Here is a 576,716-nt window from a genome sequence, read left to right as displayed (position 1 = left end):
ATTAGTATGCTGAAATATACACATACACCACAAACAATGAAAGAATAATCTTATAATAATTCAAGACATATGCATTAAAGTGTGTTGGCTCCAATATCTTCAAATTATTAAGTGAAAGTCCAAAGATACACCATTACAATGATACAACACTAGCTCCAATAGTGGAACATTAAGTCACCACTTTCTCCTCCAAAGAATGATCTTCTCTCCTATGTCAAGCTAGAGAAGCCAAGGTGAAAAGTCCTTTTCTTGAGCTATGAGGGTGTATTTATGTGACTCTCCACCTCCCTTGTGACTCTTGAGCTTCCCTTGACTCTTGAGCTCCCATGTGACTTTTCAAATTCCTATGTCACCTTAGAGATTCTACATGACTTTAGAACTTTTTAGTGACTTTCCACATTCCATGTGGGACCCTTAGGCTTCCACACATTTTACATTTTATCATTTTTGAAATTACATAATTACATTCCACAAATAATGTGGAAAAAATATGTGGGACCAAACAATACTCTTGTGTTGACACTTTAAATGACCATAGTTTGTTGACTGTGACATAAAACTCAATGGAAATATATTGATGTGAGGTTCTTTTTCCACTACCATGTTTTCAACTCTTGATGATTGATCTATGATGTGATTCATCTTCACCCCCCAAAGGGTCTGAATAAGTGTTGGAACCTTCTAAATGAACATGATTTTCCATCTCTTTGTAGTGGTGCAAGACTCCCCTACTCCTGCATGGTAGAATGTTTGTGTCTCATCTCGGTAAGTTTCCTCCTTGTGACCTCTCCTTGCTAAACCTTTTTTTCATAATATTGTCATATCACAATATCATCACCTGAAAATGAATTCACTTATGACAAGACAACATTAGTCCCATAATCACCTATTCCATACGTATTTTCTCTTACAACATATGAACTTTGATGGGAAAATGGGAAATGGTTTAAAAGAGAGGGTATAGGAATTGTGCAGTTAAGCATTGTAGGGATGCGGGGATGCCCATTTTTTCTACTAGAACTATGAAATGCACTATAAGGGGAGGGTTATTCAATTTTTTTTGCAGTGGGTAAGTCTAGGAGACAAGGGTTATCATCTTGGTGACTGAGGATGCGCAATGTGCAGTGCTCACAGAAGAAGAAGCAGGGATTGTGTAGATTATTTCAACATGGGTTGAGGGATGACTCCATTATCCTCTAGTACTGTGAAATGTGTAGTTGAGACAAGGCAATGCAAGGAAACTATGCAGTGAGTGGTTTCAGTCAGTAGGAGTGGCAAGATTAGGCATTGTAATTATGCAATGTGTAGTGATTGAGGAGAAAAGTGTAAGGATTTCATAGTTGAGCTTAGCAGTGACCTAGAGATGGACCTAATTTCAAATAGAACTATGTAATGCAAAGTAAGAGGCTCACTTGGTGAAAAGATTGTGCAATTGGTTGGTGTAAGCAACAAAACGTTGGGTCACTATACCTTGAGGATGCTCACTTCATCATGAATAGGAGAGAGCCTTTGTATTACGTAGTTTTTCATTGATACAAGATAGAGAAATACTCTTTGTCAACTATAAGTGATCAATGTACAATACATGGAAGAATTGATCAAGTCTTAGTGTAGTGAGGGAGTACAAGCATCACGGTTTCAGTGATTATACTATGAAGGTGCTCAATGTGAAATAAAATGGAGTTGTCCCTAAAAGAGGTTCATTGCACAAGTCCAAGAGGTGAGGATTTCATTTATGAAGCTTGTGAATGGGTAGTTATCATCACCTGATGGATGGTTAGTGTTTTTATAAATTGCACCTAATGTAAGGATCACCAAGAGCTCCAAAATGGCTAAGTGTGGGATCAATGGAATAAGAGAGAGAAAGACATTTGAACAAGTCCCAAACAAATATAGTACACATGCTTACCATCAAATAAAGGGAAAGAAAATTTTCAATATCAAAGTGACATCTAATTCCTAGTGTGATGGTTAAAATGTAATTTTTCAACACTTAAATATCAGTGGGAATACAAGTTTTGACTATAATCAAAAGGTGTGGTATGCCATGGGAAAATCTACAGCACATATTCAAATGATGAATACCATTAGCTAGGGAAAAATAATGTGTTGGAGATGCCTCTAGGAGGTGCCTAATAGTTCTATTAAGATTTGTGAAAATGAGTGAAAGAAAAATATGCAATAGTTTAAATGACACTTGCAAACACAAGCAACACATGCAAGAATGAAAGCAGGAAAAAGTGACACTTGTGAAAGATAGAGCAAGAAAAAAGGACACATGTAAGAGTAAAATAAAGAAAAAGAAACACTGGCGAAAGCAAAAGTGATAGTTGAGAAACTCACTCGGTAGATAGAACATTTATAACCACGAGGGAGGGAATGCTCCTTCTACCCCAACAGTGCATAGAGCTCAAAAGTGAATGATGAACATAAGGATGAACTTTGGGTTGTACTCTTTATACAGGGAGAGAAGACATGCCATGAGGTTTATAAAGTATGAAGGTTCTTAATTCATGTCCAGAATCTAGGAGCCAAGATCAGATTGAATAGCTTGAGAAACGGTCTCATTGTCAATGAAAGATGCATATTCACTTTCTATAGAAGATTCCCTCACACTATCACTACATAGTATCTATCTGTAAGAATTGCACAAGAACTACTCACAAGAACTACAAAAGCACTGTCTTAATGGACTACGTAGTCATCATCCTCAAGGAATTGCAAAATCACTATCATTAAGGATTGTGTAGTTACTACCATCATAAACTACACAATGACTATCATCAAGGATTACATAATGTTTTTCTTCCAAAGATACACATTGGTTGTTAGGCTTGCTCAAAAGAGGTTTTCTATGTAGGCATCGGAAGATTAACATGTAAGAGTAGGCCACCTCGACATGTAGAATTATCAAAGGAAGACTTAAACACTAGAGCAACATGAATAAGCATGAAATTAATGGCTTGAAACAAAGGATGGAATGACCTTTAGGAGGCTACAAAATTTGTATGTAGGAAAAACTTGGAGGGTGTTTGTCATAGCAACAACGGGTCCTTACAAGGTGTTGCAAAAGTTTGTTACTATGGCATAAAAGTTGGTGTTTCCATCATCTTCCCAAGTACACCCATTTTTCCATGTTTCATGTTTAAATAAGGTTATAAGTGACAAGCTCCGACTTCAAACAATATTATTAAAACTTGACAAGGAAGGAAAAATCATATTGGAGCTTAAAGAAGTCATAGAAACAAGAACCCGACAACTATGGAACTAATCAATTTCATAGTATCTCATTAAGTGGAAGAACTTACATTCTAAAGATTCCACATGGGAGGATGAGTATTTTATATATAATCATTGAGAACTACTCAAGCATTGAGGACAACACCTTTTTGAAGGAGAGGGGCATGCTAGGTCCCTCTAATACTAGTGTAGCTCCTATATTGTTATTATTGCGCCCATGTAGCCCCCTGTTGTTGTGCCCCATATAATACCAATATTGTCATTAGTTTTACCTTACATTATTATTTTTATGTAGGTCCTAATTATATTGTGACCCTTTATAATCCTATATATACCAAGGAGGTATTTTCATTTGTATCATCCAATAATTATTCATTTATGTGATGTAAAATGTGGTTTCCCCCTCGAAGAGGCTTATTTTCAAGTCATTGATCTGTCTTTTATTTTGTTTTTTGATCTGATTACATAACATTAATCTTCATCATATGATCTCTCACAATGTATTAAATCATATATCTAATTATAATTTTTATCCTCCCTATAAAAGATGGCTTCCATGTCATATAAATATGGGCTTCCCAAAACAATCCCACAAATGTTTAGCACCACATCTAACTCTACCTCATCTATGAAATGGGATGTGATTGAAAATCTTAGCTTACATTGATTTGTCACATATAATTAATCATTTTTAGATACCCAACCCAAGGGATATGGTTTTGAATGAGGCTTAATTTCCAATGCCAATTGCTTAACAATTTCCTCATAAACAATATTACCCTGTGATGCACTATCAACATGTATCAATCTTAGTGTGTTTTAATATCCCTTAATACATAACAATTAACTTCTTTTCCTTTCATCAATTATTGCCTCAAATTTTGAAGAATTATCACATGAACTAGAACTAGCAATTGAATGTATCCTTGTATTCCCATGGAGATTATCTTAGTTTCATCATCTGAATATAATCCAATATCTTATTGGATTGTAGAAATAGTCTTTTATTTACCCTTATGATCCTATAACCATTTGGGATTAAGCTCCAAATGTGGTTTCCAACATTTATCCTCATCATGTTCATCCTTCTTTCAGTTAGGAGCACAAAGGCATCTCATTCTCCTTTTCATTGTGGTTTTCCTTTTCATTTTATCCTTTCATTTCTTCTTTCCTTCCTTCTACTAAATGGATTCCATGGAGAAACCATCATTAAAATTCCTTCTACTTGACTCAATGTGAGTTGTTGTTACACAAACTTCATTAAGATTAGTTGGATTAAACATAATAATAGTATGCTTCAAATGAGTTTTTAACTCACAAATGTAATTTAACAAAGCTTCTAGTGTATATAAAGGAATTCCCAATGTTAATGCTTTCTTCGAAAAATCTTGAATATAAATTTGAGCAATTTTTCCTTTATCTTTCCTTAAGTTTTTCCAATCCATTATTGTTATAGACATATTTGGGCACTGCAACCCCAATCACATATGTCCATAAACCAAGGGCTTCTAAGCCCCTAAAAGTGTTGTTTCATACCCTAAAGGAACAAGTTCAGATGATTACATCATCTCCCATAAGTTCTCCATGAAAAACTACTCAAAACTGGTCAAAACTGGACCATACAGACTGCTCCAAGCATAGGGTGCAATGCATCTCACCTATTACACATAGGGGGTGCAATGAATACTAGAAAGCCCTTTTGTAGGGTGTGATGAGCGAGAGCAAACAAATGGTAGAAGCATTTTGCTAGGTGGAAACCCGAAGAATCTTCTAGAAACTGCTCATATGACAATTGCCTATCTGAATTCACCCAGGGATGAGTAAGAGATCTAAAATCTCCAAGTGGAACCAAGAACTATCAGTGAAATGACACTAATCAAAATCCCAGAAGCTAACTCACTCTCTTGTAAACATCTATATATGGATCCCTCATCCTAGAGATCCAAAGGGCTTGAATTTTGTAATTTGTAAGAAAGTGTTGTTGGTTTCTCTTTGAAGACATTGTTGGGTGATCTTGCTTTGTATGAGGTGAACAGGGCTTTCATGCTAGGAGGATGATGTTGGATCAGACAACTTGGTTGTAATCCTCTCTTCTACTACTTCTATCAATAAAGCTATTTGAGTTTTCTTCCATATGCTTGTATATCTCTGAATCTTGTTTATGTATGCATTTATATGGTTAATGTACATCTGTTCCTACATTGTTTATGGTTATAGATCTCTATGATTTTGTGGCATTTTGTTTCCTTGACTCTATAGGTGTTACTTGAAGTGGGACAAGTGAGAAAGGAGTGGCGAAATCTCTATCAAAGGAGAGAGGAAACAAGCAAAGAGACTAGCAAAATACTGAGGTTGGTACTCTCTGCTTCTCTCTCATCTATCTCTCATAAAGAAAAACACAAGTGACTTTAGTTTGTTTGTTTCTAAGATAGCTACCCATCTTAGTGGGACTAGCAGCTCTGAATGGACACTAGTTTTCCTGATAACAAAATGGCGACTCCACTGGGGAGCGAATAGTTTTTTTGTTTTGTTATTGTTTTTTGCTTTATAAACCACAGATGGAGCCTAAATTTAAGCCAACTAGCCTTCGAACTGCTTTTTCTATGCAACTGCAAAGTAGATCAACACTGCTCTAGTCAATCTCTAGGTTGGTTATGAACTGAACATCTAGCTTGCAAACATCCTAAGTACCCTGGTGGTAGCTCAAATAACCTCATTAGATCAGCCCTTATACTTTGTGTTTACTAACTATCATTAGCTCAACCTAAATCCCTAAACTTAGCTGCAAACTGTGAGTGAAAACCAAGCACAGTCTCATCCATGGACCATCACACTGTCTCTTCCTGGCAACTTGGATGCATTACACCTCCCGTGTGTTGTGGGTGAGATGCATCCCTATTTCCCTGTGTTACAGGTGCAATGATTGACTAAGACTGTTTCTGCCTCCAGATTTTGGTTTTTTCTTCATTGTCTTCAGCTTTATTTAGTAGTTTTGTTGTCTATGATTAGTATATCTCTGTTGAAACCACCTTCCTTTGCATTATTTAGCCTCCATTAGAAGGAATTGTGAATTTTTTTTTATGTATTTTTCATCATTTACGTTTCTCCTTTGCAAATAGTAGCTTAATCGAATTGTCGTCTTTTGATTTGAAAGTGTCGCAAGTGTCATTTTCAATCAAGAAAAAGAGTGTCACAAAGAATTCCTCTTTTAGATAGTCGATTACACTTTTGCCATTATATTTGATTTGAATCATTAGTATTTCAAGTGTCGAAAGCAATTTTAAGTTCGAAATCGCAAAGTGTCGTCTTGGCTTTACTTTCATTTTTTGAAAAGAAAATTGTTAGTACTATCACTTTGAAAGAAGATAGTTCAGATCAGATCTATAGTTTGTTTTCTTTTTGTCATTCTCACATTAAGGAAACTAAAAAACAATACATGCATGTGCATTTTCATTAAGACTGCATGCTGAAATTGATTTAGGAAAAGTGCATCTAGTGTGTGCTCTCTGCTCTATGTTGAAAGAATTTCATTTCTCTTTCCTTAGTAGCTAGGATTTTCATTGCAAAAAGAAAGTAAATGACTGTTTATCATCTTAGATTGCACATTTAGGAATTGTATATCTACATCACATGGTGAACCTTAAATACAAACTTCTTAAGAAAGATCAACTGTAAAATAAACTTCAATGAACATAAAAATTCTTTGGAACCTAACGCACAACATTTAGAAGTCTAGGCTAGAGACGTATTCCGGCATCATAAAGCCTGGTAACTATCACTTTCATCGTAGGTTGGGTGATTCCTCCTCTTTGAGACGAAAAGTACCAGTACGGACTTGTGCTCCCACGTACCGTCGAGTATATATTGGGATACCACAATAGGCTACATCCTTTATCCTTAGGAAGCCATGTCTGTTGCCCTATCGATCACAATGCACTGAACACAACATTCAGGAAGATTGATTGTCGTACCGTAAAAAGTATTCTGCAATTTTGCAATTGGTTTGGTAATCCATTTGTCTAGATTTCCAGGGTGGTCACCTTTGTTCCTTTTCAGACTCCTTAAAAGAAAAGGTCCATCTGAGCACTTGTCACTCAGGCTCATTAAAAATCAAAGGCGAATAGAGTTATCTTTGGCTTTTTCTCGACTCTTAAAAACTGAAAAAGCAAGTTGTGTTGAAACGTCATAAAATTTATTTTAATAAGAATAATGTCATTGTTCCCTTGTTGGTCTTTAGGTTGAGAAATGGAGTCTACCAATCAAGGATTTCCCCTTGGAAGAAGTCCTAGTCCCTTCTCCTCTTGGGGGATGATGGTGCTCCACACACAGCCACATTGTCCTTTCTAGGACTCACAATTGGCCTGCCAATATGGCTTTTCTAGACCTCTGTTGTTCAAAACACCATGAGTCCTGAGCAATCAAATCAACAACCAGATGATACTAGAGTTACCCCCCCAACCTTCTACTTCGTTTGTTTCTCCCTCTCCTTCTTCCTCTTCGCTTGGTGAAGCTAGTAAAACTAAAAACCATGTAACTGAGAAGAAGAAGAAAGGCAAGGATAAGAAGAAGAAGAATCCAACAACGAAAGGGGGCAACTGTGCATCGTCTGGCGAAAATCCACACACTGTACCTTCCAAACCTAAATCTCCATGTGTCATTTGCAAAGGAGACCACTATCATCGAGATTGTCCTTGCATCCCATAGATCTTAAGGGACTAGTCCCCCCACTTGCACAATCCGGTGTCCTCATCCTCTGACGATCATGTTGAAAGTACACCGTCAACTAGTGAAAATGAAGTCAAGGGACAAAAAGGAAGAACTAAATTTCCTTGTAGACTGTGTGAAGGTAATCATGCCCTCCACCATTGTCCCTTCCTAGATGAAGCTAAAAGATTCTTGGATAACCGTCTTGTTTCACGGCTATAGCTTCCTCTTGGATACAAGAAACTCTTGCCGAGTCCATTGCTAGTTGAAAATATGACTAAAACACCTTTTTTGTTGGTCGAAGCACCTACCATTGAAGATAAACCCTCTGAGTCCACACCAAACCAAAGTCAACAAGTCAAGATGGCAGTCGACCCAATCTTGTCTTCAGAGGATCCACCTTCAGATGATACTATCATCAAAGAGAATGAGAACGACACCATTCAAATTCTCTTCGTAAAAACAGACTCCGATGAACATGGGAGAAATCTACCCATTCCTTTACCGTAGGAAGGAAGCTCATCAGAGATTTATCCAGTGATTTATTCAGGCCCTCCTCCAAGAAATATAGTCGTTTCCTTCGATTGGAACCTACGAGGGAGACCCCACCTACCATCTAATGTACCATTCTAAATCATAGTACAAGCTTACAGAATGATCATGGTTGGTACTATCATAGATGAAGGGGCTTCTGTGAGTATCCTTTCCTCAACTGCTTGGAAAGTGCTTGGTTCACCATCACTTCTGCCTGAGATTCAAAATCTATCAAGCTTCGACAAAGGAACTAGTCGACCATTAGGGATCCTTCCAAATTTGCCTATAATTTTGAGAAGGAAAACTGTTCATCTAAACGTGATGGTAATCCAAGGACCTCTAGATTATAATCTACTCCTTGGGCGTGACTACATTTATAGCATGGGAGCTATCGTTTCCTCACTCTTTCGAGTGATGTGTTTTCCACATGAAGGCAGATTGGTCCACCTAGTTGACCAGCTTTCATTCCCTGGTTCAAACACAGCTATTAGTCAAATTCCATCCCTAACTAGTCTTTTTCACAAGGAATGTCTAATCAATATCCAGTCCGTCCACCTGATGATCGTGAGTGATTCGGTGATTGTGACTAAAACCCAAGAGGCATGCACCCTGGTCTACTTCGGCAAGAAAACTCCAGATATGAGGTAGGTTTCCGCGTAGGAATATGACTAGTTTGACAATCCTATCCGTTTAGGAAAATGGATCAGACTGGAAAAGGATTCCCCGGTCAAAGGTTATGTGATTGGAACTAACAATAGTCACCTTTGTCAATTTCGATGGACATCACCAAGGAAGTGTTTTGTCTGCGACGCGGATGGAACAATCTTTCTAATACAAGAACTTCCATATGGTGACATGGAAACTCTACTTTATACCTAGGGGCATGCAAACCTTTTTGCGTGCAAGTGAAAAGCGACCATTTATTTTCTTAGTTTGTAGGCTCTTAACCCTTTAAACTCATAGGTTGGTCGTTCCTAGCTTGCATAACGAAAGGCTCCAGAGCAAAGTTTCGAATGGTGCAAGCTCCCTAAAAGATGAACCTATCGATGAGACATCCTTATTATACGACTGACACGAGCAATTTTAAGAAAAGTTCAATCTCGTTAAAAAATAAACCTAGCCATGAGCAGTTTTACGTGAAGTTCAAGCTCGTTAAAAAATAAACCTAGCAACGAGAATTTGTTCCCATAGAGTTTAAGCTCATTAAAAAATGAACCCCACCTTCAGTAAATAATCTTTGTGATTGCATAATTATCAGCTTTTGAACCTTGGTCATGTTCTTACCATCACCTCCACTCTTTTATAGCCGATCATACGCCTCCATTTGATTGTTTACCCTTTTGAGGAATAACTGCAATGAGTGATTCTATTAGCCACCTTCTTTACACTACCATGATTGGAAAGTTCCAAACCTTACCTGGAACCAGTTGCTATCCAAAAACATCACCCGTTCCTCAAAAAATGAGTCTCCTTTAAGCTCTTTTCATCTGACTCGTAAAATATGAAAATATTGCTGAGAAATTGGCCTCTCCAGCTCGTTAAAGCGATCGGAAATGCCATCCCTCCCCTAAAATTTAATTCTTTTGGACCTTAGGGATTATTACACAAAAAGATCAAGCACTTGTCTTGTTCGGCTCGTTAAAACTAACAAAAAAGTCATCCCTTTCGTATTATTTTACACTTTGTCAGAATTAAGGGATTACATTACGAAAAAGGACCACTGGAGTTGCCTTTCCGTCCCTTTCTAGACTCTCTAAAATTGAAAAGGACCGAGTTATCTTTGTCGTTAAACTCGTTAAAACAATAGCAACAAACTTGTCCATGCAGACAAGAGCAAGTTTCAATGTCGCTAGGCTCGTTAAAACATAGCGACAGGTTTGCCCGAAGGGAAAATTATAGAACAAGCATATGTTATACTCCTCAAGCTTGACAAAAATAAAGAGGTACTGGTCAGCAATGACTGGGAAAAAAGGGAAGAAAACTTGAATAGCTTCATTGGTAGCAGGTCGATCATGAACATGACACTTTCACTCCATCACCATGATTGAGTCGGGTTGGGTTATTCCATTCACCGGTCATATCACCATTGGTCCACCGTACCATCCACCTTGGGTTTAACACTACCAATCCATTTCAGTGTCGCCAGTATGTTCAAGAGAAGTCGCTCAGAGAATTCACCAACCTAGCTAAACGTCTCATCCGTTGCAATACCTTCACTTTCCATTTTTCATGACCGCCACCCTGAACTCTATATCATCAGATCATTTTCACCTCCACAAAATCATTTGCTCCATTTCATGTCGTAGATATGGGATTCATTAAGGCCCTCCTATGACGGGTCACTTCTTGTCGACATCAGCTCATTATCCAAGAAGTTGACTTAGGGACAACCCTTTCAGTACTTTGAAGCTTGCATGCCTCAATGGCAAGTTTCTCACTTCCGACGATAGGTTTACATCAATGGCCTTCGACCAAAAGATTTTACATGGTGTTTGACATCAACTCATGTATTCAGACCACATGAATTGTACTGCACTACCTTGAGGGTCATCATCATTATCAGTGATTCCTCTCGCGCTTGTTAACAACTTACATCATTGGCTAGTAATCAGGCAATGTCTTTCCATGTTCGACATCAGAACATCTTTTCACATGGATCGACTTGTACTTTGGGTGAAGATTGAACGAGTTTGAAGACCTAAGATCTAGTTTCATCCATCCAGGTTGTGACATATTCAAGAAAATAAAGACATCAAATGTACATCACAACTACACAGATAATCATCCAAACTAAAGGGTGATGGCTCTACCAGAACCATTAGTCTGCCACACAAACGATTGTTTGTCTTATGTACATGAAAATGAATTTATAAAGCTGAGCATGGGAATTTTTGCCTCAGCTAGATCATGAAAATATTATGAAGTTAATGTATTGTATTTTATCTTATTACAGGTCACCTTTCAGTTTGAAAAACCTCAGATCCTCATTAGAAAGCATTTAACCCGACATCAAAATATTTATGACCTCATGCTTTAGGGGGCAAATTTTATAGACACATTTGGGCACTGCAACCCCAATCACATATATCCATAAGCCAAGGGCTTCTAAGCCCCTAAAAGTGTTTTTTCATACCCTAAAGGAACAAGGTCAGCTGATTACATCATCTCCCAGAAGTTCTCCATGAAAAACTACTCAGAACTGGTCAAAACTGGACCATACAAACTGCTCCAAGCATAGGGTGAAATGCATCTCACCTATTACACATGGGGGGTGTCTTGCATACTGGAAATCACTTCTATAGGGTGCGATGAGTGAGAGTAGACAAATGGCAGAAGCAGTTTGCTAGGTGGAAACCAAGAGAATCTTCTAGAAAATGCTCATATGACACTTGCCTCTCTGAATTCGCCCATGGATGAGTAAGAGATCTGAAATCTCCAAGCGGAACCAAGAACCATCAGTGAAATTACACTAATCAAAATCCCAGAAGCTGACTCACTCTCCTATAAACATCTATATATGGATCCCTCATCCTAGAGATCCAAAGGGCTGGAATTTTGTAATTTGTAAGGAAGTGTTGTTGGTTTCTCTTTGAAGACATTGTTGGGTGATCTTGCTTTGTATGAGGTGAACAGGGCTTTCATGCTAGGAGGATGATGTTGGATCAGACAACTTGGTTGTAATCCTCTCTTCTACTACTTCTATCAATAAATCTATTTGAGTTTTCCTCCATATTTTTGTATATCTTTGAATCTTGTTTATGTATGCATTTATATGGTTAATGTACATTTGATCCTACATTGTTTATGGTTATATATCTTTATGCTTTGATTGTATTTTGTTGCCTTGACTCTATAGGTGTTCTTTGAAGTGGGACAAGTGAGAAAGGAGTGGTGAAAGCTCTATCAAAGGAGAGAGGAAACAAGCAAGGAGACTAGCGAAAGACTAAGGTTGGTACTCTCTGTTTCTCTTTCATCTATCTCTCATAAAGGAAAACATAAGTGACTTTAGTTTATTTGTTTCTAAGATAGCTACCTGTCTTAGTGGGACTAGCAGCTCTGAATGGACACTAGTTTCCCCGATAACAATTATTTCTTGTTGTAGATAGCCTAATGGATAAAAATTGTTTTTGTAATGCAGCAGTAAAATCGTACTAAAAAGAAATTATTTTACCTCTTGTAATGAGATCTTCTTGAGTTCTACTGTCCCATCAAATCAATGTTGTTCCTTCCAATCGAAGAGTGGCTACTTCAATTTTTGCATCATCATCAACAATATTTTGAATCCTAAAATAGAATCTAAGTTGTTTGATCCGGTTATCCAACCTTTCAACATTAAGTGCACCATAATACATTGGTAAATCAAAGTAAACGTTTAGTTTCAACAAAGGAAAATTAGACATGGTTTTCTTAGAATTCTTCTTTCAAGAAGAAATTTCGTTTGAACTATAAAAAGAGGATGATGGAGGCACAAGAGTGATGAGTCACTAATTTGACACTCCTTTTGTTCACTAAAACACCATTTTGTCTGAATTATCCCTCATTTTTCAATCTTTGATCATTGTATATATCCTCTACTGCTTACATGTTTATAGGCACATATATACACTTGATTAAATTTTTTATTTATTTGATTTGGTTAGATTTAGTGAATATATAAATAATTTTATGCTTGATATTGGTGTGCATACAATAATTGGTAGTTTAATCATAGTGTTAAAATATTCTCTTGAGCTTTCAAGTTGGCTTTCAGTAACCACATCTATTTTGGTAAAATATCAAGGAAGTGATTATAGTTATAAGATTAAATACCCTCTCACTTTAATAAATAATCTAATATCTCTACTAGAGGCTAAGAAATTTCAAAGGGGTTATTATTTTAATCAACCTCAATAATTTTTTATGAAGTTTGTTATCGGGAAATCTAGTGTCCACTCGGATCTGCTAGTCCCACTAAGACTGGTAGCTATCTTAGAAACAGACAAACTAAAACCACTTTTGTTTTCCTTTATGAAAAGTAGATAAGAGTGGAATGAAGGACACCAACCTTAGTCTTGCGCTTGGTGTTATAGACATTTTTGGGCACTGCAACCCCAAGCAAAAATGTCCATAAACCAAGGGCTCCTAAGTCCCTAAAGGTGTTGTTCCAACCCCTAAAAGAACAAGGTCAACTGATTACAGCATCTCGCAGAAGTTCTCCATGAAAAACTACTCAGAACTGGTCAAAACTTGACCATTTCACCTGCTCCATAGGCAAAGTGCATTGCATCCCACCTGAATACACACAGTAGGTGCGATGCATGTCAAAAAACTCTTCTATGGGGTGTTATGGGCAAGAAGGGACAAATGGCAAGGTCAATCCGCAAGGTGGAGGAGCATGGATTCTTCCAGAAACCTCTCCTATGACACTTGCCTCTCTGAATTCGACCATGGATGAGTAAGAGATCAATCAATCTCCAAGTGGAATAAAGAACTATCAGAGAGAATACACTAATCAAATCTCAAAAGCTGACTCACCTCCCTTGCATACATCTACATATGGATCCCTCATCCCAGAGATCCAGAGGCTGGAATTTTGTATCTTGTAAGTGTTGTTGGTTTCTTGGTGCAATATCATAGTGTTGGGTTATCTAAGCTTTTCATGTGGTGAAGAAGGGATTTCTTGTTGAGAGGATGATGCTGGGTCAAAACAATTGGTTGTAATCCTCTTTGCTCTTTCTTGATTATCAATAAAGCTATTCAAGTTTTCGTCCACATTCTTGTATGATTGATGATTTATGCATTTGTGTGGTCAATGTACATCTGATCCTATATTGTTTATGATAATAGATCTATGTTCTTGGATAGTGTTATGCTTCTTTGGTTCTACAGGTACTCCTTGAAGCTGGGTAGACAAGGAAGCAAGTGGCAAAGGCCTACCAGAAGAGAGAGGAATCAAGCTAGGAACCAAGCGCAAGACAGAGGTTGGTCTCCTTATTCTTCTCTTATCTTTTTCTCATAAAGGAAAATGAAAGTAGTTTTTAGTGTGTTTGTTTCTAAGGTAGCTACCAGCCTTAGTGGGACTAGCAGCTCTGTATAGACACTAGTTTTCCCGATAACAAAATGGCGACTCCGCTGGGGAGTGAGTAGATTGTTTGTTCAACTACATTTGTTTACTTTATAAACTTACAGATGGAGCTTGAAGTCAAGCCAGCTAGCCTTCGAACTACATTTGCTATGCAAGTGCAAAGTAGATCAAAGCTGCTTCAGTCTATCACCGGGTTTTGTTTATGAATTAAACGATTGATTTACAAGCTCTCTAATTGTTGGAAATAATACTGAGAGGGGGGGTGAATCAGTATTATCAGATCAATCAAACCTTTTCAATGCTCAGAAACATATACGCTACTTCAGTTAAGTAAAACAGCGTGTACACGCTACTGTGACTAAATAAAACAGCGTATAAGCAGAAAACTCATAACTTAGTTAGCTTATTCTTCAGTTAAGTTCATCAGGACATTATTCAGCACATTAACAGTAAGCAGATGCAGTATAACAGAACGGATCAAAAGTCACACACATGAACACCAAGATATAAGGTGGAAACCCAATGTGGGTGAAAACCACCTGCTGCAAGTTATCTCTATCATTCTTTAAGAAACTTCAGTTTACAATCTTTTGTACTGGTGCAGCCTTATACCAGTACGCAGGCTACAACCTGCAGAAGGCTACAACCTTCTCTCGTTCTCCAAACTTCCTTGGAAGGGAGCTCCAACCCCCTTTGTTCTTGTACTAGCCAAGATACTAGTACGTAGGTGCTGACCTACAATCTTCTTTTCTTCAGGTATCACCTTTCATACATTTTCAGACTTGAATATTCCTGAAGCACAACATTACAATCTGAAGACCACAATTCATTCAATTTCCACAACAGATCATTGAAGCATAAAACAACCAAACTCTGAATCACTGAACCACTGAACCCTGTCAATCACCAGTTATCAGAACACAGAGCAGACTACAGAACTCTGCAATAACTGTCAGACCCCACTGTAAACCCAAAAACAAGCTTCAAAAGATATACGCTACTTCAAGGAGCCAAACCCGCGTATACACGCTCTTTTACCGAAGCCAACCTGCGTACAGATCTAAAAATAAACTTTCTCAATTTGCAGCTGTACCAGACATTAGTTAGACCCAGAACATAGCATTGCGACAATATGCAGATCTAGAAATAAGCATAATCAACCATATCATGATAGTGCATTTCAAATCATTAGATCCCGATCTATCCTTAGATCTAGTCTTCCATCAACCAATGTGATCTCTCCTTGGCTTAGATCAAGCAACCCAGCACCTGCAAATTAGATCTCTTTCACTCTTAGATATTCAAGCCCTTGTCAAAAGATCATTTTGCCTAATGATCTTCTTCTCCTTATATAGTCTTAGGCCTAGCTCAATACCAAGAGCCAAAACCATAGGAACACAATACCATCAACTTCAAAACTAGGGATCGACACGCCCATCGAGACACAATGGTCCGAAATCATAGGCACAACTTCCAAGGACTAACCACCATGGACCAAAGGAACCTTTCCACATACACGCGCTTTTTATGAATCGAACTAGCGTGTACACGCGACTTGGGCTTAACGAAACGGCGTGTATGAGCTTCCTTGGCATGCTGTACTGAGATCTGTCTTCTGATTAAGATGCCATCACTTGTACCAACCTCTGAGCACTTGTACCATCCTCTGAGTGAGTTGCCATCAAGGACAACACTTGAATCATAATGCCAACAATCTCCCCCTTTGGACTTGATGGCAACCACCACACCAAGTCACTCTCCCCCTTTGACATCAAGAGCAAAGGGCTGTGCTCCCCCTGAGGACATGCTGATACCTCTGCTTGGCTGTGCTGACTCGTGCTCCCCCTGACAGTAGGCCAGATCTGAAAAAGATGTTCTTCAACAAGAGCCAAGATTTATACACCATAAGGGACCTTCCTATCACCAAAAGACTCAATACATACATCCATACTCCCTACCAAGAGGGGACATATCAGAAACAACCAATTATATTACAGCATTCATCCCAGGCATAGTGGGGAAACCAACATAGGCCGTTACATGACCTTGACACCATAAAAGAGATATGACAAGAGAGATACATGACATAGAGACAACAGATCTAGACCAAGACTTAGGAAAGACACCAGCAACATCTGATAAACATCTTGTTAGATCAGCAACCAGAATTTCTTTCTGAGCTCCTTCTCCTGAAACCAACAACCAAAACATCTGAATGCCAACAATGCTTTATGAGACTTTTGAGCTGCTCCCCCTGAACCTGTGCCTGTTGCACTCCCTGAAACTGTGCCTGAAGAATTCTGACATTCCTATTGTTTTTCAGAACTTCAGAGTTTTCCCTTGCTGTTCAGAACTTCATATACGCGTTTTATCCTGTATAAAACAGCGTATGTACGCGGATATTCTTTCTGCAACAAGCGTCCAGCATACACGCGACTTACCCACCATAAATCCGCGTGTATACGCTCATATCCCTTCCGTAACCTGCGTATACCAACTTTTCTGTAGAACAAACAATCTTCAACAACAGGATGAAGCATCAACTACTCCCAGCTTTTGTCTGAGATATTCAAAAGTTTCCCTGGGCAGTGGTTTTGTGAGAATATCAGCAACTTGCTCCTTAGAAGGAACATACTCCAACTTGACCTTCTGCTCAAGCACTTGTTCCCGAAGAAAATGGTACTTGATTGGTATGTGCTTGGTCTTTGAGTGCATGACAGGATTCTTTGAAATGCTGATTGCACTTGTATTATCACATAAGATAGAGACAGGTGGAGTGCAAGTGATTTGAAAGTCCTGCAAGGTCTGCATCATCCAAAGAAGTTGTGTGCAACAAGATGCTGCAGCCACATATTCTGCTTCAGCTGTAGATAAGGCAATCGAACTTTGTTTCTTGCTGAACCAAGATACTAATCTAGAACCCATGAAGAAAGCACCTCCACTTGTGCTTTTCCTATCATCCACACTTCCAGCCCAATCTGCATCTGTGTAAGCATGAAGAGTGAGATCAGTATTTCTAGGATACCATAAGCCATAGTTTTGGGTCCCTTGAAGATATTTGAAGATTCTTTTGACTGCCTGAAGATGAGTTTCCTTTGGGTTGGCTTGAAATCTTCCAACCATTCCTACTGCATGTGTAATATCTGGTCGAGTACCTGTCAAATAAAGCAAACTCCCAATCATGGATCTATAAGTGGGTTGGTGAACTGCTGCTGATTCATCATTTGCACTGAGGCTGCATCCTGTAACCATGGGTGTACATACTGGTTTTGACTCTTCCATGCCATACTTCTTCAAGATCTGCTTGAGGTATTTGGTTTGAGACAAGAAGATACCTCCTTCATTTTGTTGGATTTGCAATCCAAGAAAATATGTCAATTCTCCAAGAAGTGACATTTCGAATTCTTTCTGCATAACCAAGGCAAAGTTTTGACTCATGGTCTCTTCATTGCTGCCAAAAATAATATCATCTACATAAACAACAAGGATTAGCAATTTGTTATTTTCAACTTTTATATAGAGATTGCTATCTGCTGATCCTTTTGAAAAACCTTGTTGGTGAAGATATTTGTCCAAGCGATAGTACCAAGCCCTTGGAGCTTGTTTGAGCCCATAGAGTGCCTTTTTCAATCTGCATACAAGGTTTGGATCATTTCCAAGAATGAACCCATTTGGCTGCTCAATATATACTTCTTCTTCTAAGTCTCCATTTAGGAAGGCTGATTTCACGTCCATTTGAAATACCTTGAAGTTTTGAAAGCTTGAGAGAGCAAGGAACATTCGGATGGCCTCTAGTCTTGCCACAGGAGCAAAGGTCTCTTCAAAATCTATTCCTTCTTGCTGTGCATACCCTTTACAAACAAGTCTGGCCTTGTTTCTAATTACTTCTCCATTTTCATTTAACTTATTCTTGAAGACCCATTTTGTTCCTATTACATTCTTATCTTTTGGTCTAGGAACTAATTCCCAAGTGTTGTTCCTTTCGATTTGCTCAAGTTCTTCATCCATTGCTTTGACCCAACATTCATCTTTGCATGCTTCTTTCACATTTTGTGGTTCAATGGAGGAGAGTAGAGCCAAGTAGCTTGAAGCTTCTGCAAGTGTCCTTCTTGTTTGTACTCCTGCTTCTTTCTGCCCCACAATCTGAGTTTCTGGATGATTCTTTTGGACATATCTGGATGGAGTCTTCTCTTCTATTCTTGTCTGCTCCTCTGGTTCTTCTTGAGATTCTTCTTCTTCATCATTTCGCCTTTGAGAGTAACCTTCATCTTCTTCAATGTCTTCATGATGAACTTGCCTAGGAATATATCCCTTCTCATCAACCACTATATCAATACTGTCAACAATTCTGCCAAGTCTTTTATTGTAGCACTTGTATGCTTTGCTATGTGGAGAATAACCAAGAAGAATGCCCTCATCTGCTCTAGGTTCAAGTTTGCCAAGTTGCTCATCAGTATTCTTAATATAACATTTGCTCCCAAAGATTTTGAAATGCTTCACGGAAGGAGTTTTACCACTCCAAAGCTCATGAGGTGTTTGAGTGCTGTTTACTCGGACATTTGTTTTGTTAAGAATGATAACAGCAGCATGTGCAGCTTCACCCCAGAAGGTTGCAGGAGTACCTGATTCATCGAGCATAGCACGAGCCATTTGTTGGATAGTTCTGTTCATTCTTTCCACAACCCCATTTTGCTGAGGAGTTCTAGCTGTAGAGAATTCTCTTCTTATCCCATGTTCATCGCAGAAATCGAAAAATTCATTTGATGTGAACTCCCCACCTCTGTCAGATCTGAGGCACTTAATTTTGTGTCCTGATTCATTTTCAGCCAATGCTTTGAAGGATTTGAATTTTTCGAATGCTTCATCTTTGTGCTTCATAAGCCCTAACCAAACAAACCTTGAGAAATCATCAATGAATAATATCAGATATTCTTCTCCTCGAGGTGTCCTTTTCCTAAATGGACCACATACATCTGTATGGACTAGCTCAAGAGGCAAGCTAGCTGATCCTTCCTTTTCTGGAAAGTTAGTTCTGGTTTGCTTTCCAAACTGACAAGATTTGCATATAGTGTTGTCTGGAATTTTGATATCTGGAAGATCGCGAACTGCCTGATATTTGCATGCTTTTCTTATTTGTGAGAAGCTTAGATGTCCCAACCTTCGATGCCATAGCCAGTGCTCTTCATCCTTGCTAAGATAGCATTGTTGTTGTCCTTCTTCAAATATGTACAGATTATTTGGAGTTCTTTTGCCTTTGAGAACTGTTTTACCTGTATCAAGATCACGAACAAGACATCCATTCGATCTGAAAATAACCTCGGTTTTTTGATCACACATCTGACTGACACTTAGAAGATTATGCTTCAATCCATCAACATACAAAACATTTCCAGCCTTGACCTTTTCTTTCAAAGGAGCAATACCTTTTCCTTTTATAGTTGCAGGAGTATCATTTCCAAAAGAAACTTTCTTTCCCTTTTCTAAAGTAGAATAAGATTCAAGTTTTTCTTTATCACCTGTCATATGTTTCGAACATCCACTGTCAATGTACCATAGATTTTCCTGTCCTTCTGCATAAAACGCTATCCCACATCTTTCTGTCTGAGGTTCTTTTATTCTCCATTTTTTGGTGCTCGTGGCTTGTTCCTTTTTCTCCTGAAACCTGCTCCTGCATTCAGATTCTTTATGACCAAAATTATTGCAAATAGAACATTCGACTTCATTTTCAAGAACCGAAAAGTTGTTATAGGTCCTCTTTGTAATCCCTGTCATACTTCTTTGTTTTTGAGCTTCCCTAGTCATGATTGTTTTATATGCAACACATTGAGCTGCTTTGTGACCAAAGTTATGGCAAGAAAAGCATTGTCCATTGAAGAAGCTTCTGCGGTTATTGAATCTACCAGCCAACTGATTGTAATTTCTATTTTCATCTATTCTTGTGCCAAACTGAGAAGATTTTACCTGTGGTTGGTTGTAGCTTTTGTTCACCCTTAAGAAGGATTGTCCCTGATAGTTTCTGTTTGTAATTCGTCCCTGCTTTACCTGATTATCTTCATTGTTCTTCTGCTCATTTCTTCTTGCTGCATCAAGATAATTCTTTGAGGTGGATGCTTTAGAGGTTTCTCCATTATAGCCCAAACCTGTCTTGTTTAGAGGAGACCGCTGCACATTGATAATCTCATCCAAAGTTTCAGATCCTTTGACAAACTTAAGATTAATAGCTTTTGTTTTCTCAATTTCTTTTCTGAGACCAACAATTTCACCTTCTAGTTTTTCAAGATGTTTTTCCTTTTCATCAATTTGAAATTGCAAAGTATCAATGATCACACTCTTTTCTTCTATGCATCTCTTGAGTCTAGTAATTTCATTATAGAGATTATCCACATCTACAGCATCCTCATAATCATCATCTTCAAATGCCATTAATAGCTTATATTTATTACCTTGTTCATCTTCATCACTGTTTGATAAGCCATCACTATCTTCATGGGTGTAGTAGCTTTTCTTATTTGCACTTTGTTTCTTATTCCATCTAGCAGGTTCTTTTCCTTTATCTTTATTAGGACATTTTGCAGCATAATGACCTACTCTTCCACAAGCAAAGCATTTGAAAGGTAGCTTACCTCTGAACCTTCCAGCACCCCTTTGAAGATTTCTAACAAAATTTGATTCTTCTTCCTCTTCCTCTGGAACATGGCTTGCCTCATAGTAATCTTCTTTTCCTGATGCCTTAAAAGCAGCTTCCCTTCTGTCTGATGGACCTCCCTTTCTCATTTCATAAGCAGTTAGAATTCCATGTAACTGAGACATAGTGAGAACTTTGAGATTTTCCTTTTCTTCTATTGCAGATACTTTAGATTCAAACTTGGGGGATAATGATCTTAGAATCTTTGAAACTACTATAGTCTCTTTTATTTCTTCACCCAAATTTTTCATACAATTAACAATCTCGTCTACCCGAAGAAAATAATTTGCCACACTTTCATCATTATACATCTTGAGAGTCTCATATTGAATCCTGAGAGTTTGAAGTTTAGCTTCCTTTACCTGTTCATCTCCTTCATAGCTAGTGATCATTTTGTCCCATATCTCTTTTGCTGATTTGAAGTGCATGACCTTCATGAATTCTGTTTGGGATATACTTCCTAATAGAGTACTGACTGCTTTTGCATTTGTTTCATATGTCTTTTTCTCAGCTGGATCTGTAGGAGTAACTGAAGGAAAAGCATAGCCTGTTTCTACAATGTTCCAAACTTCTGTACCAAGAGATTGAAGATATGCAGTAACTCTTACCTTCCAATAATTGAAATTTGTTCCATCAAAAACCGGTGGCCTGATTGATGCTTCTTTCTCGTAGTTGCTCATGATGAATGATCTACCTTCAAGCGATCAAGCTTCCTGAAGGACCTGCTCTGATACCAATTGTTGGAAATAATACTGAGAGGGGGGGTGAATCAGTATTATCAGATCAATCAAACCTTTTCAATGCTCAGAAACATATACGCTACTTCAGTTAAGTAAAACAGCGTGTACACGCTACTGTGACTAAATAAAACAGCGTATAAGCAGAAAACTCATAACTTAGTTAGCTTATTCTTCAGTTAAGTTCATCAGGACATTATTCAGCACATTAACAGTAAGCAGATGCAGTATAACAGAACGGATCAAAAGTCACACACATGAACACCAAGATATAAGGTGGAAACCCAATGTGGGTGAAAACCACCTGCTGCAAGTTATCTCTATCTTTCTTTAAGAAACTTCAGTTTACAATCTTTTGTACTGGTGCAGCCTTATACCAGTACGCAGGCTACAACCTGCAGAAGGCTACAACCTTCTCTCGTTCTCCAAACTTCCTTGGAAGGGAGCTCCAACCCCCTTTGTTCTTGTACTAGCCAAGATACTAGTACGTAGGTGCTGACCTACAATCTTCTTTTCTTCAGGTATCACCTTTCATACATTTTCAGACTTGAATATTCCTGAAGCACAACATTACAATCTGAAGACCACAATTCATTCAATTTCCACAACAGATCATTGAAGCATAAAACAACCAAACTCTGAATCACTGAACCACTGAACCCTGTCAATCACCAGTTATCAGAACACAGAGCAGACTACAGAACTCTGCAATAACTGTCAGACCCCACTGTAAACCCAAAAACAAGCTTCAAAAGATATACGCTACTTCAAGGAGCCAAACCCGCGTATACACGCTCTTTTACCGAAGCCAACCTGCGTACAGATCTAAAAATAAACTTTCTCAATTTGCAGCTGTACCAGACATTAGTTAGACCCAGAACATAGCATTGCGACAATATGCAGATCTAGAAATAAGCATAATCAACCATATCATGATAGTGCATTTCAAATCATTAGATCCCGATCTATCCTTAGATCTAGTCTTCCATCAACCAATGTGATCTCTCCTTGGCTTAGATCAAGCAACCCAGCACCTGCAAATCAGATCTCTTTCACTCTTAGATATTCAAGCCCTTGTCAAAAGATCATTTTGCCTAATGATCTTCTTCTCCTTATATAGTCTTAGGCCTAGCTCAATACCAAGAGCCAAAACCATAGGAACACAATACCATCAACTTCAAAACTAGGGATCGACACGCCCGTCGAGACACAATGGTCCGAAATCATAGGCACAACTTCCAAGGACTAACCACCATGGACCAAAGGAACCTTTCCACATACACGCGCTTTTTATGAATCGAACTAGCGTGTACACGCGACTTGGGCTTAACGAAACGGCGTGTATGAGCTTCCTTGGCATGCTGTACTGAGATCTGTCTTCTGATTAAGATGCCATCACTTGTACCAACCTCTGAGCACTTGTACCATCCTCTGAGTGAGTTGCCATCAAGGACAACACTTGAATCATAATGCCAACACTAATTGCCCTCATGGTGGCTCTAGTAACCTCCTTAGATCTACCCCTGTGATTGATTTACTGATTACCACTTGCTCGGCCTAAATACCTAAACTGAACTGCAAACTGTGACCCAGAATCCAATCAAAGTCTCGTCCCTGATCCAGCGCACTGTCTCTTCTGTGAACTTCAAATGCATTGCACTACCCGAGTGTAGTAGGTGTGTTGCATTTCAGTTTCACTGTGTTACAGGTGCGCTGATCAGACAAGGCCTTGTTCCTAAATTTTGGTTTCTGTGTTCACTCTTTTCAGCTCTATTCAAGAGTTTTGCTGCCTGTAGTCAGTACACCTCTCTTGAAACCCCTTTCCTTTTTGTTATTCTGCCTCCATTGTGCAAAAGAACTGTAAATGTTTTTATGTATTTTTGAGTCATTTTCATTTCTCCTTTACAAAGAAGTAGCGTAATTGTACTGTCGTTTCTTGATTTGAAAGTGTCGCAAGTGTAGTTTTCAATCATAGAAGAGAATCTGATTGTTCTTGATAGTCGATTACACTATTACTCTTGTATTTGATTTGAGTTAGTAGTTTTTCAAGTGTCGAAAGCAAGTTTTCAATTCCAAATAACAAAGTGTCATCATTGTCCTCATTTTGTTTTGAAACGAAACTTGTTAATAATTGTCGCTTTGGAAAATAATTTAGATTTGTGCTTAGCTTTCTTTTTATCATTCACACATTAAGAAGGCTGAAAAAAAATACATGCATGTGCATTTGCATTTAGACTGTTTTTTGGCTTGATTTAGGAAAATTCATATAGTGTGTGCTCTATGCTCTTTGTTGAAAGAACGCCATCTCTCTTTCCTTAGTAGCTAGGATTTTCATTGCAAAAAGAAGATTAAATGATTGTTTATCATATTAGATTGCATTTTAGGAATTTTACATCTACATCACGTGGTGAACCTGAAAGGAAAATTTCTTAAGCAAGATCGAACATAAAATAAATTTAATGAATCTAAAAACGCTTTGGAACCTAACGCACAACATCTATAAGTCTAGGCTAGAGACGTATTCCGTCGTCGTAAAGCCTGGTAACTGTTGTTTTCACTGTTGGTTGGGTGATTCCTCCACTTTGAGATGATAAGTGCCAGTACAAACTTGTGCTCCCACGTACCGTTGAGTATATTTTGGGAGACCACAATAGGCTTTATCCTTTATCCATAGGAAGTCGTTTCTGCCAACCTATCGATCGCAATGCACTGAACACAACATTCGGGAAGATTGACTGACGTACTGTAAAAAGTATTCTGCAGTTTTGCGATTGGTTTGGTAATCCCTCTATCTAGATTTCCAAAGCAGTCCCTTTCATTCCTTTTCAGACTCCTTAACAGAAAAGGTCCATCTGAGCACTTGTCACTTCAGGCTCATTAAAAATTGAAGGCGACTAGAGTCATCTTTTGTTTTTTCTTGACTCTTAAAAATTGAAAAAACAAGTTGTGTCAAAGCGTCTAAAATTTATTTTAAACGGAATAATCATCACCTTTTCTACGTTGATCTTAAGTTGAGAAAAATGGAATCCACCAACCAAGGAGTTCCCCTTGGAGGAAATCCTAGTCCCTTCTCCTCTTGGGGAGATGTTGGTGCACCCCATATGGCCACATTGTCTCTTCCAGGATTGAAAATCGGCTTGCCCATATGGCTCTTCTCAACTTCTGTCATTCAGAACACCGTGATTCCTGAACAATCAAGTCAGAAACTAAACGATATTAGAGTTACCCCCCAACCCTCTACTTCGTCCAATTCTTCCTCTCCTCCTTCCTCTTCGCTTGATGAAGCTGGTAAAGCCCAAAATCAAGTAACTAAGAAGAAGAAGGAGCCAAAGGCAAAAAGGGGCAACCAAGCATCATCTAGCAAAAGTCCACACACTGCACCGACCAAGCCTAAATCGCCATGTGTCATTTGCAAAGGAGACCACTATCATCGAGATTGTCCTTGCATCCCTCGGATCTTAAGGGACTGGTCTCCTCATTTTCACAATCCGGTGTCATCAACCTCTGACGATCATGTTGAGCATACACTGTCAACTAGTGAAAGTGAAGCCCCTGGACAAAAAGGAAAATATAAATTTCCTTGTAAATTGTGTGAAGGCGATCACGTTGTCCACCGTTGTCCCTTCTTAGACGAAGCTAAAAGAGTTTTGGACAACCGCCCGGTTTCACTGTTACAGCTTCCTCCGGGATATAAGAAACTCTTGCCGAGTCTGTCACTAGTTGAAAATCCGGCTGACACGCCCTTGTGGTCGGCCGAAGCGTCTATCATTGAAGATAAATCATCTAAATCCATACGAGATGAAATTCAAAAGGTCGAGGTGGCAGTTGACCCGGTCTTGCCTTCAGAAGGTCCATCTTCAGATGATACAGTCACCGAAGAGAACAAGAACGACACTGTTCAAATTATCTTCGTAAGCACAGACTCCGATGAACATGGGGGCAGTCTACCCATTCCTTTACCACAGGAAGGAAGTTCGTCAGAGTCGTATCCAGCTGTCTATTCGGTCCCACCTCCAAGCAACCTGGTTGTTTCCTTTGACTGGAATCTACTAGGCAGACCCCGTTTATCGGCTAGTGTACCATTCCAAATCATTGCTCAAATATATAGAATGGTCATGGCCGGTACCATCATAGATGAAGGGGCTTCTGTGAGTATCCTTTCCTCAACTGCTTGGAAAGCGCTTGGTTTGCCATCGCTTTTGCCTGAGATGAGAAATCTAACAGGCTTTGACAAAGGAACCAGTCGACCATTAGGGATACTTCCCGATGTGCCGATAACATTGAGAAGGAAAATTATTCATATGAACGTAATGGTAGTCCAAGAACCCCTGGATTATAATCTACTCCTTGGACGAGACTATATTTATTGCATGGGATCCATTGTCTCCTCACTCTTTAGAGTAATGTGTTTTCCGCACAAAGGAAGAGTGGTCAAGCTAGTAGACCAACTTTCATTCCCCGGTTCACACATAGAAAATAGTCATATACCAACCCTGAATGGTCTTTTCACGCAAGGAATGTCTCATCAATCCCCAGTCCGTCGTCCTGATGAGCGCGAGTGATTCGGAGGGCATGCCTGAAACCTAGGGGGCATGCACCCTGGCTTGTTTCGATAGGAAAACCTTGGGTATAGGGTGGGTTTCCGCGGAGAGTATATGACTGGCCTGACACACCCGTCCATTTTGGAAAATGGGATTAGACCGGAATAAGATACCTCTATTGAGGTAGGACTTTCCTGATAAAACAAATGTTTTGTCTACAAATTGAGGGGTAACCTGAAAAGGTAGGCCTTTCCCGATAAAACAAATGTTTTGTCTACAAATTGAGGGGTAACCTGGAAACTCTACTTCGCTATACCTGGGGGCATGCAAACCTTTTGGCGTGCAAGCAAAGAGTGACCATTTATTTTTTAAATTTATAGGTCCTCTAACCCTTTAAACTCGTAGGATTGGTCGTTTCCTAACTTGCATAAAGAAAGGATGTGGGGCAAAGCTTTGAAATAATGTCGTTTTTATATATGAGACATCCTTATTATGTGACTGGATTAATCGAGAAGTTTTAACGCAAAATTCAAGCTCGTTAAAAAATAAACATAAGCAATGAGCAAGTGTTTCCCCCAGCATTTAAGCTCATTAAAAAATGAACCAATTTCCGGTAAATAACCATCGTGAATGTATTACATCAGCCTTTGAAGCCTTGGTCGTGTTCTCATCATCACCTCCACTCTGTATTGGCTGATCATTCACCTACACTTGATTGTTTACCCCTTTTGAGGAGCAGCTACGAAGAGTGATCTTGTTAGCCATCCTTGTGACACTGCCATGATTGGAAAATTCCAAACCTTACCTGGAATCAACTGCTGCCCAAATCTATCACTCGTTCCTTAAAAAACGAGTCTCCTTTAAAGCTCTTTTCAACTGACTCATAAAATATGAAAAGGTTGTCGAGCCATTGGCCTCTCCAGCTTGTTAAAGTGACCGGAAGTGCTATCCCTCCTTTATATTTTAATATTTTTGGACCGGAGGGATTATTACACAAAAAGATCGAGCGCTTGTTTTGTTCGGTTCGTTAAAATTACCGAAAATTCATCCCTTTTGTATTATTTTATACTTTTTCGGACTTAAGGGATTAGATGACGAAAAATGATTTTTGGAGTTTCCTTTACGTCCCTTTTCAGACTCTCTAAAATTGAAAAGGATCAAGTTATCTTTATCATTAAACTTGTTAAAACCTAATAGCGACAAACTTGTCCATAACAGACAAGAACGAGTTCACTATCGCTAGGCTCATTAAAACATAGAGATGGCTTTGCCCGAAGGGAAAGTTATAGAACCAGCATATGTTATCCTCCTCAAGCTTGACAAAAATAAAGAGGTACTGGTCAGTAATGACTAGGGAAAAATTGGGAAGAAAACTTGAAGAAACTTTGTTGGTAGCAAGTCGCTCTTGAACATGACACTTTCACTCCGCATCCGAGTCGGGTTGGGTTGTTCCATTCACTGGTCACATCACCATGGTTCCATCACACCATACACATTTGTGGTTAATGCTACCAATCCATCATGTCAGTGTCGCCGATATGTTCAAGAGAAGTCACTCATAGAATTCACCTGTGTCTCACCCACTATAATACATTTTCGCTCCATTCTTTCATGACCGACACCTTGAACCGTATATCACCAGATCGTTTTCACCTCCATTAAAATCATTTGCTCTGTTCTGTGTCATTGATGTGGGATTCATGTTACAGGGAAAAGTGTCTACACAGAATTTCTTATCCCACTAAGGTGTGGTAGCTACCTTAGAAACAAGCAAAGTAAAGCTACTTTCGTTTTTCCTTTATGAAATATAGATGAGAGAAGAACAAAGAAGACCAACCTCTGTCTTGCGCTAATCTTCTAGTTCGATTCCTCTCTCTCTTGATAGTTCTTTCGCTACTTTCTCCCTTGTATGCCCAGCTTCACAAAGTACCTGTAAGATCACAGTAGCATAGCACTATACAAGAACATGGATCTATAATCATAAACAATCTAGGATTAGATGTAAATTGACCATACAAATGCATAAAACATAAATGACACAAGAGTATGGAGGAAAACTTGAATAGCTTTTATTGATAAACAAGAAAGAGCCAAGGGAGTTACAACCAGTTTGTTGTTGGGAAAAGTATCCAATACGGAATGACCCTATCCCACTCTAAGGGTGATAGTACCTCAGCAACAATCAAAGCAAAGCTATCTAATATTTCTTCTTTATGAAAGTAAAATAGGGGAGAAAGAGATCCACTAACCGATGTCTTTCGCTAATGGTTGATCCAATCTTCTCTCCTTGCTGCTTGCTCCCAGCTCCTTGCTCTTTCACTGGCCCAGCTACACCAAGATCCTGCAAATGGCAAGAGAGGGAAACTACAAGAAGCATACATTCATAATTGATTCAAGGATTAGAATAAATCAAATACACAAGTATAACAATACATCATTGAGACACATGCATATAGAAGAACCTCAAATGCTTTATTAATGGAAGAAGTAAAGTTCAGGAAGTGATACAACCATAAGAGGCCCAATCCAGCATCACCTTCCCAGTAGAAAGAAATCTCCTCTTCACCTCCTTCAAAGCAAATCACCCAATAGTTCTAAACTCAAACCAACAGCAATTCTTTACATTCACAAGATTCCAGCCTCCCTAGACCTCATGAGAGAGATCTATATATAGGAGTTTTGGAGAAAGGATGAGTTAGCTTGAGAGCTGACTAGTGTCCTCTCCCACTTCAGTTATTCTTCAGTTCTTGAGTCCACTTGGAGGTTCTTGCTTCCACTTGGAGATCTAGACCCTCTTGCTCATCACCAGTTGAATTCCCTGATCCAAGTGTCATTTTGGAAGCTTCCTGGGCATTGACACCTTGAGGAATGACTATGCCACATGTCCAAACTCGCCCAGCGCAGGTAGCCTTCTTTGCAGTTGACATTCAGCACAGGTAGACAGTGGAGCAGTTGACATTCAGCGCAGATGCTCAGTGGAGCAGTTGACATGATCCAGAATTGCCTTGTTTTTGAGTGTTTTCAGGTGGAGAACTTTTATTCAGTGCTGTGGTTTGTTGACCTTGTTCCTCTAGGGGTAGGAACAACATGTTTAGGGACTTTCGATCCCTTAGATTATGGACATTTCATGCTTCATGCTGTAAGGCACAAAAATGTCTATAACAGTTGCCCCCTAAAGTATGAGGTCGTTTATCGGGTGAAATGCTTTATCAGGAGGATCCGAAGTTCATTCAATCGCTGAGAGGTGACCTGTAATAAGATACAATACAATACATTATTTTTCATACTGTTTTCATGATCTAGCTGAGGCGGGCATTCCCATGCTCAGCTTTATAAATTCATTTTGGTACATAGAACAGACGATCGTCTGATGGTAGACTGATAATTTTGGTGAAAATTATCATCCTTTGAGTAGGATGATCATCTGCTGCAATGATGTACATGTCAAATGTCTTTATATTTCCTGAATATATATCGCAGCCCGGATGGATGAAACTAGATCCGGGGTCTTCAAACTCGTTCGATCTTCACTCTAAGTACAAGTCGATCCATGTGAGAATTGCGCTGAAGTCGAACATGGAAAGACATCTCTTGATTACCGGTCAATGATGAAAACCGTTAACAAGCGCGAGAGGAATCACCGATAATGATAATGACCCTCAAGGTACGACAGTACAATTCACGTGGTGTGAATAAAGGACTTGGCGTCGAACACCACGCAAAATCTTTCGGTCGAAGGTCATTGATGTATACCTGTCGCCGGAAGTGAGAAACTTGCCATTGAGGCATGCAAGCTTCAAAGTACTGAGGGGGTTGTTCCTAGATCAACTTCTTGGATAATGAGCTGAAGTCGACAAGAAGCGATCCGTCAAAGGAGGGCCTTAATGAATCCCACATCAGTGACACGGAACGGAGCTAATGATTTTAGTGGAGGTGAAAACAATCTGTGAAATATGATTCAGGGTGGCGATCATGAAAGGATGAAAGATGATGTATGGTAGTGGATGGGACACGGTTGACTCTTTCTGAACAACATCTCTTGAACATATAACAACACTGATGTGATGGATCAGTAGCATTACCCCAAATGTGGATGGTTTGGCGAGACCATGGTGATGAGACCGGTGAATGAAACAACCCAACCCGATGTGGTACGGAGGAAACGTGTCATGTTCGAGAGCGACTTGCTACCATTAAAGCTTTGAGGTTCTCCCAATTTTTCCCCAGTCATTTCTGACCAGTACCTCTTTATTTTTGTCAAGCTTGAGGAGGATAACATATGCTTGTTCTATAACCTGCCCTTCGGGCAAGCCCACCGCTATGTTTTAACGAGCCTAGCGATAGGGAAACTCGTTCTCGTCTAAAGACAAGTTTGTCGCTATTTAATCATTTTAACGAGTCTAACGACAAGGAAAACTCGGTCCTTTTCATTTTTAAAGAGTCTGAAAAGGTACAGAAAGTTAACTCCAAAATTCCTTTTTCGTCATCTAATCCCTTAAGTCCGAAAAAGTATAAAACAATACAGAAGGGATGAGTTTTCGATAACTTTAACGAGCCGAATAAAACAAGCGCTCGACCTTTTTGTGCAATAATCCCTCAGGTCCAAAAAGATTAAAATCTAGAGGAGGGATAGCTCTTCCGGTCATTTTAACGAGCTGGAAGGCCAAAACTCGGCAAACTTTTCATATTTTACGAGTCAGTTGAAAAGAGCTTAAAGAAGACTCGTCTTTTGAGGAACGAGTGATAAACAGGGATAGTAGCAGATTCCAGGTACAGGTTGGAATTTTCCAATCACGGCAGTGTCACAAGGATGGCTAGGTGAAATCACTCTTCGCAGCTGTTCCTCAAAATGGGTAAACAATCATATGGAGGTGAACGATCGGCCAAATGAAAGTGGAGGTGGCAGGTGCAAAACATGACCAAGGCTTTTTATGGCTGATAAATTTACGATCACAGTGGTTATTTACCAGGATAGGTTCATTTTTTATTTAAAAATGAGCTTAAACTCTGGAGGAAACATTGCTCACTGCTTTTATTTATTTTTTAACGAGCATGAAGACCGCGTTAAAACTGCTCGGATCTTGTGTTTATTTTTTAACGAGCATGAACTTTATGCTAAAACTGCTCGATGATACCAGTCATAAGATAAGAAACGTCCCCTGTGAGATCTCTATTTTTTAAGGAGTTTCATCTTCACTAAGCTTTACTCCATATCCTTTCTTTATGCAAGTTCGGAAACGGCTAACCCAAAAAATAGATAAATAACTGCTATTAGCTTGCACTCCAAAAGGTTTGCATGCCCCCAGGTATAAAATACAATTTCAAGGCTGCCCCTCCTCTCTCCCACCTCTGCTTTTCTTTGGGTGTTCACAGCTACTTGTTGTCTTGCTAGTCTAATGTTAACGATACTTGTCTTCTCGTTATTTTTAACGGGTCTATACGATACTTGTCTTCTCGTTAGCCCAACTTTTAACAGATTATTCGCAAGATCGCAAGAGAACAGCTACTTGCGACAAGAGAAGAACACTACTCAAAGACAAAACATTTGTGTTATTGAGGGAGGCTTACCTCTTTCTAGTTACCCAAAGATTGTCTCGTTAATCTTTCAAACAAAACACTTCCTCGGCAATGCCTACCGAAATAGACAAGGGTGAATGACTGTTGTCAAACACGTAACTTTGACAAAAGAATCCTATTCTAGAACAACCCCTCTTCCAACCACGGACGGGGTACGGACTAGTCATATTCTCCCGCGGAAATTCTATCTTATACCCAAGGTTTTCTCTGCCCAAAGCAGACCAGGATGCATGCCCCCTGGGTTCCAGTCCCATCTTTCCGAATCACTCGCACTCATCGGGAAGGAGGACTGGGGGTGGAGACATTTCTTGATTGAATAGACCATTCAGGGTTGGTATGTGACTATTTGCGATGCGTGATCCCGGAAATGAAAGTTGGTCTACGAGCTTGACCATCCTTCCTTCGTGTGGAAAACACAATACTCTAAAGAGTGAGGAGACTATTGCTCCCATGCAATATATATAGTCTCGTCCAAGGAGTAGGTTATAATCCAAGGGTCCTTGAACGACCATCACGTTCATTTGAACGGTCTTCCCTTTCAATGTAACAGGCACATTGGGGAGGATCCCTAATGGTCGACTGGTTCCTTTATCGAAACCCGAGAGATTTCTTATCTCAGGCAAAAGCGCTGGGGAACCCAGTGCTTTCCAAGCAATAGAGGAAAGGATACTCACAGATGCCCCTTCATCAATGATAGTTCCAGCCATTACCATTCTGTATATTTGGACTATGATTCTGAATGGTATACTGGCTGGCAAAAGGGGTCTGCCTAGTTGGTTCCAATCAAAGGACAAAACCAGGTTGCTTGGTGGTGGGACCGAATACACGGCCGGATACGACCCTGACGATGTTCCTTCCTGCGAAAAAGGAATGGGCGCATTGCCCTGACGCTCGTCAGAGTCTGTGTTGATGAAAAGAATCTGGATGGTGTCATCCTTATTCTCTTCAGTGAGGGTGTCATTTGAAGATGAATCTTCAGTGACGGTGTCATTTGAGGATGAAACCTCTGAAAGGAGAACCGGGTCAACTGCCGTTTCGACCTTTGGACTTTCGTCCGGTCTGGATTCAGTAGGTTCATTTTCAATGACTGACGCTTCAGCTGACCACTTGAGCGGGCCAGCTGCATTCTCAACCAACGAAGGACTTGGCATGAGTTTTTTGTATCCAGGAGGAAGTCTCAACAGTGAAACTGGACGATCTTCCAAAACTCTCTTCGCTTCGTCTAAGAAGGGACAACGGTGGATGGCGTGATCGCCTTCACACAGTCTGCAGGGGATCTTGCTCCCCCTCTTTGTCTTGAACCTTCACTTTCGCTAGTTGACGGTAAGCATTCAACATGGCTATCAGAGGTTGATGCTCCCGAACTGTGCAAACGAGGGGACCAGTCCCTTAGTATCCGGGGAATACAGGGACAATCTCTATGGAAGTGGTCTCCTCTACATATGACACATGGCGATTTAGGCCCGGTCTGTGCTGTGTGTGGATTTTTGTCAGATGTCTTTTGCTTGCCCCCAGTCGCCTTAGGCTCCTTCTTCTTCTCTCTCTTCTTCTTCTCCTTCTTCTCCATGGGAGCTTGGCTTTTGCCGGCTCTACCTTGCGAAGATGAAGGATTGGAGGAAGAGTTATAGGAAGTAGAAGGTTGGTGGGCAGCTCTAGACTGATCTAACTGTTGACTCGACTGTTCAGGAACCATGGTGTTCTGAACTACATTGGTTGAGAAAAGCCAAATTGGCAGGCCAATTGTCAGTCCTGGAAGCGACAATGTGGCCATGTGGGGCGCACCAACTTCTCCCCAAGAGGAGAAAGGACTAGGATTCCCATCATGTGGAATTCCTTGGTTGGTGCGTTCCATGTTCTCGACCTACAGATCAACGCAGGAATAGGGGGTGATTATGTTCTGTTTAAAATAAATTTTATAACGACGCTTTAGACACAACTTGCTTTTTCACTTTTTAAGAGTCGAGAAAAAGCTAAAGATGACTCTAGTCTCCTTCGATGTTTTAACAAGCCCGAAGTGACAAATGCTCGGATGGACTTTTTCAGTTATAGAGTTTGAAAAAGGCCAAAAGAAACTACTTTGGAGTTATAGGCAGAGGGTGTGCCAAACTTTTCGCAAAACCACAGAATACGTTTTACGGTACGGGTGGTCGATATTCGTGAATGCTGTGTTCACTGCATTGCGATCAGTAGGGCGGCCGACACGGCTTCCTATGGATAAAGGCTTTGTTCCTATAGGGGTCTCCCAATATATACGCGACGGTACGTGGGAGCACAAGTCCGTATTGATACTTATCGCTTCACCGTGGAGGAATCACCCGACCACTCAACGCTAAGATATCACGTTTAACGACGCCGGAACACGTCTCTAGCTTAGACCTCTATGTGTTTGCGTTATGTTTCAAAGCGTTGTTATGTAAATTCAATTCATTTTAGGTTGATCTTGTTTAGCAGTTTGCCTTTATGGATCACCACGAGATGTATGGTACAACTCCTAAATGCAGTCTAAAGATGAGAAGCAAGCTTTTTCAATCTTTTCAACTTATGAAAATCTTAACTACTGAGGGAAAAGAAAGACATCATCTTTTCACACAGATCATAGAGCACACACTAATGCACTTTTCCTAAATCAACATGCAAGCTGTCAAAATGCACATGCACAATGCAGGTATTTCTTTTCTCTTTCTTAATGTTGATGTACTACAAAAAGAAAGCTGTTGTATAATTTTGAATTCAATTTCAAGTGAAAGCAAACAAGCTTTTGTCCAAAATCAAAAGACACCTTAAGATTTACTTGTTTCAACACTAGAAATACTTAAATTCAAACCATATGACGAAAGCAAAAGCTCAATCAGCTATGAACAGCAAACAGACTAACTCTTAAGATCAGAACGACACTTATCACAGGTCTAGATCTAAGAGGCCACAACAAGACTAGTTCACTTTCGTTATGGGAAACTGTAAATGATATAAGAAATACACAAAGAACAAACACAGTTTCTTTATACAACCGAGGCGGAATAGTGGCAAAGAAAAGTGGTTTCAGATAGGTACATTGACTGATAACAGGCTGCAAAAACAGGGATGAAAACAGGGCAACAGAAAGCAGAGAACCCCAGCTGCACAAGGCCACACTGGTTCAGCGCAGGTAGTACACTGTCAGTTTGACATTCAGTGCAGGTAGCCCCTTCAAGACCTGCGATGAAATGCAGACTGCCTTCACAGTGTCTGCAATGAAGAGAGAAACTCTCGTTTTTCTCAGGTTCTGGGTCACAGATTGCTAAAAAATCAACAGTTTTTGGCCAAATCAAAGCTATCAATCAAGTACACACTAAAGGATGAAAAGGAGGATGAAAAGCTATCACTAAGAGCTGTTCAGAGTCCTTGTGGATCAGCTCTTCAAATCATAAACATGCCCAGAAACTGAGCTAGAGTAGCTGCCCTCTACTTTGCATTTGAAAGATTCAAATGAAGTTCGATTCGGTACTCCCTGTGTTTAGGAAATGAATAGCAAAAACACAAACAACCAACAAGATACGATCCCCAGCGGAGTCGCCAATTTGTTGTTGGGAAAAGTATCCAATACGGAATGACCCTATCCCACTCTAAGGGTGATAGTACCTCAGCAACAATCAAAGCAAAGCTATCTAAGATTTCTTCTTTATGAAAGTAAAATAGGGGAGAAAGAGATCCACTAACCGATGTCTTTCGCTAATGGTTGATCCAATCTTCTCTCCTTGCTGCTTGCTCCCAGCTCCTTGCTCTTTCACTGGCCCAGCTACACCAAGATCCTGCAAATGGCAAGAGAGGGAAACTACAAGAAGCATACATTCATAATTGATTCAAGGATTAGAATAAATCAAATACACAAGTATAACAATACATCATTGAGACACATGCATATAGAAGAACCTCAAATGCTTTATTAATGGAAGAAGTAAAGTTCAGGAAGTGATACAACCATAAGAGGCCCAATCCAGCATCACCTTCCCAGCAGAAAGAAATCTCCTCTTCACCTCCTTCAAAGCAAATCACCCAATAGTTCTAAACTCAAACCAACAACAATTCTTTACATTCACAAGATTCCAGCCTCCCTAGACCTCATGAGAGAGATCTATATATAGGAGTTTTGGAGAAAGGATGAGTCAGCTTGAGAGCTGACTAGTGTCCTCTCCCACTTCAATTATTCTTCAGTTCTTGAGTCCACTTGGAGGTTCATGCTTCCACTTGGAGATCTAGACCCTCTTACTCATCACCAGTCGAATTCCCTGATCCAAGTGTCATTTTGGAAGCTTCCTGGGCATTGACACCTTGAGGAATGACTGTGCCACATGTCCAAACTCGCCCAGCGCAGGTAGCCTTCTTTGCAGTTGACATTCAGCGCAGGTAGACAGTGGAGCAGTTGACATTCAGCGCAGATGCTCAGTGGAGCAGTTGACATGATCCAGAATTGCCTTGTTTTTGAGTGTTTTCAGGTGGAGAACTTTTATTCAGTGCTGTGGTTTGCTGACCTTGTTCCTCTAGGGGTAGGAACAACATGTTTAGGGACTTTCGATCCCTTAGATTATGGACATTTCATGCTTCATGCTGTAAGGCACAAAAATGTCTATAACATAGTTGTTCTGACCCAACATCATCCTCTCAGCAAGTAAGCCCTTCTTCACCTCATACAAAGGTTAGATAACCCAACACTATGATGTTGTCTCAAGAAACCAACAACAATTCCTTACAATATGAAAAATTCCAGCCTCTGGATCTCTGGGATGAGGGATCCATATATAGATATCTGTAAGGGAGATGAGTCAGCTTGTGATTTGATTAGTGTCTTCCCTCTGATAGTTCTTGCTTCCACTTGGAGATTGATGATCTCTTACTCATCCTTGGTCGAATTCAGAGAGGCAAGTGTCACAGGAGAAGTTTCTGGAAGATTCCATGCCTCTCCCCTCACAGAATGACACTGCCATTTGTCACTTCTCGCCCATCGCACCCCATAGAAGGGATTTTTAAAATTCAATGCACCCACACAATGTATTTAGGTGAGATGCAACGCACTTTGTCTATGGAGCAGCTGAAATGATCCTGTTTTGACCAGTTCTGAGTAGTTTTTCATGGAGAACTTCTGGGAGAAGCTGTAATCAGTTGACCTTGTTCCTTTAGGGGTTAGAACAACACTTTTAGGGACTTAGGAGCCCTTGGTTTATGGACATTTTATGCTTGGGATTGCAGTGCCCAAAAATGTCTATAACAGTTGCCCCCTAAAGCATGAGGTCGTTAATCTTTTGATGCCGGGTGAAATGCTTTATTATGAGGATCCAAAGTTCTTTCAAGCTGAGAGGAGACATGTAATAAGATACAATACAATACATTATCTTCATAATATTTTCATGATCTAGCTGAGGCGGGCATTCCCATGCTCAGCTTTATAAATTCATTTTCATGTACATAGGACAGACAATCGTCTGAGTGTAGACTGATGATTCTGGTGGAGTCATCATCCCTTTGATTGGTTGATTATCTGTGCAACAATAATGTACATTTGATGTCTTTATTTCCCTGAATATATATCGCAGCCCAGATGGATGAAACTAGATCCGGGGTCTTCAATCTCATTCGATCTTCACTCGAAGTACAAGTCTATTCATGTGAGAGATGTTCTGGAGTCGAACATGGAAAGACATCGCCTGATTACCAGCCAATGATGTAAGTTATTAACAGGCGCGAGAGGAATCACCGATAACTCAAGGTACTGCAGTACAATTCACGTGGTGTGAATAAAGTACTTGGTGTCGAACACCACACAAAATCTTTCGGTCGAAGGCCATTTATTTAAACCTGTCACCGGAAGTGAGAAACTTGCCATTGAGGCATGCAAGCTTCAAAGTATTGAATGGGGTGTTCCTAGATCGACTTCTTGGATAATGAGCTGATGTCGACAAGAAGCAATGCATCACAGGAGGGCCTTAATGAATCCCACATCAATGACACGGAACAGAGTAAATGATTTTAATGGAGGTGAAAACGATCTGATGACATAAGGTTCAGGGTGGCGGTCATGAAAGAATGGAGTGTAAATGTATTGTAGCGGGTGAGACACAGGTGAATTCTCTGAATGAATTCTCTTGAACATATCGGCGACACTGACGTGATGGATCGGTAGCATTAACCCCAAATGTGGATGGTGTGATGGGAACATGGTGATGTGACCAGTGAATGAAACAACCCAACCCAACTTGGATGCGGAGTGAAAGTGTCATGTTCAAGAGCGACTTGCTACCAACAAAGTTTCTTCAAGTTTTCTTCCCAATTTTTCCCCAGTCATTGCTGACCAGTACCTCTTTATTTTTGTCAAGCTTGAGGAGGATAACATATTCTTGTTCTATAATTTTCCCTTCGGGCAAACCCATCGCTATGTTTTAACGAGCCTAGTGATAGTGAAACTCATTCTTGTCTGCTATGGACAAGTTTGTCGCTATTAAGTTTTAATGAGTTTAACGACAAAGATAACTCAATCCTTTTCAATTTTAGAGAGTCTGAAAAGGAACGTAAAGGAAACTCCAAAATTCCTTTTTCATCATCTAATCCCTTAAGTTTGAAAAAGTATAAAACAATACAGAAGGGATGAATTTTTGATACTTTTAACGAGCCGAACAAAACAAGCGCTCGATCTTTTTGTGTAATAATCCCTCAGGTCCAAAAAGATTAAAATCTAAAGGAGGGATAGCACTTCCGGTCCCTTTAATGAGCTGGAGAGGCCAATGGCTCGGCAATCTTTTCATATTTTATGAGTCAGTTGAAAATATTTTAAAGGAGACTCGTCTTTTGAGGAACGAGTGATAAACTTGGGTAGCAGTTGATTCCAGGTAAGGTTTGGAATTCTCCAATCATGGTAGTGTTACAAGGATGGCTAGTGGGATCACTCTTCGCAGTTGTTCCTCAAAAGGGGTAAAAAATCAAATGGAGGTGAATAATCAGCCAATACATAGTGGAGGTGATGATGAGAACACGACCAAGGCTTTAAAGGCTAAAGTACTACATTCACGATGGTTATTTACCGGGAAATAGTTCATTTTTTAATGAGCTTAAACACGAGGGGAAACATTTTCTCATGGCTTATGTTTATTTTTTAACGAGCTTGAACTATGCGCTAAAACTGCTCGATTAATCCAGTCGTATAATAAGAATGTCCCATTTTAAAACGGCAATTTTTAGAGTTTTTCCCCACATCCTTTCTTTATGCAAGTTAGGAAATGACCAATCCTACGAATTTAAAGGGTTAGAGGACCTAAAAATTTAAAAAATAAATAGTCGCTCTTCGCTTGCATGCCAAAAGGTTTGCATGCCCCCAGGTATAAAACAGAGTTTCAAGGTCACCTTTCAAATCTCCAACAAAACATTTGTTTTATTAGGAAAGGTCTACCTCTTTCAGGTTACCAAAGATTGTTCTATTCACAGCGCAAACAAAACACTTCTTCGGCGATGTCTACCGAAATAGACAAAGGTGAGACAATCCACTCACATAACTTTGACAAGGGAATCTTATTCCAGTCTAACCCCCTCTTCCAATCACGGACGGGAGTACAGTCCGGTCATATATCTCTCGCGGAAACCTACCCTATACCCGAAGTTTTCCTGCCGAAGCAGACCAGGGTGCATGCCCCCTGGGTTTCAGTCATGTCCCCCGAATCACTCGCGCTCATCAGGTGGACGAACTGGAGATTGATGAGACATTCCTTGTGTGAAAAGACCATTCAGGGATGGCATATGACTATTTGCTCTGTGTGATCTGGGAAATGAAAGCTGGTCTACGAGCTTGACCACTCTTCCTTCGTGCGGAAAACACATCACTCTAAAGAGTGATGAGACAATGGCTCCCATGTAATAAATATAGTCCCATCCAAGGAGTAGATTATAATCCAGGGGTCCTTGAACTACCATTACGTTCATGTGAATGGTTTTCCCTCTCAATGTTATGGGCACATTGGGAAGGATCCCTAATAGTCGACTGGTTCCTTTGTCAAAGCCTGTTAGATTTCTCATCTCAGGCAAAAGCGATGGCGAACCAAGCGCTTTCCAAGCAGTCGAGGAAAGGATACTCACAAAAGCCCCTTCATCTATGATTTTACTAGCCATAACCATTCTATATACTTGAGCAATGATTCTGAATGGTACACTAGCCGGTAAGCGGGGTCTGCCTAGTTGATTCCAGTCGAAGGAAACAACTAGGTTGCTTGGAGGTGGGACCGAATAGATGGCCGGGTACGACTCTGACGAACTTCCTTCCTGCGGTAAAGGAACGGGTAAATTACCCCCATGTTCATCAAAGTCTGTGCTTACGAAAAGAATTTGGACGGTGTCATCCTTATTCTCTTCTGTGACTGTATCATCTGACGATGGAACCTCTGAAGGCAAGACTGGGTCAACTACCGCCTCGACCTTTTGACTTTCATCTGGTATGGGTTCAGATGGTTTGTCTTCAATGATAGATGCTTCAGCCGACCACCTGGGCGGGTCAGCCGGATTTTCAACTTGTGGCGAACTCGGCAAGAGTTTTTTATATCCAGGAGGAAGTCATAACGGTGAAACCGGACGATCATCCAAAACTCTTTTAGCCTCGTCTAAGAAGGGACAATGGTGGACGGCATGATTGCCTTTGCACAGTTTACAAGGAAATCTATATTTTCCTTTTTGTCCTGGGGCTTCATTTTCACTAGTCGATGGTGTGTTTTCAACATGATCATCAGAGGTTGACGACACCAGGTTGTGCAAACGAGGAGACCAGTCCCTTAAGATCCAAGGGATGCAAGGACAATCTCTATGATAGTGGTCTCCTTTGCAAATGACACATGGCGATTTAGGCCTAGTCAGTGCAGTGTGTGGATTTTCGCTAGACGACGCTTGGTTGCCCCCTTTCACTTTTGGCTCCTTCTTCTTCTTCTCTTTCTTCTTCTTTTCCTTATTCTTCTCGGGTACTTGATTTTTGGCTTTACCAACCCCATCAAGCGAAGAAGAAGGAGGAGAGGAAGAATTGGAGGAAGTAGAAGGTTGGTGGGTAACTCTGGATTCGTCTAGTTACTGACTCGATTGTTCAGGAATTGCGGTGTTCAGAACGATAGAGGTTGAGAAGAGCCATACGAGCAAGCCGATTGTCAATCCTGGAAGTGACAATGTGGCCATATGTGGTGCACCAACATCTCCTTAAGAGGAGAAGGGACTAGGATTTCCCCCAAGGGGAATTCCTTGGTTGGTGGGTTCGATTTTCTCAACCTAAGATCAACGTCGGAAAGGGTGATGATTATTCCATTTAAAATAAATTTTAGATGCTTTGACACAACTTGTTTTTTCAATTTTTAAGAGTCGAGAAAAAACAAAAGATGACTCTAGTCGCCTTCGATTTTTAATGAGCCTGAAGTGACAAGTGCTCAGATGGACCTTTTCCATTAAGGAGTCTGAAAAGGAACGAAAGGGACTGCTCTGGAAATCTAGGTAGAGGGATTACCAAACCAATCGCAAAACAACAGAATACTTTTTATGGTACGGCAGTGAATCTTCCCGAATGCTGTGTTCAGTGCATTGCGATCGATAGGGCGGCAGACACGGCTTCCTATGGATAAAGGATTAAGCCTATTGTGGTCTCCCAAAATATACTCGACGGTACGTGGGAGCACAAGTCCGTACTGGCACTTATCGTCTCAAAGTGGAGGAATCACCCAACCATCAGTGAGAACAACAGTTACCAGGTTTTACGATGCCGGAATACGTCTCTAGCCTAGACTTCTAGATGTTGTGCGTTAGGTTCCAAAGCGTTGTTAGATTCATTAAATTTATTTTATAGTTGATCTTGCTTAAGAAATTTTCCTTTTAGGTTCACCGCGAGATGCAGATGTATAATTCCTAAAATGCAATCTAAGATGATAAACAGTCTTTTATCTTCTTTGTGCAATGAAAATCCTAGCTACTAAGGAAAGAGAGACAGTATTCTTTCACAAAGAGCAAAGAGCACACACTAGATGCACTGTCCTAAATCAAACCAATCAAACAGTATAAATGCAAATGCACATGCATGTATTTGTTTTCGACTTTCTTAGTATGTGAATGGTAAAAAGAAAGCTAATGCACAAATCTGAATTACTTTTCAAGCGACAATTACTAAAGTTTCTTTTCGAAATCAGAAATGGAGACAATCACAACACTTTATGATTCGAAAATGAATACTTGCTTTCGACACTAGAAAAACTACAAATTCAGACCAAATACAATAGTAACAGGGTAATCGACTATCAATAGCAACCAAACTCTTTCCTATGACTGAAAACGACACTTGCGACACTTTCAAAGCAAAGGACGACAGTACAATTACGTTACTTTTTGCAAAGGAGAACTGAAAATGACTCAAAAAATACACAAAAACATTTACAGTTCTTTTGCACAATGGAGGCGGAATAACAGTAAAGAAAAGGGGTTTCAAACAGAGATATACTGATTACAGGCAGCAAAATTCATGAATAGAACTGAAAAGAATGAATCATAGAAACAAACACTGAACAATGCCTAGTCTGATCAGCGCACCTACTACACTCGGGAAGTGCGCTGAATTTCAGATTCACAGAACAGTACCTACGTTGGGCCAGAGAAGAGACTTTGCTTGGGTTCCGAGTCACAGTTTGCATTTCAGTTCATTGGTTTTGGCCAAGCAAATGGTAATCATTAATGCAACAATCAGGGGTAGATCTAAGGAGGTTCTAAGAGCTACCACGAGGGCAGTCAAAGAGTTTGTAAATCAGTTGTTTAATTTATAAACAAATCCCGGAGATTGACTGAAGCGACATTTATCTACTTTGCATTTGCATAGAAAATGCAGTTCGAAAGCTACCTGGCTCGACTTCAGGCTCCATTGTAAGTTTATAAAATAAACAACAAGGAAGATAAACAAACAAACTAATTTGTCCCCAGCGGAGTCGCCATTTTGTTACAGGGAAAAGTGTCTACACAGAACTGCTTATCCCACTAAGGTGTGGTAGCTACCTTAGAAGCAAACAAAGTAAAGCTACTTTCATTTTTCCTTTATGAAATATAGATGAGAGAAGAACAAAGAAGACCAACCTTTGTCTTGCACTAATCTTCTAGTTCGATTCCTCTCTCTCTTGATAGTCTTTCGCTACTTGCTCCCTTGTACGCCCAGCTTCACAAAGTACCTGTAAGATCACAGTAGCATAGCACTATACAAGAACATGGATCTATAATCATAAACAATCTAGGATCAGATGTAAATTGACCATACAAATGCATAAAACATAAATGACACAAGAGTATGGAGGAAAACTTGAATAGCTTTTATTGATAAACAAGAAAGAGCCAAGGGAGTTACAACCAGTTGTTCTGACCCAGCATCATCCTCTCAGCAAGTAAGCCCTTCTGTACCTCATACAAAGCTTAGATGACCCAACACTATGATGTTGTCTCAAGAAACCAACAAAAATTCCTTACAATATGCAAAATTCCAGCCTCTGGATCTCTGGGATGAGGGATCCATATATAGATATCTGTAAGGGAGATGAGTCAGCTTGTGATTTGATTAGTGTCTTCCCTCTGATAGTTCTTGCTTCCACTTGGAGATTGATGATCTCTTACTCATCCTTGGTCGAATTCAGAGAGGCAAGTGTCACATGAGAAGTTTCTGGAAGATTCCATGCCTCTCCACCTCGCGGAATGACACTGCCATTTGTCACTTCTCGCCCATCGCACCCCATAGAAGGGGTTTTTGAAATGCAACGCACCCACACAGTGTATTTAGGTGAGATGCAATGCACTTTATCTATGGAGCAGCTGAAATGATCCTGTTTTGACCAGTTCTGAGCAGTTTTTCATGGAGAACTTCTGGGAGACGCTGTAATCAGTTGACCTTGTTCCTTTAGGGGTTAGAACAACACTTTTAGGGACTTAGGAGCCCTTGGTTTATGGACATTTTATGCTTGGGGTTGCAGTGCCCAAAAATGTCTATAACAATTCACTAAGGCCCTCCTATGACAGATCACTTCTTGTCGACATCAGCTCATTATCCAAGAAGTCGATCTAGGAACAACCCTTTCAGTACTTTGAAGCTTGCATGCCTCAATGGCAAGTTTCTCACTTCCGGTGACAGGTTTACATCAATGGCCTTCGACCAAAAGATTTTGCGTGATGTTCGACACCAAGTCCCTTATTCACACCACGTGAATTGTACTGCAGTACCTTGAGAGTCATTATAGTTATCGATGATTCCTCTCATGCTTGTTAACAGCTGACATCATTAGCTGGTAATCAGGCGATGTCTTTCCATGTTCGACTCCAGAACATCTCTCACATGGATCGACTTGTAATTTGAGTGAAGATCGAACGAGATTGAAGACCCTAGATCTAGTTTCATCCATCTGGGCTGTGATATATATTCAGGAAAATAAAGACATCAAATGTACATCATTGCTGCATAGATAATCATCCAATCTAAGGGATGATGGCTCTACTAGAATCGTCAGTCTACACTCAGACGATTGTCTGTCCTATGTACAAGAAAATGAATTTATAAAGTTGAGCATGGGAATGCCCGCCTCAGCTAGATCATGAAAATAATATGAATATAATGTATTGTATTGTATCTTATTACAGGTCGCCTTCAAGCTCGAAAAAACTTCGGATCCTCATGATAAAGCATTTCACCGGACATCAAAAGATTAATGACCTCATGCTTTAGGGGGAAAATGTTATAGACATTTTTGGGCACTGCAACCCCAAGCATAAATGCCCATAAACCAAGGGCTCCTAAGTCCCTAAAGGTGTTGTTCCAACCCCTAAAAGAACAAGGTCAACTGATTACAACATCTCCCAGAAGTTCTCCATGAAAAACTACTCAGAACTGGTCAAAACTGGACCATTTCACCTGCTCCATAGGCAAAGTGCATTTCATCCCACCTAAATACACATAGTAGGTGTGATGCATGTCCAAAAACCCTTCTATGGGGTGCGATGGGTGAGAAGGGACAAATGGCAGGGTCAATATGCAAGGTGGAGGAGCATGGATTCTTCCAGAAACCTCTCCTGTGACACTTGCCTCTCTGAATTCGACCAGGGATGAGTAAGAGATCATCAATCTTCAAGTGGAATCAAGAACTATCAGATAGAATACACTAATCAAATCTCAAAAGCTGATTCACCTCCCTTGCAGACATCTATATATGGATCCCTCATCCCAGAGATCCAGAGGCTGGAATTTTGTATCTTGTAAGGAAGTGTTGTTGGTTTCTTGGTGCAATATCAGAGTGTTGGGTGATCTAAGCTTTTCATGAGGTGAAGAAGGGCTTTCTCGTTGAGAGGATGATGCTGGGTCAGAACAATTGGTTGTAATCCTCTTTGCTCTTTCTTGATTATCAATAAAGCTATTCAAGTTTTCGTCCACATTCTTGTATGATTGATGATTTATGCATTTGTGTGGTCAATGTACATCTGATCCTATATTGTTTATGATAATAGATCTATGTTCTTAGATAGTGTTATGCTGCTTTGATTCTATAGGTACTCCTTGAAGCTGGGTAGACAAGGAAGCGAGTGGCAAAGACCTACCAGAAGAGAGAGGAATCAAGCTAGGAACGAAGCGCAAGACAGAGGTTGGTCTCCTTATTCTTCTATTATCTTTTTCTCATAAAGGAAAACGAAAGTAGTTTTTAGTGTGTTTGTTTCTAAGGTAGCTACTAGCCTTAGTGGGACTAGGAGCTCTGTATAGACACTAGTTTTCCCAATAACACTTGGTTCCTTTCTTGATTCCTCTCCTTTCTGACAGATCCTTGCCGCTTCTCCTTCATCTACCCAGCTTCAAAGAGCACCTGTGGAATCAAAGCAGCATAATACTATCGAAGAACAGAGATCTACAATCATAAACAATATAGGACCAGATATATATTGACCACACAAATGCATATATCATCAAACATACAAGAATGTGGAGGAAAACTTGAATAGCTTTATTAATAATCAAGACTAGCAAAGAGGATTACAACCAATTTTTCTGACCCAGCGTCATCATCCAGCATGAAATCCCTTCTTTCACCTCATGAAAAGCTTAGATCACCCAACACTATGATATTCCAACAAGAAACCAACAGCACTTCCTTACAGATACAAAATTTCAGCCTCTGGATCTCTAGGATGAGGGATCCATATACAGATGATTGCAGGGGGTGAGTCAGCTTCTGGGATTCTGTCCTCTGTTTGATAGTTCTTGATTCCACTTGGAGATTGATGATCTCTTACTCATCCCTGCGCGAATTCAGAGAGGCAAGTGTCACAGGAGAAGTTTTTGGAAGATTCCATGATCATCCACCTCGCATACTGCCTCTGCCATTTGTCCACTCTCGCCCATCGCACCCCATAGAACAGATTTTTAGTATGCATCGCACCTCCTGTGTGCATTAGGTGGGATGCATTGCACTTTGACCATGGAGCAGGTGACATGGTCCAGTTTTGACCAGTTCTGAGCAGTTTTTCATGGAGAGCTTCTGGGAGATGATGTAATCAGCTGACCTTATTCTTTTAGGGTATGGAACAACACTTTTAGGGACTTAGGAGCCCTTAGTTTATGGACATGTTTGATTGGGGTTGTAGTGCCCAAAAATGTCCATAACAATTGCCCCCTAAAGCATGAGATCGATGTCGGGTGAAATGCTTTATCATGAGGATCTGAAGTTTTTTCGAGCTGGAAGGCGACTTGTAATAAGATACAATATAATACATTATCTTCATAATATTTTTCATGATCTAGCTGAGACGGGCATTCCCATGCTCAGCTTTATAAATTCATTTCCATGTACATAAGACAGACAACCGTCTGTGTGGGAGACTGATGATTCTAATAGAGTCATCATCCTTTGATTTGGATGATCATCTGTGCAGCAGCAATGTACATTTTATATCTTTATTTTCCTGAATATATCATAGCTCGGATGGATAAAACTAGATCCGGGGTCTTCAAGCTCGTTCAATCTTCACTCGGAGTACAAGTTGATCCATGTGAAAGATGTTCTGGAGTCGAACATGGAAAGATATCGTTTGATTACCAGCCAATGATGTAAGCTGTTAACAGGCATGAGAGGAATCACCGATAATGATGATGACCCTCAAGGTACTACAATACAATTCACATGGTGTGAATAAGGGACTTGGCGTCAAACACCACACAAAATCTTTCGGTCAAAGGCCATTGATGTAAACCTGTCGCCGGAAGTGAGAAACTTGCCATTGAGCATGCAAGCTTCAAAGTACTGAAGGGGTTGTTCCTAAGTCAACTTCTTGGATAATGAGCTGATGTCGACAAGAAGTGACTCGCCGTAAGAGGGCCTTAATGAATCCCACACTACGACATGGAACGGAGTAAATGATTTGGAGGTGAAAATGATCTGATGATACAGGGTTCAGGGTGGCAGTCATGAAATAATGGAGCGTGAATGTATTGCAGCGGATGAGACACAGGTGAATTATCTGAGCAACTTCTCTTGAACATACCGGTGGCACTAACATGATGGATTGGTAGCGTTAACCCCAAATGTGGATGTTGTGATGAACCAATGGTGATACGACCAATGAATGGAACAACCCAACCCGACTCGGATGCGGACTGAAAGTTTCATGTTCAAGAGCAACTTGCTACCAATAAAGTTTCTTCAAGTTTTCTTCCCAATTTTTCCCTAGTCATTGCTGACCAATACCTCTTTATTTTTGTCAAGTTTGAGGAGGATAACATATGCTTGTTCTATAATTTTCCCTTTGGGAAAACCTGTCGCTATATTTTAACGAGCCTAGCGACAATGAAACTCGTTCTTGTCTATATGGACAAGTTTGTCGCTATTTAGTTTTAACGAGTTTAACAACAAAGATAACTCAGTCCTTTTCAATTTTAGAGAGTTTGAAAGGGATGTAAAGGAAACTTCAATAATCCTTTCTCGTCATGTAATCCCTTAAGCCTGAAAAAGTATAAAATAATACAAAAGGGATGAATTTTCGGTAATTTTAATGAGCTGAACAAAACAAGCGCTCGATCGTTTTGTGTAATAATCCCTCAGGGCCAAAAAGATTAGAATCTAGAAGAGGGATAGCACTTCCGGTCGCTTTAACAAGCTAGAGAGGCCAATCGCTCAGCAATATTTTCATATTTTATGAGTCAATTGAAAATAGCTTAGAGGAGACTCGTTTTTGAGGAACGAGTGATAATTTCGGGTAGCAGCGGATTCCAAGTACGGTTTGGAATTTTCCAGTTGCGGTAGCGTCACAAGGATGGCTAACAGGATCACTCTTTGCATCTATTCCTCAAAAGGGGTAAACAATCAAATGGAGGTCAATGATCGGCTAAAACAGAGTGGAGGTGATGATGAGAACATGACCAGGGCTCAAAATCTGATGATACTGCATTCACAATGGTTATTTACTGGAAATTGGTTCATTTTTTAATGAGCTTAAACTCTAGGGGAACGTTTTCTCATTGCTTATGTTTAATTTTTAACGAGCTTGAACTCCGCATAAAAGCTGCTCGTGATAATGGTCATCGATTTAATTTCACCGTTAATCACTTTGTTCCTTCAAAGGTTGTACCGCCTGTTCAATTACTTCATCAAACCGATTAGAAATGGACAATATATGTTTCAAAAATGAGTTAAAACACTAATATTTTACTCAAATTACGTGAAAAGTAATTTAAAAGTGGTTTTTTACCCCTCATTTTACCATTTCATTTGAACTTTGGTTTGTTGGAGCTCTGGAGGTGGTTTTCCCCCTTGATTTTCACCAACTAATTTCGGGAGATTCTATGGACGATTCTTGGCACTGTCTGGACCAGGTAGGAGCTAAACCTGAGCTCTTCAGTTGCATTCCTTCCTTTTTGAATTCTATGCATGTTTCCCTATTTTTCTGAGCCTTTGGGGTTTGAAAAATTCACCCTGGCTCCATCGCACCCTTTCTACATCGAAAGGTGCGCTACATCCTAGCTTGGCCATTGGCCAGCCAAGATGCATCCCACCCAGTACACTGTTGGGGGTACGATGGGTGCGAGAAGGGAAGTTTTTGCACTGTTTTCTCATGGAATTTTTGCCTATTTTTTGCAAAATCAGGATCATGACTCTTCTCTTGTTTGTTTTGCTGAGATTTATCGGAGCAAAATGGTTGTTACATGGTGAGAATCCGAGCATGAATATGAGGACATGCTTGCTCTACATGATCCGGTTACGGTAACTGCACTGCAGAACTGTGGCCTGTTCAAGTTTTTCCGCATTTCTAGCATGAGGCAAAAAATAAAATTGTTGCAATATTTCCTCGATGCATGGGATCCTACCAACCAGGTGTTTCAGATCAGAGGAAAATCTATCCCCTTGACTATCGTGGACATCTATTTTTTGACCGGTTTATCGAGGTGTGGTGCCCTTCTTTCACTATCAGGTTCCGCCTGTGGGGGCGAATCCGTGAGAGATTATATTCGCCGGTTTTGCAAAGAGGGATCTCAGCCGAGTAGGGACAGCAAGATCAACATCTGAGATGTCGATGACCGGTCTTTGAGGACCATTCTGTTCACTTTTACTAGAGTGGCTGGTAGTGCGGCTCCTCACGTGGCTAACAGGTCCTATATGCAGTACGCCTTGGAATGCCTTGAACCAAAAGTGTTCAACTGGTGTGACGCGGTACTCCCTGTGATGAAAGAGCAACTGACCAAGGTAAAAAACGGAAAATTGAAGAACTTCGGCTATGGTTCTATTTTGACCGCTTTTGCCTTGTAAAAGATCCCACTGATGCAGCCGCAATACATCTCACTCGGCTTACCTCTACCGACTGAGCCATGGATGCAGAGATGGGTCGACCTTATAGCCCGTCATGTTGGTCAGTCCCAGGTTTCTTTTTCTGATACCTTTTTCGAGTAGTTCAACCGTCAGGAGATGGTTTTTTCCAAGTATCCATATGTTGGTATGGATTTCCGGGGTGACCCGGATTTGGTGCTACCAGCTGTTGAGCAGTGGGGTGTTATTTGTAAATTCTCTGACCATATCTCTGTTCATCATTTCTTTTTATAATGTTCTCGTGCTTTCTTCTATCAGGACTAATCAAAACTCATGTGCTCATGTAGATGTTGGACCATTTTGGCCGGTAGTACGTCTGAGAGTACCAGCTGCCACTCTAGCAAGAGAGGCTGTGGGGAGAGCTATCCTCCGCGACCTTGATGTGGCCGAGACTCTTTCAGCATTGCAGGATCAAGTCAAGTGCCTCGCTCTTGGTATTCTGGATGTGAGACCGACAAGCTGCCCCTAAGGTTGCAGCGACATACGATTGGCATGTCGAGTCGATGGACTAGGCTTTTACGCATGATTGCATAGGCGGTGACTTTTTATCACCAGCATCATTAGACTAGGGTGCCCCCTAGAATTTTGAGTTTTGGGTCATTTGACCAATTTTGTCATGGTTACAGAACATTATGTATGAACCATAAACAGTTATATATATTTTTTGATTTTCGGAGCTTTATTTTGGTTGAGTTACGTGATCTTGATGCAAATATTTGATGAAATGCTTCTTTTATAAATGTTTCAAATGTCTATCTAACACATAATTTGCCAATGAGTCTGTTAATGTGTTTAAGTTTCTGGAAATATGCTGATATTGAATAGAATCAAACTGCCTTTCCAAAATCTTGACCCTTAGGAACATACGATAGATAGCTGAATTTCGTACGGAGTAGATACCAGTGAGCTGTAGGATGATGAGTTGTGAGTCTAGCCTGACGACTAGTTGGTGTATGCCACGTGTAATGGCATCAGAGAGGAGCTCTATCAATGCGCTGTATTCAGCAATATTTTTTGTTGACCGACAAATACATACCCCTCTGAAACTCACTAATTCGCCGCTTGGATCGAAGATGGCCTAGGCCGTAGAAGATAGGTTTCGCAAACTACAACTCGCTCCATCGGCATATCCAACAAATGATTTCAATAGGTTCGACATCTGCAACAAATGTAAAAGCGGATCACTTAACCAAAACAATTACCCTTAGCGAAAACAAAAATGTAACAAAAGCATAGGGGTTACTATCTTGAGTCAAGCATAATAATGCTTAAGGTACAACCCGTTGCGAGGTTGCGCCAGTGGAATCCCATCATAATCTACTAACTCATATGCTGCTTTTGCTAATACACGTTTAACAATATAGGGGCCCATCCATAAGGATTTGAACTTACCTGCTCCCAATTTGTCCGATTCCTAGTCGTAAAGTAAGACCAGGTCACCTTCTGAGAAGACAAAGGGTTTGACATTCTTGTTGAACTGTGCCTTGACACATTTCTTATGGGTTTCTTTAGCCAAAGTGGCATCATGATGGGTTTCTTCCAATTGGATTAGTTCCAAGAAACGAGCCTCTTCTTCAGAAGTTCCGGGGAGAACGTCAATTGCGAGTTTGAGGGACGAGATTTCACATTGAATTGGTAAGATTGCTTCGAGGCCATACACCAATTTAAAGGGTGTAAACCCGGTTGCATTCCTCACTGATGTCTGGTATTCCCACAAGGCTGAGTACAAGATCAGGTGCCAACTCCTTTTGTGGATTCCAATCATCCTTTGCAGAATCCACTTCAAGACCTTGTTGATTGCCTCAACTTGTCCGTTAGCCTGTGGATAATATGGAGTAGAGATGTCGTGGGATAGCCCTAACTTGGTAGCCAACTCAACCATCATGTGATTGCGAAAATGCGATCCATGATCTGTGACTATGGCCTATGGAACGCTAAATCTGGAGACTACATGATTGAAAAAGAAGAGGGCAGCCATTTCGTTGTTGTTGTTTAATGTAGGCATCGCCTCGACCCATTTGGTAAAATAGTCTACTGCGACTATGATATGCCCATGCCCCCCAGCCGAGGTGGGGTTACATATCATGAAATCTATGCCCCATTTGGCAAATGGCCCAACAGCAACTACTGGTTGCAGAGGTGCGGGTGGTATTCTAGTTTTTCAGTCAAAGATTTGACATGCATGGCAACTTCTTACTACGGTTATGCAATCTATAAACATTGTTGGCTAGAAGTATCCTGCTCGTAAAATCTTTTGCACCGTAGTGTAACCAGATTGATGCCCTCCACACGCGCCTGAATGGCAATCATTCAGGACTTTTTCGGCCTCCTAGTGGGTGAGGCACCTCCTCAGAACTGTATTGACACCACGATGGTAAAGTGTATCACCAACGATGATGTAGTATTTTGCTTGGTATCGAATGCGTCGTTGTTCCGAGCGGGAGGTATTAGACCTATATGTTTGGGTTTGGAGATAGATTATTATGTCTCCATACCACGGATTGCTTGAAGATATCAGAAACAAAGATTCATCCACGATTGCTTCTTCTGATGTTACATCGTTGGACAACGATGGGAGATCGCATAGTAACTCCTCGAAAACCAGGGATTTCTTCGATTTGGATTTTATAAATTCCAAATCAAACTCATGTAGAATTGCTATCCATTTTGAATATTTTCCCCCCAGCAACTGTCGTGACAATATATAATTCACGGGGTTGCAATCTGACAGAATAGTAGTTTTTCGAAAGAGGATATAATGTCAAAATCTCTGTATCGTAGGAGTACTTTCTTTCTGCATCGTTTAAGTTTCTACTTAAATAATATATAGGATGTTCAATTCCATTGTCTTCTTGAACTAAAACCATTGCGATGGTTGTATCCGTTGCAGCTAGATATAGGTTAAAGTTTTTTTGATAATCAGGAGTGTACATTAATGATGCTTTTATTAGGGATTCTTTTAAAGTATCAAAGGAAGCTTGCGTGACCTGACCCCAGATGAAGGGTACTTATTTTTTCAATAGACGAGTATAACCTTTAACAAGTTCAGCGTAATTTGGAATGAACCTCCTCAGAAAGTTTGCTTTCCCTTGGAGTTTCTCAATCTGAAGCAAATTTGAAGGTGGAGGCAAATTAATGATTGCCTGAACCTTACATGGGTCGAGACGAATCCCGTCCTTTGAGACCACAAATCCAAGTAAATGACTAGAATTGACACAGAATACACATTTGTGTGGATTGAGTCGTATCTTGTAGTGTCGGAAACGTAGAAATATCGCTCTCAAATGTTGCGGTTGATCGGTCTGCTTTCGCGAATGAGCCGGAAGATCGTCGAGATATGGTTGAACTATATTTTTGATGTCATGGAAGGCATAATTCATTGCCCTCTGAAATGTTTCCCTTGCATTCTTTAAACCAAAGGGTAGCTTGCAATATGCAAATGTGCCCCACAGACAAATAAACGCAGTCTTTGACTAGTCCTATGGGCGGATATTTATTTGATTATACCCAGAAAATCCATCCATAAATGAGAAGATTTCACATCCGGCGCATTCATCAGTTATCTGGTCAATGAAGGGTGTAGGGTAGTTATATTTCGGACAAGCTTGATTTACATCCCTATAATCCATGCACACTCTAATTGTTCCTTGTTTTTTCATTACAGGAACAATATTTGATACCCAATCGGTTAGAGGAACCGGGTAAATAAAACTAGCATGGAGAAGTTTTTCAACTTCTGCCTTGATGGCAGCGGCTTTCTTGGGGTGCACCTTTTGTGGCCATTGTCGTACCGGCTTGACATCTGGATACATCTTAATTTTGTGTTCAACTATGCTCGAGTCAATGCCTGGCATTTCATCATATGACCAAGCAAAGACATCTCTGAATTCGTGAAAAAGAGCGCTATATATTTCCAGTTCTGAAGGAGAACAAGATTTGCCAACATGAATATTATCTACAACATCTGTTTTGGTCGAGATATTTATGGCGATAGTCTCTTCAATATTGGACATGTTTCACTCGGAATCCACCGTGTTTATAGTATTTGATAGAAACTCAAAAACTGAGGGATGATGAAGGTCACTAGGAGTATCTTCTTTGTAATCTAGAAGATGGGAATGATGGTGGTAATCTTCCCATGGTGCCTCGTCAATCATCATTGACTGAACATTTCCTTCATTTGTATAATGTACTTGCGACCAAGGATCTAAAGGGGTACCATATTCCTTAGACCTATCTATCCAAATGCTTGATGAGCATTGATTTGGGTTTTCCTCCCATGCCAGAAACATTGATTGCTACAAGATTTCTATTGGGCTTGGAGGCAATACCTGCAGATGATCCATGTTAATATCATTTTTAGAGCTCTTTTGAATAGAAGATATCATATTTTAGGTTCCCACCGTTTCCACTTCCGCCATATTTATTGGAGGTGGTAGGGTAAAAGTCCCCATTAATATAGGGTCTTTTGGTAGGCCTACTCCAATATTTTGAAGCGAATGAGGGCTTCCATGGATCATCAGAATGCTTCCCGTAACTTGTGAACTGTTGGGGAGAAATGTTTTTTGGTCGACGATTGTAATTCCTCCTTAAAAGGGAAATGCAATCTTCCTATAGTAGGTCGACACAACGGCTGCCATAGCATATATCCAGGGCCTTCCCAGTAGGATGTTGTAATAGAGGTTTCCATCAATTACTTCAACATCTATTTCTACTTTTTTGCCCCCCAGTTCAACTTGCAAGTTACTTAAAATCCTGTATGGGGTGTATGTTCATCCATTAAATGCTTTTAATGTTGTCGAAGATCGTGATAAGGGTGGAGATCCTAAAGTTTTCTAGCAACTCATCGACATAATACATGTAGATGCCCCCTCATCAATAATTGTTCGATGAACAGTTTTGTTTAGGGCTTTCACTTGAATAAGGAAAGCTAGTTGAGATGGTAACTGAGGGTCATATCCTTTGTGATTAAAGGACACAAGATTGGAATCTATTGGGTCAATCCCACCTATTGCTGATAATAAAGCCTGCTTTTGGGAGGGGCAAGTTTGCAGTACCTCAAGTGTCGACATAGCGGATGGTGATTGGGCCAAATGTTCCACTATATTGCAATGCTATGCTTCTCTGGCATGAGGATTAAATGTTGATTTCTATGCTACTCCCTTTGGCGGATTTATCTTTAGTTCAGGAAATATGGGTGGCACAACTTCGGTCGAAGTTGTTGTCGAACTACTAGGTTGATCATTGGCCATGTTGTCCGATAGCTATGGATTCTCGTAATCTTTATTCCTTGTCGATATCAAAGCATCATTTTGCTACTTTGAAACTGACAACATTAGCGCTTGGGATGGGGAAGCATTGTCACTAGCAAGCAAATTTGTTCTTGGATTTGGAAATGGATTAGTCAATACTACCGAGGTTTGTGAATTCTTGAAGAATTTTCTAAGATCAGCTTTATACAGACACTCACTTGTCCAATGATCCTCATCACATATTAGGCAAGGACTTTTTGGTTTCCTATCTCCGGAAGGGTTTGTAGAAGATTTTTCAGGGGACGACTCTTCTTATTTCTTCTTCTTCCCTTTCTTTTTCTTCTTGCCTCCTAGTTGCTTGGTTTCTTTGCCTTTGTCAGTCGACACGACATTTACTTCCAAGGCGAGAAGTTCTTCATTTGCATTTTGACCTGAAACCATACGGGCTTTCTTTGACTTAGCCTTTGCGGTTTTCGTCCTAGTCGTTCCTATCATGTCATCCCCAGCCTGAGAGTCTTTGTTTGATTTAAGAGATGGAGGAATGGAAAATTCCGGTCTAGGAGCATCAGGGATTTTATCGTAGAGCGTGCCAAACTGAGGATAGATCAAGTTTAGATATTGCACACGAGCAATTACTTGCTCTTCAGTGACGACTCCTCCTTTTGCCACATCTTCCGTAATAGAAGGTAAAAATGACTTAATAAACCATTCAGCCAATAGTTGATCAGGAACATATGTTTTTACCATTCTACGATGACATTTCCACTCATGAATATGATCGGATATGTGAGTGGCTGTCGTTTGCTTGAAATTGGTAAGAAGCTCTGTTCCCATTTTGTACCTTATGGGTAACTAAAAATGGGTTAAAAAGGTTGTGGCTAGGGCACTGAAGTTATCAAACGAAGCTCTAGGCAATTTGATCTACCATTTTGCTGCTGGGCTAGTTAACGTTTGTTGAAAAAGGTGAAGCCTGATCAAATCATCATTTAGAGTGTTAGATGAACACCACAGGTGAAAGGTCATCATATGATTCGACGGGTCTTCACCTGGATTTCCATTAAATTTAGGAATATCTGATGGAAGTTAGTGAGGAATTGCTGGCCACCAAGGGGTGTAAGCGATTAGATCATTCATTAGCCAGTTTAGATCTGTAACTCTAAAGTTGCCACGAAGGGAAATTGTTGATTCAGGTTTGGCGAAACGTACCCAGGATAAGATGGGATTTCTTGAGCAGTGGGTCTTTGCATACCAGCATAGTGCATTTGATGTTGATAACTTTGATAAGGTTGATGGGCATAACCATTATGAAATGGTTGATGTTGCCCGTTTTGAATATAGGGCTGCCCATTACTCACAAAGACTTGGTGCTCAGGTCCTTGGTAAACTTGTTGGAATTGTGGTTGTTGATATTGCACCAGCCATGGTTGTGAGACCATGTGCTGTTGCCCAATACTGGCTGTTTGACCGAGATGAGGGGTAACTCCAGTTAAGGAGCCACTAACCGATGATTGTGGTGGCATCGCAGGGACAAGGGGTTGTTGGATTGCGATCTGAGAGACTTGAGGTTGGCATACAACAGGTAACGCTAGTACTTGCAACACCGTTACAATAGCTGGTGTAGTGGGAATATTTGACATAGGCATACTTTGTTGCATTGAGTATACAACTCTTGGTTGTTGAGGCAGTATTGGCATCCAACCAATGGATGTAATTCCAGCATAGCCTAAATTTTGTTGGGAACTCTCATATGTCTGACCTTCTGGAGGAGACAATGAAAGGGCATATTTCCCCCCATATGGTAGTAATCTGGTGCTTAAGGGAATTATTTTCCTTTGAGGACCGGACTGCCCAAATTGACATTGCGAAGGATCAATTTGCTGAGACTCAACATAAGAGATTCTAGATATTATTCTGGACGAACAAATAGGAACAGACCATACCGTCGAAACAACCCCTGGATGGATCCCATCCCGTGATTGAGAGCTAGTTGCGACAGACAGTATGCCGGCAAACATTGTTGGAGTAGCAGCAGGAAGTTCTACCGCTGCTGTGTTAGATGACACAGTCCTAGATGTCGACGGTTGTTCAGACATATCTAGTCTATCCAAAAGGTTTTCTAGCGATTCTACAAGAACTTCTAATGACGGTAGACTAATTTATGAGGAAGAAGGATATAGAGTGACCCCTACTCCAAATTGCGATGGAGTACTAGATGGTGGATCCTCTACAATCTCTTGTATAACAATCAAACCGAGTGGAAGAGGTAGACCGTCAGGTCTGTAAAATATTTCCGGTGCCGAAGAAGGTATAGATTCTGCAGCGACTGATGTTTGGGGAATAACACCTTCCGAATCAGCTATGGATTGAGTTGGTTCAGGTATAGAAGTATTTACCTTCACACTAAGATCAGTTCTACTGTCCTCTTGTGGCTGCGAAACTTCTTCTGTAAAGGTAGGGGTACCAGAAATGTTTGGAGTAACCGGAGTCTCCGAGGGTGTCGGAACACTTGTTCCAACTCGACCAGGGGACTTTGAGCTGGTTGAACGAGTTCGCTTTGTTCGGAATAGTTTTGATTCTGGGGAAAAAGACGGTTGAATCATAAGTCTCTGCGAACGATGGGGTTTCAATTGAATTTCTTCCATGATTTCGGATTACTCGATCAACTAAAAATAAAGGGGAAAATGTTTCCAAATTAAATGAATTTTAGATGCTTTGACACAGCTTGTTTTTCAATTTTTAAGAGTCAAGAAAAAAAAAAAAATGACTCTAGTCGCCTTTGATTTTTAATGAGCCTAAAGTGACAAGTGCTTAGATGGACCTTTTCCTTTAAGGAGTCTGAAAAGGAACGAAAGAGACAACTCTGGAAATCTAGACAGAGGGATTACCAAACCAATCGCAAAAACTGCAGAATACGTTTTACGGTACGACAGTCAATCTTCCCGAATGCTGCATTCAGTGCATTGCGATCGATAGGGCGGCAGACACGACTTCCTATGGATAAAGGATGTAGCCTGTTGTGGTCTCCAAATATATACTCGACGATACGTGGGAGCACAAGTCCATACTGGCACTTGTCATCTCAAAGAGGAGGAATCACCCAACCAATAGTGAAAGCGACAGTTACCAGGCTTTAAGACACCGGAATACGTCTCTAGCCTAGACTTCTAGATGTTGTGCGTTAGGTTCCAAAGCATTTTTAGTTTCATTAAATTTATTTTACAATTGATCTTTCTTAAGAAATTTTCCTTTCAGGTTCACCACGTGATGTAGATGTACAATTCCTAAAATGCAATCTAAGTTGATAAACAATCATTTAATCTTCTTTTTGCAATGAAAATCCTAGCTACTAAAGAAAGAGAGATGATATTCTTTCAACATACAGCAAAGAGCACACACTAGATGCACTGTCCTAAATAAAACCAACAAGCAGTCTAAATGCAACTGCACATGCATGTATTTGTTTTCAGCTTTTTTAATGTCTGGATGACAAGAAGAATGCTAAGAACAAATCTGAATTTTTTTTGAAAGCGACAGTACTAACAAATTTCTCTTCAAAATGAAAGGAAGATAATGACGACACTTTACTATTTTGAATTGAAAACTGCTTTCGACACTTGAAAAACTACTAATTCAAATCAAATACAAGAGTAACTATATAATCGACCATCAAGAATAATGAAATTATTTTCTTTGACTAAAAACGACACTTGCGACACTTTCAAATCAAAATATGACAGTTCGACTATGCTACTACTTCGTAAAAGAGAACTGAAAATGGTGGAAAATACATAAAAAAAATCACAGTTATTTGCACAATGGAGGCGGAATGATGGAAAGGAAGGGGGTTTCCACAGTGGTATACTGATCACAGATAGCAAAACTCCAGAATAGAGCTGAAAAGAGTGAAGAAAAACCAAAACCTAGAGGCAAAAATTAGCCTTTTCTGATCATCGCACTTGTAACATAGGGAAACAGGGTTGCATCTCACCTACTGCACATGGGAGGTGCGGCGCATACTGGTTTCCTTGAAGAGACAGTGCGATGGTACTAGGACGAGACTTTACTTAGCTCTTGGTCACAGTTTGCAATTCAGTTCAGGGATTTAGGCCGAGCAAATGATGTACAATAAATATAAATCACAAGGGTTGATCTAATGAGGTTACTAGAGCCACCACTAGGGCAACTAGAAAGTTTGCAAATCGATTCTTCAGTTTATAAAAAAAAATAGGAGATAGACTGAAGCAGCATTGATCTACTTTGCAATTGCATAGCAAATGCAGTTCGAAGGCTAGCTGGCTTGACTTCAGGCTCCATCTGTAAGTTTATAAAACAAACAAATATAGACAAACAAACAATCTATTCGCTCCCTATCGGAGTCGCCATTTTGTTATCGGGAAATCTATTGTCCACTCGGATATGCTAGTCCCACTAAGACTGGTAGCTATCTTATAAACAAACAAACTAAAACCACTTTCATTTTCCTTTATGAAAAGTAGATAAGAGTGGAATGAAGGACACCAACCTCAGTCTTGCGCTTGGTTCCTTTCTTGATTCCTCTCCTTTCGGATAGATCCTTGCCGCTTCTCCTTCGTCTACCCAGCTTCAAAGATCACCTGTGGAATCAAAGCAGCATAATACTATCGAAGAATAGAGATCTAAAATCATAAACAATATACGACCAGATATATATTGACCACAAAAATGCATATATCATCAAACATACAAGAATGTGGAGGAAAAATTGAATAGCTTTATTAATAGTCAAGAATAGCAAAGAGGATTACGATCAATTGTTCTAACCCAACGTCATCCTCCAGCATGAAAGCCCTTCTTTCACCTCATGAAAAGCTTAGATCACCCAACACTATGATATTCCAACAAGAAACCAACAACACTTCCTTACAGATACAAAATTCCAGTCTCTGGATCTCTGGGATGAGGGATCCATATATAGATGATTGTAGGGGGGTGAGTCAACTTCTGGGATTCTGATTAGTGTACTCTCTCTGATAGTTCTTGATTCCACTTGGAGATTGATGATCTCTTACTCATCCCTGCGCGAATTCAGAGAGGCAAGTGTCACAGGAGAAGTTTCTAGAAGATTCCATGATCATCCACCTCGCATACTGCCTCTGCCATTTTTCCACTCTCACCCATCGCACCCCATAGAAGGGCTTTTCAGTATGCATCGCACCTCACGTGTGCATTAGGTGGGATGCATCACACTTTGACCATGGAGTAGGTGAGATGGTCCAGTTTAGACCAGTTTTGAGCAGTTTTTCATTGAGAACTTTGGGGAGATGATGTAATCAGCTGACCTTGTTCTTTTAGGGTATGGAACAACACTTTTAGGGACTTAGGAGCCCTTTGTTTATGGACATGTCTGATTGGGGTTGTAGTGCCCAAAAATGTCCATAACAAAGTTTGAAGACATTTTTGCAGTCAGATATAAAAATGGACCTCATCTATTTGGCATCCATGAGGATCATTGCCATAGTGACAACTGGATAAGACAAGGGTGCACATTGACACCAGGTATCATGATCCACTAGGGTGAACTACATAAAAGCATAACCATTTTAGTAATGTTGGCTACCATTAAATTGTTAGGTAGTTTCTCTGTTGTGCATCTGGTATTTCTTCAGCTCCAACCAAGAACTAGAATCTCAAGAGCGATTGTTCCTACAGTTACATCGACACAGCTTAAAATATTTTTATTGGCTCAATGCGCAGGCACTAGAAGCCATAGATAAATATCATGTTATTCACATTGTTGGAACCTATTATTTTTTATTATCACATTGTTATTTATGTCTATGTTTGGTCTACTAAGTGGATATTTGTTGTTATTTTAGTACTATGTTAAGACCATTAAATTTCATATATATATCAACACCCTGTAGTGCATAGAAGATTCTCATATGACATATATATTGTTGTTATTTTTTGATAATCGAATATATATAGTTCTAAGTATAAGTTTGTGTGATTACATTTTGATGTGTTTTCGTGGATGAATATAGAAGTTTAATTCAACGCCTATGCTGAGCATTTAGAAGCATTGAGGCACAAGATGACCTTGAGCATGGGCCCACTCAAGGTGTGGTTATGTGTCAATTCCTTTCTTGTTTGATTTGTAAGTACAATTAGATTGTTATATTTCCTTTCAAGTACTTTATGTTCAGTTGATTTCTTTCTAGTTTTATGAGAGTGTTATTGTGTGATTTTACTATTTCCTTAAGTTCATAAATTAGTAGTTTGGAGGGTTATGTTATCATGCCTTATGATCATATGTTTTAGAATTGGATGCTGCAAAATTTCTTGGGTCCCAAGTCCACTCAATGACACTATGCCAGTCACCCTTAAAAGACAATTAGGTGCTTTAGGTGCCATGTAGCCAAGTAGTGAATTTCCTTTGAGAAACTTATTCCATATAAATCTAGATCCCCATGAATTCCATTATTTATGTCATCCAAATAGCGTGAGGGAATTCCTTTTTGTGTATATTACACAAAGAGCCTCACAACTCTTGTAGAAATTATGATGTAGATTTTCAATAGCTTATGAAGTTTTAATAAAATCACAAGACACAAACCTACTCTATTTCTCTGTGGACATTAATTAACACTTTAAAACAAAAAATTTAGACATGCAATAAAAAATAACACACATGCAACAATTATTTTTCATGGGGAAAGAAAACTAATAAAAACCCTAATGCCTTCTTGCATTAATTTGATTAATAGAGATCTATTACAATTGCTTTGCTCAACTGAGCACAACTTGCAAGTGCATAACCTAACTCTCTGTTCACTGAGAAGCTCTGACCTAGACTTAGTCAAAATTTTCCTTGCTTGAGCTCTTATTTACTTTCACAATTCCTTGAGAAATTATTCGCCTGTTATTTAGGAAATTCACAAAAATAGATTACACAATTCCTTAGGTTTATCATCAGGTTGCATGCAACACATGTACACTCTGGAATAGTCTACAAATGTTGTTACATTACCTTGGCATCTCCACCTCAACTAGGTAACTCGAATTCTCTGCATGCACTAGCTATTTTGGAATGGTTGATCAGTTAACTAAACGATCACTAAGTTTGATTGAAGTCCCACTACACAAATGACCTTCCACTAGTTCCTCCAATAGTTGGAACTAGTTTAACTGAAAACAATTTTAGATAAATGACTCTGATTGCTAAAAATTAGCAATCAAACATTCTTAACTTAAGTCTAAATTATCCAACACAAATTTACTGAGTAAACTAGGTGAAACAAGCCATGTCACATAAGTTAACTACATCCAAGTTGTCTGTTGATACGGAAATCCGAATTTTCTCAATTTAATCAAGGAAAAATCAAATTGAGAATTTATTGTAGCATTTTTCAACACTCCCTCTCGGCAAGAAAGGGATTATCAGCCACCCCTATCCTGCACCTTTGGAACTCAAACTTCCCTCTTGACAAGGCATTTTTCAAAATGTTGGCATCTTGTTCCTCTGTTGGAATGTACTAAAGAAACATTATCTGCCTCTACACATAGTCCCCTAAATGGTGATATTGGATACGTATATGCTTGGATCGATTGTGAAAAACAAGATTCTCATCAAGTTTGATTTAACTCTGATTGTCAAAGTAGATCACAATTGGATTCATCATCTGAACAAACAATCCGACAAACATCTTTCTCATATAGATTTCCTCACATGTTGCTTAAATTGCAGCCATGTATTTTGCTTCTATTGAGTTGAGCGCCACAGATATTTGCTTCCTGTTGTACCAGGAAACAGCTGCGAACCCAACATTGAAAATTCCACATAATGTACCCTTTTGTTCTGATGGACTCCCCGCCCAATCTGCATTTGTGAAGCCACACAACTTCACTCCCTCTCTATGTTTGTACCATAGTCAAAACTAGGTAATTCCTCTAAGGTACTATAGAACATGCTTAGTTTCCTTCCAAAATAATTTGGTTAGCCTAACCATAGCTTGGCTCAATTGATTGACTGCATAGCACATATCTGGCTATGTTTTCATAAGATACATGAGTGAACCCACTAGCTATCAATAAATGGTAGCATCCACTTCTTTACCTAAAGTGGCATCCTCCTTCATCCAGTTGGTCGCTAGAGGTGTCTTCATGGGTTTGCAACTATCCATGCAGAACATTTGTAATATATCATTTTCATACTTTCCTTGAGAGACAAACAATTCCCCATCGCCTTTCCATACTTCCAACTCGAGGAATTAGTTGATGAGGCCCATGTCCTTCATTTCAAACTCCCTTACAAGGTCCTCCTTGCAAGATCTAATTAGCGTCTCATCACTAGTTAAAATTAAATCATCAACATATAAGACAATAATGAGCAATTTACCTTATACCAAGATATTATAGATGTTTTCATCTACCTCACTTTTGGTGAAACCAAAACTGGTGAGATAGCTATCAATCCTAATGTACCAAGCATGAGGTTCTTTTTTGAGACAGTATAACACTCGCTTGAGTCTAAACACATGAGACTCTCGATAAAAAGTCTCAAATCCTTCTGGTTTTTAAATGTACACCTCCTCCTAAATAATTCCATTGAGGATTGTTTTTTTTACATCCATCTAGTGGATCTACCACCCCATATGTGCAACCAGTGCAAGAATTGATCTAATGGATGAGTACCTTGCTACAGGAGAAAAGGTCTCCTTATAGTCAATTCCTTCAACTTGAGAGTACCCATTGGCCACAAATTTAACCTTACACTTCTCTATGCTTTCATTTGTTTCCTTCTTAACCTTGAAGATCCATCATAAACCCCTAATTTATTTATCTGTTGGTCTTGGTACCACTTCCCAAACACTATTCTTTACAATGGATTTGTATTCATCCACCATTGCATCAACCCATACAAGTTTATCTACTGATTCCTTGAAATAGGATGTCCCAATCTCTACAAGCTTAGTCATTAGTGCCATGTAGCTAGTGTACCAATCAGGTGACCTTCTCTACTTGTGATGATTTGAAGGAGCACCCACATTATCCCTTGCATCCTACACAAGTCTCTCACCTTCCTTGGTTATTTTTCTTTTTTCATTGGATAGTTCTGCTTGAGTGGATGTCTCCACTATTTGCTTCTCAATTTGGGGCTACTCAACAAATTCTTGAGTTTCTTCCTTTGAAGCTAAAAGATCATCTTCTAGTGGGATCTGAGGCTTCCTCTCAAGAGAGCATCACATCGCTTTCTCCTCATCAAATTTTGTATCCCTTTTCACAACTCTCATTTTGAGGGATGACAAGTACACACGATGGTTGTGTGGAGTTTCTATGTAACCCACAAATACCCCCAGTTTTTTTGTTGGATCTAGCTTCTTCCTTAATTCTTTAGAAACATGGCAGTAAGCATAGGCTCCAAAAATCCTGAAGTGTGACACATCCAAATTTCTCCCTGAGAAATCCTTCTCTGGTATAATCATGCCAACAATCTAATGAGGACTCTGGTTCTACAAATATATTGTTGTGTTGCATGCCTCATCCCACAAATGTAAAGGTAGGCCTTGGTCATGCAACATCTCCCTCAATACTCATACACTACTACAATTCTTTCTCTCATCCACACCATTATATTGTGGGTTATGGGGTGTTATCAGCTCTTGTCGAAATAATTATTGTGCACAAAATTTTCGAAATTCATTTGACATGAAATCACCTCCATTATCACTATTGAGAGTCTTGACCTTCTTGTCAGTTTCTTTCACAACCAGTGACTTGAATTCTACAAACTTTGAGAATGTCTCATCTTTCTTCCGCATGAAGAATATCCAGAACTTCCATGAGAAGTCATCAATAAAAATGAAAAAATATTTATGCCTAGAAGTGGTGGTTGTCGAGAAAGGTCCACAAACATCAAATTGGATCCTTTCAAGGAATGCATGTGCTTTGTTGTCCTGATCATGGAATGTGGATTTTGTGTACTTCCCCAAATTATATCCTTCGCATACATCTTGTTACTCAAGTGCTCCTTTGGGGAGGCCTTTGGTTATCTTCTGCATCATCTTTAGGGCATCATGATGCAAATGACCAAGTCTTATGTGCCAAAGTTCACCAACATTGTGTCTCTGCACCTTCTCCACCTTTGTGCTTAATGCAACACAGTCTTTGACATCTAGCTTATACAGGTTCTTCAAACGAACCCCAATTGCTTCACTTGTCCCGAGGCTATGTGTCTCCGGAATTTCTTTCCTTTATTAAAGATCACATCAAAAACACGATCTTCTAGAACTACAATATAGACAATATTTTCCTCTAGGCCCGAAACAAACATGACATCCTTCAGCCTGAGGGGGGAGCCTGATTGCCTATGAAAGGTGATTTTACCAATCCCAGTCATGTTATACCTTATCTCGTCCCCCATTTCATTGTGCATCTACAAATATTTGTCTTCTAGGCCACTGAAAAAATATCGACACTCTTTCATGTGGAACGATGCACCTAAGTCCAAGTACCACATGTTGGGCCATGAATACGACCACTTTTTAACACTTATTTCATCCATTTTTACTCTTCTTTATCATGTCATTTATTATATAAATCCATTTTATAATCATTTATGCTCGTATGGAAAAATATTATTTATTCTCTTTTATTTCTAATAAATTGATGATTATGCATGATTTTACCAATGATGGTTTATTAATAAATTGATTGTAACATTACTCACCATTTTTAACCTCCAAGATAATTTCCAGATTGAAGATTTCATCATCAAATATTCCAACTTAGAAATTCGCTGGAATAAGAAGTGACAGTTTTGCGATTGAGATTATGGGCAAATGAAGAAGAAGCTGGAAAATACGGAACATGGGTTTTTTCCAGAACGGACCAAATTAACTTTATCAAAGAATGGTTTGCCAAAATTCAGCTTGTATTAAGAGAAACATAGGGTTCTTTGAGCACGATTCTCTCAAATTTGTTGTGTGGCCATTTTCCGAATCTCAGCTGCAAAGCCAAATTCGCCTTGCTCTTGTTGAAAGATGGATGGAAATATATTTTCTTGTTGATCAATTGGTTAGAAACAATCCAATTTTGTAATAATGATCATATTGTAATCATCATAGTTGTAACTTCTCTCCGCTTTCTGTGTATTTAAATTAGAACAGAGATCAGAGAAGGGGAATGATGAATTCAGGAGAGGATGGATTCGAGATTCAGAATTGAGGATTTAGAATTATGGATTCATGATCCATGATGGATGATTAAAGAGAGATAATAGGATAGGATAGGAGGAAAGAGCATGGGTCTCTTTTATTTCAAATTGTAATTCTGATTTACAGACTTGTGGTGCTAAGAGGACGTGATCATATTGTAATGCCAACCAAATTTAATGATTAATATATGATTTCGGAGTTGTTGTTCATTCTTCTCATCTGAGGTAGCCCAGTACCATCCGCTAGCGGCTAAGGGCCCAGCCTATGGTGGATTAAGTTGTTGCTGTATTATATCTTTACGATTTTTGCAGTGTGATGGTTTGATTTAATTCTTATTTCTTTGAATCGTATTGCTTTACAGTTTCATGTTTTTACAGTGTGTTGTTATAGTATTTTATGAAATTGTTTTATTGCACAAGTTGTGATTGAATAACATGGTTGTTCTTTTCCATCATAACAGAGATTATTATCCTTTTCAACTTACATTGTTATGCTGTTCATTTCAAATATAAAGCCTCGCTGTTCATTTCAGAGTTTGATGTTTACTACAGATTGCTGTTCATTTCTATTGAAATAGATTTGTTGTTCACTCTAGTAATTTAACAGTTTTCTATTCATTATAGCTATAATAGTTTGGTTGTTCATTTCTAATACTTAGCATTGTTGTTCATTTACTTTCTGCAATTATTTAAGCTTGCCTTTAAGCATTCTTATAGTTAGCGCAATTGTCTCATTTCGATTAAGTTGCAGTAGCACGATTGATTTAGTTCTTTGCAATTTCCAATTGGTTATTTAGTGTTGTGTATGAGACCAACAACTGTAAAGGACATTGGGTTTCACTACCTAAGTTCTCAGATTGTGGATCTTATTTATGCTTGATTTAATTTATATCAGTTAAACAAGGAATGAGTTATTTCTACTGCATCCTTGACTGATAAATTGCTGTAGTTTTCTGAGTGAATGATTTAATTTTCAGAGTGTTAAGTTTCTTTTAATTGTAGGTAGATTTTGTTTCAAGCATTCATTTACTTTTGGATTTTAAAGCACTATACTGCAAAACATTACTCTTGAGTAAATAGCTGCCTCAGACTGAGTACACTCTTGAAATAAAAAATCGTCCCTGGGTTGACAATTAATGTGAAGATAATTAGGAGTTAAAAAGACACCTTTTATTGCTCAACATTTTTGCACCGTTGCTGGGGAGAGTGTAGCCATTTCTAAAGAGTAGTGTGCATCTGATAAGTGCATGTTAGGAGAGAATTAGGTATTAAAAACAGAAGGTAAGAACCTGCTTACGGAGCATGTAGAAGCCCTGCTCCCACCCCCGCTTTCCAACAGAATTGTTAAAGAACTTAGGGTAGAAATAAATGTTTGAATTTCTGTGTGAATGACTAAAAATAAATAAATTGAAATTTTGAAAAACAAAACTCTTGATTTCACTCAAGTGGTGATGTAAGCACCACCCATTTCACTAACCGATTGACAGGAACATTTGAAGAAGGAGCCTCGAAGAAACACATGCAGAACATCTTCTATTATGGTAAGAAATGGCTCACATTTCTACTTTTGAATTCCCTATCAAAGATCTAAGAGGAGTGACACAAATGCACATAATTCCCCCATCTTCTCTATTAAATTTTCATGGTTTGACAAATGAAGACCCAGATACATTCTTATTTGAGTTTGAAATACTTTGTAGAGAATATGATTATTGTACTAATGATCAAAGGTTGAAAGTGTTTCCTCTTACTCTAAAAGGAGCAACTCTCCGATGGTTCATGAGCCTAGGTGGGAACTGCATCCAAACATGGGAGGACATGAAGAACATATTCTTGAAGAAGTACCAAGACTATTGCAAATCCAATGAAGATATTTTTGATATGATAAAAGGGGAAGATGAAAGCTTGGAGGACTATGTAGATCGATTTCAATACAACTTTCAAAAATCAAAGCATAGTATTTGGAAAAAGAGATCTTAAAAACACTCCTTCTTAAAGGAATCAAAGATGAATTTTTAGAACTCTTAAATCTGATAGGAAAAGGTGATTTTTTTCAGTTATCATATGATGACGTTTGTGAATTGTGCATAAGGTACTCAAGAGGAATCTCCAAGGCTGGTAAGAATTCTAGAGATGTTTGTTCTTTCTTTTCCAAATCTGCTACAAGAACAGGAGATATAAGAGCTGAAATCAATGATTTATTTGAACATTTTAAAATTGATCTTATTAGCTCTCTAAATTCACAATTGGATGTTTTGCAGGTGTTAGAGTCAGTATTTCCATCCCTCTGTCAGAGATAAAATCCTCTTGTTGCATTTCATATTAGGTGTCCCGCCCAATCATTCACATTCCATTAGGCACATAGATCATCTGACGGTAGTGACATTCCTATAGTTTCCCTCATGTTATCTACCTACTGGCTCACGTTTGTTCATTTAAAAACATATACACTCTCCCTTTTATCTCGAAAATTGCAAAAGTTGTCTTTAGGGTTTCATGGTCGATTAGGTCTAGGGTTTCATTAAGGTTTCGTCAAAAAATGTGTTAAAGTGTCCAATAATTACTAGCAAGCCATGAGGAGGTTGTAACATCAATAAATTTCATCACCAAGTGTTCGAAAATGTGTTTTTCCTCAAAACTCTGTTTTGAGGAAAAAAACAGAGTATTTTGAGGAAAAAACAGAGTATTTAGCCTTTATTGTAAAAAATCATGAAAATTTTGTTTCCCGCATTGTAAATTTATTCATCGACACCCTGGTTTCTTTCCTTAGCCCCAGAAGCTTTAACACCTATAAGACAAGCAAAGCAGAGGTTATTTTGTTCATCACAAAGCCCAAATGCAGTGAAAAAGTCCAAAAAACAGAGTTCAAAATAAAGTCATTTTAAAAACATTATAAAAGTGGGTTTGATGAGCCAAAAATTTAAAAGCTCTTTGTTTATAAGCCATTTTAGCATTTGAAGAATTCATTTTCAAAGGAGAAGCAAGGCAAAGTGATTTTGTTGAGCAAGAGAGAAAATTGGGTGAAAATCGCTCCTAGTGACTAGCGTGGCGCACTAGGCAGGAGGCGCGGTGCATACATCCGGAGCGCTGCACTGGGCCTCAAACTGCAGTTCAAATTTGCACAGGCATGGTGCATATACTGGGCGCGGCGCATTGGGTATGCTACGTGGCGCACATATCCAGGAAGCTCGAAAATTGCCAAATTCACTCCAAAATCGCCCAAAACACATGCATTGCCATCGATACAAGTAGGTTGAACTTCTCTCATGGTTTTTCATCCAAGATTGATGGTTGTTGATGGTTTTTGATGAATGGTGAAGTGTGTTAAGGAAAGCAAACCCTATCCCTTCAAAGTTGTCAAAGGAGATTGCTGCTAGGGTTTTGTGTTGGTCATTTTACTACCAAGTATCCCCCCACCTCATCACTCCCTAGTTCCATACTCCCCTTGCTTCCCTTATTTCCCAAGTTTACATACCCTTTAATTCACTAATCATCTACCCCTATTCCTATTTCCTAAAACCCAAATACAAACCCAAAACCCTAACCCTATACAAAAACTCCCATAACATCCCATATTTCCCTAACTAAATCTATCCCAACAGTCCCAAAATTCCCACTATTTTTCCCTCCCCTTATACTCCCTCGTTTCATTGTTTTCCCTTGGTAGCAGAGGTCAAGCTATCATCAAAGGCAGTCCAACATAGTTTGACACATTAGCACCTATTTCTACAAGGCAATTTTTCTACCAGTAGCTATGGCATCTGATCCTTAATATGATTATGAAGAGGAGACCCAAAGTGACTCACCCACAGAGGGACATTCACCCAGGAGGCCTCATAGAGGTGGCAGACATATCAGAGAAGAACCAATCACTCTTGCCGAGTTACAGGCCTACCCTCTTGCCATCTTTTGTTTCCAGCATCAGTCATGTTATGAATTTTGCGAGAAGGTTGCTAATTTTCAATTTCATCATGAGTTGGCCCGCCTATTTGTGTTGCATTTACATGGTGATCAAGCTACTCTTGTCGATGTCACTTTTACATTAACACCAGAAACCATTTCATTGGCAACTAGCATACCAAACATTGGAGAACCATGGAACAAGAGGCAAAAAATTGACCAACAACACTATGAACCATACATCAAACCTGGTTTTTTGAGATAGCTCAAGAGAGTGTTTCATTTTCGGTACCTCAAGGATGAATATGCTCCTTTAATGAAACTCATCATGAAGTATTTCACCTGTAAGGTCCAGTTCTCCCGCTTGTATGCTTATCACATCAAGCTGCTGATGCATTTTACTCGGGTACGGATGATGAACATTCCTTACTTCATATGCTGAAACATAGAGAAGATGACCACTCTTGTGCAGCACAAGACCCCTCAGCAGCAGTTCAACAGTATTTATCATTTTGCTCTCATCAAAATTGTGGTTGTTCATCAGCTTGGTTTACAGGGCCTCACTTGGGATGACTTCATCTCTCATGAGTTTTTCAGAGCTTCATAGGGACCATCAGAGGTTGGGCATGAGACAGGTGGATCTTCTTATCAGCATGAGGGCCATGAGACCGCTAGTGTGCCGATGTTCATCTCCTATCAGAGGGGTACTAGACGGTTGTTTGCAGCAACAAAGCAAGTGTTATCTCCACCTGGGGTGGAAGTGGCCTCGCTTCCTTCATCAACATAGTAGGTTCAGGATCAAGGCAAGAGGCCTCTATAGGAGGAAGGACCATCAGGTGAGCGAGAGACTGATTTCATCCTCATTGAGGGTGATGATACTGACATGGGCCCACAAAGTGCAAACCTTAGATAGATCATCAAGGAGCAGCATGCAGACATTGATGCCTTGTCTACCAACTTAGATAGAGCCCAATGGACTATACATTATTTGGAACAGAGGAACAAGCAGCTTGAGGATTAGTAGGTGGTTATGGAGTTACAAAACATTTGGCAAAACCGCCAAGGTGCCCAAAGGAGGAGGGTGGAGTTCACTTCCTTGGAGCAAGAGATCAATGCCGATAGGGAGTCATGGCTCAAAAGAGTCAATATCCACTTGGAGAGGAAGCTGGAGAAGGTGATAAATGAGAAGAATATGCTTAGAAATTTGTCATATCATTATTTGTCCCGGAACTTGGTGTGCCAAGCAAGAATCAGGAATTTGAAAGCAAAGTTGAAGAGAGCATCAAGGAGGCAAAAAGAGGAAGAAGGACTTCATATCTTGGCTGAGGCTTCCATGGCCCATCACAACACTTGATAGAGAAGATTTAGCACAAATTTCAAGAAATTTGGAGCAATTTTTGCATTTTTGCAAATTTTTGGCACAAAAAACAGGTTTTTCTGCCCTATGCGCCGCACCACGTGGCGCTCGCTTTTGCTAGAGGCCTCCAAATCTAAAAAACTCAGCATTTTTGGATTTATCATGCAAAACTACACTTGTCTACCTATGGCCAAGAAATTTGGGCAGGTTTTGAGCCCTCAAAAGGTCAAAAAAAACTCAAAAAATGACCTCACTGCCCTTATTTTGATACACAAGAAGCAATGTTGGGAGAATGGACTTTTGGGGGGGAAAATGGAGGCCAAATTGAAAAATTCCACTTGGGTTGGAAATTAGACAGGCAGGCCTTTCCAGAAAGAACACATGGACTTCATTTGAACATTAGGAAGGCCTCCAAAAGTGGGTCCAAATAGGCACTATGCATAGAGAATCAGGCGGGGCGCATAGAGGAAAAATTGCCAGTTTGACTAAGTTTTGTTCTGTTTTTCACCCAACTTCGCCTAGTTTGACTTTTTGACTTTCCTAATGGCAAATTTATGATGTAATTTTATGAACATTGATGGATTATGATGTAAATATGTTGGATTTTCACTTGTAGAGGTAGATTCTTCAGTTTAGAGGTTGTTTGAAACTGAATGAATCAATTCCCTTGTTTCTAGAGACATGCTGTTATGTTGCCTAGTTTCTAGTTCTCAGTTTAGAATTAGTTAGATCAGACCCTAAAATTGTGAGCTCAGCCCCTAGAGGCAAGGATGAGCTATGTTTGTCTATATTATGTTATTTTTTAGTCATTAGCATGGTTAGACTCTTGAGAAAGCCTTGAGCTTCATTGTACATTCATTTTCAGTATTTTGGCTAAGGAATTGAGACCAGGATTTGCAGCACTCTTTGGGATTCATGTGGTACATTGTCTTGGTACAGTGCTTCTCCTTCTGATTGTGAATTTTTTTATGTGATTGCATTATCTATCTTATTTCTTCTGAACTAAAGAAACAAGAGTGTAAGTAGAATTCATTGAAAGTGCAATGCTCTACTTGAAGTTTGCTTTAGTTATTTGATGTTTTCAGCTGTTTGGGAAGGATTCATGATTTCTCTTGCCCTCTTCAACACCTCACCTGTCTTTTCCTTCCATCTCACTCAAATTTAAGTGCCAAAACAATTGCCTACCTTGCCCCATCGAGATCTCTGCAGAACTGAGCCTCAATCCTCGCAACCCCAAAATGTGTCTTTCCCTTTGAGCCAACAAATCGTCATTTTATCAAATCAAACTCTCTTGCACTCATACCTAGCCTAAAATCAGAAGATACTTCAGTCATCTCAAGCCCCCATAGATCATAATTTGTTGAGATTGACCTGGAGAGAGCCCTCTCCTGACCTGGTAGGGATAGCTACCAGGCTGAGCGTGGTTTGATGTTTGCCCTAGATCTTACCTTTTCAGCCTGAGGTAAATCTAGGCACTAACAGCAGGTTCAGAAAAATAAAAAATTTGATAAAGTGTTTTTCCCTCATTACTCGCAGGAACATCCCATAGATAGTTGTTCTTCCTTATCTATGATGGAAGTATCATATCAAAGAGATGAGGAAGCTGTAACAAGGTCAAAAACATGGAAATTATGGCCTATAGATATGGTTCAAAACACTTCTTCTGCATTCTCTTACTTGCATAATCCATTATAGAATACTAATGTGTTAGGGAAGCCATGTCAATTTCAATATAACCACCACCAATCTTGTCTACAAGTTTGGCATGGTTCACCTTATGATTGCATGACTACTCTCCCTCATCTTGTAGCACAAACATATTCTCCATATTCTTCACCAACTCTTCCACAACATCTTGCTTGCCCATCAAAACTATTCATACAACCCAATCAACCACATCATCAAAATGCTCCATTCCATATACAATTTCCTGCTCAACTAATTCCACACCCTCACTACAATAAACCAGTACAACATGCTTACAGTGTTGAACTGCAAAATTTAGCCACCCTTCCCACCCATTCTATCTCACATGTGCCATTAGAGAAAACTTACAATGAGATTCAGAATGTTTCAAATTCAAAAATTGTAGAAGTTATGGGAAAAAATGAGGTTTCTTTTAGTTTGCAACAACAAGCCATTTTAAAAGCTCAAGAAATTCATGATACGATGGCTATGGGAAATCAAGAAAGTAACAAATACATTGAAGATTGGTTTTTCTCCATCGTTTGTTTTCAACATCACTATATGATTCAACAATTTTTGGCACCATCTTTTTAAGAGAAGTTGGCTTCTCATACCCTAATATTCATTAACATGCATTTTTCAAATTTGGGTATGTGCATACTTGAAGCCTTATTTTGAAAATGGTTTCATTGGAAGTACTCCTATACATAGTCATATTCATTTTTCAAATCAAAATAGGTTAGTGTAAAAAATTAAAATAAATAAGGACATAAATAAATGCATTTTGTTTTTAATGTAAAAATAGTTGTTTTTGTTGCAACACGCTGTGGAAATCAACATCAATGATAAATTTTTTTAACTCATTTCTGTATGTAGATGATTTATAATAGAAATAATAGTTCTACAAACTCATTTTCATTTTTATCACCAATTTGAAAAATGCTTGAATATCATATTTTTTTGGCTTGTGGACTTGAAGAAATTTCTGAAAACATAGTCGAGACAGTCATGTTTTGAGGTACCAAAAGAGAATATTATTAAAAATTGTTTCTATATTAATTAGCCCTTGTTGTCTACTTTCCAACCCAATTTGAATCATTCAATTTGGATTTGAAACAAAAAATTTAGGACCAAAACATTGACAAGGTGACTAGTAGGTAGCTCAGGAACATAGATGGGACAATCCATTTTTGAAGGCCTAAATGAAAATATTTTTAAAACCAATTTCTATACTAAGTAGACCTTGATGTCTACTTTCTAACCCAATTTGAAATGAAAAAGTTAAGTCTAAAACATTGATAGGGTGTCTAGCGGGCAGCTTAGGAACAAAGTTGTGACAGTCGGTTTTTGGAGGCCTAAATGACCATATTTTTAAAACCTGTTTCTATGGTAGATTCCCTTATGAATATAATTTACAAGGCAATTGGAATCACTCATTTTTGATATCTTATGGGGAAGTTATGATCAAAATACTGATTGTCTATCGTAAATCAGCACTCCTAAAACTCTATCTTTCCGACTGTTCCTTACAGTATTTTACCTATCAATTCTTATTGTATTCAAAACCTGTTTCTATTGGAGATAAATAAATGAATCTACTTTTATTTCCAATTTTAATCATTTGAATCCAACATCAAATGAAAAATTTATGCTTGAAATATCAACTGTTGGTCTAAGCTGGAAAATCGAAAATGACTCTATTATGTAGGTTGTTCTAAGTAAAATTGACATATCATATCATTGAATTTTTAAAACCTATTTCTAATAGAGATAAACCTTTGAATTAGCTATCATTTAGCTTTGGAATCACTCAAATCAGACAAAAAACAAAGAAGTTATGATTGAAACACTGCTAGCTAGCATGATTGGCCACTGCTCTCCCGCAGGTAATAAATTAATTTTATTTTGTCTGTGGATTTGTTCTACAAAGTAACCACTTGTTAGTTTTTTTGCATAATTCTTGGATTAGGGGAGCCTACGCACCTCTCTTTCTCCATGATTTAATGTTTTATTGCATGTAGATACTCATTTTTTGCAGGTCCTAGGATAAAAAGAAGGTCAATTTATGGACGAGCGATTCTTGAGAGAAATTTTAGTGAAACAAGGACATTTCATCCTGTTCATTACCTAATGGATTCATAATAAAAGAAATGAAGAATTGATTTCCATTTGAAGATTCATGTCTTGTCACTGCTGCCAAAACATTTTTCAAATAGATCATTTTTTTTACATAATATCATAGTTGTTGTAACTTGATTTATTTATTTACATACTGTTTTTAAATAAAATGTTGTTTCTTTTTTTATTTCTCTTATATTTTGTGTTTCAGGTGTTACTTTATTCAAATTATAACCCATCCTCAGCATCAATACCCTGAACAGCTAATTCGTTTTTTTTGCGTGCTTGCATTTTATGATTCTGCATTCTGCTGTTCCTTTTCAAAAAAAAGGAACAACACTTTCACATTTTTGTTGTTCCTTTGAAAAGGAACGGCACTTCTGCATTCTGCTATTCCTTTTTCAGAAAAAGAACAACACTTTTGCACTTTTGTTGTTCCTTTTCAAAGGAACAACACTTCTGCATTCTGCTATTCCTTTTCAAAAAAGGAACAACACTTTTGCACTTTTGATGTTCCTTTTCAAAGGAACAACACTTCTGCATTCTGTTGTTCCTTTTCAAAAAATGAACAACACTATAGAAGCATCACCTCTGCATTCTGTTGTTCCTTTTCAAAAAAGGAAAAGGAACAGCACTTTCGCACTTTTGTTGTTCCTTTTCAAATGAACAACACTTCTGCATTCTACTGTTCCTTTTTTTAAAGGAACAACACTTTGCATTCTGTTGTTCCTTTTCAAAAAGGAACAACACTTTCACGTTTTTTTGTTCCTTTTTAAAGGAACAACACTTCTGCATTTTCACATTTTTGCTGTTCATTTTTAAAGGAACAACACTTCTGCACTTTCACGTTTTTGCTGCTCCTTTCGGAAAGGAACAACACTTTTGCATTTTCACATTTTTTTTGTTCCTTTTTAAAGGAACAACACTTCTACAGTTCCCTTCTGAAAGGAACAACACTTCTACACTTTCACATTTTTGCTGTTCTTTTCTGAAAGGAACAACACTTCAGCACTTTCACATTTTTGTTGTTTCTTTTAAAAGGAACATCATTTTCACATTTTTTTGTTGTTCCTCTTAGGGAAAAACACTTTTTCACATGCATATTTTTTGTTGTTCCCTACAAAGAACAACACCTTTTTCGTGTTTATTTTTGTTTTTTGGTATGCATTTTCTTTGTTATTCCCTACAAGGAACAACACTTTTTGAGTGTGTTTTTATGTTCCTTCAAAGGAGCAACACTTTGGGAGTATCTTCGAGAGCAACCCTTCCTTCCTCTTGTGGGATTATTTTTAGTTCGTCTCAACCACATTTTACCGATTCCCTTTCATGGCATGAAGTACACTACTTTTATGAGGACAAGAATTATGGATTCTATTGAAGCGAGTTAATATCATTCACGTTATAATCTTTAACAGGATGGCTCCTTGATGATAGATTCTTTTCAAAACGGACCCAATTATTTAAATACTACTTTACTACATTGTTTTCTGTTGAACATGATATTGATTGATCATCTTAATACCATGCTGGTTCCACCCTTCCTGGTTATAATATTCTCTGTCTGTAATAAATGAGATTATGGGCATATTTTTTCTATTGATATGATCAACTTCTTCCACCATCCCAGCTCTTAAGGAGTACTGAGCCTCCCTCTTTTTATCATAAAAATGTGTAATAACAACAAAGTTTGTTCGCAAATGGAGGATAGGGGGTCTCATTATGAGCCAGCCTACCATGTTCATAAGGTCGTAACAAAGTGACATTCCCATTATGACCACCACACCAGGGTTATGATCTATTGGATAACCAAATTATCCTTGGAACAGGAGGTCTCATCACAAGCCGGCCTGATCACTTTTGCTACATCCCAGTGAATGGCAGTGTGGTTATCTGGTTACCACGTTAGCACACTGATCTCTTCTATAGAACAACAATAGAACGTTTCATTTATAAATTGATGATCCTGGCTCATATGGGTTAAAAAGCAACCATGCCGAGGCTATGGACGCCTGCTGGCAGCAGAGACTTTGCTTATGGTATTGAAGTTATATCTTATCGTCAATTATTGTAATAATACCCTTTTCTTATTCTTTCTTTTTATCGAAGAAGTTATTTCCTTAATTTTTTTCCCTATTTTAAACCTTTACGCATGAGAAATTATTTTCTGACCAATCATATCATTTTTCAACTAGAATACCGTCAGCAAAGCATCTTTTTGGAATATTACTGTCCTTTTTCGTTTTTTCCATAACTTAGCATCAATCCAAAGCATCCTATCTCTTATTCATAACTATCTTTACACACTCTGCTCTCATTATAACCATAACTCTCACTATCATATCATTGATAAGTGTACTCTACATTTACTGTTGTATTATTCATTCCATTGCCTTGCCGTCAGCATAACACCTTTCATAGGCTTTATGATCATGGAATCCCTTTTCCAATTGGAGGGGGGAATGTATGCATTATGGGATTGCATGCGATATGATTTCTGCACTCTACCATAACTTGTTGATTTGATAAAATATTAGTATTGCATGTATACAAAAAGTTTTTCTGATTGAAATTTTTGTATGTATCTTAATTTGTTGCTATTCAAAACTAACACTATGGATTCAAGAACATTGTATGCAAACTAACGATTTGTTTACAGGAGAACAACAAGTATGGGAGGGAAACTCTATTCGCAGCATGACCACACTATTGCAACTAACAGAAGAGGCTTGAGAAACTCGCGAACACGAACTATTCTTCAGACATGATCTGCTTGCCTAGATTCCACCTTTTGCATCACTTTCAACACCAACTCTACCTACATCAACTTCAACAAATGCTAGTACATATATTTCATTCCAAATTTTTCATTTTGGAGGTAAAACTTGAGGTAAAATAGCATAATTTTCTAATTTATTACGAATTTAGGAGAATTTAATGAAAATCCATTTTGAGCATTATTTATCATCCTACATTCCACATCTTTACCACTTCCCATTTTTCAATGGCATATCATCTTTCAGATTGGGGGAGTGTTGTTTTCATTCATTTCTTTCTTATGACCATATCATTCCTATTCTTTATCATCCATTGATATTCTTATTCATTCTCAACACCTCCCTTATTCCATGTTGTTCTACACCAAGCATAGAATTCCACCGATGGTAGCAACCACCTCCATTTGTTTTCTAGCATTGCATAAGAGCATGCTAATTCTTCAAAGAGGTGGAAGAATTGCTATGCATGATGGATGTTTTCTACTTTCTTCCTCATGTAAGGCATATAATTTCATTTTTATACAGTACAGAAATTGATTTCCATAATACTTTTAAAACTATGAACTCAATTCTTGTGATTTCTGGAAAACACAGAAGTATCATTAAAAGATACAAACCAAGATAATTTCAAGTTAAATTGGTTCGTAATATTTTGGAAATCATGCACTATCACCTACAACCATTTTGTTTATATCTCATGATCTGTGCATCAAAACGATCTGATTTTTGGATCATAGAAGCATTAATATAGTAGAAATCTACTTGCACAATTTCAACAAAATTTGGTTTGTAGTTTTGATAAAATGGTTAATGAAGTTTGTTGTTACCTATATCATATTTTGCTGCAACTTTATATATACATATAGTTGAATGTCAATGTAAAAATTGTTATGCCTTCATCAAGATTGCTAAAAGTGAATATTCATTAATTAAGGAAGAATTCATTTGTTCTATCCATTTCATGAGCTAGGATGAACAAATTTTTTATTGCTTGGTTAACACATGGGTTTTGTCTTTGGGTTGCATGAGGACATGCAATATATTCAGTGTGGGGGTATGTTGGGCCGTGAATATGACCACTTTTTAACACTTATTTCATCCATTTTTACTCTTATTTATCATGCCATTTATTATAATTTATTATATAAATCCATTTTATAATGATTTATGCTCTTATGGAAAAATATTATTTATTCTCTTTTATTTCTAATAAATTGATGATTATGCATGATTTTATCAATGATGGTTTATTAATAAATTGATTGTAACATTACTCACCATTTTTAACCTCCAAGATAATTTCCAAATTGAAGATTTCATCATCAAATATTCCAACTCAGAAATTCGTTGGAATAAGAAGTGACAATTTTGCGATTGAAGTTCTGCGCAAATGAAGAAGAATATGGAAAATCCGAAACATGGGTTTTGTCCAAAATGGACCAAATTAACTATTCCAAAGAATGGTTTGCCCAAATTCGACTTGTATTGAGAGAAACACAGGATTATTTTAGCACCATTCTCTCAGATTTATTGTGTGGCCATTTTCCAAATCTCAGCTGCAAAGCCAAATTCGCCTTGCTCTTGTTGAAAGATGGATAGAAATATATTTTCTTGTTAATCAATTGGTTAGAAACAATCCAATTTTGTAATAATGATCATATCGTAATCATCACAATTGTAACTGCTCTCTGCTTTCTGTGTATTTAAATCAAAACAGAGATCAGAGAAGGGGATGATGAATTCAGGAGAGAGTGGATTCGAGATTCAGAATTGAGGATTCAGAATTATGGATTCATGATCCATGATGGATGATTAGAGAGAGATAATAGGATAGGATAGGAGGAAAGAGCATGGGTCTCTATTATTTCAAATTGTAATTCTGATTTACAGACTTGTGGTGCCAAGAGGACGTGATCATATTGTAATGCCAACCAAGTTTAATGATTAATATATGATTTGGGAGTTGATGTTCATTCTTTTCGTCTAAAGTAGCCCAGCAGCATCTGCTGGCGGCTAAGGGCCCAGCCTCTGGTGGTTTAAGTTGTTGCTGTATTATATCTTTACGATTTCTGCCGTGTGATGGTTTGATTTAATTCTTGTTTCTTTGAATCGTATTGCTTTACAGTTTCATGTTTTTACAGCGTGCTATTATAGTATTTTATGAAATTGTTTTATTGCACAAGTTGTGATTGAATCACGTTGTTGTTCTTTTCCATCTTAATACAGATTATTATCCTTTTCAACTTACATTGTTATGTTGTTCATTTCAAATATAAAGCCTCGTTGTTCATTTCATACTTTGATGTTCACTACAGGTTGCTATTCATTTCTATTGAAATAGCTTTGTTGTTCACTCCAGTAATTTAACAGTTTTCTATTCATTATAGCTATAATAGTTTGGCTGTTCATTTCTAATACTTAGCACTGATGTTCATTTACTTTTTGCAATTATTTAAGCTTTCCTTTCAACATTCTTCTAGTTAGCACAATTGTCTCATTTCGATTAAGTTGCAGTAGCACAATTGATTTAGATCTTTGCAATTTCCAATTGGTTATTTAGTGTTGTGTGTGAGACCAACAGCTGTAAAGGACATTGGCTATCGCTACCAAAGTTCTCAGATTGTGGATCTTATTTATGCTTGATTTAATTTATATCAGTTAAACAAGGAATGAGTTATTGCTACTGCATCATTGACTGATAAATTGTTGTAGTTTTCTGAGTGAATGATTTAATTTCCAGAGTGTTAAGTTTCTTTTAATTGTAGGTAGATTTTGTTTCAAGCATTCATTTACTTTTAGATTTTAAAGAACTATACTGCAAAACATTACTCTTGAGTAGATAGCCGCCTCAGACTGAGTACACTCTTGAAATAAAAATCGTCCTTGGGTTGAAAATTAATGTGAAGATAATTAAGAGTTAAAAAGACACCTTTTTATTACTCAACACCACTCGCTCCCCATCACTGTGTTGGTCATGCATGCAATAAGGATAAAGGCAAGCTCAAACTATGAAGCTAAGACTTCACCTTCTACTCCTCTTGAGGTCTTCTTTCTTGCCTTTTTGTGTGGACACTTCGTGGCATAGTTCCCAAATTCATGACAGTGGAAGCATTTGATTTTGGGAAAAAAATTCTTCTTTACCCCTTGACTGGATTCTGGCATGGATTGGGATTTATTCCCTTTCCCCTTATTTTCCTTTCCAATCAATGCAAAATTTTCTTCATCCTCACCCTTGATGAAGTCCCATCTATAGTATTCCACCTTATTTCCTCCTATACCAAATTAGACCATAAGTGTTCCCAATTCGATAGTGTATATGTTCCATTCACTGAATCTTGATAGTTATGTTAATGCTTGGGAAGGCTAATAAGGGCTAGGATTACCAAGTCTTCTTTAGGAAAATTAACATCGACCCTCCAAGTTCATCATGACATTGTGTGAACTTGCTCAGATACTACGGAATAATGTCATTCTTCTACATCTTGATACTTTGAAGTTTATCCTTAAGCGCCAGCTTCCTGTCGTCACTATTATTCTCGAACAACTCTCTAAGTGCTTTCCACATTTTGAATGAATTTTGTTTTCCATGGAGATTTGAGACAATGTGATCCCATACTCCCTCCAAGATTATTCTCCTCATCTTGGCTACATCTTTCTTCCATTGAGCAAGGTTCTTGGCATCAGCTTCCGGTGTCTTTGCAACATCTGTCTTGATGTATTATAGCAATTGATTTTCATCCAATATGGCCTCCATGCAATCCTTCCATACAACAAAATTAGAGGTGCCTTCCAAGGCATACTCTAGCCTTAGTCCATTGAAGGCCATCTTCTAAGCTCTAAAGAAATCTTACTACACTTAACTCCAAATTCGAACCTCCTGAGAAACAACTTCGAAATTCATGTTCTAATGTGAATCCTACTTTGATAACATGTAGAAATTACGATGTAGATTTGCAACTTCTCATGATTTTTTAATCAAAATAACAAGACACAAACCTACTCTACTTCTCTGCGAAAATTAATTCACAATTTAGAACAAAAAAATGAGACATGCAATAAGAAATAACACACATGCAACAATTATTTTTCCCCGGGAAAGAAAACTACTGAAAACCCCAATGTTTGCCTGCATTAATATGATGAATAGAAATGTATTAAAATTGCTTTGCTCAACTGAGCACAAACTGCAATTACATAACCTTTCTCTATGCTCACTGAGAAGCTCTAACCCAAACTTAGTAAAAATTTTCTTCTGCTTGAGCTCCTATTTCCTTGCTCAATTCCTTGAGAAATTAGGCCCCTATTATTTACGAATTTCTCCAAAATAGATTGCACAATTCCTCACGTTGATCATCGGGTTGCATGCAACAGTTGTACACTCTGAAATAGTCTAAATGATGTTACACTGCCTTGGAATCTCCACCTCAACTAGGTAACTTGAATTCTCTGTATGCACTATCTATTGTGGGCTAATTGATCAGCTAATTGGATGATCACTGAGTTTGACTGAAGTCCCAATGCACAACTAACCTTACACTAGTTCCTCCAACAGTTGTAACTAGTTTAACTAAAAACAAATTGAGATAATTAACTTTGATTGCTATAAATTAGCAATTAAACATGCTTAATGAAAATCTAACTCCTCCAACTCAAATTTATTGAGTAAACTAGGTGACACAAGCTATGTAACATAAGTTAACTACATCCAAGTTATCTGCTGATGTGTAAATTCGATTTTTTTCAATTTAATCAAGGCAAAATCAAATTGAAAATTTCTTCTTGTATTTTTCAACAAGTCTACCAACCCCTATCTAAAACTTAAAATCAATTTTGTATCCTAAACCCTCAATGAAATAATAATCAAATAAATATACCATCATTTTCGACATTGTTGTCAGAGAGGTACTCAAAAGATTCCATATTCCTCACTCAATTAAGATAAAAGATATGAAGGATAGAATCAACCAAAGGGGTTGTTAATTACCCCTTTCAATAACTTATGCACCTACTATCCTTTTGCGTTAGAACATGATAGATTCCATAAAACACCATAGGTAGAAAAAGAAAAGAAATATGCTAAAACCTCATGTGATGTGGTAGGATCCGTCCAAACCAACATTCTAGAAAGTGAGAAATGAAAGGAAAATCCTTTGAAGGTCACAAAAGTCCAAAATAGTGTGGTGGGACAACCACCTAAGGAAAAACCACCATCAAGAAAATAAGAGACTATACTGGATGAGGATCTAGAAAATTCTGAAGGTACTAATATGATTCAAAACCCTAAACCTTTAGGTAAAGAAAATATGGGGGGATGAAGAAGTAAAGATTGAAAGAAGAACTACCGACCTATATATATTCTCTGGTCGGAAGTTTCTTCTCTCAAAATAACTGTCATTCATATTCTATCAAATTTGGTCCTAAGGATGGACCCCCTTTGGGGTTCGAAACATCAACATAAGAAACATAATACTGTGGATAATCCGGATCATGCTACTCCAAAAAACTGCCACAGAAGCTTAATTTCTAACATAATTTCCCTGTATGGAGGGGATACATGGAATGAGATATATCTTCTCAAAATCTCAAAGATAAAGATTGAAAGAAGAACTGCCAACCTGTATATATACTCTGGTCGGAAGTTTCTTCTCTCAAAATAAATGTCATTCATATTCTATCAAATTTGGTCCTGAGGATGGACCCCCTTTGGGGTTCAAAATGTCGACATAAGAAACATAATACTGTGGATAATATGGATCATGCTACTCCAAAAAACTACCATAGAAACTAAAAGTCTAACATAATTTCCCTATATAGAGGGGATACATGGAATGAGATCTGCCTTCTCGAATTCTCAAGGATAAAGATTGAAAGAAGAATTACTGACCTATATATATACTCTAGTCGGAAGTTTCTTCTCTCAAAATAACTGTCATTCATATTCTATCAAATTTGGTCCTGAGGATGGACCCCCTTTGGGGTTCGAAACGTCGACATAAGAAACATAATACTGTGGATAATCCAGATCATGCTACTCCAAAAAAATACCACAAAAGATTAAAGTCTAGCATAATTTCCCTGTACGGAGGGGATACATGGAATGAGATCCATCTTCTTGAAATCTCAAGGATAAAGATTGAAAGAAGAACTGTCGACCTGTATATATACTCTGGTCGGAAGTTTCTTCTCTCAAAATAATTGTCATTCATATTCTATAAAATTTGGTTCTGAGGATGGACCCCCTTTGGAGTTCGAAACGTCGACATAAGAAACATAATACTGTGGATAATCCAGATCATGCTACTCCAAAAAACTACCACAAAAGCTCAAAGTCTAACATAATTTCCCTGTACGGAGGGGATACATGGAATGAGATATGTCTTCTCAAAATCTCAAGGATAAAGATTGAAAGAAGAACTGTCGACCTGTATATATACTCTGGTTGGAAGTTTCTTCTCTCAAAATAACTATCATTCATATTCTATCAAATTTGGTCCTGAGGATGGACCCCCTTTTGGGTTCGAAACGTCAACATAAGAAACATAATACTGTGGATAATCCGGATCGTGCTACTCCAACTAACTACCACAGAAGCTTAAAGAACATAAACAAACCTAGGCAAGAGGAACCTGTTACTTTTAAATTCCCTATTCACTATCATTATGGGAAAGTTTGAATGAAGAATATTCCCTTTTATTCCCTTCAAACTTTCATGGCCTTAGAAAGGAGGATTTGGACACTTTTTGGTTCGATTTTGATGTCCTTTTCTGTAGCTATGACTACTCCACAAATGCACAAAAATTGAAATTATTTCCTGCTACCTTGAATGATGAAGCTCTTTGATGATTTATGGGACATGAGGGAAAATCCATTCTAAGTTGGGATGAAATGAAGAAGACATTTATAATAAATATCAAGACTCTTGTAATGTCTGGGATATCAACCCGGATGTGGGTGATAGTACGGGTGGCAGGGAGGAGCCACATGCCAGCCATGTGGTGCCCCGAGTTCAATCTTAAATGTTATTGCGTCTCTCGCCGCCGAGGATTAAAAGCTTAGGTGTGGGTGAAGGGAATTCAATGCAGCGTCCGGTTAATTGGTGTGACTGCAATTTGCAGTTATGGAGAACAGGTCTCGAGGGAATGTTGAGGATATTAAGGTGGGTGATGGTATGGAGCAGGTTCACGCTCAGCGCTATGGTTACGAGGTTCAAGCTCCTGCTTGTTGTTTTGTTCTACAGGCCACAACTCTTGCTGTTAAGGCCAGTTTTCAAGGTGGTGAGGGTTGTCTCCAGCCCGGAAACTCGGCTGGTTGCCGCCTCTGCTCTATTGAGTGTTGTCCCAGGTCTGCTGGGAGCGGCTCTAATTCAGTTGGGGGCTGTCTCAAGCTGGGAAGGTCTTCAATTTCTATACTGCTTCAAGCCGCCGGTACTCCTGCAAAAATGGTTAGACCCCGGCAAAGACTACTCAGTCGACGAGGTTCTGCTCGGGGAGGGTCTTCTCGTCCTCCAGCTACAAAGCCCCATCTCCACTGTTGTCGCTGTAATTTCCATAGAAGGGCAGAGGCCAATCCCCTCTAGGCGAGCCAGTTCATGGACGCGAGCAGTCCAAGCTCTGAACCGGACCCTCTTCCTGCATTTGGCTCCGCCATCTTCACTTTTGGCAGCTTGAAGAATAAACCCTGCATTAATGCTCACATTTTGGTCTTATTCATCGAGGAAACTCAGGATGATGAAGGTGGTTCACGCAGTAAGGAGGAGCTCCCAGATGAAAGCATGGAAGGCGACGAGGAGAGACCAGCGGGGGCTCCCGTGCAAGCTCCCAATCGCCCTCAGGCTCAGCAGGCGTCGACCTCCAAGGAGAACACTGCTGAAGACTGGGACTCCTTCCCCATTGCAGAAGAACGAGAGAAGTATGGATGGTGCAGAATTGTCGAGGAGAAGCCGGAGGACTAACCTCCACCGGTTCAACCTATAGTCTTCCACAATTGTGCAGGTCCTGTTCCGGTTTTATGTTTATGTCTATGTCTCTCTGGTTTATGTTTCTGTCTATGTCGGCTATAGCTATGTCTCTCTAGTTTACGTTTATGCCTATGTCTGCTCTGGCTATGTCTATAACTCTTTTGATGCCCCTGCGAGGGATGTACTTCTCTGCTCCGGTGCCCCTGCGCGGGATGTTTTTTGTATGGTATGGATTTACTGTCATATTATGATGTCCTGTGAAGATAGTTTTGTCTGGTCGCGCTGCCCCTGCGAGGGCGGGTCTAGTGCTGAGAAATCATGCTCCAAAGATCCACAGTCGGCCTTGGGCAATATGAATATATGCCTGTAATGTTTTTTCTGTACATAATAGAATAGAATAGATTTACCGAGAAAAAAAAATGTCTGGGATATCAAATAAGAAATCTTCAAAATGGCCCAAGCAAATAATGAAAATATAGAGGAGTATGTGGAGATTCTCCAATATAATTTAAAAAGGAAAAATCATAACACTTAGGATCTTGAAACCCTCAGTATCCCCTTCCTTTAAGGAATAAGAGAGTATTTTATTGATACATTAAACCTCATGGGAGTAGGAGATAGTTCCCTTTTAACATATGAGAAAATTTGTGATTTGTTTAAGTGCTATTCTAGAGGAATATCTAAATAAGGGAAGAATTATCTAGATGTAATCTATAGAATTAGTAGTTCAAATGGGACGAAGGTGTCCAAATATGAGATAGGAAACTTATTAGGCCACTTCAAAACTTATATCCTCAGTACACTTTAGTTCCAAATTAGACAACATGCAAGCAAACATGAAGAAGGAGGAAGTTGAGTTGGAATTTTCTATATTCTCCTCCAAAAGTTAGAAGAAACACCCTCTTTGAGAATGTCCTTTAAATGGTGTTAAGACAAGTAAAATTTGTGAACATAAACTTTCCACTCAAGATTTTCCTTTCTTACCAAGGTTTAAGGAAATTTTTTAGGAGGTTAATGATGAGACCAAGCATATTTGTTTTGTGGCTCAAAAGAAACCATGGCCCCATTGATCATTTGGATCCACACTTTATTCTTCCCAATATTATTCTTTGAATCTTGAATGGTATCCTCTGATTCCATCACCGCAATGGCCCTCTCAAATGAAAATTCAAAGTTGGGTCCCATGTTGGAGAGGACCTTCCCCCTTTAGTAATATGTCACCACAAGTTCCACAATATTCTCCTCCTCAAGTGCACCCGCAAAAACTTCAGCTACCATCTAATTAACTTTCTCAAACTCCTAAGAGACCTCAATTACCTTCTCAACCCATACCTAACCCAAATAATAAATTAGTACAACCCCCATACAATGTTGACCTACCCCTTTTTCTTACATATACCATCAGTTATTTTGATTGTAAAGACATCCACTTACGATCAAGTAAAGTAATTAATGATTGAACTACTCCTGTAATTCAAGAACATGAGGATGAAGAATATTTTATTAGATCAAAAAATTTGAATGATAATCCTTCACCTCCTAACCCTGCACTAGAGAAGGAGTTGGTTCCCCCATACCCGAAAAGCATATGCCTAGAGAAGCCTTCTTTACAACCAGGGTTTGAATTTTTAGGGCAACTTAATGTTTGTTTCAAAATTCCATTATTCCAAGCTATAAAAGATGTTTCAATTTATGCAACGTTTGTTAGGGAACTCTTTCTCAAGAAGCCAAGGAGGAAAAAGAAGGACCCCAATATTGTTCAGTTAATGGCAAAAATCTAGATGACCTAATGTTGGAGAAAATATTTGTATCTAAATATATGGACTTTGGAAGCCCAATTGTGAGCATTAGAATTAATAACACCCCCATATCTAATACTTTGATCAATTTTGGGGCAGTTATTAATGTTATGACCAAGGAAACCATGGAAAAACTCCAATTATCAACACCTAGACCAACCTCAATAGTACTCCAATTAGTTGATCAATCCATTGTAAATCTGGAAGGCATGCTAGAAGATATAGTCACTTATATATATTCCTGGGAATATCAGGTTTTCTTTGTTATTTTAAATCTTAAGACCAATCTTGGAGGATATCCTTTGATTCTAGGAAGGCTATGATTGGCTATAGTTGACACATATATCAACTATAGAGTTGTGGATATGACTATCTCGCACGGTAATTCCACTAAGAGATTAACATTTTATCCCCCTTCCAAGATCATTCCTCATTACAGAACTCCCCTTTGGCCTAAATATAGTGATGAAAGGGAACTTCAACCCCTCCTTACTCTTGACCAAGCCTCAATTCTTAAAGAGAAGACTGAAGATGATGTGATTTTTACCTTCATAACCGAACATCAGATACCTAACCCTTCACCTCTTGTACATTAGGTACCTAACCCTTCACCTAACCACCTCCACCCTTATACCATAGTGATTTCACCTAATATCGAGTCAAGAAATCATCAAAACTAATACAAACTTGGATGCCTCAAAATTTCCTCACCATACTCGAAGTATTTTTCTAGTCTCTACCCACTTGTTAAGATATTCCTAGAGAAAACCATCTCCACCCTCAACCCTTAGGATTTTCCTGAGACCACCTCAACCATGATCCAAAATCTACCGGTAATCCAAAGCTCAACCAAACAGGGAACCAACTACACCATCGCTATCCATGAAATGGCATATGGCAACGTTGTACATGAATTTCAATGCATGAAAATATCCATGCCAATGACCAAAAAAAACCAACAAACTAATGCATAAACCATGCATCCTAATCCCAACAAGAGAAATCAACATGCACATCGTTACATGTAAAATCCTCTTGTTGGTTGCTCTTTTCCTTGCTTCATATTTTCCCTTGCTTTCTATTAATCCAATTCCCCTTGCACTCCTTTCTTTTCGTACTTGTCTCTCCTTATGCCCAAGTGTTGTCCAAGTGCTCTCTCTCTCCTCTTGTTGTAAAATTTTCTCTTAATTTTCCCAAAATATGAATGTTAGAATGTATTCTCTGCATTTCTTTTTCTTTTCCCTTTCTTTTTCTTCATTTTCCCTTGCATGCATATTCATTTACTATTTTCTCCTTTTCTTGTCTCTTCCTCTTACTCACCTATTGAAGTGGAATTTCTTTCATTTTATTTTATTTCTTTTTCACTTCGCCCCATGTCCTTGCTAGTTTGTGATAAATAATTTTCCATTTATTGCCTTTTTCCTCTTGCCAATGCCAATGCCAATTTTCATATTCAATAAATAAATAATTAACCACAAGATATTCCCAATGTAAAGTTTTCCCTTCATTCATCTTGGAATACATGTCCCATGACCTTAGTTTTTTTTTCTTTTATAATTCCCATCTATTACATGGAATTTTAACTCGGGGATGCTACTAACCCCCCCACCTTGGGGGAACATTTTCCTTGGTGTTTTATGACACTATAAAAAGATAAAATTATTGAAAATATGACAAGCATACAACTTAGTAGAGCTTTATGAGCACATATTGATGCAGTGTTTATAATGACACAAATATATATATATATATATATATATATATAGATATAAGCATGCTTGCTTCAACCAACAAATAAATAAGGATATAAGGCCCACATTTGACTAGCCATCTCCCATGTAGCTTCCTCAGGACCAAATCACTTCCATTGCACTTTAACTTGCCTTATTTCTCTATTTTGTAGCATGAGCTTCTTCCACTATAGGATGCACTGAGGCTCGAGCTAGAACTCTCCTTCATTCCAGTTGTAACACAGACTAATCAATCACATGATCAACATCATGTACACATATTTTAAGTAGAGAAACATGAAAAACATCATGGATTTTCACTGATGGAGGAAAATCAAGTATGTATTCCACTAATCCAATCCTCCAAAGGATCTCAAAAGACCCACAATATCGAGGTGCCAACTTAGCACATGATCCAATCTTCAAGGATCTCTTCTTCGGATTGATACGCAAGTACACACGCTCTCTATCCTAAAAATCCTTGAATACTCTAAGTTGATCAACATAGCTCATATGTTTGTCTTTTGCTTCCTTCAAATTATTTTTTATAACCTACATCTCCTTCTCCATCTCTCTCAACATATCTATTTCAATCAAAACCCTGCTCACTATATCGCTCCAGTTGATAGGAGTCTTACAAATCCTCCCATAGAGAGCCTAAAATGGAATCATATTCAAGGATTTTTTATGCCAATTATTAAAAGAAAACTCCACTAGTGGAATATACTCCTCTCATTTACTTTGTTGATGCATGACATACATCCTCAACATTAGCTCAATAATCCTACTAATTCTATTTTCCTGCCCATCTGTCTGTGGGTGATAAGTTGTATTGAAGGCTAACTTTGTCCCCAAGCATGAAAACAACTCCTTCAAAAATGTAGAAGTGAACTTGGCATCTCTATCTGATATAATCCTCTTGGGAACTCCATGCAACATCATTATCTCCTTAATGAAGATATAAGTCACTTCACTAGATGAATTAATATACTTTATTGCAATGAAGTGAGCTACCTTGCTCAACCTGTCAACCACAAACATGATGGAGTCATGTTTCCTTCATGTCCTTGGAAATCCTGTAATGCAATCCATGGAAATAACCTCTGATTTCCATTCCGAAATCAGAATAGGCTACAACAAACCAGTTGGATGCTTGCATTTAACTTTCACTCGTTGACAGTCCAAGAACTTAGCAACAAACTTAGTCAACTATTTCTTCAAATTAGGAAAATAGTAGAACTTCTTCATAGATCTCAAGGTCTTCTAGTATCCTGGGTGGCCTGAGTAGGGTTTTCCAGGAAACTATCTCAAAATAAGCTTCTTCAATTCACCACTGTCAGGCACATGGATACTGCTCCTGAACCTATCCAAGTGATTTGTTGTAAGGTGATACTCGTCATCCTTATCACCCTCACCTTGCTGCTACATTCTCTACTTTAGCTAATGGTACCTTTCATCATGCTACCTTGCATGCAAGATCCACTCTTTCAAATCTATCCCATAAGAGCTCACAGTTGAAATATGATTCACTTGCACTCTCCTACTAAGAGCATACACAACCTAGATCTCCTTACCTGTAATGTACCAAGTTTCAAAATCAAACTCAGTGAGAGTATCCAACCATATTACTTGCCTTGCGTTCAAATTGGGTTGGTCAAACAAGTACCTCTGTCCACTATGATCACTCATCAAAATGAATCTCCTGCCAAGGAAATAATGTCTCCACATATTTAGTACATGAATGATAGTTTCCAACTTAAGAGATCATGAGTCACATAAATTTTCTCATGCTCATTCAACTTGCTTGATTCACATAAAATCACCTACCCTTCTTGCATCAGGACTCCACCAAGTCCTTCCTTGCAAGTATTTTTACAAACCAAAAAATCCTTACCAGGATCTACAATCCTCAAAACTTGAGCATTGGTAAGCATTTACTTCAATTGATCAAAACTAGTTGAACACTCAGAAATCCATTCAAACTTCTTTCCTTTCCTCTGCAAAGATGTAATATGATAGTCAATATTAGAGAAGTTCATGATGAACCTACTGTAATAAACTATTAGTCCTATGAATGATTTGACCCCATCCACATTCTTCGGAGCTGGCCACTTCATGATAGCCTTAATCTTATCTGGATCTACTACTATCCCCTCCTTGAAAACAATATGTCCAAAGTAATGAATCTGAGACTAAAATAAGATACACTTGTTGAGCTTGGCATACAACTTATGCTCTCTCAAAAATCTCAATACTCCTGCTAGATGCTTTTCATGCTCCTCCTCATTCTTTTGAATATACTAATATATCATCACTAAATACTATAAAAAACTTATCCATGTAAGGACACAACACACTATTCATCATACACGTGAAGGTGGTTGGATCATTGGTAAACCAAAAGGAACTACCACAAAATCATAATGCCTATACCTTGTAAGAAATTTAGTCTTATAGATGTATTTTTCTTTTATGTGCATCCGATGATGTCATGATCTCCTATCAATCTTTGAAAATAATGTAGCTCTCTTTAGTTGATAAAACAAATCATCAATCTAAGGTAATGGATACCTATTCTTGATGGCCACCTTGTTTAGTTTCCTGTCATTAATGTACAATTTGAGATTATCATTCCTCTTCTTTACAAACAACATTTGTTCGCCCCAAGGAGATACACTTATCCTTATGTTTCCTTTGTAAAGAATCTCTTTAAGTTGCTACTTTATTTCCACCAACTTGGGAGTGCTCATCCTGTATGGTTTCTTAGATTTTGGTGTTTCTCTTAGCATAAACCCAATAAAGAAATCCACCTCTCTATGAGGAGGAAGTTTTGGAATCTCTACAAGAAACACATCCTAAAACTATTGAAAGATAGGATAAATCCTCAGGATGTCATCATCCTCGTCATCATTCCCTTTATCACTAGAAACATGTACTGTAAACAATAAACATATTTTTTTGTGGTTGTGATTAGCTTGCATGGTTGTAACCATCCTCACTGATGTAGGCTTCTTCTTTACTTGCAAGACTCTCTTTTCTCCATCCTCATCCTAGCATTCAATGGACTTATCATAGAAATCTACATTGGTCTTGTGTATAAACAACCAATCCTTACCCAAAAGAATGTTATATTCACCCAAAGGAAGCAAATTCAGGTTTGATGTTGTAGGCATACCATTAACATCAAATGCACAGACTTCACCCAACAATAAACTCTTCTCCTTGTCCTTGTATCCAATTGCACCAACTAAGATTTTGAATGCACTTCCTTATCCAAACAACACTAATCCACCTGTTCAAGACTAATATAGCTATAATTTGACCCTAGATAAATTAAAATAGAAAAAAATCAATCACAAATAATACCTTCCATATTGATGATGGATTCTTGGTGGTTTGCTTTCATGTTATCAATAGCTTCATATATCTATGGAATCCTCTGGCCCACATCCCTAGCTATCTACACCTCCTGAGTATAGTCGATTTGAGGCTTGCCACCCTGATACAATTGACAATCCTTCTTGTGATGATATTTACCACAAATCAAACACTTGAAATGTTCCTTGTGACTGAGTTTATTATGTTGCTCCACTCGCTGAGACTGGACTTCTTATGTGGGGCCACATTTTCCTTCTCACCTACATCCTAATATCTTCCTCACTTCTTGGGCCATTTTCCTTTAGTATTTTTGCTACCCTTCTAGTCATGCTTGAACTCAAGCTTCCACTTTTACTGCTCATAGCAATGCTTCAACTTCCTGATGGCTTCCTCTAATGATCGAGGCTCATCAAAATCAATCTAGTCTTTGAATGGTAATGGGAATCTGTTGATGAACCTTTGGATATTTTCTTTCTCATCCTTGAGATATGGCACATATCTCAACAAATCTATAAAGTTGGTTGTATATTCTTCATATGTCATGGAACCCATCCTGAGCTCATAGAATTCCTTGGCCTTTCCATCATAATACCTCTTAGAAAGTTACTTCTTTCTGAAGAGTCTTTCAAATTCTTCCAAAGTCATCTCCTCTTCCATGATTTCTTTGACATGATTGAAATCTTCCCACTAGATATATGCTTTTCCTTTAACACTGAAAGTAGTTATCTTGGCTTTCATATTCTCTCAGTAATCATGAAGCATGAAAAATTTACTCATTCGAAGAAGCCATGCTGCTAAATGTTCTAATTTGGTCATGTCACCATCAAAATTAGGAGGCTTATCTTTCTTGAGTCCCTCTAGAAAATACCCCTTTTCACTCTTCCTATAATGATGCTAGCAGTGATGGCGATGATGTCCCCTAGAAGTAAAGCTAGAATAAAATGCATGCATACTATCCCTCCTCTCAGGTTTATCCAAGAGTCTAAAAATATTTATTGTATCATTCCTGTCCATCCTATACATTTTCTGAGAATAGATTCCATCAACACCATTAGTATCTTCTTCCTTTATGTCTCCATGACTATTCCCCAACTATCCCTTCTTTTGGAAATTTAAAAGGATTTGAAGAATAACTGCATTAAACTCAACTTGTGTTTCTTTAAATTTTGAAAGTCTTTCCTATGCTTCAATAAACCTCTCATTATTAGATTTACAACTTATGATATCTGACTTCAATCTTCTTAATGTATCTCCTGGATTAGGAGAGTCTCCCTCTCCTTGTTGCCCAACTAATTTCTCCCATTCCACTGATTTCTCTTCCAACTTGTACAAGAAGTCATATGAACTATACTCAACCATTCTACTCTTCATCTCTTCACCTTTTGTTTCTTGCAACATATCATTGTTAGATAAAATAAAAGGTATAATCAAAAGAATTACCTCAACTTACTGCTAGTGAGGCTATTGCATCTGCATAAGTCAATCCATATTAGCATGATAATAATATCAAGCATATCAATAAATGCATGAATCAAGATACTAGAATAACATTAACAATAAAATAAATATCATGCATGCATGATAGATTTGCATAACCATCTACATTTACCCCGAGGTCCAATGTTGTGAACATACTATTATACCACTTTTTAACACCTCACCGCACATTTACCCACTTTCACATACTTACCAGGGTAAACATGAGCTTGGAGTTATTATCCATGACCCAACCTCCAAATTCAGTTATGGAAATGGGGTCCACTTTGTAGGAATTTACAGGGTAAGTTCCTCATATAGAACACCAAATGACACTGCTCACAAATAGATCACAGATAAATACACCAGTATTATTGACATGGTCAAAACCCTCAAAGAGGGAAACAGTCCATGGCCTAATCCAATGCAACGACTTCAGGAAATTTATTAATAAAAGAAAAAAAATTTACATAAGCTTCTCTCATGAATGGTCACCCTACAAATGACCCTCCATGCTCTTTAAATAGAGATCATGGACCAATCAGGTGTTAAGCCACGGATCAAGTGTTAGTAATACCGAGGAGAGAATGAACCGTCAGATCACTTCATGTCTAGAAGATATCATGATCGTCGGATTGTAAGTTACAAATGTACATAGTAAAGAAACACACTTTACCTAACTCTACACTAGACCAAGTTATACTTAACTATTTCCTATGTGTCAGAATATCCTAACATCCCTCCTTAAGAAAAACTTGGGATAGGATTAAAGGATGTACAAATATGACATAATAGGAGAAGGAAGAAGGAATTAGAGCCTATCCCTTCTTAGTGACAACTCCATGAAATCTAACCATAAATAGAAGTTTAGTAAACTTCACCTTTGTGAGAGCCTTGTAAAGATTTATTCAACTTAATCATTTGTTGAACAATATTATACTTCAAGATAATGGTCATGAATGAAATTTCTGATGAAGGGCATGTGTATTTCAATGTGTTTACTGTGCTGATGTTGGATTAGATATTTGCATAGTTGAATGGAACTTTGATTATCACACCAAAGTGTAGTTGGATGTTGCTTCTGAAAGCCAAACTCTGACAGTATCTGATGAAGCCACTGGGCTTCCTTACTAGCTTCTATGTCACCATGATACTCTGCTTTTGCTGAAGAAAGAGAAATGGCACTTTGTTTCTTGCAATCCCATGTAATAGATCTAGAACCAAGAGTGAACACATAACTTGCAGTAGACTTCCTATCATCAGGGTCACCAGCCCAATCAAAATCAGTGAAACTAGCCAATAGAGGAGATGCTTCTGCACTGTAATGAATCCCAAACTAAATTGTACCTCGAACATAATGAAGTATTATTTTAGTTGCTTTCCAATGACTTTCATGTGGGTTTTGCATAAACTGGGCAATAAGGCCAACAACAAAGGAAAGGTCAGGATGGGTATGGTTCAAATACAAAATTTTTCATACAAGCTGACGGTATAAGGTAGCATCAACTTTAGGGGAAGTACAAGTGACTGGAAATTTGGCTCCAGACTGAAAGGGAGAAGGGTCTGGCTTACAGTCTTCCATGTGAAAATGGAGTATAAGATCACATGCATACTTGGACTAGGAAAGGGAAATACCTTCCTTGGATTGCAAGACTTGAAGACCAAGAAAATAATGCAAGTGTCCTGAGTCTGTCATTTCAAATTTCTTTTTAAGGCTGGACTTCACATGGTTTATAAGGTTGGGATCACTACTAGTAAGGATCACTACTAGTAAGGATAAGATCATCAACATAAAGAATAATAATGATAAGAGACTTACCCACTTTCTTGGTGTAGACAGTATTGTCAAAATGACACCTAGAAAAGCCAGTATCTAAAAGAAAGCTAAACATTTTGGCATACCAAGCCCGAGGGGCTTGCTTGAGACCATAAAGGGATTTCTTAAGCCAACATACAAGGTTGGAGTATATTTGTATATAGCCAGGAGGTTGTTCCTTATAGATTTCTTCATGTAAGTCCCCATACAAGAAGGAAGATTTAACATCCATCTGATGGACTTCCCATTTGAAAGAGGTAGCAAGGGAAAGAACAAGGCAGATAGAGTTCATTTTGGCAATAGGGGAGAAGGTTTCAATATAGTCAATGCCTTCAACTTGTGAAAAACCATTAGAAACAAGATGAGCTTTATGTTTATCAACTTTTCCATCTGGTCCAAACTTGGTTATGTAAACCCATTTGCATCTAACAATTTTTCATCCCTTTGGAAGAGGAACAAGATCCCATGTATCATTTGCAATAATGAATGATATTCTTCATTCATAGTTGCGTCCCAATCTAGATGACCTAAAGCTTCTGCAAAGGTGTCAGGATCATAATTCACTGAAGCTTGAGCTAGTAAAGAAGAGGCTCTATCGAACTAAGAACGTGTACGTTGCTGATCTGTAGGATCACCTGCAAGAGCACCCACTGCATCCCGAGTAGCATGAAGACATTTTGGAAGATGAGGAGCTGAAGGAGGATCTTGAGAAGGTGAGGTAGGATTGTCATCCTCGCTATCATCATTTGAAGAAGAAATATTTTTAGAAGTAGAAGGGATAGAGAGAGGTGGAACATCTTCTGAACTAGGCTCATAGGCCGATATATTTTTAGAAAACTTTACATCTCTTCTAATGATAACATTTTTGGACTTAAGTGGAATAAGTCTATATCCTTTGGCATCTTTAGAATATCCAACAAAAACACATTTTTCACTCTTAGGTTCTAAATCTTTATTTTTCTCATTTGGAATATGGGCCCATGCTTCACTTCCAAAAACATGAAAGTGACTTACATCTAGTTTAATTGAGCTCCATGCTTCTTCTAGAGTGATATTATTTAAAACCTTAGTAGGAGAGCGATTTACTATGTAATTTGCACAATTAATTGCTTTTGCCCAAAAAATAAGACTAGGTCCTTTAGATTGAAGCATATAATTAGCCATTTCCTTTAAGGTGTGATTCTTCCATTCAGCTACACCATTTTGTTGTGGATTATATGGAACAATATGTTGCAATTGAATTCCATGCTCAGTGAAAAAGTTGATGAATTTGTTGTTAACACATTCTCTATCATTATTAGATCTTAGCTTAAGAATTTGATGTCCAGATTATTTCTCAACAAAGGCCTTAAAGGCTAAGAACATATTAAAGACTTCACTATTGAGTTTTAAGAAGTATACCCAAGTGCATCTAGAGAAATCAACAATGAAAGTTAAGAAATACTTGTAGCCAGAGAATGAAACAACTAGAACTGGACCACATAAATCACTATGCACAAGTTGTAAAGGGGTTGAGGTGTGCCAAGAGGCACGTTTTTCAAAACTATCTTGATGATGTTTTCCGAGTACACATCCGGAAAAAACATCGTCTCTACAAGATACCATAGGAAGATCTGTCACCATATTTTATTTACATAGATTTTGAACGGAGTGATAGTTTAAGTGACCAAATCGCTCATGCCAAAGTTTGCTCACTTCATCATTATGAGCAACAAATACCTAGGGAAGAGTTGATGACCCAAATCTGTTAAAATTATACAACCTTGTAGAATCATCAGCAATCCCAGTAGCTAAAATCTGTCTAGGATCTCTTAGGTCCTTAATTACAACATCGTGAGGTGAAAATTCAACGATTTTACCTTCACCTAAATGAGTTATCTGATATAAAGATAGAACGTTGCAAGATAAGTTTGGAACACATAATACATCATTAAATTGACCATTGTCTAGATGAATAGTTCCATTCCCTACAACACTAAGAGATCTATCATCACCAACATATATATTTTTGGTGTTACAATCATTTAAAGAAGAAAACATGGCTTTGTTTTTGTCCATGTGATAGGAAGCTCTAGAATCAATGAACCACTCATGAGAATTAGAAGAAGAAGATGCATTTAGTGCATAACCAGACTAAGATGCTTGACAACCACATGCAGAAAGTGTAATTCCTGAATATGAAGTTGAAGTTGAAGAGTGCTCCAAATGGATGTTATGCTTCTTCATTATTGCTTCCAAGGCTTCCATCTTCTTAAAGCATTTAGATTCTAAGTGGCCATCTCGATTACAAAAGTTGCAATGTCTATTAGTCTTTTTCCTTTTTTTTTATTTTCCTTATCATTTTGTTGAAATGATTTTTCATTTTGAGACTGAAATTGTTTAGGACCCTTGTTTGGTTTAGGACCATTTTTTTAGGATACTGCTTCTTAGGATTCTTTGAATTTGGTTGTTGTTGGGTGGATTAGGCTTTCTTAGAAGAGTTTCCAAGATTAAGAAGACCAAGATGTATGAGTTTTCCTTGTTTTTTTATTAAAGAATCACATAAGGCATCAAAAGAGGGGGACTTGTAGTCTTGTCCTTGAGAAATAAAGGCTTCTCTAGTATAATGGAAGGTGGAAACAAACATAGAATAGGCTAGTCCAAACTTAGTAATAATAGAACAAATAAGGCTACCATCTTCTTTCTTAACCTTAACACCTTCCAAGAGAAGTCTAAGGGTCTTGAACTTGGACAAAAAATCTTCAATGGAAGAAAAATTATTGGGGTCCAATGTAAGAAACTAATTTTCAAGTTGATGGGCTCCAATTTCATTTTTAATTCCAAAAACTTTAGTGAGTTGTTTCATTGCTTCATTAGGGGTATCAAGTTCTGTGATATGGAATCTAAGGTCTGGAGAAATAGACATCCCTATCAACCCACATGCTTGATCTTTCCTATTTTCCTATTTGGATGCCTTATCTTGATCTTTAGGTGTAGTTTCTTCACTTGAGGCTATTTGGTAAAGACCTTTGCTTCTAAGTAAATCCACAATGTAGGACCACCATTGGAAGTAGTTGGTGTTGTCAAGATTAAATTTGCATGGAATTTCCATTTTAATAGAAACTGAAGCTATAAATGCTAAAACTAAGTGTTCCAATGGAAAGATCTCAAAAAGTTAGGCTGATTAAAAAAACGGCTCTGAAAACGGCTTCCAGATGAAGAAGTTATGGCTTTTTGAATAAAATTTGTTGAAGATGCCGACAAAGTGCATGAATGTGCAGAAGTGAATGATAATGTTATATTTAAAAACAAATCCCCCCGTGCCCCCCCGCCTTTCCAAATTTAATCTAATTAGCTCACTTTAAAAAAAAGATTTTATGTGACCCACTTTTATAAATAAGTGAAAGTCACTTTTACAATGGTATTTTATGAGATACTCACTAAACTGTAACTTAAATAAAAGATAAAGAGACTTTAGAATTATAAGTGACTCACTTTTTATAATGGGTGAGAACACTTTTACGTAAAGTAACTTTAAAACATAAGTTACATGTGATTTTTGAAAAAGTAACTCAAAAAAAAGAAAGACTTGAACTGAAGACCTCTATTCTCATAAAGTAACTTTCAACCAAGTGAGCTAGTTTAAAAGGTTAGTAATTTTTGGAAAAGAGGAAGGTTTTTTTTTTTTTTTAGTCACTAAAGCTTTGGGGTGCGTGCTTACTTGAAAAAACTCTTCTTGCCTACAAAACAAAAAACCACACAATCCAACACAGACATACAAAAGAACCAAATGTTATGGCTTGAAGTTAGATTTTGCTAGAAACTAAATATTTTCCTCAATGATTATGATTTTCCGAGATCACACTAAGGCATGGCAAAAAAGAGCAGACGCATGAGAAAAATCCTTCCTATCTGTTTCTGATTTGGCCAGATCACACAAAGTCGTAGGGCAAAGAGCAATAGGCAGAAATGAAGGTATAGATCTGGTAATAAAAAAACAGAGAGATAAATAAATTGAAAAAATAGAGAGATGAATAACTAAAACTACAAATAAAGACTATATACATCCAGATCTTAAAAATGACATAGTTATGGCTACCGAAAACCTTTTCACGTGAAATGAAAGGGGTTTATCACTGGAACAGATGCTCATAACACAATAGAGCTATCCTCTCAGTCCGAAAGCAATCAAAAACAATAGATCTAGGAAACGACAGTCAGACGCAGTTGTACTAGCTTCGAATTTGTATCACCAACAGAAGCGGCCCTCAAATAGCTCTGGGACCATATAGGAATTTACAGGGTAAGTTCCTCAAATAGAACACCAAAGGACAGTGCTCACAAATAGATCACAAATCAATACACCAGTATTCTTGACGTGGTTAAAACCCTCAAAGAGGGAAACATTCCACGGCTTGAGCCAATGCGACCACTTCAAGTAATTTATTAATAAAAGAAAGAAAATTTACATAAGCTTCTCTCATGAATGGTCACCCTACAAATGACCCTCCATGCTCTTTAAATAGAGATCATGGAGGGTCATTTGTGGGGGACCATTCATGAGAGAAGCTTATGTAAATTTTCTTTCTTTTATTAATAAATTGTCTGAAGTGGCCACATTGGCTCTAGTTGTGGACTGTTTCCCTCTTTGATGGTTTTAACCATGTCAAGAATATTGGTGTATTGATCTATGATCTATTTGTGAGTGGTGTCCTTTGTTGTTCTATCTGAGGAACTTACCTTGTAAATTCCTACAAGAACTTACCCTTGTTGTGCCACCTAAGGACACATGATCACCCAGATGTCAAACAATTTCCATTGATGACATTTCCTCTAAGGTGGAACCATTTTCAGTGTAGCTTTACAACCTAGTCGCACACATGCAAGCTTGTTAGTGCGGCTAGAGGGCTCCAGTCGCATGCATACCCCATCCTTCATGTGGTTGCAAGCAAATGTTCTCAGTTCTGTGCATGCAACCACAAACTTAGTTCTCGAATTTTAGGGCCCAAAATTCTCCAAAAATCTATCAACAATGTCTATGTATCTATATGCTATGTCCCAGGCTTTATTCTTGTACAAAAGTTCCCCAACACATGTGAATCGTTTAGAAAAACACTTTGTAAACATAGTACTTGTAGGTCATGAATGCATAATTTGATCATTATTTCATTAGTTTCTTCAGATGTTCATAAAGAAGGTTTGTTTTCCTCTCATACTTAGATGTAACAAAAAATATTATCACATGCATCCATATAAAAAATTCAATAGCCTATCAACCATGAGAAAGATCTATAACAAGAGCTCTTCAAATCATAATAAATATACCATTCATGTAACCATCATTTAACCAAAATGAATCCATGGAAAACCAGTGACATAATCACACATTAAAATGGAACTTGTGCTCATTGATATCATTAAATAATAACATATAATAACATATTCATAGTGCCAACCAATTCAAGGACTTCCACATACCACCTGACCATAGATTGGATTGAACCAAATATTTCCTATAGCCAATCACCTTCGTGCCATATTCCAAGCATGAATGTGGGATCACATGGGATAAACCAAAACATAACCATATAGGGAATCCAGAGGAAACCACCTCCACCCTCATACCACAGTGATTTCACCCAATACTAGGTCCAAAAATCACCAAAACTAGTACAAGCTTGGATGCCTCAGAATTTCTTCACCATACCCAGAGGAATTTTCCTATCTTCACCCACTTATCAAGATCTTCCAAAAGAAAACCATCTCCACCCTCAACCCTTGTTATAGATATATTTGGGCATTGCAACCCCAATCACATATATCCATAAACCAAGGGATTCTAAACCCATAAAATTTTTGTTTCACACCCTAAAGGAACAAGGTCAGCTGATTACATCATCTCCCAGAAGTTCTCTATCGAAAACTACTCAAAACTAGTCAAAACTAGACCATAAAAACTGCTCCATGCATAGCATGTGATGCATCTCACCTATCACACACGGGTGGTGTGATGCATACTGGAAAGCCCTTCTGTAGGGTGTGATTAGCAAGAGCAGACAAATGGTAGAAGCAGTTTGCTAGGTGGAAACTCAAAGAATCTTCTATAAACTGCTCATTTGACACTTGCCTCTCTGACTTCTCCCAGGGATGAGTAAGAGACCATGAAATATCCAAGTGGAACCAAGAACTATCAGTGAGATGACACTAGTAAAAATCCCAGAAGCTGACTCACTCTCCTACAAACATCTATATATGGATCCCTCATCCTAGAGATCCAAAGGTTGGAATTTTGTACTTTGCGAGGAAGTGTTGTTGGTTTCTCTTTGAAGACATTGTTGGGTGATATTGCTTTGTATGAGGTGAAGAGGGCTTTCATGCTGAGAGGATGATGCTGGATTAGATAGCTTGGTTGTAATCCTCTATTCTACTACTTCTATCAATAAAGCTATTTGAGTGTTCCTCCATATGCTTGTATATCTCCGAATCTTGTATTTGTATATGCATTTGTATGGTTAATGTACATCTGATCCTACATTTTTTATGGTTATAGATCTCTATGCTTTGATGGAATTTTGCTGCCTTGACTCTACAGGTGTTCTTTGAAGTGGGACAAGGGAGAAAGAAGTGGTGAAATCTCTATCAAGGGAGAGAGGAAACGAGCAAGGAGACTAGCGAAAGACTGAGGTTGGTACTCTCTGCTTCTCTCTCATCTATCTATCATAAAGGAAAACACAAGTGACTTTAGTTTGTTTGTTTCTAAGATAGCTACCCATCTTAATGGGACTAGCAACTCTAAATGGACACTAGTTTTCCTGATAAGAAAATGGTGACTCCACTGGTTTGTTTTTTTTGTTATTGTTGTTTTCTTTACAAACCACAAACGGAGCCTGAAGTTAAGCCAGCTAGCCTTCGAACTGCTTTTGCTATGCAACTTCAAAGTAGATCAACGCTGCTTCAGTCAATCTCCAGGTTGGTTTATGAACTGAACATCTAGCTTGAAAACATCCTAAGTGCCCTGTTGGAAGCTCAAATAACCTCATTAGATCAGCCCCTATACTTTGTGTTTACTGACAATCATTAGCTCAACCTAAATCCCTGAACTTAGCTGCAAAATGTGAGTGAAAACCAAGCTCAGTCTCATCCCTGGACCATCACACTGTCTCTTCTTGGCCATATAGATTCATCGCACCTCCCATGTGTTGTAGGTGAGATGCATCCCTGTTTCCCTGTGTTACAGGTGCAATGATTGAATGAGACTGTTTCTGCCTCCAGATTTTGGTTTTTTCTTCATTGTCTTCAGCTTTATTCAGTAATTTTGCTGTCTATGATCAATATATCTCTGTTGAAACCATACTCCTTTGAATTATTCATCCTCCATTAGAATGAATTGTGAATGTTTTTTTATGTATTTTTCATCATTTACAGTTCTCCTTTGCAAATAGTAGCTTAATCGAACTGTCGTCCTTTGATTTGAAAGTGTCACAAGTATCGTTTTCAATCAAGAAAAAGAGTGTCACAAAGCATTCCTATTTTAGATAGTCGATTACACTTTTTCCATTGTATTTGATTTGAATTAATAGTATTTCAAGTGTCAAAAGCAATTTTAAATTCAAAACCGCAAAGTGTCGTCTTGGCCTTACTTTCATTTTCTTTGAAAAGAAAATTGTTAGTACTGTCACTTTGAAAGAAGGTAGTTCAGATCTATACTTAATTTTCTTTTTGTCATTCTCACATTAAGGAAACTGAAAAATAATAAATGCATGTGCATTTTCATTTAGATTGCATGCTGAAGTTGGTTTAGGAAAAGTGCATCTAGTGTGTGCTCTCTACTCTATGTTGAAAGAATTTCATCTCTCTTTCCTTAGTAGCTAGGATTTTCATTGCAAAAAGAAAATAAACGACTGTTTATCATCTTAGATTACATATTTAGGAATTATATATCTACATCATGTGGTAAACCTTAAAGGAAAACTTCTTAAGAAATATCAACAGTAAAATAAACTTCAATGAACATAAAAATGCTTTGGAACCTAACACACAACATTTAGAAGTATAGGCTAGAGACATATTCTGGCATCGTAAAGCCTGGTAACTATTTCTTTCATTGTAGGTTGGCTGATTCCTCCTCTTTGAGATGAAAAGTGCCAATACGGACTTGTACTCCCACGTACCATTGAGTATATATTGGGAGACCACAATAGGCTACATCCTTTATCCTTAGGAAGCCGTGTCTACCACCCTATCGATCGCAATGCACTTAACACATCATTCGGTAAGATTGACTGCCGTACTGTAAAAAGTATTCTGCAGTTTTGCAATTGGTTTGGTAATCCCTCTGTCTGGATTTCCAGAGTATTCACTTTCATTCCTTTTCAGACTCCTTAAAAGAAAAGGTCCATCTGAGCACTTGTCACTTCAAGCTCATTAAAAATCAAAGGCGACTAGAGTCATCTTTAGCTTTTTCTTGAACCTTAAAAATTGAAAAAGCAAGTTGTGTTAAAGCATCATAAAATTTATTTTAATCAGAATAACATCATTGTTCCCTCCTTGGTCTTATGTTGAGAAAATGGAATCTACCAATCAAGGATTTCCCCTTGGGGGAAATCCTAGTCCCTTCTCCTCTTGGGGGGATGTTGGTGCTCCACACATGGCCACATTGTCCCTTCCAGGACTCATAATTGGCCTACCATTATGGCTTTTATCGACCTCTGTCATTCAAAGCACCGCAATTCCTCAACAATAAAATCAACAACCAGATGACCCTGAAGTCTCTCCCCCACCTTCTACTTCATTTGTTTCTCCCTCTCCTTCTTCCTCTTCGCTTGGTGAAGCTAGTAATGCTAAAAACAAAGTAATTGAGAAGAAGAAGAAAGGGAAGGAGAAGAAGAAGAAGAATCCAACGAAGAAAGGGGGCAACCATGCATCATCTGGTGAAAATCCACACACTGCACCTTCCATACCTAAATCTCCATGTGTCATTTGCAAGGGAGACCACTATCATCGAGATTGTCCTTACATCCCATGGATCATGAGGGATTGGTCTCCCTGCTAGCACGATCGGGTGTCTTCAACCGCTGACGATCATGTTGAGAGCACACCATCAACTAGTGAAAACGAAGCCAATAGAAAGAAATGAAGATCTAAATTTCCTTGTAGACTGTGTGAAGGTGATCATGTCCTCCACTGTTGTCCTTTCCTAGACGAAGCTAAAAGAGTCTTGGATAACCATCCTGCTTCCATGCAGCGACTTCCTCCTGGATACAAGAAACTCTTACTGAGTCCATCTCTAGTTGAAAATCTAGCTAACACACCATTGTTGTTGGTCAAAGCACCTATCATTGAAGATAGACCCTCTGAGTCCACACCGGACCAAAGTCAACAGGTCAAGACGGTAGTCAACCCAGTCTTTTCTTTAGAAGGTCCACCTTCAGATGATATTGTCACCAAAGAGGATGAGAATGGCACCATTCAAATTCTTTTCGTTAACACAGAATCCGATGAACATGGGGGCAATCTACCCATTCCTTTACCCCAGGAAGGAAGTTCGTCAGAGATTTATCCGGCCGTTTATTCAATCCCACCTCCAAACAATCTAGTCGTTTCCTTCGATTGGAATCTACTAGGCAGACCTCACCTACCATCTAATGTACCAATCCGAATCATAGTACAAGTTTACAGAATGATCATGGTTGGTATTATCATAGATGAAATGGCTTCTATGAGTATCCTTTCCTCAACTGCTTGGAAAGCGCTTGGTTCGCCATCGCTTTTGCCTGAGATTTGAAATCTGACAAGCTTCAACAAAGGAACTAGTCAACCGTTAGGAATCCTTCCAAATTTTCCTATAACTTTGAGAAGGAAAATTGTTCATCTAAACATGATGGTAGTCCAAGGACATCTAGATTACAATCTACTCCTTGGGCGTGACTACATTTATAACATGGGAGCTATTGTTTCCTCACTCTTTCGAGTGATGTGTTTTTTGCATGAAGGCAGAGTGGTCCAGCTAGTTGACCAACTTTCATTCCCTGGTTCAAACACAACTATTAGTCAAATTCCATCCCTAACTGGTCTTTTTGCACAAGGAATGTCTAATCAATATCCAGTCCGTCCACCTGATGATCGCAAGTGATTTGGTGCTTGTGATTGAAACCCAGGAGGCATGCACCCTGGTCTGCTTCGACAGGAAAACCCCGGATATAAAGTAGGTTTCCACTTAGGAATATGACTATTTTGACAATCCCATTCGTTTAGGAAAATGGATTAGACTAGAAAAGGATTCCCCTGTCAAAGGTTATGTGATTGGCACTGACAACAGTCACCTTTGACCATTTCGATGGACATCGCCAAGGAAGTGTTTTGTCTGCGACGTGGATGGAACAATCTTGCTAATGTGAGAACTTCCATATGGTGACCTGGAAACTCTACTTTATGCCTGGGGGCATGCAAACCTTTTTTCATGCAAGTAAAAAGTGACCATTTATTTTCTTAGTTTGTAGGCTCTTAACCCTTTAAAATTGTAGGTTGGTTGTTCCTAGCTTGCATAATGAAAGGCTCCAGGAGCAAATTTGTGCATGGGTCAAGCTCCCTAAAAAATGAACCTACTGATGGGACATCCTTATTATACGACTGGCACGAGCAGTTTTACGGGAAGTTCAAGCTTGTTAAAAAATAAACCTAGCAATGAGCAGTTTTACATGAATTTCATGCTCGTTAAAAAATAAACCTAGCAATGAGCAAATGCTCCCTCAAAGTTCAAGCTCATTAAAAAATGAACCCCACCTTCGGTAAATAACCATTGTGATCACATGACTATTAGCTTTTGAACCTTGGTCGTGTTCTTACCATCACCTCCACTCTTTTTTAGCCGATCATATGCCTCCATTTGATTGTTTACCCTTTTGAGGAACAATCGTGATGAGTGATTATATTAGCCACCTTCTTTACACTGCCATGATTGAAAAGTTCCAAACCTTAACTGGAACCAGTTGCGATCCAAAAACATCACTCGTTCCTCAAAAAATGAGTCTCCTTTAATCTCTTTTCATATGACTCGTAAAATATGAAAAGATTGTCAAGCAATTGGCCTCTCCAGCTCGTTAAAGTGACCAGAAGTGCCATCCCTCCTCTATATTTTAATCTTTTCGGACCTGAGGGATCATTACACAAAAATATCGAGCGCTTGTCTTGTTTGGATCGTTAAAACTATCGAAAAAGTCATCCCTTTCGTATTATTTTACACTTTTTCAGACTTAAGGGATTACATTACGAAAAAGGACCACTGGGGTTGCCTTTACGTCTCTTTTTAGACTTTCTAAAATTGAAAAGGACCAAGTTATATTTTTTATTAAACTCGTTAAAACAATAGCAACAAACTTGTCCATGCAGACAAGAGCGAGTTTCACTGTCGCTAAGCTCGTTAAAACATAGCGACAGGTTTGCCCGAAGGGAAAATTATAGAACAAGCATATGTTATCCTCCTCAAGCTTGACAAAAATAAAGAGGTACTGATCACCAATGACAAGGGAAAATGGGAAGAAAACTTGAATAGCTTCATTGGTAGCAGGTCGCTCTTGAACATGACACTTTCACTCTGTCACCATGATTGAGTCGGGTTGGGTTATTTCGTTCACTAGCCATATCACCATTGGTCCACCGTACCATCCACCTTGGGGTTAACGCTACCAATCCATTTCAATGTCGTCGGTATGTTCAAGAGAAGTCACTCAGAGAATTCACCAACCTAGCTAATGCCTCATCCACTGCATTACCTTCACTCTCCATTTTTCACGACTACCACCCTATCGGCCGGATAAGTCGTTCTTGTGGATAAGACCGACCTCCCTAGTATCTAATGATATCTAGCGACAAGAAAACCAAAAAAATTCTATCTTTCTCTAAATATGCAATTTATAAATAAAGGCAAACAAGTGTTTTAGGCCTACCTTAGGTCCAGTGAAAGTTTGTGGAAGCCACGCTCTGTTGATCCAAATGAGCTCCCTTGTAAAGAATCTGCAAACACAAACAAGCACACAAATTAAATAGCATCTGAAAATCCATTATAATAAAGCATACTTATCATGATGATCAAGGAATTCATGAAACAAATCACATAAGACAATTTGTTGAGAAAAATGAATCTGATTGTATTAACTTTAATCAACGAAGAACTTTACAACCTTGGTGCCTTGATGTTGTACAAGCTCCTCCCAGGGTCCAACAAGAAGTCTCCTCTACTTTGACAAGTTTCACTCTCTTCCCAATGAAGCCAAAAGGTATGTGATCTCTCCTCTCAAGCTTAACTAGGAAGTCTCAATTCCAACATCATTTACCCTAAAAAATGTTCAGCTTCTAACCTCCCTAGCAACCAACCCAATGCCTTAATTTATAGTGAAATGAAGGGAAGTTACTAAGTCCACCTTCAAAGGGATAAAGCCCTCCTTCAAAGGGATAAGCTCCTCTCATCAAGGGATTAGCTCCTTTAGTTTTGGGATGCATGAACCACCTAGGAGCGAACCATCCACGTCAAGATTCCTTCTAGAATCATCCAGAATTAACCACAAGTGAGTTTTTAAGAATAAACTTGAGCCTTTTTTACTTTCACAGGGGTCCGCACCAACTCCTTTAGAGACAGAGCAGGCAGGTCCGCAGGTAACATGACCATGGGGTGCGGGACCGTAGGTAACAATAAGAGAAAGTGAGGAACCAGAGCTTTATTGATTTTTAAGGACTTTCTCTCATTTTCAAAGCTTGAAATGAAGAGCTGAGGTTTGAGACTTGCATAGGAGGTAGTATGAGTGATGATAGACCCACACTGATTACAGAAAGTCATGGTGACAATATTTTGTGTAACACACACTGAACCTTATAACATCAAATCATTTTCACCTCCACAAAATCATTTGCTCTGTTCTGTGTTGTAGATATGGGATTCATTAAGGCCCTCCTACGATGGGTCACTTCTTGTTGATATCCGCTCATTATCCAAGAATTTGTCTTAGGAACAACCCTTTCAGTACTTTGAAGCTTGCATGCCTCAATGGCAAGCTTCTCACTTTCGGCGATAGGTTTACATCAATGGCCTTCAATCGAAATATTTTGCGTGGTGTTCGACATCAACTCATGTATTCACACCACATAAATTGTATTGTAGTACCTTGAGGGTCATTATCATTATCGGTGATTCCTCTCGCACCTGTTAATAACTTACATCATTGGCTGGTAATCAGGCGATGTCTTTCCATGTTCGACATCAGAACATCTTTTCATATGGATTAACTTGTACTTCGAGCGAAGATTGAACAAGTTTGAAGACCCCGGATCTAGTTTCATCCATCCGGGCTGTGATATATTCAGGAAAATAAAGACATCAAATGTACATCATTGTTGTATAGATAATCATCCAAGCTAAGGGATGATGGCTCCACCAGAATCATTAGTCTACCACATAGATGATTGTCTATCCTATGTACATGAAAATGAATTTATAAGGCTGAGCATGAATGCCCGTCTCAGCTAGACCATGAAAATATTATTAAGATAATGTATTGTATTGTATCTTATTACAGGTCACCTTCCAGTTCGAAAAACCTCGGATCCTCATTATAAAGCATTTCACCTGACATCAAAAGATTTACGACCTCATGCTTTAGGGGGCAACTGTTATAGACATATTTGGGAACTGCAATCCCAATCACATATGTCCATAAACCAAGGGATTCTAAACCCCTAAAATTTTTTTTTCACACCCTAAAGGAACAAGGTCAGTTGATTACATCATCTCCCAAAAGTTCTTCATGAAAAACTACTCAGAACTGGTCAAAACTAGACCATACAGACTGCTCCATGCATAGGGTGTGATGCATCTCACCTATCACACACAGGGGGTGCGATGCATACTTGAAATCCCTTCTGTAGGGTGTGATGAGCGAGAGTAGACAAATGGCAGAAGCATTTTGCTAGGTGGAAACTCAAAGAATCTTCTAGAAAGTACTCATTTGACACTTGCCTCTCTGAATTCGCCCAGGGATGAGTAAGAGATCATGAAATCTCCAAGTGGAACGAAGAAATATCAGTGAAATGACACTAATCAAAATCCCAGAAGCTGACTCACTCTCCTGCAAACATTTATATATGGATCCCTCATCCTAGAGATCCAAAGGCTAGAATTTTGTAGTTTTCAAGGAAGTTTTGTTGGTTTCTCTTTGAAGACATTGTTGGGTGATATTGCTTTGTATGAGGTGAAGAGGGCTTTCATGCTAAGAGGATGATGCTAGATCAGACAGCTTGCTTGTAATCCTCTCTTCTACTACTTCTATCAATAAATCTATTTGAGTTTTCCTCCATATGCTTGTATATCTCTAAATCTTGTATTTGTATATGCATTTGTATGGTTAGTGTACATCTGATCCTACATTGTTTATGGTTATAGATCTCTATGCTTTGATGGAATTTTTCTGCCTTGAATCTACATGTGTTCTTTGAAGCGGGACAAGGGAGAAAGGAGTGGCGAAAGCTCTATCAAGGGAGAGAGGAAACGAGCAAGGAGACTAGCGAAAGACTGAGGTTGGTACTCTCTGTTTCTCTCTCATCTATCTCTCATAAAGGAAAACACAAGTGACTTTAGTTTGTTTGTTTCTAAGATAGCTACCCGTCTTAGTGGGACTAGTAGCTCTAAATGGACACTAATTTTCTCGATAGCAACCCTTGAGATTTTCCTAAGACCACCTCAACCAAGATCCAAAATCTAACAGAAATCCAAAGCTCAACCAAATAGGGAATCCACTACATCATGGCTATCCAGGAACTGGCATATGGCAAGTCTATACATGATTTTCAATCTAGGAAAATATCCATGTCAATGACTACAAAATAACCAGCAAACCAATGCATAAACCATGCATCCTAATCCCAACAAGATAAATCAACATGCACATTGTTACCTACAAAATCCTCCTGCATGTTGATATTTTCATTACTTGATTGTTTCTGTTGCTTTTTGTTGATCTGATTCCTCTTGCACTCCTTTCTTTCCTTGCTTGTCTCTCCTTGTTTCCAAGTGTTTTCCAAGTGCTCTCTCTCTCCTCTTGTTTTAGTATTCTCTCTTTCTTTTCCCAAAAACTGAATGTTAGAATATATTCTCTCCATTTATTTTTATTTTTTGTTTCTTTTTCTTCATTTTCCCTTGCATGCATATTCTTTACTATTTTCTCATTTTCTTGTGTCTTCCTCTTCCACACCTGCTGAAGTGGAATTTATTTCATTTTATTTTATTTCTTTTGCACTTTTCCACATGTCCTTTCTAGCTTGTAACAAAAAATTTCCCATTTATTTTATTTTTCCTATTACCAATGCCAATGCCAATTTCCATACCCAATAAATAAATAATTAGCCACACGTGATTCCCAAAGTAATGCATTTCCCCTCATTCAGCTTGGAATACATGTACCATGACATTAGTTTTATTTTTTCTTTTATAATACTGAATTATTACATGGAATTTTAACGTGGGGTTGTTACAAAGGGTACCTTGAAGGATTATTTCCCTTTACCATTCATTGAGTAGGTCCTTAATACCCTAGCTCAAAAGAATTATTTCTCTTTTCTTGATGAATTCAATGGCTACAACTAGATTCAGGTTGCCTGTGATGATCAAGAAAATATAACATTAACATACACTTGGGGAACATATGATTATTGATTTCTCCCCTTTGGCTTATTTAATGCTCTTGCAACATTTCAGAGGGTTGTTCTTGGTATATTTATTGACCTTACCAATGAATGTGTTGAAATCTACATGGATGATTTCATTGTATATGGAAATACATTCGAGGAGGCTTTAAGTAATCTTGAAAAGATTTTAGTATGGTGCATGGAAACTAATCTTTTCCTCAATAATGAGAAGTGTCAAATGATTTTTATTTAGGGTATATTGTTAGGAAATCATGTGTCTTGTGAAGGGATACAAGTATACTCTACTAAAATAGAAGTTATTTGTAATCTTCCAGCTTCGACTTGTCAGAAAAATGTATGTGTTTTCTTAGGTTATGCGGAGTATTATCGTCAATTTATAAAAAAAAATTACTAAGGTAGCATCATCCCTTTTTTGTTTGTTATTAAAAATGTAGAATTATGTTGGACTAATAAATGTCAATTAGATTTTTGAAGCTTTAAAAGAAAAAATATCTAAAACCCTATCTTGCATGGACCTAATTGGTCCCTTCCCTTTCATATCTCTACCAATGCTTTTGATACAACTATTGGAGTTGTGTTAGGACAAAAGAAGGAACAAAGACCTTATGCCATTTATTATAGTAGTTAAAACCTTACCCCAATTGAACAAAATTATATTGTAACAGAAAAATAATTTATCATTTTTGTGCACACCATTAGTAAAGTATGTCATTATATGAACAAATACCCAGTATTCGAACACACTGGTCACTTTGCCATATTTTATCTTATGAAAAAACCTGTCACTAATGGTAGAGTCACCAGGTGTATTCTTTCTCTGCAAGAATTTGATGTTACCATTTTAGAAAAACTTGGAAAAGAAAATTCTATAGTTGACTTTATCTCTAGATTGAATAATGAAGGCAAACTTGTTCCAGTCGAAGATGTCTTTCCAAAGGATAATTTTTTCACATTATCTACTAATACACTTTGGAATGTAGACATTGACAATTATGTGGTTGTAGGAAATATTTCGAAACACTTGTCACCAAGATAACGTCAGAGTTTTATTCGACACAATGTTATGTATTCCTGGGTTCAAGGGTACTTATTCTGCACTTGGACATATCTTGTGATCCATTGTTGTGTGTGGGAACATGAGATATATGAAATTATTCATGCATGTCATGAAGATCCATGTGGAGAATAGTTTTCATATAAAATAACTGCAAATAAGGTTCTACAACTAGGATACTACTGGCCTACCATTTTTAGGGATGCAAGAAGTATGTTCATAGTTGTGATAAGTGTCAATGGATGGGAAGGCCTATAAATATAGATGAAATGCCACTAACCATAGGTCATGATAGAGCCTTTTGAGAAATGAGCCCTCGATTTTATAATTCCTATCAACCCACCATAAAGACAATAGACATATATCTTGGTATGTACATACTATGTAACCAAGTGAGTTGAAGTGAAGGCCCTATAAAAAGCAATAGAACAAGTAGTGGTTAATTTTTGTATGAGGAGATATTTGTCCATTATGGTGTTCCATGAGATATCGTTACATATCAAGCGACCCAATTCACTTCTTGATTATTAATTCCATTACAAAATAGTTTAAGATCAAGCACTAAATTTCCATTAATAAAGCGTTAGTTTCCATTCAAACAAATACAATCCAGCAACATTGTAAGGTTTGGGCCAAAAAATTATTAGATGTACTTTGGGCCTATCAAATTACCTAGAGGAGTACTACATGCATCACCCCTTATGAGTTTGTGTATGAGAAGTAATTTGTACTCCCAGTTGAATTCAAAATCAAAACTCTGAAGACTACACTTCAAGTTTGGATGGATTACAGAATCACAACAACATCAACTATATTAGCTTAATGAGCTCGATGAACTTTGGCAAGATGCCCTTCAACAGAAAACCCTTGTTCAACAACAACATGCGAAATGAAATGATGGATTCATCGAAGAAAAGAATTTAAAAGAAGGAGAATGAGATCTTTTATTCAATTCAAGATATAAGGATTTTAAGGGTAAATTTTACACTCATTGGCTTGGGCCATACGAAGTTGACACAATTACGCTAATGAATCTATTAAATTTAGCACCATTGGTAGTGACCAAAATCCATGAATGGATAATGGATAATGATTAAGGTTATATCAAAATCCTCAATTGAAAGAGGGATTCATCCAAGTCCAAGGAAACAAGTCAATGTGTAGGTTATCAATAAGGTGGCTTCACCATGCAATTTTACATCCCTTTGACCTTTCTTTATTTACAAGAAAAAAAGGAAGATTCAGTGGCAAAAACCTGGTTTTGGGTGCTTCTAGCATATAATGATTTTGGAAAACCAACATTTTAGCCAAATCACTAAGAATAAAAATATTTATGACTATGAAAATTTTCTTGGAAGGTGCATTTGGACAGACTTATGCCGAAAAACCAAGTAGCTGGCTCGCAAGATCTAAAACACACACATATATATGTATATGTATATGTATATGTGTGTGTGTGTGTGTGTGTGTGTCTGTTTATAATATATTTTACTGACATATTCATATCTTCCTTATATAAAAGAAGCACCTAGTAATAGTATGCAAGTTCTTGTTTGTAGGTTTCTATGGGTAGAATTTGAAGAAGAGAAATATGGAATTTGCTCCAAACTATGGAGCATATTCCAAATTTCTCTTCTTCATATATACAAGTTGTTTTTAGGATGGCCACAGAATCACGTACAGAGCAGGCACAAGATATGTCAATTAAACACGACAATGTCACATCTCTTCCTACAATCCAGGTACTTTCTTTTACAATTCCTTTTTTTATTTTCTTTAGTAAATATTTTAAAGAAGCTTGATACTTAACAATATGTACCTGGATTTATCTCCATCGTCCTTCAAAGCCTTTCCCTTTTTCAATACCTTCTCATTATCTTTCACTTAGTCCTCATAAGAAAAATGGAAAATTGTCATCATCAAATTTACCTATAATACCCTTATTCCTATTCCTTACCCTAAATAAGGACTAAAATTACCCTTATTCCTATTCGTATTTATTTTTATTCTGGTCTATGGAATAAAATTTTAGATATTGAAAAATTGGGAAGGAGCTTAATTTAACCACTATCCAAAGTTTTATTTGACCATACGCCTACCATGTCCCATAACCTATCTAAAATTTATATTTGACTATATATCCATAGCACACACCGTAAATTCTACCTGAACCTATATGTAACACTACCTACGATACTACTCGTAATTTGCATGGACCATGGAGGTTGTTACTGAAGTAAGACTACCAAATTCTAAACTTTTACGAAGCTAGCTAATAATATGCTCATAGATTATGTAATTAATTCCTTGAAAATCCTATAAATATTACGTTTAAAGGAAAAATGTATATGCATGAAATACTAAGGCCGACATAACTATATAAAATATAAAGAGAGATGATTATAAAATATGAGATGCCACTTTATTTCTAAAAATGAAACATAGAATAACAATTCAAATTTCCATTCACATGTAGTACTAAATGTATGCATGTAACTTATAACAAAACATTACTAAATATAACTCATAAATGGCAAACATGGCTTTATGCATACTATGAGAATCTCCATGTTTCTCCATGTTTTCTATAAGTGATCATTATGATAACTTAGCCTCTTTATTCATTGTAATGTATATATAGATAAAACACACACACACACATAGATATATATATTATTGAGATATTCATACCTTCCTTACCTACAAGAAGCACCTAATAAGAACATGCAAGTCCTTGTTAGTAGGTTTCTGTGGGTAGAATTTAAAGAAGAGAAATATGGAATATGCTCCAAATTGTGGAGCATATTCTGGATTTCTCTTCTTCAAATATGCAAGTTGTTTTTAGGATGGCCACAGAATCACGTACGGAGCACACACAAGATATGCCAATGAAACACGAAAATGTCACATCTCTTCCTACAATCCAAATGCTTTCTTTTACAATTCCTTTTTTATTTTCTTTAATAAATATTTTAATGAAGCTTGATACTTAACAATATGTACCTAGATTTATCTCCATCATCCTTCAAATCCTTTCCCTTTTTCAACAACTTCTCATTATCTTTCACTTAGTCCTCATAAGAAAAATGGAAAATTATCATCATCAAATTTACCTATAATACCCCTATTCCTATCCCTTACCCTAACTAAGGACTACAATTGTCATTACACCTATTCCAATTTCTTTTTATTCCGGTCTAAGGGCTAAAATTTTATATATTGAAAAACGGCGGGGGCTTAATTTAACCCCTATACAAAGTTTTATTTGACCATACACCTATAACCTGTCCCATAACCTATCTAAAAGTTTTATTTGACTATATATCAATAATGCATACCCTAAGTTCTACCCAACCCTATATGTAACACTACTTATGATACTACTCGTAATTTCATGGGTCGTGGATGTATTAAGTGAAGTAAGACTACTGAATTCTAAAACTTTTACGAAACTAGCTAATAACATGCTCATAAATTACTTAATTAATTCCTTAATTCCTTGAATAACCTATCAATATTATGTTTAAAGGAAAAACTAATATGCATGAAATACTAAGACGTGCATAAATGTATAAAATATAAAGAGAGATGATTATAAAATATGAGATGCCACTTTATTTCTAAAAATGAAACATAGAATAGAAATTCAAATTGACATTCACATGTAGTACTAAATGTTTGCATGTAACTTATAACATAACATAACCAAATATAAGTCATAAATGGCATACATGGTTCTATGCATACTATGAGAATCTCCACTTTTTCTATAAGTGATCATTATGATAACTTATCCTCTCTATTCATGAGTAATGCATTATATATATATATAGATATATATAATTTTACTAAGATATTCAATTCATACCTTCCTTATCTACACGAAGCAACTGATAGGAATATGCAAGTTCATGTTTGCAGGTTTCTATGGATAGAATTTGAAGAAGATAAATATGGAATATGTTCCAAACTGTGGAGTATATTCCGGATTTCACTACTTCAAATATGTAAGTTCTTTTTAGGACAGTCGTAGAATCACGTATATAGCACACAAAAGATATGCCAATCAAACATGGCAATGTTGCATCTCTTCCTATAATCCAAGTTCTTTCCTTTATAGTTCCTTGTTTTATTTTCTTTAGAAAATATTTAGAAAAGATTTTAATGAAGCTTGATAAGTAACAATATGTACCTAGATTTATCTCTATCATCCTTCAAAGCCTTTCCCTTTTTTGATACCTTCTCATTATTGTTCACTTAATCCTCATAAGAAAACGGGAAAATTATCATCATAAAATTTAGCTATCTTACCCCTATTCCTATTCCTTACCCTAACTATGGACTAAAATTTCTCTTGTTCCTATTACTATTTCTTTTTATTCTGGTCTAAGGACTAAAATTTTATATATTGAAAAATGGGGGGGCGGGCTTAATTTAACCCCTATCCAAAGTTTTATTTGACCATACACATATAACATGTCGCATAGCCCATATAAAAGTTATATCCAATTATATATCAATAACGCGCACCCTAAGTTATACCCAACCCTACATGTAACACTACTTACGATATTAATTGTAATTTCATGGGCCATGGATGTTGTTAGTGAAGTAAGACTACTAAATTCTAAAACATTTTCGAAACTAGCTAATAACATGCTCATAAATTGTGTAATTAATTCCTTAATTCCTTGAATAACCTATCAATATTATGTTAAAGGAAACAGTAATATGCATGAAATACTACGACCTGCATAAATGTATAAAATATAAAGAGAGATGATTATAAAATATGAGATGCCACTTTGTTTCTAAAAATGAAACATATAATAGCAATTCAAATTGACATTCACATGTAGTACTAAATGTATGCATGTAACATATAAAATAACATAACCAAATATAAGTCATAAATGGCATACATGGTTCTATGCATACTATGAGAATATCCACATTTTCCATAAGTGATCATTATGATAACTTATCCTCTCTATTCATGAGTAATGCATAGTAGATAAAACATATATATATCACACACACACATACATATATATATATATATATATATATATATATATATATATATATATATATATATATATATATATATATATATGTATATATGTATATATGTATATATATATATATATATATATATATATATATATATATATATATATTGCTAAGATATTCATACTTTCCTTATCTACAAGAAGCAGCTAATTGGAATATGCAAGTTCTTGTCTACAGGTTTGTATGGGTAGAATTTGAAGAACAGAAATATGGAATATGCTCCAAACTATGGAGCATATTCCAGATTTCACTACTTCAAATATGTAAGTTATTTTTAGGAAAGGTGCGGAATTATGTCTAGAGCATGCACAAGATATGCCAATCAAACATGGAAATGTCACATCTCTTCCTACAATCCAAGTGCTTTCTTTTATAGTTCCTTGTTTTCTTTTCTTTAGAAAAGATTTTAAAGAAGCTTGATGAGTAACAATATGTACCTAGATTTATCTCCATCATCATTCAAAGCCTTTCCCTTTTTGGATACCTTCTCATTATCATTCACTTAGTACTCCTAAGAAAAAGGGAAAATTGTCATCATAAAATTTACCTATCTTACCCCTATTCCTATTCCTTACCCTAACTATGGACTAAAATTGCTCTTATTCCTATTCCTATTTCTTTTTATTCTGTTCTAAGGAATAAAATTTTATAAATTGAAAATCGAGGGGGGGGGGGGGGGTGGGGGGAGGCTTAATTTAACCCCTATAAATTTTTTTGTTTTACCATACACCTACAACCTATCCCATAACCTATCTAAAAGTTATATCTGACTATGTATCCATAACGCGCACCCTAATTTCTACCCGACCCTATATGTAACACTACCTACAATACTACTTGTAATTTCATGGGCCATGGAGGTTGTTACTGAAGTAAGACTACTGAATTCTAAAACTTTTATGAAGCGAGCTAATAGTATACTCATCAATTATGTAATTAATTCCTTAATTCCTTGAATAACCTATCAATATTACGTTTAAAGCTAAAACTAATATGCATGAAATTCTAAAGCCCACATAAATGTATAAAATATAAAGGGAGATGATTATCAAATATGAGATGCCACTTTATTTCTAAAAATAAAACATAGAATAGAAATTCACAATTCCATTCACATGTAGTACTAAATCTATGCATGTAACTTATAACAAAACATAACCAAATATGACTCATTAATGGCATACATGGTTCTATGCATACTATGAGAATCTCCAAATTTTCTACAAGTGATCATTATTATAACTTAGCCTCTCTATTAATGAATAATATATATATAGATAAAACATATAAGGTCTATATATAACCTAAATTCATATCTTCCCCATATCTGCACAACATCCCTCTTTGGATAGAATGCCAACTTCATTATTTTGTTCCCTGTATATATGCGAGATAGAGGCCAATTTTAAATCATTAATCAACACCTTGATTCTAATTTTCTAGTTGGTAAGGTGAGGGGTATTAATTGAATTCCTCCCATTTTCCCATTCAACCACAACATTGTAGTCTCCAAAAATATACATTTCCTCAATTCCTAGTCATATAGAACAAAACAGGACACCCCACAGTGCTATAAGTTCGGCCCTGGTATTGGATCTTTTACCACTATTCCAAACAAAGTGATATTATACTCTAGGTGTTAGATGGATAGACATATCATTTTTACATTCCCCTCATGATGAAGCCCCATCGAATAAATTGTTTGGAAATTTATCCTGCAGAGGTCTATAACATCGAATGGGATGTGAATATTTAACCTCAAATTCTCCAAATTCCAGAAAGTATGAAGTAATCTTGACACATGTCCTGTTGATATCTGGAATTACCTATTCAAAAATACATTCATTCCTAGTCCTCCATAAGCCCCATATGATAAAAAATGGTATATGCATGTATGACTTATAATCAATAAACCATTGTTTTAAGATTTAAACTACATATGTCCTATCCTAATCTACTCTGGGGTTTCGCCTATTGATCACTCCAATCCATACCGAGACTAAAAAGGGACATTGTAAAAATAGATGGTTAACAACTTGAGTCCGTTCCAAACACAAGTTGCATATGCTCAGACAGAGGAAACCCCTCCTTAAGAGATTATCCCATGTCAATATTTTTTTGTGAACCACAAGCCAGACAAAAAAATTCAGTTTTAGGGTGATTTTCCACTTCCATGCCCTGTAAAACCAACAATGAATAGGGTATTTATATTTGACATGTTTAATAACAGAATACACTTCTTCAACCTTTATTTTACCTTATGTAAACCTCCACACCAAATCAGGTTGGATTCCTCTATTTTTATCTTTATTCCTGCATATTTCAACTATAATATATAATCATTCCATTCTGCAACATGATGACCTGGAAGTCCTAAAAATGCAACATATTTCTAGGTAGTATAATGTGAGTCTATTCCATATTGGAAAGCTATATCCCTAAGGATATGTAGTCCTTAATCGTGTAAGAAATTAATTAGATACAGAGAATATATGGTTGCCAAATACTCCTAGGAAAGTGTCCAAACCTATTTCTGGGAGGGACCCAGCATTGATCCTCCATTTAAGGTTTCCAAGGAGCTAAGGATTAGTGTGCAAAAGTATTCTCCAACATTGTGAAATAGATTTAGTTTCATGCACTCCCTCTCTTATTTAGCTGCAAATGTCCTTACTGTCCAAATATTTGAACTTAATAATATGATGCTATAATCCCTCCCTGCTCATAGCTCTCCATATTTTTTTTAATAGGGACATATTGAAGCATTCAATATTTTTGAAGCCCCAACTGTCTTCCTCAACCTTGCAATCCAAACTCTCCTTATAAACAAGATGAATTTTATGATCAATTCTAGTGCCATCCCATAAAAAAATTCATGATGATGGAGTTGATTCATTTAATAATTCCCTTAATCAGTTTAAAAATATGCATCCATTAAATTTCAATACTCTGTAATATTGATTTAATCATGATAAGTCTATCTCCCATTGAAACCCACTTTTGAGACCATGTTTGGAGTTGCTTCATGAATTTCTTGTAAAGCCAATCCTAGTGCTTGTTTTCATATCCATTCAGCTACAAGAAAAGGCCAAGGTATTTGAAGCTTCCCTCTGGATAGATAGATTACACACTAAATAAAGAAGCAATCTCCTTCATCGTTTGTCCCTCATGATATGAAGAAATTAGATACGACTTAATCTTGTTCATGATCGGACTTGAGACTTCTTTGAATGTTCTTATAATTTCGAATAATTCCTTCCATTCATTGAGAGCTGCTTTCCCAATCGCTAGCACATCATCTACGAACATAAATTGAGTAAGGGAGAGATCAAAAGACAATATACATCCATAAATAATACCTATTGAATAATAATATGAAATTCTTCTTCTTAGTTTGTTGATCACCAGCAAGAATAATAGTGGAGACAAGGCACACCTAGGTCTAATTCGTTGTGAAATATTGAAAAAGATTGTGGGAAGGCCATTGATAATGATATTAAATTTGACAAACAATATAGACACCATGATCCACTACAATGTATGTGAGCCAAATACAACCTTGATTAAGATCATTCTTAAGAATTCCCAATCGACACAATCAAAAGCTTTTATGACATCAATGTGCATCAAGTAAGAAACAATCTAATGAGTCTTGATAGAATGTATACATTCTTGAGCTATGGCCATTCAAAATTTAGACTATCTAATAGATATATTTTGTGACTTCCAAAAATACTCTTATTCAATGTCGACAACCAGATTATCAAGGCATAGGGCCTAAATCATTATTTAATAAGCCTAAGTAGCAATCCCCTCACATACAGAGCCCTAGTGTCAAGAATGATATATTGAAGGTGAGATACCAAATGGAGAATAATGAAGGATAAGTTAATGTCTCATTAATATTCATTTATAATAATTTTTTGTATCATGTTTTGAATTATATTGTACAATAATGATATTTATTTTAGGCAAGGATTTGTTCAGAGATTCTAGAGCGAACGCACATCCATAGTGAATATTTGAATGATAATCATAATTTTTCTTTACAATTTATGTGAATATGTCATGCATATCTATCTTATTATTCCTTTCCATAAGGCAATAGAGGATATTGTAATTAGTTTTCTCCTTAGTATTAGTCGTTGCATAGACATCAAAATATGAAACCTAGAGTTTTAAGGTAATTTTTTTAATATACTTTTTGTCACCCTATTAAATATTTACAATGTTTTTTGTTAGCCAATGGAGGATGTTGATGTATTATTTGGCCTCTTCTTGAGGTAGAGAGGCACATAACTTAGGACTAAAAAGCATGTTGCGAGGAAATGTTTTCATGATCATGTAATGCTAACATTACTCTAGCATTACTTGGTTAAAATTAATTGTTTTCTCTAAATAGTAGAAATAACCCTAGACATTATTTTTTGCACTGTTAATGAGTCTCACCATGATCTCTTGAGCCTTATCATACACATGGCTGCTCAATTTCCCAAATTGGCCACTTGTTCTTTTTATATCTCTACTTCTCTTCAATTTAAAAAGAGTGTATCATGGTATGGCAATCTCTACAACAACAAGACTTATGCCTATAACAAGTAGTAGATGGAGTATTCTAACAAACCCCTAGGGTAGAGATTGATTTGAGGAACTAGGTAAAACATATAATAGATTGGCAGTTTAGCAATTTCAACCTTTCTCTTTTTTGCTCATGACTAAATCAAAAGGATAACCATTGTATATAATGGTAGATTGTTACAATAGATATGGTGTTTGATCCCTATAATACTAGTTTATCCCCCTTATTGTTAATATAATTGTAGCCCCCTTATTTTTATTGTTAGTGTAGCCCCATATTGTTATTGTTTTTCCCCATAAAATTCGACTATTGTTATTGATGTGCCCTTACATTATTATTTTTATTTAGGCTCTGGTTCTATTGTGACCCCTTAGACTCCAAGTAGTAGATGGAGTATTCTAACAAACCCCTAGGGTAGAGATTGATTTGAGGAACTAGGTAAAACATATAATAGATTGGCAGTCTAGCAATTTCAACCTTTCTCTTTTTTGCTCATGACTAAATCAAAAGGATAACCATTGTATATAATGGTAGATTGTTACAATAGATATGGTGTTTGATCCCTATAATACTAGTTTAGCCCCCTTATTTTTATTGTTAGTGTAGCCCCATATTATTATTGTTTTTCCCCATAAAATTCGACTATTGTTATTGATGTGCCCTTACATTATTATTTTTATTTAGGCTCTGGTTCTATTGTGACCCCTTAGACTCCTATATATACCAAGGAGGCCTTGTCATTTGTATTGTCCAATAATTGTACATTTATGTGATGTAAAGGAGGTATCCCCATTAAAAAGGTTATTTTATAAGTCGTTGATCTATCTTTTATTTTGTTTTTTGAGTTTGTTGCATAACATTTGGTATCAGAGCTTTGGATTCTATGGTTTTGTTGCTTCAAAAAGGTCATCTTGGAATTTTCGCTATAAATTTTTTTCTACGAAGCTTCGTAAGATGACATTTTTACCAGGTGGAGTTGAAATTTTCATAAATACTTGTAAAATTTTAGATCTTGGTTCACTATATTTTGTGGGATATGGTCCAAAGAAGTTAGGGTTTCTACATGCTCCAAAATCCAGTGTCAAACAGATGACCTACGGAAAATCGTCATAACTTTATTCTCAAATATTAGATTTGAATTATATAAAAAGTGGTTGAAAGTGCACAAAATTTAGTTTTTTTTATTATCAATGTTAGGGTCAAAGGTTGAAACAGTGACACATGGCATCGCATACAATTTTACTCTACTAAACTAGTCCATAATCAAGTCATTGTGGGAGATTTGGTATAACTTTATATTGATGAATCCAATCTTGGTATGACTCATGGCATTGGAAAGATGACTCAAATTTATAAAAAAGGAAAAAAATTTATACCTTGGTAGGTGGAAATTTCATAGATGCAACAATTTCAATATCGAGCTCCAAAAAGAAAGAAGAAAAATATGTGCATCTTCTTAAATTTGCATACGTTTTGATTGAAAAATCAGTCTAAAGTAATTCAAAGGGCATAGTAAAGAATAGATATCATTATTTGGTTCCAATATGCCTTGAAACAAAAAGAATGATACTCTCAGTAAGAAACTAGAAAGCTCTACTATGAAACATTAAGAAGAGGAATAAATGCAACATGATATATCAAAAGTACGCGACCAAGTGCAACAAATTTCGCTCTCGCAAAGAGTAACCAAAAATGAAATGGAAGATAATATGGATGGTTTGAAGAATGGTTTAAAAGAATACATGGAAGGTTTTAAGGATGGATTAAAAGAAGGCATGGAAGGTTTGAAGGATGGATTAAAAGCAGAGATGGAAGGTTTGAAGGAAGGTTTGACAAAGTTGCTACAAGAAATGCTTCCTAATTCATGATGAGAAGAAAAGGAATGTTAATCATGGTCTTAGAGACTCTAACTTTGTATTGAAGACTAACCACATTCCAAATGTCGATATGAAGAAGTTTGATGGAAAGGATCTAGTAACATGGATACTATAGATGGAGCAATATTTTGATCTACATGATGTGCAAAATACACAAAAGGTATGCATTGAATATTTATAGTTAGAACCCAATACATTTGTATGATATTGAAATATTTTTTCTTGTAATCAACTTGTCACTTGGTCAATTTTTACAGAGGAAATGATTTCACATTGTGAGGATACAAAGAGAAACGCCTTCTTTAGCCCATTGATAAATCTCAAACAAAATGGTTCAATGGCTAAGCACATTGAGGATTTCCAAAAATTGAATATCAAGGTTACTAATATTCTCAAAGAGCATAGCATTGATGTCTTCATAGGGAATTTAAATAATAACATACAACATGAGGTTCATCTTTGGGAACCTAATTCATTGGAGAAGGCATTCAGGGTGGCTAAAAAGTCGAAAGAAAAATTATGGAAACAAGAAAGTCTACCACTCACAACTATAAATTTGCCTTCACTCCATTTTACTTCCTTGTCCCCCCTCAACATTTCTATAATATTTCTAGAAATCTCAGCTAGATTAGGAATGAATCTTATCAAAAAATAATTCTACCCAAAAAGGACTGAATTTCCTTTTTACACCTAGGAACATCCATTTTTGAATTGATGAAATCCTATTAGGGTCTATTTTGATATCATATTTCGAAATGATATGACCCAATAGTTTGCATTCTTCCAATACAAAAAATTATTTCTTGGTGTTTAATGAGATGCTGTGTTTCCTACACTTCTCCAAAACTACTCTTAAGTGTTGCAAATGCTCCTCATTAGATTGTGAGTAAACAATAATGTCATCAAGGTATATGACAAGAAACTTATCATTTTCTTCTGCAAAAGTTATGTCCATCTCTCACTAAAACTTTTCCCCTGCATTCATCAAACTAAATGGCATCTTAGCATATTTGAAAGTACCCCAGGGCGTTGTGAAGGCAACCTTAGCCTGGTCATCTAGGTGAACCAAAATCTGGTTATACCTAGAAAATCCATCAAGTAATGACATTCTTCTTACACCAACTACTTTCTGGAGAACATGGTCCATTTTTGGCAATGGATAGAAATCCTTAAGACACCCTATTTAATTTCATGAAATATACACACAATATAATTTCACATGTTTTATTTCAAATTCGTACCAAATTGGACAATCAATCAGAAAAACGAACAGGTACTTTAATACCAACATCAAATAATTTCCTTACTTCTTTTACAATTAAGGGAAGAAACACTGGATTGGTCCTTCACAACTTCTGCTTGAATGAATTATGATCTTTTTTTATTGGTATTATGTGTTGAATAATCTCTTTGTCATACACCTTCAAGTCTTTGTACCCCCAAGCAAAAACATCAGAGAATTCAATGAAAAATTCCAAATATGTTCTTTTCATGTTAGGGCTCAATGTTTTCGACAACTTTATCATCTTCAGGTGTTCTATTGTACCTATATTGCATTCTTCAATTCCATCTCCAACCAGTGCCAATTTTGATCTTTTGGCCACGTCATTTTGGTCAAACAATTCCTCCAAAGGTACCAGACCTCTCATAAGGATATTGTTCTTTAGTTGCAATATTTTCAACTCATAGCTTTGCTTATCCAATTCCTCCTTCATTTGATTTATGAAACTCTCCTTATCTGCATCTTCCCATTCAGTGTCCCTTTCCCATCTCATTCTAGAAAACTCTTCTTTCATCAATAAGAAATTTTCCACCTACTTGTCATTTTCAAAAACTTGCAAATGACCCATGTTATCTAGGACAACGGTTCTATGTCTCACCTCTACCATGTATTTTCCTTTAACATTACTAGGCAAGTCAAAATCAAAGGCTGAAGTAGCCAATGCATCTACAACAACATTGTCTTTCCTCGGAACCACTGAAAAACTATATTCAACAAAATTCAGAAAATAATCAAGTACAACATTCTGATAAGCTCACATGTGGGAATGTTTGGTCTGATATTCACCTTTGATTTTCCTAACCACTAACTCGGAATCACAAAAAAAAAAAAATCTTTTAGCTCCTGCTTTTTTTTAATTTCTCAAGTCCAAAATCAGAGCTTTGTATTTCACTACATTGTTAGTACAGTCAAGCATCATTTTATATGAGCATAAATTTGAATTACCAACTTCTGGGCTGATAATTCACACTCCCACTCCAGCTCCTCTTCTTGCTGCTCCATCAAAATGCATGGTCCAAACATGATGTTTTTTCCTTCCTTTACCATCCATTTCGACTTTGAAATTTGTAGGTTTTTTTAGGGCAGGCTGGTTGATTTGTCTCTCCTTTTCATTGCTATCCTTCCCTTCTTTTTTATGGTTGTCTACTTCAGAAATTTGGTTTTTAGATGCCTCTTTATCATCACTTGAAACATCTAGATCCATTTTTTTCTACCTTCTCTTTCACATCTAACTTTCTTTCATTGTCCTACCCTGAATCCTCATGTAGAATTTCTCTTTCCTGACTGTTGTCCCTTTCTTCTTCAATATCTCAGACAATATATTCATCATTGGGACAACTAAAATTAAATAGAACAAATGAATCTACATAATAATGGACAACATACACTAGATGGTTTATAGGCTTGTCCTTATCGTTGATCATGTACTGCATGAGAGGTTCCCTTTATAACCTTCCCATCTAACTTCCAAAAACCGGAATTATGATGTAGGACATGTCTGTTTGTAATGCTCCATTCAGCTTTTCCATCCAAGATCTAGACAACAACATACAATACCTGTGAGGTATGCCTGCCACCACAATATCCATCGCCATGCATTTTGAATGGATTTGGGTTAAGGACACTACTAAATCTTTTATTAACCCCAGGTATTTCACCTTGCTGGAATCAAATGAATAGAGGTCCTTATATGGTTTTCTAATGTCTAAACCCAACCTTTCCATAATAACCTTTTCCATTAAATTATGTGATGCCCCAGAATCTAGCATGTCATTATGCAAGATTTGTTCATGCACATTTAAACTAACATAAAATGGATGAACATCACCATCTTGTGTTTTATCTTCAATTTTTTGGATCAAAGATGATATCTAGATGATCATACATCATGTTAACTGTATTAGAGGTTTTATCTACTTTAAGCGCCTTTAAGATCTGAAATCTATATTGATCATTTCTTACTAATTCACCAAGAGGAATAGAAATATTCAACTTAGAAATTTCACCTTCAAGATTAAATAGACTTGATACCTTTTCAGTCTCCTTGTGAACAACATCCTTCTTTTCTACAACCTATTTTTCTTTGGGTATGTTGTCCTTCCACTGCAAGATAGTGACATGAGGCTCCTTCATTTGGGAATTTGTGCTAGGAACATATTTCTTTTGAGCACTTGTACTAGGGAGCTTGTTTTTGACACCATTAGTAGGCACTTGTTTCCTTGTTTCATTGTTGATTGGTGCATCTTTCTTTGCTGCATTACCTCCCATAGTTATATTCCTCGAATTATACTGTCACTGCACTTGTATTATAGCATTATGAAAACCCTTTTTGTATTCCTCTGATTCAATCATCAATGCATCATTTTGGGATTGGGACAACAATAGTTCTTCATTTTCCGCTTCAAAATTTTCAAGCTGCTCATGTTCTTGATCATGTTTAGTCAAATAAACATCCTGCTGGCCATCACTGAAAAACAAAATTTGGTCTTCAGTAGATTTTTCATCCTCCTCATCTTGGTATTGAGCAAAATTTTGTTGAAAGGGCGGTCTTATCTGTTGTGGTGACTTCTCCTAACCCTTATGCTCCCTAGGTTTGTTAGGAAACTGTGGATGCCTTCAAAAACCTAGATTTCTAATTTATGGACCAAGTTGGGTCTCTCGAATTGTTGGTCGTTCGGCCAAAGATATTTTATCCATCATATTCTCCATAGTCTTGAAAAATGTTTTAATTTTAGCATCAACGGAAGTGGCAGGATCCTACTTTATGATAACTCTTTTCTTGGATTTCATTTTAGACTTCTTGGCTAATAAATTAGCTTCCCCACTTACCACATTATTTTGCATGTTCTCCAATGTTGCTAGATTTATTTCTCTGAGCAGGTAGGACATTTCAGGTTCAAAAGCATCAAGATAATGAAGGCTAGCCCAGAAGAAGGCTTGATCTCTGCAGGAATTGAATTGTACATTTTATCGATCTTCACAGAGAAATCTTGAATAATTTCTCTGGGCTGTTTTTTAGATTATTATACTCAGCCAATATTTGCAAGGGGTTCTTCTTCTCACCCCACCTTGCAAGAAATGCATCTTATATCTCTTGATAATTTTCAAACGCTCCAGGATGAGAAATCCTGAACCATTTCTTAACATCACCAGAAAAACTATGAGAAAATAATCTAATTTTTAAATCATTATGGTCTACTTCCTCCAAATCTATGAAATCACTTACCTTATCAAAATGTTGCTTCGCAGTAATTTCTCCTATGCCATCATACTGTGGAAGCCTCTGCCCGTAATTGACAAGTAAATCATGAAGATGAGCAGGCAAAACTAGAGGATCATATCTCGTTGCCATAGTTATTACTTGAGTAGTTGGATGACTAATAGGCCACAATAAGAGTATATGATGGAAAGGTGGGATGAATGAATGTTGAAATATATGACGAAATATTTTTATATGAGGTAACAAAATAGCAAGTATTCCAACTAGGTTGAACATAAATAGTTTTCTGAGATAAGACTATGTTTTCAATAGCTTTCTGAACTTTGTCAACTAGGCCTTTGATTTTATTGAACTATTGGATGATATTATAACTAGACTCAATCTTTGGGAGTGATATACAAGAACTTAAATTGTCTGAATCTGCTGAAATTTCAGATATACTAGAGAAATATCTCGTTTTGAACAATGGGATTGCAAAGGAAATTTCTAGTGAGGAAACATATTTCCTGAGAGGACAATAACTAACTTGACTTTCCACCATGACTCTCTCCTTCCTAAGAATTTTTTCAGGATTGGAAACAACTATAGGGAGATTTGGGTCAGTATTCTTCCTAGTGAACCTCTTTGAAGCCAAATCTTCTCAAACAAAGGTGCATGCAGTGAAAATATCTAACAACCAAAAAGAAATTTAAGCTTCATCCTATGATGTAATTCTGAACACATAACTTCCCAGGACAATTAGACTTTCGAATCCCTGACAACGGTGCCAATATGTTATCACTTTGTAATTCCTTCGGCCTGAGGAGAGGAACCCAGAGGTAACCACAAACCGCTTTCAGCTAGAAACTAGTCTTTTCTAACCAGAGGGGGCTCCCTCACTTGAGATTGTCATATTTGAAAACTTAAAGCACAATCTATACAGAGACCGGTTCTAGAAAAGGGAAATATGTTGGGTTGAAGTGCCACTCGTTCAGAAGGTGATAAAATGTGATCAACTATCCTTTAGTTAATTTACTTATGCAAGTAAACCGACATCTAATACAAGGGATTTAGGCATGACTTTAGACATGATGACATGTTGTAGCATAGAGGAGAAAAATTAAAAAGAAATAGATTCCTTTCTCAGAAATAAACAATATCGTTCATTCATAAGAATGAAAGCTAGTCAAAACAGATAGCATGCATGAGTATATGGTATTTCATTTGCAACTGAAAACATGAAGACAATCGAAATAGAGCAAATTTACTAAATTCCAAATCAACTTATTCATAATACTCATAAACATAGAGATATATTAGAATATCTGAGAAATAAACACAAAAAATCCAAACATCATGTTGATCAGTGGTTGTCATTGATGTCAACCTAAGAAGCACCAAGGGCTACCCCGATCTTGCATGGGAATTTTGACTTGAAAATTTACTCTATTCTGATCCAAGGATCTTCTAGATGGATTCTAATTGTCTATATGTTTCTGTTGATATATGGCACGCCACACAATTCTTCACGGTTTGAAAGATATTCATGTTTGAAGTTAGTAACCCCAGTGAGTGGGCTAAAATGCTATGGGGTTGTGGCATGGCACTCATAATTGATTGTGGTCATTGAATAGTCAATACTTAATAATATTTTTTTTCTCCTAAAATCCCTCCAATGTTCACTTGTTGAGGACCCTCTCAACTCAAGACATTCATATAAATAGTGACCCTCATATCCTCCTCTAGTAGGGATTATTGTGGCTTCAAACAAGTCATTGTGGCATTTTCGCTATAACATTTTTTCTGCAAAGCTTCAGAAGCTGAAACTAAAACCCATTTGAGCTAAAATCTTGATGAACCATATGATCAAATTTTAGAAGTTGTTTCGTTATATTATCGGAGATATGATCTGAGGACAGTAGGGTTTTTGTAGGCTCCCGAATTCCATGTCAAACAGGTGGCATTGGGAAAATCGTCATAAATTTCTCTCTGAGTATTGGGTTCGAATTTCGTAAATAGTGACATAATGATAACATATTGTAGTTTGTTGGGTATCATTTTCAAGACCGAAGGTTACAATAGGGATATGCGGCACTTCATACAGTTTCGCTCTACACAACCAATCTATAATCAGGTCATCATGGGATATTGGGAATAATTATTTCTTTATGAATCCAATATTGATAAAACATATGGGGTTAGAAAGCAGACTTAGAGGGATAAAATAGGATAAAATTTCAGACCCTAGAGATCCGAAATTACATAGATACAACAGATTCAATATTGAGCTCTTAGAAGGTAAGAAAAAACATGCATTCAAGGATCACTGCAGTAAGGATCACACATCACTAGTCAAGGGTAAGACTCCTACAGCAAGGTATGTATGATTAGTGTTTACATTTGAATTTTTAGTATCATCTCTGACATGTGCTTAACGTAAGTATATACAGGGCCTCGGTTATATCTCTATATGTCACAATTAGTTTTGATACCACATTTCAAATGTCCTATTCTTGATAACACACATTTGATGCTACATATTATTGATGCTACACCAAGTCTACTAAATCCACATGATGTTGTAAGTTCATGTTACTTGTCTTGTCATAGTTAATAGAATGGTATTTTTTGTTGTACTTAGAACTTGTTCCATCACAAGCCTAGGGTCTACCATCAGTTTTTATTATATATATCTTTAGGTCAATTTTGGATATAGTCTTGCATAGAGTGCAGGCCTATATCAAGAGTGGGAGTCTTTTTCTATTGCTACAACAAGTAAGCAACAAATGTGAAAAGCACACTTCAAGTACGCATTGTCATTTTAATTTTTATTTATTCATTATTATGCACTTACATATGTTTTGCAGGCAGAGGTAAGTTGAAGGGTATTTTGTTTTGTTTTGGATTTGTTTCACTAGGAAAATTTAGCATGCAGGTAGAAAAAGATTCAAGTACAACATCAAGCAAGAATTCAAGAGCAGAAGTATCAAATCAAAGGAAGCATTGCAGCAGCACATCCTTTAAGACATGACAACCATCCAGATATCATTAAGTATTGTTAAGGCCAAGAGTCATGATTGTAAAGTTGTAAAATAGTCGTTTATGAAAAGATTCATCATTGTAAAAGATTCATCATTGTAAAAGAGACATCATTGTAAAAGAGTCATCATTGTAAAGTTGTAAAAGAGCCATCATTGTAAAGATTGTAAAAGAGTCATTTGTGAAAGAGTCATTCTACCTAGAGTCAGAGAGGTAGTGTTGGGAGGTATAGGAGTCACTGTTGGGATGATGTCATGGCTGGGTTCTAGGTCATAGAGTGATTGGGTATTTGGTCAAATACATGAAAATCATTGTACATATTATTGTATCGTGGATTGTTTTCCCTGGTTTTGGAATCCACAATCTTGTCTTATTTCAGTCATTATAGGTTGGTAGGGAGGTGCTAGGCAGGTGTATGAAGTTGCCTACAGGTTGGGTCCTGTGAACACTTTAGGGTGGTAGGGTGGTGCTAGGGCGAGTTGTGGATCGCTAGGGTGTTGGGGCATCCTTCCAGTGGGAGCTAGAGAAGAATGTTTTTATAGAATTCTAGGAAGTTGTTGCTTTCATTTCAGTTGGGGCTGAATATTAAAGAATTTATTAGAAAAGTGTTCAATGGTTTTTGACCCAGAGGGGGTTTTCCACCTAAAATTCTTGTGCCTACTATGTTCTTTTATTTACTATTATTCCTGCATAAACATTAATTATAATTGAAGATTAACTAATTCTCTGAAAATATTTAAAAAGTGCTAATTGCTAAGGAATATTGATTTACCCCCCCCCCCCCCCCCCCCTAGTATTTCCAACAATTGGTATTAGAGCTTGGTTCCTTCAGTAACAACTTAACTGCTGGAAGGCAGATTTTAGAGCATAGAGATGGGAAATTAAAAGAAGCAGGTTGTAATGATTTCAAAGGAAGTTACATGTACAAAAAAATTTGAAGAAAGTGAGTATTGTGTACCAACCCCTTATTTTTATGCAAATAATTACTGGATATGGGAATCTAGGATGGAAGTACATTTGCAAGCACACGGAGTATGGGAATCAATTGTTTCTGGAGACACATCTACTGACGAAGCTAAAAGGTACAATTCAAAGGCCAAGCATGTAATTTTGAATGTTTTGCCAAAATCTATGAAAACAAAAGTTGGTCAATGTTCAACAACTAAAGCTCTTTGGGAAAAGCTTCATAATCTATATTCAACAAAGAAATCAGGTCAAGATGTTATTGAAAATTAGGATCCTTCCAATTATGATGAAGAAATGGGAGAAATGAGTAAAACAGATTTTCAAAATCAAGTGATCAAATTGATAAAGGAACTCAAATGTCAAAAGGAAAAGACAAGACTTTTGGAACCAGAATTGAAGATAGCAAAAAAATCATCAAAGAAAATGAAGAGTCTAAGAAGATGATTAGTAGTCTTAGAACTCAATTGGAAGAAATCAAGAATACAGAGACACAAGACCTTAAGATAGAATTCCAATAGAAGCAACAAGAACTTGACACAACATTTGCTGAGATTAGAAGGATCACACAACAGATGCAGGAAGAAAAAATTGAAAGGAAGGAATTCGATCAAAGATACATATCCGTAGTTGACCAAAAGAAAAAGGAATTAGAAACATCTTCAATAGAAATAATCAGGCTCTGGACTGAAAATGAGAAGCAGAAGGAACAAATATAGGTTCTCAACAGAGAAGTACAGAAGACCACTCTTCTCAAGCTATAGGTTGAGGAGGCAAAAAAATAAGGAAGCTCTTGAATAGATGGTTTCAAGAAGATCTTGCTAAAAAGAAATAAGAACTTGATGCAACCCATGATGAGACCAATAAACTAAACGGATCGCAAAAATAACACTTACAAGATAAGATAGATGAAGAAGCAAAAAATAAGGCAATTAAAGATGGCAAAGCTCCAATTAATGAATGTACAATCTCTACTTCTTCGGAGGATGATTCTAAGAAGGAAGTTGATCAAAGTGAAAAGCCAAAGAAGAATGTTGCAATTCCAAAGAATAAGATCAAAGAAATCAAGAAGAAAGGACCACAACAAACTACGACACCACCTCCAAATAAGAATGAAAAATCTTCCATGTATGTTTGTTTATTTAATGGTTAATGTTTTTCATGAGCTGACGATGGACATATGACCAAGGATTGTAAATTTTTTGACATGTACAACTATTAAGGACCATCACATCCAAATTAACCATTAAGGTACACACATTTATTTAATGGTTATTGCTTTTTATGTGCTAAATATGGACATATGGATAGGTATTGTGAAATTTTTTACAGGTATAATCATTATCTGCAAAACCCTAGAAGCAAGTTTGCAGGATCACGAGATAGGTTCCACAATTATTTTGTCAGAAGAGAATACGTGCTAGATGGGCCAAACATTGAATGTTTCAAATGCCATAACTATGGCCATAGTGCTTGCGGCTGCAAATATCAGTTGGAATCACCTATGGACAACATCGAATTCTTCAAGTGTCATAATTATGGGCACATGGCTCGAGATTGTAGGAATAAGAAAGTCTGGAAAAGGAAACAGGTATAGGAATACCAAGTAGATAACAAGGTTTCAGCAGTTATGCTTCAAGATTTGTAAAAGAAAAAGGTCATGAGGAATTAGTAGTTGCTTCAGATAATGACTCAAGTCAAGATGCCCCATTAAGTGACTCACTATTTTGAACAATCTGTCTTGTTGACTCCTTGATGTTTGTAGAGGAGGAGTCTATGCAGCAGTATATGGCATAAGTCTACAATTTATAGGAAGGTAGTTTGAACAAGATGGAATTTTCATTACAGGTTCAGGGGGAGAAAAACAGTTGAAGGATTATAGGTTACTAGGAATAAAGCAATATTAGTCTGTAAAGGATATGCACAAGTTGAAGGAATCGATTTTGAAGAAACATTTTCTCCCATTGCTAGAATGGCATCTATCAGAATGTTTCTCGCTTATACATGCTCGAGAAAAATCAAGGTCTACCAAATGGATGTTAAGTCAGCCTTTCTAAATGGTGAATTGGAAGAAGAAGTTTACATTGAACAACCCGAAGGTTTTCTACTCACTGACAAAGAAAACTATGCTTTCAGATTAAAGAAGGCTCTATATAGTCTCAAGCAAGCTCCTAGGGCTTGGTATGCCCATCTTGACGGATATCTATATCAACAAGGATTTAAGAAAGGAAGTGCTGACAACAATCTTTATGTGAAAGTGGATTGACATAACCTAACAATTGTCAAATTATATGTGGATGATATAATCTTTGAAAGCAGTGATGAAAGATTAAGTAACGACTTTGCCACAAAAATGCAAAGTGAGTTTGAAATGTCTATACTTGGCGAAATGACATACCTTTTAGGGCTTCATATTTCTCAGCAGGATAAAGAAATATTCATATATCAAATCAAGTACGTCAAGAAAATGCTCAAGAAATTCAAGATGGAAGATTGCAAGCCTATCCTTATCCCCATGGTAATAATAGGTTACAAGAATATTCGTCAATAGATGTGGACCAAAGGTTGTATAGATCCATGATTGCTAGTATCCTATATCTGATAGTCTCCCTGCCGGATGTGATGCTGGAAGTTGGACAAGTAGCATGATTCCAAGAAACACCAAAAGAATATCATATTATTGGCATCAAAAGAATTCTTCGATACCTTAAGGGTACATTGGAATATGGTTTATGGTATCCCAAAAGAAATGATCTGGTTATCCAAGCTTATACAGATGTAGATTGGGCAGGATGTGCTGACGATCGTAAGAGTACCAGTAGAGCATTGTTCTATCTAGGTGGTTTCCTTGTCTCATGGTTAAGTAAAAAGCAACCTTCAATCTTGTTATCCACAGTGGAAGTAGAATACATTGCAAAAGAAGCTTTCTGTACTCGAGTTCTCTAGATGAAGAAAACCTTGCAAGATATTCAAGTTAATTTTAATGAGCCCATTCTCATCTTTTGTGATAACACCAGTTCCATTAATATCCCCAAAAATCCTATGGTTCATTCCAAAACAAAGCACATTCTGATCAAATATCATTTCATTAGAGAGAAGATCACCGAAAAGAATATCAAGCTTGCATATGTTGGCGCAAAGGAACAAATTGCTGACACATTTACCAAACCATTACTGCATGAAGAATTTGAGTCTCTTCACCAAAATCTTGGGATTCTCCCAAGTTCTCATTAGAATATTTCTCTTATCTAACTAAGTAGAAAGGGGGAGTGGAGGTGTGTATAGGTCCGCAGGATGACAATTTGTTAAGCGAAGTTACCCTTTTCCATTGATGACAAAGGGGGAGAGAAGGTAGTAGGAAGATCTATCATGATCATAAGGGGAGTACTAGTGTTGCCATCAATGCCAAAGGGGGAGATTCTTGATTAGTGGTTGCCATTGATGTCAACCCAAGCAGCAACAGGGGTTACCCCGACCTTGCAAGGGAATTTTGACTTGAAAATTACTCATTTATGAGTCAAGGATATTCTAGAAGGATTCTACTCATCGATATGCTTCCATTGATATATGTCATGCCACGTAATTCTTCACGGTATGAGAGATATTCATGTTTGAAGTTAGTAACCCCAGTTAGTGGGCTAAAATGCTATGGAGTTGTGGAATGGCACTCATACTTGGTTGTGGTCATTGAATAGTCAATAGTTAATAATAAAAAAATTATTTCTCCTAAAATCCCTCCAACTTTCACTTGTTGAGGACCCTATCAACTCAAGACATTCATATAAATGGTGACCCTCATATTCTCCTCTAGTAGGGATTTTGTGGCTTCAAACAAGTCATTGTGTAATTTTCACTATAATTTTGTTTATGTGAAGCTTAAGAAGTGGAAATTAAAACTCATTTGATTTGAAATATTGATGAACCTCGTGATGGAATTTCAGATCTTAGTTCGCTATATTTTACGATGTACGATCTGAGGAAGTTAGGGTTTTTGCAGGCTCCCGAATTCCATGTCAAATAGCTTCTGTTGGGAAAATCGTCATCACTCTCTCTGAGCATTAGATTCAAATTTCGTAAATAGTGATAGAAATAGGACAGACTATAGTTTGTTGGATCATTTTGAGGGTCAAAGGTCCTAACAATGACACGTGGCACTCCGTACAATTTCTCTCTACTCAAAGAGTCTCTAATCAGATCATTGTGGTAGATTGGGCATAACTATTTCTTGAAGAATCCAAGATTGATGAGACCTATGGGGTTCGAAAGAGGACTCATAGGGATACCACAAGATGTAATTTCTAACCCTAGAGTTCTGGAATTACATAGATACAATAGATTCAATATCGAGCTCCTAGAAGGCAAGACAAAGCATGCATTCAAGGATCACTATAGTAAGGACCACACATCAACACTCAAGGGTAAGTCTCCTACAAAAAGGTATGTATGATTAGTGTTTACATTTGAATTTTTATTATCATCTCTGACATATTTTTTTGCAGGAAAATGTAAGTATATACAAGGTATTGGTTATATCTCTATGTATCTATATGTCACAGTTAGTTTTGATACCACATTTCGGATGTCCTATTCTAGATACTACACATTTGATGCTACATATTCTTGATACTACACCAAATCTTATAAATATATATGATGTTGTAATTTGATGTTACTTGTCTTGTCCTAGTTGATATAATGGTCTCTATTGTTGTACTTAGAACTTGGTCCATCACAAGTCTAGGGTCTGCCATCAGTTTTTATTGTATATATCTTTAAGTCAGTTTTGGATATAGTATTGCATAGAGTCTAGGCCTATATCAAGAGTGGGAGTCTTTGTCTACTATTGCAACCATTCAACAACAAAAGTGACAAGCACAATTCAAGTAAGCATTCTAATTTTAATTTGTATTTATTCATTATTATGCACTTACATGTGTTTTGCAGGCAGAGGTAAGTTGAAGGGTATTTTGTTTTGACTTGTTTTTGGATTGGTTTTTGTTAACACCCAAGTTGTTCCATTTGACTCCCAAGGGAATACGGCCGGGGTAACCACTAACCAAGCTTTGGATTATAGGTCCTAGCCTACCTATAACCAGAGAGGGCTCTCTCTATAAGTTTAGCTTTGCTTTGTGAATATTTTAGGCTAGATATGAGGTGAGGGTTTGGTTTGAATTTTGGTTGAATGATGTCTCTCAGTGCCTAGGGTGGAAAACTTCAGATAGTATTAGTTCATTGGGCAATGGAGTCTGAGGCTACAGGTTGTTTGAAATATTGAGTGGGGATGTTGAAACTGCAGGGCCTTTTAACTATTTCATGAAACAAACTTGAAATTGTGATGGTGAAGTGTGTTTAACCAGTGAAAAGTAATTAAGAATTTTCCACTAAGTTGTGAGTGTGAGAAAGAGATATACTGCACAGGAGAAGATTTGAATTCCTGAACAATAACCACTGTGAAAGATATAGTTTGAAGATTCAGCAATTAAGAATTACACCCTTATAACTATAACTGAAGAAAACATTTATAACAGCATAGATTGAGGCCAGGGTATTCTATGAATAAATCCTGGAACTATTCTTTTTCTCTGCCATTAACTGTAAAACATAACATATGATTGGGTTATGAAGAAATAATAAAAACACATAACGAAGAGTTTAAAGGAAACTTATTGAGCCATGAAATACGCAGGAATCCTGTAGCATTCAGCAAACACACTACAACACCTCAGACAACACAGAACTTAGGAAGTTCCATCAGCCTTTGTATTAATCCTCTGAAAATTTACAGCATAAGATCTCTAGAAGAGAAAATCAACCACCCCTGCAAGCTTATGAGAGGGGGAATATATACAATCGGTTTCAAAAAATATCTGAACCGCTGAGTCACTTGGTAATTAAATATGCTCACCAACTTTACAAATATCAGATAAAGAAGTTACTGCTGCTATAAATACAAAATGAATAGTCTTTAATTCTGTCAGGAGTCTTCTTGACCTTTGGAGGCCACTAAGTCGGTTGAGCGTTCTGCATTAATGTTGAATGATGTGTCTTTATGCTTTGTCATGCTGTAGCTTTCTCGGCCCTGTTATTTGCAGCTGTCAGTGTTGCTTTAGTGGCCGAATCTTTCTGCTGAGTTGGCTCAGTCCACTCTTCTCTAATCATACTGTGTGCATCACTTTTTCTGAAGGTGATGACTTATGTCTTTTGATGAAAAAACCTTCCTGTTTACAGCAACAACTATATCATTCTGGTCCACCACTCCTGTGTAGGCAATTGATGCCTCAAAATTGCATCTAAGGTTTCATCTGCCTCTGTGTATTTGTAGAAGTTTGGAGGCACTTCAAATAAATGTCTAATCTCATTCATAATGAAAAATAAGTTCTCTACTTTGTCGTAGAGACTTTGCCCAGTTGCTGGCCCTGTTACCTCTGAGGTACTTGATCCTTGAGTGATCTGATTGGTGGCAAATGTGTTCACCCTTTTTGCATAGTTCTCATGTGATAGTAGTCTCCCTGCACTGTTCAGTAAGCCAGGAAGACCTCTGCCCTGTAATGCTGCAAACTTGTCCATGAACCTGTTGACTTTTGTTTGCATGTCCTGGCTTCTTCTGTCTAATGTTTGTACCAGGCTTTTCAATGTGAGGACCCTCTTTATCAGCTGGATGGTTTCAGTTCTATTGGAGATTCCCATTGCTTCCAGCTGAGGACCTGTGCGGTTATTGAGAACGTTGATCATTCTGTTTGCTATCTGAGGCATATTGCCTAGAGATGCCCTCGATCTTTGCACTTCCTTGTGTGCTTTGCCTATGAGATCCATTTGCTCATGAATGGTCTCTATATACTGCCACTGATCTGTGATTGATTGGCCAATGTTGGCCCATAAAACTGTCTTGAGCTCAGCCACCACTTTGTCAAGGGTGAGCTCTTTCTCCAACTCCTTTATCTTCTCTTTGAGAGCCTTGACTTCTCTTCCCTTTTTAGCTATGCTTTGCTTTGACTTGTCATATTTTTCATTGAGCTTAGCCAAATTCTCCCTGGCTTCATTTAGCTCTGCCATTTGGGCTTCTAAGGCCTGAATTTCATTCTTTAGCTTCTGCATGTCAAGGCTTGGAGCCTACTCTGTTGTTGGTGCTGGTGCTGACGTAGATGGCGCTGTCTGAGCTGTCTGTTCTGTAGGAGGAGCAATAGTTTGAGGAGGTTCCTCAAGGTTGATTATTTGTGGAGGGGGCTGAGATGTTTGGCCTCCTTCCTTCTGTTGTAGGGCTGCCTGTAGTGCAGCCTCTGATTCTCCCAATTTCTCTTCTGTCTGGATCAGCTGCTTGTATAATGATATCAGCATGCTTGCTGCATCTTGGTCATGCCTTAGCTGGGCAACCTCTCCTGTTTGAGGATGAAGAGTTGTTGGGATCTTAACCATTTTTCTTAACACTGCCATATCTGCATCTCTTAATTTCAACAGCGCTTGTATAGCTTTGATGTCCTTGGGATCATGCCCAAGCTCTATGATGATATCCTCCAACGCTTTGATTCGGTTGTCTTGTGCCTGGGAGGATGCTTTCTCCAACTCAAGTTGGGCAGCTGTGTTATTTAGGCTATTTTCCAGCCTATAATTCACCAATGTTTTGTCTGCAAGGGTGGCATATACCATCTCACCCGTTTGCTTGTGCAATTCAATCTGATCCATGGGGTGGATGTCTTTTGCAAGGACCTCAAGGTTGGTTTTTATGTAGTTTGCAGCTGACTGTGGCTGCAACATGGTTGGCATGAAATGACTCATTACCATTTTGCCCTCATGTACATCATAGGTAGACATCAACCTCTGCTGGTTTGTAGGAGCCATCTTTAATAAATGGTTGTAGAGCTGCACCTCTGATATCCTCCAACTGTCCTCTCTTGTTCCTGCTGAAAGGAACTTGCAGATGCCTCCATACTCGGTGGGCCCATGCCCAAAGATTGCCCAATAGGCATTTCTTCCTCAGAGAGGGGATTCATTCTGTGCCTTTTCTCCCCGTGAGTTGTGGAGGTGGTGAGGGGAGTCTCCTGCTCTCTATCCCTCTTTTTTCCCTTTTCTTCTTTTTGTGGAGTTTGTAGCACTAAGGCCTCCACTGTCTTTTCTTGCCTAGGAGGCACATTCTCTTGAGCTTGTTGCTCAGTGGATATTAGGGCTTCAGCTGTTTGTTCTTGCTGCTGTATTGGCTGCCCCTCTTTTTGCTGTTCTTTTTGCTGCTGTACTTCTTCATGAGGTGGTTGTTCTGGCTCCATCTCTTTCTCTTTGCCTTTGCTGGAAGCCTGATCAGTAGCTTTGGCTGCTTGCTGATGTGTTGTAGAAGATGAGGCAGCTGCTCCCACTTGAGTGCCTGGAAGAGAAAATACCTGTGAACAAAGCTCTAAGTCAGCCAACTTTTGGAGATTTTTTACTGCTCTTTGACCTAGTTCTTCTTGTGTGGCAGCCTCCTCTAAGGTGCCTTCCCTCCACTTTAGTTGATTTGCATATTTTTCTATGTGAGGCAACCTTAAGTGGTCATAACTGGCCAGCCTATATCTGACCCTTCTTAAACTTATGAAATGATTGGGGTCGTATGGTTTCCAAAGGAAGCTGGTCTGTAAGCCAAGGGCTTCTAGCATTCTATCTGCCTCTTGCCAACCTTCCTCCCTTTTATTGTAAATGAAGTGGCCTAATTGGTTTCTGACTTTGAGTTGTGCTTTCTTGCCCTTGCCTGAAAAATGGAGTACATCAGCATTCCCAAATTGCCTGAAGTACTCGAGGGCAAACAATCTCATAGGCACATATTTGGGTAATCTGTATGGAGGCAACTCACACCCATATATTCTGATAGCTGTGTGGTTTTGGTAATAGTACCAATCCCCAATGCTGTATACCTTAGACAACCGAAGAATCCTCTGCATCTCATCAGTTAGTCTTGGAGGAGGTGAGCTCAGAAGCAGAGACATGGCTGGGTGGATGAAGAGGTCTATAAACTCACAATAAGTGTATGGGGAACAAGATCTGCAGTGGAAGGCAGAGGACCAATAAACCACTGACCTTGGATTGCCTTGTGCATCCACTCTTTTCACAACAAAAGGAAATTTCTCATGCTGATAATATAAGATTAAGTGGTAGATATAGGAGGTGTATCTGAACACCCTTTCTCTTGCCAAGTTCATCAATTGCTCATGTATTTTATTGGATATGTAAGTGGCATAGTCATAACAGATTGGGGACTTGCCAGGGGAAAACATGAGCATCATCACCAGCACAGTTTCATCAACATATTCTATTGAATTATAGCCCAATATGGGACTAATCATGTCTACAAGGTCTCTGCCCAATTGGTTGAGGTATACATGAGAAATGGGAGATACTGCATGGTGTCAGAGTCAATGTACAATTGATTCATCTTGGTGACTTGAGCATCTGTTAGCTTAGCTCCTTGCTTTATCAGATCTATCAGTGATAAAGGAACTAATTTCTTATCAGTATTGAAGTGTAGCATCTCTCTGATGGCTTCAGGGGTGACATAAAAAACAACTGAGCCTGAAGGGTCAAGCACAGCCCTTTGAGTGGGGTCATAGCAGTCAGCACATCGGTGGATTAGGTCAGGAAACTGGTTGACCTGAGGGAGCTTGAAGATAGGGAGGAAAGAGTCCCAAATGCCCAATACATCCATTCCAGTCTCATGCTTAATCTTCAATTCATTTAGCAAGTGAATGTGGTACTTGCTATGCATTAGCATTTCCTCTGATATTTGATAATCTAGATATGCTAATGCTTTCCACTCCAACTCTCTCTGAGGGGCATTCAATGGAGCAATATTCAAGGCCACAGGTGCTACTGGTGCATCCATGGTTAAGTAGTACTATGATTTGTATTAGAACTGGTTACAGTGGGGAGAACAATACAGAGGGGTATTTTTGCAGCAGTGAGGCAAATTCCCAAGGAAAAATGGAGTAAACAGTGGTAAGAATAGTTCAAATTCTCCAATGAGAGTTAATTTAACGAATGCAGGGACCAGTAGCACTGTTTTCGTGGTGAATTAGTGCAGCTCAAGTTTTAAGTCCACGAATGCGCGGACTGACTATAGATTTTGTGAAGATTTGGCTAATCGAGGCTCTGCAGGTGAATTTCGACTCAACCCTTGGAAATGAAGGCTGGCTACCGGGGATTTGCTGGTAAATGTAGGCTTCCTTACTCTTTTTAACTTAGTTTCGGACAATTATGGACACAACCAAGTGGGAAGGGAATGATTCGGATAAATACCTGGTGTAATTTCCGGAAAATGGTCACAAATGCAGGTGGGCTTGAAGGTGCCAACGGTCCTCGGGTTGAGTTCTGCAGGTTGGCGACGAACAATCGTAATTTGCATGCAGAGGTGAGCAACAGTCTATTTAGAAAAAGTGACAAAAAACACGAAATTTTGGCTAAAATATGGACTTTTCGGGTTATTGGCGCTTTTTTTTGGATGACGTCAGCATGATGTCATCAGGTGGGGTCAAGGTCGGGTGACGTCAGCATGACGTCATCGGCTGACGTGGCAGCCTGTGAGTGGTCCACGGGGACTGCATAGGTGCAGGACATGTCAGAGCGATGGCGGGCGGGGGTGCCGACGCGGTGGTGAGGTGGCGTGACGCTGGCATGACCGGTCAGCGGAAAACCGAAAGTGGTAAGTGGTATGATATCGCACCACTCTTTATACGGAAGCGGGATTGTCAGAGGGCGACCCGATACAATTTGGGGGTGACGCGTGGCAGAGGCCTGACGTCACCCTCTGACAAATTTTGGAAGCTAACAGCAGTACATCGGGGCCGCTCCGAAATTGATAAGGGCCATCGGATGGGAAAGCCCAAATCCGACGGCTGGCGGGAGGCAGAGGTGGCCGGACGATACGGTCAGGCGGGACCAATAAAATATTATTATTTGTATTGAAATATGCGCCCGACGGACTTTGGTATATAACGGCAAGTTGGGTTATTTCAAAGTATTTTTGTGGAAAAATGCGCATGGCAACAAACTTAGGATAGGGCGGAAAAATGGGTTTTTGGTTTATATTGCAAATTGCGCGGGTTAGGAGTAATAGTGGGTTATTTTACAAGGTTTTTTGCAAATGAAGAGGGTAAATGGTTTCAAAGGCTTCTGAAGGGAAAAGAGGGGTAGGGCTTAGGTTGTTAAACTGACCAGAGGTCAATTCAATCCCTGACTTTGGACATATGGCTATAATGCCAGGGGGGAGGGAATATCTATACATTGTTTGGGGTTTATACACCATAGTGTTCATCATAGTAGGGGAAAGGGGAACATAGGGGATTTAGGTAATAAGAAGTTAGGAGTTAATATGAGTGGAAGAGGTGGATAAGGAGTAGAAACACTAACTTTTATATGGAATCAACTTAGTTTAGGGAGTATATCAAAATGAAAAGAATTTTACACAAGAAATGTGGCTTTTAAAGAGATAAGAACCAACAAAAGACTTTGACTTTCTTTGATGCACATGGGTAGTATTGGGATGTTAGCAATGAATGTGAAGGGGGAGAAACAGGAAGTTAGACATGCTCCTTTGTTTTGATGCAAAGTGATGGAGAAGAGGAGCTTCCCTATCCACTGATGTTTCCTTTAGACTAGCAAAATTCAACTGGAAGGAATGACATTTCTGCAACCCCTTCTACCTACCCATTAACTTGCCTAGCATTTTTTGTTTCTTCATGGAGGGTGCATTTAGACTTGCAGACCCTCATGTGCCTTTTCTTTTCTTTTGGCTTTTTCTTTTGATTTTCTATCTAGAACTACCCTTATTGCTTCCAAGGTCCCAGATTAAACAGTTGGGAACCTTAATTCTCTACCTAACTACTGGTCTTCCAAGATTGAACAGTTTGGACAGACTTCTTTCTCTATTCTACAACAAGAAATTGAAACATGGCATGATCCAGATTAAGATGTTGGATCACCCATCCAAAATTGAGTGAATATCAAGCTATGTACACATATTACCTTCTCTTGAAAATATGGGATCTTTGCATCACCAAAGCAGAGCATATTTGGAACTTTCTTTGCCAATCATGAAATATGAAACCTATTGGTATAGGTATCTAACAGTGGCTCCACATGGAGATGGTTTTTCCATTTGAAAGACCAAGAACAGCAGGTCAGAATGCCTTGTCCCTTGACTTCTTTCACCAAAACTTGGAGTTTTCCTCTTTGAAATCTCAAAATTGTGCTTTGTCATACTTTGTGGAACTTGCTGAACTAAAAGTCCTTTCCTGATTCTGCAAGACCTTTCAAACTGAGATATTCACATGCTGAAAGAAAACATTATATACAACAGATTATGTACATGGGAACAGCCATGCTATGTTCATGGAAAGTAGTCAAAATAGTGCTTCAACATCCTGCCATTCACAGGACCTTCATCCAAGTCAGTTTCATCCAGATTTTTTAGGAAGTAAGTGTTGTTTCCTTGCACTGCTTGGATGACAAATGGTCCTCTCCAAAGGGAATCAAATTTTCCATGTTTTCCTTTATCTTCCCTTCTTGAATCCCACTTAAGGACTTTGTCACCCATATCGAAATCTTCAGCCTTATTTCTTCTATCAAAAGCTTTCTTTAACTTTTCTTGTAAAACTTGAACTCTGCTATAAACTTGGTCTCTAGTTTGCTGCAAACATATAATTTGATTTACCCTTCTTTGCACATCATTTGGTTCAGCCTGGCTTTCTTGAAGGAGTTTCATGACAGGGATCCCTAGTGATGAAGGAAATTTGGCTTCTAATCCATAGACTAACTCATATGGGCTGACCCCAATTGATCTCTTGGTTGTTAGTCTATCTGCCCATAAGGCATTGACCAGCTTCTTATGCCAATTCTTCTTATTTTCTTCCAACACCTTCTCTATGATGTTTACAAGGCTTTTATTTGATGATTCAGCTAGGCCATTTCCTTGGGGATAGTATGCAGTAGAATGGCCCAAGGTGATGTGGAATTTGTGGCAGAAGTTCACCATCTTCTTAGATCTGAAAGCAGCAGCATTTTCTGTTATTATCTTGTCAGGACAACCAAATATAGAAAGGATATTGGTCTCAAGAAACTGAATGATAGTGGAATCATTTGTTTGTCTACATGGAATAGCTTCAATCCATTTAGTAAAGTAGTCTGTGGCTGTTAGAATCCATCTGTGTTGGCCTGAAGATGAGGGATGAATTTCCCCAATGAAATCCAAGCCCCATTGTTGAAAAGGTCTCTCTGTTGCAATAGGCCTCAACGGAAGTGGCAGTAACTTTCTTTTTCCCTCAAACACTTGGCATTTATGACATGAAGTGGTAAACTTTTTGACATCAGAGAACACAGTGGGCCAATAGTAACCAGCCCTCAGTATTTTTTCCACAGTGGACTTCCAATAGAGGTGTCCACCACAGTCACCTGCATGAAATTCTTTCATGACATTGTTAGACTCATTCTCAATTAAGCAGTTTAACAATATACCCTCATGGTTTTTCCAAAGCAAATTGCCATCCATGACATAAAATCTTGAAGCTTTCATTTTTAGGAACCTACTTTTAGTTCTGGACAATCCTGGGGGAGCACACAGGTTTTGCAATATACAACAAATGTCAGAATACCACAAAGATTGTTCAAAGGCTACATTGATCTTTGGAGTCGCCAGCTCCGGTTCACTATCCAGTTGGTTGATGTCCAGGGCTTGGAAATTTGTTTCAGACATTAATTTGGCCAAACCTTGCCCTTTTATCAGTTTTGTAGGTTTTATTTCAATGTCAAATTCTAAAATGTTGGCAATCCATTTTCCTCTTCTGCCCTCTAAGTTCTCTTGAGTAAGTATGTCTTTTACAATGGGACTTGGCACATAAGCTATAACATGGGAGTATAGGATATAAATCCTAAAGTCTTTGATAGCTTTGACCAAAGCATATGCTTGCTTTTCCATGATCTGATATTTCAGGGGTGCATCTCTGAGAGCTCTACTAAAGAAAGCAATAGGTCTCTCATTTCCTTGGTCATCTTTCTGTAACAAGACAGCAGCAATAGTATGCTGGGAGGCAAAAGAGAAAATGATAAACTCTTTGTCAAATTGTGGATTTGTTAAGACTGGAGTTTGGGTAAGGGCCAATTTTATTCCTTCAAAAGCTTGATTTGCTTCTACTGTCCATTTTACTTTTGAATCCTTTTTAAGCATGTTATTGAGTAATCTGCTCAATTCTGCCAAATTTGGGATAAATCTCCTTAGGAAGTTGATCTTCCCCAAGAATGCTTGTAATTCTTTGATGTTTCTTGGGTGGGGCATTTGCAAGATGGCCTGTATTCTGTCTGGGTCAATCCTAATGCCATCCTTTGAAATAATATGACCCAATAACTTGCCTTCTTCCAAACCAAACAGGGATTTCTTGGGATTTAAGGAAATTCCATATTTCCTACAAGTTATGAATATCTGCCTTAGATGTTTCAAATGTTCTTGGTCCGATTTTGAGAAAGGTGTGAGGTCATCTAAATAGATGACAAGGAAATCATGAATTTCTTTGGCAAACACAATATCCATTGCTCTTTGAAAGGTAGCTCCTGCATTTTTCAACCCAAAAGGCATTTTGACATATTTGAATGTTCCCCATGGGGTTGTGAATGTCGTTTTGTCCTGATCATCAGGGTGAACTAAGATCTGGTTGAAACCTGAGAATCCATCAAGTAAAGAAATTCTTGAGGCCCCCACTACTCTTTGCAAGATGTGATCCATCTTGGGTAAGGGGTAATTATCGTTTAGGGATACTTGATTTAAGTTCCTTAGATCAACACAAAGCCTTATTTCACCAGTTTTCTTTCTTGTAGGGACCAAATTTGAAATCCAATCAGAAAACCTGATTGGTGCTATGATGCCAGCTTTAAACATCTTTTGTACCTCTTTTTCAATTGAAGGGAGAAGCATAGGATTGATTCTCCTCAATTTCTGTTTAAAGGGTTTTTGATTAGGCTTGAGAGGGATTGTGTGTTGGATCATAGAGGTGTCATAGGATTTTAAATCCTCATAACTCCATGCAAAGACATCTTGAAATTCTTTGAAGAGGTCAATGTATTTAGGCTTCTGATCAGGTGGTAAAGATGCAGACAACTTAATTATCTTGGGTTTTTCAATAGTTCCAATGTTGCACTCTTCAATGGCAGCATTAAGGGGCTGCAATTTCGGTTTTCTAGGGACATCATTTGAGTAAAAAATGTCCTCTAATGGGGCTAGTCCTGTTGGAAGAAAATTGTCTTTCCATTGTATAACTTCATCTTCAACACCAGCTATTTCCTCAGAATGTAATTGTTCAAGTTCTTGTATTTTCTCCTGGTCAAAGTTTGTTGGACGAAGCATTTGATTTGCTGTTTTGAGTGAGATATTTGTTTGGTGTTGTTCACCTAGTATTTGTGAATCTCTTGCAACCTCAGTATCAATGTTTAGTCCTGAAAATTCTTGCTGCAAGGTCAAGAAATCGTTTATTTGTGTATCATCCTCAAACACTTGCCAATCCTTGACATTGTTTGGGACAGAAAGTCTGTGTTTTATCTCAACTGTAAAGCAATGGTGGGGTTCAAAAGGTAGTTTGCAAGTGCTTGCAAATGTAGCCAAACTATGAGCATGAAGATTATGGGTTCTAGGAATTTTGGTAATTTGAAATTCAGTGAAAGTTTTAAGCATTTCAGTAGCAGCAGACCTATAAGATCTCAGTCTTTTGTCATTAGTGACAAAATTTCCCTTTACTTGTTGGATAATTAGGTCTGAGTCTCCTAGGATTGAAACTTTTATGGCTTGTAAGGATTTTACTAGCTTGAGGCCTAGTAAGAGGGCTTCATATTCTGCCATATTGTTGGTGCACCTGAAGTTTAACCTGTAGGCTCGGCCCTCTGCATGACTGTTTTGTTTGTTATGTATCCAAACCCCCGCTCCTGCCCCTAATTTGTTGACTGATCCATCAAACTCAAGGAACCATAAGATCTCCTGTTTTAAGGGATTTTCCACATTCTTTCTATAATTTGGGATTATAAGTTGGAGTTCTTGTTTTTCATCTGGTTTATCTTTTAGGAGAGACTCCTCAATTGGTTTCTCAATTTGGATCTCTTGGGGACTTGGTTGCTTACTCTCATGCATGTTTTGTTCAAGTGTGACTGATTTATTATCACTCTCAGGGCTCGTATCATCATTGAACAGAATAAAAGAATCCATATCTGAATGGACTGCATAAATGGGGAAATTCTGAGGCTTTTCTTTACTGCTCACCATGTATTTCATAAGTGACTCTCTATATAGCCTCTTGGGTTGACCAAAGACTGAGATGGTGGCATATGACATGTCTAATTGCAGGGAACCTTGGAGTTTAGCCCCCCATGATCTTGATAACAACATTCCATATTTGGGTGGGATATCAGCAACTACAACATCCATTAAGATTGTTTTGTTTGGATACTGGACCAGAGATACACATAGATCTTTTATCAATCCTAGACACTTAACTTGGTTGGAGTCAAATGAAAATAGGTCCTTATAAGGTCTTGTAATGTCTAAGTTGAGTCTCTCCATCACTGATTTAGGCATAAGGTTATCAGATGCACCTGAATCAAACATTGCATTGTGTAATATTTTATCATGAACATGCAAGCTGACATAAAAAGGTAAGATCCCTGTAATTGTTGTCTTTCCATCAACCTCTGGACCGAAAAGTAGTTCTGGGGTATCATCCAACACATTGACATCATCTTTATTATGGGTAAGTTGAAGGGACTTCTTAATTTGTTGTTTGTAAATGTCATGCTTGGCTAGCTCTGAAAGAGGAATGGCTATCTTCAATTTTCCTATTTCAGCTTCTAAGTCAAAAGGTTTTTCAGCTTGGACCTTGGTGTTGTGGTTGACAACCCTTTCTTTGTTGTTCAAGTTTTCTTCTTGGTTTTCACTCTGATCTTGAGGCCTGTCCTTCTTACTCATCTTCTGCGAAGTAATGCTTGGATTAGGCTGCAAAGGTGATGTAGCCATTTCTTGTTGTTTTGGGGAAGATGTTTCAGTTATTTCTTCAACTGTTACTTCCTTTGTAATGGAATCATTTTTGTCAATTGGCTCTGTGACCATGGTTTTCTTAGGCAGAGGAGTGTCCTTTGCTTTCTCAGGCTGTGTCACATTTATAGTTCTGCTTCTTAGCTTGTATTGTTTATGAACTTCATAAACAGCTATGTCATAGCCTTGTTTAAAGTCAAATGACTCACCTGACTTGGTTTGAAACTGTTTAATATCATCATCCTTATGATCTTCTTGACTTAGGAAAACTTGTTGATCATCATTCAGGCCCATTAGGTTAATGTGGGTGTCATCTATTTGTTCATTAGAAGTAGATGCTTCTGTATAGTTTTCTTGGAACGGAGGTCTGATCTCTGGTTCAGAATTGGCTTTACCAACATTAGGATTTTGGTTTCTTATGAAATTAGGATTCCTAACAGGGCTACTCTGTGGTGCTTCCCATGATGACTTCCTCTCAACTGATTCTACTCTGTCACCTAATCTCTGCATACCAGTGATTATTGCATCCAGTTTTTGATCCCAGCCTGAAGGCTCTTCTTTAAAGGTGGTCTTTCTCTCAGTTCTTGTCCTATTTCTCTTGGCTATCAGATTGGCTTCCACACTTACTGCTATATCTTGCATTTCAGCTAAGGTTCTGGGAGCCCTTTCCCTTAATTGATATGCCATATCTGAATCAAACCCATCAGGGAAGGTATATAGAGCTAGATCCGGTGGGGGTCTAAGATTTTGGGGAATAGCATTGTAGACATTGTTAAACTGGGCACAGTAGTCTAGGACAGTTTCTTGGGGACCTCTTTTGATAGTGTTGTATTCAGATAATATATGGAGTGGGTCCTTCTTCTTCTCCCATCTGTTGGTAAATGTTTGATAGAGGGCTTCAGGGTCAGCTATGGAATTTGGTGTAAGTGACCTAAACCATGTTCTTACATCCCCCGTTAAGCTTTGCACAAAAAATTTCATCCTAACCCCATCATCATCTATTTCGTAGTTTTCAAAGTAGTCCTGCATTTTCTTAGTATGTTGAAGGGCTGGATATGAGCCAGTACCATCAAAGTATGAGATCTTGCTTTGGTACTCTTGAGGCAGAGGAGCTGGATTGGCTGGTAACTGCAGTGGGGCATATCTATTAGCCATGTTAGGTGGGACAACAGGGATAACAGGGATGAATGGGACTAGTGGAGGGAATGGGATGGAAAGGGTGTGTGTAGTTGATGGAGTGGTTGAAAGGATACCTTGTGAAGTGGATGAAGAACTAGGAGATTGTTGGCCAGTTGTATGAGGATGTAGAGAAGCCTTAGCAGGGGTTGGAATGTCAGTTTGGAGACCTGCTTCTGAACTTGAATCTGATAAAGTTCCTTCTGATTTGTGTCTCTTGAGGTTTCTTGCAATCAAGTTTGGATTTTGAAACTCAGGTGTTGGATCAGGATCTGGGTTTGATCTTGTGTGACGAGTTTTCTTCTTAGGAGCCAGCTTCTATAACTTTCTTTCTGTGAATTTCTAAGGAAGTAGTGATCTTTTGATGAGGACTGGTTAGTTATCGCACAACTATATGAGAATTAATACTGAATAAAGATTGACTGAGGCAGCTTTTATATACTCCTGCAAATGCAAAGCAGAGGCAGTTTCTAAGGCTATCTGGCTGTCACTCAGGCTTTATCTACAGCATTAAGAATCAGATAGGAGGTTGCAAAGTTCATCCAGGTCCCCAAAGGAGTCGCCATTTATGTTAACGCCCAGGTTGTTCCCTTTGACTCCCAAGGGAATACGGCTGGGGTAACCACTAACCAAGCTTTGGATTATAGGTCCTAGCCTACCTATAACCAGAGAGGGCTCTCTCTATAAGTTTAGCTTTGCTTTGTGAAGATTTTAGGCTAGATATGAGGTGAGGGTTTGGTTTGAATTTTGGTTGAATGATATCTCTCAGTGCCTAGGGTAGAAAACTTCAGATAGTATTAGTTCATTGGGCAATGGAGTCTGAGGCTACAGGTTGTTTGAAATATTGAGTGGGGATGTTGAAACTGCAGGGCCTTTTAACTATTTCATGAAACAAACTTGAAATTGTGATGGTGAAGTGTGTTTAACCAGTGAAAAGCAATTAAGAATTTTCCACTAAGCTGTGAGTGTGAGAAAGAGATATACTGCACAGGAGCAGATTTGAATTCCTGAACAATAACCACTGTGAAAGATATAGTTTGAAGATGCAGCAATTAAGAATTACACCCTTATAACTATAACTGAAGAAAACATTTATAACAGCATAGATTAAGGCCAGGGTATTCTATGAATAAATCCTGGAACTATTCTTTTTCTCTGCCATTAACTGTAAAACATAACATATGATTGGGTTATGAAGAAATAATAAAAACACATAACGAAGAGTTTAAAGGAAACTTATTGAGCCATGAAATACGCAGGAATCCTGTAGCATTCAGCAAACACACTACAACACCTCAGACAACACAGAACTTAGGAAGTTCCATCAGCCTTTGTATTAATCCTCTGAAAATTTACAGCATAAGATCTCTAGAAGAGAAGATCAACCACCCCTGCAAGCTTATGCGAGGGGGAATATATACAATCGATTTCAAAAAATATCTGAACCGCTGAGTCACTTGGTAATTAAATATGCTCACCAACTTTACAAATATCAGATAAAGAAGTTACTGCTGCTATAAATACAAAATGAATAGTCTTTAATTCTGTCAGGAGTCTTCTTGACCTTTGGAGGCCACTGAGTCGGTTGAGCATTCTGCATTAATGCTGAATGATGTGTCTTTATGCTTTGTCATGTTGTAGCTTTCTCAGCCCTGTTATTTGCAGCTGTCAGTGTTGCTTTAGTGGCCGAATCTTTCTGCTGAGTTGGCTCAGTCCACTCTTCTCTAATCATACTGTGTGCATCACTTTTTCTGAAGGTGATAACTTATGTCTTTTGATGAAAAAACCTTCCTGTTTACAGCAACAACTGTATCATTCTGGTCCACCACTCCTGCGTAGGTAATTGATGCCTCAAAATTGCATCTAAGGTTTCATCTGCCTCTGTGTATTTGTAGAAGTTTGGAGGCACTTCAAATAAATGTCTAATCTCATTCATAATGAAAAATAAGTTCTCTACTCTGTCGTAGAGACTTTGCCTAGTTGCTGGCCCTGTTACCTCTGAGGTACTTGATCCTTGAGTGATCTGATTGGTGGCAAATGTGTTCACCCTTTTTGCATAGTTCTCATGTGATAGTAGTCTCCCTGCACTGTTCAGTAAGCCAGGAAGACCTCTGCCCTGTAATGCTGCAAACTTGTCCATGAACCTGTTGACTTCTGTTTGCATGTCCTGGCTTCTTCTGTCTAATGTTTGTACCAGGCTTTTCAATGTGAGGACCCTCTTTATCAGCTGGATGGTTTCAGTTCTATTGGAGATTCCCATTGCTGCCAGCTGAGGACCTGTGCGGTTATTGAGAACGTTGATCATTCTGTTTTCTATCTCAGGCATATTGCCTAGAGATGCCCTTGATCTTTGCACTTCCTTGTGTGCTTTGCCTATGAGCTCCATTTGCTCATGAATGGTCTCTATATACTGCCACTGATCTGTGATTGATTGGCCAATGTTGGCCCATAAAACTGTCTTGAGCTCAGCCACCACTTTGTCAAGGGTGAGCTCTTTCTCCAGCTCCTTTATCTTCTCTTTGAGAGCCTTGACTTCTCTTCCCTTTTCAGCTATTCTTTGCTTTGACTTGTCATATTTTTCATTGAGCTTAGCCAAATTCTCCCTGGCTTCATTTAGCTCTGCCATTTGGCCTTCTAAGGCCTGAATTTCATTCTTTAGCTTCTACATGTCAAGGCTTGGAGCCTGCTCTGTTGTTGGTGCTGGTGCTGATGTAGATGGCGCTGTCTGAGCTGTCTGTTCTGTAGGAGGAGCAGTAGTTTGAGGAGGTTCCTCAAGGTTGATTATTTGTGGAGGGGGCTGAGATGTTTGGCCTCCTTCCTTCTGTTGTAGGGCTGCCTGTAGTGCAGCCTCTGATTCTCCCAATTTCTCTTCTGTCTCGATCAGCTACTTGTATAATGATATCATCATGCTTGTTGCATCTTGGTCATGCCTTAGCTGGGCAACCTCTCCTGTTTGAGGATGAAGAGTTGCTGGGATCTTAACCATTTTTCTTAACGCTTCCATATCTGCATCTCTTAATTTCAACAGCACTTGTATAGCTTTGGTGTCCTTGGGATCATGCCCAAGCTCTATGATGATATCCTCCAACGCTTTGATTCGGTTGTCTTTTTCCTGGGAGGATACTTTCTCCAACTCAAGTTGGGCAGCTGTGTTATTTAGGCTATTTTCCAGCCTATAATTCACCAATGTTTTGTCTGCAAGGGTGGCATATACCATCTCACCCGTTTGCTTGTGCAATTCAATCTGATCCATGGGGTGGATGTCTTTTGCAAGGACCTCAAGGTTGGTCCTTATGTAGTCTGCAGCTGACTGTGGCTGCAACATGGTTGGCATGAAATGACTCATTACCATTTTGCCCTCATGTACATCATAGGCAGACATCAATCTCTGCTGGTTTGTAGGAGCCATCTTTAATAAATGGTTGTAGAGCTGCACCTTGAGGGGCTCATTCCTCTTTTTGATATCAATAAATTGTTGTTTGATGCCTGTTTCAGCTCCCCTTTGGTGGCTTGAGGAGCTGACTTCTCCTCCAACTGTCCTCTCTTGTTCCTGCTGAAAGGAACTTGCAGATGCCTCCATACTCGGTGGGCCCATGCCCAAAGATTGCCCAATAGGCATTTCTTCCTCAGAGAGGGGATTCATTCTGTGCCTTTTCTCCCCATGCGTTGTGGAGGTGGTGAGGGGAGTCTCCTGCTCTCTATCCCTCTTTTTTCCCTTTTCTTATTTTTGTGGAGTTTGTAGCACTGAGGCCTCCACTGTCTTTTCTTGCCTAGGAGGCACATTCTCTTGAGCCTGTTGCTCAGTGGATATTGGGGCTTCAGCTGTTTGTTCTTGCTGCTGTATTGGCTGCCCCTCTTTTTGCTGTTCTTTTTGTTGTTGTACTTCTTCATGAGGTGGCTGTTCTGGCTCCATCTCTTTCTCTTTGCCTTTGCTGGAAGCCTGATCAGTAGCTTTGGCTGCTTGCTGATGTGCTGTAGAAGATGAGGCAGCTGCTCCCACTTGAGTGCCTGGAAGAGAAAATACCTGTGAACAAAGCTCTAAGTCAGCCAACTTTTGGAGATTTTTTACTACTCTTTGACCTAGTTCTTCTTGTGTGGCAGCCTCCTCTAAGGTGCCTTCCCTCCACTTTAGTTGATTTGCATATTTTTCTATGTGAGGCAACCTTAAGTGGTCATAACTGGCCAGCCTATATCTGACCCTTCTTAAACTTATGAAATGATTGGGGTCGTATGGTTTCCAAAGGAAGCTGGTCTGTAAGCCAAGGGCTTCTAGCATTCTATCTGCCTCTTGCCAACCTTCCTCCCTTTTATTGTAAATGAAGTGGCCTAATTGGTTTCTGACTTTGAGCTGTGCTTTCTTGCCCTTGCCTGAAAAATGGAGTACATCAACATTCCCAAATTTCCTGAAGTACTCGAGGGAAAACAATCTCATAGGCACATATTTGGGTAATCTGTATGGGGGCAACTCACACCCATATATTCTGATAATTGTGTGGTTTTGGTAATAGTACCAATCCCCAATGCTGTATACCTTAGACAACTGAAGAATCCTCTACATCTCATCAGTTAGTCTTGGAGGAGGTGAGCTCAGAAGCAGAGACATGGCTGGGTGGATGAAGAGGTCTATAAACTCACAATAAGTGTATGGGGAACAAGATCTGTAGTGGAAGGCAGAGGACCAATAGACCACTGACCTTGGATTGCCTTGTGCATCCACTTTTTTCACAACAAAAGGAAATTTCTGATGCTGATAATATAAGATTAAGTGGTAGATATAGGAGGTGTATCTGAACACCCTTTCTCTTGCCAAGTTCATCAATTGCTCATGTATTTTATTGGATATGTAAGTGGCATAGTCATAACAGATTGGGGACTTGCCAGGGGAAAACATGAGCATCATCACCAGCACAGTTTCATCAACATATTCTATTGAATTATAGCCCAATATGGGACTAATCATGTCTACAAGGTCTCTGCCCAATTGGTTGAGGTATACATGAGAAATGGGAGGGTACTGCACGGTGTCAGAGTCAATGTACAATTGATTCATCTTGGTGACTTGAGCATCTGTCAGCTTAGCTCCTTGCTTTATCAGATCTATCAGTGATAAAGGAACTAATTTCTTATCAGTATTGAAGTGTAGCATCTCTCTGATGGCTTCAGGGGTGACATAAAAAACAACTGAGCCTGAAGGGTCAAGCACAGCCCTCTGAGTAGGGTCATAGCAGTCAGCGCTTTGGTGGATTAGGTCAGGAAACTGGTTGACCTGAGGGAGCTTGAAGATGGGGAGGAAAGAGTCCCAAATTCCCAATACATCCATTGCACTCTCATGCTTAATCTTCAATTCATTTAGCAAGTGAATGTGGTACTTGCTATGCATTAGCATTTCCTCTGATATTTGATAATCTAGATCTGCTAATGCTTTCCACTCCAACTCTCTCTGAGGGGCATTCAATGGAGCAATATTCAGGGCCACAGGTGCTACTGGTGCATCCATGGTTAAGTAATACTATGATTTGTATTAGAACTGGTTACAGTGGGCAGAACAATACAGAGGGGTATTTTTGCAGCAATGAGGCAAATTGCCAAGGAAAAATGGAGTAAACAGTGGTAAGAATAGTTCAAATTCTCCAATGAGAGTTAATTTAACGAATGCAGGGACCAGTAGCACTGTTTTCGCGGTGAATTAGTGCAGCTCAGGTTTTAAGTCCACGAATGCGCGGACTGACTGTAGATTTTGTGAAGATTTGGCTAAATGAGGCTCTGCAGGTGAATTTCGACTCAACCCTTGGAAATGAAGGCTGGCTACCGGGGATTTGCTGGTAAATGTAGGCTTCCTTACTCTTTTTAACGTAGTTTCGGACAATTATGGACACAACCAAGCGGGAAGGGAATGATTTGGATAAATACCTGGTGTAATTTCCGGAAAATGGTCACAAATGCATGTGGGCTTGAAGGTGCCAACGGTCCTCGGGTTGAGTTCTGCAGGTTGGCGACGAACGGTCGTAATTTGCATGCAGAGGTGAGCAATAGTCTATTTAGCAAAAGTGACAAAAAACACGAAATGTTGGCTAAAATATGGACTTTTTGGGTTATTGGCGCTTTTTTTTTTGGATGACGTCAGCATGATGTCATCAGGTGGGGTCAAGGTCGGGTGACGTCAGTATGATGTCATCGGCTGACGTGGCGGCCTGTGAGTGGTCCACAGGGACTGCATAGGTGCAGGACATGTCAGAGCGATGGCGGGCGGGGGTGCTGACGCGGTGGTGAGGTGGCGTGACGCTGGCATGACCGGTCAGCGGAAAACCGGAAGTGGTAAGCGGTATGATATCGCACCGCTCTTTATACGGAAGCGAGAATGTCAGAGGGCAGCCCGATACAATTTGGGGGTGACGCGTGGCAGAGGCCTGACGTCACCCTCTGACAAATTTCGGAAGCTAACAACAGTACATCGGGGCCGCTCCGAAATTGATAAGGGCCGTCGGATGGGAAAGCCCAGATCCAACGGCTGGCGGGAGGCAGAGGTGGTCGGACGATACGGTCAGGCGGGACCAATAAAATATTATTATTTGTATTGAAATATGCGCCCGACGGACTTTGGTTTATAACGGCAAGTTGGGTTATTTCAAAGTATTTTTGTGGAAAAATGCGCATGGCAACAAACTTAGGATAGGGCGGAAAAATGGGTTTTTGGTTTATATTGCAAATTGCGCGGGTTAGGAGTAATAGTGGGTTATTTTACAAGGTTTTTTGCAAATGAAGAGGGTAAATGGTTTCAAAGGCTTCTGAAGGGAAAAGATGGGTAGAGCTTAGGTTGTTAAACTGACCAGAGGTCAATTCAATCCCTGACTTTGGACATATGGCTATAATGCCAGGGGGGAGGGAATATCTATACATTGTTTGGGGTTTATACACCATAGTGTTCATCATAGTAGGGGAAAGGGGAACATAGGGGATTTAGGTAATAAGAAGTTAGGAGTTAATATGAGTGGAAGAGGTGGATAAGGAGTAGAAACACTAAGTTTTATATGGAATCAACTTAGTTTAGGGAGTAGATCAAAATGAAAAGAATTTTACACAAGAAATGTGGCTTTTAAAGAGATAAGAACCAACAAAAGACTTTGACTTTCTTTGATGCACATGGGTAGTATTGGGATGTTAGCAATGAATGTGAAGGGGGAGAAACAGGAAGTTAGACATGCTCCTTTGTTTTGCTGTAAAGTGATGGAGAAGATGAGCTTCCGTATCCACTGATGTTTCCTTTAGACTAGCAAAATTCAACTGGAAGGAATGACATTTCTGCAACCCCTTCTACCTACCCATTAACTTGCATAGCATTTTTTGTTTCTTCATGGAGGGTGCATTTAGACTTGCAGACCCTCATGTGCCTTTTCTTTTCTTTTGGCTTTTTCTTTTGATTTTCTATCTAGAACTACCCTTATTGCTTCCAAGGTCCCAGATTAAACAGTTGGGAACCTTAATTCTCTACCTAACTACTGGTCTGCCAAGATTGAACAGTTTGGATAGATTTCTTTCTCTATTCTACAACAAGAAATTGAAACATGGCATGATCCAGATTAAGCTGTTGGATCACCCATCCAAAATTGAGTCAATATCAAGCTATTTACACATATTACCTTCTCTTGAAAATATGGGATCTTTGCATCACCAAAGCAGAGCATATTTGGAACTTTCTTTTCCAATCATGAAATATGAAACCTATTGGTATAGGTATCTAACAGTTTCATCAGGAAAATTTTCATGTGGGTATAAGAAGATTCAAGTACAACATCAAGCAAGAATTCAAGAGAAGAACTATCAAATCAAAGGAAGCATCGTAGAGAGACATCGTTGAAGATATGACATCCATCCAGATATCGTGAAGTATTGTTAAGGCCAAGATTCGTCATTATAAAGTTGTAAAAGATTCATTTATAAAAGAGTGATCATTGTAAAAGAGTCATTTGTAAAAAGTCACCATCATAAAGTTGTAAAAGGGTCATTTGTAAAAGAGTCATCCTTGTAAATAATGTAAAAGAGTCATTTGTGAAAGATTCATTCTGCCTAGCATTGAAAAGGCAATATTGAGAGGTATAGGCGTCATTGTTGGGATGATTTCATGGTTGGGTTGCAGGTCATAGAGTGATTGGATATTTGGTCAAGTATACAAAAATCATTGTACATCTTATTGTATTGTGGATTGTTGTCCCTGGTTTGGTAATCCACAATCTTGTATTATTTGAGTCATTATAGGGTGGTAGGGAGGTGCTAGGAAAATGTATGAAGTCACCTATAAGTTAGGGCCTGTGAACACTTTAGGGTGGTAGGGTGGTGCTAGGGCGAGATGTGGCTCGCCAGGGCATTGGGGCATACATTCAGTTGATTACTGAAGAAACCAGGGCATTTGGGCATCCTTCTAGTGGGAGCTAGAGAAGAATGATTTTCTAGAATTCTAGGAAGTTTTTGCTTTCATTTTAGTTGGGGCTGAAGATTAAATAATTTATTAGAAAAACATTCGGTGGTTTTTGACCCGGAGGGGGATTTCCACCTAAAATTCTTGTTCCTACTCTATTATTTTATTTACTATTATTATTTCATAAACATTAATAATAATTGAATATTAACGAATGCTTTGAAAAGATTTAAAAGTTCTAATTGGTAAGGAATATTGATTCACACCCCCCCCCCAGTATTTCCAACACATCATACCATGAGAATCCTTATAAAGTGTATCGGTAACCCTCAAGTCACAAGTACTCTATCATGAATTGATTACAAGAAAAAACTCTAAAAACTACAACATGCAATGTTTCGGCAACAACAACCTATTTTGTATTCATTCATCAAATATATAATCAATACATAGGATGCAATTATGTCTAAGTTCCCTGCATATTTGATCTAGCAAAGGATTGGTCTAGAAATTGAAAAAAAAATAGGAAACTGTTGCTTTTCTAAATGCCTTTCCTGAAGACATAAAACATAAAGTATATTTTGTCCTAAAAAAAATGATACAAAGTAAACCAACATGTCATTGAACTGATCATCATGACTGAAAATAGAAAAAACACAAAAACTGATTTTCTTACTATTCAAAAATTCTGTGTAGCAGCTGCACAACCCCTCAAACTTCATCCTTCTATAAATGGCACATGGCGAGCTTCTAAGGAGATGAACTGGACACCACCTGTACCCCACGTTATCCTATTGAAAACCTAATAGGTGTCTCACCTTTAGCATGTGTGTGATGGTTTGGGCACGACCTGTGTAGTGGTTGCGCAGCGCCTGCACAATGTATTTTCTTCAATTTTTCACTGAGTGCCTTCCAGTCCTCCTAAATTGACATCATGATACTATATGCCGCTCAAAACATGAAATTCATAATATTAAAACATCATAAATTAAACATAAAACTTGGAACCATGAAATGAGGCTTGATGACCTCCTCGATCACCTCCTCTTTCTCTTGCCTAAGACCTTGCTGCTGGAAGCCTTGGTGCTGGAAGTTTGAGAAGTGAAGCCATGTTGTTCAACAGGTGTTGACATGGTGGGCTTGACTTTAGTCATGAGTTTGGAATCCACTTTAGGCAACCTTTCAAGAGGAGGTATCACAACTTCTCCTTCATATCTCTTTAACAATCTTAGTGCCTCATCCAAGCTTTTCTTCATACTTCTCAATTGGGCATTCAATACCAAGTTTCTAACATATAATTTTTTCATTCCCTCCTTATTGGCTGGGACCATTTGACAAAGTGTTTTCTCCTATTGAGGTCTTTAGATGATTCCCTAAGTTCATGATCATTATTCTCAAGAATGTGTTGTATTGAATTTTTAGAATCTTGATTCTAATGTCTGAACTGGTTCACCTGGTCCTTTCTTTCCTCCAGCTCCTCCAAACACCTTTGATAATATTTCCATTGGCTGAAGGGGGGTTTTCCAGGAGCCTGAGCTATCTACTTCATCTACTACACATATCCAAATTTGGACTTGGAAACCCTGACTGATGACCCTCTAGGCTCTAATGCAACATTCTTGGCCTACTCTACAAAAGCAACATGCTTCCCCTTTCCCTTAACAACTAATGTTATAGGTGACTTTGACTTGTCCTCTGTTGGTTTGACTTCTCCCTTGAGATCTCTATTATTTTTCTTCAAGAAAACTATTCTCATTTGATATTTAGATAGTGTTTCTTTCATTTTGGTCATTTTCAGGTCCTCTTCATCATAATGAATAACATCTATTTCAGGTTGTCATATGTCCTCTTCCTGGTCTAGCTGCACTATTTCAGGTCCCTTAACTTCATCTATTATGTCATGATATTTCTTATATACTTGTCTGTCTTCAGAAATATCAACTACTACCTAAGGGGCTACCTCTTCCCGGGTCTGTTTGACTCTAGACCTTATCCTGGGTCTCATCACAAATTCATCCTGCACTATGTCTTCAATCATGACTCTGATCCTGGTAGGTTGAGCTGATGCCACTTTCTCCTTTGTTTCTCTGACTCCTTTCTTATCCTTCATAATTTTCACCTTAGCCTTCTTGCTCAGTATACCTATAAGCCCTTTTTTGCGCTTCTCATCTTCCTTATTTATTGGTTTCATCTCCATAACTAAGTGTATCTTTTCCTTTTTTTGGGTTTCCTACTTGAGCTCTTCCTCACCTATCTTCACTGATGGAGAACCAATTTGTGGCAAAAAATCAACACTAGACAGGAAATCAGATCAGTATATTTTCTTCCTCTCAACTGAGTGCTTAACTAAAATCTTGATTAAAGAAAAATGAAAAAGAATGGAAGCATGAATATCCTTCTAAATTTTCACTTTAGTTGGCATTCTCTCTAGACTCTTGAGAAAATAGTAAGGAAGATTCATTGGTTTCTTCTCTATGGAATGACACAATAGTCTGAGATGGTATTGATATATCCTACTAAACCTTCCCTCATAGGTGAAGTATCTTTGAATAACTTTCAAGAGGTCAACATATTGTTCTTGAATATAAACACTTGGGAAACTAGAGGCAACTTGTCCAAAACCTCTGGTTTCAAAACTGCTTATAGGATAAGATGTCTAATTCATCCCCTTTAAACCACTTCTCTGTTGTTGTAGGGAGGTTGGTTGCATTGGCAATAAATTTCTCTAACCATATCAACGTCTCCTAATTTCACTCTTCCATCGTGGAAATTGAGAGCAAACAAACTCGCAAGTCTTGTGTTGTGACCTATCTTCTGGACTTTTTGAAAAAAAGGAATGCAACCTGCATTTTCAAAGGCCACTCTAATGACAAGTGATGATTTTAGTGAGCTTAAGGTACTGGGTTCATTACACACAAGGTCTCCACCATTTTTAGTAGTAACAGGGGCGATATATCTTAATACATGGTAGATTGAATTTAAATTTAAGATAGGGCTACGTGTACAGACCCAAAGAAATAAATCTGATCAAGGGTGACAACACGATTATGCTTCAACAATTGTGACAATGAGATGATGAAAAAGAAGTTTTATGGGGTTGAATGCAAGCAAGAAAATTTGAGGATTATAAAACAACTAACATGGACCCTTCATGAAACATCTATTGGCATAATTTCATATCCATGATGTGGAAAGAAAATAAAAAAAATTAGTGTGTATTTTCCAAGCAAAACAAAGTGTGCATAGTGTAAATTTTAAGCAGGAAAAAGACAAGGTTCGATAGCAAGGATATGAAACAGAGAGAAATTTAGGACAGGCCAACAGACTTCCTACCTCTTCAATCCCTGAAGTCGAAACTAGGCGTTGGTAGCTGGCTTGTGAAACAATTCAATGCCTTAACCCTCTCTGTGTAGAAAAACGTAGCATAGTGCGTGAATTTCTCTCCAACCTCTAGATTTCTTTGCGACCTCTGAATTTCTCTATGACCTCTAGTACAAAATATAGCCAATTTACCCATTCCTTGCATGAAGAACAAGCCCATCATCTGCGATCAGTCATGAAGAAAATTGGTGACTTTTTGCAATGATTTCAAATAATTTGTTGATGTAATCGAGTTTGATAGTTAACCCACATTGCACTTGAAAATCACATGTAATGCGATCACTAATTTCAATATTGTATGATGGTGAAAATTTTAGGAATGATGGGATTATGGGAATATGTTGGGTCCCTATAATACTAGTGACTACCCCATTACTATTGTAGTTATACCCCTTATTTATATTGTTGTGCCCCTATTACCCCCATGTTATTTTTGTGCCGCATAGAATCCCTCTATTGTTATTTTTGTGGCTTTATATTATTATTGTTAGGTCAGATGGATTATATTGTGACTCCTTAGACTCCTATATATAGAAAGGAGGTTTTTTCATTTGAATCATCGAAGAATTGTTCATTTATGTAATGTAAAGGAGGTTTCCCCCTCGAAAAGGCTGAATTTTAAGGCGTTGATCTATCTTTTCTATCTTTTCTTGATCTGGTTTCATAACATTTGGTATCAGAGCCTTGGATTCTAGGGTTTCGCTGCTCCAAACAGGTCATCGTGGCATTTTCGCTATAACTTTGCTTCTGTGACGTTTCAGAAGTTGCAAAAAAAACCCATTTGAGAAGAAATTGCGCGGAACCTTGGGTCCAAATTTCAGAGCTTTTTGCCTGATATTTGCGGAGATATGATATGAGGAATTTGGTCTTTTTGCAGACTCCTGAATTACATTCAAAGCAGGTGACCTGGGGAAAATCATCATAACTTTCTCTCTGGGGATCGGATTGAAATTTCATAAGAAGTTATAGAAAGAGGACAGACTTTAGTTTCTTTTGTACAAGTTGCAGATCCAAAGGTTGAAATAGTGACCGTGGCACGTTGTACAAGTTCGCTCTACTGAACTAGTCTAGAAGCAGGTCACTGTGGGAGATTTCACATAACTCTTCCTTGGAGAATCCAATTTGGGTCAGAATTGTGGCATTGGAAAGAGGACGTAGAAGGATACTATAGATCACAATTTCAGAACTGGATGATCCGAAATTACAGAGATACGTCAGATTCAATATCAGGCTTCTATAAAGTGAAAAAAGGTGTGTAGGTTTTTTTAAAATTTTTGCGTAAGCTTGGTTTAACGGAATTCAAAGGGCATAGTAAAGCATTATTATTGGTAACTGATGCCCCGAGGAAATAAAATGCAAACACCTAGTAAGGAACTTGAAAGCTCTAGCATGACTCATGAAGAAGAGGAAGAAATGCTACATGATATATCAAAATTACAAGAACAAGTGCAACAAATGTTACGCTCACAAAAGCTAACAGAAGCTAAGATAAATGGCGTGGAATCTAAGATAAATGGCGTGGAATCTAAGATAAAGGGTATGGAAGCTAAGATGGATTATTCGAAGACAGATTTGAAGAGAGACATGGCAGATTTGAAGACAGATTTGAAGACAGACATGGCAGATTTGAAGACAGATTTGACAAATTTTCTACAAGAAATACTTACTAATGGTGAAAAGGTTGTAAAGGAAACTCATGATGTGAAAAAATTAATGTTAATCATGATTCCATAGACTCTAATTTTGGATAGAAGACCCACCATATTCCAAAAATCGATATGAGGAAGTTTGATGGCAAGGATCCCGCCACATGGATATTACAGATGGAGCAGTTCTTCGATCTCAATAATGTGCAAAACACACAAAAGGTACGTATGGCAACTGTATATTTGGAACCAAATCAGTTTGTATGGTATCAATGGCTTTGCTCTCGTAAAAAATTTATCACTTGGGCAATTTTTATGGAAGAATTGATAGCACATCATGAAGATACAAAAAGAAACACTTTTTTTAGCCAATTGATAAGTCTCAAACAAAAGGGTTCAGTAATGGAGCACATTGAGGAGTTCCAAAAATTGAACATAAGGGTAAAAGATATTCCAGAGGAGCATAGGATTGACGTGTTCATATGGTCTTTAAAGGATAATATCCAACATGATGTTTGCCTTTGGGAACCTGATTCATTAGAGAAGGCATTCAGGTTAGCAAGAAAAATGGAAAGCAAAATTATGGCAACCAGGAAGCATACCACTCACAACTATAAAGACGGAAGTGTTGTTGCCCCTAGTCTTCCACAACATATAAGGTTGACACCACAACAATTGGAAGAAAAAGGAGCAAAAGGGCTTTGTTACAGTTGTGATAGCAAATACACTAAAGGTCATAAGTGTGCTGAGAAGAAATTATTCTACATAGATTATGAAGAGGAAGAAAAAAAGGAGCAAAGAGGTGTAATTGCACAATTATGTTTGCTAGATGTTTCCATATTGGAATCATCTATTTCTCCAGATCTCCAAAAAGTCCTAGACAATCATTCCAAGGTATTTGAGACTCCCAAAGGTCTCCCACCAATGCGTGATCATGATCATGCTATTCATCTGATTCCAGGAAGTGTTCCTCCAAACATCAGGCCATATAGATATCCCTATGTCCAAAAAAGTGAAATTGAACGTATAGTTGCAGAAATGTTAGAGGCTGGTATAATTCAACCAAGTCAAAGTTCTTTCTCTACTCCAGTAGTATTGGTGCACAAGAAGGATGAATCATGGTGCATGTGTCCGGATTATAGGGAGCTCAACAAGCTCACTATTAAAGATAAGTTCCCCATTCCTGTCATTGATGAATTACTGGATGAATTGCATGGATCAATTTAATTCACCAAGTTGGATCTTCATTCGGGATATCATCAAATCAGAATGAAGATTGAAGACATTCCAAAAATGGCATTTAGAACTCATGAGGGTCATTATGAATTTTTGGTCATGCCTTTTGGCCTTACCAATGCACCTTCAACATTTCAAGGTTTGATGAATTCAATTTCAAACCATTCCTTAGAAAATTTGTGTTAGTATTTTTTGATGATATACCAATCTACAACAAGTCTTGGAAGGATCATGTTGAACATGTTGACAAGGTGCTACAACTATTGGAGGAGAAACAATTATATGCAAAAAGATCCAAATGTTTCTTTGGAGTCCAGGAGGTGGAATATTTGGGTCATATTGTATCTCATGAAGGAGTTAAGGTAGACCCTAGAAAAATTAAAGCCATTAAGGAATGGAAAATCCCCACATCCATAAATCATCTGCGAGGATTTCTTGGGTTGACAGGGTATTATCGCAAATTTGTTAAGAATTATGGGAGAATAGTAGCACCTCTAACAACATTATTGAAGAAAGATGCATTTTCATGGACTCCGGAAGCAAAAAAGGCCTTTGAACATCTTAAAGAGGCAATGTGCCAAGCACCGGTCTTAGCTACACCGGACTTCACAAAAACCTTTATTGTGGAATGTGATGCTTTAGGAAATGGAATTGGTGTTGTTCTAATGCAAGATGAAAGACCCATTGCTTTTGAAAGTCGTCCAATCAAGGGAAAGCTTTTAAGCAAAGCTATTTATGAGAAGGAAATGTTGGCAATACTCCATGCACTTAAGAAATGGCGACCTTACCTAATGGGAAGAAACTTCAAGGTAAAAATGGATCATGATAGCCTTAAATACTTTTTAGAACAAAGATTATCCTCTGAAGAGCAAAAAAAGTGAGTCACAAAGATGTTGGGTTATGACTTTGAAATCATCTACAAAAAATGGAAGCAAAATGTGGTGGCAGATGCACTCTCAAGAAAGGATGAGGATGTGGAAGCATTGTTGTGCGCCATTTCTATTATCCAACCAGATTGGATAAACGAAGCAAGGGAGGAATGGAAGAATGATGAAGAAGTGTGGGCACTTGTTATAGACATTCTTGTGCCTTACAGCATTGAGCATGAAATGTCCATAATCTAAGGGATCCAAAGTCCCTAAACATGTTGTTCCTACCCCTAGAGGAACAAGGCTAACAAACCACAACAATTCACAAAAGTTCTCCACCTGAAACTGCTCAGAAACAAGTCAATTCAGGATCATTTCAGTGGTTACACTAGTTGTCTGCGCTGAATGTCAAAGCCAACACTGGCTACCTGCGTTGAATGTCAACTGGAACAAAGGCTACCTGCGCTGAACGAGAGTGGACGAGTGGCAGGCTCATTTCTCAAGGTGTCAAGACCCAGGAAGCTTCCAAAATGACACTTGCCTCAGGGAATTCGACTGGTGATGAGTAAGAGGTTCCAAATCTCCAAGTGGAAGCAAGAACCTCCAAGTGGACTCAAGAACTGATAAAGGGAGAGGACACTAGTCAGATCTCAAGCTGACTCATCCTCTCTCCAAACATCTATATATGGATCTCTTCTCCATGAGATCTAGAGGCTGGAATTTTATTATTGCAAAGAATTGTTGTTGGTTTGAGACTGGAATCATTGGGTGCTTAATGCTTTGAAGGGGATGAAGATAGGAATTCCATTTGCTGGGAAGGAGATGCTGGATTGGAGCCCTCTGGGTTGTATCTCTTCCTGAACCTTGTTATTCATCAATGAAGCTATCTTGGTTCCTCCTATATGCTGATGTATTTTGATGTATGAATGCATTAGTGTATTTGGTTTATTTCTAATCCTAAACTAGTTATGAATGTGAGTATCTATCTTTGTGTAGTGTTCTTCTCTTGTCGCAAGTAGCTGTTCTCTTGTGATCTTGCAGGAAGTTGTAGCTGGATAAGCAAGGAGGCAAGTAGCTGTGAACACCCAAAGAGAAGGGGAGATTGGTTCGAGGGACAAACGAAAGACACCGGTAAGTCTATTGATCTCTCTTCTTTCACATTTCATAAAGGAAGAAACCAGTATAGCTGTATTCGTTTGTTGCTAAGGCACTGTCACACCTTAGGTGGATAGGATCGTCCTGCATAGGCATTTTTCCCCACAACAAATTGGCGACTCCGCTGGGGAGGATTTGTTTAGTCGATTTATTTGTGTTTCTATCATTTGTTTACTTCATAGACTTGACAGCAACAATCGAACTGCATCTTTCCCGGATGCAAAGTAGAAAGTTGTTGCTTTGATCCAGTTGCTGGACTTGTCTATGATCTGAACAATGGGTTCACAAATGATTTGATGATCCTTGTGATAGATCTTAGTAGCTTTCAAAGCATCCCCTTGATTATACCTTGCTTGTGTTTCTGATTTGGCCTGAAACTGTTGATGTTTGAGCAATTTGTGACCCAGAACCCAGGAGAAACGAGAGTTTCTCCTTCAGCGCAACTGCTGTGAAGGCAGTCTGCATTTCAACGCAGGTCCCGTGAAGGCTACCTACGCTGAATGTCAAATCCTTAGTGTTGAGGTTGCGCTGAACCAGTTTGGCCTTGTGCAGCTGGGGTTCTCTGCTCTCTGTTGCCCTGTTTTGATCTCTGTTTTTGCAGCCTTTAACCAGCATAGGTACCAGTCAGATAACTCCTTTTCTTTACTTAGATTCCGCCTCCTTTTGTACAAAAAGACTGTGAGTGTTTTTATGTGTTTTTGGCGTCATTTACAGTTTTCCTTTGCATGAGTAAAATAGTCATCTTGTAGCCTTTGATTCAGATCTGATTAATTGTGATCTTAGAAGAGAGTTCATTGGTTGTTTGCAGATTGATTATACATTTACTTTTGCTTATTGGTTTGAATTTGTCTCTTTTAAGTGTCAAAACAAGTCTTTATTTCGAAAATCGTTAAGTGTTGTAATCTCTTCTATCTTCTCTGATTTCGAAAAAGTGAACTTGTTTGTATTGATCATTTAAAAGCAAATTCAAAGTTGTACAAAAAGCTTTCTTTGTAGGCATCAATACTAAGAAAGCGGAAAATAAACACCCGCATTGTGCATTTTGCATTTGATAGTTTGCATGTTGGATTTAGGAAAAGTGCATTAGAGTGTGCTGATTGCTCTTTGAGAAAAGATGGTGTCTTTCTTTTCCCTTAGTAGCTAGGATTTTCAAAGTTGGAAAGATATAAAGCTTGCTTATCATCTTTAGACTGCATTTAGGAATTTGTATCATACATCTCGCGGTGAACCTTGAAAGGCAAACTTTAAAAAGATCAACTTAAAATAAACTGAATGAACCTAACAACGCTTTGCAACATAACGCACAACATAGAGGTCTAGGCTAGAGACATGTTTCGGCGTCGTTAAGCCTAGTGACTGTCGATCTCGTGGAAGGTGGGTGATTCCTCCTGAGGGACGATAGCGCTAGTACGGATTGTGCTCCCACGTACCGTCGCGTATATATTGGGAGACCCCTATAGGCATATATCCTTTATCCTTAGGAAGCCGTGTCGGCCGCCCTACTGATCGCAATGCAGTGAACACAACATTCACGAAGATCGACCGCCCGTACCTTAAAAAGTATTCTGCGGTTTTGCGAAAAGTTTGGCACACCCTCTGCCTAGAACTCCAGAGCAGTTCCTTTTGGCATTTTTCAGACTCTATAACAGAAAAAGTCCATCCGAGCATTTGTCACTTCGGGCTCGTTAAAACATCGAAGGAGACTAGAGTCATCTTTAGCTTTTTCTCGACTCTTTAAAATTGAAAAAGCAAGTTGTGTCTAAAGCGTCGTTAAAATTTATTTTAAACGGAACAATCACCCTTTATTCCTGCGTTGATCTTTAGGTTGAAAAAAAATGGAGCACACCGACCAAGGAATTCCCCTTGGATGAAATCCTAGTCCTTTCTTCTCTTGGGGAGATGTTGGTGCACCCCACATGGCCACATTGTCGCTTCCAGGACTGACAATTGGCCTACCAATCTGGCTCTTTTCAACCAATGTCGTTCAGAACACCACCATTCCTGAACAGTCGAGTCAACAGTTAGACCAGACTAGAGTTGCCCACCAGCCTTCTACTTCATCTTCCTCTCCTCCTTCTTCTTCGCTTGACGGAATTGGTAAAGCCAAAAACCAAGTTCCTAAGGAGAAGAAGGAAAAGAAGAAGAAAGAGAAGAAGAAGAAGGAGCCAAAGGTGACTGGGGGCAAACAAGTGTCGTCTGACAAAAATCCACACACAGCACTGACAAGGCCTAAATCGCCATGCGTCATATGCAAGGGAGACCATTTCCATAGAGATTGTCCCTGTATCCCTCGAATACTAAGGGACTGGTCTCCCCGTTTGCACAATTCGGTAGCATCAACCTCTGATAGCCATGTTGATTGCTCACCGTCAACTAGTGAAAGTGAAGTCACAGGACAGAGAGGGAAATCTAGATTTCCCTGCAAACTGTGTGAAGGCGATCACGCCATCCACCGTTGTCCCTTCTTAGACGAGGCTAAAAGAGTACTGGAAGATCGCCCGATTTTACGAGCGCAACATCCTCCTGGATATCAAAAACTCCTGCCAAGTCCTTCACTAGTTGAGAACCCAGCTGGCCCGCCAAGGTGGTCAGCGGAATCACCTATCATTGAAGATGAACCATCTGGATCCATGCCTGACGAAAGTCAAAAGGTTGATACGGCAGTTGACCCGGTTTTGCCTTCAGAGGCTCTATCTTCGAATGATACCATCACAGAGGAGAATAAAGACGACACCGTCCAAATTCTCTTCATCAACACTGACTCTGATGAACAAGGGGGCAATGCCCCCATTCCTTTATCGTAGGAAGGAAGTTCGTCAGAGCGATATCCGGCCGTGTATTCAATCCCACCACCAAGCGACCTGGTTGTGTCCTTTGACTGGAACCAACTAGGCAGACCCCGGTTGCCAGCAGGTATACCATTCAGAATTATCGTTCAAATATACAGAATGGTGATGGCTGGCACTATCATTGATGAGGGGGCATCTGTGAGTATCCTTTCCTCTATTTCTTGGAAAGCGCTTGGTTCGCCAGCACTTTTACCTGAAATGAGAAATCTATCAGGTTTTGATAAAGGAACCAGTCGACCTTTAGGGATCCTCCCCAATGTGCCTATAACATTGAAAGGGAAGACCGTTCAAATGAACGTGATGGTCGTTCAAGGACCCTTGGATTATAACCTACTCCTTGGACGAGACTATATATATTGCATAGGAGCTATAGTCTCCTCACTCTTTAGAGTAATGTGTTTTCCGCATGAAGGAAGAGTGGTCAAGCTCGTAGACCAACTTTCGTTTCCCGGATCACGCATCGCAAATAGTCATGTACCATCCCTAAATGGTCTATTCACGCAAGAAGTGTCTCAACCCACGGTCCGTCCTCTTGATGAGCGCGAGTAATCCGGGAGGATATGACTGGAACCCAGGGTGCATGCGTCCTGGTCTGCTTCGGCAGGGAAACTTTAGGTATAGAGTAGGTTTCCGCGGGAGAATATGACTAGTCTGTACCCCGTCCGTAGAGGAAGAGGGGTTATTCTAGAATAAGATTCTTTTGTCAAAGTTATGTGAGTTGACAAGAATCGTCACTCACCTTTGTCTATTTCGGTAGACATTGCCGAGGAAATGTTTTGTTTGAAAGATTAACGAGACAATCTTTGGGTAACATGAAAGAGGTAGGCCTCTCCCAGTGAAACGAAAGTTTTGACGGAATTGAAGTAGAGGTAACCTTGAAATCGTACTTTATACCTGGGGGCATACAAACCTTTTGGAGTGCAAGCAAAGAGCGGTTATTTATCTTTTTTTTTAGGTTAGTCGTTTCCTAACTTGCATAAAGAAAGGATAAGGAGCAAAGCTTAGTGAGATGAAGCTCCATAAAAAATATAATCTTGATGAGACACTCTGATCATATGACTGGGTAATCGAGCAGTTTTAGCATAAAGTTCATGCTCGTTAAAAAATAAACGTAAGATCCGAGCAGTTTTAGCGCATAGTTCATGCTCGTTAAAAAATAAACATAAGATCGAGCAAATGTTTCCACCCGTGTTTAAGCTCGTTAAAAAATGAACTATTCCGGTAAATAACCACTGTGAATGTAATATAATCAGCCGTTAAAGCCTTGGTCGTGTTTGCACCGTCACCTCCACTTTTCATTTGGCCGATCGTTCACCTCCATATGATTGTTTACCCATTTTGAGGAACAACTGCGAAGAGTGATTTCACCTAGCCATCCTTGTGACACTGCCGTGATTGGAAAATTCCACCCTGTACCTGGAATCAGCTGCTATCCCTGTTTATCACTCGTTCCTCAAAAGACGAGTCTTCTTTAAGCTCTTTTCAATTGACTCGTAAAATATGAAAAGATTGCCAAGTTTTGGCCTTCCAGCTCGTTAAAGAGACCGGAAGAGCTATCCCTCCTCTAGATTTTAATCTTTTTGGACTTGAGGGATTATTGCACAAAAAGGTCGAGCGCTTGTTTTATTCAGCTCGTTAAAATTATCGAAAACTCATCCCTTCTGTATTGTTTATACTTTTTCGGACTTAAGGGATTAGATGACGAAAAAGGAATTTTGGAGTTGACTTTATGTACCTTTTCAGACTCTCTAAAAATGAAAAGGACCGAGTTATCCTTGTCGTTAGACTCGTTAAAACCATTAAATAGCGACAAACTTGTCTTTAGACGAGAACGAGTTTCACTATCGCTAGGCTCGTTAAAACATAGCGATGGGCTTGCCCGAAGGGCAGGTTATAGAACAAGCATATGTTATCCTCCTCAAGCTTGACAAAAATAAAGAGGTACTGGTCAGCAATGACTGGGGAAAAATTGGGAGAAACTAAAGAAAACTTTGATGGTAGCAAGTCGCTCTTGAACATGACACTTTTCCTCCGTACCACAATCGGGTTGGGTTGTTTCATTCACCGGTCACATCACCATGGTCTCGCCATACCATCCATATTTGGGGTAATGCTACCAATCCATTGCATCAGTGTCACCATATGTTCAAGAGAAGTCGTTCAGAAAGAGTCAACCGTGTCCCATCCACTGCCATACATTATCCTTCATCCATTCATGACCGCCACCCTAAATCATATGTCATAGATCGTTTTCACCTCCATTAAAATCATTAGCTCCGTTCCGTGTCACTGATGTGGGATTCATTAAGGCCCTCCTGTGACGGATCGCTTCTTGTCGACATCAACTCATTATCCAAGAAGTTGATCTAGGAACAACCCCTTCAGTACTTTGAAGCTTGCATGCCACAATGGCAAGTTTCTCACTTCCGGCGACAGGTATACATCAATGACCTTCGACCGAAAGATTTTGCGTGGTGTTCGACGCCAAGTCCTTTATTCACACCACGTGAATTGTACTGCAGTACCTTGAGGGTCATTATCATTTTCGGTGATTCCTCTCGCGCTTGTTAACGGTTTACATCATTGACCGGTAATCAAGCGATGTCTTTCCATGTTCGACTTCAGAACAATTCTCACATGGATCGACTTGTACTTAGAGTGAAGATCGAACAAGTTTGAAGACCCCGGATCTAGTTTCATCCATCCGGGCTGCGATATATATTCAGGAAAGATAAATACATTGACATGTACATCATTGCAGCAGATAGTCATCCTACTCAAAGGATGATAATTTCATCAAAATTATCAGTCTACCATCAGACGATTGTCTGTTCTATGTACAGAAAAATGTATTTATAAAGCTGAGCATGGGAATGCCCGCCTCAGCTAAATCATGAAAGCAGTATGAAAAATAATGTATTGTATTGTATTGTATTACAGGTCTCCTCCCAGCATTGGATGAACTTCGGATCCCCCTGATAAAGCATTTCACCCGATAAACAGCCTCATACTTTAGGGGGCAACTGTTATAGACATTTTTGTGCCTTACAGCATTGAGCATGAAATGTCCATAATCTAAGGGATCCAAAGTCCCTAAACATGTTGTTCCTACCCCTAGAGGAACAAGGCTAACAAACCACAGCAATTCACAAAAGTTCTCCACCTGAAACTGCTCAGAAACAAGTCAATTCAGGATCATTTCAGTGGCTACACTAGCTGTCTGCGCTGAATGTCAAAGCCAACACTAGCTACCTGCATTGAATGTCAACTGGAACAAAGGCTACCTGCGCTGAACGAGAGTGGACGAGTGGCAGGCTCATTTCTCAAGGTTTCAAGACCCAGGAAGCTTCCAAAATGACACTTGCCTCAGGGAATTCGACTGGTGATGAGTAAGAGGTTCCAAATCTCCAAGTGGAAGCAAGAACCTCCAAGTGGACTCAAGAACTGATAAAGGGAGAGGACACTAGTCAGATCTCAAGCTGACTCATCCTCTCTCCAAACATCTATATATGGATCTCTTCTCCATGAGATCTAGAGGCTGGAATTTTATTATTGCAAATAATTGTTGTTGGTTTGAGACTGGAATCATTGGGTGCTTAATGCTTTGAAGGGTCTGAAGATAGGAATTCCATTTGCTGGGAAGGAGATGCTGGATTGGAGCCCTCTGGGTTGTATCTCTTCCTGAACCTTGTTATTCATCAATGAACCTATCTTGGTTTCTCCTATATGCTGATGTATTTTGATGTATGAATGTATTAGTGTATTTGGTTTATTTCTAATCCTAAACTAGTTATGAATGTGATTATCTATCTTTGTGTAGTGTTCTTCTCTTGTCGCAAGTAGCTGTTCTCTTGTGATCTTGCAGGAAGTTGTAGCTGGATAAGCAAGGAGGCAAGTAGCTGTGAACACCCAAAGAGAAGGGGAGATTGGTTCGAGGGACAAATGGAAGACACCGGTAAGTCTATTGATCTCTCTTCTTTCACATTTCATAAAGGAAGAAACCAGTATAGCTGTATTCGTTTGTTGCTAAGGCACTGTCACACCTTAGGTGGATAGGATCGTCCTGCATAGGCATTTTTCCCCACAACACACTTATTTGAAAGCTACAACAAGATTCCAATATGTCTGATACATTTAGCTGGAAAAATGATTCGTTATGGTACAAAGATCGCTTATACCTCTGTAAGAATTCCCAGCTAAAACAAAAGATTCTTATGGAATTGCACACTTCTCCCTTAGGAGGGTACTCAGGATTTTTAAAAACTTACCATAGGGTTAAGAAGAAATTTTTTTGGGATGGCCTTAAGTCAGATATTCAAAAGTTTGTGGCGGAATGTTTGGTTTGCCAAAAAAATAAAGTTGAAACAATTAAGACACCGGGTCTATTACAACCTTTATCCATTCCAAGCCAACGTTGGGAGGAGGTTTCAATGGATTTTATCACAGGTTTACCCAAGTCTGAGGGAAAGAGTGTAATCATGGTGGTAGTTGACAGACTTACCAAGTATGCACACTTTTGTGCATTATCACATCCATTTAAAGCCAGTACAGTTTCTACTGCATTTATGGAAACAATTCAAAAGCTACATGGAAACCCAAAGATTATTGTAAGTGACAGAGATCCCATTTTCAATGGAAATTTTTGGACAGAATTATTTTCTTGTCTCGGTACTCAGTTAGCTCATAGCTCATCTTATCATCCTCAATCTGATGGGAAAACTGAGATAGTAAACAAATGTTTGGAAGGATATCTTCGTTGCTTTGTTTCTGATAAACAGACACAATGGGTCAAATGGTTGCCTCTGGTTGAATGGTGGTATAACACTTCCTTCCATACAGCAAAAAAAATGACCCCATTTATGACACTTTATGGGTATCAACCACCATCCATCACATCATATTTAAGAGAAAATTCTAAGGTTCAGGCAGTGGAACATCACATCGAACATCAACAACAAGTCCTCCAACTCTTAAAGGATAACCTCGTGTTGGCACAAAATAGAATGCAACAACATGCAGATCAACATCGCAGTGAAAGAAGTTTTGATGTAGGTGATTGGGGATTCCTACGGCTACAACCATATAAGCAAATGTCCCTAAAGCAAGATAAGAAGGATAATACATTATCACCAAAGTATTATGGTCCGTACAAGGTGTTGCAAAAGATTAGTACTATGGCATACAAATTGGAGCTTCCTGCAGCTTCTCGATTGCACCCAGTTTTCCATGTTTCATGTTTAAAGAAGGTTATAGGCGACAAGCTCCCAGTTCAAACAATATTGCCAAGGAAGGAAAAATTATATTGGAACTGAAAGCAGTCACAGAAACAAGAACTCGACAGCTATGAAATCGATCAATTTCAAAGTATCTTATCAAGTGGAAGAACTTATCCGCTGAAGATTCCACATGGGAGGATGAGAATTTTATGCAGAAGTATCCAGAACTACTCAAGCGTTGAGGACAACACTTTTTTGAAGGAGAGGGGCATGTTGGGTCCCTATAATACTAGTGATTACCACATTACTATTGTAGTTATACCCCTTATTTATATTGTTGTGCCCCTATTACCCCCATGTTGTTATTTTTGTGCCCCATAGAATCCCTCTATTGTTATTTTTGTGGCTTTATATTATTATTGTTAGGTCGGATGGATTATATTGTGACTCCTTAGACTCCTATATATAGAAAGGAGGTTTTGTCATTTGAATCATCGAAGAATTCTTCATTTATGTAATGTAAAGGAGGTTGCTCCCTTGAAGAGGCTGAATTCTAAGGCGTTGATCTATCTTTTCTATCTTTTCTTGAGCTGGTTTCATAACAGAATATGGATAATACAAACATTTGGGAATAGGGGAAAATGAATGTAATGTGGGAAAAAAGGGGATAGGCAAAGGGGAAAATATGATGTCTAACAAGGGAATATATTGAGATATTTCCTTCAACTGCAGACACCTTGACCATATATCCATCCTATCAATACCTAATTCCCAGACTCAACAATTTATTATAATAACTTTCCATACATAGACACCCCTTCCCAATGACTGACTTTGATGACCAGAGTGATGACCCAACTCATGATGACTCTTTAGGCAGTGATAGGTCAAATTATGACAATGAACACATTTATGGAATTGACCACCTTTAAGTCAGCAAAAATTTATTTATGAATACCTTTCGACTGACAAATCAACCTCCTATAATATAGGCTCCATTGGGGATGGAAACCTCCATGTGAGGTGCCAAGAACGACACCACAGATCAGAGGCCTTTCCATTGGGGAAATATGGTCACAATATACAAAAGCTAATGTACAAACTCTAAATCAGAAAAATTTACTGACTAGACTGACTAAAAATAATAAAAAAAACTCATTGACATACTCATTAATTTATGGAAGAAACCAGTTAATATCTTATGGCCTTCACATTGAGCTTCAAATATTAACTCTGACTACCAACACTTGCAATATACGAAAGTAGAATGGTATTTACAATGAAATTATCCTTAAAACTCCAACTTAAGTGAGGAAATTTTGGAGCAGCCTGCCATTCACAGGCCCTGCTCCAACTGGATCATTTGATAAAGCTTCAAGTAAATACACATTATGTCCTCTAAATTCATCCACTTTGAAAGGCCCCTTCCACAAATTCTCAAACTTTGCATGCTTGTCTTTATCTTCCTTCTGATCATCCCACTTCAACACCAAATCTCCAACCTGAAAATATATTGGCTTCGTTCTTTTATAATAGATTTTCTTTATCTAATCTCGTAACAGTTGTGTGTTGTTGAACACATCTTCTCTTAATTGTTGGCGCTGAATCATTTGGCCAATTCTTCGCTACATATGTTTTGGTTCCACTTTTTCCTCTTGCAACAATCTCATGACTGACACCCGAGAGATGAAGGAAAAAACGCTTATGTTCCATACACCAACTCAAATGGAGACATGCATATGGATCTTTTAATACTCACATGATCTACCCATAGTGCATGGATTAGCTTTTTGTGTTAGTTCCTTTTATTTTCCTGCAACAAATTTTTAATAATCTTGACCAAACTCTTGTTTGACAACTCTGTGAAGCCATTTCCCTAAGGGTAATAAGTTGTGGAATGACCCAAAAAGATATTATATTTGATGAAGAATTCAATCATCTTCTTTGTCTTAAATTCAATGGCACTGTCTGTGATAATTTTTTGTGGATAGCCAAAACGGGATAGAATGTTATTTTCCAGAAATTGAATGATAGCTGCATCTATGGCTTACCTAGTAGGAACTACTTCAATCAATTTTGTAAAATAATATGTTCTTGTTAAAATCCATTTATGTTGCCCAGATGAAGAAGTATGAATCTCTGTAATAAAATAAAGTCCCCATTGTTGAAATGGCAACTCAACTTCCATAATAATTAGAGGTAGGGGCATCAACTTCTTTCTACCCTCAAACATCTCACATTCCTTACAGTTGGCTACCTTTTTATACACATCAACAAATAAACTAGGCCAGTAAAGGCCAGCTCTTAACATCTTGTTCATTGTAGTTTTCCAATATAAATGACCACCACAATCCCCCTTGTGAAATTATTCTATTATTGCTTGAGCCTCATCTTCCAGTAAGAAATTAAGCAACATTCTGCCAAGATCCTTGTAGTATAAAAACTAATTGACAATGCATAATTTTACTGCTTTCAATTTTATAAACCGGGCTTTAGTTTTGGTCCAGTCAAGAGGTGCTTGTAAATGATGTAACACATATAGAACATCTGCATACCATGGTGAAGCAACAAATTTTGCCGTCACTTTCTAAACAACATTTGAGAGATCTTCTTTTGTTAGGACAATGAGAAAATTAAATTGAAGGGACTGCAAATTTGATTCCGCCATCATCCAAGCCAAACCCTGACCTTTAATCAACTTTATAGGTTTAATCTCTATATCATATTCCACAATTGCAACGATCCACTTTCCATTCTGTCCATTTGGGTCACTTTGAGTCAAAATGTTCTTAACTGCAGCAGTAGGCACATGAGCCACGACATGAGAATGCAAAAGGTACACCCAAAAGTTTTTCAAGGTCTTAACAAGCAAAAATGCTTTGTTTTTCCATCATGTCATATTTGAGCATAGCATCTTTGAGCACTCTACTAAAAAATGCAATATGTTGTACGACTCCCTATTGATTTTTCTACAAAAGGACCACAACAATACTATGCTCAGATGCAAAATAAAACATTATAAACTCACATGTATAATCTAGACTGGCCAATGTTGGAGCACGAGACAAGGTTGTTTAAGTTCATTGAAAGATTTCCTACTATCTTCACTCCATTTTACCTTGACATCCCACCTCAGCATGTCTGTAGTTTTTCTAGAAATCTCAACCAGATTAGGAATGGATCTTCTCAAAAAATTAATTCTTCCAAAAAAGGATTGATTTTCCTTTTTACTCCTAGGAACATCCATTTTTTGAATTGTCGAAATCCTATTAGGGTCTATTTTGATGCCATCTTTCAAAATGATATGACCCAACAGTTTTCCTTCTTCTAATCCAAACAATGATTTCTTGGGGTTTGATGAGATGCCATGTTTCCTCACTTCTCCAAAACTGCTCTTAAGTGTTGCAAATGATCCTCATCAAATTGTAAGTAAATAGTAATGTCATCAAGGTATATGACAAGAAACTTATCCTTTTCTTCTGAAAAAGCTATTTCCATCGCTCGCTAAAATGTTTCCCCTACATTCATCAAAGCGAATGGCATCTTAACATATTTTAAAGTACCCCGGGGCATTGTGAAGGCAGTATTATCCTGGTCTTCTGGGTGAACCAAAATCTAGTTATACCTAGAAAATCCATCCAATAATGACATTCTTCTTGCACTAACTACTTTCTAGAGAACATGGTCAATTTTTGGAAGAAGATAGTTATCCCCGAGAGACACCCTATTTATGTTCATGAAATCTACACACAATCTAATTTCACCTGTTTTCTTTTTGACTGGTACCAATTAGGCAACCAATCTGAAAAATGAAGAGACACTATAATAACAACATCAGCTAATTTCGTTATTTCTTTTTCAATTAAGGGTAGCAACACCAGATTGGTCCTTCACAGCTTCTACTTGAATGGCTTCTGATCTTTTTTGATTGGTATTATGTGCTGAATAATCTTTTTTTCATACACCTTCAAGTCTTCATACCTCCAAGCAACAATATCATAGGATTTAGTGAAAAATTCAAAATATCTTCTTTTCATGGCAAGGCTCAAAGTTTTGGACAACTTTATCATCTTCAGGTGTTCTGTTGTACCTATATTGCATTCTTAAATTCCCTCTCCAACCGGTGCCAATTTTGGTCTTTTGGCCACATCATTCTGGTCAAACAATTCCTCCAAAGGTACCAAACCTCTTGGAAGGATATTGTCCTTTAGCTACAATATTTTCAACTCAGAGCCTTGCTTATCCAATTCCTCCTTCATTTGATTTATGAAACTCTCCTTATCTGCATCTTCCCATTTGTTATCCCTTTCCCATCTCATTCTGGAAAACTCTTCTTTCATCAACAATAAATTTTCCACCTGCTTGTCATTTTCAAAAACTTGCCAATGACCAATATTATCTAGGACAACAGGTCTATGTCTCACCTCTACCATATATTTTCCTTTAACATTACTAGGCATGTCAAAATCAGAGGCTAAATTAGCCAATGCATCTGCAACAACGTTGTCTTTCCTCGGAACCACTGAAAAACTATATTCAATAAAATTATGCAAATTATCAATGTACAAAATTATGATAAGCTCGAATGTAGGAATGTTTGGTCTGATATTCACCTTTGATTTGCATAACCACCATCTCAGAATCACCAAAAACAACAATTATTTTAGCTCCTATTTTTTTTAAATTTCTTAAGCCCAAAATCAGAGCTTTGTACTCTGCCACAGTGTTAGTATAGTCAAAAATCAGTTTATATGAGCATAACTTTGACTTACGAACTTCTGGGCTGATGATCCACACTCCCGCTCCAGCTCCTTCTCTGGTTGTTGCTCCATAAAAATTCATGGTCCAAACTTGATGTTTTTTCCTTCCTTTACCATCCATTTCGACTTTGAAATTTGCATATTTTTTTAGGGAAGACTTCCTTATTTGTCTCTCCTTTTCATTGGTGTCCTGCCCTTCTTTTTTATGACTGTCTACTTCAAAAATTTGTTTTGTAGATGCCTCTTTATCATCACTTGAAACATCTAGCTCCATCTTTTTTTCTACGTTCTCTTTGACATCTAATTTTCTTTCCTTGTCTTGCCATGAATCCTCATGTAGAATTTCTCTTTCCTGACTATTATCCCTTTTTTCTTCAACATCTACGATAATCCCTTCATCATCGAGACAACTTGAATTAAATAGAAAAAATGAATCTACATAAGAATGGAAAACATACACTAGATGGTTTACAGGCTTGTCCTTATCGTTGATCATGTACTACATGAGAGGTTCCCTGTATAACCTTCTCATCTGACCTCCAAAAATTGGAATTGTAATGTAGGACATGTCTATTTGTAATGCTCCATTCCATCCAAGATCTAGACAACAACATACCATACTTGGGAGGTATGTCTGCCACCACGATATCCATCACCATCCATTTTGAAGGGATTTGGGTTAAGGACACTGCTAAATCTTTTATTAACCCCAGATATTTCACCTTGCTGGAATCAAATGAATAGAGGTCCTTATATGGTATTGTAACGTCTAAACCCAACCTTTCCATAATAACCTTTGGCATTAAACTATGTGATGCCACAGAATCTAGCATGGCATTATACAATATTTGTTCATGCACATTTGAACTGACATGAAAGGGAGGAACATCACCATCATGTTTTTTTATCTTCAATTTTTGTCCCAAAGATGATATCTATATGATCATATGCTACGTTAACCGTATCATAGGTTTTATCTACTTTCAATGCCTTTAAGATCTGAAATCTATATTGATCATTTCTTACTAATTCACCAAGAGGAATAGAAATCAAAAACTTAGCAATATCATCTTCGAGATTAAATAGACTTAAGACCTTTTCAGTCTCCTTGTGAACAAAATCCTTCTTTTCTAGAGCCTCTTTTTCTTTGGGCATGTTATCCTTCCACCACAAGATAGTGACAGGAGGCTCCATCATTTGGGCACTTGTGCTAGAACATCTTTCTTCTGACCACTTGTACTCGGGGGGGTTCTTTTTTACACCATTAGCAGTCACTTCTTTCCTTGTTGCATTGTTAATTGGTGCATATTTCTTTGTTGCATTACCTCCCACAATTCTATTCTTCAAGTTATACTGTCACTGCACTTTCATTATAGCATTCTGAAAACCCTTTATGTATTCCTCTGATTCAATCATCAATGAATAATTTTGGGATTAGGACAACAATAGTTCTTCATATTTCGCTTCAAAATTTTCAAGTTGCTCATATTCTTGATCCTATTTAGTCATATAAGCATCTTGCTGCCCATCATCGAAAAACAAAATTTGGTCTTCAGGAGTTGTTTATCCTCCTCATCTTGGTCTTGAGAATTTTTTTTTTGAAAGGGCGATATTATATGAAATTGTGGTTGCTCCTAACCCTTCTGCACCCTAGGTTTGTTAGGTAATTGTGGCTGCCTTCAAAAACTTGGATTTCTAATTTGTGGACCAAGTTGGGTCTCTTGAACTATTGTTTGGTCATCCAGAGAGATTTTTTCCATCATATTCTCCATAATATTGACCAATGTTTCAATTTTAGCATTAGCAGAAGTGGCAGGATCCTCCTTTATGATAACTCTTTTCTCAGTTTTTATTTTAGACTTCTTGGCTAATAAATTACCTTCCACGCTCACCGCATTATTTTGTATGTCCTCTAATGTTTTCGGATTTCTTTCCCTGAGCTAGTAGGCCATTTCATGGTCAAACACATCGAGATAATGAAGTAAGGCCATCCCAAGAGGAGACTTGATCTATGCAAGAATTGAATTGTATAATTTATTGAACCTCACAGAGAAATCTTGAACAGTTTCTCTGGGATGTATTTTCAAATTATTATACTCAACCAATATTTGCAAGGGGTTCTTCTTCTCACCCCACCTTGCAAGAAATGCATCTTCTAACTCTCAATAATTTGCAAATGATCTAAGATGATAACTCCTAAACCATTTCTTAACATCACCGAAAAAATTTGGGAAAATAATATAATGTTTACATAATCATGGTCTAATTCCTCCAAATCTATGAAATCACTGACCTTATCAACATTTTTCTTAGCAGTAATTTCTCCTACACCATCATAATATTGAAGCCTTTGCCCGTAATTGAGAGGTAAATCATGAAGCTGAGGAGGAAAAACTAGAGGAGCATATCTCGCTGCCATAGCTATTTCTACATTAAAAAATATAATTTAAATGACAAAACATAAACATATTATCAAAAATATAATCATGTAAATTCCAAGAAAATAGAAAATCTGTAGAAATTTTGAATAATAAACACTTATTCACAGAGATTATCCCGATTATACACTATTGCAGAATACATGCACAATACATAATCTCCTCTATGTTGATCATCAATTTAGCAGCATCAAAAACAATGAAACATCAATCGCATGCACACATTAACATAGTATGTAACCTGGGGAAAGCTTACAGCTGAAAACCCCACACTATCTGTATATTAATGATTGAGAACATATAACAATACATAGTACAATACTCCTCAAAAGTATCCAACACTATCTCCACCTATTACAAACAAAACTAGCTCAGATCCGAACAAGTCACAGGTTCAAATCTCCTCCGCTGCTTTGCCTGCCTCTATTACACAAGACCAAGGGAAAATCACCCACACTGAAAATCATGTGAGCACAGGCTATTTCGCTGGGCATATACTGCACAATCCTCATGGGCATACTCAATCCATTGATTGTGTAAGATCTCATGCACAACTATAGTCACAACTGATAGTAATCTCAACCTCTAACACCTGTCTCCACTGAATTGTACATGCACTGAGTTAACTGATGTATTCTTCAATTGCATTATGAGTTAATAATTAGTGAATTAATTAACAATCAATTCACACAACTCATCACTAGTATATTTGCAGTTAGACTAATTACAACTAGTTTAACCAAGTCAAACTGAACACAACTCCATCAACTCTACATCCAACTCCACTAAACTCAACTGCTTGAGTTCTAACTGAAGTCCTGCATGCAATAGCTCAACTGACTCACAAGAAAAGCGTATTTCCTTCTGACAGCTACATGTGCCACATCTGTAGCTCAAACTAAAGTGCTCCAAGAGGATAAGATAATGTTTATAGTCTAAATATTATTATGAGACAATAATATTTGACTTTTCTATTTTTAGCCTAGAAGTCTAAAAATAGACTGTGATCACTCCACTGTGAACCAGAAATAGAAGTCCATCTATTTTTCCCAGCATGACCAATCATCCATAAACAACATCCTGCAACTCATAGACCATGATCCATATGTCTAAAAATAGACTTTGTGCTAAAAATACCTTGCGGGCCCACTTAGTGAAGGCAACTTCTTCCCACTAAGCTCCATCATCTTGTTGCATTCTCAACAAAATCACCTCATCTTTATACATTGAATCAAAATATTTACACCATCTAGATTAAGTTGATCCAATATTCGTGAACCTTCTCCAACTAATGATAGGGTAATTTACTATACCTAGTTATAGTACTAGGGCAAAGCTTTTCCCAACTTATCAAGAGGTAATCTCCTATGCCCTTTGTTTTCTCACTTCATCCAAGGGATGCATAAATTTTAAAATCTCTTCATTTTCTGCTTTTGATTTTGAGTCAATTCATCGTGAGTTAAATCTTGATATCATTATTCGAGTGATGTGATAGTGATAGGGATATTGAATGTGACCATCGGTTTGACAGCGGGAAAACGCTTGGCCGTGAATTTAGATAGTGATTTTATATAGACCCAATTCCTAAAATCAATAAATTGATAATATAATAATTTATACTTTCTTGATGAAACTATCAATCACATGTATAAGTTTCGAAGGAGAACATAGAAGATGATCTTGAAACTAGGTTAAATCCTTGTAGTATTCCATTATTCAATCACAATAGGAAATGTTTTTGACAAATTTCAGGACCCTTCTCTAAATGCATGAGAAGGGTTGAAATACTACTAGCTAAATCCTAAAAATAGTCTTTTACAAAACTATAGGAGACAGTTTAAATGACTGTCCTCATCTAAGGCAAAAATAAAACTAAAACTAAAACTAAAACTAAATGTAAAAATTACTATCTATGTATCTATTCTCTGTGGTTGCAAGCATTCAACATCGGCTTGAGGAGAGTTGGTTGGCTGACCTTCGACTTTAGTTGTCCTGCAAAAACAAAATCGGCAAGCACTGGCACTATCTTCTCGGTAGAGTTAGTGAGGCATTTGAGAGTCATGCATTGACTGTGTGGTTTAACCAGGTACTGTCAGTAAGAATCCCAATTCAACTTGGTTAACCTATTGATGGACTCTGCTCTTTCTTCAACCTTTTGCCTCTAGATGGCCTGCAGATGCTGTGAATTTGGGAGGAATTTATACAACATTTAACTATACTCCTGATAAATACCATTGTTTGTTAGAACTTGAGTTCTGCTTTTAGCCTTTAGCACTTTTTCTGCAATTTTCCAGACTTTTTGGAACCTGAGCGTTTAGAGGCTTTCCTTCTCAAGGGGTTTTGTTAGATGACTTCGAAAATTGGAGTTGCTCCTTCTTTTCCCATTATACTCTGAACATTGCTACGTATACCTTTCTATTTTCCACTCTTGCAATTTACAAAATTAGAAAAGAGTAATGATATGAATAAGGTGACAAGAAAGCTTTAAATGTTGAAATCATATAAAATATATCACCCTACGTGAACTGACTTCTTGATCGGATCAAAACCTTATGTCATTAATGATCATCAACTAACTTATTAAATCAACATTAATGCGCATGACTTGACATCGGATTATGAAAAACTTTTTGAAACGATGTGCCCTATAGATATGCGATAATGTGATTTTGCGATTTGCTTCGCAATATCACAGATCGCAATATCGCTAATCCATTATGCTTTGACAATCATTCATTACCATGTGTTTCTGCGAAATGCGATTTGCGAGACTCGTTATCGCATATCGCCAAATTTGAAGTATTTCACCTTAAGTGATATTTGAAGTAAATGAAAACTGTGATGCGATGAATTCCTTCAGTGTGCGATCTCACATCGCAATTTCACATTTGTAGGAGTTTTCTTATATGATGTCGTTATTTCCTTTTTACGATGTGATGTTTTTTGAGAGAAAGATTTTATTTGAACTCATCCTAAAACTTAAGTATTTTTTGGCTTTTGTGGGTATTATCCTAAGTTTGTGATAGTAAGATTTATTCAAAAAGGAAATACAAGTTCTAATTTATTGTTATCTTTTATATGAAGGGTCCCCACTTATTTAGTATTGGTATCAAAACAAAAATAAGAAGGGGGGTTGTTGCTGGCCACAACGACTATGAAAGCCAATTATAATGAACTTCCATCTAAATATTATGGTTACATTGGGAGAGGTCAGCTATATGATCATAAGGGCACATTACGTGATATTGAATTGCCTCACCCTCTGCCACCTTTGGTACACCAACCTCCTTGTCTAGTAACTTTGTGATTAGAGGATTCCACTTCTTAAATTGGTCGAGAAGGAAGGGATGCCATTATAGACAACATCCAGGGTGCATTGACTAGTATTGATATTGATCCAAATCGATAAAGAGCACGAGCTAATGAGGAGATAGATAATATGAATATTGATGAGCTTAAAGCATATGCAAAGGGTTTTCGTAATGGTTGGAAAGATCTAATTGTTCATGAGAAAGAGGGTGTGGGTAAGTATGTATTAATAACTAGGGTCCACATATTTTAATGTAATTTGTAATGTATGTGTTAATGTAGATTCACAGAAATTTTGTTAATTTTTTTAGATATAATATAACACAAATGTATCGTATGTTCACAATTTGCATTTAACTCATTTGTTGAATGAAAATTTTGATAATTTCAAGGCCCTAGGTTCAAGTTCCAATCAAGATATTTTGAGAGATGTTAGTTTTTTATAAAGAGTGCATGTTTTTTTTGTTAATCTTGGTAGGTCCTCCTTTTCTATTAGATTTAATCATAAAGTTACAACCATCTGAGATATTGTTTAGGTGGCCTCAACTTCCCCTGAGGGAAACCAAGTTTTTTTGCCACCTAATAGCATGGAATGCCATCCAAAACCGAAATAGTTTGGTCCTTCCTTTCCAAGCTATGTAAGACTGTATGTCCATATCTATTTTTCTATTTAACTGCAAACTAACATACAACGGAAATTAAATGCTATCTGCATCAAAAACTAATACAAGATACCTTGGTTCACTAATCTGCATCCTCTGCCAAGGCAGAATCCACTGGTGTTGGGTCCTTGACATTTGACCTCGAAACCTCATCTACTGGAAATATGCAAGGAAGATGTTTCTCAATCTAATTGAGGTGACCATCTTGCTTCTACAACTGAAACATGATTTTATGAAATTCCCTTTTGTAGTCCGAGAATGTATGCACTGTGGCAGCCATGTTCAAGGAAATTTGTTCCAGGGCCTTGCCCAGGATTCCTTTCATTGACCAGTAAATGAAGAGGGTGTGTTTGAACAATTTTATTCTGTCGCGGGTGTGATCGGGATCTGGTACTAACACCCGCCAATCCCAGCTTCCATTTCCACAGAGCCTGTCTTTTGATTTAAGTCAGCCTCCCATTTCTCTATGAGCTTCCAGATTTCCTCGTCGATGCCCTCATGGTATGCTTTTGTCACTTCATTGATAATTTTCACCATCATCTTTTGGCCTCTCAGCTTGCCTCCTGGATTAGAAGACTCCATTCCTCATATTTTCGTCTACCTTTTCTGCCTTTTCCTCGGTCACGTAAAGTTGGCCTACGTGTGTTTGGCGTTGCCTAGACCATGTTAACTCACCCTTGATAATATACTATGTGATAGTGGAAGTGTTTTGACAAGTTGAATCACTTGCTTTCAGGCTGCCCGAGACTCGTTCCTTGCAATTTACCTATGCATAGTCCACATGACATGCATAAAAATTGGCTGAGATGTTCACCATCCAAATCAGATTCAAAAAACTTTGTAATTTGATTTTGATAGACAACACAAACAAATTCAGATGTTACACTATTATTTCCAGGCTCCTGCCACATACATTTCCCCTCCGATGCAAGAAATTACTTAGCTCTCCCTTAGCCCTGCTTCGCTTAGATTCCCAACACCCATCATGCACATTCCCTATTGGGTTTTCCTTGCTCTATTGTAGAGCCGAGGCCAGCATATCCCCTAGCCGGTCCATCATGGTGATGTTTATGTCCCTCCAGCTTTCAACCACAACCCAAGGCCTTTTAGCCCAGAGTTCAACGAGCCTCAAAATTGTAATTCCCCCACCCTACCTACCCTCTGTAGCTACCCTCCCAACATGCATGGTGAGGAGGATCCCTTGGAGGGAAAGCCAAATGCCAAAAAGTAGGGAAATGGTGGCTCCTCCAGGCCAATTTCCGTTGCAGACCCCTGGACTCAACATTAAACAAAACAAAGCAGGACTCAGATTACATAACCCCACCAACTAATACCCTTCCAATCCATACCATAAACCCTGAACACTTCTAGCATTACAACAAACAACATACCAATGGGATAGAAAACATACCAATTCACCCTCGCTATGGCATTCTTCATGTGAGCCTGGTCTATCTACCTCCCTTTTTTTTGATGCCCTCCTCTGCAGCAATCTCCTTGCTTACTCTGATTACCACCCTCCATGCAAACCTTTAGAACCTCACTGCCATAATGGACACATACGCCCATCCTATCGCCACCCTCCCAGTTATAACTCTCACAGCTACCTGACATGACCCTTCTTGCCTTACCACGCATGTGGAAGGTGGTGGGTTGACACTTCGAGGATCTCACCATTAAATTCCTTGATTTCATCTATCACCAAGTACGCACCCCGATCGTGGGTTGAAGAGTTCATGTTGATATAATTATTGTTCTACTTTTATTATTTCAATATTGTGCGACATATTTTTAAAACAAATAATTATGTATATATAATTAAATGTCAACAGATTCCAATTATGTCCGATGTTTTGAACATAATGACACCCTCTTCCTCCATACTATGAGATGTGTCAAATATTAGATTGTCAGAAGTATTGAATATTTCACTTATGTTTCGTTATAAATTAAAGTGCAAGTTTCATTAAAAAATGAGATAGATTTATATCTTATAGTTTTAAAATTTTTGAATTTTATATTTGTGGAGATGATTTCCATTCTCCGGGGACTTTAGCAATTGAGTTGACAATGGGGATAGGATCATCTAAACAATTTGAAAAATTCGTGTAACAATTTTTTTAATATTGCGAGTTTATGCATTTTCATGTGCAGTGTTAATTTTTTAATATATACATGTACATGTATTGTACAAGGCATCCAAGAGGGAGAAACTCAAGGGGAACACCACGAGGTATTGCATTGAATTTGAAACTTTAGTTGGTTACAGGGATTGAATCATCTAGACAATTTGAAAAAGTTGACACTTGATTTTTTTAATATTAATCTAGTTTATGCATTTTCATGTGCAATTTTAAAATTTTAATATATATACATGCATGTGTATTGTACAATTTGTCCATGAGGGCACAATGCATGGCGAACAGTACAAGGGCACAATGGACGGGAAACCCATGAGGTATTTCATGGATTTTGAAAGTTTTATAATTTTGTTTTGATGATTACATTCTCATTTAATTTTAAAACATTAAAATTTATTTTTAAAGTACATAATCTCATGTATATATGCAATTACACATGTTGTGTAGGGCACCCATGATTCAGATGAGAGCATGAGGAGGTTGATATATCATATATTTCAGCGAGATTCTTTAAATTGATGCAACTTTTTATTTGACAGTTTTTAAATGTTATATTTACTTTTATCATGATATAAATTTTGGACATATTTAAAGTAAAACTCTTTATTATAAATTGATGCATATTTTTATTTGACAAATTTTTATTATATATTTACTTTTATAATGATATAAATTTTGGATGTATTTTAAATCTATAACTCTTTATTATGATTGAATACATGATAATTTTGGAGTTTATGTACGTTTCGCATGGTACAATTTGCATGATGCATGGTTTGATGCTTAAAACTTGGTTTTACATATTTAAGTTCATGAATATGTAGAAATGAAAGTAAATTTGCATTTAATTGGTACATTTTGCATAATCATTGTTATATTCTAATAGATGATTCTTAGGTTTTATTTAAAGTCATTTTTTCACTTGTTAAATTTAAAATGAATCTATTAAAATTGCAAATTATAAAACATGGTACATTTTGCATTTGAATGAATCTTAAAACAATCATAAATATTGCATTATAAAATATGGTATGTACATTTTTCATTCATGTATAGAGAGGCTATTATGGATGTCAGTTGATAGTTAAAGTTTTTAATATAAAGTTATTTGAATGCACAAACATACTAGATAAACTTGCATTATAAAATATGACCCACAATTTGCATGATGCATGCATGGTTTGATGCTTTCAAAGGTTTTACATATTTAAGTTCATGAATATGTAGCAATGAAAGTAAATTTGCATTTAGTTGGTATATTTTGCATTAAATCATTCCTATAATGTTAGTAGATGATTCTTAGGTTTTGTTTAAATATGTTTTGTCAAGTTATTTTAAATGAATCTATTAAAATTACAAATTACAAAACATGGTACATTTTGCATTTGAATGAACCTTATAATTCGGTGTAGATGTATAAAACAATGATAACTTAAAATTGCATTATAAAATATGGTATGTACATTTTTCATTCATGTATAGAAAGGTTACTATGGATGTCGGTTGATAGTTAACTTTTAATATAAAGTTGTTTGAATGCACACACATAAGTTAGATAAAATTGCATTATAAAACATGGCCCACAATTTACATGATGCATGCATGGTTTTATGCTTTTAAAGGTTTTACATGTTGATGAGGCTCACCAATAGGTAAATTATATGGGCCTTAATGCCACTCTCCAGCTTATTAAAAAAAAACTTTTCTCACATTTCTTTACCTATTTTATTATATTTTTCTTAGTGAGAAGGGTAAAGGTGAGATGTTATGTCATGTGGCCCATTAATTGCGGGATTTGGAGTAGTTTTTGGCTAACTTAAGTGCAGGAACACAAAGTAGACAAGAAAAAGGGGATTTAGGAGATTGGATATCCCTCCTTAACTACTCAATCACTGGAAGATTCCTCCACCATATCTCATCATCTCGGAGTTACAAGCAGCCAAGCCCATCAAGTTCATTGGCAGCGAAGCTAATGATAGTTGAAGACAATTTAATCTTGTGTTTGGAAGCCAAGGCTACATAATTTTAGGGAATTTTCTGGTAGCTTTAGTTGTATAAATAACAAGGCCTAGGGTCTCCTTGGGATTTGACTTTTTATTGTAGCCAAGAGGCAATTCTGAGCTTAAGATATTTTGATTGTTATTCTCATGTTATTTTTGACATTTTGGTGATAATGAAAAGGGTTTATTTGATCCAGCACTGAGTTGATTCAGAAGAATGAAGCTCTAGGGTTAGGGCCAAACCCTAGCAACAAAAGTTCCTCTTCTTTTTGTATATGTATCCTTAGATTAGAATCATAGATTAGCTGCTGAAATTATTTATGTTTTATTTAATTGCAAGTCTTTGAATGATTGGTTAGTTTTTCTTTCATTAGTTGGAGAATTAGGTCAGTGTTACAGTAGGGAAAGAAAAGACTTCAGAAAAAATTGTGATAGTGGCCTCATACTCATCTCCCTCATGGGATCATGGTTTGAAGACCCCACTCTCACAGTCCCAAAAACAAAGTTATCTTATAGTTATTGCATAGCTTAGGGTTTCTTGTTGAATAGGTCATTATTCATGATTCCTTAGAAGAACTTGCAATTTTCATTTTGGTTTCTTAAGTTTTCTATGGATTAGAAAGCATTCCATTCCATAGGGTTGATCACTCATATTTTCCACATTTACATAAAGTTGTGCATAAATGCAGAAATGAATGTGTGTTGTTGCAGAAATGTCTGATATGCAGGGAGAAATCATTCCACCACCCTCATCTAAGTCTTCTCCACCTCTCGCCAAACCCTGCCAACCATTAATTTGGATTTCTGTTTTGTAGCCAACCATGGATAACCCTTGAGAAAATCCAACCGTCTTGAAGAATTGGGTTGATCCTTGGGTAGTGTGCACCTTTTCCATACCTTATTCCACCGTCATCCACCTTCCAAACACTCCCTTTCACCTTCCCTACCTTCCAACATCTTTCAACCAAGTTTCTTGTAGTAAAATAGGACATCCTGTAGTAACTACAAGAAATCTTGTAGCAACTACAGGAAACCCCGTAGCAATCTGTTTTAGACTGTTTTGGGTAGAAATAATGACCAAAGCCTAGGGTAGGCCTTCAAATTGACCTCCATACCCCTCAATGCCATTTTTTACTAGTTTTCCCATACCATTGTCCCCTACAAAAGATCAACTTGATCAGTTTAACATTTACATTTCTAAATTGAAAACCAAAAGATTATTTTCTGGAATATTTAGCTAGTGTATGCATATATCAGTCTCAACAATATTAGGATCATTTCCATGCCTACTTAGTCTAGATAAATACATGGCATAATGCAAGGTTAAATTAGGTATATTTTGCAATCAATGTGTGTTAATTCCTATCTAGGTGATTTCATGTAATTTTCATAGCACTTTCTATTCATCACTTTCATTTCCTTAACATAGGAAAGCATTTACTTTCTGCATTAAAAATAGTTTTACATTCACTGTTAGTAGTTAGCCTCCTTTTAGTCAATAGAAGGATGGGTTGAAAAACCCTAGTGGTTTTTCGCCCCAGTTGAGAAATGACAAGAGTATACTGTTGCATCTGTTGTGCATATAGCATTGCCACCTCCAAGTTTGTATGAACCACGGGTTGAGAAAGTAATCTGGTTTCCCTAGGAGTTGCAACATCCTTGCTACAATATTGGGGCTCATCACATACTTAAGTTCATGAATATGTAGCAATGAAAGTAAATTTTCATTTAGTTGATACATTTTTCATTTGAATGAATCTTATAATTCAGTGTAGAAGTCTAAAACAATGATAATTTAAAATTGCATTATAAAATATGGTATGTATATTTTGCATTCATGTATAGAAAGGCTACTATGGATGTCGGTTGATAGTTAACTTTTAATATAAAGTTGTTTGAATGCAAAAACATAAGTTAGAGAAAATTGCATTATAAAACAGGGCCCACATTTTGCATGATGCATGGATGGTTTGATGCTTTTAAAGGTTTTACATATAATTTAAGTTCATGAATATGTAGCAATAAAAGTAAATTTGTGTTTAGTTGGTACATTTTTCATTCAGTCATTATCATAATGTTAGTAGATGATTCTTAGGTTTGTTTAAAGTTTTTTATCAATTTAGTTAAAACAAATCTAGTAAAATTGCAAATTACAAAACATGACCTACATTTTGCATTTGAATGAATATTATAATTTGTTGTAGATGTAAAGAACAATCATAACATAAAATTGCATTATAAAATATGGTATGTATGTTAAATTGCATTAATGTGTATAAAGGCTAATACATGTTGCATTCATATATGAAGTCGTTTAAGACTAGAGAATGTATGTACATATACATTACTTTTCGTGCATGAAAATGTAATATCAGTAGCATCAAATCCTCAATACACCTATATAACAGGAAATATACATATAAATTTGTAACTCAATACAAGACCCAATGAGTATTGCTTTCATATCATCACATTCTTAAGAATGTACATCTTAAGAGTGCACAAAAAGAAAGACTAAAAATGTACTTGAACTCTAAGTTCTCAAAGATGAATCCAAGGAGAAGAAATTGTTGGGAAGTTCAATTAAAAAAATTCTGATGGAATTCCATCCTTAATGATCTATTCATGATCAACTTTTGACATTCTCCATTTTTTAACTTTCAATTGTTTTTTTTATTGAGCTTCTATCAACTTTATGTGCATTGCACACACCAAGTGACTATATTGACAACTTATGACATCTAGTTGATAGTCTTGAAAATAAACATTACTCTTAGTTTGATGAGTTTCTTGGAAAAAATAATCTTTCAGTATAATAGACCCTCCTTCATATATAAAATCGATATCGTCATAGTCTTCCAATAACTTAATCTTTCATTTAGTGCACCGCATCAAATAGTACTCGATATTTTCAATGTTGTTAATGAGTGCAACTACAGCAAAAACATCTCCTGCACAATAAAACAAGTGTAAATTCAGAGCATAATTGACATGAAATTAACTTTATCAACATGGACTTGATTTTATTATCTATTTAGATCTTTATATTTTAACTATAATCTAGATACTTATACGCAATGATTTTAAACACACACACACACACACACATATATATCCTTTGAAAGTAGTTGAAATGTTACCTTCTCTAACAAGATCAAAAACTCAATTACCTTCAAATGATACTATAGTCTCCTCTGATTCCATCTCTTCGAAGCTTGCAACAAACATTTTCCCCTTTGTATTTAGTTATGTATGTTGCCAAGATTTTACATACATATTGTTTTCACAAACACCATTGGATTTGGATTGTGTGTCCTCTATGCAAACATGACAAAAACAAGAATATTTTTTTTATCAAGTGCAAGTGCATTTTGGTAATCATCTGTTTTAATTGAATGAAATTTTTGTCCCTTTTACTCTTTCAACTTCATCTGTAATCGATCTATCTACATCTTGGACTCCAATATGCCAAAGAAACCTATAGTAAATTAAAACAAGAATTTAAATATGTTATTTAAAATACAATTTATATATCAAAGATAATCATCGATGTATTGTTTAAACTATATAATTTATAAATGTTTAAAATTAGAAAATTAATAAAAATGATCATATATTAAAACTATATACAAGTTAATTTTTATATATGTACATACCTCCATACTTCCCTTGATGGGTTAGTCTAATGGCTTAGTGCAACATCGCACCATTGAACAACTTTTTCAACTGAGACAAGTCATTTTGTAGAGTGGTCCATTTGATATCTTCAAAGTGCTCGTTTTATACATGCCCCTGCACCATCATGTTCTCCCTTTACATGACCAACCTCAAAGAAATTCCAAAGATGTTTAATGTAAGACGACACGACCAAAAGAATGCTTGTGACAATTTGAATTTACCTACGCATCCATTTGACCATATCCAATGTTCATTGAATTTTATTCCACAACCTTTCAATAAGTCATAAATCTTATCAAAACAATGTTGTACAAAATGTGTATCATGTGTATGATCATTACTAATATAAAAGTGATATTCTTTAATAACATGTTGATTCTCACTGGTGCTTTCTATGTCATCAACATTTTGTTCATCTTGTCTATATAGAATATGTACAAGCATAGAGACTTGGCCAGAATTATAATATTCACTCTGTATTTCATTTTGTGCAACAAATGTGTAATTCTCTACAAAATCAGCTATTGACAAAATGGTTCCTGGTGGAAAAATTTCATGAGATATTTTGAATTACAGCTCCTTCCATTGAGTTCTATGCGAATGTGTGGTGTACTTATAAATTTTTGTCTCAAATTTCTTCAAAAACTCTATCATAGAAATTTTTTCTTCTTGTAAATCAATCCTTTTAGCACTTGTACTATTATTTGAACTAATCAATGTATGGATATGTTCATATCTCTTCCATTTCTCTTTTAGGTTAGACAATGATATCTCATTTATATCAATAGAATATTTGTTGTGAAATAAAGTCAAATTTCCACAATGATCACATTTTTTACCACCAACACATTTCTTTTGGTAAAATAATTCATCACTTTCTCTTGCACATAGAATTTCGGATATGAAACCATGGATAGTGGAAGGAGGAGTTGAATTTTCCCAAAATGTTTTACCAAAATTAAGGAAGATATCATAATATAATTGAAATTCCACATGATAACGACAACAACAAGTGTCGGGCACAGTGATAGGTTTAACATAACATGGTTTTTGTTGCACAAAAGTACTGATTGAGACATTAATTCCATGATTCTCTTCTATGAAATTTTTGAATAACTCTATCTGAGTGGTGTCCAAGATATGTTTTGCATGTTCTTCATAATGATTTCATGTCATTATTTGACGCATCACATCCCTTGATTTTGGTAAAACATGTGAATTTTTCATCCAATATTCATATATTATTTTTTTAACATCTTCTCCAAGTCTATCTTTGTATGGTTTCCTACAAATAATCGTCCAACAAGTGAGCTCATCATTTACATCTATTTGCAATTGAAATTTCCTATGTTTGTGCAATATTTTTCGTAAGGTCCCTAATGCTTTTGCCATAGATTTTACCAAATGATTTTCTTTAGTACTTGATGAAACCACTACCATTTGTATTTCTCTACGTGCAACTATATCACTTTTCTTTCTAGATCTTCCAATTGATTTTAGAGCACTACTTATATTTTGAATCACATTTTCCTTCACCTTTTTATCTTTCATTGATTTTCAAATACCCAATAGAGTTGTAGCTTCTTTTAATTTCTTTGATGTTAAGAGACCTCTCAAAATTTGAGCTTGAACTGTCACACTTTCATCTTTGAAGAACCTATCAATAATGAGCTTAACACGATATCGTATAACATGGTCAACTTTTTTATCTCCATATATGTCAATGTCAACATTTTCTAACATCTCATCATCGATATTGATTTCATATGTACATATGAAAATTAAATGTAAATGGGTATAAATATTCATTAAATAATTAAATTAAAAAATAGAGTTTGAATGAAATTGAAATTAATAAATATGTATAATTTCAATAATACACATGACATATATATACATACTTGATGATGATTCAACTTCTTCACTTAAATATCTTTCAACATCTTCAACAACATCATCAATCATTGGTTCATTATCTTTTTCACTTTGTCTTTCAACATTTTCAATCTTACCATCAATGTTATGAGGAATATCTCTCTCTATTTACATTGCAAAGTAATTTTCAAATTAGTTCGTCAAATAAAAATTAAATTTCACAATACACTAGTTAAATTTTAAATATCATTTATAATATTCACATTTACACACTTGTTTCAACTTTTAGTTGATATTGATTCTCTCTTTCAATATTTAAGTGCTCTTCCTTCTTTCTTTTGTAATAGTTTCTCCTGTATTCTCTACGAGCTTCAATGTGTCTTTTTCGATCATATTTTCTCTTGAAATTTCTTTGATTTCCCATGATAATTCAATCTATGTTGATTTTTAAAATCAAACCCCAAAAATTCAATTTCAAAATCCTACAAAATAACCCACTTTCAAAATTTAGACCAAAATACTCAGTTTAAAAATTCAACCCTTAAAACTCACTTTCACAATTCAACCCAAAAGACTTACTTTAAAAATTAAGCCTAAAAAACTCACTTTAAAAATTCGACCCTAATGACTTACTTTATAAATTAAGCTAAAAAAATTCACTTTAAAAATTCAACCCAAAAGACTTATTTTTAAAAATTAAGGCAAAAAAACTTTCCTTTAAAAATTCAGCCCAAAATTAGTTCTCTCCAAATGAGGAAAGAGTGCGAAAATAATGTTGCGGCTCCATTTATTTATATCGTTTGGGTGAAACATTTTTTTCGAAGGTTCACATCATTTCATTTTTCTGGCCGACGAAAAATATTGACAGATTTTCAGCCGAACTTTAAAAACAAATTTGGCTAAACTTCTAAATTAATTTGACCAAATTAATTTTCTATTTATTTTAACGAACGTAGACAACAAACACGAGTTTGGCTGAATGTGGTTTTAGTTTGGCCGAACTACTTTAACCTGCAAGTCTACAATAGCTCGGCTTTGGTCACCCTTTTCCAACTTTAGAATGGTTAAACTCCATCACATTTGGTGAATTTACTTTCAGGACCAATACCAGCATTTGCAGAATTGAATCCACTTTCAATAGATATAAATTTGATGGAATTTCATAGAAATTTGTTATTTTTAATTAATTTTCTAATAAAATGTGTGCAAAAAAATTCTGAAGGTCATGATTTAGTGAAATAAAAAATTTGTATCTTCTAAAATACACTATAAAAAAATATGAAAAATTTATGGTTCATTACATTGGTCCGTTTTCTGTAATGGGTAGTTTTTAGATTTTAAGTTTATAACTAATATATTGAGAAACTTGACGCTATACTAAATATCTTCAAAATCTGTTGTTTTTTCATATTGGTTCAATTCAAAAAATTCTAGTAATTATGATGTGCATCATTTGGCTTTGTAAATATAATGATGTTGAAGTAGAGTCCCTCTAGATTGTTGCAACACATTTTTTTTTCAAAAACGCCAAGTTAACAAAGAATACACTAGTGTTAAAAAACATGGCTTTCTATGAATCCCTTGGTTTTTAAAGAACGTAGTGAAACAATTGCTAAGTTGACATATCAAATGTGAATAAAAAAAATCCAAAAACTAAGTAATAGAAAGATAATAAAATTTCTAACCATTTTTTTTTTTTGTAAAATGAAATTCTAAAGAAAAAAATTGTGTTGGCTTGCCGAAAGTTGAAAAACTTCTAAAAATGATTTTTTTCTCAAAAAAGGGAAAAAAGTTTAACCCAACTTCACATTTTCACTCGATCCATATTAATTATCTTTTTATTATTTTAATTTAGTTATCAATAATTTTTAAGTGGATGGTATAGATATAACATCCACTAAATATTCTAGAATATTTTTAGTAGTGTTCACAAATCAAAGGTTAGTTTTAGCAATGTGAGATGTATGATGAAATCATGATGAAATAAATGTTTGATATTTATCATAAATTAATTCTTATTACTATTTACCTTACATTTAATTTATTTGGATAAATTAGTATTTACTCAAGTTATACCACTAATTTATGAACCATGGTGTTATTGTGAGAAATGAATAACAAAAATAGATATAATATACATTCCTTTTACATAGAATAATTTCAATTTTTTTAGCAAAGCCATTTTTTAATTATTAATATTTGGAAATGTAAAATTTAAATTTAAATTCATTTCTTTCAAATTAAAAAAAACCTTGAGTAATTTTAAAATGGAACAAGATTTTTAAAGACCATCTAAGTTCATATCAATAATAAAATTATTATTTTTTTGATAAATTCCTAAATTTCTATCTATAAAGAAATTAATTAGTTTACTATTCCCATATTTTAAAGTAATTATTTGATTATTCAAAATAAAAAATATACTACATGTTATAAAAAAGAATACTACGTAAAAATTAGATAACCGACGAAAGGAAGACCGTGAAGCATATGTGAAGAAGTTAGAAGACAAAGATGTGGACACTTGGATTGAGATGTTGGAGCGCGATGAATATGGGAATGGAGAGGCGTCAACCTTCTCATCCTCACCATCTTTTCAAACTTAGAGAGAATATGGGCTCATTGTCATCTATTCATGGCAATGAGACACCTTTGAAGTGATGAACATACCATAGTGGCAAAGCAAATAAGAGGATCGTATGACAGCAAGATGTGAGGACAGTTGTGATGATTCTAGGACGCATGCATTCTTTTGGAGGAGGTGCTATGGTCAGATTAGCTACCTAACTAGTCACCAACAAAAGGGGTACCATCACATGATGTTCTTGCAAGGTTGCGACAGGTGATGGGAATGGAGTTGGTCATAGTTGAAGCTATCCAATTGTCGCGATGAGGATAAAATAATTGGTAAAGGAGTTTGTTAAGATGGTGTTGTTGAGGGCTGCAACTTTTTTAAAGTGGGGGAGGATGTCAGGACCCTGAATTGGTACCAAAGCCAACAGGTGCCCATGATGGCCAACAAACACTTAGAGTGGTAAACAACCGACTTAGAGGTGTGACAAGTGTTCCCACCGTTGAGAAATCTATGACATAGGAATTAGGATATTTCTCTTCTAATGATAACTTCTTTTGAATGAATTTTTCTTCTTTAGATTAGGATCTTATCTTTACTTAGATTATTATAGTGTTTTTCTTCATCTAACAACTACCATTGCATAAACAATAAATAAACAAGAGACACAAAATTTAGGCGATCAACCAGAGCAAAAACCTCTCCAAATTGAGAGGAAAAACCAAATGAATTATTCTTCTTATAGAGACTTCAATTGAAAAATACCAAGACCATGACCAAGACCGTTGACAAAACAACCACTCGAAGACCAAGTCACAAGATCCTTTGTCACTACTTTGTCCTCTTGCCCAAGTCAACACAAGTCAAATTCCTTTCCTTTCTTTGAACTTCAATTACCCTTTATATTTCGGCCTCTAGGTTCAAGTCTACAACTTTCGGCCCCCTTAGAAACCCTAGATGCATCACATGGGAAGTATTACCACCAATTTCATACCCTTGTTCCCTTCACTTTGGATGGAGACTTCTTCTACTTCAACTCGGCCTACATTCTTGACTTGTCTTCTTTCTTGATTCAGACTCCTAAGATGACTATCACAATCTCTACTTTTTCTGTAGCAAATCATACCACTCCTCTTCACACATGTGGCAGATATTAGCCCAAAATAGACCCAAAAAAGCTTGGCATCTATCTCTTCTTTCTTCGCTTGGATAGATACTCTTCTTACGTGAGTCTTGCACTTATTTCCTTGTGTCAGATGCTTGAATGAATGCTCTTCTAGGTGAGGCCAAGATGACCTGTATATAGTGGTATATCCATCAAGAATAAGACAACTTGAACTGGTGTCAAGGCTGACATGCCTTTTCAAGAATCATCCTTAGGATGAATTCAAGTAGTGTTTGTGACAAGATCTTGGAGGTTTTATGACAAAAATAAATTTTCTTTTACAATGTGTAACGTACCCAAATGGGTTTTCAACACTTGACACTGACTCAATAAACTTTATGACTTGATGACCCAACCTAATAGCTCACAATGGGAGCTTTAACTATAAAATAAAATTCCTTCAGTATGAAACCCATGACTTAAGCACTAAAAAAATATTTTTATTTTATTATTTACATCAATTACATAAAACCATGATTACACATGTCATTATGAAGGCTAAACCTAGTTACACTTTTCAACACTCCCTCTTAACTATGGAGGTATTTGTAATCCATACAAGGTACTTGGACATTCTCAATCTAAAGAATTCTCATAAGAAGAGTTAGATTGGTAACCCATCTATATAGCATCATATTAAACAACATTGTTACATAACAAGGCCTTGAATAATAACTCTATCACTTTATAATATCAGAGCTCAATGCTAGAGAGACCAATGATGTATAGACACCCTGGTCATTATCTCTCTTGAAATATACCCTACCTGGGTTCTCTTAGAGTATGTTCTATTAGGACTATTCTTATCTTGGATTCCTAGTCCTCAAAGAATATTGGTCTTCTAAGACTACTCTTATCTTGGAGGCCCTAAATAATCCTCAAAGAGTATTGGATGCCAGATGTTTACCCAATCCTCCTTTTTGTCTTCCCAAGTGAAGAAAAGAATGATGTGTTTATCTATCCCACTCAACTTAGGGAAGACATACCCATTCCACTGAAGGACTATACCCAAGCTCCCTCTTAAATAGGGGCTTGAATAAGCTCCCTCTTGACCAGGGACTTGCTTCCAACAACTCTTCAAGTGGAGATCATGGTGTTGGAAATAATACTGAGAGGGGGGGTGAATCAGTATTATCTAGCAATTTAACAAATCTTCCTTTCTTGATCTTTGAATTATTCTTGCATATCAGTACCATAAAATAATGAGCATGAACAAAGAAAACAGATAGTCACACCAAAGAACACAAGATGTAAGGTGGAAACCCAATGTGGGTGAAAACCACCTCCTGCAATATGTCTCTATCTTCTTTCAAATTAGAAACTCCTTTTACAATGATTTTGTACTGGTGCAGTCCTTTACCAGTACGCAGGCTGCAACCTGCAGAGAGCTACAACTCTCTACTTCTTTTCATAAAGCATCAAATGATCATCCAGTACATAACAGTTACTGTCTACTACAGTAATCAAATCAGTAATAACAGAATTAACCCAGAACACCTTATCAACAGATAAATACAATCAATAGAACAGAGACACAGTTTTTCCTTCTGTGGCCTGCGACCAGACGCAGATATCCTTCTGCTGCGCTGCATGCCCACGCACTATTCCTTCAACTGCTCTGCGTTCTGTTGCTTCAGGGACGCATCCAGAAACACTATCGCGCCGCGTCTTTCTACTACAAGGACGCACCCAAAACCACTATCGCGCCGCGTCCTTCTGCTACAGAGACGCACCCAAAAACACTATCGCGCCGCGTTTTTTGCTTCAGAGACGCACCTGAACCTTGATCGCTCTGCGTCCCCACGCAGATCTCCAGTTACTGAACTGCGTCCCAGACGCACCTGAACTTCGTCTGCCCTGCGTCCCCACGCAGGTCTCCAGATTCTGCACTGCGTCCCGGCGCGCTTTCCTTTCACCGTACCTGCGTCCCTCCGGGTATGAATGATTTCAAGACTTTAAGTGTAACCCAAACAGTGAGATCTTCATATCTGATCTTGCGCCAAAGAGATCTTAGTCCTTCAGTAGATTCGCCTTCTTTAGATCTAGATCAGATCTCACCCAAAAGGATATTCAACCAAAGACACCCTTAGCCAAATGATCTCCTTGCTTTATATAGGCAAGCTCCTCCTCAAAACATGGAACAATACCACGAGCCGACACGATAGAAACACAAAACCGTCGGCTAGATACCACACAAGAAACCCCCACGTGCTTTTTCTCTGTCTTGAAAAGTGTGCACTGGGTGGACGCACCCCCTGAACGGCTGGACTGCGTCTCTGGACGCGGATCCTGCATGGTGTACCTGCGGGTACGCACCTTCTGAACTGGTTTCCTGCGTCCTTCTTAATTTTCAACAAACTGAGAGCCTTGCCACGGGAGTTGCCATCAAGTACAACATCTGTAACATACGGCCATACCATAAAAACATAATGCCAACAATCTCCCCCTTTGGACTTGATGGCAACCTCACAAACTTCAGCTTCATTCTCCCCCTTTGACATCAAGGGCAAAGGGGTATGCTCCCCCTAAGATCATGCTCCCCTTGAACCAGATCTGTAACAAAGAACCATAATCCTCCATGAAAGAGATAGAGACATATTGCAGCTATTTCCAAGATCTCCTTCTGACCATCCTCCATAATGCCAACAATGCATGATATGCTCCCCCTGAACCTGTACCATCAATCAGAAAAGGTTCAACAACAAGAAGATGCATCAACAACCCCCAGCTTTTGCCTGAGGTACTCAAAGGTGTCCCTGGGCAATGGTTTGGTGAGAATATTAGCAACTTGTTCCTTAGAAGGAACATACTCCAACTTGACTTTCTGTTCAAGTACTTGTTCCCGGAGAAAATGATACTTGATTGGTATGTGCTTGGTTTTTGAATGCATAACCGGATTCTTTGAGATGCTGATTGCACTTGTGTTATCACATAAGATGGGGATAGGTGGCGTACAAGTGATTTGAAAATCCTGCAAAGTCTGCATCATCCAAAGAAGTTGGGTGCAACAAGATGCAGCAGCAACATATTCTGCTTCAGCTGTAGACAAGGCAATCGAACTCTGTTTCTTGCTGAACCAAGATACCAGTCTAGAACCCATAAAGAACGCACCACCACTTGTGCTTTTCCTATCATCCACGCTTCCGGCCCAATCTGCATCTGTATAAGCATGAAGAGTAAGATCTGTATCTCTAGGATACCATAAGCCATAATTTTGAGTCCCTTGAAGATATTTGAAAATTCTCTTCACTGCCTGAAGATGAGTCTCCTTCGGATTTGCCTGAAATCTTCCAACTATTCCAACTGCATGCATGATGTCTGGTCGGGTACCTGTCAAATATAGTAAACTTCCAATCATAGATCTGTAGGTTGGTTGATGTACTGCTGCAGATTCATCATTTGCACTGAGACTACATCCTGTGACCATGGGTGTACATACTGGTTTTGCATCTTCCATGCCATATTTCTTCAAAATCTGTTTGAGATACTTGGTTTGAGATAAAAAGATTCCTCCTTCTTTTTGTTGGATTTGCAAACCAAGGAAATATGTCAGTTCTCCTAGCAAGGACATTTCAAATTCTTTCTGCATGACCGAGGCAAAGCTTTGACTCATAGCTTCTTCATTGCTGCCAAAAATAATGTCATCTACATACACAAAAAGTATTAGCAATTTGTTATTTTCAACTTTTATATACAGATTGCTATCTGCTGAACCTTTTGAAAAACCTTGTTGATGAAGATATTTGTCCAACCGGTAGTACCAAGCCCTTGGAGCTTGTTTGAGACCATAGAGAGCCTTTTTCAATCTGCATACAAGATTTGGATCATTTCCAAGGATGAACCCATCTGGCTGTTCAATGTACACTTCTTCTTCCAAGTCTCCATTCAGAAAGGCTGATTTCACGTCCATTTGAAATACTTTGAAGTTTTGAAAACTTGAGAGAGCAAGGAACATTCGGATGGCCTCAAGTCTTGCAACAGGAGCAAAAGTTTCTTCAAAGTCTATTCCTTCTTGCTGCGCATACCCTTTACAAACAAGTCTGGCTTTGTTTCTAATTACTTCTCCATTTTCATTCAATTTATTTTTGAAGACCCATTTTGTTCCGATAACATTCTTATCCTTTGGTCTAGGAACCAGCTCCCAAGTGTTGTTCTTTTCGATTTGCTCAAGTTCTTCATCCATTGCTTTCACCCAGCATTCATCTTTGCATGCTTCTTTCACATTTTGTGGTTCAGTAGAGGAGAGTAATGCCAAATAGCTTGAGGCTTCTGCAACTGTTCTTCTTGTTTGTACACCTGCTTCTTTCTGCCCCACAATCTGAGATTCTGGATGATTCTTCTGAACATATCTGGATGGAGTCTTTTCTTCTATTCTTGTTTGCTCTTCTGGCTCTTCTTGAGGTTCTTCTTCTTCATCATTTTGTCTTTGAGGATAGCCTTCATCTTCTTCGATGTTTTCATGATGGACTTGCCTAGGAATGTATCCCTTCTCATCAACCACTACATCAATGCTGTCAACAATTCTGCCAAGTCTTTTATTGTAGCACTTGTATGCTTTGCTATGTGGAGAGTAACCAAGAAGAATGCCTTCATCTGCCCTAGGTTCAAGTTTGCCAAGCTGCTCATCAGTATTCTTGATATAGCATTTACTCCCAAAGATTTTGAAGTGCTTTACCGAAGGAGTCCTGCCACTCCAAAGCTCATGAGGAGTTTGAGTGCTGTTCACCCGGACATTTGTTTTGTTGAGAATAACAACCGCAGCGTGTGCAGCTTCACCCCAGAAAGTTGCGGGAGTTCCTGATTCATCAAGCATAGCACGAGCCATTTGTTGGATTGTTCTGTTCATTCTTTCAACAACTCCATTTTGCTGAGGAGTTCTAGCTGTAGAGAATTCTCTCCTTATCCCATGTTCATCACAGAAATCGAAAAATTCATTTGAAGTAAATTCCCCACCTCTGTCGGATCTGAGGCACTTAATTTTGTGACCTGATTCATTTTCAACCAAGGCTTTGAAGGATTTGAATTTTTCGAATGCTTCATCTTTGTGCTTCATAAGTCCTAACCAGACAAACCTGGAGAAATCGTCAATAAATAATATCAAGTATTCCTCTCCTCTAGGTGTTCTTTTCCTGAATGGACCACATGTATCTGTATGTACTAGCTCAAGAGGCCTGCTAGCTGATCCTTCTTTCTCTGGAAAGTTAGTTCTGGTTTGTTTTCCAAACTGACATGATCTGCATATGGTGTTGTCAGGAATTTTGATATCTGGAAGATCGCGAACTGCCTGATATTTGCATGCTTTCCTTATTTGTGAGAAGCTTAGATGTCCCAACCTTCGATGCCATAACCAGTGCTCTTCATCCTTGCTCAGATAGCATTGTTGTTGTCCTTCTTCAAATATGTACAGATTATTTGGAGTTCTTTTGCCTTTGAGTACTGTTTTACCTGTATCAAGATCACGAACAAGACATCCATTTGATCTGAAAATAACCTCGGTTCTTTGATCACACATCTGGCTGACACTTAGAAGATTATGCTTCAATCCATCAACATACAAAACATTTCCAGCTTTGACCTTTTCTTTTAACTGAGCAATCCCTTTTCCTTTTATAGTTGCAGAAGTATCATTTCCAAAAGAGACTTTCTTTCCCTTTTCTAGAGCAGAATAAGATTCAAGTTTTTCTTTATCACCTGTCATATGCTTCGAACATCCACTGTCAATGTACCATAGATTTTCCTATCCCTCTGCATAAAATGCTATTCCACATCTTTCTGTTTGAGGTTCCTTTATTCTCCATGTTTTGGTGCTTGAGGCTTGCTCCTTTTTCTGCTGAAACCTGCTCCTGCATTCAGATTCTTCATGACCAAAATTATTGCAAATAGAACATTCGACTTCATTTTCAAGAACCGAAAAGTTGTTATAGGTCCTTTTTGTAATCCCTGTCATACTTCTTTGTTTTTGAGCTTCCCTAGTCATGATTGTTTTATATGCAACACATTGAGCTGCTTTGTGACCAAAGTTATGACAAGAAAAGCATTGTCCATTGAAGAAACTTCTGCGGTTATCGAATCTACCAGCCGACTGATTGTAATTTCTATTTTCATCTATTCTTGGACCAAATTGAGAAGATTTTACCTGTGGCTGGTTCACCCTTAAGATGGATTGCCCTTGATAGTTTCTGTTTGTAATTCGTCCCTGCTTTACCTGATGATCTTCATTGTTCTTTTGCTCATTTCTTCTTGCTGCATCAAGATAACTCTTTGAGGTGGATGCTTGAGAGGTTTCTCCATTGTAGCCCAGACCTGTCTTGTTTAGAGGAGACCGCTGCACATTGATAATCTTATCCAAGGTTTTGGATCCTTTGACAAACTTAAGATTAATAGCTTTTTTTTTCTCAATCTCTTTTCTAAGACCAACAATTTCTCCTTCTAGTTTTTCAAGATGTTTTTCCTTTTCATCAATTTGAAATTGTAGAGTATCAATGATCACATTCTTTTCTTCTATACATCTCTTGAGTCTAGTGATTTCATCATAAAGGTTATCTACATCTATAGCATCCATATAATCATCATCTTCAAATGCCATTAATAACTTATATTCATTACCTCGTTCATCTTCATCACTGTTTGATAGACCATCACTATCTTCATCGGTGTAGTAGCTTTTCTTATTTGCACTTTGTTTCTTGTTCCATCTAGCAGGTTCCTTTCCTTTATCCTTATAAGGACATTTTGCAGCATAATGACCTACTCTTCCACAAGCAAAGCATTTGAAAGGTAGCTTACCTCTGAACCTTCCAGAACCCCTTTGAAGATTTCTGACAAAATTGGATTCTTCTTCCTCTTCTTCTGGAACATGGCTTGCTTCATAGTAATCTTCCTTGCCTGATGCCTTGAAAGCAGCTTCCCTTCTGTCTGATGGACCTCCCTTTCTCATTTCATAAGCAGTTAGAATTCCATGTAGCTGAGACATAGTAAGAACTCGGAGATTTTCCTTTTCTTCTATTGCAGATACTTTAGATTCAAACTTGGGGGATAATGATCTTAGAATCTTTTCAACTACTATAGCCTCTTTTATTTCTTCACCCAAATTTTTCATACAATTAACAATCTCATCTACCCAAAGAAAATAATTAGCTACACTTTCATCATTATACATCTTAAGAGTCTCATACTGAATCCTGAGAGTTTGAAGTTTAGCTCGCTTTACCTGTTCATCTCCTTCATAGCTCGTGACCATTTTGTCCCATATCTCTTTTGCTGATTTGAAGTGCATTACCTTCATGAATTCTGTTTGGGATATACTTCCTAATAGAGTACTGACTGCTTTTGCATTTGTTTCATACTTCTTTTTCTCAGCTGGATCTGTAGGAGTAGCTGAAGGAAAAGCATAGCCTGTTTCTACAATGTCCCAAACTTCTGTACCAAGAGATTGAAGATATGCAGTAACTCTTACCTTCCAATAATTGAAGTTTGTCCCATCAAAAATCGGTGGCCTGATTGATGCTTCTCTCTCGTAGTTGCTCATGATGAACGATCTACCTTCAAGCGATCAAGCTTCTCTGAAGGACCTGCTCTGATACCAATTGTTGGAAATAATACTGAGAGGGGGGGTGAATCAGTATTATCTAGCAATTTAACAAATCTTCCTTTCTTGATCTTTGAATTATTCTTGCATATCAGTACCATAAAATAATGAGCATGAACAAAGAAAACAGATAGTCACACCAAAGAACACAAGATGTAAGGTGGAAACCCAATGTGGGTGAAAACCACCTGCTGCAATATGTCTCTATCTTCTTTCAAATTAGAAACTCCTTTTACAATGATTTTGTACTGGTGCAGTCCTTTACCAGTACGCAGGCTGCAACCTGCAGAGAGCTACAACTCTCTACTTCTTTTCATAAAGCATCAAATGATCATCCAGTACATAACAGTTACTGTCTACTACAGTAATCAAATCAGTAATAACAGAATTAACCCAGAACACCTTATCAACAGATAAATACAATCAATAGAACAGAGACGCAGTTTTTCCTTCTGTGGCCTGCGACCAGACGCAGATATCCTTCTGCTGCGCTGCATGCCCACGCACTATTCCTTCAACTGCTCTGCGTTCTGTTGCTTCAGGGACGCATCCAGAAACACTATCGCGCCGCGTCTTTCTGCTACAGGGACGCACCCAAAACCACTATCGCGCCGCGTCCTTCTGCTACAGAGACGCACCCAAAAACACTATCGCGCCGCGTTTTTTGCTTCAGAGACGCACCTGAACCTTGATCGCTCTGCGTCCCCACGCAGATCTCCAGTTACTGAACTGCGTCCCAGACGCACCTGAACTTCGTCTGCCCTGCGTCCCCACGCAGGTCTCCAGATTCTGCACTGCGTCCCGGCGCGCTTTCCTTTCACCGTACCTGCGTCCCTCCGGGTATGAATGATTTCAAGACTTTAAGTGTAACCCAAACAGTGAGATCTTCAGATCTGATCTTGCGCCAAAGAGATTTTAGTCCTTCAGTAGATTCGCCTTCTTTAGATCTAGATCAGATCTCACCCAAAAGGATATTCAACCAAAGACACCCTTAGCCAAATGATCTCCTTGCTTTATATAGGCAAGCTCCTCCTCAAAACATGGAACAATACCACGAGCCGACACGATAGAAACACAAAACCGTCGGCTAGATACCACACAAGAAACCCCCACGTGCTTTTTCTCTGTCTTGAAAAGTGTGCACTGGGTGGACGCACCCCCTGAACGCCTGGACTGCGTCTCTGGACGCGGATCCTGCATGGTGTACCTGCGAGTACGCACCTTCTGAACTGGTTTCCTGCGTCCTTCTTAATTTTCAACAAACTGAGAGCCTTGCCACGGGAGTTGCCATCAAGTACAACATCTGTAACATACAGCCATACCAGAAAAACATAATGCCAACACATGGGACAATCAGCTGCTTGTAGAACTCCTTCCTTTGATGTCATGAAATTATTCTTTGTCATAAAGTCTACATCTTTTGGGACTTCTTCATAGAGCACAACCCATCCATCACTTTCTTCCATGAGTTAGTCATGTCACCATTCCTTTCAACTGAAAGTGATCCATCAGTTCATATCCATCCTTCCTTCATGCCATGTCGCTTCTTTCATGCCATGTTTCCTGAAGGATATTTCATCCTGCTACATGGTCAATAGGGGTGGAAGACATCCATAGATCTTTCCTTGGTAGCCTTGCATAAGCCCATCCATATATTATTTAAAACAAGAATCATCAAAACTACCTTTGTGATGGTCTTTCATCATGACATCTTCTAATTTGCATCAACATCCTACATACATATTGACACGTCTCCAAAATATATACATTGTTAAGGGTCTCCTTCATTTTCAAACTTTATCATGGTCTTCATATCACTCATGGAGATATCATAGTCAATTATCTCAGTCCTCGGATGTTTATTTCCTTCTCTATAGTTGCAAATTTTACAATCTCTTCCTTTCTTTCACACATTTCCTTTCAGGAACTTTCGATCATAGTTCGTCCAATTATTGTCAACCACCTCATATTTCGTATGAGGACATATTATGTTGATTTCATCTAGTCAATGCGTGACCCATGCCTTGCTACATCTTTTAAGGATAATATCATTTCTTTTGATCATGCTCTCGAGATGGAGAATTTATCCATGTTAACTGTAACCTTATGACGTGAATCTACAATATCGAATACAAGCATACATACCTCATTTTTCCTTTAGGTCATCCATACTTCTTTCAACAGCTTCCTTGATTAAAATAACTTCAATCCCTTGATCTTATTTACCTCTTTTTTCATCATAATATCATCCCATGAATTCCCACAAGATGGAATTCTTGATCAAACCCTTGCTTCCTTTTGATTGGTGAACCTTCAAATGAAGATTCCAATAGAGGATCTTGAGTATCCTTATTTAGAAAATGCTCCCTTTTGACTGATGTATGATGAGCTTTGTGCTAGATGACATTTTTCTTATTTTTCCCATAATTTCCACTTATGCTTTTAATGAGGTTAGCAAGAGCTATATCCTTCCATAAATGACTACCATAGACTTCTATTTCAGATATTTTCTCTATGATTATGAGCTCTTGCTTTTAATGCTTCTATAATGCCATGATGCATCCTATCATTTTTCCTTAGGGATTCATGATAGCCATATTTTACAACGGAAAACTTGAAAATGTTGGCATTATGATGCAAGTGTTGCCATTCATGGCAACTCACTCATAGGTCAGTTCAGTTTTGATGAAAGGCAACCCACAGTGTAACAAGTCCATTTAGATGTAACAGGGCATTGGTATAGAAGAACAGGAAGATGGAACTAAAGTCTACTAATTAGAATGAAGAATTTGAAGGTAAAGGATGGTGAAAAGAAGTTTAAGATGTATACATAGGTCCACTTAGTCAAAATAGTGTATACATGATGGTTCACAGAACAAAAAGAGCGTACACGTAAACACACACTTTCACAATAATAAAATAACATATATGTTGGAAAATCAAGGAAATTCAAGAGGAGACAATACCAAGGGTCAATACCATGGTATTAGCCCACAATATTAAGCAGAGTAATGATTATTTGATCCTGTCCAAGAATCCCATGGGTCCTAAGTGGTTTTGTTTTGAGGTATTGAGAAAGGCCTAAAACTATATAAGGAGGAGAAGATCATAAGGCCACATTGTGAAAGTGAAAAGGGTTTCTAAGGAATACTTCTATCTGAAGTATATTTTATGTTGCAGGGGCTATGTTTGTGATTTGATCTTAAATATTTTGTGCACCTTGAATTCAATGTTGGATCAGGATCATGAGACCTGAAATGACTTATCATTGAATAATCTGATATTGGTTGGGCTAGATTTGATTGTGTACACCTGTTTTATTATTTAAATGTCATTATCTGAGTTTGTCTGAAGCTCATAACAACAATGAAGTTATGAGTTAATATTTGCAGATCTATACGCTGGTTAGTCTCGATAAAAGCATGTGTACACACAGGTTCTACTCTTCCAAGTAGCATATACAAAAGAAAAGCCTATTATTCAAGATCTGACTGATCTATTTGATCAGTTTTGTTGTTTTACTGTTGTCTGTCAATGAAGTCTTCTTAGATCTTAAGGTAAAATTGAATGCATAAGGAGTTTGATATATGATTGATTGATTGTATTAGTGAGAAGGGTGATCTATACTACTGCTTGTGTAAATCTCTGTAAATTGACAGTAGATGTTCAGTATATTGCTGGATGGTACATACTTGATTCAGAAGTTTTATGTTTTAGTAGTTTTGAAGGTATACGTGGGTTTGATTAAAGGAGGTAGTGCATACATGCAAGTTGGGTTCAGTAAAGTGGCATATACATTATGATTCATGATTTTTGAGGTTGCAGCTGGTTCTGAATGATAATGCAAGTTTCTAGTTTTAGTACAGTGTTCTGGTGACAGTGATATGACTATTCAGATTAATGATTATTGGGTGATGTAGTTTGAAAGATCTGATGCGTCCAGTATGAAAATTTGATCAAACGAGGCCTTCATGTGTATTGTTGTGTACTAGGAGCATCCAGTCTGAAAATTTATGAAATGTGGTCCCTGGAGGAAGAGAGCAGGTCATATCCTTCTGTAGGCTAGCACCTACGTACTAGTAAACACATTGGCTAGTACAAGAGCTAGGGGGTTGTAGCTCTCTTCCAGTAGAAGCTAGAAAATGAGAGAAGGTTGTAGCCTTCTACAGGTGGGTGCTTGCGTACTGGTATGAGTCTACACCAGTACAATATTGTAAATAGATTTTCTTATTATTAAAAGAAGACAAATATGATAGCAGCAGGTAGTTTTCACCCACATTGGATTTCCACCTTAAATATTGGTGTGCATGTATGTTTCTTATGTGTGATGGTTTATTCTATTTTTACTGCATTGTTTAATAAGTTACCGATGCACTGGTTAAAGATCAACACATGATAAATTAACTAAATCACAAGTTCTCTGGGTATACGTTGGTTTCACTAATCACAGTAGTGTGTACATGCTAGTTCACTTCACAGAAGTAGCGTATATAAATTTGTTTGGGAAATGAAAAATTATTGATCTAATAATACTGATTCACCCCCCCTCTCAGTATTATTTCCAACAATTGGTGTCAGATTGGGTCCTTCAGAAGAAGCTTGATCGCTTGAAGGAATATCTTTTAAGATGAATAATCTCGAAGGCATGGGATATATCAGACCACCAATCTTCAATGGGAGAAAAAACTTGGTATATTGGAAAATTTGAACCAAAGCCTATCTTCAATTGGTTGTAGCTGATGTTTGAGAAATTGTCGAAGGAGGATGTCAATTTCCAGCAGCAATACCTATAGATTGTAGGTAAGAAGTTATATGAAACCAATGCCAAATTTGTCAATACATTATTGGTAAGTATGTCAGAATCAAAATTTGTTAAAGTCATGCAGCTCAAGACAGCTAAAGGGATATGGGACAAAATCATTCAAAGCTATGAAGGAGACTCTCAGGTAAAATGTGCTAAGCTTCAAACTCTGAGAATTCAGTATGAAACTCTTAAGATGCATTGTGATGAGAGTGTTGCTAGTTAATTTTTACGTATAGATGAGATTGTTAATTGTATGAAGAATATGGGTGAAGAGATAAAGGAAGCTATTTTAGTTGAGAAAATTTTGAGATCTTTGTTTTCTAAATTTGAGTCAAACGTGTTTGCTATAGAAGAAAAACAGGATCTTCAAACTATTACTGTGACTCAATTCCATGAAATCCTAACTGCCTTTGAAATGAGGAAAGTAGTTCCATTAGATATGAGAGAAGCCGCCTTTAAAGCTTCAGAAAAGGGGAAAGAAAAGGAAGAGCACAATGAACCAGGATACATTTCAAAAGAAGAAGATGAGGTAAATTTTGTCAAAAAGCTTCAATAGGGTTCCGGAAGATTCAGAGGTAAGTTACCATTCAAATGCTTTGCTTGTGGTAGAGTTGGCCATTATGTTGCCAAATGTACTCTTAAAGATAAATATGAAAAGGAAAAGGAAATAGAAAATAGGCTGTCAATAAAAGGAGTTACTATATGCATGAAGATAATGATGGTTTATCCAATAGTGATGAAGATGAGATTGAACAAGATTATATACTACTCATGGCTTATGACAATGATGATTTTTTGGATGCCTTAGAAGAGGAAGAATTTCTTGAAGAAATCACAAAACTCAAAATATTTAGAAGAAAAGAATATGATCATATATATGTTGACACACATACTCACTGAAATAGATTAACACAATGAAAATCTAGAATGTGAAATCATGGGTCTAAGAAAAGAACTTGAGAAGAAAAAATCTCTTAATCTTAGATTTGCTAAAGGATCTGAAACTTTAAATGAAATCATCAAATTTCAGTGTTCTCCTCTAATAAAGACAGGTCTTGGATATACTGAAGAATCATCTCAATCACAAAAGTCATCAACCTCTACTAGAAGCTATCTTGATGCAGCAAAGACCAGTGAAAAGTATGTTAATCATCAACAAAGGCCTAAAATTACCGATCAAGTAAATCATACTCAATTTACACCAAGGATGAATATTAGTAGAAGCTTCAACCAACTGGTAAACAATGCCAAAAGATTCTATGATCACAGATATTTCTTCAATGGGCAATTTTTTTCATGTCATAACTTTGGGCATAAGGCTGCTCAATGTGTTGCTTACAAAACCATCATGACTAGAGAAGCACAAAATCAAAGGAGTGTAACAGGAATCAAGAAAATATCCTATAATAACTTTTCTCCTCTTGAAAATGAAATAGAATGTTCGATTTGTAACAACTTTGGTCATGATGAATCTGAATGCGGGAGAAAATTTTGACCAACACTTCAAAAGGAGCAAACATCATTAAATCCCAATATATGGGGAAAGAAGGAATCTCAATCAGAAAGATGTGGCATAACTCTATATGCATAAGGAAAAGAAAATCAGTGGTACATCGACAGTGGATGTTCCAAACACATGACAGGTGATAAAGAGAAACTTCATTCATATAATGCTTTAGAAAATGAAAAGAATGTCTCATTTGGAAATGACACTCCAGCTGCCATTAAAGGTAAAGGTTCTATTTCTTGAAAGAAAAGGTTAAAGCTGGAAATGTCATGTATGTAGATGGTTTAAATCATAACTTGTTGAGTGTCAGTCAAATGTGTGATCAAGGAAATGAAGTTGTATTTCGATCAAATGGATGTGTGGTTCGTGAGATTGATACATGAAAGACCATGATGAAAGGTACAAGAACTCCAAATAATTTATGCATACTCAAGGGAGGACAACAAAAATGCTATCTAAGAAAAACAGATGAAAACTAGCTATGGTACAAAAGATTAGGACATTTAAGCTTTTCTCAGATAAGAAAAGCATGCAGGATCAAGATAGTTCGTGATCTTCTAGATACAAGCATCCCAGAAAACACATATGCAAACCATGTCAAGTTGGTAAGCGAACCATAGTTCACTTCAGTGAAAAAGAAGGATTAGCAAGTGAGCCTCTTGAACTCATCCATACTAATTTATGTGGTCCAACAAGGAAAAATTCACCTCGTGGAGAAGCATACTTTATTTTATTTATTGATTATTTTTCCAAGATGTGTTGGATAGGTCTGCTAAAGCATAAAGGTGAAGCATTTGAAAAGTTTAAAGCCTTCAAATCTTTAGTTGAAAATGAATCAAATCGAAAAATCAAATGTCTCAGATCTAGTTGAGGGGAAGAATTCATATCAGATGAATTCTTTGACTTTTGTGAACAACATGGAATAAAAAGGCAATCTCCATCGCAAGAAATCCTCAGCAAAATGGCATGGTGGAAAGAATGAACAGAACTGTTCAACAAATGGCTCGAGCTATGCTTGATGAATTTGGAACTCCTGCAACCTTATGGGGTGAAGCTGCATTTGTTGTCATGACTATTCTTAACAAAGCGAATGTTCAAGTAAATAGCAATCAAACTCCATATGAACTTTGGTATGGTAAGCCTCCTACTGTAAAACATCTTAGATTTTTTGGAAGCAAATGTTTCATCAAAATGACCAATGAAAAAATTGGTAAGTTTCAACCCAAAGAAGATGAAGGAATTCTTCTTGGTTATTCATCTAGAAGTAAAGGATACAAATGTTATAGAATTTGGAAAATTGTTGAAAGCATTGATGTTGTAATTGATGAAGCATGCAGAAATCCAGAACAAATGAAATCAACAAAGGAATATGACAATGAGGAAGATGGGGAATGCTTTCTCACATCAAATCAAAATGATATAGAAGAAGAAACAAATGAAGCACCAAAATAAGCTACAATATACAGGGAAAAGACTTCATCTAGATATGTTTAGAAGAATCATCCAAAATCTCAAATTTTAGGAGAAAAAGGGTCTGGAGTATAGACAAGAAGAAATCTTATAGGGACCTCAAGTTATCTAGCATTACTATCCTTCACAAAACCTCATAATGTAAATGAAGCCTACAAAGATGAATGTTGGGTCAAGGTCATGGATGAAGAACTTGACCAAATTGAAAAGAATGATACTTGGGAGTTAGTTCCTAGACCTCATGATAAAAATGTTATAGGAACAAAATGGATATTTAAGAATAAGTTGAATGAAAATGGAGAAGTTATTAGAAACAAGGCAAGACTTGTTTGTAAAGGGTATGCTCAACAAGAAGGTATAGATTTTGAAGAAACTTTTGCACCTGTTGCCATACTTGAAGCCATAAGGGTGTTTCTTGCTCTTTCTAGTTTTCGAAAATTCAAAGCATATCAAATGGATGTAAAATCAGCCTTTCTTAATGGAGATTTAGAAGAAGAAGTTTATATTCAACAACCAGTAGGATTCATTCATGGAAATGATGTAAAACTCGTATGAAGGCTCAAAAAGGCTCTCTATGGTCTAAAACAGGCTCCAAGGGCTTAGTATTACCACCTTGACAAATATCTACAATGACAGCATTTCACAAAAGGTTCTGCAGATAGCAATTTATACACAAATATTGAAAATGATAAACTATTAATTATTGTTGTTTATGTTTATGATATCACCTTTGGCAACAATGAAGAATCCATGAGTCAAAAATTTTCTTCAGTAATGCAGCGGGAATTTGAAATGTCCTTACTTGGTGAACTTACTTATTTTCATGGTCTACAAGTACAACAAACAAAATATGGTATCTTTCTTTCACAAACCAAATATCTCAAGAAGATCTTGAAGAAGTATGGAATGGAAGATTCTAAACTAGTATGTAGTCCAATGGTAATAGGATGAAGTCTCATTTCTAACAATGAATCACCAGCAGTAAACCAACCAACTTACAAATATATGATTGGAAGTTTGCTTTGTCTAACAGGTACCAGACCTGATATCATGCATGTAGTAGGAATTGTTGGAAGGTTACAAGAAAATCCAAAGGAATCACATATACAGGTATTCAAAAGAATTTTCAAATATCTTCACGGAGCTTAGGACTTTGGACTATGGTATCTTAAAGATACAAACCTTACTCTTCATGCATATACAGATCTAGATTGGGCAGAAAATGTTCATGATTGAAAGAGTACTAGTGGAGGAGCATTCTATATGGGTTCATGGTTGGTCTCTTGGTTCAGCAAGAAACAAAGTTCGATTGCCTTATCTACAGCTGAAGTATAATATGTGGTTGTTGCATCATGCTACACACAACTACTTTGGATGATGCAAACATTGCAAGACATTCAAATCACATGTACTCCACCCATCTCCAATCTATGTGATAATACAAGTGCCATCAATATTTCGAAAAATCCTGCCATGCACTCCACGACCAAGCACATACCCACTAAGTAACATTTTCTACGAGAAAAAGTGCTTGAACAAAAGGTAAAATTGGAGTATGTTCCCTCCAAAGAAGAGGTTGCTGATAAATTCACTAAACCGCTTCCCAGAGAAACATTTGAATATCTCATGCAAAAAGCTGGGAATAGTTGTTGCATCATCCTACTATTAAATCTAGTTTTCAGAGGAAGGTTATTATAACAGGTTTCATGAAGTATAGTCACGTATACATGTGGGTTTCTATGGCTGAATAAGCGTATATGTTTTTCTGACAGAAAAATAGTGGGTCAGACTCTGATATGGGTGCTTTTTCTGATATTGATGATTACAGTCTGACGATATGCTTTGATCTTACTGACAAAGATGGCTTGATGAATGACTTGTTTACAATGCACAGGTAACACAAGTTCAGGGGAAGCATTAGCCTTCACACACATTCATCATTTTTGGCATCATGGTTGCTGAGTTCAGCTATGGCTTCAGATACTTACCATTTTTTGCATAAGTCATGTAAAGATTTAGGGTGTGATATGACTTCTTCTATCATGGTCTATGTTTGAATGAGTCCTATTGGACATATGATGTAATTTGTATCCTCCCTTTGCATGGGATGGATGTTGGCTTGTTGGGGCCTAACCCAGGTTCAGAGTTAATTAGCCAAAAAAATCTCAGTACTACTAGCCCTTTCAACAACAGTCCACGAAGTGTGAACTGAGGTCTCACCCAAAGTAGTATGAGAGGGTGCTAGAACCAGGTTTCTTCACCCTTGAGATGTCTGAGAGGTTCGACTGGTCCCACTGATTGTCCCTATGCACAGGCCACTTCGTGCACTTCCCTGTTCCTCACGCCCTGATACACTATCCTCGTGCAGCCCTAACTAGGGGTTGTGGAGCTTCCACGCTGCTAGAGCCGCATTCTGCGTTGTTATCTGAGATCTTACTTATCTTGTTATACCAGTTAATTACCTTAGTGTACTTGGATGTCTTATGTTATAATTAGTTATACAAAACTTTCATATAAGTTCGCGCAGCAAATAAACAATATACTTGCAAATTATACCCAATCATATATATTAAAACAGGAAAAGATGCATAGAAATGTGGTAAAGTTCTCTTTATTGATTCTTCCAATGGTTACCAACTCGACCTACCCTACGCACTCAACTACAGGGGTAGTTGTAGACTACTAGGCCTCTGCACACTTAGCTATAGAGCCTTCCCCTACCCTATGACCCAAAGACACACTTTACACTATTGCTCAATTACTTAGACTTCTCCTGCTCTTCTCTTCTATGCTATCTTCTACACTTGGAGTCTCGCTCTTATTCATATAATCCCATGGTTTGCAGACCATGGGTAGGTCTATTAAGCTGACATTACATTACAAAATGAGGGTGGACAACCCTGTGACTCTATCATAATTTTGCGCTCCACGCCCACAATTTGCGGAGCTTTTACAAGAAGATTTGGTAAAAACTTGGGTTTTAAGCCCCAAAACATGCCTTGGGGGGTTCCATGCCCAACAAGCCCCCAACACAAACATCATGACTCGCCCTCGAGTCACTCTGTCGGCATGGAGATCTTCATGTGGAGTCCCTCCAACTCTACTCAAATTGCTACAAGGTTGGCAGTGCACTGAGCTGCTGCCTACTGCATCTGATGTATGCGATGTTCTGAGACTGCGGTATCGGAAGTGCTTCTCTACCTCTGTGCCTGTATCACCTACATGTGTACGATCTTGCCTTCAATATATGTTGTGATGGTGAAGGCCTCGTCGATCCAAGGCTGAACGTGTGCCTTCAGGACTGCTTCCTTGTGTCGTGCCACATCCACCTGTTCTTTCAATGCTTTAGCCTATTGCATCTGCGCAAGCCTCTAAGTGAGGGTCACAGTTTGTGTAGTTCCTTTGACGCTATCATAGTACTGTTGGAGTTCTTGTGCCTCTCTCTCTAAGCACTGGATGTTGGGGTCCTCCTGCAGATTGGTGAGGACCTCAAATGATTCTTCCAACATGTTGGTGCAGTCTCTCACTACACTACCAATCTCATTCAGTCTCGCTACAATAGCACTAGCGCGTTGTTCTCTAACTTCCAGAGGAGTGGAAGGTTGTGCCTTTAATTGTAGCTCGGTGATCTAAAGGTTCAGCTCCAGCTGAACTTTTGTCATTTCCTCCCGCACCTCATGCACCCTTGCTGGTAACCTGTGGATGCACACCTTTGTTGGTGTGTCTGATGGGATGGCCAGCTCTGGGATGCTTTGACAAGCTTCATCTGTTACCTGTACCAACTTTCGATTATGTGACACCACTATGTCATGCTGCAAGCTCAACTGTTCTGTGTGGATTTTCTGCTTGCTGAGCACTTGCAGTGCATGGCTCTCCCTAGCCTGCAGTTCTGCAGTTATCCCATCTATGGAACATATAAGGTCTCCCACGGAAGTGCAACCATGTTGATTTTGAGACCCTTCAGTGCACTAGCCGTAGGCCTGTCGGCCTCTTCTTTTGTCACTAGTGCCCCTTCTGGTAGCACTACGGTATTCACCACCCAAGCGTACAACATTTGTTCTGGTGTCATTGTTCCAACTGCGAGGCTGGTTGAAAGGGTACCACCAGAGGAGGGCATACCTACAACTCCTGCAGCTATGCTCTGAGGGCCCCCAACACAGTCTAGTTCTCTTGCATGAAATTTTGGAGGGCCTCGGAGGTGACATTGCGCACTGTCTCACCGATGTCTTGCAGATCACCCTCGGTTAGGGTGATCGGGTCAATGGACAACTTCAATGCCTTGACCTTCTTCCATAGCCCTATCTGCTCGGTTGGGTGTTGGTGCTTCAACTGTGTTGACGTGGTTTGTGGGTCCACGCCTCCCTCTTCATCTTTTGCTTCCTATCCATCTGAAGAAGAAGTTTGGCCCTCGCATGCTTTCACAACTGCCTCCTGCGCTGTTGTTGCTATTGTGGCCTTTTCCTGTTCAGCTGTTGTTTGTGCAGCATCCTGCACCACCCACGCTTCTGCTACCACTGCCTCCTTCCTTCTCTTTTCTGCCAACTTTGTGATGTGCAGTTTGGCCTCTTCTTTCTTCCTCTGTGCCACCAACTTTTTTATCTTTGTGATGTTTGGAGCATGCCACTCCAGTAGCGATGTCTCCAGTACATTAAAGATTACATCCTCTGTGGCTACAAAGGGTAGCTCTCTCCATTGCTTGGTTAGGTCCTTACATGCTCTAATGTATATGTTGTGGATGCCCGCTTTAAACTCTGCAGGCTGTTGTAGACAGTAGGTGACAACTGCGGCTTGCGGTCGATCCCCATTCTGAGGTTCATCTCCATGAACACCCAGAATATCTTGTTGTCACAGATCCTATTCGCATCCTTTGTGGCCCAGAGCGAAGCGTACGTCGCGGCCTATGACAGATCCCTGTTAATTATGGGGAATTGACTATCGTCCAACAGTTACCTAGCCACAAGCACTACGGACAAAAGAAGCCATGCATAGTAGAATTTGTTTCCTTGTTCCTGGGCCTTGCGACAATTTTCCAAGAGCTCCTTGCAGAGGAACTTGGACCAGATAAACTAGACCCCCTCCGTGCACTGCTCAGCCGGTGTTACCACCGGCGCGGGTACTTCGTCCGCGTGGCACTTGCGCATAATCTTACTGGCCAGTATTTGGGTGGCCACTTTCACTGCTTTGTCATTGATAATGGATATGGCGTAACCCTTTTTCTTATTTTCCAGCTTGTACTTCTTCTTCATGGCCTCTGCGATGGCCAAGTCACTGCTCTTCCCCTCCGAGATGTTTGCGAGGTCCTCCCCTTTGCACGACAGCCAGGTAATGCGGTGAATCAAGTCTTCCATGATGGGCATGGGCTCCTCTAGCCATAAACATCCACCATGCACCAGGCAGAACAACTTCCTAATGACAAAAATTGTTATTGGGGCGCAGTGGAAATGCGGCACCTAGAGCAGGTTAAGTAGCCCTGCATTTTCCGCTCTACACAACCACTTTCACGGCTCTAAATTCTATAACCCCCACTGCGGTGTTCTTCTTGGGCTTCATGAGGTGCAAGGTTTGAAGGTGAGGGAACTTCTTGTCGTCATCGAGGTCCCAATCTTCAAATTTTAAGCTCAGCACCCATCCCAGGTGCGTGCCCTAAAAAATAATGTTGTCTGGGAGAAGCGGGGTCTGGAGAGAGCTCTTGGTCTCGTCAAGGTCCTTTGGCACTTTAGCCTTCCCTTTCTACGGGGGGGCATAGGCAAGTAGCTTTGTCGGGGGGTGCGTGTTACAGGGAAAAGTGTCTATACAGAACTGCTTATCCCACTAAGGTGTGGTAGCTACCTTAGAAACAAACAAAGTAAAGCTACTTTCATTTTTCCTTTATGAAAGATAGATGAGAGAAGAATAGAGGAGACCAACCTCTGTCTTGCGCTTGGCTCCTAGTTCGATTCCTCTCTCTTCTGATAGTCCTTTGCCACTTGCTTCCTTGTACACCCATCTTCATAGAGTACCTGTAGAATCAAAGTAGCATAACACTATACAAGAACATGGATCTATTATCATAAACAATCTAGGATCAGATGTAAATTGACCAAACAAATGCATAAAACATAAACGACACAAGAGTATGGAGGAAAACTTGAATAGCTTTTATTGATAATCAAGAAAGAGCCAAGGGAGTTACAACCAGTTGTTCTGACCCAGCATCATCCTCTCAGCAAGTAAGCCCTTCTTCACCTCATACAAAGCTTAGATCACCCAACACTATGATGTTGTCTCAAGAAACCAACAGCAATTCCTTACAAGATGCAAAATTCCAGCCTCTAGATGTCTGGGATGAGGGATCCATATATAGATATCTATAAGGGAGATGAGTCAGCTTGTGATTTGATTAGTGTCTTCCCTCTAATAGTTCTTGCTTCCACTTGGAGATTTATGATCTCTTACTCATCCTTGGTCGAATTCAGAGAGGCAAGTGTCACAGGAGAAGTTTCTGGAAGATTCCATCCCTCTCCACCTCGCAGATTGACACTTCCATTTGTCACTTCTCTTCCATCACACCCCATAGAAGGGCTTTTTGAAATGAAACGCACCCACAGAGTGTACTTAGGTGAGATGCAACACACTTTGCCTATGGAGAAGGTGAAATGATCCTGTTTTGACTAGTTTTGAGCAGTTTTTCATGGAGAACTTCTGGGAGAAGCTATAATCAGTTGACCTTGTTCCTTTAGGGGTTAGAAAAACACTTTTAGGGACTTAGGAGCCCTTGGTTTATGGACATTTTATGCTTGGGGTTACAGTGCCCAAAAATGTCTATAACAGTTGCCCCCTCAAGCATGAGGTTGTTAATCTTTTTTGATGTCAGGTGAAATGCTTTATCATGAGGATCTGAAGTTCTTTCAAGCTGGGAGGAGACCTGTAATAAGATACAATACAATACATTATCTTCATAATTTTTTCATGATCTAACTGAGGCGGGCATTCCCATGCTCAGCTTTATAAATTCATTTTCATGCACATAGGACAGACAATCGTCTGAGTGTAGACTGATGATTCTGGTAGAGCCATCATCCCTTTTATTGGATGATTATCTGTGTAACAATGATGTACATTTGATGTCTTTATTTCCCTGAATATATATCACAGCCCGGATGGATGAAACTAGATCCGGGGTCTTCAATATCGTTCGATCTTCACTCGAAGTACAAGTCTATCCATGTGAGAGATGTTCTAGAGTCGAACATGGAAAGACATTGCCTGATTACCAGCCAATGATGTAGGCTGTTAACAGGCACGAGAGGAATCACCGATAATGATAATGACCCTCAAGGTACTGCAGTGCAATTTACGTGGTGTGAATAAAGGACTTGGCATCGAACACCACGCAAAATCTTTTGGTCGAAGGCCATTGATGTAAACCTGTCGCCGGAAGTGAGAAACTTGCCATTGAGGCATGCAAGCTTCAAAGTACTGAACGGGGTGTTCCTAGATCGACTTATTGGATAATGAGCTGATGTCGACAAGAAGTGATCCGTCATAGGAGGGCCTTAATGAATCCCACATCAATGACACAAAACGGAGCAAATTATTTTAATGGAGGTGAAAACGATCTAGTGATATAAGGTTCAGGGTGGCGGTTATGAAAGAATGGAGTGTAAATGTATTGCAGTGGGTGAGACACAGGTGAATTCTCTGAATGACTTTTCTTGAACATATCGGCGACACTGATGTGATGGATTGGTAGCATTAACCCCAAATGTGGATGGTGTGATGTGACCATGGTGATGTGGCTGGTGAATGAAACAACCCAACCCGACTTGGATGCGGAGTGAAAGTGTCATGTTCAAGAGCGACTTGCTACCAACAAAGTTTCTTCAAGTTTTCTTCCCAATTTTTCCCCAGTCATTACTGACCAGTACCTCTTTATTTTTGTCAAGCTTGAGGAGGATAACATATCCTTGTTCTATAATTTTCCCTTCGGGCAAACCCATCACTATGTTTTAACGAGCCTAGCGATAGTGAAACTCGTTCTTGTCTGCTATGGACAAGTTTGTCGCTATTAGGTTTTAACGAGTTTAACGACAAAGATAACTTGGTCCTTTTCAATTTTAGAGAGTTTGAAAAGGGACGTAAAGGAAACTCCAAAATTCCTTTTTCTTCATCTAATCCCTTAAGTCCGAAAAATTATAAAACAATATAGAAGGGATGAATTTTTGATACTTTTAACGAGCCGAACAAAACATGCGCTCGATCTTTTTGTGTAATAATCCCTCAGGTCCAAAAAGATTAAAATCTAAAGGAGGGATAGCACTTCCGGTCCCTTTAACGAGCTGGAGAGGCCAATGGCTCGGCAATCTTTTCATATTTTACGAGTCAGTTGAAAAGAGCTTAAAGGAGACTTGTCTTTTGAGGAATGAGTGACAAAATTGGGAAGCAGCTGATTCTAGGTAAGGTTTGGAATTTTCCAATCACGGCAGTGTTACAAGGATGGTTAGCGGGATCACTCTTCGCAACTGTTCCTCAAAAGGGGTAAACAATCAAATGGAGGTGAATGATCGGCCAATACAGAGTGGAGGTGACGATGAGAACACGACCAAGGCTTTAAAGGCTGAAGTACTACATTCACGACGGTTATTTACCGGGAAATAGTTCATTTTTTAATGAGCTTAAACGCGGGGAGAAACATTTGCTCATGACTTATGTTTATTTTTTAATGAGCTTGAACTATGTGCTAAAATTGCTCGATTAATCCAGTCATATAATAAGAATGTCTCATATATGAAAACGACAATTTTTAGAGTTTTGCCCCACATCCTTTCTTTATGCAAGTTAGGAAACGACCAATCCTACGAGTTTAAAGGGTTAGAGGACCTACAAATTTAAAAAATAAATGGTCGCTCTTTGCTTGCACTCCAAAAGGTTTGCATGCCCCCAGGTATAAAATAAAGCTTCAAGGTCACCTTTTATTCTACCGACAAAACATTTGTTTTATCAGGAAAGGTATACCTCTTGCAGGTTACCAAAGATTGTTCTATTCACAGCGCAAACAAAACACTTCTTCGGCGATGTCTACTGAAATAGACAAAGGTGGGCGGTGCAGACGCCTCCACTCACATAACTTTGATGAGGGAATCTTATTCCAGTCTAACCCCTTCTTCCAATCATGGATGGGAGTACAGACTAGTCATATATCTCTCGCGGAAACCTACCCTATACCCGAAGTTTTCCTGCTGAAGCAGACCATGGTGCATGCCCCCTGGGTTTCAGTCATGTCCCCCGAATCACTCGCGCTCATTAGGTGGATGGACTGGGGATTGATGAGAAATTCTTTGTGTGAAAAGACCATTCAGGGATGGTATATGACTATTTGCTATGTGTGATCCGGGGAATGAAAGTTGGTCTACGAGCTTGAACACTCTTCCTTCGTGCGGAAAAAAAATTACTCTAAAGAGTGATGAGACAATGGCTCCCATGCAATAAATATAGTCTCGTCCAAGGAGTAGATTATAATCCAGGGGTCCTTGGACTACCATTACATTCATATGAACGGTTTTCCCTCTCAATGTTATGGGCACATTGGAAAGGATCCCTAATGGTCGACTGGTTCCTTTGTCAAAGCCTGTTAGATTTTTCATCTCAGGCAAAAGCGATGGTGAACCAAGCGCTTTCAAAGCAATCGAGGAAAGGATACTCACAGAAACCCCTTCATCTATGATGGTACTGGCCATAACCATTCTATATATTTGAGCAATGATTCGGAATGGTACACTAGCCGGTAAGCGGGGTCTGCCTAGTTGATTTCAGTCGAAGGAAACAACTAGGTTGCTTGGAGGTGGGACCGAATAGACGGTCAGGTACGACTCTGAAGAACTTCCTTCCTGCGGTATAAGGAATGGGTAAACTGCCCACATGTTCATTGGAGTCTGTGCTTATTAAAAGAATTTGGACGGTGTCATCCTTATTCTCTTCTGTGACTGTATCATCTGAAGATGGAACCTCTGAAGGCAAGACCGAGTCAACGGCCGCCTCGACCTTTTGACTTTCGTCTGGTATGGGTTCAGATGGTTTGTCTTCAATGATAGACGCTTCGGCCGACCACCTGGGCGGGTCAGCCGGATTTTCAACTAGTGACGGACTTGACAAGAGTTTTTTATATCCAGGAGGAAGTCGTAACGGTGAAACCAGACGATCGTCCAAAACTCTTTTAGCCTCATCTAAGAAGGGACAACGGTGGACGACATGATCGCCTTCGCACAATTTAGAAGGAAATCTATATTTTCCTTTTTGTCCTGGGGCTTCACTTTCACTAGTCGACGGTGTGTTTTCAACATGATCATTAGAGGTTGACGACACCGGGTTGTGCAAACGAGGAGACCAGTCCCTTAAGATCCGAGGGATGCAGGGACAATCTCTATGATAGTGGTCTCCTTTGCAAATGACACATGGCGATTTAGGCCTAGTTGGTGCCGTGTGTGGATTTTTGCTAGATGATGCTTGGTTGCCCCCTTTCACTTTTGGCTCCTTCTTCTTCTTCTCTTTCTTCTTCTTTTCCTTCTTCTTCTCAGGTACTTGATTTTTGGCTTTACCAGCCCCATCAAGCGAAGAGGAAGGAGGAGAGGAAGAATTGGAGGAAGTAGAAGGTTGGTGGGTAACTCTGGAATCGTCTAGTTGCTGACTCGATTGTTTAGGAATTGCGGTGTTCTAAACGACAGAGGTTGAGAAGAGCCATACGGGCAAGCCGATTGTCAATCCTGGAAGCGACAATGTGGCCATATGGGGTGCACCAACATCTCCCCAAGAGGAGAAGGGGCTAGGATTTCCTCCAAGGGGAATTCCTTGGTTGGTGGATTCCATTTTCTCAACCTATGATCAACGTAGGAAAGGGTGATGATTATTCCATTTAAAATAAATTTTAGACGCTTTGACACAACTTGTTTTTTCAATTTTTAAGAGTTGAGAAAAAACAAAAGATGATTCTAGTCGCCTTCGATTTTTAATGAGCCTGAAGTGTCAAGTGCTTCGATGGACCTTTTCCGTTAAGGAGTCTGAAAAGGAATGAAAGGGGCTGCTCTTGAAATCTAGGTAGAGGGATTACCAAACCAATCTCAAAACTGCAGAATACTTTTTATGGTATGGAAGTCAATCTTCCCGAATGCTGTGTTCAGTGCATTGCGATGGATAGGGTGGCAGACACAGCTTCCTATGGATAAAGGATTAAGCCTATTGTGGTCTCCCAAAATATACTCGACGGTACGTGGGAGAACAAGTCCATACTAGCACTTATCGTCTCAAAGTGGAGTAATCACCCAACCATCAGTGATAACAACAGTTACCAGGCTTTACGACATCGGAATACGTCTCAAGCCTAGACTTCTATATGTTGTGCGTTAGGTTCCAAAGCGTTGTTAGATTCATTAAATTTATTTTATAGTTGATCTTGCTTAAGAAATTTTCCTTTCAGGTTCACCATGTGATGTAGATGTACAATTCCTAAAATGAAATCTAAGATGATAAACAGTCTTTTATCTTCTTTGTGCAATGAAAATCCTAGCTACTAAGGAAAGAGAGACCGTATTCTTTCAAAAAGAGCAAAGAGGACACGCTATATGCACTGTCCTAAATCAAACCAATCAAACAGTCTAAATGCAAATGCACATGCATGTATTTGTTTTCAGCCTTCTTAATATGTGAATGATAAAAAGAAAGCTAATGTGCAAATCTGAATTACTTTTCAAGCGACAATTACTAACAAGTTTCTTTTCAAAATAAAAAATGAAGATAATGACAACACTTTGCGATTTGGAAATGAATACTTGCTTTCGACACTAGAAAAACTACAAATTCAGATCAAATACAACAGTAACAGGGTAATCGACTATCAGGAGCAATCAGACTCTCTTCTATGACTGAAAACGACACTTGCGACACTTTCAAATCAAGAAATGACAGTACAATTACGTTACTTTTTTGCAAAGGAGAACTGAAAATGACTCAACAAATACACAAAAACATTTATAGTTATTTGCACAATGGAGGCAGAATAACAGCAAGGAAAGGGGTTTCAAACAGAGGTATACTGATTACAGGCAGCAAAACTCATGAATAGAACTGAAAAGAATGAATAACAGAAACCAAAACTGAGGAACAATGCCTAGTCTGATCAGTGCACCTGTAACACAGTGAACTTGAAATGCAGCGCACCTACTATGCTCGGGAAGTGTGCTGAATTTCAGATTCACAGAACAGAGACTGCGCTGGGCCAGAGACGAGACTTTTCTTGGGTTCCGAGTCACAGTTTGTAGTTCAGTTCAGGGGTTTTGGCCAAGCAAGTGGTAATCAGTAAATCAACAACAGGGGTAGGTCTAAGGAGGTTACTAGAGCCACCACAAGGGCAATTAGAGAGTTTGTAAATCAGTTGTTTAATTCATAAACAAAACCTGGAGATTGACTAAAGCGACATTTATCTACTTTGAATTTGCATAGCAAATTCAGTTCGAAAGCTACCTAGCTCGACTTCAAGCTCCGTCTGTAAGTTTATAAAGTAAACAACAAGGTAGATAAACAAACAACCTAGTCGCTCCCCAGCGGGGTCGCCATTTTGTTACAGGGAAAAGTGTCTATACAGAACTGCTTATCCCACTAAGGTGTGGTAGCTGCCTTAGAAACAAACAAAGTAAAGATACTTTCGTTTTTCCTTTATGAAAGATAGATGAGAGAAGAATAGAGGAGACCAACCTCTGTCTTGCGCTTGGCTCCTAGTTCGATTCCTCTCTCTTCTGGTAGTCCTTTGCCACTTGCTTCCTTGTACACCCATCTTCACAGAGTACCTGTAGAATCAAAGTAGCATAACACTATACAAGAACATGGATCTATTATCATAAGCAATCTAGGATCAGATGTAAATTGACCAAACAAATGCATAAAACATAAACGACACAAGAGTATGGAGGAAAACTTGAATAGCTTTTATTGATAATCAAGAAAGAGCCAAGGGAGTTACAACCAGTTGTTCTGACCCAGCATCATCCTCTCAGCAAGTAAGCCCTTCTTCACCTCATACAAAGCTTAGATCACCCAACACTATGATGTTGTCTCAAGAAACCAACAGCAATTCCTTACAAGATGCAAAATTCCAACCTCTAGATCTCTGGGATGAGGGATCCATATATAGATATCTGTAAGGGAGATGAGTCAGCTTGTGATTTGATTAGTGTCTTCCCTCTAATAGTTCTTGATTCCACTTGGAGATTTATGATCTCTTACTCATCCTTGGTCGAATTCAGAGAGGCAAGTGTCACAGGAGAAGTTTCTGGAAGATTCCATGCCTCTCCACCTCGCAGATTGACACTGCCATTTGTCACTTCTCATCCATCGCACCCCATAGAAGGGATTTTTGAAATGCAACACACCCACAGAGTGTACTTAGGTGAGATGCAACACACTTTGCCTATGGAGCAGGTGAAATGATCCTGTTTTGACTAGTTCTGAGCAGTTTTTCATGGAGAACTTCTGGGAGAAGCTATAATCAGTTGACCTTGTTCCTTTAGGGGTTAGAAAAACACTTTTAGGGAATTAGGAGCCCTTAGTTTATGGACATTTTATGCTTGGGGTTGCAGTGCCAAAAAATGTCTATAACAGTGCACAGGCTTAGTTTCCTCCTCCATGCCTTCGTTCTCGTCCTCTTCGATAATAATGTCCTCTAGGTCTTCTTCTTATTCATCATTCTCTATGGTGACGGCTTTCCCCTTGTCCTCCATTGATAGCTTGGTGCACAACGGGTTCCGCGGGATGTTATAGACTTTTTCGGGCACTGCAACCCCAAGCATAAAATGTCCATAAACCAAGGGCTCCTAAGTCCCTAAAACTGTTGTTCTAACCCCTAAAGGTACAAGGTCAACTGATTACATCTTCTCCCAGAAGTTCTCCATGAAAAACTACTCAGAACTGGTCAAAACAGGATCATTTCACCTGCTCCATAGGCAAAGTGTGTTGCATCTCACCTAAGTATACTCTATGGGTGTGTTGCATTTCAAAAAGCCCTTCTATGGGGTGCGATGGGCGAGAAGTGAAAAATGGCAGTGTCAATCCGCGAGGTGGAGAGGCATGGAATCTTCCAGAAACTTCTCCTGTGACACTTGCCTCTCTGAATTCGACCAAGGATGAGTAAGAGATCATCAATCTCCAAGTGGAAGCAAGAACTATCAGAGGGAAGACAATAATCAAATCACAAGCTGACTCATCTCCCTTACAGATATCTATATATGGATCCCTCATCCCAGAGATCCAGAGGCTGGAATTTTGCATCTTGTAAGGAATTTCTGTTGGTTTCTTGAGGCAACATCATAGTTTTGGGTGATCTAAGCTTTGCATGAGGTTAAGAAGGGCTTACTTGCTGAGAGGATGATGCTGGGTCAGAACAACTGGTTGTAACTCTCTTGGCTCTTTCTTGATTATCAATAAAAGTTATTCAAGTTTTCCTCCATACTCTTGTGTCGTTTATGTTTTATGCATTTGTATGGTCAATTTACATCTGATCCTAGATTGTTTATGATAATAGATCCATGTTCTTGTATAGTGTTATGTTGCTTTGATTCTACAGGTACTTTGTGAAGCTGGGTGTACAAGGAAGCAAGTAGCAAAAGACTATCAGAAGAGAGAGGAATTGAATTAGGAGCCAAGCGCAAGACAGGGGTTGGTCTCCTTTATTCTTCTCTCATCTATATTTCATAAAGGAAACCAAAAGTAGCTTTACTTTGTTTGTTTCTAAGGTAGCTACCACACCTTAGTGGGATTAGCAGTTCTGCATAGACACTTTTCCCTGTAACAAAATGGCGACTCCGCTGGGGAGCGACTAGGTTGTTTGTTAATCTACATTTTGTTCATTTTATAAACTTACAGACGGAGCCTGAAGTCGAGCCAGGTAGCTTTCGAACTGCATTTGCTATACAAATGTAAAGTAGATAAATGTTGCTTCAGTCAATCTCCGAGTTTTGTTTATGAATTAAACAACTGATTTACAAACTCTCTAATTGCCCTTGTGGTGGCTCTAGTAACCTCCTTAGATCCACCCCTGTTGTTGATTTACTGATTACCACTTTCTCGGCCAAAATCCCTGAACTGAACTGCAAACTGTGACCTGGAACCCAAGCAAAGTCTCGTTTCTGGCCCAGCGCAGTCTCTGTTCTATGAATCTGAAATTCGATGCACTTCCCGAGTGTAGTAGGTGCACTGCATTTCAAATTCACTATGTTACAGGTGCGTTGATCAGACTAGGCATTGTTCCTGAATTTTTGTTTTTGTGTTCATTCTTTTCAGTTCTATTCATGAATTTTGTTGCCTGTAGTCAGTATACCTCTGTTTGAAACCCATTTCCTTGCTGATATTCCACCTCCATTGTGCAAAGAACTGTAAATGTTTTTGTGTATTTGTTAAGTCATTTTCAGTTCTCCTTTGCAAAAAAGTAACGTAATTGTACTGTCGTTTCTTGATTTGAAAGTGTCGCAAGTGTCATTTTCAGTCGTAGAAGAGAGTCTGATTGATCTTGATATTCGATTACTTTGTTACTATTGTATTTGATCTGAAGTAGTAGTTTTCTAGTGTCGAAAGCAAGTTTTCATTTCCAAATCGTAAAGTGTTGTCATTATCTTCATTTTGATTTTGAAAAGAAACTTGTTAGTAATTGTCGCTTGAAAAGTAATTCAGATTTGTGCATTAGCTTTCTTTTTATCATTCACATATTAAGAAGGCTGAAAACAAATACATGCATGTGTATTTGCATTTAGACTGTTTGATTGGTTTGATTTAGGACAGTGCATATAGTGTGTGCTCTATGCTCTTTGTGAAAGAATACTGTCTCTCTTTCCTTAGTAGCTAGGATTTTCATTGCACAAAGAAGATAAAAGACTGTTTATCATCTTAGATTGCATTTTAGGAATTGTAAATCTACATCATGCGGTGAACCTGAAAGGAAAATTTCTTAAGCAAGATCAACTATAAAATAAATTTAATGAATCTAACAATGCTTTGGAACCTAACGCACAACATCTAGAAGTCTAGGCTAGAGACGTATTCCGGCATCGTAAAGCCTGGTAACTATTGTTCTCACTGTTGGTTGGGTGATTCCTCCACTTTGAGACGATAAGTGCCAGTACAGACTTGTGCTCCCATGTACCGTGGATTATATTTTGGGAGACCACAATAGGCTTAATCCTTTATCCATAGGAAGTCGTGTCTGCCGCCCTATCCATTGCAATGCACTGAACACAGCATTTGGGAAGATTGACTGTCGTACCGTAAAAAGTATTATGCAGTTTTGCGATTGGTTTGGTAATCCCTCTGCCTAGATTTCCAGAGCAGTCCCTTTTGTTCCTTTTCAGACTCCTTAATGGAAAAGGTCCATCTGAGCACTTATCACTTCAGGCTCATTAAAAATCGAAGGCGACTAGAGTCATCTTTTTTTTTTTCTCGACTCTTTAAAATTGAAAAAACAAGTTGTGTCAAAGCGTCTAAAATTTATTTTAAACGGAATAATAATCACCTTTCCTACGTTGGTCTTAGGTTGAGAGGATGGAGTCCACCAACCAAGGAATTCCTCTTGGAGGAAATCCTAGTCCCTTCTCCTCTTGGGGAGATGTTGGTGCACCCCATATGGCCACATTGTCGCTTCCAGGATTGACAATTGGCTTTCCCGTATGGCTCTTCTCAACCTCTGTCGTTCAAAACACCGCAATTCCTGAACAATCGAATCAGCAATTAAACGAATCCAAAGTTACCCCCCAACCCTCTACTTCCTCCAATTCTTCCTATCCTCCTTCCTCTTCACTTGATGGGGCTGGTAAAGCCAAAAATCAAGTATTCGAGAAGAAGAAGGAAAAGAATAAGAAGAAGGAGCCAAAAGCGAAAGGGGGCAACCAAGCATCGTCTAGCGAAAATCCACACACTCCACCGACCAGGCCTAAATCGCCATGTGTCATTTGCAAAGGAGACCCCTATCATAGAGGTTGTCCCTACATCCCTCGGATCTTAAGGGGCTGGTCTCCTCGTTTGCACAACCCGGTGTTGTTAACCTCTGATGGTCATGTTGAAAACACACCGTCGACTAGTGAAAGTGAAGCCCCAGGACAAAAAGGAAAATATAGATTCCCTTGTAAACTGTGTGAAGGCGATCATGCCGTCCACCATTGTCCCTTCTTAGACGAGACTAAAAGAGTTTTGGATGATCGTCCAGTTTCACCATTACGACTTCCTCCTGGATATAAAAAACTCTTGCCGAGTCCGTCACTAGTTGAAAATCCGGCCGACCCGCCCAGGTGGTCGACCGAAGCATCTATCATTGAAGACAAACCATCTGAACCCATACCAGACGAAAGTCAAAAGGTCGAGGTGGCAGTTGACCTGGTCTTGCCTTCAGAGGTTCCATCTTCAGATGATACAGTCACTGAAGAGAATAAGGATGACACCGTGCAAATTCTTTTCGTAAGCACAGACTCCAATGAACATGGGGGAAATTTACCCATTCCTTTACCGTAGGAAGGAAGTTCATCAGAGTCATACCCGGTCGTCTATTCGGTCCCACCTCCAAGCAACCTAGGTGTGTCCTTTGACTGGAATCAACTAGGCAAACCCTGTTTACCAGCTAGTGTACCATTCTGAATCATTGCTCAAATATATAGAATGGTTATGGCTGGTACCATCACAGATGAAGGGGCTTCTGTGAGTATCCTTTCCTCGACTGCTTGGAAAGTGCTTGGTTTGCCATCGCTTTTGCCTGAGATGAGAAATCTAACAGGCTTTGACAAAGGAACCAGTCGACCGTTAGGGATCCTTCCCAATGTGCCCATAATATTGAGAGGGAAAACCGTTCATATGAACGTAATGGTAGTCCAAGGACCCCTGGATTATAATCTACTCCTTGGACGAGACTATATTTATTGCATGGGAGCCATTGTCTCATCACTCTTTAGAGTAATGTGTTTTTCGCATGAAGGAAGAGTGGTCAAGCTCGTAGACCAGCTTTCATTTCCCAGATCACGCATAGAAAATAGTCATATACCATCCCTGAATGGTCTTTTCACACAAGGCATGTCTCATCAATCTCCAGTCTGTCCACCTGATGAGCGCGAGTGATTTGGGGGATATGACTGAAACCCAGGGGGCATGCACCCTGGTCTACTTCGGCAGGAAAACTTCGGGTATAAGGTATTTCTGCGAGAGATATATGATTAGTCTGTACTCCCGTCCGTGATTGGAAAAGGGGGTTAGACGAATAAGATTCCCTCGTCAAAGTTATGTGAGTGGATTAGCTTGCCTTTGTCTATTTCTGTAGACATCGCCGAAGAAGTGTTTTGTTTGCGGTGTGAATAGAACAATCTTTGGTAACCTGAAAGAGGTAGACCTTTCCTGATAAAACAAATGTTTTGTCGGTAGAATAAAAGGTGACCTTGAAGCTTTATTTTATACCTGGGGGCATGCAAACATTTTGGCATGCAAGCGAAGAGCGACTATTTATTTTTTTAAATTTGTAGGTCCTCTAACCCTTTAAACTCGTAGGATTGGTCATTTCCTAACTTGCATAAAGAAAGGATGTGGGGCAAAGATTTAAAAAATTGTTGTTTTGATATATGAGAAATTCTTATTATACGACTGGATTAATCGAGCAGTTTTAACGCGGACTTCATGCTCGTTAAAAAATAAACATAAGCAATGAGAAAATGTTTCCCCAATGTTTAAGCTCAATAAAAAATGAACCAATTCCTGGTAAATAATCATCGTGAATGTAGTACTTCAGCCTTTAAAGCCTTGGTCGTGTTCCCATCATCACCTCCACTCTGTATTGGTCGATCATTCACCTCCATTTGATTGTTTACCCCTTTTGAGGAACACCTGCGAAGAGTGATCCCGCTAGCCATCCTTGTAACACTGCCGTGATTGGAAAATTCCAAACCTTACCTGGAATGAGCTGCTATCCAATTTTATCACTTGTTCCTCAAAAGACGAGTCTCCTTTAAGCTCTTTTCAACTGACTTGTAAAATATGAAAAGATTGTCGAGCCATTGGCCACTCCAGCTCGTTAAAGGGACCGGAAGTGCTATCCCTCCTTTAGATTTTAATATTTTTGGACCTAAGGGATTATTACACAAAAATATCGAGCGCTTGTTTTGTTCAGCTCATTAAAAGTATCGAAAATTCATCCCTTCTGTATTGTTTTATACTTTTTCGGACTTAATGGATTAGATGACGAAAAAGGAATTTTGGAGTTTCCTTTACGTCCCTTTTCAGACTCTCTAAAATTGAAAAGGACCAAGTTATCTTTGTCGTTAAACTTGTTAAAACCTAATAGCGACAAACTTGTCCATAGCAGACAAGAACGAGTTTCACTATCGCTAGGCTCGTTAAAACATAGTGATGGGTTTGCCCGAAGGGCAAATTATAGAAGAAGCATATGTTATCCTCCTCAAGCTTGACAAAAATAAAGAGGTACTGGTCAGCAATGACTGGGGAAAAATTGGGAAGAAAACTTGAAGAAACTTTGTTGGCAGCAAGTCGCTCTTAAACATGACACTTTCACTCCGCATCCAAGTCGGGTTGGGTTGTTTCATTCGCCGGTCACATCACCATGGTCCCATCACACCATCCACATTTGGGGTTAATGCTACCAATCCATCACGTCAGTGTCGCCGATATGTTCAAGAGAAGTCACTCAGAGAATTCACCTGTGTCTCACCCGCTGCAATACATTTACACTCCATTCTTTCATGACCGCCACCCTGAACCTTATATCACCAGATCGTTTTCACCTCCATTAAAATCATTTGCTCCGTTCCATGTCATTGATGTGGGATTCATTAAGGCCCTCCTATGATGGATCGCTTCTTGTCGACATCAGCTCATTATCCTAGAAGTCGATCTAGGGACACCCTGTTCAGTACTTTGAAGCTTGCATGCCTCAATGGCAAGTTTCTCACTTCCGGTGACAGGTTTACATCAATGGCCTTCGACCGAAAGATTTTGCGTGGTGTTCGATGCCAAGTCCTTTATTCACACCACGTGAATTTTATAGCAGTACCTTGAAGTTCATTATCATTATCGGTGGTTCCTCTCGCGCCTGTTAACAGCTTACATCATTGGCTGGTAATCAGGCGATGTCTTTCCATGTTCGACTCCAGAACATCTCTCACATGGATCGACTTGTACTTCGAGTGAAGATCAAATGAGATTGAAGACCCCGGATCTAGTTTCATCCATCCGGGCTGCGATATATATTCAGGAAAATAAAGACATCAAATGTACATCATTGCTGCACAGATAATCATCCAATCAAAGGGATGATGGCTCTACCAGAATCGTTAGTCTACACTCAGACGATTGTCCATCCTATGTACATGAAAATGAATATATAAAGCTGAGCATGGGAATGCCCGCCTCAGCTAGATCATGAAAATATTATGAAGATAATGTATTGTATTGTATCTTATTACAGGTCTCCTCCCAACTTGAAAGAACTTCGGATCCTCATGATAAAGCATTTCACTCGACATCAAAAAGATTAACGACCTCATGCTTGAGGGGGCAACTGTTATAGACATTTTTGGGAACTGCAACCCCAAGCATAAAATGTCCATAAACCAAGGGCTCCTAAGTCCCTAAAAGTGTTGTTCTAACCCCTAAAGGTACAAGGTCAACTGATTACAGCTTCTCCCAGAAGTTCTCCATGAAAAACTACTCAGAACTGGTCAAAACAGGATTATTTCACCTGCTCCATAGGCAAAGTGTGTTGCATCTCACCTAAGTACACTATGTGGGTGCGTTGCATTTCAAAAACCCCTTCTATGGGGTGTGATGGGAGAGAAGTGACAAATGGCAGTGTCAATCCGCGAGGTGGAGAGGCATGGAATATTCCAGAAACTTCTCCTGTGACACTTGCCTCTCTGAATTCGACCAAGGATGAGTAAGAGATCATCAATCTCCAAGTGGAAGAAAGAACTATCAGAGGGAAGACAATAATCAAATCACAAGCTGACTCATCTCCCTTACAGATATCTATATATGGATCCCTCATCCCAGAGATCCAGAGGTTGGAATTTTGCATCTTGTAAGGAATTGTTGTTGGTTTCTTGAGGCAACATCATAGTGTTGGGTGATCTAGGCTTTGCATGAGATGAAGAAGGGCTTACTTGCTGAGAGGATGGTGCTGGGTCAGAACAACTGGTTGTAACTCTCTTGGCTCTTTCTTGATTATCAATAAAAGCTATTCAAGTTTTCCTCCATACTCTTGTGTCGTTTATGTTTTATGCATTTTTATGGTCAATTTACATCTGATCCTAGATTGTTTATGATAATAGATCCATGTTCTTGTATAGTGTTATATTGCTTTGATTCTACAGGTACTCTGTGAAGCTGGGTATACAAGGAAGAAAGTAGCAAAAGACTATCAAAAGAGAGAGGAATTGAACTAGGAGCCAAGTGCAAGACAGAGGTTGGTCTCCTTTATTCTTCTCTCATCTATATTTCATAAAGGAAAACGAAAGTAGCTTTACTTTATTTTTTTCTATGGTAGCTACCACACCTTAGTGGGATTAGCAGTTCTACATAGACACTTTTCCTGTAACACAGGGACACACGTAGGGGAGCCATCGCTTATTTGTCCTTCTTTGGTCTTGGCATGCGTGGTGATTTTGGGATTTCTGCCACAATCCTAGTGCCTTTCGGAGCATCCCCCATAGTCAAGGCCTGTGCAGCCTCTTCAGTGGTCATTTATATTATTTCCATAACTTCCTCAGCTGCTACCATTGTGTCTGTCTAGAAATCTATCACTCGTGAACTTAGGGGCTCAATCAACACTTGTCACCAAAAAAATAGGGCTCTGCTCAATAGATCAATTCACAAATGACCAAGTGTCGTTTGTTGGGTAGCCCCTTGTAATTTATAGCACTTTTTGAATTTGAATTCGACCGTTCCCCCCAAATCTAGTTCATTAATGCTCCCTTCTCGGCAGGTTTTCCCAAATCTTGCCCATAAATCATGTCTTAAATGCTTGCTGCCCACTCCATTTGGTCTCAAGTTGAGCATCCCATCATGAATAATGACTTCAAAGGTCACTTTCTAGCCAACCTGCGTGGCAGCACAACCCCCTGTGCGCGGTCGCAGACCTTGTGACTCTTTGCTTCTGTGTGCAGTTCCAACATCGTGTAGCTCTCGGGCAGAATAGTTTATAGTCGCGTGCTTCCTTTCAACTGCCTGGAGCACTAAGACTGTACTTCCCTCAGCTAGTCAGGTGATCGCACCACCTGTGTAAAGTTTCATCCCATCATCCATCGCGGTTCCTAGAAAATACCCACCTTTTATTGTTACAGGCATAATCGTGCACTTTATCATCTGCAATGTGCTACCCTGGTTGATTCGCTTAGTAAGGTGCGTCTAAGCAAAGGCATCAAACTAATCAATTTGTGGCGATAGGCCTCAAACCTGTCATCGTGATCATGTGCATCCTGCCTTATCACCCTGGTCCTTTTACCGAGAAAATCTTCCTTTATTTCATCCTCCAACTTCTTGACTTCTGCATCTGCCATAGCACTTTTCTTCCTTAATCACACCCTTTCCTCTTCAAGTTCTTGGAGCCTAGAATTTCCCTGTTGGAGTTCTTCTTTCAAGGTTCCGCAAACCATCGTATCTACCGATGCTATCATGTATGGTCTAAGCTTTTCGTGTACTATAGGACTTACAGCGTTTGCTTTACACTCCAACCTTGGTGGTGCTTGCACAGTCAGGTTCTTGCACATTGTCCTATAAGCCCATAGAACCACTGGTACATGCAGGTCCCAGTCAGTCCGCTTCACATTGTGGACCTTATTCAAGACTTCACGTACTTTGTTAAAGGCTTCTATGTGGATATCCTTCTACGCATTTGGTCTTTCCATATGTCATGGTCCCAAATGGAGGGGCATTCGCGCCATTGCCTTACTTGCACCTGCTTACTGATCGTGTCTCCTACCATGAGGACTGTGTGCATTAATGCAGGTTTCGCACCATATGCCTATATCCACCTGGATAGGTGGGTGCGCAGGTCATTTCATCCAACAATATTTTCTATTAATCACATTGGAGGCTTCCCAAACCGTGTGTGCATCATCCTTCGGCAGTGACGCCAGTCCTCAAAACTTCTTTGGTGTGTACCCCACCACCTCGTGGGCATAGCATGCAGTACCCACTTCAGAGTGTTGACACGTATCTATTCTGGTACTTCTCTTTCAAATTTGTTTATGAAGTCATACACCTCTCTTAACCTATCATACGTAGGTAGATCTCTTACCTCTGTCGCTATGCAACACATCGACCTCTTCATCATGTTATAGTTGAGCATGGTGACCTCGTGTAACCATTTCTGCCATCGTTCTATCTCCTCGTCAGAATCTGATGTGCAGGATTTTTCATGCTCCCATGAGATTCGGCCATCCACAGTTGGATTTACCCAGTCTTATTCCCGCGCAGTTATCTTGTAGATGCAGTCTAGATCGTTGTCGCTTTCGTAGTCGTGCACTGGCTTCGTGTAGCATGATCCTTCTGTAGGGCCTAGAGGTACCACTATGCGGAGTGACTTTTTCTCAAATATCATCTTACACTTCTTCAAATTTGTCACTCCATTCATTCTGGTGGCCCAATCTATTCCCAATAACGCGCAGTAGGGATTGTTATCATTAACAATCTCTATCACTTCGAAATCTGCCAGTGCGCTTGCTCCTTCGATATCTACTATGATTCCCTACAATATCCCCATAGGTAGGATCTTTTATTGATTCGCCATTCGCAGTTGGATAGGAGACCATTGCAGTGCAGGCCTACCCATGCGCTCCCATGTCTACTTTGGTAGGATGTTCACATCTGATCCTAGATCCAGAATCACTTGGTCCATCTCATATTCCCCAATCTATGCAGTAAATCTCATCTCCCTTCCTATTCTCGTCATGTGCTTCCCGAGATTCCAAACTACGCGTGATTCTCCTAGTGTGGTCCCAGCACATCTAGTTATGAGTTCTTGTAGCCCATTTATAGCCTTGTTGTCATGCAGCAGCTTCATGCATGTCTCCAAGAATGTAGTGAGAATCAATGGGTCCATTTCCAACTCCAATCTATCTTTACTTCCTGAAGTGGAGGCATCAGTGAAGCTCCTCTTAGATTCCATGAAGGTCTCCTTGGTGTGCTCCAAATCAAATTTTGGTTCCTTCGTTGGAGCCTTGAGAACCATGTACTTTCTTCAGGTTGCTTGCCTTTGTCATCCCCTGTCATAATTCCACTCTAGAGCATGATATTTACATCAGGGTCTTCCTCACGCGGCTCATACCTCATCATTTGCAGGTTCTGAGTCGGGGGAGTTTGGAGTGCTCCTTTGTCGCGCAGCCTCACTATTAGTGTGGGACAATCCCCCATCTCATGATCAAACAATGTACAATACAAGCATGATGGTCGTGTCAGATTTGTACAATCACGGGCATAATGCCCTGGCCCTCCACAATTGTAACATATCAGCTGTCTGTGACCTCTTCCTAGTCCCCCTCGACCTTAGCCTCATCCGTGTCCCTAAAATCCAGTGTGTGCCATTCTGTGTTTTGATCAAGGGGTTGTGTTTCAGCCTGAACTCTGTAGGTAGGAGTTCGATCCATCATCAGCTCATAGCTTCGATAGGTGCGCTCATGATGTCCTACTGACCTACAAAAATTACAGAACAACTATTGTCAATTTTGCGTATACTTCTGTAATAGATGGCAATTATCTGTAGCATGCTTTCCTCCTATCTGACAAATCGCACACCATAGTTCAGGCGTTGTGCTTGGTCCTACTTGTGCCTCCGATCTTAGTGGCATTAGCCCTCCTCTTGCAAGGTAGTTCGCGAACATTGAGAAGTGGTCCTTGTCATGCCCCTGGCCCTTGCATTTTACGCACCATACCTCATCACACATCTCTGGGCGGGTTGTCCTATATTGTTTCAAACTCTACATCTCAAGGCACAAGTTTTTCAACTGCACGTGAATCTGTTGAACTCCCAGGTTGGGATCTTGTACCGAGGTCTTATGCAATCTCATCGCAATCTCCAAGGCCTTAGCTTGAGTTCTTAGCCTCTGTTGCAACATCACGTTCCGTAGATGCGGCGTTAACGATGCTACAAACCATTCACGGTGTTTCTGATCTGTTAATGTCATGTTTGATTCACGAATTTTGCACTTCAATCTTTGATCCAGCTCCCATGGGTCTTGCCTGGTAGCATTGTGATTTCCTTGAATCGAATTATCAATTGTGCCTCTAAATTTAGCCGGCTAAATTCTTTGTTTATCGTAGCTTGGATATTTGCAATTTCATTGGAATGCTTAATGTACTAGGTCACATGCGATCCTGTAGAGCGTTGACCAATGTTGCCTTATATTGTCATCCGTGACTCCCTATGCTTCCCATACATCTTTTATCATGAACCAAAATTGGTCCGGATCTTCATTCCCTACTCCCTTGAACATTGGTAGCTTTATCACGCTTTCCATACTGCTTCGCGGTAGTGGTGAAGGTGGTATGGGCAAAGACGAGGGTGAAGACGGTGAAACTAGCAGTGGTGTAGGTGGGGGTGGTACGTGCGGAATTCTCTGTATTATCAGATTGATTACACTTCTTGGCGATACCTTCACGAGCTCTTCTTCTCCCCCTCATGGAGGTGAAATCAAGGGGCTTGTTTCTAATTCTCTGCTACCTTTGTTTCTATAGATCTTCCCACTTTGCATAGCCCCAAACATTAACTTATTCGCATAACCCATTTTTCACACTATAGCATTTTAATCCAAGTGTTCAAAGATTTAACGTACTTACCTCGTGGTCCTTTGAGGAAGGGTTGTTTTGCCTTGCTATAATTGACTGAAGTATCTACCACAAATTCGATGATGAATCCTCTTATGATTCGATCGAGCCAGTGATCGATCGCGCGCTCGATCTTATCTTTCGGTGCTTCCAGTCTACACACCAATTCCGGAGTCCACACAATAGGTTTATCAAGTTTACACCTTCCTTGGCTATCTGCTAGCTTCGCGATCCACTTGTACAACTCAGTGGGGAAGTATGAAAAGAACATTTCATGGATCTCTGTATATAAGTAGCAGTCTAACCACTCTTCCATTGATAGCCATGGATTCCTGTTTTTCTGCGCCGCGAACTCATGAATATTCCTGTCCAACCAATCTTCAATTCCTTTCTTTGTCGCATTCCAGTGATACGACATTAGACATCTCTATGCAGATTTCGGTCCCAGCAACAGAACCATTTGTTGTCTTATTGGAGCCTAACCCAGGTTCGGAGTTAATTAGCCAAAAAAATCCTGGTACTACTGGCCCTTTTGGCAACAGTTGGAGGAGCGTGGACTGAGGTCTCACCCAATGTAGTATGGGAGGGTGCTAGAACCAGGTTTCTACACCCTTGAGATGTCTAAAAGGTTCGACTGGTCCCACTAGTTGTCCCTACACATAGGTCACTTCATGCACTTCCCTATTCCTCACGCCCTGATACACTGTCCTCGCACAACCCTAACCGGGGGTTGTGGAGATTTTGCACTGCTAAAGCCGCGTTATGCACCATTATCTCGAGATCTTACTTATGTTCTTATACCAGTTAATTACCTTCATGTACTTGGATGTCTTATGTTATAATTAGTTATACAAAACCTTCATATAAGTTCGCGTAGCAAATAAACAGTATACTTGCAAATTATACCCAATCATATATATTAAAACAAGAAAAGATGCAAAAAATATGGTAAACTTCTCTTTATTGATTATTCCAACGGTTACAGACTCAACATGCCCTGCACACTCAGCTGTAGGGGTCCACGCACTCAGCTGCGGACTACTAGGCCTTTGCGCACTCAACTGCAGAGCCTTCCCCTACCCTATGACTCAAAGACACACTTTACATTATTGCTCAATTACTTAGACTTATCCTGCTCTTCTCTTCTATGCTATCTTCTACACTTGAAGCCTCGCTCTTATTTATACAATCCCATGGTCCACAAACCATGGGTAGTTCTATTAAGCCAACATTACATTACAAAACGAGGGCGGACAACCCTGTGACTCTATCATAATTTCGAGCTCTGTGCCCACAATTCGCCGAGATTTTACAAGAATATTTGGTCAAAACCTTGGTTTTAAGCCCCAAAACATATCTTGGGGGGATTCCATGCCCAAAAATGGATGATGTAATAATTGTTGTATTTATTTCATGTATAAACAATTGGTATATCCCCACTTGGTTGGGTCTATGAGTCAAATATGGTGTATCCTCACTTGGTTGGGTGATTGATGTATGTATGAATCATTGGTCATAAGGAGGTAATACTCACTTAGTTGGGTTATAGATTCATGTTATTCTTTTGAAACATATCTCTACAAACTCAACATGTACTCAGGGGGAGCATGGACAACATAATGTATATCAAACGGGGAGAATAGCTTGGTCTGCCCTTTGCCCTTGATGTCAAAGGGGGAGAGTATTTTAGTGTTGTTTGTTATCTCTAACAGTTTCTACAGCCTGCAGTAATCAACACCAAAATGGTTGCCATCAATTCCAAAGGGGGAGATTGTTGTCATTATGATACAAGTGTTGTCCATGATGGAAACTCACTCATAGGTCAGTTCAGTTTTGATGAAAAGAAACCCACAGTGTAACAGGTCCATTTAGATGTAACAGAGCATTGGTATAGAAGAACGGGAAGATGGAACTAAAGTATACTAATCAAAATGAAGAAGTTGAAGGTAAAGGATGGTGAAAATAAGTTTAAGATGTATACGCAAGTCCACTTAGTCAAAGCAACGTCTACACGATGGTTCACAAAACAAAAAGAGCATATACGTACACACGCACTTTCACAAGAAGAAAAGCGTGTATATGTTGGAAAATCAAGGAAATTCAAGAGGAGACAATACCGGGGGTCAATACCATGGTATTATCCCACAATATTGATCAGAGTAATGACTATTTGATCCTATCTAAGAATACCATGGGTCCTAAGTGGTTTTGGTCCGAGGTATTGAGAAAGGCCTAAAACTATATAAGGAGGAGAAGTTCATAAGACCACAGTGAGCAGGTGAAAAGGGTTTCTAAGGAATACTTCTATCTGAAGTATATTTTATGTTGTAGGGGCTATGTTTGTGATTTGATCTAAAATATTTTGTGCACCTTGAATTCAATGTTGGATTAGGATCATGAGACCTGAAATGACTTATCATTGAATGATCTGATATTGGTTGGGCCAGATCTGATTGTGTACACCTATTTTATTCTTTAAATGTCATGATCTGAGTTTTTCTGAAGTTCAGAATAGCAGCGAAGTTATGAGTTAATATTTGCAGATCTATACGCTTGTTAGTCTCGATAAAAGCATGTGTACATGCAGGTTCTACTCTTCCAAGTAGTGTATACAAAATAAAATCCTATTCTTCAAGATCTGACTGATCTATCTGATCAATTCTATTGTTTTACTATTGTCTGTCAATGAAGTCTTCTTAGATATGAATGTAAAACTGAATGCATAAGGAGTTTGATATCTGATTGATTGATTGTATAAGTGAGAAGGGTGATCTCTACTATTGCTAGTGTAAAGCTCTTTAAATTGACAATATATGTTCAGTATATTGCTGGTTGGTACATACTTGATTTACAAGTTTTATGTTTTAGTAGTTTTGAAGGTATATGCAGGTTTGATTAAAGGAAGTAGCATATACACGCAGGTTGAGTTCAGTAAAGTAGCATATACATTCTGATGCATGATTTTTGAGGTTACAGCTGGTTCTAAATGATAATGCAGGTTTCTGGGTTCAGCACAGTGTTCTGGTGGTAGTGATCTAACTGTTCAAATTAACTAATTATTGGGTGATGCAGTTTAAAATTTCTGATGGGTCCAGTATGAAAATTTGATGAAATGAGGCCTTCATGTGTATTGTTGTGTACCAGGAGCATCCAGTCTGAAAATTTATGAAATGTGGTCCCTAGAGGAAGAGAGAAAGTCATAGCCTTCTATAGGTCAGCGCCTACGTACTAGTAAACACATTGGCTAGTACAAGAGTTAGGGGGTTTTAGATCCCTTCCAGTAGAAGCTAAAATATGAGAGAAGGTTGTAGCCTTCTGCATGTGGGTACCTGTGTACTAGTATGATTCTGCACCAGTACAATATTGTAAATAATTTTTCTTCTTATTAAAAGAAGACAGAGATGACAGCAGCAAATGGTTTTCACCCAAATTAGGTTTCCACCTTAAATCTTGTGTTTGTGTGTGTTTCTTATGTGTGATGGTTTATTTTGTTTTTATTGCACTGTTTAATAAGTTACTGATGCACTGGTTAAATATCAACACATGATAAATTAACTAAATCACAAGTTCTCTGGGTATATGTTGGTTTCACTAATCACAATAGCCCGTACACAATATTTCACTTTACAGAAGTAGTGTATATAAATCCGTTTGGGAAATGAAAAATTATTGGTCTGATAATATTGATTCACCCCCCCTCTCAGTATTATTTCCAACAAAAAGGAACTAGGTGAGGAAGACTATCTCAATCATAGTAGAGACCTTTTACTTCCTCTTTCTTGGACTGCTTCATTTCAACTTCCTCCTCTTCTTCGGTGATATGGGCTTCTTCTCTACCTCTTTCGTTATTGTCCTTCTTAAGATTATGGAAATATCTTTTGTAATTCCCATATTCTTGACATCATTGAATCTTAGCCATGTTCTTCTTCTTTTTCTTAGGACCAAATTTCCCTAACTTTCCTCTTTTCTTTTCCATAGCAGCATATGCTTGATTTTGCTCACCTAATCCCACATCGGTCTTTGCCTTTAGTATGTTTTCTTCAATTTTGCATAGAGACCATAGATCCTGGAATGGAGTAGCTTCTTTCTTCCCATAAATACTTGAAGTAAAGTTGCCTCACTCCTTTGGTAGTGCATTTACTACTACAATGGTCATCTCCTTGTCAAACATTATTTCTCATAGATATTGAAGTTGATCCCTTATTTCAGATATCGTCATAAATTATGAGGCTATTCCTTCTTCTTTTGATATCTTTATCTTGTAGAGTTCTTTCGTTAATGAGATAACTTCTGTTGCAGTGCTTATAGAAAACAACTCCACCATTTTGTCATAAAATTCTTGTGAGGTGTCGAGTTTAGATACATATGGAATGAGGGGATCCTTAATGGATTCCATGAGAATCCTTTGAGCCCTCACTTCCCCTTTCACGAACTTTGCAACTGCTTTAAAATATTCTTTTGATGGTTTGATGATAGAGCCTTTCATATGATCCATCACCTCATTTTCAATGAGATTCAAATCTATCTTCTTCTTCCATGCAAGATAGTTTGAAGCCTTGACCAATTTGTTTCCTTCCTTGGGAAAGGAAATTTTGATAGATTCAGACATAAATGTACTTACTTGTGAATATGCTTCTTCCACTTGTTGCCTCGAATTTTGATGATGATATAGTTATTGAATAATGAGTCCATACAGGTGGAGTATATTGAAAGTGTGTGGAATGACCTGTGAAGGAGGTTTTTACCCAACGTTTCGGACTTCAAAGTGAGTCCATCATTAGGGGGAACGCTTAATATCTTGAGAATATTTAATGTAGAAGACTAATGATTTATATGTGTTGATGAGAAAATCTTTTGGAAATTTTAGTCAGCTAAATATTTGTATTAATTAATTTAATATGTAATAATGTGTATAATCCTTATTAATTTAATATACTACTTTGTTAGTGTATGTAGGAATTTTATTTAATTAAATGTAGTGATTTTTTATTTTTTTTAGGACCTATTTAAATTGTGTCTAATTAATTAATTTTTTTTTTCTTTGAAAAAATATTTAGTTAACATTATATATCATATAATGGTTTATTCATTATTGTAGATATTTAAAAATTCATTTTTAATCTAACGATATTATGTTAGTTTGTGTAGTTTCTTGATGTTTATGAGGAGAGATGGTTGTGAAGAATGATTTATTAGTTGATTGAATATTTAGTGTTTATGAGGTGTATGAAAAGAATTGATTTAATATTAGTTAAAGAAAATTATTATTGTATGAGGTATATTGTATGTTTATTATTAATTAGTTTATGTGTTTAGTGAGGAATTATTATTTTTAATTATTTAAATGTTTAGCATGTAATCTAATGATTTTCTTATTGCTTATAAAGATTATGTAGCATATTGATAATTATAAGGTGTAATGGTAAGTATAAGTTGATAAGTTTATTAATGTAATTAATTAGTGTAGGAGTATGTTTTAATAAATGATGTGACTATTGTAAGTTTATTATTTATTAGTTTTTACGTATAGTATGAAATCATCATTTTAAATATTTAATATTTGGTATGTGATTTAATGATTTTCTTATTGCTTATAAAGATTATGTAGCATTGTTTCTAAGGTGTATTGGGAGGTAAGCATAAGTTGAGAATAGAGAGCTTCTCCTTGATGAAGATAGTTCTCTTCAAGAATGATCCTTGACCCTACAAGAGGGAGATTACTTTAGATCCTTTGATGGTGATGTCCTTGTTGATGATGAACAATGATGACTTCTTGATGATGTCTTGATGCTTCTTGGATGAATTTTTCAATGGTAAGGACCTTTCTTCAATGAGAGGCAGATCACCTTAGAATATTTTGAAGATGATGACAACGTCCTTGATCCTGCTTCTCTAGGATGAATAGTCTTCAAGAAACTTTGATTTTCAGGTCCCTTTAACTTGAGTAGGGTCTTCGTGGTCTTTTGAGGATCCCACGACTTCTGATAGTGTAGACTTCTTCTTCGATCTATGGTTTTGACACTACTTTGTATATTTTTGCTTCACTTTGATATCCTTCGAGATTTGATCCTTGAGTGTTTATGTGTCCCTTGATGAGATGCCCTTTCCCTGATTTTTCACGTTAGAACTGAACCATGTCGAGAAATCTAGGGCATAGAAATTAGGAGATCTCCCTTCTAATGATAACTTCTTTCGAATGTTTTTTACTTCTTTAAATTAGGGTCTTCTCTTTACTTAGATTATTATAGTGTTCTTATTCATAAAACAACTACCAATGCATAAATAATAAAGAAATAAGAGACACATAATGTAAGTGATAAGCCAGAGCCAAAATATCTCCAACTTGAGAGGAAAACCAAAACAAATTCTTATTCTTATAAAGACTTCAATTGATGAATACCAAGACCCTTGACACAACAACCACTCCAAGACCAAGTCACAAGATCCTTCTTCAGTGCTTCTCCCTCTTGCCCAAGTCAACACAAGTCAAATTGTTTTCGTTTTTTTGAACATTGACTACCCTTTATATTTTGGCATCTAGGATCAGGTCTGCAACTTTCGGCCTCCTCAAAAACCCTAGATGCATCATGTGGTAAGTATTACCACCAATTTTATACCCTTGTTCCCTGCTTTGGATGGAGACTTACTCTACTTCAACTTGCTTGCATTCTAGACACGTCTTCTTTCTTAATTCATCCTCCTAAGATGACTATCACAATCTCGACTTTTCCTGCAACAAATGATACCACTTCTCTTCACACGTGTGACATATATTAGCCCAAAAATAGACCCAAAACAACTTAGCTTCTAGCTCTTCTTTCTTCACTTGGAGAAAGAATATTTTTATGTGATTCTCACACTTCTTTCCTTGTTTCAGATGCTTGATTGAATGCTCTTCTAGGTTAGGCGAGTTGCAGGACGTAATGACCAAGGCAAGAAATGTTACTACGGTGGATGAGACGTAGCGAGAGGGGACACGATGAGAGAGTAAGGGGTAGTACGACGTGATGGGACTGACAAGGAAATGACCAATGATGATAGCATGGAAAACACGACAAGTGAAGCGCCTAGGCATGGGTGCACCTGCCCAGCAAAGGGGCACTCGCATGCCCACAGGAAGGTCAACCTAGAGTAATGCCCACCCATGACAGGGCACCCACAAAAGTTGAAGGGTCAACCTAATTAAGAAGGGGTGTCGGCCCATGGCAAGGAAATATGTCATATGCATATAAAAAAAGGAGAGAGGCATTCGACCAAAGGATAAAGCAAGTTCAACCAAGCATAAGAAGATTGTAGAATAGGTCACACAACAAGGGCAAGTCTGTGATATCATAAAAAAATGAAGAGGTTGCACATTGCAAAAGGATGCAATAAAGGAGAGAGTAGGGCAAGGTGCGGCTCGCCCAATCAGTCTGCGTGACTAGGATGTTTATTGGTTCTATTTTGGGGCAAATATTTGGGCTTTTTGGGCAAGTTGAGAGTGTAGGGTAGGACTGCATGATTTGCAATATTAGGAAGATGAGCTCGCTAGCTTAGGCTAGGTAGTTACCACACCATTATATTTGTAAAACATTGTTGTACATTATTTGGTACAGTTTAATAAAACCAGGGGTGAACTACTTTGGGGAGCTTCCCCCTCCCATCGCATAATTGTGTTTATTGCTTATTGCTTGTGATATCATATTGTTGTTATGTTTATGACACTTCTATGAAGTTGAATGTAAATGAAGTAAAGTGAATTGAATGAATTTTATTTCCCTTTCATAATTGAACATAAGAACACTTGAATGAAAAATTGTCTAAGTGTTGAAGTATTAGGCATAGTCCAGGTGAAAGTAGTTTAACAAGAAGAAAAATATCACCGGTGCTGCATAACACCCACGGTGATCATAAAGCATAACAGCTTGGGGTCATGACACTCGCACTTCCAAAGTTCATTTGCTAGCAATTTTGGCTCTCTCTTAACTCTGGTATATGTAAATCTACTTCTCTCTCAGCCAAATTTGCTACTTTGAAACCATCTCCTTCTGTCTCGAACTAAACCCTCTTCATAAATATTCTTCCCTTGAAAAATTGAATATCGTTAGGTAGGTTCCTTTTTCCCCCATCCCTCTCCTACCTGGTTGCCAAATCTAGTTCCTCCCAGCTGGAAGCTCTGTTTACCTTCTGAAGAATTGGTTGATAGGAAGTGATGCCCACCTAAGCTGCATATACACCAATGATGCAGGCTAAGCTGCATATACCCACAGTATGCAAATTAAAATTACATGTCACACTGTGTCCCAGGAATTCCAAAATTCCATACCTAAGGAAAATTCTCTTAAACCAAAGTTTTAACCAGTGGAAATATAGCATCTGATGAAAACCCACTTTATCAAAGTTGAATTCCTTAAGTGGAAAAATTTCATCTAACTATCTCAAGTTCAGAATTTAATAAACCTTTGAGCAGAATCTTCATAATCTTAGGTTAATTCTTATTAACCGCACATATTAACCATACCCCTTTTACTCTGGTTTCATTTTAACCCAAACTTAAACCATAATCCATTGATTCCGCTTATTTCAATTATAATTTCCATATAATAGAAATATTTCATAAACACACTTAAACGTTACCTTTTTGCCACTCCACGAACCTTTGCATGTATACCGATGCTCCCTTTATCGCATTCAATCTGCACCGTTGATCTGTCTCCTCAATCCGACGGTTATCGCGTCATCTGCTCACTTCTTGAGACTGACTCCTTAGCGCATTAAATATCCACCGTTTATTCCTCTTGCCTTAATCCAATGGTGATCGCGTAATCTCACGTAGATTACATGCACGATCGATATTAGACCAAGAGCACGTGAGAAAAATGGTTTTCTCTTTCCACCATGTGCTACGTGTCACCTACTGAAGGTAATCACCTAAATTTTATAAATATCGCTTACCGCTATGAGACCGCGTGAGATACTGTTGTTGGGAAAAGTATCTATTCAGAACGCCCCTATCCCACTCTAAGGTGTGATAGTCCCTTAGCAACAAACAAGGAAAACTACTTGAGTATTCTTCTTTATGAAATGTAAATGAAGAGGAAGGATGTAACTAACCTGTGTCTTTCGCTAGTTTGTTGATCCAATTGCTCCACTCTTCAATAGCTCCCAGCTCCCTACTCCCTTACCAGCCCAGCTTCACCGAATTCCTGCAAGATCACAAGAGAGAGAAACTACACGAAGATATAGATATACATTCATAAAAAGCTCAGGATCAGATTAAGCTAAACATGCAAATATAACAAAACATCATTGATACACAGCATGTAGGAGAAACTCAAATAATTTTATTGATATGATAAGAAAGTCCAAGAGGAGATACAACCAAGTGAATCCCAATCGAGCATCTACCTCCCAGCAAAGGAATTCCTTCCTCTCCTCCAACAAAGCATAAATCACCCAATGTACTAATCTCAATCTCAAACCAAAAGCAATTCTCTGCAAAGTACCAAATTCCAGCCTCTGGATCTCTGGGATGAGGGATCCATATATAGATGTAAGCAGAGAGGATGAGTCAGCTTATGTTTTGACTTGTGGCTTATCTCTGTCAGTTCTTGCTTCCACTTGGAGACTGAGAGCCTCTTACTCATCACTTGGTCGAATTCAGTGAGGCAAGTGTCATTGGAGAAGATTCTGGAAGCTTCCATTGTCTCTCCACCTCGTTGAATGACTCTGCCACTTGTCATTTCCCACTCAACGCACCTGGGTAGTGCATTCAAGTGTGTTGCAACGCGCCTATACAGTGTATTTGGGTGCTTTGCAACGCAGGCAGCTAGTGGAGCTTCTGAATTGATCCTGATTTGACTAGTTTTGAGCAGTTTCTGGTGGAGAACTTCTGGGAGAAGCTGTCATTGGTTGACCTTGTTCCTTTAGGGGTAGGAACAACACTTTTAGGGACTTTGGATTCCTTGGATTATGGACATTTCATGCTTAGAGCTGTAAGGAACAAAAATGTCTATAACAGTTGCCCCATAAAGTATGAGGCCGTTTATCGGGTGAAATGCTTTATTAGGAGGATCCGAAGTTCTTTCAATGCTGGGAGGAGACCTGTAATAAGATACAATACAATACATTATTTTCATACTGTTTTCATGATCTAGCTGAGGTGGGCATTCCCATGCTCAGCTTTATAAATTCATTTTTATGTACATAGGATAGACAATCGTCTGATGGTAGACTGATGATTATGATGAAACCATCATCCTTTTGGTAGGATGATTATCTGTTCTGCAGTGCTGTACATGTCAATGTCTTTATTTTTCCTGAATATATATCACAGCCCGGATGGATGAAACTAGATCCGGGGTCTTCAATCTCGTCCAATCTTCACTCTAAGTACAAGTCGATCCATGTGAGAAATGTTTTGAAGTCGAACATGGAAAGACATCGCTTGATTACCAGTCAATGATGTAAACTATTAACAAGCGCGAGAGGAATCACCGATAATGATAATGACCCTCAAGGTACTGCAGTACAATTCACGTGGTGTGAATAAAGGACTTGGCGTCGAATACCACGCAAAATCTTTCGGTCGAAGGTCATTGATGTATACCTGTCGCCGGAAGTGAGAAACTTGCCATTGAGGCATGCAAGCTTCAAAGTACTGAAGGGGGTGTTCCTAGATCAACTTCTTGGATAATGAGCTGATGTCGACAAGAAGCGATCCATCAAAGGAGGGCCTTAATGTATCCCACATCAGTGACACGGAACTGAGCAAATGATTTTGATGGAGGTGAAAACGATCTGATGATATATGGTTCAGGGTGGCGGTCATGAAAGAATGAAGTATAATGTATGGTAGTGGATGGGACACGGTTGATTTCTCTGGATGACTTCTCTTGAACATATCGGCGACACTTATACGATGGATTGGTAGCATTTACCCCAAAGGTGGATGGTATGGTGAGACCATGGTGATGTGACCGGTGAATGAAACAACCCAACCCGTCTCAGGCACGGAGTGGAAGTGTCATGTTCAAGAGCGACTTGCTACCAATAAAGGTTCTTTGAGTTTCTTCCCAATTTTTCCCCAGTCATTGCTGACCAGTACCTCTTTATTTTTGTCAAGCTTGAGGAGGATAACATATGCTTGTTCTATAATTTTCCCTTCGGGCAAACCCATCGCTATGTTTTAACGAGCCTAGCGATAGTGAAACGCGTTCTCGTCTAAAGACAAGTTTGTCGCTATTAATCTTTTTAACGAGTCTAACGACAAAGATAACTCGGTCCTTTTCATTTTTAGAGAGTCTGAAAAGGTACGTAAAGTTAACTCCAGAATTCCTTTTTCGTCATCTAATCCCTTAAGTCCGAAAAAGTATAAAACAATACAGAAGGGATGAATTTTCGATAGCTTTAACGAGCCGAACAAAACAAGTGCTCGATCTTTTTGTGCAATAATCCCTCAGGTCCAAAAGATTAAAATCTAGAGGAGGGATAGCTCTTCCTGTCGCTTTAACGAGCTGGAAGGCCAAAACTCAGCAATCTTTTCATATTTTACGAGTCAAATGAAAAGAGCTTAAAGAAGACTCGTCTTTTGAGGAACGAGTGATAAAATGGGTAGCAGCTGATTCCAGGTAAGGGTTGGAATTTTCCAATCACGGCAGTGTCACAAGGATGGCTAGTGAAATCACTCTTCACAGCTGTTCCTCAAAATGGGTAAACAATCAAATGGAGGTGAACGATCGGCCAATGGAAAAGTGGAGGTGACGGTGCAAACACGACCAAGGCTTTAATGGCTGATAATGTTACATTCACGGTGGTTATTTACCGGAGGATAGTTCATTTTTTAATGAGCTTAAACGCGGGTTGAAACACTTGCTCGATCTTATGTTTATTTTTTAACGAGCATGAACTATGTGCTAAAACTGCTCGATGATAAGTTTGTATGCCCCCAGCATAATAACGCAAAACGAGGTGCATGCCCCCCAAGCTTCATTGCATTCAACTCGATTTGAAAAGGGGATTTGTTTCATTTTTTAATGAGGTTGACACAGTAAAAGAACTATCCTCATGGCTCCTTGTTTCATTTTTTAACGAGGTTGACACGAGATAAGAACCATCCTCGGAGTCCAAATCCATCAGATATAGAAGGTTTCATATTCCACTGTGGCCACTTCCGCCAGATTACTCGGAGGCGGTAGGGCAAAAGTACCCATTAAGGCAGGGTCTTTTAGGAGACCTACTCCGATATTTTGGAGCGAATGATTGCTTCCATGGATCATTGGAATGCTTCCAGTAACTTGAGAACCACTGGGGAGGAAGTTTTGCTGATCGACGATTGTAATCCCTCCTTGAGAGGGAAATGCAATCTTTCTGAAATAGGTCGACACAACAGCTGCCATGGCATATATCCATGGTCTTCCTAGTAGGATGTTGTAATCAAGATTCCCATCTATGACTTCAACATCTATTTCTACTGTTTTTCCTCCTAGTTCAACTTTCAAGTTATTTAGGATACCATATGGGGTATATGTCCTTCCGTCGAATGCTTTTAACGTCGTCGCAGACCACAACAAGGTTGGAGATCCTAAAGTTTTCCAGCAACTCATCGACATAATACATGTAGATTCCCCCTCATCAATAATTGTTCGATGAACAGTTTTGTTGAGGGCTTTCACTTGAATAAGGAAAGCTAGTTGAGCTGGTAACTGAGGGTCATATCCTTTATGATTAAAGGCCACAAGATTGGAATCCATTGGGTCAATCCCACCTATTGCTGATAATAAAGCTTGCTCTTGGGAGAGGCAATTTTGCGGTACCTCAAGTGTCGACATAGCGGACAGCGATTGGGCCAGGTCCTCTATTATATTATAATTCTGTGCTATTTTTGCACGAGGATTAAATGTCGATTTGTGCACTACTCCCTTTGGTGACTTTATCATTTGTTCAGGAATGATGGGTGGCACAACTTTGGTCAAAGTTGTTGTCGAACTACTAGGTTGTTCATTAGCCTTGTTATTCGACACCTGTGGATTCCCGTAATCTTTATTCCTTGCCAAAGCATCATTTTGCTGCTTTGAGATAGACAACATAAGCACTTGGGATCAGGAATCATTTTGATTAGCAACTAGTTTGGTTCCCGGGCTTGGAAATGGATCAGTCAATATTGCTGAGGTTTTTGGTCTCTTAAAGAGTTTCTTAACTTTAGCTTTATGTGGACAATCTCTCGTCCGATGATCCTCGTCGCATATATGACACCCCGCAGGGGGTTTCCTTTGCCCAGAAGGGTTTGTAGAAGGCTTTTCAGGAGATGACTCATCCTGCTTCCTTTTTCTCCCTTTCTCTTTCTTCTTGCCCCCTGGTTGCTTCAGTTGTTTTCCCTTGTTAGTCGACATGGCATTTACTTCCGAGGCAAGAAGTTCCTCATTTGCATTTTGACTAGAAATCTTACAGGCCTTTTTAGATGTAGCCTTTGTCGATTTCGTGTCTATCGCGCCAATCACGCCATCGATGGCATGAGAGTCATTTTTTGATTTAGGAGGAAGAGGAACTGAGAATTCTGGTCTAGGGGCGTCAGGTATTTTATCGTAGAGCGTGCCGGACTGAGTGTAAATCAAGTCCAAATATTGCGCACGAGCGATAACTTGCTCTTCTGTGACGACTCCCCCTTTTGCCACATCTTCCGTGATGGAAGGCAATAATGACTTAATAAACCATTCAGCTAAGAGCTAATCGGGAACATACGTTTTCACCATTCTACGACGACGTCGCCATTCATGTATATGATCAGATATGTGATTGGTCGTCGTTTGTTTGAAGTTGGTAAGAAGTTCGGTTCCCGTTTCGTACCTTATCGGTAACTGAAAATGGGTTAAAAAGGTTGTGGCTAGGGTATTGAAGTTGTCGAATGAAGCTCTAGGCAATTCGATATACCATTTTGCTGCCGGACCAGTTAACGTCCTCTGAAAAAGGCGAAGCCTAATCGAATCATCATTTAGGGTGTTTGATGAACACCACAGATGAAATGTCATCACATGATTCGACGGATCTTCACCCGGATTTCCATTAAATTTAGGAATATCTGACGAAAGTTTATGCGGAATCGCTGGCCACCAAGGGGCATAAGCAATTGGATCATTCGTCAGCTGGTTTAGATCTGGTAATTCTAGAGTTGCTACAAAGGGCAACTGTTGATTCAGGTTAGGTGAAGCATACCCAGGATAAGATGGAATCGCCTGAGCAATGGGTCTTTGCATACCAGCATAATGTATTTGATGTTGGCAACTTTGACAAGGTTGATGGGCATAACCACTATAATATGGTTGTTGATAAACACTTTGGAAATGTGGTTGCCCATTACTTACAAAGACTTGTTGCTCAGGTCCTTGATATGATTGCTGGAATGGCGGTTGTTGAGATTGAACCAGCCCTGGTTGTTGGACCATTTGCTGTTGTCCAATACTGGATGATTGACCAAGATGGGGAGTCATAGTACTTGTTTGAGCCTGAGTCGCTCCAGATAAGGAGGCACTAACCTGAGGTTGCGATTGAGTCGTTGAGACAAGAGGCTGTTGTATTGCAACCTGAGAAACTTGGGGTTGACATACAACAGGTAATGCTTGTACTTGTGATGCAGTCACCATAGCAGGTATAGTGGGAGTATTCGACACAGGGTGGACTGGTTGCATTGAATATACAACCCTTGGTTGTTGAGGCAGTATTGGTACCCAACCGCTGGATGTAATTCCAGTTTGACCTCAACTTTGTTGTAAACTCCCATATGGTTGTTCTCTAGGAGGGAACAATGAAAAGGCATACTGCCCTCCATATGGTGGCAATCCAGTACTTAAAGGGTAGATTGGCCTTTGAAGACACATTGGATCAATTTGTTGATTTTCAACATAAGAGATACCAGATGATAATCCAGATGAAGAAATAGGAACTAACCATGTCGTTGAAGCAGTCCCTGATGGGACTCCGGCTTGTTGTTGATAACTTGCCGGGACAGATGGTATACCATTGAACATCGTTGGAGTAGCAGTGGGAGGCTATGCCACTGCTGTGTCGGACGACACAGTCCTGGATGTCGACGGTTGTTCAGACATATCTAGTCTATCCAAAAGATTTTCTAGCGATTTCGATTGACTTTCTTCCACGATCGCGGATTACTCGATCAACTAAAACAAAGGGGAAGTATGTTTCCGAATTAAATGAATTTTTAGACGCTTTAGACACAACTTGTTTTTTCAGTTTTTAAGAGTCCAGAAAAAACAAAAGATGACTCTAGTCTCCTTCGATTTTTAATGAGCCTGAAGTGACAAGTGCTCAGATGGACCTTTTCCGTTAAGGAGTCTAAAAAGGAATGAAAGGGGCTGCTCTGGAGTTCTAGGTAGAGGGTGTGCCAAACCAATCGCAAAACCGCAGAATACGTTTTAAGGTACGGGCGGTCAATCTTCCCGAATGCTGTGTTCAGTGCATTGCGATCAGTAGGGCAACCGACATGGCTTCCTATGGATAAAGGTTTTATGCCTATAGGGGTCTCCCAATATATACTCGATGGTACGTGGGAGCATAATCCGTACTGGCACTTATTGTCTCACAGTGGAGGAATCACCCAACCAACAGTGAGGACAACAGTTACCAGGCTTTACGACGTCGGAACACGTCTCTAGCCTAGACCACTATGTTGTGCGTTAAGTTACAAAGCATTGTTAAGTTCATTCAATTTATTTTAGGTTGATCTTTCTTAGAAGTTTGCCTTTTTGGATCACCACGAGATGTAGATACAATTCCTAAATGCAGTCTAAAGATGATAAGCAAGCTTTTATCTCTTTTCAACAATGAAAATCCTAGATACAAGGGGAAAAGAAAGACACAATCTTTTCTCAAAGAGCATAGAGCACACTGTAAATGCACTTTTCCTAAATCAAACCATACAAACTGTCAAAATGCAAATGCACTTGTGCATGTATTTGTTTTCACTTTCTTAATATTGATGCCTAAAAAGAAAGTTGTTGTACAAACTTGAATTCGATTTCAAGTGAAAACACAAACAAGCTTCTTTTCGAAATCAAAAAGACAATTACGACACTTTATGATTTTGAAGTAAACACTTGTTTCGACACTAGAAATTCACAAATTCAAACCAAAAGACAAAAGTAAAAGCGCAATCAACTGTCAACAGCAAACAAATTTACTCCTAAGATCAAAACGACACTTACGACAGGTCTAGATCTAAGGGCGACATTATGACTAGTTTACTTTTGTAATGGGAAACTGAAAATGATGTAACAAATACAAAAAAACAAATACAGTTTCTTTTATACAACTGAGGCGGAATTAAGGCAAAGAAAAGGGGTTTTCAGATAGGTACACACACTGATAACAGGCTGCAAAAATCAGAGATAAAACTGAAAAAATGAAGCAAAGAACCACAGCTGCACAGGGCAAAGGCTGATCAGCGCACCTGTTGCACAGAGAAACGGAATTGCAGCGCAGGTAGCCCTCTCGGGACCTGCGTTAAAATGCAGAACCTCTTCACAGAGCCTGCGATGAAGCAGAAACGAGAATTTTCTCTGGGTTCTGGGTCACGGTTTGCAGTTTAATCTATGGTTTTTGGCTGGATAAAAGCTATCAGTAAGGTACAATTCGAGGGATGATTTAAAGGAGGACTAAGAGCTATCACAAAGGGCAGTTAGAGTATTTTTGGATCAGCTGTTCAGATCATAAACAGGCCCAGTGAATGGACTAGAGTAGCAGATCTCTACTTTGCATTTGTAAATGGCAAATGCAGTTCGATTCGCCACTCCTAAGTTTATGAGAATAACAACAATATAAACACAAATAAACTAACTAGATACGATCCCCAGCGGAGTCGCCAATTTGTTGTTGGGAAAAGTATCTATTCAGAACGCCCCTATCCCACTCTAAGGTGTGATAGTGCCTTAGCAACAAACAAGGAAAACTACTTGAGTATTCTTCTTTATGAAATGTAAATGAAGAGGAAGGATGTAACTAACCTGTGTCTTTCGCTAGTTTGTTGATCCAATCGCTCCTCTCTTCAATAGCTCCCAGCTCCCTACTCCCTTACCGGCCCAACTTCACCGAATTCCTGCAAGATCACAAGAGAGAGAAACTACACAAAGATATAGATATACATTCATAAAAATCTCAGGATCAGATTAAGCTAAACATGCAAATATAACAAAACATCATTGATACACAGCATGTAGGAGAAACTCAAATAATTTTATTGATATGATAAGGAAGTCCAAGAGGAGATACAACCAAGTGAGTCCCGATCTAGCATCTACCTCCCAGCAAAGGAATCCCTTCCTCTCCTCCAACAAAGCATAAATCACCCAATGTACTAATCTCAATCTCAAACCAACAACAATTCTCTGCAAAGTACCAAATTCCAGCCTCTGGATCTCTGGGATGAGGAATCCATATATAGATGTAAGCAGAGAGGATGAGTCAGCTTATGTTTTGACTTGTGGCTTCTCTCTGTCAGTTCTTGCTTCCACTTGGAGACTGAGAGCCTCTTACTCATCACTTGGTCGAATTCAGTGAGGCAAGTGTCATTGGAGAAGATTCTGGAAGCTTCCATTGTCTCTCCACCTCGTTGAATGACTCTGCCACTTGTCATTTCCCGCTCAACGCACCTGGGTAGTGCATTCAAGTGCGTTGCAACGAGCCTAGACAGTGTATTTGGGTGCTTTGCAACGCAGGCAGCTAGTGGAGCTTCTGAATTGATCCTGATTTGACTAGTTTTGAGCAGTTTCTGGTGGAGAACTTCTGGGAGAAGCTGTCATTGGTTGACCTTGTTCCTTTAGGGGCAGGAACAACACTTTTAGGGACTGGATCCCTTGGATTATGGACATTTCATGCTTAGAGCTATAAGGCACAAAAATGTCTATAACAGATACCACTTACTGTTTCCGTAGACTGTTCCACTATTCTGCACGTGGTTTTAATCTCCTCCATCCATCTTCTTAACTTTATTCTATGCGACTTAATCTTGGTCATCTATCTCCATCACTCTCGTTCATTGATCTGATTGATCCAATGATTGTGCTTCGCTACTACATTCTTTTGTTTCTTACTGTGTAATAGTCCATTTGTTCGGGTTTCTGCCTGTGTATTTGTTCTCTCCTTCCAGTCTTCAACTATTCTGATTCTGATCTTCAGCTTCGTTCTTCATTCCTTTGCACCTTTACGCTTCTGCTGCATAACCCCTTAGGTTTTAAGAACCCCTACAATATACCTTCATTGTAACATTAAGATTTCTCCAATAATGTCTGTGTATAAACTCGTAACATACTTCTCTGCACTTCATCTCTGGGTTCTACACACCTACAAACCCATGTTATGCAAAATCACTTCTAATTCACACACAATTCATTCAATTACTCTATTCACACCACACAAACTCAGAAATCGAGTTATCTGTATTGATAAACAAATAATGACAAAAGGATTCCTTTTTGACCTGATCTTCACTATCAGTGGCCTTTTCCTTTCCTACTCATAGGCTTACAATCAACCCTATCTAACTAACTCACTCTCTAACTCCTAGCTAGCTAACCCTCTTCTGTGCCTTTTAGGCTTACATTTATAGAAAAGGTTTCTATAACCAATTCCTGGTTTAGATCCATAACCTTCTCAACAAAATCCTAAAATATTTTCTTTATCTCTAAGGATCCTCTCTAATCCACAAAATCATCAACTAATTCCTAATCTAAGCTTTTATAATTAATTTCCAGACCTATCAATCCCTATGAACTCTCAACTATCCTAATTCTCTCGTGTTCCCCAACATTCAAGAACATTTAATAATATGCCTCACAATAATTAATTAAATCCTATTCTTAATATCTCTCATTAAAATTACTCAAAACCTTAATTATTACATTAATTTAATATGCAGGAAACCAACTTCCTTGAAAGCACAAGACCCCCTAAGTTAACTAGAATACAATGAAATTTTTGAGCTGGATGCTCCTGCATCAGACTCCCAAGGTTAAAATAATCATGATCTCCTGATTATGTGCTTTCAATCTTTGTCCGCCTGGATCCCATACTTTGTTCTATAGTCTATGTTTGGTTGCTACTATTGTTTGTTGTTGTTCCCCAGGTGTCCACACTTTATGCTGCATTGCCCCACTAGCCATTCTCTCACAGTTTGTTGTTGTCTTTTTCTTGCTGCTTTGCTTTCTTGTTGTTGTCTTCTCCCTTTGATACACTTTTCTCATCAATTCCTTCATCAAATTCAATTCTTATGTCCAACTCCTTTCTTTGTTGGAATGTTTTCTCTTCCTCTCTTACATATCCTTTGCAATCTTCATCAAGTTCTTTCTTCCCTACTGGTGCTTTTAGGCATTTCACCAGTAGCTCCAATTATTTCTCCCATTCATTGATCCTTTGATGAGATTTTAGTCCTTCTTCTTTATTGTTTGACTCAGTAACTTCCATGGTTATATCTACTATGCCTATCATCATGATGGAATGATGATCCTTTACTATGTTTTTAGCTAACATAGTCTCTTCTTTAGGTTTGCCTTTAATCTTCTGTTGGTTACCTTCACTTTGGAGTTGTTGGATCCTTACTACCACCCTTACATCCTTACCCTCTTGTTGCTTCTGAACTTCCATCTCATCTCCAAATAACCTTTGTTCAATTTCTTCAATCACAACATCACACTCATTCATTCTATTCACTGTTCCTGCAAACAAACTATTGGTTTGTGAATTAAAACACTCTTTTGTCTCCATGTCTTTTAGAGACTCTCTGCTATTGCCAAGTACTGTTGTAACCATTTATTTTCTATTTCCATTTCCTCCTAGCAACTTCTCTGGCAATTCAATTTCGTATTTACATTTAGCAAGTGGTTTATCACAATGCTCTTCATTTCCAGCTTCATCCTTTACATGGTCACTATTGCTCAATGATTCAATTGGATTGTCTTCCATAGACAATTCTGTCTCATTCATCTTCACAGAAATAAGTTCTTGTTCTCTCCTTACGTTTTCAAAAATCAATACTTCATCAACTCCATGCTGTGTAATAGTATTTGAGAATTGTCCTCCTTCAACACTTATAATCCCTGTATTCATACAACAATTGTCAGTTTGAAAAATGTAAGGCTCAACAGCCTCAACTAATGTTTCACATATCAGCTCTTCAGGCTGAACTTCATCTCCTTCTTCCACAAGGAATTGTCCTTGTTTTGTAACAGCTCCAAATATCAATTCATCAATAATTTTCTTCTGCTGCAACAATTCAATATTTTCCTCATTCAAGAGGCATTCTCCATCATACTCTGCTCTAGAATACTTATCTTCTGAGAAGTACTCTTCATCCTCTATCAGCACATTAGTATGCTGATCCAAGTTCTCCTATGAACTCTGGTGACTTTTATCAATTTTTATGACAACTTCATAAGACTGCCAATCCTCTGCAGAACCTGCAAACACACCAAAACTATTAGATTAAAAAATACAAGGCTTTATAGCCTCTTCTACTACCTTTGTCCACATTTCCTCATGCTTCTTTGAACTATCCCAATAGTTCACTGATCTCCATTCTTCATCTTCACCTAGAACTTCCCCCTGTTCTGCTTCACAAATAGAAACTTCCATTTTCAACTTAGCTTCTTTGAGTTTTTCCACCAGCCACTTCCTTTGTTGTAGCCTTCTCTATAACTTAGACCACTTCATAGCCCTTTTCCTCAAGACCCAACCTTGTCTTTGGTTTTCCTCTAGTAGCATCCTTAATAGATTTAGTTGTTTTTTTAACTCCACAATCTCCTTGTCAAGCTCCTCTTGACTCATCCTCTTGCCATTAGCCTTGGCATCCTCCTTCTTCCCTTTTCTTCTATTGTAGTCTTCCTCAGAACCTCTGTTATCTCTGTTGTGACTATCAGTAGTCATATTCCTCTCTATCTTCATTAGCTCCTCACTCACTTAATATGAGCTACACTAAAGCCTGTGCAACAGCAAGTCCTCCCTACTACCACTTAACTTACCAAATTTTCCTCTATACTTGGTCTTTTGGCAAGCACTTGGTTCTCTATCTATGGAACCTCTTTGAGCACTTCTCTCTGCTCCTTCTAGGCTTCAACTCATCTGCACCTTTTAATAACACAACTATCCTCTTTATCCAACCTCTGTTAGAATTATTCAAGGTTCTGCCACATTCTACTTTCATTCATAAACTCTTACCAGCTTCTTTCATCCCTTACCAATTCTACCCACATCCTCTGTGGAATTTCCTTTATGATCTTGCTATGAGCTACAAAATACCCCTGCAGTAACAAGTCCTCCTTGCTACATGATACCTCATTAAGCTTCTCGTCTCTGAGCTTAGTTTTTTAGCCTCTCTCTAGTTCTTTCCTTTGGAACCAATTGAGCACTCCTTGCTCTAGGTTGTTGCAATATTCTCACCTTCTTTTGCCACTATTTGTAGACAGGAATAAGACTACAAACTCTCCAATCGTTAACATAATTGTACCTCCTTTTGCACACAGAATCTTATTCTGCTTCGATACCAAATGATGGCAGCCCAAGCTGCAAATGCCATAATGATGTAGCCTAAGCCGCATATACCCACAGTATGCAAATAAAATTGCATGTCATACTATGTCCTAGGAATTCCAAAATTCCATACCTAGGGAAAATTCTTTTAAACCAAAGTTTTAACCAGCGGAAATATAACATCTGATGAAAACCCACTTTATCAAAATTCAATTCCTTAAGCGGAAATATTTCATCTAACTATCCCAAGTTTAGACTCTAATAAACCTTTGAGCGGAACCTTCATAATCATAGGTTAATTCTTATTACCCACGCATATTAACCATACCCATTTTACTCTGGTTTCAGTTTAACCCAAACTTAAACCATAATCCATTGATTCCACTTATTTCTATTATAATTTCTCTATAATAGAAATATTTCATAAACAAACTTAAACCTTACCTTTCTGCCACTCCACGGACCTTTTCACGTATACGGATGCTCCCTTTATCACATTCAATCTACACCATTGATCTGTCTCCTTGATCCCATGGTTATCGCGTCGTCCACTCACTTCTTCAAATTGACTCCTTAGCACATTAAATCTCCACCCTTTATTCCTCCTACCTCAATCCAACGGTGATCATGTAATCTTACATAGATTACATGCACGATCAATATTAGACTGAGATCACGTGAGAAAAGTGGTTTTCTCTTTCCACCGTTTTCTACGTGTCACCTGCTGAAGGTAATCGCATGAATTTTATAAATATTGCTTACCGCTTTAAGACCGTTGCGAGATACCACTTAATGTTTTTGTAGGCTGCTCCACTATTCTGCACGCGGTTTTAATCTTCACCATCCATCTTCTTAACTTTATTCTACGCGACTTAATCCTAGACATCTATATCCATCACTCTTGTTCGTTGATCTAATTGATCCAACGACTGTGCTTCGCTACTACATTAGTTTGTTTCTTACTGTGTAATAGTCCATTTGTTTGGGTTTCTGCCTGTGTATTTGTTCTTTCCTTCCAGTCTTCAACTGTTCTGATTCTGATCTTCAGCTTCGTTCTTCATTCCTTCACACCTTTATGCTTCCGCTGCGTAACTCCTTAGGTTTTAAGAACCCTTACAGTATACCTTTACTGTAACATTAAGGTTTCTCCAATACTGTCTGTGTATAAACTCGTAACACACTTCTCTACACTTCATCTTTGGTTTTGCACACCTGCAAACCTATGTTATGCAGAATTACTTCTAATTCACTCACAATTCATTCATTTACTCCATTCACACCACACAAACTTAGAAATCGAGTTATCTGTAATAAACAAATAATTACAAAAGGATTCCTTTATGGCTTGATCTTCACTATCAGTGGCATTTTCCTTTCCTTACCATAGGCTTACAATCAACCCTATCTAATTAACTCACTCTCTAACTCCTAGCTAGCTAACCCTCTTCTATGAATTTTAGGCTTACATTTATACAAAAGGATTCTATAACCAATTCCTGGTTTAGATCCATAACCTTCTCAACAAAATCCTAAAATCTCTTCTTTATCTCTAAGGATCCTCTCTAATCCACAAAATCATCAACTAATTCCTAATCTAAGCTTTTACAATTAATTTCCAGACCTATCAATCCCTATGAACTCTCAATTGTCCTAATTCTCTCATGTTCCCCAACATTCGAGAACATTTACAAATATGCCTCACAATACTTAATTAAATCCTATTCTTAATATCTCTCATTAAAATTACTCAAAACCTTAATAATTACATTAATTTAATATTCAGGAAACCAACTTCCTTGAAAACACAAGACCCCCTAAGTTAACTAGAATACGATGAAATTGTTGAGCTAGATGCTCCTGCAATAGGAAGAAACAACATCAAAAATGGATTCTTCAATTTGGCGGGGCCTCTAAGAAAAATACAAGGGTGGCAAGAGGGGAAGGGATATTACTCAATCCCGATAGAGTAATTGAAATCAAGTATGCTTGGGGCCTGGGAAGGAAAACCAATAATTAGGTTGAGATGTATGGTCTTCTTTAAGGACTCTACATTGCTTAAGATAAAGGCATCCAAGATATTATTTCTCTAGGAGACTCGTAGGTCATAATCCAATACTTCATTAAGAGGGGTAGCCCAAAGGATAATACCCTAGTCCCAGTGCTTTAAAGAATCATGAATCTGATTACATCCTTTCATTCCAAATGGTTCTTCCATATGCTTAGAATCAACAACATGGGTGCAGATTCACAAGTAAATAGAGCTTGCTCTATGGGAGAGACCAAGATTCAAAATCAATGACTCAAATCATTCCTACCCAATCCCCTAAGAAGATATGTTCCTAAACATCTGGTTTCTCCCTAAAATACTCTCTATGACTATTTGTACCCCTTAATTTATCTTATTTCCCCATTCCTACTCCCCTTTCCCCCTAATATTCCCCTTCCCCTCCATTATGATATAGTTCATTCCCTTATCAAATACTTGGAATAATTAGTTGTTGGACTAATTTATCGAACATGTGGTTCCCTTGATGTGGTAACACACACACTCCATTGCCATGCATATGTAGATTCCTTGCCTTCGCATGCTTGTCATTATGGTTCTCATCTACCAAGTCCTTGAAATTGAACCCCGCTCAGAACCATGGTGAATCTCTCTAATAGTTGCATAGGTGAAAGTAATGGAAGAATGATTAGAATCGTGTGCATGGATAGGAAAATGGGAAATAAATTTGTCTATATTATAGCACTTGCCTCATTCTCATCTAAGTATGTTCTATGCATTGATCCACCACCTTTTTTGCACATTAATTTGGTGATAGCTCTACCTTTGATTTTTATTGTGGCATCCAAGCGTGCTTTTTTGGGTAGTGCTACAAAGAACTTCTTCTCTGTTTTCAAGCTCTCAAACTTTGGATAGTGGAATTGTGGGCTTGACACTCAAGCTCGTGGGAAGTTTGGTGTAAAGGGCTCTATGGTTCTCAAATGACCTTAACAGTGCCTAGTATCTCCTCTACTATTAGTCACAAACAGATGAGGGATCCTTTATGTGAAGGTAATTCTTCGATCCCTGGGTTTTATTTGGAAACTCGTAGAAGAAAAGGCTTGGGTGGGAAACCCTCTAGAAAGGCTCCTATATCAATGTTTAGAACTTTAATTCAAGTTTTCTAGAATTGGTAGAGGCTCTACTAGAAACCGTTTAAATACCTTTCACTTTCAAAGTTTTAAAGACATCTATGGCTCAAAGAAAGTTTGTCAGTATTGGGTATTTAGGTTACTAAACAAATTCACTTGCTTTGGTGAATTAAGAAGAATTTGTTTTTAATAGCATAATTCATTGCACAATTGGGACATTGTTAGTTAGGTCACTACATCTCAGTTTCCTCTTTCAATATTGGGGAATTGTCTTCTTTCTTCAGTGTTATTGGTGTGGTCGAGCTCACAATTTTATGAAAATTGTTGCATGAAACCTCTTTTCCAGTATATCAAAATGAAAATTGATTCCAATTATGAGTCCTCTTAGATAGATATCCCTTGTTCCCATTGTGTATATGCTCATGAAGCTTTGTAAAAGGATGATTATGACATACCAGAGATCGAGTTGATATGTCCACCTCCTATAGTCCATACAAAGGATTAGGAGTCATGGGGAGTTGTTCGACATCCCTCCAGATCGCCCTGATAGAAATAGAGGTTCGATTCCACTGAAATATTTTAGGAATGTTGATGCAACCCCTTTTGTGTATGATAGATTCATTGGATCTTGGGGCTAGTTCCTCCACCATGACCAGGTCATATTACACTGATATTAGATCTTATTATTATGGACCTAGCTTAAGACATACCTATGAGCACGACGGAGTTCGTAGGGACCCTAGGCATGTACCACCACCTCCAAGATTCTTGCCACTACCGTATTGGAGCTTGGTATTATTGATAGAGCTAGAGGAGCTATCACAGCGAGTGCATGTTTTCCATTGGATGGAAAGATTAGGATACCACCACCATTGCCTCATGACCCACTAGTGCTCTTATATGATGATGCATTTCTAGAAAATTTACCATTTGACCAACTTTTAACATATACATGTATGTCTTTTGATGTCATCTATGAGTCTTGGACAGTGCATGACCTGCGTGACATAGGCCAGGTACATATATATATGAAACGTTTGACTCTTATTTTCAAATTATACATAATTATTTATATTAATTTCTAGTTCGTATTAGATTACATTTATATTAATAAGTTCATGATAACATGTAGACACAAACCAACTACATGGATGACCTTATGAGGTCATCCTAGGGGGAAGTTGATTAGCCAAGACATCCTCAACCAGATCATGTTTCCATTGAGTCTCCTCCACCTCCACCTCCAAATTAATTTGTAGACTAATTATTATTTGTCCTTGCCATTGCGTATCCAGGCCCATATGCAGAGTGTTATTGATGTCATTGTTATGTGGAGACATGAATGAGATGTTGGGTTTAGAGGCACTGATGATGCAGGTCCATCAATGCAGGCCCCAATCATTGAGCCACAAGCAAGGGAGCAGCAAACCTAGATTCATTAGACCCCCATCCTATCTAACTTGCATTTGGATTTGACTGAAGTTATTAGATTCATGTATATGTAATTAAAAATGTGGTTCAAAATAATTTATTTCCATATTGTTTATTATGCACAAGTAATGATCTAATTAGTTTGAATTTGATTGTGTTATATTGTAGTACCAACTTATGGACACTTACTTTGCACGACAAAACTCGCATAGGAGTTCTGGTAGTACTTAGAGTGGATAGTTTGTATATTTTCAGGCTCATTTCATAGGGCACATTCACATGTGATATATACTTTGTATATTTTCATACATTGACAGTTTATGGATGTACATGGACACTATTTTAGTTTATGGATGCTTATTATTTTAGTTTATAGATGTTCATGTGATATTTGTAATTTGTAAATATATTCATATGGATAGTTTATTGATACATATATTCACTATTTCAATTTATGAATTTGTATTAATCTTTCTTATGGATGCTCATTAATTTTTTAAGTTTATGGATCTATTAAAATTATTTCACTAATTTGAAAAAATTTCTTTATACTATAACTTTTATTAGTAAAATATGATAATTTTGATTTCCAGTTTCATAAACTAAGAAAATAAGTACGATCTCAAGTTATGATGCAAGTCACTTTGATACTTAAAATGAACTAAAATATATCATGTATCAATTTAATATCAAACATGCAAATAATTACAATCATACTTCATATTGGATTGTAGAAAGTGTCTTTTAACACAGTAAAAATGTATGTTATTACAGTTTTAAATTTTAAAAATAAATTATTTGAATTATAAATTCATCCATATTATATATATATATATATATATATATATATATATATATATATATATATATATGAAAATGTGTGGACAACATTTTTAAGTATTTCAATCAATTTGTTGTCTCAAGATTCAATTAAAAAACACAAACAAGATTGAAATAAGTTTTATTCAATTTTAAAAGATGTCATGTAGATAACAAATAGGTTTTATTCAACATTATTTATTTTGAGATTAACTTCAAAAACTTAGTCATAACATGATATAATTCAATCGTATTGAAATTTAATATATAGGTCAAAAAACAATATAAGGAAACATTTCTATAAGTTTATATAATGTTATCTACTTCCCTAAATTTACATGTACAAGTATTTCAATAACTTCCTTATGTTTGAAATAAGTTGTATTCAGTTTTTAAAAACTTAAATATGATTGAAATAAGTTATATCCAATTTTAAAAGATGTGGAGATGTAAAAGTTACAAATACAAGTTTTATTCAATTTATTTTTGTTTAAGGCTATCTACAAAATCTTAATCATAATGCACATCATCAATAATTTTTTTGTGCTTACACTGAAATCAATGTATAATGTTAAACTAAATACCCTGAAATTAATGTACACCATATATCTAATTACACCAAATCAAAAATCAACATCTTCATTGAAATCAATGCATCTAATGAAAGCAATCAATTAGGATGAGAAATAAACATCTACACTAAAATCAATGCATATAATAAAAATAATCAAATAGGATTAGAAATCGACATCTGCATTAAAATTAATGTATCTAATGCTGCAAGCAATCAAATAGGATTAGAAATCAACATCTTCACTGAAATCAAAGCATCTAGTGCTAGAAATCAAATAGACTGAAATCAATGCATCTAATGCAAGATCAAACAAACAAGATTAGAAATTAACATCTTTAATGAAATAGAAATCAACATTTACAAATTAATTGATGCATCTAATGTAAGAAATCGAATAGGATTAGAAATCAACATATGTTCATTGAAATCCATGCATCTAGTGCAATAATATTCTTCCCTTTATCTCCCCCTCCATCTATATCAATATATCCCTCCGTCTCTCTTTCTTTGTCTCTCTATCTCACCCCCCTAGACACACACTCTCTCTATCTCCCTTTGTCTCTCCTTTGTCTCTCCAAGACACACGTGATCTCTCTATCTATCCCCCTTGAAACACATGCTCTCTCTCTATCTCCCTTTGTCTCTCCTTTTTCATCTCTCTATATGACCCCACAAACATACACATTGTTTCTCCATATCTATCTATATATCCCTCCCTCTCTCTCTCTACCTTCCCCTTCTCAACCTATGTCTCCCCTTCTATCTCTCTTCCCTTCTACTCTCCTCTCTCCCTCTCCCTTGTCACCCCCTCTCTCTCTACACCTTTCTCTCTCTACATGCCTTTCTTTTTACCTCCCTCTATATCCCCTTCCAACTCCATATCTCTCTCTCCCTCCCTCTCAAGTCCTATCTCTCTTCCTTTCTCCCCCGCCTCCATCTGTCTCTCCCCTTCATCACTCACTCTCTCTCTCTCTCTCTCTCAAGCTTGGTCCTACAACTCTATTGACTATCTCCATCCCTCTCTCATTCCCTCTCCCACTTCTCTCCATCTCTCCTTCTTTGTCTTTCTATCTCACCCCCAAACATACACTCTCTCTCCATCTCTCTCTTGTCACTCCCTCTCAATCTCTCCATCTTTCTCTCTCAATATGCCCTGAACTTCTTCCTTCCATATCTTTTCCTCCAACTCCATCTCTCGAGCTCCCTCTCTTTCTCGAAGACTCTATCCTCCTCTCCCTCTCTCTCTTACCCTTCTCTCTCACTCTCTCTCCACTATATTTCAAAACATTTAAAATACTTTGACAATTAAAATATTAGGTTTAAGATAAAATTAAAAACTGATGGAGAGGCTCTGCGGAAATGGAGCGCAGCGGTTTTGGTTAGTCACAAGGGTTCCTGTTTTTTTCTGTGGTTCGCATCGAATATCCTCCCGATCACTCTCACCGCTTCCCCGGTCGCCGTTCCCTCTCTAGAACGCTCACGGGCTCGGGCTCTCCCCTGCTCTCCTGTTCAACCTCCGCCTCCTCCGCACCTGCTACCGGAACTCCACAACCGTTTTCGGTCACACTGCCCTAACCCTAAGTTCTCTGCGGTTAACTGTGCCGAGGTGTCCACTGTTCCGAGGTTTGTCGCTGTCAAGATGGAGGATCAGGACGCTGTCGACTACTCTGAGGACCCGCTGGAGGGCGTCTCCATCTGGCGTACACCCTACTCTACATCTCAAGGTATGTTCCATACAGATCTCCCGGAAAATTTGGTTTCTTATTCCGATGGGTTGCCGACGAGTCACTATCCAGTGATTCTCCCGGACTCCCCCCCCACCTGGCCGGCTTTGTCTACTCCTCCTCACTCTCCGGCCACCCTGGGTTTTGTGGCGGGCTGTATAAACCCTAACCCTAGTTCCGCCCCTATTCATACCTCGGAACCCCGGTCAACTAATGTCATTCCGCCTTCCGCTCCCCCCTTAACCGCCTCCTCATCAGCCGGACCTCTATCGGGTAGCTTCACCGGGATCCCGCCTCTCTCTGGACCTCATTTCACCACCGGTACCAGCCCCCTGCACCCCGCTCCCAGCGTTCCTCCCCCCCAGGGTTTCGGCCCCGACTTGGTATCAAACCCTCCGTCGAGATCTGGTCACAAACAGAAGTACCGTTGTTTTAAATCCAGGGCGGAGGATACTTTTCTCAGGCTTGAAGAAGATATACAGTGGGGCGAAATTATGGATTTCGCAGACAGGGTCCTCGTGGGACGGTTCAGAGGCAGACATTACTCGGCAGCTCGACTCAAGACCTGGGCTACGGAAGTATAAGGTCATCATCTGGTTGACATCCCCTTTGTGCAAACCTTTGTGAGAGGATGGTTTGCATTTAGATTCGCTCGTGCCGACCACACAAATTGGGTCCTATCCTCGTTTTGGCACTTCGAACACGCTCCGGTACTTCTTAAACGATGGACCCCTTTATTCAACCCGGCAACGGAGCAGATTGGGATAGGTCCGGTATGGATCAGGCTTCCCGGTCTCCCCCTGCAGTACTGGTCAGAAGACATATTCAGGAGAATTGGAAATGCCATCGGCGGCTTCATGGACTACGACAAATCGTATCTTCACACGGGTATGATGGCTTACGCACGCCTCCTCATCAACCTGGACACTAGGGGCGGTCTTCTGGAATATATCACGATACAATGGAGGGACACATCCTGGAGGCAGATCATAGATTACGAAGGAATCCCATACAGATGCCGCAGATGCCACAAAGTTGGGCATCTCTATCGGGATTGCCCTCTACTTCGTAAAGGAATGGTACAAAACCATGAAGATACATAGGCTCGTCCCCCCCCATCACCTGCTCATCCACTTACAGGAGAACCCGGGGACACTCAGGGGCAGGTTGATGGATCTCCTCCAGATCCTCCGAGTTCCTCGACTGGGGTCCGGACCCGCGCATCATCCGCCACAGCTCCCGCAGACTCTGCACCGATGAGGACCGATATGCCGGGTATGTCTGTCCCATCTTCAACTTACATTCTATCGCCCCTGATTGAACATCATGGTTCTGCATCTGCACATTTGCATCAATTGCACAATGCACATACATCTTCAATTTCATCCATCGCTTCTCTCCCTCCCTCTCTCATCTGCCCTATCCCCTCCCCCCCTCTGATCTCCTCCTCATGCTCGCCTACTCTCCCCCCCACTTCTGAAGAGCTCCCGGCCCCATCTTCCCCTGTTCCCCCCAGATACTCCCTCCGCCCCAGATCTAAAGACAGAGGCCCGGATGTTATTGGACTTGCCCTGGATTCTGCGCCTGCCTCTCTCAAGCACACTAGGGGCAGGCCATCACGCATATCGAAAGCTAGACACACTGCAGATGCTGAAGTCGCCATTGGACGACAGCAGACCATCTTTAGGGCCCTTAGAGCACAGACTGGCCCTGCCTCCCTACCGTCATGAAGATTCTATCCTATAACTGCAGAGGGTTTGCTAGTAATCCCAAAAAACTAGCCCTCAGGAGACTGCTCTCCCTTGCACAACTGGATATTATCTTTCTACAAGAGACTCTTTGCCCTGCTGATACTCTTATTCCCATATTCAAGTCCTGGTTACCCAATTGGACCTTCTTCGCATTAGATGCTGCTGGGAGATCTGGTGGATTGGCTATTGGCATCAATAATAAAGCCCTGAGGCTTAAGAATTCTTGGGGTGGACGAGGGTATATTGGAATTGATGCATATGCTCGCTCCATGGAACTTGACCTTCGCCTCATCAATGTATATGGCCCATGCTCTGATAGGGCGACCTTCTGGAACTCCCTTCTGGGATCAGCCCTATTACGTGAAGATAACATCATTATGGGAGGAGACCTTAACTTCACCATGGGCTTTTGTGAATCCCGGGGACATGCAGCCAGGGTGGATCCTTTCTCGGAAACTATATCTCCTCTGTTGGATGATCACCACTGGATAGATACTCCTATGGCAAAACTTCAACCCACCTGGTCTAACAATTGATGCGGTGACCAGAGCTTAGCCAGGAGGCTTGACAGATTCCTGATTAAAGAACCCCTACATAACAGCATTGCTCACATCAGACAGTGGATTGGATCAGGGGGCATCTCGGATCATCGGCCAATCTACCTGGAGACCTCTGACTCCCACAACAGAATTAAGAGCCCTTACAAGTTTAACTCTTCATGGTTACAGGACCCATCCTACACTCAGATGATCACTGAGTATTGGCAGAATAACCCCATCAGAGACGGTGAAAACCTTATTGAAGGCTTCACCAGGAAGTTATCCGAGCTCAAAAGAATTTCTAAGCTCTGGGCCCATCAGAAGCGTCTCCGTGATGACCACACATTGAGCGAGGCTGAAAGGATCATTGCTACTCATGAGGAAGATGAGGGAGGCACCTTCCCTACCCAGGAAAGCAAGGAGCTATACACTTCTCTCATTACCAAATGGACACAGATCCTGAAAGAAAGAGAAGAAAGTTGGAGGCTGAGAAGCAGAGCCATATGGCTCACAGCTGGGGATGACAACACCAGATTCTACCACAACTTTGCCAATGGCAGGAAGGCCATTAACACAATCTGGGAATTAAAAGATGATCAGAACCATACAGTCACATCTCAGAGGCACCTGGCAAAGCTAGCAACTGATCATTTCAAAAGCATATATAAGGCACCCAGGGAGGCCAACATACTCGAAATCATGAGGGTGGCCGAGAAATTCCCCAGATTCGTCACTCAAGAGGAACAAGACGACCTCACTCAGGAAGTGACCATGGAGGAACTTGAAGCGACCATCAAATGGTTTAAGAAAGATAAGAGCCCAGGCCCGGATGGATGGTCCATTGAGTTCTATATCGCCTTCTTTGACATCCTGGCAAATGATCTCCTGAAAGTCATCGAGCTTTGCAGGCAGGAAGGTAGAGTTTCTTCGGCCCTAAAATCTACCTTCATCGCCCTCATCCCTAAAGCCGACCACCCTACATCTTTCAATGACTTCCGACCCATATCTCTCTGCAACTGTCTATACAAAATTGTAGCCAAAATCATTGCCAACCGTCTGAAGCCTATCTTATCTCGCCATATTTCATCAGAACAATTCGCTTTCTTAAACCACCGACAGATCCATGAAGCCATAGCTACTGCTCAGGAACTCCTTCATACCCTCCACACTAAAAAACAGAAAGGCATGATATTGAAGGTGGACCTATCCAAAGCTTTTGATAGAGTCAATTGGCTCTACATCAGATTGCTACTGACTCACCTCGGCTTTCCATACCACTTCACTAAATGGGTCATGAGCTGCATCACTGATGTGCCATATAGTGTCCTCCTCAACGGGGAAGCCACACCATTTTTCACATCGGAAAGAGGGCTTAGACAGGGTTGCCCTCTCTCCCCTCTCCTCTTCCTACTTGTCATGGAGGGGCTCAGTAGGCTTATCATTGCAACCAGGGATAGGCACCTGATTACTGGCATCAATATATCGGAAAAATTTTTCCTCACGCACCTACTGTTTGTGGATGATATCCTCATATTCCTCAATGGAGGTATTGGAGATGTCACAGCCCTCCACAACAACTTTCTCCTATTTCAGCAAGCTACGGGGATGATGGTAAATGATAATAAATCCACTATCACATCGGTTGGTTGCTCTAGACATGAAGTAGCATACGCTACTCATCGGTTCCCCTTCATCTCAACTACCCTTGCTGATGGTATCAAGTATTTGGGGTATAGACTAAAACCCCTTGGCTACAAAATTGCCGACTGGACTTGGCTGATAGCCAAGGTGGAAAAAAGACTTCAGACATGGTATCACAAATACCTCTCTCGAGCGGGTCGGCTGATTCTCATTAAAGCGGTTATAGAAGCTACGCCAGTCTACTGGATGACCCTTGCTTGGATACCACGTGGAGTACTCAACAGAATCCAGAGTATATGCTCTAGATTTCTATGGAAAGGACAGCAATCTGGGAAGATCTTTGCATGGGTGAAATGGGACACTATAGCCAGGCCAAAGCGCTGGGGTGGCTGGGGAATCAAAAGGCTTGATCTCTTTGCAAATGCTCTAGCTGCTAAACTCGGATGGCAGCTACTGACCTCTGATAGCCTTTGGTCCCGTGTCGCCCAAGCAAAATACATCAGACCTACTCATCTTATGGACTGGTTCCGACAGCATCAAGAGCCTGGGCATAACATATCCAACATTTGGAAGGCAGTGTTACGCTCCCTTCCTCTTTTAAGGGAGGGAATTACCTGGCGCATCAAGAGTGGGCAGAGCATTAGAATTGGGAAGGACCCATGGGTCGGATGTGGTAATACACACAGACTCTCGGAAGGCCTCATCAGACACCTACACAGCAGAGGCATCTCACATATCAATCAAGTTGGCGACGGTGATAACTCAAGTTTCCTACAACAGGCTTGGCTTTCATCCGAGACACTGGGTATTCCTGAGCAATGGCAGGCTGAATGGGGTAATTTCACCGACGCTCTCACCCAGGCACACATTAGATTGACTGAGGGACCGGACGAGCTCATTTGGGCCTTTTCAAAACATGGAATGTACACCCCCAAAATGGGGTACCTGAAACTAATGGAGCCACATATGCCCCCGAATATCCTCCCTCACTGGAAAAATTTATGGAAGCTACAAGCTGCCCCCCGCTGCCGTCTATTAATGTGGAACATCTTATTCGACAAGATCCCCACAGGGAAAAATCTCATGAAAAGATCTTACCACGGGCCTTACAGATGTCACCTCTGCTGTAGCGAAGAGGAGAGCACGGATCACCTATTCCTCCACTGTACAGTCACTAGAGAGTTCTGGCACAGAATATCATCACATTATACCTTCCTCACAGCGTGGCATGGCGCGAACATACAGGAGGCTTGGAGCTCTTGGATTCGAGCACACTCAGGAAAGATCATTAACATGCCTCTCATCGTGTGTAGAGCTATTTGGATAGCTCGGAACCATATCATATTCAACAACAAAGCTCCCCACTGGCCTACAATCCTAAATCATACCATTGCAGACTACAATCTAATACCAGATGTTGTATCCAACCCCCCACCCCGCACTATTAATCCCATTGCTATTGATAAGACAAAGCCCTGGGCCTTCTTCGATGGTTCCGCACAGGATGCGGGCTGTGGTGGTGGTGCTGTATTATTCATCAATGAATCACACTGCTTCAAAATACAGATCAAACTTGGAAATGGCACAAATAATTTCGCCGAATTATGCACCGCAAAGCACATCATTCATTTTGCTCACCAAAAACACTGCAGACACCTGCAACTGTTTGGAGATTCACAGATTGTTTGCAATTGGCTAAATTCTGCATCTCATTGTCATGCATATTCTTTGAGAAACATACTGGATGAAGCCAAAAGACTGACATCATCTTTTGAATCCTTTGTCTGTCGTCATATATACAGGGAACAGAATACAGAAGCGGACCAACTTTCCAAAGAAGCGGCGCACAGCCATCTAGATCAATGGCTGATACAGGAGCAGATTGATGGAACCTTCCATCAATATTATCACAGGCCTTTTGACGACCTCAATAGAACGGGTCATTGACCCGCCCAAAAACAGTCATAGCCATTTTTGACAAATTTTGACACATGGACTTATATTGTATATTTTTAAGTTTATGCACGGCCTATAGCAGTACTCATTGTGCAGAGCAATATTTTTGTAAAAAACTTGGGTTCAGTAAACAGTCAACTATATGACTCCCTGCGTGGAGATCCAGCTCTCTCAGTTTATTTTTGTATATACAGACAGGTCACTGACCTCATATGAATATGCGACCAACATCTACAAAATGTAATTTCCTATTATTAATAGAAATTACGACTTTTTCCTTAAGGGAAAAAAAAATATTAGGTTTAAATATTTTTATTTTATTTTGATGTCATACAACAATTTAATTTTTTATATAATACATATTTAAAATGCAAGATTTCAAATGTGTGTTGTACATTCACATGGAGGGAAAATGAAAATTTCCCATGGAAATATTACCTAAATTTTTCTAAAATATTAATGGTCTAGTTACCTCCATTAGAGACACGTACAGTGCTTCATGTCTTCAAATTGAAATTGTCTAGGTTTTATTTCTTTAAATAGCTTTAGGTTATGATTACTTCAAGATTTTAAAAATATTATATATTTTATTATGTTAGATTTATAAAAAAAAAAAGGTTAAATAAAATTAACATATTGGGTCAGCTTTTATGACCCTTGTTGTGTTAATGAATCTTTTGTCTGCATATATCAACCACATTTATTAATGTGGTCATGCTAGTATATATTATAATATATCAAATTTTATATTATATTAAAGTTAATAATATTATATTAATCCAAAATTAATAAATTTAATATTAACATTAAAATATATTAATGTTAAAATTCCTATATTAATATCAAATTTCATAATTTAATTTAACAATAATAATAACAATAATAATAATATTTTAGAATTAATATTAAATTTAATAAGGTTTCTACATGACATGATAACAAAAATTATAATAAAATTTGGAATTTTAAAATGTGGTAAAAACTTAAATTCTAGATCTTTATTGATTCTAAAATCTAAATTATGGGATTTAATTTTTTTTATAAAGGCTTGATCCAACATATTATGCTCGATCAAGCCCCTGTTAACCATGTATATGGCTAGATTGTGGGTTTACAAAACCCTGGATTGGGCTATTTGAATTTTTAATTTAAGCGCTCCATGGATACTTTGAATTCCTAAAATTTACAATTTCAGCACCCTTCTAAAAAATTTCCTGCAACACCATTTTGTACCCTAGCAAAGTTGAGAAATTTTTTTCCTTAGGTGGCGAAGTTGATCATGTTGGAATCATGAAGGAATCCTCTATCTAATGGAAAATGAGTTTGACATTTTCGAATTCATATGATATTTTTCATCTATTTTTTTTTTAAACATAATGTTTGAAATTTTTTTGAATAGTTTTAAAGAGGTTGAATAAAAAATCAATATCATAAAATATAAACAAGAAAACATTTTCAAAAATTATTTTACGAGTCCAATTAAAAATGTGCTCTTGGTTTTTCAATTTATTTTAATAGTTGAAAAAAACCATATGTGTTTGCAAATTGCAATTGAAATATTACTTAGGAAACATCGACAAAAATAAAATAAAAAATTAAATTAAGTTAAATTAAAAAATAAATAAATAAAATAAAATAAAAAATTAATATGAAAAATTTAGCTCTCTATGTCTAAATCATGCTTTTACATATACATATACATATATATTAAATTACACATTTTAGTCTAAGTTATGCTACAGAAACACAAGCAACAAGCATACCTCTTAAAGATGTGTGAAAATTTGCAAGGACAAGCATTTCATTTAATGGACAATTGGCATATTATGACACTAAATATTTTTGAAAAAAATATCACTAGGACAACATAATTATCCACAATTTATCTTTTTACTCTGAATCAAAATTCACAGTGCTTATATGAATTTTGAAGGTTTCAATTTGATAAAAGAGGAAAAACTTGATTTCATCGCCACATTTGACCCAAAAGTATAACCCATATTCGTGCATTCACCACACATATTCATAAATCCTTGTAGTGAGCAGGTCCTTTAGATGACACCATTAAAAGTTTTATTTGAAGAAAAATGGAAGAGCAAAAAGATTAACAAAGAAATGAACTTATCTTTATTTTATGAAGAAAAATGGAGGAGAAAAAAAATTAACAAAGAAATGAACTTATCTTTATTTTATGAGGGTGAATGCATGAAGATCAGTCACACTTTTGGGCCAAATGTGGCTATGAAATTTCAAGTTTTTCCTCTTTTATCAAATTGAAGCCCTCAAAATTCATATAAGCACTGTGAATTTTGATTCAGAGTAAAAAGACAAATTGTGGAGAGTTATTTTGTTGTCCTAATGGTATATTTTACAAAAATATTTAATGTCATATAAAATTTCAATTTTCCAGTAAATGAAATGATTGTCCTTGCAAATTTTCACACATGTTTAAGATGTATGCTTGTTGCTTGTGTTTATGTAGCATAACTTAGTCTGAAGTGTGTAAGACATATATATATATATATATAAGCATGATCTACATGGAGAGAGATAAATTTTTCATATTAAATTTTTATTTTTTATGCAAAATTATATTTTTATTATTTTTTCGAAGTTGGCTAAGTAATATTCAATTGCAATTTGCAAACACATATGTTCACATAAGGTTTTTTTCAATTATTTTTAAATAAATTGAAAAACAAAGAGCACCTTTTTAAGAGGACTCGTAAAATATTTTTTGAAATTTTTTGTTGTGTATATTTTATGATATTGATTTTTTATTCAACCTCTTTAAAACTATTAAAAAAATTTCAAACGTTATGTTTTAAAAACAAATTAGATGAAAAATATCATATGAATTCGAAAATGTCAAACTCATTTGCCATTGGATAGAAGATTCATTTTTCATTACAACATGATCAACTTCGCCACCTAAGGAAAAAATTTGCCCCAAGTCTACTAGGGTAAAAAATGGTGTTGCAGGTAATTTTGCAGAAGGGGTGCTGAAATTTTAAATTTTAGGACTTCAAAGGCTCCATCGAGCATTTAAATTAAAAATTAAAATAGCTCGATCCAGGGTTTCGTAAACCCTCGATCTAGCCATATACATGGTTAGCATGGGCTCAATAAAGAATAATATGATGGATCAAGCCTTTATAAAAAAAAATTGACTCCCATAATTTAGATTTTAGAATCAATAAAGATCTAAAATTTAAGTTTATACCACATTTTAAAATTGAAAATTTTATTATAATTTATGTTATCATGTCATGTAGAATCCTTATTAAATTTAATATTAATACTAAATTATTATTATTATTATTATTAAATTAAATTATGAAATCTGATATTAATATAGAAATTTTACTATTAATATATTTTAATGTTAATATTAAATTTATTAATTTTGGATTAATATAATATTATTAACTTTAATATAAAATCAATTTTGTTATATTATAATATATACTAGCACAACCACATTAATAAATGTGGTTGATATACACAAACAAAATATTCATTAGCACAACAAGAGTCATACAAACTGACTTAATATGTTAATTTTATTTAACCTAAAGTTTTTATAAATCTAACATAATAAAATATATAATATTTTTGAAATCTCGAAGTAATCATAACCTAAAACTACCTAAAGAAATAAAACCTAGACAATTTCAATTTGAAGACATGAAGCACTGTATGTATCTCTGATGGAGGTAGCTAGACCATTAATATTTTGGAAAATTTTAGATAATATTTCCATGGAAAATTATCATTTTCCCTCCACGTGAATGTAAAACACACATTTGAAATATTGCATTTTAAATATGTATTATATAAAAAACTTAAATTGTTGTATGGCATCAAAAAAAAAAAAAAATATATAATATATATATATATATATATATATATATATATATATATATATATATATATATATATATATATATATATATCATTTAAACCTAATATTTTAATTATCAAAGTATTTTAAATTTTTTGAAATATAGTGGAGAGAGAGTGGGAGAGAAGGGTAAGAGAGAGGGGGGGACACAAAAATGGAGAAAGGGAGAGGAGGATAGAGTCTCTGAGAAAGAGACAGAGCTCAAGAGATGGAGTTGGAGGAAAATATAGGGAAGGAAGAAGTTCAAGACATATTGAGAGAGAAAGATGGAGAGAGAGGGGGAGAGATGGAGAGAGAGTGTGTATGTTTGGGGGTGAGATAGAAAGACAAAGAAGAAGAGAAGGAGGGGAGAGAATGAGAGAGTGAGAGAGATAGTCAATAGAGTTGCAAGAAAAAGCTCAAGAGAGAGAGTGAGTGAGTGACGAGGGGAAGAGACAGATGGAGGTGGGAGAGAAAGTAAGAGAGAGAGGGATTGAGATGGAGGGAGAGAGGGGTGGAATTTGAAGTGGGGGAGAGGGAGGTAAGAAGAAATAGAAGTGGAGAGAGAAAGGTGGAGAAAGAGAGAGAGGGAGTGACAAGGGAGATGAAGAGAGAGGGAGAGAAGTGAGTAGAAGGGAAGAGAGATAGAAGGGGAAACAGAGGGAGAAAAGGGGAAGAGAGAGAGAGGGAGAGGGATAGGGACAGGGAGGGAGATATAGATAGAAATGGAGAAACAATGTGTATGTTTGCAGGGTGATATAGATAGATGAAAATGGAGAGATAGAGGGAGATAGAGAGAAAGCATGTGTTTTTAGGGGGTGAGATAGAGAGACAAAGGAGAGACAAAGGGAGATAGATAGAGAGTGTGTGTATCTATGGGGTGAGATAGAGAGACATAGAATGAGAGATGGAGGGAGATATCGATATAGATGGAGGGGGGAGAGAAAGGAAAGAATATTGTTTGCACTAGATGCATTTATTTTAGTGTACAAATGTTGATTTCTAATCCTATTTGATTTCTTGCATTATATGCATTGATTAATTCGTAGATGTTGATTTCTAATTCTATTTGCTTGGATTAGATGCATTTATATGCATTGATTAATTTCGTATTTGATTGATCTTGCATGATATGCATTGATTTCAGTGTAGCTGTTGATTCCTAATCCTATTTGATTTCTAGCACTAGATGTATTGATCTCAGTGTAGATGTTGATTTCTAACCCTATTTGATTGCTTGCAACATTAGCTTTGATTTCTAAACCTATTTTATTGTTTGCATTATATGAATTGATTTTAGCGTAGATGTTGATTTCTCATCCTATTTGACATCTTACATTAAATGCATTGACTTTAGTGAAGATGTTGATTTTCGATTTGATGTAACTAGATATATGGTGTACATTAATTTCAAGGTAATTAGTTTAACATTGTGCATTGGTTTTAGCGTAAGCACAAAAAAAATATTAATGATGTGCATTATGACTATGCTTTTGTAGATAACCTCAAACAAAATAAAATCGAATAAAAATTGTATTTGTAACTTTTAGATCTCCACATCTTTTAAAATTGAATATAACTATTTCAATCATATTTGAGTTTTTAAAAATTGAATAAAACTTATTTAAATCATAAGGAATTGATGAAACGCTTGTATAACTACTTGTAAATTTATGAAAGTTGATAACATTATATAAAATTATAGAAATGTTTTCTCATATTTTTTTTACCTATATATTAAATTTCAATACGATTGACTTGAATCAGGTAATGAATAAGTTATTGTAGATAATCTCAAAGGAAATAATGTTGAATAAAACCTCTTTGTTGTCTACATGACATCTTTTAAAATTGAATTAAACTTATTTCAATCTTATTTGTGTTTTTTAATTGAACCTTGAGACAAGAAATTGATTGAAATACTTAAAAAAGGTATACATGAAATGGTATATGGGTAGGTTAATTTTTTTTCATATATATTAGTAAAAAGGAATATCTCAGCCAATTCCTAGCGACTCAAGAGTTTTTCCCATTGTTGCCACAAATCTTGCTAAAATAGAGCTCTCCTCCCATCTTTGATTTCCTAGAAGGTATGGTTGTGGATTAACTCTTTATTCTCTAAAGCTAAGTTCCAAATTGAGGATCCTCTTGGAGTTCCCTTCTTTCTTAGTCTTTTCTATGTAGTTGAGGGCATGTTATATTTCCGACCCCAAATGACCTTCCAAAGATAAGTGCCTCCTTGAATCCATCACAACTAGAGCTTTCCCCCCATCACTTGGTTTTGGAGAAAAGGATCCAACCCAACCCCCTAGCCATTTTGAGTTTAGTCAACCGATTCCATGAAAGAAGCGCCCATTTTTTAGCTTCCTGAGCCCCCTGCCATAGGAATTTTTTGAATATATTTGTCATATCAGAGAAAGAAGTTTTAGGAGTAGCTAGACCTAAGATTTGATATATTGGGATCGATTGCAACACAACCTTCAGTAAAAACACCTGCCCAACAATGTTAAGGGATCAGAAAGACCATTTTTGAAGCCAAGATTGGATGCGCTCAAGGAGGGTTTTCCAATAGGAGGTCCTAAGAGAATTAGTCACTAGGGGAATTCCCAGGTATTTGGATGGAAGGGAGCCAATGTGGAATCCCAAAATCCTGGCCAGGAAGGATTGGGAAGGAACTGGGGTGTTGAAGAAAAAGATATTTGATTTCTCATTATTGATCTAAGTACTAGAAGCTTGCATAAAGTCTTGCAGTATGGATTTTAGAGCCCTGGTTTCCCAAAGAGAGACTTGACAGAATAACATTATATCATCCACAAATTGTTGGTGAGATAAGGGAAGGTCATTGCCCCATAGACGAATACCTTTTAAATGGCCAGCCTGAACAACTGATTTTATATATCTTCCCAGCCCTTCCACAGCCAGAATGAAGAGGAAGGGTGAAATAGGGTCACCTTGACGGAGGCCTCTAGATGCATTGAAAGTGTGGGAGGGAGAGCCATTGATGAGAATCGAGAATATCGGGGAGGAAATAAGAGAGGAAATCCATTGGATCCATCGTTGGTCAAAACCAAAGGCTTTCAAAATGTTCAGCAGAAAGGACCAACTCAGGCGATCATAGGCTTTGGATAAGTCCAATTTTATCATCATGCCCTTAGATTTAAGACTCTTAAGAGAGTGAATTTCCTCCTGGGTAGTGACAATGCCATCTAGAATTTGGCAACCTTGGACAAAACCAGTTTGCTCAAGAGAAATTAGAGTAGGAAGAAGAGGTTTGAGATGATTGACCATAATGGTGGAGATAATTTTATATATGACATTACATAAAGAAATAGGTCTGAATCCTTAAGGATCTTCAGAATGAGTTGTTTTTGGAATCAAAGCTATAAAAGTAGAGTTAAGAGTAAGATGTACCTACCTAGATAGCCGATATTCTTCAACCACTTCCAAGATATCCTTACCTAAAATAGGCCAGGGTGCCTGAAATAATTTTGTAGTGAAGCCATCAGGTCCTAGGGCTTTGTTCTTCGCCAAGACTTTAACTACCTCCTCAACTTCCTCCATAGTGATGGCCCTCATCAGTGACAAGTTTTGGTCTTTGCTGACCAATTGTGGGATATGTCTTGTAATGCACCTGATTGCTTCTGATCTATCCTGACCCAGTTCTAACAGGAGGTTATGAAAATGGTCAACCAAAAGGTTTTCCATATCTTCATGTTGGACCAGTCAATTCCCTTCTACATCAAGTAGTAAAAAGATACGGTTGTGTTGCCTATGCTGGATCATAGCTTTGTGAAAGAAACGAGTGTTTCTCTCCCCTTCCCGCAACCATTGAAGTTTGGGTTTTTGTTTCCAGAGTCTCCTCCTGCCTTCTTCATTCCTCTATCTAAGTTAGGATTTGACCTTCTTCTACTATTAGGGGTACTGAACGCCCTTGGGTGATAATTTGTTGTTGTGCCTTTTTCATGCAAGCTTGCAGGATTTCCTGGCCTTTCTGAATGTGCCCAAATTCTGATTTATTCCCTTTTTTATCAGTTGCTTAAGATCCTTCAGAAAGAGTTGAAAGGTGTTCATATAGTTTTTTTCCTAAACCGAACTAGATCTCCACCAATCCTTTACTTTGTCTAGGAAGGATGGGTCCCGCAACTAAAAGGACTCGAACCTGAAGGGTCGATTATGGTGGCCCAACTTAAGGTCCATTTCCAACCAGATTGGCCAATGGTCAGATCAAAGACATGGCATAATAGAGGCTTCAAAGAAAATTTCCTTACTGATAAGGTCTTTAGAAACCAAGAATCTATCTAACCTAGAAGCGACTTGGTGAGCTCCACCTCTCCGGTTGTTCCGTATGAATATCCTGTTGATAGTGAGAATATCTACTAGTTTAAAATCTGCTATAAAAGTTAAGAAAAGATCCATTTATGGCTCCTTCCATCTTATCCCACCCTTTTCTCTTATAGCAAGGTTATGAGGTTAAAATCTCCCCCAATCAACAAAAGTTTTTCCTCACTCATAGTTCAAAGATTTCCTAAATTTTGGAGGAAAGCTTCTTTCTCACCTAGAATATGAGGGTCGTAGACTGCCAATAGTAATACCCACTTTCTAGCCCCAATATTTTCAATCTCCCAGATAAAATATGGGGCATACTGATCCAATAGTCAAAAAGAATCTCAGTAGGATTTCAGAGTATGGCAATACCCGTTGCACTACCCCTTGCATCTAAAGTTATTACTTCATGCCTGGGACGCATCTGAATGAGTATTACTTATATTTTTTCGCTCGTAACCTTGGTTTCCTGGAGCATCACTATTGGGGGTTTCTCTCCTTTTTTAGGCGATCCTACATATTTCTCTGTTTACATCGGTTTTTGAGGCCCCTCACATTCTAGGATATTACAGTCATTGAGAAATTTGTTGATTTGGTGGAAAACCACTAATAGCGATACCACCCATCCATAATTGACTAATGAATCTCCTATCATTTGGATCAATTCCACTTTTATTGCCTCCCTTGTTTAGACTTCCGGGTTCTTGTGAACCTCCCAACTGGGAGCCAATGGTATCTGACAGATCAGGTGGCTTTTGACTTTACTTCGACTAATATTACTAGAACATGTCCTGATAAAGATTCTTGTGGTCCTCCAGAATGAACCTCTCATCTAGATTCCTCCATTCATGCATCTGTTTTTTTAGAATTATTTCTTCAGTGCTCAGATACTCCTTTGGTATATCAATATCCATGATAGTGAGTTCCATGGACTGCTCTTGTTCTTCCTTTTCTAAGGTTTCCACCTGGGCTTTTCGTTTTGGCTTAGAATTTTTTTTGGTTGGTTCTCTCATGTGTGTTGATTCTTTCAACTGATCTATAGCTTTGGAACTTTCCCTAATATCCTACAAAACCCTAAAATAATTTTGATTGTCTGAATTTTATTGCTTTGCTGGCAAATGTGTTTGGGCTTGTTTCAAATTCTTCTTCTTATGTGATACCTCTTCAAAACTCTCATTATCCTCTTGCAATGAAGCCATACCTTTGGCTTGAGACCCAAATGCTGGTTCTGTTTGATTAAATGGGTAGGCTTTATAGGAACAATCGTACTCATGGCAGCGATGACAACGAAAATGGATGTGCTCGTAATCCAATGGCTGCTGCCAGATCTCATCTTGGTATTCTTGTTATACACATTCAGGGAGGGGTTCAGTGATATTCATGTAAACACAGATGCGAGCATACGAAGTGTATCTCCTTGGACGGGTTGATTCAACTACTTTCACGAATATTCCAATGGAGTTTCCTATCCCTTCCAGAATTTCTGGATCCCAAAAATCTACTAGTAGAGTAAAGAGGCGAACCCAGATGAGGACGGCCATAAAATGTTCCTGCTTTGGATTGTAGAATTCCTCCCATCATCTCATACAAAGCATTACATTGTAATAAAAGCATGGTTCATTTTCAAAAACCCTCTTCTTGTCCTCCAGGCTGGTGAATATTACTGTAAAAAACCCTCGAGCTCTAGGCTTCAAATCTATATGGCCTTTGGGTTGCCATTTTAGCAAGATCCAATTTATCAAATCCTTTTCTAATGGCCAGATCCTAATAGATTCATAGATTAGGGCGTGATTCTTCATGTACTTACGGTAGTTATCCAGTTTGTTAGAGGGTATCATGAATCTTGGTTTCTTGGTTACGCGTGGGAGGCATTGCCCACTGATTTGTGCTTGCCATTGGGCTCCCATTATAGGTCCCTCATTAGGGTTTGATCCATGTCCACACAACATTCCTTTTCTTCCTTTGGTTTCACCTACTACCACAATTAGATTTGAGCAAATCTCCCCCCCCCCCCAAAAAAAAATAAGGGTGCTCATTTCCCTGTGTTAGATCCCTCCAATACGAAAATCATGGTTGCATAGAATGCAGATCTAGTGTTGTCAGATGCTTCAAGATTTGCACAAAACCCTAACAGAGATCATTTCTTCATTTTTCAATCTTGTCATCCTAGATGAATTGTTTATTTATTATTAAAAAATATTTAAAATATAAATTAATTTAAATTTAAAATAATAAAATAACATCATGTCAATCTCAAGTTCCTAATTTACTTATTTATTCGTTATAGTTTCATTGTTTTCTATTTTGGAATTTTTTGGGGTATATTTTTTGGTCAAATTTGTTAGAAATTTAAAATACATTTAAAAATAATAATTTAAAATTAACAAACAAAAATTGAAAATTTGTTTCACAAAAGTCCTAAAGAAAACCTTTAAACCCTAAAATAATTAGAAAAAAAATGTTTTTACCATTCAAAATCAGAAAATATGCATTTAATAAACAAAACATTACAAGTAAGAAAACAATTTAAGACCTAAATTATAGTTTTTTGGTGGTTTTGAAGCATTTTCTAGGTTGTTTTGAAGGCTTTTTTTGATGGTTTTCTAGGTTGGTTTGTGGTTTTCTAAATTGTTTTAAAGGTTTTTTATGGTTTTTTTTGTTTTCTTGGTTGGTTTTGTGATTTTATAAGTTTTTTTGAAGGGTTTTTTTGTGGGTTTCATGGTTTTTGTATGGTTGTTTTTTCTTTTCTTTTTTTAATTAATTAGTTTTCATGGGTTTTGTATTTTTGTTTTTTTTTCTATTAACATGTTTAATTTTGCAAAAATAAATAAATAATAAAGACAAAACGATAGAATACCTACCTTCCTTTGAGCATCTGGGACATTGATGAGGTCATTGGTGAGATTGATATGAATCCTCCATACTTTAATTTCTTGATCAAACTCCAATACTGTCAGTCGAGCTACTATCACACTCTCGGTCGAGTTCTCAAATTTCCCACACTCTATGAAAATGGCACGTGCAAACCATGGGTATGAAGATATAACCCTAGCTATATTGCATGGTTTGTAGCTAGCCCTAGCTCCAAACTGAGGTAGGTATTACGTTATCAGATTTTTTCAATGTGCATTATCCTTGTTCCAAAAACTAGAATACTAAATATTATGGGAGGAAAATGCCTTCACCACATCCTAGTATCAAACAATACATACTCTGACTTTAACCTTTGAACCAACTTTCCAAGTAAGGAATTGACTAGAAAATATAATTCCAAATATTTCCAACTAGCTAACATCAAATATTTCCACCTATTGGATACATTATGAATAGTATTTCTTCTCCTCCTACTCTAGTCTGTGACAGTGCCAGGGGAAATATATTTTTCAAGTAAAATCCTTCTCCATAGACTATCTCTAGTTGGGAAATTCAAAAGTTACTTAGAAACTAAGGCTATAGTGAAAATAAAGATGTTCTTGATGCACCAACCACCTTGATCCTTATGCAAACAAATTACCTTCCAATTTGTGAAATGGGGTCCTTTATAATCATAATCTCCTTTGCATGTGTACTTACGACACACCTTCTTTATCAAATCCAAAATACCTTATGAAATATGAGCCATAATATATGAATGGACTCGAATGACTTCTAGAATTTCCTTGGTCAGCGATAATCTCTCTCCCATGAAATCAAACAACTACATAAAATTTCATTCTTACTTCAATTCTAGATAATAGCCACATTGAATTAACCTTTTCATAATTTTTAGGTTTGAGAGAACAACCTAAGTAATTTATTCCATCACTGAAATCATGAGAGGGGAATGGAAAACTATGCTCAATATTGTTCCTTTCTTGAGCCTCCACTTCAGGTAAATATAAAGTAGATTTTGTAATATTAATTTCCATCTTTGTGGCTAGAGAATAGAATTTAGAATCTCTTTGTAGTGTCAGCATTCCTCTTCAGAGAAGAAACACAGTAGGAAAACATCATCTACAAATAGTAGATGGGCTAGTTGTTCCCTCTTTCCATTTTAATTCCAAATATTTTCCTTTATCTTCTAGCCTAAAAAATGGCTCTAGTTATGTCTTATGCAACCAAACAGAAAATATATAGGGACAAAGGGAAACCCTTCATGAACCCCATAGAAGGTTTAAAGAACTCAAAGAGAGAACCATTAACTAGAATAGAAAAGGAGGAGCATGTCACATAGCCTATTATCTATTTTACCAAAGGTGGGTTAAATCTAATAAGAGTGAGGAAAAGACTTAGATATAGCCATGACACCCTGTCATAGGATTTAGACAAATCTATTTTGAGATCTATTGCATTAATAAGAGAAATTTTAATTGACTACAAGCCTTAGTAGTTCCTATCAACCCATCTATAGGTATTCACTTTAGAAACCCAAATTGTTTAGAGGAAATGACATTAGACACTAAGTGTTTGATTCTAATAAATATCACCTTAGATATTACTTTAAAAATGTAATAATACAAGGAAATAGGTATGAAGTCATCAAATGTATTAAGGAAACCCCCTTAGGAATCAAGACTAGGAATGTGGAACAATAACTCCTAACATATTCCTAATCTCCCTAATCTTGTAAACAACTCTTAGTAAATAATCTCCAAGAATATTAAAGAAGTCTATAAAAAACTCTACAGCCCACCCATATAGCCTAGGGCTCTTATCCTTATAAAAAGTACTAATTACAAACATCAATTCCTCCTTATTCATTGGTCTATAGAGGATATTATTCTCTTCTTTATTAACAAATCTAGGAAAATATGGCACAATTTTTAGTATCTCCCTTAAGTTTGGTCTATCATGTTCTTTAAATATCTCCTCGAAGTGATGAACCCCCATATTTACCAAATCATGGAACCCCCAAACCTTGTTTCCACCCCTATTTGTTATTTCCCAACCATTGTTGTTAATCCTCGTGTGCTTAGCAAAATTTTGGAAGTGCTTGGTATTTTAGTTACCAACATTTATCCAAAAGGCTAAGTTCTTGATTCTCCACTCTTTTTCTTTACCCAATACAACCTTGTTCTTTTTCTATTACAATGAGGCGGTCCTATCCAGGAGATCTTTTCTAAAGTTTCTAGTGAACTATTTAGAGTAAAAAAACTCTAGTTCTTGCTCCACCTTCAACAAGCAATCCTTGTTTTATGTCCCATCACCTACCCATTGGGATACTTTTTCCTTAACCAACATTATTGTAGAATAATACTCTTGGGAGACACCAAATGAACCATGATGTAGTCCAACTCAAATAATCTATTGAAATAGTTGGATGTTACAAATTGTGTTCAATCCATGAAGGCCATGAGTAGGAAAGATTGATGTGTTGATAAGAGATATGGTGTGAAATTGAAGCTTAAATTTTTAACATACGTTGACACAAATTCTTAGTAGAAAAATTAAATGTTTATTTAATATGATGAAGGTTCCTTTGCAATGCTACACATGGAAATTTGAAGAAAAGCATGCCTTCATATTGTGAAACTAACATGAGGGAATTACATTGTTTAGGGTAAAAACATGGATGGCATCTTTTCCTTCAACAGGAGAAAGTATGCATGATTTGTGGATTTTATACTTTTTTATGCTTAAAGTATGGTTGTAGGTGATCTATTTGTTGTCAATACACCATAGGGAAATTGTATAAATTTCTACAAATCTAGCTATGATACCATGTAGAAATTCCTTGTAGATTCAAAATGTAGATTGTAATGTGCTAAAACAATTGACTTGAATCTACTATACTCATTAACAGAAACAATAAACGATCGATCAAATCATAAAGAATATAAGATAAATAATTCATTCACACAAAACAAAATGATTTTATGGGGAAGGAAACAACTAAAACCCCCTGCTATATGTATATTTCATTAATCAGAAAATATGAAAAGTTTACAATGGTTTTCTCAAGCCTGAGCAACCTTTGCACTATCTCTATCTATCTCACTACTTCCTAGACAAGATCAAGCCAATAATTAGCCAATTTATTTCTTGCCCAAGTCCCTATTTCCTTTCCCTCACAAGGTCCATGCACAAACTTGTGCTTCCTATTATTTGGTATCACCAACTCGTGCTCATCAAAACAATGATTAAACTTTGTGCCTTAATTCCTCCTTTTAAAGGAAATTTGAATGGTTAAAATTAGTGAGTTTTCTAATTAAGGAATGATCAATTATAGGCCTTATTCTGACTGCATGTACCATTTTTTTAATTTAGATGATTTTACAACTGATATTACACTGTCCCTAAACACCAACCTCAACTGGGTCTTTCTCTGATCTGACATGCATGAGTTAATTATGAGTGAATTTTTAGTTTACTGGTTGATCACTGTAGGAAGAACCATAATGCTCTTCAGGAAGCACCCCACTACTGCAGGTTATACCCCACTACTTTAGGTTACACCCCATTTCTGGACCTCCCACTAATTCCTCCATCAGTTGGAACTAGTTTAACTGACTTTAACTCAGTTAGACTAAATTAAATAATTACAAATAAAAACAAACTCAACTAGTGCTCCTAATTGTGGGATATAGTCTACATGACTCTAGTTAGACCCCCAACTTGAATTAACTAATCCAACTAAGTCAAATTAACTTAGTTAACTATTACAAGTTTTCATGCGATGTGGAATTATGATTTAATTCCCAATTTAATTCGAGGACAAATTAAATTAGGATTTTTCTTGATGTTATTTTTAACATTTCTTGTTGCTATTTTCAACACTCCCTATCAACAAGAAATGAATTCTACTATATCCTGATCTGGTACCTTTGGAATGTTATGCATGCAACTCTTGTCACTAATGTTGTTGCTAGTGCAACATCTGCAACCAAAAAGCATCCAAACAAAATAAATTGAATCAATTGTGTCTACAATTGTCTACTAGAAAAAATTGTGCTAGTGTTGACTCTACTACTAAGCCTCCTGCTCTTTTTTCAACACTTCTCTACACTTCTCAGTATCTAATTTACACTAATCTTCCTACTACTAAATATTGTGGGCCCCCATAGCAAGGTAATGATCCATGAGACAAAAAACACCTAAATGGATCCTGCCCAACTTCTGAAACTCTTGGGACTATTGCTTCACATCGCCCCACCTCACACCAATAAGTATAATTGCATGCAAAGAAAACTTTGATCTACTGATATTGCTGCTACTGCTAATCTGTTGTTACTTCCACACTCCTGCTGCAACTACTGCAATAATGAGTATGATCTCCCTAGATCCTAAAGTACTATCTTCAATAAGGTTGTTCCCTCTGAGTCTCGATCTACTTATGGGAAATATTGTCGCTCCCTCTTGGAAACTTGCACTGTCCTCTTGCACTGTAAACTGGACTGAAAAGCTCTATGCTAGGAATCTCCTGGCTAGAATTTCACCTGCATACTACAACTGGGAAATTCGCATTACCTATGTCACTGCAACTGTCTCTCAGGTACTGACTGCAACTAGTTATGAAATTTCCATCTAGATGACTGCCTACACCTACTGACATTGAATCTTCTACTATGATACTCCACGTTCTTGTAGAAAAGGTGATGATCCCCTTGCAACAATATAGAATTGATCTTACTAATATTATTATTGCAACTGCACTAGACCCTATTGAAATCTTTGCACTCCTGGGACTAAAAATCTACATCACTCCACCTCACTCCTGGAGGTATAACTACATGTGTTCCCTCTTCCCACTTGGCTCGAACTCTCCTCCTATTGGAGTTATCTGACTAAGTGGGTGTCTCCACTCTTCCTCCTATTTTCTTCTCCATTGGTGGCTGCTCCACAACTTACCGAGCCTTCTTTTGAGGCTGCATGTTGAGAGGTATAACATGCTCCCTCTTAACCTTGATCCTCAAGGCTTTACATGCATGAACTAAATTTGATCTACTCATATTGTTGTTGATACTACTCTGTTAATTCTTCCACACTACTACTGCAATAATGAGTATGATCTCCCTAGATCTTGAAGTACTAGCTTCCATAGGGCTCGTCCCTTTGAAACTAAGTTCCCTCTAAGTTTCGATCTCCCTATGGGAAATCTGTTTGCTCCTCAATATACCAATATCAATGATAACAACTCCTTTTGTGTCACTAAACATTGGCTCACCGATATTCCCACTAGCAGCCTTCTAGCTCCATTAAGAAGTCTGTATATAGGGTCTTCTAGATCTCCCCTGAACTAGAGCTCCATAAATATACAAGGATAACTTCGAATTATTCTCTTCTATCGTGATTTCAGCTCTGATACCATGTAGAAATTTCTACAAATCTATCTCTGATTCGATGTAGAAATTTCTACAAACCAAGCTCTGATACCATGTAGAAATTTCTACAAATCTATCTTTGATTCAATGTAGAAATTTCTATAAACTAAGCTCTGATACCAAGTAGAAATTCCTTGTAAATTCAAACTACAGATTGTAATGTGATAAAAAAATTGACTTGAATCTACTCTACTCATAAGAAGAAACAATAAACGATCAATGAAATCACTAAGCATATAAGAGAAAGGGTTCAATCACACATAGCACAATGACTTTTTTGGCAAAGAAACAACTAAAAACCCCTTCTATCTATATATTTCATTAATCAAGAAATATGAGAAGATTATAATGCTTTTCTCAAGCCCGAGAAACCTCTGCACTATCTATATCTATCCCACTACTTCCTAGACAAGCTCAAGCCAATACTTAGCCAATTTCTTTCTCGCCCAAGTCCCTAATTTCTTGCCCTCACAAACTCCATGCACAAATGTGTGCTTCCTATTGATTGGTCTCACCAACTTGTGCTCACAAAAATAATGATTAAAATTGTGCATTCATTCCTCCTTTTAAAGGAAATTCGAATGGTTAAAATTAGTGAGTTTTCTAATTAAAAAATTATTTATTTTAGTCCTTCTTCTAATTGCATGCACCATCTGTTAATTTAGATGATTTTAAAACTAATAGTACATTGTCCGTGGACTCCAATCTCAATTGGGTCTTTCTCTAATATGACATGCATGAGTTAATTATGAGTGAATCTTCAGTTTACTAGTTGATCACTTTAGGAAGCACCATAGTGCAATTCAGGAAGCACCCCACTACTGCAGGTTACACCCCACTACTGGACCTCCCACTAATTCCTTCATTGGTTGGAACTCATTTGAATGACTTTAACTTAGTTAGATTGAATGAAATAATTAAAACTCAAAATAAACTCAACTAGTGCTCCTAATTGTAGGAAACGCTCTACATGACTCTAGTTAGACCCTCAACTCGAATTAACTAAGACAACTAAGTCAAATTAACTTAGTTAACTATTACAAGTTGTCATGTGATGTGGAATTACAATTTAATTCAAGGACAAATTAAATTAGGATTTTTCTTGATGCTATTTTTAACATTTCTTGTTGCTATTTTCAACAAAAATGAAGACAATGTAGCCTACAATTTGATGCAATGCATGCAAATAAAAACCAAGTTGGTGTAGCTATATCAATATGGAAATTACACATACTGGAGTGGTCACATGGTTGCAATGGGTGATTTAAAAAAAACATGGTGATTATATAATCTATAGATATTTTCTACTTGAATATATGTATGTCCAAAACATTGCATTGGTGGTCGTACCTCAAATATGACCAACAAAAATTAACTTTGAAGGAAGGTGAACCAAGAAAATTGAAGATTGTGGAAGTTGACTATGAATGCATTATGGAGACATGCATTCCTATAACCCATTAGAAAAATAAGTAAACTATAGGCCACATTGAGGTTGACTTGGCTACTGTACAAAATTATTCTACAATGACTTAATGAAATTATTTTACATTTCTTTTCATGTTAATCATCTATTTGTTTGAAATCTATTTCCTTGTTTGGTTTGATGGCAATTGTTTATTTCTATTTCATTTATATTATTGAATCAATAGTTTATTCTTGTGTTTATATTAAATTTTATTAACTATAATTGAAACCATATCAAAGTGAGGTAGTGGAAGTCCAATAACCTATTAGCCCAAGCTCAGATCCTAGTTTTGATATTTGATGTCAATATAACTTTTGCATCTCCCCTGTTGGCTCTTCACTTTCCTCCCACAAATAACCATTGTAATAATTTGTGATGGGTTTCCTTCTTTGTTTGTGGATTATAATAGTGATAATGGTGTTCATTTCATTCTTCTTGACACTTCACCTTCCTTGTGCATGACATCAACTTCCCTAATGCAAAATTGTTGATGCAATATTTCTACATTTGTATGCCTCTTATGCATTGATTTGTCATGTTCTCTGCTTCTAGGTGATTACATCATATGTGCACTTAAAATATATACATATAAGAATTCAACCTCATCTTTTTTGGTAGTAGGTCAACGTGTATATCATATTTATCAAATCTAGATATTTCAACTTTACTAATCCAAAGATACCTTAGACAAGGATTTAGATATAATTAGATAGGAGTTGATGTTTTATTTATTTTGATTTAGTTTCCATTTTTTTTATCATTATTGTGAATTAATTCTTCTCATATTTTATTGGAAGTAATTCCCATGTGTAATAAGCATTTGTGATGTACAAGATACAATACATTGCCATAACATAGGCTTCTAAGTTGAATTATGCAATTTTATTTGTATCCCATAGTAGTGGAACATTTTTATCAAATGTGTTTATCCATATCTTTTATAGATGTCCCTTAAGTAGTTTCTAATGCTCTTGCTATCTAGAAAAGTGGAGTTACACAACACTCCATATCAAAATGACACTTTAAAAGAAAACAAGAATAAGAGACATGGATTCAAACCACATTTTAATCATATAAAATAATAGCTATCATTCTCAACCTTTATTCATTCATAAAGACCTGCCACTCTAAATTGTTTCTACAAGTACATACTTTAATAAATATAAACAAAAACTAAAATTTGTCTTTGAACCATATATATTAGGTCTTCAAATTTTTGGAAACTTGATTAAACTTGGGGGGGGGGGGGGGGGGGGGGGGTGGCGCACGGCGGGAATAGGGAGTGCAGGCGGGGGGGTGAATCAGTTTAGTACATTTATGGACATAAATTACTTTTCTTTTAAAATGGTTAATTGGACTATTAAATCAACAACATAACATCTTATGAACAATAGATTTAATATGTGAATAATATTTAATATTAAACCATATAATCAAATCAACACATAAAAGCAACACATATGGACACCAAATATAAGTAGAAACCTATAAAGGGAGAAAAACACGGAATTTTTTTATTGTTGTGATGTAAAGGAAATCTCCTAGTTCCTCTATTACATCAGATTTTCTATAGGATCTAAACTACAAGAGGTTGCTACCTCAACTTCTTTTGCAAGCTTCAACTTGCAAGGAATCTCCTACTCCCATAAATTTTCTACATGATACAATCCATAGGAGGCTCCTACCTAAAAAATCTCCAACCTATTCTTTATCAATCTATAACTTGAAACAAGACTACAATTCCCTAACACATATAAAAAAATGGTTGGTTTACCTGGTCTTAATTTCATCATACCTCCATACCTGCATCACAACTCTTTGTAGAGGTCCTTAATTTAGGAGGGTAAAGCAATAAATCCCTCTCCTCTTATTTTTTTGCAATCCTTCTTGCATTTCCTTTCCCTCCCTATGGTCGAGCAAGCAATAAATTCCTTGCATTCCTTAAAGGTAAAGAAAGCAATAAATTCTTCTCCTAATAGTTGAGCTTCCTTGCACATCCTCCCCTTCACCCATATAATTACGAACTTGGCAGAGTCGGTGTTAATGTACATAAAGAATACTTGGTAGCTCTATCCATTATGGGCCTTTCCAAGAGCTCACATAGCTATCAAGATTTTGTGAAGGGGAGGGAGAAACTATTGAGTTCAGAGAACTTATGGTCTGAACTGGTACAGGAGAAAATAAGGTGGAATATGAGAGACGAGAATTCATCCAAGGGAGAGGATGAAAAGAACCATGCCTTGGATGGAAAGGAAAAGAATGGGAAAGGGAAGAAATCTAAATCCAAACCAGAATCTAGTGAATGGGGCAAGAACAAAGAATTCTCCAAAATCAAGTGCTTTCCCTGTCATGAATTCAAGCATTATGCCACGGAGTGTCCACACAAGAAGACAATCAAGAAAACCTTAGGAGGAGTAGTGGGTGAAGCTTTGGCTTCACAGTTTGAGCTTGATTTTACTCTCATCACATATATGGCCAGCACAGTGATGAGAAGCGTGTGGTACCTAGACAACGGTGCCTCATTCTATATGAAAGGGAATAAAGAATTTTTCAGTGTTTTGGAGGATAAATATCTCCAAATGCACATTGAGATGGGAGATGATGGAAGTTACAATGCAATTGAGATTGGTATAGTCACCTTTCATAGGGAGTTGGGCTCCCCTCTCACACTCAAGGATGTGATTCTTGTTCAAGGTCTAAAGAAAAATCATGTCTCTATTGCAGTTTTAGAAGATATTGGTTATGATGTGATCTTCAACAAAGGAAAATAATTCTTGAGACACATAGCCATGGTACATGTGAAGCAAATAGAGGTTCGTTTGAAGAACCTCTACAAGCTATATGTGGAGGATTATGTTGCATCGAGCACAAAGTTGGAGGAGGTGAAGAGCCATGATGTCGATGAACTTTGGCATAGAAGACTTATCCATTTGCATCATGCCACTTTGAATATCATGCAACAGATAACCACATGCCTCCCTAAAGGAGCACTAGACTAGCAGGATACATACAAAGGGTGTACCTTGGGGAAGTACACAAAAGCCACTTTTCATGATCAGGACAGTATAGAACATGCAGTCCTTGAAATGGTCCACTCTGATGTTTGTGGACCTTTCTCAACAACCTCCACTGTGAGTCACAACTATTTTTTCATTTTTATTGATGACTTCTCACATAAGTGTTGGATCTTCTTCACACAGAAGAAGGATGAGACATTCTACAAGTTTTTTGAGTTCAAGGAAATGATCGAGAAAGAAATGGGAAAGAAGGTGAATTCTCTCAGGAGTGATAATGGAGGTGAGTATGTGTTGAATGAGTTTAAAATTTATATGCAAATAAGGAATCAAGGAGCCTCTGCTTACTGCCATGTCTCCAAATAATCAAGGAAGAAGCTAGAGCTAACAACTGAATTGGGGGTATTTGTGGGTTACAGAAACTCTCCACAAATACCAAGTGTATTCATCATCCCTTAGAATGAAATTTGTGCAAAGGGATATAAAATTTGATGAAGACAAAGCCATGTGGTGCTCTCTTGAGAGGGAGCTTCAAATCCCACCAGAGGAGGAGCTTTTAGCTCCAATGGTGGAGCGTCAGGATGTTTTTGAGTAGCCACAAGTTGAGGAGCAGAGAATGGATACAACCACTCAAGTAGAACCATCCAAAGAAGACAAGAAAATGACTAAGGAAGTTGAGATATTTAAGGGAGAATGTGGGTGCTCCTTCAAATTATCACAGGAAAAGAAGGTCACCATATTGGTACATTGGCTACATGGCCCTGATGACTGAGCTAGTAGAGACTGAGCCATCCTCTTTCAAGGAAGTATTAGAGAAACATGTATGGGTTGATTCAATGGTGGAGGAGTATGAATCCATTGTAAACAATAGTGTTTGGGAAGTGGTCCCAAGACCAGTAGAAAAATCAGTTGTGTGTTAGAGATGGATCTTCAAAGTGAAGCATGCAACAGAAGAAAGTGTAGAAAAGTACAAGGGAAAATTTGTGGCCAAGGAGTACTCTCAAGGTTAGGGGTTTGACTATGAGGAGACCTTTGCACCTGTAGTAAGGAACTCATCCATCATATCAATCCTTGCTCTCATTACATAGATGGGGTGGAAGATCCACCAAATGGATGTGAAAACAACATTCCTCAATGGAGTTATTGAGGAGGAGGTGTATATCAAGCAACCATAAGTCTTTGAAACTTTCGATTAAATGTCTCATGTGTGTAGACTCAAGAGAGATTGTACGGTCTCAAGAAAGCACCCCTTGCTTGTTACACCAAGATCGATAGCTATCTCACTGGGTTGGGCTTCACCAAAAGTGAAACATATGCAAACCTCTATCATAGTTTGGTAGAAGGTAAATTGTTTATTATTGTCTTACATGTTGATGACTTGATTTTGACTGGTGATGAGCAATTGATCAGATACTACAAGGAGTACCTTGCAGGAGAGTTTGAGATGAAGGATATGGGTCTCATCCACTACTTCCTCGGATTGGAAGTATGGGAAGGTGATGGGGAACTGTTTGTCTCTCAGGGAAAGTATGCCAATTAGATACTTCAAAATTTCCACATGGATAGGTTCAAACCCATGGAGACTCCTCTAGCAACCAAATGGAGGAAGGAGGATGCCACTTCAGATGAGGAAGTGGATGCTACTGTCTACCGACATTTGGTGGGTTCACTCATGTATCTTGTGAACCCATGACCAAATGTGTGCTTTGCAATAAACCAACTGAACCAAGCTATGGTTAGGTCAACCAAATATTTTTTTGTGCAATGAAGCATGTTCTATGGTACCTTAGAGGCACTACCCAGTTTGGACTATGGTATAGATGGATAGAGAGAGTGATGTTGTGTGGCTTCACAAATGGAGATTGGGCAGAGAGTCCATTAGACCGAAAGAGTACATCAGGTGCAATTTTTAGTGTTGGGTCTACACCAATTTCTTGGTACAACAGGAAGCAAATATTTGTGGCACTCGGCTCGGTAGAAGAAAAATACATGGTTGCAAGTCAAGCAGCATGTGAGGCGATCTAGATCAGAAATATGTGTTGGCTTGTTTAATCAAATGATATATCCAACTTTGATTTACTGTGATAATCAAAGTCTCATCAAATTCTATAAAAATCATGTTTTTCATGATTGATCCAAGCATATTAGTATCCAGTATCACCATCTATGGGATTGTGTAGAGGCAGATTATGTTGTTGTAGTACATTCTGGCAGAGGAACAAGATGTTGATATTTTGACAAAGGCATTATCAAGAGGGATGTTTGAGTTCCACAAGTGCAGGATAGGGGTGGTTGATAATCCCTTTCTTGCTGAGAGGGAGTGTTGAAAGTGCAGCAACAAAATCTCACTTTGACTTTGCCTTGGTAAAACTAAAGAAAAAATAAATTTCTATTTCAGCAGAGATCTTGGAGGTAGATAACTAAGGTGACATGGCACTGTCACTTAGTTAAATTAGTTAATTCGAGTTGGGGAAGATTGATTTTAGTTCAGTATTATTGATTGATAATTTGTAGCAATCTATTTTAGTTAATTCGAGTTATTGTTAGTTAAACTAGTTCTAACTGTCAAAAGAACTAGCAGAGGTCAAGTTGTGGAAGTGGAACTTCAACCTCACTCAGTGATCAACCAGTTAATTGATCAATCAACCCAAATTAATTGTTGCATGCAAAGAATTCAAGTTACCTAGTTGAAATGGAGATTCCAAGGCGGTGGGCTATTAGTTGCAGCATATTTCCATGTGTATAGACGATGCATGCAGGCAAAGGAAGGACCTAAAAGAATTGTGAAATTCAATAGTGGGAAATTCCTAAATAATAAGGGCTAATTTCCTTGAGGAGCAACACAAGGAAATAGTAGCTTGGAGGGTATAAAAATTGGCTAAGTGTTGGCCAAAGTCAGTCAGTCAGGTAGAGGGATAGACTATACACTTGCACGTTATGCCCATGATTGAGAAAGAATATGTATTTCATCTATATTCTTTGATTAATGCAATACATATAGGAAAGGGTTTTGAGCAATTTCTTTCCTCTAGATAAATATTTGTGCATGTGTGATGTTCCCTTTTTTATGTCTATGCTTTGTGTTATATATGGTGAATTAACTTTTGCAGATCAGTAGAGTAGCTTCTAGTCTTGTGATTTAGTAAATTTCATGAGTAGTCTCGAATATACACATTAATTTCCACACTTTTGTGCCTAATTAAGTTTCTTGTTGGTCATCCAAAAAGACTTTAATTCTAATTATTAGATAGATTGTAGTTTCTAATTATTTAAAATAAATATTTGAAGGCATAAATAGATTTAGCACTTGCCCATGGGGAAAGACTTTAGATTGAGGGTGAACAGGTGTTTTGTGAAAGCACTTCATGCGAAAAGGCTACCAGTTCAAAACCCCCATAAATATTCACCCCATAAAAACTCTAAAAAATACATAAAACACTAAAATTTCATAAATTACACAACTTAAACTTATGATTTAAAACACATTATTACCTAATTTAAACAAAATTAATTTCCAACCTGTTACACTTCCAAAGGAATGTACGTTTGTCCAACAATGCTGCATTGATTTTTCAAAGCAGGTAAGGGACAAACTTGGGGTATTATATTCATATTTCCAAAAGCCGACAGATACCATGGTCACCTAGATTGAAGCTTGGGATGAGCTCGATCCCACTACCAACCATGTTGTAGAATCTGAAGTGAGTAGAATCTGAAATGATTCACAATGGACCAGCTAAGATATTCATGAATTAGCAAGGATCTGGCACATTAATTCCTTGAATTTGTCTTCCTTTCTCTGAACAATGCCAAATATTATTTAGTTCAATATAATTTTGGTAGATGGATAGTCTATTCTAGTTCATCTATAATTATTAGTTTCTTTTTTTATGTAGTTAGATAATAGTAGGGGCAACATTGAAATCCGGCGAAACATTTTTTGTGATGCTATTATGTTTTAGAATTTGCATGAAATACTTGCGCGAATATGCTTTTGATTCAGTTAGACGATGATAGGGACTACATGGACATCACGAGGAACATTCCATGGGGTGCAAGTATTTTGGAGAATATGCATGCAGTAAGAAGTTGTTTCTACTATTGAGATTATTGCACCGAGAGTTGCATTTTACAACTTAGTATGACCCCTATGTGTAATTATGTTTCTCCTCAAAAAAATAATAAAAAAAATCACTAATATCGACAAAAACATTAGCTTGAATCTTAAATTATATATAACTTGAATATTTAGATTATAAATAACTTTTTAATCTTATTAATGGACTAAGATTAATTTTTAAAATAAAACTATGTATTATTATATATAATTTGAATGGATAATAAATATCTCATGCTTTTAATAGTTCTTTTATCATATAAATGGATCAAAAATTTATGTTTAACAATTTTTTTCACCATATTAAAATTCCAAATAAGATAAAATTTTAAACATCTTTACTCTTCAATAAATCCAATACCATTTCTTAAATAAAAGGAAAAAGGTTAATTCAACATAAAAAATAAATAAATAAAAATAAAATTATAAAATATAAAATAAATAAATAAATAAACAAAAATAAAAAAAAATTGAAAATCCTGCTCCAAAATCTTTTAATATTTCTTTTAATTAAATATTTGTAAAATGAATCTTTAATAGGAAAAACCATATCCTATCGATATATTAAAATCTTTATAGACATAAATATTTCCACATCAAAGTTGTAATATTTGAAAATTTTGATTTGATGTGTTTTTATTATATCAGGAGGCTCATTCTACAGCCGAATGTGAACCTCAAAAAATAATAAAAATAATTTTCACTAATGTTGGCCAAAACATTTGCTTGAATTTTAAATTATGTATAACTTGAATCTTTAGATTATAAATAACTTTTTAATATTATTAATGAAATAAGATTAATTATTAAAATAAAACTATGTATTATTATATATAATTTCAATGAATAATAAATTATCTCATGGGTTTCACAGTTCCTTTATCATATCCGTGAATTTAAATGGACCATTAATTTTACGTAGTTTTATTATAAATTTTGTTATCATGAGATGTAAAAAACATATTTAAATCTAATATTGATATTAAGAGATTAATATTAATATTATTAAATTTAATAACTTTGGATTAATACAATATTAAATTTAGTTTATGTAATAGTTTTTATATTACAGTATATATTCATAGATCATGATATATATATTAACTCTAGATATATATAGAGGGAATAACAAAGATATAGAATGATAGAGGTGGAGAGATAGATGGAGTGACAAGGGAGAGATGTAGATAGACTTAAGGAGAGGGGAGAGGAGGAATGAAGGGAGAGAGAAAGAGAGGAATGAGAGAGGGAGAGACAAAGATGGTGGGGGGAGAGAGGGGGAGAGAGAGGAGGAGAAAGGGAGGGAGATAGTGACAAGGTTGGAGGGAAGAGAGAGAGGGAGGGTAGGAGATAAAGGGAGAGAGGAAAGGACCATAGGGAGGACTTGAGAGGGAGGGATATAGAGATGGAGTTGGAGGGGGAGAGAGTGAGTGAAGAAGAAAGGCATAGAGAGAGAAAAGTAGAGAGAGAGAGATGGAGTGACAAGGAAGAGATGAAGGGAGAGTGTCTATGTTTTGGGGCGAGATAGAGAGACAAAGAAAGATATATGGATGGAAGGGAGAGAGAAGGAGAGATAAGGAGAGAGGGAGGGAGATAGTGACAAAGTTGGAGGGCAAAGAGAGAAAGAATGGGGGGGGGGGTAGACTCAGGGAGGTGGGAGAGAAAGGGAGAGAGAGATGGAGTTGTAGGGGAAGACAGAGGGAGGTAAGAAGAAGGACATAGAGAGAGAAAGGTGGATATGTTGCGTTGTGTTATATTCTTTCCAAGACTAGCCCACGTAGTTAAATGCAGGGTTAGAAGGGGGGCGGAGCCGCCCCCTCGTTGCTTCGATTGCGTATGGGGGGGGGGTCATAGGGGGTTTGAGGGGTGCAGGAAACCCCACTCTATGGGGTCCAGGGCAGCGCCCCAGAAAATTTTGTTTTTGGACCCTATATTAGGTTGGGCGGACCTACCTATGGTTTTGTGCATGATTTTTCGCACATGGTTTTGGATGCAATGGTTTTCATTCCATGGTTTTGGATGTGATGGTTTTCAGTCCATGGTATTGGATGCTTCAACATGTATAAATATGTATTGTAACATTGAAAGGAACATAATGAAAAATCAAGTTGGTAGTCCCGGTTTTGGGATCCAGGGGAAAATCTCTATGTATATGTGTTTTATGTGTTATGCTCTCGCATTGCTTATGTTTTGTGTTTTAGAATTCGTATGCAGGTAATTTTTGTATGGGGTTAAAACCTACATTTGGTATCAGAGTTGTTATGGCTTCAAGGTGACGCCTTTGTTGATGAGGGGTTTCACTTGGGCCTATGGTAGACCTTGTTCAGTGGGAGATCTGTGGGATCGATGCTGATGGTGAAAGAGGATGGCGAGCAGTGGAAAGATAGAGATCAAGAAATTTAATGGTCAGAGTTTTGAGTTATGGAAACTCAAGATGGAGGATCTTTTGGTGGATCAAGATCATTGGATTGCAGTAGATTTGGGTACTAAACCAATGGGAGTGTCTGATGAAGAATGGAAGAAGTTGGATCGAAAGGCTAAGAGCACAATGCGATTGTGTGTCTCAGATTCATTATTATTGAATGTATCAGAGGAAGCTACGACAAAGGATTTGTGGGGCAAGTTAGGGACTTTGTACCAATCTAAGTCTTTGGTGAAGAAACTGCTCCTATGGAAAAATTTGTATAACCTGAGGATGAAAGATGGAGACTCAGTGACAAAACATTTGAATTCATTTAATATTGTGGTAAGTTAGTTATTATCTGTTGATATTAAAATTTTAGATGAGGATAAGTGCATCAATTTGTTGTGTTCTCTATTAGATTCGTGGGATAGTTTAGTTATTGCAATAGGTAGCAATGCAACTGCCTTGCAATTTGATGAAATAGTCTCATCTTTGTTGATGGAGGAGATGAGACGGAAATATATGGAGAGCCAGAATGGTGATTCTTTGTCTGTACGAGGACGGTCCCATAACAAAAATAAAAATAATTCATTGAGTGGGAGATCTAAATCTAGAGGGAGATCTAAATCTCTAGGAAAACTTGTAAAGGTGGTGTGCTGGAAATGTGGAAAGGAAGGGCACTACAAAAGGGATTGTAAATCTAAAGCTCCTGACAAAGGAAAGGGATTTGATGATGCTCCTTCTGCAAAGGTGAAAACCACCTCAGATGAAAGTGGGGATGTGTACTTGGCTTCTTCAAGTACACATGTAGATCATGAGGCATGGTTGATTGACTCAAGTGCATCCTTTCACGTCACTCCCCATAGGCAGTGGTTCTGCGAGTATGATAAATATGATGGTGGTGATGTCTTCTTGGGGGATGACAAGAAGGCTAGAATCATTGGTTGTGGAAAAGTAAAGTTGAAGTTGCAAGGTGGAAGGGTTATAACACTTCCGGGTGTTCTTCATAGTCCTTCATTGGCCAAAAATCTAATTTCTGTAAGCAAGCTGGATGATGCAAGTGTAAAAATAGTGTTCAAGAAGGATACCTGCAAAATGGTTTGGGGAGCACTGGTATTGATGTGGGGAGTTCGGATTGGGTCTATCATATCATGAGTGATTTTCCCCTCTAGTGGTAAGAGGGCAAAAGATATATTAGAGCTTGTGCATAGTGATGTGTTTGGACCTGTGAAGGTTCCATCACTAGGTAATTCTATGTACTATGTATCATTTATAGATGACTTCTCAAGGAATACATGGATATATTTCCTTAAGAAGAAATCTGAAGTCTTTGACAAGTTTAAAGAATTTAAGGCTCCGGTGAAAAACCAGACATAGAAGAAGATAAAGGTGCTGAGAACAGATAACGGTGGAGAGTTTTGCAGTAAGGAATTTGAAGAATTTTGTAAGAAGTGTGGTATAGCACGGTAGAAGACTACTCCATATACACCCCAGCAAAATGGAGTTGTAGAAAGAATGAACAGGACGTTGATGGAAATGGAAAGAAGCATGCTCAGTGGTGTTGGGTTAGGACAAGAATTATAGGCAGAGGCGTTGGAGACAACATGTTACCTGGTCAACAGCTCACCTTCATCAAAATTGGAGGATAAGACTCCACAAGAGGTATGGAATAGTAATAAACCCTCTCTTTCACATTTGAGGGAATTTAGATGTGATGCATATGTACATGTTCCAAAGGAGAAAAGAACCAAGTTGGATAGTAAATCTGAAAAGTGCATATTTATTGGGTATAAGGATGGTTTAAAGGGTTATAAGCTTTGGAACCCAGTAACAAGGAAGGTTGTGTACAGCTAAGGTGTGGTGTTCAGAGAGGTGAAAGATCTTATTAAACATGAAGTCCCATAAAAGGAACCTAAGAAGATAGAGTTTGAGCTAAAGGAGGAATTAGAAGATGAAGAGCCACAAACTCTGGGTGTGAGAAGATCAGTTCGAGAAAGAAGGAAGCCAAAAAGGTATAGTCCATCTGATTTCTATTCAAATTTTGCTTTATCTATTACTGATGATGATCCCAGAACTGTGAAGGAAGCAGTGGATTCAGAGGATGGAAAACTCTGGAAAGAGGCCATGGTTGATGAAATGGCATCTTTGCACAAAAATGAGGCTTGGGATCTGGTGGAGTTGTCGGCTGGAAGGAAACCCATTGGAAAAAAATAGGTGTTCAAGAAGAAGACAAATGCACAAGGAAAGGTGAAGAAATACAAAGCTCGGTTGGTATCAAAAGGTTATTCCCCGGTGCCGAGAATTGATTTTGGTGATATTTTTTCTCCTGTTGCCAAGGTAACTTCTATTAGATTAATTTTATCTGTTGTTGTTGCTTTTGATTTTGAGGTAGAACAGATCGATGTGAAGATAGCATTTCTTCACGGGGATCTAGAAGAGGAGATCTACATGAAGCAACCTGAAGGTTTTGTGGTGAAGGGTAATAAAGAACTGGTATGCAAGTTAAATAAGTCTATGTATGGGTTAAAAAAATCACCAAGGATGTGGTATCAGAAATTTGATACATTTATATGGGGACTTGGATTCACCAGAAGTAAAGCATATCACTGTGTGTATTTTAAATTAATTGGTGACCATGTTATTTATTTGGTCTTGTATGTGGATGATATGTTGCTGGTTGGAAATGACAAAGAAATTATCCAAGATTTGAAGACCCATTTGTCCTCCAAATTCGACATGAAAGATATTGGTGCTACAAACTATATTTTGGGCATGGAAATTAAAAGAGATCGGACAAAGAGGAATCTCTGGTTAAACCAAAGGAAGTATGTCGAGACAATATTGCAGAGGTTTAATATGCAAGATGAAGGTTCCTATTCTTGTATGTGTAAAGTTGTCTGTTGAACAATGTCCCAAGACATAAGAAGAGGAAGATGACATGTCCCATGTTCCATATGCAAGTGCAATCGGTAGCCTGATGTATGCGATGGTCTGTACTAGACTAGACATTGCACATGCAGTGGGATAATTGAGCAGGTTTATGTCAAAACCAGGGAAGGAGCACTAGACAACAATGAAGCAGGTTTTCAGGTATTTGCATGGCACTAGTGATTATGGTTTGTGCTACCAAGGAAGACCAGGATTGGACATAGTGTTGGATATTCATGGCTTTATTGATGCAGATTGGGCTGGAGATCTGGATCAAATAAGTTCTACAAGTGGGCATGTGTTTAACCTATTTGAAGGTGCAGTCAGTTGGATGAGTAAGAAACAATCTGTAGTGGGACTATCAACTACAGAATTAGAATACATGGCAGCCACTCATGCAAGCAAGGAAGCAGTTTGGTTGGAGAGATTGTGTTCAAGTATGGGGTTAGTATAGGGAGCTATAAGGATAGACTGTGACAGCCAAAGTGCAATTTTCTTGGCAAAGAACCCTGCATATCATTCAAAGACAAAGCACATTGATGTTCAGTATCACTTTGTGAGGGATATGATAGAAGACAAAAAGGTGTTGCTGGTAAAGGTAGACACTTTGAAGAATACTGCAGATCCATTGACAAAATCTGTGAGCTTCGAGAAGTTCTCTTGGTGTAGAGAAATAATGGGTGTTGCAGGGCTGGATAAATGAGTAAGCTCTCTTGTGGCCCCCTGTGGAAAGAAAACAACAAGTGTGAGAAAGAGAGAGAGGGAGTGATAAAGGGAGATAGAGAGAGAGGTAGAGAGGAGAGCAAGAGGGAAGAGAGATAGACAAGGATAATTTTAGGGGCGAATGTTCGCCCTTTGGCGAAATTAAGGGGTTTTAAATTTTTAGTGGGAGAATATTTTGTATCATAGTACATTTTTACAAATCACTTCAAATAGCCCACCTTATTTTAAGGGAGAGGGTAAAAAAGGTAAATTTAGCCCTTGAAATTAGGACTTACAACTTTCCATTCGCCCATTTTCAAGAATAGGTTTTATTTAAGTGAATCCTATGGGCCAAATACCATATTTATAAAAGAGGTATGGTAAATTAATAAAAATATAAATAAATGAGAGGTATGGTAAATAAATAAAACATTTTTTATATTTACTCCATAAGTCACCTTATATACATGTAAGGGTGTAAACAAATTAAAATATAGGTAAAGTGGAGGTATAGTAAATAAATAGAACATCTTTTTATACTTACTCAAAAGGTATGGTAAATAAATAAAAATATAAATAAACTAGACGTATCGTAAATAAATAAAACCTCTTTTTATATTTAGTCCATAACCCTTGTTCTATTTATGAAGGCTCAAGAAAGAGGTTTTATTTAAGTGAATCCTATGGGCCAAATACCATATTTGTAAAAGAGGTATGGTAAATAAATAAAAATATAAATAAACGAGAGGTATGGTAAACAAATAAAACATATTTTTATATTTACTCCATAAGTCACCTTATATTTACGAACACTAAAAAATGGGTTATATTTAGGTGAAACCTATGGCCAAAATACTATGAGACAAATACCATGGACTAGATTGTTATTAATACCATGCAAAAAACCATTATTAACCCTAATATTAGAATTAATAAAAATAAAAATGGCACATGGTATTGACCCATGGTATTCACCAAAATGGCACATGGTATTGACCCATGGTATTCACCTAGAATGTAGCCTATTTAAATGGGGGAATTAAACCAGCATGTAGCCTATGCTAAGATTCACTAGGACTTTACAAAGTTTTATTATTTAGTGAAAGACTCGCCAAGATCTTATAAGATTTTATAATTGAGTAAAATATTCGCCATGCCTAGTGAGAGATTCACCAAAAAATTATATATACATATTATATTATTGATAAAATCGCCTTCCATTTTTCCTATATACCATGGATATTCGCCCATTTATTATATTTATAAATTTAGGGGTGGTTCTTAAAATTTTCCGTGGAGATAGAAGGGGGAGAGAAAGAGAGAAGGGGAAGAGAGATGGAGAGAAAGAGGGAGGGAGAGATAGATAGGTATGAAGAAAGATTGTGTATGTTTTAGGGGTGATATAGTGAGACAAAGGAGAGGCAGAGGGAGATAGAGATATAGATGGGAGGTGAAGAGAGGGAAGAAGATAAATATATAGAGAGAGAGGGAGGGAAGGAGTGATAGAGAGAGGGAGGGAGGAAGAGAGCATGCATGTTTTGGTGGGTGGGGGTAAGATAGAGAGACAACTGAGAGATGGAGGGAGATATAGATATAAATGGATGGGGGAGAGAGGGAAGAATATTTCTTGCACTAGATGCATTGATTTTAGTGTATTTGATGATTTCTAATCCTATTTGTTTTCTTTTACTAAATGCATTGATTTCATTGTAGATGTTGATTTCTAATTATATTTGATTTCTTGCACTACATGCATTGATTTTAGTGTAAATGGTGATTTATAATCCTATTTGATTACTTGCACTAGATGCATTGATTTCAACATAGATTTTGATTTCTAATTATATTTGATTGATTGCACTAGATGCATGGATTTCAATGTCGATGTTAATTTATAATCTTATTTGATTGCTTGCATTAGATGGATTTATTTCAATGTAGATGTTGTTTTCTATTCCTATTTGATTGCTTGCATTAGATGGATTAAATGTTGTTAATGTTGAGGTTGTAAATTATTGAAAATATTTTTCAATATTAGATGGAGGGGGGAGAGAATGAAGAAGATTTCTTGCACTATATGCATTTATTTTAGTGTAGATGCTAATTTATAATCCTATTTGATTGCTTACAGTAGGTGCATTGATTTTCGTGTAGATGTTGATTTCTAATTATATTTGATTGATTAGCTAGATGCATTGATTTTAGCATAGATGTTGATTTCTAATCCTATTTGATTACGTGCATCAGATGCATTTATTTTAGTGTAGATGTAGATTTCTAATCCTATTTCATTGCTTGCACTCTATGCATTTTTTTTTTCCACTGGAAAAATCAGTAATTTTCATTAATATTAGAAAATTACATATAGTAGATGCCTTGGCATTACTGTGTTGTTCATACAAAATTCACCTCACAAGGTGTTGTATCAGAAAGTAGTTACAAAATTGTGTTGGGTACATACATATGTCTAGTTGTTCAAGCCTAATCTCTATCACAAAAATATCCTTTTTGTATACAAAATAGCCATAGTTCAAAACAGTTTCATCATGTCAAAATAGTCTCCATTACTGTCAGTTATCGGGACTGTTGTCCCTCTGTTCTCTCTGATCTATGAATGGCCTGTGGTAAAACCGGTGCTCTTCGGTTCCATTCTGCTCCACAATTAGCCATTCGCCTCTGGGAAGTGTCGAGGCCTCTTTGGATAATTTGTCAGCGACGCTGTTATGTTCTCTGTAAATGTGTAAACAAGAGAAATGATTAAATGTTGCTTTGAGAGTGAGAGCATCATGTAATATATTGCTGAGAGTGTGTGTATGACATGTAGTGACATTATTGATCCAGTTAACGACCACCATTGAATCCCCAAAAATATTGATATTTGTGAGTTGATGTGATAGAGTAAAGTGTAATAGATTTCGGATGGCAGAAAGTTCAGCATAATTATTTGATCCATTTCTGAATCCCATTTTTGCAAGGTAACGGTGATGTTCGTTAATATGTAGAACGAAGCCCCCTCCACACCCCTTTTGGTTTGCTGCCCCGTCGAAGAAGGCCCACCGGGTGGCTCTGTCGATGTTGGGCATGGGTTGAATGATTCTGGGCCGAGATGGAGGCGGATCGGGTAGCTCATGATAGGCAGCGATGATGGTGGCTTCAACCCGACTCCAAGATACCGATCGATCCTCGAAGACAACTCGATTCCGCGCAAGCCAGGTATACCATGTAGAGCACTCTATGCATTTATTTCAGTGGAGATGTAGATTTCTCATCCTATTTGATTGCTTGCACTAGATGCATTGATTTTAGTGTAGATGTTGATTTCTAATATCATTTGTTTTCTTGCATTAGATGCATTGATTTCAATGTAGATGCTATTTTTATAATCCTATTTTATTGATTGCATTAGATGCATTAGATTTTGTTAACCTTAAGGGTGTAGATTATTATAAAAAATAAATTTCAAGATATATTTAGTAATACTAGAGGGACACTATTAAGAATTAACTAGTTGTCAAAAGTTACAATACCTATAATTAAAATGAAATAGATGTGCAGAGTGCAAATTAATCCTTTACAAGATCATGTCCCTTCTTCATCACCAAATAATTAGTAATAAACAATTACATATATTCACAATATATTCAAAATTACTAATAAATAATTGCATATATTCAAAATATTTATAAGAGGAAAATATATATTTATAAACATTAAAAATAAATAAAAGTATTCTTGAAGGAGATGTAATAATTGTTTGGAGTAACAAATTGTTGAAAATGCAACAATAAAATCCTAATTTAATTTTGTTCTTGAATTAAATTAGGAATAAGATTCTAATTAGGGTTTAACTTGAGTCATGTAGAGTGTCTCCTACATTATAGGAGCCTTGGTTGAATTTATTTTGAGTTGTAATTAATTAATTCAGTTTAACTGAGTTAAAGTCAGTTAAGCTAGTTATGATTGATGGAGGAACTAGTAGGAGGTCAGACAATGGGGTGTTGCTTCATGTGTTCAACCAGTTAACTGAATATTCACTCATAAATAATTCATGCATGTCATATCTGAGAGTTACCCAGTTGAGATTGGAGTTCAGGGACAATTTACTATCATTTGTATAATCATTCGAATTGTACAGGTGGTGCATGCAGTCAAAGGGAGGCCTATGAGGATTGTGAAATTCATATTGAGGAATTTCCATAATTAATAGGGGTATAATTCCCAAGGAACCAGTGCAAGGAAATATGGACTTGGGCAAGCCAAATTTTAGTTAAGTATGTGTTTGGGCTTGTCTAGGAAGCAGTGACACAAATAGAGATAGTGCAGAGGTTGCTCAACCTTGAGCAAAGCATTGTAATCTTCTCATATTTTCTTACTAATGAAATATAAATATAGCAGGGATTTTTAGTTGTGGCTTTCCCCAGGAAATCATTGTGTAATGTGTTGATTAAATTCTTTCTCTTGTATGCTTCATGATTTCACAGTCGTTTAATTATTTCCACTGATGAGTATAGTGGATTAAAGTCTATTTTTTTAGTAAACTACAATTAGTAGTTTGAATCTACAAGGAATTTCTACATGGTATTAGAGAATAAATCACTCTATAAGAGGACAATATGAGTTTGTCTTTTGCAGGTGAAATCAAATTTGCAGTATCATTATACAGAGCTAGCGGGATGTTGTTCTACAGATTGAGACTTGAATATTCCCTTGAGGGTATTTTGAACTATATTTCTTGGAAGGATAGGATGGAGGTAGTGTTTGAAGATAACGTGCTAAAGAAAATTCATAGACAAATATATTCCTAAGCCTCCAGCAAATATGCTCAAGATTTGGTAGAGTGGAGGAAATGTGTGGCAAAGGCATGAAGGATCATACTAGAAGGAGTTCGAGATCATATTGTCTCAAACCTCCACGGGAAGGAGACTCCATATGAAATGTGGAAGGCCTTAATAGACTCGTTTTAGAACAAAAGTGACTACAAGAAGTTGGAACTGAGGGAAAAGCTCAAGAAAATCAAGATGGAGAAGGGAAACACAATACCAAATTACTTGACCAAGTTCACCCAATGTTGGGATGAGCTTGGAAGTGTTGGTGTTATAGTCGTTGAAGATGATCTGGTCAGCCTAGAACTTCTAGGACTTCCCAAGAGCTGGCACATCTACCAGGATTCAATAAATGGGAGAGAAAACTACCAGAGTGGGAGCATTTGTGGTCTGACTTGGTGTAAGATAATATTCGGTGTGGAGATGGATCCTCATCCAAGCATGATGATGAGGATAATTGTGCCTTAGCTGGAAAGGAAAAGAAATGGAAAGGGAAGTCATCCCATTCCGTTGACAGTGTTGGACCCACCAACATTCAGGGGATCACCCCTATATGAAGTCCCAACTAGACCTCACAGCGTTTGGTGTAGGAGTCCCATTCGATATGATGAACCAATTTCCATTGTCTTAAGGATTTGCATCAACTATTGCTTGTTAGCAAAAGAGAGTGGTCTACTTTGCCTTTGAGAAGTGAGGTTTATGTGCCTGGTGAATGCTAGTGTACTTTTGTTAATGGTTCTTTCATTGTAAGGGGAGAGGGTGAGAGTGATTCCCAAGTTGGTTGGGATGAAGTCCCAACTCAGTTAGGAACACACAACATAATAGGATGTGCACAACTTCTGGAGGAGAGTTACAACACGCAAGGTAATATAACACATACAACACTCAACAAATGAGTCTGAATGAGTGGAATGGTTGTTATAGCAAGATTTATGTGAAAGGTTTGTCTGATGTCTGGGGAGATAGCCACCACAGGTGAGACAACGTTAACAACATATACAACACATTTTTATAAACAAATTATTTATTACAACAAGTGAAATAGTTCAAGTGTTCAACACAAGTTAAAGCAACAAGCATTAAAAGTTTTAAATATTAGTCTTACGATAGTTACAATATATGTGTGAAAACGTGTTGGCCTATTAGCAGGCTTTTGAATTAAGTGAAAGTTCCAAGACACATCATTACACCATACATCACTAACCCTGTGAGGGGGGCATTGGATCCACTACTTACTCCTCAAAGAAAATATTACAGACTCTCTTGGCTATGTGGGAGGAGCTGAGGTGAAAATTCCTTTGCATGTACAAATGAGGGGGTATTTATAGCCAAGGGTGAAACTGACCCTTGTGGATGTTCGACTACCCTCATGATTGTTTGACTTCCATGACTTTTCGACTTTACATGACTCTTAGTACAACAAGTGGGCCTCTTGGAATTCCACATTACATTACATTGATTGACAACATAGCCCATAGTAGAGATGTGGGCGACATGACTCATGACATGACTCGACATGACAATGCTAGTACATCTATGCTGCTGCTAGAGTACATGTCGACCTACAATGCTACTAGGTGATGGATATCTTCATGGTGTATTACAATTTCACCTCCGAATAGCAAAGTGCATGGAGTCTTCGATGGTCTTTGGTTCACTTGATGATGCTTTGGCACATTGTTCCTTGCTTGCATGTTGGAAGGTTTAACAGGTTCATCTGTTCGCGAAAGGTGCATGTTCATCCGTTCGTCCATCTGTGAGCACATATTTTCGCATGCATCATCCGTTCGTCCGTTGGTGAACTTGTCCTTCTCCATGTACTCCTTTCGTTCATCCACTTTGTTGTCATGCCATGTTTGTTAGTGTACATGTGCCTGCAGTCACTCGTGACGAGATGACATCAAATCCAAAAACCTCCTAGTCTACCATGACACATGATCATTTTGATTGAAGGTGACCGAGGTAGGAAACAAGGTTGCAAAGGGGGATGATGGCTCTAGGAACTGTTGATGAAAACTACGCAAGAGTTACTAAGTGATGAAGATGGTCAATCCAAGTCGATAGTGACTGTCCGCGAGGTCTAGCTTGGCTGGAAGGAAAAATTGCGCAAATTTTGGGAGGGATAGTCCGAGTTATAGGAAGGAAAGGTAGGAAGAATCTGTGCATTTTTTGGAATGAGCGGGCAGCAGGGGCTGGAAGGAAAAAATTGCACAATTTTCTGGAAGAACAGGCCAGGCTGCAAGGAGGATCAACAGGCAAACATTGCATAGTTTTTGGGAGGAATTGGCCGAAAGCCTGGCAGTCAAAACTATGCAATTCCCAAACGGAACTGGCAGTTGGCTTCTGGGTCACTGGAAGCATAAACTATGCAATTCCCAAGGGGAACTGTTAGTTATTTGTTGGGTGCTTGGCAGCAGAAACTGTGCAATTCCTGGAGGGAACTAGAAATCTGCGGCTTGGAGCTGCTGGTGAGGAAAACTGCACTAAGGCTGATAGGTTGGCTGGCTGATCATCTCTATGTAGTTTCTAAGCTAAGCGGATTGTTGTCTAGTAGAAGGCATTCTCATGAAAACTGTGCAATTTCCTGGATGAGCAGTTGATCAACTGTAGGGAGGACTGACTGGGAAAAATGCCCAATTTTCTAGGGAGACAAGGACGGGAAATTGGTGTCTGTCTGGATTTTCCACGTGATTTCCTCAGTTAGCATAGCGGGTGAGGTTAGTAGCCATAATTTTGAAGGGAGTGATTCCTAGGGTGGCTGTCGATTCTGACTGCCTAGGTGGTCAACATGAAAGCTGATTGGATTGCTTTCGATCAACGCAGCTTGAAAATACTTGCTTGTTGCTTCTGTGTTGTTCTGGATGATAGACAATTGATTCGATGGTAGGGTGATGGTTCAACTATCAGATGGGAGCCTGGTCATCATATCTTCAACAAATTGACTAAGTGTGTGAAGGATCAAAAGCTGCATAGGTGATCATGCAAACACACACTCACATGACTCGACGACAAAACGACTCAAAACATCTAGACACACATGTTCAACATGACTGACCAATGGTGCAAGAGACAAGTGTGGCACTCGTGATTGATCGTTGATCGAATGTGACGATGCTTGTGTGAAAGTGAATGTGACTCTGTGTGTGAGTGCAACAGATGATTTCATGGCGAACACAACAAGGACACACGAAGCGAAGACCTTGAGAATAACTAAAATATGGTCTTAAGCATGGATTAGACACCAACATGCAGAAACTTGGGTGAAATGAACAAGAAAGGCAGATGCAAAGACTCCCACGAGTTCATGGAGTGAACCTCAGGGTGTAAAGTCATCAAGCAAAACTCCCAAGGGAGGCTCTGAAATTACGTGCAGGCCAAAATTTTGGAGGGTGATTGTAGCCACTACAACACTTGGCGACACACTGGTAGAACTCCATCATCTCAGTTTTGGTTCATTTCTAGCTCAGGGCCTTGGTCCTTCAGGGAGTATTGAATCATTGCATGGGTTACTTTGGCTTCCCCACTTACCCCATGGACATACATGGTTCACCCTTTACAAACTCAATCAAACACAATCAAAAGTTCAGCTTAGATCTTAGTGTTTCAAATCCGAGAAGGGTAGTGTAGTTCACGAGTTGAAGATTTTCAGAGTATAAGTTTTCATCTCTGGTGTTGTTCTACTACTAGCAGGCCTCAAAAATACCCTGAAAAAGCCACGCAAGAACACACGCATTTCCCCACTGCCAGCGAGCCTGGTCAGTACCCCGATGGATTTGCATGCTTCACCTCTCTTCGCAAGAAGCCTTTCTCTTCTTTCGCCTTTGTATTTTTCAAGAGTACTGTGCATAGGCACTTATTTATTTTTGGAGTAGAAGAGGGATCTTGACTTATTGAGAGAACAAGAGGTTGTTCCTTCAAAGAAGCATGTAAGACCTCTGACGTAGATTTGCTCATTTGGGATTTCCCCTTCTCCATTTCTATTAGTTGGATGAGCTTGAACACATAGAACAGAAAGCTAAGTACATGCATGGGGCTTCCCAGTGTCGACATAGGTTCATGGTTGGACCAAAAATTCCCTTTCGAAAGGCTCGTATTTTCCGTTAATACTTCATCAACCGAAGGTTAAAAGCACAGAGAAGATGGACACAAGACTGGCCAAGTGTTTCGGTGTCACAAGTCTCTTCAAATTTCAGCCACATACTCTATACAAAAGCCAAAACGTAGTAGTTGGCAGCACCTATTTCCAAAGACAAAAATAGTATTATACCAAGCAAACAAAACAAATGTAAACAAAAATAGTAAGCAGAATCAAACAAAGTAAAAACCAAGGTAATAAGAAAAGAAAGCAAGATGAAAACAACAAGCAGCAGGCAGACTATGTACATAGCACGGGCGCGACCCGGCCTACTAAAATTAATTCTTGAGGTCTTGGTCATTGACAGGAAGGTTTTCAATCCTCCCATCAAGTGATTTCAAATGATACGTGTGCGAGCCAAGCTTATCATGGACTGTGTAAGAACCAATCCACAGGGACTGGAACTTCGTATGTTTTCCTTTGTCTTCATGGGGCTTATCCCATTTCAGAACTAAGTCACCAACATCGAAGTTAGCTTTCCCCGCATACTTCTTATTGAACCATCTCTTGATACAGTTTTTGTGGAGTGTGAATTTTTCTTTTTCTTTCATCCTTTCTTCCTTAAGCTTATGGAGGGCATCCATCCTATTCTGAACTAGCTGGCAAGGCTTGGATCAGGATTCTTGGGAAAGCTGAAGTGTAGGAAAGTAGACATTTGGTAGAAGGATGGCTTCTTTACCATAAAGCAAGAAGTACGGTGAGGTATTCAGAGAGGGCTTGGGTGTTACACAGTCAGACCATAATACATTCGTTAGGGTGGTATGCCAGCTGCACTACTCAGAGAAAACAGTATTCTTGATATATGGATGAGGTTTTTATTCATGGACTCTACTAGACTGTTTCCTTGCGAGTAGCAGTTAAATGAATGCTTTAACACAATACCATTCTTTAATGCAAAGTCATAGAGTTTCAAAGACGAAAAATAAGTTGCATTATCAAAAACAAATGATATTGGAACTCTGAAGCATGAGATGATGTTCTGCTAGAGGAAGTTGATGACCTCCTGGTCATTCACTTATTTGAGCGGAACTACTTCTGTCCACCTCGTGAAGTAGTCAGTTTCTTTTAGGATGTAGCACTGTTTCTTTGACAAATGAGGGAAAATTTTGACAATGATGTCCAAGCCCCACTGTTGGAATGGTTCGGTCACTACAACAAGGTGCAGTGGGGCTACTGATCTCCGTGTTCTTTCGGTGGATCGTTGATATACTGGGCACTTGCGGGCATAAGCATGTGCATCCTTGAATAATGTCGGCCAGTAAAAACTGGCTCGCATAACTTTGTCTAGACTGGTGTTTCCCTCGAAGTGACCCCCAGTGGGTCCGACATGCAGATCTTGAAGTACCTTCTCTGATTCATGTGCCTCCAGGTGCCTGAGAAAAACTCCATTGTTGTGCTTTCTGTAAATCACTCCATGCATCGAATGATATGCTAAGGATTTCAGGTGCAATGCCCTCTTTTGTCTAATGGAAAAGTGAGAGGGTATGGTGGCATGCTCAAGGTACTGGCATACATCTACGTACCAAGAGGTTTCGTCTTCAATGTGTGTTGCTCAACTTGTATCATACATCTCAATTTCCTACTCCCAACCGACGCGCTCTTCTTCGCTCTCCAGAGCATATACTGCTTCAACTGCAAGTCTGCAGAGCCCATGTTATTTGATCATGTGTATTGGCTTGATTTCAAGATCATATTCTTGCAAACCTATCATCCAGTTTGCACATCGTTCACCCAGTTCTTGTTGTACAAGCAATGTGCAGATTGTTGGGTGGGGGACAAAGACTATGCAGTGGTTCTTCAATAAGTAGGGCCTGAAGTGTTTCACCACCTTGTAAACTACATAAGCTTGCTTGTCAATGGTAGGCTAGTTGAGATTTGGTCCCTGCCTACTTGCACTCATGAAGGAGATGGGACGTTCATCATCAGATTCGTCCTTCTGAGTGAGTACTGCAACTAGTGAATTATCATTGGCAAAGGTGTATAGCATGAAGTATTTCTTGAAATCTGGGTTGTAGAGCATAGGTGCTTCTGCAATGGCCTACTTGATTCGAGTGAATTCACACTTTTCCTTCTTACCCTAGTTGTAGAATACATATTTCTTGATCATGTCCTGCATGGGCTTAACTATCTGCGCATAATCCAAGATGAAATTCTGGAGGAAGTTTATCTTGCCCAAGAAAGATTGCATCGTTTTCCTGTTGACTAGGTAAGGGATTGATCCAGGTGGATATTGGTGGCCACCCAATTCCACTTGGATCCCCACCATAGTTTCTTTCAGCTTTTTAGTTTCCTTAATTGTAGCACAATTTACTATTTTTAGCAGTTTTTTGGGTCCTGAACTTCCAGAGCTGTTTTGAGACCCTAAACAATGTTTTTTGGGAAAACTGGGAGTAACATAGAGCCATGGATCAATTTTGCTATTCCCAAAGTTGTAGTTCTCAGATAGATATTTCTAATGAGATATTGTACACGTTAAACGGAGATTGTATGCCAAAGTTACAACCCCGGGAAGTTGATGTACCAATTTACCCAAATGAGGCCCACAGTTTGGCATTTCATCTTCAAGGGTTAGGTTTTTGGATGTTTAGGGTTTTCCATTGTTTCTCAAAAATAAATAGGCTTTCAAGCCTCATTGTAACACAGTTCAGAGGCTTATAGCCACCACATCTCCTCTCAGAGATAAGCTACCATCGCCCTAGCTGTTTATTTCCATTTTCTGTTTGCAAGCATATCTCAGTATTTTACATTAATGAAATGAAGTATTATTTCCACTACATCTTTGTGTTTATGGTTATCTTTGTAATTTGTTGCATTCCTGCTTAAATCCAGATCAGAGGTATCAGAGCGGTCTTCTTTTTCTCTCTTTTTATTTGCATGTCCCCAACGAGGTCGGGATATAAGGAGTTATGGCTTGAACTGGTCGAACCTTTGCAAAACCATCCTCGCAAAACCCAATGGCCTCCCATGGCAGATGAAAAGAAAGATGAGGGGGCAAGAGATCCTATCAAAATCTTGCTCGAAGAAGCCCTCGAGCAAAAAAGGAAAGCGATGATGGACAACCTTGCCCAAATCCTTCAGCGGCTACCCAGGGAGAACGCATCGGCTTCCCACAGCTACTCTGGAAACACCACACCGTTTAAGGTACAAGTTAATTTTGAAATCCCCATATTCGAGGGTCAGATAGATGTAGATGTTGTCGCTAAATGGTTAAATATGTTAGAGGGTTATTTTTCTGTTCATGATTTTTCCAGTCGGGAAAAGATTATTTTCGCTCTTCTCAAAGCATCCCCCCACATCAAGGACTAGTGGGAAACTTACTGCGAGCAAAAGGATGAAAGTACCAACTCACTATTTTCATCCACACCCACCTGGAATTAATTTCGAGATGCCATCAAGGAGCAGTATTACCCTGTCGGAAGCTATGAGGATCAATACATAAAGTGGACCACGCTGTGGCAGGGAAGGGACCAAGACGTACCAGAGTTTACCAATATTTTCCATACCCTTCGCACAAAGTTGGGTATCAAGGATTCGGAGCAACATTTGATACTCAAATATCGTTGTTGCCTGCACAAGTACATCCAAGAAGAAATATAATTCCTTAACATCTCCTCGCTCGGCATGACATACCGATATGCTGTCAAGGTCAAGCAAAAGTTTAAACAAAAGAAGCAAGACTTTGGATCTGAGAATCCGAAGCAAGGGAAAGGTGCCCCAAAACTACAGAACAAAGGAAAAAGCCAAGGTAGCATGGCCCAAGACAACCCACCAAAGCTGCAAGCAAAGAACAATGCCGCAAAGCCGAAAAAGGACACGGGAAAATGTTGTGAGTTCCATAAGAGCTCCACTCACAACACAAGTGAGTGTCAGGCTAAGCAGTCACTGGTGGCTAAACTAAAGGTTTCAGAATTAGATGCATGTTCCGACTCTAAGTCAGAACCCGACAAGGGGAATGAAAAAGGGAAGTAGATTATCAATGCGGAGCCCAATGCCATCGTTGCCACCACGAAGATCCAGAAGGAGGAACCTAAAGATCCAAAGGAGGAGCATCTTTTCCACTCCTAGATGTGGGTAAAGGGATCCCCGATATAGTTCATTGTCGATAGCAGGAGCCAAAAGAACCTCATTTCGGCAGAGGTCATGAAGTGGCTAGGCCTATCAACCACAGCACATCCACAACCGTACACCATCAGGTGGCTTCACCAAGGACGAGATCTTCGCGTGAGCCAGTAGTTTCGCCTTCCATACAACATCAAGCCCTTCACAGATGAGGTATTGTGTGACATTGCTCCCCTTGAAGTTTGTGATGTATTATTAGGACAACCATACTTGTGGAAGCGACATCTTGTGTATGAATCAAGGCCTCGTGCTATTATTATTACTTTGGGAAATAAGTTTTACAGGGTACCGGAAGTAGCACAACCTACCGCCATCTCTTTGGTTACTACAAAACAATGCAATAACCTCATTTCCAAAACTGGGAAATTTGTTTTCCTGATGATACGCCCTCAAGGAAGGAAGAATATGGTGGCCACGACCTCCAAACAGGGCCCCTCTGCATGACAACTACAGATGGACAAGGTCGTGGAGGAGTACAAGGACATCTTCACCTCCCTCGCAGGGGTTCCTCTACATTGTCAGGTCAATCACTCAATCGATCTAACCCCAGGTGCGCCACTGCCCAATGGACCAATCTATCGGTGCTCCATTCTGGAGAACAATGAAATCAAGAGGCAGATTCAAGGGCTGCTACAAAAAGGTCACATATGTCCGACTTCATCGCCCTATGGGAGCCCGATCGTGTTGGTAAAGAATAAGGATGAGACTTGGCGACTCTATATTGACTATCAGGCGCTGAACAAAATCATTGTTCGTAATAGGTACCTGATCCCATGGATTGATGACCTCCTGGACCAGCTGAAGGGGGAAAAATATTTCAGCAAGATTGATTTGAAGTCAAGATATCACCAGGTACCAATCAAACCCTCTGATGTGTGGAAGACTACCTTCAAATCGAAGGAAGGACTTTTCAAATGGTTGGTTATGCCTTTCGGATTGACGAATGCTCCTGCAACCTTCATGAGGCTAATAGATGAAATCTTCCATCCATTCACCAACTCATTTGTAGTGGTATACTTGGATGACATCCTGATCTTTAGCCAGAGTTGGGAAGAGCACCTCCACCACATCCAACAGGTTCTCCAAACACTGCGACAACACAAGTTATGTGCCAATTTGGAGAAATGCACTTTTGGCATGACCCAGGTTCAGTATCTAGGATACATTATTAATGAATAGGGGATTCATGTGGATCCAGCCAAGATCCAAGTCATTCAGGATTGGCCCTCTCCAACCACTCTAATGGAGCTCCGCAGCTTTCTAGGTCTTGTCAACTTCTACTGCAGGTTCGTGTTGGGATTTTATCATATCACTTGGCCCTTGAGTCAAGTCACCAAGGGATGAGCGAAAGCAAAATTCTTTTGGTCTGAATCTCAACAGAAGGCATTCACAAAGTTGAAAGATTGCCTCTGCTCAGCACGAGTGCTCGCATTGCCAGACTTGCAACAACCATTTGAGGTTGATACAAATGCCTCTGACTATGTTATTGGGTAGTCCTTACTCAACACGAGCATCCAGTGGCATATCACAATGAGACACTTTCAGACACAGTCTGTAAGTATCCCACTTATGACAAATAGATGTATTCCATTGTGCAGGCCTGCCGACGATGGAAACATTACATTTTGGGGAAGGAAATGGTCATCCACATAGACCACCGACCCCTCCAGTTCATACAGACCCAAGGGAGATTGCATAATGATCTCCATCAGAAGTGGTCCACATACTTGCAATAGTTCCATTTGAATATCAAGTATAAGAAGGGCAGCAACAATAATGTTGCAGATTGCCTCAGTCAACCACCGATCATGTCATTAACCACTGTGCTCAACTCTTGTGGGCACAAGACTTCTGATTGGCCACTTCTCTACAAAAGCAACCCAAAATTTGGCCACACATACCAGACACTCTTGGAGGGTTGGCATGTTCCAAATTTTCACCTCCAAGATGCCCTGTTATGCCACCTAGGCCACCTTTGTGTTCCTTCAAGCGAGCATGCAAAGATGATTTGGGATGCACACTATAGTCAGGCTACTAGGCATTTCGGGGTCAAGAAAATGGTGGTAGTACTGTAGAAGTATTTTATTGGCTAAATCTTCGATAGGATGTCGAGAAGTACATCAGATCATGCACTGCCTGCGCCATTGCCAAACCGACAGTTAAGAAGCAAGGTCTCTATACCCCGCTACCTACCCCTATTCAACCTTGGGAATCCATCTCCATGGATTACATGTTGGGCCTTCCTTCCACTAAGCATGGAAATGACTGTGTTTTTGTGGTCGCTGACAGGTTCTTGAAGATGGCCATTATGGCAGCCTGCAAGAAGAATATCACAACAGAAGCCATTGCTAAACTCTTCTTTTAATGAGTGTGGGTACAATTTGGGATCCCACAGTCTATCATCTCAGATTGGGACAACAGGTTTCTCATACTTTTTGGTCCAATCTCTGGTCGATGCTGGACACCAAACTCACTAATTCCACAACCTTCCATCATCAAACTGATAGCCAAACAGAGGTTATCAACAAATGATTGTAGACATTCTGCGCATGTACAACTCAAAGCATCCATGCACATGGGATGAGAGCCTCCCCTATGTTCAGCACAGCTACAACTTGGCTCTCCACAGCTTGACTGGCCATAGCCCTTTTCAGCTAGGCTTTGGATTCCAGCCACTATGTCCCATTGATGTGGCCATGACATTTGGAGCTACTCACGTAGATTCGGCTCATGTCCAATCCGAAACAGATAAGGCAAACAGCTTCATTGAGCACATCCAACATATTCGCCATCAAGTCCATGACATTCTGGAGAAATCAAATGCCAAGTACAAGCAGTGACATGATAAACATTAGGTGCCACACAAGTTTCAAGAGGGCGACAAAGTCTAGTTGCATTTGAAAAAGGAACACCTTACCGGAGCCTATCGAAAACTCAAACCACTCCAATATGGTCCTTCCACCATTACCAAGGCTATGGGAGACAATGAATTTGAGCTAAAAATTCCCCCATTCCTTGGCCTGCACCCATTGTTCAATGTGGACCGCCTTCAGCCATACTTTCCACCATTGCTAGACACATTCGACATTGTAGAACATCTCACACCCACAGAGTTAAATCTAGATTACAGGGAACAAGCTACAACTAATATGATCATGGACACATAGATCAAGCACACTCTCCAGTAGAACTTCCAGCTGTATAGAGTTGTGAAAGCATGCCAACTCCTTCACCAGGGCGAGTGGCTCACCAGGGACCAAGTTCAGCAGAAGTTTCCTCATCTCATGAAGGAACTCAATGTAATGGGGACCATTACTTCCTAAGGGGGGAGGAATGATCTAGGTGGATATTGGTGGCCACCCAAGTCCACTTGGACCCCCACCATGGTTTCTTTCAGCTTTTCAGTTTCCTTAATTATGGTCCTAAACTTCTAGAGCCGTTTTGAGGCCCTAAACAACATTTTTTGGGAAAACTGGGAGCAACATGGGTCCACAGACTAATGTTTCTCTTTGCAAAGTTGTAGTTCTTGGATAGATCTTTCTAATGAAATATTTTACGCGTCAAATGGAGATCGTATGCCAAAGTTACGACCCCGGGAAGTTGATGTACCAATTTACCCAAACGGGGCCCATAGTTTGGCGTTTCATCTTCTAGGGTTAGGTTTTTGGATGTTTTGGGTTTTCCATTGTTTCTCAACAATAAATAGGCCTTCAAGCCTCATTGTAACACAATTCAGAGGCATGTAGCCACCACATCTCTTCTCAAAGATACGCTACCATCACCCTAGCTGCTTATTTCCATTTTCTGTTTGTAAGCATATCTCAGTATATTACATTAATGAAATGAAGTATTATTTCTGCTGCATATTTATGTTTATGGTTATCTCTATAATTTGTTACACTCCTGTTTAAATCTGGATCAGGGATCTGTGTAATGGTTTGGACCAGGTCCGGATCCACCTTGATCCCACTTTTGGAAACAATGTGTCTGAGGAGGTTCCCCTCCAACACTGCGAATACACTCTTTTTGGGATTCAAGGAAATCCCGTATCTCCAACATCTCTCAAATATTTTCTTCAGATGACGTATGTGGTCTTCTCGTCTTCTTGAGAACATAGTCACATCATCAACGTATACCACCACACTTTGTCCAATAATTCCACGAAAGGCGATGTCCATGGTGCGTTGAAATGTTGCGCCTACTTTTACAAGCCCAAACAACATTCATCTATAAGAGAACATACCCCACTTGGTACAGAAAGTAGTTTTGAGTCTATTAGGTTCTGCTACTAGAACCTGATTGTATCCTGAGAAACTGTCAAGAAGAGAAAACATATGTGCCCCAGATACTATTTGCAAAATATGGTCCATAGACAACACAGGGTAGTTGTCTTTTTCTGAGGCGCAGTTTACATTTTGGAATCGACACACAAGCAAACTTCCCAGGACTTCTTACGTACAAGAACAAGGTTGGAGACCCATGTGGAATGGTGAACTTTGCATGTGATCCGTGCATCTACTTAGTAAGCTCTTTCTATATGAGGGGTTCAAGCGACGGATGTACTTTCCTCAGCTTCTGCCGATATGGCTTGAGTCCTTCTTTGATTGGGATGATATGTTGGACAATACATGTGTCATAAGTTTTCATATCATCATACGTCCATGTGAACACATATTAGTACCATTTGAACAAGCAGATAAAGGCTTTCCACTCTTGCTATGTACAACATGTACCGAGATTGAAAAACTTTAGATCCTGTTTTGTTCCCAAGTTTATCAGTTCGTGCCTCATGGTGGAACTGTGGGTCTTGTTGTTCCTTGGCCCCTACAAACGTTCATGCAAGTCATAAAGCTTTTCCAATGTTGCCACACCTTTTGTGATAAGGTGTCCTTTCCTGTTACTAGCTTATACTTTCAAAGAGCACTCGTGCTCATCATCATCTATCGCTGCATTTTTGAAGACGTTAGTGTTGGACATGAAATGTAGTATCTGTTTATCATCATTAAACATGCGTAAGTTAGTTATGTTGTCTGGGATAAATGGTTTGTACAAAATTTCAATAGTAAACCTATCCCTAATCGGTGACATTCTCGAAGCTGCATTTGCGAGTGCATTAGCAACTGCATTACGTGTACGTGGTACAACAATGATATTAAAAGCTTGGAAGTTTGAGATTAGTTTCCATACCTCTTGTTGGTAACTTTGTAGATGCGGTGATAAATAGTGAATGGTGTTACATACCTTCCACACCATTATCTCTTAATCACCTACCACTTTGAGTGTGACCACTTTGAGGTTGATGCCTTTTTGTGAGCCCAACACAAGTGCTTCATACTCTTCTACATTGTTCGTGCACTCGAACTCCAAGCAACTTGAAACCAAATGCTTCCTGTTGTAAGGGTTGATCAGAACACATCTGGATCCATAGCCATCCTATGTCTTTGATCCGTCAAAATAATGGCCCACACTTCATTTGTACATGGACGGCTTGATGTGCTAGTACTACTGCTACTACTATTGCTGTTACTATTGCTACTATTGGTACAATGTGTTGTACAAGTTTCATTACCACCAGTTGGGCAAGGAAGGAGTCCCAACTACGCATCTGGTGGGGTTGGAGTTGGTCGTGTAGGATAACACCACAATGTTGTCTAAAGGAGGTAGTTGCCAAACATGAGTTCTGTGAAGGCTAACTGTTCATTCTCGGCATTGAGGGGAGTGACATTATGTTTCATGTACCTCTCAGATACTACCCAGATTTGGTTGCACTTTCCCTTGTATGGAAGCCACATGTGAGACCATTCTGTAGCAAAATATCCATCTAGCTTGTTGGACCGGTCTCTATTGAGTAACAAACCATATGCTTCCTGTATGTTCGCAACCACTATGTTAATGCATTGGTGGACTCGACTGTGATGAGATAGTCAGATGATTATGTCTCTTAGTTCACCAATGGCTGGTACCAATGTTCGATCAAGTTGGATGATTCACGCGGATGTCTCGCTCCATCGTGCATTGATCTTCTTTGCAATGGAGAGCGGCATGACATTGGCTGTTGTGTCGGAATCAACTAAATATTTGTGAACATTGCAGTTGAAAATTTCAAAAGATAGTAGGAATGGAGGGCAACCTGAGTTTTCTTCTTCCATCCAGAGTGTATTGAGCACAGTGCAAAGTGATCTGGGAGGTGTGCTTGCTCCCGTGCTAGTAGAGGTTGTGTTGTCTTTTGTTGTCTGTCCCAATGCGCACAATAGGATATCTCGCTAACTCTGGATCTTAGCCAACTCGAACAAACTTATGTTTGCTCGATTTTTCTTCATGTAATCAACAATGTTGTAGTCCGGAGGTGGTAGAATTACCGAGGTGTCCGGGGTAGAAAGGGTGTTAATTTTTTCTGGCGGAGTGTTTTGCGACTTGCTACTCAAGGATGTGCCATTTTCTGTCGCTATCTTCCCAAACTTGCTTTGTGTTTTCTACTTTGGGGTGACCGGTGGATCGACCTTCCTTATCAGCAGTCTGATCTTTTCTTGCATCTCCCCAAGTGTAGGGGGATCCCCTTTACTCCTAAGATTGTAATGGTAAGTTTGATTTCAGGGCTAATAATTGGTGTTTGTCTTTGACATCGTCTGCAAGCATTGTTACGCATTCACCATGTGCCCAGAGCTTGATTGCTCATCAGGTGCAACCTCTTTGTCATCGCCAGTGTCTTTCGGCTACTCCTGCATGTTGCTTCCTGCATCGAGTGTAAGACTGTAGAAAGCACTTGTGATTCGCTTCCAGTCCGAAAAAGAGTTATCGAGGTGATGTTCTTGATGGAATGAACGGGACTTAGGATCTGCACATTGTTCGAGCTAGAAGACAGCCTTCTATGTAGTTTTTGAAGCAAACTGGTTTTTTATTGATGAGCTTCTTGCCCATCTCTGCCTAGGCGGATGACTACTTGCAAATGTGTTCATTTTACGTTGTTTAAGTTTAGACACTTTAGTGGTCAAGCTCTTTACAAGGTGAGTGAGGGTCTCAATATCGGTTGCTTCCTTGTCTCTACCCTTGCTTGCCACTGCTTGGGACTTCCTTCTCATGTCCTTGGATTCCTTAGCTGATTCATCATCCTTGATGACTCCAATTGCACGCAGGTCTTTCTCAATAGTGATAGCCTCCTTGCAGTTTTCCAGAAGTGTTGGTTTCGCAGCTCGCTTGACTAACTATGCAATGTTGGTTGGAAGTGTGTACGTGTAGTAGTCAACAGTGATGGAGTCATGAGGCTTAGTGTCCGCTACAAAATTGTTTAATATGCATGTAAACCTTTGATTTAAATCTTTCACTTTCTCTTTTCCCTCCATCTTGAGGCTTCCCAACTCTTTGAGTAGCACGGTTGGGGTCTTCTCATTAGAAAACTTCTTAAGAAACATACATTTGAATGCACCCCAATTCTGTATAGATTTCATTGGAAGGTTGTAATACCATGCAGCTACTTGACCATCTAAGGAACATGGGAACAATATACATGCTACATCATCAAAACATACCTCAAGGATCTGCAACTGTAGGTAGAAGTTGTCTAAGTGGTCTTCTGCCTTCACTGTACTGTCAGGGTTGAACTTTATGTCCATCCTCTCCGCTCGCTTTGGCATCTTGTGTAGAATATGTGGGAGAGCCAATGGTACCTAAGTCATCTATTCAATATTTGGGTCAGCCATCTCTTCTTCTTCTTCACCCTCTTCCTCTCTTTCAGAGTCTGATGGTTCTAGCTCTGAGTCTGTTGGTTCATCTTCATCTCCACCTCCTCCGCTACCTTCCCCCCCACCTCCTGTACTAGAGTTTGATCCCAAGATCACAAAAGTGTCTTGTTCACCTTGCCGAAAGCCTAGAGGTTCCTCTCCATCTTCAATAACTTCTGTTAAACCTTCAAGTGTGGCAAGAACTACTTCTTCCATCGGTGATACAACAACTCCTATGGGAGTGGCTTTTGATTTCCTTGATGTGTATGGAAGATGATATATGCTTGGGATTAGTCCGACTTCTTTTGCGAACTAGTGAGTAATGGGATGGGCAGAGCGAAGTTGATGATACAGAATCTCGTGTTCAATCCTGGGAGGTGAGGAGTAACCAACTGTAGAGTCACGTGTAGGTGAGAGGGAGTGAGAGTTACTACCTTGACCATATGGTTGATGGATGAGTGTGACGGGATGTTTAGCCATATACAACTGGATGCCCTCCTTCTAGCGCCATAAATGTTGATGGTGATGGACCCGCCAACATTCAGGGGATCACCACAATATGAAGTCCCAACTAGACCTCACACAGTTTGGTGTTTCCAATCTGGTTGGATAATAGAAATGGCACAAAGCAATGCTTCCACATCCTCATCCTTTTTTGAGAGTGCATTTGTAACAACATTTTCTTCCATTTTTTGTAGATTATTTCAAATACATAACTCAAAATCTTTGTGACCCATTTTTCTGCTCTTCTGAAGATAAACTTTGTTCTAAAAAGTATTTAAGACTATCATGATCCATTTTTTCCTTGAAGTGTCTTCCCATTAGGTAAGGTCTCCATTTCTTAAGTGCATGTAGTATTTCCAACGTTTCTTTCACATAAATATCTTTGTGTAAATAATTTCCTTTTATTGGACGACTTTCGAAAGCAATGGGGTTTTCTTATTGCAATAAAACAACACTAGTTCCATTTCCTGAGGCATCACATTCCATAATAAAGGTTTTTGTGAAGTCTGACGTAGCTAAGACTTATGCTTGGCACATTGCCCCTTTAAGATGTTCAAAGGCCTTTGTTGCTTCTAGATTCCATGAAAATGAATCTTTATTCAATAATGTTGTTAGAGGTGTTGTTATTCTCCCATCATTCTTAACAAACTTGCGATAATACCCTGTCAATGCAAGAAATCCTTGCATATGTTTTATGGATGTCATTGGATTTCCATTCCTTAATGGCTTTAACTTTTCTATGGTCTACCTTAACACCTTCATGAGATACAAAATGACCCAGATATTCCACCTCTTGTACTCCAAAGAAACATTTGGAGGTTTGTTACACAGCATTTTGTCACTATCCCTGTACTCCCCATTCCTCGATCCTAGAGAACCTCTATAGTGACCCTCATATTTTTACCTTCCATGAAGAACATGTCCCTACATTCCTCTTCATCTATAGAACATTTCCCTCTTACATCATTTCCCAAGAATCTTCCTTCAAGCTCAGTTTTCAAGACCGGTGCTAGTGCTCAGTTCCTCCCCTGCGCCGATTTGCAGAGCTTAAAACTAGGACTAGCACCGAACCCTCTTTTGGCAAGTGAGCCATTGATCACCCGAGTCGACCCTCTTTTGGAAAGTTTTTAAAAATGGAGTCGAAGCTTCTACATCTAGAAGCTTCGGGAACAGAAGTCTGGTAAATGGTTGAGAAAGATAGAACCGAGAGAGATTGTTTGGGCTCTTTTCCCCTATTAAAATGGAACAAGCCAAAAGGGATAAGGCTTCTCCCACCATAAGAGGATCCACTTCCCATCTATCAAAGCTATATAAACTCCTCATTTCACACCCTCAAGTAGCTAATGAAAGGGCTGAAATAATCTGCAAATCTTGACAGCCATATTGAGAACCTTAGCTTTCTAGTTTGTGTGTGAAGGGAGAATAATCTTATAGTGTATGGTTTGGAGCAAAAGGAAAGAGGCCTTGAACTTCCATTGTTTTTAGGGTGAATCATGAGATGCTTATAGTGGTGCTAGAACCCAGACATGCCAAAAGGAACCTGTAACGTCAAGGCTCCGGTTGTATTTCTCTTTGAATCTTATATTAATACAACTAATGGTTTATTTCCTATATCGTGTGTAATATTACATTTGATAGCTTAAAACTCCTTGACCTTTTAAGTAGACTGAATTCGGTTTTATGCTATCATGTTTGTTGTTGTTTCTTGCATGTTTGTTTCAGGTATTTGAATGAACGAAACAAAAGGAAATTGGAGTAGGGGAACAACATCAACATCAAGTGGATTAGTGCTATGAGAGGTAGGCCCTCTTACTCGATTCTAATCTAAGGAAATTTACATTAGATTGTCTTGTTTGCGGCTAGAACCACTCTTGGGCTAGAGCGATCATCTCTGTCCGCAGAGAGGATATACCTACTCCACAAATTGGTGACCATACTAGGGAGTCCATCCCTCTCTTTGGATTGTTTGCATTTCATTATTTATGTTGACTTTTGTCGTATCGCTCTTTATTTTTGGTTTTTTGTGCTTTACACAGTCTGCTGCTTAGATTCTTGAATTTAGAGTGATAGGTCTGGTTTTGATTTCTAAAATTTTTTCTTTGAAATCCTTGATCAGTGTTGTTTATTTTCTCATAGTTGCACCAACCAAAGCGATTTACTCTTAAACAGTTGCATTGTACTACCTTGTGGCGCTTGTTGTCAGTTAGGCAGTCGTGTCGATTCGTGTAGGTTAAAATTAGGTCTTCTCTTGAATCATTGCCAATGTGTCCTGCCCTCATAAGTTCTATTTCTTAGCTTGCTTTCATGTATTCTCCCTAGCTAGAAAGCTTCGTAAGCTTGATTTGTTTGCTTGATTGGTTTGAGTTTTCCTTACTTGATTTTTTGAGTTTTTGGATGGTTTGTGTCCCTAGGGCATCTAGGTCATCATCCATTCAGTTGTTTGTTTGTTCATCAAGTCAAGTTGTTGGTTAGCTACCCCATGCATTTCATGTTTTAGTCCTTGTATTGCTTTGTTTTCAATTGAACAAGTAAAAAAGTTTCGTTTTATCTTCTCTTGATTGAACGTCTCTTTTCAAGCATAGATTACATTGCTTGTTTTGTTTCGATTGAGTCTTTGCATACTTGGTTTGAGAGGAGTTCTTCTTATCTTGCTTGGTATATGATTGATGTTGGTTGTTTAAAAAAAATTCATTGAAATGTTTATGTGAAAGATTCATTTTATCATTCCATTGAAAAAATACATCATTCTAGTTTGCTAAATTGATATGTTGCAATAAGTAGCATCATTGAAAACTAGAATTGCATCATCATTAACATGTGAAATGAAATAGACTTATTTTACTCTTGAAAGGACTCGTTGAAGTGCATTTGATAGGAAGGATAGGAAGTGGAAATAAATTTCATTATTTTGTTTTGAAAAGCAAAGTAGTGAAGAGTCATCTTGCTTTCAGTTGCTTGTTTGTTGCATCGATTGTTTTCTCTACTCTAAATCAGTGTAAACATTCATCGAATTGAAAGAGTTTTGTCTCATATAGCTGCATATAGGATTTTTTCAAGTGACATCGATAGGGCCTGAAAACTGAGACTTAATTTCAAGATAAACCTTTAAAATGTATTCAATTAACCTAAGGTGCATTTGAAACTAAATGCTCACATTTAGAGGTCTAGGCTAGAGACGTGTTCTGGCGTCTTTAAACCTAGTAGTTGTCATTCGCTTCGGCACTAGATAATGCTAGTACGGACTTGTGCTCCCCGTACCGTCGCATATATAAAGGGAGACCCCACTAGGTTTACAATCCTTTATCCATAGGAAGTTGAGTCTGTCGCCTTATAAACGTGATACACTGAACACAGCATTTGGGGAGATTACCTTCCTGTACTTCTCAGTTTGCTGGGAGGTATTCTGCACTTCACGGTTACCTAGTAATCCTTTTGCCTAGATTATCCTGAGTAGTCATTTTAGTTTTTTTGACTCTTTAAATTTAAAAGATTATCGAGCACTTGTCCTTTCGATCTTGTTCAAACCGAAAGTGACTAGAGTCATCTTTGACCTTTTTCTCAACTCTTAAAACATGAAGAGGCATTATTCTATTTCAATATCTCAAAAAAAAATTGCCCACGATCACATCACATTCCTAATAGTTTTTTTTAATAATAACAATAAATACAACATTTAAAAAATAAAAAAATAAATAAATAGAGAGCCAAAAAAATCTTTAAAAATGTAAAAAATAACATAAATTAACTTATAACTATAAAAAATTAGACAAAAAATAAATAAATTAAAAATATCATAAAATAAGTAAAACAAAAATAAACACAATTTAACAAAAGAAAAAATTAAATTAACAAAATAAAAATAAAAACATTTTTTTAAACAAAAAACATTTTTTATCATGAAATATCATGTGATTTATGCTAAAAAACCTCTCATAAACTTTTATGGATCACAAAAGCCTCAATTCAAAGAACATTTTTTTAAAATAAAAATCAATTTTTTAAATAAATTTTTTTTTAACACAAAACATTTTTTTTAATAAAAGACAAAATAAATAACTAAAAAATTCAATTGAATTAAAAAAATAAATAAAAACAAAAAAAAAAAATTATAAAAAAAGAAAACAAAAAAACAAAATTGAAAATATATATATATATATATATATATATATATATATATATATATATATATATATATAAACAAAAAAAAACAAACAAACAAAAAAATTAAAACAAACAAAAAAAATAAAAAAATTACAAAAAAGAAATTAAAAAAATTATTAAAAAAAAAAAAAAAAATCGTTTACCCCAAGGCGGTGTTGCTCGCGGGTCCGGGGGGGAGGGCGGGGGGGGCGGCTACATGCCCGCGCCAGCCAACCCCGCACAGGGTAAACAAATTTAAATATTTTTTTTTTGTTTAACTAATCATTTTTTAAATTGTTTATTTTATTTTTTTTTGAACTTTTGTTTTCTATTTATTTTTTTATTTTTTTTTGTTTTAAATTTTTATTTTTAAATTTTTTGTTTTAATTTTTTTTTTTTTTTTTTTTTATATATTTTGGTTTTTATTTGCTTTTTTTGTTTTCTAATGTAAATGTTTTTTTTTTTTTTAATTTTATTTTTAATTTTTGTATTTTTCATTTTTTTTTTTCATTTTTTTGTTTTAATTTTTTTAATTTTTATTTTATAACTTTTATGATTGTTTTTAGTTTTTAAATTTAGCTTTTTTTAATATAATTTTATTTTTAATTTAAATATTTTTTTTTTTTTTTCATTTTTCTTTTTATAATTTTGTTTAGGTTTTTTTTTTCAATTATTATTGTGTGGTTGTATTTTTTTTTAAACTAAAAAAAATAGTTATTGATGTATTTTTTTTTCTTTTGATTAATATTCAAATTTTTCCTTTGAATTTTATATTTTTTTGAAATATTTTCCCTTTTTTAATTTATTTGTTAATATTTTAATTTATTTATTATGTTTTGTTTAATTTCTTTTATTTTTACAATTGAATTTTCTTTTATTTTTACATTTTAATGGGTGTTTTCTTAATTTTTTTTTATATATTTTTTATTATTTGAGTTTTTTGGTTTTTTTTTTTTTCTTTTTTTTACACGAACATGAAAATCACAAACATTTAAAAATATATATCCACACTTAACACATTACAAAATTTAAAGTGTAAAAAATAAGCCCTCTAAACAAAAAGGATTGATGCTACATCAACCCTTTTCAAAATCAAGATGAAAATCGCTAACATTTAAAAAATGTGTTCATACTTGCTACATAAAAAATAAATAAATAAATAAATGAAGTGTCAAAAATCAACCCTCTAAAAAAAGGGGTTGATGTTGCATCAACACTTTTCAAAATCAACATGAAAATCACTAACATCAAAAAAAAATGTTCATATTTGATACATGAGAAAATTTAAAGTGCTAAAAATATGCTAAAAAAAAAGTTTATTCTCGCATCACCACTTTTCAAAATCGAGTGATTTTTTGCTACCTCAAAAAAAACGGATACTAGTTCACTTTCTCATTTGACCGGTAACTATGTTGGTAAAAGAGGTAAATGGTAAAAATTGTTTTACTTTTTCCTTGTTTATAAACTTTTCATCATGTTTTAGGGTTTTAAAAGAATTTTTGTCGCTATTTTTACCTTAGAAACGGATAATATGTTTGCTTCTTGTGCAACGACAGGTGATGGTTTGTTGATGATGCAAAACTAGAGTCATGTTGAAGCTCTTTTCTCGACTCATAAAAACTCAAATGAAAAGATCGCCGAGTATTTTTCCCTTTTTGACTCATTAAAGAGAATAAAAACAGGGGGTTTTCTTTAAGCTCTTTTCTAACTCTTAAACACGAAAATATTGTCAAGCTCTTGTCGTTTTGACCTCATTAAAGGCTACGAAACGTTGTTTACCCAATATACATTTACCCCTTTTTGTGCTGGGATAAACTATTTACGAAAAAGGCACTTCTTCGCTGACATGGTCAAGAGGTTCTCTCAAGTATTGTTTTCTACCTTTTCGAGCTCGAGAGACAACTGTATGAAAAGAGACCTTTTGGAGTTTTCTTTTCCGTATCTTTTTCAAAATATCTAAAAATGAAAAAGATATCGAGTTTTCCCTTTGTTGAACATGTTAAACTTTAAATGGCATTGGATTCATTACCATGACGAACATGAGCTTCTCCTTCCTAGGGCTCATTAATCTTACTAGGTTGGATTCATCCGAAGGATGGACTTATAATGCAGTCATATGCTATCCCCTTCAAGCTTGTGATAAAAAGTAATTGGGGTACCTGCCAGAAATGGTGGGGAAAAAGGGGAAATGTTTACCAGTTGTGTCAGCAGTTAGTCACTCTTGAACATGTCACTCTTCTGCTTCGTGTCGGGTTGGGATATCCCCACTTAAGCATTGACCTTCCTGGATTTGGGCAACCATTTTTTGTCTTTCCATCTGATCTCTTCCACGTTGTCATGACCTTCGATTCTATGGATACAAAAGCTGCCAAACTCCAGAATTGTGTCGCAGATATGTTCAAGAGTTAATCCTTCTGCAGTTTACACTCATTCTTGATTCTCTATATCATTCATAATCATTGCATCCCTTATCTCATGTCGATGATGTGCGATACATCATGGCCCTCCTTCGACAAGGTTTGATCTGAATTGGATCCTTAAACATTTCCATGATTGTTTCAAATTATGTCAGGCTTCAAAACTTTATGAATAACAAGCTTATCAGAAATGACCACTGGACAATGGAAATTGTGGCCAGCACGGAACAACGGGGACCCTCGGTCAAAGCACGTTGACTGTTGGCCCATGGAGACCACGCATGGATGCAAATTGGCAATCGGAAGCCCAGATCCAGAAACAGAGGCAGATTCTGATACGCGATTAGCATAAATTGTGTATCACAAGGAAAAACCCTCAAGAAGGAAAGCCCCGAGTGCTCGGTCACGAGGAAAACAAGAAACCGTGCAGAAACCGTCAAAAGGCAGGTCCCGCGCCCAAAACCGGCAGGATATCGCATGCACTTTGAGTGGTAAGAGGATTTGGCGAAGTTCAGCGTGATGCCATACACTGGGCAACACGTGTCCAGTGGATGAGAGAGAAAACTTCTTACATCGCGTGAGTAACGGTTGAGCAACTTACCTGCGCGGTATAGACGGAGACCATAGGATCTAGAGGCTCCAAATCAATGACGGAGAATCGACCTGATGGATGACTGGATTCGACGGGGAAATAGACTGAGGCACATAAAGATTTGAGGTCCGACATGACCAATGAGCCAGCGAAAGAATCAGTTTCACAGGAAAATCTTGGAGTAACAGAAATAATGACCGTTCAAAGAAAACGGACACTAACTTCGTAAGGCGACAAGCGACCACTTCTCTGTGCAGCGTTACACAACGATGATGACGCAGAGAAGGAAATTCTAGCGGACAGAGGCAGGCGATCCAGAGAGCCGAGAAGAGGAAACGAACAGTCAGGGAGAAAATTGGCTTTAAGCCATGAACAGACAAAGAGTAGAGGGGAAACAAAAGTAGAGAAAGAAATGAATCGCAGAGAACATAGAATTCAAGCTGACCTACAGAGCAAAGGCAACATCAAGCAAACAGAGAAAGAGAGAGTCCGAGAGTCTGTGAACTCTAGAGAAGGTTTGAAAGGTTCAAGCAACTCCTCTATGTATACCTATCAATTATTGAGTATCAAATTGGACTCATATCATTGAGACCAGTTGAGGTCGAGATTCAGTAAGGGGGAGGTGTAGGCTGGCCAGTTGAATCTTACTCTTGTCTGAGTCGAAAAAGTATAGAGTGTGAAAAAGTGGAAACATTTCTTAATGGGCAAAGAGATAGTTCATATTGACCATCAACCACTTCAATATCTACACTCCCAAACTAAGTTGCAGCAATAAAGACACTATAGGTGGATGGGTTTTCTACAACAGTTTCATTTATTCATCAGATATAAAAAGCGCATACACAATAAAGTTGCAGATATGTTATCTAGACCTATTATAAATGCATCCACTATACTTAAGCATAATTTAGTACTGCATGAGAGCTACATTGAACAATATGCTCAAGATATAGATTTCAAATATGTATATGCAACTTTAAGTCAAGGCAAACGAGTGGAAGAATTGGATTATCATGTTAAGGACCAAATCTTGTATCATTATGGGAAGCTATGCATTTCACAAACTAAAAGAGTAAAGATAATTTGAGAAGCACACACTTCTCTAATATCAGGTCACTTTGGGGTAAGTAAAATGGTTGCACATCTGCAAAGATTTTGTTATTGGCCAAAAATGAATGAGACAGTTTCTAGATATGTAAGAGGATGTACCATGTGTGCTAAAAGCAAGCCCAGCAATAGAAAACGAGGCTTGTACACTCCACTACCAGTTCCTTCTCATCCTTGGGAAAGTATTTCCATGGACTTTGTTGGAGGACTACTGAAAGCTAGGAAAGGTCCTGACTATTTATATGTTGTTGTGGATAGATTCAGAAAAATGTGTATTTTGATACCTTGTAACAAACAGATTATAGTTGAACAAACTGCAAAGTTGTTCTCTCAGCATGTATGGGTTCATTTTGGATTACCCACTTCCATTGTATCTGATCGAGACACCTAATTTGTTGGGAAGTTTTGGTCGAGTTTGTGGGAACTGATGGACACCAAACTGAAGAAAAGCATAGCCTTTCATCCAAAAATAGATGGCCAGACAGAAGTGGTCAACATGAAAGTGATCTAGCTACTCAGAGGCTATTGCAGCAAGCATCCCAAACTTTGGGATGAACATTTGTGTTATGTGCAGCATGCTTACAACCGAGCAAAACATTCTTCTACACAAAGATCTCCTTTTGAGACCTGTTTTGGTTTCACACCAAGGTCTCCCTTGGATTTTGGCTTTGGTAAAGACATAGTAGTTGATGGACATAGTGATGTGGACAAGGCAACCAGGTTCATTGAACAAATCCAAGAGATTCACCAGGCAGTACAAGAACAGATGGAAAAGAGACAAGCCAAGTACAAGGCAAGGCATGATAAGCATCAGATGGAGCATAGTTTCCAAGTTAGTGATCAAGTTTGGTTGTATATCAGTAAGGACAAAATGCAAGGTGAAGGTAAAAGGCTAAAGCCGATAAGGTATGGACCTTTCAAGGTACTTGAGAAAATTGGTGAGAATGCTTTTCGCCTTGATTTACCAGCTTACATGCATGTCTACTCAGTCGTTAATGTAGACAACTTGAGACTATTTGAACCTTCATTAATTGAAGATCTCGAAGAGCAAAGTCAATTGCCTTCTATTGATGACTTGTTACCTGAATATCTCAATGAATTGCAGGAAGACACAGTTTTGGATAGGAAGGTGAGGACGACGAGTAGGGGAGATGTTGAGTACCTTAGGATTGGACTCAAGGGTTCAAAGCCAAGCAGTGAAAAATGGATAGAGATTGGACAAGTGAGACAATTATACCCTCACTTAGTTGATGCTTGAAAACCAAATTTTTGTGGTCCAAAAGCTTTTTCAGTGGGAAGGTCGTGATCTAAATTGGATCCTTAAACATTTCCATGACTGTTTCAAATTATGCCAGGCTTCAAAACCTTATGAATAACAAGCTTATTAGAAATGGCCTCTGGACAATGGAAATTGTGGCCAACACAAAACAACGAGGACCCTCGGTCAATGCGCGTTGACCGTTGGCCCATGGAGACCGCGCATGGACACAAATTGGCAATTAGAAGCCCAGATCTAAAAACAGAGGTAGATTCTAATACGCGATTAGCGTAATCACAGGGAAAAACCATCAGGAAGGAAAGCCCCGAGCCCTCGATCACAAGGAAAATATGAAACTATGCGAAAACCGTCAAAAGGCGGGTCCCGCGCCAAAAACTGGTAGGATATCGCGTGCACTTCTAGTGGTAATTGGGTTTGGCCAAGTTCAACGCGATGCCATACACTAGGCAACACATGTCCAGCGGATGAAAGAGAAAACTACTTACATCGCGTGAGTAATGGCCGAGCAGCTTACCCGCGTGATATAGATGGAGACCGTAGGATCTGGAGGCTCTAGATCAACGACAGAGAATCAACCCGATGGATGACTAGATTCGATGAGGAAATAGACCGAGGCACATAAAGAGTTGAGGTCCGACATGACCGATGAGCTGACAGAAGAATCAGTTTCACGGGAAAATCCTGGAGTAACGAAAATAATGACCGTTCAAAGAAAACTGACACTCAGTTCGTAAGGCGACAAGTGGCCACCTCTCTGTGTAGCATTACACAACGATGATGATGCAGAGCAGGGGAATTCCAGCGGACAGAGGCAGGCGATCCAGAGAGCCGGGAAGAGGAAATGAATAGTCAGGGAGCAGATTGGCTTTAAGCCATGAACAGACAAAGAGAAGAGGGGAAACAGAAGTAGATAAAGAAGTGAATCGTAGAGAACAGAGAAGCCGAGTTGACTTGCAAAGCAAAGGCAGCATCGATCAGACAGAGATAGAGAGAGTCCAAGAGTCCGTGAACTCCAGAGAAGGCTTGAAAGGTTCAAGCAACTCCTCTGTGTATACATGTTAGGTATTTAGTACCAAATTAGACTCATACCATTGAGACCAATTGAGGTCAAGATTTAGTAAGGGGGAGTCTGTGTACTCTAGAGGCTTGGGGGATCCAAGTACCACCCTATTGATCATCATCTGTTAAGTGAGACTCAAATTGAGCTCCTTACTGTAAAAACTCTACTTTAAGACACAATAGAAAGGCCACCATTAAAGACTGGACTAGGAGATGTAGCCTAGGAGGATTGGGTGAACTCCTTATTAAATTTGTTGTGTTTTTGCATTTTCTTACTATGTTTCTCTTACTGTTTCAAGTGTTTATGTATTTTGCAATCTTATCAATTCATTTCTTAAAATAACATAGGCACACCCCACCACATGAGTCTGTAATACCTTCATTAATTAACTGATATCATTCACGAGTGATTTTCAGATCAAGGTCACTTCTTGCCAACTTTAGCTCATTATCTTGGAAGTTGGCTGAGAAACTCCCTTCCAGTGCCTTAGAGCTTGCATGCCCTAATGGTAAGTTCTTCAAAATCGACAACAAGTTCTCATCATTGGCTTTTGATTGAGTGATTTCACAGGTGTTCGAATTCAGTTCCTTATTCACACTCCGTGAATTGTGTTGCTAGTACCTTGAGAGCCATTGTCATTATTGGTGGTTTCTCTCACGCTTGTTAACAATTCACATCATTGACTGGTAATCAAGAAATTTTCTAGCATGTTTGACTTCAACACATCTATTCATGTGCTATAATTGTACTTTTATCGGGTCATGTTGGAGTGCAAGACCCTCGGCTCAAATTACACAAGTCTAGGTTGCAAGGCAATGTGATATGATCATGCTTACATACATGTCTCTTTCAGAGGGATGGTTGCGACCATACCATGAGTCTGTTATATGTGATCCTTCTCATTATTGGATGGTTGCGACCATACCTTGGGTTTGATATGATCCTTCTTACTGGATTTTTTTTCCCATACCTTGGATCCATTTACATGAACTTCTTTGGATGTTTGTGTCCATACCACAATTCATCTATTAGAGATTTCAATGATGTATATGTATCTATATTTTCTTGTAGGTTTTTCAATGGTGGTGTTCGGTTCCATGCATCTATTCATAAAGAATTTCACCCCACTCTTGGTTGGCCTTCATGATTTAGGGGGCATCTGTTACACAACATATTTTCACTATCCCTGTAACCCCCATTCCTTGATCCTGGAGAACCTCTACAGTGACCATCATATGTTTCCCTACCATGAAGAATGTGTCCCTACATCCATCTTCATCTGCAAAACATTTTCATCATACATCATTTCCCAAGAATCTTCCTTCAAGCTCAATTTTCGAGACTAGTGCTAGTGCTCAATTCCCCCCTACTCCAATTTGCAGAGTTTAAAACTAGGACTAGAGCCGAACGGTGCAAGTTAGCCATTCATCACCCGCACCGACCATCTTTTGGCAAGTTTTAAAAATGGATTTGAAGCTTCCAGGTCTAGAAGCTTCGTGAACGAAAGTTTGGTAAATGGTTGAGAAAGATAGAGCCAAGAGACTATTTGGGCTCCTTTCCCCTATTAAAATGGAACAAACCAAAAGGGATAAGGCTTATCCTACCATAAGAGGATCCACTTCCCCTCTATCAAAGCTATATAAACTCCTCATTTCACTCCCTCAAGTAGCTAATGAAAGGGCTGAAATAATCTGCAAATATTGAGAGCCATATTGAGAACCTTAGCCTTCTAGTTTTTGTGTGAAGGGAGAATAAGGTTATAGTGTTTGGTTTGGAGAAAAAGGAAAGAGGCCTTGAACTTCCATTGTTTTGAGGGTGAATCATGAGATGCTTACAGTGGTGATGGAACCCGGACATGCCAAAGGGAACCTGCAACATCAAGGCTCCGGTTGTATTTCTCTTTGAAGTTTATATTAATACAACTAATAGTTTATTTCCTATATCATGTGTAATATTACATTTGATATATTAAAACTCCTTGACCTTTTAAGTAGATTGAATTCGATTTTATGCTATCACGTTTTATATTGTTTCTTACATGTTTGTTTCAGGTATTTGAACAAAAGGAATGAAAGGAAACTAGAGCAAGGGAACAAGATCAACATCAAGTGGATTAGAGCTATAAGAGGTAGGACCTCTTATTTAATTCTAATCTAAGGAAATTTACATTAGATTGTCTTGTTTGCAGCTAGACCCACTCTTGGGCTAGAGGGATCGTCTCTATCTGCAGACAGGATATACCTACTCCACAAGGTTTTTGCATATAATTGTTTTCCTCCAATAGTTTGAGCACCCTATCAACATGTTGAACATGATCCTTCCAAGACTTGTTGTAGATTAGTATATCATCAAAAAATACTAAAACAAATTTTCTAAGGAAGGGTTTGAAAGTGGAATTCATCAAACCTTGAAGTGTAGAAGGTGCATTAGTAAGGCCAAAATCCATGACAAAAAATTCATAATAACCCTCATGAGTTCTAAATGTTGTTTTTTGAATGTCTTCATTCTGATTTGATGATATCCTGAATGAACATCCAACTTGGTGAAGTAAATTGATCCATGCAATTCATCAATTACATGAATGGGAAATTTATCTTTAATAGTGAGCTTGTTGATCTCCCTATAATCTGTATGCATGTGCCGTGATCCATCCTTCTTTTGCACCAATACTACTAGAGCAGAGAAATAACTTTGACTAGGTTGAATTATACCAGCCTCTAGCATTTCTGCAACCATACGTTCAATTTCACTCTTTTGGGCATAGGGATATCTGTAAGGCCTAACGTTTGGAGGAAAATTTCCTAGAATCAAATGAATAGCATGAACATGATCATGAATAGGTGGGACGCCTTTGGGAGTCTCAAATACCTTAGAATGATTATCCAAGACTTTTTGGAGATATGGAGAAATGGACGATTTCGATGTGGGAGCCTCTAGCGAACATAATTGTGCAATTACGCCTAGTTGTTGTTTCTTTAGAAGCTTTGTCATGCCATTAGAGCTGATTATATTTTCCAGTTTCCCTGTGATACCCCTTAATTCAACTTCCTTTCCTTCCAAAAAAAAAACAAGAAAGATTCTTGAAAATTAAAAGCTATCGTCCCCAAAGATTGTAGCCATCAGAATCCTAGTACAACATCAACACCACCCATTGGAATGGAAAGAATTGGACTATTGAATACATAGTCTCCCATGGATAGCTTGATATTATGGCACTTTCCAGAGAAATTTATGGTTCCTCCATTTTCAACCATCACTTGACACTGTGGTGTTGGATATAGGAAGCAATTCAATTCCTTGGCTATATTACATTGAATAAAATTATTGGTACTGCCTTAATTAATCAATACTATTACTATTTTCTTCTTGATATGTCCTTCTATCTTGAGAGTTTGAGGAGTGGTAATTCTGGCCAATGCATTACAAGATATGGTTGAATTCATTTATACTCTCTCTAGTGTTTGTTTTTGGTGCATATCCTCTTCTTTTGAGGTTTCTTGTTCCTTTTATTCCTCCTCTTCACAATCTATGTAAAATAATTTCTTCTCATTACACTTATGACCTTTAGTGTATTTTCTATCAAAACTGTAACAAAGCCCTTTTTCTCTTTTTTCTTCCAATTATTGTGGTTTCAACCTTGTAGGTTGTGAAAGGCTAGGGGTAACAACACTTCCATCTTTATAGTTATGAGTGGTAGGCTTCCTTATTGACATAATTTTTCTTTCAAATTTTCTTGCCAATCTTAACGCCTTCTCCAATGAATCAAGTTCCCAAAGGCAAACCTCATGTTGGATGTTATCTTTAAATTCCCTATGAACACATCAATCCTATGCTCATCTAGAATATCTTTTACCCTTATATTCAATTTGGAAGTCCTCAATGTGCTCCACCATTGAACCCTTTTGTTTGAGATTTATCAATTGGCTAAAAAAGGTGTTTCTTTTTGTATCCTCATAATGTGCTATCCTTTCTTCCGTAAAGATTGCCCAAGTAACACTTTGTTTATGAGAGAAAAGCCATTGATATCATACAAACTGATTGGGTTCCAAATATAAAGTTGTAATGCGTACCTTTTGTGTTTTTTACACATTATGGAGATAGAAATATTGTTCCATCTGTAGTATCCATGTTACGGGATCATTGCCATCAAAATTCCTCGTATTGATCTTTAGAACATGGTGGGTCTTCAATCTAACATTACAGTCTATGAAATCATAATTAACATTTATTTTTTTCTCATCATGAGTTTCCTTTACTACCCTTTTGCCATTAGTAAGCATTTCTTGTAGCAACTTTGTCAAATCTATCTTCAAATCTTCCATGTTGCCTTTAAGTTTTGCTTCTATACCATCCATATTAGCTTCCATGCCATCCATTCTAGCTTCCATGCCATCCATATTATTTTCCACGCCATTCATATTAGCTTCCATGCCTTTCTTTAAACCATCCATCTTAGGTTTTTTTACTTTTTGTGAGAGTGAAAATTGTTGCACTTGGTCTCGTAATTTTGATATATCACTTTGCATTTCTTCCTCTTCTTCATGAGTCATGGTAGATCTTTAAGGTTGCTAACTAGGTGTTTCCATTTTACTTCTTAGGGGCATCAATTAATGATAATTATGCTTCACTATTCCTTCTGAATCACTTCAAACTAATTTTTCAAACCAAACTTATGCAAATTTAAAAAAAAAAAAAAAAAAAAAAAAAAAAAAAAAAAACTACACAACTTTTTTCACTTTGTAGGAGCTCGATATTGAATCTGTTGCATCTCTGTAATTTCGGATCTCCAAGGTCTGAAATTGTGTCATGTGGTATACCTCTAATTCCTCTTTCTAACCCCACCAGTCTGATCAATATTGGATTCTTCAATAAAGAGCTATGCCAAATCTCCCACGATGACCTGATTATAGACTAGTTCATAGAGCATAATTGTACGACCTGTCACGTGTCCATGTTTTGACCTTTGGACCTAAAAATGATACATAAAAAACTACAATCCTTCCTATTTCTGTAAATTCTTACTAAATTTCAATCCAATGCTCATAAATAAATTTAGTATGCTTTTCCCAAGGTCACCTCTTTGGTATGTAATTCAGGAGCCTGCAAAAACCCTAACTTCATTAGATCCTATCTCCACAAATTTAGCTAGAAAAGGTCTGAAATTCAGACCCAAGATTCATCAATACTTTGATTCAAATGGGTTTTAATTTCAACTTATTCAACGTCGCAGATAAAAGGTTATAGTGAAAATTCCACGATTACCTGTTTAGAGCAGTGAAACCCTAGAAAAGGTCTGAAATTCAGACTTGAGGTTCATCAAGATTTTGATTCAAATGGGTTTTGATTTCAACTTCTTCAACATTGTAGAAAAAAAGTTATAGCGAAAATTCCACAATTACATGTTTGGAGTAGCGAAACCCTAGAATCCAAAAGCTATAATACCAAATGTTATGCAACCAAGTCACAAAATAGAATAAAAAATAGATAAATGACTTTAAAATCAGCCTCTTAGAGGGGGAAACCTCCTTTACATTACACAAATGAATAATTCTTGGATGATAGAAATGAAAAAATCTCCTTTCTATATATAGGAGTCTATGGGATCACAATATAATAAGAGTCGACTTAACAATAATAATGTAAGGGTGCAACAATAACAATAGTGGGATTCTATGGGGCACAATAACAACAATATGGGGACAACATGGCACAAAAATAACAATAAGGGCTACAATGACAATACTAATAAGGGAATACACTAGTATTATAGGGACCTAACATAAGATAATTATATTAATGTCCAACAAATGACCACAAAACAAATTCAATGGGGTTGTTGAGTACAATGATGTTGATACAATTTAGGAATACCAAAATTCCTCTTATATAAAAGAAACAAGATGCGAAGCATGAGGTATATGCTAAAACATGGAACACATTCAACTCCAAGTGAAAGTGATTGCAATGGGAAGGAAATTTATAAAGAGAGGATCTAGGAGTGAGATCATGGTCCATTACATCTATCTCTCCTAATATATATGGCTGAATTAAGAAAACTAGAGATGGTATAGTGCCTTAAGGGAGGATTTGGATAGTCTCTTATGATGTTGTCTATAAGAGGTAGCTTGCCACTAATGTCTAGGTGATATCTTCTACCTGCTAATAGGAGATATAGGTTAACAATGTCCCTAAGGTCTTTGGGAAGGGAAGATCATCTAGATTTGGATGTGTAATGTTGTTATCAATCTATATCATGGTGCCCTAAGCTAATGGTAGCACTAGAAATAAGGGAGTAATATTGTGAGTGAGACTTAATCTAGGAGGAGGCTAGAGAGTATGGGCATGAAGAATTAGGGTGTCTTGCATGTAAAGGGCTAGACATCTCTACTTTGAGTATCAAAAGAAACTATATATGATCTAGATCACCCTAAACAAACAATGGAATCTCTCACAAATCTTATAATAAATGTGGTATTGGAATATAAAGTGCTCCTCTATATCAACCTCGTGTATATGGCATAATCAGAAAGTCCTCTCAACTTCTATAGTCAAATGGTCCATGTCAACTTGAGATATATGTGAGCTCACTTGGAACTAACCTATAGAGATGCAAAGACAGTGCATCTAAAGATGAGAAGTGTATGGAGTTTGGATAATGAGTTCATCCCTCACCTTTAGGAAGTTTTTATCATAAAAGGCCATATTTAGATGTAACTAGTCCTAATTCCTTGTCAAAGTTACCTAAACAAACTATTTGTATATGTGATCATAGAGGATCCTGTTAAACTCTCATCTAGTAGGTAGGAGGCATTAGGTGCATTCAAGGAGAATTTAAAATAAGGAAGTTGATCCATTGAAATACCAATAGAGTAAAATATTTGAGATCCCTACAAACCAACACCTAATGTGACCACGAGGGATAGATAAATAAATGGACTATTATGAGAAATAAGCTAGGCATTGGTACCAAGGTCAACTCATCGTTGAATCAGTGAAACACTGGAGGCAGTGAAGAAGTGAAATCACAAGGGAAATTCATCTAGATTTGGATGCAATGTTGTTATCAATTTATATCTTGGTGCCTCAAGCTGATGGGAGCACTAAAACAAGGGAGTAATCTTCTGAGTGAGACCTAGTCTAGGAGGAGGCTAGAGAGTATGGGAATGAAGCCTTAGGGCATATTGCATATAAATGGATATACATCTCTACTCTATGTATCAAAAGAAACTAGGTCACCCTGAACAAACGATGGAATCTCTCACAAATCTCATAATTAATGGGGTGGAAGAATATGAAGTGCTCCTCTATATAAACTTCATGAATATGGCACTATACAAAAATCCTCTCAACTTATATAGTCAAATGGTCCATATCAACTTGAGATATATGTGAGATCACTTGGAATTGGCCTAAGGGGATGCAAAGGGAGTGCATACAATGATGATAAGTGTATGGGGGTTTGGTAATGAGTTCATCCCTCACCTTTAGGAGTTGTTAATCATAAAAGGACATATTTAGAGGTACCTAGCCCTAATTCCTTGTCCAAGTAACCTACACAAACTATTTGTATATGTGATCCTATAGGATCATGTTAAACTCTTGTATAGTAGGTAGGAGGCATTAGGTGCATTCATGGAGTATTTAAAAGGAGGAAGTTGATCCATTGAAATAACAATGGAGTCTAAAAGATCTGAGATCCCTACAAACCAACACCTAGTGTGACCATGAGGGATCGATCAATCAATGGACTCTTATGAGAAATAAGTTAGGTACTCATATCGAGGTCGACTCATCATTGAATAAGTGGAACTCTAAAAGTATTGCAGAAGTGAAATCAAAAGAAAAATATACTTGAGATGAAAGGGGAAAGCACAAAACTCTACAAGGATGATGTGTTGGGGAATTATCAATTTTCATATAATAATGTGTCGAAGGAGAAGTGTTTGCATTGTCTCAACTAAATCCTAGCTAGCCTCCAACAAACAATCTCCCCAAACATTTGAACCATAAAGGACTATGGGCCAAATAAGGGAATCCATAGGAGACATATTGAACGAAACATCATGAAAACGATAATAGAAACACTTTCTCTCAAGAACAACTAAGTATACATAACCTTTATTGATGTGAGGTTGAAAAGAATGTCGAAGACTAATTTGAGGCCCTAATAATTTCACCCCCAAATAACTATAAGTATTGGTGACTTGAATCCCGTCTCGCCTAAAAATAAATGGTGGTCTATAGAGTCTTATTCAATGCATTAGAGATCATCACTGTGGTTTTACCCAGGTTCATTATCAAATGTTTAAGATCACAAAAAAGTACCAAAGCATATATCTATCTTTGTAGCCCCTCTAGAGATAATACTAAGAGTACCACATCGTCAACAAAGAGTAAGATAGAGATCAAGACCTGGTTTAGGAGGCACCCATCACTCTATTTGAAATGATCTTATAGAAAGGACTCAAATGCATCTATGGATATACCCAAAGGGTGGGGGACACAAAACACCCTTGTTTGACCCTAATGGTACTCTTGATAAAGTCATGCATCCCATGTGTAATGTGGATATGATGAAGAACTAACTCATATAGGTGCATAATAGCAGTCATGAGTGCCTTAAAAATACCAATGACTCCTAGTTTTTGGAATAAGGAATCTTAGAAAAAATCTTGAAAGCCTTTTGAAATTCTACAAATCAACAATAGATATTTAAATAGTTATGCCTCACTTCCTAAATAATGGCTCGGAGTTTAAGAATGTGATAAAAGGTCTGATGAGTTGGTTGGAACCCTACTTGTCCCCTATAGAAATTAGGTTGTAGATTTGCAACTTCTCATGAATTTTTAATCAAAATCACAAGACACAATAAACCACTGCTCTACGGACATTAATTCACAATTTAGAACAAAAATATTAGACATGCAAGAATAAATAACACACATGCAACAAGTATTTTTATCTGGGGAAAGAAATATTCTAAAAACTTGTTGCGACTTCAAAATTCTGTTGCCAAAACATGGGGGATAACCACCTAGTCTGGACCTTAAGAAAACTCCTTTTCCGTTTAAAGTGGTGGCTCTGACTAGAGATAATGGGACCAATTTCCCAGTGTGGGTTTTAAGATGAGAGTGGTGTTAGCACTCAAGTTGTCCTTCTGGTTAGCTCAAAAGGATACGGCCATGGTAACCACAGACCAATCTTTGGACTACAGGTTCTAGCCCACCTGCAATTAGAGAGGGCTCTCTCTTTCTGATTTAGCTTTGTTGATGATGATTTTAGGCTAGTTATTGGGTCAAGGGGTTTTGTTTGTGTTTTGGTGGGAAGGAGGATGCTTTCAAGTAAAGAGGAAAAGCATAGTGTGGTAAGTTTCAAACCATTGGGCGTGGAGTCATGGAGTAAGACTGTTGGTGCATTTTCTTGGTCAAAAGGGAGGAAAGTGGAGCAAGACAGCTGCATATGAAACAATCATTCAAGGTAAAGAGATGGATTGAAAGGCTAAGGAATGAGAGGCAATTAAGAATCTCTCATTCAGGTTAGCAAGGGGAAGATAAATGAGCCCTATCTAGGACCAGATAAGAATTCCTAGATAACAGTCATTCGTATGTGAAATAGATCAAACATGAGCCATAAAAGAATTCATATTTATGCCTAAATCAAGAGGAAAAACATTAAGAAGCCACAGAAACTGAGCATAGAGTGCAGCTAAGCAAATTCTAAACCAATCCTTCGTTCTGTAACTTGAGCATATGTGAAATTGAAATAACAGAGGTGAGGAACACTTATTGATTCATATTGCAGCACAAGAATTCCAAATTCATCCTTCAGAAACCATTAACAACACATCAAACAGTCCATTCTCCAAGCTTTCAGCAATCTTTGATTAAGAAAAATATCTCATATATACATTGTGAGTCTCTCTTGAGGATTATCAACCAACCAACCCTTTAAACAGTGAATTAGGGTTGTTTATATAAGCAAAATATCTACACTAATCAGATCTCAGATAGATTTGCTGTACTAAATGTCCTAAACCTAACACATGTCTGAAATAAATGCGGGAAAATATCCTCGAGCTACGTTGGGTGCAGTTGTAACAAAAAGGAATTAATGTATTGCCTTTATGGCTCTGTGCTGATCACATAGCCATAACAGTGCTTTGGGTTTTGATCCATGCTCTTGAGTGGTTCTGAGGTGCATTAACTGTGATGGGGAGCCTTGATTAGAGCTCCATTGTTTTCTTTGACTTTGTTGGAGGTCATTTAATGTTCACCTGCATCGGGAATAAAAGTTTTCATTAAAAACATTCGACTGATACTCTTTGCCACTTCCTCTGGTACACTTTGGTGTTGAACCTGGCCTCTTTAACGTCTTCTGAGTGCTTTAGACTGTCTCATCGACCTTTCATGGCAGCTGTTCGGCCCTCTGTTGCTTTAAAAACTGCGTTTTCCCCTTTCTGTATGCTTCGCGAAGAAATTCTGGTCATTTTGCGCCTTTCGGGCTTGCTGGAGGCCGAGTCACAAAGGGGCTTTCCATTTTGGCCTATTTCCCGTAGCCATGCGCGATTAGTGCTAGGCGCTAATTGCACATGAAAAACTGCCTCAAATTCTGATTCCGGGCTTCCCAGGCTGCGATTTCCGCCTTTCATGCTTTTTGACGGTGACGTCAGCATCACGTCAGTGATGGGTCCCAGTACGGCGGTGACGTGGCAGGGTGAAGTCATGTTGGGTGACATCAGCAGTACGGCCGGGTGACGTGGCGGTACGGCGGAGGAGGTGACGTGGTAGTACGACAGAGGAGGTGACGTGGTAGTACGGCGAAGGAGGTGACGTGGTAGTACGACGGAGGAGGTGACGTGGTAGTACGGCGAAGGAGGTGACGTGGTAGTACGGTGGCAGCTACGTGGCAGGTTCATGGTGGCAAGGGGCCGACGCGGGATGGTGACGTCAGCATGACGTGGTGCTGATGCAGGAGGGGGCAAAAACGGTATCCGGTTGCGGGCGCACCGCCTTTGAGCAGAAGTGGTTTCGGTAGAGGGGGCTCTGCCACAGTCGAGAGGGCGACGCATGGCGGAAGTACGATGGTAAAATCGTCGATCTCCCGGGCGTTAACCCTCGACGGCTTAGGAGATGACAAGACCCGCCCACCGTTGATCTGCGGCGTGCCAGATCTGACGGTCGGCGGCACAAATGAGGCGGCGGAGGGATAATGGACGAGGCCCGTGACGCATTTGAATAATTTATTAAATGGCAGGGGGGTTTAAACATTAGAAGAGTGGGTTTACGGGGTTATAAGCAGGCGAGGTAGATATTTACATGTAAAACTTTAGGATAAGGGCGGAATATGGGTGATGCAGGGTTGGGGTTAAGGGGGAATGGTTGTTAGCATGACCAGGTGTCAGACTAACTCCAGTTAGGACACAGATGGGTTAGTAGGAGCCCCAAATGGACTACTGCCTCCCGGACTTAGAAAAATATGGCTATAGTGCCAAGGGGAGGATTATTTAATATTTTTGGGATTTTATATATTTTTGCATAGTAGGGGATAGGAAAATGATTTAGGGAGCTAAATAATAGAGTTAGTAGTTAATATGGAGATGAAAAAAAGCACTAAGTATGTGGATCTTAGGCTATCAAGGGGGGAAAAGTGACTCATAGAGGAAGTATGAACATTCCTTGAGTAAAGCAGATCTTTACCAAGGCAAATGATATGAAAAAAAAATGATGAAACTAAGAGGTATCAAGCAGATCTTGACCTCTTCAGGAAATTAGTGAGTGATTTTGGGGATAAGAGGAAAGGGGAGTTAGCCATGCCTCGCTTGAGCTCTTCCAAATGAAAAATACCTTGTACCTGTGATCTAAAGTACAATATCACTTTGAAACGCAAAATTGACCACAATTCAACATTCTACAACCTCAAAACTACCTACCCAACCTACTTACCTAACTTTTTTTCTTCTTTTTGGTTTGGGTGCACTTAGACTTGCAGACCCTGCTTTACAATTTTTCTTTTGAGTGCCCTCCTATCTAAATCTATCCTTATTTCTGCCAAGGGCCCAGATTAAGCAATTGGGCTCCTTTGATTCTCTACCTATCTACAAATCTGCCAAGATTAAACTGTTTGGACAAATATTCATTCTCTATATTCTAAAACAAGAAATTGAAACCTAGGGAAACCAAGATTAGGCTGTTTTGACTTATCCTTAACAAAAAATTCTTCAAAAATGGTTAACTCATCAAAATTTGTAATACAACAGTGGCATTTAGATTGGCACACTTTCATGGTCTCTTTTCTGACCTCTTTCTGGAAATATGGAGCATTGCAACATGCAAAGTATGACATATTTGGCATGTAAAAAGGTCGATCATGAAAGATGAACACCTGTTGCAACAGGAGGCTAACAAGTGGGTGGTTCATGAGTGTTTTACAATAGAATAATGATAATCAAAGTGAGCTATTCTATAATACAATTTCTCTAACTAACTTATTCTAATATAAACTCGGGTGTTCCTGTGTAGTATGCAATCTACAAAGATATCTGTTTAACATGTGATATAAAGATTGAACACAACTAAACAGAGATGATAACGTAAAAGATAATTCCTTTGAATAAATAGTTAGTCAAAGGAATTTCTAAAATATATCGCATATATGATGAGTTATATATGAAAATCACAACTTCAGCTAGGCATCATACAAAAGTGCAATTAACGCTTAACAGAAACGATAAATCTCACATATAATTCATGAAAGTAAAGTTTTTCCACTAATTAAATGTAAACAGAATCAATCATACACGATAATAGTACCATATGTGTGAATTCATGCCCATTTGGCAAATGACATAGACCAACTTATTTCTTCAAATCAAATTGTCTCCCAAGCATACAAAAGTGCATCAACAAAGGAAAGTAGTCTGATATCTAAAAGAAACGATCATGTTCCATAATTTCACCAAAGAATTCACAAACTTACAGTAGTGCATTCTTTGCAATTTTTTTTGATAAAATTATGGACCCTTCTCTAAATGCATGAGAAGGGTATAAATAATATTCTAACTAAATGTGCAAAAATAGATTATACAAAATTTGAGGAGGTTTCAAAAAACCTTCCTCCTAACTAGATAATTAACTCCAAAAATAAATAGAGGCTAAATAAAAAGAAAACTAAGAGGATGACTTGTTGTCTGCTAGCTTGTCCTTTAAATCGCAAATATTGGTCATTGGTTGAATTTGAGGAGGTGGCCTGAAATGAGTCATGGGCTGTCCTGTGAAGATCTCATCGATGAGTGGTGACAACATCCTTTGAGTCGTGTGAAGGGAACAGTTGAGAGTCATAATATGGCTATGTGGCTTAACAAGATACTGGCAATATGACTCCGAGTTGGTCGTGGTCAGTTTTGTAATTTCCTCTCTTTGATTCCTTGTCTTTTCTTGCTAGTCTTTATACAAAGCAGTGAAATCGGGAATTTATTTTGTATTTCCTTCTTTGATGAGATTGATGGCAAATAGGATGTGATTCACTTATTTGATGATGTTCATTGATACTCCAGTTGCCTTTGCGACAGGTAGCTCGACCTGTTTGATTCTGGCACCCCAATCTATGAAGATAATGTCTTTATGAGTTTCTTCAATCTCGGGTAGATTGGATTTCCTTCCATCTTTTGTTTCCTTCCATTCGATGAACGCAGAGATTCTGGTGTTTAAAGCATTAAACTCCGTTCTCTAGTTGATTTCCTTATCTGTTAGCTGGTCATTGGTAGTTAGATAGGGAGTAATGTATGACATCTTCTGGCAGAAATACTCTTGTTGTTTCACCGGAAGGGAATTTAATTTTAGGGCCTCCTTGAAGAACTCCTCAGTAGTGGGAACGTCCTTGTATCTTTCCATGGATTGCTGCATTTCCTGGAGTTGCATCTTTTTGGTCAATATACCAGCCTCATGGCTTATTTTCAGGACCTCCATGTCTTACTGCAATTGTGTCAGTTGGTCTACCAACTGTCTGTTTGCACTTTCTTTCTCTGCTTCGAGTTCTAGTTCGAGCTGCACAATTCTCTCCTCTTTCTCCCTTAGTAAAGTAGAGACCTCAGTAGCCTTTTCCATAGTCACCGATGTGTATGGTCATGTGGAATGTGATATTATAGTCAATTTCTCGGCCAGATTGAAAAGAATGTCCTTCCATACAACGTCCATTGGCTCGTTTCCATGTGGGAATTCAGGTGTATCTACCCTTCTCCTTTTTCTCTGCCTTCTAACTACAGCTTTATGGATAGGGCTATAGAACACATCAAGTGGAGGTATTTCAGTTACTTTCAGAACAATATTGGATGTGGGAAGAGTAGGGATAATTTCAGTATGCTAGGATGTTATTTCTTATTCCTCCATAGGTGTATATTGTTCGTCGACAGACTTGGGCTTTGTATCTTTATGAACATGCAGAGGAGTCTTGCATTCCTCTGTTTCTTGGGTATTTGAGGCTTTGGGAGTGTCTTGCAATTTTTGATTAGACTAATCCCACTCCTACTCCAAACTACCACCTTTGGTCTTTGAAACAATCTCTATAGTCAGGTGCTCATAACTTGCTTCTTTGTTGACTTGTTGCTGGACTCAGCTGCGTTTTCAACGTCTTGGGGTTTCCCTGTGTCTGATGCCTTCTCAGTGTTTACCTGAGAGTCTACTTGAGAGCTAGGACCTCCACTATCAATAATGACACTTGGAGTAGGCTTATCCTTGGGTTTTATTAGATCAATTGGGATCACTTGTTGCCTCTCATCTATGAATTCCTGAAATCTTTGAAATCTTTAGGTTTTAGATTTGCCTTTGCCCATTCAAAGGCTTGTTCGAAGGATACAGTTGAATGTAACAAATCCTCAAAATAATTATCGTCATTATTGTATGGCTTGAGCTTTACTCCAGTAGTGACATTATATGCCACTTTGTTTGGATCAAATTGCCTCTTAGGCAATTTATGAAGCCTGAGGGCTTCCATATGTGTTGATTCCTTAGTAGCATGAACAAAATTGGATAAAGCAAAAGAGCCTCATTTGACAGGGAAAATGGGCCATAATAACTTCTTGTCGTCTTTAAGAACTTTAATCAAGCCCTTTCCGACTGTTTGGTAGGCAATCTCTCTTGCTAATAACTTATTAGAAACATATAAAGGAAGAACAAGTGGATCACATGTGCTACCAAAAACCCTAATGTAGCTGAACCACTCTTCAATAAAATACTTGCTGACAGTAAGCAGGTCTGCTGCAGCTTCTTGGGAAAACCTAGGGGCTATCTTATTGAAAATCATTTGATGTAGGGGAAACACAACAACATGGAATATCTTATAGAAGTGAGGTATGTAATGTTATTCCCGTATTTGTGTATGACTTATATGGATTAGGTAAGGATCTTGTAAGGTCCATTTCCAACCCATGGTTGGAAATGTCGTGAAAAAATAGAAAGCATCCATAATGTAAGCACTAAAATAGAAGGGAGGGAGGTTATCTGAAAAGGAGGCTTTCTTCTGTTGATATTCGGTAATGGTGGTGGCTAGATTGTCAGATAGGACGGAAGACTAATTCATGATATGGGAATTAACATAGGCATCAATCAAAGGAATCCATTCTATTGAAAACTTAGTATTATTGGGTAGCCCATACAATCTACATAACATGGTTGTTGCATAATGTAGGGGTTTGCTAAAGAGGCTATAACATACATACACGATTTTTCATACTTGAATTTGTTGTCCAACACCCTCCAACCTTGAATTAGCTTGAAGGGGTCTGGGTTCTTCTTTGCTAAGTTAGCCACAAATGTGTTGCCGTAGATATCCTGCAGATCAGGTATGTGGTACTTCTTCTCAAATCCTCTGCTCTGAACGACCCTATGAATTCCATCCTGAATTCTTGAACTGCCTATCTTCAATGATAAGGTTTTAGATCAGCCACCTGATCATATCTGTATAGGGGAGGATTTTGCCTCTTGTTCCTATCCTATGAAAGAATGAACATGAAGCATCTTTGCATTGAAGTTCTAAAGGCCTTTTTGAGTCAGTTGTTGCTCTCGTAAGAGTGATTTTAGGATGCTCGTTCTCCAACCTATTGTAAATTACTTCCCAAGCTATTGCGCCTCCGGCAGCATCACAAACTATATCAGTGAAGATAGGAGCCATATTTGTAAACTCAGCTTCAACAATGGTCTGTTTGCTTTGTTTCTACATCACCTTTCTTAGTGACATGTCTTTTGTCACTTGCTTGAAATAGACAAGATATTTCAGCACAGACGATATCTAGTAATTAAGACTGAAAGCTTCTGTGAAAGGAATTTGGATCATGAGAAAGGTTTTAATGAGATACTTGATTATAACTACCCATAACTTGGAAAATGATTATCCTTCCTCAGGCCGCTAAATATTTATTAACTTGTAAACTCGTTTGTTTTGGTATTTAAACCGTAATTATGTTGGAAATAATACTGAGAGGGGGGGGGTGAATCAGTATTATCATATTAATAAAACTTTTTCATTTCCATAATCAGATTCATATATGCTACTTCCACAACTTCTTATGATTAAGTTAATCGATCTTCAATGAGTGCATTAGAACATTATCAACCATATTATCAGTTAACAGATGCAGTAACATAAAGTATATCATCACACATAAGGCACACACATGAACACAATGATCTAAGGTGGAAACCCAATGCGGGAGAAAAACCACCTGCTGCAAGTCATCTCAATCTTCTTCTTAATAAGAAAATTCTTTTACAATATTTGTACTGGTGCAGCCTTATACCAGTACGGGAGCTACAACCCCCTTTTCTCTTGTACTAGCCGATCCATTTACTAGTACGCAGGCTACTACCTGCTACAATGCTCCAAAGATTTACTTTAGCTCTTGTACTAGCTTAGATACTAGTACGTAGGCGCCGGCCTACAATCTTCTCTCCTTCAAGTACCACGTTTCATCAATTTTCATACTGGATACACTGAAGCACAACCCATAAACTGAAAGGCCACATTTCATCCAATTTTCATACTGGACCCAATAACAACATTGAAGCTCAAACAACCTTCTGAAACACCCAATCAACTGAAGTAACCAGATCAACAATAATAGGACCAAACCCAGAATACAACAATGATAAACAAAGATTTTAAGAGAAGGAAGCACCCTGCTCAACTGCTAGCCTGACTCCGGACTCACCCTACTCAACTGCTAGCCTGAGTCCCGGACTCACCCTGCTCAACTGCTGGCCTGAGTCCCTGGACGCACCCTGCTCAACTGCTGGCCTGCGTCCCTCGCACTGAGTCTACTGAACTGCCTGCGTCCCGGCGCACCTGAACCCTTCTGCGGCTGCGTCCGGCGCACCTGAAACTCTTCGCTCTTGCGTCCCGGACGCACCTGAACCCTTACTGCACCTGCGTCCCTCCGGGCATAGATGATTTCAAGACTTCAGAAGTAACCCAGACAATCAGATCCACAGATCTGAACATGCGCCAAGAGATCTCGGTCCATTAATAGATTCGCCTTCATTAGATCTAGACCAGATCTAGCCCTCATAAGATATTCAACCCAAGACTTACCAAATCCAAATGATCTCCTTTGCTTTATATAGGCAAGCTCCTCCTCAAAACATGGAACAATACCACGAGCCGACACCATAGAAATATAAAACCGTCGGCTAGATACCACACAAGAAACCCCCACGTGCTTTTCTCTGCCTTGAAATGTGTGCACTGGGTGGACGCACCCCCTGAACGGCTGGCCTGCGTCCCCGGACGCAGTTTCTGCATGGTGTACCTGCGGGTACGCATCTTCTGAACTGGCTTCCTGCGTCCTTCATAATTTTTCAATAAAATGAGAGCTGATCATCAACTTCTGCTGCTGACTTGGAGAATAGTGAACTACCACCTGAATGGGTTGCCATCAAGGACAACACTTTAGCCATAATGCCAACAATCTCCCCCTTTGGACTTGATGGCAAAGCTTACTAAGAACATGCCATTTGATTCCTTTGAGCTGTCCATTTGATTCCTTTGAGCTGTCCTGCATCTATGTATTATGTTACATCTGATATCTCTCCTGAATGTATATAAGTGAGATGGTCTTCTATGAGGGGGGTTGCCATCAAGTACAACACATGCATCATAATGCCAACAATCTCCCCCTTTGGACTTGATGGCAACAACACCAGATCACTCTCCCCCTTTGACATCAAGGGCAAAGGGGTATGCTCCCCCTAAGAACATGCTCCCTTTGACTATAAACCAGATCTGCTGAAGTCTTTGAATGAGCTCCCCCTTTGAATATGACATGGTGCTCCAATCTGATAATGGTCTTTCTGAGAACAAGCTGAGATGTCTGCTCTTCTATATAGTATTGTTCATGCTCAAGCTCCCCCTGACTGTAAGCAAGGTCTGCAAAAAGATGTTCTACAAGAAGAACATGACTCTATAAAATACATACATCCATCACCCATCACAATAAGGATCATCCATCCAACCAAGTGGGAATACATCAGAAATATGAAAACCAAATACATTACATCTTCATCCTATACATAGTGGGGGGACATAGGCCGTTTACATGACCTGAAGAGATGATGATAATAGATAGACTATTACAACATGAGTCTTCTACGACCTTCCAAACATCTAAAGATCATAACAAACAATAGCACTGTATAATCTGCTCCATAGTATCTGTCAACATTAACTCATAACCATCCAGATCTACATGAATCAAGAGCCATCAAATGAAAGCATCAGCATCAATCAACATATGTATGAATAATCATCCCTGTATCCAGCCAACAATCCTCATCCATTTGTGCCAAGAAAGAAATCATGCATCTTGCTCATGTCAACATCATCATGAAATGCATATGAGTAACTCATCATCATCATGTCTCCAACAATGCGACTTTGGGTAATCATCCACGAGATCAGCCAACCTCATCCATATATGTGCCAAGGATAATAAAGACTTCATACAAGCATCATTAGAGAATCAACCATACATCTGATCATGTGATCAACTCATAATAGCAAGATGAATCATAAACATTGTCACCAAGGACCATAATGCCAACAATGCATTTAGGACATATGCTCCCCCTGAACCAGTGCCATCTGTTCAATCTGATCATGCATATCAAGAAGAATCAGCCAATAAATGCTTTGAGACAGGTATGCACTTCATCTTCTGTTGCGCTACGTCCTGTTGCTGCAGGGATGCACCCAAAAACACTATCGCGCCGCGTACTTTTACTCAGGGACGCACCCAAAATTACTATCGCGCCGCGTCCTTTTGCTTCAGGGACGCACCTGATCCTCAGTCGCTCTGCGTCCCCACGCAGATCTTCAGTTACTGAACTGCGTCCTGGACGCACCTGGACTTGGTCTGGCCTGCGTCCGCACGCAGGTCTCCTGTTACTGCACTGCGTCCTGTACTTTCAGCTTCCTCTGATTCTGGTATGTCTGTACATTGTACTGTGCCATCCTTTTCTGACTGTACTTCCTTTTTCCTCCATATCTTCAAGCGTGATGATGACATTTTCTCCTTTTGATATGGTGCCCAAACTTTGTTCCTGCATTCCTTGGCTATATGTCCAAGCTTGTTACATGCATAACATCTTACATGTTTCATATTCCTCCTGTAACAATCAGTAGCTTTGTGACCAAACATATTGCAAGCAAAGCAATATCCATAAAAGTACCTTGATTGAGATGACCTTTCTGCATAATGGTCTTGAACTCTTCTTCTTCTACATCTAGCTGCAACATGTCCAAGATTATGACATACATAACATTCAACATTATTCATAGGAGGAGTAAAGGATTTTCTTTGAGGAATCTCTTTCCTTGGTTGATGATGAGATTGATCTTTCACTTCTTCGTTGATCACTTTAGATTTCCTTTTAGAGTTTCTTGCCTCACCTTGTGAACTAGATTCACCTTCAACAGATTCATGGAAACCAAGACCAGTCTTTATAGCAGGGGACCTTTGACTACTAAGAATATCATCCAATACTTTAGAGCTATCTTGAAATCGTAAAAGCTTATCCTTTTCTTCTAGTTTACCTTTCAAGATATTTACCTCAACCTGAAGCTGTTCTTCCTTTTCAAGAGATTTCTTTTTCAAAACTTCTTCAGCTTTCCTTCCTTCTTCCATTTGTTCCCTTAGTTTGAGAATTTCTTTTTCTTGTTCTTCATACAGATCCTGCTGCATTTGACGAACTCGGAAGGCACATTCCAGTTGAGATTTTAAGCTGGTGACTTCGTTTTCTTGTTTTGCAACAGCTTGGAGTAGATCTGTATTCTGCTTCTTTGATTCTTCAAGATCTCCTTTTAGTGAGAGGATTGTAGCTTCAAGATTTTCATAGTAGCTGGATCTATCTTTGAGTTTCTTGATGGTTGTGCTTCTTTCGTTGACTTCTTTTCTTAATGATGTCACTTCATGCTGCAATTTTTGACATTGGTCTTCCTTGTCCTTGAGTAGCTTTCTTACCTTGTTTCCTTCTTCTAGTTGTGCCCTTAGTTTGGTAGCTTCTTCTTTGAAATCACATTCCTTTTTGTTTAATAGATCTTGTTGATCTCTAATTTTGTCTGTCAGCCTTTTAAATTCTACCTCTATTTGATATCTTTCTTGTTCACCCATAAGAGCAAATTCAGTAGTTTCGCTATCACTTTCATCTCTTTCACAAGGAAATATAGCTGGAACATCAGAGGATAACACATTCATACCTGATAATGACTCTGAATCTGATTCTGAATCTGAAGAGCTTCTTATGCCTAATCCCCAATCGATTCTTCCACTGTCATAGTTCTTCTGAGATGACTTCTTTTTCTTATTAGCTTTCTTCTTAAGCTTCTTTCCCATTGTTCCACGGATCTCCTTCAAGCGATCAAACTTCTATCAAAGGACCTGCTCTGATACCAATTGTTGGAAATAATACTGAGAGGGGGGGGGTGAATCAGTATTATCATATTAATAAAACTTTTTCATTTCCATAATCAGATTCATATATGCTACTTCCACAACTTCTTATGATTAAGTTAATCGATCTTCAATGAGTGCATTAGAACATTATCAACCATATTATCAGTTAACAGATGCAGTAACATAAAGTATATCATCACACATAAGGCACACACATGAACACAATGATCTAAGGTGGAAACCCAATGCGGGAGAAAAACCACCTGCTGCAAGTCATCTCAATCTTCTTCTTAATAAGAAAATTCTTTTACAATATTTGTACTGGTGCAGCCTTATACCAGTATGGGAGCTACAACCCCCTTTTCTCTTGTACTAGCCGATCCATTTACTAGTACGCAGGCTACTACGTGCTACAATGCTCCAAAGATTTCCTTTAGCTCTTGTACTAGCTTAGATACTAGTACGTAGGCGCCGGCCTACAATCTTCTCTCCTTCAAGTACCACGTTTCATCAATTTTCATACTGGATACACTGAAGCACAACCCATAAACTGAAAGGCCACATTTCATCCAATTTTCATACTGGACCCAATAACAACATTGAAGCTCAAACAACCTTCTGAAACACCCAATCAACTGAAGTAACTAGATCAACAATAATAGGACCAAACCCAGAATACAACAATGATAAACAAAGATTTTAAGAGAAGGAAGCACCCTGCTCAACTGCTAGCCTGAGTCCGGACTCACCCTGCTCAACTGCTAGCCTGAGTCCCGGACTCACCCTGCTCAACTGCTGGCCTGAGTCCCTGGACGCACCCTGCTCAACTGCTGGCCTGCGTCCCTCGCACTGAGTCTACTGAACTGCCTGCGTCCCGGCGCACCTGAACCCTTCTGCGGCTGCGTCCGGCGCACCTGAAACTCTTCGCTCTTGCGTCCCGGACGCACCTGAACCCTTACTGCACCTGCGTCCCTCCGGGCATAGATGATTTCAAGACTTCAGAAGTAACCCAGACAATCAGATCCACAGATCTGAACATGCGCCAAGAGATCTCGGTCCATTAATAGATTCGCCTTCATTAGATCTAGACCAGATCTAGCCCTCATAAGATATTCAACCCAAGACTTACCAAATCCAAATGATCTCCTTTGCTTTATATAGGCAAGCTCCTCCTCAAAACATGGAACAATACCACGAGCCGACACCATAGAAATATAAAACCGTCGGCTAGATACCACACAAGAAACCCCCACGTGCTTTTCTCTGCCTTGAAATGTGTGCACTGGGTGGACGCACCCCCTGAACGGCTGGCCTGCGTCCCCGGACGCAGTTTCTGCATGGTGTACCTGCGGGTACGCATCTTCTGAACTGGCTTCCTGCGTCCTTCATAATTTTTCAATAAAATGAGAGCTGATCATCAACTTCTGCTGCTGACTTGGAGAATAGTGAACTACCACCTGAATGGGTTGCCATCAAGGACAACACTTTAGCCATAATGCCAACAATCTCCCCCTTTGGACTTGATGGCAAAGCTTACTAAGAACATGCCATTTGATTCCTTTGAGCTGTCCATTTGATTCCTTTGAGCTGTCCTGCATCTATGTATTATGTTACATCTGATATCTCTCCTGAATCTATATAAGTGAGATGGTCTTCTATGAGGGGGGTTGCCATCAAGTACAACACATGCATCATAATGCCAACAATCTCCCCCTTTGGACTTGATGGCAACAACACCAGATCACTCTCCCCCTTTGACATCAAGGGCAAAGGGGTATGCTCCCCCTAAGAACATGCTCCCTTTGACTATAAACCAGATCTGCTGAAGTCTCTGAATGAGCTCCCCCTTTGAATATGACATGGTGCTCCAATCTGATAATGGTCTTTCTGAGAACAAGCTGAGATGTCTGCTCTGCTATATAGTGTTGTTCATGCTCAAGCTCCCCCTGACTGTAAGCAAGGTCTGCAAAAAGATGTTCTACAAGAAGAACATGACTCTATAAAATACATACATCCATCACCCATCACAATAAGGATCATCCATCCAACCAAGTGGGAATACATCAGAAATATGAAAACCAAATACATTACATCTTCATCCTATACATAGTGGGGGGACATAGGCCGTTTACATGACCTGAAGAGATGATGATAATAGATAGACTATTACAACATGAGTCTTGCTACGACCTTCCAAACATCTAAAGATCATAACAAACAACAGCACTGTATAATCTACTCCATAGTATCTGTCAACATTAACTCATAACCATCCAGATCTACATGAATCAAGAGCCATCAAATGAAAGCATCAGCATCAATCAACATATGTATGAATAATCATCCCTGTATCCAGCCAACAATCCTCATCCATTTGTGCCAAGAAAGAAATCATGCATCTTGCTCATGTCAACATCATCATGAAATGCATATGAGTAACTCATCATCATCATGTCTCCAACAATGCGACTTTGGGTAATCATCCACGAGATCAGCCAACCTCATCCATATATGTGCCAAGGATAATAAAGACTTCATACAAGCATCATTAGAGAATCAACCATACATCTGATCATGTGATCAACTCATAATAGCAAGATGAATCATAAACATTGTCACCAAGGACCATAATGCCAACAATGCATTTAGGACATATGCTCCCCCTGAACCAGTGCCATCTGTTAAATCTGGTCATGCATATCAAGAAGAATCAGCCAATAAATGCTTTGAGACAGGTACGCACTTCATCTTCTGCTGCGCTGCGTCCTGTTGCTGCAGGGACGCACCCAAAAACACTATCGCGCCGCGTACTTTTACTCAGGGACGCACCCAAAATTACTATCGCGCCGCGTCCTTTTGCTTCAGGGACGCACCTGATCCTCAGTCGCTCTGCGTCCCCACGCAGATCTTCAGTTACTGAACTGCGTCCTGGACGCACCTGGACTTGGTCTGGCCTGCGTCCGCACGCAGGTCTCCTGTTACTGCACTGCGTCCTGTACTTTCAGCTTCCTCTGATTCTGTTATGTCTGTACATTGTACTGTGCCATCCTTTTCTGACTGTACTTCCTTTTTCCTCCATATCTTCAAGCGTGATGATGACATTTTCTCCTTTTGATATGGTGCCCAAACTTTGTTCCTGCATTCCTTGGCTATATGTCCAAGCTTGTTACATGCATAACATCTTACATGTTTCATATTCCTCCTGTAACAATCAGTAGCTTTGTGACCAAACATATTGCAAGCAAAGCAATATCCATAAAAGTACCTTGATTGAGATGACCTTTCTGCATAATGGTCTTGAACTCTTCTTCTTCTACATCTAGCTGCAACATGTCCAAGATTATGACATACATAACATTCAACATTATTCATAGGAGGAGTAAAGGATTTTCTTTGAGGAATCTCTTTCCTTGGTTGATGATGAGATTGATCTTTCACTTCTTCGTTGATCACTTTAGATTTCCTTTTAGAGTTTCTTGCCTCACCTTGTGAACTAGATTCACCTTCAACAGATTCATGGAAACCAAGACCAGTCTTTATAGCAGGGGACCTTTGACTACTAAGAATATCATCCAATACTTTAGAGCTATCTTGAAATCGTAAAAGCTTATCCTTTTCTTCTAGTTTACCTTTCAAGATATTTACCTCAACCTGAAGCTGTTCTTCCTTTTCAAGAGATTTCTTTTTCAAAACTTCTTCAGCTTTCCTTCCTTCTTCCATTTGTTCCCTTAGTTTGAGAATTTCTTTTTCTTGTTCTTCATACAGATCCTGCTGCATTTGACGAACTCGGAAGGCACATTCCAGTTGAGATTTTAAGCTGGTGACTTCGTTTTCTTGTTTTGCAACAGCTTGGAGTAGATCTGTATTCTGCTTCTTTGATTCTTCAAGATCTCCTTTTAGTGAGAGGATTGTAGCTTCAAGATTTTCATAGTAGCTGGATCTATCTTTGAGTTTCTTGATGGTTGTGCTTCTTTCGTTGACTTCTTTTCTTAATGATGTCACTTCATGCTGCAATTTTTGACATTGGTCTTCCTTGTCCTTGAGTAGCTTTCTTACCTTGTTTCCTTCTTCTAGTTGTGCCCTTAGTTTGGTAGCTTCTTCTTTGAAATCACATTCCTTTTTGTTTAATAGATCTTGTTGATCTCTAATTTTGTCTGTCAGCCTTTTAAATTCTGCCTCTATTTGATATCTTTCTTGTTCACCCATAAGAGCAAATTCAGTAGTTTCGCTATCACTTTCATCTCTTTCACAAGGAAATATAGCTGGAACATCAGAGGATAACACATTCATACCTGATAATGACTCTGAATCTGATTCTGAATCTGAAGAGCTTCTTATGCCTAATCCCCAATCGATTCTTCCACTGTCATAGTTCTTCTGAGATGACTTCTTTTTCTTATTAGCTTTCTTCTTAAGCTTCTTTCCCATTGTTCCACGGATCTCCTTCAAGCGATCAAACTTCTATCAAAGGACCTGCTCTGATACCAATTTTTGGAAATAATACTGAGAGGGGGGGGGTGAATCAGTATTATCATATTAATAAAACTTTTTCATTTCCATAATCAGATTCATATATGCTACTTCCACAACTTCTTATGATTAAGTTAATCGATCTTCAATGAGTGCATTAGAACATTATCAACCATATTATCAGTTAACAGATGCAGTAACATAAAGTATATCATCACACATAAGGCACACACATGAACACAATGATCTAAGGTGGAAACCCAATGCGGGAGAAAAACCACCTGCTGCAAGTCATCTCAATCTTCTTCTTAATAAGAAAATTCTTTTACAATATTTGTACTGGTGCAGCCTTATACCAGTACGGGAGCTACAACCCCCTTTTCTCTTGTACTAGCCGATCCATTTACTAGTACGTAGGCTACTACGTGCTACAATGCTCCAAAGATTTCCTTTAGCTCTTGTACTAGCTTAGATACTAGTACGTAGGCGCCGGCCTACAATCTTCTCTCCTTCAAGTACCACGTTTCATCAATTTTCATACTGGATACACTGAAGCACAACCCATAAACTGAAAGGCCACATTTCATCCAATTTTCATACTGGACCCAATAACAACATTGAAGCTCAAACAACCTTCTGAAACACCCAATCAACTGAAGTAACCAGATCAACAATAATAGGACCAAACCCAGAATACAACAATGATAAACAAAGATTTTAAGAGAAGGAAGCACCCTGCTCAACTGCTAGCCTGAGTCCGGACTCACCCTACTCAACTGCTAGCCTGAGTCCCGGACTCACCCTGCTCAACTGCTGGCCTGAGTCCCTGGACGCACCCTGCTCAACTGCTGGCCTGCGTCCCTCGCACTGAGTCTACTGAACTGCCTGCGTCCCGACGCACCTGAACCCTTCTGCGGCTGCGTCCGGCGCACCTGAAACTCTTCGCTCTTGCGTCCCGGACGCACCTGAACCCTTACTGCACCTGCGTCCCTCCGGGCATAGATGATTTCAAGACTTCAGAAGTAACCCAGACAATCAGATCCACAGATCTGAACATGCGCCAAGAGATCTCGGTCCATTAATAGATTCGCCTTCATTAGATCTAGACCAGATCTAGCCCTCATAAGATATTCAACCCAAGACTTACCAAATCCAAATGATCTCCTTTGCTTTATATAGGCAAGCTCCTCCTCAAAACATGGAACAATACCACGAGCCGACACCATAGAAATATAAAACCGTCGGCTAGATACCACACAAGAAACCCCCACGTGCTTTTCTCTGCCTTGAAATGTGTGCACTGGGTGGACGCACCCCCTGAACGGCTGGCCTGCGTCCCCGGACGCAGTTTCTGCATGGTGTACCTGCGGGTACGCATCTTCTGAACTGGCTTCCTGCGTCCTTCATAATTTTTCAATAAAATGAGAGCTGATCATCAACTTCTGCTGCTGACTTGGAGAATAGTGAACTACCACCTGAATGGGTTGCCATCAAGGACAACACTTTAGCCATAATGCCAACAATCTCCCCCTTTGGACTTGATGGCAAAGCTTACTAAGAACTTGCCATTTGATTCCTTTGAGCTGTCCATTTGATTCCTTTGAGCTGTCCTGCATCTATGTATTATGTTACATCTGATATCTCTCCTGAATGTATATAAGTGAGATGGTCTTCTATGAGGGGGGTTGCCATCAAGTACAACACATGCATCATAATGCCAACAAATTATTCCACACGTTTTATCGCTCTTAATCGTGCATCACGGTGTTTAAAGGGATACAGTATAGCGCTATCGGATGCATCAAGCGAAATGTGATTGCGGATATCGCAATATTTCATTTCGTCAATCATTTGTGGTTGTTCCAATGGCATGGTTAAGTTTCTTGCGAACTATGCGAAGTGCGAATGTGATTGCAAAACGACAAGGTGATGTTTTCACAAAAGGAGACTTAATCGCATATCGCAATTTTCGAAGGTGTTTTAACATAGTCATGTGGAAAAGTGCGATTTGAAATTTGCGATATGGATTTCATCCTTAGTTAGTTTTACAAGGCTTTTCTAGGTATTTTCTTTTTTTAGAGTTAGGTATTATTATCCTAAGACTAAAAATTTAAAAGGGTCCCCATTTATAACTCTAACCCTAGCTATTGTTTTTATAAATGGGGGGGTTGTTTCGTAGTACAACAATTGATGATTCACTTGGGAGAACCAGTTGTCTTTGAGTAGTTTTCTGAAATTTCTAAAAAATTTCAAAGTAATTGGAGTTATAAGAATAATGATTACATGAATTATAAGGTAAACAACATTTTTTTGGGATCATCATTACTTGCTCAGCTTATTTACTTAATTACTTTACCCTTGTAATGATAGAAGTATAAACGTTCACATCAACCAATAAAGTTTAAAGTAATATAGCAGGTGTCTTCTACAGATTAGTTTTTTGGTGTTTACTCATTTATCACATATAGAGCCTCTGCTGCCAGCAGGCGTTCATAGCCTCGACAAGGTTATCTTTTAACCAACAATTATTCATTATCCCATCTGTATGAATTTTCAAATTTCAAAACGATATTCACTTGGATTGTATCTCACTTGGACCTTGTCCCTTTTTTTCCCTTTTGAATGTAAACTTTTTTCATTTTTGTTTTCTTAAAAGACATTTTCTAGGTGTGGTAACCTGCTAATGATAATGCCATTCACTGGTTGTAACTAAACTAAACAAGCTGGCTCTTGATGAGACCCCTTCTCTTTTGATCTAGGAGATCATTAGCTATTACCCTGTTTGATATGCAGTATTGGTAATATCAGTTTTAATCACTTTCCTATGAACATGGTAAACAAGCTCGTAATGCGACTTTTTATCTTTTAAGTTTATATATTTTAGAATTACACTCTGAAAAGGGAAAAATTTAACAAATGGGGTGGATCATTGGCTCTTTTGAGAGTTTTGGGTGATAATGATAGATTTTTTTAAGATACTAATCTGCAGAAAGTCCTTACTAGGTTAAAGATTATTTTCTTGACTAATAACAAAACCTTCATATTCTATAAAGATAAGATCAAGTTTTTCCAAAGAAATCAAGTTTAATTTAGTACTCAAATGTCCTAATTATTCCTTTTAACTCTTAGATTTCTTATAAAAGTGAAAAACAGAAATGTTATCAAAGATTTTATTTAGGAAAGCCAAAAATAAATATTAGTTAACCATTATTTTCCTAGAAAGAAATACATTACAAAATTGGAAGAGGTTATCTCCTAGGAGAAGTACTTTTTCAAAATTTTCCCATTGACGGGAAAAGAATCCTTCTTACCTAACAAGTCTTGTAAAAGAAACGTTGATTGTCCAATTTTTTCAATGATCTGAAAAGGGCCAAGCCATAGTCTTTGGAATTTGGTATGTCTACCCTTGTCCTTGTGTTCTTTGTCCCATTTCAGAACCAAGTCACCTACTTTAAGAGTTTTTTTACTGGCAGAAGTTGTGTCAAAAGAATATTTGACTAATTGTTGATGATGGAAGTGGGTTTCTTTAGCCTTTTCTCTTTCTTCTTCAAGCTTGAGAATTTAAAATTGTCTAGCCTGGAGAGAAGATGAAGGGTTTTCATATATAAATTGTACTAGGGAAAGAGATGGGATTGCTACGTTGTTGGGAAAAACAACTTCTTTTCCATAAACTAAAGCGAAAGGAGAAGAACCAATAGAGACTTTCTGAGTAATCTTGTCTGCCCATAGAACAAATGTTAATGCTTTGTGCCAATTCCTATGATTTTGATCAATAGTCCTTTTGATTATTCTAATGAGGTTCTCGTTTTTTGATTCTGCTAATCCATTACCTTGAGAATAATAATTGGTTGAATGTTTCAACTTGAAATCTCGCTTAAGAGCAAATTCTACCATTGTATTTCCAGAAAAGTAAGATGCATTGTCAAACATTAAAGCTGAGGGTAAGCCAAACCTGGTAATTATGTATTGATCAATGAAGTTTGTAATATTTTTTGTATTAGCTATCTTTAATGGGACAACTTCTACCCACTTAGTAAAGTAATGAGTAGTTGTAAGGATGTACCTATGCTATTTGGAAGAGTTAGGAACAATCTCACAAATTATCTCTAATCCCAATTGTTCGAATGGTTGTTGGATGTTAACTGGTTGTAAAGGGAATGATGGCTTTCTTTCTCTTCTGGCTGTGGTTTGACAAGTTTTTCACTTCCTTGCATATTCATGTGCATATTTAAATACCGTTGACCAATAATACCCTGCATGTAGGATTTTGTGAGCAGTGGTATTTCCTCCAAAATTTCCTCCAGCTGGTCCATCATGTAATTCCTGCATGACCTTTTCAACTTCAGGTTTCTCTTGGCATCTCAGTAATACTAAATCATAATTCTTACTAAACAATACATCATTGACTAGTTCATACTGATTTGATTTCAATCTTAAAGCTCGATTTGTTTTATAATTAAGATGCATAAGAACATATCCATTTTTTAGATAAAATTTCAAATCAACGTATTGTGTTTGCATATCATTGAGGCTTACTTCATATATTCTCACTTAATTACCTTGATATTATTCTAGTGGTAACTGGGAAGCTCCTGTTAAAATCCTGCAAAAACCTTGGCCCCTAACAATTTTAGCTGGTCAGATTTCTACATCGTATTCGTGGAGTGCAGTTACCCAATTAGCTCTTTTCTCCCCTACTTCTCTTTGGATCAATAGTTGTCCTTTATGGATAGGGATATAGAACACATCAAGTGGAGGTATTTCAGTTACTTTCAGAACAATATCAGATGTGGGCAGAGTAGGGATAATTTCAGTATGCTAGGATGTTATTTCTTATTCCTCCATAGGTGTAGATTGTTCGTCGACAGACTTGGGCTTTGTATCTTTATGAACATGCAGAGGAGTCTTGCATTCCTCTGTTTCTTGGGTATTTGAGGCTTTGGGAGTGCATTGCAATTTCTGATTAGACTAATCCCACTCCTACTCCAAACTACCACATTTGGTCTTTGAAACGATCTCTATAGTCGGGTGCTCATAACTTGCTTCTCTGTTGACTTGCTTCTGGACTCAGTTGTGTTTTCAACGTCTTGGGGTTTCCTTGTTTCTGATGCCTTCTCAGTGTTTACCTGAGAGTCTACTTGAGAGCTAGGACCTCCACTATCAATAGTGACACTTGGAGTAGGCTTATCCTTGGGTTTTAATAGATGAATTGGGATCACTCATTGCCTCTCATCTCTGAATTCCTGAAATATTTGAAATCTTTAGGTTTCAGATTTTCCTTTGCCCATTCAGAGGCTTGTTCGAAGGATACAGTTGAATGTAACAAATCCTCAAAATAATTATCGTCATTATTGTATGGCTTGAGCTTTACTTCAGTAGTGACATTATATGCCACTTTGTTTGGATCAAATTGCCTCTTAGGCAATTTATGAAGCCTGAGGGCTTCCATATGTGTTGATTCCATAGTAGCATGAAAAAAATTGGATAAAGCAAAACAACCTCATTTGACAGGGAAAATGGGTCATAATAACTTCTTGTTGTCTTTAAGAACTTTCCCACTGTTTGGTAGGCAATCTCTCTTGCTAATAACTTATTAGAAACATATAAAGGAAGAACAAGTGGATCAAATGTGCTACCAAAAACCCTAATGTAGCTGAACCACTCTTCAATAAAATACTTGCTGACAGTAAGCAGGTCTGTTGCAGCTTCTTGGGAAAACCTAGGGGCTTTCTTATTGAAAATCATTTGATGTAGGGGAAACACAACAACATGGAATATCTTATAGAAGTGAGGTATGTAATGCGATTCCCGTATTTGTATATGACTGATATGGATTAGGTAAGGATCTTGTAAGGTCCATTTCCAACCATGGTTGGAAATGTCGTGAAAAAATAGAAAGCATCCATAATGTAGGCACTAAAATAGAAGGGAGGGAGGTTATCTGAAAAGGAGGCTTTCTTCTGTTGATATTCGGTAATGGTGGTGGCTAGATTGTCAGATAGGACGGAAAACTAATTCATGATATGGGAATTAACACAGGCATCAATCAAAGGAATCCATTCTATTGAAAACTTAGTATTATTGGGTAGCCTAGACAATCTACATAACATGGTTGTTGCATAATTGTAGGGGTTTGCTAAAGAGGCTATAACATACATTCACAATTTTTCATACTTGAATTTGTTGTCCAACACCCTCCAACCCTGAATTAGCTTGAAGGGGTCTGGGTTCTTCTTTGCTAAGTTAGCCACAAATGTGTTGCCGTAGATATCCTGCAGATCAGGTATGTGGTACTTCTTCTTCAAATCCTCTGCTCTGAACGACCCTATGAATTCCATCTTGAATTCTTGAACTGCCTATATTCAATGATAAGGTTTTAGATCAGCCACCTGATCATATCTGTATAGGGGAGGATTTTGCCTCTTGTCCCTATCCTATGAAGGAATGAACATGAAGCATCTTTGCATTGAAGTTCTAAAGGCCTTTTTGAGTCAGTTGTTGCTCTCGTAAGAGTGATTTTAGGATGCTCGTTCTCCAACCTATTGTAAATTACTTCCCAAGCTATTGTGCCTCCCACAACATCACAAACTATATCAGTGAAGATAGGAGCCATATTTGTAAACTCAGCTTCAACAATGGTTTGTTTGCTTTGTTTCTACATCACCTTTCTTAGTGACATGTCTTTTGTCGCCTTCCTGAAATAGACAAGATATTTCAGCACAGACGATATCTAGTAATTAAGACTGAAAGCTTCTGTGAAAGGAATTTGGATCATGAGAAAGGTTTTAATGAGATACTCGATTATAACTACCCATAACCTGGAAAATGATTATCCTTCCTCAGGTCGCTAAATATTTATTAACTTGTAAACTCGTTTGTTTTGGTATTTAAAACGTAATTATTCCACACGTTTTATTGCTCTTAATCGTGCATCACGGTGTTTAAAGGGATACAGTATAGCGCTATCGGATGCATCAAGCGAAATGTGATTGCGGATATCGCAATATTTCATTTTGCAAATCATTTGTGGTTGTTCCAATGCATGGTTAAGTTTCTTGCGAACTATGCGAAGTGCGAAATGTGATTGCGAAATGACAAGGTGATGTTTTCACAATAGGAGACTTAATCGCATATCGCAATTTTCGAAGGTGTTTTAACATAGTCATGTGGAAAAGTGCGATTTGCAATTTGTGATATGGATTTCATCCTTAGTTAGTTTTATAAGGTTTTTCTAGGTATTTTCTTTTTTTAGAGTTAGGTATTATTATCCTAAGACTAAAAATTTAAAAGGGTCCCCATTTATAACTCTAACCCTAGCTATTGTTTTTATAAATGGGGGGGTTGTTTCGTAGTACAACAATTGATGATTCACTTGGGAGAACTAGTTGTCTCTGAGTAGTTTTCTGAAATTTCTAAAAACTTTCAAAGTAATTGGAGTTATAAGAATAATGATTACATGAATTATAAGGTAAACAACATTATTTTGGGATCATCATTACTTGCTCAGCTTATTTACTTAATTACTTTACCCTTGTAATGATAGAAGTATAAACGATCACATCAATCAATAAAGTTTAAAGTAATATAGCAGGTGTCTTCTACAGATTAGTTCATTTATCACATATAGAGCCTTTGCTGCCAACAGGCGTTCATAGCCTCGACAAGGTTATCTTTTAACCAACAATTATTCATTATCCCATCTGTATGAATTTTCAAATTTCAAAACGATATTCACTTGGATTGAATCTCACTTGGACCTTGTCCCTTTTTTTCCCTTTTGAATGTAAACTTTTTTCATTTTTGTTTTCTTAAAAGACATTTTCTAGGTGTGGTAACCTGCTAATGATAATTCCATTCACTGGTTGTAACTAAACTAAACAAGTTGGCTCTTGATGAGACCCCTTGTCTTTTGATCTAGGAGATCATTAGCTATTACCCTGTTTGATATGCAGTATTGGTAATATCAGTTTTAATCACTTTCCTATGAACATGGTAAACAAGCTCGTAATGAGACTTTTTATCTTTTAAGTTTATATATTTTAAAATTACACTCTTAAAAGGGAAAAATTTAACAAATGGGGTGGATCATTGGCTCTTTTGAGAGTTTTGGGTGATAATGATAGATTTTTTTAAGATACTGATTTGCAGAAAGCCCTTACTAGGTTAAAGATTATTTTCTTGACTAATAACAAAACCTTCATATTCTATAAGGATAAGAGCTTTTTCGTAAAATAAATATTTGAAGCAAGATCAAGTTTTTCCAAAGAAATCAAGTTTACTTTAGTACTCAAATGTCCTAATTATTCATTTTAACTCTTAGATTTCTTATAAAAGCGAAAAACAGAAATGTTATCAAAGATTTTATTTTGGAAAGCCAAAAATAAATATTAGTTAACCATTATTTTCCTAGAAAGCAATACGTTACAAAATTGGAAGAGGTTATCTCCTAGGAGAAGTACTTTTTCAAAATTTTCCCATTGACGGGCAAAGAATCCTTCTTACCTAACAAGTCTTGTAAAAGAAACGTTGATTGTCCAATTTTTTCAATGATCTGAAAAGGGCCAAGCCATAGTCTTTGGAATTTGGTATGTCTACCCTTTTCCTTGTGTTCTTTATCCCATTTCAGAACCATGTCACCTACTTCAAGAGTTTTTTTACTGGCAGAAGTTGTGTCAAAAGAAGATTTGACTAATTGTTGATGATGGAAGTGGGTTGCTTTAGCCTTTTCTCTTTCTTCTTCAAGCTTGAGAATTTAAAATTGTTTAGTGTGGAGAGAAGATGAAGGGTTTTCATAGATAAATTGTACTAGGGAAAGAGATGGGATTGCTACGTTGTTGGGAAGAACAACTTCTTTTCCATAAACTAAAGCGAAAGGAGAAGAACCAATAGAGACTTTCTGAGTAATTTTGTCTGCCCATAGAACAAATGTTAATGATTTGTGCCAATTCCTGTGATTTTGATCAATAGTCCTTTTGATAATTCTAATGAGGTTCTTGTTTGTTGATTTTGCTAATCCATTACCTTGAGAATAATAATCGGTTGAATGTTTCAACTTGAAATCTTGCTTAAGAGCAAATTCTACCATTGTATTTCCAGAAAAGTAAGATGCATTGTCAAAAATTAAAGCTGAGGGTAAGCCAAACCTGGTAATTATGTATTGATCAATGAAGTTTGTAATATTTTTTGTATTAGCTATCTTTAATGGGACAACTTCTACCCACTTAGTAAAGTAATCAGTAGTTGTAAGGATGTACCTATGCTATTTGGAAGAGTTAGGAACAATCTCACAAATTATCTCTAATCCCCATTGTTCGAATGGTTGTTGGATGTTAACTGGTTGTAAAGGGAATGATGGCTTTCTTTCTCTTCTGGCTGTGGTTTGACAAGTTTTTCACTTCCTTGCATATTCATGTGCATATTTAAATATCGTTGACCAATAATACCTTGCATGTAGGATTTTGTGAGCAGTGGTATTTCCTCCAAAATGTCCTCCAGCTGGTCCATCATGTAATTCCTGCATGACCTTTTCAACTTCAGGTTTCTCTTGGCATCTCAGTAATACTAAATCATAATTCTTACTAAAAAATACATCATTGACTAGTTCATACTGATTTGATTTCAATATTAAAGCTCGATTTGTTTTATAATTAAGATGCATAAGAACATATCCATTTTTTAGATAAAATTTCAAATCAGCGTATTGTGTTTGCATATCATTGAGGCTTACTTCAGATATTTTCACTTAATTACCTTGATATTATTCTAGTGGTAACTGGGAAGCTCCTGTTAACATCCTGCAAAAACCTTGGCCCCTAACAATTTTAGCTGGTCAGATTTCTACATCGTATTCGTGGAGTGCAGTTACCCAATTAGCTCTTTTCTCCCCTACTTCTCTTTGGATCAATAGTTGTCCTACTGTAGGGTAGGCTACAACTATATTTTTATGGTTTTTAAGAAGAAAAGGTATGAAATGTTTCAAAGTTTTAAAAACAAAAAACGCTTGTTTCTCTACAACTGAATAATTTAAATCGGCGACTTGCAAGTTAGAACTGAAAAAGGAGATGGGTGCCTTGATATTTTCATCATTCAGCTATGTCAGAACTGCCGCATATGATGTATCAGATGAAAAAGTATATCATAAAAAAAGGTTTGAGAAATTCCATGGTTTTTAATGAGGAAGCATTAATAATGGCATTTTTAATCAACTCAAATGACTCTCTTTCATCCTTGTTCCATCTGAAAATTATATTTTATCTTATCATTACTTGAAGGGGTATAACAATTTGTGAAAAATCTGGGACAAATATTTTTACAAAATTTATTTGGCCTAGGAATGATTGCATGTTTTTCTTGTTGTGTGGGAGGGGAATTTTTTCATTCTCTTGGAATCTATCAGGATCAATGTGAATTCCTTTCTTGGATACTATAGACCCAAGGAGTTTGCCTTCCGGTAAAGAAAAATGGGATTTTTTGGGATTTAAGGGAATGCCATACTTCTTGCATCTTTTGAAAATGTGTTTCAGGTCACTTAAATGATTTTTCCTATCCTTGGAATAGAATATGATATCATCCAAGTAAATAACCAATAACTTATTGATTAGACCTCTTAAGGCAATGTCCATAGCACGTTGAAATGTGGCACCCGCATTAATGAGTCTGAAAGGCATCTTCTAATAGGCATATGTTCCCCACTTGGTTCTGAATGTTGTCTTTAATCTATCATCTGGATGCATAAGTATTTGATTATATCCTGAGAATCCATCTAGAAAGGACATTAACTCAGAACCTGCAACTGATTGCAATATCTATTCCATAGTAGCAAGGGAAAATTATATTTTTGGAAATCTTGATTCGGGTTTCTAAAATCAATACAAATCCTAATATCTCTGTTAATTTTTCCTTACGGGTACCATGTTTGATACCCACTTAGAATGTATAACAAGGAATATTATTTTGGCCTTCATAAGCTTGTTCAATACCGATTTGATTTGACTTTCAAGTTTTAGGTGAATTTTGCGAAGCTTCTGTTGAACTAGCTTTTCATTCGAAATCATGGGTATGGTATGTTGAATTATAGAGGCATCATAAGTCTTGAGATTGCATAATCCAAAGAAAAGAAACCTTTATATGTTTTCAATAACCTAATGAATGATATTCTTTCTTCAGATGATAGGCCAAGACCTAGGTTGACATTTTGAGGTTTTTTGTTTGACCCTAGGTTTACTGCTTTAAATCTTAAAGTAGAACTTTGAGTTTTGGAGTTAGTAATTTTCTTGAATCTATCCTTTAGATCATAAAGATCTTCCATTTTAACCATAGACTTTGGGATTGGGTTATGTTCATGATTATTCTTAATTTCTAGATCATGCTCATGTTCATCTATGATCTGTTATTCATATGATCCCTTTGATGTAAGGAAATTAACTATATCTGCATCGTTGTTGAATACTCCCCAATTTGTTATATTGTTAGGAATTGATGGCCTAAATATTAATTCTATTGAAAATTTGTCTGGACTAAAGTCTTCTAAGGGTATAAGCCTGGATGCCACATTAGCAAGCAAGTCAGCACTTTTGTTTTGTAGTCTAAGGACTGAAGATATGTTGAAAGCAGAAAAATGAGAAGTCAATTTCTGAGATAGTGTTTAAGGTGCCTAGAGACACAATGGATTGTATTTCTTACATGTTTCATGATTATTGCCAAATCACTATAGACTTGTAGGTATTTGACATTAAGACCGATGGATTTATATAGTCCTTGGATCAGTGCTTCATATTCAGTGACATTATTAGTGCACTGGAATTCGAGTCTGCAGGCTAGCTTGGTTTTCTCTCCTTGCAGATTGATCAAAATGCATCATGTGCCTACGCCGTCTTCTGATTTAGAATTATCAAAATAGAGAGTCTAGAACAAAGAGTTATTAGAAAATTTATCTACTAAATTTAGACATTTGGAAGGGTCTGTTTGTGAAAAAAATTTGATTTGAGTGGCTACATCGTTATCTAAAAAGGGAGACCTCTGGACATTAAAGGATCCTAAAGAGGACTTAACCGAGTAATTTCCAATGATATTATTAGTGAAGGAAACAGGTTTGTTGCTTCCCTTGAGGTCGGTGACTATATATTTCATGAATTTCTCTCGGTCTACCCTAATTTGGTTTGGTTTACCGTTGTGTGGCAACCACCTGTGTGACCAATCAGTTGCGAAATAACGTGCAACTTTTCAGACCATTCCCTACTAAGAATTAAACCATAAAATTCAGGGATATCAGCCACCAAAATATCAATTATTTGTGGAAATTTTGGATTAGAGGAAAACCTAATTGAAACTGATGTTATTTCTTCAAGCACCTCAACTTTTGTCCTATCTAACTGAACTATGTGCACCATAGATTTTTGAGGTGTAATGTTCAATTTGGTACACACAGCTCTTAGAATTATATTTGAGGAGGCTCATGAATCAACAAGGTAGTTGTGAACATTCCTGTTGAAAATTTCATAAGTGAGAAGATGGAGGAACAAGAGAAACAGACCTATCACCAATCAAAACTAGATCTGAAGGATCTACTTTGTTTGAGGATGAGGGAGGTTTTCCCATATTGTAGGCAGCTTGAGTAACTACAGCAGATGGCAGAGGAGATACTGGAACTACTTTCAACTCCCTTAATAAGATCTTCTATTGTTGTTTGAGTTAGGTGAGCTCATACAACTAGATGTTAGCTCTAATATTTTTCATGTCTTCCACTATATTGTATTCGACCGTATCTGAGATTACCAATGTTTTTGAGGCATTTGGGGAATCTGGAGGGATAGGATCGGTTTGGCTAGTCTTAGATTTCTTAGCTACTGTTTTCTCCTTTGTAGGAGTATCAACTTTTTGTCTCTGATTTGTGATAGACATGTCAGGAGAATTTTTACTTCTTGTAGTCACTGACATTTCTTGTGCCTCTTCTTCAGTTGGGAGAATAAAATCCCACATCCCATTTAGTTCAATTTTGTCTTTCGTTTCAACTTCCTCTTCGTTTGGCGAATCTTCTTCTACTTCTTGGTCAGATTTAGCATTTGAAATGGTATTCAGGGGTTGTGATGTAGAAGAAGGGCTCCTTTTGAAAGATCGAAAAGGTTTCTTAGGAGCATAGGATTCTGCGACTTATTTTTTTATTTCAACCATTTTTTTAGACGTTGTTTTTAACACTTTCTGAAGGCCTTCAAGATCGAAAGGGTCCTTTGAATCTTTCTTCTTAGGGTCATCCTTAAATGTTACTTTTTTTTTATCTTCCTTTCGTCTGTTTGTGATCTCTTTTCCAAAGTTATGATTCTTCTTTCTACAAACAGAACTTCTTTCATGTTTTCTACAAGGGTTGCCTTATTAGCTCTATCTACAAAAATTGCAATATTAGAAGGAAGAGATGATATATACCATGCTATTTGTACATCTACAACAGGTTTAGAGGCAACTAGGATTTTGTTTACCAATTTGTTAAATCTAGAGTTGAAATCTTTGACCTTTTCATCTTGGTTATCTTTTAAATTAGAAATATCATTGATCAAGGATGCTATGGTCCTATCATCACCAAATTTTGCAAGAAATACTTCTTGAAAAGTATCCCAGTCTCTAATTGAACCTACTGGGAGGGGAAAATACCAAGACCCAGTAGATCCTTGGAAAGTATAAGGAAACAGTCTGATTACAACATCTTCATGTGAAACCCCATTGAGATTCATGGCTAACATAAAATTATTTAGATGTTCTTTGGCCGGGAGAGCATCATCAGGATTGTACTTAGGCAGCCATTTTTCTAGGTTTGTTGGGAATGCATTTGGATTTGCAACTAGTATAGCACTAAGATTTGTCCAAGGTTGATTGGCCATAACTTGAGTTGGGGACTTAGAAAATGGGAAGGTCAGTCCAGAAGTAGATATATATGGCAAAGAACTTACTACTGGATCAGTATTGATTATTGTAGTACTAATTGGGATAGTGGATATTTGAGAAGTCGTTGATTGAATAGAAGTGGATGGAGGAGTAAATGGATGGAAAGGTGATGTGATCTCACTGGTATCTAATTCAGATGTTGATGAAGTGACTTTCCTACATCGTGGAGGAATGGGGAACTCAAAAGGGGTAACCCCAAGTCTCTCACTTTGCAGTCTAGTCAATACACTAGTTTGTTGTAATAAGGAGGTAACACTTTCTTCAGGCACTTCGAGTCTCTGTCGTTTTTCTGTTGAAATGGATATCTGTTCCAATTTCTATATCAAAGAATGAAGTTCAGGAGACCTGGGAGTGTAATCTGGAGAAGGTGGTTGCCTTAATACTTCAAGAGGTTAGGGGGATGTTTCTACAACTTCAAGCTTTCGATCAGGAGATTATGAATGAGTTTCAGAAGGTGTCGAAATGGTGGAGGGGTTTTGACTCTTATGAATACTTTTCGAATGATTTTTAGCTTCATCTTCCATTCACATTTGAATTCCCTCCTTCTAGCGCCAAAATGTTACGGCCTCAAAATTCTGTTGTCGAACCATGGGGGATAACCACCTGGTCTGGACCTTAAGACAACTCCTTTTCCGCATAAAGTGGTGGCTCCGACTAGGGATAATGGGACCAATTTCCCAGTGTGGGTTTTAAGATGAGTGAGTGGTTCATGAGTGCTTTGCAATAGAATAATGATAATCTAAGTGACCTATTCTATAATGAAATTTATCTAACTAACTTATTCTAATATAAACCCGGGTGTTCCTGTGTGGTATGTGATCTACAAAGATATCTATTTAACATTTGATAATAAAGATTGAACATGGATAAACAGAGATGATAATATAAAAGATAATTCCTTTGACTAAATAGTTAGTTAAAGGAATTTATAAAATATATCGCATATATTATGAGTTATATACGAAAATCACAACTTTTGCTAGGCATCATACAAAAGTGCAATTAACACTTAACAGAAATGATAAACCTCACATATAATTCATGAAAGTAAAGTTTTGCCACTAATTAAATGTAAACATAATCAATCATACATGATAATAGTACCATATGTGTGAAGTCTTGCTCATTTGACAAATGACATAGACCAAATTCTTTCTTCAAATCAAATTGTCTCCCAAGAATACAAAAGTGCATCAATAAAGGAAAGTAGTCTGATATCTAAAAGAAATGATCATGTTCCATAATTTCACCAAATCATTCACAAACTTACAATAGTGAATTCTTTGCAAATGTTTTTGATAAAATTCTGGACCCTTCTCTAAATGCATGAGAGGGGTATAAATATTATTCTAACTAAATGTGAAAAAATAGATTATACAAAATTTGAAGAGGTTTCAAACAACCTTCCTCCTAACTAGGTAACTAACTCCAGAAATAAATAGAGGCTAAATAAACAAAACTAATAGGATGACTTGTTGTCTTCCAGCTTGTCCTTTAAATCGAAAATATTGGTCATCGGTTGAATTTGAGGATGTGGCCCCAAATGAGTCCTGAGCTGTCTTGTGAATATCGCCTCGGTGAGTGGTGGAAACATCCTTTGAGTCGTGTGAAGGGAATAATTTAGATTCATAATCTGGCTATGTGGCTTAACAAGATACTGCCAATACGACTCCCAGATGGTCATGGTTAGTTTTGTAATTGTCTCTCTTTGATTCCCCACCTTTTCTTGCCAGTCTTTATACAAAGCAGATAAATCGGGCATTTCTTTTGTATTTCCTTCTTTGATGAGATTAGTGGTGGACAAGATGTGATTCATTGCTTTGATGATGTTCTTTGATACTCCAACTCCCTTGTGACTGCTAGCTTGGCCTGTTTGATTCTCGCATCCCAATCTGTGAAAAGAATGTCTTTATGAGTTTCTTCAGTCTCGAGTAGATTGGCTTTCCTTCCATCTTCTGTTTCCTACCATTCGATGAACTCAGAGATTCTGGTGTTTAAATCGTTAAACTCTGTTCTCTGGTCGATTGCCTTATCTGTCAGCTGGTTTCTAGTAGTTAGATAGGGAGTAATGTGTGACATCTTCTAGCAGAAATAATATTGTTGTTTCACCAAAAGGGAATTTAATTCCAGGGCCTCCTTGATGAACTCTTCAGTAGTGGGAACATCCTTGTATCTTTCCATGGATTATTGCATTTCCTAGAGTTGCATATTTTTTTCCAATATATTGGCCTCATGGCTTATTTTCAAGACCTCCATGTCTTGCTATAATTGCATCAGTTGCTCTGCCACTTGCCTATTTGCACTTGCTTTCTGTGCCTCGATTTCTAGTTCGAGCTGCGCAATTCTCTCCTCTTTCTCCCTTAGTAAATTAGAGACCTCAGTAACCTTGTCCATAGTGGCCGATGTGTATGCTCCCGTGAACTATGATAGTCTAGTCATGTTCTCGGCCAGATTGAAAGGAATTTCCTTCCATACAATGTCCATCAGCTCGTTTCCATGTTGAAATTTAGGTGTATCTACCCTTCTCCTTTTTCTCTGCCTTCTAACTACGGCTTTGTGGAGAGGGATATAGAACACATCAAGTGGAGGTATTTCAGTTACTTTCATATAAATTTCCAATGTGGGCAAAGCAGGGATAGTTTCAGTATGTTGAGACGTTGTTTCTTGTTCCTCCACAGGTGTATATTGTTCGACGATAGACTTGGGATCTGCATCTTTATGAACATGTAGAGGAGTCTTTCATTCCTCTATTTCTTGGGTATTTGAGGCTTTGGGAGTGCCTTGCAATTTCTGATTAAGCTGTTCCCACTCCTACTCCAAACTACAGACTTTGGCCTCTAAAACGATCTATCTAGTTGGGGTACTCATCACTTTCTTCTTAGCTGACTTCCTGCTGGACTCGGCTATGTTGTCGACGTCTTGGGGTTTCTCTATGTCTGGTGCCTTCTAAGTGTTTACGTGAGAGTCTACTTGAGAGCTATGACCTCCACTATCAATAGTGACACTTGGAGTAGGCTTATCCTCGGGCTTTAATAGATGCATTGGGATCACCCAAAACCTCTCATCTCTAAATTCCTAAAATCTTTGAAAATCTTCAGGTTTCAGATTTTCCTTTGCCCATTCAAAGGCTTGTTCGAAGGATACAACTGACTGTAACAAATCCTCAAAATAATTATCGTCATGGTCGTATGGCTTGAGCTTTACTCCAATAGTGACATTATATGCCACTTTGTTTGGATCAAATTGCCTCTTAGGCAACGTATTAAGCCTGGGGACTTCCATATGTGTTGATTCCTTAGTAGCATGAACAAAATTGGCTAAAGCAAAAGAACCACATTTGACAGAGAAAATGGGCCATAATGACTTCTTGTCGTCTTTGAGAACTTTAGTTAGGCCCTTTCCCATAGTCTGGTAGGTAATCTCTCTTACTAATAACTTATAAGAAACATATAAACGAAGAATGTGTGGATCAACTGTGCTACCAAAAACCCTAATGTAGGTGAACCACTCTTCAATAAAATACTTGCCGACAGTAAGCAGGTCTGCTGCAACTTCTTGGGAAAACCTAGGGGCTTTCTTATTGAAAATAATTTGATGTAGGGGCAACACAACAACATGGAATATCTTATAGAAGTGAGGTATGTAATGCGATTCCCATATTTGTTTATGACTGAGATGGATTGGGTAAGGATCTTGTAAGGTTCATCTCCAACCCATGGTTGGAAATGTTGTGCAAAAACGGATAGCATCCATAATGTAAGCACTAAACTAGAAGGGAGGGAGGTTATCTAAAAAGGAAGCTTTCTTCTATCAATATTCAATAATGGTGGTGGCTAGGTTGTTAAATAGGATGGAAGGCTAATTCATGATATGGGAATTAACACAAGCATCAATCAAAGGAATCCATTCTATTGAAAACTTAGTATTATTGGGTAGCCCATACAATCTATATAACATGGTTGCTGCATAATTGTAGGGGTTTGCCAAGAGGCTATAGCACACATAACTAATTTTTCATACTTGAATTTGTTGTCCAACACCCTCCAACCCTGCATTAGCTTGAAGGGGTCTGGTTTATTCTTTGCGAAATTAGCCACAAATGTGATGTCGTAGATATCTTGCGAATCAGGTATGTGGTAAATATTCTTCAAATCCTCTACTCTGAACGACCCTATGAGTTCCATCCTTGAATTCTTGAACTACCTATCTTCAATGATAAGGCTTTAGATCACCCACCTGATCGTATCTGTATAGGGGAGGATTTTGGCTCTTGCTCCTATCCTATGAAGGAATGAACAAGAAGAATATCTGCATTGAAGTTTTGAAGGCCTTTTTGAGTCAGTTGTTTCTCTCGTAATAGTGATTTTAGGACGCTCATCCTCCAACCTATTGTAAATTACTTCCCAAGCTGTTGCACCTCCGACAACATCACAAACTGTATCAGCGAAGATAGGAGCCATCTCTATAAACTGAACTTCAACAATGGTCTGTTTTCTTTTTTCTACATCACCTTTCTTAGTGACATGTCTTTTATCACTTGCCTGAAATAGACAAGATATATTAGCGTAGACGATATTTAGTAATTAAGACTGAAAGCTTCTGTGAAATGACTTTGGATCATGAGAAAGGTTTTAATGAGATATTCGATTATAACTACCCATAACCTGGAAAATGATTATCCTTCCTCGAGCCACTAAATATTTATTAAACTGTCAACTCGTTTGTTTTGGTATTTAAAATGTAATTATTCCACATGTTTTATCGCTCTTAATCGGGCATCGTGGTGTTTAAAGGGATACAATATAATGCTACCGGATGCATCAAGTGAAATGCGATTGCAGATATCGCAATATCACATTTCGCAAATCGTTTTTGGTTGTTCTAATGGGATGGTTAAGTTTCTTGTGAACTATGCGAAGTGCAAAATGCAATTGTGAAATGACAAGGTGATGTTTTCGCAGTGGGAGACTTAATCGCATATTGCAATTTTTCGAAGGTATTTTAACATAGTCATGTGGAAAAGTGCAATTTGCGATTTGCGATATGGATTTCATCCTTAGTTAGTTTTGCAAGGTTTTTCTAGGTATTTTCTTAGAGTTAGGTATTATTATCCTAAGCCTAAAAATTTAAAAGGGTCCCCATTTATAACTCTAACCCTAGCTATTGTTTTTATAAATGGGGAGGTTATTTCGTAGTACAACAAAACCCTAATGCCTACTTGCATTAATCAAATGAATAGAGATGTATCACAATTTCTTTGGTCAACGGACCACACCTTGTAAGAGCATAACCTATCTCCCTGCTCACTAAAGGTCTTTGACCCAAACTTAGTCAATTTATGCATCGGATTGAGCTCCTATTTCCTTGTGTTGTTCCTTGAGGAATTAGCCCCTATTATTTAGGAAATTCCACTAATTGAATTGTGTAATTCCTTAGGTTGATCATCTAAATGGATGCAACACTTGTTCACTCGAGACTAGTATATAACGTATGTTACACTACTTTGGAATCTCCACCTTAACTAGGTAACTTGATTGAAGTCCCACTGCTTAACTTACTTTCCACTAGTTCCTCCAAAAGTTGGAACTATTTTAATGAAAACAACTTGAGATAACAGACCTTGATTGCTACAAATTTGAAATCACACATGATGAAATGAATTCTAACTCCTCCAACTCTAATTTATTGAGTAAACTGGGAGACACAAGCCATGCCACACATGTTAACATCATCCAAGTTTGTTGATGTGGAAATTCAAATTTTTTTAATTTAATCAAGGAAAAATCAAATTGAGAATTTCTTACTGAATTTTTCAACACTCCCTCTCAGCAAGAAATGGATTATCAACCACCCCTAACTAACACCTATGGAACTCGAACTCCCATCTTGACAAGGCCCTTTTTAAAATGTAAGCATCTTGTTCCTCTGTCATAATGTACAACAACAACATTAGTTTCCTCTGCACACAGTCTCGTAAATGGTGATATCAAATATCTATATGCTTAGATCAATCATGAAAAATAAGATTTCCATAGAGCTTGATACAACTCTGATTATCATCGTAGATCACAGTTGGATCCATAATCTGACCAAACAATACAGCAAGTAATTTTCTCATCCATATCGCCTCACATGTTTCTTAACTAGCATCCATCTATTCTGCATTTTCCAAGTTGAGTGCCACACATATTTGCTTCTTGTTGTACCAAGAAATCATTGTGCACCCAACACTGAAAATTCCACTTGATGTACTCTTTCAGTCTAATGGACTCCCTGCCCAATTTGCATCTATGAAGCCACATAGCTTCACTCCATCTATCTGTATGTGCCATAGTACAATCTAGGCAGTGCATTTGAGATATTATAGAACATACTTAGCTTCCCTCCAAAATAATTTGGTTGGCCCAACTAGAGCTTGGCTTATCTGGTGTATGGCATAGCAAGTATTTGGTCGTGTGTTCACAAGATACAATAGTGAACCCACTAATTTTCGGTAAACAATAGCATTCACTTCCTCACCTAAAGTGGTATCCTCCTTCCTCCAGTTGGTTGCTATAGGTTTCTCCATGGATTTGAAAATTTCCATGTGGAACCTCTAAAGTATCTTGGTGGCATACTTGCACTGAGAGACAAGCAGTTCCCTAATTCCTTTACAAACTTCCAATCTGAGGAAGTAGTGCATGAGACCCATGTCCTTCATTTCAAACTCTCTTGCAAGGTCCTCCTTGCAAGATCTAGTTAGCTTCTCATCACTAGTTAAAATCAAATCATAAACATATAAGACAATAATCAATCATTTACCTTCTACCAAAATATTATAGAGGTTTTCATCTGCTTCACTTTTGGTGAAGCCCAAACCAGTGAGATCATTATCGATCTTGGTGTACCAAGCACAGGGTTCTTTCTTGATATCGTACAATTCTCACTTGATTCTACACACATGAGACCCCTGATCAAAAGTCTCAAAGTCTTCTGGTTGCTCGATATACACCTCCTCCTCAATAAATCCATTGAGGAATTTTGTTTTTACATGCATATGATGGATATTCCAACCCACCTATGCAGTCATAGCAATAATTGATATAATGGATGAATACCTTGCTATAGGAGCAAAGATCTCCTCATATTCAATCCCATCAACTTGAGAGTATCCCTTGGCCACAAATTTGGCCTTGTAATTTTCTATGCTTTCGTCTGTTACATGCTTTACCTTGAAGATCCATCTCAAACCTACAAGTGATTTGTCTACTGGTCTTGGCACCACTTCCCAAACATTGTTCTTTACAATGGATTTGTATTCCTCCACCATTGCATCAACCCACACAAGTTTCTCTATTGCTTCCTCAAAAGAGGATGGCTTAATCTCTACAAGCTCATTCATCAGAGCCACGTAGCTAGTGTATCGATCTAGTGACCTTCTCTGCCTGCGCTGATTTGAAGGAGCACACACATTCTCCCTTGCATCCTACACAAGTCACTCAGCTTCCCTGGTGCTTTTTCTACCTTCTCTGGATGGTTCTACTTGAGTGGTTTTTCCGACTCTCTTATCCTCAAGTTGTAGCTGCTCCACAACTTCTTGAGGTTCCTCCTTTGGAGCTAAAATCTCCTCTTATGGTGGGATATGAAACTCCCTCTCAAGGGAGCACTGCATGGCTTTATCTTCATCAAATTTTATATCCATTCACAAAACTGTCATTCTGAGGGATGGAAAGTACACACAGTAGTTGTGGGGATTTTTTGTGTAAATCACAAATACTCCCAATTTTGATGTTAGCTCTAGCTTCTTCCTTGATTCTTTGGATACATTGCAGTAAACAGGGGCTCCAAAAATCCTAAAGTGTGACACATCTAGATTTCTCCTCCCAAAGAAAGCCTCCTTCGATGTAATCATGCCAAAATTCCAATGAGGAATCTGGTTCTACAAATATATTTTTGTGTCCAATGCCTTGGCCCAGAAATGAAAAGGTATGCCTCATGCAACATCGCCCTTGTTTCTCCCACAATGCTATGGTTCTTTCTCTCATTCACCCATTATGTTGTGGGTTGTGGGGTGTTGTTAACTCTCATCTAATTCCTTCCTTTTCAAGAAATTTTCAAATTAATTCGACACTTACTCACCTCCATTATTTCTCTTGAGATCATTCACCTTATTGCCAATTTTTTCTTAACCATTTCCTTGAATTCTACAAACTTAGAGAATGATGCATCCTTCTTCTGCATGAAGAAGATCCAGCACTTTCGTAAGAAGTCATCAATAAAAATGAACACATATTTGTGTCTAGCAATGGAGGCTGTCAAGAAAGGTCCACAGAAATCAGAGTGGATGCTTTCAAGGATCATGGAATATGGATTTTGTGTACTTCCCCAAAGTACATCCTTTGTATACATCCTGCTTCTCAAGTGATCCTTTTGGGAGGCCTATGGTTATCTATTACATGATCTTCAGAGCACCATGATGCAAAAGGCCAAGTCTTCTATGCCAAATTTCACTGACATTGGGTCTATACATCTTCTCCACCACTTTTCTCAATGTATCATAATCCTCCACATCTAGCTTGTGTAGTTTCTTCACATGAACCTCAATTTGCTTCACCTATATCATGGCTATGTGTCTCAAGAATTCCTTTCCTTTTCTGAAGATCACAGCATAACCACGGTCCTCCAAAACTACCACATAGACAATATTTTTCTTTAGGCCTGAAATGGACATGACATATTTAAGCTTGAGGAGGGAGCTTGACTCCCTTTGAAAGGTGACTATACCAATCCCCGTTACACTATACCTTACATTGTCCCCCACCTCGATGTGCATCTGAAAATATTTTTCTTCTAGGTTACTAAAAATGTCTCTACACCTTATCATGTGGAACGATGCACCTGAGTCCAAGTACCATAGGCTCCCCATCATTGTGTTGGCCATGCATGTAATGAGGGTAACTTCAAGCTAGAAATGTGAAGCCAAATCTTCACCTGCTACTCCTCCTGAGGTCTTCTTGCTTTCCTTCTTATGTGGACACTTTGTGGCATAATGCCTAAATTCATGAAATGGAAGCATTTAATTTTTGCAAAATCTTTCTTCTTACCCCCTTGATTGGATTCTTGTTTTGATTGGGATTTCTTCCCCTTCCCCTTCTTTTCCTTTCCATCCAATGCAAAGTTTTCTTCATCCTCTCCCTTGGATGAAGTCCCATCTCTGGTGTTCGGCCTTATTTCTTCCTATACCAAATCGGACCATAAGCATTCCCAATTTGGCAGTTTCTCCCTCCCATTCACCAAATCTTGATAGTTATGCTAGCTCTAGCGAAGGCCCATAAGGGCTAGGCTTACCAAGCCATCTTCAGGGATAGTAACACTGACCCCACTCAGTTCATCATGAAATTGTGTGAACTTTCTCAGATATTGCAGTATAGTGTCATTCTTCTGCATCTTGATACTTCAAATTTTATCCTTGAGCACCAGCTTCTTGTGGTCACTACTATTCTCAAACAATTATATCAGTGCTTCCACATCAGGAATGGAGTTCTTTTCCATTGAGATTCGAGACAATATGATCTTGTAATCCCTCCAACATTATTATCCTCACCTTGGCTACATATTTCTTCCACTGTGCAAGATCTTGGACATCAGTTGGTGCTGGTCTTGGAATATATGTCTTGACATTTTCAAGCAATCCATTGCCATCCAATATTTCCTCCATGGGATCTTGCCATGCAACAAAATTTGAGGTTCCTTCCAAGGCATATTCTAGCCTCAGTCCATTTTAAAGTCCATATTATCAGCTCTGAAGAAATCCTACTACACTGATCTTCAAATTCGAACCTCTGAGAAACAACTTTGAATTTCCTGCTCTAATATGAATCCTACTCTGGTACCATGTACGAATTAGGTTGTAGATTTGAAACTACTCATGAAGTTTTAATCAAAATCATAAGACACAAACCTACTCTAGTTCTCTGCGAACATAATGTAACACCCTCCTCCCACATCTACCTAAGTAACCGACCAACTAGGGTAAACATGTGACAAAGAGTTACTATGATATGATTCAACTCCCTATGTGTTAGTTAAAGAAATGGAACCAATGGAACATAACAACACAGAACTTCCAGACCTACTGCAGAACCCCCGGGATCCATCCAAACCTTCCAGGTGACTAGCTCATGAGACAAACTAGCTTTTGCTACGTTAATCCCCCAGTTTCTCCCATGACATGGGCATGAGTGTGACTGGAATCCTCCAGTCGCTCCTGCGACATGGGTATGCCTACGACTAGGAACTTTTCCAAGCACTTTTGTGCCTGCAACTCTGAATTATGTGCCACTTTTTCAGGCCCATAGCTTAGGTCACTACCCAAAACTCCATGAAACTTCCATAAATGAAGGATAGAAGTGGAATAATGATACAAATGTAAGTACTTGAATAAGGACTTGACTGGACCCCTACTAGACATGATAGGCATTTCATCAAACATGTCACAAATATGCATTCTATAGGTTTAAACAACAAATATGAGAATAGGGATCTCATACTTATCTAAGAATCAATAAGAAAATTGGATTCCTCATCACAATAATTACATTACCATCTATTAAGTCACATATTCATTGTACATTCAATGATTAACCAAAACATGATGAGAGCCATACATTTTCACTATCATAAAACTTATTCATAACCAACATATAACCAATAGAAATATCATGGATATAAAAACCATATAATCCACATATAAACAAGTATATTTACTTGTAAAATACCAATGATAAAGAGAGCTCTTATTGATGAATGCCTAGGCCGACTAGGTATGGGACTTCCACGAACCATCTGACCGTAGACTAAGTTGAACCAAATATTTCTTTCAGCAAGTCACCCCCATCCCATATTCCAAGCATGAATGTGGGATCTTATAAAACAAATCAATCAAAAATATCCAGGGTTTCCTGAGGCCAAGCCACCTCAACCCTCAACCAATGATTCCACCTCACGGCTGGACATCACTGAACATCACCAGATTGGTCTCTACCCAAGTTGTCCAGGGCTCCTGAGTGTTTGTTCCAACCAAGGCTCTAGGACTAGTAACTAAACCCACAGTTGATGTCAGGGTCCAGAGCATTTTTCCAACCAAGGCTCTAGGACTAGTAACTGAACCTAAGTTGTTACAGGGCTCCAAAGCATTTGTCCAACCAAGGCTCCAAGGATAACTCAACCCATCGCTAAAGGAACGTGAGAGCCAACCAAAAAACAAAAGGAAATGAACCCATAACACCATGGCTATCCAGGAAATGGAAAGGCTAGGAAAAACCACTATCAATCTGGGCAATCCTCCATGCCAATGACTGATCATAACCAAGAAACCACATGCATATGTCATGCATTCCAAAACTAGTGAGGAAAACATACATGAAACTCAGTACATGCAAGAAAAACATGTTGTAGGTATTGATCTTGATGTCCTCTTGTGCTTTCCTGCTCTTCCTTTTCCTTCTAGCTCTAAATCTCCAAGTATGTCATACTTGTCCAAGAGTGCTCCAAGAAAACTCTAAGTGTCTAAGAGTATGAGAGAGAGAGAGATAATAGAGAGATTTCCAAAACTGAACTGATAAAAGGTTACAAATTGCTCCTCAGAAGCCTGTTTATCAATGAGGCCTCTATTTTATTCATTTTCCATTATTTTCCTTCATTTTCCTCCTCTCATGCAACCTGTGACCTTTCACCTTCATTTTATCCTAATTTCCTTTATTTTCATAAATAAAATACCAATAAATTCCTCATGCCTTTCCGAAGCCTTTGCCATTTCATTTGACAATTTCCTTAGCCATTAATTAATCACAAATGATCCCCATCACTACGTTTTTGCCCAACATTTAGCTTGGAATACATGTCCCATGACCTAGGTTTTATTTTACCTTTATTAATTTTACATGGATTTTTATCCAAGGTTGTTACACATTAATTCACAACTTAGAACAAAAATATTAGACATGCAAGAAGGTATAACACACATGCAACAAGTATTTTTATTTGGGGAAAGATATCTACTAAAAATTGTATTTCATGCTTGCATCAATCAAATGAATAGAGATGTATTACGGTTTCTTTTCTCAACCGAGAAAACCCTGCAAGGTCATAACCTATCTCTCTACTCACTAAAGGCCTCTGACCAAGACTTAGTCAAAATTTTCCTCGGCTTGAGAACCTATTTCCTTGCATTTTCCCTTGAGGAATTAGCCCCTATTATTTAGGAAACTCCTCTAATTCAATTGTGCAATTCATTAGCCTGATCATCTGACTGCATGCAACACTTATACACTCAAGACTAGTCTATAGTTGATGTTACACTACCTTGGAATCTCCACCTCAACTAGGTAATTTGGCTAATCTACATGCACTAGGAATTTTGGGTTGATTGATCAGTTAACTAGATGATCACTGAGTTTGACTAGAGTCCCACTACTTAACTGACTTTCCACTAGTTCTTCCAAAAATTGGAACTTGTTTAACTGAAAACAACCTAAGATAACTTACCTTGATTACTACAAAATAGCAATATCACATGTTGAATTGAACTCTCCTCCAACTCGAATTTAATCAAAGAAAAATCAAATTGAGAATTTCTTGCTACATTTTTCAACATCCCTTAGCTATAAGGAGTCTCCTCTCATGCTCCCTAGAGAACTTCATATCAAGGATTCTAGCATAGATCTTAGAGAAGGTGTGGCCCACCATTGATTGTTCTATAATTATTGGACTCTACATTTGTACCAAATTTATGGATTGGATGAAAAGTGTGATGTGGCCAAACATATGGAAATATTGTATCAACAATATGCCAATAAAGACATTAATATAAAAAGAACTTTATAGAATCATTTTATAAATTCACCATCTAAAGAGTGTCACTTTTACACTCCCACATGCTAGGCACCACCAATGTGGAAGTACCTGTATGAGCTACCACAAAAATCTAACGCAATATACAACAAGCATATAACAACACACAATAGCAATGACAGGGGAAATGCACACATACACACTAGGATTCAAAACAAAGAAAGATATTCGGAATAGGGCATTACCACACATTTAAGAAATATTATACAATGAATATGCAAGGAAGATGTGGCTAGATTGGTGGGATCTCCTAACCAGCTACATCACCTATATTAACGATCTAAACTAGACACAAATTTTGCACAGACATCATATGTGAAGTAACACCAACACAACACATTTGTATTAACTTGATCCTAATGAATTACATGACAATCGAAGTAGGAAAACCCTATTAGTGGTTCGATCTATGATAAAATAAATAATTTTGATCAATCTATTCTCCTAGCCTTTTCCTGCCTCTCATGTGATGCCCAAAGGGTCAAAATTTATACAGATACATGAGAAAGTTGAGTGAGTAAGTGAAACCAGGGGATACCCTATCTTGTTCATCAACAATGTCAATCCTAAAAAAAGTCAAGAAAAGGAAATATGAGTGGATCTTATAGTCATTTCATGATAATGACCCAATCCATCCAGCTACAACTTGGTGTTATGTTTACAATTTGTAAAATTGAACTATGTAGGGCCGATAGTTTTGTTTCATTCCAAATTTTGGGGTTTGGTCATTGTAAGTTTGACTAGTGGATAGGGCACAATGTAACAACCCATGACCTAATATGATGGACACCAAAGCATATTGGCAGTGTGTAGAAGAAAAATCATGTCGTCATTTCTACCTAGGAGTAGTGGGACCATCATGAACTTGGAACTTGGTTAGAAGAACCCATGGAGATTACCGAATCTGCTCAAAACCATCATTAGTAGCATAAAACGTCTAATTAAGTATTTTTGTAGGAATTTACAGGGTAAGTTCCTCAGAAAGAATACCAAAAGGACACCGCTCACAACCAGATCACAGATCAATACACCAGTATTTTTGACGTGGTTAAAACCCTCAAAGTGCAAGGAGGGAAACAGTCCATGGCCTGTCCCAACGTGGGTACTACAGGCAATTTATTAATCAAAGAATGAAAATTTACATAAGCTTCTCTCATGCACGGATTACTCGAACAATGACCCTCCATGCGCTTTAAATAGAACTCATGGACCAATCGGGTGTCAAGCCACGGATCAAGTGTCGGTAATACCAAGGTGAGAGTGAACCGTCGGATCACTACATATCGTGACCGTCGGATTGTAAGTTACAAAATGTACAACGGTAAAGAAACACACTTTACCCAACTCTAACCTAACTCTATACTAGACCAAGTTGAACTTAACTATATCCTATGTGTCGGAATATCCTAACATCCCCCCTTAAGAACAACTTGGGATAGGATTGAAGGATTTACAAATATGACACAATAGGAGAAGGAAGGAGGCACTAGAGCCTATCCCCCCTTAGTGACAACTTCCTGAACTCCAAGCATATATCGAAGTTTAGTGAACTTCGCCTCTGTGAGAGCCTTTGTGAAGATGTCTGCAACCTGATCATCTGTTGGACAATATTGCACTTCAAGAACATGGTCATGAATGAGCTTTCTGATGAAGTGCATGTGTAGTTCAATGTGTTTGCTGCGCTGATGCTGGACTGGATCTTTGCAAAGCTGAATGGCACTTTGATTTTCACACCAAAGTGTGGTTGGATGCTGCTGCTCAAAGCCAAACTCTGATAGGATCTGACAAAGCCACAAGGCTTCCTTACTAGCTTCCACGGCACCACGATACTCTGCTTCTACTGACGAAAGAGAAATGGCAGCCTGTTTCTTACAAGCCCATGTAATAGGTCCTGAACCAAGAGTGAAGACATAACCGACAGTAGACTTCTGATCATCAGGGTCACCAGCCCAATCAGAATCAGTGAAACCAACTAACAGAGGAGCTGCTTTGGCACTGTAATGAATCCCAAACTGTACTGTACCTCGAACATAACGAAGTATTCTTTTAGCTGCTTTCCAATGACTTTCACGGGGGTTTTGCATAAAACGAGCAACAAGGCCAACAACAAAGGAAAGATCAGGACGAGTATGGGTTAAATACAAGAGTTTTCCGACAAGTTGACGGTATAAGGTAGCATCAACTTCAGGAGAAGTACAAGAGACTAAAATTTTGACTCCAGACTGAAAGGGAGAAGGGGCTGGCTTACAGTCTTCCATGTGAAAATGACGAAGAATATCACAAGCATACTTGGACTGGGAAAGGAAAATACCCTCCTGGGATTGCAAGACTTGAAGACCGAGAAAATAGTGTAAGTGTCCTAAGTCTGTCATTTCAAATTTCTTTTTAAGGCTGGACTTCACATGGTTTATAAGGTTGGGATCACTACTAGTAAGAATAAGATCATCAACATAAAGAACAAGGATGATAAGAGAGTTGCCCACTTTCTTGGTGTAGATAGTATTGTCAGAATGACACCTAGAAAAGCCAGATTCTAAAAGAAAGCTATCCATTTTGGCATACCAAGCCCGAGGAGCTTGCTTGAGGCCATAAAGGGATTTCTTAAGTCGACAAACAAGGCTGGAGTCTGTTTATATGAAGCCAATGGGTTGTTCCATATAGATTTCTTCCTGCAAGTCCCCATGCAAGAAGGCAGATTTAACATCCATCTGATGGACTTCCCATTTTAAAGAGGCAGCAAGGGAAAGAACAAGGAGGATAGAGTTCATTTTGGCAACAGGGGAGAAGGTTTCAGTGTAGTCAATGCCTTCAACCTGTGAAAAGCCCTTAGCAACGAGACGAGCTTTATGTTTATCAACTTTTCCATCTGGTCCATACTTGGTTCTGTAAACCCATTTACATCTAACAAGTTTGCATCCCTTTGGTAGAGGAACAAGATCCCATGTATCATTTGTCATCAATGAATGATATTCTTCATTCATAGCTGCTTCCCAATGTGGATGGCCTGAAGCTTCTGCAAAAGTGTCAGGATCATGATTTACTGGAGCTTGAGCCAGTAAAGAAGAGGCTCTTTCAAACTGAGAATGTGTACGTCGTTGATCTGTAGGATCACACCCCTCGGCCATCACAGACCTAACCCCAAGGGCTTCGGGTAGAATCGACCCTGTGACCTCCCGTTTTGGCGAGGCACGACTTGACCAGTTGGGCTAACCCTTGGGGATATTGGAATAAAGCATAATATCAACAAGTTAGCTTGTAGGTCTCTTTTAGTGAATTTTTATCGAAAAGAAATGAGAAGATGATATTACTTAGTCAAAATGAGCGTTATATGGGGTCAAAAAAGAGAAACACTAGAATGAAACCAAGCCAATTTTGAGCCCTGGAAATTATTAAAAAAATGGACAACAAGGTGTTATTGCACAATTTTGTTTCATTAAATGTTCAAACATCTATATCCTCTACTCCAATGGATCTGCAAAAAGTTATCAAAAATCATTCTAAGGTATATTATGGAAATATTCCTAAGGGACTTCCACCTACCCAAGATCATGATCATGCTATTCATTTGTGACCTGAAAAGTGGACCACCTAACATCAAGCCTTACAGGGATCCACATGCATATAAGAGTGATATTGAGTGGATTGTTCAAGAAATGTTAGAGGTGAGCATCATTCAACTTAGTCAGAGAAATTTATCTTCGCCAGTGGTGATGGTTATCAAAAAGAGTGGTACATGGTGTATGTGTCAAGATTACAGATAACTCAACAAAATGAAAATAAAAGATAATTTTCTTATTCCTATAATTGTTGAATTATTAGATGAATTGCATGGAGATATTTTCTTTACTAAATTGGATCTTTGTTTTAGATATCATCAAATCATAATGAGGCAAGGAAACATTCCCAAAACAACCTTTGGAACACATGAAGGTCATTATGAGTTTTTGGTTATGCCATTTGGACTTAAAAATATGCCTTCAACATTTCAAAGCTTAATTAATTCTATTTTCAAACCCACCCTTAGAAAATTCGTGTCCATATTTTTGGATGACATTTTAATCTACAACAAATCTTGGGATGAGCATGTACAACATGTTGATAGGGTCTTCATAATATTGGATGAGCAACAACTGTATGTAAATCCTTCCAATTGTACCTTTGGGGTTCAAGAGGTGGAATACTTGGGTCATATCATATCACATGAGGGTGTCAAGCTGGATCCTAACAAAATCAAAGCTATGAGAAAATAGCCAATTCCCTATGCCTTGAAAAAACTTAGAGGATTCATAGGATTGACAGGATGTTACTACAATTTTTTAAAGAATTATGGTCAAATGGAAACACCTCTAACAAATTTATTGACGAAGGAAGCATTTTCTTGGACTAAAGAAGCAACTAAATCTTTTGAAACTCAAATATGTTGTGTACAACCACTAGTATAAAATGACTAATTAGTTACTAAAAAAACAACTAAAATTTGCATATAAATGACTTTTTCGGTCAATGACCAATAGTAGCTAATTTACAGTATATTTAATCATAAATTTGGTCATTAAATTAGTCATTGGTTTAATCATTAATTGCCATAGTTAATGACTAAATATACAACCAAATATATTACTAAATGATCACCCAAGAAAATCAATTAATGACTAAAAAATATGACTAAAATGTTGGTCGTGTTATAAGATATTGTAAATTCGCTACTAATAGTCATATATATGCAAATTTAGTCATCGTTTGAAACCAATTAATTACCAGATAAATATGACTAAATTTTGGTTGTGTTATAAAATACTGTGAATTAGCTACTAATAGTCGATACATATGCACAATTTAGTCGTAATTTGTAATCACAAATTTATGATTTGCAGTAGTCATTTATTGTTTTTTAGTAGTTTCATATTCATTATATAAATGAATAATTTAGTATTTTATATTCATTTCATTTACTTTCATTAATAATCTTTATAAATGACTAATTTAGTCGTATATTTACTTTATTTATGTTCATCACTAATCAATATAAACTACTAATTTAATAGTTTTAAATTGATTTTATGTGTTCATTATTAATCAGCATAAATTAATTAGTATGATTTTGTAACTAAATTAAAAAAGTGTTATACAATGTGCATGTTCATCCAATATGAAAACACAAAGTTACATATGTTAATTACAATACTAAACAATAGCAAGTGCAACTATAAATAATTACAACCACATAAATTATATTATATCAAATGTCAAATATTACAATATGAGTTTTCAACTTAATATTGGTTGGACTACAATTTACACATGAAATATTGTTTCATCACTTCAAAACATTATTATTGTGTTCCCAAGGCATTTACAGGTGAATTCACCAACTCTGAAGATTCGACCATCAATATCTATATGTGTGTCTTATGTGAGATATTGGCTATGAGGATATCACTAGACCAATTCTCTTATCTCTCACCTTCGCATTTGTTGCTCCAATGTTCTTGTTCTCTGCTTTCTTCAATTTCTACTTACTATCAATATTGAGTTTCCTTTCTAAAAATAAATAAATAAATAGTGTAAGACATGAAAAACGATGAATACTATAATATAAACTAAAGTAGACTATAAAAGATTTATACGACATATACCTCAACATCAAAGATGTCAAAGCCATTTGTCCCCATAAAAACAGGAAACTCGAACAGGTTTTCTTCAATTGGGAGATAATGGCCACTATGTGGCAAGATGACCTGTATAAACAAAGCAAATAAAATGTCACCATAGAAAAGAACACCTTAGTAACTTAGTATTCTATCTTTAAGGAAAGCTTAGGCACAATCATGTCAACTAAGTTATATGTTAAAAGGCTCAAGCTGTAGATAACTTGTGAAAGCAAATAATCTGAGGTGTGATGTTTAATCCCTGTCATTTTATTTGCAACAACATTTCATTCTCTAACGCATGAACTTGGTAAAATATATAAACATGTGCTCAAATAAGAACATGAAAATAAACTTTTCTAATAGTCATGAAAATATTTTAACACAAAACAACTAAAAATATTTCAATCAATATCGTGTAATACTAATTTCATCTTCAAGGTTTGGTCATTGTTTAAATGGACATGATACCAAGTATTTTCAATTCCATAGTTAAAAGAGAAACAAAATCAAAAGAAACTTTCAAAATAAAATCAAACAATAAAGGGAGGATATCATGGAATGAATGTTGCAATTATAAAAAAATTCTTTACCTGCCCACCGATGTCTTGTCTGGCATTCCTAAAACATGTGCTTGCCCAAAATAACCATAAGGTGAAAGAATCACAACATTAAAAGCCATAGGAATCCCTACTAGAAACATTTCCAAAGTCGATGGCACGAGTGCCTGATGGATCTCTAACAGTAAATGAATCATATCCAAGACATGCTCTGCATTGTCTTCCCATATTTTTTCCAATCATATGTCTTGTAACCTTCCCACACCAAAGTCAATTAACAATCAAACGAATGCATTAAAATTTGTTTTTATCTTTTATATCTATAAAATTTGAATTTGATTTGTTTTAGGAACATATTAATTCATATTTAAAATCTTCTTGTTGTGAGAAGGTATCAATCAAGTAGGACATCAGAAAAATCGAACTCAATGAGGTCCTCAAACAATTTCTACAATATCAATATTTTTCTTGTTGTGATATCTTGGATAGAAAAATGAACATATCTACAAAAGAAAAAGCCATATATTACTTATGTTCAAACTCTGTATATGGTGTATTCTTAGGAATCTTTTTAAGATGTTCCTCCACCTTTACCAAAGCAGACTATAGCTTGGTTAAACTCTGTATCCTTTTATTCAACATCAATTTATACAAGATAAATGGCACACATTATTCTTTCACATTTCTCAACATGCTACATATGATGAATTGTAAGTCACATAAAACCAAGAAAAAAAACCCTTTTTTAGCCAAAACAAAAAAACAAACAACGCCTCTAATAAAATTTCACACCTCATAAATTACTATGTTGTGTTATTAGGCTAAAGGTGAGATTATTTGAATCATCTAAGTCATATTTAATGGGATATTCGTATGTTTACCGTGATGTCAATTTGGTGTTAAAATCAATATATAAATCCAAGTTATTATCAATGAAATTCAAGTATAATTCAAAAAAATAATGTCATTGTGAGGTAGCAGTACAACTCGATATAAATGCAATAGGTAAGAAAAATATAGCAGTACAAATGTACTTGAAAAGACCGCATGTGTTACAAATGTAGCAATACAACTCACCATTTTGTACTCTATTCTTTTGTGCATATATCCATCAAAACTAACCATTTAGGTTATACTCTTTGATAAGTTTATGCATCTTATGTTGAACCATGTTGTCCACGTAAAGGGATAGAAGTGACAATATTTTAACCATAAGCAATACCAATAAAGCTTTCAATGGAATTTTTGAGCAAGCTTGTAGTTAAATATCCTAAGTGAGAAGAGTGGAGGTGGGAAAAGATCTCTGGAACCGGTAGAGTATCTAGTGATCTAGTCATTAGGACAGGGTTCTTTTGCTAGGGGGTGACAGTTGTATATTTGAGCAGTCTATCAGTGGTTGGGAGGAAATTCTAAAACCTGATCCCAATGCCCATTTTAAGTCACATTTTGTTGAATGTTTCATTAACTATCTAGGTAAGGTACAAACTACAATGTTGTATCTTTTTACGCATTTTGTTAATTAAATAAACAAACTCATGAATTTCAAATGGTAATAAGGTTAGGTGTTTTTGGGTTAAACAATATACAAACCTCCTTGACACTGATATGGAACAAGAGGTATAAATCTAGGCCACCAGGTATTAACTATTGAGAAAGTGAATTGATGCCTCAAAAAGGCTTCATGTATAGTCTTTACATGATCTCCCTGCCTAAAATATGATAATATGGTACTCATTTCCCATGAAACCTTAATGGTTCACACACCATACATTTTAATAACTATTATATGTTTTTATTATGTTGTGGTGATGTAACTTAGTTCTATGAGAGAATTGTCGTTATGTTGGAGCATTGTCGATCTCGCATAGTTTGTGAGCCTCTTAATTGATTCATAGATCCTCTGTTGTATTGTTTCTCTAACACCAGAGTGTATGTATGTCCTCACTATCACATAAACACTCGTTGGCAGTAAAAAGAGTTCTGTTGGAACACAAAGTAATGGTGGTATACCAATTTTTGTGTTAAAATGGTTTCCATAGACACCTGTTGTAGTCCATTAATGTGTTACCCAACACATAATGTATTACTGCAGCACATGGAACTATTGACACACAACATAGACTAATGTATAGGACCACTATGCTAATGCACAGGCATAAAGTAGTGTTGCAGCAAATCGTCTCATGCCAAAGTTGAGTACATCATCGTATTGAGCAATATGTAACCACCATGTTAGCACTTATAACCATAAGAAATGTTGTACATCTCTCTATTGGCATGTAAAACTAAAGGTAGTTTGTTGCCTTTTCTTGAGTATGTGACATACATCCCTCACATATCCCCTACCTTCATAATACTTTGCAAGATAGATGGATGTATCACATGTTAAATAGGGGAATAGAATAGGGTTACAAAAAGGATAATTATGTTAACATTCCTGAATGTGCCTCAAGAAGCCTATGCATCTGCCTTCAAAGTCAAACCTGAGTCAAACGTTACACTAGACAAAGGTAGTTGGGAGATTGATCAAAACAACACATGCTAGAGTAGATTTGATCAAATAGAAGTCAATTGGCTTATACATGTCAGAATGAGGGCACACATAACATTGACCTATTATCCCTTTCATAACAAGGTGAAAACTTGTGGATGAAACTCTCTACAATCCCATTGGAAGAGGAAGTTGATGGCAAAGATTACAAGGTTAGGTAAGACATTAATGACTAACATTTGTGAGGCATGAAAAGGTTGACGAAGACCTTAAATGGGCAACAATAGATCATGTCAATCCAGGAACTGACCTTATGCGGAGTTTAGGTAAGTGAGGATTATCTTACAATCTCAAATTACAATCAATTGGAGACATGGGATGAAGCCCAAGAAGAAAATGGATGACACTTGTCACAATGATATTTTCCATGCTTGGATTTCTTTCACCATCCCATCGTGGTGGACTTATGAAAATGATGGTTCTCTTGTGGGTGTTCATGGGTTTGTTTGTTGGTTACTCTTCTGGTCATCTATATAAGATGTTCAAGGGCACAAAATGGAAAAAAAACAAGCTAAATACCGCATTAATCTTCCCCGACATTGTTTTTTGGCATTTTCTTTGTCCTTAATGCACTGATTTAGGGTAAAGAGCCCTCTAGTGTCGTACCAATTGGGACAATGGCCGCTTTGGTATTTTTATGGTTTGTGATATCTGTGTCTTTGGTCTTTGTTGGTAGTTACTTTGCTACAAGAAACCTGTAATTGAAGATTAGGTTAAGACAAATAAAATTCCTAGTTAGATTCCAAAGTTGGCATGGTACATGCAGCTAGTCTTCTCAGTACTCATTGGAGGCATATCACCCTTTGGTGTAGTTTTATTCTTCATCTAAACATCTATTTGGCTGCATCAATTTTATTACATTTTTGGGTTTATGTTCATTGTCTTTGTTATCCTTATTGTTACTTGTGTAGAGATCACTATTGTCCTTTGCTACTTTCAGTTGTGTAGTGAGGACTACCACTGGTGGTCGAGAGCTATCTAACTTCAGGATCGTCTACACTTTAACTATTCATGTATGCTACATTCTACTTCTTCACCAAGATGGAGTTTATGAACCTTGTCTTTGGTATTATGTACTTCGGCTACATGACAATTATCTCATACGCTTTCTACGTATTGATAAGTATAGTTTGTTTCTACTCATGCTTCTAGTTTTTATGGACCATTTATGCTTCATTGAATATTGAATGAAGTTACATGTTGTGGCCAAATTTTCCTCAAGGTTAAAATTTTCATTTGAGCAGAATCAGGTGGTAGAATGCTAGATGTGTGTTCTTTGCTATAGTGTTTAGGAAAATAGAATAGGAATTTTGTTGTGCTAGAAAGAGGAGATATCTGAGTGGGTATCATGAATATCATGTATTAGTTAGGTATCATGAGTTCATCGTGTCATATATGCATATCGAGGTATTTGCAAACCTATAAAGACGAACAACCAATGAAATTTGAAAAACTATGAGATTGATAAATGAAAGGCATGGAGGTATTTTGATGGATGGAGTTTGTCAAGGTATTCTTGGAAAATATGGAGGAGGATGCAATGTAATTATTGGAGACAACCATGTTGTTTCTTTAAAGGCAGAAGTCGGGGTTGATATTAATAACAGAGTAGAGATATTTGCACTTTGTTGATGCCAAAAATTGTTGTTGAAAGAGGTATAAACTTTCTTCGGATAAAGGATAAATCCAAGTTCATTGTAGAATGCAAAATGGTAATTAGAGGGTTACTTCTAGGGCTATGAGTAGATGTATTCAAGATCTCAAAATGAAGGGAATAAGATTTGATCTTTCCAGAGAGAGACTACCAAGAAGATGAAAAGCTATTATGACACTATTTGCAAACTGGGGTGATTCATGCATTATGACATAGCTAGCAAGTCTTAATATACGGTCCATTTCCACCAACACATATTTCAAAGTTTAAAATGCGCATATAAAAGATCATCTATTCTCACTCAGCGCAGAAAACCCAACTTGTTGTATTTAACAAAGTGAATAGAAGTGCAACTGCTCCAATTTATCATTGTTGATGATGAGCTCCCAATTGTGAAAGAACAATATTGGCAAGTGTTTGCAAGTGTAAATGATTTGCACCACAAAAAATCCATTTCTAGAGCAAGCAAAGCAGAGAAATGAAGTTGATCAGCAGATGAATGAATCCAAGAGAAAAAGCAAGGGGAAGAAGGAGATAGCTAGCAAGTGTAGATCAACTACATTGATTGACTCAAGAATCTTTGTTGGTTGCAACTGCTGAACTATTGTCAGCTCAGTGTGGAAAACAAGGGAGCTCACAAATGATAATATATGGAGTTGTGAAAGCTTGGAAGATCATGAAGCTCTGCAAATATATGATTGTTCTATGCAACTTAAAAAGAAGAATTACAATAGGCAATCTATGGAGAAATTAGAGAGAACCTAGCTTGGTCCAACAAAACTAGCAGTTTACAAAGGCCTGAGGTAAGAAAATATGTTCTTTAGTATGGTTCTAATAATGTGGCTCGATTGCCTAGCCCTGTACAAGATGATGTTGATTAAGACTAGAGTCATAATTTTGATTAGCCCCTTGAGAAAACTGTGAAATAAATGTTTGATATTGTTCATGAGCCATTCATGGTGAGTACCACAAGTATCACTTGCTCTAGCTCTTGCAGTTGTAGGTCAAGTGACTCTAATTCATTAACTCCTGAGGAGTTATCAAAGGAAGAAATCAGTGTAGAAGTGTCATTGTTCAACATAAAATCCCCTGATCTAGGCAGCAATACTTCGATTTTGGAGATGAACTAGAAGAAATTTGTCCAAGAATTGGGGCCAGAGAGCATTAAGCATCCATCAACTACATTCAAAAATGCAGAGCACGTGCCAAAGATTACTTTTGAAAAAAGAGGCGTAAATTGTATAGTAAATTATTAACACGATATGAAGGTACAAGAGATATGGAGACCAAAAAATTAGGGCAAATTTTATGGCAGTACATAATAATAATAATATATTAAAATTTAATTTAGTTTCTAGTAGTGGCCAAAGTTGACCAATGGGACTGCAAAAAGGATGACCTTAGTGCATATTAGTAGTGTGCAGGCACATCAGTAGAGAGTGGTACCAAAGTGCACAAGTGATGTAATAAAGCAAACTGCACAAAAAACGCAGTGAAGCAAAAGAAAATCCAGTGGGTTACTAGAAAAGGTAACAATAGTAATAACAACAGTAGTAGTATCAGTAATAGCGCTAGTAGTAATAGCAATAAAGTAGTGGTTTTAATACCATGTAGTGATGGTAATGGTAGTGGTAGAGGTAATATTTTAAAATAATACTATTAGAAGTGTTAACAATAATTATTGATAATAACAATTCTAGGAACGATTTGAGAAAATCTTGTATGGAGTAGATAATTGGTGTTCCGAAGAAAACCAAACACCACTCTGAGAAAATATCTTCTCATAACAAGTATGATTCTGGGAAACCTAGTTCGAGTTCTCACATGAATTTCTACAGTTATAAAGGATTGGACGTGAACCAGGACATGTCTAGTGGATCAAGGTCTCAAGTCATCCAAAGTAGAAGAAAATATGAAGGATTATTTGCCAAGACTGAGAGGAGGGTTAAACAAGCTCAAGCTCGATTCTCAAAATGGTTCACATGGTCGCTTTCCTGAGTATGAAAACTGTGATGAACATCCTGCTAGCGACTAAGAATATTTCGTTCTCTAGTAGCTTTGCGATGGTGAAATCATCATATGACCCACAAAGATTTCAGAGATTCGATGTTGGAAATTATCCTGGAGAACAATATACGCTATTCAACAGACCTTCAGAAGCTTCTTTGATGCTATCTGTCCCTGAACTCTGATGAATATCACAATACCATCATTAAGGTTTTTCAAATCCAACTGCAAATTTCTTCCACTCATATAGGTGGGAAAAAACTGTAAGACATGGACCGTCGTGGGTTACATGGCTTCTCACTATGGTGCAAATCATTTACACTTGCCAATACCTTTCTTTCACAATTGGGAGTTCATCATCAACAGTGGTGCAAACGGAAGGTATATATCAAACATTGCATGCCTTCCCTATACCAAATGTGGTAAGGCATGTTTCAATTCATAACATGCAATCATATTCCCCTCATCCACTTCGTATGTTCAGATATTTTGGTTTTAAAGTGGCACTGGGTTAATCAATTCACAACGCTAGTGAAAATTTATGCAGGTGGGATTATGAATATCATCATTGTTGATCGCTTGGGTTTGGAATTCAACCAAATGGAATTGCACAGGCTCAACCTTTGATTCCTAGGAACCATCAGATCCCAAGTGAAGCCTCTGATTGTCAAATTAGAGCTAAATTCTCCCAAGACCAGTCATTGTGGCCTTCACAAAGATTGTATTCATGCTTTGAATTTTAAAGGAAATGCATTCATCAGAGGGTCTGTAGTGTCTGTGTCTCGCGGTTTCTTTTCAAGGAAAAGTGTTCTTTGCATTAGGAGGAACCAAGCAAACTTGTGAATTTCCTTTCATGCAACATTCTCTGGAGCGTTTGTTCTCTTGCCCTCTGTGAACAGTACTATGGCATTGAGATCAGGCTACAGGAAAATATATAGCTTTTCCAATTCTAGGTTTGTTGTGGTTAAGTTTGGGAATAAGGCTTATGCTTTTGGTAAATCTGTTTATGATTTTGGACTCTTGAGTTTTCTCTGTTGTCTCACCCTAGACATGTGGTTGCTCCTTAAGAGACCAATTCAACATGGAAATTTAAAATTGGCACTGTTGTTGGGATGTATGAATACATTGGCAACAATAACTATCATGGGCATTTCCCTCTTCACATATATCACAATATTCAAAGGATTTTGAGGCATGCGTAATTGATAGCAGGTAACAGTATATCAACTTTTTCACTGACAAGGAAAGTGAATGCACAGGAGGAAATTCACAAAAATGTATGTGCCTTGGTAATGGAGAATTATGTAGCAAAAAAAATGACAAATTCAGGCACAGGAAAATGAACCTAATTTTCTCTGCCATATGCTTACAAAAGTGAGTATGGATTCACAGTCTATAGCCTCACATGTAAGAATATCAATTGAATCAGCCCTAGTAGAACTCAAAGAGGAAGAGATTGTCCATCAATTACATGCAGCAATAGATATGTATGGATTGAAGAAAAAAATATTAAGAAGCTTAGCTACATAAAATACTCAAAATAATAAAATGAAATATTCAAGCTAACACCCTCAAGGAGGGAAATCCAATTGATTTTGATGTAGCTTGTAGATATCCTCTCTAATCTCTTAGGTTAAGTCTCATTTAGATAGTAGGAGCTAACCTAGAGTGTCTAAATATTACCTGAAAAAGGGCAAGTCAATTGATAGAAATGGCCACTAACTAAAGCAATTAAGAAGAACCCATAACAATTGCACCAAGGAGGGGTCTATTGAAGTAATACCCTAAACTCCACCTAGATGATAGATTGAGGAATTGCATGTTTGCAGCGGATGAAGCATCGTAATATAAGGATTTAGAATCTCTCTATCCTATCCCAATCAACACAAAGCAAGCCAAGTCCGCAGACCTTCAATCCATAACGGGTCATGGCTCTAATGATCATGTCCAAAGATGTGCATCTTGAAAGAGATGTCCTAGAGAACTATCTGTTTAGCCAAGAAAACCATATTCCTTATTAAGTTGGGGCTAGAAAGCATGCCTCAAGCTAAGCTAGACTCCTAAGATCTGACCCCAAAGTATGTGTAGGTTGTAGTAATATCAATCCCATCCCCTCCAACATAAAAATGGTAGTCGAAGAGAGCATGTTGAGACATGCTGAAGATCATAACCTTAGTCTCACTAAGTTCAAATGTCAACTATAAAATATCACAAGAGTTGGATAAGGCATCAATTTGTCTCTACAACCCCTTAAGTGAGGTGCCAAGAGGATCATGTTGTTGAAAACTAAAAGCAAGGAGATCAAGATGTTGGGTAGAAGACAACCAACACCATCCTATATGTGCTCCTAAGAAAGGAGTCCATCTCATCGATATAGAACCGAAAGAGAGTTAGTAAGAGAGGGAATTCCTATTTGACCTCTATAGTACTCCTAAGGTAGTCTAAGAAGATGTGTATAGTGTAGAAATGACCAAGAACTGACTCATATAGTCTCATGATAGAATCCAACGTTGTATCAACTCTAAAACAAGGCCTCTCTCATGAGTCACGATAGAGTCAAATGCCTTGCAAAAGCCAACAAATCAAAAAAATAGTTTCAAAGAGAAATGATGGGCCTCTCCGATAATGACACAAAGAGTGAAAGATGTGGCCAGTTGTTTGGTGCCCCTTGTAGAACCCTAGCTACATTCTAGCTCTAGGGTTCCTCCACTCTAGCTCATTTAATAATGACACGGGGTATTGTACCATAGAGCATGGAAAATGTGTGTGAAATCATGATGGTTAGATAATTGTTTTAGTTTTAAGCAACCCCCAACTTAAAATTCGAGAGGATGATATGGTGGGGCCATCACAAAGAGAAACCTAAACAAACAAAATGATTACAAGCATAAACTGATGGCTTTTACCAAGCCCATCTTGAACATGTAAATAATTTTGTTAATTGATTTGACTAAAAGGTCGAGTTGAGGGGGTGAGAGAACCCTACATATCAGTTTCCCTTTCTATAATAGAATTTACAGAAGAAACTGTAGACAACATCGCTAAATGGCAAGTTAATATCATTTTCCCTGTAATATCTACATCCTCTGAGCCTTGAAGTAGATGAGTGGAGATCATGTTACCCTGCATGTTGGCCTAAAGATAGGTGACTCACGTGGAGCTGTTGATTAAGGAATTGATATAAGTTGTCCACTAGCATTTGGGTGTTGAATATATTGTAACTGAGTTGAAGGATGAATATTGTAGGTTGTGAAGTATGGTGGTTTGTCCAACTTTACAACATTCTCTTTTACACTTGTTGGTGATGATCTAGAGGGAACACTTAATGGCATTATTGAGGTGGTTACTTGCAAGCTTTTTCCTTCAGCTATGGTAGCGCATCACCTACTTTTGATAAACAATATTGATGAGTTTCTAAAGCTACACTCTTGTGAGAACTTTCTCCTTTTGATGGATGGATCTACCTATCCAATATTACATTTGTAGTTTGCATAGATGCACTTGTTTGTAAAGATCGATTTTGCAGTCTTTGCAATAGTTGGGCTGGTGGAGCCAGTCTAAGTCCAAAACCCTGAGGAGAGAGAGGGCTTGATGACTGGTTATGACCAAAATGAGTAACTGAAACATAAGGTGAAGCAGATTTGTTGGGGTCAACAGATGCATTCTGCTCACTAAATACAGTGTGTTTTAATGTGTCACTTTCATTTGGATTATCTAACTTTCTTAGAAGGTTAAGAACGTTTTGGTTGGACAGAAAAAATTTATATGCAGAAATTGAACATCTCAGTATATTGTAATATAGAAAACTAGTAAAAGTTGGTAGAACAACAAATAGACAAATTACTTAATAACAAAACATGAACTAAAACCTTGCCCTAATAAAGATAATGGTTTGCTTGAACCAAATATGTTTGTTGGGCTGTCAAATACATATGAGTTTTCAGAAGCATAACCTATAGAAAAGTCCCTCAGATGTCCTCCTCCCAGATGTTCCCTTAAATTGGTTTGCAAATTTGAATTCAGAACATCCTGCAAAAGAAACAACTATTCACTACAAAAGGGTTGCAAACAAATCGAGCATATGATATCAATCTAAGTGCGAAGTATTCTCAATTGAGATAAAAGGATGCACAAGTGTTCCCAACATGTCTGTTTTTGGCACAAGAGTCACAAATAACATTGTTAGAATTCAACTGGTAATTCTTTATATTGCTTGCTCATACTTTTCTACATTTCTCTCCTGATTATCTACATTAGGATTCCTTGTAAATCTACCCATGTGAAAACCTTCTTGCTATATTATCTACCCATTTTGGCTTGAATTAATGTTTGGATCTTGATGCTGGAATGACATGATTGTGTCTTTGTCTACCTCATTTCTTCTGTGATATGTTTGATCCCAATGTTGCATTAATCATTATTGGGATAATATCGTCGTGAGGAAAAAATCTAAAAAAATTGTAATTATCGGGATATAATCAGAAATAATCGGGAAATAATCATTTGGTACAAAAATATTCATTTTTTTCCAATTTTTTTAATATCTAAACCATCTACAACATAAAATAAGTACATTGACACAATATATGATAAAAGAACTAATATAAAAGATGTTTAAGATCATTTCTAATGCTAAAATCACACATAACATTGAATCATGTCCTCAATAGTAAGTCCTGACTCCTGAGTCCCAACTCAACCTCAAAATATCAACAAAAAATATAATAATATATCTCATCATGTCATAATGCCATATACAATAAAATGAAGAAAATAACTAAAGTCTAATCCTATTTATTTCCTCTGCCCCTCTTGCGAGAAAATGCCACAGCTTTCCCTTTCCCTCTAGATGTAGATGCTGGTGCCCGTGCTGGTGGAGATGGCAATGCATTCTGATGTGCTCTAGAAGTTGAAAAACTAGAAGTAGGAACTATAGGAGGTAGACCACGTCCTCTACTAGTGGTAGGGCTAGCCTGGGCAGGTGGTATCACTTCCTCCGCCTGTTCCTCCTCCTCCTCCTCCTGCTCCTCCTCCTCCTTCCCCTCCACTACATCCTGCACTAACCAATCATCAGCAGACTCCATGAGAGGCCTCTCGGTCTCAACCCTCCATGCAACAATGGTGTCAATCCCATCCAATGAGATGGCCTCCAGATCAGGTGTCCTCTCAAGTTGCCTCACCCACAATCAAAGATTGTAGTAGATGTAGACCATGTCATTAAGTCGTTGGGACTCCAACCTGTACAAAGATCATGAAATAATAATTAATGATTTAAAAAAAAAAAATGTTTAATGAATTCAAAAATTTATTTGGAAATTCGCAATATTTTTAATGTTTAAGTGTTAACCTGTTGCGCTTCTTGTTGTGTATTTTTTCAAATACACTCTAGTTGTGCTCACATCCTGAGGAGATACATGTTTGGCTGAGGATGCGAATGGAAAGATTTTGCAGAAGGGGTACCCTGCCACCATACATTCTCCACCATGCATCTACAACAAAATTACAAATAAAATTTTAAATAAACATAAGAAAAAATTGGAATTTGAAGAGAAAATGGAATTTGAAGAGAAAATGAAATTTGAAACAAAGTTACAAACTAAAAAATACCTGTCATTTTAATTGTCTTATCAATGACAGCCATCTCAAAGCCAAATGTGCCACCTGCCATCTTATATGTCTCAATTTCTTTAGAGATATCTATACATTGTTCTGGAGATCACACCATTTTCTGGACACAGGCTAAGAATCCATCCATGATCTCAGCATCAAATACAAACCCACATGCGTAAGAAAATGTGGGGTTCAGGAAAAGCCCAGCAGCATGAATAGGACGATGGAGTGTGTTGTTCCATCGCTCATCAATCACTCCCCATAGGAGGAGTTGTCTCTGAAACCCATCATCTCCCTTATCATCATAGTAGGTCCGAATGGCTTCTTTGGCCCTGTCCATGGCCTCAGACAAACAGCCCATTGCGGGCTTCTCACCATCAACCAACCGAAGAACCTTTACCAAAGATTCAGTAACGATGCACACCTCCTGCACTCCCACCTAGAAGTCTTCCTAGTATGAAACTAGTCTACATACAGCCTCTCCCTTTGGTTTACAGCTCATTGGCAAAGCACGTCACTCCTCTAAAAGAAACATTCTTTTCACATACCACATAGAATTCAAAAGGGATTGAAGAGATATGAAACTGGTGGCAAACCGTGTAATGATGGGGCACACCAACTCTTTTTTGTTGGTGAATCTTCTCATCAAGCTAAGCACAGATGTATGGTTGTATATAAACTTGTAATACTTTTGGATGAATCAACAATATCTTTGACAAAGGGAATTTTCCCTATATCCTCCAACAGCAAATCAATACAATGTGTAGCACAAGGTGTCCAAAATAAAGTAGGATGCCTGTCCATAATCATCCTACCAGCAACAACATAATTTGCAGCATTGTCTGTTATGACTTGGACAACATTTTCTGCACCCACCTCCAAAATAAACACATCTAGCAAATCACATAAAGTTCTTGCATCTTTGATTTGTGCATATGCATCAACAAATTTGATAAACATAGTCCCCTTGGGACAACTAACCAAGAATTTTATAAGGATTCTCCCTTTTGGTCAGTGCAACCATCTGACATAATAGTGCATCCTGTTTGTGCCCATGATGCCCTAAAATCCTCCAATCTTTGGGTGCAGTCGAGCTTTTCATTTTGAAGAATCTGGCCTCTGAAATCATGATAAAAAGGGATTTTGTACCCCGGGCCAACACTTGCAATAGCATCAACAACAGGTTATAAAAATGGATTATTCCTTACAATGCTGAAAGGAATATCACTCTAGAGGAGAAATTTTGCCAGCAACTTGTCAGCTTGTTATTTCTCGGTTCTTTTTAGCATTGAACTAATAAATGGCTGTGAACCAAGTGTGGTTCGAGGAACAAAAAATGATGTGGCAGCTACAGGATTGGTTGATGCTGCAGTAGAACCAGTGCCACTTACTTCATCTGAATTTTTAGTTTCCTTTTCATTTCTTCTTTGGCCTCTCTATTCTGGTCTAAAACTTCCAATGCTTTCATGGCTCTTTGGATGAGTTCAGGATTTTTATTTGAACAAGGCCCCACATCATATCCAGGGATTTGTGCAAGGTGATACTTCAATCTGTACACCCCCCCGGACATAGGGTGGCCACACAACTTGCAACTCAAGTTTAGTCTATCATTCGGAGTTTTAGGTTCACCATATTCCCAGAAAGGATCCAATTTCCTTGGCATGTTTATTTTTGAACTTTGAAGTTGAAAACTTGAATGGTGTTTCAGTGAAGTTGTGAACCTATGGGAAAATAAGGATTACAATTTAGTATTTACAAGTTACCAATTTACAATTTAGTATTTTAATTTTTACATTGTACAAAACTAAAAAAAAAAATTATACATTTTAAGAAACCCCATTCCAGAATCCAAACCCAACCAAAAAAAAACTAAAAAAAGTAAAACATTACATCAAAAACCCCTTTCCAAAATCCAAACCCAACCAAAAAAACAAAAAAACAAAAAAAATATTACATTGGGCAAATTTCATAAACCCCATTCCAAATCCAAGTCACCCAACCAAAAACAATGAAAACAAAAAAAAAAATTGGTGCCCATACCAAGTTACCCAACCAAAAACAATGAAAAAATACAAAAACAATGTTTAAAAACAATGAAAACAAAAAAAACAAAAAAAATTGGTCCCCATACCGTTTCTATGGAGATAATCGGTCTCCTCCTCTTGATTTTCTCCTCTAAGCACTTGAAAAATCTTCAAACCCTCTCCAAGCAATGTCTCCCAACTCTCTCCAACGCTCCTCTGCCCTCCGCGCGCCTAACTGTGCAAATGAATTGACAAAAAAAACCAAATTTTCATTATTAAACCTCGCTGCCCCAATTGCCCGCAATAAAATTGGAAATTATCAGGATTTTTTGGAAATTATCGTGATTTTTTGAAAAAATCACGATTATTTCAAAAAAATCAGGTAAAAAAAAATATCGGCGATAATATCGAATAAAACTCACGATAATATTGGCGTAGGGAAATTATCGCGCTAAAACTATAATATCGCGATATTATCACGATTTTAGCAACATTGTTTGATCCTCAACGTTTTTCACATGACTACCCAGTTTCTCTAGTTCTAAATGTGTGATATTGTCATTTTCATTCTTATCATGCCCTTTGTTGGCATTTACTAAAATCATATTCTGCTCAGATCCTTGTGCTTCACTTTTTCTCCAACAACTCTACTCCTTGGATGTAAGATGAAAGATTCTGTCAGACTCAGACTTTACCTTGGTCCCCTAATGAGTTATATTATTGCCTTCCATCAAAATTCATATAGTGGGAAGATACCCTACCATTAGGAGGAAAAATTTCAATATCCTGACTTTTCCAAGAATTTTGTTGTAGGTCATCAAAACTAGTGTGAGAGTGAATATTGTGACTTTTTTCAGAAGGTTGATAAAGAGTCTTTTCTTGCAATCCACCAGCTTTCTTGGGTGTTCTTGAAGAAATTGGGAGAGTTACACCATCTTTACATGCCTCAGAACTTATAGAGGAAAGTTTCCTATCAAACGAATATGATCCAATATTCGACGTAGACCATACTGAACTACAGTTGCATTACCCAATCTAAAACCTTCTCCATATGTCGGTGATGTGTCCGCTGAAATCTAGTGCATGAAGAACTCCCTAAGTTTATTTTCAAATTGAGACCTATTTTCCTTTTTTGATGAAGAGGAAGAAGCTTCTGCTAATGTTGAAGCTATATTGCTGCTTGATCCTGCCATGACCTCTGACTCTAGTCACATATCAGAAAGCACTTGACAGATTCCCTCCTCAACCTTAGGGCTGAGATTACAAAAGCTTGTAAATGAAACATGTTATAGCAAGTAAGATTCTTTGAAGCAGCAATAATATCAGTCTTAAGAAATGTCAAATAGATTACAATTATTATTTTGCTTCAATAGGAAAACAAATAGAATTCCAAGAACATATAAAGATAACGTTACCACAAACCAAAGAAACAACAATTGTATAATGTGGTGAAGGGAAGATGTAGGTGATAGAAAACACTTTGCCTACTCCATTAGTTAAAACGAGAACATTCATAGAAACTATTTGTGGTCCATATCAACATATGGATATTGCATGTGTTTGACCTCTTAATATAGTGGACCATGACCAAGGAGATCACAAAGGGGTGGTTGTATGATTGGTGATGTGTCTTTTTGCAATTTTGGCTGGTCGCTTACATAATAGTTGGATTGTAGTGGGATGCAGACTTTGATGAATGGCAATAATCAATATTTTCTATTTGATACAGTTTTACTTTATAGCTACATAAAGAAATGTAGATGAGTATTATTGAATGCATTCGATATCTATTGTACCACAACGTAAATACTCATAATGATTAGCAGAAGCCCTAAAACTTTAAAAGTTTATGGAAGAATTTACAACAAAATACTCAAAATGGACCTTTAAAAGATAACTATACGTCAGATTCTTTATTTCACATTCCTCAAGAATAACATGTGGCATCTTAATAGATACACAACATCTGAATTATGAAATATTCAGGTGAAACCTAGTCAAACTGTCCCTGGATTCCAAACATTGTATCTCAACCAAAGAGGGCCATACAATAAAAATTCTACATTCTTTGAGCATCTTGTGGGTATATTGTGCCCCTTAAGGATTCGTTCCAGACCTGAGGAAGTTGTGGGATTACACTTGAGAATGGCAAGGTTAGTCTTTTGTCCTCTACAAGTTCCAAAGGGCTAGGTATCAGGCTAGTCAATTATAATAAGTTATGGGAACTACAAGATGGGGTTATAAGCCTATGGAAACACCAAAACGTTAGAGTTTAGGACATCGTGCTACATACATAAAAGCAGATAGGGATCAGTTAGTTGGAGGACCCCATGTTGTACCACAAGATTAGGTTGCAGTCTGACAAGTTGCAGAAGACTAAACACCCCATAAGGTTGTGTTGCAGGTTAAATGATGCATCACAAGGTTTGTGAATATTGAAGAGAGTGGAAGAAAAAATAGATCAACAGGAAAATGAAGTGGAAGAGATCAAGAGGGAAGCTAAAGAATCAGAAGTTGAAAAAATATATGTAACAGATGTAATTTGTAGTTGATATGTTGCAATGTATTTATAGAAAATCTTTTGATAGTGAATATGTGAGAAACAATATGATTTTGTTGCATACTTGCCATCAATGAAATATTGAAATGCATATTTTCACTGATTCTCAGTGTTCCATGTGATGTGTTTTACTTGGATAGAATGTTCTTCGATTGTTAAATACAAATGTTGATGTGTTCTGTAAGTGAATTTTCTTTAACGAGCTAAGGATGGGTACACTGTCATGGGCAATCACTTTTGCATGAATGTGAAGAGTATAAGTTGAAAATACAATTGTATTGCTCGTCTTGCTTGAACGAGAGTGAACACAAACTGGGAAGCTATGACATTTATCCTCATCCTTAAGGTGAGAAACTCGAGTGATGACCTTCATGTTAGAGAAACAGGGCAGTGAAATCTGGCACACCATGCCTAAACTCCATAGTCAATTTTTTTACTAATCAAGTTAACATATTTAGAGATATAATTTGGATAGGAGCACAATATCAACAATGCAAGGATATTCTCACATACAAAAAAGCACAAGAAGGCAATCTTGAAAAGAGATTGCCAGAACTGTATACATAGTTTGCACTCGTTTGCATTACTATATCTAGGGTACAAAAGCATGTGGAGTGTGTTCAAAGTTGACAGTGTCTTACAATAAAATACAATGAAGTGGGCAAGGGATCAATTTAAAATCCTACTAAAGTACATAAAAAGTACAATTTTAGTATATAGTTCACATGTTCATTAGACCAAGTCTCATCACAATTTCTGTTTAACTTATTGCCCTGTTACTTTCTTGTTACCAGGCTTAAAACAGTAGCCTAATATCAAAAGAAAACAGTTATTCCATTCATTGTTACAATATACATTCAAGGGCCAACAAGAATCTTGAAATTATTTGTTGTATATGCTAATGTGCAATCAACAGTGACTTTCCTGGCCCTATCTTAAACTGTGGCAACCTACTGTGCAGATTTTGTACCCATGGTGTCACATTGGATGAACTGCTGAGTTTTTAGATTTTTACACACTCAGATACATTTAGTAAATTACTATATTTATTATATTCCACCTTCCTCTATACAAAAAATGCACTAGCACCCCAGGCTTGTAATTGGGAGAGAAATTACAACATATATTTATCTAAATTCCATATAAGAATTGTTGGGTTGATATTCTGCCACTATAAAATTATTACTTTCAATGGCCATCTGAGACATCAAGCCACCCAAATGCATACATTTAGACACATTATTCATTGAAGAACAAGAGGGTGATGGATAAAATTGGTTCCCTAAACTTTGTTTGTCACCAGCAAGAAGATGTAGTTTTTGTTTCCCAGAGTGTTGTTCTAACTGTTGCACTTCTTGTTGTTGAGCATGCTTCTCCAACTGGTGTTGTACATACTACTTTAAGAGTTGGTCTTGATGTTGTCGAGCATGCTCTAACTGCAGGGCTTGCTACTTTTGAGCATGCTCTAACTGTTGGGCTTGCTGCTGTCGATCTTGTTGTTATAACTGTTGGAATTGTTGCTAGGAAAAGGGTGCTTAAACTTTAAGAGGTATCATTGGGATGGCTAGGAAAAGATAAAAAAACCTAAGGCTAGGGGAGATTGGGGATTGAAGGATATTTTACCTTTGGGTGTTCATTAATGGCTAAATCTATTCATTTCCTCTAAAATACTTTGGAAAAAATTCTTGTGCAAAATTATATTGCTCTTGGTTCAATGACTGGATCCACTAGGAGCTAAAATGATTTTAGGGAGGTTCTAATCATTGGAAATATTTTTCATTAGTGTTCCCTCTTGAGAAGAAATTTCTAGCCTAGAGGGTTGGGAATGGTTCAAAAATAGATTGGGAAAAGATACTATTATGTGTTATAGTAAATACATACTTTTGTTAGATAACCTGATTTGTCACCTACATGAATCCAATTATTTCATGTTAAATCAAATCAACAAACTAAAGTGCAGCAAAAAAAGTAGCATGGTATGTGCATTACCATATAAAATTCCCATTTTAGAGAAGGAGATATTTCAAAGCCATGACCATTAGTCCTCACTAGGGTGCACTGCCCAAGCTAGGGCCAACACACATTCCTGGTTCATCAATGTGATTTAAGTTTGCAACTTGGTAGTTTTTGTGTGGCAATGTTATTTTGTATGCTGTTTTGCAAAATTTGCATGTGAACTAGGACAAATTTCCACTAGAAATCAGCTACTACATATTGAAACATGCATGTTGTATTTCATCTAAATGGTTGCATAAACCAGTAATGTGGAAATTCCATATATATTCTAGGAGTAGATTCTTAGGTTGAAAGTTGCATGGGAAAATTTCTAACATGACTGGAAGCTAGTTGGTGTTGTTTAGAGATCTGCCCCAGGTATTTTGAGGCTTTAGATTCTCTACTCATGGTCATTTCACTCTTGTTCATAGTGCTAACAATCAAATCCATTCATAGTTGCAGAGAATTAATGAGGGCACTACTCCACATAAAAAATAGGGCAGAAATGAGGGACCAAGTTCTGCCCAAGTTCCTCTCCAAAGCCAAACTTTTTGAGCTCACGGGTTTTTTGAAGGCCCTTTAGGAAGATTCCTGTTGGACATATAACTGAAAATAACTACTGGACAAGCATGGATGTGATGAAGAAGAGAATTTGATTGCATCTAATCAATCTTTGATAGCAGAAGCTGAAGCCAAAAAGGAGGGCATTAATGGTGTCTCAGCTGGAGATCTCACTTTCATGGCTCAAAAACCTCTCTTTGGTTCCAACCTGAATGAAGCCATGGCCAAATTCTTGTTAAAAATAATAGTGAGAAAGGGTTCCTTGATTTGTGCCTTAATAAAAGGAACCCCAATGAGTTTCTTCTTGTGCATGCATGCTCTAGTTCCTAGAAATTAGGAGATTCCCTATAAATCCGAACGAGTTCCTAAACCACAAGAAAAAAAAATGCCCTTTTCCACTGTTATTGACCTCTTTATCCAATGAATAATTAGAAAATTTCCAAAAATTTGGCTTATTTCTACATTTGGAACTATTATCTTACATGTATTCTAACATTATAAATTATGGTTTAAATTTGAATTATGTCAGTTTTGACTGAAAGCAATTTACAAGAAGGAAAAATTATGAAATACTTACAGTTTCATTGGTTCGTATGTTTCCACCCTGTGATTTTTGCCTAGTTGTTGAAGGTGGGAACAGACCCTATGCTCCAAGTTTGTTCCCAAATATTTGGCATCTGATACCCTCATCTTCCTTGTTAGACTATTCTTCATGGCTAGGCTTTGCACCTCTAACAACACAGGCACCCTCAAAATAAGATGTGTAACCAGTATCTTATTTAGTATTCCAGTTCCCGAACTTTGGAACATGTGTTGGTTGTTTATATAAACAAATACAAGAAAAACACCCTAAAAATGTCAATCTATAAAAACACATACAAGAAAACATCCATAGATATCAAAGTTCACAAAAGAGAGGGGGACTCTAAAATCCCTTGCCTTCACCTTTTAGGGTACCATTGTTGTTTGTTTGTTCTAATCCTTCCTGTTCCATGATGTACTTATTTGATCTATGAAGTATATCTGCAACATTTCTCAACAACAAAAATAGAGAGGAAGACCTTCTATGTGACAAAAGAATACTTCAAACTATGTCAATGGGACTAGGAGGACAACATTTGACAATAGCAATAAGGAGTGCCTTGAGAATCTATCAACTAGTTCTAAAATCTAAGAAGAATGAAAGAAGATTAGATAATAAAATAGAAAAGGAAGGGAACCCAAAAGGGTATCCCTAGAAAGTGGAATTGATAATAGATAATACTTGAGAGAGAAAATCCTCCAAGTCATGACTAGTCCTCTCGAAAGAAAAAACTATGGAGGTGAGGAAGAGAAACATCCTTACTGGCATTTGAAAGAAAGAGGAGCCATCACCATCCACCACAATAAATGTGTCAATGTTGACACGGTTACCCCTTGGATTGTGCAATAAATCACATGGCTAATTGAAGGTCTAAAGGATTTTTAATGACTTTCAAAAGGTGAATGAAAAAAATATGCAAAAGGGCATATGACTGGTATGGTTCTCAGTTCAAGTCAAGCAACATGAATGGGTCAAATGTACATAAAGAAAGTTACATGGGTTGTGTTTCAAAAATTACTTTGCAGTGGCACTTGCAGAGTTTACATGGCATACAAAACTTGTGACTGGAGGGAGTTTGATGCCATAACAGAATTCAAACAAAGACTTTCTAAATGCGGTCACAAATGTTCTGCTTGGATAGTTTATTCTGAAGTAGAGAATGATAATGTCCATATCAAACCAAAAATGAAAGGTCTACATGATACACTTATATTATAGAAAAAAGCATTCTTCAGTACACAAGTCAAAGTCTGACAGAAAAGCCCAAAGGAATAAAAAAAACATCAGATTGGAAATGGTGTATATAAAGGCAAGTGACCTATCAAGCACCTGAAAAGAAATAAGGTGAAAACACCTGAAATTTCACTTGAATCAGTATAAAGGGATGATATTAATGTGTTTTGGCTACTTTCAGCCAAACATGGAAATACTGCTCTCTTGAAGCCTGAATTTTGGTGTGATATGCTGTAAGGAAGCAGGAAATTGCGGCAAAGCCTTTCCCCAATGAAGAATGCTTGAATTGGATGCAAACTCAAGCCTCCTCGAGGATATCAAAAGTCTATCTAAACTATGAAATTAGTACTCTATACCTATTTTATATTTTGTAGGAGCAAGGTCAACACTTCTATTTGTATTCTTCAAAAGGGCCACTTAGGTTTTATATATCTATATACTTGTGCAGAAACCACTTAAAGGAGTAAGGGTTGGCCTGTTTGACCAACAACACGGAAATACTGCTCTCTTGAAGCCTGAATTTTGGTGTGATATGCTGTAATGAAGCAGGAAATTGCGGCAAAGCCTTTCCCCAATGAAGAATGCTTGGATCGGATGCAAACTCAAGCCTCCTCGTGGATATCAAAAGTCTATCTAAACTATGAAGCCAATACTCCGTACCTATTTCAGATTTTATAGGAGCAAGGTCAAACACTTCTATTTGTATTCTTCAAAAGGGCCACTTAGGTTTTATATATATATATATATATATATATATATATATATATACTTGTGCAGAAATCACTTAAAGGAGTAAGGGTTGGCCTGTTTGACCAACCTACAAGCTGTATTGAAACATATTTCATGGAGGCCCTATTTATAATGTGTTTTGAATCAACGATTATATATGGATCCGGCCTATGTCATTACAACAATTAGGTGCTAACCTCTGTTTTGGGTGGGTTATAGATATGAGAAGTAGAGCTAAAGCCTGTTTGGGAGTATTGTTGGTAGATTTGTATGTTGAGCATTCACCTTAGAAGATTTTTCCCACATTGGTGGACACTTGGAGGTCTCATGTACATGATAAGAATAGTTGTTCCACCTCTTGAAAGTTAGATGTGTCCACTCTGAAGCCCCTGTGCTCATTTTGTAGGAGGGTTTGGGATCATTCTTAATAGGATTGAAGGAGAAGACCCACCACTAAGGGTGGACAATTTACTTTGGAGCCCATTCTTTTACTTTGGATGACAATTAGGGAGTTTATTGGCTAATTTGTAGAGGAGAAGTACCTTTGAAGGGCCTTTGGAGGCTGGATGCTGCACCACGACCTTTCTTCCCCTCATTTTTTCGAGATGGGTCACTTTTTTGGACCTATTGCCTCTCATGTAAGCATGGGTACATATGAACACTTTGCAATATTTATCACCATTATTGTAAGCCCAAGGTCATGTTACCCCTCTTTCGGCAGGGGTACTCCAAAAAATTTTGGACACACCATATAAGCCCAAAGAATGTGCCCTATAGCCTTGTAAAGTCATGTGGGTGTGTGTTATTTTATGAAAGTGACTCTAAGATCCCCATTGGTGTGGATGTTCATGGCTACTTTTAGTTTTGTTTTATTCATGGTATGTCTAGATCTGTGGCATTGTTGACTTCCCCTTGGTGGGAAGTAACTCCCTACCTTGATGGGTATCATTGCAATATTTCTTTTCAAATTTATTTTAATTTCCAAAAAATTATTCTATGAAATTTCTTCAGGAAAAGCACATAATAATTCTTGCAAGAATTTGAGTGATTTAAATTTTAAAATCAATAATTGCAAAGTTTGTAGACAAATTCTATTGTAAAAATCAACTCCTGGTTTGAAGCAACACCAACACTACAAACACATAAACATGTTCAACTTTCAGAGGCCCCAAATGAAAATGACCAGATTTGTTGTAGATACAACCTATCTTATTCAAAACTAATTACTGATGACCTTTGGGGTGGCTTGTTACGAGATGGAGTTTCTGATGGTATTATTGGAATTTTGGTTGTTCCTCTTGTCTTCTTGTCTTCCCATGCTTTGTTAAATATAGGGTTGCTTTCACTCAAGGCTCCAACACTGGGGATAGGTGCACCTCTGCCAAGCTGTAGCATGTTGAATAACCTTTACATCAATGAAATATAGAGTTGTTCCTTGGAGAGAGTTATTGATTTATGAAATCTTATGTTAATGATGAACCTTGCAACAAATATTGATAGTGCTCAATCAATTTGCTTCAGCTAAGAATCTGCCTAACCAAATGCTAATGGATTCCTCTCACCCGTTAGATAATACGCAACAATATTTTAATGTTTTCCTAGAAGTATAGGTATAATAAATATCCATATTACAGATTATGATGCAAAATTAGGCCCTGCTAGTACCTAACTTAAGAAGGCTTCACAAAGACCTGTATTGTCTCACAGAAGGTGCAAAATCATTGGAATTTTTAGAATAATGAGTTTGAACAATAGATGGTGAGAAATGTCCTCAATCAACCTAAAATATTTAATTTCAAATGTTACAGATGGAAGGGCCTTTATTTTAATCAACCTATGCCATTAATAATTTCTCAAATCAACTGTGTGCAGACTTGGTTCATAAGTACCTAAGCTTTGTATTCATGGCTTGCAGGACGCTGACAAATTTTGCACGCCCATTCTCCACAAAGCATGTAATTTCATGGCTTGATTTCTAAAATCTGCATGAAAGTAATAGCATACCTTGGTCCTAGACACACAAATTGGGAGTATATATATATATATATATATATATATATATATATATATATATATATATAGATATATAGATATATAGATAATAAATTATTATGTTTAGACAGGATATCTATCAATCCAAGATCATGGCTATTCAAACCACAAGAAAAAAATAATGCCCTTTTCCAGTGTTATTGACCACTTTATCCAGTGACTAATTAGAAAACTTCCAAAAATTTGATTTATTTCTACATTTGGAACTATTACCTTAACAGGTATTTTAACATCATAAATTATGGTTTAAATTTGAATTATGTCAGTTTTTACTAAAAGCAATTTACAAGAAAGAAAAACTATGAAATACGTACAGTTTCGTTGGTTCATATGTTTCCACCCTATCACTCTTGCCCAGTTGTTGAAGGTCATAACATGCAATCTGCTCTAGGTTTGTTGCCAAATCTTTGGCATCTGATACCCTCATATTCCTTGTTAAATTGTTCTTCATGGCCAGGTTTTGCACCTCTAACAACACGGGCACCCTCAAAATAAGATGTGTAACCAATATCTTGTTTAGTATTCTAGTTCCCAAACTTCGAAACATGTGTTGGATGCTGCTGTAAACAAATAAAATAAAAATAGCCTAAAATTGTCAACCTATAAAAACACATACAGGAAAGCATCCATAGATATCAAAGTTCACAAAAGAGAGGGGAACTTTAAAATCCCTTGCCCTCACCCTTTGGGGTACCATTGTTGTTTGTTTGTTGTAATCCTTCATGTTCCATGATGTACTTATTTGATCTATCAAGTATATATGCAACATTTCTCAACAAAAAACAAGAGAGGGAGACCTTCTATGTGACAAAAGAATACTTCAAACTATGTCAATGGGACTAGGAGGACAACATTTGACAACAACAATAAGGAGTGCCTAGAGCATCTATCAACCAGTTCTAAAATCTAAGAAGAATGAAAGAAGAGTAGATAATAAAATAGAAAAGGAAGGGAACCCAAAAGAGTATCCCTAGAAAGTGGAATTGATAATAGATAATACTTGAGAGAGAAAATCCTCCAAGTCATGACTAGTCCTCTCAAAAGAAAATACTATGGAGGTGAGGAAGAGAAACATCCTTACTAGCATTTGAAACAAAGAGGAGCCATCAACATCCACCACCATAAATGTGTCAATGTTGACACGGTTACCCCTTGGTTTGTGCAAGAAATCACAGGGCTAATTGAAGGTCTAAAGGATTTTTAATGACTTTCATAAGGTGAATGAAAAAAATATGCAAAAGGGCATATGACTGTTATGGTTCTCAATTCAAGTCAAACAGCATGAATGGGTCAAATGCGCATAAAGAAAGTTACATGGTCTGTGTTCAAAATTGACTTTGCAGCAACACTTGCAGGTTTTTCATGGCAAACAAAACTTATAATTGGAGGTTGTTTGAAACTTTGATGCCATAGTAGAATTCAAACAAAGACTTTTTGAATGTGGTCACAAATGTTCTATGTGCTTGGTTCATTTGTTCCGAAGTAGATAATGGTAATGTCGATATCAAACCAAGAATGAAAGGTCTACAGGATACTCTTATATTACAGAAAAAATAATTCTTTAGCACACGAGCGAAAGTTTGACAGAAAAAGCCCAAAGGAATTAAAAAAACATTAGATTGGAAATGGTGTATATAAAGGAAAGTGACCTATCAAGCACCTGAAAAGAAATAATGAGTAAACACCTGAAATTTCACAGTGTTCACAGAACTGGAACTGTGGTTGTCAAAACAGAACAAACCTCCCCAAGCATTGATCCACTCTCAATTGTTAAAGCAGAATTGTCCCTTGCAAGTCTAAGGTTTGATGAAGCTGCAATCGATTTCAAAGAAAACACTCCTTCCCATACTAACTTGACTACCTTAGGTTTTAGTTTTTGAATTGAATGAAATATTTCACATCTCTCATTATAGATTAATAGAATGGATTTCGATGGTTATGCTGTAGGAAACATCAGATCTTCCCCACAGTCACCAAATGTGCAGGATAATGAAGTTTTGAGCAGCATTTGTGAGATGTTCTTGGTCTTCCGCTTGGTGATGCATCTATGAAAATCCAAGCTACCATTATGTATAATTTTCTTAGTGAATGAAGATGAGACAATGGTGAAGGAACTAGTACAATTGGTGGATCTACATGAACTCTATTCATAAGAAAAGGTTGTTGAGGAATCCATAGAGGAAGACTAGTTTTGCTAGCTGATTTCTTCTAGCCATGCCCTGTTTCTTGATCCCTTCTGTTCTTATTTCTCTGATATTTTTATTTCTGTCAGTGATGTTTGATGATCGATGTTTGTCACTGTCCTCTATTTTTTCATGGGTTCTCAGTCAACAAAATTGGCTTGCTATGAGGGCAACCTTTTCAACATGAAAGAATAATTGAGTCTCCTTCGACATGCAAAAAGGAAAGCATATTTCACTGCACCTTTGACTATGAATTCTGGTTTTGACCATCAGACTCTTCATATGTGAATTTATCATCCTTCTCTACAGAGAAAAGGATCATCTCTGAGCAGGTCAACACAATGCTTACACAATTCTTCCTCTGATAAATGATATTTTTTGTAGCTTAATGGTGCTCCTTTTTTTCCGGAGAAAAAATCTGTAACCTTTTATTAAAAAATGAAAAGTTACAATTGCAGATGCATGATGCATTTCCATAAGCTGCCCAATGGGCTCGAGTGCGATGGCACCCTTCGCAACGTTACAAAACTAACGTGCAAAAAATGATGAGAAAAGAAGAGAGAGAGAGAGGAGAGGAGTGAAAGTAAAAGAAAACTGAGAATCATATATGAGTAAGACTCATGCTTCAGGTTTTCCTTCCTTTTTTCTTTTCGACCTTGCGCCACTCTCCTTGAGTGGGCTCGATCGAGGCTATGACTAGCTGTGTTTCTGCTTTCTGTGTGCCTAATTCCTTGTCTGAATCTGATGTGTCTGATTGATGGTGCCGCTTTATCCCTCCCATGATCTGGTCATCAGTAGTCTTCTCTGCCTGATTTGGGTAAAGCTGTGATGCCTTGGTATCTGATGTGGTTTCCTTCTGATTCCCCATTTCTTGGGAGACCTCCACTTTCTCTGTGGTGGTATCTTCTTCTTCGACTTTTGATTCTTCATCTTCTGAGACTGGAGGGGAAAAGAACCATCCTTTCTTCTGTTTTCCTTTCTGCTTCCTTTTGTTTTTTACTTTTTTGGCTTTTGGACATGTGCTTTGCAGGTGCCCTGTTTGTCTACAGAGTCTGCACCTAAAAGCAGTATTTTCGTAGTCTAATACTTGCAACCAGTTTTTTTGTTTGTAGATCAGCCTTATGTTGTCCGGTAGCCCTTTGCTTAGATCCACTTCCACACAAATTCGTGCAAAAGTGAAAATCCTTTCGTCAATCCTTTCTGTATCTGTTTTGATGTATTTCCCTATGTTGTTCCCGATTCCTTCTAACACTCGTTCGCTCCAGAAATGTAGGGGAAGGTTGTGTAGACGGACCTAGACCGGCATTTTGGAGACTGTCATTTTGTTTGGATCGAAGTCTGTAAACCATGGGGTCATGAACAGCCCCGCCGTTCCCCAAAACCAAGGCCCAGCATTGATGATTGTATCTCTGGCTTCCCTGGATGCAAATATGACTATGAAGAATCCTTTGGAGCATAAGTGTATCTCGCATTCCATGGTCCAATTGACAAAGATCCAATGAAATAGCTTCGTAGGTGTTGGCCAAAAGCTGTTGAATCGGCATATTAGGGCCTGCGATTCAAAAGTCTCAACATAGTTATCCAACCCTATGGAATCAAAATTAAGGGCTGGAGTTTGCCCTAGCTGGTCTACTATGTATGGCCGGGGTGTGTGTCCGCCTTGATCTGGGGAGGATCCCGATTCTCTGTTGCCTTGGAGAATATTTTTATAGGATGGAGCTCCTTTAGATTTATGCTGGGGTGTTGTTTTCCCCTTTTCCCCTCCTGTGCTGCTTGACTGTCCCTGGAATGGTGCCCCTCCTCTCAGCCTGAGATTCAAAGCAATGGTTTCTCCTGGGCTGATCTCGTAGCTTCCCAAGGTTCTGTTGTCCTGGAGAGACCACCTGCCACTGACTAAATGTTGGATCTGGCCAGGATAGCCAGTCAAAGCACAGATTTGCTGCTTTAACAGCGAAACATAGCTATCTCCACTTACCCAGATTAAGATAGATTTCTTTTTAGGGGTTTTAATGAAAATCTGGAAACGATTATTGGTTACCTGATGTCTGTTGTTTATCTGAGCTCTGCGTGAACCGGTGTCTGTGCTGGTTGCCAGATGGTCCGGTTGTGTGTGTTCTTCCAGGTCGTGCCTCTTATTGGGTCGATCTGCCTTCAGGGAGACGATCCCTCCGCTCATTTGATGCCTGATCCGGCTGATCTGGTTCCTTGGTTCTGAGTAGACTTGTAACTTGCTCCGATCTATTAGATCCGGCCTGGATCTGTGAAAAATGGGCCGAGCATTTGTGAGGTGGGTTGGATCTGCTGCATGCAGTCCCCCATCATTACATGCAAGGTATGGCAATGAGGCGATTGGCCTGAAGAACGGCCTACTGGCTAGATCTTCATAGATCGGCCCAAGCCCTAACGATTCTCCGCCCCCGAGTAGGATTCTGAGCGAAAAAGTAAAAATTGTTTGCCAGCCTCTGTCCTCGCTCGGTTTCCTAGTCTCTTCCTTCCGATCTACCTTTGTTTTGTTCAGACCTTCCAATATATCTGTTGTACCCAGAGCATCGTGATCTTTCCTGGCACTGAACTGAGTGAACGCATGACCGCAGAATGTGCAGAGCCCTGCCACACGGAAGTAGACATCGTTGTCGTTAAGAGAATCCTCACCGCCACAATCTGTATTCAAGGTCTCCAGAATACTGCGAAAGACGAAGACCTCGCAGGGCAGACTGAGAGGACCCGCGAAGTTGAAACCGTATTCCTTCTCTGCGTCCTCTAACAGAATACAGAACAGAGGGTGATTAAACGATTCTGTCTTTATCATGAATCTGGTGCGGGCCGGTCCGACGCAGACTGTGAAATACCCTTGGGAAGCCATGTCGCCTTCAATAAAAATCCTTCTTACTCAGTAGATCAACCTGCAACTAGCCTTCTTAATGGTGCTCCTTTTGCTGCCAAGGGTTCCTTTAATGAGGGAAATTATGCCACCTATTTAACCAGCTGTCATTTTGACTGATATATTTATGCCCTTCAAATCTAGAGCTATGGATTGTATGCCTTGAAACTCTTCTCATAAAAAATGCAATCCAAAACTTTGGCAGCTTTAAAAGTGAGAATTAGAGCCTCTTTGTCTCCAGGGAAAAGTCCACTCAGAACACCATCCACATTCATCTCTTCCAAATATGGGAGGAATTAGGGGACTTGGATTCTGAACTATTGTCATGTAGTCACCTTGAATATGAGTGAACTTTCCCATAACGATCTTCTATGCGGTCACATCTTGGGCAACAAAGCACACTCCCACAACATTCTCCTTCAGGTCCTTGCTCGAGCAAGTATTAACGAGTAAAACTACTGGACCTTTTTCCTCCTCTGAGCCATGTCTTTTTAGCTCAATTTGAACATTTTGCTTTTCAACTCCTTGCAAAGCCAAATGTAGCATCGTTCTCAGCTGAAGTTTCCTTGACGATATTGATTAGAGGCTCCCCCAGGACCTCTTCCACTGACAACCCTATAAGTTTGACAACTTTTTCTATTCCATCCATTTACTACTCCATAAGCATCGACTGCCAAGATTGGAGTCTTTGTTGTTTCAATCAGTCTCACCATCTCATTTTTCACTGCATTCAATTCATCCATTTCCTGAAGTTTCAAATCAGTGAGTTACCTATTTATCGAGATATTTTTGCTACTTTCATCAGTTTCTTTGCAGGAACCTCACAGTATTAACTGCAATGAATGGATGGCATCCATCTCAACATCCTCCCAAGGAAAACTCCTCATTTTTTACATTTCAAGGAATGCATCAAACGAAGATCGTGGATGCATTTTCTTACCATCGTCTCTGTCCTGCAAGTCATGTTTGGCACCTCCCCATTTGATTTCTTTTGTAGTATGGGATCTGAACCAAAACAAAAGTCTTTTGAATTAATTCTCATTGCGGCAATTCCACAAACTGCATTCCCTAATGATCCCGCTCCGAGATAGCCTGCATAAACAAGACTATCTATGCTCAAACCTGTGGAATCCATGTGATGCTCAGACAACCATGCAACAATATCTTGGATCTGAGCCTCAGTAGGAGTTACCCCCAGAAGCCAAAATTTTTCTTCATAATAAAGGGCAGCACCATCACATCTAACAAGATCCATGATGTTGGGCTTCCAAGTGACAATTCCTAAGGGTGTGTTGCGAAGCAGCATGTCGCAGAGCAATGCTTGAGTGCGCATAATTCACTTTTCTCTCATCTGAGCAGCCAATTCAACTTCCTTGTTTAGCTAAATTCCAAAAACTTGCATTAAGAACTCACAGGCATACCTCAAAGGAAATGGAACATAATGTGGACTAGTGTGATGACAAACCACCAGTCCCCAAAGCCTTCTTCCTTTCTGCTGCATCTGCCCCTCGCTACCTCCATCCAATTCCTTCTCATTGATTACTACAACCATTACTAGAGATGCTATAGAACCCATGTTGGCCATGTATTGAGCATGGCAACCATGAGGTGCTATCAATGTAGATCCACAGAAACTTAGGTCTCTAGGCAATCTCTTGTCCTGAATCACTGTTACAGGTTGTGTATAGCAATCACAAATCATTCTTACTCTGTTCCTCATAAAAAAAAATCTTGAAACCTGAAGGACATGAGTTGCAGGGTAGTGAAGACCCAAATAAGGTTCTAAATCATATCTTCTAATCCTCGATATCACCTCACCATGAATTTATAAGACATAACACGATCATAGCCTATAAGGTCACACACCTCTTGTACAATCATGTCACACAATAGCCTAATATTTCCACCAGGAATCGATTTCCAACCGTGATATCGCCTTTTGCAGCAATATTATAGGATTGTAATGCTCTCATTGTAGAGGTGAAAACATCCAAAGTCCCAATAGGCTCAAAATCTATCAATTCTATGGATTATAGCATAGAAGAGCTTACCAAAACTCTTGGAATGGACCAAAACAGGATTCAGAAGATTGAGTTCTTCAAATTTGGCAGCCTTCTGCAATGCCATGGTGCTTGAAGGAGTGAACAAGGTCCTTGCATCACTGCCAATACAAAGAATTTGCTGGTCCTCCATGCTGGGAACTGCATGAGTTGACACTTGAAACATATCTGGGGGATTTTCACTGTAAGCAATCACTTCAAAAGTCTTCTCATTCACTGCAACCATGCACCCAAATGGATGAATAAGCTTGCTCCTTTGTATTTGCTGCAGATATGCACTAACTGCAACTGATGGAACAATCTCTAAATCCTTGTTATCTGTTCTGGAGTCACAACTTTCAACACCTTGAATTTTAGGCCAGGCATCCCAGCTTTAAGAAATTTAAGAACTTGTCTCAATCCCTCATCTCCCACATCTGCATCATCATTTTTCTGTGTGTCAGTATCTGAGTCTTTAGTAGCTTTAAGTGATAATGAAAAGGAAACATCTACAGATTGTCCATTCTGTTGCAAGTAGACCACCTGCTCCTTATATTTATGACTTTTGTTAAGAAAATTTCAAACATAGGAATGCCTGGAGCTCTTGCCGCCTTAAACACCAGCAAAATTTGCCCATATAAATCATTTTTAACAAAAAATTATATGTGATAACACGAACAAATGCGTGAGAGAGAAGGCGCCAAGGGCTGGCATTAGTCCTAGACTTGCAGAGTAAGAAAGCTTGGCTTTGGGTTCACAATGTTGTCTTTCTTCGCCTCCTAGAGAATAGATCTAAAATATGGCGAGCATGCTTAGCCAAAAGTGGCATCGACCCTCGATTCTTCCAAATGTGCCCTTCCTTCTCCTTCTTCCTCATGGACAAACCTTTCAAATCTAGGGAAATAAACCATTTTGATATTTGGACAAAACTTTCAAATGGAGGGAAATAAACCATTTTAATATTTGAAAGAAACAAATCCATGAAATGTTAATGAAAATTAAATGAAATGCTCTTCTTTTTTTATCAAGGGAATTAAATAAAAGGTTGAGTCTACCAAAAGATAATTTTGTTAGACATTTGAAAAACAAACATACAAGTATTAATTTTTCTTAATGCTTATTAGATAAACAGATGTTCATGAATTTTTTTTATAATAAAGCTTTAATGGCAAACAAAACCTTTGCACAAGCTTAATGTCCAACGAGGCTCTAGATCTCCTAGGCTAAATCTAAAGAGATAAGCCAGATCTAAAAAGAAAGATATATAAACTGAAAAGGATACCAACTTTAATTCTCAACAAAGCCTCAATGCACCTTCCAGAACTTCAATTCTCCTTGCCATTTTTCATGGAAATCGTGATTGTTGTTGCTCAAGACTTTCTACTAGCAGGGAAGGCAGACCTGCAAGGTAACATGCATGTTAATATGCCATGGAACTGTTAGAGGGTGTTTAATATGAGATTATTTCTCTTCTTCATTGATTACACATACAAATTATTATTTTTACATCTTTATATAAAATTAAGGATCATTTTATAGTTTATTTAATAAATAAAAGGTTGAGCCTTTTCTTTGGTTTATGGAAGGTATTTTTTTATTATAAATAATTATTAATTTATGAAAAAAATTAGGTTTTTGTGTCACTAAATATCAATTGAGAGGGGTTTTGGTTGATTTATCAAAAGTGAATTATGGTGATATCAAAACAAGTTTTGTGTGGTTAAAAAGTGAATAAAAGTACTAATGTTATGGTAATGGTCAATCATTATTTCCAATTAAATGTTTGGTTTAATAAGGATAATTCAATGGTGAGAGAGCTTTGGTAGTGCTGGCGCATAACAAAATATCCAATTGTGAGAGAGCATTGGAAATGTTATAAAAGGGCAAGAGACTATTGAATAAAAGTAATATTAGAAAACATAAAACAATATGAAAGAAAATTTCTTGAGTATCAGCAGATGAAGAAGATAATTGAGCTTGGGCTAGTTGGTACTGAAGTTCTTTTCCTTCAATTTCAAAGAGACCAGTTACTAGAAATTTTTCTCCATTAGATCTATATTGGGAAATTTCTTCCCATATTTGAGCAGGTTCACATGCATTGGTGAAATTTTCCACGATCGTCTGCTAACATTTGGATTTTGGATTTTGTGGGAAATTCATAGCTTGATGACCTTTCTTCTTACATATATAATAGTCAAAATTCTTTGAAGGAATCTTCCTTCATTTAAATAACGATTTTGCCCTGGTTGAGATGATGTTTAATAGAGGGAGTCAACATGGGAAAGGTAATACTTTGGCTCTCACATGTTTTAGAAAATTGATATCTCTTTGTCCATAAACATTAGGGGTGGAAAAATAGCATAGCTTCTAGAGCTAAGTTTGTTCCAACTTAGTTATATCTTGAACCACAAATTGGTGTTGACCTCATGTATATGATAGAAATTTGGTGACTTGTAGCGTAGTATTGTCATAAAATAAGAGGGGTAGACATAAAAATAAGCTTTGTGTGGTCAAGTGAAGTAGTAATGTCATAATATTAATGATCATTTCCAATGAAATGTTTGTTTTAGTAAGGATAACTAATCTATGGAGATTTCCATGATGTTCAATAGAGGGAGTCAACATGGGAAAGGTGATAGTTTGGCTCCCACATGATTTAGAAATTGATCTCTTTGTCTATAAACATTAGAGGCAGACACCCCCGATTAGGGTGGATGAGGTGGAGGCATGTGGAAATATAATGAAGGTAGGAAGGTGGCAATGCAAGTCACCTCGCAACATTATAATTACGCAGGACGTCGTGACGACCTACAAGCTAGGTAGAATCCCGAGGAGTAGAGGCGACAGAGAAGTGGAGGAGGAAGGAGGTAAGAATGGTGGTGAACAGACGATGGGACTTCAGGTAGCTGGCAGAGGATTAATAAGGATAGGAGAAGGCAGACCTGAAGATTGCATGCAGCAAAGGAAGGAGATGAAGGGAGTTAGAGGCTGGCTGGCTTTCTCTGCAACTCGTCATAGAAAGGGGTATGAATTCGTAAAATTGTCCATTGCTTTCTCTGATATCACCAGTAATATTAAGGAAACGGGAAGAGGTTCAACTGCTACAGAAGTTCGACAAAGGGAAAGGGACGGGAAATTCATCCATCTTAATATCAGTCAGAAGACAGTGGGTGGGAGAATGAGAAAGGTTGTGGTCGAATCTAGCAAGGAAGGGAGTTGGACAGTTCAGGATAAGAGCATGCAATGTTCTCAGTTAGATTCAAATTAGGGGCAGTCGAAGATAGAAAAGAAAATGGTTTGGGAGGAAGAGAAGACCCCCGAGAATATTTATCAATTCCATTCTAGGAAAGGTGGAGCGGTGAAGGTCAAAACTCCCGAAAAAGAGCAACAAGGGGAAGGAACGAATCTGGAAAAGAAAGCTAAGGTGCTTGGAGGTGAGGAATTTACAGGGAACGAATCCTTCGACATTGGGCAAGGAAGTCGGGCAGCTACCAGGAACAAACCAGCTCGCCCAGGTCACGGAAGAGGGTGTAGGGGCAGAGGAAGAGGTCGACAAACTGGTAGACAGGAATTCAGACCCCCATCTCTAGTTTGTCAGAGACGAGGCCGGAAAACCATGAGGCATATGGTGCAGGAGGCAGAAAAAGCTTATAACGAAGGAACTGACGCCGATATCCACAGGCTAATTCAAGAACTAGAAGCAAATGCAATGCAGGAAGACTCGGAACCAGAGATGGAAGACTGGGGTAACCTGATCCCTGACCCGGGTAATACCAGGGGACACCTGTCCTTATACAAGTAGGCTTTACATGTATATTGGGTGTTGAAGAGATTACTGGCAAAGGCAATGGAGCAGGTGGCAGTGGAAATGGCAGAGATGGCTCAGGGCATTCCCAATTTAAGGAGAGAAATGAAGAATCTCCAAATCACTCTGCTCATGCAAGACAACAAGTTGGAGGAGATTCAACAACAGCTGAAGAAGCTAGTTCCAGTGACAAAAGATGAAGACACTCCACATAAAAACATGGTAGATTAATCCTTCTAGTTGTTCTAATGGCTTTCCTTGTTAGTTCGCTGAGAACAAGCTCTCCTTTTTTTTTCTGTTTATAGTCTCTAATGTCGATAGGAAATCAGATTAGTAATTTTTGCAGTAATGTCTATTTGGCATGGATAAGCATACTTATTCTTTTTTGCTACTGGTCAGGTTATAAAGACTTAAGGTGGCCAACAGACCTAGTTTCCCTTCGGGGCGAGTTGAGGTCACCAAATTTTTGTACTTATTTTAACCTGGTTAAATAGAAAATCAAAGGTCCTACTCTAGCTTACAAAAAAAAACATTAGAGGTAGACAAAAAATCCTAGGCTCTAGAGCTAAGTTTGTTCCAAATTAGCTATATCTTGAACCACAAAATGTTGTTGACCTCATGGATATGATAGAAATTTGGTGGCTTGTAGGGTAGTCTCATCATGAAATAATGTTGTCACTTATTATCTCGTCATATATTTTAATCCTAGACTAAATTAGTCATTTAATTTAGTCACTTTTAGTTTAGTCATATATTTTATCCCTAGACTAAATTAGTCATTTAAGTTAGTCATTTTTAGTTTGGTCACTTAAAATTGCTCAATTTTAGTAGTAATTTACTTGAAATAATTGCAGTGACTAACGTTTTTAGTCACCTAGTCATTAATTTCATCATTTTATACTAGTGAACCCTCATCTTGATGACACCTGACTTCGCAGAAACCTTCATTATTGAGTGTGATGAATCTATACATGGCATTGGTGCAATTTTGATGCAACAAATAAAGCCCCTTTCCTTTGGCAATAGCAGACTTAAAGGTAAGAACTTATTCAGGCCCATCTATGAAAAAATGTTGTTCATACCTAATAGGAATACACTTCAAAGTAAAAACGGATCATGATAATCTAAAGTACTTCTTAGATCAAATACTGTCTTCAAAATAGAAATAATAATGGGTCACAAATATGTTGGGTTATGACTGAAATTATCTAGAAAAGGGAAACAAAATGTTGTGGAAAATGCACTATGAATGAAGTAGGAAGACATATATGGTTTACTATGCATTATTTCCATGTGCAATATTATTCAACAAATACAACATGATCCTAATGCAATAAAAAATTCATGTGGAAAAATGATTTGTTATGGTATCAATATTACTTATATTTATGTAAGAATTCTTAACTCAAACATAAAGTCCTCTTGGAATTGCACATTTATCATATATGAGAACATTCAAGGTTCTTGAAGACATATAATAGGATCAAGAAAAAAAAATTGAGAAGGTATTAAATCATATGTGCAAAAGTTTGTGGAGGAATGTGTGGTATGCCAACAAAATAAAGAAGAGACAATCAAGATTGTGAGGCACCTTCATCCATTAGCCATACCAAGCCATTATTGAGAAGAAGTTTCAATGGATTTTATTATGGGTTTACCCAAATATGAAGGAAAGAGTGTCATTATGGTAGTGGAAGATTGAATGAAAAGGTATGCCCATTTTTACTATCTTTCCCATCCTTTTAAAGAAAGTACAATGGAAGAAGCATTCATGGAAACAATCCAAAAGTTACATGGAATACCGATGATTGTCGTAAGCGAAAAAGATCCAATTTACATAGGAATTTTTTGAAATAAATTATTTTATTGTTTTCATACTCAATTGGCTCACAATTCATTTTACCATTAGATTAACCATCCCCAATCTAATGGTAAAATTGAGATTGTGAATAAATTTTTAGAATGATATTTATATTTCTTTACAACTGATAAACAGACATAAGGGGTCAAATGGCTTCCCTTACCAAAATGGCGGTACAACACATCCATACCTCATCAAAAATGTCACCATTTATGGAACTTTATGATATAATTCTCCATTCATCACATCACCCTTGAAAGGGACTATAAAGCTCAAGCAGTAGAGGACCACATACAACACCAACAAGAGGGTCTCAAACTATTGAAGGACAACTTGGTTATGGCACAAAATATGATGAAACAACAAGCAAATAAACATTGCAATGAAAGGGAATTTGAAGTAGGGTATTAGATATTTGTGAAACTACAATTGTATAAACAAATGTCTCTCAAACAACAAAAGGGGAAAAAATAGCACTAAAGCATTATGGGCCCTATAAGGTGCTGCAAAGGATTGGAAATATGGCTTACAAATTGGATTTGCATCCATATTCATGTGTACATGCAGTATTCCATGTTTTTTCTTAAAGAAGGTAATTAGTGACAAGATCTCAGTCCAAAATATTCTACCAATGATTAATGATGAAGGGAAAATAATAATAGAACCAGAAAAAATCTCGAAAAAAGGACTAAGTAGTTGAGAAATTGAGCAATTACCGAGTATCTCTTCAAATGGAAGAACCTATCATTGGAAGAAGCAACATGAGAAGATGAGGTATTCATGAAGAAACACCCACAAATAGTGAAGTGTTTAGGACAACACTTCTTTGAAGGGGAGGGGAATGTTAAGCCCTATATAAGCCCCATGTTTACCATAAACCCCTTATTAAGCCCTAGCTCTTGGGTGGTCACATTTAGATTGTTCTATTGTTATGTTGGCTAGAACCTCTCATAGTCCCATTTTATTATAATTGTACTCTCTCTCTCTCTCTCTCTCTCTCTCTCTCTCTCTCTCCATATATATATATATATACACACACACACTCTAGTCTAAGAAGCCCCATGTTTACCATAAACCCCTTATTAAGCCCTAGCTCTTGGGTGGTGACATTTAGATTGTTCTATTGTTATGTTGGCTAGAACCTCTCATAGTCCCATTTTATTATAATTGTACTCTCTCTCTCTCTCTCTCTCTCTCTCTCTCTCCATCTCCATCCATATATATATATATATATATATATATATATATATATATATATATATATATATATATATATATATATATATATATATATATATATATATATATATATATACACACACACACACACACTAAGGAGACCTAGTCTAAGAATCGTCAAATATTGCCTTATACATTATATTCATTGTAAAAGAAGGTTTCCCCCTCGAAGAAGACTATAATTATTGGTTTCTTATCATTTTTAAGGTGCAAGGTTCATAACATCTAATGAGTGTTAAAATTAACATATTTTCAACACCCATCTATAACTTTTTTTATATGATTTTTCCACTTTCCATCATCGCTTTATGCACTTTTTATCCATTATCACCCCATTCCTAGTGTAGGTATGACTACTCTCTTTTTCGCCACTTTTATGCTTTCATACTAATATTGTCAAACGGGAGAAAAATAATGTGCCGTGCAACTCCTCCACATGGTTGTGACTCCTCCATGTGGTTTCAACTCCTTCATGTTGTTGCAATTTTAGTTGTAAAACCACAATAGCCATTGCAACTCCATTATTGGAAATAATGAGAGGGGGGTGAATTAGTATTTCTTAGAAATTATCACTTTATTAATATTTTTCAGAGCATTATTTAATATTCAATTATTATTATTATTGTTCAGTAAGAGAAGTAAACAATAATGCAAAAATAGAGACAGTAGGTACAATATTTTTAGGTGGAAAACCCCCTCTAGGTCAAAAACCACCAAACATTTTTCTAATAAGTTCTTTAATCTTTAGCCCCAACTGAAAAGAAAGCTGAAACTTCCTAGAACTCTAGAAAATCATTCTTCTCTAGCTCCCACTGGAAGGACACCTTAATTCTGTGGTTTTATTAACAGTTAGCTGAAAGGATGCCCCAACACCCTAGCGAGCCCCAACTCGCCCTAACACCACCCTACCACCTTGAAGTGTTTACAGGCCCCAACCTGAAGGTGACTTCATTCACCAGCCTAGCACCACTCTACCACCCTATAAAGACATAATACAATAAAATATGTGGAAACTTGTAACATGGACAATGATCTACGTTACAATGGTTTTTCAATAAACGACAGAGAACACTAGGACCATACCCTTATCCTGACAAATACTGACAGTAGAACTGACTCTCCCCAACAATTCCTTTTACAAATCTTATGAAACTTGACTCTTTAAAAAATATGGGCTCCCATAATAGGGATAATGGCTCAGTCACAATGATTTGACTCTTGACCTTTGACAATGCTTCTCAATACATAGGACAATTGTTGATTATGTGACAAAGATATCTACTCTTCCTTCAAGGAATGTGCAGTTTGTCTTATTGTAAGGATGTCTTCAAGAGGTGATGATGAATTCTTGTTGATTGTCACTTCAAGTCCTTGACAGTTCAATATATATACCCTTGGGCCTTCTTCCACCTACACACAAAGATTTCCAAGATGAGACACAATCCCAAAGATAAAACAAAATGCCCTTCAATGACACTTACCTCTTCCTACAATACACTTGTTACTACAAAACAATGAACATGGAAGGCTTATAAATTAAAAGACAATGATATGTACCTAAAGTGAGCTTGTGCCTTGTGTATCTCGCTTATGTTGTCTCTTGACTTTTCCACTAACTTTACCGTCAACCTAGGACTAGACTGATTCAACTATGACAGACCTACATGATACTTAACCTAGACTATAATTCTTGTTGGTCTAACAATTAACAAAAGAAAAATCACAATAGAGATTTACAACAAAATCATGCCACTGTAGTCATAGTTTCAATACTCAACAATGAGAGTTGTAATGTGAAATATCTCTAAATAGACTTCAAGTCATCACTAAAGTTTATTAGTATAAAAGTTTGAATTGGTGCTTGAATTAGACCCGTAACTTCAATAGAATCTTGTGTGAAAATGGATCGATTTTCTTAATTTAAAGTGATTGTTGTTAGAAAATTATATATTACATAGCACTGGAACACATAAAATATATTTCAAAAATATAAACACAAAAAATGCATAAAACAAGAGAGACAACCAGTCCTTCCTTTTATATTATCCAACAAAACGAAGAGATACAACCTACAGCAGATCCACTATAATTCCCTCTTCTCTCTCACACTATCTCCTCTCTCTTTCTTGCTCAGAATACACATATTCATAGTTGCAATAAAATTCCCTCATATATAGCAAGGGGTTTCCTTCTAGGGAAAAAAACTAAATTAAACATAACTTATACCGTCATATTTTCGCCTAATGAACAGCCTAGAATGACTACGAAATTAAAACATTTTACAAGGCAATTTTACATCTATTTTTAGCTTTGGGGGGCCTGCCCTCGATCCCCCGCCGAGGGGGGCTCCTAAATATCGTTGTCGCCCCCCCCTGGACCACTCTTATAACACAAATAACAGGCTGCGTTGTTGCCCCATTACAAATTGGGGTCCAATGCGATGATACCTTTGAATAAAGAAGATAATCAGGCTCCACACCCAACATAGAACCTTGTGTGACAACAAATCAATTTTCTTAATTTGAAGTGATTGCAACATGTTGACTTCACTTAGGGATGTGGACAAGTATACATATATGAATGTAGGACTGCTTAATCCTCTATTCTTCCAAGTGGGAGATTGTTGGGTGTGGAGCCTGACTATCTTCTTTATTCAAAGGTATCGCTGCATTCGACCCCAGTTCGTAATGGGGTGGCAACACTGCCTATTATTTGCGTTGTCGCCCCCCTTGGACCCCCCTTACAATGCAAATAATGGGTGGTGTTGCCGCTCCATTATGAACTATGGTCCAATGCGGTGATACCTTTGAATAAAGAAGATAATCAGGCTCCACACCCAACAATCTCCCACTTGGAGACTGATTATAGCAACTCTACCGCTGCTTCATTTGTTGGACAATGTCTCCACTTTGGACCTAGTTGTTTCTCATCTTCATCATCATACTTGAAGACCAATTGACACTGAGAAGAATCTCAATTTCTCCCTAGTTACAACTTTTGTTAACATATCTGTAGGATTCTAGCTAGTGTGCATCTTTTCTAGCTTCAACTGTTCATCTTCCGACACTGACTGTATAAAATGGTACTTGAGTTGTATATGTTTAGTCTTGGAAAGAAATGCATATTTCTTTGCAAGATGTATGGCACTCTGGATGTCATTGTATAACCTTCCCAACTCCTAGTTCTTACCCAATTCATCCAAAAACCTTTGTAACCAAATCATTTCTTTAATAGCCTCTATAGCAGCAATATACTCTGCTTCCATCATTGAGAGTACAACAACACTTTGCAGTTTTCAAACCCAATAGACAGTTGTTCCACCTGCAATAAACACATACCCTATGGTGCTCCTCCTATTATCTCTATCACCTGCCATATCTACATCAACATATCCCTGTAGAGAAATGTTTGAACCACCAAATAATAATTTTTGATTTGTGGTACCTCTCAAATACCTGAGAATCCACTTGACCGCCATCCAATGTTCTTTTCTTGGATTGTTCATGTACCTTCTTACAACTCCCGATATATGTGGAATATCAGGCCTTGTGTAAACCATTGCATACATTAAGCTTCCAATTGCTGATGCATATGGAACTCAGACATATAAGCCATTTCTTCTTGAGTCTTGGGACACACCTCCTTACTTAGTTTGAAATGGTTGGCCAAAGGTATACTAATTGGTTTTGAATTCTACATATTAAATCTTTTCAACACATTTTGTATGTACTCACTCTGAGATAATGTTAATTTGTAATTCTTCTTGTCTCTAGTTATTCTCATACCAAGGATTTGTTTTGTAGCACCCAAATCCTTCATTGAAATTGAGTTTGCCAATCTTCTTTTGAGCACATTTATTTCCTGCATGTTACAACCTACAACAAGCATGTCATCTACATACAATAACAATATAATATAGATTCCAGCATTTTGCCTTTTAAGATAAACACAATGATCAAAGTGACATGTAGTATAACCTTGTTTAGACATAAACCTATCAAATTTTAGATACCTACCTTGGAGCCTGTTTTAAGCCATACAAGATCTTCTTCAACCTGCACACTAGTTTCTCCTTCTCTTTTATCTCATATCCTTATGGGTGCTGCATATATATCTCTTCCTCCAAATCCCCATGGAAAAAGGTTGTCTTTACATCTAACTTCTCAAGATGCAAATCTTCAATTGCTACTGGACTTAAAATAGTTTTGATTGAAGTCATTTTAACAATAGGATAAAATATCTCATCAAAGTCTATACCCTTTTTCTATGCAAACCCTTTCACCACAAGTCTAGTTTTATACCTTTTTCTATCTCCATATTCTTCCTTCAACCTGTAAATCCATTTATTCTGTAATGTTGTTTTACCTGTAGGCAACCTGACTAAGTCCCAAGTCTGATTATGTAATAAGGAGTCCATCTCTTCTTTCATGGATTTCTCTCACTTATTCCTGGTTTCTACTTGCACTGCTTTCTCATAACATTTTGGTTCACCAAAATTAGTCAATAATACATAATATAATGAAGGACAGTATCATTTAGGGGGTTTACTTATCCTGGTAGATATTCTAACACCACTTTCATGGGTTTGAGGTGCTTGTTGTTGTTGTGTTTGCTATTGTTGTTCTAGTTGTTGATCATAATGATTTTCAAGCACCTTCACTTTTTCTATGATATCATCAAGCACTTTGTATTCTCTATTTCATTTTTCCTGCATCTGATCCTTATAAAAAACCTTTTCATTGAATATGACATCTATGATCCTAATGATTTTGTGTTTTTCATAATCATAAAAGCGATAACCAAAATCATTTACATCGTATCTAATAATGGTACATTTCTTTGATTTTGCCTCAAGCTTTGTTCTATTTTCTTTATTAATGTGGACAAAGGCTTCACAACCGAAAGTCTTTAAAAATGAGTAGTTTACCTTTTTACCTGTCCATGCCTCCTCTAGAATACCACCATTCGAGGAACTTGAAGACCCTCTATTTATTAGATAAACAACAGTATCTACAACATCTGCCCAAAATTGTAAAGGCAATCATGCATGCAATCTCATGCACCTTACATGCTTCATGATTGTCTTTTTCATCCTTTCTGACACACCATTTTCTTGCGGTGTTCTTGGAACTGTCTTCTCTCTGTGAATTCCATTATCTGAACAGTACTTATCAAACTCTTTGCTGCAATATTCACCTCCATTGTCTGATTTGAGACACTTCAACCTTTTTCCTATCTCATTTTCAACAAAAGCTTTCCATTTATTGAAAGTATCAAATACATCAGATTTATTTTGAATACAATAAATCCATTTTTTTTTGTTGCATCATCAATAAAAGTAACATAATAATGAGAGCCACTAAGAGATGATACCTGAGAAGGTCCCCAAACATTTGTATGCACAAGCTCTAATTTTTCTCCCTTCTTTTCTTTACCAACTCTGAGGAATCTTACTCTCTTATGTTTTTCATAAACACAATTCTCACAGAATTCCAAATCAACATGCTTCAAACCTGGCAACAAATTTCTTGAGTGAAGAATCTACATCCCCTTCTCACTCATGTGCCCAAGCCTATGATGCCATAATGTCGTATCTTCTCCTGTAGAGGTTAAATAATTAACATAATTAGAAATATCATTGCATAAATACAATGTAAAAACCTTTTCTCCCTTTTCTATTACCAGGGCTCCTTTAGTGACCTTCCAGGTTTTATCTGTAAAAGTAGTTACACAAACTTCACCTCCCAACTTCCTCGTTGAAATTATATTTTTCTTCAAATTTGGAACATGCCTTACCTCCTTCAACAACCATTGATTTCCATTCTAATGTTTTATGAAAATTGTACCCATTCCAATGATTTTACAGGGTTTATCATCACCCAATCGAACCTGTCCAAAATCTCCTTGAACATAATCATGAAAATGTTTCCTATCAGGTGTGGCAAGGAATGAGGCCCCTGAATCTACCACGTAGACATCAATAATATTTTCTAATGAAAGAATCAAAGCATCTTGCAACACATCACCTATCACATTCATTTCATGATTGTTTTCTTATTGCACATCTCCTTCTTTTCCCTTCCAAGACTTGCAATATTTCTTCAGGTGTCCTTTATTCCCACATTTCTAGCACACTATCCCTGATTTGGACTTTGATCTGACTTCCCTTGACTTACTGTGATATCCTGGGATCTTTCCTTTTTCCATTTTTCTTACCCTAGTCTTTGTAGTCAAAGCATTACCTGATGTCTCACCAAAGCTTTTGCATTGAATTTCCTCGCTAAGGATTGCACCAACAACATCATCAAAATTTAAAGTACCAGATCCAGAGACAGAGTTACTAATGGCCATAACTAAACCATTCTAACTTTGTAGTAACGAGCATAGAAATAAAAGAGCCCTAACTTCATCATCAAAAGTTACCACTACAGAACTTAACTGGTTGGTAACTATATTAAATTCATTTAAATGATTAGCAACAGATCCACCTTCTGACATCTTCATATTAAATAAATGCTTCATAAGAAATACCTTATTTGAGGCTAAGATTTTTTCATATAGTTTGGCCAATGCCAACATTAACCCCTCTTTTGTTGTTTCCATTGAAATATTAAAGGCTACCAATGTCGTTAGGCACAATCGTATTGTTCAAAGTTCCTTTCTGTCGAGAATATTCCATTCTGTGTCTATCATACTCATCGGCTTCTTTGTCTTTCAGCTCAATGGTAGGTACAAATATTTTTGATACAAGTTACTAACTTCCATCTGCATCTTCCATAGCTGGTATTTTTGGTCGTTAAATTTTTCGACCCTAAACCTACCATCTTCAGCCATTTCTCCGACTTGAACGAGGAACCCTTCTCTCCTATGAGTTTATCAGCCAAATAGACCTTTGGCTCTGATGCTAGTTATAAAATTATATATTACAGAGAAATGGAACACATAAAATATATTGTAGAAATATAAACATAGAAAACGCATAAAACAAGATAGATACAGATATGCGTGGTTCACCCAATTTGGCCTACGTCCAAAGAGAAACAACCAATCCTTCCTTTTATATTATCCAGCAAAATGAAGAGATACAACCTACAATAGATTCGCTATAATTCCATCTTCGCTCTCACACAATCTCCTCTCTTTTTCTTGCTCAGAATACACACATGCATAGTCGCAATACAATTCCCTCGTATATAGCGAGGGGTTGCCTTCTATGGAAAAAAACCCTAAATTAAACATAACTTCTACCGTCACATTTATTCCTAATGAATGGCTCAGATTGACTATGAAATTACAACATTTTATAAGGGATTCACACCCAACATAGAACCTTGTGTGACAACGAATCGATTTTTTTAATTTAAAGTGATTCCAACATGTTGAATTTACTTAGGGATGTAGACAACTATACATATATGAATGCAGGACTTCTTAATACTCTATTCTTCATAATATCACAAGTTTCAAGAGGCTTGTAACTTATATTTTTTATTTTTCTATGGATGTTGACCTTCAGTGTATGGTAATGATGCTTTACTGAGACTTGAACATGAATTCGAAGTGCTATGTAATATGTTAATGCCATCGATATTGAAGACCAGTCTAAGTCAAGACTTTGTAGACAGATAATTAACTATTTTGTTCAGGATTATAGGTGTCAAGGTTCAAGACATTAATTTGGCTGAGTCCTAAAGTAATGCATGGATCTAAAACTACTTGTTCAATAATTTTCAATGAATAACTAGTTCTTGTAATAAGCCTAAATGAATTACTAAAAAATCAAAAGAAAAATAAGACTTAACCCAACCTTCGCTTTCCTTCTTTGCTCAGTAATTTCCAAAGAATAGAAACAAACAAACCTTATTCCTTTATAGAATTTTGCATTAACACTCAAGGGTCAAAATTTCAGAGAAAAATGCTTCACAAAATATTCAATGAGTTCTATCTCTTTGAAGGAGATAAGTATCCCTTTTATAAGAGAACCTTAAAGGTGACCATTAGAGAATATGGAGGGGTGGCGCTTCAAGGATTAGACATTAAGGTTTATGAGTTTAAGGATTCAACTTAATGTGTGCCTTTTATACAAAGTAAAGAGGGCCACTGGCCTTTAGGTGGTATTTTTTTCTCTTTTAAGTGGTAATATCCATGTCCTATGGATGGAGATATATAATGATAGCCTACCTAAAGTAATATTATGTCAAAAATCAATAAGCACCTTTTAATAATTAATAAACAATAATAACTAACCCTTAAGGATCATATTTAAAATTTGAAATCAATGATTGGCTTAGTGCATATGGTTGTACTTAGGTTGTGAAGTTAGTGATTAGTTTATTGTCTTTAGTTCTTGAAAATATTCAACATATACACAATGAGGTTTTGGGGAGAATCATTGTCATATATTGACACTCGTAGGTGAATGAGGTGTCATATCACTACCCTTGGGGTTTTAGCCCATAAAACAAGGTCTTCAACCTCAAACTCAATTTTCTAGTAAAATAGAAGGAACCACAAGGTGTACCACATATCAACAAAAATGTTTTTTCGAGGAGAATCTATCTAGATGGATCCCGACATGAGATTCCATGAATTACCATGTCAAATTTGTTAAAATATGCAACTGCGGTCAAATTCCACTTTGGACAACTCACTTGATAGAGATAATAATTGCAGTGAATTCCTCTTTTATAGAGGACTAAAATTGACCTAAAGATCACTCAAAACATATAACAGAAAGTGTACTTATGAAGAAAAGACCACATGTGCATATTTGATAAGTTCGGCCCTAAAGAAAAGTGGACACCCTTGGAAGGTTATAAATACAAGTGACCTCTACCTCATTTGTACACCATAAATGGAAACTCTTCTATATTGGTTTTTGGCTCGCATAGGTCTGAGGCTCATCCGTGGAGGATTAGGTTCGCTCTGAGGTCAAATTGCAGGGTCTAAAGCTCGCATGTCTTCTTTAGGCTTTGGGCCTCAGTTGCAAGCACATAACAAGAAGGATTCGACCACAGTTACTTGCACAAAAGCTCATCCGTGTGACTGGAGGCTTCCAGTCACATGGAAAACACTCCATCCATGCAACTAGGAGTTAAGGTTTCTGTAGTCCAGATCTAACCCCAGTCGCTCGTGTGTCAAGCTTAAGGGAGCAACTTGGAAGCCGTAACCGCTCGCATGTCTCCTCCTTTGTGCGACTAGGACCTGGAAGAGGAAATTTCAGTGTTTCAAAGATTTTGCTTAGTAATCGCAGGGTTTGGAAGTTGACTAAAGATAGGGATAGTTCATTATAGACTTCAGAATCATATTTTTGAGTATAAGCTTTATTAGGTTAATTTATGGATGTTGTAGTTGTTTTTGTTGTTTAGTTGCATAGATGAAGATATGGATCATTGTACTCTCTTTTGTTAAATCATTTGATGATGATCTAATAAGAAGAAGAATTTGAAAGGGTTTCCCCATAGTGTGTTTTTCCCTAGTCTCTGACCAATCTTGGTGTCTCTATGTGTGAATGCTTTTCTTCTATTGTTCCTTTATATTCCATTGCATTGATGATCATGATATTGTTCTTTCTACACAGTTACATATGTTCTTGAATAATTATGTAAAAATGAATAATGTTATGATGTTACTAGGTGAAATTAATGTGTTAATGAAGAAATCCAATTATCAAAGCAAAGAACAACATAGGCCTATGAAAAACTAACATGGTATCAGATATGGGTTGAAGAAAATTCATGGAGATCACCCCCATGGAGACACCTTTGACGGAAGCAAGAAGAGGATGGTGGAAACCTAAAAGAATTCTAAGGTTTGAAGAAAACCTTAGTCAATTTGTGTATTAGGGTTTGATGGATATTATGAAGTTATGGTTTGAGAGAAACCCTGGTTTATAACAAATATTTGAAACCTAACATGATTAATGTGAATATGCTAAAGCATTTGTGACAGATTTGATGAAGCCCTAGATAGGATAGTCTCTATTAGGCCTTGGTTGTTGATAGAGTTGGTTGAAATATTGAAGGAAACGTTGTTACATGGATAACAGTAGTGATGGCTCTTGAAGTTTGGTTCAAAAGGGAGATGATCACCTCTCATTGAAGATAAGTGCTTTTCGATTTATCATGATCCTTTATGTCTTTACTTTTGAATTATGGATCTAATTATTGTTTTGGTTATTACTTATGTTTCTTGCACATATATATTTGAGTATTTGGATGCTCCTAAATTCTTGATGAGACGTGATAAGTGGATTTTTCTGGAGGATCATGGCTAGTGCAGGAATATAAGATCCAACATTGGAGAAGAGGCATCTGATGAAAAGGGTGACAATGTGCTACAAGATACCTATTTAAAATAAGAAGGTGCACAAGTATCTAAACACTACAAGGTATGTATGGTGGTATGTTTCAGCTACAAACATGATGGCAACATAAGACCTCGAGTATGATGAAAATGTATCTTTCACAAATGGATCATACATGTGAAAGTGATTTGGATTTTGGGTTCTTGTGATGAAATGGTGCACTTGATAATGAACAAGTATCTTACTTCTTGAACGTGATGAACTTCTTCTATGAGGCTAGTTAATGTTGATCTTTTACATAATGGTATACTTTATGTTTGGCTAACATCTATCATTTTGGATATCTTGATTCCTTAAAAGGTTACCACCTTGATTTTGATAGATGATAACTTGATACTAATGATATTGTTTATGAAAAGCATGGTAGCCATGATGATAGAAGTGTAACAATGAGAATGGTATTCATTATTTTTTGTTGACCATGGTTATGTTTTGGTGTGCTTAGTGATTGTAGAATATCATAAATTTGAATGCCCTAACTTAATGGATTTAGTTATGTGACAAAGAAGTAATGCTTGTGATCATGATTCTTGAAGCCTGCTCCTATTAGCTTTTTGACACTAACCCTTGATGACAGATTGATGTCATAAATGAAGTAGCCAATGATAACATAATATAACCATGATGAATATGTGATATAGTCTGAATTTTTGATATAACATATCTACTGATGCATGATCGCATTAAAGATAGGTTGATGGCATGAATGAAGATGACTAAAGTGGATTCCCATTCAGATGGAGAACCTCCATAAGATCCCTTCTCCTGTTGTCATTTGCATTATACGTATATTATTTACTATTTATGTTACACCCAGTCGAGCCGCAGAAGAGTTCTTCGAGCTCTTCTGCGGCTCATCAAGTTCTTCTGAGGCCCACTGCGGCTCGACTGGGTGTAACATAAATCTTGATTTTGATCTTTAGATCTGGGCTTCATCGGCTCATCGGTTCATCGCTTCTGCGGCTCATCGGTTCATCGGTTCTGTGGCTCATCGGTTCATCGCTCATCGAAGTTCTTCTGCGGCTCATCGAAGTAATTTGTAATCGAGTTCATCGAGTTCTTCGAGCTCTTCTGCGGCTCATCAAGTTCTTCTGCGGCCCACTGCGGCTCGACTGGGTGTAACATAAATCTTGATTTTGATCTCGAGTTCTTCTGCGGCTCATCGAGCTCTTCTGCGGCCCATATAGACTGCGGCTCATCGAAGTTCTTCTGCGGCTCACTGCGGCTATACGGCGGCTCGACTCCGGCTCTCTGGTAGTTTATCGAAGCCCAGATCTGCGGCTCTGCGGCTCTTTATATGCTCTAGGGCTCATGGCCGTCCAGATCTGCGGCTCTCTAGATCTGTGGCGCCAAAACCTCCGAGATCTAGAACGTCCGTGGGTTCCTCAATCCCTACGGCAAACCCTAATTCCATAAAATCAAAGTTACCTCGCTTACTAAGGAGAACATTCTCTAGATGGCTCCCAGCTTCGCGAAAATAGCTGCTGGCTCTCCGTCCGCCTCTGGGGGGCAAGCTCCTGCCCATATAGTCAGTGAAGCCCCAGCTCCCACTGTCCAGGTGGTCCAGGCTTCACTCGATGAGGCTTTGAAGTTCTCTGAGAGTGCCCTAATATGCCGATTCAATGGTTTTTGGCCGCGGCTCACAGCTCTCCATAGTTGGATCACGGAGGTATGGAAGCCTCTAATTTCTGATGCAATTAATATCTACCCCTGTGCTAGGGGTTTCTTTATAGTAGATTTTGAAAACCGTGAAAGCAGACAATGTATTCTAGATTCTGGCCCTTGGTTTTGGGAGAAATCAGGCCTATTCATGAGGCCATGGAACCCATCTTTCGATCCCTCAACAACAGTCATAACCTCAGCACCAGTTTGGGTGAGATTGCCAAATCTACCCTTGCATCTCTGGAATTTCTCTTCGCTAGAAGCCATTGGAAATGCAATTGGAAAATTTTACTGTAGGTGCCCAGAAACAGAGGAATATGCCAGAACCACATATGCACGCATCTGTGTGGAAATGGACTTCAGCGCCGGATTCCCAGCGGAAATACACCTAACAAGTAAAGACTATGTGTGGAACCAGAAACTCGATTATGAAAGTGTCCTCTTCAGATGTCGATCTTGCTTTGAGACAGGCCACCTAGCCAAAAATTGCCCAAAAGCCTCCGAGAAAAATTTTGCTAGAAAAACTCACCACAGATCCACATGGTGGGAAGGAGCACAAAAAGAACACTACACTGTCATGCAAGAAGAATACTCTCGAGAAAACTCTGAATTACAAGAAATCGGGCAAGATAGAAACAACTCTCAAGACAAGCAGGGGGAAAGCCCCGCCCAACAACAAAAAGGTGAACTCAACAACCCCTCAAGCATCGACAGTTATGAGGTTTCAAATAACGCGCATTCTCCGACTATCTCCAAAAGGACGAACACAATAGATCACGAAGCTAAGACACCAATGTCCCAAGATCCAGAAGAGATGAAGGAGATGCAAGATAAAGGAAGTTGGAAGACCATAGAGAAGAAAAAGAAAGCTACATCACCAATCTCGCCAAGAAAGACAAGGAGTCAGACAATTAGAAATTAAGAAATTATAGGTCCGATAGACCATTTTGGTCTCAGTGGACGTTAACCATCATCATCATCATCATCATCATCATGAATAGATAAATATATGAAATTGTTGATCTGCATCAAATTTTTTATATCAAAAGAGAGAGTTATCCCTTACCCTAAACCTTAGTTTCATGGCAGCAGATTTACAGGTGCGATTGTAGCCTTTCAGTCGCACGAAAGCAAGGTCAATGGTGTGATTGTAGTCTCCCAACTACACACAATAAGACTTATGGGTGTGACTATGTTTTTTGGTCATAAAAGTGAAGTTTTGTGCATGAAATCAGATGTTCACCTGAAGGATGTGATTCGTACAGACATGAAGTAGACAATATAAAGTTCTATGAGCAGGGAAACTTGAATGTTTTGAATATGTAGATTGAACTTGTGTTTACAGGTGACTGGGACATGCATATAGATATGTCATTATGATTTAATATTGTGCTACAATAGTTTGACATGATTGACATATATGAGCAATGTTTGAAGTTTTGAAATGATGCTTGACAATGACTTAGAACTTTGACTTGATCTTGAGATATGTTCTGGACTACATATCTCACTATGATAGCAAATTTGGATTTGACCTAAAACTTAATTATTTGATTTGACAACCGATGATTTTCCTTGATGACAATGTTATGTGGGCATAGTGACTTTCAGTGACCAATACTAGTATTTGATAATGGTTTTGTATTGGCCTCCTCATTATTAGCACAATGGTTGAAGTATTGGAAGTTGTGATTCAATATGAAGTAATCTCTTGATAAATGGATGGAGCCTGCATGACTTATTCTTGGTGTATGCATTTTCATCTAGTGACTTACATTATGATCATGAGGATGGCTTGAAGAAATTTGGATTAATATTTCTTATGACAACTTGTCAGCATGATAATAGATGATTTCATGACTTAATGAGAGCTCTATCTCCACTTGGTCTAATTAATTTGATACAAATGATATTGAAGAGTTTGATATTACTTTTTATCTGACAACAATGATTCATGTAAGGTTAAGCATATTGCTTTGGTAAAGTGTTATGTTTGCAGAAATTTTTGTGTAAAGAAAGTTCCCTAATCCAGATATGTCTGCATTGACAGTTATCAGGTGAAGCTAAGATGATGTGTTGATCCAAAATTCTACTTCATAAGTGTTCCAAGGTATGAATTTGATTTTATATGTTGATGATATACTCTTGATAGGAAAGGAGCCCCTAATAATCAAAATAAGAGGGAGATTGCTTTTGAAGCTCGAAATAATGAATCATGGCATGATGAATCGATTTATAAAATTTGGAAAAGATAACCTATATTTTGAAGCTATTGAAGTATTGAAAAGTGGAAATGCAAATCCAATTGAATTTCAAGAAGTTGTGAAGAGATATTGTTGAACTTGACATGGGAATCGATAGATGATTGAAGCATTGATGTTCTGTTTTTAACACATGTCTGTATATATATGTGTTGTACATAAAACCTGAGTTGATTTGTGATCGAGTCGCTTCACTCATGTAGAGTTGCCACTAAGCACCCTTCAAGATATTTTCATGGGATGATCTAACTTTTATATGTCACTTCATGGATGTATTGATGACGTTTGGGATTATTATTAATGAGTGCATCTAGAAGTTTCCTTAATTTGAGATATGCCATGATATGAGAGGTTTGTAGCTTGAAGCACAACCGAGATTGAGTATGATGTTGCTAGCATGACTAGCTATGTGGCAAGATGAAGAAACTCCTAAGATATCCATATGAGAAAGATCTGGATATGACATGGGTGCATTATGATAACAAAGAGCTATAATTGATTAGCAGAGAATCCTGCATATAGGTGGGACTGAGTTACCTTCATCTATTGAGACAAGCTCAAGCTTTTGTTTGGCACCTCCTTGACAGGGAGGATAACTATGATATCCTTTTTATGATATATATATATATATATATATATATATATATATATATATATATTTGTGCTAATATTATATTTGACTTGATGTCCTATATGAACAAGATACAGTTTCTATTGAGACATGGTGTTTACCAGAAACGAGTACGATGATATGTTGTTGATCTACAGAGAGTGTCGTTGATCAAGGATACTAAACTAGATCTTCCTCCTATGTTTGAGATCACATGGTGTGGAATTGAGATAGAGGGCTCCTGAGGTTGATGGAACTCTAGAAAATAGGGTATCACCCCTATCTGTTACCCATAGGGTTGGATTAATAGCTCACCCTATCTTGTTCTTTGCAGAATATACCTAGTTGGCATCATACCCACAGGAAGGGCTTGTTGGGATTGTCCCTCCCCGTCTCGCCAATGGGTTGAGGAGGCTTGGAGGCATGTTATCCTTACCTCTTGTTAAGTCAGGTATCTTTTCCAAGATCAGATTATGATGCAGGTGTTCTACCACATGACTTTTGAGGGTCATTTCTAGGAAGACCAGTAAGCAATAGGATGGTTTAAGTAGTAGCTCCCCTATATCACCTATTTCTTGATATGGGTTCATAGTAGTACCTCCCACATGATATTATGGGTTTAGTAGTAGCTCCTGAATGTGGTTTAAGTTTGAGATGGGCTCCCTGATGATATTCTCTTTGATGATGATGCAGGTCATAGATCTGACTCCCCACCAATAGTCTACGGTAGTAGCCCACTGGCAGAGATTCCACATAGTATCCCACTGACAAAGATTTTGAGTAGTAGTCTTATGAATAAAAGGGTGGTAGCTTAGGCCCCCTTTGATGACAAATTCTTCTTCTTTTAGATTCGAGAATATTCAACATATGAGCAAGGACAATCAAACGATATTCAAGAATGAGCAAGAGATGAATTGAGATGATCTGTGATGATACGTGATGACGAGATACTTAAGATTGGATATGATTTGTTGACAGGATACACATGACATGATGTAGGTGGAATTCTCCCTAACTGAGAGGGAGTGTTAAAATATGCAACTATGGTCAAAATCCACTTTGGTTAACTCACTTTATGGAGATAATAATTGCATTGAATTCCTCTATTCTATAGGACCAAAATCAACCTAATTATCACTAAAAATGGATAAGGGAAATTGTACTTATGAATAAAGGCCTACATGTGCATATTTGATATGGTCGACCATAAAGAAAAGTGGAAACCCTTGGAAGGTTATAAATACAAGTGACCTCTACCTCATTTGTACACCATCAATGGAAAATCTTCTATCTGGTTTTTTGGCTCACACAGGTTTGAGGCTCGTCTGCGGAGGATTAGGTTCACTCTGAGGTGAAATTGCAGGTTCTGAAGATCGCATATCTGATTTAGGGTTTTGGAACTTAGTCACAGGCATAACACATGAAGGATTCAACCGTAGTTGCTCACACAAAATCTCATATGTGTGACTAGAGCCTTCCAATCGCACAAACAACTCTCCATCCATGCGACCGGGAGTTATGGTTTTCACATTCTATATCTAACCCCAGTCGCTCACATGTTAAGCTTAAGAAAATGATTGGGAAGCTATAGTTTCTCGCATGTCTTCTCCTCCGTGTGATTGAGACCTAGAAGAGGAAATTTTTGTAACACCCTCCTCCCACATATACCCAAATAGTCGGCCAACCGAGGTAAACATGTGACGAGAGGCTACTATTATTGGATTCAACCTCCCAGGTGACCTTAAGGAAATGGAATCGACATAAACACATCATACAGAACTTCCACATCAGCTACATGACCCCTTAGAACCATCCCAACATTTCTGGTAACCAGCTCCTGGGTGCCACTAAGGTTCTAAAACACTTGAACTTTGGACGCTCCCGTGCCATGGGCCTGACAGCATCCAAGAGGCTCTGGACACTCTCATAACAAGGCCTTCCAGTGTCAAGCGACTATTTTTCTCAGTGTTGTGCCAATGTCCCCAGGATTTGAGCCACTTTTTCAAGCCCAGATCCTAGGTCACTACCCATAATTGAATGACACCTCCAGAATAGAAATATAACAAGGAACAAATGATGCAAATTCAAATACTTGAACAAGCCCTTAATTGGACCCCTACTAGCCATGACATGCATTTCATCAAACATATCACAAATATGTAACCTACAAGTGTAAACAACATATTTAAGCATAGGGGTCTCATACTTATCTGAGAATATCTATGAAGCATTGTTCCCTTATATCATTTGTTGCATTATCATATATTAGGTCATAGATACATTGTACATTCATTTACCAATCAAAACATGAGGAAAGTCATACATCATCACTGTCATAAAACATATACATAACCAGCATAATAGCAACGGAAATAGCAAGGAAATCACAACCATATGATCCACATATAAACTAGTATAATACTTATAGAAATACAAGGAGAAATAACCTCATATTGATGATGCTAAATTCAAACTCGAGATGGGACTACCATGTTCAACCCGACCATACTATGGTTGAGCCAAATTTCTCTTCAGCCATTCACCCCATGCCATATTCCAAGCATGAATGCGGGACTCAAACCAAAGGAACCAACTAGGGCATCCTGAAGCTAAACCATGTCACCCTCATCAATAGAAACCAAGCTTTACCGTAATCCATCCTAGATCACTAGGCCAGCACAATCAACATGTAATAATAGGTTTTACCATAATCTCCACCAGATCACTAGGCCAAAACAATAATGGATTCCACCAGATTTCTCCACCTATACCGTGAGGAATTTTCTTGTCTCCTAGTCTCTCAGGGTTTACCGCAATCCACAATGAATCACTAGCCCCTAAATCGATACCCACTCTCCAATATTTACCGCATATCCCATCCCAGGATTACTAGGCCTAGTGGAGAGAAATCCACCTCTTGGATTTACCGTTTATCCTACCATTCACCGGCAAGGATTCCTAGGCCCACTAAGGCATATAATCTTGGCTTTACCGCAACCCACATTATGGCTCAGGGGTTACTAGGCTAGTGGCTTTACTATAATCCATAGTTATGTTCAGGGACCACTATGCCATGTGTTCTATCATTCAGATATCCACCTCACTCAGCATCGAATCCATTCGACAATTCAACTCAAACAAGCATGAGAACCCCATCACACCATGGCTATCCAAAAATTGCAATGTTAGGCTAAAAAACAATGTCACACCTAGAAAAACACATGCCATCACAGCAAAAGTACAACATGAAATACCATGCATGCCAAATCTAGCAAGGAAAATACACATGTAAATTGATACCTACAAATAATCTTGTTGTAGTTGTTTGAACCTGATCTTCCTTGATTGATCCTTCCTTCCTCTTGCCTTCTTTGCCTTTCTTGCTCCAAAGCAAAAGCTGAGAAAAATCTTGCCAACTAATCCTCAGAAGCCTTTTTATGAATGAGGCCTCTATTTTCTTCAATTTCCATTATTTTCCTTCAATTTCCTCCTCACATGCAACCTATGACCTTTCACCTTCCTTTTCTCCTAATTTCCATTATTTTCATAAATAAAATGGCAATACATGTCTCATGCCTTTCCAAAACCTTTTCCATTGCCTTCACAAGTTTCATTAGCCATATTAACCAAAATTAACACCCACACTAGGATGTTTTTCCCACCATTTAGCTTGGAATATGTGTCCCATGACTATGGCCTTATTATTTTTACATGGATTTTTAACCATGGTTGTTATAAAACCCTCCCCCTTGGGGGAACACCATCCTCAGTGTTCAATGACACCTATAACCAGCAAGACCACTGAAAAAAAACATACTTCCTATTGAGCTTTATAAAATAACTCATTGCAATATTTACAATGACCATTTGCTAAAACATGACAAACATACCGTTTACTGGAGCTTTATAACACAACTCATTATTGTATTTACAATAACAACCACAGATACACACATACACATTTGCTTCATTCAGAAAATAATCATATTGTCTATGGAGCTTTATAAATCATCTCGATACAATATTTACAATGATATACACACATATGCACATTTTATCAACAAGAAAATAAAAGGATATGATGCATATATCCGCAACAAGGGAATCCATAAGCTGACACCTCCAGTGTCAAAATAATACTAGTATTCACCTCCTTCCTAGGAATTTTATAATCAACTACCATAGTCAAATTGCATCCAATGTTTAGCGTTATAATTCTACTCCACTTATCCTCTCAGTGAACAGTTACCAACTCATTATTCGAGGGCACACTCCCAATGTGCATATGATTCCATCTGGAAATGCTAATAACCAAAACAAATATATCCTCGACCTTCTCTTCTCTTCTACACAGTCCCCCAGGAAATCCAGTCACCCCCTTCTGTGTAGTCACTCACCTTCCAAGTTCCCTGGCATCCCCTATCCCGGGCGATCCATCCCTTGGAAAGGCTTCCTTGCATCGGAATATCAAAAAACTAAGGCATATACCTACCTCAAAACCATCATACCAATCATATCATGTTCATGGAAATCGATGGTCACTATTGGGTACCAGTGTCCCACAATGGCCCTGCTCCTGAAGTGCTTTACCAACATATTGTTGTATGCTCCAATTCCTTTCACTAGTGCTACTAATTATTGCAGTCAATTTCGGCCACTCAACCAAGCATGTTCATGCATTCTTGTTTCAAGCACATAATTTCTATCAGATTCAAAATAAATTGAAATAACTTCAAATCATACCTCATTGGTAGCTCGTCAATAAGGTTTACTTGCAATCATGTTTACTTCCTATCACAATAAGTCAAACTAATTGTTTGATCAAATCATCATGAATAAACATATCACATCTGGTTATCTCAAACTCAACCATGATAGATCAAAATCATAAATCATGTGCAACCATCATAAGCCAAAATCATAGATCACATGTAATCATCATAAACCAGAATCATAAATCGCATGCATAATAAAAATGAAATAAATTTTGTATACTTATCCTTTAATCCATCCTTAGCTTCTAACTTTGTATTTATTTTGTATGCACATGAGATCTGTTTCCATGCCCTACAAACACCCAATTCCTTCTCCTCAATCATGTGCACATACACATAGTGTGCATCACACACATACAACCACACATGACATACCACACATACACCTACACCTAGTGTACAACACAACACAATACATACTCCTACATATGGTGTACAATGCAACACAATACATACTCCTACATCTTATGCACAACACAACATAAATACGTACACATAGTACAACATAATGAATACACATGTCATGATACCAAGACTACATAATGCACATACATAGTATCGCATGCCCGCAACACAACATGTACAACATGGGCACAATACCACATGTACACCAGTACCATATGTACAACATGTACACAGTACCACCTATACACAACACCACCTGCACAACATGTGCACAACATCACATGTACATGGTACCACCTACACAACATGTACATAGCTCCACAAGTACACCACACCACCTGTACAACGTGTACACAATACCACATGCACGACTTGTACTTGACACCACTTATACACAGCACCAGATGCACAACATGTACATAGCACCACCTGCACACAGTGCCACTTGTACGACATGTACACAACATCACTTGTACAATCTTGCGCATAACACCATATTTACATATCACCACATGTACAATATGCATGCAACACCACATGTACATAACATTACATATACAAAATGTACATAGCATCATATGCACACAACACTACATATCCAACATGTGCGCCACACCATATGCACGCAACACCTCATATCCATCATGTGCATAGTACAATATGTACATCGCATCGCATATCCAACATGTACATAGCACTATCTATACCTAGCAGTGCATATGCAATGTTATGAAACCAACTCACAAAAAGATATAAAAGATAGATCAACGCGTTAGAAATCATCCTCTTCAAGGGGGAAACCTCCTTTACATTACACAAATGAAAAATTCTTGGATGATACAAATGACAAGGCCTCCTTTCTATATATAGGAGTCTAAGCAGTCATAATATAATCAGAGCCAGCATAACAATAATAATATAATGGCACAACAATAACAATAGTGGGTGTGTTACACAAAATATTGTCACCATGACTTTCTACAGTCAATGTGAGTCTATCACCACTCATACTATCCTCCTTTGCAAGTCTTAAACCTCAGCTCTTCATGTCAAGCCTTAAAAATGAGAGAAAGTCTTTGAAAATCTCTAAAACTCTGGTTCCGCACTTTCTCTTAGCATTACCTACGGTCCCGCACCCCCTGGTCATGTCCCCTGTGGACCTGCCCACTCTGTCTCTAAAGGAAAGGGTGCGGACCCCTGTAAAGTCAAAAAGGCACAAGTTTATTATTAAAAACTCACTTTGGATTAATTCTGGACGCTTCTAGAAGGAATCTTGAGGTGGCAAGTTTGCTCCTAGGTGGTTCATGCATCCCATAACTAAAGGAGCTAACCCCTTGATGAGAGGAGCTTATCCCTTTGAAGGAGGACTCTATCCCTTTGAAGGTGGACCTGGTAACTTGCTTCCTCTGCACTATAAAAAGAGGCATTGGGCTAGTTGCTAGAGAGGTTGAAAGATGAATATTTTTTAGGGTAAATGCTGTTGGAATTTAAACTTCCTAATTGAGCCTAAGAGGAGAGATTACATACCTTTTGGCTTCATTGGGAAGAGAGTGAAACTTGTCAAAGTAGAAGAAATTCTTGCTGGACCTTGGGAGGAGCTTGTACAGCATCAAGGCACTAAGGTTGTAAAGTTCTTCTTTGTTTAAAGTTAATACAATCAAGTTAATTTTTCTCAATAAGCTGTCTTCTATGGTTTATTTCATGAATTCCTTGATCATCATGATAAATATGGTTTATTATATTGGCTATGCAGGTGTTATTTGATGTGTGCCTGTTTTTGTTTGCAGGTTCTTTAAAAGGGAGCTCATTTGGATGAACGGAGCATGGCTTCCACAAACTGGCACTGGACTTGAGGTAGGATCTAAAACATCTATTGGCTTTTATTTATAAATCGCAATATTTAGAGAAAGATAGAATTTGTTTGTCTTGCTTGTCTTGCTTGTCTTGCTTGTCACTAGATATCCATAGATACTAGGGAGATCGGTCTTGTCCGCAAGAACGATTTATTTGCCCGACAAAATGGCGACTCCACTGGGGACTTGAATTTTGGTTTTTGCCTTTGCTTTTACTTTGACTTGAGAAACTTTTTCTTTGTTTCTAATTTTTTCTTGATGTGTGTGGGATTGGGTAGGTTCTTTAGATTTTGAATTGTTTTTGTTTTTCATACTTTTGAGAGAGGACCACACGTTCTGTTTGTAACAAAGTGCGAACATCCCCGCACTGTTGCTTTGCTACACAGAGCGGTACCGCATCTGGTTATACTGGGAGCCTGCGGACCCTGTCAAAATTTTGAAAAACTTAAAATCTTTTCATTCGGTTGAGCTTAGGATTTGTTTTTGTGTTTCAGCCTCTGCCCAGATCTGCACGTGTCTTGTCAGAAACTTTTTATAGGTGAATTCCATTGGCATTTAGGTTTTAGGTGAATTTATAGAAGTTTTGTGTGCCTAGCTTGATTTTCATTTGGTCTTTGTAGTAACTCAGAGCTTAGAAGCCTTAGAAACTTCAGATCACCCTAGTTTTTGCTGGTCTTCTTTATGAGTCTGACCAATTTGTAAAATCTGCCTTTGGTGAGGAATACATCTCGTTTTTCTCTTTGCGAAGCTTCGAAAGAACTTGTTTTGAAAGTTTTGGATTTCATTTTTGAAAAGAAAACATAAGTTGTTGTTTTTTGATTAATTTGTTATTCTAAACAAATTAGTCCTTAGTTTGTTCATAACTAAGTAAAACATCCTCGAAAAGAAATTTTGTAACCTTTTACTTCAATTAGATTTTTAGAATTTATAGATCTCAAGATTAGATTTTTAATAGTTTTGAGTGTTTTCTAGGAAATTTAAAATCTCTTTTGAAAAGTTTGTTTCTGTAGTATTTGAATGTTGAAAAGAAAGGGATATTTTTTTCTTGAGCATAATTAGTAGTCTCATTTTTAAGTTTATTGAAAAAGACAAAAAAGTTTTTCTTTTCATTTGTTTATTAAGGAAATATTTGTTTTTCAAGCAATTGCATTCTCAACTCTTTCTCTAGCTAGAAATTCATTGAAGAAAAATGATTGTTTAACATTTTAGGTGCATTTTTAGTTTTTTGGAGTCGAGCCTTCACACCATAAAGTTTCATCTCCACACCTTTTGACTTAAGAAACAACCATAAAAATAACGCTTAAAGTAAAATCTATCTAGCAATCTTTTTATTTCTAGTGCTCTTTATCACCAACATAGCTTAGGCTAATATCTTGGAGTAGGGAGTAATTAACTCTCCAAGATAGTAAAACAAACAAGTAGTTGTATCTTGCGGTAGGAGATAAATTCCAATTGTTACATCTATGCTCTGGGAATCTCCTCTTAAAGGAGTCAAGCACGAGGTCATATCCGAACTAGTGGAGTAATCAATCCTTCCTCATTGGGAATGATAGCAGATATACACGTATTAAAAACAGTAAACCTCATATTAACCATTGTCGAGGAGCCTGCGGTCACTTGTTGGTAAACCTTGGATTATGTCAAGGAGCCTTCAAGGGGATTGATCTTTGCTACTCTACCCTTGTGTGTGTATTGGATCATAGACTGTTCCCCCAGGTATATTTGTTTCTGTTGGTAACCATAGTGACCATAATCTATAGGATTCTTTCCTAAGGTGACAGTGGAGGGAAGATCCCACTGTACCTGGAGCAGACGTCGACTAGACTCACTTGGACTCTCTGGGGGGTTCTCTTCACTCGAGATGGTTTAGTGAAGAAACTTGTGCCAGTCTATTTCATTAAGCAGGTTGTTGGGGTAACTGTTCCAATCACCATTTCTGTATTGAATTCTGCGACGTTGGATTTCATCATCAACTAGTGTTTTCGGTACGAAAAGTTATTGTTTGTGTGTGGTTTGAACTCCTAGATTCTTTAGGCGTGTGATTCAAATTGTTTGGTTCTTTAGAGACTTTAGGTGGTTTTCATTGATATTTTTCTTTGTTTGCGTGTGAAGTAATTAAAATATTTAATCGTGGCTGAATTACCGAGACAATCCTGTAGTCTTCGAGGCCAACCTCCTGAGTTTTCACCAAGCCAGCTTGAAGGGCTACGAGCTCTTGTAACTCCTAGTGACAGTAGAGTTGGGTCACCCGAAGAAGGATAATCTTCTTTAGTTGTGCATCCTAATTATCAAGTTCAAGCACCAGAGTATGTTATTGAACCTATTTCATTTTCTGAAGTTACTAGTAGTTTTTCTTCTACTAGTGAGTTAGCCGAGGAACCTGAAATTTCTGAACCTAAAAATGAACCTGCTGCTACTCCATCATCAGGATTTGCTTCTCCAACTTCCAATGGTCCTCGTTCACCCAGGGTAGGAAGAGTCATTACCCAAAATCTTCCTTCTAGACTTATTGCTATTGAAGAACTTGTTACTTCGGAAGAAGGTATATCTATCCCTGAAAATCAACCAACTATAGAACTTAGGGAGTGTGAATCGATCTTTTACAGTGCACCTAGGAGGGATGCTTAGAAAACCTGGGACTAAGATTTTCACCACCTCGCATTCCTTTTCATCCAACACCTAGAGGTTATTATCCTCCTTTGAATATGTCGAGACAGTCATCCATGTTTTCTCAATCTCCAGAAACATTTTTATATGGTGGTCCTTCTGTTCCTTCCGGGTATCAGTCACTTACTAGTACTTTTTTGGGAGCATCTCCTCAACCTGTTGAACAAGGGTTATTAACTGGTAATAACGGAACTAAACCATTGAGTGTAGAATATATTCTTATGATGTCAGGTACCATTCCAAATCCGAAGCCTCAAGGTAGTTAGTTACCGCCTGGGGGGCAACCTCAAGGTCCTCAATTATCGCTTGGGGGGCAACCTCAAGGTACTCAATTACTGCCTGGGGGGCAACCTCAAGGACAGTACATACCTTCGGGACAATACATTCCTCAAGGTCAACCTCAGACTCAATACGTACCTCAAGGTCAACCCCAGTATCAATATGTACCTCAAGTTCAACCCCAGTTTCAGTACGTGCCTCAAAGTTATCAACCTCAAGGTCAGTACCCAACCCAAGGTTTCCAACCACCTTCAGGTCAATCATTTGTCCAAGGAGCTGGAAATGTACCTTTGAATTATCAACCCTACCCTCAACCCAGTTATGGTCCTCAATATGCTCAACCTTTTGTGGGTCCATACCCTAGAATAAACATAGTGTGGGATCCATCTCAATCTCAACAGATCTTGCAACCGAATGTGCAGTTGTCATCTTAATCTGGAAAACCCTTGGTTTCTGGTTCAACCCAGCAACCTGTCCAGCCTACTATTCAAACTTCTGCACCTGGTGTAGTTTCTCAGCCTGGGCCTAGTTCGCCTCGAACTCCGCCTCAAACGACTGCTACAACTGCTCCAACATCTGTTTCATCTACCCCACCTACTTCTGGAGTATCGACAGCTCCTGTTTCTACTGTTCCTACATCAATTCCTCAAGAATATTTACCTCAGTCTGGACCTACAATTCAGACTTCGATTCAAATTCCTGTAGGACAACCTGGTCCAAGTACGGTTTTCACAAGTCAACCTCAATTTACTTATCAATCGTACCAGGGACAATACCAATTTGGTCCTGCTATACAGAACCCAGTCTATCAGTGTCAACCGTACCCTGGATATACTTATCAACAACCTCAACAATCCCAGTACGGTCTGGTTAATCCTGGTTTTTTGGGAGGATATAATATCCCAAATGCCATTCCAATTCCAAGTTATCCTAGATATCCTCCTCCTGGGGCTGGTCTCATGACCCAGGGTTTTTGAGATCCTAATCGTTAGTTATCATTCACTGCAACTTTGGACTTGCCTGATCTGTCACGCCTTACGAACGATCCGATTAATTATCTTCCGTTTTGGCCGCCAATACTGAATAATTTGCCCAGTGATATCCCAAAGTTTGAAGTTAAATCAGGAGAGGATCTTCAAACCATGTGATGACTTATCCCCTCTAGTGTGCATCTAACTCCATTTCAGATGATTCAATTCGTTTACATCCTTTTTAAAACACTCTAATTGGTCTTGCGGCCAAGTGGTACATTCAGTTACCGCGAGCCACTTTTTATAACTTTAGTCAGTTAGCTACTTCGTTTTTAACTCATTTTCAGTTCCCTGTTAGATATGACAATGGCATGGAATTATTAACTTCATTAAAATAGTCAACGTCCACTTATATTTTAGATCACATTCATGAATGAAGACATCGACGACGTTCAGTGAAAGTTTTTATTCTGGATCAAATCTTAGCAGAATGATTTGTTAAATCATTATTACCTAAAATCACTGAGGATGTAGCTAAAGAAGGATTTTTTACTCAGGAGCAAGTAATTTCTCAAGCTCAGTACCTTGACCTCGTTTATACGCAGTCGGGTACTTTACATAAGAAAATCCCGGACCTTCCTAAACAAAATCAAATAACGGTAGCTCCTTTAGGGTCTCATGCCGCTGACGGTATGATTGGTTCAGTTAACACCAAAAGTAAGAAGAAATATTCCAAGAATTCTTCTCCTATTATAACTTTACCGGATTCCCCGACAGGAGACTCTTCCGCTGAAATTTCTGTCGATATTCACATCGTAGAGTCATCTACAGCCAAATCAAAATTCGGCGGTAAGAATAAGGGGAAGAAGAAAAATAAATCAGATAAAAATTCGAAAGAGAAACCAGATAAAACGGAATCTACTGATGAGAAACGTAAACCTCGTTATCCTTGTCTCATTTGTGATGAAGAGCATTTTACAAGAGACTGTCCTCATCGCGCTGAGGTTGTGAAAATCGTCAAAGGTTCTCAAATGCCTGCTATCTTGAAGGATCCTTTTCCTAGTGTTAGCGCTTGAATTTGGCCTCAGGCTGAAAAAGACAAAATCCAAGGCAACATCAAACCACTTAGCCTCGTAGCTAGCCCTACGGGGACAGGAGAGGGCTCTCTCCGGGACTATCTCGGCAAAAGGTCTTCAAAGGGCTGAGATGACCAATAAAGAACACTGATTTTAGGCTATTAAACTGATAGGGAAAGTTTGATTTTAGATTTTTAGGGTTTTGTTGGAAAACTGATCACAGCAATTTTGAGTGCGGGGATGAGACACAGTTTTTGCAGAGGTCTTTTTGGGGCAAGGTAGGAGATTGTCTTGATGCCTTTGAGATAAGTGAATGGATAGAAATGACCGGTGAGGAGCTAAGGAGAGCAAGAAACCATCAAGAGTTCTCCTTAAACAGATGAAAACATAGATATTAATCAAACTTAAAGGCAGAGCATAGAAACCATGAATTCTACCTTAACACTTCATTTACTTAATTTGCAGAAGAGAAGAGTAGGAAAATGATACACATAACAAACTTACAAGTACATGAGAGAAACACACCATCAACACAAATCACCACAGGAATCCCCAATAGTGCTGCAAAACCCTAGTCCTTCCTTTGCCAAAATTGCATAGATACAAAGAGTAATACAGTCTAAGCTTATCCCTCAAGAGTCCAACACCTCCAACCATGAAAATGATTTAGAAAATACATAATATAGAGCATGCCAACCCATTCCTTAGCCTCTAGGAGTCGAGCTCATCATCCTAGGAGTTGTTTCAACCAATTCTAAACTGAGCACTACAATCTAGGCAGTCAAAACAACTTGCCTCTATAAGCTAGGAAACCAATTCATTCATTAAATTTTTTCTATTTTATGAATGAATCATCTAGAATAGGTAAATAAGTGTCAAGTCAACATTAAGTTACATTAATTACATCAAGGAGGGTGAAAAATCCCATCAAAAGTCAAAACTAGTCAAAACAGGCCGAATTCCTGAGCTGGAAGGTGAAAACTTGAGAAAATGTCCTGATGCGTAGCGCGCCAGTTCTCAACGCGTAGCGCGCCTTTGAGCCCACTTTTGGGGCACTTCTCTGCATCCAAATGAGGCACAAGTGGGCTTGTTGGAAATTTCTAGATGTCTACTCTCCAGCCCAAGTCGAATTTCTCCATTTGGTGGCCATTTGCCCCTCCAAAAATGCAATCTCCCAAGACTACTTCCTATGTGTCCAAAAAGTGGTAGAAGGTCATTTTTTTCTTGTTTTTTGACCTTTTGGGGGCCCAAATCTTCATGAAATGTCTTGGAAGTGGCTGAGAAAGTTTAATTTGTCATGAAAAATCCAAAAATTCTGAGTTTTTGTGAAATGGACCTCCCCAACTTAAGGGTAGCGCGTGGCGCGCTACGCGTTGAGCCAAAACCCTGATGCGTAGCGCGCCTGAGCCCTACGCATAGTGCGACTTTCAGATGCTTTTTGGAGGCCTTCCTAGTGTTCACATTGGGCGCAGGATAGCTCGTTGGAAAGGTATTTGAGTCTAATTTCCAACACAACTAGAATTTGTCAATTTTGAGTTCATTTTCCCTGTCAAAAATCAAATATCCCAAGACTGGTCAAAATGTGCCAAATGAGGCTGCCTCAAGGCAGAGTGCTGTTGCAGTCAACTTTTGAATGCCTTCCTCAACTCCAAATTGAGCTCATGATAGCTCATTGGAAATATATTTGTGTCTAGTTGTCATGTGACTCATCAAGAAAGTCATTTGGCCAACCAAGCTAGGAGAAAACTTGATTTTCCCAAGGTCACTTCAGAGGTGCATTTGATTCTCCGGAGGCAACGATATTTTTGATATTTCTCTAAAACCATGACACCTGTGTAAAAATTGAAGGAGGTTTTTCTTCCTTGGAAAGGTTTAAACAAAAACCTCTCTCAGTTTTACAAAATTCATCTTTTATTGCTCTGAAACATCATTTGAGTGAAACTTATCCCAATGTGTGGAACAAGGGATTTTGTCGAAATGAAATGAAATGAAGGGGATAGGGGGCTTCTAAATTCTTGGGGAAATTTTGGGGAGTAGGGAGGGATGTTAGGAAGCAGGGGAAAGTGGAATCTCAGATATTGAGTGAGGGGAAGGGGTCCAAAAAGGCAAAACACAGGCCAAACCTAGAAAATTGCCAGGTTGTAGCAAGAAACTAGGGTCTGTGCGAAGATGAGGAATTTGGGAGATTTCAGTGATGGGAAGTGTTTGATAAGGTACTTTAATGATAGGGGAAGGTGTATGAACATCAGGATATAAGTTTTGCTGATGATTTGACCGTCCAAGAGAAATTGCCTTCAAAACCCTAGGAGAGGGAAATGACCTTACCTAGGCTCAACTGAAGCATGAACAAGGTGTAAAATGACCCAATGGAACTTGACATGATAATGAAAACCCTATGAATGATGATAGACTCAGCAGAATGATGACATGGACCGAAATTTGGACAATTTTGACAAGAGTGAAAGCAAACCCTAGACCTAATGCCTAGTGACCAAATTTTGCTTGAAGACTCACTGAAATGACAAAATTTGACCTTGACACTCTGAGACCACTTTGTAAGAGCATATTTGATCACTGGAGGAAGGCTGGAAAGACTGACACTAACATTGGCTCCAATGGGGATGGTAGCTCCTTGGAGGTGCCAAGAACGGAAAATCTTTGGGAGAGCAGACCAGTGCTTTCATCCATTGGGCGATGGAGTCATTATTTCGACAACCAACACAGACTTTGACACATTTATTGAATGAAAACTTCACTGAAAACTGACTGAAACTTAACTGAAGCTTGACTCAAACTGACTCGATGGCTAACTGAAATAACTTGAAAAAACTCACTCAACAGACCAAACACAAATGACTCATGACTGACTTAAAACAAGACTTTACAAAGCTTTTGAAGGGCAACAGTCCATCAAGATTTGAAATCATGATGACAACCACCTGTGTTTCTTACAAGAGAATATATCCTCAAAATATATCAAAATGCCAATGCAACCAATCAAGAAGATGACTTCTTGACTAATTCTTCTTACCAGATCTTCTGGTCAACAGTACAAACCTATCACTGGGCATCCAAAAACATAGTTGACCATGGCTGCAACAAAACATTGTAATAAACACTTTCACTGCTGGTTGCAACAAACTTGCTAGAGGATCGTAAAAAACATGAAGATTTGCCATTGCCACCTCCTGCTGAAAGATCAAGGTGTCCTTTGTTTCAAATTGTGATCTGCCTTCATCATGTGCTTTGATAAAAGTATGCTCATGGGTTTCAAAAAACTCCGAACAAATGGATGAGCAGATCTCTTCTTGGAAAAACATTTCAGCACATGAAACATATGAAGAATCTGAAAGGTAATCCTGTATGCTCTGATCGTCTGTAGTCTGACAATATGGTAGGTGATCTTCAAATGATATGACAGCCGGATTATCATCTTTGTGAAGGAAAATGTTATCTATTTGTTGATCTACAAGACAGTCATCTTTTTCAACAGAGGAAGAAGTTTTCCCAACACTTTCCTGACTATGTGTGCACTGCAAATCTGCTGTAGCTTGGGCTGTAACAAGACCTTTCAAGAGCTGATCTATCTCCTCTTCAGACAAAGGAGACAATGCCTTTTGTTTTCTTCTGCTTAAACAGTAATTATCTTCATATGACAGGGCACTCAGACTATCATTTATTACTGAGTTATTGAAAGGAGATTCATCACTTACTTGCACAAAGATCTCACCTTGCTGTTCATGAACTGACTGGATTGCTTCTTCATGAAGGTTGTGTTCTAATGATGGACTAACAGTATGAATTACTGTGTCTTCTGCATTCCAAATGATTTCAACAGAACCTGGAGTAGCTGACTGGACATTATCACAATCTACAATCAACACTGGACTTACTTGCATGCTGCTGTCTTCTGTGGGCAGATCTGAAATGTCATTCTCCCTTTCATCATTTTCAGCCATATTATCTTCAACCTGCTGATCTTGATTCTGCTGCAAAATGTCCTGATCATTTTGACAAGTATGCTGAAATGGATTTTCATACAGAGCCTCCATGATCTCATCATCCATAAAATTATCATCTTCATAATATTTCTCAAGGCTTTCAATAAAAGTTGAAGCATGTTTGCAATAGTCATGAACTAAATTTAATGATGGATAAGATGCTTGATATCTTTCAATAAACAAGGCATGAAAATCCTTTAAACAGTAAATACAGGCCAGCGGCAAATTTTCATACCAGGATTGGGCTTCACCTTGCAGAGTGGCCAGGAATATCTTCATCAAGCAATCTTCAGGAAAATCAACTTTCAACTTGCGAATATGCATTTGAAATCTAACCAGATGTAAAGCAGCGTCCTTCCTACCATCATCTTTAAATCTAGGCAAATTCCTTGACCAATCTACCTTCGGAATTTTATTTGGAAAACCAGGGATGTGATCTTGGCTCATGGGAGCATATCTTCTTGTGATTCGGTCCATCTTGAAAATCTCACAGCCACTGATCTCTCTGTAGTGAAGTCACCATGAAGCACTGATCATTGGATTCTTCAGTGAAAAGAATTGCCAGGTGAATGATTTCAGCCTTGCCAGTGTCTGATCCTTGTCCACCATCAACAATCAGATCTGAACTTGATACATGTACTGGGACAATTAACAAGTTAGATGTCACGATTACAAGCTAGACCAGAGATTGAATGAAGCAACGTTTATCTACTTCCGCTTGTTAGCGCTTGAAATTTCACCTCGGGCTGAGAAAGGTAAACCTCAAGGGAACATCAAACCACTTAGCCTCGTAGCTAGCCCTACGGGGCTGGAGAGGGCTCTCTCCGGTCAATCTCAGTAAAGATCTTCAATGGGCGAGATGACCAATAGGGTAACACTGATTTTAGGCTAGTAAACTGATCAAAAGGGTTGATTTGGGGTTTTTAGGGTTTTTGGTGGAAAATTGGGGAAATGGCAATTTTGGGTGCGGGGATTGGACACAGTTTCTGCAGGGGGTTCTTTGGGGCGAGATAGGAGACAGTATTGATGCCTTTGATTGAGGTGGATGGTCAGGAATGATAGGTGAGGAGCTAAGGAGAGCAAACAATAACTTTGAATTCTCCTTAAACAGTCGAAAACATTGAAATTAAACAAACTTAAAAGCAGAGCATGACAGTCATGAATTCTTACTTTAACACTTCGTTTGCTTAATGTGCAGAAGGAAAAGAAAGGAAATGATTCACATAACACACTTACAAGTACATAGAGAAACACATCATCAATACATGTAACCACAAGAATCCCAAAAAGGACTGCAAAATCCTGGTCTTCCTTAGCCAAAAATTGCAGAGATACAGTGAATAATACAATGATAGTTTCTCCCTCAAGAGTCCAACCAAGAAAATGAGCAAGAAAGTACATAATATAGATCATCTAACATCTTTCCCTGCCTCTAGGGGTCGAGCTCACTATCCTAGGAGCTGTTTCAACCACTTCTAAACTAAGCACTGAAAACTAGGCAGTCAAAACAACTTGCCTCTATAAGCTAGGAAACCAATTCATTCATTTAATTTTCACCTTTTTCATGAATGAATCTTCTAGAAGAGGTACATAAGAGTAAAAGTGTCAATAAAGTACATTAATTACATCAAATAGGATAATAATCTACCCCAAAAAGTCAAACAGGGTCAAACTGCGTTTTTCTGAGCTGTACACTGAAATCTGGAGAAGTTTGCCTGACGGGTCGCGCGCCTCTACCTGACGGGTCGTGCGCCTTTGGGACCACATTTGTGGCACTTCCAGGTGGCCACATTGAGCAAGAGTAGGCTTGTTGGAAAGGTATATGAGTCTAATTTCCAACCCAACTAGAATTTTTCAATTTGGAGTTGATTTGACCTGTCAAAAATTAAATCTCCCAAGACTGGTCAAAAAGTCCCAAATGAGGCTGCCTCAAGGAAGAGTGTTGTTGCAGTCAACTTCTGAATGCCTTCCTCAACCCCAAATTGAGCTCATGATAGCTCATTGGAAAGCTCTCTTTGTATCTAGTTATCATTTTACCCATCAAAAAAATCATTTAGCCAACCAAGCTAAGAGAAAACTTGATTTTCCCAAGGTCACTTCAGAGGTGTCTTTGATTCTCCTGAGGCAACGGTATTCTTGACATTTCTATCAAATCATGACACCTGTGCAAAAAGTGAAGGAGGTTTTTCTTCTTTTGCAAGTTGTGGACAAAAACCTCTCTCAGTTTCCCAAAATTCATCTTTTTTTTCTCTAAAACATCTTTTGAGTGAAACTTATCCCGATGTGTGAAACAAGGAATTCTGTCGAAATGAAGCGAAATGAAGGGGATAGGGGGCTTCTAAATTATTGAGGAACTTTTTGGGAGTGGGGAGGGATGTTAGGAAGCAGGGGAAAGTGGAATCTCAGAGATTGAGTGAGGGAAAGGGGTCCAAAAGGGCAAAACACAGGCCCAACCTAGAAAATTTCCAAGTTGTAGCTAGAAACTAGGGTTTGTGCAAAAATGAAGAATTTGGGGGATCTAAGGGATGGGAAGCATTTGATAGGGTATTTTAAGGATAGGGGAAGATGTATGAACATCTGGATACAAGTTTTGCCGATGACTTGACCGTCCAAGAGAAATTGGCTTTCAAAACCCTAGGAGAGGGAAATGACCTTGCCAAGGCACAACTGAAGCATGAACAAGGTGTAAAATGACTCATTAGACGCTGACATGATAATTACAACCCTATGAATGGTGATAGACTCAGCTGAATAGTGACATAGATTGACATTTGGGCAAATTTGAAAAGAATGAAAGCAACCCTAGATCTAATCCCTAGTGACCAAATTTTGCTTGAAGACTCACTGAAATGACAAAATTTGACCTTGACACTTCAAAATCACTTTGTAAGAGCATGTTTGATCACTGGAGGAAGGCTAGGAAGACTGACACTAACACCGCTAATGCAAAGCAAAAGTGTTTCGAAGGCTACCTGGCATAACTTTAGGCTCCATCTGTAGCTTATAAAACAAATGACATCAACAAGCCAACCATTTGTTCTTCCCCAGTATGGTCGCCAATATGTTAGCACTTGAATTTGGCCTCAGGCTGAAAAAGACAAAATCCAAGGCAACATCAAACCACTTAGCCTCGTAGCTAGCCCTATGGGGACAGGAGAGGGCTGTCTCCGGGTCTATCTCGGAAAAAGGTCTTCAAAGGGCTGAGATGACCAATAAAGAACACTGATTTTAGGCTAGTAAACTGATAGGGAAAGTTTGATTTTAGATTTTTAGGGTTTTGTTGGAAAACTGAGCACAACAATTTTGGGTGCGGGGATGAGACACAGTTTTTGCAGAGGTCTTTTTGGGGCAAGGTAGGAGATTGTCTTGATGACTTTGAGATAAGTGAATGGATAGAAATGACCGGTGAGGAGCTAAGGAGAGCAAGAAACCATCGAGAGTTCTCCTTAAACAGATGAAAACATAGATATTAAGCAAACTTAAAGGCAGAGCATAGAAACCATGAATTCTACCTTAACACTTCATTTACTTAATTTGCAAAAGAGAAGAGTAGGAAAATGATACACATAACAAACTTACAAGTACATGAGAGAAACACACCATCAACACAAATCACCACAGGAATCCCAAATAGTGCTGCAAAACCCTGGTCCTTCCTTTGCCAAAATTGCAGAGATACAAAGAGTAATACAGTCTAAGCTTATCCCTCAAGAGTCCAACACCTCCAACCATGAAAATGATTTAGAAAATACATAATATAGATCATGACAACCCATTCTCTAGCCTCTAGGGGTCGAGCTCATCATCCTAAGAGCTGTTTCAACCAATTCTAAACTGAGCACTACAATCTAAGCACTCAAAACAACTTGCCTCTATAAGCTAGGAAACCAATTCATTCATTAATTTTTTGCTATTTTATGAATGAATCATATAGAATAGGTAAATAAGTGTCAAGTAAACATAAAGTTACATTAATTACATCAAGGAGGGTGAAAAATTCCATCAAAAGTCAAAACTAGTCAAAATTGGCCAAATTCCTGAGTTGGAAGGTGAAAACTTGAGAAAATGTCCTGATGCGTAGCGCGCCAGTTCTCAACGCGTAGCGCGCCTTTGAGCCCACCTTTGGGGCACTTCCTGGCATAAAAATGAGGCACACGTGAGCTTGTTGGAAATTTCTGGATGTCTACTCTCCAGCCCAAGTGGAATTTCTCAATTTGGTGGCCATTTGCCCCTCCAAAAATGCAATCTCCCAAGACTGCTTCCTGTGTGTCCAAAAAGTGGCAGAAGGTCATTTTTTTCTTGTTTTTTGACCTTTTGGGGGCCCAAATCTTCATGAAATTTCTTGGCAGTGGCTGAGAAAGTGTAATTTGTCATGAAAAATCCAAAAATGCTGAGTTTTTGTGAAATGGACCTCCCCAACTTAAGGGTAGCGCGCGGCGCGCTACGCGTTGAGCCAAAACCCTGATGCGTAATGCCACTTTAAGATGATTTTTGGAGGCCTTCCTGGTGTCAAAATTGGGCGTAGGATAGCTCGTTGGAAATTTATTTGAGTCTAAGTTTCAAAACAACTGGAATTTTTCAATTTGGAGTTCATTTTCCCTGTCAAAAATTAAATCTCCCAAGACTGGTCAAAATGTGCCAAATGAGGCTGCCTCAAGGGAGAGTGCTGTTGCAGTCAACTTTTGAATGCCTTCCTCAACTCCAAATTGAGCTCATGATAGCTCATTGGAAAGATATTTGTGTCTTGTTATCATTTGACTCATCAAGAAAGTCATTTGGCCAACAAAGCTAGGAGAAAACTTGATTTTCCCAAGGTCACTTCAGAGGTGCATTCAATTCTCCTGAGGCAACGATATTTTTGACATTTCTCTAAAACCATGACACCTGTGTAAAAATTGAAGGAGGTTTTTCTTCCTTGGCATGTTTTGAACAAAAACCACTCTCAGTTGTCCAAAATTCATCTTTTATTGCTCTGAAACATCATTTGGGTGAAACTTATCTCGATGTGTGGAACAAGGGATTTTGTCGAAATGAAATGAAATGAAGGGGATAGGGGGCTTCTAAATTCTTGGGGAAATTTTGGGGAGTAGGGAGGGATGTTAGGAAGCAGGGGAAAGTGGAATCTCAGATATTGAGTGAGGGGAAGGGGTCCAAAAAGGCAAAACACAGGCCAAACCTAGAAAATTGCCAGGTTGTAGCAAGAAACTAGGGTTTGTGCAAAAATGAGGAATTTGGGGGATTTCAGTGATGGGAAGTGTTTGATAAGGTACTTTAATGATAGGGGAAAGTGTATGAACATTAGGATATAAGTTTTGCTGATGATTTGACCGTCCAAGAGAAATTGCCTTCAAAACCCTAGGAGAGGGAAATGACCTTACCTAAGCTCAACTGAAGCATGAACAAGGTGTAAAATGACCCAATGGAACTTGACATGATAATGAAAACCCTATGACTGATGATAGACTCAGCAAAATGATGACATGGACCGAAATTTGGACAATTTTGACAAGAGTGAAAGCAAACCCTAGACCTAATGCCTAGTGACCAAATTTTGCTTGAAGACTCACTGAAATGACAAAATTTGACCTTGACACTCTGAGACCACTTTGTAAGAGCATATTTGATCACTGAAGGAAGGCTGGAAAGGCTGACACTAACACCTAGTCATGACAGTAAGATGATAGGTTCTTCCTCAAATGCCTCAGAAGAACCCATAATGATGATGTCCCATGTTAGGATTGCGACACGATCGCAATATTATGGAAGTAAAAGTAATGTTGGTGGTAAGGAAGCAGAATCTTCCAATTAGAACCCATCAACTTCAACTCCTGGTTCTGATCCGCTACAGATCAAGAAACCTGACCCAGACTTAGTAATCAAACAGCCCACCAAGGGTATACTTCGAAATTCAGCTTTCAATCCACATGCGAGAGCTGCTCAGAACTATAACATTGTTGAAGATCTAGCTATTTCACCTTCAGCTATGTCGACTTTGGAGGTGATGCAATCATGTCCAGCATAGCATAAATTGCTATTGTCAGCTATAGGAGCTGTTGATATTCAGGACTCGAACCTTATAATTTTCGATTTAGAAAATAGTACACCTCACTTACCTCATCAAATGGCTTTCCAGATTCCAGTGTTAGTCAAAAACAGACCTTGTTATAGGACTGTGATTGATGAGGGAGCTTCAACGTGTATTATGTTGATCCAGTGTTGGAGATCTCTTGGTTCTCCTACACTCAATCAATCCCCGATGATTCTAAAGGCTTTCGATGGCCGTGGGTTCCATCCTTTTGGCATTCTACAGGATTTACCTATAGGGGTTGAAGGCAAAACTGTTAATCTAGATGTGGAAGTGGTTGATGCCCCTCTAGATTACAACCTTCTCTTGGGTTGTAGTTGGTCTTACGATATGACTACTGTTGTTTCATTGGTCTTTCGGCTTATAAAGTTTCCTCATAATGGAAAGATCGTAACTATAGACCAGCTAACTTACTTTTCATCCGACCCAGCCTCTTCTGAAAGTATCCAACATGTCTGCAAAACAACAATCCCTTATAAGGATGTTGGAGTAGGACTAGTTAAAGATTCTGGTTTACTAGGAACTTTTTCCTTTCCTCCTTCTAACGTATCGCCTTCTACTGCAACCATTCATATGATTTCATCAGACACTATTGTTTATGATGATCCTTGGATCGTACCTTCCGAATCTGAGATGGATTCATTTGGTGATGCTATGCCTTTGAGTCCTTATGAAATTGCGTATTAGGCCGTACAGTCGTTTTCCAACCCTTCTTCAACCGAAATTGACTTAATGAATGTGGTCCATGAAGAATCACTTTCAACATCAAACTCAGATTCAACAACTTTTTCCGAACTTGTTCACATTGATGAGCAGATTCGAGAAATTTTGTCTGTTGATGACTTACCATGGGAAGATCTTCATCATAGATCTTCGTTTTTACCTGAGATTGATCATTTTGAAAATGATTTTTCATCTATACAACTGATTATGTCAAGGAACCACAGAATCCATTGCAAAATCCTGATTCTGAGTTAAATCTGGGAAATATTTCTTGAACAGTTCCTATTGTCATTTCAGTTAAACCTGGAATTGTTGAAAACATTCATATAGATGCCTCCTATATGGAAGATGAATTTCAAACATATAAGGCCCTATTTCAAGAATTCCATGACGTGTTTGCCTGGTCATATGAAGAAATGTCAGGAATTGATCCAACAATTGTTTTTCACGAAATCAAAACTTACCCAGATGCTAAACCCGTCCGGCAACATTTGCATCAGATTCACTCACGAAAAGTTGCTGCTATTAAAGCAGAAGTTGAAAAATTACTTAAAGTAGGTTTTATTTATCTAATTCCCTTAACGGATTGGGTATCAAATATTGTTCCTGTTAATAAAAAGCAAGTAACAATAAGAATATGTATCGATTATAGGGATATTAATCAAGCCTCTCCAAAAGACAATTATCCAACTCCCTATATCGATCAAATCATTGATGATTGTGCCGGCAGCGAAATATTCTCCTTTATGGATGGTTTTTCTGGTTACAATCAAATCAACATTCTACCTGCTTATCAACCAAAAACAGCTTTCATTTGTCCATGGGGGATGTTTTCTTACTGCAAATTACCTTTTGGGTTGAAGAACGCCGGAGCAACTTTTCAAAGAGCTATGTCTTACGCATTTCATGACATCAAGCACATTGAGCAACCTTATCTCGATGATTTACCTGCTCATTCATTACATAGAGCCGATCATCTCATTCATTTACGAGCAATATTTATGAGATGTAGGCATTATCGAATTAGGTTGAACCCACACAAATGTGTTTTATGTATAGAAATGGGTCATTTACTGGGATTTGTTGTTTTGAAAGCCGGCATTCGTGTCGATCCCTCGAAGGTTGAAGCTATTGCCAAATTGCCTCCTCCTTCGACTCTTTGCCAACTCCAAAGTTTGCAAGGGAAAGTAAACTTTCTACGTCGATTCATTCCTAAATACGCTGAGATAACAAAGGGTTTTACCAGGTTGTTGAAACAAAATACTCCATTCTTTTGGGATGAGATAGCTGACAAATATTTTGATGCACTAAAACACGCGTTGACCCATGCACCATTATTGCATCCTCCCAACTACAACCAGGATTACTTCTTGTATCTCGCCGCCTCTCATTCCACCATCGGGATGGTGTTAGTTCAGGAAGATGAATTCGGTAGTGAACATGTGATTTATTACCTTAGTCGAACTTTGGATCCAACTGAGCTAAAATATTCACATGTGGAGAAATTGGCCTTGGCAGCTGTTCAAGTTGTCCAATGATTTCGTCATTACATTTTACTACGCAAAACTAGTGTAATTTCCAACTGTAACCCTATGATCTATATTTTGACAAAAAAATTGCTAGGGGGCAAGTATTCCAAATGGATTGTAATCTTGCAGGAATTTGACTTGGAGTTTGAAAAATCTAAGTCAAAGAAATCTTTAGTTTTTGTGGAGTTGATGTGTGGCTTCCCACGTGCTGATACTGAAACTGTGGCGGAAGAGCCCATTGCGGATGAATCCTTGTTTCTTATTAGCACTCTTGATCCATGGTATGGAGATATCATAGTTTATCTCCAAACCCAATCCTTTCGGCCTGAAATTTCAAGATCTTAGCATCGGAAAATACGATTCCAATCCCAACAATACAAAATTATTGGAGATACACTTTATCGTCATGGGGCGGACTTTGTTTTCTGACGTTGTTTAACTCATGAGGAAGCTGAAAGGATTCTAAATGACTGTCACTCTGGATTGTGTGGCGGTCATATGTCTGGGTTTGCCACAGCCCAAAAGATATTGCGCGCTGGCTATTTCTAGCCGTCTCTGTTTAAAGATTGTATTGACGCGGCCCGAAAATTCCACAACTGCTAAATTTTTGATCGAAAGATGCGCACTCCACCTACTCCTCTCCACCCTATAATTGTTGTTGGTCCTTTTGTGATATGGGATATCGATTTTATTACATGTAACCCGTATCGATTTTATTACATGTAATCCTCACTCGGCAGGGGCCATGCGTATATTATCCTTGCGGTAGATTATTTTACCAAGTGGGCCGAGGCAATGCCTACATTTTCGGTAGATGGAAAAACTGCTACGATTTTCGTTTTCAATCATATAATTACTAGATTCGGTGTTCCACAAGTGATTATCACTGATCATGGGCGTAATTTTCAAAACATTATGATGACTGAACTAACAGATCAACTTGGCCTGCGTCACGATAGTTCTACTCCATATTACCCACATGCTAATGGTCTGGTTGAAGCCATCAACAAAGTTCTAGTCATTATGATCCAACAAATCATTGGGATTCATAGGTCGAATTGGCATAACATGCCATTTTCAATGCTTTGGGTGTATCGAACCTCAGTAAAAACATCAACTGGTTTCACTCCTTTCCAACTAGTTTACGGTTTGGAAGCTGTGTTACCCATTGAATGCGAAATCCCATCATTGCAAATAGCCATAGAATTACTTCCAGCCACTTCCGAAGAGGAGAAACGTTTGTTGTACTTGGCTCAGCTAGATGAGAATCAACGTGATGCTGCACTAGCAATTGAAACTCATGCCAAACGTATTAAAGCTCAGTACGATCGAAATGTTACACCTCGTAATTTTTCGAAAGGAGACCTAGTCTTACTATACGATCAAGAAAATGATAAGTTAGGTGCTGGAAAATTCGTACACATGTGGCATGGTCCTTATGTTGTTAAGCGAAAGCTGGCAAAAGGGGCCTATGAATTGGTAGACTTTAACGGTGTCTCTTTAGGTAAGCCCAAAAATGGTCTCTATCTGAAGAGATATTATGCTTAAATCTGGGCGTGGAGATTTTAGTTAGATTAGTTTTATTTCTAGCTGGTGTGTTTTAGATTAGGAAAGTGTGCTTAGTTTAGAGAGTGTTTTCTGGTCATTAATCCCTGCTTACTTTATTTTACTCTTGATATTGTAGATGTCGACGTCTCTCCAAACAGACATTGGTTTTGCTAATGGTGCTTGTCGTAATACACAGAACATTTCTTCCGCAGCTTGGGTTATCTATTCACCCTCTGATGAGTTGGTGTCTATGCATGGGGTAAGCCTCAGTCAAACAATGAACAACATTGCATAGTATAGTGCAGTGATTGAGTTATTATCGGAATCCATCTCATTTGGGATTCAGAGTTTGATTGTGAGGTTAGATTCTAAACTCGTTGTATTACAGCTTAATAGAGTTTATGCCATTAGAAATCCAGTGTTATTAAGATTATTTTTGAGAGTTCATCTCTTGGAACGTGAATTTGACTATATTGAATATCAGCATATTCCAAGATATTTAAATACATTAGCATATGCAATTGCTTCTCGAATGTTAAGTAGACATTTGCAATAATCAAGCAGTAAATTTAAAAACATTCCATAACATGTTTTACAAGATAGCCAGTAATAGGGATATAGCATAGCATAGGAGTGTGTCAAATATACATCGTCTTCGATCATAGGTTGAAAAACACCTTATGATCGGCAAAAATGATAGTACAAAAAGCAAAAATGCCATATGAATATACAACAGGCGATCATCCTATCACTGGTGATGATGACAATAAGAAACCACTGTATGAGCCACCCTACAAAGGAACCTCCTAAAAGGTCCTGAGACCCCAATCAAATAGCGTTGTAGCCTAAGAGGAATGTCATCTATGCTAGTCTCTGGAATGTCTGCTGTCAAATGCTCTAGATGGTTTTCTAATTCGGCCAGGGTCTCTGTTGATTCGTCCCATGGAGCTGGTACTGCTGCAGCTGGCTGCTTCCTCTCATAGGGCCGGAGAGTGGCTAGTCGTCGTGGACCTACATCTGCATTTGAAACTTTTTACTATCAGTTTTGGGACGATTTAAAAACAAAAAAAAATTAATTAAAATTAGAAATGTTGAAAATGATTTTACCTGAGTCATCCCATTGCTCTCCTGGTGGAAGAGCCATGTCTAGGTCACCACGATAATCCATCCCAGCATAAGGAAAGTCTTGAATCGCAAAAACTTGGTTCTATTACCAATGAAAATACTCAGGAGGAAATCGAACAACCTCTGAACCCTCCTCAGGATGACGGGCCATAACTGCAACCCAACGCATTAGTTTGGGCTCTCGGGGAAGTCCAGCTTCAACAGAAAGATGTTGTGGGACCAATATTGGGACTCTCTCTAGACCAAAGCTCACAACTAAGAAACCATATCCAAAGTTTTTCAGTTTTCCGTTCTTTTCTCTAATCAGTTGGCCTTTTACATTAGCCAACACAGCTTCGCACCAGTTGAAGACGGTGCCTCGAAAGCAGTCCACTGCCATCCGCATTTGGGATCCGGTGGCCATATGTAGTGTTGCACTTCCGCAGATTCTGGTGACAGTAAATGCAATCACTTTGAGTTCAGGATGGGAGATGGTTTTGATATCAATCCCTTTGTACTTGGTTTGGTCATTACAAAACTCTAGCCGGAGACTATCAATAGACTGGCCACCTGGCCTAGTCCCAAATAGAGTCAATTATTCACCTCTCTTAGGCAAACCAGTCAAAAAATTAAATTTCCTCTGGCTCCATTTCGAGCTGGTGGCCACCAATAATGAAACACTGGTCCTATATATTCCACCTGTCCACTAGCCACTGCAGAAAGTCTACTTGGGTCCTCATGCCAGGTATGGCCCAGAATTTAATTAACCTGCATGCCTTTAATGCATCAATTGAAGGTTGATGATTGATTGCGGTGAGGTCCACATCTTCGTGCTCCCGTTACTGCCAACTAAGCATGGTGTATATCCTACATTCAAAGAAAAGGCGGATTAAAACATTTTAAATCAATGTTTTTGGGTGGAATTTGAAGAATTTGGAATTTTAAAACCTATGCCACGAGGACCACACTCTCTAGTTAGAGAGTGTGCATAGGTCCGCACTCTGCCTGAACAGCAGGTGCGGGCCCCTGGCTTTTTCCTACATAGGAAAAAGTCAGGGTCCGCAGGTTTGGCGTGCTGCGCCTGCGGACCCCCGCGAGCTGACTTTTAAACAAATTTCTTCCTAAAAATCAAAATAAAAACCTAAAAAACAAAATTCAAACGGTTGAAATGCAAGAGTAAAGTGATGTGGATTACCTGGAGGTGACGGTGTTCGATTCCAACGGATGAATTTTCCGCAATATTCAAGGGAAGTTTCTTACCCAAAAGCTCTCTTTTCTCACTCTAAAGTAAAACGGTAAAAATGAATTTACAAAAGCCCTTTTTATAAGCTTTTTTGAATAAATGAATTTTTAATTTGTTTATTTTTCACTTTAAAGAGGTAATTTTTGAAGCATTTTTATGTATTTTAAACAGGTATGAATAATGTTTGAGTTTTTGTGCAGAATATCAGATTTTACAGACAAAATTGATCATTTTCGACAAAAACATTAGAGTCATCTTTAAGCTTTTTTCTGACTCCTAAAATATGAAAAGATTTCTGAGTTTTTCTTTTTAAGCTCATTAAAACGGAATTAAAAAGACGGTCCACTTACAGCTCTTTTCTGACTGTATAAACACGAAAAGATTGCCCGATTTTTATCGTTTCAAATTCGATATTGGTTATAAAACGATGTGTTATTGATCACTTTTTTTACTTTTTCAGATCAGAGACACTAATTATGAAAAGTACTCCTTGATCGTAATGGTCAAGTGGTTCTCTCAAGTATTATTTTATACTTTTTCGGGCTTGGGAGACAAATTTATGAAAAAGGACAACCATGGAGTTTTCTTAAGTTTTTTCAGACTCCCTAAAATTGAAAAACGCCAAGTTTCTCCTATACTGGACTCGTTAAAATTTAACAGTAAAGGACCTGTACAATTACAAACAGGAATGGACCACTCCTTCTTAGGGTTCGAATTTAAACTAAGTTGGACTCATCTGAAGGATGAGCTTATAATCAAGCAAATGTTATTCTCCTCAAGCTTGTCAAAAATAAAGAGGTACTTGCCAGAAATGGTGGGGGAAATGAGAGAAAAATGAACTTGTTTGTCATACTTTGTGTCTCAGAAAAACATTTAACCACTCTTGAACACGACACTTTTTCTTCACCTGGGTTGGGAAATCCTTTGCCTAACAGTTAATCAAACCATATTGAAATTCTTCAGTCGGTTTCTGGGTATTAACTTTAGGTCAATTGTCACCAAACCATCTGCAGTGTCATTATGTGTTCAAGAGGTCAGTGCAATAAACCATTCATCTACAAAATATCTGTCATCCATCTTGACCATCCCTGAGTCGGTCCTTGCAAACATATTTCTTCAAACTTGATCTTTGATTTCGTGTTGTGGGCTTGCTTATGACGGATCACTTTCTATCGACTTCAGCTCATTATCTAGAAAGATGATCTAGAAATCGTCAATACCTTGGGATCTGCATGCCTCAATGGCAGGTTTCTCGCCTTCGACAATAGGTTGCATCATCGACCTTCGATCAAAGGATTCCATGACATGTTTGACATAAACACATCTATTCACATTCCATGGATTGTACTGAGTAATTTGAGAGCCATTGACATTACTGGTAGTTTCTCTCACACTTGTTAACAGTTTACATCATTGACTGGTAATCAAGTGGTTTCTACCATGTTCGACTTCGACACATTCATTCAAATGGATAGAATCGTACTATTTCGGGAAGTAGAAATCAAGACCCTGGATCTAGTTTCCACCATCTAGGCTGCGAGGAATTTTGTTATTCACTATACAGTGGACTATTCATAAACAGATGGTTGCACCCATACTGTGTCTACCTATGTTTATACTTGTGATGTATTGCAAGATCATTCCTATATCAGGGCAGTTTAGTTAGTTTTCTAGTCAATTTTGATCTGAGTATGGGAATGCCTACCTCAGCGATGATATGATCTGATATATATATTTTGTATTGAATGTTTTTACAGGTTCCAACCAGGCTCTCCACAAGATGATCCTCAAAATGATAAAGTACTTCACTCTTCTTAGATGACAAATACTATCTATTACAGACTTCGCACTTTAGGGGGAAATCTGTTACACAAAATATTGTCACCATGACTTTCTGCAGTCAGTGTGAGTCTATCACCACTCATACTGTCCTCCTTTGCAAGTCTTAAACCTCAGCTCTTCATGTCAAGCCTTAAAAATGAGAGAAAGTCTTTGAAAATCTCTAAAACTCTGGTTCCGCACTTTCTCTTAACATTACCTGCGGTCTCGCACCCCCTGGTCATGTCCCCTGCGGACCTGCCCGCTCTGTCTCTAAAGGAAAGGGTGCAAACCCCTGTAAAAGTAAAAAAGGCACAAGTTTATTATTAAAAACTCACTTTGGATTAATTTTGGATGCTTCTAGAAGGAATCTTGAGGTGGCAAGTTCGCTCCTAGGTGGTTCATGCATCCCATACTAAAGGAGCTAACCCCTTGATGAGAGGAGCTTATCCCTTTGAAGTAGGACTTTATCCCTTTGAAGGTGGACCTAGTAACTTCCTTCCTCTGCACTATAAAATGAGGCATTGGGCTAGTTGCTAGAGAGGTTGAAAGCTGAATATTTTTTAGGGTAAATGTTGTTGGAATTTAGACTTCCTAATTGAGCTTGAGAGGAGATATTACATACCTTTTGGCTTCATTGGGAAGAGAGTGAAACTTGTCAAAGTATAGGAGATTCTTTCTGGACCCTGGGAGGAGCTTGTACAATATCAAGGCACCAAGGTTGTAAAGTTATTCTTTGTTTAAAGTTAATACAATCAAGTTCATTTTTCTCAATAAGCTATCTTCTATGGTTTATTTCATGAATTCCTTGATCATCATGATAAATATGGTTTATTATATTGGCTATGTAGGTGTTATTTGATGTGTTCCTATTTGTGTTTGCAGGTTCTTTAAAAGGGAGCTCATTTGGATGAATGGAGCGTGGCTTCCACAAACTAGCACTAGACTTGAGGTAGGATCTAAAACATCTATTGGCTTTTATTTATAAATCACAATATTTAGAGAAAGATAGAATTTGTTTGTCTTGCTTGTCGCTAGATATCCATAGATACTAGGGAGATCGATCTTGTCCGCAAGAACAATTTATCCGCCCGACAGGGCTTCTATGGGGAACAATAATAACAATATGGGGACTACATGGGCACAACAATATAATAAGGGGGCTACACTAATAACAATAAGGGGTTACACTAGTAGTATAGGGACCTAACATGCCCCTCTCCTTCAAAACATTTTGTCCTCAACGCTTGAGTAGTTTTGGATGCTTATGTATAAAATTATCATCCTCCCATGTGGAATCTTCAACAAGTAAGTTCTTCCACTTAATGAGATACTCTCAAATTGATCGATTTCGTAGCTGTCTGGTTCTTGTTTTCGTGACTGCTTCAAGTTCCAATATGATTTTTCCTTCCTCGTCAAGTTCCGACAATATTGTTTGAATTAGGAGCTTGTCACCTATAACCTTCTTTAAGCATGAAACATGGAAAACTGGGGGCACTCGGGAAGATGCAAGAAGCTCCAATTTGTATGTCATACTACCAATATTTTGTAGCACCTTGTAAGGATCACAATACTTTGGTGATAATTTATTATCCCTCTTATCTTGCTTGAGGGACATTTGTTTGTATGGTTGTATTCATAAAAATACCCAATCGCCTACATCAAAACTTCTTTCATTGTGATGTTTATCTGCATGTTGTTTCATTCTATTCTACACCAAAGTGGGGTTATCCTTTAAAAGTTGGAGAACTTGTTGTTGATGTTCGATATGATCTTCCACTGCTTGAACCTTTTTCTTGTTGATATGTCCTTCTATCTTGAGAGTTTGAGGAGTGGTAATTCTTGTCAATGAATTACAAGATATGGTCGGATTTATTTCTTGATGCTCGATGTGATTTTTCACTTCTTGAACATTTTTCTTCTTGATATGTCCTTCTATCTTGAGAGTTTGAGGAGTGGTAATTCTTGCCAATGCTTTACAAGATATGGTTGGATTCATTTCTTCTTTCTCTAGGGTTGGTTCCTGGTGTATATCCTCTTATTTTGATGTTTCTTGTTCCTTTTCTTCCTCCTCTTCACAATCTATGTAAAATAATTTCTCCTCAGCACACTTATGACCTTTAGTGTATTTGCTATCACAACTGTAACAAAGCCCTTTTCTCTTTTTTCTTCCAATTCTTGTGGTGTAAACCTTGTAGGTTTTGGAAGGCTAGGAGAAAAAACACTTCCATATTTATAGTTGTAAGTCGTAGGATTCCTTGTTTCCATAATTCTGCCTTCAATTTTTCTTGTCAATTTGAATTCCTTCTCCAATGAATCAGGTTCCCAAATACGAACCTCATGTTGAATGTTATCATTTAAAGTCCCTATGAAGACATCAATCCTTTGCTTCTATGGAATATCATTTACCCTTATATTCAATTTTTGGAAGTCCTCAATGTCCTCTGCTATTGAACCCTTTTGTTTGAGATTTATCAATTGGCAGAAGGTGTTTCTCTTTGTATCCTCATAATGTGCTATCTTTTCCTTTGTGAAAAATGACTAGGTGACAAGTGGTTTACGAGAACAAAGCCCTCTATACCATACAAATTGATTTGGTTCTAAGTATAAAGATACAATATGTACCTTTTTTAATAGTTGTACATCATGTAGATCGAAATATTGCTCCATCTGTAGTATCCAATTTACCGGATCCTTGCCATCAAACTTCCTCATATCGTTTTTTCTTGATTTTAGGAGCTTGATCTTGAATCTGTTGTATCTCTGAAATTTTGGATCTCCAAGGTCTAAAATTGCGACCTTCAGTAGCCCTCTGCATCCTCTTTCCAATGCGACCAGTTGGATCAAAATTGAATTCTCCAAGAAAGATGTATGCCAATCTCCCAAGATGACCTGATTATATACTTTTTTCAGTGTAGAGAACTTATACGAAGTGCCATGTGTCACTATTTTGACCTTAGAAGTTGAAACTGATACACAGAAAACTACAGGTCGTCCTCTTTCTGTAACTTCTGATGAAATTTCGATTTGATACACAGAAAGAAAGTTATGATGATTTTCCGCAGGTCACCTGTTTGAGATATAATTCAGGATCCCACAAAAACCCTAACTTCCTTGGATCATATCTCCGAAAATATAGTGAGACAAGATCTGAAATTCAGACTCAAGGTTTAGAGAGATTTCAAATCAAATGATTTTTTTTTTTGCTTCTGAAACATCGCAGAAAAAAGTTATAGTGAAAATTCCACGACGACCTGTTTGGAGCATCTGATACCAAATGTTATGAAACCAACACACAAAAAGATATAAAATATATATCAATGCCTTAAAAATCAACCTATTCAATTGGGGAACCTCCTTTACATTACACAAATGAACATTTATTGGATGATACAAATGACATGACCTACTTTCTATATATAGGAGTCTAAGGGGTCATAATATAATCAAAGCTGACATAAAAATAATAATGTAAGGGCACAACAATAACAATGGTGGGCTTCTATAGGGCACAATAATAACAATATGGGGACTACATGGACACAAAAATATAATAAGGGGGTTGCACTAATAACAATAAGGGGTTACACTAGTAGTATAGGGACCTAACATGCAATATTCACACAACATTATATGTACCACCCTGTACATAAAATTGCATAAACAACATGTACACACACTATATATACACAGCACCACAGGTGCACAAAATCATAGATGAAACATGTACAACATATACAACATATGCATAATAGTAGTACGACACATCCCAAACCACACTATCTCTACCAAGAAACCTCTCTTCCATTGTCTTATCAATGCTTGTCCCAGCATGCCATATACCACATTGCTTTCATTTCATTGATGTATCCCTCATTATAGCATGTCATAATATAAACATAAACATAGTATAATCACATAATATCAATTCGTATCCAAATGATACTGACCTCAAATATCTGTCAAGCTAGTCTTCCCACTTGATTCCTCATGAACCAGGAATCTCTTCATGTCATTCACCTACATAAGTAATCATTCATCCACACAAATGATTCTTGATGATCATTTCAAACAATGATATGCATACATACATATATATACATATAAGCATCAACATATGACAATCATGATCCTTTCAGACAATGACATACATAATACATATATACGTTCATATATTATCATAAACACAATCACAACATAATTACCAAATAGCGTAAGGTCAAGGTTAAGAGAACTATCTTTATCTGCGCACACCATGCACAAAATTGATAACAATCATTCCCACATAGCCAAGGCATTTGATGCCTCAGATCCATTTACTTCACCTTTATTGTTACCTTTCCCATGAATATACTGCCACTGTCCATTTACACCAATGAACCAAACCAATCCAACTGATTTTCATATTCTTACCTTCAACCTCCCTTATTCACAAAGCTTCAATCGGGTCTTACATTACCTTCTAGGTTTCATTCAGCTCTCCCTGAGCTCCATTAACTTTTCTCTTTCCCAACCAATTCCCAAGATTCAAAACATAAAAGGCAAGAATAAGAAGCAAATAAGAGAAAACCATGAAAACCAATCACAATACTACATCACAAACAAGGTGTTATGGCCATACACTAGACATAAACAAAGCCGCAATCAAGCACAAAAAATCACAAAAAATCAAAAGCACAAGACTAATAACGACACAATGACTCGATCCCTGTTATCACCCCAAGAAACTCTCCTAGGTTGTATCTCGGAGATGCTCAAGAACATTACAAACTCAACAAAATGTTGGAAATGGACGAATGGAAGGAATGATGCTTGTCCAAGCCAGACAACCACTTCTACTATGCTTAACTCTAGACATGGGTGAACACCCCCAGACTACAAGGCTTTAGACCACCAATTACTCATAGCTTGAGGATTAGGTGAACATGGAGAATACTGACCACACCAACATATGCACAAGACCATGTGATGGCCGGCTGCAACCAGTAAAGAGGTCTGCAAATCTATTTCCTTATGCACAGACAGGATGACATCTCTCTGGAACTAAGTAAACAGAAATCTACATAACACATTCAATGATACATACTAGACTTCAACACATAGGTGGGATGACAGCCCCTCTAATGCTAAATATCAAGAGCACATGAACAAATTCATAACAAACACAGCCTAGAATAGAGTAGAAATGGAAAGTGAGCAATTAACAGCAAAAGAAGCTTGTATTAGCTGAAAATGAAGACCAGACGCTGCAAGTATCAAAGTAGTTACAGTCTCTAGAAGTTGAACCTTACATCAAAACAACAACCATCAACCCTGATTACCTCTTTCTTCTGGGTATATATAGAGCTTGTTTACAAAGATATTCTGTTGCTTAATGCTTGGAGCTGTCATAATGGATCACCAACCACTTTAACTCTCTGATGGAGTCTCTGCTACAATCTAACTGTGTTCTGCGAATGAATTTGACATTCTCTGGTGCTCTTTTGTCTTTCTTGAGCAGGTGGAGTGTCGTATGGGAGAAATTCCATAACTATTGAATGAATTTAACTACTCAAGGCATGTCCTTTCTCTTCTCGGCCATTCTGTTTCTTGAATGCAGTTTTTGAGTAACTGCTCGGAGTACTGAACACTGGCCACCTTCGTCCTTCGGATGCACGGCATGACCTAGGTGTGTTGACTACATTGTGGATGTACGATCGGTGGAGAATAGATATCGGTTGTTGGATCGCAGAGATGGACGACAGAGATCTCTTGGCACAGAGTATTAGGCAGAAACGGAGGAAAAATGATTGTGAGCCGTCAGATCTTGCAAATGGATGGCAGAGATCGGCTTATAGGAGATATCGGGAGACAAACGTGAGCCGTCGGATCACGGTCGGACAGATCCGATGGCTATCGAGCGGAAGAGTAGCATGGGAGATAACGTGCGGGGATGGGCAAGATGGGTGGTAAGTGGTATGCATCGCACCGCTTATGGGGGTCGGGTAGTAATCGTACGCGGGCGCGCGATCACAATTAGTGCTCAACATGTGGCAGATGTGACAGGATCAAAACCACTTTCCCCGCAAGCTAACATGCAGGCGGTTCATGGGAGCAAGGGAAGAAAATGACGTCTAATCATGTCAAAGATGATCAGATGGTGGAAGGTTGGCGCACATGTTTTTGTCGGATGTGGCTGGGACCATTAGATCAAGATGCAGCAAATCAATGGCTGCAATATCGGCAGAGGGTTTATGAAGGAATGCAAACATATAAGTGCGGGGTCACATGGTTATGGTGATATGGGACCTTAAACTTAGTGCTTGGGGATTTGAGATTGGAGGTTTATGCTGGGTGGGAAAAAAACGGAGGCAGCGGGATGAAAGAGATAGAGGAAGATGATCGATGTAGACTTGCATTTGACCCTCAAATGCTGAAGTATGTAGCAGAGCTAACACTGGCTCCTTTTGGGGACGAGATCCTCCCTGTGAGGTCTCAAGAACTACAGAACAATGCCTTCATACAAAACAAGCTTGAAAACATTTGCCTAGTATTCCATTGGGCATGGAGTCTAATTAAGTTTACGCTAAAGCCTGTAAAATAAAATGCTTACAATCATTAAGGCCTAAGAATCTTAAACAACATAAATCTTCAAAAATTGGCCATCTGCTGGGCCATCAAAACTGTTTCTCCTCCTCTCGGCCAGTTCATCATAGATCTGCAAAATTGGGTTTATTTGATCATCTACCTCAAACAGTTTAGGACATTTGGCCTTATCGGGTATAGATGATCTATACTTCATCCCCTCTTTGTATGCTCTCCTCCTTGGATGTTCTTCATGGGAGCTTCTGTACACCTACTTAATAACCACGGTTGTTGTGTACTTGTTTGTGTTATCTGTGGCCTGCACAATCACTATGAATGGTGAACCATGGTATTCTTGTGCGGGGGACATAGAGACACCATCTTCTCCTTCATTTTTCTTAGAACCGTCCACATCCAAGGAGGAGTCCCAAAACTGTGCATCCTCTTCCTCTGTCATCTGGCAAGCTTCCCTTTCAATCTGTGTGGAGGCCACCTGGGCAGGCATCAGAATATCAAGACTGAGATGATAAGTATCAACCTTGGGCATTGAGTTATAGCCTACCTCAGTGCCTAATGGGAAACTGTGAGGGATTGTCACTTGACTAGACAGAGAAGCATAGGATGATGGGAAATTAACTTCACCCCTTTTGATCACTGGACTGGGGACAACCACAGGCTGGTCAATTTGCAGATCTACATAGTCATGGGAAGATGGGCTGGCTTCAGGCTCTTTGAGGATGGTGGGACCTGCTTCTGGCTGCTTTTGCTGATCAGCTTGTTGTTCTGCAGGTACAACAAACTAGTGAGCAGTGCCTATAGATAATGACCTCTCATATGCAGCTCTGGTTAAGAAAGGGGCGCTGCCCTTATCTTCCAAACCAAGGACCTCCTCCTCTTCTTTAAACTGCTCTTCCTCCATGACTATACTCTGAAAAAGGGTCTTCACCCTTCTGTCTTCGTTTGCATCTTTGTTTCTTTGCAAAATATGCAACTGCTCCTTTGCTCCTCTATATAGATTTGGACTTGGAAGAGAAAAGGCACAAGGAGCTCCTGCTACCTCAGAATACTGCTCAGCTTCTAATCTGGAAACTTTAGAGGCTAATGATTCTATCATCCTGGCCAATATATCGACCTTAAGATCTGAGGATGATGAGAGCTCACCCCTCTATCTTCTCCTATCAGCATCACCTTCGAGTCTCTCTGCAGCCAAAATGTTCGATTCTACTTCAAAGGTTGCATCTTGCATATCAGCCAGAGAAGCACATCTTCTTTCTCTTAACAGTAGGCAAAACTGAGAATTGAAGGCATTGGCATAAGTGATCATAGCAGAAGTAGGGGTGGGTTTCACTTCGTATGGTATTCTGCTGTACAAATGATTGAATCTCTTGTTGAAATCAGACAACAGCTCACCATTCTCCCTCTGCAAGTTCCAAAATTCAGTATGATAATAGCGCAGATTTCTCTTATCACTCCAATGCTTTAGAAACACATCATCTAAAGCCTCAATGTCTGCAATAGACCTAGGGGGTAATTCTCTGAACCATTTTCTGGCTTCCCCATCCAGGCTTTGGACGAAAACCCTCATCCACACATCCTCTTCATAGATATCCAGGTTATCAACATAACAGTAAAAATACTCTAGATGCTCTTCAGCTGTTACTCCTTTTGTACCAGTAAACTGAGGCATATATTCCTGATAATCTCCTGCAGGCATGGCATTTAAAGGAATAGGCAAGACCAAGGGTCCATACCTAGCAGCTACGATTCTTTCTATCTTTGTGAGGGCTTGCTGGCCTACCATGACTAGAGCTAGGTGTAAGGATACTAGTAGATTGAGTGGTATAAAGCAATGTAATGGATGATAGAAACAGAGGAATATGATGGACTGTATGGGAGGCTTTTTTTTTGGACTAAAATCCGAAAGGAAAATGAATGACTAAGGAGCTTTATGAATCTCTAAAGGTGATTTTCACTAGCAAAGATACATGGGATTTCTAAGGCTTACCTAGTCCTGATGCTCCTTTCTACGATGCTTTCTTCTGCTTAACGATCTTCTCAGGATCAGGCACTGGGTCAGCTGGTGATTTTTGAGGATTTCTCCAAGCATGCCTCACAAACTGAGCCAGAACTACAATGTGGAGTCGCCAAAGGTTGGTCTTCCTCCAGTGGAGTTCCAGATAGATGATTACAACCAGAAATGTGCCCAGACTTTGTCTATCATCAAAATCTGGAACTGTGTTGTCTCCTAGGGAAGATGAGCTTCAATCTCCTCTCCCCGGCAACGGTGCCATTTAATGTTATCACCCCAAGAAACTCTCCTAGGTTGTATCTCAGAGATGCTCGGGAACATTACAAACTCAAAAAAAATGTTGGAAATGGATGAATGGAAGGAATGATGCTTGTCCAAGCCAGACAACCACTTCTACTATGCTTAACTCCAGACATGGGTGAACACCCCCAGACTACAAGGCTTTATACCACTAATTACTGACAGTTTGAGGATTAGGTGAACATGGAGAATATTGACCACACTAGCAGATGCACAAGACCATGTGATGGTCGGCTGCAACTAGTAAAGAGGTCTGCAAATCTATTTCCTTATGCACAGACAGGATGACAGCTCTCTGGCACTAAGTAAATAAAAACCTGCATAACACATTCAATGATACATACTAGACTTCAACACAGAGGTGGGATGAAAGCCCCTCTAATGCTAAATATCAAGAGCACATGAACAAATGCATAACAGGCACAGCCTAGAATAGAGTAGAAATGGAAACTGAGCAATTAACAGCAAAAGAAGCTTGTATTAGCTGAAAATGAGGACCAGACACTGCAAGTATCAAAGTAGTTACAGTCTCCAGAAGTTGAACCTTACATCAAAACAACAACCATCAACCCTGATTACCTCTTTCTTCTGGGTATATATAGAGTTTGTTTACAAATATATTCTGCTGCTTAATGTGTGGATGGGTCATAATGGACCACCAACCGCTTTAACTCTCTGATGGAGTCTATGCTACAATCTGACTATGTTCTGCGAATGAATTTGACATTCTCTGGTGCTCTGTTGTCCTTCTTGAGCAAGTGGAGTGTCATATGGGAGAAATTCCATAACTATTGAATGAATTTAACTGCTCGAGGTGTGTCCTTTCTCTTCTCTACCATTCTGTTTCTTGAATGTAGTTGTTGAGGAGTAACTGCTCGGAGTACTGAACACTAGCCACCTTCATTCTTCGAATGCACGGCATGACCCGGGTGTGTTGACTGCATGGTGGATGTACGAGCGGGCGGAGAATAGATATCGACCGTTGGATCATAGAGATGGACGACAGAGATCTCTTGGCATGGAGTATCGGGCGGAAACAGAGGCAAAATGATTGTGAGCCGCCAGATCTTGCAGATGGACGGCGGAGATCAACTTACAGGAGATATCGGGAGAAAACATGAATGGAAAAATGCGAGCCATCAGATCGTGGTTGGACAGATCCGACGGCTATCAGGCGGAAGAGTAGCGCGGGAGATAACGCGCGGGGATGAGCGAGACAGGTGGTAACTGGTATGCATCGCATCGATTACGGGGGTCGGGTGGTAATCGTACACGGGCACGCGATCACAATTAGCGCTCGACACGTGGCGGATGTGACAGGATCAAAACCACTTTCCCCGTGAGCTAATGTGCAGGTGGTTCGCGGGAGCAGGGGAAGCAAATGACATCTGATCATGTTAGAGATGATCAGACGGTGGAAGATTGGCACACATGTTTCTTTTCAGATGCGGCGAGGGACCATTAGATCAGTATGCGGCAAATCAACGACTGCGATTACGGTGAAGGGTTTATGAAGGCGTGCAAACATATAAGCGCGGGGTCATGTGGTTATGGTGATATGGGACCTTAAACTTAGTGCTTAGGGCTTTGAGATCGGAGGTTTATGTCGGGTGGGAAAAAAAATGGAGGCAACAGGATGAAAGAGATAGAGGAAGATGACCGGTGCAGACCTGCATTTGACCCTCAAATGCTGAAGTATGTAGTAGAGCTAACAATCCCCATGGTTCCTAGAGCTTCCAAGGGAAAGCTCAACCTGAGCCTTCTTCAGAATTTCATGGTAGTCTCCTTTTCCATGCAATCCCTTGCATCATACTGCTAAAAACACATAACTTTCAAAGCATAAATAAACATAAAAATACACCAATTACCTTATATTTTTGTGCTAAGCACGTTGCCTTGTAACTGAACATATTTGTTTTATATCTCAAGGGATTCCAACTCCCTTGACAGATCCACTTGTAACTAGAGACTAGCTAATATACCCATCAAGTACATGTTCATGAATCTAGAACATATACACATCATGTCAAACAAATTTAAGGTTAAGAAGAATTCTTGTATGCAAAGCACTCATTTGTTTGGAATTAGGGTTTCCAAACATAACCAAAAGAATTCTTGCCCAATTCCTTTCTTTGACCTTTTCCTTGCTGCAATTGAGTGTTACTATGCACTGTCACATCACCCAATTCTTATTTATATAAACATGTAAATTATTACCTTGTCATGCTAATACCAAGCATGTTTTCCTAAACTGTTTACACATGTCAAAAACATGTTCCAAATAACAAGACAATCATATCTATCAATTTGAAATCAACCTTTACCAAGACAAGCAATCATGTCATAATTCATATTCAACTCATAGTCATCAGACATAATGCTACAATTGTCACCTACTACACTCAAGTACATGTCATCTATCTCAACACATATGCGTTAGTAAAATCATCTTAAAACAAGACCATTCATTCATACAACCTTGTAGACACATGATCATATCAGGCAAGTAATCAAACATTCAAACAACAAATAAATGACATAATCAAACATTCAGGCACAAAGTAGATGACATAAGAAAGCTCATACCTTAATGTATCTCAGTGTCGACTATCTTGTCTACACAATCAATCTAGTTAGCAAGGTATAGCTTCACAACACATCAGCTCAAGCAAAAATAAGAGCATGATATCCATACAATAACTAACTAACATATTCACATCATAAGCTCATAAACATTTATCTTTCATGCATAAAAATCACGTATGTATGATCAGTCTAGATTAGTATGACATATATCAAAACATATTAACTCGTACCTGAATGTCATATCCTTAACCATTTTCATAGTCCAATCCAAATTAGTATGATACACATAACATAAATATCTTAATGTAATAACCTTAATCATCAAGTTACTAGCATATAACAACAAGAAGTTATATATCATGCTCATAAAAAACATATAACCTAATCATCAAGCTAAGTATCATATAAGAACAACAAGTTAACCTATAACATACTCCTCAATAACATATAACATATTCATCAAGTTATCTAACATAAAACAACAACAACAATGCATACAACCACATGTTACTATCATTAATGACTATTTGACACATGAACATATGACTACACTAATCAACTAGCATATATCATGTACGTAACCATAACATCAATAGAATGAAAGGCATACACATAACCATAATGCATATAAAAATCCTTAACCTACATACCCACATGCCAAACATACAATACCTATATAATGATCTACTCTTACCCCGAAGTCCATTGTTGCAACTTCACTTTAATGATCTGCATCTCCTGCTCTATCTTAGCCAACACATTAGCATCATAACATACCAATATCATCATGATGACCTACCTCGAAATGCATTTATGTCATATGACAATGCATGCATAACAACTTATATACACCGACATGCATAACAAATGCATATATAACGATACATTTATGACGACACATCCCACAACATCACCATCAACCTTCACAAGGTGACATCACTATGACAAGCATGTGGACTACAATCATAAGCAAAACATATTGAACCGAAATGAATGCATGACCAGCACACTTCCCATCCGGTCCGAGGGGTGAACCATGCTCTGATACCACTCTATGGTATCAGATATGACCCAAAGAGAGTGAAACCCTCTCTAATACCACTCTGTAACACCCTCCTCCCACATCTACCCAAGTAACCTTCCAACAAGGGTAAAAATGTGACAAGAGGCTACTATGATTGGATTCAACCTCCTAGGTGACCTTAAGGAAATGGAATCCACATAAACACATCATACAAACCTTCCACATCAGCTACAAGACCCCTAAGAACCTTCCCAACATTTCTAGTAACTAACAGTTGGGTCCCACCGAGGTTTTAGACCACTTGACCTCTAGACACTCCCATTCCATGGACCTGACAACATCCACAAGGCTCTAGACGCTCTCATGACAAGGCCTCTAAACGTCTAGGGACTATTTTTCTCAGTGTTGTGCCAGTGTCCCCAAGATTTGGGCCACTTTTTTAGGCCCATAGCCTAGGTGACTACCCAGAATTGAATGACACCTTCATAACAGAAAGATAACAATGAAACAATGATGCCAATGAAAATACTTGAACAAGCCCTTAACCAGACCCCTACTAGCCATGACAGGAATTTCATCAAACATATCACAAATATGTAACCTATAGGTGTAAACAACAAATTTAAGCATAAGTGTCTCATACTTATCTAAGAACCAATATGAAGCATTGTTCCCTTATATCATTTGTTGCATTATCGTCAATTAGGTCATAGATACATTGTTCATTCATTTACCAATCAAAACATGAGGAAAGCCATATATCATCACTATCATAAAACATATACATAACCAGCATAATAGCAACAGAAATACAAGGAGAAATAGCCTCATATTGATGATGCAAAATCCAAACCCAGGATGGGACTACCATGTTCCACCTGACCATAGAACGGCTGAGCCAAACATCTCTTCATCCATTCACCCTTGTGCCATATTCCAAGCATGAATGTGGGACTTAAACCAAAGGAACCAACTAGGACATCCCAAGGCTAACCACCTCACCCTCATCAATAGAAACCAAGATTTACCGTAATCCATCCCAGATCACTAGGCCAACACAATCATCATGTAATAATAGGCTTTACCATGATCTCCACCAGATCACTAGGCCAAAACAAGCATGTATGCCACTGTATTTCTCCACCTATACCATGAGGAATTTTATTGTCTCCTAATCTCTCAGGCTTTACCGTAATCCACACCAGATCACTAGGCCCTAAACTAAGACTCACTCTCTAGGATTTACCGCATATCCCATCTTGGGATTACTAGGCCCAATGGAGGGAAATCCACCTCTTTGCTTTACTATATATCCTGACATTCACCGAAAAGGATTCCTAGGATCACCAAGGAACACAACTATCACTTTACCGCAACCCACAGTCTGAATCGGGCGTTACTAGGCTAGTGGTTTTAGCATGATCCACAGTCTGGTTTAGTGACCACTAGGCCATGTGTTCTATCATTTGGAGATCTACCTCACTCAACTTTGAATCCATCCAACAATCTAGCTCAACCAAAACATGAGAACCCCATCACATCATGGCTATCTAGAAATGGCAAGGTTAGGCTGAAAACACTGTCACGCCAAGCAAAACCCATGCCATCACAACAAAATAACCACATGCAATACCATGCATTCCAAATATAGCAAGGAAAATACACATGTAAATCGATACTTTCAAAGACTCCTATTATAGTTGTTTGATCATGCTCTTCCTTGCTTTCTCCTTCCTTCCTTTTGCCTTCTGTTATCACTCCTCTGGATCTCCAAGGCTGAGAGAGAGTCCAACTGATGTAACCACAGACCAACCTTTTGACTTGGTAGCTAGCCCTACCAAGCTGGAGAGGGATCTCTCCAAAGAATCAAAGCCAAGAGGGCTGGATGGATTACGGTTTTAGGCTAGGTATAAAGTGCAAGGTTGTTCTGATTTGATTTGATTGTGTTATTGTTGGATGAGGATATTAGGTGAAAGAGGCTAGGTCAGGTAAAATCATATATGATTGCAGACATCCAAAGGGGCAAGGTAGGCAGGAGGCTTACCACTTAAAAGGTGATTTGGTGAGATGTTTTAAGACTGATGAGGAGTTAGGAAGAGCATATGAGATGCATCCTTCCTAAACTGAAGAAAAAGTGACAAATTATGATAACTTTCCCAAAATAGAGCATGAGAAAATATGTATTATGCCTATCAACTTGAAAATCACCATATAAGAGACATGAATGGTTTATGAGCATACAAAACATTCATACAAATGATCACAAATAAGAAACAACGTTAAACATCCATACCACATGTATCCCAAAGAAATAGTTACAACTCATCTATTAATACTGGCCAAAATCTAATACAATAGTGTCTCTGATCTCTAGTACAACATCCAACTGAGCCCAAACTTTGAAAAGAGTGAAGAAAGGAAAGATATAGACATCAAAACAAACTCCTCGCAGCCTCAGGGGTCGAATCCATGAGAAGAGGAGCAGTGCGAGAAAAAACTAAATTGATAGCTAGAGTGTAGGGTGGTCAAAGTGACTCATCCCTAATTACATTGAAACAGATTCATTTGACTTGATGCAGTCTATTTACCTAATGTATTTACCCCTAGGTAATAGTAAAAGACCATAATTACATTTACCATATTAATTACATCAGTAAAAAAATTGATTCCCAAGGATGAAAATCAAAACTGGAGAAAAACGGTGAAAAATCAAGCAAATTGTTGTAACGAACCTCCTGAGCCTACCTAGGAATTTAGCCTCTAGGACCCATAAATTTAAAATTTTAGGTTCATTCATAGTTAAGTCTTTACCCCTTAATTACCTCAACCATATTACTATTAGGCCATAGTACAATTTCTCCTTAATTGTTTTACTGGTTCTATTATACGGAACCTTAGATTCATTAACATGTCTACAGTATATGATCAACCACTAAAACAAATCATGGCATGCATCCTATGAAACACTTGGGTTAATCCCCACAAGCATTAATAGACATTTATTCAAGTTTACTGTAATTAGTATGGTTGTGTATCATGATCATAGTCCTCTACACATAGTCAATATGTTACTAACCAACCCTTCATTCACATGCATAACTAGCTGGACTAGCCTAAAGGAGGCAGTCTTAGACATGCAAGCACAGATAATTTGAACCATTGGCCATACACTGAGGAGCATTAAGCATTAATTCCACAATTGTTCCGCATGCATAAGCATTTAATTTATCACATAACATTATAGGCATACTATATTTCTTATTTAAATGTAATATGTAGATTTCATATCTATCTCACATATTCATATATGATATCTTCTTAAACACCATTAGTATTTATAACCATGTATTATGCTTCCACGATGAACTATGCTCTTGGATATAAAAGGAGTCACAGGTATAATACATTATCATAAAAATCGTTAACACTGGTAATCTACTTACCTATAATTGGCACATGGAATTTATATCATGAATCAGATAGCTCATGGATACAAGTACTGTCACCCACTTCATACACTTCTACTGCTAATTTCATACTAGAATGCAACATGCATAATGAAAAACCATTATCTCCATAATAAAGATAACCCTGAGATGAATGATTTAACAATTTCACAGTAAGGATTAAGATAAACCATATTTCATGCAAGTGACTCAGAAAAGAATGAAGGGAAAACACCAGTAATCTACTCATACGCATCTCATTCAACTCATTAATTCATGGCGAGGAAACTTGAATCTTTTCATAGACAAACTAGAACTATAACAAAAAGTTATGAAAATAGTCTCATAAACAAACTGGAAACTATAACACAGAGAGAGAGAGAGAGAGATTAAGAGAACATACAATTATTCCATGCAAATGATGCCAAGTAAATCTCATTTGGAGGGAGGAGCACCACCACCGAGCCATGAATCACCTTTGATTCCCTTCGAGCCAAAGATCTTGCCAAGGATCAACTGTCCTCAATTGATCGATGCATTGGGTATTTAATACCCTATTTCATGATTTAGTTACCATTAGCGGCATCCCGCTTTATGGATTTTTCCATTTGCCTAGGTCTTATCTGGAAAAGCTCGTCTTTATCTCCCACGATGCTTTTCCACATAAAATCTTTCCTTTATCTCCTGCAAAGCTTTTATGTCTGATGGATCTTTATCTCCCATCCATCCGATGGATATCCAATCCATCCAAGCTTATCTAGAATCACATCTAGAAGCTTATCATGAAAGATTCATCTCTATCCCATTCCTCATGGGATTTGGAAAGCATCTCCTCTCTCTTGGTGCTCCACCCTCCAAGTGATTTATTTTATTAATTTATTTAAAAACACATTTTCTTTTCATATTACATATCACCTAGATTTCCTTAGCTTAGTTTTTGAATAGTTTAACCCACAAAGGAGGGTATCAAACCTAGCTTTCCTCAGCTTAGTTTTACAATGTTTAACACACAAGGGAGGATATCACACCTAGTTTTAACTTAGATTAGGTTTGCAATAATGTAGTACACAAGGGATGGGTGTTACATACTCCTCCCCTTAAATTTTACACCGTCCTCAGTGTATTAGTGCATCATGTTCTCGTTCACGAGTAGCTAGTTTCTAAATCAACAGCTCTCATGGCTCTGACATCCGATGCATTTTTTCCGATGTACATCTTTCACAAAGAGTGCTCCCAGCATCTCTCCTTCCATAGCTACATCGGTCTCAAGGAGTGCTCCCAACATCTCTCCTTCCATAGCTACCTGTCACACATTCTTTTCAAACCATTTGTGAGAATTTATCGATGCAAAGTTTAACTATGATAAATATCATAATTTGTTATTATTAAAGAAGCTATTGCTTATCATTTATTTTATCTAAAGAATGCATGTCCTCTACTTGCATTCTTTCAAGCCTTTGTGTTCTTGTCGAACACCTGCTTCTTGCAGTCTCTCTACATACAATACATTAGTTAGCATATTTTCCACATTAATATGCCTGCAAAGTCATAACATATTATTTCACATCACAATATATATTCATCATAATTGTATGTACGCCAAACTGCGATTAACCATAGTTACTTATACCAAACTTACTTTCCTTTTTCTGGGTAATCTTGAGGTTTCTTTACCTGGCCATACATCCATCCAATGACTATTGTATACCCTACACACAAGGTATGTTATACACACCAATACACATTTCATTTTACAACCTTGTAGCATATGTAGTCATATGGTCCCATATGTACTGTTGTACATAGTCCAGTTGTGGTACAACCTATAATACCATCCTCATGGTATCACCTGCATGACATAAAATTTATCCACATATTTTTCCACCATGTTAGTATCATACCAACATTCATTTTCATGGTTCATCTATGTAATTAAAAAATATTTTATGTCATGTGTAAATCAATTCCAGATGTCATGTGGTTACAATATCAATCACATATTATTGGATTCATGCATATTTTCCTCTTAATCATACCTTTTGCTTAATGTTCTAAAGCAAATTATTATTAACTCATAGCTGTTGAAGTTTAATATTCATGAGATCATTAATTCACCTCGTATGTTTTACTATTGCCCTATTTATGCTTCAACAACCTGTTGACCATGCATAATTAGTGTAGTTATACATGAAATTTTTTACTACTTACAATCCTACACTCCTTGTAGTTGTAAGTGTTTATGATCTCAGGGTATTTACATGTTAGCTCATTATTAACATTAAATCACCCTTTACCAAAAGTTGAGTTATTTGTTTATGAATTCTTGTTTGAATCACGCAACATTTCCTTATGTTGTCTAGACACCTTATCAATGCAATCTGATAAGAGATCCTCTCAAAATTTCTTGGTACAAATTATGATATCAATCTATTTTAAATAGATTGTTAAATATCATTTAATTAACCCAAGGGTCCATATCATTTGTGCTACTTCACCAATCAATACGTTTTTCACTCAAGGATACTTATAGGTTCTATTATACATATCCTTCAAAAGATGCACATGTCCTAGAAATCAATTTAAGTTAAATTTCCCCTTTAACCATACTTTCTTCCAACTGAAGAATGAGTCACATTGTAAGCAGATGCATTAATCAAAGGATTAATTTGACCACAATTTGTACAGTTATATAGCCTTTATACTATAACATGCTCTCACCATCCTTTACTTTGGTATAATACTTTTATAGAAATTATACCATTTATCAGTTATTTTTATAGCATGATGACCTTACTTTAATCTTTGACCAAAATCATAGTCTACTTTTGTGTGCCACTTAAGTAATGATATCTTCCACCATTTGCATTACTTGTTGTCAATTTTAACAAAATCGAACAACCTTACTTTTAAGGTATTTTCTCTTTATTACATGCTATAACATTTTCAGTTGTAATATTTTTCCTGTCAGTAAGATTAATAACCTTCAATTTCTTTGTACAGCATGACTCCTAACACAGTCATGCATACTTGCCTATTACTATTGGCATATAACAGTCCCAATATATAAATTCAATATAGTTCAATCAATTCCAATCCCCTGTATGTAGGAAAGGCCAAATTCCTACATGTTATGCATATCTGTAAACATTGATAGCAGCATACCATTGATTCTGCAAATCACAACTATGCCAATGTATAGGCAACAAAACATGAAATTTATCATTAGGTCAATCATGCTCTTTCCTTCTACAGAACATACTCCCATTTAATAGGCATTAGGGTAACCAATATCTTTATGATTGTTGAGCACTGACTCAACATGTAAGAGGCTATCAATACCATAATTCATGAGGAAGTGCTTACATGGAAGGTTTGTATGACTCATTACTATGAAACTATACTATACCATTTGATAAATATAATACTCTTTCAAGTCTATAATACTGCACACACATGTGCTTGCATGGTAAATTCATATAACTCATTAACATGCATGGATATTAAGCATGTTCCTCTCCAACATGTTCATCTTAATGACTACTTAACCAACTATGGTAACAACATGTAAACTATCCATGACAAAGCATAGGTATATGTATATACAACAATTAAGCCAGTTACAACCATGGACTTCCTCCATTATATAATCCTCCTTTCAGGTATTAGGTGAGATTTGTTTTTATTCACCAATCCTTATTTAAATCTCTTACCTAATATAGTTTTCCACACGGTTCCTTAACCGATACATGTTATGGTTTGTGTTAAAACTTTCTGATTTCTCTTCATCATTCATAATACCAATTTTTTCCCAAGTTTTCATCTAGTTGCTATCATGCCTTTATGTATTTTACCTTTACTTCCGAAACTATTTGGAGATTTACATGAAAATCATCCTACTAAGATAAACTAGAATTGGCTTTTCTTATTTACGGAAGTCATTATACATATTGATTTAATGTATAAATATTTATCTAGTTGTCACTAAACATAATAATGATCAAATTTTGATTTAAAAGAGGTCTTACCCATCCATATACGTTAAAAATAGAAGTATTCCTGCTTACACATCATCATCCATGCAGATGCTATCATGAGTAGGATAGCTCTAATGAGTGTGATAACAATTACCCACTATGCCACTTACACTAAATCTACTATTGGATGAAATAGAGACACATGCTATTTATATTCGTAACATTGTTCATGAAAACCTGTTTCATTACGTAACACCTTACTAGGGTTTGACATTTCTTCTTTTATACAATTTTTAGTTGACTCCATTTATAGTACTTGGGGTATCAATTTGCTTTGATTATAGTTGTGAATTCATCCATGTTATCCACCTCTTAGAATAATTTATCTCATTCCTTGCTTTAATTCTCCGCAAGGACAAGAATAGTTCAGGTGACTTCAATAAGATTATAATGGATTTGCATGTAGTCCTAACCATTATTGTGAATATTAATAAACACAAACATGCATATAAGCACAACCATATCCTTAATGAAAATTTAACAAGTAAGCGCATTTCCTAATGAGGAGTTGAACAATGCCCTACGTTCATATTGCTTTTTAATTGCCATATTATCCGACCTTTAATGGATGAAAAACACCATGTGCACACAGAACTCTGTATATTGAGCTGGTGTTTCTTATGATAGACAGAGCTTAGAAGAGATGTGGAGCTTGCATGAAATCTACAAATACGTAAATATGTATACAAATGGAGAGAGTGCATGAAACTCCACATTCTTGTTGCAGACACATACAAAAGCGTTGACTTTGGACCACAATCAAATAGCGCTCAGAATACATATTTATTTAAATCAGTAGATCTACACTTTGGCATTTTTACCAGTGGAAATGCAAAACCTATCTTATATCCTGACTTTCAGCAATGAATCATTACATACACAAGAGCTTTTCCAACGTCGACACATTCTGCATCAAAATTATAAATTTCTAAAATACAGTCGAATAGTATACACATTAAGTAGAATGGTATAAACATTAATGTTAATAATAATCTCTAATAAGACCGAATTATTCTTGATTACAAATAATCTTTACAACTATGTTTAACAAAATTGGGGCACATGAGTTTGAGATGTTAACAGAATTGCGGTGGCTTTTCACAATTAGGAATTAATATTTAACATAAATATAAAAAACATAAACAAACCTAATAAAACCAAAACTTCTGGCACAATTCAAACCCATGTAATCTATTACATGCGGTTTATAGTTAACAACTAAACTTCATTTCCTTATATTCATCTCTTTGTGTCTGCCATATCCATCATTGAACCCGAAGCATGTGGCATCGATATAACACATCGATTATGTCATTGGTTGCTGCAAAGAGGATCGATCTGACTGTGAGGTCGCAACAAAGCGACGAGTAAGTCTCGAACAAGAAGGATTATGAAAGTCTTCTATGTAACAATAGGAAATTGTTTATACTCAGTTATGGTTTTACCAAATCCATAACTATAAGGGCTTGTAAGACTGCAACAAATTTACCCAATAGAGCAATAACAATCAAAACAGAGTAATAACTTGTAAGACTGCAACAAATTTACCCAATAGAGCAATAACAATCAAAACAGAGTAATAACCATAGAAAGAGCATCATCGATTTATTACTAAAATTCCCACCATTTTAAATACGTTTTCAATATGGATTCCTCAAGAAAACAGATATACTGTCCTTGAGAACTTAGGGAGCCAACTTTTATACCTGATTGTTATATCACCACTATAAATAAAAACCCTCATGATGAAACAACAAGCAGCAAGCAAAATCCGAGCCAGTGAATTTTGTTCTAAACCATTAGGGTCTAAGACACATTCCTGAGGCATCGGCGTGGACATAGACAACTACTGCATAGAGCTTCCTCACCCTGCCAAAGAACAATTTACCTTTTCCCACCTAAACAACCCAAGTTAATTACCATTAATTTGTCCCATCCTCGGGCACAATCTCATATAAATACTGGTCCAATATGCATCACAAGCACACGCCAAGTATTGACGTATCCGTGCCATCAAGCTAGGATTATGGTTTTTAATACAACTCAATCAGGATATGTGTTTCTATAACCGAGGATAAACTTAAGCCATAAATCAGCTTTAAGGTTTAAAGATATTCATACCTATCTGGATTAGTGGATAAGGTCGAATACTCCTGAATCCATATGAGTACTGGAACGAAAATCATTCCCGCTTTCTAGACTTTGCGGATAACCACTCTCAAAAGGGAAACATTCGAGCTGCGGCTTTACCTTCCACACCTATGTTTATCGCATGGATAAGGTTATGACCCACAACGGATGAGGACACCTCCAATGAAAATGCCTTTATAATTTACAAAAGGAAATAGCTTTGCTACTGCTTTTCCTCGATCCCTTTATGGAAACAGTATCAGTTGGCTTTGTTTCCAACTTCGCACCTCCAACTTGTGATAAGGTAGACAAAAAAAGAAGGAAACTACAACAATCTGAACGACATCTAAAAGGGGAACAGTGATCATGACTTTTCTGCATCATTTTTTGAGGTAACTCTATCCTCTCGCAACCGCCTTCAGTTCAACGAACTATCAGAGAGGGTGATAAATTTTGTGGTTTTGAATGTGTTGTTTCTTAATCACTACCCATAAAACATGGGTCTATAGCCAACCTTGACTAGTGTACATCATCTATCGAAACAACTTTAACGTATTCGCGGAGAATAACAACGTATGCATAATACACATATCACCGTAGATTACAACGCCAAGCCACAAGGGAGGAGTAACCATGTGGTTAATCACTAGTATTCTTCCCTGACTTCGACGGAAACTATGTTCCTTCCTTTTTGGTCTGGTTTGAACAGTCGAGCCTCCAATTGGAGCGATCGGGGCAAGGTTTCCACGAATGGAAAAGTACCAGAATTTGTCAAAGGTTCACCATTGGTTATATGTATGTTTCTACATCTTGTGGAGCTCCTTGAAAAATTTTGTGGCCATGTCTCGGTCTATGTCGAATTCCTTCCTCAACCATCAAACCATCATCCTTCCCTTCTCTTAGCCTGTAATTACAAACTCCACAATGTTTAACCACCGGATGTATGGTTGTTATATTTTGCATTCCAAATGATATCCATAAGAAAATGAACATCCCTGCTATATACTCAGCAATGAAACATCTAATCACTAGATGATAACCTTCTGTGAGTGCATTATCTGAAGAAATTCTTGGTCCTCTGACTGCGTTCAGCAAGATCTCTAAGCTTGGCCACACCCGCTTGTGAAGTGATATTAAGAAACCCACTAACAATCGACATCTATTGAACAATGGTGAATGCATGGAGTGGTTAATCTCAGAGGCAGATTCACGTTAGTACGCCTCTACAGTGTATAATCTTATTTTAACCATGATGGGGTCAACAAGAAGTCAACGCATGTACTCATATATTTTTATATCTTATGACAGAGCAGATTAGTTTTCCGTTGCTCCTTTCATTGCTGGTCGATCGTTCCAAAATGAACCGTCACTTGATGTGTTGACCATAAAAAAAATAACCCATTATTATTGTCAGTACAAACCTGAGTATGATGTGTAGTTCTATTTTTAATAAATGCATACATTCTCCGCTATTTCTTATATAGCCAATTACAGTTTCGCATGGAAACAATTCAAGAAATTTCTCACATTACTTTTGTACAACAACGAGAACATGTATTACAAGCAACCCATATGAATATGCACTTGTGACTTGACTCGTGGCATTGTGTAATTTAGACAGAATGAAGGTTTGGTCCAAAAGGACGAACTTATTTAGTTCTTATTTTAATCAATTAAAACCATTATTTGATAAGGACAATATACCTAAAAACCCCATTAGTTTGAAATATAACATTTTATATATATATATATATATATATATATATTATATTATATTATTTTATTTATTGATCATTCAGTAGCCATGTTTATCTTGAATTGATCTTCAAATAATCCTGATTTCACTTGGTGGCGAGAAATCATTATGAAATTCAGGTATTTAAATTTCAAGACAAATTTGGGTTTATTTTTTATAAACTTTTTATAATTAAAACCCATCAATGAAAACGTTGCAGAGATGGATTAGTCCATAGGCCTCAACATTTGAACCTATGCTCTGATACCATTTGTAACAAACCTCGTGAGCCTACCTAGCAATTTAGCCTCTAGGACCCATAAATTTAAAATTTTGGGTTCATTCACAGTTAAATCTTTACCCCATAATTACCTCAGCCATATTACTATTAGGCCATAGAACAATTTTTCCTTAATTGTTTTACTTGGTAAAATATATGGAACCTTAGATTCATTAACATTTCTACAATATATGATCAACCGTTAAAAAAACTAATCATGGCATGCATCCTATGAAACACTTGGGTTAATCCCCACAAGCATTAATGGACATTGATTCAAGTTTACTGTAATTAGTATGGTTGTGTATCATGATCATAGTCCTCTCCACATAGTCAATATGTTACTGAACAACCCTTCATTCACATGCATAACTAGTTGGACTAGCCTAAAGGAGGCAGTCTTAGACATGCAGGCACAAATAATTTGAACCATTGGCCATACACTGAGGAGCATTAAGCATTAATTTTGACAATTGTTCCACGTGCATAAACATTTAATTTATCACATAACATTATAGGCAAACTATATTTCTTATTTAAATGTAAGATGTAGATTTCATATCTATCTCACATATTCATATATGATCTCCTCTTAAACACCATTAGTATTTATAACCACGTATTATGCTTCCACTATGAACTCTGCTCTTGGATATAAAAGGAGTCACAGGTATAATACATTATCATAAAAATCATTAACACAGGTAATCTACTTACGTATAATTGGCACATGCAATTTCTATCATGAATCAGATAGCTCATGGGTACAAGTACTGTCACCCACTTTTTACACTTCTACTACTAACTTCACACTGGAATGCAACATGCATAATGAAAAACCATTATCTCCATAATAAAGATAACCTTGAGATGAATGATTTAACAATTTCATAGTAAGGATTAAGATAAACCATATTTCATGCAAGTGACTCAGATAAGAATGAAGGGAAAACACCAGTAATCTACTCATACGCATCTCATTCAACTCATTCATTCATGCAAGGAAACTTAGATCTTATCATATACAAACTGGAACTATAATAGAAACTTATGAAAATAGTCTCATAAACAAACTGGAAACTATAACAGAGAGAGAGAGAGAGTAAGAGTCAACATACAATTATTCCATGGAAATGACACCAACTAAATCTAACTTGAAGGGAGGAGCACCACCACCCAGCCATGAATCACCTCTGATTCCCCCCAAGCTGAAGATATTTCCAAGGATCAACTGTCCTCAATTGGTCAAGGGTATTTAATACCCTCTTTCATGATTTAGTTACCATTAGCGGCGTCCCGCTTTATGGATTTTTCCATTTGCCTAGGTCTTATCCGGAAAAGCTCGTCTTTATCTCCCACAACGCTTTTCCACATAAAAGCTTGCCTTTATCTCCTACAAAGCTTTTATGTGTGATGGATCTTTATCTCCCATCCATCCGATGAATATCCAATCCATCCAAGCTTATCTACAATCACATCTAGAAGCTTATCATGAAAGATTCATCTCTATCCCATTCCTCATGGAATTTGGAAAGCATCTCCTCTCTCTTGGTTCTCCACCCTCCAAGTGATTTATTTTATTAATTTATTTAAAAATAAATTTTCTTTTCATATTACATATCACCTAGCTTTCTTCAGCTTAGGTTTTGAATAGTTTAACCCACAAAGGAGGGTATCAAACCTAGCTTTCCTCAGCTTAGTTTTACAACATTTTACACACAAGGGAGGATATCACACCTAACTTTAACTTAGCTTAGGTTTACAATAATGTAGTATACAAGGGATTGGTTTTACAATTTTCAAGTGCACCATATTTCTTTCAAGTGCGCCCTCACAATGTTATGTGCACCCTCCATCTTGTAGGCTGCTTTTGACTGTCTTCCCGGTGTCCAAATTAAGCCCAAGATAGCTCATTAGAAATCTTGTCCTGTCTAGTTTCCAAAGCTTCATTTAGTTTCAAAAATGGGCTTTATTTGACCCTCCAAACCTTCATTCTCCTGAGATTTGTCAAGTGCGCAATGCATGGGCCAAAAATGAGGCAAAAACATGATTTTTTCCTAGTTTTTTTCCCTTTTCACCTGCCAGTTTTGCAAACCAGGGCTGGAAACATGGTTTTATTAGATGTATGTTTCATTATGAATCCAATGGTGGTCTCCATTTCTCCAAAAATTTCCCTTAAAAAGTGCACATCGCCTAGGGCATTGCGCATTTGACCATGCTGTTGATTTCTGGGCAAGTGCATAACGCCAGAAGAAAGTGTGCAGTGCCAAATTCAAATCAACTTTTGAGTGCCTTCCCGAAGTCCCAATTGAGCCCATGATAGATCGTTGGAAATATATCTCTCTTGGATACACAATGGACATATCAAGAACTGAAAATGATCAATTATAGCCCCTCAAAAATCAATTCTCCCAAGACTTGTCAAAAAGTGCAGAATGAGGGTGAAAAAATGAATTGTGATCTTGAAAGAAACTTTTGGAGATCTTACCCAACTCCAAATTGAGCTCCTGATAGTGCATTGGAAAACTAATTCTGCCTAGTTATCATTTTACTCATCAAGAGAGTCACTTGGACACTCCGCCTAGGAGAAAAATGATTTTCCCAAGGTCACTCAAGAAGTGCAACAACTCTCTTGTAGCAACTGTATTTTTTGACATTTCTCTAAAACCATAACACCTGTGTAAAAACAGAAGGATTTTTTTCATCCTTGGACTATTATGGACAAAAACCTCTCTTACTTTTGTAAAATTCATCTATGTTTGTTTGCAAACATACTTTGAAGCAAAACTGGCCTTATGTGTGGAAAATGATTTGTCCCTTGGAATGACTTCTTGAAAAATGATGGATACATGATGTTTATGAGTTGGAATGGCCTCATACTTGCTGAAATAGCCTCCCTTAGGCATCCTCTACTTAGATGTCTCTGATTCCATATCCAACTCTAGCTTAGTGAGAGAGGAAATTAGGGTTTAGTGCTTGTGGAAAATGATTATTTGGACACCCTTGGGAAAAGACAACTCCCTTTGGCATTCACTTAACTTTTTGAAACATTACCCTTTCACTAGACTATTTCCTTTGACAAATTGATCTTTTGATGTTCTTTGAGAACTCTTTGAATTTGACTTTGCTTTAATGAAGTTGGTATATAGAGATTGAGTTGGCAGCGTTAGGAACGGTACTTATTACATATAGTGAACATAAAATTACATGGTGAAATAAGAATCTCTTTACAAATAATCTTCACATGGTGAAGAGATGTTATTTGATCACCCTTTACTTCCTAGTCTTATGCAATAGAATGTATAGTGAATTTATCATGCTCGAGGAATTTATCATTCACCACTGAGTCATCCAAAGAATATTTTTCACTTACTTGAACAAATATCCCGTCTTGATTTTCGTAAAGGGACTGCATTACCTCCTTCTAGAAACTTTGTTCTAATGGGGTGAGAACACTTGGGTCGATAACTTTGTTTTCTTCATTCAAGGTGATCTCAACAATAAAGATATCCTTCATGGGATCCAAAACAACATACTCTTCATCATCACAATCTGAATCTATATTTTGAATAGCCAACTTGACCTTATCACAATGTGAAATTGGAACTTGATTTTCCTTCATACCATCTTCTACTGCATGCAGATCTAAAATAAGACCTTGTCTTCCATCATTTTCAACTGTACAAAGATCTTCAGCTTGCTGTGAACTTTCCTGAGCATCTTGACAAGTATCCTCTAAGCTTTCTTTATGCTGCTGAAATGGATTTTCATACAGGGCTTCCATGATCTCATCGTCCATGAATTCATCATCTCCATAAACATTCTCAAGATTTTCAATAAAACTATCAACATGTTTACAATAGTTTTGAACTAATATTAAGGATGGACAAGATTCTTTATACCTTTTAAAGAACATGGTATGAAAATCCTTTAAACAATAAATACAAGCAGGCAATAAACGTTGATACCAAGATTGGGCTTCACCTTCCAAAGTGGCCATGAATATCTCCATCAAGCAGTCTTCAGGAAAATCAATCTATAATCTACGCACATGCATGTGAAATCTCACCATATGAAGAGCAACATCATAACTTTTCACATCTTTGAACATAGGAAAATTGCTTTTCCAATTCACCTTAGGCATTTTATTTGGGAAACCTGGAATGTGATCTCTTTTCATTGGAGCATACCTTCTTGCAACAGATCCCGTCTTGAAATTTCTTCAAGCTACTGATCTTAATGCAATGGAGTCACCATGAAGTGTTGATTTTCTGGATGTTTCAGCTAATGGAGTCACCAAGTGAATGGTACAACCTTCCTATGTGTCTAATTGTTGTTCACTTCGAACAATTAGATCTAAATAATTATCGTTATTTCCTGGGGAAGATAGAGCTTTCACTCCCCAGCAACGCCGCCAGTACGTTATCACTCCTCTGGATCTCTAAGGCTGAGGAAGAGTCCAGCTGAGGTAACCACAGACCAACCTTTTGACTTGGTAGCTAGCCCTACCAAGCGAGAGAGGGCTCCCTCCAAATAATCACAACCAATAGGGCTAGATAGATTAGGGTTTTAAGCTAGGTATAAAGTGCAAAGGTTGTTTTGATTTGATTTGGTTGGGTTATTGTTGGATGAGGATATAAGGTCAAAGAGGCTAGGTCAGGGCAAATCAGATATGATTGCAGACATCCAAAGGGGAAAGGTAGGCAGGATGCTTAGCACTTAAAAAGTGATTTGGTGAGATGGTTTAAGACTGATGAGGATTTAGGAAGAGCATATGATATGTATTCTTCCTAAATTGAAGAAAAGTTGACAAATTATGATAAATTTCCCAAAACAGAGCATGAGAAAACATGTATTATGCCTATCAACTTGAAAATAACCATATAAGAGACATGAAATGGTTTATGAGCATAAAAAACATTCATACAAATGATAAAAAAGAAGAAACAATGCTAAACATCCATACCACATGTATCCCAAAGAAATAGTTGAAACTCATCTATTAATACTGGCCAAAATCTGATACAATAGTGTCTTTGATCTCTAGTACAATATCCAACTAAGTCCAACCTCTGAAAAGAGAGAAGAAAGGAAAGATATAGAAATCAAAACAAACTCCTCCCAACCTCAGTGGTCGAATCTATGAGAAGAGGGTTAGTCCCAAAAAAACTGAACTGATAGCTAGAGTGTAGGGTGGTCAAAGTGACTTATCCCTAATTATGTTGAAACTGATTCATTTGACTTGATGGAGTCTATTTACCTAATGTATTTACCCCTAGGTAATAGTAAAAGACCATAATTACATTTACCATATCAATTACATCAATAAAAATTTCATTCCCAATTATGAAAATCAAAATTGGAGAAAAACAGTGAAAAATCAAGCAAATTGTCAAGTGCGCCCTCACAGTGTCATGTGTGCTCTCCATCTTGGAGGTTGTTTTTGACTGACTTCGTGGTGTCAAAATTTGGCCTAGGGTAGCTCATTGGAAAGCTTGTCCTATCTAGTTTCCAAATACGCATTTATTTTCCAAAATGGGCTTGATTTGATCCTCCAAAAATTCATTCTTCCAAGATTGGTCAAGTGCGCAGCGCTTGGGCCAAAACTGAAGTAGAAACATGATTTTTTTCTTGCTTTTTTCCCTTTTCACCTGTTGTTTTGCAAACCAGGTATGGAAACATGGTTTTTTTAGATGTATGTGTCATTATTAACCCAGTGGTGGTCTCTTTTTCTCAAAAAATTTCCCAAAAAAATGCGCAGCACCTAGGGCGTTGCGCATTTGACCATGCTGCTAATTTCTGGGCAAGTGCGTAGTGCTAAAAGGAAGTGCATAGTGCCATCTTCAAATCGAATTTTTATTGCCTTCCAAAAAGTCCAAATTGATACCATGATAGCTCATTGAAATATATCTCTCTTGGCTACACAATGGCCCTATAAAGAACTGCAAATGATCAATTATAGCCCCTCAAAAATTAATTCTGCCAAGACTGGTCAGAACGTGGAGAATGAGGGTGAAAAAATGAAGTGTGATCTTGCAGGAAACTTTTTGAGGTCTTACTCAAATCCAAATTGAGATCATTATATCTCATTGGAAATTTATTTTTTTCTAGTTATCATTTGACTCATCAAGCAAGTCATTTGGACACTCCAACTAGGAGAAAACTTGATTTCCCAAGGTCACTCAAGAAGTGCAGCAACTCTCTTGTAGCAACTGTATTTTTGAAATTTCTCCAAAACCATAACACTAGTGTAAAAACGAAAGAGCAATTTTCATCCTTGGACTATTATGGACAAAAACCTCTCTCACTTTTGTAAAATTCATCTCTATTTGGTTGGAAAAATACTTTGAAGCAAAATTGGCCCTATGTGTGGCAAATGATTTGTCCCTTGGAATGACTTCTTGAAAAATGATGGAGACATGATGTTTATGAGTTGGAATGGCCTCATACTTGCTGAAATGACCTCCCTTAGGCCTCCTCTACTTAGATATCTCTGATTCCATAGCCAACCCTATCTGAGTGGGAGAGGAAATTAGGGTTTAGTGCTTGTGGGAAATGATGATTTGGACACCCTTGAAAAAAGACAACTCCCTTTGGAATTCACTTAAATTTTTGAAACATCACCCTTTCACTTGACTATTTCCTTTGACAAATTGATATTTTTATGGTCTTTTAGAACTCTTTGAATTTGACTTTGCTTTAATGAAGTTAGCATATAGAGATTGAGTTGGCAGCTTTAGGAACAATACTTATTACATATAGTGAACATAAAATTACATGGTGAAATAAGCATTTCTCTTTAAAAATCATCTTCACATGGTGAATAGATGTTATTTGATCACCCTTTACTTCCTGGTCTTATGCAATGGAATGGAGTTTTATTGGAACCTTGGAAACCCTAATGACCTAATGAAACCCTGAAAAGCCCTAAAAGACCTAATGAGACGTTGCAGGACTGAATTTCAAGATGACATGACTGATGTGATGGCATGATGTCATTAACTTTATGGACAATGGATACTCAACAAGGTTGAAATAAGCCAGCAAGGGGTAAATTTCTAAAAGGAGTAAAGGAAACCCTAATTCAACCTTCAGTGACAAAATTTTTGCATGACAACCTAGTGGAATGACAAAATTTTCAAAATGGGACCCGAATATGATATGAAAAGAGGATTTTTTTTATCACTGACGACAGTATGAAAATAGTGACACTAACATCGGCCTTATTGGGGATGGAAGCTCCTTGGAGGTGTTAAGAACACTGTAGACGAATTTCCTAACCATGTGGGCCAATACAGTCAAAAACTTAAACTGAAATGCATGACTGAATGTTGACAACTCAAATAACACAAACTAACTTGTGACAAACTGAAAACTGACTGAAAAATGACTCAATATTGACTTACTTAACTAACACAAGTACTTACAAAACTTATTAATGGCTGTAGACCATCAAGGTTTGAGGGCTTCAAATACTGATGACAACCACCTGCCTACTGAAGAAATATGTACAATCATGTGAAGTGTTCCTTCCAGTGTAACCAATCCAGTAGATGGCTACTTACTGAAATTTTTCTCTCACTTTCCTCGAGTAGGCAGAATGATGTACATGTAGGCAACTCATAATAACCACTGAAACCGAGGCGTATGCTAACAAACCAGACAACATTAATCTTCTCCAATGCTTGAAAAAGACTATTGAAGGGATCTTTAAAATCCTGAAGCATTACCTTGTCTTGAGATCCAGCAACAAAAATACAAGTAGTCCCATCATTTTGATCTGAAAGAACAATTGGTTTTTGATTGATATGAAAGCATAGGGAAGTATAACCTTCTTCTATCTGAGTGTTGGTTGTAAATTCCTTGAGCATGATAAATTCTAACTCAATTTCTAGCACACTGTCTCTCTCAGGCTCATACTCCTCAAATTCAAAGTCTAAGTCATTCTTAAATAGAAAACATTCTTCAATATTATCAAAGATGACAACCCTATCATTTGCATTAGCTTGGGTTGTAACATGAATCAGGAGTTGATCTATCTCATCTTCAGACAGAGGAGAAAGTACATTTTGTTTTCTTTTGCTAAAACAATAATTTTCTTCTTTCCCTCCTAAATATTCACAAGGATGATGAATATGGCCTTATGTATCAAAGTGACTAGCTTATTCAGATTGTTCTTGAAACTCAAAACTGAAATTTCTATCATTTACCACTGAGTCATCCAAAGAATATTTTTCACTTACTTGAACAAAGATCTCGTCTTGTTTTTCATAAAGGGACTAGGTTACCTCCTTCTGAAAACTTTGTTCTGATGAGGTGAGAACACTTGGGTCAATAACTTCGTTTTCTTCATTCAAGGTGATCTCAACAATAGATATCTCCTTCATGGGATCCAGAATAACATACGCTTCATAATAACAATCTGAATCTAGATCTGGAGTATCCAACTTGACCTTATCACAATCTGAAATTGGAACTTGATTTTTCTTCATACCATCTTTTGCTGCAAGAAGATCTGAAATAAGGCCTTGTCTTCCATCATTTTCAACTGTACAAAGATCTTCAGCCTCCTGCGAACTTTCCTGAGCATCTTGACACGTATCCTCTAAGCTTTCTTTATGTTGCTGAAATGGATTCTCATATAGGTCTTCCATGATCTCATCGTCCATGAATTCATCATCTCCATAAACATTTTCAATATTTTCAATAAAACTATCAACATGTTTACAACTCGTCTGAACTAATATTAAGGACGAACAAGATTCTTTATACCTTTCAAAGAACATGGTATGAAAATCCTTTAAACAATAAATACAAGAAGGTGGCAAACTTTCATACCAAGATTGGGCTTCACCTAATCCGGATTTAAACAGGAACACAACAAATTATAGAGATAACCATAAACATAGAGATGCAGCGGAAATAATACTTCACTTCATTAATGTAAAATACTGAAATATGCTTACAAACAGAAATGGAAATAAACTAGCTAGGGCGATCGTAGCTTATCTATGAGAAGAGATGTGGTGACTACATGCCTCTGAACGGCCTTACAATGAGGCTCAAGGGCCTTTTTATTATTGAACAATAAGAGCAAACCCTAAACAACCAAAACCCTAACCTGAGGAGATGTAACACCAAGGGTTTGTGGGCCCCATTGGGGTAAGTTGGACAGCCAACTTCCCGGGGTCGTGACTTGGTCATATTATCTCCATTTGACGCGCATGATAACCCGTTGGAAATATCTCTCGAAGGACTGCGACAAAAAAGACAATTATAGACAGCAAATCACTAGCAGTAGATTTAAAAAAAAAACATCGTTTAGGGCCTCAAAACGGCTTCAGAACTTTAGGGCTCGAAAAACTGCTAAAAATAGTAAACTATGCTACAATTAAAAAAATTGAAAATTGAAAGAATAAATGGTGGGGGTCCAAGTGGAATTGGCGGGTGGCCACCAATATCCACCTATATCATTCCTCCCCCCTTAGGAAGCAATGGTCTGCATTGCGTTGAGTTCCTCCATGAGATGAGGAAACTTCTGTTGAACTTGGTTCCTAGTGAGCCACTTGCCCTGGTGAAGGAGTTGGACTCCTTTGACAACTCTATACAGTTGGATATTATGCTGGTGAGTGTGCTTGATCGGTGTGTCTGTGATCCAATGAGTTCCAGCTTGTTCCATGCAATCTAGATTCAACTCTATGGGTGTGAGCTATTCTGCAATGTTGAATGTGTCTAGTAATGGTGGAAAGTATGGCCAAAGGCAATCCACATTGAACACTAGGTGCAGGCCAAGGAATGGGGGAATGCTGAGCTCAAATTCATTGTCTCCCATGGCGTTGGTGATGGTGTAAGGACCATATCAGAGTGGTCTGAGTTTCCGATAGGCTCCGGTAAGGTGTTCCATTTTCAAATGCAACCAGACTTTGTCACCCACCTGAAAAGTGTGGCACCGGATGTTGATCATGTCGCTGCTTGTACTTGGCATTTGATTTCTCCAAAATGTCATGGACCTACCAGAAAATATGTTGGATGTGATCAATGAAGTTGTTTTCCTTATCTGTTTCAGACTGGACATGAACCGAATCTGCGTGAGTAGTTGCAAATGGCTTGGCCACATCAATGGGACATAGTGGTTGGAATCCGAAGCCCACCTGAAAAGGGTTGTGGCCAGTCAAGCTGTGGAGAGCCCGATTGTAGCTGTGCTAAACATAGGGGAGGCTCCCGTCCCATGTTTGTGGATGCTTTGAGTTGTACATGCGCAAAATGTGTACGATCATCCTGTTGACAACCTCTGTCTGGCCATCAGTTTGAGGATGGAAGGTTGTGGACTTAGTGAGTCTGGTGTCCAACATCGACTAGAGACTAGACCAAAATGTACTGAGGAACTTGTTATCCTGATCTGAGATGATAGACTGTGGGATCCCAAAGTGTCCCCACACTCATTCAAAGAAGAGTTTAGCAGTGGCTTCTACTGTGATATTCTTCTTGCAGGCCGCCATAATGGCCATCTTCGAGAACCTGTTGAAGACCACAAAAACATAGTAGTTTCCATGCTTAATGGAAGGAAGGCCTAACATGTACTCCATGGAGATGGATTCCTAAGGTCGACTAGGGGTAGGCAGCAGGGTATAGAGGCCTTGCTTCTTGATGGTCGGTTTGGCAATGGCGCAGGCAGTGCATGATCTGATGTACTTCCTGACATCCTGTCAAAGATTCGGCCAATATAAATACTTTTGTAGTATTTCCACTATTTTATCGACCTTGAAATGCCCAGTAGCTCAACTGTAGTGTGCTTCCCAAATCATCTTGGCATGCTCGCTTGAAGGAACACAAAGGTGACCCAGGTGGCATAACAGGGCATCTTGGAGGTGAAAATCTGGAACATGCTGACCCTCCAAGGGTGTCTGGTATGTGTGGCCAAATTCTGGGTTGCTTTTGTAGAGAAGTGGCCAATCAGAAGTATCATTCCCACAAGAGTTGAGTACGGTGGTTAACACCATGATTGGTGGTCGACTGAGGCAATTTGAAACATTATTGGTGCTACCCTTCTTATACTTGATATTCAAATGGAATTGTTGCAGGTATGTGGACCACTTCTGATGGCGATCATTATGCAATTTCCCTTGGGTCTGTATGAACTATAGGGGTCAGTGGTATGTGTGGATGACCGTTTCCTTCCCAAAAATGTAATGCTTCCATTGTCAGCAGGCTTGCACAATGGAATACATATTTTTGTCATAAGTGGGATACTTCTGGACTGTGTTTGAAAGTGTCTCACTATGATATGTCACTGGATACCCGTGTTGAGTAAGGACTGCCCCAATATCATAGTCAGAGGTATCTGTCTCGACCTCAAATGGTTGTTGCAAGTCTGGTAATGCGAGCACTGGTGTCAAGCAAAGGTGATCTTTCAACTTTGTGAATGCTTTTTGTTGAGATTTAGACCAAAATAATTTTTCTTGCGCTCCTCCCTTGGTGACTTGACTCAAGGGCCAAGTGATATGAGAAAATCCCAACACAAACCTGCAGTAGAAGTTGGCAAGACCTAGAAAGCTGCGGAGCTCTGTTAAAGTGGTTGGATATGGCCAATCCCGAATGACTTGGATCTTGGCTGGATCCACATACACCCCCTATTCATCAATAATGTATTCTAGATACTAAACCTAGGCCATTCCAAAAGTGCATTTCTCCAAATTGGCACATAACTTGTGTTGTCGTAGTGTTTCGAGAACCTGTCGAATGTGGTGGAGGTGCTCTTCCCAACTCTGGCTGAAGATCAGGATGTCGTCCAAGTATGCCACTACAAATGAGTTAGTGAATGGCCACAAGATGTTATCCATTAGCCTCATGAAGGTTTTGAAGAGAGATTCCATACAGGCTGGTAGAGAATTTTAATCAATGGAAAAAACCTGTGAGCAATTTTTGAAACCGACGTTTCGGACTAGCTAGGTGAGTCCATCATCAGGGTAATGAGATCTGTATTTTGAGAAGAGAGAGTCAAGAAATTGTGAACCTATTAATAGAAGGATAGAGAGGATAGAGAGATAACTTTGGGCTTGTGAGGTCGGCTAGATTTTCATATATTTATAGAAAAATTAATTAAATTAATTTTAATTTTGTTTTAAATTTTATTTTACTTTAATTGATCAACTTAAAACTAAATTAAAAATAAAATTAATCTGACCTAAATTAAAAATAAAATTAAAAATTAATTTAACCTAAATTAACTTAAATTAAATTAATTTTAACCTAAATTGATTTAACCTAAATTAATTTAACCTAACAAACTTTACTTTAACCTAAATTAAATTAATATGACCTAAATTAAATTAAATTACTTTAATTTTAACCTAAATGAAATTAATTTAACCTAAATTAATTTAATTTAGGTTAAATTAATTTAACCTAATAAAATTTTATTTTAATCTAAGTTAAATTAGTTAACCTAAATTAAAAATAAAATTCAAATTAATTTAACTTAAATTAAATTAATTCAAACTAAATTAAATTACTTTGACCTAAATTAAATTGAATTAATTTAACCTAAGATAAAGCTAAATTAAAATTAAAATTAATTTAAACTAATTTTAAAATAAAATCAATTTAATTAATTAATTAATTAAATTAATTTTAAATTTAGTTTAAATTTTGTTTTAATTAGTTAATTAAGATATATATATATATATATATATATATATATATATATATATATATATATAATTTTTATTTTAATTAAATTGGATTTTATTTTTTATTTTTTTTATTTTTATATTAAAATTATGAGATGTAAATGCTATCTCAAGGAAGAATTTGTATAAATTAAAGTTACTTTACTTTATTTAGTAAGGGTTTCCAGGTACTACTAAGTTTCAGACCATCATCCCTATTCATATTATTAGAGGATTTTTCAATTTCAATTGCTTCTTTAATTCTTTTTTTTAAATAGTGGTCTTCCTTATGGATTAATTTAGCTTGTTCCATGCATATATAGTGAGAGGAGGAACAAGCGTGCTCTGCTAGACCTGATTTATCAGACCTATTTCTAGTAATATCACTAATGTGTTCTTTTAATCTTACTCCAAAGGATCTTCCTGTTTCCCCTATATAAACTTTACCGCACGAACAGGGAATTGAATAAACGCCTTTGTGATTTTTTGGGTCAATAGCATCTTTAGCAGATTCAAGCATGTTTCTTATGGTGTTAGGGGGTGTGAAAGCTACCATGATGTTGTGCTTAGCGAGAACTTTGGCAATTTTATCTGTGGTTCCTTTGATATAGGGAAGGGAGATTCTAGGGTTTTCAAACGATTTCCTTTTAATTTGTTTACTGGTTAATGTGCACTTTTTCTTGTTATAAGGATGTCTTCAAGTAATGTGCACTTTTTCTTGTTATAAGGATGTCTTCAAGAGGTGATGATGAATTCTTGTTGATTGTCACTTCAAGTCCTTGACAGTTCAAGATATATATATCCTTGGTCCTTCTTCCACTTGCACACAAATATTTGCAAGATGAAACCCAATCCCAAAGATAAAGCAAAAAACTCTTCAATGACACTTAACTTTGCCTGCAACACACTTGTTAGTACAAAAAAATGAACATGCAAGGCTTGTAAATTAAATGAAAATGATATGTACCTAAATTGAGCTTGTGCCTTGTGTATTTCCCTTATGCTGTCTCTTGACTTGTCCACCAACTTGACCATCAACCTACGACTGGACTAACTATCAACTATGATAGACCTACAAGACACTTTACTACCTAGACTAGAATTCTTGTTAGTTTAACAATTGACCAAAGAAAAATCACAAAAGAGATTTACAACAAAAGCATGCCACTGTAGTTAGAGTTTAAAACTTCCCAAAATTGTAGCAAGATTTCTGCAGACTTTACTCAACAATGAGAGTTGTAGTGTGAAATGGCTCTAAATAGAATTCAAGTCATCACTAAAGTTGATCACTGTAAAAATTCTATCCAACGCTTGAATTAGACCTATAACTTTAATAGAACCGTGCGTGACAACGATTCAATTTTCTTAATTTAAAGTGATTGCAACATGTTGACTTTACTTAGGGATGTAGACAAGTACACATATATGAATGTAAGACCGCTTAATCCTCTTTTATTCATATTTCAAGAGGCAGATAAGTTATATTTATGATTTTTCTATGGATGTTGACCTTCAATGTATGGTATTGATGCTTTACTGAACCTGAAACATGAATTCAAAGTGCTATGCAGTATGTTAATGCCATCAATATTGAAGGATAGTCTGAGTGGAGAATTTGTAAAAAATGATTGAATTTTTGCTTCAGGGGTATAGGTGTCAAGGTTCAAGACATCAATTTGGCCAAGTATTGAATTAATGTGTGGATCTAAAACTACTTGTTCAAGGCTTTTCAATGAAAAAATAGTGCCTGTAATAAGTCCAAACAAATTACAAAAGAGTTAAAAATCAAAAGAAAAATAAGCCGTAACCCAACATTTTATTTCCTTCTTTGCTTGGTAATTTACAAAGAACAGAAGCAAACGAACCTTATTCCTTTACAGAATTTTGTGTTGACGCTCAAGGGTCGAAATTTCATAGCAAAATGCCTCACAAAATATACATTGAGTTCGATCTCTTAGAGGGAGATAAGTATCCCTTTTATAAGAGAACCTTAAAGGTGATTGTTAGATAATATGGGGGGATGGGCTCAAGGATTAGACATGAAGGTTTAGGAGTTTAAGGATTCAACTTAATGTATACCTTGTATACAAAGTAAAGAGAGTCATTAGCCTTTAGATGGTATTTTTTCTCTTTTAAGTGGTAAGAGCGATATCCTATGGATGGAGATATATAATGATGCCCTACCTAAATTAATATTGTGCCAAAAATCAATAAGCACCCTTTAATAATTAATAAATAATAATAACTAACCCTTAAGGATCCTATTTAAAATTTGGAATCAATGATTGGCTTAGTCAATATGTTCCTACCTAAGTTGTGAAGTCAGTGATTGATTTATTCTCTTTAGTTCTTGAAATTATTCAACTTATACACAATGAGATTTCGACAAGAATCATTGTCATATATTGACAACCATAGGTGAATAAGGTGTCATATCACTACCCTTGGGGTTTTAGCCCACAAAACTGGGTCTTCAACTTCAAACTCAATTTTCTCGGAAACCAGAAGGAACCACAGGGCATACCACATATCAACAGAAACATCTCGTCGAGGAGAATCTCTTTAAAAAGATCCTAACACGAGATTCCATGAATTTCCATGTCAAATTTTCCATTGAAGATCATGGTAGCTTCTGGTGTTGCATGGGTTGACATCAATGACAACCACCTATCCACATTCATGAGATACCATAGGTAGAGTGCTGCAACTCTCTTCCACCCAGTCACTGAAATGTTTTTGTAGCACTGCAATTCTAGCTTGATCACTGAAAGGGATGATGCAACTTCCCTAGGACCAAAAAAGTTGTTGAAACTCATGAGTGCCTTGAATTTTCATTGTTGCAATTCCTATTGTTGCAACTTATGTTGCTACAACTCCGATACATTATAACAATTCGATGGTCAATGCTCTATAACCAACATCTGTTCCTCACGATGGAAGGAAATAGAGGCAAGTGGGTGACTAATCAGGAAGCATAACTCAACTGCCAACAACAAACAACTAATCTAAGTCAACCTTTACCCAAATCATACCAACCTTGAAAGTTGTAACAAAAAAGTGCTACTTGATTCACTCAAGTTGGCCATCCAAACTATCAACTCGTTTAGGCATTATTATTTTTGCGTAAATACTTGGCTTCTCTCAAAGCATAGGGAGAGGGAGGAGAACGATAGAAAATTATTGCTAATTGTTGTATAATTTTTTGTTATTATAATAAAAATACTCTTTTGTTCCATTCATTTGTTTCGCATCTTGTGATCATGTGATTGAAGGTTTTCCAACACCTCATCTAAGGAGGTAGGCCCCCCTCCTTAAGCTAGTACCGTTAGGTAGCTTTACAACTAGCTTAATCTTTACCATCGTGGTTAATTTACAACTAATTTATATCGTTGCTACTCAATTTAAATTTTCCTGTAATTCTGTTAATTTTCATTTTATTGCAGCTCATAATTTCCTTTTTGATACATCTCATAACTTCCTTTCGTTGTAACTCATAGTGTACTTGATTGCAACACAATTGGTTTCCTTTTGATACAATTTTTATATTTTTTACTACTATAATTATATTACTTGTTGTTGTGAATCTAGGTTATGTTATTCTAAGCACTAATCACGAGATTAATGATTGGAAATTGTATTTGTTTGTTTTTGGTCAATATGGTTGTTCATGTAACTCGCATGTAGCATACTTTTACTTTGTTTTTAGAAATAGCTTGTGATTGAGAACTGTGTTATGTGTGAATATTATTTCTAGGCCATTTTTTCATCCTACATTGCATTATAGGAACATGCCATTGCATCTTTGTTACAACCAATCAAGAATATCAATACATTGGAACATGTCACTTCTAGTAATTGGTGTGTTTTATTTTCTCCAATTGTGATTTAGTTTTCCTACAATTTACTTCCTAGAAGTGTGGTATGATTTTCTAGATCAATGACCTATGAAAGCATCCATATCTTGAACTGTGACAACCATTATATTACTACAACTTCATGACACATAACAGATTGAACTATCATAAATTTTGCACGATAGTTAACAAGTTCTAAACAAACCTCATATTAACAATTTAAATGTACAATTGATGAATTATTCATGATATATATATATGTGTGTGTGTGTGTGTGTGTGTGTCTTAAATTTCATGTTGAAGCAAAGTATATCTCATCTCATCTTATCATCCATTAAAACTATCAGATCATGTTTATAGCAATATCACAACACTTCTATGGATCTAAAGAGTTTTCATATATAAAGTCAAGAGTTTCAAATAGAATAAAATTTTCAAAAATGTGTATGTTGATCAATGACACATTTAGAAAAAAATGACTTAGTTATTTTCCTATGTAGCACATAAATCTATCCCCACACTTGTAGCACCCATTCCTAGGATTCTTGCATCCAAAGGTACTTCGTGGCAGGGAAGGGGCATCCACTTTTATTCTAGGACAGGCCAATGTATTTCAAGGGCCCCCTAACATAATAAGGATGTCCTAGTAATGTTGGGGTATCCCATATTCTACTAAACCCAAAATGGCACAAAAACATGGGTGTAACAATTTATTGGAAATATTAAAGGGGGGGGGGGGGTGTGGGTGAATCAATATTTCTTAGTAATTAGTAAATTATTAATATATTTAGAGAATTAATTCATTTTCAGAAATAATTCAAAAACATAAGTTAGCTGTAGACAATGTACACAAGAAATTTTAGGTGGAAACCCCCTCTGGGACAAAAACCATTGAACGATTCTCTAATATTTTATGAGTACAATAATGCTTCAGATCCAACTAAAAGGGAAACCCCAACTCCCTAGTACTCTATAAAAGTGTTCAATTTTCTAAATCCAACTAGAAGGATGCTCTAACACCCTGGTTTTATCAATAATTGTTGAAAGGATGCTACAACACCCTAGCAAGTCCCAACTTGCACTAGCACCACTTTACCACCCTGAAGTGTTTTCAGGATACAACCTTAAGGTGACTTTAACCATTAGCCTAGCACCACCCAACAACCCTTAAAACAACAATGATTTTAGATAAACGATCATGGACTCTCGTACCAAGGAAAATGGCCCACTTACATTGAGTAGCAATGATAACTTTTATAATCAATCTTCAAGACTTGTATACCAAAAACCCTTACTACTAGCATTGAGCCAAGTTACCCTTCCAGCCAAACTATTGTAACATGATAATACCAATGAAAAAATGTACTTTTGCCTGGAGAAACTCTCAGAATGATGTGATAGTTGTAAGATAAAGATGATAAGTCCCAAACTTGATGATGATGTTCTTACTTTTGTACAAACCTCAAAACTAAATATTGTGATGGTGAGCATACTACTACACATTTGTAGCAATAGTATGAAACCATGTGTTTCTGAAATGAAGTTGGCATAGTGATATTTCTTTTCTTACATGGGATGCCACTGTAGAGACCCCTAGAAATATTCAATATGTGGAAAATGTAACTCAATTATTGCAAGACAATGATGAAATAATGTGGTAATGAATTCTTACTATCTAACCATATATACTTCTTCAAGCATGATTTCTATCACTACTCCTACAATACCTTTGAAGATAAAATCTTATTTCTGGAATTTTGATGCTTGTCTAAACTCTTAGAATATATATATATATTCTTAACATTATCAACATTATGCACACTATACAATGATTGCTCTAAATTAAGCTTGTAGTACAATCAACACAGACTGGCTAAAGTTGTTTCAATGGCACACACACACACACACACATATATATAGCGAGCGAGAGAGAGAGAGATATATACTTCAGTCGCAAAAGGATCTACTGTACAATTTCAAAACTTCACACATATTGCTCTTATTGTTGCATTGGAGTATATTAGGATAGTCAACCATACCTAAAAAATAACCAGAATTTAACCTTCAATGTGAAATGATGATATGATCTCCTTGTTGTATTGTCAATTAGAATATTAGAACCATAGACTGAGGACAAGTATTTTTATTTGTTTTCAATCATCCAATTCTAACATCAATATTTCATTTGAGACTCGGTGCTTTTACAGACTATAACACTGCAACACTGTAAGAAATTCAAATAAATGAAAATCATAGTGTCTGAACCTTTATACCTTTTGAAACAAAAATCAACAAGGAATTCGAGGCTTGAAATTAGGTTTCACAATGTCTAGAGATAGAGTTTTCAAGTCCTTTATTTAGGCTGCAAAGATGGTTGACCACAGAGTGTACAAACCCTTGAATAGGACAGTGAAAAATACACGGGACATTCTTGATCCTTTCACTACTCTTATGCTCATAAAATAACAATATCGCACATGAGGTATCATATCTCTAGAAGGAATAAAACAAGCAACAAACGAAGTGCCAAAAATATTCTAGAATATGACCTTAGGTTTGTGTGTTGACTAGTCTCCAAGATTGTGGCTAGGTCAACATCAAATATTAAATCCCAAACTTTGATACCCTAATGAGGGCCGAAACTCTTATTCTTGCACAAGTGACCAACAAATTCCAAGTGAATCCCTTAACCAATTCAAAATGAAACCAAAAACTCAAACCATCTCATTTGATCCAGTGTTACACCACATGGCCGAAAATGATAATTTTCAAATCTTCAAATGATGTTTGTTCATGTGTATCTTTGGAGGTGAGATGTAGTGCCAATTTATAGATTTTGGAGGGGGTCTATCTTTGGAGGGAGAGTGACTTTAAAATTAAATTTGTGTAGGAAAATACTTTTGAGGGTTTTGCAAATTTTAATCTTCAATTCACTTTTAAAGCCAAATAAATCCTCATACACCCTTGATCATTAGAAAATAATTATTCACAATTAGCCTTTTCCATATGAAATATTATTCTAACTCATGGTGAGGAACTATCATTTGACTTAACCAAGGTGGAGGTACCATATGGTCAGCCCTTGGGGTTTTTTCCCAGAATTTGGGGGCTTCAGCTTCAAATAAGTATAAATCACAGACCATGAAGGCTCTCATGGTGTGCCACATACCAATGGAATCAGCTCAATGAGGAGAATCCAAAAATAATGATATGGAATCAATACATCATGAATTTCCATTTCATTTTGTTCAATAAAGGTGGGGCATATCCTAGTGTTGCTTGGGTTGACATCAATGACAACCACATGTCAATAATCTCCCCCTTTGGTGTTAATTTTCCATTGTTCTACGCATAGTATAATCACTTAGCCCAATTCTTTATTCAATTAGAAATCACTTTCAAATCAATTTAATCTTCCTATAATAAAAAGAAACGATAGATAGAACTGCAAATGTAATGTATAATATAATACAACCAAGACCAATAACAAGAGACACAAGATTTGGTCAAAGACTAGGGTGAAATCCCACAAGGGGAAAACCCTTTCAAATATTCTTCTATTAGATTTTCATCAAATGATCAGCAGAGAGATACAATGATTCAATTCATCAACAAAAGAGTCAAATTCAATTCTTTGACTATCCAAAATATCAACCAACTAATATCCAAAAGATGAGCCCAATAGTCAAATCTAGTAAACAAGTAAAATCTACAATTATATTCAAAGTCAAAAGTAGTTGTAATAGTCCTAAATGGTCAGTAGTGAATGGTCAACTTTCCTCCAAAAGAGCTCAGTTAATTTTCCAAAAATATAGCCTTGAATGCTGGTCAAAATAGTCCCAAAATAATACTCCAAAATCGATCAAAGTCAAAATCAAAGTCTATTGAAACCCTAGTTGTAAAATTGAATTCAACTAAGGTCAAAGTGCCCAGAAATATTCATCCTCCATGCCAAAGAATTTTTCCTCCAAAACAGATCCAAAAAATCAAGTCAAACTCTCCCAAACACCAAAAAGTCAATCTTGGTCAAAGACAAATTTCGGCCCATCCAAAAGACTTATCTCTCCTACTCGCTCATGTGAAAGAGACCTACAATATTTTAGAAGAGAGTGAACCTCCAAAGAGAAGAGCAAGATGTGTGATAATGATGTCCAAATGAGTTTCCTTGACTTCTATTTATATGTGATTTTGGAGGTGGTTTTCCTTGTCTAGGTCGACTTGTACTTTTGTGAACTTATGGTTTTTCCTTTAAAAATAATATTTTTCCTTGAACAAATTAAATTCTTCCAAGGGAAAAGAGGGTCTTCTCTGGGTGAGGAAGGTTGTCCAAAGGAGGGAATTTGTCCCTGGGCTACGAAATTAACACTCCCTCTCAACTAGGGAGAAATTTTTGACTTGCATCATGAATCTCATCTCAAATAAATCGTCATCATCATCACTGAATCAAGTCATCTCTTGTCTCTTCTCATCTCTACTCATCTACTAAACATCTCTACTCATTTGTTGAACACTCTCGGATCTTAAAGAAGAAGAATTTGACATCATATAAGAGCTCAAGTTATCACCCTTTATACAAGGACAATAGGCAGGTGTTGACGGTGTTGGATGTCACAAACATACAGGGGATCTCTCCAATATGAGGTCCCAATTAAACCTCACACTATTTAGTGTAGTATTTCCATATGATTATATGGTCCAGCCATCACTACGAATGGTTTAGAGGTCCACCTTGGTTAAAACACATACACAAGAGATCATAAACACCTCATTGGGGCAGCAAGTACGTAGGCTTTGTGTGACACTAAATGTAGAATGTATAGGAAGATTCCATGATTGTAAAGAGATATGATACTCCAATTAGGGAAGTAATTGTTGGGTGTGAAGCCTAATTATTTTCTTTATTCAGAGGTATTGCCTCATTGGACCTCATTTCTTAATGTGGCGCCAACTGGTATCAGAGTTGAAGGTTTACTTGGTTGATAAACTGACAGGAGAGAAGGGTTCATGGTTTGAGTGGGAGCAATGGTGGAAGATGGTAGGTTTAGGGTCAAAAAATTTAACGACCAAAACTACAAGCTATGGAAGATGTAGATGGAATATTATTTGTACTAAAAATATTTGTACCTACCATTAAGTGGAAAGACAAAGAAGCTAACGAGGATGACAGACACAGAATGGGGTATTCTTCATAGAAAGGAACTTGGAACAATATGGTTGTGCCTAGCGGCACCGGTAACCTTTAATATTTAAAAGGAAATGAAAACAGAGGGTTTAATGTCAACATTGGACAAACTATATGAAAAACCATCAGCCTAAAATAAGGTATTTCTTATGAAGAATTTATTTATTATGAAGATGTCAGAAGGTGGATATGTTGTTGATCATTTAAATGAATTTAATACAGTTACGAGTCAGTTAATTTTTGTAGGGGTAACTTTTGATGATGAAGTTAGGGCTCTATTATTTCTATGCTCATAGCCAGAAAGTTGGAATGGTTTAGTTATGGCCATTAGTAACTTTGTCTCTAGATCTAGTACTTTAAAGTTTGATGATGTTGTTAGTGCAATCCTTAGAGAGGAAATCTGACGGAAAAGCTCTGGTGAGACATTAGGTAATGCTTTGACTATAGAGATTAGGGGAAGAAAAATGGAAAGAGGAAAGAGCCTAGGATATCGTAGTAAGTCAAGGAAAGGAAGATCCAAGTCCAGATTGGCGATAGTGTGTTGGAAATGCAGGAAGAAAGGACACCTGAAGAAAGACTGAAAGTCTCAAAAGGGAAAAGAAGGAGATGCGTAGCAAGAAAAAAATCATGAAGAAAATGTGACAGGTGATGTGTTGCAAGATGCTTTGATTCATTCATTAGAAAATATTATTGATGCCTAGGCGATAGATTCAGGGGCCTCATTCCATGCCACACCTGATAGGAAACATTTCCATGATTATGTTCAAGGAGATTTTGGATAGGTTTGATTGGGTGATGATAAACCATGTAAAATCATTGGAATGGGTACAATTTTCATAAAATAGTAGAATGGAAATAAATGGTTGTTGAAAGTGGTAAGGCATGTTCCTGATCTGAAGAAAAACCTAATTTCAACAGGGCAGTTGGGAGGTGAAGGCTGTGTAACTACTTTTACAGATAAAACTTGGAAGGTCACTAAAGGAGCCATGGTAATAGCAAAAGGAGAAAAGGTTGGTACATTGTATTTATGCAATGGTATTTCTAAGTATGTTAGTGCTTTAACCTCTATAGGAGCATATACAACATTGTGGCATCATAGGCTCGGGCACACGAGTGAGAAGGGGATACAGATTCTTCACTCAAGAAATTTGTTGCCAAGTTTGAAGCATGTGATTTGGAATTCGGTGAGAATTATGTTTATGGAAAACAAAAGACAGTCATATTCCTCAAAGTTGGGAAAGAAAAGAAGAGCGAAAAATTAGAGCTTGTGCATACAAATGTATGGGGACCTACTCAAGTATCATCTATCAATGGCTCTCGTTATCATGTTACTTTTATTGATGATGCAACCATAAAAACTTGGATTTATTGTATTCAGAATAAATCTGATGTATTTTATACTTTCAAGAAATGGAAAGCTTTGGTTGAAAATGAGATAGGAAAAAGGTTGAAGTGTCTCAGATCAGACAATGGAGGTGAATATTACAACAAAGAGTTTGATAGGTATTGTTTAGAGAATGGAATTTGTAGAGAGAAGACAGTTCTAGGAACACCACAAGAAATGGTGTGTCAGAAAGAATGAATAGGACAATCATGGAGTGTGCAAGGTGCATGAGATTTCACGTGGGATTGCCTTTACAATTTTGGGCATATGTTTTAGATACTGGTTCTTATCTAATAAATAAAGGGCCTTCGAGTTCCTTGTGTTAGAGTCGGTCTGGTCATCCCTCCGTCAGAGATCAAAACTCTTTTTTGCATTTCATGTTTAGGTGTCCCATCAGTTTCGATCAATTGCATTTCGTTAGAAGCATGTCATAAATCTAACGGAAGGGCTTGTGTCACTCATTCCCCTTATGCTTGGCAGTGTTGGCTCAGGTCTGTTCATAAAAATCAAGTCTTGAAAAGTTTGTTTGCAGTCCTGTTTCAATTTCTAGGTCATAACAGTTATTTTAGTCATTAGGTCTAGGGTTAGTCAATTTGGTCTTTGACAAAGTCTCATAAAGCCAGCAGGCCAGAGGGAGGTCCTTGTTAAGTTGTTATCTCAAATATTTTTATCGTCAGATGGATAGATTATGACTTCTCTTCAAAACTCTGTTTTGAAGATAAGTCGACATTTCATTTTTGTAATAATTTTTCAAAAATTTCAGTTCTTGAATTGTCCAGGCGCAGCCCTGGTCTCCTTTGCCAGATCATATCTCAGCTATCCCTGCAAAAAATTGTCAAAGAAATTCATTATTTCAACCGAATTTAAGGAGAAAACAAAAAGGTCAAAATGCTATTAATCCTGAAAAAGTGTCAATTGCAAAACATAACAAATTGGGTTATTGAAGAGGCAAAAATCAAATTGGTGTCTATATAAAGGTTTTTCAATGAATATTCAAGCCATTGTACATGCCAAGGGTGGAGAAAGGTGTTTCAAGTTGAATTTGTGCGTTTTGGAGGAGATCGACTTACATTCACCTGCGCGGCGCATATAACAGGCAGCGCGGCACATATACCTTGTGCGGTGCACACAGGACTTCCATCCAGTGTAAAAATGAACCTGCGCGGCGGATATACCTTGCGCGATGCACTGGGTAATGAGCGTGGCGCTTACAGATTTGAGCCCGAAAATTTGCTGCAAACTCATCAAATCGCCCGGACTTCGCATCAATCTGCCAGGTAGGGTCTCATTCACTACGATTGCTTTGTATTTGATGGCGAATGTGATGGGCTCGTGGATAATAGCTGTTGAAATAATGCATTGAAAACTTCCCTTGGCAAACAAGGAAAACTTGTTGTAGGGTTTGAACACTGTTTTGTCACCAAGGCTTTTTTCTCCTTTCCCCATTTCCCTTTGTCCCTCATTTCCCAAACCTCACTCATCAATCCTAGACTACAATCCTCAAATCCTTAATCCCTTCTCCCTATAAAAAACTCCTTAACCCTATTCAATATCCCAAACCCTAAAACCCTATTCCCACATATGATTTCCCTTATTTCCCTTCCTCTCCCTAATTGCATTTTATTTTAAAAAGTCCCTAATTCCCTGATATTTTCCCCTTCCTAATATTCCCTTGTTACATTTTGTTTTCCCCTCGGTCACAACATTGTTTAGAACAAAAGAGCAGTTCACATTCACTTGTATACAACAGTTTCACATATCAGCATCATTCAAGGCAATTTGCATATCAGCAGTGATGTCATCTGGTCACTCATCTGAATATGAGGCAGAGACCCAAAGTGATTCTCCTTTGGGAGAACAAGAACCCCGAAGGCCTCGTAAAATTGGCAAACATGTCAGGGAAGAACCAATCAACCTTATAGAATTGCATGCATATCCTCTTGCTATGCGGTGTTTTGAGCATCAATCATGCTATGAGTTTTGTCAAAAGGTGGCTGAGGTCCAATTTCATTATGAGTTGGCTCATCTTTTTGTCTTGCATTTGCACGGAGATCAAGCTACCTTGGCTGGGGTTACCTTTACGCTTACACCAGAAACTGTTTCGTTAGCAACAGGTATACCAAATATTAGTGAGCTATGGCACAAAAAACAACAGATTGATCGGCAACATTATGAGCCATACATCAAAACCAATTTCTTGAGGCAGCTCAAAAGAGTGTTCTCGTTTCGGTACCTGAAAGATGAATATGCTCCACTCATGAAATTGATCATGAAATATTTCAGCTGTGAGGGACGATTTTCTCGTCTTTATGCTTATCACATTAGGTTACTCATGCATTTCACCAGGGTGCGGATGATGAACATTCCGTATTTCATCTGCCGGAATATAGAGAGGATGACCACCTTTATACAGCATAGAACCCCTCAGCAGCAACTTAACAATGTCTATCATTTTGCTCTTATAAATATTTTGGTGGTTCATCAGCTTGGTTTGCAGGGCATCACTTGGGATGACTTCACCTCACGTGATTTCTTCAGAGCTTCACGAAGTGTATCTGTTGTGGGGAAAAATGCCTATGCAGGACGATCCTATCCACTTAAGGTGTGACAGTGCCTTAGCAACAAATGAGTACAACTATACTGGTTTCTTCCTTTATGAAATGTGAAAGAAGAGAGATCAATAGACTTACCGGTGTCTTCCGTTTGTCCCTCGATCCGGTCTCTCTTCTCTTTGGGTGTTCCCAGCTACTTGCCTTCTTGCTTATCCAGCTTCCACTTCCTGCAAGATCACAAGAGGACAGCTACTTGCGACAAGAGAAGAACACTATACAAAGACAGATATTCACATTCATAACTAGTTTAGGATTAGAAATAAACCAAATACACTAATACATTCATACATCAAAATACATCAGCATATAGGAGAAACCAAGATAGCTTTATTGATGAATAACAAGGTTCAGGAAGAGATACAACCCAGAGGGCTCCAATCCAGCATCTCCTTCCCAGCAAATGGAATTCCTCTCTTTTACCCCTTCAAAGCATTAAGCACCCAATGATTCCAGTCTCAAACCAACAGCAATTCTTTGCAATAACAAAATTCCAGCCTCCAGATCTCATGGAGGAGAGATCCATATATAGATGTTTGGAGAGAGGATGAGTCAGCTTGAGATCTGACTAGTGTCCTCTCCCTCTGTCAGTTCTTGAGTCCACTTGGAGGTTCTTGCTTCCACTTGGAGATTTGGAACCTCTTACTCATCACCAGTCGAATTCCCTGAGGCAAGTGTCATTTTGGAAGCTTCCTGGGTTTTGACACCTTGAGAAATGAGCCTGCCACTTATCCACTCTCGTTCAGCGCAGGTAGCCTTTGTTCCAGTTGACATTCAACACAGGTAGCCAGTGTTGGCTTTGACATTCAGCGCAAACAGCTAGTGTAGCCACTGAAATGATCCTGAATTGACTTATTTTTGAGCAGTTTCAGGTGGAGAACTTCTGTGAATTGTTGTGGTTTGTTAGCCTTGTTCCTCTAGGGGTAGGAACAACATGTTTAGGAACTTTGGATCCCTTAGATTATGGACATTTCATGCTCAATGCTGTAAGGCACAAAAATGTTTATAACAGTTGCCCCCTAAAGTATGAGGCTGTTTATCGGGCGAAATGCTTTATCAGGGGGATCCGAAGTTCATCCAATGCTGGGAGGAGACCTGTAATAAAATACAATGCAATACATTATTTTTCATACTGCTTTCATGATCTAGCTGAGGCGAGCATTCCCATGCTCAGCTTTACAAATTCATTTTTATGTACATAGAACAGACAATCGTCTGATGGTAGACTGATAATTTTGATGAAATTATCATCCTTTGAGTAGGATGATTATCTGCTGCAATGATGTACATGTCAATTTCTTTATATTTCCTGAATATATATCACAGCCCGGATGGATGAAACTAGATCCAGGGTCTTCAAACTCGTTCGATCTTCACTCTAAGTACAAGTCGATCCATGTGAGAAATGTTCTGAAGTCGAACATGGAAAGACATCGCTTGATTACCGGTCAATGATGTAAACCGTTAACAAGCGCAAGAGGAATCACTGATAATGATAATGACCCTCAAGGTACTGCAGTACAATTCACGTGGTGTGAATACAGGACTTGGCGTCGAACACCACGCAAAATATTTCGGTCGAAGGTCATTGATGTATACCTGTCGCCGGAAGTGAGAAACTTGCCATTGTGGCATGCAAGCTTCAAAGTACTGAAGGGGGTGTTCCTAGATCAACTTCTTGGATAATGAGCTGATGTCGACAAGAAGTGATCCGTCAAAGGAGGGCCTTAATGAATCCCACATCAGTGACACGGAACGGAGCTAATGATTTTAATGGAGGTGAAAACGATCTGTGACATATGATTCAGGGTGGCGGTCATGAAAGGATGAAGGATAATGTATGGCAGTGGATGGGACACGGTTGACTTTTTCTGAACGACTTCTCTTGAACATATGGCGACACTGATGCGATGGATTGGTAGCATTACCCCAAATATGGATGGTATGGCGAGACCATGGATGTGACCGGTGAATGAAACAACCCAACCCGATTGTGGTATGGAGGAAAAGTGTCATGTTCAAGAGCGACTTGCTACCATCAAAGTTTTCTTTAGTTTCTCCCAATTTTTCCCCAGTCACTGCTGACCAGTACCTCTTTATTTTTGTCAAGCTTGAGGAGGATAACATATGCTTGTTCTATAACCTGCCCTTCGGGCAAGCCCATCGCTATATTTTAACGAGCCTAGCGATAGTGAAACTCGTTCTCGTCTAAAGACAAGTTTGTCGCTATTTAATGATTTTAATGAGTCTAACGACAAGGATAACTCAGTTCTTTTCATTTTTAGAGAGTCTGAAAAGATACATAAAGTTAACTCCAAAATTCCTTTTTCGTCATCTAATCCCTTAAGTCCGAAAAAGTATAAAACAATACAGAAGGGATGAGTTTTCGATAGTTTTAACGAGCCGAATAAAACAAGCGCTCGATCCTTTTGTGCAATAATCCCTCAGGTCCAAAAAGATTAAAATCTAGAGGAGGGATAGCTCTTCCTGTCCCTTTAACGAGCTGGAAGGCCAAGGACTCGGCAATCTTTTCATATTTTACGAGTCAGTTGAAAAGAGCTTAAAGGAGACTCGTCTTTTGAGGAACGAGTGATAAACAGGGATAGCAGCTGATTCCAGGTACATGTTGGAATTCTCCAATCACGGCAGTGTCACAAGGATGGCTAGGTGAAATAACTCTTCGCAGCTGTTCCTCAAAATGGGTAAACAATCATATGGAGGTGAACGATCGGCCAAATGAAAAGTGGAGGTGACGGTGCAAACACGACCAAGGCTTTAATGGCTGATGATATTACATTCACAGTAGTTATTTACCGGGATAGTTCATTTTTTAACGAGCTTAAACGCGGGTGGAAACATTTGCTCGATCTTATGTTTATTTTTTAACGAGCATGAACTATGCGCTAAAACTTCTCGGATCTTGCGTTTATTTTTTAACGAGCATGAACTTTGTGCTAAAACTGCTCGAAGATAAGTTTGCATGCCCCCAGCATAAGTTTGCATGCCCCCAGCATAACAACGCAAATCGAGGTGCATGCCCTGTGAACTGTCGGGGAGGAAAGTTTGTTGGTCAACGACTGTAATTCCTCCTTGAAAGGGAAATGCAATCTTCCTGAAGTAGGTCGACACAATTGCGGCCATGGCATATATCCAGGGCCTTCCCAGTAGGATGTTGTAATCGAGGTTTCCATCAATTACTTCAACATCAATTCCTACTGTTTTTCCCCCTAGTTCAACTTGCAAGTTACTTAAAATCCCGTATGGAGTGTATGATCGTCCATCAAATGATTTTAACTTCGTTGATGATCTCGACAAGGGTGGTGAGCCTAAATTCTTCCAGCAACTCATCGACATAATACACGTAGATGCCCCCTCATCAATAATTGTTCGATGAACAGTTTTGTTGAGGGCTTTCACTTGAATAAGGAAAGCTAGTTGAGCTGGTAACTGAGGGTCATATCCTTTATGATCAAAGGCCACAACATTGGAGTCCATTGGGTCAATTTCACCTATTTCTGATAATAAAGCTTGCTCTTGGGAGAGGCAATTTTGCGGTACCTCAAGTGTCGACATAGCGGACGGCGATTGGGCCAGGTCCTCTATTATATTATAATTTTGTGCTATTTTTGCACGAGGATTAAATGTCGAATTATCACTGCTCCCTTTGGCGACTTTATCATTTGTTCAGGAATGGTGGGCGGCACAACTTTGGTCAAAGTTGTTGTCGAACTACTAGGTTGTTCATTAGCCTTGTTATTCGACATCTGTGGATTCCCGTAATCTTTATTCCTTGCCAAAGCATCATTTTGCTGCTTTGAGATAGACAAAATAAGCACTTGGGATCGGGAAGCATTTTGATTAGCAACCAGTTTGGTACCCGGGCTTGGAAACGGATCAGTCAATACTACTGAGGTTTTTGAACTCTTAAAGAGTTTCTTAACTTCAGCTATATGTGGACAATCTCTCGTCCAATGATCCTCATCGCATATATGACACCCCGCAGGGGGTTTCCTTTTTCTCCCTTTCTTTTTCTTCTTGCCCCCTGGTTGCTTCAGTTGTTTGCCCTTGTCGGTCGACGCGGCATTTACTTCCGAGGCAAGAAGTTCCTCGTTTTCATTTTGGCTGGAAATCGTACGGGCCCTTTTAGATGTAGCCTTTGTCGATTTCGTGTCTGTCGTGCCAATCACGCTATCGATGGCATGAGAGTCATTGTTTGATTTAGGAGGGGGAGGAATTGAGAATTACGGTCTAGGGGCGTCAGGTATTTTGTCGTAGAGCGTACCAAACTGAGTATAGACCAAGTCTAGATATTGCGCACGAGCTATAACTTGCTCTTCCGTTACGACTCCCCCCTTTGCCACATCTTTCGTTATGGCAGGAAGTAACGACTTGATAAACCATTCAGCTAATAGCTGATCGGGAACGTACGTTTTTACCATCCTACGACGACGTCGCCACTCATGTATATGATCAGATATGTGAGTGGCCGTTGTCTGTTTGAAATTGGTTAGGAGTTTCGTTCCCGTTTCATACCTTATTGGTAATTGAAAATGGGTTAAGAAAGTCGTGGCTAAGGTACTGAAATTGTCGAACGAAGCTCTAGGAAATTCAATATACCATTTTGCCGCTGGACCCGTTAACGTCCTCTGAAAAAGGCGAAGTCTTATCGAATCATCATTCAGGGTGTTTGATGAACACCACATATGAAATGTCATCACATGATTCGACGGATCTTCACCTGGATTTCCATTAAATTTAGGAATATATGACGGAAGTTTATGCGGAATCGTTGGCCACCAAGGGGCATAAGCAATTGGATCATTCGTCAGCCGGTTTAGATCTGGTAATTCTAGAGTTGCTACAAAAGGCAACTGTTGATTCAGGTTAGGCGAAGCATACCCAGGATAAGATGGAATCGCCTGAGCAGTGGGTCTTTTCATACCAGCATAATGTATTTGATTCTGGCAACTTTGACAAGGTTGATGGGCATAACCATTATAATATGGTTGTTGATTACCGCTTTGGAAATGCGATTGCCCATTACTTACAAAGACTTGTTGCTCAGGTCCTTGATATGATTGATGGAATGGGGGTTGTTGAGTTTGAACCAGCTCTGGTTGTTGAACCATTTGCTGTTGACCAATACTGGATGATTGACCAAGATGAGGAGTCACAGTAGCTGTTTGATCCTGAGTCGCTCCAGATAAGGAGGCACTAACCTGAGGTTGTGATTGAGTCGTTGAGACAAGAGGCTGTTGTATTGCAACCTGAGGCTGTTGGGGTTGACATACAACAGGTAGCGCTTGTACTTGCGACGCAGTAACCATAGCAGGTATAGTGGGAATATTCGACACAGGGTGGACTGGTTGCATTGAATATACAACCCTTGGTTGCTGAGGCAGTATTGGTACCCAACCGCTGGATGTAATTCCAGTTTGACCTGAACTTTGTTGTAAACTCCCATATGGTTGTTCTCCGGGAGGGAACAATGAAAAGGCATACTGCCTTCCATATGGTGGCAATCCAGTACTTAAAGGGCAGATTGGCCTTTGAAGACACATTGGATCAATTTGTTGAGTTTCAACATAAGAAATACCAAATGATAATCCGGATGAAGAAATAGGAACTAACCATGTCGTCGAAGCAGTCCCTGATGGGACTCTGGCTTGTTGTTGATAACTTGCTGGGAAAGATGGTATACCATCGAACATCGTTGGGGTAGCAGCAGGAGGCTCTGCCGCTGCTGTGTCGGATGACACAGTCCTGGATGTCGACGGTTGTTCAGACATATCTAGTCTATCCAAAATATTTTCTAGCGATTCTACAAGAACTTACGATGAAAAGAGACTAACTTCGAAGATCAACGAGGGAATGGTGATGATTATTCCGTTTAAAATAAATTTTAACGACGCTTGGACACAACTTGCTTTTTCAATTTTAAAGAGTCGAGAAAAAGCTAAAGATGACTCTAGTCTCCTTCGATGTTTTAACGAGCCCGAAGTGACAAATGCTCGGATTGACTTTTTCCGTTATAGAGTCTGAAAAAGGTCAAAAGGAACTGCTCTAGAGTTCTAGGCAGAGGGTGTGCCAAACTTTTCGTAAAACCGCAGAATACTTTTTAGGGTACGGGCGGTCGATCTTCCTGAATGCTGTGTTCAGTGCATTGCGATCAGTAGGGCGGCCAACACGGCTTCCTAAGGATAAAGGTTTTATGCCTATAGGGGTCTCCCAATATATACGCGACGGTACGTGGGAGCACAATCCGTACTGGCGCTATCATCCCTCAGGAGGAATCACCCACCATCCACGAGATCGACAGTCACCAGGCTTTACGACGCCGGAACACGTCTCTAGCCTAGACCTCTATGTTGTGCGTTATGTTGCAAAGCGTTGTTAACTTCATTCAATTTATTTTAGGTTGATCTTTTTAAATTTTTCCTTTCAAGGTTCACCACGAGATGTATGATACAATTCCTAAATGCAGTCTAAAGATGATAAGCAAGCTTTATATCTTTTCAACTTTGAAAATCCTAACTACTAACGGAAAAGAAAGACACCATCTTTTCTCAAAGAGCAATCAGCACACTCTAATGCACTTTTCCTAAATCAATCATGCAAACTATCAAGATGCAAATGCACAATGCAGGTGTTTGTTTTCCGCTTTCTTAGTATTGATGCCTACAAAGAAAGCTTTTTGTACAACTTTGAATTTGCTTTTAAATGACAAGTACAAACAAGTTTACTTTTTCGAAATCAGAGAGGGTAGAAGAGATTACAACACTTAACGATTTTCGAAATGAATACTTGTTTCGACACTTAAAAGAGACAAACTCAAACCAATAAGCAAGAGTAAATGTATAATCAACTACAAACAGCCAATGAACTCTCTTCTAAGATCACAATCAACAGATCTGAATCAAGGGCTACAGGATGACTATTTCACTCATGCAAAGGAAAACTGTAAATGACGCCACAAACACATAAAAACACTCATAGTATTTTTGTACAAAAGGAGGCGGAATCTAAGTAGAGAAAAGGAGTTATCAGACTGGTACCTATGTTGGTTACAGGCTGCAAAAAACAGAGATCAAAACAAGGCAAAACAGAGTAGAGAACCCCAGCCGCACAAGAGCAAACTGGTTCAGCGCAACCTCAACACAGGGGTTTTGACATTCAGCGCAGGTAGCCTTCACGGGACCTGCGTTGAAATGCAGAATCCCTTCACTGGGTCTGCTCTGAAGGAGAAACTCTCATTTCCCTCCGGTTCTGGGTCACAGATTGCTCTTTAATTCACTGTTTTAGGCCAAATAAAAGAAACAAGCAAGGTGTAATCAAAGGGATGCTTTGAAGGGCTACTAAGATCTATCACAAGGATCATCAAATCATTTGTGAATCCATTGTTTAGATCATAGACAAGTCCAGCAATTGGATCAAAGCAGCAACTTTCTACTTTGCATCCGGGAAAGATGCAGTTCAATTGCTGCTGTCAAGTCTATGATGCAAACAATGATAGAAACACAAATAAAATGACTAAACAAATGTCCCCAGCGGAGTCGCCAATTTGTTGTGGGGAAAAATGCCTATGCAGGACGATCCTATCCACCTAAGGTGTGATAGTGCCTTAGCAACAAACGAGTACAGCTATACTGGTTTCTTCCTTTATGAAATGTGAAAGAAGAGAGATCAATAGACTTACCGGTGTCTTCCGTTTGTCCCTCGATCCGGTCTCTCTTCTCTTTGGGTGTTCCCAGCTACTTGCCTTCTTGCTTATCCAGCTTCCACTTCCTGCAAGATCACAAGAGGGCAGCTACTTGCGACAAGAGAAGAACACTATACAAAGACAGATATTCACATTCATAACTAGTTTAGGATTAGAAATAAACCAAATACACTAATACATTCATACATCAAAATACATCAGCATATAGGAGAAACCAAGATAGCTTTATTGATGAATAACAAGGTTCAGGAAGAGATACAACCCAGAGGGCTCCAATCCAGCATCTCCTTCCCAGCAAATGGAATTCCTCTCTTTTCCCCCTTCAAAGCATTAAGCACCCAATGATTCCAGTCTAAAACCAACAACAATTCTTTGCAATAACAAAATTCCAGCCTCCAGATCTCATGGAGGAGAGATCCATATATAGATGTTTGGAGAGAGGATGAGTCAGCTTGAGATCTGACTAGTGTCCTCTCCCTCTGTCAGTTCTTGAGTCCACTTGGAGGTTCTTGCTTCCACTTGGAGATTTGGAACCTCTTACTCATCACCAGTCGAATTCCCTGAGGCAAGTGTCATTTTGGAAGCTTCCTGGGTTTTGACACCTTGAGAAATGAGTCTGCCACTTGTCCACTCTCGTTCAGCGCAGGTAGCCTTTGTTCTAGTTGACATTCAACGCAGGTAGCCAGTGTTGGCTTTGACATTCAGCGCAAACAGCTAGTGTAGCCAATGAAATGATCCTGAATTGACTTGTTTTTGAGCAGTTTCAGGTGGAGAACTTCTGTGAATTGCTGTGGTTTGTTAGCCTTGTTCCTCTAGGGGTAGGAACAACATGTTTAGGGACTTTGGATCCCTTAGATTATGGACATTTCATGCTCAATGTTGTAAGGCACAAAAATGTCTATAACAGTATCAGAGGTGAAACACGAGGGTGAACCTTCTCAGCAGTATGAGCATCATGAGACCAGGCCTATTTTCATTACATATTAGAGAGGCTATCCGAAAGGCACCAGACCTTTGTTTGCAGCAGCAAAGCGAGTGTTATCTCCACCTGGCATGGAAGGGGCCTCGCTTCCGACATCAGCACCACAGGTACAGGTACAGGACAAGGGTAAGAAGCCCAAGCATGAGAAGGGACCTTCAGGTGAGCCATCAAGTTTCATTCTCATTCTCGATGATGAGACAACTATAGATTCAGAGAAGTCCAGATATAGAAGGATTATCAAGGAACAAGAAACCGACATTCAAGCCTTGGAAATCCAGTTGGAGATGGAAAAATGGAACATCAAGTATCTGGAATAGAGAAATAAGCAGCTTGAATACCAGCATGCGATCATGGAGCTACAGAACATTCGTGAGAATCGCCAAGCTACCCGACATAGGAGGATTGAGTTCACTTCTCTAGAGCAACAGGTCAATGAGGATCGAGAATCTAATCTCGAAAGGGTCAACATTTACTTGGAGAAGCGGCTAAACAAGGCCAATAGAGATAATGCATTGTTGAGGCACATGTTTGTCCACTACAGGGCACAGAACCAAGTTTGCAAGGCTTGGATAAGGAATCTAAAGGCGAAATTGAAGAAGGCAATCAGTAAGCAAAAGAAGCAAAGGGAGCTCGATCGTCTTCAAATTTTGGTTGAGGCCTCTTTAGCCCATCATCACACTTGATAAGGAAACTCCAGCCCAAATTTCAAGAGATTTGGGGCATTTTTGGTCATTTTGGAATTTTTTGTGTAAAAAATAGGTTTTTTCCCTAGCGCGGCGCATAGGATTGGGAGCTCCAAATTACAAATGGCTTGCAGTTTTGGATTTGTCATGAGAAATCATGAATTTTGGTATTTGGACAAGAAATTTGGGTGAGTTATGGGTCCCCAAAAGGTAGAAAAACATGCAAAAAATGACCTCACTGCCCCTATTTTGACACACATGAAGCAACCTTGGGAGAAAGCATTTTTGGAGGGGAAAATGGACACCAATTTGGAAAATTCCACTTGGGTTTGAAAGTAGACAGGTAGGGCTTTCCAATAAGCCAACCTGAGCTCAATTTGGACTCTTGCAGGTGCCTCAAAATCAGTAGAAAAGTAGCGTAGTGCATATAGAAATCAGTGCGACGCATATAGATTTTTTGCCCAATTTTTCATCTTTCAACTCAGGAATTCGGCCAGTTTGACTAGTTTTGCTTTGTGATGTAATTTTTGACTTATCTTGATGTAATTGATTGAACATGATGTAATTTTGACACTTAGTTACTTTTTCTAGAATATTCATTCACCAAAGAGTGAAAATTTAATGAATGAATCAGTTTCCTACCTTATAAAGGCAAGTTGTTTTGACTGCCTAGATTGTAGTGCTTTGTTTAGAATTGGTTGAAACAGCTCCTAGAATGATGAGATCGACCCCTATAGGCAAGGGAATAGGTTGGATTGCCTATATTATTTAATTTCTAAGTCATTTTCAGGGTTGGACTCTTACGTAAAAGCTTGACACTCTATTGTACATTCACTTCTGCATTTTTGGCAAAGGAAAGACCAGGGTTTTGCAGCACTGTTTGGGATTCATGTGGCTTTATGTATTGATGGTGTGCTTCTTTCAGTATTTGTAAGTTGTTATGTGTATCATCTTCCTTCTCTCATCTTCTGCAATTGAACAAATGAAGTGTTAAGGTAGAATCCATAGATTGTTATGCTCTGCCTTTGAATTTGTTTGATTTTCCATGTTTTCATCTGTTTAAGGAGAATCCTTGAAAGCTTCTTACTCTCCTTAACTTCTCACCAGTCAGATCTAGCCATTCATTCTCTATAAAAGCATCAAGACGATAGACTACCTTGCCCCAAGTAGACCTCTGCAAAAAACTGTGTCTCATCCCCGCACCCAAAATTGCCTTTCCCTTTGATTCAACAAAAACCTCAAGAATAATCTTCAAACTCCTTGTACTTCATACCTAGCCTAAGATTAATTGCAAATATAGTCATCTCGAACCTCATCAATTACCTTTTGCCGAGATTGACCCGGAGAGAGCCCTCTCCTATCCTCGTAGGGCTAGCTACGAGGCTGAGCGTGGTTTGATGTGGACCTAGAACCTTGTCTTTTCAGCCTGAGACAAATCTAGGCTCTAACACCTTGGATGGTGGTATTCCAGAGTAGGCATGGACTGGTAAAAATATAAACTACTCATTTTTAAAGAGTTTTGGTTGTGAAGCCTTTGTCCACATTAATAAAGAAAATAGAACAAATCTTGAGGCAAAATCAAATAAATGTACCTTTATTGGACATGGTGTTAATGATTTTGGTTATTGCTTTTATGATTATGAAAAACACAAAATCATTAGGAGTAGAGATGTCACATTCAATGAAAGGTTTTGCATAAGGATTAGATGTAGGAAAAGAAGCAGGAAAAAGAAAACAGAGAATACAGAGTGCTTGATGAGATCAAAGAAAAAGTGAAGGTGCCTGAAAATCACAGTGATCAACAGCTAGAACAACAACAACAACAACAAGCACCTCAAACACTTGAAAGTGGTGTTAGAATATCTACCAGGATAAGTAGACCTCTTAAACGATACTCTCCTTCATTATATTATGTATTGTTGACTGATTCTGGTGAACCAGAATGTAATAAGATCTCACTCGTATTCTCATTTCCTTCAGCACTTTCTCCATGCATAATATATGTGGAAGCTAATAAATCATGTCTTAATCAGATTATGCTCATAATTTCCTTACCGTCTGATCCATAACAAACCTGCCCAATCGTCATTAACCGTGTGTCGCAGTTCATTTCAACATTTGACTTAGATGCTCCAAATCTCCACCGTCGATCTGTTTTGCTTGATCCAACAGATATCACGTAATCTCGCGTGAATTATTGCACGACCAATACCCGACTGAGAGCATGCAAGAAAAGTGGCTTTCCCGTGCTACGTGTCACTCACTTAGGCTAATCACGTGAAATTTAGAAATACAACTTACAGCTCTTAGGGCACGCGAGATACCACTTACCACCATTTCAACGTTTTACTTTAGGCACTCCACATCTCCACCGTCGATCTGTTTTACTTGATCCAACAACCATCGTGTCACCCAACAGCCAACTACCTTGGCTAATCTCCACCATTGATCAATCCCGCATGATACAACGGCTATCGCGCAGTCTCGTGTGAATTCTTGCATGATCGATATCTGCCCGAGAGCTTGCAAGAAAATTGGTTTTCTTGTGCTATGTGTCACTCACTTAGGCTAATTGTGCAAAATTTAGGAATTCCACTTACATCTTTGAGGGTGCGTGAGAAACTACTTACCACCTACGAAGACCACTCCATCATTCCACACGTTTTTTTCCTTCTGCCACCACGTGACTTAATGTAATCCATCCATCTATTCACTTAATCTCCGCAATAAGATATCTGCCGCTCATCTTTCGTCAATCCTGTTCGTTGATCTATCCATCCATCTATCCACTTAATCCCCTACGATAAGATCTCCGCCATTCATCTCCCATTAGTCATGTTCGTCCATATATTCACGTAATCTCCTGTGATATGATCTTTGCTACTCATCTTCCATTTTTATTGTTCGCTGATCGATCCAACAGTTCCTATGCACTGCTGCCTCATTACGTCCTCCCTTCGCTAATTTCGATCTTCGATTGCTTTTCCGCTTGACTCCTTCCTTAACTTTGTTCTGCATATCATTTAAATGCTGCCACTTCTGAGCTTCGATTTGGTTATTCAATTAGACTCTAATACTATCCGATCATCGAAAAACCAAGAAAGTGAAAAAAATTTAGTCTAGTTTCCTTTCTTACACATTAATTTGGTTTGATGCTCTTTACTTCTATAACTTAAATAGAAGCATTAGGTTAGTGTTGATTTAGCAATTTTTCTTAGCATAACTATTTAAATGGTTAATTAGGATATGGTGTGATTTAGCATTACATTTTGTTTTTTTCATTACTACAGTAGAGTAGCTCTCTTAGAATAGATTTTCTCTTTTTCCATCAAAGAATCGAGCTTATTTAGACTCTATAGAAGTCTGGCTTGGAACCCCTGGGGTCTCTCGCCAGATGAAAAAGTGACAACAGGCAGGACCTTCACTTCTACTTGTGCATATAGCACTATCACCTCCAAGTTTGTACGAACCTCGGGTTGATAAGTAAAGTTGGTAGCCCAGGAGTTGTAGCATCCTTGCTGCAATACTGGCGCTCATCACTTTTTGGCGCCGTTTCCGGGGAGGTGTCTGAGTAGAATGTGAGTACTGCTTTCTTTTCTTCTATTTCTAGTCTCCAATTTTCTACCATTAGTTTATTTTTACAAAAGTAATCTAGTAGCTTCCTTTCTTTCAATTGTCATTATCTGCTTTCCTTTCCATTTTGCAAGTAGAATTTCAATTCAGCAAGTAGTTTTTTTTTTTTTTTTTCTTCTTCTATCAGTAGTTTTCATTCAATCAACAATTTCATTTCTGCAAAGTATTGTCCAGCTTAAAGAAAAATCTTATAAAAGCCAACCCAAAAACATTTCCTTTCATGCCTCATAGGAATAGGGATAATTTAGGGAAATTCTTGCTAAATACCCCCATTGAATCCAACAACCAACCTTCTATCTTCTTCGGTGGCTATGAACTGGAGGAACCTTTAGGTGAGAAACTTGACTTATTTGAGGAACCTATAGGGAAGAAGAAGAAGAAGAACCCATTCCTACTAAACAAATGGCTAAAAAAAAATGATAGAGGAAATAGAGAGAGAATTGAGGGTGCCTTCCCCATCAGGGAAACCAATGGGGACACTAAGATGAAGAATATAAGCCCCTCTGCTCTACCTCATTTCCATGGCCTGACCACAGAGGACCCTGACACTTTCTTATTTGAGTTTGTTGTTATATGCCAAACCTATGACTATACAGATGATGAGAAAAAGTTAAAACTATTTCCATCTACCCTCAAGGATGCAGCATTGCACTGGTTCATGGGTTTACCTGGAGATAGCATCACAACTTGGGCTCAGATGTAGAAGGTTTTTAACAACAAATATAGGGACTACTGTAGGTCAAAGGATACTAAAGAAGAGATTTTCAGGACGACCATGGGCCAAGATGAATCCTTAGAAGACTACGAAGAAAGATTCCAACTCAGTTACAAAAGGGCCAGGTGCACACTTAACCCCGAGTCACTAAAGTTGGTCCTGCTTAGAGGAGTAAGGGAATATCTTCTGGATAACTTACACTTGTTAACAGGAGGAGATATCTACCAATTACCCTATGAGGATATCAACACTATCTTTAGAAACCATTCTAGGGTAGCCAGGAAAAAAGGTAGGAGTAGTCAACCTGTGGCCAATACATCATCTTCCAACTCATCCCTCAAGGGTGAAATTGGAAATATGTTGGAAGATTTCAAAACTGAGATGTTGCAAACCCTTGCCTTGCAATTGGACACCATGAACATCAAAAGGGATCAAGAGGAAGCAGAGAGAGCCTTGGCCATATTTTTTCCTAGATGCACCAGGAGGCATCCTAGGAACAAATGTCCATTGAACTGCATTGAGATTTTCTCGGTCTATGAAGAAAACCACTCCACAGACAAGTGCCCTTCTTTACCCGGACTTAAAGTTGTATATCAAGGAGCTGAAGGGGTCAATGAGAAGCTTTGCTACATCAACCAAAGGAGACCTCCTGGGCCTAGACCATACTAGGAGGGTATGCAAGGGTCATCCCATGCATATTACAAACCCAACCAAACCACAACTATACCTTCTTGGGGACCCCCTGCTCATCCTTCTTGGTATACACCCCCTCCTTGGTCCTATGCATATCAGTATCATTCCCAACCAGCCAACCAGTCATTTCAACCTTATGTTCCACCACAACCTCAGTGGAATATCCCACACCAGGGGTGGAGGCCCCAATACAACAATGCTCCAACTCTATTGCCTCCACCACCTACCCAACCACAACTCCTACACTCTGCTCCACCCAAGTGACCCCAGATGTCTGCCCAACCAAATCCGAACCCGAACAATAGGAAAGCTCAACAAGTATACAGTGGAGAGACATCATACCCAACTTATGCTATAGAAATCCAAGAGATCAACCTAAGATCTAAGAGAATTCTCCCAAATAACCAACCTCCCTCTCCACATAGGGAGGTTGAGGAAGAAAGAGAGGAAAGCAACCTTAAATTAAAGCCACCCTTTCCTGAGAGATTAGCCCAACCACTCCAGCCTACCTTAGAAGAAACTGAACTTTAGGAGAATTGAAAAATATATGTGTAAAGATCCCCCTTCTCCAGGCAATAAAAGATGTTTCCATTTACAATAAGTTGATTAAGGAGAAATGCTTCAAGCATCCAGGAAGAAGAAAAATGGATGCCCCTACCACTAATTTCATTGGGAAGCTATCTGACTTAATGTTGGGCTAATATGTCTAAAATATTTGGACCCTAGAAGCCCTGTAGTAGATGTGCACATCAATGGAACCATCGTCCCACACACTCTAATTGATCTTGGGGCTGCCATTAAAGTGATGACCAACGACACCATGCTCAAGATCAACCTCCAAGGATCATTGAGGAAGACCACAACAGTTCTGTAACTTGCAGACCATTCCACAGTCACCCCTGAGGGAATTGTGGAGGATGTAATAGTCTCCATTGACTCCTAGGAGCACCCTGCAGATTTTCTAGTTCTCCAGCCTAAGGCTAAGCTTACTGGTTACCCTCTCATCCTTGGGAGGCCATGGTTGGCCACAGCCGATGCCTACATTAGTTACAAAGCTGGGAATATGACCATAAAAAACAGGCATATGTCCAAACAGTTAGTCTTATACCTTCTTGCTCAACCTTATCTAGAGAATTATTTACCTTTATGGTTGGAGGAGGAGGAAGAAGATCAAGTTTATTCAGCCCAACTTTATGCTTTGGAAGAAACCATAGGAGGAGGACAACAAGATGAGGATGACTTAATTGAACACCTGCTCCAAATTCCAACACTTGGTTCGTTACCATTAGAAGAAGAAGTAAGGGAAACCCAGAACAATCATCCAATTGAATTATGCTTGGCCAATTCCAACCCACTCCATGTCAAACCCATAGAATTTAGCCCAGAAAACTTTGAAAATTAATCCATCTCTTTCTTCTCTTGAAGAGGAAAAGCTATGCAACATGTTGAGAGAAAACCTAGAAGCCTTTGCTTGGAGTTACAAGGAAATGAAGGGAGTACACCCCTCAGTGTGTACTCACCACATATACATCAAAGAAGGTTTCAAGTCAGTCCGACAACCACAAAGGAGGATGAATCCAACTCTTAAATATGTAGTCAAAGAAGAACCGCAAAAACTGCTAGATGCAGGATTCATTTACCCTATCTCCGACAGTGAGTGGGTCACTCCTTTAGTGTTAATTCCAAAGAAAAATGGTAAGTGGAGGATTTGTGTCGATTACAGGGAGTTGAACAAAGCCACAAAGAAGGATCATTTTCCCCTACCGTTCATTGACCAAGTTCTAGATGTTCTGGTCGGGAAGAAGTTCTTTTCTTTCCTAGATGGATTCGGTGGGTACAACCAAATCCAAATTTGCTCAAAAGACCAAGATAAGACCATATTCACCTATCCTTGGGGTAATTTTTCCTATAGGTTCCTTCCTTTCGGCCTGTGCAATGCTCTTGCCACTTTCCAGAGAGCAGTCTTGAGTATTTTTGTTGAATTAGTACATGATGCGGTGGAAATTTATATGGATGATTTTACACCTTATGGCCGTGATTTTCAAGAAGCACTGACTAACTTAGGAAAAGTATTGCACAAATGCATTGAAATGAACATGTCTCTCAGTCTAGAAAAATGTGAATTCTTAATGACTGAAGGGACCATGCTAGGTCATTCAATATCTCAGCAAGGACTGCAGGTGGACCCAAACAAAATCGCAATCATCCAAAGGGTCCCACCTCCTCAAAAGCAGAGGGATGTTAAGAATTTCTTAGGGTTAGCTGGATACTACCAAAGGTTCATAAAGGACTTTAGCAAGTTGGCCTCTCCTTTATTTTGGTTGTTGGCCAAAGATTATGAGTTTATATGGTCAAAAAGTTGTCAATAGGCCTTATACATTTTAAAGGGTAAGTTAACCACTGCACCAATTCTTCGAGGCCCAAACTAGGCCCTCCCTTTTCATATTCATGCTTATACCTCACACAAAGCCATAGGAGCATCCTTAGTTCAAGTAGAGGAGAAATTTCCCTATGCCATCTATTTTATCAGTAAGAACCTATCAAAGGCTAAGCTGAATTATATTGTGAACAAAAAGGAACTCCTAGATGTTGTGCATTTATTAAACAAATTTAGGCATTACATTACAAGCTACCAAACATTTGTGCATACTAACCATGCTACAATCAAATATTTAATGAACAAACTAGATGTGAAATTTAGAATTATAAGATGGTTGCTTTTATTACAACAGTTTGATCTAACTATTGTTGATAAGCCTGGTAAGGAAAATGTTGTTGCAGAATTTCTATCTAGGATGAATCTGCCTGCAGGTGAAGAAGGAATGGTGGATGACCAATTACCAGACGAGCATTTGTTTGCTATTTAAATTCTCTCCCCATGGTTGGCTAATATAGAAAACTATTTGGTATCAACACAGTTCCCACCAAACTTTCCCTCCAAAGAAAAGAGCAAGATAGTCAAGAAAAGCGCCCCCTTCACCTGGATTGGGGGCAACCTTTTCAAACTTGGTCTAGATCAAATATTAAGACGGTGTGTAAGGGAAGAGGAAGTTTTTGACAACCTTCTGGCCTGTCATAATGGGCCTTGTGGAGGTCACTTTGCAACAAAGAGTAAAACATTCAAAGTGTTACAAGCGGGTTATTATTGGCCCACTCTTCATTAGGATGTGAAAAAGTACATTAGTTAGTGTGATCGGTGCTAGAGGATGGGAAAGCCCACTCCAAGAGATGAAATTCCCCTACAACCTCAAGTGACTTTTGAGCCATTGACAAGTGGGGCATGGACTTCATTGGGCATATCAAACCTCCTTCAAAGCAAAAACATTACATTATTACGTGCACTGATTATTTGACTAAGTGGGCTAAAAGCAAGGCAATTAAGGCAACAACAGAAGAGAAGGTGGTTGAGTTCCTAAGGGAGAATGTATTCTACAAATTTGGGTACCCTAGAGAGCTAGTCACAAACCAAGGCATCCAGTTTACCTCCAACATGATTGAAGAATTGTTCAGCCATCACACAATCAAGCATAGAACCTCCACTCCTTATCATCCACAAGCTAGTGGGCAAGTGGAGGTGACCAACAGGGAACTTGAGAGCATCTTAACCAAGGTAGTGAGTAGTAGCAGGAAGGATTGGGTAGAGAGACTAGTTGAGGCCACTTGGGCCTATAATACAACATGGAAGACCACCACTGGATTTACACCCTATGAGCTGGTCTATGGGAAAAGGCTTTGTTGTCCATTGAGGATGGAAACACAACTATATTTGGATCTCAGTCATGCACAAAAAGAAAGATTGTTCCATTTGAATGGCTTGGATGAATTCAGAATGCAAGCCCTCCTACATACAAATATAGTTTAGCTTCAGAGGAAGACCTGGCATGATAGACATATTAAAGAGAAGCAATTTCAAGAGGGAGATTGGGCATTTTTATATGATTCTAGGTATAAATACTTCAAGGTCAAACTAAGGACAAGATGGCTCGGACCTTATGTGATGGAAAGATGCCATGATAATGGTTCAGTGCAAATTAAAACTATAGATAAAGAAGCCATTACATTTCTTGTTCATGGACACTGATTGAAAATCTACAAGAGGCCTTATCAAAACAAGAGTTAATTGACAATATCAATAAGACAGTGATGATGTTGGAGCAAGTTCCAGCTCCTCCCTCATCAGGTCACTGAAAAAAGAAAAAAAATAAGGATTCAGGTGAAAATCTCCATGAGGCACCTGAGTCCCATCTTTGGGTTGAAAACCTCATGAGGCAGCCCAATGATGAAAAAAAAGGGAAAAAGAATAAGAAGATCACCCTGGGTGAAAACCTTCCTTGAGGCGCCCAAGGAAAACATCTACGGTGAAAACCTCTTTGTGGCAGCCTAGGTGTTTTTCAAGAAAAAAAAGATGTAATTGTTATTTGCAGGTGGACGAGAAAGACAATGAAGGAGCAAAAAGAGGATCCAAAGGGAAACCTGCCTCACACATATCCATCTCCATCTCCTCCACTCCTTACCATGCATCACTCCATCATTTCTATCATTTTCCACTCCACTGCTTCAATTTAGGCGAAGACTGTGTTTTCTACAGGATCCCCCGAAAACCTACAGGAAGCAATCCGAGGGTGAATGATAGGTTGGTTAGGTCCTGTAGCAGCCTATCTGATCCAGGTGTCTCCAGAGACACACATAGGACAAATAGGACTCAGGAAGGGTCAAAAATCAAAGTGTTTGGATTATGCTCAAACCAAGTTCATGTTAAATATCTCGTCGTCTTGATCATCGTGGTGTGAATGGTTCATTAATATGAGTTCGGATGAGGAAGATAGAGGTAGCCAAATTTTTGGTTGACTTTTGCTGACTAGCCAAGCTTAATGGAGACACAATTTAGAATTTTTTCGGCGGACGGAATCTGACCAACTTTGGCCAGATTCTGGGCGAAATTGTCGCCTTGTTAAAAAGTCTCCTTCGGTCCAAATTTCAGATTTTCAAAAAGGGCATATTGTTTAAAAAAAATAAAAATTATTAAAAAAAGGGGGTGGCGGGCCACCAACCCCGCCACCCCAATCTTTATCACATGTCATATTATGGAGGGGCGGGCCACTACCCCCAACCCCTCCCCCCGTACCACGAGAACCATTACACAACACAAAAGTTTAGGTGGTGGGCTGGCCCTTAGGGCACGAACCCAACCACAACCCATTAAACAAACACCCTCCATGTGAACACTGATAAGGGGCCATTGGAGCAAAGGTGAGGTGGGCAGTCCCAGCCTAACCTCCCTTCCAATTTAAAGTTCTGTTATGTGAAAAAAGGGAGGGGGTGGGGTTTGACCGCCCGACCTCCTTCATAACAAATGGATCTCATACCAATCCACCTAAACATAATTTCTTATTTGATCCTCCGCAAGAAATTATATAAACTTTCATTTTCATAGTGCACTGAGGCAACATGGAGGAACCAGGAGTGGGCATGGAAATCAAGGTGATTTTTTAATTAATTTATTGTAGGTGGAACCATGATTGAGCGAAATTTCCAGGAGGGTAAAATTTTTGTAGTGTCCAAATTGGACAAATTTTATGTCAATATTATGTTAGGTCCCTATAATACTAGTGATTACTCCATTATCCAAGAATTGTTCATTTATGTAATGTAAAGGAGGTTGCCCCCTTGAAGAGGCTGAATTCTAAGGCGTTGATCTATCTTTTCTATCTTTTTATGAGCTGGTTTCATAACATATTACACCTCTCGATGACACAAACCCGATGGCGCAGTCAGTTTCTTGATCTGAACAGTAGATTTGCAGAGGACTTGGAGGAGGGAATCTTTGAGGAATCTAGGGGGAATCTAAAATATTCCTTAAGCCCCAGATTTCCACTTTCTCAAAATTCATAAATTTGACAGTCGATTTTGCACTATTCGACGCCACAAATCTGATGGTGTGTTCAGATTTTCCATTTTCTCATTTCATTTTTCGACCACTTTTATAAGTTGAATGCAAGTGTCAACATTCATGTGTGAGCAGTGATTTCCATGCGATTCAACGCAGTGAGATTGATGCTGCGACCAACTTCAGCAGTTTGACATCCTTTTCTTTAGATGGCCGAATGATGTGAGGTATATGCAGTGTGTTCATGTACTTATTTTTGCTATGCACCGTGCTGCACAGATCCATGTTTGATGTTTTATGTGGGATCTTGTTTCCTTACTTGTTTTATGATTCTTGCTTGTGATGTGGAATCATTTGTGGGATGTACTTGTTGTCATGATTCTTCATGTTTTATTTGAGATCCCTTTGTTGTATGTTGATGGGATACTCATGTGTCACCATGTATTTTTGCACTAAGATCCCTTTTATGCCATGTTGGCGGGATGCTCAATATCATGCATGATTTTGTGTCATACTGATAGGAGTCCTTTTTGTGACTGAGAGTTCCTGTAGCAGAACATCTATTGGAGCCACTCCTGCGTGAGGGATTTTTCCTTGTATGATAGCAACATCATATCTTATGTACATCATCATCACTATTGACAACACTTAATGCAGTAGCCTACACCATCTTGACACCGAGGCTTGGAGACGTAGTCCCTCCTGGACGAACTTCATTATCAACAACTTATGTTTTCATGTGTTGATGAATTTCATGTTCCTCTTCTTTACATCATGTACATGTATTCATTTATGTTCTTTTAAAAATGTAAGTTAACACATCACGAAAGTAAAAGGTCTTGGAAGGGTCCTTTGTCACACCCGGACCCGAATCAAGTGGTATCAGAGCGGTCTTTGCATGGATGTGAATTGCAAGCGTGAACAATGGAACGTGCAGCAATAAAGTATGAAAAAGCGATGTACGAGACCATGCTTAAAATTTCCAAAAGGGTGGAAATAATGTATGAAACTCTACAGAAAGAGACAAAGGAAAAGGAGAGATTGTAGCTTCAGTTGCAAGCCACAGAAGAGGCCATGGAAGAACTGAAGCACAACAACCAAAATCTTCAAACAAAGAACGCTGAATTGAAGATGCTCCTACATGAAGAGAAAGAGGAGAAACAGAGTTTTCTACAACAACTGCAAGCTAAGGATGTGGCCTTGAAAGACCTGCAGCGTGATCCATGGGAGGTAAAATGTAATTCTCCGAATTCATGGGTATGTCCTAATGATGATTTCGCTATTTTTGAAAATCATACCACAGGAATTGGCTCAAAAATATTGAAGAGAATGGGGTATGAAGGAAAATGCTTGGGCGTCAATGGCCAAGGCATTGTCAACCCCATCAAAGTAGAGGAATTATGGTGTCGAATAGGACTTGGGTATGTCAGAAAGGAAGTTGGGGAATGCGCCACGACAGTTAGCGAACCACCAATAATAGATGATGAGCAGCCCTCATAAGTTCTTTCCAAATCGACAGAGGAGGTAAAAGATGTTGATTTTATTTCAGTTTCGTCATCACATAGTATGATTTTTGTTGGATATGTGTAGATCCCAATTATAGGGACAAACATGAGGCTCCTTAAAAGGACGAGGCATGAGGAGGAAGAAAAAATTGGTGTTAATAACCAGGCATAACTCAACCATTGGAGGTTATGCAGAGACCTCAATTTGCAGGCTTGAGATACACCAAAGGAGAATGCTTGAAGGTGTCAGATTCTTCCAAGACATTATCAAAATCGTCAAGGAAAGAGAATGATGGGAACACATCCCCATCATCCCAGGGCAATGCCCATGGCAGGGAAAGAGTTGAGGCAAGCTCTCATCGCTATAATTACATCAGAAATGGAAAGGAGAGGTATAACCAGTTTCGACATTCAAATGTTTATTTCGATTATAATCATGTTTTTAATGATGAATGTAAAACATGACATCGAAAAACATGTATCTTTTGTGGATTACATAACCATACATTTTCTAAGTGTTGGAAAACAATGACAACACACAAAAGGATGAGGCATGAAAGACCCTCTCTACAGCAGGTAAAGAAACAAGTTAAGCAGATCTAGAGGAAGAAGACCTATTACAGTCATTGCGACAGAAGTGGCCATCAAAGAGCCACATGTTTGAGGCTCCATCCAGAGTAGCACCTTAAAGACAAAGTGTCGATGCATGAACCAAATGAAATAGTTGTTCGACTAGAAAAACCACCACAGGGGGATGACTGTTCACCTTGATAAGTGAGAAATGGTTTTTAAATATGTTAGCATTTCATGGTCATGCTTTTGCAAATCATTTGTTTCATTTTAAAATGTAAAAATGATGATTTGTTTTCCATCACTTGTTAGGCAACAATGATGTCTGGTCTTATTTTGACTTTCTTGACACCTAATCAGAGGGATTGGGTGTACAACTGTAATTAATGTAAATAAATAATAGAGAAGATAGAGAGTCATTGGGAGATGGACCAAACAGTCACTCCCTCTTGTATATAATAATGAACAACCTGAATGAATAACAACGTTTTGATTTGAGGAGTTACCTCCTAGTCGGACATGGTATCAAAGCAGGTGCCATTTTTTTGCTTCCTTTTTAATTTGTAACTCTTATTCTGTCTTGCCTTTTTTTTGCATCTTTTGCAGGCTGACATCTCTATCAAACCCTTGCGAAATCGCATTTATCATTTAATACATTCGTTGAAGTGCGTTGCATTGGAGCTAGCTGTTGAAGCCGAAGGTGTTGTAATGACTTGGATTTCCTCCTACTCTGAGTATGGTATATATACCTTTTCGCATTGAAGAACCATATATCCTTTTTCGTATTCACATATATCCATTTTCGTATTCCCTTGAGTCATATCTCAAGTTTTATAAACCTATATATAAATATCGTCGGGTCCTTTTTTTAATCACATATCGCAAATCTCTTGCCCTGATCAATACCGCTGCATGTTTGCGATCATACCCTTCATTAAACCCACTCGGACACAGTTCCCATGGTTTCACTTTATCTGGGTCATTCTCCACCATTGATCTAAACCTCCAAATCCGATGGCTGACATTGATTTCAGGGGGACCACTTGCACGGTGATTACCACCTGAAAAGTGCCTTTTAATCTCCACTGTTGATCATAACCTCCAGATCTGACGGTTTATAGTGATTTCAAGTGCATTAGTTGCATGAGAGTTACCCACCTGAAATGAGTGGTTTTTCTCTCTCCCCTAGTCGTTACGTGTCAACTGCTTAGTGGAATTGGGCGCTTCCCTCTCTATACTACCTACCATTTTTTATCTACCTGAAATCCTACTTATCGCTTTAAAACCGCCCTTAGTCTTGGTTAACACCCCGACTTGTTTTCTTGTGATAACCATTGATCGCTTACCATCGACGGCCCTCCTTCGTCCATCTCCTCCATTCATCTCCTTTGTCCATCTCCTCCATTCATCTCATCCACTCATCTCCTCCACTCATCTCCGCCATTCATCTCTACCATACATAGCAACAAAAGAACTACAACTATAGTTAGACTCTGATATTCGAATTTTACAATGCATTCAATTATATATATTGTGGGAATAGTTCTCAATGGAAACAAGAATTATCCTGAATGGTCGCAGAAAATCCAACACACTCTCATTTTTAATGAGCTATGGAAAGGAGTGTGTGTGGGAGAAGGAGACAAAGCACCAGTCCAGCCTACCTTAGACAAAGAGCTCACCATTTGGGAAAATAAGAACAGTAAAGCCTATGCATTGATTGCAGCATCAGTAAGTGAAGAGGTGAGTCGACACATTTCGCCATTTTCAAATGCATTCGAAGTCTTACAAAAGCTGAAGGAACTCTATGACTCACACTCTGCACTTGAAGTTGTTCAACTCATGATTAAACTCTTCACTCTTGAATTACAAAATAATGATCTTCTTGCTCTTGCATCCGAAGTAAAATCTATAATGCATGATATCAAAGTCACTAAGGTTGAATTGGATATTCCTCTGATTTCTTTTCTCAAGGCTCTTTATCCTGCTTACTCCAATTATCTTGAGTCATTGCAAGCAAATGGAAATCTCAAAGTTATTACCTTTGACTCCCTTGTGTAAAAATTTGCTGAAAGAGAGAAAGATTTTGGAAAGAAGACAACCCCTGAATCTTCTGAAGAGGCTATGTGCCTTGCTCATAAAGAAAAGAATCTTGCCCAAGATTCTTCCAGAGGAAGAGGTGGTCGAAGAGGAAGAGGAAGATATTTCAGAGGCAGGGGGCAGACACTCTCAAGGAGAAAAGTCGAATTTGAACTGCATACGTTGTAAAAGAAATCGATCACATGACGCCTGCACATGCAAGTTACCTTGGGACAAAATTGAGCAGCAAATAAACCAACCCAAAGGTAAAACTAATGACACAGACAAAGGTAAAGAACCTGAATCTGCTCATTATGTTGTGGCACAATGTAATATTGGAGTAAATGAAGACTTATTTAATGCTTCACTTGCTTCTTCGAAAAATGATTGGTTGCTTGATTCAGGAGAAACTTGCCACATGACTCATAGAAAAGATTTTTTTGAAGAATTTACTGATGTTGATGGAGCAGTATACTTTGTAGACAAATCAAAACTCAAGGCATCTGGGCTTGGCACAATCAGGCTTAAATTGCTTGGTCTTCCAGACTTTCTTCTGCATCATGTTTTATATCTCCCACAGCTAAGGAGAAACTTGTTGTCCTTGGTCCACATCCACTAGCAAGGTCACTCCATTCATATGTTTGATGGCAAGCTTGAGGTGAGAAAAGCATCCGACCACTCACTTGTCATGATAGGGATAATAGAAGAAAGGCTTCTCAAGCTGCAGGCTACCTCTGCTCATGCACAACATTTCTCAATTCTCATTATGAAGAAGGTACACTTCCATCAAGTTTATTATGGCATGCTAGATTTGGAAATTTGAACTATGAGAACCTCTGCTTGTTCAAGAAAAATGGTGTTTCTGGTTTGCCTACAATTCCTAGGAAGCTTAAGCAATGTGATGCTTGCATTCTAGGAAAGCATAGCAAACAATCCTTTCATGATTCACACTCCAGAGCACATAGAAAACATGAACTCATTCATTCAGATTTATGTGGTCCAATGCCTATTTCTTCTGCAAATGGAATAAATATATGATGACATTTATTGATGACTACACCAGAATGTGTTGGGTTTATTTATTAAAGAACAAATCTGATGCTTTTCAAACATTCAAGAACTTTCATGCATGGATTGAAAATGATGCACAATCTCATATTGGCTCTATTCACACTGATAATGGAAAATAATACACTTCAAATGAATTTGAAAACTATCTTCACCAACATGGGATCAAACATCAAACAATTGTGCCTTATAATTCCCAACATAACGGTGTAGCTGAAAGAATGAATAGGACAATATTAAATATGGTACACTCCATGTTGTTCTTCAAAAATGTAAAAATGATGTTTTGGGCTGATGCAGTTCTATGTTCTATATATATGAAGAATAGATGTCCATCTAATGCTATCAGAAACAAGACTCCTTATGTAATGTGGTATGGGCACATTCCTTCGGTAAAGCGTCTCAAGGTCTTTGGTTCCACCTGTTATCCCTTGATACCAAAGGTACATAGAAACAAACTTGGTGCAAGAAGTCATAAGTGTATCTTCCTGGGGTATTCAAACACCTCCAAAGCATATTGTCTCTATGATGAAGTCAACAAAAGTTTTGTTGTATCTAGAGATGTAATCTTTCTTGAATCATCCAAAATTGACAATGTTGTTGAAAGGCAACTTGATCGCTTGGATAGATTCACAAATGCAAAATCATTTCAAGAATTTGATAATTAGATTCCACATCTTGAAGGGGGGATTCCTATTATAGATCAACCTGTGGAATCTTCTTCTGAAGCACTCTCTCACCTACATGAAACTCCAACAATGGATGATATTTTGAGTGATGTGATTGACAGAATTGGGATACTCAATCTTGATTCAGTCCCAACTCAATCAACGGAGCACCCTGGACAATCTGAGAAAGGTCCCCCAAAGTGGCTGACAAAAACACTTGAAAGTGTTCATCCCGATGAGGTTGGAAAGACAGGTACTAGAAATTCAAACTGACAAAATGGAGGTGATGTAGATGACTCTGATTCACCTGTTGATATGGATGTTTCTTATGATTGTGAATTGAAGTTTTCTACATGTTTTGAACCAACTTCCTTCAAAGAAGCTACTTATCATGAAGAATGGAAAGAAGCGATGCAAAACGAGTATGATGCCCTGATAAAAAAATGGCACTTGGAAGCTGGTTGATCCTCCATTAGGAACTAAACCAATTGGCTACAAGTGGGTCTACAAGAACAAGTATAAAGCTAATGGCTCACTTGACAAGCACAAAGCCAGGCTTGTGGCAAAAGGTTTTGAACAAAAGGAAGGGATTGATTATGAGGAGACTTTTTCCCCCACAACAAAATGGGCTACCATCCGGACACTCTTTGCCCTAACAACTCAGAATGGTTGGAAAGTCCATCAATTGGATGTAAAAACTACTTTCTTGAATGGAGATATAAAAGAAAATGTTTTTATGTCCCAGCCTGAAGGATTTGTTGTGAAAGGACATGAACATAAAGTATGCAAACTTGTGAAATCCTTGTATGGCTTCAAACAAGCACCACGAGCCTGGTATGAAAAACTCACTGAGCTTCTTCTGAAACTCAATTTCAAACATTATGATCTTGATGATGCAACTTTGTTTGTCAAGAAAGTTGGCAAAACAGTTGTTTATCTTGTGGTATATGTAGATGATCTTTTCATGATAGGGAACAATGAAAGCTACATTACATCCATAAAGAAGGAATTGGAGAAAGGTTTCGAAATGACTGATTTGGGCTATGTTCATTACTATCTTGGTATTGAAGTAACTCAACATCCGAAGTCCATGTTCCTTTCTCAAATGAAGTACATTGGAGATCTTTTGAAAAAGTTTGGCATGACTGAATGCAATCCTCTGACTACTCTAATGGAACAAAACTTAAAGCTCACATCCATTGAAGGAAAATAATTTGAGGATGCAACAAAGTATAGATAGCTTGTAGAAAGTCTCAACTACCTAACTACTACCAGACCAAACATTTCGTTTGTTGTTGGAATCCTCTCCAGATTTATGCAAAAGCCTTGTGAGGGACATTGGTCTATTTCAAAAAGAGTTCTAAAGTACTTGAAGGGAACTCAAGGCTTTGGAATCAAGTATACACAGGTGGGTGACTTCAGCTTGATTGTATACTCTGACTTAGACTTTGATGGAGACAAAGAAACTGGGGTATCTACTTCAAGTTATGCTATGAGTCTTGGATCAGGAGCTGTCTCCTAGAGATCACGCAAACAATCAGTTCTAGAAGATTCCACAATAGGGGCAGAATATGTGGCAGCAGCTGAGGCAACAAAAGAAATTGTCTGGCTCTAGAAAATTCTTGAAGATTTGCATGTAAAACAAGTACAATCAACTCCACTCATGATTGAAAATACCTCTGCAATAAAGTTCGCCAAGAACCCAAAGTTCCATGATTGAACAAAGCACATCAATACTAAATATCATCTAATTCGACATCATGTTGAGGCCAAAAAAATCCATCTCCGCCATTGTTCCACTAATGAGAAAATTGCAGACTTCTTCACCAAAGCACTTTGAAGAGAAAAGCTTGAAAGATTCAGAATTATGCTTGGACTCACCAACATCCCTTCAGATTAAGGGGGGAATGTTGACACCTAATCAGAGGGATTTGGTGTACAACTGTAATTAATGTAAATAAATAATATAGAAGATAGAGATTCATTGGGAAATGGACCAAACAGTCACTCCCTCTTGTATATAATAATGAACAACCTGAATGAATAACAACGTTTTGATTTGAGGAGTTACCTCCTGGTCTGAAAGAGTTGCACGATAAACTATGAAAGTGATGTAGTGTTTCCATCGCTTGTCAAAACAAAATAGTGTTTGGCCTTATCTTTGTAAATCATATGTTGTAGTGATGAAGTGTTTTCCATCACTTGTTGAAGCAACAATGATATGTTGGCCTTATTTTCGTAGTTGGGGTATTGCATCCATCTTGATGTAAAATTGACCACCGAGTATGTGTTATAAACTCATGGCAAGTACGAGATGCTTGGGTCATTAGTTTGTCATGAAATTCAAGAATGTAATTTGCAAAACCATGTACTAGAGGTTGCAGGTGTTGGCTCATCGCTTAAGGCTCCGAAGAACAAAGGTGAAGGAGAGGGAAGTGAGACCTTTCAGGATGCTCGTGATGCAGACAAGGTACAGAGAAGTTGCAGAATATTTTTCATGCTTTTGGAGGACCAAAAGATCCTCAGTGGGGAGGATTGATCTAGGTGGCTCCAGAGACACACACAGGACAAAGAGGACTTAGGAAGGGTAAAAAATCAAAGTTTTTGTGTTAGGGTCCCACCCTAACCCCCTTATTTATGTAGTAGGATCGAGTCATAGTTATAGTTAAGTAAAGAGTCAATAAAGCCCATATTAATAATTGTAAGTGGTTAACCCACATTTAATGACTGGACCACAGTTAGTTGAAAATGGGCCATGGTATTAGATAGATGGTATTAATAAGAACCATGGTATTGCTCCATGGTATTACATGTATGAGTCATATATAAAGGATAGAGACTCCCTGCGAGGATCATCGTGTCTTATTTTGTAATCGAGCTCTGCTCTATTGGAGGTTGCCCCCTCGAAGAGGCAAGTGAACATTACTTTCTGAATAATAAAATACCTTCTGTTATTTCTCACTGTTCTATGTTCTGGGTATATTTCTACGCATAGTTGGTATTCTTGTATCATGTTGCAGGTTAAGAGCATAACAAGTGGTATCAGAGCGCTTTCCAAGGCCGGTGGGATCTCCATTTTTAGCAAAAAAATTTGGCTAGAGATGTGTTCTGGCGTCTTTAAACCACGAGATCTGTCGTTGAGCACATAAACCTGTATATTTGGGGAGGCATGCACACAGGAAATACAAGAGGTGGTCACACTTGTTGGACTCCCTTGTAACCCCTGTGGGTACCCCTTCAAGTAGTAGTGCATTAGATAGAACCGCGCACGGACTATCTTCCAAGTACCCTCTGGTATATTGGAAGCCCCCTAGCTCCCTTGAAACCTCGCCATAGATAAAACGTCGGCCGTCTGGCTGCTACGGTACACCGAGAGCATCACTTGGAGAGATTACTCGCCCGTACGATAGGGTAGTCGGGTTGTACGGCTAAGGGTACGGTTGATCCTCCTTGGTTAGTGCCCTGAAAAATTGGGCCGAGTACTACTGTCAGACCCTTATGTATATTGTAATTTGTAGCACCTAACACTCCTCAAGACCATAGTTCCCTTTTTCTATCTCTGGAGCACGCATAATCTCTACCAGATCAGATCTCACGAGTGGGGCTTGCAGCAGTAGCAGAAATCAGTCCCGCAGCTCAGATCCATCAGATCCGCAGCAACAATCTATTCCACCACTCAGATTTATCCGATCAGCCATTTAGATCTCTCAGATCCACCAAAGCCACCATCCAGATCTGAGTAGTTGTGTGGGTTCCTATACTAGGGCGTGATTTTCGCAGGACTTTTGGCAGCATTGACATTTTGGGGATTCTGCTACTGCATTATTCCTAAGCAAGGAGTAAAACTCTGTTAGGAGTTTTCAAAAAGAAGTCTGAGACCCCCCGGGCCCTTATTGGTGATCTAGCCCATCGGAATCAGGACGATGAGCTGAGCAAGGTGGTACCATTCAATTGTTAGTGCAAAACAATTTTTGGGCAGTCCCAAATTTCAAGTACATCGGATCAGTCTATGGTAGAAACTAGAGCTCAAGCTATGGCCAATGAGAAGATCAACAAACTTGAACAATCCTTGAAAGACCTCCAAGATCAGCTGACAACACTAACTAACGCACTCTCAAAGGGCAAGGCGGAAGCCTGTGAGGAGGCGTATATTGGCAATGAACACAGTGAGGGTGAGTCTAGCCACTCTCTTCACCTCTAGGGCACCCACCAACAATCCCGTCTGTGACCAACCAAGTTGGATATGCATAAAATTTGATGGTTCTCACCCGGCAACATGGGTAGCATAAATGGAGCAGTATTCAATATGAATTACATCTTAGATAATGAGACACAGCTTATGGTGGGGAGCATGTACTTGGACAATGAAAGATGGCAATGGTGGAAATGGCATCAATGTTGCAATGGAAGGTTCTTGACTTGGGACACCTTCAAAAAAGCTCTTATAGAGCGCTTTGATCATGACTCTACTTTTTTGGGTCATCTCACTAAGCTCTGACAGGCTGGCATAGTGGATGAATATATTTCAACCTTTGAAGCCTTAGCTTTCTGCACTACGGGTCTCCAAGATGCGTTCTACACGGAATGTTTTATCAGTGGTCTTAAAGAGGCCATACAAGCTCACGTCCGACTGCACCACCCTCCCACATGGTCGGAGGCTTGCAGGGTAGCTCGTAAATTTGAACGTGTGTTAGTGGCCCAGTCCAATCGCCCAAATTTCACTGCCAAGGGTCACCCCCCAGAGGCTCACAACACTAATCAAACACATAAGGTTCAAAAGGTGTCACCTGCAGAAATGGTAGAAAGAAGAAAGCAGGGATTATGTTACTACTGTGATGAAAAATACTCCCCAGGTCACAAATGCAAGGAGCCCAAATTTTTTCAAATTGATGCTACTGATTACAGCTCATCGGAGGAAGCCCCACCACTTGAGGAACCTGAGGAGGACGAAGAGGACAACCAAAAGGACAATGTCCCTGATGAACCAGTTATTTCGCTGCATGCTTTGGCAGGGATTTCTTCACCTCAAACTCTCAAAATTAGAGGTTTTATTAAGCACCACCTAGTAGTAGTCTTGATTGATAATGGAAGCACACATAATTTTATCCATCAAAGAGTCATAGAAGCAATGCATTGTTTTGTACGAGCCGTTTCTAACTTCCAAGTCCAAATTGCAGACGGGGGAACAATGAAATGTGAAGGTCGCTGTGAAAATGTCAAACTCCAAATGGGGGATTATCAGTTGAAGACCCACATGTTTGCCATACACATGGGAGGGTGCGACATTGTCCTCGGCGCTGAATGGCTTTGTACACTTGGGCCAATCACAATGGATTTCTAGGAGTTATATATGAGCTTTAAGCAAAACAACTTCACACATAACCTCTGCGGCCTCCAGGTGGGAGCTCCCTCTATCATCAGCTCACATAGGATGGAAAAATTGTTAAAAAGGGGCCATCATGGAGTTATAGCTCAATTTAATGCCATCCAGGCCGTCGAACCCAATTTGCTTCCGATTCATCCTGAGATGCAACAGATTTTAAATAACCATCTGCCAGTCTTTGACAAGCCTCATGAGCTTCCACCCTCGAGAGGGGAACATGATCATAGCATCACTTTGGTCTCAGGGGCCCAACCACCAAATGTTCACCCATATCGATATCCATTCGCCCAAAAGAATGAAATAGAAAAAATAATCAAGGAAATTTTGGAAGCAGGAGTCATTCGTCCCAGCATTAGTCCTTATTCATCACCAGTGGTCATGGTGCTCAAGAAAGATGGGGAATGGCATATGTGTCCAGACTTCAAGGCCCTCAATAAGTTGACCGTCAAAGATAAATTTCCCATCCCAGTTGTTGATGATTTGCTGGATGAACTAAATGGGGCTCAATTCTTCACTAACCTGGATCTTCGCTCAGGATACCACCAAATTCGCATGAAAAAAGTCGACATTCCAAAGACTAAACTTAGAACTCATGAAGGCCATTATGAGTTCCTGGTCATGCCATTCGGTCTTTGTAAAGCCCCATCTACTTTTCAGAGCCTTATGAACCACCTCCTCAAACCATATCTCAGAAAATTTGTCCTTGTTTTCTTCGATGACATCCTCATCTACAGTTGCACTTGGGCTGCACATCTTCAGCATGTAGGTCTGCTCTTGCAACTGCTCCGCACGCATAAATTATTTGTTAAGATGTCCAAGTGTTCTTTTGGCATGGAAGAAGTTGAGTATTTGGGCCACATTGTGGGTGTGAAGGTGCCAGGGTGGACCCCAAAAAGATCCAGGAAATGCAGGATTGGCCTCAACCTAAGACCTTGAAGAGCCTAAGAGGATTTTTGGGTCTCACGGGCTACTATCGCAAATTTGTCCACAATTATGGTTGCATTGCGAAACCCCTCACTCAACTCCTCAAGAAAAATTCATTCCTATGGAATGATGAAGCACAACATGCCTTTACAGCTCTCAAAAATGCCATGTGTTTCACTCCAGTCTTAGCACTACCCAACTTCACCAAATCATTTGTCATTGAATGTGATGCTTCAGGTATGGGTATTGGGGCGGTCTTAATGCAGGAAGGTCGACCCTTGGCCTTCACAAGCCAACAACTAAGTGGGAAGAATCTGGGACAATCTACCTATGAGAAGGAAATGATGGCCATCTTACATGCAGTAGATACCTGGCGACCTTACTTATTGGGGCGACGTTTCCAAATCCGCACAGACCATCATAGTCTTAAATATTTTTTGGAGCAATGCCTATCCTCACCACAACAAAATAAATGGCTCGCCAAAATGCTGGGATATGATTATGAGATCATTTACAAGAAAGGGCGCAAAAATATTGCAGCAAATGCATTATCTCGCCAATTTGAGGAGGAAAGTACCCTGCTCGTAATTTCCCTTCCCATTCCAGAATGGATTAAAGAGGCTCGTAGGGAATGGTTTTCACATCCCTGGATCTCCCAACTCATTACTCAATTGCAGGCGGATCCAAATTCCACCAAGGGCTACTCGTGGCAGGATGAGATTCTTCGCTAGAAGGACAGGGTCGAATATCACCAACATCCACCCTCAAAAGCCGCATTTTGGCGGAGTTGCACTCATCCCCCACTGTAGGACATTCAGGCTTTCAAAAGATGTATGCTCGCACTAGAATATCATTTTTTTGGACAGGCATGAAAAAGGAAATTCTTACTTTTGTAGCGGAATGCGATGTCTTTCAGTGCCACAAAGGGGAGACAGTCAAAGCACCAAGCACATTACAACCATTTCCCATCCTGGCATCAATATGGATGAAGGTTTCTATGGATTTCATTATAGGTCTTCCAAAGTCAGGGAACAAGTCAGTCATCATGGTGGTTATGGACCGACTTTCTAAGTATGCTCATTTTTGCGCCCTACCCCACCCTTTTACACCGACTTTGGTCGCTCAATATTTCATGGATTAGATCTTCAAATTGCATGACACGCCCACATCTATTGTGTCTGATCGTGACCCGATCTTCACCAGTAATTTTTGGTAGGAACTCTTCAGGCTACAAGGTACCAAACTAAAACTCAGTACTTCCTATCATCCACAAACGAATGGTCAAACTGAAGCAGTCAACAAATGTCTGGAAACCTACCTTAGGTGTTTCACTTCAGAAAAGCAACATCTTTGGGTACAGTGGTTACCTCTTACTGAATGGTGGTATAACACCAACTATCATGCCACCACCAAAGTGACTCCCTATGAAGCAGTTTATGGTCAACTCCCTCCTTCCCCTACTTCTTATATCAAGGGGTGCTCAAAGGTACAAGCAGTGGATCAACTCCTACAAAATCGCACAACCATGCTCGCCCATATTAGAGAGAATCTTCATCAAGCTCAAAACAGCATGAAGCAATAGGTAGATCAGCATCGCTCAGAATGCCAATTTCAAGAAGGGGATCAGGTATTTTTGAGGTTGCAACCATATAAGCAAACATCACTCAAAGACAAGGGTTGTCAGAAAATATCTCCAAAATTCTACGGACCATATCGAGTACTTCAGCGCATTGGAGAAGTGGCCTACAAGCTAGCTTTGCCACCCACTGCAAAAATCCATCCAGTTTTCCATGTCTCATGCCTCAAGAAAGTGATTGGGAACAATTGCAAAATTCAAACTAGTCTACCTGAATTGGATGAAGAAGGGTCAATCTGGCTCCAACCTGAATAGGTCCTCGACACACGAGAACGACACCTATGTGGCCGCATGATCAAGGAAGTCCTCGTCAAGTGGAAAGACACCTCTCCAGAAGATGCAACCTAGGAACCAGCCACTATTCTTCAGCAGTTTCCGTAGCTTCAGCCTTGAGGACAAGGCTATTCTTAAGGGGGATGGCATGTTAGGGTCCCACCCTAACCCTCTCATTTATGTAGTAGGATCGAGTCATAGTTATAGTTAAGTAAAGAGTCAATAAAGCCCATATTAATAATTGTAAGTGGTTAACCCGCATTTAATGACGAGACCACAGTTAGTTGCAAATGGGCCATGGTATTAGATACATGGTATTAATAAGAACCATGGTATTACATGTATGAGTCATATATAAAGGATAGAGACTCCCTGCGAGGAGCATCGTGTCTTATTTTGTAATCGAGCTCTGCTCTATTGGAGGTTGCCCCCTTGAAGAGGCAAGTGAACATTACTTTCTAAATAATAAAATACCTGTTGTTATTGCTGTTATTTTATGTTTTGGGTATATTTCTACGCATATTTGGTATTCTTGTATCATATTGCAGGTTAAGAGCATAACAGTTTGGATTATGCTTGAATTAGGTTCATGTTAAATATCTTGTCGTCATGATCATGGTGGTGTAAACAGTTTGTCCATCCAAGTCCGGAAGAGGAAGATAGAGGCAATCAAAGTTTTGGTTGACTTTTGTTGACTGGGCAGGCTTAATGGAGACACAATTTAGAATTTTTCCGGTGAACGAAATCTGGCCAACTCTGACCGGATTCCAGGTGAAATTGTCGCCTTGTTAAAAAATCTCCTTCGGTCCAAATTTTAGATTTTCAAAAAAGGCATATTGTTTAAAAAAAAAAAAAATATTTAAAAAAGGGTGTGGCGAGCCACCAACCCCGCCACCAAAATCTTTATCACATGTTATATTATGGAGTGATGGGCCACTACCCCCAGCCCCTCCCCCCATACCACGGGAACCATTACACAACACAAAAGTTTAGGTGGTGGGCCGACCCTTGGGGCACGGACCCAACCACAACCCACTAAACGAACACCGCCCACGTGAACATTGATAAGGGGCCATTGGAGTGAAGGTGAAGTGGGCGAGCCTAGCCCGACCTTCCTTCCAATTTAATGTTCTGTTATGTAAAAAAAGGGAGGGGGCGGGGTTTGACCGCCCCACCTCCTCCATAACAAACGAATCTCATACCAATCCGCCTAAACGACATTTCTTGTTTAATCTACCACAAAAAATTATATAAACTTTCATTTTCACAGTGCACCGAGGTAGCATGGAGGAACCAAGAGTGGGCATAAATCGAGGTGATTTTTTAATTAATTTATTTGTAGGTGGAACCATGATTGAGCAAAATTTTCAAGAGGGTAAAATTTTTGCAGTGTCCAAATTGGACAAATTTTATGTTAATCTTACACCTCATGGTGACATGAATCCGATGGCGCAGTCAATTTCTTGATTTGAGCAGCAGATTTGCAAAGGACCCAGAGGAGTGAATCTTTGAGGAATCTAGGGAAATCTAAAAGATTCCTTGAGCCCTAAATTTCTACTTTCTCAGAATTCAGAAATTTGACAGTAGATTTTGCACTATTCGACACCACAAATCTAATGGTGTGTTCAGATTTTCCATTTGCTCATTTAATTTTTTGGCCACTTTTCTAAGTGGAATGCAAGTGTTAGCATTCATGTGTGAGTAGTCATTTCCATGTGATTCGACATAGTGAGATCGATGGTGCAACCAGCTTCAGCAGTTTGACATCCTTTTCTTTAGATGTCCCAAGGATGTGAGGTATATGCAGTGTGTTCATGTACTTCTTTTTTCTATGCATCGTGCTACACAGATCCCTGTTTGATGTTTGATGTGGAATCTTGTTTCCTTACTTGTTTTATGATTCCTGCTTGATGTGATGCGGAATCATTTGTGGGATGTACTTGTTGTCATGATTCGTCATGTTTTATTTGAGATCCCTTTGTTGTATGTTGATGGGATACTCATGTGTCGCCATGTATGTTTGCACTAAGATCCCTTTTATGCCATGTTGGCGGGATGCTCATTATCATGCATGAGTTTGTGTCATACTAATAGGAGTCCTTTTTTTGACTGAGAGTTCCCGTAGCAGAACATCTATTGGAGCCACTCTTGTGTGAGGGCATTTTCCTTGTATGATAGCGACATCATCTCTTATGTACATCATCACTATTGACACAACTTAATGCAGCGGCCTACACCATCTTGACACTAGGGCTCGGAGACGTAGTCCCTCCTAGACGAACTCCGTTATCAATGACTTATGTTTTCATGTGTTGATGAATGTCATGTTCCTCTTCTTTATAGCATGTACATGTATTCATTTATGTTCTTTTAAAAATGCAATTTAAAACATCACGAAAGTAAAAGGTCTTGGAAGGTTCCTTTGTCACACCCGAACCCGAATCACTATCCCACAAAATATCAATCATCGGCTACAGGCCTTCACTAGGATGATCCAGGAGCTCCAGACAACAAATAGCAGACATCAGACAGTAGACAACAGAGAAGGAAGAAGAATGACCATGCAACAAATAAACAACGCAACACCTCTGATCTTCTACAACTAGAGCATGGCATCGATACCACAGGTAAGTATCTCACTCAATCACTCATATGCATCATGTGATCGAATTTTGTTAGGGTTACGAGGTAGTTGGTTTATAATTGAAAAGGTGGCCAGTTAACTTGGCCACCTTCGACAAAGTAGACAGTCAGGTGGCAAAAAGGAAATTATTTTTAAAATCAAAAGAGAATGCAAGAGTTTGAAAACAGTGATTTATTTTTGATGGCATTCAAATCCGATGTAAGGTGGGGCCCCGACCCATATTAAAGTTCGAGCGATAACACAAGATTTAAGTAAGTGTGGGTTCGAGAGGTAGATAAAGTGCTATGCGGGGGAGCAACGAGCATGAGTTATAACTCAGGCTCAACCCCGCAGTTGACCATGATGTCAAGGTGTTTGATTGAGATCTACGGCCTGAGATTATTGCGGGGGGGTTCAAGCCTGATGAACATCCCGTACACTCCCTACCCCCGCAGTGGGCCACCCCAATCACTCCACTCCATCTCATCTCCTCCACATCATCCGCCACCCTCATTCATTACCGTCCACCTCATTCACCGTACCCTGTCACCTCATCTACCATTCCATAGATATAGTGTTGTTTATGGCTACCATTTTAGGATGCTTGAAGAATTAAGATTTGGGGTAGAAACACCAGTTCACCAAAGACTCAACATACCCTATTTCTTGATGAAATCACTCATAGACTCCAACAATAAAGTAAATGAAGGGAATCCCCAACAATTGGCTCACCATGGGTTGATCAGGATCCTCATTGAGGATTCCCTCCAAAACCTCAAGATCCCTATAACATGGTCAGTCTTCAGAGAATTACCAACAGAGGATGACATCAAAACCCTCACCTATGATGTTAGTCCTTCTGCCAATGAGGAGGAGGAAAAACAAGAAGAAGAATATACAGAGCTAGATGGGGATGAGATGGATGAAGAAAAAAACTAATACAGAGGAACATGATGATGTAGGAGAAGAGCAGGAGGATGATGTTGAAACAGAGGAGGAAACGAAAGAAGAAACTGATGGAGATGAGAAAGAACAACAATAGGAAGAAGATAAGAAAAACAAAGAGGAAGAAGGAATTGAAATAGAAGGGGAAGAACACAAGGAAGAGTCACCTAGGGTGCCTCTAGAGGCCCCTAAGAAGGAGGCAGGATCTACCCTCACTACTCTCAGCACCCCAGCCAAGCAAAAAGGGAAAAGGAGGCAAACCCCTCTATATTTCAGAACAAGAAAAAGCACAAGAATCAAACAAGGGAAGCCACAAATATCAACAAAAATCCCTATTGATATTGAATATTCCCCTACACCAAGGGACAAAGAAGCAATAATGAGAGATCAACTTGAGAGGGAAAATGCATGGCTGAGATGACAGTTGCGGGAAAGGGAAAACCAACTAGCATGTATGGCCAGCCTCTCCTTGGAGGCCATCTAGTGTAGGATGCCAGCTAAATCCTATGCTCTTTACCTCAGAAAACAATGGCTGCAATTTCATATTAAAACACTAGCACAAAGGGGCACCATGCCATTTCAGGACTAAAGAAAGTTTATTGATATTTGTGATCAAAGTACACTTGAGGATAGGGCAAAAATGGTTGAGTTTTACTTGAACAACAAGGCCCTCACATACATGAATGTTTTGGATCCTAATGCTAAGCTAGGAGATCTACAATTAATGGCTTTGGCATCATCGATGAACCATGAGGAGTTAAGGGCTACAGAGATGAAAATAATATTGGCCAAAAAGCAAAATGAACCTCTTTTCATCAGAGTTGAACAATCAAATCCCATGGCCCTAATCAACAACAATAATCTAATTGCAAATGATCCTCAGCTGGCACCTAGATATCTTGCTGCCCAAGAGCAAGCAATTTCACATTTTGAGGATATGTTTAGGCTGCTAGGAGATGATAGTATACATGCCTGCTTAAGGAGATGGAACACACTGCCACACAGCTTGAAGATCAGAGAATATCACTCCCCTCAAAGGTTGAGAGAGGCACTCAATAGGACACCTATGTATAAGAAATCAATGCAAAGGTTGAAGGTCAATTGGATAGGCCTAAAACTCAGTCCACCACTACTCCTAGGGATGCTAGAAGGGAGAAAAGAAGAAGAGGAAAAGAGGCAGTGGGAAGAAGTAGAAATGAAAGAAGGCTTCTATGAACAAGAAAAAGAGACCACAATAGAGGCATCGGATGTAAAAGAGGCTACCAGAGCCATGAAGGACATGGAAATTGACTAAGTTGCTCAAAGGATGAGAAACACTTTTAGTAGGGGGTGATGATGAGCCTCATCATTGGGTAATTATATGGGCCTTAATTCACCTCCTAGCTTAGTCAAACCAACTATTCTCACAACTTATTGCATACTTTTGATTATATTTTGTTTATGAGATGAGTTAGAGTTGGATATTTTGCTTTGTGGTCTAATGTGCATTTAATGCAGGATTAAAGAATAAAAGAAAGGAATTTTGGCAAAGACCTTGGTCAAAAATCGAATGGGACAAGGGAGAGGAATTATAGGAGGTAAATCCTCCTCATTTACTACCCCCCCATTCGAATATTCCTCCATCAGCTTAGAGTGCAAACAGCCAAATCATGAGGACTAGAAGGCAACCGAGTAAGTGAAAGTCAAAGCACTAGTTTATCTCGAGTTTGGGAGCCGAACCTCCCTAATTTTAAGGAATTATTCAAAGACTTCAGACGTATAAGTAGAGAGGCCTAAGACCTCAGTAGGATTCAGACTTTTGATTGTAAAATTCTACTTTACTTTTGATCTGCAAGACTTGTGACAGTTTTTTATGTAATCCATTGTTTTGATAATAAGAATGAGTTTTTTTTGAGCCAGCACTGAGTTAACTCAGAGCACTGAAGCTCTTAGGTTAGGGCCCAACCCTAGTAGCTAAGGATCCTCTTTATTATACATGTATGCTAGCGTAGATTCATGGTTTAATCATTCATTTGCCTAAGTAGTTGCATTTCCATTACACCAGTGTAGCGTAGATTGGATGTATTTCAATTTGCTTCCATTTGTGCCTTCTTTCAATTAGCAGGTTAGAAAGGAGAAAAAGATCACCATAAGGTTGTCAGTAGGTGTCTCGGCGTCACCTCCTCCCTCTAGGACCATGACTTGAGGAAGAGACCCTTCAGCAACCACAAAATCACAAATTTTTGGTTCTCGCATGAGCTTTGGAGTTTTTTGTATTGATTCAGTACTTAGGTTCATTTCATCGTCATCTTTTTCCATCACTCTCTTTCTGTAATAAGATCTCATTCATATTCTCATTTCCTTCAGCACTTTCTCCATGCATAATATATGCAGAAGCTAATAAATCACGTCTTAATTAGATTATGCCCGTAGATTTCCTTACCGTTTGATCCATAAAAAACTTGCCCAATCGCCGTTAACCACGTGTCGCATATTCATTTCAACATTTGACTTTAGGTGCTCCAAATCTCCACCTTCGATTTGTTTTGCTTGATCCAACGGCTATCGTGCAATCTCACGTGAATTATTGCATGACCGATACTCGACCGAGAGCACATGAGAAAAGTGGTTTTCCCATGCTACATGTCACTCACTTAGGCTAATCGTGTGAAATTTAGAAATACAGCTTACAACTCTTAAGGCGCGTGAGATATTGCTTACCACCATTTCAACGTTTGACTTTAGGTGCTCCACATCTCCACCATCGATCTGTTTCACTTGATCCAATGGCCATCGCATCACTTGATCACCAACTAGCTTGGCTGATCTCCATTGTTGATCAATCCCGCATGATCCAACGGCTATCGCGCAATCTCGCGTGAATTCTTGCATGACCGATATCCACTGGAGAGCACGCAAGAAAAGTGGTTTTCTCATGCTACATGTCACTCACTTAGGCTAACTGCGTAAAATTTAGGAATTCCACTTACAACTTTGAGGGTGCGCGAGAAACTTCTTACCACCTACAAAGACTGCTCCATCATTCCACACGTTTTTTTTCCTTCTTGTCGCCACATGATTTAATGTGATCCATCCATATATTCACTTAATCTCTGTGATAAGATCTTCACCACTCATCTTTCGTCAATCATGTTCGTTGATCCATCCATCCATCTATTCACTTAATCCCCTGCGATAAGATCTCCTCCATTCATCTCCTGTTAGTCCTGTTTGTCCATCTATTCACGTAATCTCCTGTGATAAGATCTCCACTACTCATCTTCCGTTTTTACTATTCGTTGATCGATCCAACGGTTCCTATGCACTACTGCCTCCTTACGTCCTCTCTTCGCAGATTTCGATCTTCGATTTCTTTTCCACTTGACTCCTTCTCTAACTTTTTTCTGCATATCATTTAAACGCTGCCACTTCTGAGCTTCGATTTGGTTATTCAATCAAACTCTAACACTATCCGATCATAAAAAAACCAAGAAAGTGAAAACAGATTTAGTCTAGTTTCCTCGCTTACACATTAGTTTGGTTTGATGCTCTTTACTTCGGTAACCTAGATAACAACATTAGGTTAGCATTGATTTAGAAATTTTGCTTAGGATAGTTGTTTAAATGGTTAATTAGGATATGGTGTGATTTAGCATTACATGTTGTTTTCTTCATTACTGTAGTAGAGTAGCTCTCTTAGAATAGATTTTCTCTTCTTCCGTCAAAGAATCAATCTTCTTCTGACTCTATAGAAGTCTAGCTTGGAACCCTTGGGTCTCTCGGCAGATGAACAAGTAACAACAGGCAGGACCTTCACTTCTACTTGTGCATATAACACTGTCACATCCAAGTTTGTACGAACCCCGGGTTGATAGGTAAAGTTGGTAGCCCAAGAGTTGCAGCATCCTTGCTGCAATATTGGCACTCATTAGTTGAGTTTCAAAACTGCAAAATGTTGTTGCACTCTCAACGACAGAAGCAGAGTATGTTGTTTCTATAGAGGATAGTAAAGAAATGATTTGGTTACAAAGATTTCTAGATGAATTGGGTAAGAATCAGGAGTTGGGCAGATTATACAGTGACAACCAGAGTGCCATACATCTTGCAAAGAAATCTGCATTTTATTCCAAGACTAAACATATACAACTCAAGCACCATTTCATATGAATGGTGTTGGAAGATGGACAATTGAAGCTGTAAAAGATACACATTAGCCAGAATCCTGCAGATATGTTAACAAAAGTTGTAACCATGGAGAAACTAAGATTCTGCTTAGTTTCAATTGGTCTTCAAGTATGATGATGAATGTGAGAAACAACCAGGTCTAAAGTGGATTCATTTTCCAACAAATGAAGCAGTGGTGGAGTTGCTATAATTAGTCTCCAAGTGGGAGATTGTTGGGTGTGGAGCCTGATTATCTTCTTTATTCAAAGGTATCACTGCATTGGACCCCATTTCTTAGTGTGGTGGCAACACCGCCCGTTTATGTGCATCACCAAGGGTGTCCAGGGGGGGTGACGGTGATTATTTGGAAACCCCCCCCTCTTATGGGGGATCAAGGGCAGCACCCCCAAAGCTAAAAATAGATGTAAAATTTCCTTGTAAAATGTTGTAATTTCATAGTCAATCTAGGTTGTTCATTAGGAAGAAATCTGATGGTAGAAGTTATGTTTAATTTAGGGTTTTTTTCCCTAGAAGGAAACCCCTCGCTATATATGAGGGAATTGTATTGCGTCTATGTAGATGTGTATTCTGAGCAAGAAAGAGAGAGGAGATTGTGTGAGAGCGAAGAGGGAATTACAATGGATCTGATGTAGGTTGTATCTCTTCATTTTGCTGAATAATATAAAAGGAAGGATGGGTTGTTTCTCCGTGGACGTAGCCCAAATTGGGTGAACCATGTATATCTGTGTTTCTCTTGCTTTATGTGTTTTATGTGTTTATATTTCTGTAATATTTTGTGTTCCATTGTTCTATAATATATAATTTTCTAACAGTAATAGTACTAAACATAGTTACCGATCAAACGAGAAAGTGAACTGGTACTCATTTTTTTGAGGTAGCAAAAAATCACCCGATTTTGGAAAGTGGTGATACAAGAATACACTCTTTTTTAAGCATATTTTTGGAACTTTAAATTTTCTTATGTATCAAGTATGAACATTTTTTTCGATGTTAGTGATTTTCATGCTGATTTTGAAAAGTATTGATGCAGTATCAACACATTTTTTTAAATGTTAATGATTTTCACGCTGATTTTGAAAAGTGTTGATGCAACATCAACACTTTTTTTTAGAGGGCTTATTTTTGACACTTTAAATTTTTTTATGTATCAAGTGTGAACATTTTTTTTTGTTAGTGATTTTCATCTTGATTTTGAAAAGTGATGATGAGCATCAAACATTTTTGTCGAGAGGGATTAGTTTTTACACTTTAAATTTTATAATGAATTAAGTGTAGATATTTTTTTAAAATGTTGGTGATTTTCATGTTAGTAAAAAAAAAAAAAAAAACATGACAAAAAAAATCAAATACAAAAAAATATATAAAAAAACAAAAAACCTATAAAAATGTAAAAAAAACTTAAAACATAAAAATAAAACATAAAGGATGACAAAAATAAAAATAATAAAAACATGCTAGTAATAAAACATAAAAAGAAAACATAACCAAAAAAATAAAAAACATAAAAATAAAAATAAAAAAACATGACAAAAAAATCTAATACAAAAAAATATATTAAAAAGGAAAAAAAAAATTAAACAAAAAAATTAACTCGTAAAAATAAAAATTGAATAAAAAATTAATAAAAAACAAACAAAAAATTAAAAAATGTTTTTTTTTAATATATAATTTAAGGAAAAACAATTTTTTTTTTTAAACATCATCGGTTGCTATATTATATTTCGAAAAAAAGAGGAGAGAGTTGTTCCCCTGAGATACATAATGAGTTGCCATGAGATGCGAGGAGAGTAGGAGTTACAATAACAAAATCCTCCTTGTTCTTGCCTTCTAGGCTTTGAGGTAAAGATTAAACAGAAATAAATTCTAACAAACTGAAACACTAAGAAACAACATTTGCAAAACATCGTCAATCTATTTTAATGTGGCTGATATGCCTCGCGGTCGATTCTTCAGGCTTATCCTCTTCTCTAGCTTGCTTAGCACTTGAAGAGCTTGTCGGTATGGCGTTTTTCTTTTCCATCATGTATCTCAATATTTCTTAAGGAAAAACAAATTGATCCACACACAAAAAATCTAAATACATTTTTTTTAAGTTAAAAACAAAATAATAATAAAAAAAACCTCATTACAAAAAGAAAACTTAAAATAATTTAAAAAAATGAAAAGAAAAAGAAATTTAAATTAAAATAAAAATAAAAAATATTTAAATTAAATAATTTAAATAAGAAAAATTAAAAATAAAAAATAAAATAAAAATTTAAGAATTATTTTTTTTTTAAATTAAAACTATAAGAAAAAAAAATTATAAAAATTAAAAAAAAAAACCACTAAAAAAAATTAAAAATATTTAAATTAAAAAAAAAAATTCAAAATTCAAAATATTTAAATTTAAAACTTAAAATAAAAAATATTTCAATTGAAAAATTATATATATATATATGAATGATGATGATGGTGGTGGTTAATGTCCACTGAGACCAAACTTTGGTCTATCGGACCTAAAGAAGCAAATTATTTATTTTGATTTAAGATTTTATTCCTATGCTCAAAAAGCTTGAAGAGAAGCCTCGCAAGCTCACTATAATTTTGACATTGTAAAAGGTTAGGAAGGTCAGTATTGTGACAAATATTATGAAATTGAGATCTAATGTGGTTGTAAGCGGGGCACTCTAAGAGGAAGTGGTTTTCATCCTCGATGTTCCTATTCTCACATAGATGGCAGATCCTTTCCATCCATGGTGTCTTAGGAACTACCGAATGACCTATTTCACTATGGAGCTCATGAGAATTTGTTCTAATCTTTGTTATATTGATTTTCTTCTTTGAGCTAGTTAAAATAGAGAGATACCTTTGATCCTCTAGTGTGGGGTTGATGACCTTCTTATAATAACTTAATTTTCTTTTAGCCGTAAATATTTCTCACACCCACAATTTTTCTTTAAACTTAGAAGTAACAATATCTTTAACGTTATTAATGTTTTGCAATGCATCATTCTCGTTGATCTCCCAATAGTTTAACCAAGCCCTCGTGTCTTTATACCACCCCCGCTTGAGCCTTAGGTGGTTTTGGCTAGAATTTAAAGCCATCTTAGGAAGTCTATGATCACCTGTGTTATTGAATTTGTGCTTGTACAGCAAAAGCCTAATCATAGCTAGGCTTTCGATAGGGGAAAGACCTACTTCAATAAGGAGAATAGGATAGGGTTGTTATAGACATTTTTGTGCCCTGCAACCACAAGCATGAAATGTCCATAAACCAAGGGCTCCTAAGTCCCTAAAAGTGTTGTTCTAACTGTTAGGATATTCCGACACATAGGAAATAGTTAAGTTCAACTTGGTCTAGTATAGAGTTAGGTATAGAGTTAGGTAAAGTGTGTTTCTTTACCGTTGTACATTTTGTAACTTACAATCCGACGGTCACGATATGTAGTGATCTGACGGTTCATTCTCTCCTCGGTATTACCGACACTTGATCCGTGGCTTGACACCGGATTGGTCCATGAGTTCTATTTAAAGCGCATGGAGGGTCATTGTTCGGGTAATCCGTGCATGAGAGAAGCTTATGTAAATTTTCATTCTTTGATTAATAAATTGCCTGTAGTACCCACGTTGGGACAGGCCGTGGACTGTTTCCCTCTTTGTGGGTTTTAACCACGTCAAAAATACTGGTGTATTGATCTGTGATCTGGTTGTGAGCGGTGTCCTTTTGGTATTCTTTCTGAGGAACTTACCCTGTAAATTCCTACATGGTATCAGAGCTATTTGAGGGCCGCGTCCGTTGGTGATCCAAATCTGAAGCC

At 38.1% G+C, this 576,716-nt stretch overlaps 1 pseudogene; it reads right to left on the bottom strand.

Annotated features, from left to right (window-relative positions):
* Positions 1 to 427,227: 427,227 nt before the first annotated feature.
* Positions 427,228 to 429,583, bottom strand: LOC149238760 (phytochrome pseudogene; annotated as a pseudogene).
* Between the last annotated feature and the right edge of the window lie 147,133 nt (positions 429,584 to 576,716).

Source organism: Pinus tabuliformis, chromosome 8 (genome assembly GCF_031772625.1).
Source record: "Pinus tabuliformis cultivar Carrire ecotype Pingquan chromosome 8, CPIR1, whole genome shotgun sequence".
Lineage (NCBI taxonomy): Eukaryota > Viridiplantae > Streptophyta > Pinopsida > Pinales > Pinaceae > Pinus > Pinus tabuliformis.
This window is presented reverse-complemented; position numbering and strand designations above follow the sequence as displayed.